The 576,716-nt window shown below is 43.9% G+C and overlaps 7 protein-coding genes across 16 annotated transcripts in view; 2 read left to right on the top strand and 5 right to left on the bottom strand.

Moving 5' to 3' along the window:
- Window positions 1-172,970, top strand: part of LOC144479980 (basal cell adhesion molecule-like) — a 227,500-nt gene extending 54,530 nt beyond the window's left edge. The window contains exons 2-17 of one of the 4 annotated variants that reach the window (XM_078199120.1): window positions 76,442-76,569; window positions 78,896-79,109; window positions 79,576-79,646; window positions 83,777-83,873; window positions 91,713-91,895; window positions 100,357-100,478; window positions 103,870-104,020; window positions 106,838-106,962; window positions 107,120-107,255; window positions 112,907-113,031; window positions 119,648-119,786; window positions 136,019-136,054; window positions 147,560-147,595; window positions 156,342-156,486; window positions 163,796-163,913; window positions 167,989-172,970. In XM_078199120.1, the coding sequence (XP_078055246.1) occupies window positions 76,442-76,569; window positions 78,896-79,109; window positions 79,576-79,646; window positions 83,777-83,873; window positions 91,713-91,895; window positions 100,357-100,478; window positions 103,870-104,020; window positions 106,838-106,962; window positions 107,120-107,255; window positions 112,907-113,031; window positions 119,648-119,786; window positions 136,019-136,054; window positions 147,560-147,595; window positions 156,342-156,486; window positions 163,796-163,913; window positions 167,989-167,991 (1,829 nt within the window). In that variant the 3' untranslated portion in view covers window positions 167,992-172,970. Of the gene's footprint in view, window positions 1-76,441; window positions 76,570-78,895; window positions 79,110-79,575; window positions 79,647-83,776; window positions 83,874-91,712; window positions 91,896-100,356; window positions 100,479-103,869; window positions 104,021-106,837; window positions 106,963-107,119; window positions 107,256-112,906; window positions 113,032-119,647; window positions 119,787-136,018; window positions 136,055-147,559; window positions 147,596-156,041; window positions 156,155-156,341; window positions 156,487-163,795; window positions 163,914-167,988 lie in introns of those variants that run through there. The other 3 variants (XM_078199121.1, XM_078199122.1, XM_078199123.1) reach the window with 3 other exon arrangements.
- A 28,987-nt stretch (window positions 172,971-201,957) lies between these two features.
- Window positions 201,958-412,501, bottom strand: cbl (Cbl proto-oncogene, E3 ubiquitin protein ligase). Its single transcript, XM_078199115.1, has 16 exons — window positions 412,146-412,501; window positions 381,763-382,010; window positions 310,888-311,034; window positions 298,392-298,548; window positions 258,319-258,440; window positions 253,200-253,337; window positions 249,892-249,979; window positions 242,691-242,822; window positions 241,197-241,397; window positions 230,304-230,435; window positions 223,795-224,175; window positions 222,030-222,124; window positions 217,169-217,330; window positions 216,669-216,757; window positions 216,322-216,519; window positions 201,958-203,591 (listed from the first exon to the last, which is right to left on the bottom strand). Exons 1-16 carry the CDS (start codon window positions 412,299-412,301, stop codon window positions 203,329-203,331), a joined length of 2,709 nt encoding a protein of 902 aa, XP_078055241.1. The 5' UTR covers window positions 412,302-412,501; the 3' UTR covers window positions 201,958-203,328.
- Window positions 412,502-424,717: 12,216 nt separating this feature from the next.
- On the top strand, window positions 424,718-428,829 carry drc12 (dynein regulatory complex subunit 12 homolog). The gene is made up of 3 exons (XM_078199219.1): window positions 424,718-424,824; window positions 425,535-425,665; window positions 428,365-428,829. The coding sequence occupies exons 1-3, from the start codon at window positions 424,734-424,736 to the stop codon at window positions 428,491-428,493; spliced, it is 351 nt and encodes a 116-aa protein (XP_078055345.1). The 5' UTR covers window positions 424,718-424,733; the 3' UTR covers window positions 428,494-428,829.
- A 3,482-nt stretch (window positions 428,830-432,311) lies between these two features.
- Window positions 432,312-453,611, bottom strand: LOC144480053 (hepatic and glial cell adhesion molecule). The gene is made up of 8 exons (XM_078199218.1): window positions 453,347-453,611; window positions 451,006-451,320; window positions 449,374-449,640; window positions 448,474-448,611; window positions 441,506-441,553; window positions 440,090-440,137; window positions 433,150-433,184; window positions 432,312-432,957 (listed from the first exon to the last, which is right to left on the bottom strand). Exons 1-8 carry the CDS (start codon window positions 453,408-453,410, stop codon window positions 432,835-432,837), a joined length of 1,038 nt encoding a protein of 345 aa, XP_078055344.1. The 5' UTR covers window positions 453,411-453,611; the 3' UTR covers window positions 432,312-432,834.
- Window positions 453,612-464,715: 11,104 nt separating this feature from the next.
- Window positions 464,716-490,456, bottom strand: ift46 (intraflagellar transport 46 homolog (Chlamydomonas)). Of its 4 annotated transcripts, none has more exons than XM_078199118.1 (13): window positions 490,327-490,396; window positions 487,648-487,762; window positions 487,195-487,291; window positions 485,740-485,831; window positions 483,430-483,557; window positions 477,960-478,034; window positions 475,819-475,912; window positions 475,120-475,248; window positions 469,843-469,961; window positions 469,172-469,238; window positions 469,008-469,068; window positions 466,777-466,862; window positions 464,716-464,937 (listed from the first exon to the last, which is right to left on the bottom strand). In XM_078199118.1, exons 2-13 carry the CDS (start codon window positions 487,651-487,653, stop codon window positions 464,845-464,847), a joined length of 1,047 nt encoding a protein of 348 aa, XP_078055244.1. In that variant the 5' UTR covers window positions 487,654-487,762; window positions 490,327-490,396; the 3' UTR covers window positions 464,716-464,844. The 4 variants fall into 4 exon arrangements, with proteins under 4 accessions (XP_078055244.1, XP_078055245.1, XP_078055242.1 ...); XM_078199119.1 differs by having other exon boundaries at window positions 490,274-490,373; XM_078199116.1 differs by lacking the exon at window positions 487,648-487,762 and having other exon boundaries at window positions 490,327-490,456.
- An 833-nt stretch (window positions 490,457-491,289) lies between these two features.
- On the bottom strand, window positions 491,290-521,088 carry vps11 (VPS11 core subunit of CORVET and HOPS complexes). Its single transcript, XM_078199113.1, has 16 exons — window positions 520,928-521,088; window positions 519,021-519,169; window positions 513,690-513,828; window positions 513,130-513,293; window positions 510,578-510,822; window positions 509,009-509,210; window positions 505,129-505,280; window positions 504,674-504,860; window positions 502,074-502,217; window positions 500,786-500,983; window positions 500,179-500,340; window positions 498,735-498,874; window positions 497,194-497,396; window positions 494,690-494,861; window positions 492,891-493,113; window positions 491,290-492,491 (listed from the first exon to the last, which is right to left on the bottom strand). The coding sequence occupies exons 1-16, from the start codon at window positions 521,073-521,075 to the stop codon at window positions 492,324-492,326; spliced, it is 2,796 nt and encodes a 931-aa protein (XP_078055239.1). The 5' UTR covers window positions 521,076-521,088; the 3' UTR covers window positions 491,290-492,323.
- A 5,820-nt stretch (window positions 521,089-526,908) lies between these two features.
- Window positions 526,909-576,227, bottom strand: hyou1 (hypoxia up-regulated 1). 4 transcript variants are annotated; one of them, XM_078199109.1, is made up of 25 exons: window positions 576,146-576,227; window positions 573,042-573,127; window positions 570,889-570,982; window positions 570,725-570,803; window positions 569,817-569,971; window positions 567,686-567,762; window positions 566,459-566,640; window positions 561,309-561,424; window positions 558,780-558,966; window positions 558,256-558,390; window positions 557,704-557,786; window positions 555,831-555,963; window positions 551,882-552,066; window positions 550,276-550,414; window positions 549,691-549,751; window positions 547,018-547,100; window positions 545,861-546,055; window positions 544,401-544,582; window positions 544,024-544,111; window positions 540,509-540,631; window positions 540,009-540,142; window positions 539,448-539,532; window positions 533,765-534,035; window positions 530,997-531,113; window positions 526,909-529,292 (listed from the first exon to the last, which is right to left on the bottom strand). In XM_078199109.1, exons 2-25 carry the CDS (start codon window positions 573,112-573,114, stop codon window positions 529,234-529,236), a joined length of 3,036 nt encoding a protein of 1,011 aa, XP_078055235.1. In that variant the 5' UTR covers window positions 573,115-573,127; window positions 576,146-576,227; the 3' UTR covers window positions 526,909-529,233. The 4 variants fall into 4 exon arrangements, with proteins under 4 accessions (XP_078055235.1, XP_078055237.1, XP_078055236.1 ...); XM_078199111.1 differs by having other exon boundaries at window positions 526,909-529,286; XM_078199110.1 differs by lacking the exon at window positions 576,146-576,227 and adding an exon at window positions 574,534-574,628.
- Window positions 576,228-576,716: the final 489 nt, after the last annotated feature.

Here is a 576,716-nt window from a genome sequence, read left to right as displayed (position 1 = left end):
CCTGAATTTGAGAAATAGGTAAACACCTCTAAGGTAATTACCATTGAAAGATTTTCCATGTTTACTTAAAGGAGTTAGAAATGTGAAAATTATAAACTATAGGTGATCCTCTCTTAGCATTGGAATGGAAGTCTGGTAAAATTGTAGTTGTCCCCTTTAGAGATATAAATTATTTATGTGATTTCCCCAGTTCAAAGAAATGTTGGAAAGAAACTGGTGAATAAGGGGAGGTGTTAAATATCCATATACTTTTCAGATCAAATGGCAGGTTCAGAAATTGAAGTTAATTGCTTGAAATCCCCACTTTGGACATCACAAGTGTGTCATGTTGCCAAGGAGATAGGTTGCACAGAGGCATTTTTAGTATTTTTTTATTTCTGTTTTTTTCATAGAAACAATCAATTGGATCTTGGAAATAGCTTGGGAACAGGCAGGGGGACAAAACTGCCAGCAGTTGTGTTTGCAAGAGCTGTAGGTCAAAAGCAAGGGTGTTTGCTGATTTTGGAGTCACTGAACAAGAAAGCAGTGAAGTTCTTTCTTGAGCTCCAGTGTCCACAATTGTGAGGTTCTTAAAGAGAGGAGTTGGGTTTTAAGTGTTTTCAAAACATAGAGCAGAATCTTACCAAAAAATGGCAAAATGTTAGGTTCTGACTGAAAACTGGCATGTTTCTCTCTAGAGAAACAGGTTGGCTTTCTTTTCAGATCTTGTGACATTTTGTCCATAAAAAAGCAAGTTGGCGTGTTCCATGTCATAGTTAAGGGGCGGGACCTAAACACACCAACAAAGCCTGACTGTACTGAGATCGGGTTGTGGTTTTTAAAGGGTGCCCCGATCAGAACAAAAAATAACAACCCTCCCCCTCACAGAACTCTCAGACACCCCCATCCCCACAATCAAAGCTGGCTTGGCACCATGCCAACTTGTCTATGTCCCTCTCCCCGGGGGCTATACTCACTTTTACGCCCACAGACGGATCCCCATGATGGGTTCATGTCTGGGTGAAACTGTTGTAAGTCTCACCAATGGTGAGGGGTCAATAGGCCCAGGTTCGATTCTGTCCTCGGGTGACTGTCTGTGTGGAGTCTGCATGTTTTTCCCGTGTCTATGGGGGTTTTTGTCCGGGTGCCCTGGTTTCCTCCCCCACTCCAAAGATGTGCAGGTTCGGTTGATGCTATGCTAAATTGCCCCCTAATGTCAGGGCATTAACAGGGTAATTATGTGGGATTACAAGGATAGAGACTGGGTCGATGCAGCCCAGATGGGCCAAATGGTCACCACCTGCACTGTAGGGATTCTATGATTTGGTAAATAGCTCTTTAATTATATTTCAATTTATTAAAATGTATTAAAATCTGGTTCACGCCTATTATAGACACAAACGCGATTATGTCACTGGTGAGGATTGGCAATAATTGGAAATGGCAATCTCGCTGACGAGATGTGTGATTTCTGGGTTTCGCTGGATCTTGAGCCTCCGTCATCATTCCCACAAGTGGAGAGCATGGGCTCAAGATTACCTCCATTGTACTAAGTTAGTAGTACTTGCTTTTTTTTAACTCTGATGCAGTTGAAGTTTTTGTTTAAAATGTGAAACCTTGTGGTGTCATTCTTTTAGTTAAAACTGGGAATTTGAATCACTTTTTAAAAGTTAATGATCTCCTTCGAGGTTATGAAAACATTCTCCAGGTCCATTCCATCTTTGGAAGGTAATGGGCAATAGTGCTCCAAAAAATAGCATGTAACCTTACTGCCCTATTCCCACTATCAAACCACCCACCACCATGGATGACCTGAAAAGTTTCTGAAATAGCTTCTTGTTGCCATGAGAACTACATCCATGTCCCAGGGATGATTCTTCTGACTTTGGTATTCTCAGCGACCTCCTTTAAGGCATACTGCAGTATTAAAACAGAAAATGCTGGAAATACTGAGCAGGTTGAGCAGCACCTGCTGAGAAAGAAACAGAGTTAACTTGGGGGCTGGAGGGGGGTGGTTCTCTTGCCTCCCCGCAGTGTGTTTCTCGTGGTAGGAGGTGGCGTGCTATTTGCCGGCAGCAGGATCTTCCCATCCCGCCACTGCCAATGGGATTTCCCACTGACTGCACCCCATGCTGCTGGGAAACCCATGGCGGGGCTGCGCTGTCAACGGGACCAGAAGATCCTGCTGGTGTGAACAGCCCGGGAATTATGGCAAACGTTTCAGTCTGATACAGGGTCATTGTGTGTTGCAGTACACTTGGACAGATCAGAGAATTAGTGCAAGCACATTTCTTGGTGGTTGGCAAGGTGGTACAGTGCATCGCTGTTAGTTTCCATGGCAGATCCAATGCACTTTTGGAATTTGTGATTCCTTAGTTGGTGGAAACTTGAAACCTTTCCAGGGAGCAAAGGTTAGAGAGTGCATTAGTTATTTCAGGACCGTGAGAAGTATCAGAAATCTGAGAACAAATTGTGCAGCTGCCTTGTCAGCTGAGACCAGTGTATGATAACCCACAGAGTATCTGCTTTGGCTGATCTTGAAATTGGGATTGTGGATTATTTTGAAAGAATGATCTTTGACCAGACATTATCACCTGAAGGATTGTTTTTCTCCAAATTACTACCAGATCTATGGTGTTGCTCATTCACAGTAAGAAGTCTCACAACACCAGGTTAAAGTCCAACAGGTTTATTTGGTAGCAAATACCATAAGCTTTCGGATTTCGGAAGATGGATGATGGGAGACCGGTCAGGAGAGCTTTGGAATAGTTAAGCATGGAAATAACAAATGAATGGTTGCTCATTCAGCCAACATCGATTGTATGGCAACATCTGAAATGTAATAACTGGTAGATTAAGTTTAAAATAGACAACAGTGTGGTACTGCTGATGAGAAGGAAAAATAGGCAATCTACATATTCCATAAATGGTGTTGGATTAAGTTGGTAGAAACCAAGGTATATTATTAAACTCAAGACCAACATGTCTATAATCAATGGAGAATAGTAATCAACAAAATCAGTAGCATGTTGATCTTCATAACCAAAACAACTCAACGACAACTTGGTTTTATCTCTTAGCTTTAACATAGCAAAAATTTCCTGATGCACTTTACAGGATGGTTGTCAAACAAAATTTTGTCACTGAGTCACATAAGGACGTATTAGGATAAGAAGTAGGATTTGAGGAGTGCTTTTAGGAATGAGAGAGGTGGAGGGGTTAGGGAGAAATTCTAGAACTTGGGGCCCAGGCAGCTGAAGGAAAATTCATCAATGGTAGAGTGAAGAAAGTCGAGAATGCATAGGATGGCAAGAGTTGGGCAAGTGCAGGGATCTCTGTAGATTGTAAGCGGGAGGAGGTTACAGAGATATTGAGGGATGAAGCCATGAACTGACTTGAAAAAAAGATGAGAACCTTAAGTTGAGACCATGCAGGAAAAGGAGCCAGCATAGGCTAGCGCAGACAGGGTGATGAATGGCACTTTGTGTGAATTAGAATACAAGCAGCAGAATGTTGGATGAGCTGAAAATTATGGAAGATGGATGATGGGAGACCGGTCAGGAGAGCTTTGGAATAGTTAAGCATGGAAATAACAAATGAATGGTTGAGCATTTCAGCAGCAGAGGAGCTGATCAAACTGCACAATGCTATAAGTCAGACTGAATCTAAAGTACTGGTTCCAGCTCTGATCTGTCATTCTTTCACTTTGTTGCATTTTGCTGATCTCAACCTTTGTATTTCTTTTGGGTTTTTAGTGCTGTTGGTTTCTCCCTTTCTATGTGTTCTTTAATTCTTGTTCTATCTTTTGCATTTTCCTTCTGTCTTTTAGTTCATTCCTGTCGAGTAGGAATTAGTGGGTGATATGATAGACCTGGGTAGAGCTAAAGTTTTGGGAAAGATTGAAGCAGAGCCCGCTGAGGTTGCGGTTGTGGGAGGAGAGAAGGAAGTAAGAAGAATTGTACAATCTTGTGTCCTATTCCCTTGCACCAACAGCAATGACTGATCTCTCGCAAAATCACTTTATTCTGGAATGCTATTGCACTGCTTCACTTTGATTCATCCCTTGTACTTCCTTCTCAGTCCCGGTTTCCCTGGTAATTACTGTGGCCCCAATCTGCACCTCCGCACTGCATCCAATTGTCATGGAGTCTCCAGAACAAAGATCAATCTCCTGAATGTTGCTTTGAACAATCCAGGTGGAAAATCATAGGGACGTTTTAAAACTTTGTCCATTTTTCTTTTTTTTAAGACTTTGAATATGTGAACATGCATTTGAACAAAAAAAGTTGTATAATTATATATGGCTTGCATGTGGAGGTCATATGATGAAGTCTTCCTGGAATATGCTCAACCAGAATTTGCTTTCCTACACTTCTGTTATATCAGGAAAGTGTTTGAAGCATATTTGGTCACTGATTGCTGCCAAGATTGCCCCATTTGTCAAATGCTCACTTGTTGCTCTGTATTTATGCCCTCTTTCCAGCCCCTATCCTCCCTCTCTGCCTGAAAATCCCGATTTGTGTGGCCTCAGAAACCTAACCAGGCAAACTCCAAACTCTTTGAAGAACAAGTTTATTATTGTACTTAGAAAAAAGAAGAGGCTATTTTATTTTTTTCTTAAGGCGGTAGCATTGTCAGAGTACTAACGGTAGTTGGAGGTCCAGAACTAGACCAGAAATGAGAAAAAGTAGCAGTTAGATTCCCACAGCAAGGTGTGAGATCTAGAGGACCAATCAAAATCTTTCAGAGTCATTACTGTGGTTGGGAACCTGTTGGGATGTCAGAGAACCTGGAAGGAAGAGCCCAAAAAGAATTTTGAAAGTTTATTGTCAAGAAGATACAGGGAAATAAGAAAACAACAGAACTCACATATGAATAGAATAACATTAAAATATGCAAATTAAGTTTAAAAGCTTACCAGCAGAGAAATCAAAACTAAATGAAAAGGGAGGTCAGATCTAGGTCAACCAAGTTGTTAGGAAGGCATTGACTTTAGCTTGTTTCATACCTCATCCTTCCTGCTCTGCCCATTTACTACCCTGTTGGCTAAGATCAAGCATCGGATCAAGCCCAAAATGAGGTGCAATGCCTTAGCTTGTCAGCTTGGATCTTGTTCATATCTCTTATGGGGAACGTGAATTGGATTCAGTTGGATTTTGAATGTGGCTTTTGGAGCAAGCAAGGAATTGGTTTGGATTTGCCCAGTCCATTCTGAGCATTGGTCTTTTAACTTTAAGGTTGGAGTAAAAAAAATTTTAAAATTGCAACACTGTGGGAATAGTTAAAATCTATCTCCAAAGTCTCAAAGTATTATGAAATTATCACAATAGTGTGTGTGATAAGCAAGAAATCTCCAGGACTTTAATATGGATTGCTGTCAGACAGGTAGGACAGGGTAAACGAACTAGTTTTTGACTTCAGTCACTATCAATGACTTTTGCTGGAAAGTGGCTTTGATGTATGATGAACAACCTACCAACTGTCTGGCCATACACAGAGTGAGAGCCCATTTGGGTGAAGTATGAAAGGGTGAGCCACATGGTTCAGCATGAGTCAGGTGGGAGAGGAGAGCTGAAGGGATAACTATGACAAAAGGAAGTTAAAATTAAAATTGGAGCAGTTTATGTGACATGCCACTGGTTTATCCTTTACTTTCAGAGGCTTTACAGCCAAATACAACAGATTTCAAATTTAAAAGTTGTTCAAAATCATAATAACATTGTAGAACAGCTTCTGTAATGTAAAAACAAATGTTCCTGCAGTTCTGGGGTTAATTGCGGTACTTCCTCAGATAAAATAATCTAAAAGGAGCTCTAAATTAACAATTTTATTGTAGCAAAGTGCTAGTTACTGTAACTTATGCTGTGAAATTTGATTTTATTATTGGAGGAAAGGTTAAATAATGCAAAGGGATCTTTCCCGAAAAATCTGAACAGGAATCCTTTTACATAGGAGAAAGGAAAGAATATCTTTCATTCAGATCCTGCAAGCCAACTGAGGTTGGATTGTTCACATCGGCAACTCAGCTGACTAGAAACTACAGCTGTTGTGTGTCTGGAGCTCCACACCTGGTCAGAGACAGGACTTTGGCTCAGGAAGCCTGTGCTGGAGAGAGCAGAGGGACCAATTTGTCTGGTGAAACACTCCATTGGGCTCAGCTTTGGGTTACTGTGTCTTTGAAGCTCCTTTTTATCTGCTGGATGTTATAAAGGAGACCTTCTGTCCAATATCACTATTTTTAAAAATTAAGCGACTCACAGAGTGAGGGAGGGAGCTTGGTTTCAATTTATTAGTACCCAGCTGTCTAATTGTGGAACATGAATAAACCAGGTTCTGAAATGTCCACTAGAGTGATGTAACTGTGAGGCACTTCACTGTGGGCACATGGCAGGATGTTAATTCTTAATTGTACTGTTAATGAGGTCCTGCGGGGTATAGCTGAACAAAGAATTGGATCAGTTTTAAGACTACTAGAAACATACAACTAACATCACCAGGTCGTAATCCTGTCTTTTTATTCTGACAACTTAAATTTCCTCCCTCCCCATCTCTCCTGAGGGTACTGATTTGCTGCTATAACTTAACTATAATGATGCTAAAACTTAGTTCATGTATAAATTTAGATAAGTAAGCCTGTCTTTGTTCCAGTAGCATTTTGCATCTTTCATAAAGTTAGACAATCTTAATCAATTTTTGTGCAAGAGGAGAGGGTGCTTGGGTTGGACTTGCCTAGACCATTCGCTGAAATCATACTGCTGTTCATGGTGGCAAGATCTTATGGTGCCGCTAACAGCGTAGCCCCGCCGTGGGTTTCCTGTGGACAACGGTGAGACCATAAGATTTCAGGAGGCCTGCTGCCACCAAACACTTCACAGAGGGGGAGGAAAATCCCGCCCATTGATGAGTTCCAGTCTAGTGGGGCAAAACCTTACCAAAACTGGCAGAGTGTTGGTTCCAGCGCAAAAAAACCGAGGCCGGAATGTTACAGCTGTTCACACTGGTGGGATCTTCCCATCCCGCTGCAGTGAATGGAGTTTTAGCTGGGTACCAAATTCTCTGACCTCTCTGCACTGGGAGCGTGGTGTCAACGTCTGGTAAGATCGCGCCTGGAGTGTTTCCTGCTGATGGTGCCAGCATGTTTTCAGGCCAAATCTTATGCCTCATTGTTTTCCCACTAATTTGCCTGCCCCACAACCACTTAACTCCTGCAAGCACTAGGGAGCTCCATATAAACGGCTCCCCAGCATTCCCCAGCACTTATTCCATAACGACAGCACGAGATGGCAGGCAAGAGGACAGAACTGACATTTTTTGGAGGGAGCCCGCATAAGGATGCTGGATGGCTAGGGGCAGAGGCGGGACACACTTTATCTCTTCTCCAGGAGACGGCCTTCCAGCAGAATCACCATCCCCCACCTGGGATGCAATGGCAGCCCTGGTCAGTGCATGTGCACTCCAGGAGAGGACGGGCAGCAGTATCGGAAAAAGGCTTTGACATGGTCCCGATGGTAGGCTCGTCTGGAAGGTTAGGTCGCATGGGATCCAGGGAAAGCTAGCTAATTGGATTCAAAATTGGCTCGATTGGAGGAAGCAGAGGGTGATGGTTGAAGATTGTTTCTCGGACTGGAGGCCTGTGACTAGTGGTGTGCCTCAGGGATAAGTGTTGGGACCCTTGTTAATCATTATTTATATAAATGATTAGGATGCGAATGTACAAGGTATGGTTAGTAAGTTTGCGGATGATGCTAAATGATGAGGTATTGTTGATAGCGAAGAAGATTATCAAATATTACAGGGGAATCTTGATCAGTTAGGGAAGTGGGCCGAGGATTGGCAAATGGATTTCAAAACATAAATGTGAGGTGTTGCATTTTGGAATGTCAGACCAGGGTAGGATTTGTACAGTGAATGGTCGGGCTCTGGGGAGTGTTGAGGAATAGATTGAGGAAAGATTTAAAAAGGACCGGAGGGGCAACTTCCTCACACAGAGGGTGGTGCGCATATAGGTAAGCTGCCAAAGAAAATGGTTGAGGCAGGTACAATAGCAACATTTAAAAAGCATTTGGGTAAGTATGTGGATGAGAAAGGACTAGAGCAATATGGGCCAAACGCGGGCAATTGGAACTAGCTGGAAGGGCACCATGGTCGGCATGGATCTGTTAGGCTGAAGGCATTTTTCGGTACTGTATTGCTCAATGATTAAGATGAATGATCATCTTTGCTCAGCCAGGGTAAGTGAACCACCTTCAGTCTCCCACTGGACCACTTTGCACATCCCTTGCACCACCCAACCCTTACTCTCACTGAGCCACCTTGGCATTTGCTGGCACCAGGTTCCCCCCTCCCTCCCACAATCAGCATGTACCCCCAGCAGTCGCTATACTCCTCGCTACAGTCCTCACTACGTCCATAGTACTTTCAGACACTTAACAGTGAAAAAAGTTCTGAGAATTTACCTTTCCTGCAAGTTGGTGCCTGGCTCTTTAAATAATGCTAATTCTGGTCCCTTGAATCTTGCAGCTTCATGCAGCGTGAACAGCAAAGAGGCTGCCTACACATTTGTTGATCAGATTTGAAATACTTGCATCATTTCAGCCAGTCGAGCTGTGTACATTAGGATCGTGTCCAATCAAGGTCTTCCGGTATATACAGAGGACGTGTAGGATACGGTTGGCCGCATGGGACAAACAGAGTGACACAGGGCCAGTGTGCTACATACACAATAAAAGTTTGTGCCCAACATATGTAAAATCAAGGTCAGTCCCATTGAACTTTCAAGGTAGCAGCAGCTCATCTGCAGCTGAATTCTGTTGAGAATTGAGCCATTGTTCTGTGGGTGTGCTGTTGATCACTTAGTATTTCTGGAATAGGGACAAATGTCTAAATTACTGCTACAGTCCCACTGGAAGCTGTTTCCTTCAATGATAATGATGATATTTTTATATTGCGGAAATACTCAATCCACAAATAGGTTCTATTCAACTGAATGCACACACGCACACACAGAGACACAGACACACACACACATAGACACACACACACCCCTACCTCCCCTGAGTAAACAATGCTTTTATAACTCCATTAAGGTTCTTTTTTATTGGAGCTGTTTGCTCAGATGGCAGGGCTGTCCAATCTGTGGCTGACAGTCTTGTCTCTGGAGCAGAGTGTGAGCAGATGGTTTGAAGACAGCACCACAGTGTATGCCAGTCACAGCGGGGTTAAATCACACAAATCAATGGGAGCTCCTCAGGGCTGAGGGGCACAGTGGTGCCGGCATTGCTTTTTGCTGAAGTGTCTGCATCAAGGCTGTCTGGTAATTGTCTACTTCTACTGTATCATAATGACATTATTATGTAAATAACAGCAGAGCCACAGGGGCTGGAGCATCTGATCAGTGCCTTGTGATCCGCCTTCTTCACTGTTTTTTATTCAAAAATCCATCAGCGCAAAATAATCTTTAAATCATTTTGTCTTTCCATTTTGTGGGATTTGTGTAACATTCCTCACTGATGAGAAATATGTCTATACAAATCTTGTTTGTAAGAACCATATAATCTAATAATGCATCTTTCATTGCCGCCAGCATGCCCCACCCCCACTCCCTACCCGTCACTGATATTTCACAACGTTTTCATTTTCCTGTTCTGGAGGCACTGTCTCCTGGTGGTTAATAGCTCCATTGTGCCAGAAACCCTCAGGAAGTGACACTCTAATGAGACAGCCCTGATGGCAAGTTACTTTGTCATGGTGCAACAGAGCCAAAGCCTAACCCAGCTTTTTGCTCAGCTATATCTACAATATTTTTCCTTTATTTCATATGATATGGGTATCAAGGTCAATACTTGTTGCCCATCCCTAAGTGCCCTTGAACCAATTGGTTTGTTTGGCATTTCAGAGGGCAGTTAAGAGTCAATTGTATTGTTTTGGAGTGACAAGTAGGGCATACTGCGTAAGGAAGGCAGAATTCCTTCCCTGAACAGCATTAGCGACACTGATAGTTTTTACAACAATTGACGATAGTTTCATGATTGCCATCACTGAGACTAGTTTTATATTAGATTTATGAACTGAATTCAAATTCCACCAGCTGCTATGGTGATTTGAACCCAGGTTCCCAGAGCAATAGCCTGGGTCTCTGGATTACTAGTTCTGTGGCGTTGCCACTACACCACAGTCTCCCTCATGATGTAAACCGTTCAGTCCCTCCAGCTGTCCCATCTTTCAATTAGGTCATGGCTGATGGCTAAGAAAGCCCACCAACACCTCTACTTTCTCAGAAGATTAAGGAAATTTGGCATGTCAGCTACAATTCTCACCAACTTTTACAGACACCCCATAGAAAGCATTCTTTCTGGTTGTATCACAGCTTGCTATGGCTCCTGCTCCAAGACCACAAGAAACTACAAAAAGATCGTGAACATAGCCCAATCCATCACACAAACCAGCCTTCCATCCGTTGACTCTGTCTACACTTCCCACTGCCTCAGCAAAGCAGCCAGCATAATTAAGGATCCCACGCACCCCGGACATTCTTTCTTTCACCTTCTTCTGTCGGGAAAAAGATACAAAAGTCTGAGGTCACGTACCAACCGACTCAAAAACAGCTTCTTCGCTGCTGCCATCAGACTTTTGAATGGACCTACCTCGCAATAACTTTCTCTACACCGTAACTATGACTGGAACACTACATTCTGCACTCTCTCGTTTCCTTCTCTATGAACGGTATGCTTCTTCTGTATAGCGCGCAACTAGGCCTGGGCAATAAATAAAACCGGCATCTCCACATCAATAAATGCCGGCCAGCTAGCGACGCCCATGTCCTGCAAATGAATAAAGAAAAAGGACACGGCTATTGAAACTTACTTTTATGTTACTGCTATAATCCTGGCTGAGATACCCAAGAGCACAAACCAGGATCATACAGTGCTTTATCAGGCCATGTCAAATATCTATCAAAAGGTGAGCTGCTTTGTGAATAGAGTCCTCAGAGATACAAGCGGTGATACAAAAATTTTTGCATGCCTCTGAACATGTCTACATCATTTTCTAAAAAATAAAACCATATTGTAAAGGTTTGTGCAGGCGTTGCATCTTCTACATTGAGTTTATCTTGCCAGTCAGTGTCTGGAGAAAAATTTTGAACAATGGCTCTTACAGGAATGTGTTGTGCCTAAAAACACCCATATACTAACACCCCTGGCATCAGATTACTGTATATCTTCAGAATTAATTACAGGTACAATAGATGATATAACACTCTGTGAATTTGACTTCCGCTATCTGTTATAGGGCTCTCTTGATATAGTGTGTAACTGTGCTGACAGCAGTGGAACTGAATCTCTCAGACCAGGAAGGTTGTACCTTCAATCCCTGTCTGATCTATGCTGAATTAACTGGTTTTGGTCAATGCACAAACAGTTGCTCTGAGGATCTGATTGTTAGGGTTACCGCTCTTCATAGAATCATAGAAACCCTACAGTGCAAAAAGAGGCCATTGGGCCCATCGAGTCTGCGCCGACCACAATCCCACCCAGGCCCTACCCCCATATCCCTACACATTTACCCACTAATCCCTCCAACCTACGCATCTCAGGACACTAAGGGGCAATTTTAGCATGGCCAATCGACCTAACCCGCACATCTTTGGACTGTGGGAGGAAACCGGAGCACCTGGAGGAAACCCACGCAGACACGAGGAGAATGTGCAAGCTCCACACAGACAGTGACCCAAGCCGGGAATCGAACCCAGGTCCCTGGAGCTGTGAAGCAGCATTGCTAACCACTGTGCTACCGTGCCGCCCTTAACTGCAAACCAGTGACTCCTGCTGAAAGGTGCATGTTATGTGGTGCTAAGAATTTGCATTATGAATCTAAAGTTCATAGTTCTTGAAGAGAGTTGGGTGTCTTGACATGACAATGATTAATGTAGATTCTCTCCCTGGTTAGTTGCAGGGGGATCTGGTTTGTTTCTTGAAGCTCTATTTGTGAACTCTATTCATATGCTGCTATACAGCTGGTTTAGGTCATTGATCTGTAATTGTAAATCATCTCCCTTCCTTGTTCCTTTGCAGCTGGAGCCCTTCACCAGCCCTTTGGTTATTTTAATAAAATGTGGCTGTGGGATTGAGTTTTGTTTTGGATTTTGGAAAATATATTTTTAACATTCACTGTAATATAATGTTATATTTTTTTAAAATTGTGTCATTTTTCTACATTCAATTTTCCGAAGCAGAAGATACCCGGGCAAACGTAAGCGAACCTGTGTGAAACTGAGTGTTTGTTTGGGGGAATCTTTTACTGTGGCAGCATCAATGGCATGTTATTGTTCACAATTGATCATACATGATCATTGGCTAGTGATTGGGCAACAGTTCAAGTAGACAAGGTTATAAAGAAGGCATATGAAATGCTCTCCTTCATTGGCAGAGATATATATATAAAAGTACGGATATAATGTTGGAAATGTATAAAACACTGGTGAGGCCACAACTGGAGTATTGTGTGCTGCTCTGGTCACCATATTGCAGGAAGGAAGTAATTGCTCTGGAGAGAGTGCAGAGTTTTACAAGAATGTTGCCGGGGATAGAAAAGTGTAGCAATGAGGAGAGATTGGATAGGTTGGGGTTATTTTCCTTGGAACAAAAAAGGCTGAAGGGTGATTTGATAGAGGTGTACAAAATTGAGGGGACAAGATAGAGTGGACAGGATAAAATTATTTCCCTTGGTGGAGTATTTGCTGCCTGAGTTGGTGGTGGAGGCAGAGACCCTAAACTCTTCTAAAAATTGTCTGGATCTGCACCTTAAGTGCTGTAAGCTACAGGGCTATAGGTCGGGTTCAGAAATGTAGGATTAGTAAGGGCACCTGGGTGTCCTTGGGCTGGGATGGACAAGATGGACCAAATGGCCTCCTGTGCCGTAATTTCTCTATGGTTCTATGATCAGCCATAGAAACACTGGCTGATGTTTCCCCACCCTCAGAACTGTTGAAGTCAGTTGCAACATCCTAACTGCTTCCTCAGTTGAGGTCAGCTATCTATAATGCAGCTTGGAACTTGGATTTTCCTGTTCTAACGTGCTCAGAATTACACCACTCAAGAACCATGAAATAGCATGATTTAAAATAAACTTCAAAAAATAAGTAGGTTGTAATTTAAGTTAGAGCATATGCAAAAAGGGGATTATATAGGACATATAGCACAAAAACTGGCCATTTGGCAAACTGGTCCATGTCAGCTTTTATGTTTTGGACCTCCTCCCGTCTTTCCTCATTTAACATCAGAAAAGTTCTCTATTCCCTTCTCCCTCGTATGCTTGTCTAGAAGCCTCCCCTTAAAGGCATCTAAATGATTTTCAACTACAATTGTCTGATGTAGCCAACTCATCACCCTTTGCGTAAAGAAATTTAATCTGAATTCCTTATTTAATTTCTTATTGACAACCTTATATTGACAAGCTTTAGCTTTGCTCCTCCCCACAGGTGGAAACATTCACTTGTGTCCGCTTAATCAAAAACCTTAATCAAGATCTCTATTAGGTCAACACTCAACTGTCTCTTATCAAGAGATCCTTGACCCATGCTGGAAACCTCCCACCTCATCCTTTGGCTAGATTCACGGGTGTTGCTTCAATGAATGAAGTTTTGGCTGAGTGCTAAATTCTCCATTCACATGGTAGCAGAGACAGGGCGAATGAGGTAGGAGAATGCCACCCTCAGTCTGTTCATCCTCTCCTGATAGTTATCTCCCCACATTTCTGGTATCATTTTTGTAATTTTTTTGCACTCCACCCCAGTGCCTCTATGTCCTTTTATATAATATGATCAGAGTTATGCATGGTACTCCCATGTGTGAACTAATCAAGGTTCAGTATAAGTTTAGATGAGCTTCTTTATCTTTCAATTCTTTCTTTCAATTCTAGAAATAAGTCCTAGTGCTTGGTTTGTTTTTATTTTACGGCCTTGTTAATCTGTTTTACTTTCAGTGATTTGTATATTTGTATTTGCTCCTCTAACCCATTTTGATTCTTATTTTCTAAGAAATATGCAACTTCCTTTTTTTACCAAAATGTATTACCTCACAATTATCTATGTTAAAATTTATTTGCCAGTTATGTGCCCCTTCTACAAATTTGTTAATATTGTAACTCATTGCAGCCCTCCTTTCTATTGATTATATACTCCCAATTTGGTGTCATCTGCAGATTTAGAAATTGTTTCTTTGCTACCAAGATCTATAAACAGGCACGTCCTCACACATATTGTATCCAAAATAAACCTAGTCTTCAGATATCACCTGCTGATAAACAAAGGGGCTCCAGACCAAAAAGGATATCCTGTGTATTGTGTCAAGGCTGTGACAGCTGCTCAGGGGTGCATTCCTGGTATGTGGTCTCCTGTGGTTTTTGTCTCACGTGGCAGGTGCTGTGTGGTTATGGATTATGTGCACCTTTGGACCATCTGCTTCCATATTTATTGCCCAAGGTCAGCAGCTCAGGCATAAATATTCCAGTGACTGAGTTAGAAAAAAGTCATCCCTAAATTCCGCAAGATTACTTGTATGTTTCAGGATTTGCCGATGCAATGAATTAGTCCCCACTTTGATCAGCAAGCAAGCTAGCAAATTGGAGTGCATATGATTTGACCCGTGATTTAGAGATGAAATGTATTGTTCTAGTTTGATTATTGATTCCACAGTTCTTTCGAATGGGCAATGGAGTAAAGTTAGGGTCAAGCTTTTTTCCCCAATTCCTTGTCTATTTGTTCCCCAATCCTGAATTGAAGGTATCTGGTTCATTGGAATTCTAAACCAGTTGAGCCAGGACATGAATGGAGCATAAATGGAGCATCAACAATATTCAGCTAGTTGGGCCTGCGCTCTATATCCTATGTAAATTGAAGTGACTTCGCTTCCTGAGGTTCTTTGCAAAGGGAATGGATGGGAAGGAGCTTTTTTGTTGCAATAGAGCACTTTGGGAGCAAATAAAAATAAATTTGATCCATTGCAACTCTTTCAAAGAGAATGAAGAGCAAGAGATTTATTCAAAGAAATTCTTTAATTTTATTGGAATTGTTCTCGGATGCATTCTTTCCCTCTGTGTTTATCATTCTGACGTTTGTATTCATCAGTGTTGACTTTAACTGGCCTTTTGATTTTGGCTTCAGAGAAAGGTTAACAATGAACGCACTTATACAGTAAAATAAAAGCAAAATACTGTGTTTTCTGGAAATCTGAAATAAAAGCAGAAAATGCTGGAAAAACTCAGCAGATCTGGTAACATCTGTGGAGAGAGAAACAGAGTTAACTTTGTGAGTCTAAAGTGGGTCCTTTTTCACACTCCACAGATGTTGCCCGTCCTACTGTGTTTTCTAGTATTTTCTGTTTATATTTCACATTTATATAGCTGCTTTCATATTCCCAGGCCTCCACAAAGCATTTTACAACTAATGAATTACATCTGAAGTGCAGTCATTGTTGTTTGTCGGTAAGTACAGTAGCCAGTCTGTATGAACAGATAAAATGCACAGAAAATGTATGTGTGGAGGGATCAGAATTGGCTAGAACAAGCTAGAGGAAAACTTGTTGCTTTTTCACTAGACAGACTAGATCACATTTCAATATCTCACTTGAAAAATGGCACTTCTGACCAAGTTGCAGTCCATGGTGCTCCATGGACATACCAGTTTAGAATATATGCTCAAGTCCAGAGGGGGATAGAAATGCACAACTTCCAATTTGGGTATCACTGAATGAAGTGATATTTATTTATTTTACCCAGAATGGGAAATGAGAACCTGCCTGGATTTAATTTCTGATATTCTGTTACGATGGCCTTCTCCTGCGCCTATTTTCCATGTTTTCTATGTTTTTGCAAAAAGCTAGTGCAGTAAGAAATAGCATTGCCATGTCTGATAAAAGCCATGTGTTGATATTGCTCTGTGATGCAGATAAAGCTGAATTTTATCTGCTTCTGTGTCTGGTTTTATACTGTATACATTTTTTGTGAAGAAATGCAGATGAAGGGTGAAGTCCCATGGTGCATCATCAAGTTAACAAAGATAGGAGGGAAGACTGATTAAATCTGTGAGTAATGGCTAAAATGACACCTGCTGCATCAGCTGATCGGTGTAATGAACCGGGAAGCACCAAAAAGAAATGCAAACAGGTCTCACGCTGAATGGCACTGTCCCAGCCTTGTTTTGCCAGCATGATTTGAATATTAACATCATGCTTTGCATGACAATGCAACCGGCATGGTCGTTTCCATCCTCATGGACACTTCGAGAATCACTCATGGTCCCCACCAATAGGGACAGGACGCCATGGCCAGGCTGGGGGGATTGGAGGCCATTGAAGCCCACAGGTGATCGGGACATGGCTGGGCAGTGCCCATCGGGCACTAAACAAAGAAAGTTACAGCACAGGAACAGGCCCTTCAGCCCTCCAAGCCTGCGCCGACCATGCTGCCTGTCTGAACTGAAACTGCCTACCCTTCTGGGGACCATATCCCTCTATTCCCATCCTATTCATGTATTTATCAAGATGCCCCTTAAAGCTCACTATTGTATCTGCTTCCAGTACCTTCCCTGGTAGCGAGTTCCATGTACCCACCACCCTCTGTGTAAAAAGACTTGCCTCGTACATCTCCCTTAAACCTTGCCCCTCGCACTTTTAACCTATGCCCCCTAGTAATTAACTCTTCGACCCTGGGAAAAAGCTTCTGATTATTATTACATTTGAAGCCAGATGAAATGGTGCAGTACACACATGACGTATACCATTCTTTTGCATGAACTCTTGAAATAACTCACTTGTACACGTAGTGCTGTTACAGGAAACAAGAGAATCTGGTAGTCCACAAATTGCAAAGACTTGACATGGCTCCTCACTTTTTTGAGAAAGTGACCAAGGAGGTGGATGGGGGCAAGGCAGTGGACGTGGTATATATGGATTTTAGTAAGGCGTTTGATAAGGTTCACCATGGTAGGCTTCTGCAGAAAATGCAGATGTATGGGATTGGGGGTGATCTAGGAAATTGGATCAGGAATTGGCTAGCGGATAGGAAACAGAGGGTGGTGGTTGATAGTAAATATTCATCATGGAGTGCGGTTACAAGTGGTGTACCTCAGGGATCTGTTTTGGGGCCACTGCTGTTTGTAATATTTATTAATGATCTGGATGAGGGTATAGTTGGGTGGATTAGCAAATTTGCTGATGACACCAAAGTCGGTGGTGTGGTAGACAGTGAGGAAGGGTGTCGTAGTTTGCAGGAAGACTTAGACAGGTTGCAAAGTTGGGCCGAGAGGTGGCGGATGGAGTTTAATGCGGAGAAGTGTGAGGTAATTCACTTTGGTAGGAATAACAGATGTGTTGAGTATAGGGCTAACGGGAGGACTTTGAATAGTGTGGAGGAGCAGAGGGATCTAGGTGTATGTGTGCATAGATCCCTGAAAGTTGGGAATCAAGTAGATAAGGTTGTTAAGAAGGCATATGGTGTCTTGGCGTTTATTGGTAGGGGGATTGAATTTAGGAGTCGTAGCGTTATGTTGCAACTGTACACAACTCTGGTGCGGCCGCACTTGGAGTACTGTGTGCAGTTCTGGTCCCCACATTACAGGAAGGATGTGGAGGCTTTGGAGAGGGTGCAGAGGAGGTTTACCAGGATGTTGCCTGGTATGGAGGGGAGATCCTATGAGGAGAGGCTGAGGGATTTGGGATTGTTTTCGCTGGAAAGGCGGCGGCTAAGAGGGGATCTTATTGAAACATATAAGATGATTAGAGGTTTAGATAGGGTGGATAGTGATAGCCTTTTTCCTCTGATGGAGAAATCCAGCACGAGGGGGCATGGCTTTAAATTGAGGGGGGGTAGTTATAGAACCGATGTCAGGGGTAGGTTCTTTACCCAGAGGGTGGTGAGGGATTGGAATGCCCTGCCAGCATCAGTAGTAAATGCGCCTAGTTTGGGGGCGTTTAAGAGATCCGTAGATAGGTTCATGGACGAAAAGAAATTGGTTTAGGTTGGAGGGTCACAGTTTTTTTTTTAACTGGTCGGTGCAACATCGTGGGCCGAAGGGCCTGTTCTGCGCTGTAATGTTCTATGTTCTATGTTCTATGTTCTATAGTAACAGGAATATTGTTACTCACGATATGTGCTTCTAACCACTCAGAATGAGATTCAAGAAAGGTCCTGCAAAGTCCACATGAAGTCTGGACCACAGCCAATTAGGCCACTCCCAAGGATAAAGTGGTGCTGGTGGTGCCATCTTCTGGCTTATCTGACAGGCGGAACAGGATTTCACTTTGTTCTCCAAGTTCATATTGAGCCCACAAGGAAAAGGCAGTTGAATGCGTTGATATACAAATAACCTTCTTTATGTAACAAAACAAAGTTAATAAACAGTAAACAGAATAACAGGAGCAGCCACTGTCACAGGTACAACACAAAACTCTCAAAACTCCAGCAATTCTTTACATAGAAGAAAAGCTTGTAACAAAAACTAATCCCACATTTTCATCAGCAAGCCACAACTACACGGATTGTTGGTTTACTATTGTTGTCTACAATCTTGCAGTCCTATCTGTAGTTCACACTCCTACTGAGTGAGAATTCCAGGCTGGGATGTGAAATTAACCTATGACTTCAAAGCTTGAATTTGCAATCCCACTCAAAGGGAGTAAAGACAGCCTTGATTAGAGTGTAGATGCCTTTCAATCTTTTCTCAGTGAGCCTGTGCTTATAAACCAATGTTTATTGTACCCTGACGTCCAGTATAATTTTTTTAGAAAAGATTCTGATCTTCTCCCTTGAAGCCATATTCATGGATTTCTATAAATGATAGGAAGAGGATCCTCCAGTTTGATATCCATTGATAACAGAAATAAGTGCAGAAGGAAAGTATACAGTAAATGGTAGAGCCCTTAGAAATATTAGCATACAGAGGGATCTAGGCATACAGATCCACAGTTCCCTGAAGGCGGCAACTCAGGTGGCCAAGAAGGCGTATGGCATGCTGGCCTTCACTGGTCGGGGCGTTGAGTATAGGAATTGGAAAATCATGTTGCAGCTGTATAAGACTTGGGTTAGGCTGCATTTGGAGTACTGTGTACAATTCTGGTTGCTACACTATCAGAAGGATGTTGATGGATTGGAAAGGTTGCAGACGAAATTTACTAGGAAGTTGCCTGGTTTGGAGGATATGGACTATGAAGAAAGGTTGAACAAACTTGGATTGTTTTCTTGGAGCGTTGGAGGATGAGGGGGGACCTGATGGAGGTTTACAAGATTATGACAGGCTTGGATAGAGAGGATAGTCAGAGTCTTTTTTCCAGGGTCGAAGGGTCAATAGATTGAAAGTGAGAGGGGTAAAGGTTAAAAGAGATGTAAGGGGCAAGTTTTTTACACACCTGGAATGTGCTGCCAGAAGTGGTGATGGGAGCAGATTCTGTAACAACGTTCAAGAGGCATATGGATAGATACATGAATAGGCAGGGATTAGAGGGATATGGACCACGGAGAGGCAAGAAAATATTAGATTAGAGAGGCATCAGTGTCGGCAGAGACTTGGGCCAAAGGGCCTGTTCCTGTACTGTACAGCTCTTAGTTCTAAATGAATAAGCAACAGATATGACAATGGTTACCAGAAAGGAACAATATTTTGTATTTCTTCAGACTAACAAAATTGAATTCTGCCTTGTAGTGTTTGTAATGCCTGAAACAGAAAAGACTAGTGCTGAAAATTATGGAAAATTTGGAAGTTGATGCCTCACTTCCTGAGCTGTATTTCCTTTGTCACTGGCTGCACCTTCCCCATCTGCTGTGGTAGGTCAGAAGCAGAGTCTCTAGCTGACCTTCCTGACATCTGCCTTTGTTACCACTGCTTCACGGAGATGCCATTTGATAGTCATCCAGCTGAGTACTGAGGTGAACAGTAAAGCACCTGGCCCTGAATAGCATGAGATCTGAACAATTCTAATTCATGGGCCTTAACAGCATAGCACTCATCATGAATCTGGTGTGAAGTGCGATCCAACTGGTCTGCAGAGGGTTTTGGACTGCAGGAGACAGCTGCTGGGGACTTAAAGGAGCATTCACCACTACTCACCCAGCGATTGAGAGCACAATCGGAATGGTATTACAGTAGTTGGAGGGGGAGAAGCCAATGACAGATGAGGTCTAATGTTTCTTTCAAGTCCTTGAATGAGCATTCCTGCTCTTTGCATAATCACAAGGAAAGAACCATTTTTGCCTGCCTCCACCTGCTGCCATATTGACCTTGGGAGAATGTCATGTCAGTTCCCTTGCACAGACCTTGGGTTAAAATTGTAGTCAGGGCCCCAGTGTCATAATTGGTGCTCAGTCTGTGTATTTAGGTGGATCTCTCTTGTCTGCTGGAAAGGAACTAGTTAAAATTACAACCGAGGGAAGGTAGCATAAGTTCATAAGATATAGGAGCAGAATTAGGCCATTCGGCCCATTGAGTCTGCTCTGTGATTCAATCATGGCTGATATGCTCCTCATCCCCATTTTCCTGCCTTCTCCCCATAACCCTTCAACCCATTACCAATTAAAAATCTGTCTAACTCCTCAAATTTACTCACTGTCCCAGCATCCACCGCACTTTGGGGGAGTGAATTCCACAGATTCACAACGCTTTGGGAGAAGTAATTTCTCCTCAACTCTGTTTTAAATTTGCTGCCCCTTACCCTAAGACTATGACCTCTCGTCCTAGAATGCCCCACAAGAGGAAGCATCCGCTCCACGTCTACTTTGTCCATTCTTTTTATCATCTTATATGCACGGTACACATATATAAGATATATGCACGGTATATGGGCGGCACGGTAGCACAGTGGTTAGCACTGCTGCTTCACAGCTCCAGGGACCTGGGTTCGATTCCCGGCTTGGGTCACTGTCTGTGTGGAGTTTGCACATTCTCCTCGTGTCTGCGTGGGTTTCCTCCGGGTGCTCCGGTTTCCTCCCACAGTCCAAAGATGTGCGGGTTAGGTTGATTGGCCATGCTAAAAAAAAATTGCCCTTAGTGTCCTGAGATGCGTAGGTTGGAGGGATTAGTGGGTAGATATGGGGGTAGGGCCTGGGTGGGATTGTGGTCAGTGCAGACTCGATGGGCCGAATGGCCTCTTTCTGTACTGTAGGGTTTCTATGATTTTCTATGATATACCTCAATTTGATCTCCCTCATTCTTCTAAATTCCAGAGGGTATCGGCCTAAACTGTTCAATCTCTCTTCATATGACAAACCCCTTATGTCTGGAATCAATCTAGTGAACCTCCTCTGAACTGCCTCCAATGCCACTGTAGCAGGATTGGAGGGATATATTACTGCAGCAATTTTTGTGTCATCCCATTTGATTTCTATCGACCAAGCAGCGCTACAATAGTTTTGTGAACTTGCATCAAACTTGACTTCTGAAACTTTAAAAAAAAAATTATCCCACTTATTCTGTTTCACTTTCTATCTTCTGTTTTTCTCTCTTTGTCTTTCTATCTTTCTTTCTCTGCCTTATCTCTCTTGTTCATTTGGGATTGACAGCACCATAGTCAAGGGAGACAAAGTAGATACAACACAGGACACCACTGTATTATTCATGGCTTTGCTAATTCCTTTGAAGAACTGATTACAGGGGGAGGAGATGAATCTTGTTAAGTTGGCTGTCATCCTGCTTGCTATTTCTCTGGCTCAGAGACTTGAGTTTTGCACAAAATCCTGGGAATGAACCTGTGACTTCCATTCACTCCCAATGAAACATCACTGACAGAAAGGAATGAAGAGATTGATGAGGGGGAAATCAGGTTGCAAGAAAACAGTTAAAAGTTCAAATCAAGGTCTTGGGACAGTCACAGCTGGATGACCTGGGATGACAATATCTGTTTCATGAAGCAATGCTTCACAAAGTGGCAACTCAAGAATAAGCTCTCAGCATCCAAGGACAGAGCATCTTGTGTGGAGACTCTGAGTTCCCAGATTATTTATGTTCAGTGATGACTCCAGTCTTTATTTAGAAAAATTCCTTTGAGTGAAGATCTTTGAAGGAGAAATGCTGCTTTTGCGATTACATCAGGATTTTGTTTCTGACGTTGAATTGGTCAGTATTCCTGCACTTTGTGGATTTTGGTTATATTTCCCTAAATGTGAAATATGGTATGGGTCCTTTGTTCCTCTAGTGCATTCGAAGAGTTATCAGTTTGAGGTGCAGACTCACAAGGCTGAATTTTCCATTCCTGTGCATGGCGGGAATCATAATAAGAGTTTTAACAACATGAGGTTAAAGTCCAACAGGTTTATTTGGTAGCAAATCCCATTAGCTTTCGGAGCGCTGCTCCTTCGTCAGATGGAGTGGATATCAGATATCCACTCCATCTGACGAAGGAGCAGCGCTCCGAAAGCGAATGGCATTTGCTACCAAATAAACCTGTTGGACTTTAACCTGGTGTTGTTAAAACTCTTACTGTATTTACTCCAGTCCAACGCCGGCATCTCCACATCATGGGAATCATAACAGACAAGGGCACTAAGTTTGACATGATGAAAAAAGTCAGTTTTCTGTCTGCAGGATGTTAGTCTGGAATTTTGTTCTCTCGACTTTAATGGTGGGTTAAAGACGAGTCGAATTTCCCCCTGAGCTATGTCGGGAGCTACATTTGAATTCATTTGCATCCCACGAGTACTGACTAAAAGGTCACCTTGCCAGAATTATGTGCCCCGTCCAAATTAATTGCCCGGACAGTTGACAATTAGAACGATCTGGTTCCCAACTGTATATAAGTAGCTTGCACCTAGAAAGCTTCTGTTCATCAATGACTTTGAGGTCAGTGGAGCTTTTCCTACATTTATGAACATTACTGTAAGATTTTGAGTACCTGTATCACAAAGTGTTGCTCCAAGACTCGGTGCAGGAGACAAAACCAACAGGGAGGGGTGAGATGGAGGCAGGACTGTGGTAGTGGGGCGTGGTGGGGGAGAACATGGGAGGGGAAGGAGAAGACAGAGAATGGGGTGAGGGGGAGGAACGCAAGGAAAGGGAGGGAGGGGAAAACAGAGGCAGAACTGGGGGTAGTCAATAAACTGAGTTGAGTAGTGAAAGACTGTCCTGGAGTTGAGGCCAAACAGTCATGGGCATATTGAAGAGACTGTACTGGGGCTGTGTGGGCCATGTTAGAGGAATGGCAAGCATGTCTTCGTTTGGGCAGGAGAAAGCCTCTCTGGGTAGCGACAGTCATGTACAGCATGTGCAGGGTGTGATCAGTCAGCTAAGGAATTTGATCCTGGGAATTCCCAGTATTGTGGACAGATGGCACAGTCAGGGGAGGCATCTGGATCCTATATGCCAGTAGTTGAAAGTCATGTGGAGCAGTATTGGACGATCCCATGGGAGTGGGGGGGTGGGTCCTGGAAAGTCTGGTGCATGTGGTCTGAAGAAGGATCAGGTCGACAAGGGGCATAGGGACATCAACATTAAAGGGTTTGAGGGAGGACAGAGATATCAACATGGATAATGATGGTTTTAAGGGTAATTGGGGAGGCTGGATAGTGATCGGCAGAAGGGGAATTAGGAGGCAGTGAGGATGGTAGGGTTTGATGGGTGATAGAGGGAGGTTGGAAGCCTCTCTCCCACGTGAAGCTTAGCAGCACCATTTCTGAGCTGACCTCGCAATGATGCAGTTTGAAAACCAAGCTTAAAAAAAGAATTGGCTGGGGAGAGGTCTTAGGGCGTGTAGGAGGTGTTCAGCACAGCAAATCATGGTCGATTGAAGGGGGACCCTATAACTGTCTTGTTCAAACCACGAAGAGCAAGGCTCAGCTGAGTGCTGGACTCGACAGCCAAATGCACAATGAATGGGATGTTGGCCTATATCGCGAGGGGCATAGAATATAAAAGCAGGGATGTCTTGATGCAACTGTACAGGGCATTGGTGAGGCCGCAGCTGGAATACTGTGTGCAGTATTGGTCCCCTTATATGAGGAAGGATATATTGGCATTGGAGGGAGTGCAGAGAAGGTTCACCAGGTTGATACCGGAGATGAGGGGTTTGGATTATGAGGAGAGGCTGAGGAGATTGGGTTTGTACTCGTTGGAGTTTAGAAGGATGAGGGGGGATCTTATGGAGACTTATAAGATAATGCGGGGGCTGGATAGGGTGGAGGCGGAGAGATTCTTTCCACTTAGTAAGGAAGTTAAAACTAGAGGACACAGCCTCAAAATAAAGGGGGGTCGGTTTAAGACAGAGTTGAGGAGGAACTTCTTCTCCCAGAGGGTGGTGAATCTCTGGAATTCTCTGCCCACTGAGGTGGTGGAGGCTACCTCGCTGAATATGTTTAAAGCGCGGATGGATGGATTCCTGATCGGTAAGGGAATTAAGGGTTATGGGGATCAGGCGGGTAAGTGGTACTGATCCACGTCAGATCAGCCATGATCTTATTGAATGGCGGGGCAGGCTCGAGGGGCTAGATGGCCTACTCCTGCTCCTATTTCTTATGTTCTTATGTTCTTGTGAATGAGCTTGGCTCCTTGTCTAATGGTGTGCATTCGGGCAAGAATCTATTAAGTTTGGGAACTTTGGTGCATATCATAGAATCTCTACAGTGCAGAAAGAGGCCATTTGGCTCATCAAGCCTGCACCGACAACCATTCCACCCAGGCCCTATCCCCGTCACCCACGTATTTACCCTGCTAGTCCCCCTGACACTAAGGGACAATTTAGCATGGCCAATCAACCTAACCTGCACATCTTGAGTGTGGGAGGAAACCGGAGCACCCGGAGGAAACCCACGCAAGCATGGGGAAAACATGCAAACTCTAAGCATACAGTGACCCGAGGCTGGAATCGAACCCAGGCCCCTGGCGTTGTGAGGCAGCAGTGCTAACCACTGTGCCACCGTGCCACCCATCTTAATTTGGTCTTAATTTGACATCTGATGTTTACATGGCCATGTCAGAATGGATGTCAGGTCCAAGAATCAATGGCCACGTCTGCTGCGCCGAGACAGCATAGACCCTTCAAGCATCCATGTTCCGAGTGTATTGGTGCTGGCATTCAAGGCACCATGCTTGCAGTCAGGACATGAGTGCAAAGACTGGGTATCCATAGTTGCTTGAAAGACAACTGGAGGACAACTAACACAAGGCTGACTGTGGCTCTGAGGACTAGGATATTTTGACCATAATGAAGACCCTTGTTGTGAATGCAGAGTCACATCTGAGGGAAAAACTGAGCTACCTGTCATCCTCCTGCATGCTATCAACCTGCAAGAGATGGCCTTAGTACTTAATGTACAGAATAAGGGAAAGTCACAGGTTGGAGACTGCATGGCTGCCTTGTATATGGAGGGAGACTATTCAATGGGAACATTGATTGCTCAATTGTATCTGTTCACTGAGACAAGGAGGGGAGAATGCAGTCTGCAGGAAAGACTGCCTTGATAACTTTGAAAATGAGGAGATGAAGGGCCTGTTGCCAAATAGCACAGCTGAAGAAAGGTCATCACCCTGAGGGACAAGAGCCAGCAGGGCCGCAGGAAGACCGAGATGCTAACAAAGGGACCAAATCCATGAAGACATTTGGCATGACCAAGGGTCCATTGAAGACGCTGCACTGCATGGTGATGAGTGACAGACAGTGCCACAGATGCCTTTGCTTTTCTAGGGATATAATAGCTCATATTTGCCACGTTCTTCATGAGGAACTGATGCCATATAGACTTGGAGGACTCATTTGTGATCACAGAAAACAGATCTAGCATGTTTGTGCTAGGTACCCAGGGAGCTTACATGACCCATACATTTTGAGTCATTTCCAGGTGTTAGAGATATTTGAAGGAGTTTGGTGGTGAGGGGATTGGTTTCTTAGGTATCCCTAAGGACATGGATAATGATGCCCATTTGTTATCCACAGAATGCATCTAAGGAGAGTGTCATCTCACACAGTGCAATAATGTTAAGGTTTTCTGCATACATCATATTGCACTCGAGTTGCTTCAATACAGTCAAAGATGCATTACAGACATTTCTATAGATGCACCCATGCATGCATTATAGCAGCTTAGCAAGGTGGCTCTTAAGAGGACAAACATTTGTCAATGGTTAGTGCTGGACCATCCCAAGGTGGAGCTCCATCTGGACAGTAGCATCTCTCCAAATCCCTGCTCTCAAGCATGATTAATGCCGATGTCACATCTTGATATTGAGCCCCAAGCTGCCATTGGACATCAGGAGGCAATGCCCAGTAACATAACAATATGCTCCCAGAGCTGGAAGTAAGTTAGCATTGTCGTCCCAAAGAGCGTTCAGCAGGACCATCATGTGGTTATTGACAAGCATTCAAATATATTTGTTGAAAGCCTGCCAAGTTTATGTCCTGCATTACCTTGGTGTTTGGAATGGACAGTGCAGAGACACTTTTGAAAGAGCAGTCAATGTTAACTGATTCCCTTCATCAATACTGCTGAGCACTTAACAGGAGATGTGCCAGAGCATCGCTTTCATAGCATGATAATCCTTGATATTATCCACCTCACAAAGGCCGATCATTTCTAATGAATCAATGAGTGCATAGTTATTCCATGATTCATATATCGATTTGCGTTCCATGACCTCAGTGGGATTCTGTGAGGCACCGCTGGGCTGTCATTCAGGAGCAAATTTTGGCCAGGATTTTACACTCCTGTTCATATCCGGTGGATTCAGCTACAGGAAGTGCGAAACCACATTTTGCGTCGGCATGAAAGCACAACGCGATTGTTCCCTGCCCCTTTAATGACAGTTCAATGTCAGGAACATAATTTTAATAAATTAATATATTATTATCAGGCCCACCCACCGGATTTATCCTCCTACATCAGAAAATCCATCCATGGTGGTGTGATGGCAGGACGTCGTGAAGCATGACACAAGAAGCAGGAGTAGGCTACTTGGCCCTTCAAGCCTGCTCCGCCATTCAAAATGAGCTTGGCTGATCTATGCCAACCTCAAATCCTTTTCTGTGCCATTTCCCCATAGCCCTCTATTCCTTGATCTATTAAATATTTATCCACTTCCACTTTAAATGTTTCCAATGATCCAGCCTCCACCACCCTTGGGATAGAAAATTCCAGAGATTCACCACCCTCTGAGAAGAAATTTTTACACACTTCTGTTTTAAATCACTGGTCCTTTATCTTGTCGCTATGTCCCCTTGTTCGAGACTCTCTCACTAGTGAAAACATTTCACCATCTTCCCTGTCAAGCCCCCTCAGGATCTTGTATGTTTGAATAAAGTTACCCCTCACTCTTCTAAAATCCAAGGAATACAGACCCAGACTATAAGACAACCTTCTCACCACAGGAATTAGCCTGGTCAGTCTCCTTTGGACTGCCTCCAATGTTACTATATCTTTTTTTAGATAAGGGGACTAAAACTATACGTAGTATTCCAGATGAGTCCTCACCACAAGAAACTACAAAGGGTTGTGAAGGTAGCCCAGTCCATCACGCAAACCAGCCTCCTATCCATTGACTCTGTCTACACCTCCCGTTGCCTCGTAAAAGCAGCCCAGCATAATTGAGGACCCCACGCACCTGGGATATACTCTCTTCTACCTTCCATCAGGAAAAACATACAAAAGTCTGAGAACACATACTGACTCAAGAACAGCTTCTTCCCTGCTGCCATCAGACTTTTGAGTGTAGCTAGTATACATTAAGTTGATCTTTCTCTATACCCTATCTGTAACTGCAACACTATATTTTGCACCCTCTCCTTTCCTTCCCTCCCTATGTACTCTATGAATGGTATGTTTTGTCTGTATAGCGTGCAAGAAACAATACTTTTCACTGTATCCCAGTGCATGTGACAAATTAAATCACCACACCTTATTCAATTGCAACAAAACCTTCCTATTTTTAAACTCCAACCTCTTTGCAATAAAAGACAAAACGCCCTTTGCCTTCTTAACTACTGTTGGACCTGCTTGCTAGCTTTCTGTGATCCCTCTGTATTTCACTGATGTGCAGTCTCTCTCCATTTAGATAATAATCTGCTTTTTGATCACTCTTACCTCAGTGCAAGACCTCACACTTTCCTACATTAAACTCCATTTTCCAGGTCCAGTCATCCAATTTATCTATATCCCATTGCAGAGTCACAATATCCTCATCACAACATGCTCTTTCACGTATCTTTGTATCAGTGGAAAATTTGGAAAGCTTACATACTGTTCCTTTCACCAGGCCATTAATGCAAAGAGTGAACAATTGCAGGCCAAGAACTGACCCGTATGGTACTCCACCAGTTACATTTTTCCATGCTGAAAAGTACCCATTTATTCCAACTCTGTTTTCTATGCGACACAGTAAGAGTTTTAACAACACCAGGTTAAAGTCCAACAGGTTTATTTGGTAGCAAATGCCATTAGCTTTTGGAGCGCTGCTCCTTCGTCAGATGGAGTGGAAATCCATCTGACGAAGGAGCAGCGCTCCGAAAGCTAATGGGATTTGCTACCAAATAAACCTGTTGGACTTTAACCTGGTGTTGTTAAAACTCTTACTGTGTTTACCCCATCCAACGCCGGCATCTCCACTTCTATGCAACAGCCAGTTTTCAATCTTCCACCATACTTCCACCAATTCCATGGGCATTTACTTCATGCACCAGCCTCTTATGCGGCTTGTTAAGTGCCATTCAGGTACTTAACTGGATAGTGCTGGACCTTCCCTGGGATCAAGGGCCCTGGGGGTATAAGTCCCATCTGCTGACAGCTGCCAGTCAATCAGAGGCTGGCAGCTCCATTGAACAGCAATGCTGCTGGGCAGGCAGTCACTGCCACAGCTGCAAAGCCCACCAGGGCCTAGTATTATGGCTGGATCCCCATCCACATGCCAGTCATGATAGGAGGGGTGGTCAGCAGCAAGGACAGTGGCTCCCCCTCTCCTTCTTGACAAAGAACAGTATGGCACAGGAACAGGCCCTTCAGCCCACCAAGCCTGCGCTGATCACCGTTGTCCTTTCTCGACCAACCGCCTGTATCCCTCTATTCCCAGCCTGTTCATTTGTCTATCCAGATAAGTCTTAAATGTCACTAATATCTCACCACCTCACTTGGCAATGCATTCCAGGCCACCACCACCCTCTGTGTTTAAAAAAAAACTTCCCCCACACATCTCTTCTGAAACTTTCCCCTCTTACATTGAACTTGTGCCCCCTTGTAATAGTCATTTCTGCCCTGGGAAAAAACTTCCAACTGTTCACCTTATCTATGCCCCTCATAATAGAAATTTAGAAAATTATGTCCAACCTCAGCCTCCATCTTTCCAGAGAGAATAATCCCAGTTTATTCAATCTCTCCTCATAGCTAATACCCTCCATACCAGGCAACATCCTGGTAAACCTTTTCTATACCCCCTCCAAAGCCACCACGTCCTTCTGGTAGTGTGGTGTCCAGAATTGGACACGGTATTCCAAATGTGGCTTCACCAGTGTTTTATATAACTGTAACATAATTTGCCAACTTTTATACTCGATGCCCCATCTAATGAAGGCAAGCGTGCCATATGCTTTCTTCACCACCTTTTCCACCTGTATAGCTACGTTTAGGGATCTGTGGACTTGTACTCCCAAATCTCTTTGGGTGCCTATGCTCCTGATAGTTTTGCCATTTATTTTATAGCTCTCACCTGAATTGAATCTACCAAAATGCATCACCTCGCATTTGTCCGGATTAAAGTCCATCTGCCATTTCTTCGCCCAATTTTGCAGCCTATCTATATCCTGCTGTATTCTCTGACAATCTTCTTCACTATCCGCAACTCCAGCAATCTTAGTATCATCTACAAACTTGGATGTAGATGGATGATGGATGATATTGGAATAGTGTAGATTAGAGGGGCTTTAGATTGGTTCCACTGGTCGGCGCAACATCGAGGACCAAAGGGCCTGTACTGCGCTGTTATGTTCTATGTAAACTTGCCAATCAGACCAGTTACGTTGACACTGGATATCTTGATCAGGCCTTTAGTGCCTTTGAACGAGGAACAACCCCCCTCCAAAGGGAGTCATTAAACAACCCTGAACAGGTTTGCTTGTCGTATGCCATGCATAACAAGCCCCCTAAGTGCCATTGGATTAATACTTGTGGTGACAGGATGAGCCCTTTAAGTGGGCATTAACTATCTCTGTAACCCTGTGGATAGGTGGGGAGTTCCTCTCTGGACCAAGTCAGGGCTGTCCCAGGAGCTAGCAACAGAGAAGATATGATGGAGGATCATGGTATGGACAAGAAATGGAGGAGGACAAGGGACAGCAACACATCGCAGTCACAGTAAAATAAAATACCTCTCAAGACTTTGGCCAAGCCCATTCAGTGTTGTTAGAAGAATGCAAATTGGACTGAAGGAATTCTGACAGCAAAGTTTGGGACATAGGCCAGGGAATGGGAGGTTCTGAAAAGTTCAATACCTCAGATTCAATGGGGGTGGACCTAGATGAGGAGGGAATAATGATATTGAAAGAGCGAGGGATAATTGCTGAGGAAAAGAAGGCATTAAAAATTAGTTAGGATCTCGTAATTAAGTAGTAAGGCTTTGAGTAGGAAAACAGATCAACAAAATAGTAAATATGTGCCATTTAAGTAGTGAAGCTAATCTTTAGATTTTTACTATGGATTGTTATATTCCAAAGAATAATTCTGTCTACTCTGTCATTCTGTAGCATGATATGATCCATCTGTAGGTTGGCAGTGTGGGCTGTGTGCGTGGGAAAATCTTAATGAAGACTAGTTTGAGTTGCACTGACCTGAAAATGGAAGCAGCTGTGGGTATAATGTGCTTGTTAGTCACAGTTCAGACCATGAGGGAAGGGGATTTGTTTCAGGAAGCAGTGATGAGGTGTAAAGAGAGTGGGGAGCGGCTGAATTCATTCTTTGCAGGAATACCAACAAATGGCACAAATACTAACCTTTATTTTACTCATTTATGAAATATGGATATCGCTGGCAAGGACATGACTGGACAATATTGTCTATTCCTAATTGGCCTTGCCTAGTGCTATTAAGCCACTTTCTTGAACCGCTACAGTCTAGTAGGTGGAATTATTCCTATAATATTCCTATAGTATGGGTAGGTTGGGAGTTCAGGATTATGACACAACTGTAATGAAGGGGATATAGTTCTATGTCAGGATGGTGTGTGACTTGTAGGGGAATTTGCAGATGGTGGTGTTCCAATGCACTTGCTGCCCTTGTCCTTTCAGGGGGTAAAGATTGGAGATTTGGGATGTGCTTTTGGTGAAACCTTAGTGACTTGCAGCATTGCACCTTGTAGATGGTACCCACACTGCAGCTATGTTGTGTGGTGATGGAGAGACTGAATGTAAAGTGGTGGATGGAATGCAAACCAAACAGGCTGATTTGTCCTAGATGCTGTCCAAATTCTTGAATGTTGTGAGAGCTACAATCATCCAGGAAAATCGAGAGTATGCCACTAGAGGTGAATCACTCACTGCAGACCAAACTTACTTTGATGTTGAGAGCCGAGAGGCCTTGAACTCCAAAAGGGCCTTGCAGCTTTTGCAAATGTGCAGACTGAGAGCAGATTTACATTTTTAAGTTCTTCCGACCCAGGAAAGGCCTAGCGCTCCTGAAAATAAAGAAAAAAGGGAAAACGATGCAAACATCTGGGTCAGGTGCAAACATTAGGGCACACGGAGTTGGGGGTAGTGTGTTAAAGTGGATTGGGGACTGGCTATCCGACAGGAAGCAAAGAGTCGGAATAAATGGGTGTTTTTCCGGTTGGAGGAAGGTAACTAGTGGCGTGCCGCAGGGATCGGTGCTCGGGCCGCAACTGTTTACCATTTATATAGATGATCTGGAGGAGGGGACGGAGTGTAGGGTAGCGAAGTTTGCAGACGACACAAAGATAAGTGGAAAAGTGAATCGTGTGGAGGACGGAGAAGATCTGCAGAGAGATTTGGACAGGCTGAGTGAGTGGGCGAGGATATGGCAAATGGAGTATAACGTTGATAAATGCGAGGTTATACACTTTGGAGGAAATAATAACAAATGGGATTACTATCTCAATGGAAACAAATTAAAACATGCTACCGTGCAAAGGGACCTGGGGGTCCTTGTGCATGAGACGCAAAAGCCCAGTCTGCAGGTACAACAGGTGATCAAGAAGGCAAATGGGATGTTGGCCTATATCGCGAGGGGGATAGAATATAAAAGCAGGGATGTCTTGATGCACCTGTACAGGGCATTGGTGAGGCCGCAGCTGGAATACTGTGTGCAGTATTGGTCCCCTTATATGAGGAAGGATATATTGGCATTGGAGGGAGTGCAGAGAAGGTTCACCAGGTTGATACCGGAGATGAGGGGTTTGGATTATGAGGAGAGGCTGAGGAGATTGGGTTTGTACTCGTTGGAGTTTAGAAGGATGAGGGGGGATCTTATGGAGACTTATAAGATAATGCGGGGGCTGGATAGGGTGGAGGCGGAGAGATTCTTTCCACTTAGTAAGGAAGTTAAAACTAGAGGACACAGCCTCAAAATAAAGGGGGGTCGGTTTAAGACAGAGTTGAGGAGGAACTTCTTCTCCCAGAGGGTGGTGAATCTCTGGAATTCTCTGCCCACTGAGGTGGTGGAGGCTACCTCGCTGAATATGTTTAAAGCGCGGATGGATGGATTCCTGATCGGTAAGGGAATTAAGGGTTATGGGGATCAGGCGGGTAAGTGGTACTGATCCACGTCAGATCAGCCATGATCTTATTGAATGGTGAGGCAGGCTCGAGGGGCTAGATGGCCTACTCCTGCTCCTATTTCTTATGTTCTTATTTAGGTGACCAGGATTGGTGAACCATTGCGAATAACTCCAATCAGGAGAAGGCTTGGTAATTGAAGAGGGCTCAGAAGAAGCCCTGAAGATCTGAAAAGGAAGAAGACTCTGTTCTCAGGGCCATTGGGACAAAGTTAACCGTTTGGAGCTGTGGTGTTCTGCTTGGTGTAACTGAAGAGCTGATATTCTGCTTGTGATTTGGTGCTTGAGTGCATATTCATAGAACATAGAACATTACAGCGCAGTACAGGCCCTTCGGCCCTCGATGTTGCGCCGACCTGTGAAACCAATCTAAAGCCCATCTAACCTACACTATTCCAATATCATCCATATGTTTATCCAATGACCATTTAAATGCCCTTAATGTTGGCGAGTCCACTACTGTTGCAGGCAGGGCATTCCACGCCCTTACTACTCTGAGTAAAGAACCTACCTCTGACATCTGACCTATATCTATCACCCCTCAATTTAAAGCTATGTCTCCTCGTGCTAGCTATCACCATCCGAGGAAATCATGAATCCAGGAGAACAGAATCTGGGGAGACAAGATTGAAACCTTGCAAAGTGGGTTGTTGTTGACACCATCAGAGTTGGAGAGAATTTCAAGGTGAAATCTTGGAAGGTGAAGATTTAAATCTCTTGTGAGGGAGACAGAATTTCAGTGAAATTGGATGACTCACAGTGGTATCGACATCTGGGTAGGTTGTTGAGAAACCTGTGGACTCTGTGTTGGTCGCATCTGTCATTTATATTGCTGTGAATCATAGAATCCTTCAGTGCAGAAGGAGACCATTCAGCCCATCGAGTCTGCACTGACCACAATCCCACCCAGGCCCTATCCCCATACCCTACACATTTACCCTGCTAATTCCCTAATGCTAGAGTCAATTTTAGCATTGCCAATCCACCTAATGCGCGCATCTTTGTACTGTGGGTGGAAACCCACGCAGACATGGGGAGAATGTGCAAACTCCACACAGACAGTGACCCAAGCCGAGAATCGAACCTGGATCCTGTGAGGCAGCAGTGCTCACCACTGTGCCACCATGCCGCCTGTGTGGTGTGTTTGACCACAGTTTGCTTATTAATTCATGTATACTGGATACTTACCCTGAAAATTAGAATGTAAGATAGGAATATTTTGGGAGAATTCCGCCCAATATCTAAGTGTTGTCCCCAGCAGGAAAATGGGTGAGATTCCCACTGGGTGTTTTGGGGAGAATCAGTTCAAATTCACTCATACTTCGAAATTTTTTTGGATTGGAGACCTAAACATGCTGGCAAGGCTAGCTCCTTAGGGAGGGCACCTTACACACAACCTTACACACCTCAATCTCCTACCCACCTGTGAAGAACATTCCCCCCTCCCCCAAACTTGGCAGGTTTGTGGTGCCAGGGGCAGTGCCAGAGTGCTACCAAGCCATTTCCTTGACCACCCACCCAGGGACTGCAATAGCCTCTGAGCTCCCCCCCCCCCCCCATTTATGGAGATCAGTAATGAGTAGTACTGGGTTCCCGCTGCGTCTGAGGATTGGAGATTTTTCAGGAGCGGGAGAATCTGTTCTAAACTGACCCTGCATATTTAAATATTTAAATATGCTGATCAGGTTCATGCCAGATGGGGCTTGGGTGCTGGAAAACTATCAAAAGGGGTTCTCACTAGCGCTAATCGTGCTATGGCCCCCTCCCCCGTGATTCTCTGGCCCTAACACGATTTGCACTTGAGCGCACAGGGCCGGAGAATCAAGTTGTTTTATTTTTCTGGCCTTGTATAGTGAAATGTATTTTTGTTTGTTCAAGTTGCTGAATCTTGTGGCTTTCTTCTCTTAGCAAGTGTCTTGAATTTCAACAGTTTACTTTAAACAAACATTGGATCTTACCAAAAACTTGTGGGCTGGTTGAGAATCATAACATCAGCTTCTGCTTTGCTTTTGCTGCCACAATATTTACTGGTTAATCCAGTTGAGTTTCTGGTCAATAGTGACCCCAGGATTAAATGGGAAAGATGGTTAGATTCTTTGTTGTTGGAGACAATGGTCTGGCCTTGTGTGGTGTGAATGTTACTAGCCACCTATCAGCCCTAGCACGCGTGTTGTCCAGATCTGGCTGCATGCAAACACAGAACACTTCATCATCTGAGAAGTTGAAATGGAACTGAACACTGTGTAATCATCAGTGAACATCTCCACTTCTGAAGTGATGAAGGTAATTGATGAAGCAGCTGGAGATGATTGAGCAAGGGAACACTCCCTTGAGGAATTCCTGCAGCGATGTCCTAGGACTGGGATGTTTGGGCAAGGGAACACTGCCAAGCAAGGGAACCTCCAATAACCACAATTAACGATCTTTGTGCTAGGATGACTTCAGCTAGGATTCCTTGGTGTCAAGGGCAGTCACTCTCACTTCACTTAATTTCATCTCATTTGTCCGTGTTTGAACCAAGTCTGTAATGATGTCTGGAGCTGAGTGGTCCTCGCAGAACTCAAACTGAACATCAGTGATCAGATTATTGCTGTGTAGGTGCTGTTTGATAGCACTATAATTAATTCCTTCCATCACATTGCTAATGATTGCAGGTAAACTAGGCGGTAAAATTGGCCAGATTGGACTTATCCTTTTGTAGAGAGGGTATACCTGGGCACTCTTCCATTTTGTCAGGAGGATGCTGGCATTGTAACGGTACTGAAACCTGTAATTACTGTTAGGAAACAGAGTAGTTTTAAAGGATGCTCATGTGCAAAGTGCTTCAATTTGTTAATTAGTAGCTTTATGTATCGGGTAGCATGGTGGCACAGTGGTTAGCACTGCTGCCTCACAGCGCCAGGGACCCGGGTTCAATTCCCGGCTTGGGTCACTGTGTGGAGTTTGCACATTCTCCCTGTGTCTGTGTCACAGTCCAAAGATGTGCTGGTTAGGTGAATTGGCCATGTTAAATTATCCCTCAGTGTACCCAAACAGGCAGGGGAGTGTGACGACTCGGGGATTTTCACAGTAACTTCATTGCAGTGTGAATGTAAGCCTACTTGTGACTAATAAATAAACTTTTTTTTAACATTGTGCACCTGTTGTTCTGTGATTGACTGATCTCCAATAGAGCAACCCTGTAACTGGATCCTTGACTAACTTGATTGTTCTTGTTGTTGTGAGATTGATTCACCCCATGAGAGTGTGGCCTTAATTTGAGCTACATCAAGTATTAATTTGCACAAGAAGCTATGACACTTCCCACCAAAGTAAGAAGTTTAACAACACCAGGTTAAAGTGGATTTTAACCTGGTGTTGTTAAACTTCTTACTGTGTTTACCCCAGTCCAACGCCGGCATCTCCACATCATGACTTCCCACCAAAAGCAGAAACATTTGAGTGGTGGGTTGGGGGAAGAGTTAATAAATACGAGATGGCCTCTGGTGCCACCTGTAGATTATATGGTGGCTCTGGATCACACTATCTGACAGCACTTAGAACTATAGAATCTCTACACTGCAGAAAGAGGCTATTCGGCCCATCGAGTCTGCACCAATGCTCCCACCCAGGTCCTCCCTTCTGCCCTATCCATGTAACCCATACATTTACCATGGCTAACCTACATATCTTGAGGCATTTAGGGGCAATTTAGCAAGGCCAATCCATCTTAACTGCACACCTTTGGACTGTAGAGGAAACTGGATCACCTGCAGCAAACCCACACAGACACGGGAGAACGTGCAAACTCCACACAGACAGTCACCCAAGTCCGGAATCTAACCCAGATCCCTGGCGCTGTGAGGTAGCAGTGTTAATCATTGTGCCACCCACAGTGGTTAATGTGTCTTCCAGCTGATGGTGTCAGACCAGACAGAGGAGGAAATAGGACGGGTGGGATAGGAAAGCAAAGTTACCCAAACTAAAATCTAATCAAAATAACTGAAGGCCAGAAGCTGCACCGAATAAGATTTACATTTGTAGTAGGCATACTGGTTCAGTTTGTGTTCTCTTCCCCCATGCACCTGCCCCTTCAATCTCTGGATTGCCAACCAGACTGAGCAACAGAGTTAAAGCTTTGATTCTTGCATGGAAATTTTAGGCACTGGTTGCTATGGAAGCAGACAGGAGAGTAGTCAAGTGGAGTGTTTGAGGCAGGTGGCACAGAGGCAGACCTTGAGCTCACTGGTTTGAGTTCACTTGGGAGTTGCAAAGGAATGAGGTTGAAGAGCCCCTGGATTTTGGTGTGTATTAAACAGGATAGTGGAGTTTGGCAAAGATCTCCATCAAATTATTTGTTTGAGGCAGTTTTTTTTGCTCATTCACGGGATGTGGGCATCCCTGGAAAGAGCAGCATTTATTATCTATTCTTGTATAACTGGGTGGTTTTCTCGGACATTGCAGAGAACAGTTGAGAACTGACCAGATTGCTGAAGGTCTGGAGTCACACATAGGTCAGACTGGATAAGGACAGCAGATAGCATTTTAATTCCAGATGTATCTAACTAACTGAAGTTCTCAGCTGAAATGGTAGGATTTGAACTCATGTCTCTGGATTATCAATTCAGGCCTATGAATTACTAACCTCGTAACAAAGTACCAAATATTTATATCAATTAGATATGCCTAACTTCAACCATGCCTATCTACTTCTGACGTCCTCATTCATGCCTTTGTTATCTCTAGACTTGATTATCCCAATGCACTCCTAGCTGGCTTCCAACATTCGGTCCTTATAAACTCAAGGTCATCCAAACCTCTGCTCCCCATGTCTTTAACTTGTAAAAAATTCCATTCACCTATCACCTCTGTTTGTTAACTTGATTCCCATTCATGCAATACCTCGATTTTAAAATTCTGATCCTTGCTTTCAATTCCTTTCATAGTCTTGCCCCTCCCTATGACTTCACTCTCCTCCAGATCCACAATCCTCCAAACTAATTGTGCTTCTTGAATTCTGGCCTCTTGAGCATGCCTCATTACAAATTGGTCCACCTTTGGTGGCTGCACCTTCAGTTATCCTGGATCTAATCTCTAGAATATCCTTCCTCGCTATACCTCTCTACATTGCTTTCCTCCTTTAAGACATTTCTTAACACACACCTCTTTGAACAAGCTTTTGATCATCAAATCTAATATCTCCTTCTGTGTATTGGGGTTCGATCTAGCTTTATGATTCTCCTGTGAAGTACTTTGGAATGTTTTATTATGTTAAAGGCACGCTGTTTTTTAAATATATTCTTTTGGCAGGATGTGGGCTTTGCTGGCTAGGTCAGCATTGTTGTCCAACCCTAATTACCCATGAGGTGGTGGTGAGCAGTTTTCTTGAACTTCTGCAATCACTGTTGCATAGGTACACCCACAATGCTGTTAGGAAGGCAGTTTCAGGATTTTGACCCAGCGGCAGTGAAGGAATGCTGATATGTTTCCAAGTCGTGTCGATGAGCGCTTGGAAAGGAACCTCCAGGTGGTGCTGTTTCCATGTGTCTGCTGCTCTTGTCCTTCTAGGTGCTAGAGGTCATGGGTTTGGAAGGTGCTTCGAAGGAGCCGGTGAGTTGTTGCAGTCCTTCTTGTAGATGGTACACACCACTACTACTAGCATCGGTGGTAGATGGAGTGAATGTGTCCCAAACAAGCAGGCAAATTTGTCCTGGATGGCGTCAAGCTTCTTGAGTGTTGTTGGAGTTGCATTCATCCAGGCAAGTGGAGAGTATTCCATCCCACTCCTGACTTGTGCTTTGTGGACAGGGAAATGGGCGGCACGGTGGCATAGTGGTTAGCACTGCTGCCTCACAGAGCAAGGGAACTGGATTCAATTCCTGGCTCGGGTCACTGTCTGTGTGGAGTTTGCACAATCTTCCTGTGTCTGCGTGGGTTTTCTCCGGTGCTCTGGTTTCCTGCCATAGTGTGGAGATGCCGGCGTTGGACTGGGGTAAACACAGTAAGGGTTTTAACAACACCAGGTTAAAGTCCAACAGGTTTATTTAGTAGCAAATGCCATTAGCTTTCGGAGCCCTGCTCCTTCATCAGATGGAGTGGATATTTGAGCAAATATCCACTCCATCTGACGAAGGAGCAGGGCTCCGAAAGCTAATGGCATTTGCTACCAAATAAACCTGTTGGACTTTAACCTGGTGTTGTTAAATTTCTTACTGTGTTCCTGCCATAGTCCAAAGATGTGCAGGTTGGGTTGATTGGCCATGCTAAATTCTCCCTTAATGTCAGGGGGACTAGCTAAGGTAAATACATGGGGTTATGGGGATAGGGCCTGGGTGGGATTGTGGTCGGTGCAGACTCAATGGGCTGAATGGCCTCATTCTGCACTGTAGGATTCTATGACTCTAAGTCAGGAGGTGAGTTACTTGCTGCATAATTACCAGCCTCTGATCTGCCCTGTGTAGGTGTGGGTGAGTGCTGTCCACTGATTTGAGGGAGTTTGAAGCCAGGGATCTGTACCTGTTGAGATGTTTTATGGCGTGTGCATCCCACAATCCTATCTATCTGAATAGTGGATTGATGGCAGCTTCACAAATGATAGTTGCTGTTTCCCAGAATGGCCAGTGCAATTTTAAGTGTTTTCTTGCTACATTTTCTCAAACTGTCATAAAGGGAAACATTGGGGTTGAAAATAATATTTTACCACCTCAAAGAGCACAGTGGCATCATAGCAAATGGTAGTGGGGAACCAGAAAGCATTCAATATTCTTAACTATTTTTGAAGGATTAAGCAGATCCTTATTTAAGGGTCAATAGAAGGGTTAATGGACTTGAGACATGAACTGTGTTTCTCTCTTCACAGATGCTGCTAGACCTGCTGAGTTAATCCAGCATTTTCTGTTTTTATGTTTTTTAAAAATTGGTTTGAGAAACAGGTGAATCCTTCCTCGGTTGTTCAGTAAATAACTCCTTTCAGTCCTGTCTGTCATCGTCTGATAACAGGGTCTGGCAGTGCTCTCCGAAGCCAATGAGAACATTGCCTTTCACTAAGCAACCGGAAAACTAAGTTCCTTTCCCATCTAGCACCCAGAGCACAACAGCTCCCCATGTCATTAAAATCAGTGTCAAGATCCTGAAAAATGTGAACCATTTCCTGTGTCCTGGGAGTCTCCTCTCAGTGAAGGGGTAGACGATAAATTAATCATCAGCTCTAATGTGCTTGATCAGCCTTAGGGTGACTGAGGAAGAGAGCTTTTGAGGACCAGGACCTCAAACCCGAGACTAAGATCATGATTTTCTAGGCAGAAGTGATCCCTGTGCTCCTACATGCTTTGGAGGCTTAAACTACTACTTTGGCGATCACTCACTAACAATGGAGGGAGAGACCGGATCTTGCCCAGGGGAAGATTGGTAAAGGACTTGAGTCTTTGAGGTTAGACTGCTTCTGCAAAGGCATCAGGCATGGCTTGGAGTTTCTCTTCTGAGAGTGTGGAGATGGTGTTGTCATCCGCATACTGAAGCTCCATGAGCGATGTCAGTGCTATTTTCTTCTTGGATTTCAACTTGTTGGAGTTGAAAAGTTTTCTGTCCTTCTGGTAGATAATGTCCACTCCACTGGGAAGCTTGTTCTTGACAAGGAGAAGGGTGGTGATGATGAAGATGGAGAAAAGGATGGGGTCGATGACACATCCCTGCTTGACTCCAGTCTTGACCTCGAAGCTTTCTGTCACATTTCTGTTGGTGAGGATCGTCACCGACATCTTGTCGTGGAGGAGTCGGATGATGATGTTGAATTTCTCTGGACAACAGCCTTTGACAGGGTCTTCCATAGCACTTCCTAACTGACTGAGTTGAAAGCCTTAGTCAGATTGATGAAGGCCATGTAGAGTGGTTAATGTCGCCCCTGGCATTTCTTTTGACGTTGTCAAGCAGTAAAAATCATGTTCATTAACCTACAGCAGTTACCTCAAAGCACTGGAGTAGTACCACAGCAATGCATTAGCAAGATCCTCCAAATCATTGGCAAGAAGGATCGTTCAACTCTCAAGGCAAATGTCCAGGATCGGGATATTAACCATTCAAAACTAGTTCTGTTGGGTGTGACATGTCATTCAAATGCCTGACACCTGTTCTACTCATAGCTCACCCATGGCAGGAGATTCCCAGAAGGACAGTGGGAACACTTTAAGGTTGCCCTCAAAGCGACTCCAAACATTCCCACCAACTTGTGGAAGTCCCTGACCAAAATGGAGAAGGTAGGCAGCAAAACCATGGAGACACTTTATTGCGGCCGCACAAGGTCAAGCCGAGGTGTCGGAAAGAGCACACAAACCTCCATATAACTCATCCACCTGACCCTTCAAGCACCACCTGCCCCCCAGGTTGTGATGACTGCAGATCGAGTGTTAAACCTAACAGCCATCTCAGAACCTACTGAACTGGAATGAAAGCAGGTCATCCTTGATCCCAAGACTGCCTAAAAAGAAAGTTGCGGAGTAATCATCGTAATCATATTGTTTCTGATTCAACTATCTCAGCGATGTTGCTGGAGGAAGACTTACTCCCTGATCGGTGACAGTGCAAGTCCCTGAATGGTTAGGTAATATCAGAGGAGGCTTCGGGGTAGATTCTCCCTCTGATTCCCTGTGTCCCCTTATGCACTCCATCTATTCTCATGGTCTGGGCAGGAATTATGGGATAGCACAAAGGTGGCCAATGGACTGTAAACAAATGTATTTTGGTGAGGAAATTACTGTTTTAAAAATACATGTACAGGAGCCTAGGCAGCTTTTGAACAGCTTTATGACAGAAATGCTTTCAATACTTTTGTATACTATGAGCCATCTTTACCTCATCAGTTGGCCTTTTCTCTAATGTCACATTAACAATCATGTAGTCAGAATAACAAGTTGAATTTGCATTTCTTTAGCACCTTTCAAAATCTCAGGATCTCTCAAAGTTGTTTATAGACAATTAAGTACTTCTTGAAGTATAGTCGCTGTCTCTAACGTAAAGAAAATCCCAAGGCACTTTACACTGGTCATGGATAAATAACACAATAAAATGGTGCCAATACTATCCAGTGGTCACATACTGATCTCTGGTTCCAGTTCCATAATTTTCAGTCATTCCCTTTAAGCAATTTGCATCCTTTTCAGCTATAACTGTAACACTACATTTTGCACTCTCTCGTTTCCTTCTCTATGAATGGTATGCTCTGTATAGCGTGCAAGAAACAATACTTTTCACTATGCTAATACTTGTGACAATAAATCAAATCAAATCTTTTTCAAGATATCTTTCACTATACTTACTTTGATTCCTCCAACTTCCCTTCTCTCACCCGTATAGTTCCCTAGACTTTTGCAAATACTCTTAGCTTCCAGATACCTATGAGGACAACCTTTCCTAGAGCTCAGTAAACTCGGGCTGTATTTACTCATTTGGAAATCTTTGCTCAGTGTTTAAGTGCAGCAGAGTTCATTGAAAGTAAAATGGAACTATGCAGGATTACTGCTCCATGAGTTGAGCGGCTGTTCAATGATCTTATAATGTGGGTGTTAAACTCTCTCTCGCTGGTTGTGCCAACTGGCAGAGTTCCTTAAAACAGTTAGGAGTAAATAATAAGCCTTTCATTAGCACCCTCGCTATTTTACGAATAGAGGGCAAGAGTCAGAGGCCCCATTTCCTGCTGATATTTTAAAACCAGTGAGGTCAGGATAGTTTTGTATTTCATTGATTTCTCCCCGAGTTGTTTTCAGTTTTAAGAGGAAATGGGCATTCAGTAGTGAGCAGCTTGAATTTTTCTCTGATTATTTTTCTTCTTTCTTGAGTTTCTTCTCAGTTCAAAATGTTAAAGGATGGTGGGGTCATGAGGTGCTGCAAGAAAACAAACTGCTCCCAATGCCATTTTTGCTCACTGCACATTATACAGACACTCAGAGAAACTGTCACAGTGTTCTCCCAATCTACTGCCAGTATTCCCATGGAAATCCTGGAGAAATGGGCATTTTTAGCAATTTATGCTGTCTTCCCTGTGTCCTGCTCAAGCCATGGCAGTAAATCAGAATCCCACAGAAATTCCAGGGGCATGTTTTGTTATTGGTCCCATGTGCTTTGTGTCTTAATGATTAGAATGTAATCCCACCCTCAATTCTACCAGCTAATTGCCTGTCCCTGCTCTAGACTCAGTCATGAATCATAAGCCTGGAAATTGCATTTATCTGTCAGATACTAGAATCTGCAGTGTGGATAATGAATCGTCTTTGCATCATCCTGATGTATCCTTCACTCCACATGAGCTCTGCCTCTACAACGCCTTCCTGCAGCCCCCCTACTGCCCCAGTGAGTAAATGCGACTTCAGGTACCGGTACAAGATATATTTATAGACCAAGAAGGTCCCAGATTTCATTCATGTACTGTGTTCAGTTATCTGATCTCATCTAGAGCAGCAGTTAAAGGACTCGAATTGACTCCAGCATCCTTGGCCTATGAAGGGGAAATGAGGAAGATTCCAGTGTGCAGTGACTTTTGTTGGAATGGGCACACACAATGGGAAATGCAAAGTTGGGCTTGGCAGTGATGCCTCTGCAGCCAAATACTCTATCAATGTCTCGATTTAGATGGGTTTATTTGGTAGCACAATAAACCTGTTTGACTTTAACCTGGTGTTGTGAGACTTCTTACTGTGCTTGCCCCAGTCCAATGCCGGCATCTCCACATCATCGATTTAGATGTGCAGAACATCTGTGCAGAAGGATGCCCAGCACTGTAGAATTATATACAGCTTGAGTTGGTAGCTAACCTGTGTCAATTTTGCTGGGTTTAATTCCCCTCAGTGTCTTAGCTGGGCAGGAGAAAATTTGTTCATCCGTGCAAATTATTGTTTCCCTGTAGCCTCTGGAAAGTACACGTGGGTGGATATTGTGAGAGGACACGACCAGGCTCATGCGTGATCTCCCCACAACTGAATAGTTTACCAATGCAGCCATGAATAATGGCCACCTAAGGCCGATTAACATTGAGGAGCTTTACCTTATGACGATAAACATCTTCAAGAGAGGGAAGAAATTTATCCCTTCTCTGCCTTGACAAATTCCCCACTCTTTGACCTCGTTAATAACCCCATATTTGCTGCTTTGTTCAATGTGGTGATGCTGCTTGTTCAAGAGGCTGGGCGGGGTGTAGCAATTAAGAGCATCAATTAGGGTGGGCAGTGCCTTTTACATCCCCCGCAAAATTTCAGACAGGATGGGATGTGATGGGAAGACCACCCTCTGGATTTTAAAGGCCCCTCCCTCCCTCCTTCCCCCCTTGCTGGCAGACAGAAAATGTAAAATCCAGCTCAATGTTCCAGGCTGATGAAGTTTCATTTCATCACCCCACCCCTCCTTTTGGCTTGCACTGTCATCACCTTTATCATTTAATCTCCTCTCTTCTGTTCTATCACAACCATTCCCCCCCCTTTCCTGCTTTTATACTTTGAACCTGTCACATGCCTAACTTTCTCCAGTTCTAATGAAACAACACAGACCTGAAACATTAATGTTGTTTCTCGTTCCACACCTGCTGAGTATTTCTAGCGTTTTCTGTTTTGAATTAAAGAAATACAGCTGTTTGCAACAGTGCTATTAATCTGTGAAGAGCTGGACATCAGCCACTCTTCTTTAGTTTCTCTGATACCAGGACTCAGGTTTAATGCTAGGAAAAACAACAGTTTACATTTATTAGCACCTTTAATGTTGTAAAACAAATCAAAGGAGCCTATTCAAAACAAAATTCAACGCTGAGCTACTTAAAGTGAAATTAGGACAGGTGACCAAAGCATTGCTCAATGAGGAATAACAGGAGAGAGGCAGAACAGCAGAAAGGTTTAGGAATATAGTCAACGACTTTCAGTTCCCTGGCCCAAACTGCCGCCTCCTCACCATGGATGTCCAATCCTTCTACACCTTCATTCCTCACCAGGATAGCCTCAAAGCTCTTCACTTCTCTCAGTTCCTTCGCCTCTGCCGCATCTGTTCTGATGATGCCACTTTCCAAAATAGTGCTGCCAATATGTCTTCCTTAATCATGGTTTTAGAACATAACTAGGAGCAGTAGGCCATCTGGCCCTTCGAGTCTGCTCTGCCATTCAATAAGATCATGGCTGATCTTTTCGTGGACTCTGTTCCACTTACCCGCCTGCTCACTATAACCCTTAATTCCTTTACTGTTCAAAAATGTATCTATCCTTGCTTTAAAAACATTCAATGAGGTAGCCTCAACTGCTTCACTGGGCAGGGAATTCCACACGTTCACAACCCTTTGTGTGAAGAAGTTCCTCTTCAACTCAGTCCTAAATCTGCTCCCCTTATTTTGATGCCATGCCCCTAGTCCTAAATTCACCTGCCAGTGGAAACAACTTCCCTGCTTCTATCTTGTCTATTCTCTTCATAATCTTATATTTTTCTTTAAGATCTCCCCTCATTCTTCTGAATTCCAATGAGTATAGCCCCAGTCTACTCAGTCTCTCCTCATAAGCCGACCCTCTCAACTCCGGAATCAACCTAGTGAATCTCCTCTATACCCCCTCCAGTGCCAGTATATCCTTTCTCAAGTAAGGAGACCAAAACTGTACACAGTACTCCAGGTGTGGCCTTACCAGCACCTTGTACAGCTGCAACATAACCTCGTTGTTTTTAAACTCCATCCCTCTAGCAATGAAGGACAAAATTTCACATGCCTTCTTAATTACCTGCTGCACCTGTAAACCAACCTTTTATGATTCATGCACAAGGACACCCGCTGTGGTTGACAGGGCTCTCAATCGTGTCCAACCCATCCCCCAGGTCACTGATCTTACCACCTCCCACCCTCCCAGAACCAGGATAGGGTCCCTCTTGTCCTCACTTTTCATCCCACCAGTCTCCACATTCAAAGGATCATCCTCTGCCATTTCCATCAACTCCAGCATGATGCCACTACTCAACACATCTTCCCCTCACCCGCCCCTCCACCCCAGTCAGCATTCCGCAGGGACCATTCTCTCCGGGACACCCTGGTCCATTCCTCCATCACACCTAATTTTTCACCCCCTGCCCACGGCACCTTCATATACAATTGTGGTAGGTGTAACACCTGTCCCTTTACCTCCTCCCTGCTCACTGTCCCAGGTCCTAAAGACCCTTTTCAGGTGAAGCAGTGCTTCATATGCACCTCCTTCAATCTGGTCTATTGCATTCGCTGCTCCCAATGCGGTCTACTCTGCATCGGAGAGACCAAATGTAGACTGGGTGACCACTTTGCTGAACACCTTCGGTCTGTCCGCAAGCGGGACCCAGATCTTCCTGTCACTTGCCACTTCAGCACAACCCTGCTCTCCTGTCCACATGTCCGTCCTTGGCCTTTTGCAATGTTCTCGCGAACCCCAACACAAACTGAAGAAACAGCATCTCATCTTCCGATTGGACACTTTACAGCCTTCTGAACTGAACATTGAGTTCAACAACTTCAGAGGATCAACTCTCTCCTCCACCTTCACCCCATTTCCATTTATTTTATTTTATTTCATTTCATCCTATTCATCCATTTTATCCCTCTTTCTTGCTTCCATTATTCCATTTCTCCATTGCAGCTCTCTTTTCCACCCCCCAGTCCCATGCAACTGCCACATTCCTCAGGCAGTCCTTTAACCCTTTGTACCTCTGTTCTGCCATTCTCGCATTCTGATCACTTAATGGACACTTCGCACCTTCTCAGCCTTCTGTATCTTCATTTATGTTCCCTTTGTCCAATTCCACACCTGCTCTCCAACAGTATAAATCTCTGCTGATTCTCTTTGCTCTTAGTTCTGACGAAGGGTCATCTAGACTCAAAACATTGGCTCTATTCTCTCCCACAGATGCTGTCAGACCTACTGAGATTTTCCAGCATTTTCTGTTTTTGTGTTAGGAATATAATCAATGGTCTGCTGATACACATCATGTAACTATAAGAACATAAGAAATAGGAGCAGGAGTAGGCCATCTGGCCCTTCGAGCCTGCCCCGCCATTCAACAAGATCATGGCTGATCTGAAGCGAATCAGTTCCACTTACCCGCCTGCTCCCCATAACCCCTAATTCCCTTATCGATCAGAAAACTATCTACCCGTGATTTAAACATATTCAACGAGGAAGCCTCCACCACTTCAATGGGCAGAGAATTCCAGAGATTCACTACCCTCTGAGAGAAGAAGTTCCCCCTCAACTCTGTTCTGAACCGGCCCCCCCTTATTTTGAGGCTGTGCCCTCTAGTTCTGGTTTCCCTTCTAAGTGGAAAGAATCTCTCCACCTCTACCCTATCCAGCCCCTTCATTATCTTATATGTCTCTATAAGATCACCCCTCATCCTTCTAAACTCCAACGAGTACAGACCCAATCTGTTTAATCTCTCCTCATAAGCTACACCCCTCATCTCCGGTATCAACCTGGTGAACCTTCTCTGCACTCCCTCCAAGGCCAATATATCCTTTCGCAAATAAGGGGACCAAAACTGCACACAGTACTCCAGTTGCGGCCTCACCAGTGCCTTGTACAGTTGCAGCAAGACCTCCCTGCTTTTATATTCTATCCCCCTCGCGATAAAGGCCAACATTCCATTCGCCTTCTTGATCACCTGCTGCACCTGCAGACTGAGTTTTTGCGATTCGCGCACAAGGACCCCCAGGTCCCTCTGCACAGTCGCACGATGTAATTTTTCTCCATTTAAATAATATTCCAATTTACTATTATTTCTTCCAAAGTGGATAACCTCACATTTGCTAACGTTATATTCCATCTGCCAGATCCTCGCCCACTCGCTCAGCCTATCCAAATCTCTCTGCAGACTTTCCGCGTCCTCCACGCAATTCGCTTTCCCACTCACCTTCGTGTCATCAGCAAACTTGAATACCCTAGATTCAGTCCCCTCCTCCAGATCATCCATGTAAATGGTAAACAATTGAGGCCCCAGCACCGATCCCTGCGGCACGCCACTGGTCACCAACTGCCAACCAGAAAAGCACCCATTTATCCCAACTCTCTGCTTCCTGTTAGATAGCCAATCCCCAATCCACGCCAACACCTTACCCCTAACTCCGTGTACCCCAATCTTCTGCAGCAACCTTTTGTGAGGCACCTTATCGAACGCCTTCTGGAAATCTAAAAACACCACATCCACCGGTTCCCCTCTGTCAACCGCACTAGTGACATCTTCATAAAAGTCCAGTAGATTCGTCAAACACGACTTTCCCTTCATGAATCCATGCTGCGTCTGCTTGATCGAACCATTCTTATTCAGGTGCTCTGTTATTTCCTCTTTAATAATAGACTCTAGCATCTTCCCAACTACAGACGTTAAGCTAACCGGCCTGTAGTTACCCGCCTTTTGTCTACTTCCTTTTTTAAACAGCGGCGTAACAGTAGCTGTTTTCCAGTCAGCCGGCACTACCCCAGAGTCCAGCGAATTTTGATAAATTACTACTAACGCATCTGCTATTACCTCAGCCATTTCTTTCAGTACCCTGGGATGCATTCCATCCGGGCCCGGGGACTTGTCTACCTTCAGTCCTATTAGTCTACCAAGCACCACCTCCTTAGTAACAGTAATTGTATTAAGGACCTCCCCTCCCACCAACTCTCGATCTCTAATATTCGGCAAACTATTTGTGTCTTCCACCGTGAAGACCGACACAAAGAACTTATTTAAAGTCTCAGCCATTTCCTCGTTTTCCACTATTAAATCCCCCCTCTCATCTTCCAAGGGTCCAACATTCACTCTAGCCACTCTATTCCTTTTTATATACTTGTAAAAACTTTTACTATCATTTTTTATATTTTGAGCTAGTTTAGTTTCATAATCTATCTTTCCTTTCTTAATCGCTTTCTTAGTCGTTCTTTGTTTTTCTTTAAAGCTTTCCCAATCCACTAATTCTCCACTATTTTTGGCCACTCTGTACGCATCTGATTTTATTTTAATACTCTCCTTTATTTCCTTCGTTATCCACGTCCGGTTATCCTTTTTCTTACAGTCCTCCTTTATCACCGGAATATATTTTTGCTGAGTACTTAAAAAAATCTCCTTAAAAATCCTCCACTGTTCCTCAGCTGTCCTACCTACCAGTCTGCTCGCCCAGTCTACATTAGCCAATTCCACCCTCATCCTATCGTACTCCCCTCTGTTCAAGCAGAGGACACTGGTTTGGGACCCTACTTTCTCACCCTCCATCTGTATCAGAAATTCCACCATATTATGATCACTCATCCCAAGAGAATCCTTCACAAGAAGATCCTTAATCCTACCTGTCTCATTGCACAGAACCAGATCCAAGATAGCTCGCTCTCGCGTAGGTTCTGTAACATACTGTTCAATGAAACAATCCCGACAGCATTCCAAGAACTCTTCCTCAAGCCCTCCACGTCCAATTTGAGTCGACCAATCAATATGTAGGTTAAAATCCCCCATGATTATTGCCGTTCCACTTTTGCACGCATCCATTATTTGCGTGTTTATAGCCCTCCCCACCTCTAAGTTATTATTTGGGGGCCTATAGACCACGCCTACCAGTGTCTTTCTCCCCCTACTATTCCTTATCTCCACCCACAACGATTCCACGTTTTGCTCCTTAGAGCCTATGTCGTCTCTCACTACCGTCCTGATATTATCCTTTATTAACAAAGCTACCCCACCTCCTTTTTCTACCTGTCTATCCTTCCTAACTGCCTGATAACCCTGTATATTCAGTTCCCAGTCCCGGTCACCCTGCAACCACGTTTCTGTGATGGACACTAGATCATATTCATTTGTATGGATTTGTGCCATCAACTCATTTACTTTGTTTCGAATGCTTCGTGCATTCAGGCAAAGTGTCTTTATGCCAGCCTTTATCTGGACCCGGTTTGTTGAAGCGCTACTAACATCTCCCAAGCCCTCTCCTCCTTTAGCTAGTTGTTTATTCACTATACTCCTGGCATTAGAGTAGACACCTCTCAATCCTATAGTCTGACCTCTCCCCTTCTCTGTTCCCAGTCCACCTGCCCTCTTGCACTGCCTATAACCCTTCTCTGTTTGCGAGCTACCTTCCTCACTCTCAGTCACGTCGCTTTGATCCCCTCCCCCCAACCTATCTAGTTTAAACTCTCCCCAGTAGCCTTAGCCACCCTTCCTGCCAGGATATTGGTCCCCCTGGGATTCAAGTGCCACCCGTTTTTAGTATACAGGTCACACCTGCCCCTAAAGAGGTCCCAATGGTCCAGGAACCTGAATCCCTGCCCCCTGCACCATTCCCTCAGCCACACATTCATCCTCCACCTCACTCCATTCCTTTCCTCACCTTCCCGTGGCACAGGCAGCAATCCCGAGATTACTACCTTTGCTTTCCTCCTTCTCAGCTGTCTCCCTAATTCCCTATACTCTTTTTTCATGTTCCCTTCCCCCTTCTTACCCACATCAGCGGTACCAATATGTACCGCTACCTCCGGCTCCTCTCCCTCCCACCTCAGGATTTCTGGGACTCGCCCAGCGACATCCTGGATGCCAGCCCCAGGGAGGCAGACCACCATGCGAGACTCCCACCTTCCTCCGCAAAATCGCCTGTCCGTCCCCCTGACTGTCGAGTCCCCGATTAATACCGCCTTCCTCCTCCTTTCCTTAACCCTCTGAGTTACAGGGCCGGACTCCACCCCGGAGACACGGCCACTGCTGCTTCCCCCAGATGGGCTGTCCCCCCCAACAGTACTCAGACAGGAGTACTTGTTATGTAGGGGCACTTCCACCGGGGTGCTCACCCGTGTTTTACCCTTCCTGGCTGTCACCCACTTGGCCTCCTCCCGTGGCCCTGGTGTGACCACCTGATGATAGCTCTTGTCTATCACTTCCTCATTCTCCCTCACCTGCCTAAGATCGTCAAGCTGCAGTTCCAGCTCCCTAACACGGGCCCTCAGGAACCGCAGCTCGACACACCCCTCACAGATGTGGATGTCCGGGAGACCAGGTGCCTCCAGGACCTCCCACATACTGCACTGCGAGCACCACACTGGCTTTACACTCATATTTCACCCTTTCTTCCGAGGTACACAGAGAAAAGTAAATTATAAATATAAAAAAATAAGAAACTCACCCCTGCTCGCCCTTTCTGCCTAAGCCCGATGAGCCAAAGCCCCTCAGTTCTCACTCAGCTCCCTCTCACTCCGCTGCCCGCTCCCAACGCTGCCCGTTAGATAGTGGGGCCTGCTTTTTAAACCTCCCGTGCACTAAAAAAAACTCAAAAGACCCTTCCTAGTAAACCCCGCGGCCACTGCCGGTTTCGCACCAAAATGTAAAAATAATTAAATAAATAACTAACACCCGCGAAGAAGTACTTTAAATTAAATCTTACCCCAAAAATCCTGTCACCAGTCACACCTCTGCCTTTCTCCAAAGCAACAAAGAGCATGACACAAGGTATGAGATACATATTGCATAAGAGTATTCATGGAATACGGAAACCATATAGTCACATTGTGAGAGGGTAGGACAGCAAATTTTGTTTATCACCAATGCATTTTGAGGCATTAATGAGGCCAGAAGCTAACAAGGGAATATAAGAGTCACCCCAGGCAAAATTTGTCTTTATCAATGCACGCAGATCAAGTACGGCTGAGAAGAATTGTGTGCAGCCAAATATTAAGTGCCTTGTCCATGCATTTACGTCAGATGCAAGCCTCGTGTATGCCTCTCACATGATGTTTGTCCACAGCCTTTTCTTTTTATATAAGTAACCCAAGGGATAAGCGTCTGGGTGCCAATGATTCACTGCTGCTGTGCAGTGTAAGTGATATTACGCTGGCCTGACATTGAAAAATATTGCTGCTGCCTCAAAAATTGCATTGAATAGATTTCAAGGAGGATCAAACAGATGCAGCTGCTGGAACAAAGCGGAGATTATTGTATAACAAACCCCGGTGATTAATGCTAACCTTCCGCTTCCTGTTCAGAACAAAAGAGAGCTTCAGTCTTGTATGTCACTGCTCACAAATGAGTCATAAAACAGTCTGAGCCTGTATTAATGAAGAATGACCATTAGAAAAGGTGCTGCTTGTGCCCATGATAATGTACCCCATGAAAGACCAGTGGTGAGTGGAATTGGTCTTGGTCAGTGGTGTAAATGGGGAGATAGTGGATTTGACCCTGTTTAGCATACTGTCCAATTTACATGTTCATTGATTTCAATCAAAACTAAAATTGGTGGGTGTGTACTTTCAACAGTGAATTCCTTTTAGCCCCATCTCTGCTACCGCCAAAGACAAATTTCTGCCCAGTATCTTCCAGGGAGGAGGGGAGAAATTTGGAAAAGAATGTAGTTTAGGACTATGTTCCAAATGTGTTCATGGCCTCTTACAATCATTTCATGGGGCAGAAGTTTGCACATTCCGGGATCCTGATCCGAAAGCACATGAAATAGCGGGTGATGACACTGGGCATGCATTCCGATGTCATCACACACTGGTGTGATATCTTGGTTGGTAGGCACAGTTCGATTGTGCACCCATGGCAATTATGGAGCCTTTTGAAAGAGTTCTCTCTCCAATCAACCACAATATTACAACACCCATGCAATTCATCGCAGAAGCAGGCGCCAATCCATTTTTGCATTTTTCTTTTCATCTTAGAGTGGGATAAATGGGGCTGTAGCAAAGGATGGCTGAGGAATTAGGAGTTTTTGGGAGTGAGGTGAGAGTTTGGTTGTGAACATTTTCAGCGTATTTCTGCACTCTGTGGAGGGTTCGGCATAGCCTGGAGCTCTCAGGACATTGCTGTCCTCTAACATCAGAGATTGGGTCCCTCTGTTGCCCTCCATGTATGGGTCAGCCCCAGTTGCATCTCTGCAGATGTATATAGTGTACTCAACAGGGAGTACCTCCTCTGAGGAGGAGGACGGGACAAAGAGAGGAGGCTAGTTGGTCGCAGGCATCACCTTAGAACAGAGGTGAAGGTACCAGTTGCTCAGAGCGGGCAGGAAGGAAGTCCTCGCAGAAGATACCACTATCCAGCTGCCAGGATGTACAGGCAGTGAACCAACAACCTGGACATGACTGAGGTCCAGTGCCACAGGGCCTATGTCTTTCTAGGGAAGCTCTCATGACCATCTGTCAGATGATTAGACTGGAGAAAGCTTCCAATTGTGTGGATGGACACACAATGCCCATGGCTCTCAAGGTCACTGTGACCTTTCACACTTCTGGATCTTTCCAGGCTTAGTGGATGATCCTTTTAGAGTCTCCCAGTCAGCTACACACAGCTGTATCAAGCTGGTGACGGACGCTCTGCTCTCTGAGAACATTAATTTCAGGATGGCTGAACAGGTTAGAGACTTCCCAATAATTGTAGGCACCATTGATTGCACCTGTGCCGGAGAGCCAACTAAACACCTTTGCCAACATAGAGTCATAGAGGTTTACAGCATGGAAACAGGCCCTTCGGCCCAACTTGTCCATGCCACCTTTTTTTTTAAAACCCCTAAGCTAATCCCAATTGCCCGCATTTGGCCCATACCCCTCTATATCTATCTTACCCATGTAACTGTCTAAATGCTTTTTAAAAGATAAAATTGTACCTGCCTCTACTACTACCTCTGGCAGCTTGTTCCAGGCACTCACCATCCTCTGTGTGAAAAAATTGCCCCTTTGGACACTTTTGTATCTCTCCCCTCTCACCTTAAACCTATGCCCTCTCGTTTTAGACTTCCATACTTTTGGGAAAAGATATTGAGCATTTAGCTGATCTGTGCCCCTCATTATTTTATAGACTTCTATAAGATCACCCCTCAGCCTCTTACGCTCTAGAGAGAAAAGTCCCAGTCTATCCAACCTCTCCTTATAACTCAAACCATCTCCTTATAACTCAAACCAGGAAGGAGTTTCACTCTATAACCGTTCAGCTAGCTCGTAACCACAAGACCCAGATTCTACTGGTCTGTACAACATTACTCAGGCCTGTACAGCATTACCCTTAGTGCCTACATTCTACATCACTCACAAGTGCCAAGGCTGTTCACAGCTCCATCTTGCCTCGATGGTTGGTTGATTGGTGACGAGAGGTATCCTTTGAAGAGGTGGTTCATGATGCCTGCCAGGCACCCAAGAACAGAAGCAGAGGAGAGGTACAATTGCTGTCTATATCAACATGGTAAGAAGTTTAACAACACCAGGTTAAAGTCCAACAGGTTTATTTGGTAGCAAAAGCCACACAAGCTTTCGAAGCTCTAAGCCCCTTCTTCAGGTGAGTGGGAATTCTGTTCACAAACAGAGCTTATAAAGACACAGACTCAATTTACATGAATAATGGTTGGAATGCGAATACTTACAACTAATCAAGTCTTTAAGAAACAAAACAATGGGAGTGGAGAGAGCATCAAGACAGGCTAAAAAGATGTGTATTGTCTCCAGACAAGACAGCCAGTGAAACTCTGCAGGTCCACGCAACTGTGGGAGTTACAAATAGTGTGACATGAACCCCATATCCCGGTTGAGGCCGTCCGCGTGTGTGCGGAACTTGGCTATCAGTTTCTGCTCAGCGACTCTGCGCTGTCGTGTGTCGCGAAGGCCGCCTTGGAGAACGCTTACCCGATTATCAGAGGCCGAATGCCCGTGACCGCTGAAGTGCTCCCCAACAGGAAGAGAACAGTCTTGCCTAGTGATTGTCGAGCGGTGTTCATTCATCCGTTGTCGCAGCGTCTGCATAGTTTCCCCAATGTACCATGCCTCGGGACATCCTTTCTTGCAGGGTATCAGGTAGACAACGTTGGCCGAGTTGCAAGAGTATGTACCGTGTACCTGGTGGATGGTGTTCTCACGTGAGATGATGGCATCTGTGTCGATGATCCGGCACGTCTTGCAGAGGTTGCTGTGGCAGGGTTGTGTGGTGTCTTGGTCACTGTTCTCCTGAAGGCTGGGTAGTTTGCTGCGGACAATGGTCTGTTTGAGGTTGTGCGGTTGTTTGAAGGCAAGAAGTGGGGGTGTGGGGATGGCCTTGGCGAGATGTTCGTCTTCATCAATGACATGTTGAAGGCTCCGGAGGAGATGCCGTAGCTTCTCCGCTCCAGGGAAGTACTGGACAACGAAGGGTACTCTGTCCACTGTGTCCCGTGTTTGTCTTCTGAGGAGGTCGGTGCGGTTTTTCGCTGTGGCGCATTGTATCAGTTGTATCCCGAGGCATGGTACATTGGGGAAACTATGCAACGCGCCACAGCGAAAAACCGCACCGACCTCCTCAGAAGACAAACACGGGACACAGTGGACAGAGTACCCTTCGTTGTCCAGTACTTCCCTGGAGCGGAGAAGCTACGGCATCTCCTCCGGAGCCTTCAACATGTCATTGATGAAGACGAACATCTCGCCAAGGCCATCCCCACACCCCCACTTCTTGCCTTCAAATAACCGCACAACCTCAAACAGACCATTGTCCGCAGCAAACTACCCAGCCTTCAGGAGAACAGTGACCAAGACACCACACAACCCTGCCACAGCAACCTCTGCAAGACGTGCCGGATCATCGACACAGATGCCATCATCTCACGTGAGAACACCATCCACCAGGTACACGGTACATACTCTTGCAACTCGGCCAACGTTGTCTACCTGATACCCTGCAAGAAAGGATGTCCCGAGGCATGGTACATTGGGGAAACTATGCAGACGCTGCGACAACGGATGAATGAACACCGCTCGACAATCACCAGGCAAGACTGTTCTCTTCCTGTTGGGGAGCACTTCAGCGGTCACGGGCATTCGGCCTCTGATATTCGGGTAAGCGTTCTCCAAGGCGGCCTTCGCGACACACAGCGCAGAGTCGCTGAGCAGAAACTGATAGCCAAGTTCCGCACACACGCGGACGGCCTCAACCGGGATATGGGGTTCATGTCACACTATTTGTAACTCCCACAGTTGCGTGGACCTGCAGAGTTTCACTGGCTGTCTTGTCTGGAGACAATACACATCTTTTTAGCCTGTCTTGATGCTCTCTCCACTCCCATTGTTTTGTTTCTTAAAGACTTGATTAGTTGTAAGTATTCACATTCCAACCATTATTCATGTAAATTGAGTCTGTGTCTTTATAAGCTCTGTTTGTGAACAGAATTCCCACTCACCTGAAGAAGGGGCTTAGAGCTTCGAAAGCTTGTGTGGCTTTTGCTACCAAATAAACCTGTTGTACTTTAACCTGGTGTTGTTAAACTTCTTACTGTGTTTACCCCAGTCCAACGCCGGCATCCCCACATCATGTATATCAACATGGACAGCATTGGAGAAGACCTTTGGCCTGCTGAAGATGAGGTTCCGATGCCTGGACTGATCCGGGAGTGCCCTGCAATATCTGCATGAGCGAGTGTCGCTTATTGTCATTGTCTACTGGGCTGTGCACAATTTCACTTTCTCGGGGGGCTGAAGCTTTGCACCTGCCACAGATGAGGACACCAACGTCAACTCTGATGCAGAGCCTGGGCAGCCATTTGGCCAGGACAAAAATTGGGCACCTTCAAGGAAAGGTGAGAGAATGCGCATACCTTACATACCTAGCATTAAGTGTGCGCCCAATTCAAATACCATAATTGATCTTTTTTGGATAAAATGAATGTTGGATGTTTAGTCCTGATGGTGAAAGGGGTCCGTGTCAGTGGCATTGTGAACAAGGACTATGTTCTGAAACGTTGCTGTGGTGTTCGGTTTCATAACCAGTCTGGGTGCTGCAAGCGTTACTGATCCTGGGCCATGTGAGTTGAGGCACCCAACACAGCATCTGCAATAAAGTTGTATCACTGGGTGAAGAATGCCTCTTCATGTATTGCCTCACTAAGTTTCCTCACCCAACTTGTGCCCTTGATGATTGCATCTGCTTTCTAGTATTTTTGCTATGCTTTATACCCCAATACAAAGAAAATGGTTGAAGCCTGAATGCCCGTCCTCCAATTTGGCACTGCAAGGTAAGAGCTCACTAGAAAGATCTGTGAAGATTCTCTCTGTGGGTTAGTAGGTAGCAGTTGGATCTCAGCGCCCTGAGGTTCATAACAGAGGTAAGATTGAAGATTGGCTGGGAAACAGATTTGGCATAAATGGAGGTGATGAGTGATGTACCCAGGGATAAGTGCTGGGTCCTCAACTTCTTACAATTTATGTGAATGATTTGGATGCAGGGACTTAAGGTATGGTTGCTAAATTTGCTGACAACACAACGATAGGTAGGAAAGTAAATTGTGAAGTTGACGTAAGGAGGCTACAAAGGGACATAGCTTAAGTGAGTGGGCAAAAATCTGGCAAATGAAATAAAATGTGGGCCAATGTGAAATTGTCCATTTTGGCAGGAAGAATAAAAGAAAAGCTTATTATCTAAATGGTGGTACAGAGAACATAAGAACATAAGAGCATAAGAACATAAGAAATAGGAGCAGGAGTAGGCCATCTAGCCCCTCAAGCCTGCTCTGCCATTCAATAAGATCATGGCTGATCTGATAGTGTGTTCAGTTCCACTTACCCACCAGCTCCCCATAACCCTTAATTCCCTTAATGGTTAAAAATCTATCTATCTATCTGTGACTTAAACATATTTAACAAGGTAGCCTCTACTGCTTCATTGGGCAGAGAATTCCAAAGATTCACTGCCCTCTGGGAGAAGAGGTTCCTCCTCAACTCTGTTCTAAATTGACTCCCCCGTATTTTGAGGCGATGCCCCCTAGTTCTTGTTTCCATTGTAAGTGGAAATAACTTTGCTGCTTCTACCCTGTCTAGCCCCTTCATTATCTTATATGTCTCTATAAGATCTCCCCTCAACCTCCTAAACTCCAATGAGTACAGGCCCAATCTACTCAATCTCTCCTCATAAACTAATCCCCTCATCTCCAGAATCAAACTGGTGAGCCTTCTCTGTACCCCCTCCAAAGCTAATATATCCTTTCTTAAATAAGGGGACCAAAATTGTACACAGAACCCTCGGTGCGGCCTCACCAATACCCTGTATAGTTGCAGCATGACCTCCCTGCTTTTATACTCCATCCCTCTCGCGATAAAGGCCAACATTCCATTTGCCTTCTTGATTACCTGCTGCACCTGAAAACTGAGTTTTTGTGATTCATGCACAAGGACCCCCAGGTCCCTCTGCACAGTAGCATGTTGTAATTTTTCACCGTTTAAATAATAGTCCCGTTTACTATTATTCCTTCCAAAGTGGATAACCTCACACTTACCAACGTTATACTCCATCTGCCAGATCCTTGCCCACTCACTTAGCCTATCCAAATCTCTCTGCAGACTCTGTGTCCTCCACGCAATTTGCTTTCCAGAGGAATCTGGATGTCCTAGAACATGAATTACAAAAGGCCTTAATACAGGTACAAGAAGTAATTAAGAGAGTAATAGAATGTTATCATTTATTCTGAGGAGAATTGATTACAAAGTAGTGAGGTTAGGCTTCAGTTGTACAGGGCATTGGTGAGGTCATATCTGAAGAATTATTCACAGTATTGGGCATTTTTAAGGAAAGGTGTAAATGTATTAGAAGCAGTTCAGAGAAGGTTTACCATATTAATACCAGAAATGTGTCGATTGTCTTATGAGGAAAGATTGGAAAGGTAACGTTTGTATGCACTAGAGTTTAGAAGAGTAAGAGGCAACTTGATTGAAACCTTTAAAAGTATAAGAAAGAGATAGAGAATCTGAACTGGTGCGACGACAATAATCTTGCCCTCGATGTCAACAAAATGAAGGAGATGGTCATTGACTTCAGGAAGCGTAGTGGAGGACATGCCCCTGTCTACATCAATGGGGACAAAGTAGAAATGGTTGAGAGCTTCAAGTTTTTAGGTGTCAAGATCACCAACAACCTGTCCTGGTCCCTCCATGCCGACACTACAGTTAAGAAAGCCCACCAACGCCTCTACTTTCTCAGGAGACTAAGGAAATTTGGCATGTCTGCAACGACTCTCTCCAACGTTTACAGATGCACCATAGAAAGCATTCTTTCTGGTTGTATCACAGCTTGGTATGGCTCCTGCTCTGTCCAAGACCGCAAGAAACTACAAACGACCGTGAATGAAACCCAAACCATCACTCAAACCAGCCTCCCAGCTATTGACACTGTCCACACTTCCCAATGCCTTGGAAAAGCAGCCAGCATAATCAAGGATCCCATGCATCCCGGACATACTCTCTTCCACCTTCTTCCATCAGGAAAAAGATACAAAAGTCTGAGGGCACAGACCAACAGCTTCTTCCCTGCTGCCATCAGACTTTTGAATGAACCTACCTTGCATTCAGTTGATCTTTCTCTACACCCTAGCTATGAATGTAACACTACATTCTGCACCCTCTCCTTTCCTTCTCTATGTACGGTATACTTTGTATAGTGGGCAAGAGACAATACTTTTCACTGTATAATACATGTGACAAGAAATCAAATCAAAGATCCTGAGGCGTATTGACAGGTTGGATGTGGAGAGGATGTTCCCTCTTGTTGGAAAATCTAGAACTAAGAGGGCGCTCAACAGAAAGAGATAAGGAAAAAATTGTTTTCTGAGGGTTGGGAATCTTTGGATCTCTTTTCAAAAGGCAATGGAAGCAGAGTCTTTGAATATTTTTAAAGGCAGAGCTAGGTAAATTCTTGATTAACAAGGGGGTGAAATGTTATCAGGGGTAGACAGGGGTTCATGTTATAATCAGATCTGCCATGATCTTATAGAATGGTGGAGCAGGCTTACAGGGCTGAGTGGCCTATTCTTGCTCCTAATTCATATATTCCTATATTCCTATGTTCGTATGCAAGAGAAAAAGCAGCCTGTTTTTTAAAAAATTCATTCGTGGGTCATGGGTGTCGCTTGCTGGTCAGCATTTATTGTCCATCCCTAGTTGTCCTTGGAGGGCAGTTGAGAGTCATCCACATTGCTGTGGCTCTGGAGTCACATGTAGGCCAGACCAGGTAAGGACGGCAGATTTCTTTCCCTAAAGGACATTAGTAAACCAGATGGTTGTTGTTACTGATATCTACCACTGATACCCGTTATGCATGTCCTGATATAATAGCCTGCAGACACTAGGGGAATTTCCCCACTGAGATTCTGCCTGAAATCAGGTTGGAACAAGGTGATGAATGAACTGTACTACCATCTTATTGCCCTAACTGGGATTTCTTTTCACCCTGCCCAAATCAACCTCTTCCTTGCTTGCTTTGTGCACATAGCCAGGTGAGGTGGAAATCTGATGCCAGATGGAGATTCCCCCTCCCCATTTCCTAAGACAGCAAACGGAAAGATGGAGCAAAAGCCTTAAAGCTTACAGAATCCCAGAATTCTTGTGGCACAGAAAGAGGCTATTTGGCCCATCCTGTCTGCATCGGCTTTCCAAATGAGCATCATGACTTAGTGCCAATTGCCTGCCTTGTCCCTGCAAATTGTTTCTATTCAAGTAATCATCGAATACCCTCTTGAATGAAACTGCCTCCACCACATCTCCAGGCAGTACATTCCAGAATCGAACCACTTGTTAGGTGAAAAAGGTTTCCTCACATCACAAAGAACAAAGAACAAAGAACAGTACAGCACAGGAAACAGGCCCTTCGGCCCTCCAAGCCTGTGCCGCTCCTTGGTCCAACTAGACCAATCGTTTGTATCCCTCCATTCCCAGGCTGCTCATGTGACTATCCAGGTAAGTCTTAAACGATGTCAGCGTGCCTGCCTCCACCACCCTACTTGGCAGCGCATTCCAGGCCCCCACCACCCTCTGTGTAAAAAACGTCCCTCTGATGTCTGAGTTATACTTCGCCCCTCTCAGCTTGAGCCCGTGACCCCTCGTGATCGTCACCTCCGACCTGGGAAAAAGCTTCCCACTGTTCACCCTATCTATACCCTTCATAATCTTGTATACCTCTATTAGATCTCCCCTCATTCTCCGTCTTTCCAAGGAGAACAACCCCAGTCTACCCAATCTCTCCTCATAGCTAAGACCCTCCATACCAGGCAACATCCTGGTAAACCTTCTCTGCACTCTCTCCAATGCCTCCACGTCCTTCTGGTAGTGCGGCGACCAGAACTGGACGCAGTACTCCAAATGCGGCCTAACCAGCGTTCTATACAGCTGCATCATCAGACTCCAGCTTTTATACTCTATACCCCGTCCTATAAAGGCAAGCATACCATATGCCTTCTTCACCACCTTCTCCACCTGTGTTGCCACCTTCAAGGATTTGTGGACTTGCACATTTGCCTCTTTTACCCTCTTATTCTTGATCCTTTTGCAAGGGCGAACAATTTCTCCCTATCTACTCTTTCCAACCCTCTGATGATTTTGAACATCTCTATCAAATCTCCTCTTAGTTTTCTTCTCTCCGAGGAACACAGTCCCATTGTCTCCAAGCTATCTTCATAACTGAAGTTTTGTTATCCCTGGAATCATTCTTGTAAACCTCTTTGAACTCTCTCTAATGCGTTCATATCCTTCCTACAATGTGTCACACACAACTGTAAACAATATTCCAGCTAAGGTCTAACTAATGTCTTGTGTAACTTCAGCATAACCTCTTTGCTTTTGTATTCTATGTCCCTATTCACCCACAGTAGGTTATTTTATCCCTTATTTTATATTGTCTCTCCATATTCTTCCTACCAAAGTGAATCACCTCACACATCTCTTCATTGAACTTCATCTGCCACCTATTGCACATTCTACTAACTTGTCTACGGCCTTTTGAAGTTCTACATTGTTCTCTTCACAGTTTACTTTCAAGTTTTGGGTCATCTTGCTATAGTGGACATATCTCCCTCCAGTTAGCCTCAATGCTTACCCACTGGAGGCCTTGTTCTCACTAGAGTCGAATAGCCTGATGATCATATAGGAAACCCAGCAAAAAGACTCCAGTAGAACTTTACCTCAATAAGAGAATAGAGGCATTGCTGACCAGACATTGCTTGAGGTTCTGGAGGCTAAGTATTTATAGAACCAAAAGCAACAAGACAGGAAAGGAAGAGAAAGTTAACGAGAGGATAGAGTCCTTTTGGTGAGACATGTTCCAGCTACATATCCTATAACTAGTTATTTTAAAGTTTACTTAATGGATTGGGAGAACGGCTTCATGTGTGAAAATGTGAGTAAAATTAAAGTACAAAACTGCACAACATAGGAACTAAAAGCAGGAATAGGCCGTTCGAGCCTGCTCCGCCACTCATTTTGATCATGGAATTAAATATCTTGATTCTTCCCGCTCCCCCTTTCCCCATATCCCTTGATCCCTCCTTTAGCCCCAAGAGCTATATCTAATTTCTTCTTGAAATCAGACAACGTTTTGGCCTCAAACTACATTCGATGGTACTGAATTCCACACATTCACCACCCTCTGGGAGAAGAAGTTTCTCCTCACCTCAATTCTAAAAGATTTACCCCTTATCCTCACCCTATGACCCCTACTTCTGGACTCCCCCACCATTGGGAACATTCTGTCTGAATCTATCCTGTTAGAATTTTATAAGTTTCTATGAGATCCCCTCTCACTCTTCTAAACTCCAGTGAATATAATCCTAACCGACTTAGTGTCTCCTCATATGACAGACCTGCTATCCCAGGAATCGGCCTGGTAAACCTTTGCTGTACTCCCTCTATAGCAAGGACATCCTTCCTCAGATAAGGATACCAGAACTGCACACAATACTCCAGGTGTGGCCTCACCAACACCCTCTACAATTGCAGCAAAACATCCCTATCCCTATACTCAAATTCTCTGGCTATGAAGGCCAGCATACCATTTGCCTTCTTTAATGTTTGCTGTACCTGTATGTTTACTTTCAGTGACTGATGCACGAGGACTCCAAGGATTCACTGAGTCTCCACCTCGCTCAATTTACACCCATTCAAGTAATAATCTGTTTTCCTATTATTGCTACAAAAGTTGTCACATTTCTCCACATTATACTGCATCTGCCATGCACTTGCCCACACAATCAGCCTGTCCAAATCACACTGAAGCATCTCTGCATCCTCTTCAGAGCTCACCTTCCCACCCAACTTTGTATCATCTGCAAATTTGGTGATAATGCATTCAGTTCCCTCTTCCAAATCAAAATCATAAATTTATAATGTGAACAGTTGGGGTCCTAGCACAGATCCCTGCGGAACCCCACTAGGCACTGACTGCCAATCAGAAAAAGACCCATTTATGTCAACACTTTGCTTCCTATCTGCTAACCAGCTTTCTATCCATCGCAAGACACTACCTGCAATCCTATGTGCTTTAACTTTACATAGTAGTTTGTTATGTGAGACCTTGTTGAAAGCCTTCTGAAAGTCTAAATAAACCACATCTATTGGTTCTCCTCGGTCAACTCTACTAATTATATCCTCAAAGAATTCCAATAGATTTGTCAAGCATGGTTTTCCTTTTGTAAATCCATACTGACTTTGTCTGATTATACCACTGCCATCCAAATGCTGAGTTATGAAAGTATTATTAAGTGAGATAATATAGCAATGCACTGCAGCACAGTTATTGCTGAGTCTCACTTTATGCAATTTTCATAGAATCCCCACAGCGTAGAAGGAGGCCATTTGCCCCATTAAGTCTGCACTGACCACAATCCCATCCAGGCCATACTCCCGCAATCCCTCATATTTACCCTGCTAATCCTCTTGACACTAGGGTTAATTTATCCTGGCCAATTAACCTAACCCGCACATCTTTGGGCTGTGGGAGGAAACCAGAACACCTGGAGGAAACCCACGCAGACAGGCGGAGAATGTGCAAACTCCACACAGACAGTGACCCGAGGCCGGAACTGAACCCCGGTCCCTGGCCTTGTGAGGCAGCAGTGTTAACCATTGTGCCACCATGTTGCCCAAATTTGTGTCCTTATATACACTTTTATCTTCAACCCACAAACTGTGGTTGGGTTTGCAGTGAAACGGTTAACAAATCTTTGTGTCAATGCCTAATTTTAACCTTAACAGATTACACGTGTTTGACGTTGAGATCAAGTTGCTTGATTTCTGGCCAGTGAGGATAAACAGAATGAGTGCAGCTATTGAGAGCTGGCTGCCAAAAATGTGAATGCTAATATTTTACTAAACAGACTGTGAAGCTTACTTAGAAACTCTGTCAAGTCCCAAATGGAGCACAACGAAAGAGCCAGAAATAGATTTCTGCAACTGGTAGCGGTTGAGAAAATTCTCATGTCCTTAATTGGGAACATCTGGATTCAACAGACTCACACTGGCTGAGTGTGAGTCATAATTGTGCAGTTTGGGATGGATTTAATGTGACCCGTTGCTGCTGGAACCATGGCAGCTGTGCCCACTTTATCACGGAGAGGCCCCACATCAGTCTCCCGGTGGGTGAAGATCCTCCCTCGACTAAACCAGAGGATGGTAGGGGTTGACGCAAGATTCTGCAGCGGAATGTCAAATAGGCTCATTAATAAGCCAGTGACATCCATTATCCCTGAGGCTACTGAAATTTAATGGAGCCTCGGGGTTTAACAAGAACTGCGTGGCTTTCCTGTACTGCTGGATGGCTGGTGGATGGAGGGAGGGGTCCTTTGGCATTGACAGTTTGTGTCTGATTGGAGGACCCGGCATTGAGAAGGGCGACACTGAAAGCCACCCCAGTTACATTTGCCGCTGACACTCATCCTCCTGCAACCCCCTTCCCATGACCCCCATCCTATTCTCACCTAGTTCTGGCGTCCCATAATCCTGGGCCTCTGGTGAATGCAGTGCTTCCAGCAGTCACTCTGGCCACTAGCTCTTAGCGGGCGGCAGTTTAGATGTTCGGAACCTCAATTGTGGGGAAAGCCCGACAGTGGCCACTTTAGTGCCTGAAACCATTGTTTCTATCAGCCAGCCCCATGGAACTGATGGGGCCTGTCCACCACATCTCCGACAATTCTCCTAAACCCCACAAAATCTAGCACCTGTGTGAACATGAGAACATAAGTGACTGAGAGTCTGTGTCTGTGTGAGTGAGAGTGTGTGAGCGTGTGTATGTGAGCGAGAGCGTGGGGCACGTGTATGTGGTGTGTCTGAAAGACTGTGTCTGGGTGTTTAAAACATCCTTGCCATTCCCTGTTTACATACCCCACCCAACACTGCCCCAAGTGGCAACAATCCTTTGTGTTTGATTTCATCCGTTCTCTCGAACATAGAACATAGAACAATACAGCACAGAAAAGGCCCTTCGGCCCACGATGTTGTGCCGAGCTTTATCTGAAACCAAGATCAAGCTATCCCACTCCCTATCATCCTGGTGTGCTCCATGTGCCTATCCAATAATCGCTTAAATGTTCCTAAAGTGTCTGACTCCCACTATCACTGCAGGCAGTCCATTCCACACCCCAACCACTCTCTGCGTAAAGAACCTACCTCTGATATCCTTCCTGTATCTCCCACCACGAACCCTATAGTTATGCCCCCTTGTAATAGCTCCATCCACCCGAGGAAATAGTCTTTGAACGTTCACTCGATCTATCCCCTTCATCATTTTATAAACCTCTATTAAGTCTCCCCTCAGCCTCCTCCACTCCAGAGAGAACAGCCCCAGCTCCCTCAACCTTTCCACATAAGACCTACCCTCCAAACCAGGCAGCATCCTGGTAAATCTCCTCTGCACTCTTTCCAGTGCTTCCACATCCTTCTTATAGTGAGGTGACCAGAACTGCACACAATATTCCAAATGTGGTCTCACCAAGGTCCTGTACAGTTGCAGCATAACCCCACGGCTCTTAAACTCCAACCCCCTGTTAATAAAAGCTAACACACTATAGGCCTTCTTCACAGCTCTATCCACTTGAGTGGCAACCTTTAGAGATCTGTGGATATGGACCCCAAGATCTCTCTGTTCCTCCACAGTCTTCAGAACCCTACCTTTGACCCTGTAATCCAGATTTAAATTAGTCCTACCAAAATGAATCACCTCACATTTATCAGGGTTAAACTCCATTTGCCATTTTTCAGCCCAGCTTTGCATCCTATCTATGTCTCTTTGCAGCCTACAACAGCCCTCCACCTCATCCACTACTCCACCAATCTTGGTGTCATCAGCAAATTTACTGATCCACCCTTCAGCCCCCTCCTCTAAGTCATTAATAAAAATCACAAAGAGCAGAGGACCAAGCACTGATCCCTGTGGCACTCCGCTAGCAACCTGCCTCCAATCCGAAAATTTTCCACCCACCACCACCCTCTGTCTTCGATCAGACAGCCAGTTACCTATCCAATCGGCCAACTTTCCCTCTATCCCACACCTCCTCTCTTTCATCATAAGCCGACTTTTTCATTTTTGTCTGAGTACAAACAGTGTAAGTTATTTCTTTAAATTCTGTTTTCAGATTGAATTTGATTGACAAAAGTAAGGGGAAAGCAGCTACAAATTCTACCTGGTCACCTGGGTTGTTCCTCTTCTGTTTTTGAAAAATCTGAGTTAATTTTACTTTGTTGGATTTCAGTACTGAGAGAGTGTTGCACCGTCAGAGGTGCTGTTTTCTAGATGACATTGTATGGAAGCCCTGTCCAGCCTCTCAGGTGAATGTGATAAATTCAATGGCACTATTTTAAAGTAGGTAGGGGAATTCTCCTTGGTCCTGACAAACATTTATCCCTCAACTTACATCACTATACCAGATTATCTGATTATTATCGCATTGCTTTTTTTGAAACCTTTGGAATGTCCTGAGGTTGTAAATGGTGCTATATAAATACAAGTTATTCATTTTATCTTGGAGTTAAATGCTTTTTTCTTCAAACTACACCGTTTGCTCCTTGTGTGAAAAGTTGTGTTCTGCGGCTAGGTTTCTGCTCGTGCACCTATTGATCTGAACTCGTGGCATACAATTGCCTGAGATGACCAGCCCTTTTTAAGAGGTAGTAATGTTGAATTGATGCCCTTTCTCCCTCTTCCCACACTATATGCCCTAGATTTCAATATTTTTAAATTTTTCTTTCTTTTTTTACTGAGGATACAAACTCTTGATATAGTACCCAGTACATACCTAATTGTCCTTTGTGGATTACCCTAGACAGTGAATATTGACATTATTATTCAATTTCCTTTATTTGCTCATGGGATGTAGGCATCATTGGCTAGGGCAGAATTTATTGCCCATCTCTAATTGTCTTTGCGAAGGTGATGTTGAGCTACCTTCTTGAACTGTACTTCATGTGATGCAGGTATGCAAACAGTGCTGTTCGGTAGGGAGTTCCAAGATTTTGACCCAACAACAATAAAGGAATGGCAATAATTCTGAATGGTGTATCTTGGAGAGAAACTCGGAGTTGATTATGTTCTCATACAACTAGTCTCTTTTCCTTTTGTGCATTAGAGGTTGTTGGTTAGGAAGGTGTTATTGAAGAATAATTGCTGAGTTGTTGCAGTGCATCTTGCAGATGGTTCATATTGCAGCTCAATATGTTGGTGGTCGATGGGGGGAACTGATCAAGCAGGCTGCTTTGTCCTGAATGCAGTCAAGCTTCTTTGAATGTTGTTGGAGCTGCACTCAGTCATGCAAGTGGACAATATTTCATCATGCTCTGGCTTGTACCTTGTGAATGGTGGAAAGGCTTTGGGGAGCCATTCGCCGCAGAATATGCAACCTTTGCCTGGCTCCTGTAACTACTCCAATTAAGTTCCAGTTAAGATCGCTATAACATAGCCCACTGTCCTTACCCAACATCCACTTACAAGCAGTTTCCAGGAGGTCCACATCCCTATTCAGTTGAAATTCAATTAAAGAGCACTGGATTGTCAGCTTTCCTGATTTGTGTAACTCCAATACCTACCAACTGAAGAGGCTGAGCTAGTAGGGTATTTACTGCACATTGGCCAGTGACAGCTGTCGAATTGTGAGTTAGCGCCATTATAAACAATAAGTTCCTGAACGGTGTGAGGAATTGCTGACAATTGTAGTCTAGATGTTGTGTAACCAACTGATAAAAGCTTGAATAACAGATAAACTGCACATACAGTTTAATGCTCCCAGTTGTTATCAGTCTCAGTGTTTATGTGCAGCTTGGTACAGTCAACAATTAGTGTTTGTTAGAAGTATGATCACATGGAGGAACTTTCTTTGACCTGACCCACTTTATATAAGAACTAGGAGTAGGCAATTCAGCTCCTCAATGTGCCATCATTCAGTACGTTCATGGCTTGATCTTGTCTCAGCCTCAACTCTACTTCCCTGCCTGTTCTCCATAACCTTTCAACCCATTACTAATTAAAGATCTATCTATCTCAAACTTACTCAATGTCCCAGGATCTACCACGCTCTGGGGGAGTGAATCTCACAGATTCACAACCCTTCGAAGTAATTTCTCATCTCTGTTTTAAATCTGCTACCCATTATATTACAACTATGACCTCTCATTCTAGCTTGCCCCAGAAGAGGAAACATCCTCTCTACATCTACCCTACCAATTCCCTTTAGCATCTTGTATGCCTCAATTAGATCTCCCCACATTCTTCTAAACTCTAGACAGTATAGGCCTAAACTGCTTAACCTCTCTTCATAAGATAAATCCCTCATCTCTGGAATCAATCTAGTGAACCTCCTCTGAACTGTTTTCAATGCAACTACATCCTTCCTCAAGTAAGGGAACTGCGCACAATACTCCAGATGCGGTCTCACTAATACCTTGTGCAGTTGCAGCAACACTTTCCTACTTTTATACTCTCTTCCTTTGGCAATAAATGCCAAAATTCTATTTGCCTTCCTTATTATCTGTTGCACCTGCATACGAGTTTGCTGCAATTCATGCACGAGTACACCCAGATCCCTCTGTACCAAAGCACTCTAAAGTTTCTGTCCATTTAGATAATAAGTTGCATTTCTATTTTTCCGACCAAAATAGATGACCTCACATTTATCCGTGTTAAATTCCATCTACCAAATGTTGGTTCACTCACCTAACCTATCCATATCCATTTGTGAATTGCATATTTCTTTATCGCAACTCACTATCTCACCTATTTTAGCGTCAACTGCAATTTTGGTTATAGAACCTTCTATCCCTGCGTCCAAGTTATTAATATAGATTGTAAATAATTGGAGCCCGGAGGATCAAACCCTGTGGCACTCCACAAGTTACATCCTGCCAACCAGAAAAAGACCCATTTATCCCGACTCTCGCCTTCTGTCAGTTAGCCAGTCTTCTATCCAAGATAATAAATTACCTCTAATGCCATGTTACCTTACCTTGTATATTAATTAACCTTTTGTACAACACCTTATCAAATGCCTTCTGGAAGTCTGTATATGCTACATCTACAGGATCCCCATTATCCACTTTGCTTGTTTTGTCTTTGAAGAATTCTAGCAAATTAATCAAACATGATTTACCCTTCATCAAACTATGCTGACTCTGATGGGTTGCGTTTTGATTTTCCAAATGTCCTGTTATTACTTCCTCAATAATGGATTCTAGCAATTTCCCAACAATAAATGTTAAACTAACTGATCTATAGTTTCCTACTTTCTGCTTACCTCCCTTTTTGAATAAGGGTGTTATATTAGTATTTTTACAATTCACTGGAACCTTTCCCACATTCAGGGAATTTTGGAATATTATAATCAATGGATCTACTGGGCGGGATTTTACAGCCTCGCTCAAGTGAGACCGGAAATTCCCGCCCGAGGTCAATGGAAATTTCCGTTGTCGGACCCTCGCCCGCTCCGATTCCGTGGTGGGTGAGGTAGTGGAGTTCCGGCCACTATCTTCACTGCCAGTTCTTTTAAAACCCTAGGACGTAGGCCATCAGGCCTGAAGACTTGTCTGCCTTCAGTCCCAATAGTTTCCTCAGCATTTTTTCCCTATTGATGATGATTATTCTAAGTTCCTTCCTTTAACATAAGAACATAAGAACTAGGAGCAGGAATAGGCCATCTGGCCCCTCGGGCCTGCTCCGCCATTCAATAAGATCATGGCTGATCTTTTTGTGGACTCAGCTCCACTTACCCGCCCATTCACCATAACCCTTAATTCCTTTACTGTTCAAAAATGTATCTATCCTTGCCTTAAAAACATTCAATGAGGTAGCCTCAACTGCTTCCACAGGGAATTCCAGAGATTCACAACTCTTTAGGTGAATAAGTTCCACCTCATCTCAGTCCTAAATCTGCTCCCTCTTATTTTGAGCCATGCCCCCAAGTTCTGGTTTCACCAGCCAGTGGAAACAACCTCCCTGTTTCTATCTTATCAATTCCCTTCATAATTTTATATGTTTCTATAAGATCCTCCCTCATTCTTCTGAATTCCAATGAGTATAACCCCAGTCTACTCAGTCTCTCCTCATAAGCAATCCTCTCAACTCCAGAATAATCTAATGAATCTCCTCTGCACTCCCTCCAGTGCCAGTATATCCTTTCTCAAGTAAGGAGACCAAAACTGTACACAGTACTCCAGGTGTGGCCTCACCAGCACCTTATACAGCTGCAATATAATCTTGCTGTTTTTAAACTCCATCCCTCTAGCAGTGAAGGACAAAATTCCATTTGCCTTCTTAATTACCTGTTGCACCTGCAAACCAACTCCTTGAGATTCCTGCACAAGGACACCCAGGTCCCTCTGCACAGCAGCATGCTGCAATTCTTTACCATTTAAATAATAGTTCATTTTGCTGTTATTTCTACCAAAATGGATGACCTCACATTTACCAACATTGTACTCCATCTGCCAGACCCTCGCCCACTCACTTATATTATCTATATCCCTTTCAGCGTCCTCTGCACACTTTGCTCTTTCACCCATCTTAGTGTCATCTGCGAATTGTGACACACTACACTTGGTCCCCAACTCCAAATCATCTATGTAAATTGTAAACAATTGCGGTCCCAACACTGATCCCTGAGGCACACCACTAGTCACTGATCGCCAACCAGAAAAACACCCATTTACTCTTTGCTTTCTGTTAGTTAACCAATCCTCTATCCATGCTAATACATTACCCGTACCACTGTGCACCTTTATCTTATGTAGTAGTCTTTGGTGCGGCACCTTGTCAAATGCCTTCTGGAAATCCAGGTACACCACGCCCACAGGTTCCCCATTGTCCACTGAACATGTAATGTTCTCAAAGAATTCCACCAAATTAGTCAAACATGACCTGCCCTTCATGAACCCATGCTGCGTCTTACCAATGGGACAATTTATATCCAGATGTCTTGCTATTTCTTCTATGATGATAGATTCAAGCATTTTCCCTGCTTCAGAAGTTAAGCTAACCGGCCTATAGTTACCTGCCTTTTGTCTACCTCCTTTTTTAAACAGTGGCGTCACATTTGCTCTTTTCCAATCTGTGGGAACCACCCAGAGTCCAGCGAATTTTGGTAAATTACCATTAGTGCATTTGCTATTTCTCCCGCCATCTCTTTTAGTACCCTGGGATGCATTCCTTCAGGACCAGGAGACTTGTCTACCTTTAGCCCCATTAACTTGCCCAACACTACCTCTTTCATGATAATGATAGTTTCTAGGTTCTCACCTGGCATCAATTTTTGACATGTTATTTGTGTCTTCCACTGTGAAGACCGACACAAAATACCCGTTCAATGCCTCAGCCATTTTCTCATTTCCAGTTATGACATCCCCCTTCTCGTCCTCTAAAGGACCAATGATTACTTTAGCCACTCTTTTTCGTTTTATATATTTGTAGAAACTTTTGCTATCTGTTTTTATATTCTGAGCTAGTTTGCTCTCATAATCCATCTTACCTTTCTTTATAGCTTTTTTCGTGGCTTTCTGCTGACCTTTAAAGATTTCCCAATCCTCTAGGTTCCCACTAATCTTTGCCACTTTGTATGCATTTTCTTTCAATTTGATACCCTCCTTCATTTCCTTAGATATCCATGGCTGATTATCTCTTTTTCTATAATCCTTCCTTATCACTGGTATATACTTTTGCTGAGCACTGTGAAAGATCGCTTTGAAAGTTCTCCACTGTTCCTCAATTGTCCCACCATAAAGTTTTTGCTCCCAGTCTACCTTAGTCAACTCCTCCCTCATCCCTTTATAGTCTCCTTTGTTTAAGCACAAGACACTGGTATTGGATTTTACCTTCTCACGCTCCATCTGTATTTTAAATTCAACCATACTGTGATTGCTTCTTCCAAGAGGATCCCTAACTGCAAGATCATTAATTATTCCCGTCTCATTACACAGCACCAGATCTAGGATAGCTTGCTCCCTTGTCGGTTCCATTACATACTGTTCAAGGAAGCTATCGCGGATACATTCTATGAACTCTTCCTCAAGGCTGCCTTGACCGACCTGGTTTGACCAATTGATATGTAGATTAAAATCCCCCATGATAATTGCTGTACCACTTTTACATGCATCAGTTATTTCTTTGTTTATTTCTCGCCCCACCATGATGTCATTATTTGGTGACCTATAGACTACGCCTATCAGTGGCTTTTTCTCCTTACTATTTCTAATTTCCACCTAAATGGATTCAACCTTCTTTTCCATAGAACCTATATCATCTCTCACTACCGCCCTGATATCATCCTCAAATATCAGAGCTACACCACCTCCCTTACCTTCCTGTCGGTCCCTCCGAACAGTTTGATACCCCTGGAATTCAACTCCCAGTCGTGACCATCCTGCAACCATGTCTCTGTAATAGCCACCAAATCATACTTGTTTGCAATAATTTGTGCTGTCAACTCATTTACCTTGTTTTGAATGCTATGAGCATTCAGATAAAGTGCCCTTATGCTAGTTTTTGTACCTTCTTTTTGAATTCTAATACTTCCATTAATAACATCTCCTGAGTGCTCCTTCCTTTTAACTTTCTTCCTGATTTTTGATGTAGTTGGAACATTCTCCCCACATTTTGTCCTTGCTCCCTCCTTCTCGGACTCCTTACATAGGTTCCCATCCCCCTGGCATATTATTTTAAACCCTCCCCAACTGCTCTTGCAAACAGTCCCCCTCGGACATCAGGGGGAGTCCCAGTCCTGCCCAGGTGTAACCCGACTTCCCCCAGAACTGGTCCCAATGCCCCAGGAATCTGAAACCCTCCCCCTGACACCATCTCTTCAGCCACGTATTTATCCGATATATCCTCTCATTTCTACTCTGATTAGCACGTGGCACTGGTAGTAATCCTGAGATCACTACCTTTGAGGTCCGATTTCTTAACTTTCTTCCTAGCTCCCTGTATTCTGCTTTTAGGACTTATCCCTTTTTTTATCTATGTCACTTGTACCGATGTGTACTACGACCACTGGCTGTTCACCCTCCCCCTTCAGAATATCCTGCAGCTGCTCCGAGACATCCTTGACCCGAGCACCAGGGAGGCAACATACCATCCTGGAGTCTTGTTTGCGGCCTCAGAAATACCTATCTATTCCCCTTACAATTGAATCCCCTATAACTATTGCGCTGGCACACTTTTTACCCTCCCCTCTGCAGCAGAACCAACCGTGGTGCAATGAGTTTGGCTGCTGCTGCTTTCCCTAGAGAGGTCATTCCCCCCAACAGTATTCAAAGCGGTGTATCTGTTTTGCAGGGAAATGGTCACAGGAGATTCCTGCACTACCTGCCTATCTCTCTTGTTCTGTCTGGTGGTCGCCCATTCTCTTCCTGCCTGTGGAGTCTGAGCCTGCGGTGTGGCCACCTCTCTATACGTACTATCCACGATACTCTCTGACTCACGGATGCTCCACAGTGTCTCCAGCCGCCGCTCCAGCTCTGAAACTCGAGCTTCCAGGAGCTGTAGCTGGGGACACGTCCCGCACACATGCTGACCCAGGGGACTGGAACTGTCCCCAGCCTGCCACATGGAGCAAGACGAGCAAACCACGGCTTGGAGTTCTCCTGTCATTTCTGACCCCTTTAAATTAAACTTTTGAAAGATGTTTTGTTTCAGATATATACAATTTTCTAGAGCTCTTCTTTCCTGCTCCTTGTTACTACCGAGTATAACCTTTTCAAACTATAAACCACAGAAATTACACAGAAACACTATAATAGTGTACAACAACTACAATGCCAAGAGCAAAAAGAAAAAACGCTTACCAATCAGCACCCTCGCTTGTAGTCTCTGCTGCCTGTTTCACTAACTCCCTGTGTTCACCCAACTCCAAAAGCACTCCTCTCAGTCACACAGCACTTACCTTTCTATTACCTCGGCATTGCCTGTTACTATTGGAATGGTACTAGTTTCCTCCACCATGAAAACTGGGGTAAAATACTGATTTAGTGTCTCTGGTCTATTTCAGTGTTCCCTCCTATTAACTCCCCATTCATATCCTCCAAGGGTCCAACATTCACTTTAGCTACTCTCTTTCTTGTTTTGTGCTATCATTTTTTATATTTTGTGCTAGTTTTCTTTCATAATTGAGCTTTGCTTTATTTATTACTTTTTCAGTAACCCTTTGTTGATCTTTAAAAGTTTCTCAATCTTCCAGCCTGTTACTGGTCTTTGCAATATGGTATGCCTTAGTTTTTGCCTTTATGGTATCTTTAACTTCCTTGCTTAGCCATGGATGTTACTCTCCCCTAGAGGATCCTTAACTGTGAGATAATTAATTAATCCCTCATTACACAACACCAAATCCAGAATAGCCTGCTCCTTAGTTGGTTCCATCACATATTGTTCTAATGAACAATTCCTAAAACATTCAATGAACCCTTATTCAAGGCTACCCTTGTCAATTTTATAATCCAGTCTATTTACTTATTAAAATAACCCATCATTGTTGCCATACCTTTCATCCAACCCCAGTATTTGCTCATTTATCTTGTGTCCCACTGCGGAACTGTCTGGGGACCCATATATTACTCCCACCAGGGACTTCTTTCCCTTAATATTTCTTATTTCTACCCAGACTGATTCTATGTCTTGATCTCAAGTGTCTACATCATTTCTTACTACAGCATTTATCTCTTCCTTCACCTCCTTTTCCTTTCTGTCTATCCTTTTAAAATGCTAAGTACCCTTGGATATTCAATTCCCAAACCTTGTTTCCCTGCAACCACGTTTCAGAAATCACCACCGAATCATACCCATTTGCCTCTATTTGTGTTGTTAACTCATTAATTTTATTCTGAACGTTTTGTGTATTCAGATACATGTTCAATTATCAAATTTCCCGACTCTTGTGCGATTCCTTGGTTTAATATGATATTCACATGTTCTGTTCATTTCTTTTATTTTTTGGTAACAACCAGCCTCATCACTAACCTGCACTCCTACCTTCTCCTTTAACTTTGATTTTTTAATTTTCTGTGCAACTGAACCCTTCCCCCACTATTTAGTTTACTCACCAGCAGCTGTGCTTTAAGCCCACATTTTCTCATGGTTCTGTTAACACTGTCTCACTACAAAACAATGAATCGCAACATAGAATGATCAAAGGCTGAGTGTGCAGCGTCTGAATGGTTAATACATGCTTTAAAGTCTCTGCTTCTGAAGAAATATTGGGAGCAGTTGCTTGCAAGAAGGTATATTTATGATGACAGTTTCCATGGTGATGTTGACACACATTACCTCCTTGGAAGAAAGGGCTCCCAATATTTCTTCTGAAGGCGAGAGTTTAAAACATTACTTTAACCTTTCAGTTGCTACTGTGTTCAGCCTTTGATTGTTCTATGTTGCAACACATTGTTTTGGAATGGAACACAGTCCTCAGAACCGTGATAAAATAAGAGGTTAAAGCACAGCTGCTGGTGAATAAAGTTATTTTGAGAGTCGGGTCCAAGATGTCTGATCATACTTCCATCAGGCACTTGATTTCAACATGATTTATATATCATTGTGTTGTTTAAATATATGAAAAAGAAACTTTGCCAGATCCATCCATGAATGATAAATATGAAATCCATAAAATCGGGTTGTAAAGACGGAGTGTGGAGATTGGCAAGTGAATATAATGGTTTATATTGATAATGGGATGAGAGTGAGGAGGAGGTTTATTATGAAGGTGGCTGTGAGTATGGAATGTTGCTTTTGGCTCTTTCGTACTGGTTAACTCAAGATCTTCAGAATTGATGCCTTTCTTAAGATCGTATAAGCTGGCTGCCAACCTAAAACACTTCATTCCAACAGTGATTGTTTTTTGTTGCTATTTAAGTAAGTAACTTGTTTCCTTATAATATCCAGTATAATTACACAAGCACTGAAAATGGACAAGTGTGGTACAGTTGTCAGAAAGAATGTGTTTCACTCCCAAATCATTGGTGCCAAGAGGTACTATCTGTGTCTGATTTTTCTGATCATTTTTTTTCCAGATGACTTGATTCTGTCCAAAAATTTCTCAATTCCCTGAGCATCAGTTTTGTTTCTCTGTTCCAGCAATTTATCACAGAAAATAGGGGGTTGCCTCCTATTACAATCCTAATATGCCCCAAACTCCTCACTGCAAAACTGATATAAGTACTCCATACTGCTTCTAATACCCTGATCTACACCCAGTACCCTTCCCTGTAATGCACTGATATAAGCTACACTTCTCACTGTAACACTAATATACTCCACAAACCTTGTTGTAACATTCTGATACACTGTACTGCTCATTGTAGCACACATATAACCTGCCTTCTTCACTGTAACATCCTGACATAACCGAATCCTCATTGTAAGATATACCCTACATCCCTCACTCGAACGATCTCGATATACCCACACTTAACTCTGTATCGATTGCTGATACACACCATAGATCTGTCAAACTTTATTTTCAAGCAGGAGGCATATTGAGAGCTGCAGATAAAACATTTAAAGTTAACATCATTGTTTGCTCTTTGCTCACAGGCATAAATGGCACTGTTCATGTTTCTACACCACCTGTAGTGGAAGCAGAGATCGGAAAACCCATAGACATAACATGTGTTCCAGAGATATCCACCCCAAGCTCTGTGAAATACGTTCAGTGGTTTGTTGTAAGTATAATTATATTGATGCATAACTGATTAATCCCACATGAGAGCATCCTATCACTTTAGAATTGCCGAACAGAACCCTCAATAGTACAGCCCTATTACTGAATGATTGACTGACTCCTCAATAATGCAGTCCTGTCATTGTATGACTGATTGACCCTTTGAAAGTGTGGCCCTGTCGCTGTGTGATTGACTGGCTCTTTGATAGTGTAGCCCTGTCACTGTGTGACTGACCCGACACCACTGGTGAGGTGGCTGAAGATTGGAGGGTGGCAAATGTTGCATCTTTGTTTTAGAAAGGCTGCAGGGAAAAGCCTAGGAACTACAGGCCGGTGAGCCTAACATCTGTAGTGAGTAAGTTATTGGAAAGTATTCTGAGAGAAAGGATCCATAGGCATTTAGGGAGGCAAGGACTAATTAGGGACAGTCAGCATGGCTTTGTGAGTGAAAAATCATGTCTCTCGAATTTGATTGAGTTTTTTGAAGGGGTAACCGAGAAGGTAGATGAGGGCATTGCAGTTGATGTTGTCTACATGGACTTTAGCAAGGCCTTTGACAAGGTACGGCATGGTAGGTTGTTGCATAAGGCTAAATCTTACGGGATCCAGAGGGAGGCAGCCAATTGGATACAAAATTGGCATGATGACAGAAGACAGAGGGTGGCTGTAGAGGGTTGGTTTTCAAACTGGAGGCCTGTGACCAGCGGTGTGCCTCAGGGATCGTTGCTGGGTCCACTGTTCTTTGTCATTTATATTAATGATTTGGATGAGAATTTAGGAGGCGTGGTTAGTAAGTTTGCAGAAGACACCAAGATTGGTGGCATAATGGACAGTGAAGAAGGCTCTCTAGGATTGCAATTGGATCTTGGTCAGTTGGGCCAATGGGCTGATGAATGGCAGATGGAGTTTAATTTAGGTAAATGCGAGGTGATGCATTTTGGTAGATTGAACCAGGGCAGGACTTACTGAATTATTGGTAGGGTGTTGGGGAGAATTATAGAACAAAGAGATCTAGGGGGTATATGTTCCTAGCTCTTTAAAAGTGGAGTAACAGATGGACAGGGTGGTGAAGAAGGCATTCGGCATGCTTGGTTTCATTGGCCCGAACATTGAATACAGGAGTTGGAATGTCTTGTTGAAGTTGTACAAGACACTGGTAAGGCCACACTTGTAATACTGTGTACAATTCTGGTCACCTTATTATAGAAAGGATATTATCAAACTGGAAAGAGTTAAGAAAAGATTTACGAGGATGCTACCGGGACTTGATGGTTTGAGTTATAAGGAGAGGTTGTATAGACTGGGACTTTTTTCCCTGGAGCGTAGGAGGCTTAGGAGTGATCTTATAGAGGTCTATAAAATGATGAGGGGTACAGATGAGGTAGATAGTCAACATTGTTTCCCAAAGGTAGGGGAGTCTAAAACTAGAGGGCATAGGTTTAAGGTGAGAGGGGAAAGATACAGAAGGGTCCAGAGGGGCAATTTTTCATAGAGGGTGGTGAGTGTCTGGAATGAGCTGCCAGAGGTAGTAGTAGAGGCAGGTACAATTTTGTCTTTTAAAAAGCATTTAGACAGTTACATGGGTAAGATTGGTATAGAGAGACATGGGCCAAATGTGGGCAATTGGGACTAGCTTATTGGTAAAAACTGGGCAGCATGGACAAGTTGGGAAGAAGGACCTGTTTCCATGCTGAAAACCTCTATGACTTCAATAATGTGACTGTCACAAAGTGACCAGATAATGCCATGGTAATGTGGCCATTCCTGTGCAACTGTTAGTATGCAACCTAGAGTATAGAGACTTGAGAAATGTATTTTTTGAATTCATTTTTGGGATGTGGGTGTCACTGGCTAGACCAGTGAGCATGCAAAATTTTGGGAAATTGCTGCAAGTTGTCTGCATTTGATGCACCCCAACTTCTGATCAGTGAGGAATTGATAGCAAAGTTTCGTGTAAAATTACCTCATACTTCTTCCTGTAACAAATCCTGACAAATTGGGCCTCAAAATAGCATGTTAGAGCCCTGAGCTAATGCTCAATGGATGGTTAGCACATAGATTTGTGCACAGTGCAGTGCTGGAGTAGAAGAAAATGTGGCTGACAGCAATTGGGGAAGGCATGGAGTCCTCATTATCTATTCTTCAGCATCTACTAGATGCCAGTGACAGCTGACACTGCTTAATGCTTTGGAGTTGGTCATCTATGTAGTATGTCAGCTGAAGCACAGTGTGGCACGAAGGAAGTAACTAAAGAAGGTGCGAATTGTAACTATGAAACTTACATTTTACTAAAACTTTTTAAAATTTGAACTCCTGTCTGTTTTCAGGAGGAAAAGAACTTTCGGAAACGAATATATTTCCAGGATGGAGAAAGTAGAATTGTCGACAATGAAACTGACTACACTGGTCGGATCAAGGTGGATGAGAACTACACTCTGACCATTAGCTCTATTGAGCTTGGAGATGAACAGACATTTTTGTGCCAAGTTGGTGCTGGTCCAGCAGGCAGTGATGAAGGCACAACAGAGTTGAAAGTTTTTGGTAAGGTTTTTTTTGTAGAATAATCTTTTAGAATCATAGATTGATTCAACAATGGAGGCCATTCGGTCCATCCTTCCCATGCCTGCTCATTGAAAACGATCAATTTGTCCCATTCCCCCCGCGTCATCCTGATAATCCAGTATTTTCTTTTCCTTTCACCTAGTTATCGAATTCCCTTTTAAAAGTTATTACTGAATCTACTTCTATCACCTTTTCAGGCAGCACATTGCAGGATCCCAACAATTCATTGTGTACATTCCTTTTTCCCTCATATTATCTCTGGTTCTTTTTGTGACTGCAATGTGTTCTATTTTGACCAATCAATTGACATAGATTGACTTCACCTCTGCATATTGTATTGCAGGCACGAGTTGGGCTGAAACAGATAAGAGCAGAGCTTCTGATTTTCTATAGCCTTTAAAGTGCCCCTTCTTGTCTCTCTTTACCCATCTCTCTTTTTTGGCAGATGCTCCAGAATTACCTGAGATATTCCCAAATGAAGCAAGCATATCAGTACTGGAGAAGGAACCATCACAGGTAAGAAAAGCTAAATAGCTGACACTCTGTTGCCTCACTTTTACACTTGGAGAATAGTTCATGTAAAGAAATTGCAGAACTTCACTAGCTTAAAAAATACAGTTCAAATTTGTTGAATATTGTATATTCATTCAGTGAGCCTCACAGAGATTTTGAGTCTTGTATGGATTTGATTACATTAACTATGTATTCATAACACATAACTATGTACATATAGACAGGGTATAAGCCAAGCTATGAGCTAACGCCATGTTTGCTCCTACTGCTTATCCAGTCCACAACTAACTCTAGTCTCAGGTCATGTGTCTCTTTATGTCACACTGTGGGCAGTACTGTTTTCCAGAACAAAGAAGAACAAAGAAAACTACAACACAGGAACAGGCCTTTCGGCCTTCCAAGCCTGCACCGACCATGCTGCCCGACTGAACTAAAATCCTTTACCCTTCTGGGGACCAAATCCCTTTATTCCCACCCTATTCATGAATTTGTAAAGACGCCTCTTAAAAGTCACTATCGTACCCGTTTCCACTACCTCCCCCGGCAGTGAGTTCCAGGCACTCACCACCCTCTGTGTAAAAAAACTTGCCTCATACATCTCCTTTAAACCCTGCCCCTCGCACCTTAAACCCATGCCCCCGAGTAATTGACTCTTCCACCCTGGGAAAAAGCTTCTGATTATCCATTCTGTCCATGCCCCTCATAATGTTCTATCAAGTTGCCCCTCAACCTCCATCGTTCCAGTGAGAACAAACCAAGTTTCTCTAACCTCTCCTCATAGCTAATGCCCTCCATACCAGGCAACATCCTGGTAAATCTTTTCTGTACCCTCTCCAAGTCACCATATCTTAGTGGATCTAAAATCATGTATATGACCTCTCTGTGTGTGGTTTGCATGTTATCCCCATGTCTGTGGATTTCCTCCAGATGCTCCAGTTTCTTCCCAAAGTCCAAAGATGTGTAGGTTAGGTGGATTGCCCATTTTAAATTGCCCCTTAGTGTCCAAAGATGTGTAAGTTAGCGGGAAAATGTGTGGTGTTACGGGGATAGGTTCATGGGTAGGTCTGGGTGGAATGCACTATCAGAGACTTGATGGGCCTTATGGCCTCATTCTGCAGAGATTCTATGGTGACCAGAAATTGGATTCCTCCAGGCTCGTAGAGTTGTGTGTCTATCATTTGTAGCCAGAGGTCTCTCAGTCATTGTTCCTTTTCTGAGAGGACTATAACTTTCCCGTTGGTATCCGTGTCCAACTTAAAGTTAGTGAGGTGACCATTTACTGAGGCATCCATGTTCCAAAAAGAGAATCCAGGATCCCACCCAAGAAGCATGGCTGGGGTGGTACCTCAATCTGATGAATTGTCTTGGGATCCTCCATCCATCTGGATGTCCCAGGTGATTGCAGTTGAAACACAGTACTGAGATTTCTGGACATTGCTTTCGCTTGTGAGGTCTTTTGGCTTAGCAATGATGACTGGCTCCCCACAAAATGGAATGAAACTAGATGGAGCACCTGACATCAACCTGGGTACCGAAAACAATTATGAGGAGCTCAGCCTTGTCAACCCTGCAGGGGTTCCTTCCTAACATTTGGGGGCTTGTGCCAAAATCGGGAGAGCTGTCTTACAGACTTGTCAAGCAACAGCCTGACATAGTCATACTCACAGAATCATACCTTACAGATAATGTCCCTAACACCACCATCACCATTCCTGGTATGTGCTGTACCACCGGTAGGACAGACTCAGCAGAGGTGGTGGCACAGTGGTAGTGGGTGGGAATTGCCTTGGGAGTCCTGAACATTGACTCTGGACCGCATGAAGTCTCATGGCACCAGGTCAAACATGGGCAAGGAAATGTCCTGCTGATTACTACATACCATCCCCCTAAGCTGATGAATCATTATTCCTCCATGTTGAAAACCACTTGGAAGAAGCATTGAGGGTAGGAAAGGGTGAAGAATATATTTTGAGTGGGGGGACTGGGTTTGTGGCTGGTGCTGAGGAAACCAACAAAAGAGAAAGACATATTTGATCTCATCCTTACCAACCTGCCTGTCGCAGATGCATCTGTCAATGACTGTATCGGTAGGAGTGTCCATTGCACAGTCCTTGTGGAAACAAAGTCCTGTTTTCACATTGAAGATATCCTCCATTGTGTTCTGTGGCACTACAACTGTACTAAATTGGGTAGACTTTTTCAACAGGTCTAGCAACTCAAGACTGGGCATCCATGAGATGTTGTGGGCCACCAGCAGCAGCAGAACTGTTCTCAACTACAATCTGCAAACTCATGGCCTGGTATATTCTCACTCTACTATTGCCACCAAGCCAATGGATTAACCATTGTTCAATGAAGAGTTCAAGAGAGCATGCCAGGAACATCACCAGGCAACTAAAAATGAGGTGTCAACCTGGTGAAGCTACAACACAGGACTACTTGTGTGCAAAACAACAAAGCAGCAAGTGATAGACAGAGTTAGGTAATCTCACAATCAATAGATGAGATCCAAGCTCGGCAGTCCTGCCACATCCAATGGTGGTGGACAATTAAATAACTCACCAGAGGAGGAAGCTGCAAAATTATCCTCATCCTCAATGATGGGGAGCCCAGCACATCAGTGCAAATGATGCTGAACATTGTGTAATCACCAACGAACATCCCCTCTTCTGACTTTATAATAGGAGGAAGGTCATTGATGAAGCAGCTGAAGATGATTGAGCCTAAGACAACCCCCGGAGTAATTCATGCAATAATATCCAGGGTCTGAGATGACTGACCTCCAACAACCACAACCATTTCCTTTGTGCTAGGTATGACTCCAACCAGTGGAGGGTTTTTCTCTCCGATTCCCATTGACTCCAGTTTTGTTTGAACACCTTGATGCCATACTCAGTCAAATGCAGTCTTGATCTCACCTTTGGAGTTCAGATCTTTTGTCATGATTGAACCAAGGCCGTGATAAGGTCAGGAGATGAATGGACCTGGCGGAACCCAAACTGAGCGTCAGTGAGCAGATTATTGCTAAGCAAGTGTTGCTTGAATGCACCATTGATGACCCCATCCATCACTTTACTGATGATCAAGAGTAGACTGACAGGCCCATAATTGGCTGGGTTGGATTTGTCCTGCTTTTTATGTACGTGACATATCTGGGCAATTTTCCACATTGCAGCTGCCAGTGTTGTAGCTATACTGGAACAGCTTAGCTAGGGGTACAGCAAGTTCTACATAGAAACTAGAAGCAGGAGTAGGCCATTCAGCACTTCGCACCTCCCCCACCATTCATTTTGACCATGGCTGATCATCGAATTCAATATTCTGATCCCTCTCCCCATTTCCCTTGATCCCTTTAGCCCCAAGAACTATATCTAATTTCTTCTTGAAATCAGATAATATTTTGGCCTCAACTACATTCTGTGATGGTGAATTCCACACATTCACCACCCTCAGGGTGAAGAAATTTCACCTCACCTCAGTTCTAAAACATTTACCCATTATCCTCAAACTATGACCCCTAGTTCTGGACGCCCCCGCCATTGGGAACATTCTTTCTGAATCTATCCTGTCTCACCCTGTTAGAATTTTATAAGTTTCAATGCGATCCCCTCTCACTCTTCTAAACTCCAGTGAATATCATCCTTGGGTGGTATGGTGGCACAGTGGTTAGCATTGCTGCCTCATAGCACCAGGGACCCAGGTTTGATTCCGGCCTTGGCCACTGTCTGTGTGAAGTTTGCACTTTCGCCTCTTGTCTGCGTGGGTTTCCTGCAGGTGCTCCGGTTGTGGGTTAGGTTGATTGGCCATGCTAAAACTGACCCTAGTGTCAGGGGGATTAGCAGGGTAAATGTTTGGGGTTATGGGAATAGGACCTGGCTGGAATTGTGGTTAGTGCAGAGTTGATGGGCCGAATGGCCTCCTTCTGTACTAGGAAAAACTAGTTAAATCTCTCCCATAGTCTCAGAGAGCTTGTGACTGATATAAGAAACTTACATTTATACTGCATCTTTCACAACTTTAGCATCTTTAACTTTAGGACTTTATAGCTAATAAAGTATTTTTTGAGCACGCTGGTGATGTACTGTCCTCGATATTGACATTGTTGATGTATTTTGGCATTTTATCTTTTTCAGATTGCGACTTGTCGCACTAGGAATGGCTATCCTGCTCCTAGCATCACATGGTACAAGGACCGTACCCCACTGCAAGCTACTACCAAGATGGACAACAGTATGTTACCTTCGTTACCATCACAGTCATTGCTGCTATCTCTGGCATACACTGAGAACAGTGAAAACACGTTATCTCCACATAATTTGTAATGAATTACTGAGTCCAGCATTAGTTATCACTCACTTTCTGATTGCATGCACATCGGATGCACGTGTCAGAATGGATGTTTTGTAGCCACTGGTTGCTACAAAGAATATGATTAGGGTCTAATGTGAATTTGATCCTCCAGAATCATTTGGGTACTGAAGTAAAATAACCTTTTAAGGAAATTCCTATAAGAAAGTAATGAGGATGAAATTCCTCAAGGTCCCCGCTGTATAACCACAGAAAAATGATGGAAATCCATTTGTGTTGGGCCACTGCTGTTCCAGGGTGCTTTTGACTTGCCTTGAAACTTGTGTCTATCCTTTGCAAGGCAATTAAGCAAAGAACAAAGAACAATACAGCACAGGAACAGGCCCTTCGGCCCTCCAAGCCCATGCCGCTCCCTGGTCCAACTAGACCATTCTTTTGTATCCCTCCATTCCCACTCCGTTCATATGGCTATCTAGATAAGTCTTAAACGTTCCCAGTGTGTCCGCCTCCACCACCTTGCCTGGCAGCGCATTCCAGGCCCCCACCACCCTCTGTGTAAAATATGTCCTTCTGATATCTGTGTTAAACCTCCCCCCCTTCACCTTGAACCTATGACCCCTCGTGAACGTCACCACCGACTTGGGGAAAAGCTTCCCACCGTTCACCCTATCTATGCCTTTCATAATTTTATACACCTCTATTAAGTCTCCCCTCATCCTCCGTCTTTCCAGGGAGAACAACCCCAGTTTACCCAATCTCTCCTCATAACTAAGCCCCTCCATACCAGGCAACATCCTGGTAAACCTCCTCTGTACTCTCTCCAAAGCCTCCACGTCCTTCTGGTAGTGTGGCGACCAGAACTGGACGCAGTATTCCAAATGCGGCCGAACCAATGTTCTATACATCTGCAACATCAGACCCCAACTTTTATACTCTATGCCCCGTCCTATAAAGGCAAGCATGCCATATGCCTTCTTCACCACCTTCTCCACCTGTGACGTCACCTTCAAGGATCTGTGGACTTGCACACCCAGGTCCCTCTGCATATCTACACCCTTTATGGTTCTGCCATTTATCGTATAGCTCCTCCCTACATTATTTCTACCAAAATGCATCACTTCGCATTTATCAGGATTGAACTCCATCTGCCATTTCTTTGCCCAAATTTCCAGCCTATCTATATCCTCCTGTAGCTTCTGACAATGCTCCTCACTATCTGCAAGTCCTGCCAATTTTGTGTCGTCCGCAAACTTACTGATCACCCCAGTTACACCTTCTTCCAGATCGTTTATATAAATCACAAACAGCAGAGGTCCCAATACAGAGCCCTGCGGAACACCACTAGTCACAGGCCTCCAGCCGGAAAAAGACCCTTCCACTACCACCCTCTGTCTTCTGTGACCTAGCCAGTTCTCCACCCATCTAGCCACCTCCCCCTTTATCCCGTGAGATCCAACCTTTTTCACCAGCCTACCATGAGGGACTTTGTCAAACGCTTTACTAAAGTCCATATAGACGACATCCACGGCCCTTCCCTCGTCAACCATTCTGGTCACTTCTTCAAAAAACTCCACCAGGTTAGTGAGACATGACCTCCCTCTCACAAAACCATGCTGACTATCGTTAATGAGTTTATTCCTTTCTAAATGCGCATACATCCTATCTCTAAGAATCTTCTCCAACAACTTCCCCACCACGGACGTCAAGCTCACCGGCCTATAATTACCCGGGTTATCCTTCCTACCCTTCTTAAATAACGGGACCACATTAGCTATCCTCCAATCCTCTGGGACCTCACCTGCGTCCAGTGACGAGACAAAGATTTGCGTCAGAGGCCCAGCGATTTCATCTCTCGTCTCCCTGAGCAGCCTTGGATAGATTCCATCAGGCCCTGGGGATTTGTCAGTCTTTATATTCTCTAACAAACCTAACACTTCCTCCCTTGTAATGGAGATTTTCTCCAACGGTTCAACACTCCCCTCCGAGACACTCCCAGTCAACACATCCCTCTCCTTTGTGAATACCGACGCAAAGTATTCATTTAGGATCTCCCCTACTTCTTTGGGCTCCAAGCATAATTCCCCACTTTTGTCCCTGAGAGGTCCGATTTTTTCCCTGACAACCCTTTTGTTCCTAACGTATGAATAAAATGCCTTGGGATTCTCCTTAATCCTGTCTGCCAAGGACATTTCGTGACCCCTTTTTGCCCTTCTAATTCCCCGTTTGAGTTCTTTCCTACTTTCTTTGTACTCCTCCAGAGCTCCCTCCGTTTTTAGCTGCCTGGACCTAACATACGCCTCTCTTTTCTTTTTGACCAGCCCCTCAATTTCCAGCCTACAGAGGGTGGGGAAAATATGGGACAGGGACTCTGTACATTTGCAGTTTTCATTCTGCTGTATCAGTTAGGACCAGGTGCGTCTTTGAAGACAAATAGAGTACAAAGAGAACACAAGAAGGGGATTTTCACAGTAACTTCATTGCAGTGTGAATGTAAGCCTACTTGTGACTAATAAATAAACTTTAGAAATAGATGCAGGAGTGGGCCACCAGATCCTTCAAGCCTGCCCTGCCATTCAGTATGATCGTGGCTGATCTGTGCCTGCTTCAGTCCTTTCTGTGCTCTTTCCCCATAGCCCTGTACTCCTTGATCTATCAAATATTTATCCACCTACACTTTGAATATTCTAATGATCCAGCCTCCACCACCCTTTGGGGCAGAGGATTGCAGAGATTCACTACCCTCTGTGAGAAGAAATTTCTTCGTATCTCAACTTTAAACGACCTATGTCCCCTTCTTCGAGACTCTCCCACTAGTGAAAACATCTCACCATCTACCCTGTCAAGCCCCCTCAGGATCTTGTATGTTTGAATTAGGTCACCCCTCACTCTTCTAAACTCTGAAAACAGACCCAGGATACTTAGTCTCTCTTGATGGGATAACCCTCTCAACCCAGGAATTAACCTGATGAATTTCTAGTGGACTGCCTCCAATGTTATTGTACCCTTTTTTAGGTAAGGGGATCAAAACTGAATGCAGTATTCCAGGTGAAGGAAGAGGGAAGCAATGAAGAAAGGAAATCTTTTTTTAAAAGCGAATTCCACTCTGACATGTGCAGTGGCCCGCTCAGCCCTATGCTGCTGACCTCTCCACTGGGAGTAGGTCCTGGCCCCTGATTTTTGGAGTGATTCACGCTAGGGCACTCTGATGCACAGTGTGGGAGATTCATTTTGAAAATCCTGCTTAAAAAAACCAGTGGGATTTCCTCTCAGTTTTTACGTGATTTCGGCACTTAGAATTCTTTTGGGAGAATCTTGGCCTACATCTCTCTCTTAAAACCCTAGAGCATAAAGGCCCAATTTACTCAGCCTCTAATCAACAAACTTCTCATCCCAGAAACCAATCTTGTGAACATCTGCTATATTGTCTTTGTATTGCCTCATAGCTGCTACCAGACGCAGCTGTGGAGAAAGAAACAAAATGGAAGGGCTGGAAAAGGGTAGAGGACAGGAGATATTAAATGACAAAGATGTCATGGAACAAAACATGAAGGGAGTGGTAATGGTTTGGTGAAGAGACAAAGCATTTGTCCAGATTGAATGTGAAGGGCAGAATAACACAGGGTGCAAAATTCTGCAAAAATCTGTCTATGATTTTCTGAAAACTTCCTTAATAATAGATTCCAGAATTTCACAAAGGTTGATGTCAGGCTAACTGACCTGTAGTTCTCTGTTTTCTTTCGCCACCCACCCCGCGCCCCCCTCCCCCCCAACCCCCGCACTTTCTTGAATAACTGTTATATTTGGTAACTTCCAATCTGCAAGCACTATTCTAGAATCTATGAATTTTTTACACCTCATTGCCGGCATATCCACTATCACTGCAACTACCTGTGATGTAGGCCATCAACTTCTGTATTGGGTTTTGTTTGTTGTTAGTCCTGAGAGTTTCTCTTGGTATGTAATTTGTGTCTTCTGCTGTCAAAATAGACACAAAATATTTATTCCCTGCTATTTTCTCATTCCCATGATAATTTCTCTTGTCTCTGCCTCTAAGGAACTGACGTTTGTTTTAACTACGCTGCTGTTTATATAGTTGTAAAAGCTCAGAATCTGTTTTTTCTACAGTCCTGGCCAGTTTTTTCTCGTTCTATTTTTTCCCTTTTTATAAATCTTTTGTTGCCCTTTGCTAATTTCTTAAAATGTCCCAATCCCCAGACTTACTGCTATTATTTGCAAAAATATAAGCCTCTTTTAATCGAATACCATCCTTAACTTGCTGAGTAAGCCACACATGAAGCATCAGAGTTTCCAGTCAGGTAGGACCAATGATGCTGCAAATTAGGTTTCTTTCTCCAGCCTCTCTACAAACTGCAATGCAGTCAGCAGTAAAAACAAAAGACTTGGATTTCCATAATGCCTTCTTCAATCTCAAAATATCCCAAAGTGCTTTACAGTCAGTTAAATACCTTTTAAAATGTATTCTCTGTTGTATTGTGGGAAACATGGCAGCCAACTTGCAGACAGCAAGATCTCACAAACAGCAACATGGTAATGTCCAAATAATCTGATTTTACTTGTGTTGATTAAGGGATAAATATTAATCAGGGCACCAGAGAGAAATTCCTTACTCTGACCATTGACATTCAATAACACTACAGTCGCTGAATCCCCCAATATCAACACCGTGGGGGTTCCCATTGACCAAACACTGAACTGGACTGCCATATAAATACTGTGGCTACAAGAGCAGGTCAGAGGCTAGGAATTCTACAGAGAGTAATTCACCTCCAGACTCCACAAAGCTTGTCCACTATCTAAAAGACACAAGTCAGGGGTGTAATGGAATTCTCTTCAATTACCTGGATGAGCTCCAACAGCACTTGAAGTTCGACAGCATAGAGGACAAAGCAGCCCACTTGGTTGGCACCCCAGTGTATACCATCTACAAGATGCATTGCAGCAACACACCAAGGCTCCTTAGATAGCACCTTCCAAACCCATGACCAATACCATCTAAGATAACAAGGGCAACAGATGCATGGGAACACCAGTTCCTCTTCCAGCCACCCACCATCCTGACTTAGAAATATATCATTGTTCCTTCACTATTGCTGGCCAAAATCCTGGAACCTTCCAGCCCTGTGTGTGTACCTGCACCACATGGACTGCAGCAGTTCAAGACGGCAGCTCACTACCACCTTCTCAAGGACAATTAAAGGTGAGCAATAAATTCTGGCCCAAGCAACAACATCCACATCCCTTAAGTGAATAAAGAATTTGAACCGTGGTGTCTGTAGGAGTATTTCAGAGAGCTATGTATTATGCTGGCTTCAAGCAGGAGATTTCTCTTTATTAATACAGCTTAGCAAATACAAAGAACTCATCGGACACAGTAGTTTCTGGTTGAAGATGTATTTTATTAACCCAGGCCTGGTTTCCACTATGGGAGGGAGAATAATTTAAGACAGCTAAATTTACTCTATCAAGACAGTCTTTAATTATACTTATTCAGAAATCAACTGTCCACCTATTCCGTTCATCTTAATGGGATGGACCAATCATTTTAATATGGATTATTAACTTGGAAAATTGCATCCTACTCTGGCGACATGAGAATTAATTGGTCTGTAATTAATTACAGAAGCTCCCACCCACTTGTCTCTTAGCAACCTCTATTACGTAAGTAATATAGTTCAAAGGTAACTTTCTCACTGTCTCTCCATAAAGTTCAAGAGTTGCCGTTCTCATCATCTGCTAAGCATCCCTTATAATCACTAAATGAATTGTCCCATTCATTTAGTGTCTTGGAACTATACTGATAAAAACTATGCTCTGTGGCCGTATTGTTCTTAAAGAATGTGGTTAATCTTACTTAGCTTTCATCCCATCATGCCTTGGGACAGTCTGTATTTGGCCAAGATGTACAGAATTCTTTCAAAAATATGTATTTAAAATCACTACAGTGGTTATGTTTTTCTATGCATCTGTACCTTTGTAATTCTAGGTATGTCATATCTGTTCTATACTATGTCCATTTCTAAATTAATCTATCCTGATCTTATTAGTCTTTTAGTACCAGACTATCCTTATTTTCTCCAAAAGGGTCTTTTATGTCCACTCACCTGAGAGAGCAAATAGTGCCTTGGTTTAATGGTTTCAAATATGCAGCACTCCCTCGTACCCCACTGGAGTGTTATACTCACTTCTTGTGCTCAAGCTTCTGGAACTTTCACAGTCTTCTGATTCAGAGGCAAGAGTGATACCTATGTGGCTGGTGACCAGAGTCCCCTGGCCACTGGAATCCATGTATAACTGCTGAGATCGTATTCCATTATGTCATGTAGTTTTGTAGAAGAGCCTGAGGTTTTAGTTGCTGATCTGGAATCAGTGAGGCAGCTTTTGTCCAGTATTAAGCACATGACTGATTTCTGTGAGATTGAAATTAGAAAGGGCACCTCCCCAAAAGAACAAAGAACAGTACAGCACAGGAAACAGGCCCTTCGACCCTCCAAGCCTGTGCCGCTCCTTGGTCCAACTAGACCAATCGTTTGTATCCCTCCGTTCCCAGGCTGCTCATGTGACTATCCAGGTAAGTCTTAAACGATGTCAGCGTGCCCGCCTCCACCACCCTACTTGGCAGCGCATTCCAGGCCCCCACCACCCTCTGTGTAAAAAACGTCCCTCTGATGTCGGAGTTATACTTCGCCCCTCTCAGCTTGAGCCCGTGACCCCTTGTGATCGTCACCTCCGACCTGGGAAAAAGCTTCCCACTGTTCACCCTATCTATACCCTTCATAATCTTGTATACCTCTATTAGATCTCCCCTCATTCTCCGTCTTTCCAAGGAGAACAACCCCAGTCTACCCAATCTCTCCTCATAGCTAAGACCCTCCATACCAGGCAACATCCTGGTAAACCTTCTCTGCACTCTCTCCAATGCCTCCACGTCCTTCTGGTAGTGCGGCGACCAGAACTGGACGCAGTACTCCAAATGCAGCCTAACCAGCGTTCTATACAGCTGCATCATCAGACTCCAGCTTTTATACTCTATACCCCGTCCTATAAAGGCAAGCATACCATATGCCTTCTTCACCACCTTCTCCACCTGTGTTGCCACCTTCAAGGATTTGTGGACTTGCACACCTAGGTCCCTCTGTGTTTCTATACTCCTGATGACTCTGCCATTTATTGTATAACTCCTCCCGACATTATTTCTTCCAAAATGCATCACTTCGCATTTATCCGGATTAAATTCCATCTGCCACCTCTCCGCCCAATTTTCCAGCCTATCTATATCCTGCTGTATTGCCCGACAATGCTCTTCGCTATCCGCAATTCCAGCCATCTTCGTGTCATCCGCAAACTTGCTGATTACACCAGTTACACCTTCTTCCAAATCATTTATATATATCACAAATAGCAGAGGTCCCAGTACAGAGCCCTGCGGAACACCACTGGTCACAGGCCTCCAGCCAGAAAAAGACCCTTCGACCACTACCCTCTGTCTCCTATGGCCAAGCCAGTTCTCCACCCATCTAGCCACTTCTCCTTGTATCCCATGAGCCTTAACCTTCTTAACCAACCTGCCATGTGGGACTTTGTCAAATGCCTTACTGAAATCCATATAGACGACATCCAGGGCCCTTCCTTCATCAACCGTTTTTGTCACTTCCTCAAAAAACTCCACCAAATTTGTAAGGCACGACCTCCCTCTTACAAAAACATAACTGATTACAGCCTCCTGCTTTCTTTCTGATTTAGAGATGTACGTGACTTCTCAGGCCACGCAGGAACCCAGTGGCCTTTATACCATTGTCAGTACGCTTCATTATGCTCCCGAGAAAAAGGACAAAGATTCTAAGTTTTATTGTGAGGTGAGCTACAGGATGCCATTAGGAGTGGACAAAATGAAAGAGTCTCAGAAGATCAGCGTCTCAATAAATTGTGAGTATTCATCAGCATTACAGAACAGATTTAAATGATGAATCAATACATTATCGCATGGATCTGTCTGACAAGACTACATTGCGTGTATGAGTCTCCTGATCGAGAGGCTAAAACTTTCATACTACTTCCAGAAGTACAACTTCCACTGTGAATTGAATGCATCTGATCCAGAGGCTTCGATTCCCATGCAATAAATACAGTTGCAGGTACAACCTGAAATCTGAAAAAGTTAACCAAAAGCTTATCCAGAAAATCGAACTATCATAGTATTTGCGAAAATATGTAGAGGAAGCAAATTGATGGTTCAGTATGCTGCATGGCAGGTGGACTGATACCTTTTCTGCACTATGAAGTCTCTGCCCTTCATTCTCCATGGCAGAAAGGATTGAGTTTGGGAGCTCATGATAGTAGGGAGTTGCAGGTGTCACCCACATCCCACAGCTCTTGTGCTGCTGAAACTTCACACCATCTGAGTATGACTTTGAACAGTGTCTGGCAGTTTGGTGAGAAGAAGGAAATTTTAAATATCCTTCTAAAAATCTAATATTGTTTGGCTTTGTGTTTAACATTTAACTGCAAAGTATTGTTTAACTTCTACGACCCATCCATGGGGGGGCAGAAGCTATTCCACTGGCAACGGTTGAAAGAGGTTTTAGGGAAACTATCCTGAACTGGTCTTCTGTACCTGGGCTTGGCTAGTTGCTTTGTTCAGAACTTAATTTCAGCCATTCTCTGTGCGATGAGCATGGAGTGCAACTTCAAGCAGTGTGGGAGTTTGGTGAGAAGAGGGGAGGATGGTACTTCTTTGCTTTTGTAACTTTATCACCCAGTAGGAATTGGTTTCTGCTCCACTATGGGAGGAGGTGAGATGTTGGTGAATTCCTGGTGAATATCCGGCAAGTGGTCAAGGTCTATCTTCCGAAATTTTAAAATAGTGTTGGAGTTTGTGATCAGGTTAATGAATATCTCAAAGAAAATAAATAATTGAATAAAATAATTAAATAATTAATTAAAGCTCATAAGTATGGTAGGACAGTGATCTGTCAAGGTTGCAGTATGTGGGAGCTCCTGGACGCCAGTCTTATCCAGTAAGTATCTGCAGCTTGAAGAGCTTCGGCTCAGAGTCATTGAGCTGCAGATACTGTGACACATCAGGGAGGGTGAGAGTTACCTGGATGCTTAGTTTCAGGAGCCAGTCACATCCCTGAGGATAAAATCTTCTGGTTTGGAAAGTGGTCAGAGACAGGAAGTTGTGACTGTAACTGAGGTAGGTAAGGGGACCTAGAGGGCAGAAGTGTGCGTCTAAGATGACTATTTTAAATCTAAATACGGCTAACTATGAGAGCATGAAAGTGGAGCTAGCTAAAGTGAACTGGCAAATGTGCCTAATGTTTAAGTTTTAAAGTTTAATTATTAGTGTGACAAGTAGGCTTACATTAACACTGCAATGAAGTTACTGTGAAAATCCCCTAGTTGCCACACTCTGGCGCCTGTTCGCCTGAGGGAGCATTTAACATGGCCAATGCACCCTAACCACCAGAAGGACGTGGAAGCTTTGGAAAGAGTGCAAAGAAGGTTCACCAGGATGTTGCCTAGTCTCGAGGGTGTTGACTATGAGGAGAGATTGAATAAACTAGGATTGTTTTCACTGGAAAGATGGAGGCTGAGGAGAGACCTGATAGAGGTCTACAAAATTATGAGAGACATAGACAGGGTGGATAGTCAGAGGCTTTTTTCCAGGGTAGGAGTGTCAATTACAAGAGGGCACAGGTTCAAGGTGAGAGGGGAAAGTTTAAGGGAGATGTATGGGGGAAGTTTTTCAGAGAATGGTGGGTGCCTGGAACAAGCTGCCAGAGGAGGTGGTGGAAGCAGGCACAAGAGCAACATTTAAGAGGCATTAGGATGAGTATAAGGGAATAGATAAGATAGAAGCAGGGAAGTTGTTTCCACTGGCGGGTGAAACTAGAACTAAGGGGCATAGTCTCAAAATAAGGGGAAGCAGATTTAGGACTGAGTTGAGGAGGAACTTCTTCACACAAAGGGTTGTGAATCTGTGGAATTCCCTGCCCAGTGAAGCGGTTGAGGCTACCTCATTAAATGTTTTTAAGGCAAGGAAGGAATTAAGGGTTATGGTGAGCGGGCGGGTAAGTGGAGCTGAGTTCACAAAAAGATCAGCCATGATCTTATTGAATGGCGGAGCAGGCTCGAGGGGCCAGATGACCTACTCCTACTCCTAGTTCTTATGTTCTTATGTACATGAATAGGGAGGGAATAGAGGGATATGGACCAAGTCCATAAGGGCAGAATATTTTTTTGCCATTTAGTTAGGGCATCATGATCAGCACTGGCTTGGAGGGCCAAAGAGCCTGTTCCTGTGCTGTACTTTTCTTTGTTCTTTGTCTTTTGAACTATGGGAGGGAACCAGAGCACCCGGAGGAAACCACGTTGACATGGGGAGAACGTGCAAACTCCGCACAGACAGTAGCCCAAGCCAGGAATCGAACCCGGGCCCCTGGCGCTGTGGCAACAATGCTAACCACTGTGCCACCATGCTGCCCCAATGATAGATCAACAGATGTTCAATGGCAAACATTTCAAGGGATATTTCAGAATATACAGAATGGACACATTCCAATGAGAAAGAAAAATTCCAAGGGAAGGGCCCATCATCTGTGGTTAACTATGAAAGTTGAAGACAGTGTTCAACTTAAAGAAAAAGCCAAGGCAAGTGGCAGATTGTGACAGAAGATTGAAAAAAATATAAAGAACATCATAGAATGACAAAAGGATTGATAAGGAGGGAAAAATTAGAACAGGAGAAAAAGATAGCCTGCAATGTAAAGGTGGGCATAAGAGTTTGCAGAGATAATTCAATAAGAAGAGTCGGATCTGTGGGCTGACCAATCCCTTGGTCCAGATAGACTTGATTTCACCCTAAGGTTTGAAATAAGTGGCTAGTGAGATGCATTGGTTTTAATTTCCCAAAGTTTCTTTGTTTCGGAGAAGGTTCCATTAGATTGGAAGATAGTAAATGTAACTCCTTTATTCAAAAGGGTTGGGAGACAGAAAGGAGGAAACTCTAGGCTAGTCAGCCGAACATCTGTCATAGGGAAAGGAATGATGTGGAGATGCCGGCGTTGGACTGGGGTAAACACAGTAAGAAGTTTAACAACACCAGGTTAAAGTCCAACAGGTTTATTTGGTAGCAAAAGCTTGTGTGGCTTTTGCTACCAAATAAACCTGTTGGACTTTAACCTGGTGTTGTTAAACATCTTACTATAGGGAAAGGAAGCCATGTTAGGAAGCCATTATTAAAGATGCTGTAGCAAGGCACTTGGAAAATTCCAAGGAAATCAGTCAGAGTTAGAACATAGAACATAGAAAAGCTACAGCACAAACAGGCCCTTCGGCCCACAAGTTGCGCCGAACATGTCCCTACCTACTAGTCTTACCTATAACCCTCTATCTTACTAACTTCCATGAACTTATCCAAAAGTCTCTTAAAAGACCCTATCGAATCCGCCTCCACCACCACTACCGGCAGCCGATTCCACGCACCCACCACCCTTTGAGTGAAAAACATACCCCTAACATCTCCTCTGTACCTACTCCCCAGCACCCTAAACCTGTGACCTCTTGTGGCAACCATTTCAGCCCTGAGTAAAAGCCTCTGAGAATCCACTCTATCAATACCTCTCAACATCTTATTCACCTCTATCAGGTCACCTCTCATCCTTCGCTTCTCCAAGGAGAAAAGACCTAGCTCTCTCAACCTATCCTCATAAGGCATGCCACCTAATCCAGGCAACATCCTTGTAAATCTCCTCTGCACCCTTTCTATGGCTTCCACATCCTTTCTGTAATGAGGCGACCAGAACTGGGCACAGTACTCCAGGTGGGGTCTGACCAGGGTCCTATACAGCTGCAGCATTATCTCCCGATTTCTAAACTCAATTCCTCTATTGATGAAGGCCAGTATTCCATACACCTTCTTAACCACAGCCTCTACCTGCGTCGCTGCTTTGAGCATCCTATGAACCCGGACCCCAAGATCCTTCTGATCTTCCACACTGCCAAGCGTCTTACCCTTAATATTATATTCTTTCATCCTATTCAACCTGCCAAAATGAACCACCACACACTTATCTGGGTTGAAATCCATTTGCCACTTCTCCGCCCAGTCTTGCATCTTATCTATGTCTCGTTGCAACTGCTGACATCCCTCTACACTATCCACAACACCACCAACCTTTGTGTCATCAGCAAACTTGCCAACCCATCCTTCCATTTCCCCATCCAGGTCATTTATAAAAATCACAAAGAGCAAGGGTCCCAGAACAGATCCCTGGGGCACTCCACTGGTGACCGACCTCCATGCTGAAAAAGACCCATCTACAAGCACTCTTTGTCTTCTGTGGGCAAGCCAGTTCTGAATCCACAAGGCAATGTCCCCTTGTATCCCATGCCCCTTCACTTTCTCAATAAGCCTTGCATGGGGCACCTTATCAAACACCTTGCTGATATCCTTATAAACTACATCTACTGCTCTTCCCCCGTCTATGTGTCTAGTTACATCTTCAAAAAATTTAATTAGGCTCGTAAGGCATGATCTGCCTTGGACAAAGCCGTGCTGACTATTTCTGATCATACTATTCCTCTCCAGATGTTCATAAATCCTGCCTCTCAGGATCTTCTCCATCAACTTACCAACAATTGAGGTTAGACTCACTGGTCTATAATTTCCCGGGCTATCTCTTCTCCCTTTCTTGAATAATGGAACCACATCCGCAATCCTCCAATCCTCTGGAACCTCTCCTGTCTCCATTGATGACGCAAAGATCAGCGCCAGAGGCTCAGCAATCTCTTCCCTCGCCTCCCACAGTAACCTGGGGTACATCCCATCCGGTCCCAGCGATTTATCTAACTTGATGCTTTTCAAAAGCTCCAACACATCCTCTTTCCTAATGTCCACATGCTCAATCTTCTCAGTCCACTGCAAGTCTGCACTGCAACTACCAAGATCATTTTCCACTGTGAATACTGAAGTAAAGTATTCATTGAGTACCTCTGCTATTTCTACCGGTTCTATACTGATTTTCCCACTGTCATATTTGATAGGTCCTACTCCTTCACATCTTATCTTCTTGCTCTTAACATACTTATAGAATGCCTTGGGATTTTCCTTTATCCTGTCTGCCAAGGCCTTCTCATGACCCCTTCTTGCTCTTCTAATTTCCCTCTTAAGTTCCTTCCTACTAGTCGTATACTCTTCTAGATTTCTAACATTACCTAGCTCCCTGAATCTTTTGTAGGCTTTTCTTTTCTTCTTGACTAAATTTGTTACAACTTTCGTGCACCATGGTTACTGTAACCTACCATAACTCCCCTGTCTCATTGGAACGTTGCTGTGCAGAGCTCCAGACAAATTTTCCTTGAAAATTTGCCACATTTCTTCTGTACATTTCCCTGAGAAAACCTCCTTCCAATTTATGCCTCTAATTTCCTGCCTAATAGCCTCATAATTGCCCTTACTCCAAATAAACACTTTCCTAGCTTGACTGATCCTATCTCTCTCCAATGCTGATGTAAAGGAGATAGAGTTATGATCACTATCTCCAAAATGCTCTCCCACTGAGAGATCTGACACCTGCCCAGGTTCATTCCCTAATACCAAATCAAGTACAGCCTCTCCTCTTGTAGGCTTATCCACATACTGTGTCAGGAAGCCCTCCTGAACACACCTAACAAACTCCTCCCCATCTAAACCCCTTACCCTAGGGATACTCCAATCGATATTTGGGAAATTAAAATCTCCCATCACGACCACTCTGTTATTATCACATCTCTCCAGGATCTGCTTCCCAATCTGCTCCTCCACATCCCTGCTACTATTGGGCAGCCTATAGAAAACACCCAGTAAAGTTATTGACCCCTTCCTGTTGCGAACCTCCACCCACAGAGATTCCGTAGATAATCCCTCTGTGGCGTCCATCTTTTCTACAGCCGTGACATGGTTGACATGGTTTTTTGAAAGGGAAATCATGTTTAAGTAATTTATTTGAGTTATTTGAAGGAGTCACATGTGCTGTGAATAAAGGGGAACTGGCGGATATACTATACTTAGATTTCCAAAAGGCATTTGATAGGGTGCCACATCAAAGATTCGCGTTGTAGGGGGTAACGTATTGGCATGTATTGAAGATTGGCTAACCAGTGGAAACAAAGCTGGCATAAATGGCTCTTTTCCTAGTTGGTAGGATGTGATGAGTGGTGTGCCACAGGGATCAGTGATGGACCCTCAACTTTTTATAATTTACATAAATGATTTGGATGAAGGGACTGAAGGTATGATTGCTAAATTGGCTGACAACACAAAGATAGGCAGGAAAGTAAATTGTGGAGAGGATATAAGGAGACAACAAAGGAACATAGGTGAAATGAGTGGGCAAAAACTGGCAAAATCTGGGCAAAAGTGAAATTGTCCATTTTGGCAGGAAGAATAAAAAAGGATTATCTAAATGGTGCAGGATTGCAGAGCTCTGAGGTGCAGAGGGATCTGGGTGTCCTAGTGCATGAAGCACTAAGGGCTAGTATGCAGATACAGCAAGCAATTAGGAAAGCTAATAGATCGTTAATGTTTATTGTGAGGGGAATTAATTACAAAACTGGGTGGCTTATGGTTTAATTGTATAGGGCAATGGTGAGACCACATCTGGTGTATTGTGTACAGTATTGGCCTCCTTATTTAAGAAAAGATGTAAATGCTTTAGAAGCAATTGGGAGATGGTTTACTGGATTAATACCAGGAATGGACATGCAATCTTATGAGGAAAGGTTGGAGAGATTAGGTTTGTATCCATTGGGGTTTAGAAGAGTGAGGTGACTTGATGGATCCTTTAAGACCCTGAGGGCTTTTGACAGGGTGGATGTGGAGAGGATATTTCCTCTTGGGGGAGAATCAAAAATTAGGGGTCACTGTTTAAAAATAAAGAGTTGCTGATTTAATATGGAGATGAGGAGAATTTCTTTCTTTCATGGTTGTGTTTCTGGAACTCTTCCTCAAAAGGCAGTGGAAGCAGAATCTTTGAATATTCTTAAGGCAGAACTAGATAGATTCTTAATTAACAAGGGGTTAAAGGTTTTGGGTAGACAGTTACAATCAGATCAACTATGATCTTACTAAATGGCGGAGCAGTCTCGAAGGGCTGAGTGGCCATTCTTACTCCCAGTCCTCATGTTCGTTATGTTCATCACAAGGCATGTTGTTTATCCATTTCTGAAAAAGAGAGATAAGACAGATTTTCCAGTGATAAGTTGTGCCATGGTTTGGAGGATTTAATGATTGTAACATTTTATAAACTGCCCATCTCAAGATTTCTGAGTTACAGCATCGTCCTGTTATTCTGGGTATCATGGATGCAGGTGCTCTGGTTCTGATGTGATTTTGTTAAGTGCTGATTTCAACAATTAACCCCCCCCCACCCCCCACCTTTGTGGTAGTAAATAGTTTATGATAATACAAAAGCAAAACACTGCAGATGTGAGCAATCTGAAATAATAACAGAAAATGCTGGAAACATTCAAGTTGCATTTGTAGGTAAAGGAACAGTTATGGCGAGGAATTTTGTGCTCTCCCTGGTGACAAACTTGGGAGGTGGGAAGGACATCTAATTCGATGAGAAGGACATCTAATTCGATGGGATGATGACGTACCAGAACCCTGCCTCTGCTAGAATTAAATTCTGGGTGGGAAGGCCCATGGTCAACCTTCCCACCCTGCTGCCTGTTGAAGCCCTTAAATGACCAATTAATGACCACATAAGGGCCTGATTCTGCTGCCACTGGTACTTATCCAGAGCTAGGCAGGCCTGTTAGCATACGGCGGGCATGACAGGTAAAACCGTATAGCCACCATGTCACCTCCACAACCAATAGTACTTGGGTGTGGCTGGATCTGTGATCCTGATCCTGGAACTCCAGTAGCTGTTTTTACTGCAGCAGCCGGTGCCTCCCCTGTGGCCTTCTGGAAAAGAAGCAGCGAGGGTCTCCTTCCTTCCTTAAACAGTAATATAGTGAGGTTACATTTTGCTGCCTTCAAATCTCTGGGAAGCTGAATCTAGGTGGCAGTTCATAAACAATGCATCGAATATCTCTGCAGCCACCTTTTTAGAACCTGAGGAAATAAGCTTTTGGGTCCAGGAAATTTGCAGGCTTTTCATTCCATTGATTCCTCCAGTACTTTTGCTTTACCAATATGAATTACAGTATTCTGAGTTCCTCAATCTCATTAGCCTCTCAGTCCTGTCTATTTTTGGCATTTTGTTTTGCCTTTTATTGTAAAGACATAGAAAATATTTTTTTATGATTAGGATTATCTGTAGTTTTACCATCCCGTGAGTGATCAGTGCTTCAAGTCTACCTGCATTACCAGGACTTTTTCTTTTTGTTCCTCCACCAGATCCAACGGAGAACGTAGAATTTGTGTTCCAGCCAAGTGTTTTGAAGGAGTCAGACAATGTGTCAATGGAGTGTAGATCCGATGGATCATCAAATGTTGAATACACCTTCTACAGAGTGCTGGTGAGAGCTTCTCTGCTGGCGGTATTACATCTGTACCTCTTTAATAAAGGGGTATACTGTTTAGATTCTAAACTTCAGAAGACCAAAAGTTTAACTAAATCATCTGATAGAATGGATTACAAAAAAAAAATATTTTTGAAGGTGATGTTTTAAAATAGTGTGTTAAAGCACAGGTTTAAAAAGGAACTGAGACAGTGGGTGAAATTTTCTCATTTTTAGACAGTGATGCAGCTGGCCCTGCTGTAGTGGCACTCTGGTTTTCACCAGCCATATTGTGCACACTGAAAGTATATTGCAGATCTTTGTTTTGTGAATCTTCAAATTCTACTCACCACCTGAATACAATTAATGTCTGGAATACTGTGTGCAGTTTTGGTCTCCATATTGAATAAACGATATACTTACATTATAGGTGGTATAGTGAAGGTTCACTGTAATAGTGACCATGAAACCAAGGTTGATTGTCATTAAGAAGAAACATCTGCTTCATTAAGAAGGAAATCTGACATCCTTACCTGGTCTGGCCTATATGTGACTCCAGACTCACAGCAATGTGGTTGACTCTTAAATGTCCCCTGAAATAAGACAATAAGATGTAGGAGCAGAAGTGAGTCATTTGGCCCATTGAGTCTGCTCCACCATTCAATGAGATCATGACTGATCTGATATAATCCTCAACTTCACTTTCCTGCCTTATCCCCATAACCGTGACTCCCTTACTGATTAAAAATCTGTCTATCTCAGCCTTGCACATACTTACTGACCCAGTGTCCACAGCTCTCGGTGGTAAAGAATTCTCTGGATTCATTACCCTCTAAGAGAAGAAATTCCTCCTCATCTCTGTTTTAAATGGGCGACCCCTTATTATGAGATCATGCTCTCTGGTTCTAGACTCTCCCATAAGGGAAACATCCTGTCAACATCTCCGGTGTCAAGCCCCCTGAGAAACCTATGGGCAGAATTTTCCCATCCTGCCTACCGCAGACAGAAAATTCGGCAGATCATGAAAAGGTCCATTGATCTCGGGCAGAATTTCCAGTCTTTGGGTGCATGCGGCTGGAAAATCCTGCCCTGTGTGTCCCAATAAGGTCGTCTCTTATTCTTCTACACTCCAATAAGTACAGGTCCAATCTACTGAACGTCTCCTCAAAGAAAATCCTTCCATACCCATGATCAACCTAGCAAACTTCTCTGGACTGCCTCTAATGCCAGTACATCTTTCCTTCATAAAGGCAACCCAAACTGTTCACAGTATTCCAGGTGTAGTCTAACCAGCACCTTGTACAGTTTCAGCAAGACTTCCCTATTTTTATATTCCATTCTCTTTGAAATAAAGGCCAACATTCATTTGCCTTCCCAATTATCTGCTTAACGTGCCTACTAACTTTTTGTGATTTATGCACGAGGACCCCAAATCCCTCTGTGCTGCAGCTTTCTTCAGTCTTTCTCTTTATTTTTATAATACTCAGTAAGAAGCCTCACAACACCAGGTTAAAGTCCAACAGGTTTATTTGGAATCATGAGTTTTTGGAGCGCTGCTCCTTCATCAGATGAGTCACCTGATGAAGGAGCAGTGCTCCGAAAGCTTGTGATTCCAAATAAACCTGTTGGACTTTAACCTGGTGTTGTGGGGCTTCTTACTGTGCCCACCCTAGTCCAATGCTGGTATCTCCACATCTTTTATAATACTCATCTCCTTTATCCTTCCTATCAAAGTACATAACTTCACATTTTCCTACATTATATTCCATCAGCCAAATTTTTGCCCACTCACATAACCTGTCTATATCTCTTTGTCTCATCCTCATTTGCCTTCCCACCTATTGTTGCATCATCCACAAACTTGGCAATAGTACATTCACTTCCTTCGTCCAAGTCATTAATTATATATATATTGTAAATAATTATGACCCCAGCATGGATCCCTGTGACACTCCACTAGTTACATGTTGTCAACCTGAAACTGCACCTCTTATTCCAACTCTGTCTTTTATCAGTCAGCCAATCCACTATCCATGTTAATATACTACCCCCCACACCATGGGCTCTTATTTTATTAAGTAGCCATTTGTGCGGTACCTTATCAAATGCTTTTTGGAAATACAAGTATATTACATCGACTGGTTCCCCCTTATCTATCCTGCTCGTTACCACCTCAAAGAATTCCAATAAATTTGTCAGGCATAATTTCCTCTTCGTGAATCCATGCTCACTCTGCTTGACTATATTATGCACTCCTAAATACTCTGCTATTACATCCTTTATAATGGACTCTAACATTTTCCTAATGGCAGGAGTTAAGCTAACTGGACTATAGTTATTCTTTTTTTGTCTTCCTCCTTTTTTAAATAAAGATGTTACACTGGCAGTTTTCCAATCCTCTGGGACCTTTCCAGAATTTGAGGATTCTCGGAAGATTACTACCAGTGCACCCACTATCTCTGTAGCTACTTTTAATATCCTGGGATACAATCCATCAGGCCCAGGATATTCAAGGAATAAACTCCCACCCTAACAGCAGTGTGAGTGTACCTAGGCCACGTGAACTGCAGCAGTTCAATTAAATGCTCACCACCACTTTCTCCAGGACAATTTGGGATGGGCAATAAATACCCACATCCCATGAACAAAAAGTTAAAAACATTTGAGAGTATGCACAATACACAGTGAACAGTAATCTGATCAAAGTAGCCATTATCCTGCAGGATAGCTTTGATGCGCCCCATTTCATATACCAGATTTGCCAATAAGGCCAATCGTCTGGCACATGGAGCTGTAAGAATTCCATATTGACCAATGAAGGTAGACCTTAGACAGTGGAAGAGAACATATTAGCAGGTTTCTCAACTTGCACATCAGGGAATGGGAGCATATTAGACTACTCCATTTCAAAGGCGAATTTCAGCGCAAATGTCATGGATTAAGATGTGTAAGAAAAGTCTTGCATGTAGCTGCAGATTCAGACATAGCAAGCGTACCATCTACATATTGGAAATATGCAAGATGTAGGAGGTTTGTGGCATTCAAGGGAAAACATGTGAGTGGGGACTAAGGGATCCCATGGTAACACTATTATCAACTACGGGAGTTCTAAGTTCATAAATTCAGTGAATACAGGTTCAGAAAATTATAGCATGTTTAGATTGCCATGATATAGTGATATGGTGCAAATATCTATGGCTTCCTTGAGAGGTATATTAGTAAATAGGCTGGCAATATTTAATGAGCGCATAATCAGGTGTATAGTTAACATTCCTGACAGCATCAGTGCTGTATCCATCAAACACTTGCTTAGCAAAAGTAATCCAACACAAGACTTTCTGGGCATTTTTGAGGTTAAGAAAATGGAAATATCTTTATAATAATAACTGTGCTTTTTTTTGATGAACAGAATGGAGAGGAGGAGATCCTTGAAAGCACTGGCAACACCTTCGAACTTAGTGGAGTGCAAAGAATGGACAGTGGTGTTTATGGCTGTAAAGTGCTGGACTTTGATGTACTTCATAAGGATTTTAATGCAAACAAGACAATAATAATCAATTGTACGTATTTGTTTTCTCTTTCCTTTTCCCCTTCATCCTTTTCCAAAAACTTATAACTGGGATCCAATGCTACAGATGCCGGCTTCCCTATAATATGCGCACATTAGTAATTATTCTTCATGTATCTCTAAGAATAGGGGCCCAAGTGGGACCAAAAAGATACTTTGCTGATATCACTGACTTTCAAGACTTCTCACAGCATGTATTGTGAATGTGCTGAAGGTCTCCAAGACCTATTAAAAGAACAGGCTGAATTTCATTCTTGTGAGGAAAATGTAATAAAAATTGAAAGTTTGTACAATATTGTGGAACATTGGCATGCTCAGGGAAAACCCACTTACATTTTTAAATGTAAAATTTAATTTATAAATTAAAATTAATGGCCTCAAAGAGAAATCAAGAATAGATGGGAGAGACACTGGAAAAGATATGAGGCAATTTTGTTCTGTTCATTCTGTTCAGTGTTTTCATCAGTGATGTTTATAGTATTGTGTTATGAGGTTCAGCTTCATTGTACATTTGGTCACTTCTAAAAGGCTAGAGTGCTCATTTATGCAGGTACATTTGTGATGTGGTGAGTCCATTACACATGCCCACCATCTTGAACAATGGGGCTACCAGTGGTATATGCGTTCCCCCACAGGCAGCGTTATGGCTTAGCACAGCTCAACAAATGATCTCAAAGATATGGTTAGAAGACACAAAGGGCATCTGTCCCAAATGTTAAATAAGGTGAATTCTAACTTTAGACTGTACTTTGGAGCTTAGCGATGAAGGACCAAAGGGCACATCATTTATGCTCCAGAACTCCAAATCTGCAACAGAAGAGCTTCTCTACGTGCAATATCCAGGCCAATAAGCTGTGGCAAAAAAGGGAGGTAATTGAAGGGAGCAAGGTTCTGGCCTTACACTAGTTCATTATCAAGTCCATTGAAAGAGCAGTCAGCCAGACATTTTACTAAAATCCTGCACACGAGGACCTGAATTGGTGGCTATCAATGAGAAAGTCTGCTGCATTTAAATTAATGGTAACACGCATGTGTAGACCTGATCTGTGCTGGCTGAAGTTTAATATCCATCAGATAGCTGAAAAAAGAGAGACACTGGGCTGAATTTTAGAGTGTCAACTTGAGCAGGAAAAGCGATGTGCAGCTCGCCGGATGCACTACTGGCTTTTCCTGACGAATTTAAACGGTCTGAAAAAATAATCCTGGCGGCGGGTCCCATAATGTCATGCTTGTAGAGCTGCTCCACCTTGGCTCCTAACAGATGGACGCCATTTGTAAAGGATTCCCTGGCATAAAAAGAATGAAAATTTAAAAAAAGAACCTCCCCCCTTCACCCGATACACTGTAGAAGCTATTTGGAACTCCCTGAATCTCTGTCATTCTCGCTCACCAAAAACAGGTGGAAAATTCTCTCCATGATCTTACCCAATACTTTCCAATTATTTGAAGAACTCCCAAAATGTGTTTCCGCTAATTACTACTTTTGGAATGCAGGGTGAAATTTTCTGGCCATGCTCGCCACAAAAGTGGAAAATCCCGTCCAAGGTCAATGGACCTTTGCATGGTCCACCCCCCCGCCCACTACAATTCTCGTGGCAGGTGGGACGGGAAAACTCCCCCCGTGGTCATTGTTGTAACATGGGATTTTTGACATTGACCTGAGAGGACAGAACAGGGTCTCTGTTTAACGTCACTTCCAAAAGACAGCATTTTTGATAGTGCAGCACTCCCTCACTATTGCATTGGAGTATCAGACTACAATTTGTGCTCAAGTCATAGAATGAGACTTGAACCCACCAATTTCAGACTCAAGAAGTAAGAACACTAGCCAATGAGCCATAGCTGATGCTTAAGGATGCCACCTGTTAAAGATATTAGCTGGAGGCAGGGTATGAGGATGAGTACTAATACATCCAGATTCACTTTAGGATGTGGAGAGACACAATTACAGCTAGGATTCCATGCTTCAAAATGATAGCACCATGATTTGTGGGTAACGGTGGATTTGTGCTATGTTTGGAGGGTGCTGGGAATGCATTTACACTTTAGTTCCTTGTGAGAACTGCTTTTTACCTTTCACTTGCAGTTGTTAATGATTAAGTAGTGGGAAATTAGATAAGAAGGATCATGTTGGGATTAAGGTGACCCCAAGATGATATACTTAGACATAGAAGCTCTGAGTCCAATCAACTTTGTGTGGAAAGGTTTAATAATCCCATATGAGCTGCCGACCTTGCTTTTTTGCCAAGCTAAGATCTCTATTAGTTGTTACATCAATTGTTCACATGGGAAGAAAGTTAGCTTGAATTTCTATCTGCCAAAATAGGGCAAAGTGGATTTTTTCAGTGACTTGGTGTCAAGATTCTTGAGCATAATACAGGGTTTACACAAAAGTTGGATACCAAGGTGGTCAAAGGAAATAGCCCCAAATAGTGTGTCAGTAAACTATTTTACTGTTTGGACATTGGACCAACCCTGATGCTTTTGCTACCCAACATGATAAAGGCATGCTCAAAAGATCAGGATTAGGGACCCTGGCTGCTTTTTGCCTTTCCAGCCCATGGGCACCCTTACTGGCTGAGACTATTTAACTTCTGCAGGTCAGGGATTGGACTTGGCATTTTCTGCCCTATTTTGCTCAATACCACACTGGAAGTTATAGTCACTCGGTGAGCCATCAGGCATGCCACAGATGGTTCGTGTGCTGAAGGGTCAGATTATTGTTTTATATAAAAATTAAGAGTCACAGAGCTGCTTGATCGAGGTGACAAGTATTGAGTTTCTCTTCCTCTCTGCTGCTTTCCAACAGATCTAGATTCTATTACATTGGAACCGAAAGGACCGTATACTTTTACGGTGGGTGCCAAAGATAAAACTATACATTGTAGTGCGAAGGCATCACAACAGACATCTGTGATTTGGAAAAAACACAAGGTAGGTGTAAAACTATAGAATAATTCTTGAAAGAACCTTTGCGGTTAATTTCTTCTTTGCATAATGTTTAGTGGAACACTCCAATACATCCTATACATGCCTTTGAGCAATTTCCCACACTTTCTGTTTATTAACCATCTCCTGATTGCTCCTTTAGAAGACAATCAGTTCCGAAAATGTGCTTCAGCTGCCAGTGGTCACATTTGATGATTCTGGAATGTACACCTGCGAAGTTACAGTCCAGAACATTCCAAGCTTGAAACGACAAAAATCCATCAACGTTCTAGTCAAAGGTATGAGCAGTAAACTCTTCGATACATCCTCTATGCTGTGAATGCATTATAACTTGCTCTGATACATCACCCTTGACACCGTGATATAAATCCACAAACTCACTGTAATACTGATATCCCCCACACCCCTTACTGTAACACTCTGATGTGCCTCACACCCCTCACAGTAGTACTTTAGATATATCCACACTGTTCAGTGTAACATTCTGATAAATCCCACACCTCTCACTGGAACATTGATATATCTATACTGCTAATTGTAACACTCCAAACTGCTTAGAGTCATTACGTCACAGAAAGATGCCATTTGGCCCATTGAGTCCATGCCGGCTCTCTGTAGTCAGTTCCTTTTCTCCGCTCTATCCCCATAGCCCTGAATGTTTATTTCCCTCAAATACACAATCAATTTCCTTTTGAAATCATTTGTCATCTCCGTGGTGGCGAGGGTGGAGATTTCATGGGGGGGGGGCGGGCGGGGGGGTTGCGGTGGGGTAGGAACATAGGAATTAGAAGCAGCATTAGGCAAATTCAGCCCTTTACGCCTGCTCCACCATTCAATCAGATCATGGCTGATCTCTCCCTGGTCTCAAATCCATCTCCCTACCTGTTCCCCAATTCCCCTTATCCCTTTTTAATTAAAAATATATCTATCTCCTCCTTGAAACCATTCAACAATTCAGACTCCACCGCAGCAAGTTCCACAGATTCACTACCCTCTGCGAGAAGTGGTTTCTCCTCATCTCACTTTTAAATCTGCAGCCTCCCAATCTATACCTGTGACCTCTTGTTTGAGATTTCCCCATAAGAGGAAACATTTGGTCTACATTTACTTTTTCAATCCCTTTAAAAATGTTATATCCCTTGATCAGATCCCCTCTCGTCCTTCTAAACCCCAGCGAGTACAAGCCCAAACTGTTTAATCTCTCCTCATACGTCAACCCCTTCATCCCCGGAATCAAATCTGGTGAACCTCCTCCGAGCTGTCTCCAATGCCACTGCATCCTTCCTCAAATGAGTAGACCAAAACTGGAGACAATACTCCAGATGTGGTCTCACCAACACCCTATACAATTGCACTAACACTTCTCTACTCTTATACTCCAATCCCTTTGCAATAAATGCCAACATCCCATTTGCCTTTTTTATTACATGCTGCACCTGCATACCGACTTTCTGCGATTCATGAACATAGACACCCAGATCCCTCTGCCCGGACGCATTTTGAATCCGCTTTCCATTTAGGTAATAATTTGCCTTTCTATTTTTTCTGTCAAAATGGACAACTTCACACTTATCCATTAAGCTTTATCTGCCAGATTTTGGCCCATTCTCCCAGTCTACCTATAGAACATAGAACATTACAGCGCAGAACAGGCCGTTCGGCCCACGATGTTGCACCGACCAGTTAAAAAAAAAACTGTGACCCTCCAACCTAAACCAATTTCTTTTCGTCCATGAACCTATCTACGGATCTCTTAAACGCCCCCAAACTAGGCGCATTTACAACTGATGCTGGCAGGGCATTCCAATCCCTCACCACCCTCTGGGTAAAGAACCTACCCCTGACATCGGTTCTATAACTACCCCCCCTCAATTTAAAGCCATGCCCCCTCGTGCTGGATTTCTCCATCAGAGGAAAAAGGCTATCACTATCCACCCTATCTAAACCTCTAATCATCTTATATGTTTCAATAAGATCCCCTCTTAGCTGCCGCCTTTCCAGCGAAAACAATCCCAAATCCCTCAGCCTCTCCTCATAGGATCTCCCCTCCATACCAGGCAACATCCTGGTAAACCTCCTCTGCACCCTCTCCAAAGCCTCCACATCCTTCCTGTAATGTGGGGACCAGAACTGCACACAGTACTCCAAGTGCGGCCGCACCAGAGTTGTGTACAGTTGCAACATAACGCTACGACTCCTAAATTCAATCCCCCTACCAATAAACGCCAAGACACCATATGCCTTCTTAACAACCTTATCTACTTGATTCCCAACTTTCAGGGATCTATGCACACATACACCTAGATCCCTCTGCTCCTCCACACTATTCAAAGTCCTCCCGTTAGCCCTATACTCAACACATCTGTTATTCCTACCAAAGTGAATTACCTCACACTTCTCCGCATTAAACTCCATCCGCCACCTCTCGGCCCAACTTTGCAACCTGTCTAAGTCTTCCTGCAAACTACGACACCCTTCCTCACTGTCTACCACACCACCGACTTTGGTGTCATCAGCAAATTTGCTAATCCACCCAACTATACCCTCATCCAGATCATTAATAAATATTACAAACAGCAGTGGCCCCAAAACAGATCCCTGAGGTACACCACTTGTAACCGCACTCCATGATGAATATTTACTATCAACCACCACCCTCTGTTTCCTATCCGCTAGCCAATTCCTGATCCAATTTCCTAGATCACCCCCAATCCCATACATCTGCATTTTCTGCAGAAGCCTACCATGGTGAACCTTATCAAACGCCTTACTAAAATCCATATATACCACGTCCACTGCCTTGCCCCCATCCACCTCCTTGGTCACTTTCTCAAAAAACTCAATAAGGTTAGTAAGGCACGACCTACCTGCCACAAAACCATGCTGACTATCACCTATCAATTCATTACTCTCCAAATAACTATAAATCCTATCCCTTATAATTTTTTCCAACATCTTGCCGACAACAGAAGTGAGACTCACCGGTCTATAATTCCCGGGGAAGTCTCTGTTCCCCTTCTTAAACAATGGGACAACATTCGCTAACCTCCAATCTTCTGGTACTATACCAGAGGCCAACGACGACCTGAAGATCAGAGCCAGAGGCTCTGCAATCACTTCTCTTGCCTCCCAGAGAATCCTTGGATAAATCCCATCCGGACCAGGGGATTTATCTATTTTCAGACCCTCCAGAATATCCTGCACATCCTCCTTATCAACTGTAATACTGTCTATTCTACTCCCCTGCAACCCAGTGTCCTCCTCAGCTATATTCATGTCCCCTTGCGTGAACACCGAAGAGAAATATTGGTTCAATGCTTCACCAATCTCCTCCGGTTCCACACATAACTTCCCTCTGCCATCTATAACTGGCCCTAAACTTGCCCTAACCAACCTTCTGTTCTTGACATACCTATAGAACGCCTTAGGATTCTCTTTAACCCTATCCGCCAAAGTCTTCTCATGTCCCCTTTTAGCCCTTCTAAGCTCGCTCTTCAACTCCCTCTTAGCCAATCTAAAGCTTTCTAGTGCACTACCCGAGTGCTCACGTCTCATCCGAACATAAGCCTCCTTTTTCTTTTTAACCAACAAAGAAACTTTTTTGGTGCACCACGGTTCCCTAGCCCTACCAATTCCTCCTTGCCTGACAGGGACATACCTATCACAGACTCGCAGTAGCTGCTCCTTGAAAAAACTCCACATGTCGGACGTTCCCAGTCCCTGTAAACTCCTAGTCCAACCTATGTTTCCTAATTCTCTCCTAATAGCCTCATAATTACCCTTCCCCCAGCTAAAACCACTGTATCCATCTATAAAATCACTGCCTGCTTTCCCACCAATTTTAGTATCATCTGCAAATTTTGCCATGTTGCACTATGTCCCTGCCTCCAGGTCATTTATATAGATTGTAAACAGTTGAGATCCGAGACTGACCCCTGCGGCATCCCATTAGTTACGCTTCGCCAACCAGAGAAGGACCCATTTGCCCCGACCCTCTGCTTTCTGTCAGTTAGCCAATCCAATCCAGTACTCTACCTCTAGTCCTCTGCGATCTCACCTTCTGGATCAGTCTTTGATGCAGCACCTTGTCAAACGCCTTCTGGAAGACCAGATGCACCACATCCTCAGGTTCCCCACTACCACTTTGCTGGTTATGTCTTCAAAGAACTCGAGTAAGTTTGTCAAGTATAACTTATCCTTCAAAAAACCATGCTGACAATAGTGGATTGAGCTTTGTCTTTCCAAATGCTCATTCATCTCCTCCTCAATGATTCCAGCAGCTTCCCCACCACAGAGGTCAAGCTAACCGGCTTATAGTTTCCTACTTTTTGCCTCTCTCCCTTCTTTGAAGAAGGATATCACATTGGGTTGGACAGTGGTTAGCACTGTTGCCTCACAGAACCAGGGCCCAGGTTCAATTCAAGCCTTAGATGACTGTCTGTGTGGAGTTTGCACATTCTCCCTGTGTCTGCATGGGTTTCCTCCGGGTGCTCTGGTTTCCTCCCACAGTTCAAAGATGTGCAGGTTTGGTTGATTGGCCATGCTAAATTGCCTCTTAGTGTCCCAAGATGTGTAGGTTATGAAAATTAGGAGGGTAAATACCTGGGGTTATGGGGATAGGGTCTAGATGGGATTGTTGTCGGTGCAGGCTCAATGGGCCGAATGACCTCCTTCTGCACTGTAGGGATTCTATGATTCTTCTATGGTTCATCCAAATCATTTATATAAATTGTAAAAGGCTGAAGGCCCCAGCACTGATCCCTGTGGCACACCACTCGTCACATCCTGACAACTAGAAAAAGACCTATTTAAGCCAACTCTGTTTTCTATTAGTGAGGCAATCCTCAGTCCATTACCCTCTACACCATGAGCTGTTATTTTCTGCAATAACCTTTGATGTGGCTCCTTTATGAAATGCCTTCTGGAAATCTAAGTACAGTAGATCCACCAGTTCCCCTTTATCCACAGCACATGTGACTATAGAACTCCATTGAATCCCAATGCAGAAAGCCATTCAGCCCATCAAGCCTGCATCGACCTAACCAACACATCTTTGAACACTAAGAGGCAATTTGGTATGGCCAATCCACCTAACCTGCACATCTTTGGACTGTGGGAGGAAACTGGCGCACCCAGGGGAAACCCATACACACATGGAGAAAACATATAAACTCCACACAGACATTTACCCAAGACTGGAATTGAACCCGGGGTCCCTGGCGCTGTGAGGCAACAGTGCTAACCACTGTGCCACCCTTCAAAGAACTTCAATAAATTGGTTACAGGTGATTTCCCTTAACACAAAACCATGTTGACTCTGCCTGATTGCCTCGGTTCTTCCAACTACCTTGCTATTTAATAATGGCTTCCTAAACTTTCTTTTATAATAGACGTTAAGCTGACTGGCCTGTAGTTTCCTGCTTTCTGTCACCCCCCCCTTTTTGAATAAAGAAATTACATTTGCTATCTTGCTAGAGATGTGTGAATTGAGGCAACTAGGACCAGACCAGATTTGCTTGTGATGACTTTAGTCCAACTGCCTGCTAGCAGTATAGACCTATATAATACTGAATGGTCAAGGTGCTAAAGTACTGGAGAGCAACTCGAACTAAGAAAACGTATTCCAACAATGGACAGTACCCTCAGAAAATAAATACTTCATAGAATCCCAACAGTGCAGAAGGAGGCCATTCGGCTCATCAATTCTGCACCGATAACAATCCCACCTATCCCCGTAACCCCACATATTTACCCCACTAATCCCTCTAACCTACGCATCCCAGGACACTAAGGAGCAATTTAGCATGGCCAATGCACCTAATCTGCACATCTTTGGACTGCGATCTTTAGATCTTTAGACTTTGTGGAATAAAGTTATTTGTATGCATGTAGCACCCCGGGAATTGAGCTTGCGTTTTTCCTCCTGCAGGATCACCTGAAGTAAATTGCACGGAGAGGACATTCTACAAAAATGGACCTTATGTTAACCTGACTTGCATATTCAAAGGCAATCCAGCACCGAAGGTTACATGTAGTGGTGGAAAGAAGGTGCCGGTATGTAAATAGCTTGTTTTACATTATCCTATGTGGCATCATGTGATGAGAATAGCATGGAGGACAGAAGTGATTGGGAAGAAATATCAACATGTTAAAATATGAATGACAGAGACCAAACAAGCCTCCTAGTTTGAATATTGCTGCACTTCAGAAACAGACAGTACACATAGAAACATAGAAGATAGGAGGAGGCCATTCGGCCCTTCGAGCCTGCTCCGCCATTCATTACGATCATGGCTGATCATCTAACTCAATAGCCTAATCCTGCTTTTTCCCCATACCTTTGATCCCATTCGCCCCAAGTGCTGTATCCAGCCGCCTCTTGAATACATTCAATATTTTGGCATCAACTACTTTCTGTGGTAATGAATTCCACGACTTGGACAAAAGCAATCACGGTATATGATGTAAAATGATTATTCTGGGACACTGGGTCGCCGAAAGCAATTGTCACACCAGGAATTTCCATCATCGCTGCCTCCTTTTTACCTGGTTCTCTATTTGCTATTGACAGATGTAGGGTCCACTTGGTGGTTCTATGCCAGGGCCCTCACTTAGGCCACCAGCAAATCTGGTTCCATCACAGTTCAATATTCTATTATGAAGGCAGCTGGGGAGCCTAAAAAATGTCAGTTGTGATAGGAATCGACGTTGGGGTCCAAGGCATTTTATTGCTGCAATTCTTTTCCACTTATTCATTTTTTTGATGACTTTCTCAGTTTTCTATCTTTGACATCTTTTATTGTTTCTGCTCCCTTTTTGTTTTGCTGTTCAGTTTCTTTCCTCTCTTTCCTGGATTGTTTCCTCAGACCAGACTATCCTGTAAGACTTTGCTTCAGTTTATAGGAGATATGGACTTGCCTGTGGGAATTTGCTTTCATGTTAAAATCCCAAATTACAATAATCTCTTTCTCCTGTTTTCTGATTTCTGTTCTCTCCTTCCGTTTTTGTCTGTTTAGCTGAGCTTGGCATTTGTTTCTCTATTTATTTCTCTCTTTCACGTACAAGATGATAAATTAGGAAAAGTAGGACATACAATCACAGGAGTCTGTTCCGCCATTTAATCGAATCATGGTTGGACCTACACTTTAACTCCACTTTTCTGGCATATCCCAAAATCTCTTAATTCCCTGAGGGGATGCGCATCCATAGACCTCTGTGGTAGTGAATTCCCAAGATTTACAACTTTCTAAGTGAAGACATTTCTATCGATCTTTATGAAATGGCTTACCCTGTCACCAAGTCCCTTACAAAGAACAAAGAAAATTACAGCACAGGAACAGGCCCTTTGGCCCTCCAAGCCTGCACCGACCATGCTGCCCAACTGAACTAAAACCCCCTACCCTTCCGGGGACCATATCCCTCTATTCCCAAGCTATTCATGTATTTGTCAAGACACACCTTAAATGTCACTATCGTATCTGCTTCCACTACCTCCCCCGGCAGCAAGTTCCAGGCATTCACCACCCTCTGTATAAAAAACCTGTCTCGTACATCTCCTTTAAACCTTGCCCCTCGCAACTTAAACCTATGCCCCCTAGTAATTGACTCCACCTTAGTTAAGGTTCTTGAGTTAAGAGCGAGGTATTAAATGAGTACCTTGCGTCAGTAGTCACCAAAGAGAAGGACTTCGTGGATGATGAATCTGGGAAAGGGTGTGTAGATAATTTGAGTCATGTTGAGATCAAAAAGGAGGAGGTATTGGGGTTCTTGAGAAACATTAAGGTAGACAAGTCCCCAGGGCCTGATGGGATATACCCCAAAATACTGAGAGAGGCAAGGGAAGCAATTGCTGGGGCTTTGAGAGAAATCTTTGTATCCTCACTGGCTACAAGGGAGGTACCTATCGACACTGCAAACTACAGGGGAGGTCCCAGAGCATTGGAGAACAGCCAATGTTGTTCCTTTGTTTAAGAAGGTAGCAAGAATAATCCAGGTAATTACAGGCCGGTGAACCTTACGACAGTGGTAGGGAAATTATTGGAGAGGATTCTTTGAGACAGGATTTACTCCCACTTGGAAATAAGTGGATTATTAGCGAGAGGCAACATGGTTTTGTGAAGGGAGTTCATGTCTCACTAACTTGATCGAGTTTTTCGAGGAAGTGACGAAGATGATTGATGAGGGGAGGGCAGTGGATGTTGTCTACATGGACTTCAGTAAGGCCTTTGACAAGGTCTCTCATGGCAGACTAGTGCAGAAGGTGAAATCGCATAGGGTCAGAGGTGAGCTGGCAAGGTGGATACAGAACTGGCTCGGTTATAGAAGACAGAGGATAGCAGTGGAAGGGTGCATTTCTGAATGGAGGGCTGTGACAAGTGGCATTCCTCAGGGATCAATGCTGTTTGTAATACATATAAAAGGTTTGAAGGAAAATGTAACTGGTTTGATTAGTACATTTGCGGATGACACAAAGGTTGATGGATTTGCGGATAGCGATGAGGACTATCAGAGGATACAGCAGGATATAGACCGGTTGGAGGCTTGGGTGGAGAGATAGCGGATGGAGTTTAATCCGAACAAATGTGAGGTAATATATTTTGGAAGGTCTAATACAGGTAGGAATATATAGTAAATGGCAGAACCCTTAAGAGTATTGGTAACAGAGGGATCTGGGTGTACAGGTACACAGGTCACTGAAAGTGGCAACGCAGGTGGAGAAGGTAGTCAAGAAGGCAAACGGCATGCTTGCCTTCATCGGCCGGGGCATTGAGTTTAAAAATTGGCAAGTCATGTTGCAGCTTTATAGAAGCTTAATTAGGCCCCACTTGGAATATAGTGTTCAATTCTGGTTGCCACACTACCAGAAGGATGTGGAGGCTTTGGAGAGGGTACAGAAAAGATTTACCAGGATGTTGCCTGGTATGGAAAGCATTAGCTATGAGGAGAGGTTGGTGAAACTTGGTTTGTTCTCACTGGAATGACAGAGGTTGAGGGGCAACCTGATAGAAGTCTTCAAGATTATGAGGGGCATGGACAGAGTGGAAGAGTCAATTACTAGTGAGCACAGGTTTAAGGTGCGAGGGGCAAGGTTTAAAGATATACGAGACAGGTTTTTTACACAGAGGGTGATGGGTGCCTGGAACTCGTTGCCGGGAGAGGTAGTGGAAGCAGATATGATAGTGCTTTGAAGGGGCATCTGGACAAATACATGAATAGGATAGAATAGAGGGATATGGTGCCTGGAAGGGTAGGGGGTTTTAGTTCAGTCGGGCAGCATGATCGGTGCAGGCTTGGAAGGCCGAAGGGCCTGTTCTTGTGCTGTAGTTTTCTTTGTTCTTTGTCTTTGTTCTTAAGAGAAACAGCATGTCGTTACTAATTTTGTCATGTCATTTAAGAATTTTCCACCTTTCAATTTTCTAAGCTTCAGAAAATATATAGCCATTCTACTCCATTGGAGTAGAATTCCTTACAGGAAAGCTCTCTCATCCCAAATTCAATTTAGTGAACTCTCTTATATACATCAAGTATGACAAGGCATTTAATAACGTGCCACACAAGAGACTGATCCAGAAGGTTAGATCCAAAGGGGTTGGAGGTAGAGTAGTGGCTTGGATTGAGGATCGACTGACTGATAGAAAACAGAGTTTGGATAGTTTAAACTGCAGAGTTTGGATTCGATCCATTGGTTGTGGGATTGTTTAGCTGTGCTGCTTTTGCTGTTTGGCACTCTAGTAGTCCTGTGTGGCTTCACCAGGTTGACATCTCATTTTTAGGGATGCCTGGTGTTGCTCCTGACATGCCTTTCTGCACTCTTCACTGAACCAGGGTTGATCCCCTGGCTGGGTGGTAATGGTGGAGTGGGGGTATGCCTGGCCATGAGGTTACAGATTGTGGCTGAGTACAATTCTGCTGCTCCTGATGGCCTGCAGCGCCTCATGGATGCCCAGCCTTGAGTTGTTAGATTTATTTGAAGTTTATCCCATTTGGCACGGTAATATTGCCACACAACATGATGGAGCGTATCCTCAATGTGAAGATGGAACTGTCTCCACAAGATATAAGTGGTGGTCACTCCCACGGATACTGTCATGGACAGATGTATCTGTGGCAGGCAGCTTGGTGAGGATGAGGTCAAGTATATTTTCCCTCTTGTTGGTTCCCTCAACACCTACCATAGATACAGTCTAGCAGCAATGTCCTCTGGGACCCGGCCAGCTTGGTCCGTGGTGGTACTACTGAGCCACTCTTGGTGATGGATGTTGAAGTCCCCCACCCAGAGTATATTCTGCACTTGCCACCCTCAGTGCTTCCTCCAAGTGGTTTTCAACATGGAGGAGAACTTATTCATTCAGCTGAGGGGGGATGGTATGTGGTAATCAGCAGGAGGTTTGCTTGCCCATGTTTGACCTGGTGCCATGAGACTTCATGGGGTCCAAAGTTGATGTTGAGGATTCCTGGGAAACTCCCTCCTGTCGGTATACCACTATGTGCCGCCGCTGCTGAGTCTGTCTTGCTGGTGACACAGGACATACCCAGGAATATAAATGATTTGGAAGAAGGTGTAACTGGTGTAATCAGCAAGTTTGCGGATGACACAAAGATGGCTGGAATTGCGGATAGCGAAGAGCATTGTCGGGCAATACAGCAGGATATAGATAGGCTGGAAAATTGGGCGGAGAGGTGGCAGATGGAGTTTAATCCGGATAAATGCGAAGTGATGCATTTTGGGAGAAATAATGTAGGGAGGAGTTATACAATAAATGGCAGAGTCATCAGGAGTATAGAAACACAGAGGGACCTAGGTGTGCAAGTCCACAAATCCTTGAAGGTGGCAACACAGGTGGAGAAGGTGGTGAAGAAGGCATATGGTATGCTTGCCTTTTTAGGACGGGGTATAGAGTATAAAAGCTGGAGTCTGATGATGCAGCTGTATAGAACGCTGGTGAGGCCACATTTGGAGTACTGCGTCCAGTTCTGGTCGCCACACTACCAGAAGGACGTGGAGGCATTGGAGAGAGTGCAGAGAAGGTTTACCAGGATGTTGCCTGGTATGGAGGGTCTTAGCTATGAGGAGAGATTGGGTAGACTGGGGTTGTTCTCCTTGGAAAGACGGAGAATGAGGGGAGATCTAATAGAGGTATACAAGATTATGAAGGGTATAGATAGGGTGAACAGTGGGAAGCTTTTTCCCAGGTCGGAGGTGACGATCACGAGGGGTCACGGGCTCAAGCTGAGAGGGGCGAAGTATAACTCAGACATCAGAGGGACGTTTTTTACACAGGGGGTGGTGGGGGCCTGGAATGCGCTGCCAAGTAGGGTGGTGGAGGCAGGCACGCTGACATCGTTTAAGACTTACCTGGATAGTCACATGAGCAGCCTGGGAATGGAGGGATACAAACGATTGGTCTAGTTGGACCAAGGAGCGGCACAGGCTTGGAGGGCCGAAGGGCCTGTTTCCTGTGCTGTACTGTTCTTTGTTCTTTGAATTGTGATGGTGGTCAGGGGTGTTATCTGTAAGGCATGATCCCGTGAGAATGACTCTGTCAGGCTGTTGCTTGACTAGTCGGGGAGACAGCTCTCCCAATTTTGACACACACCCCCGAATTTAGTTAGGAGGACTTTTCAGGGTGAACAGGGCTGAATTTGCCATTGAATTTTCCGATGCCTAGGTAGTCCATCCGGTTTCATTCCTTTGTTTTCTTCATAGTTCAATACAACTGAGTGGCTTTCCCAGCCATTTCAGAGGTGTATAAGAGTCAACATGTTGCTATGGGTCTGGAACCCACGTAGGCCAGACCAGGTCAGGACGGCAAGTTTCCTTCCCGAAAGTACATTCGTGAACCAGATGGGTTTTTATGACAATGGTTTCATGGTCATCATTAGACCTTTAATTCCAGATGTTCCGAAGGGACGGGCAATGGCCTCCTTTGGCCTCAGCCAAATGCTCGTAAATGGGATTAGTATAGATTGGCATTTGATGGTCGGCATAGACATGATGGGCTGAAGGGCCTGTTTTTGTTCTGTATGAATCTATTGAGTTTAATTTCCACAATCTGCATTTTCCTTGTGCTATTGGTGTCAGGCTAACTTTTTGATAGTTTCCTATTTTCTCCTTTTCTTGATTAACAAGGTTACAATTACTACTTTCCAATCCATGTATTGTGCAGATATCTGTTTCCTTCTATTTCTTCTGAACCAGATGCCCACGTGCTGGTGTGGAGAGGATGTTTCCTCTTATGGGAAAATGTAGAACTGGGAGTTGCTGTTGAAACTCATTTAACACAGAGATGAGGATTTTTTTTTCCTCAGGATTGAGAGACTTTGGAATTCTCTCCTGCAGGCAGTCTTTGAATCAGTTTCAGGCAGAAATAAATAGATTCTTGATAAGTAAGGGGGATGAAAGATTATCAGGAGTTAGTAGGAATCTGAAGTTGAGGTTAAAATTAGATCAGCCACGATCTTATTGAATGATGGAGCAGGTTCAAGAGACTGAATGGCCTACTTGTACTCCTAATTCATATGTTCATATGGTGAGACTGTCACTTTTAAGAAGGGTTTGACAATGTAATTCCCTTATTCGGAAATTTGAGGGGAAATCTTCAAATAATGTCCACTAAATTGCTTTCTATTCTGCCAGATGCTTTATGATTTTTAAAAAATCTTTGCACAGGCTGTAAGAACCCATCAGCAGAATAATTATATCGTTGTCAGTGAATTGATTCTACCGCTCACTGTGGAGATGCTGAAAGTGACATGTAATGGTACCAATAAGCATGGCAGCAAGACTCACAACTTCACTGTGGATGGAGGTAAGAACAGATATTTCAGGAATGGGTTGACAAAGTGAAACATTTCTGTCAGAATTATCTTTCCATATAGATACGAATTAGGAGGAGTGAGCCTATCGGCCCCTCAGGCCTGCTCTGCTTCTTATCTGAGTACATTAGCTTGTGCTGCAGGGCAGTTTCATGGACACTGGTCACTTACTGTGCCTCACCCAAATAACTGTATGCATGTGTAAGCCTCAACAACAAATGTCAGTAGCAACTACAGCAAGCATCACAGAGGAGCTACTCGTGTCTCACCCCGTGTTTATGAACTTTCTCGGGGGTATCACTGAGCAGCAGTCAGGAGAGAACCTGAAAGGCAGCATGAACTCATCAATGTTTGTGGGAGAATGAGGACAATGATCCTGGCATAAAGGATCCTCCCGTTTACTTGTTCAATGTGCCTAAGAATCATCAGTTTTTCAAGCACAGTGAGGAGGAAAGTCCACCCTATAAATGGGAGCTCTATTCTGTATCTAAATATTAACGATAGAGGGTTGGCAGCAGGAGAAATACTTAATACAATTAATGTTACCAGAGAGGCAGTGCTGGGTAGACTAATGGGACTGAAGGTGGACAAGTCCCCGGGTCCGGATGGAATGCATCCCAGGGTATTGAAAGAAATGTCAGAGGTAATAGTGGATGCGTTAGTGATTATTTATCAAAACTCGTTGCATTCTGGGGTAGTGCCGGTTGATTGGAAAACGGCTAATGTTACGCCGCTGTTTAAAAAAGGAAGGAGACAAAAGGCGGGTAACTATAGGCCGGTCAGCTTAACGTCTGTAGTAGGGAAAATGCTGGAATCCATTATTAAAGAGGAGATAGCAGGGCATCTGGATAGAAATGGTTCGATCAATCAGATGCAGCATGGATTCATGAGGGGAAAGTCGTGCTTGACGAACATGTTGGATTTTTATGAACATAGAACATAGAAAGCCACAGCACAAACAGGCCCTTCGGCCCACAAGTTGCGCCGATCATATCCCTACCTCTAGGCCTATCTATAGCCCTCAATCCCATTAAATCCCATGTACTCATCCAGAAGTCTCTTAAAAGACCCCAATGAGTTTGCCTCCACCACCACCGACGTCAGCCGATTCCACTCACCCACCACCCTCTGAGTGAAAAACTTACCCCTGACATCTCCTCTGTACCTACCCCCCAGCACCTTAAACCTGTGTCATCTCGTAGCAACCATTTCAGCCCTTGGAAATAGCCTCTGAGAGTCTACCCTATCCAGACCTCTCAACATCTTGTAAACCTCTATCAGGTCACCTCTCATCCTTCGTCTCTCCAGGGAGAAGAGACCAAGCTCCCTCAACCTATCCTCATAAGGCATGCCCCCCAATCCAGGCAACATCCTTGTAGATGTGACTAGGGCGGTTGATGGAGGAGAACCGGTGGATGCGGTGTTTTTGGATTTCCAAAAGGCGTTTGATAAGGTGCCCCATAAAAGGCTGCTGAAGAAGATTAGGGCACACGGAGTTGGGGGTAGTGTGTTAAAGTGGATTGGGGACTGGCTATCCGACAGGAAGCAAAGAGTCAGAATAAATGGGTGTTTTTCCGGTTGGAGGAAGGTAACTAGTGGCGTGCCGCAGGGATCGGTACTCGGGCCGCAACTATTTACCATTTATATAGATGATCTGGAGGAGGGGACAGAGTGTAGGGTAACGAAGTTTGCAGATGACACAAAGATAAGTGGAAAAGTGAATCGTGTGGAGGACGGAGATGATCTGCAGAGAGATTTGGACAGGCTGAGTGAGTGGGCGAGGATATGGCAAATGGAGTATAACGTTGATAAATGTGAGGTTATACACTTTGGAGGAAATAATAACAAATGGGATTACTATCTCAATGGAAACAAATGAAAACATGCTACCGTGCAAAGGGACCTGGGGGTCCTTGTGCATGAGACGCAAAAGCCCAGTCTGCAGGTACAACAGGTGATCAAGAAGGCAAATGGGATGTTGGCCTATATCGCGAGGGGGATAGAATATAAAAGCAGGGATGTCTTGATGCACCTGTACAGGGCATTGGTGAGGCCGCAGCTGGAATACTGTGTGCAGTATTGGTCCCCTTATATGAGGAAGGATATATTGGCATTGGAGGGAGTGCAGAGAAGGTTCACCAGGTTGATACCGGAGATGAGGGGTTTGGATTATGAGGAGAGGCTGAGGAGATTGGGTTTGTACTCGTTGGAGTTTAGAAGGATGAGGGGGGATCTTATGGAGACTTATAAGATAATGCGGGGGCTGGATAGGGTGGAGGCGGAGAGATTCTTTCCACTTAGTAAGGAAGTTAAAACTAGAGGACACAGCCTCAAAATAAAGGGGGGTCGGTTTAAGACAGAGTTGAGGAGGAACTTCTTCTCCCAGCGGGTGGTGAATCTCTGGAATTCTCTGCCCACTGAGGTGGTGGAGGCTACCTCGCTGAATATGTTTAAAGCGCGGATGGATGGATTCCTGATCGGTAAGGGAATTAAGGGTTATGGGGATCAGGCGGGTAAGTGGTACTGATCCACGTCAGATCAGCCATGATCTTATTGAATGGCGGGGCAGGCTCGAGGGGCTAGATGGCCTACTCCTGCTCCTATTTCTTATGTTCTTATGTTCTAACCAATGCTGCACTACTGCAAAAGTGTACAAGGAACTTTACTCTGTATCTATCCCCGTGCTGTACCTGTCCTGGGAGTGTTTGATGGGGACAGTGTAGAGGGAGCTTTACTCTGTATCTAACCTCGTGCTGTTCCTGTCTTGGGAGTGTTTGATGGAGACAGTGTAGAGGGAGCTTTACTCTGTATTTAATCCCATGCTACCTGACCAAGTAGGGTTTAATGAGCTGTGTTGAGGGAAACGTTATTCTGTTAATCCATACCGTGCATGCTCTGTTAATTCTTAATGCTAATGCTATGTGCCAAAGTTCAAAAGTGTTCCTCTCCCCACAATTTCTCTTCCTGCTTTTTTGTGCACACAATGTGATCTCCTTCCTCACTTGCCGGGTCAGTGGCAGATTCTACAAGACCTTCTATTGCTGGTAAGGATCAGTTACTTCAGACCAGCTTTACAACTTCATGCAATACCAATTCACAGGCTATTTGTAGAAGTTAGAGTCATAGAGGTTTACAGCATGGAAACAGGCCCTTCGGCCTAACTTGTCCATGCCGCCCTTTCTTTTTTAAAACCCCTAAGCTAATCCCAATTGTCCACATTTAGCCCATATCCCTCTATACCCATCGTACCCATGTAACTATCTAAATGCTTTTTAAAAGACAAAGTTGTACCCGCCTCTAATACTACCTCTGGCAGCTTGTTCCAGACACTCACCACCCTCTGTGTGAAACAAGTGCCCCTCTGGACCCTTTTGTATCTCTCCCCTCTCACCTTAAACCTATGCCCTCTAGTTTTAGACTCCCCTACCTTTGGAAAAAGATATTGACTATCTAGCTGACCTGTGCCCCTCATTATTTTATAGACCTCTATAAGATCACCCCTCAGCCTCCTACGCCCCAGAGAAAAAAGTCCCAGTCTATCCAGCCTCTCCTTATAACTCAATCCATCAAGTCCCGGTAGCATCCTAGTAAGTCTTTTCTGCACTCTTTCTAATTTAATAATATCCTTTCTATAATAGGGTGACCAGAATTGCACACAGTATTCCAAATGTGGCCTTACCAATGTCTTGTACAACTTCAACAAGACGTCCCAACTCCTGTATTCAACGTTCTGACTGATGAAATCAAGGTTGCCAAATGTCTTCTTCACCACTCTGTCCACCTGTGACTCCACTTTCAAGGAGCCATGAACATGTGCCCCTCAATCTCTTTGTTCTGTAACTCTCCCCAACGCCCTACCATTAACTGAGTAAGTCCTGCCCTGGTTCAATCTACCAAAATGCATCACCTCGCATTTGTCTAAATTAAACTCCATCTGCCATTCGTCAGCCCACTGGCCCAATTGATCAAGATCCAGTTGCAATTGGAGATAACTTTCTTCACTGTCCACTATGCCACCAATCTTAATGTCATCTGCAAACTTACTAACCATGCCTCCTATATTCTCATCCAAATCATTAATATAAATGACAAATAACAGTGGATCCAGCACTGATCCCTGAGGCACACCGCTGGTCACAGGCCTCCAGTTTGAAAAACAACTCTCTACAACCACCTTCTGGCTTCTGTCAAGAAGCCAATTTTGTATCTATTTAGATACCTCACCCTGGATCCCATGAGATTTAAGTTCTTAAAACAGAGATTGATCTGCAACTTTCTGAGTTCTCACTGAAGTCACCTCTTTCTGCCAGGCATGTCTGACCTTTTCACGTAAGGAACCATCTTTCAATTTTTTCCTTCCTCATGAGACAGATAAGCAAATTTCAGAAAGATTAGGTTTGGCACAACATTAAAACGTGAATTTCAAAAAAAAGTTACACGCTGAAATCTTGTTGCTGTCCACGATCCTGCCAACAGCACTCCCCCGCGATGGGTTTCCCAGCACCAAGGGATGTATTCAATGGGAAACCCCATTGACAATGATGGGACCATAAGACCCCACTGTCAGCAAGTGGCGTGCTGGCTCCCACCACTGCAAAACACGACATGGAGAGGGAGAAAAATCCTGTCCACAGAATCATAGAGTAGTTTTTCCTCAGCGTGGGTTTCCTCCGGGTGCTCCGGTTTCCTCCCACAGTCCAAAGATGTGCGGGCTAGGTTGATTGGCCATGCTAAAGATTGCCCTTAGTGTCCTGAGATGCGTAGGTTGGAGGGATTAATGGGTAAATGTGTGGGGATATGGGAGTAGGGCATGGGTGGGTTTGTGGTCGGTGCAGACTCGATGGGCCGAAAGGCCTCTCTCTGTACTGTAGGGTTTCTATGTAAATCCCCTTGAAATGTCCTACCCCTTATCTTAGTTCCTTAGTTATTGACCACTCTGCTAAAGGGAAAGGTTTCTTCCTATCTATGTCCCTCAAAATTTTAATCCAGGGTTATGGACAGAAGTGGGATTTATTTAAACAGCCCTGAATTCTCCTCTCTCTACCCATCTGTCAACAGAAAGGTGTTTTTGATTTTTAACTTGCCCCTTTATAAGTAGTAGCGTACTTTCCCCCACTATTAAATTTAGAGTGTTTTTAATACTGTGTAACTCGCACAGCTAACTTGAGATACGATAAATAAAAGGGTTGATTTATTCCACACACACAATGTTGGGAAAGGTTTGGGTAATATTTCACGATCAGTGCTGGGTCCATTGTCGTTTATCATCAGATTATTGATATAGATGACAATGTGATAAATTGGATCAGCAAATTTGCTTATGATACAAAGATTGGAGGTGTAGTGGACAGTGAGGAAGGTTTTCAAAGCTTGCAGAGGGATTTGGACCAGCTAGAAAAATGGGCTGAAAAATGGCAGATGGAGTTTAATGCAGACAAGTGTGAGGTATTGCACTTTGGAAGGACAAACCAAGGTAGAACATACAATGTAAATGGTAGGACACTGAAGAGTGTAGTAGAACAGAGGGATCTGGGAATACAGATACATAATTCCCTAAAAGTGGCGTCACAGGTAGATAGGGTCGTAAAGAGTGCTTTTGGTACATTGGCCTTTATAAATCAAAGTATTGAGTATAAGAGTTGGAATAGAACATAGAACATAGAAAGCCACAGCACAAACAGGCCCTTCGGCCCACAAGTTGCGCTGATCATATCCCTACCTCTAGGCCTATCTGTAGCCCTCAATCCCATTAAATCCCATGTACTCATCCAGAAGTCTCTTAAAAGACCCCAACGAGTTTGCCTCCACCACCACCGACGTCAGCCGATTCCACTCACCCACCACCCTCTGAGTGAAAAACTTACCCCTGACATCTCCTCTGTACCTACCCCCCAGCACCTTAAACCTGTGTCATCTCGTAGCAACCATTTCAGCCCTTGGAAATAGCCTCTGAGAGTCTACCCTATCCAGACCTCTCAACATCTTGTAAACCTCTATCAGGTCATCTCTCATCCTTCGTCTCTCCAGGGAGAAGAGACCAAGCTCCCTCAACCTATCGTCATAAGGCATGCCCCCCAATCCAGGCAACATCCTTGTAAATCTCCTCTGCACCCTTTCAATGGAATGTTATGGTGAGGTTGTATAAGACATTGGTGAGGCCGAATTTAGAATATTGTGTGCGGTTTTGGTCATCTAATTACAGGAAGGATATTAATAAGGTTGAAAGAGTACAGAGAAGGTTTACAAAGATGTTGCCGGGACTTGAGAAACTGAGCTACAGAGAAAGGTTGAATAGTTAGGACTTTATTCCCTGGAGCGTAGAAGAATGAGAGGAGATTTGATAGAAGTGTATAAAATTATGGTGGGTATAGATAGAGTGAATGCAAGCAGGCTTTTTCCACTGAGGCTAAGGGAGAAAAAAACTAGAGGACATGGGTTAAGGGTGAAGGGGAAAGGTTTAAAGGGAATATTAGGGGGGGCTTCTTCACACAGAGAGTGGTGGGAGTGTGGAATGAGCTGCCAGGTGAAGTGGTGAATGCGGGCTCACTTTTAACATTTAAGAAAAACTTGGACAGGTACATGGATGAGAGGGGTGTGGAGGGATATGGTCCAGGTGCAGGTCATTGGAGTAGGCAGAAAAATGGTTCGGCACAGCTAAGAAGTGCCAAAAGGCCTGTTTCTGTGCTGTAATGTTCTATGGTCCTATGACATTAAGAGGGATAAGGGAAAGAATGGGGTACAGGGCAAAATCACAATAAAAATACAAGTTATGGTTTTATGTAAATCCAGGATCTAAAGACTACGGGAGTGTTTCTTCGAAAGGTTGGTTGACTGTCATAGAGTGATCCATTGTTCTAGAAGTTGGACTTTCCCGAGGGGAAAAGCGTGTAGTGTTGGTTTAGGCTTGAAGAACCAGTTCCAATGTAGTTTGCGGTGTAGATGAAGGCTAAGCAATTGTATGTGGACAGAGTCCCTTCTGCTGCTACCTGTCGCTGGTAGGATGGTAGACAAAGACAGGCTGTTGAGATAAGATTCAACAGCTTATTAATTAAAGGAATTCAGATAGCTCACATCTCAGTCATGTGACAGTATGGTTTCGGGTTTGCTAACAAGGCCTGTTTGGGTATTAGGAATTACAAACAGCTGCCTTTGATACAACATCTCTAAGTGGCCAAAATTCTTCATTAGAAATGCAAAGAAGCTTTGTGCAGCTACAGGAAGGGGCATTAGTGCCTTTTTTAAAGATAACAAAACTCTGCTGGTTTGACAGGTTAGAAATTCCTTTGGTGTGAGTCGTGGCTATTCAGGGAAAAGTCTTGACCATTTAAAAAAATAAGATAATTTTACAGAGTAGCCTGCCAGACATAGATATCTATTTATATTCGCCCTTCCATGGCACGGTGACGCTGCTGCTTCACAGTGCCAGGGACCTGGGTTCAATACCAGCCTTGGGTGACTGTTTGTGTGGAGTTTTCACGTTCTCCCTGTGTCTGCGTGGGTTTCCTCCAGGTGCTCCGGTTTCCTCTCACAATCCAACTATGTGCAGGTTAGGTGGATTGGCCATGATAAATGCACAAGGTTACAGGGATGGACTGGGTTTTGGGCCTGGGTGGGATGCTCTTTTGGAGGGTCAGTTTAGACTTGATGGCCGCATGGCATCTTTCTGCACTGTAGAGATTCTTTGGATTCTATCTCATCCAGGAAGAAAGGGAACAACTTGCTAAACAAAAAAAATCAAAGCAATAAAGCGATAAATTCAAAAATAAGTTTTTAATAAAGCTGACCATTAGATAACAGATATCTTCACATCCTCTTTGACCACAGGCGAGGTTCCAGAGGACTGGAGAATAGCCAATGTTGTTCCTTTGTTTAAGAAAGGAAGCAGGGATAATCCAGGAAATTATAGGCTGGTGAGCCAGACGTCAGTGGTGGGGAAGCTTTTGGAGGGACAGGATATATGCACATTTGGAAGAAAACGGACTAGTTAGTGACGGTTTTGTACGTACAAAACCAAGCTGCCGTCACTAACTAGTCCGTTTTCTTCCAAATGCACATATATCCTGTCCCTCCAAAAGCTTCCCCACATGTCTCACCAACTTAATTGCGTTTTTTGAAGAGGTGACAAAGATAATTGGTGAGGGAAGGACTGTGGACGTAGTTTATATGGACTTTAATAAGGCATTTGACAAGGTCACACATGGCAGACTGGTACAAAAACTAAAATCACTTGGTATTTGGGGTGGGGCTGGCTAGATGGATACAGAACTGGTTTGGTCATAGAAGAGTGTAGCGGTGGAAGAGTGTTTTTCAGAATGGAGATCTGTAGCCAGTGGTGTTAGAACAAAGAACAAAGAACAAAGAACAATACAGCACAGGAACAGGCCCTTCGGCCCTCCAAGCCCGCGCCGCTCCCCGGTCCAGGATTGAATCCTGAATCCAGGATCCCCGCCCAATTTTCCAGCCTATCTACATACCAATATCCTATCCACCGAGCTGTCCCTCACAGCTATGATGCTTTGTTCATTACAACCTATTAACTTACCCCCACCCCCCCATTCCAGACCATGTGATCTCCAGGGAGAGGCGAAAACCCAGAGTGAAAAACCCCAGGGCCAATATGGGGAAAAAAAAATCTGGGAAATTCCTCTCCGACCCCCTGAGGCGATCGAAACGAGTCCAGGAGATCACAATGGCCCCGATCGGAAAATGCTTCCCAACCCTAGTCATTTCCACTTCCACGAACACCATATGAATTCCCTGCCCCCGAGACAGGTTCCCAACTATCCGCAGTCTCACTCTGTACTGGCACCAGCAAGATGATCGTAGAATGAAGCCTTGAAACGAGAAACCAGGAACAATTAGCCCGCGCCGCTCCCTGGTCCAAACTAGACCACTCTTTTGTATCCCTCCATTCCCACTCCGTTCATATAGCTGTCTAGATAAGTCTTAAACGTTCCCAGTGTGTCCGCCTCCACCACCTTGCCCGGCAACACATTCCAGGCCCCCACGACCCTCTGTGTGAAATATGTCCTTCTGATATCTGTGTTAAACCTCCCCCCCTTCACCTTGAACCTATGACCCCTCGTGAACGTCACCACCGACCCGGGGAAAAGCTTCCCACCGTTCACCCTATCTATGCCTTTCATAATTTTATACACCTCTATTAAGTCTCCCCTCATCCTCCGTCTTTCCAAGGAGAACAACCCCAGTTTCCCCAATCTCTCCTCATAACCAAGCCCCTCCATACCAGGCAACATCCTGGTAAACCTCCTCTGTACTCTCTCCAAAGCCTCCACGTCCTTCTGGTAGTGTGGCGACCAGAACTGGACGCAGTATTCCAAATGCGGCCGAACCAACGTTCTATACATCTGCAACATCAGACCCCAACTTTTATACTCTATGCCCCGTCCTATAAAGGCAAGCATGCCATATGCCTTCTTCACCACCTTCTCCACCTGTGACGTCACCTTCAAAGATCTGTGGACTTGCACACCCAGGTCCCTCTGCGTCTCTACACCCTTTATGGTTCTTCCATTTATCGTGTAGCTCCTCCCTACATTATTCCCACCAAAATGCATCACTTCGCATTTATCAGGATTGAACTCCATCTGCCATTTCCTTGCCCAAATTTCCAGCCTATCTATATCCTTCTGTAGCCTCTGACAATGTTCCTCACTATCTGCAAGTCCTGCCAGTTTTGTGTCGTCCGCAAACTTACTGATCACCCCAGTTACTCCTTCTTCCAGATCATTTATATAAATCACAAACAGCAGAGGTCCCAATACAGAGCCCTGCGGTACACCACTGTTCCGCTGGGATCAATGCTGGGACCTCTGTTGTTTGTAGTATATATAAATGATCTGGAGGAAAATGTGGGTGGTCTGATTAGTAAATCTGCAGATGACACGAAGATTGGTGGAGTTGCTGATACAACGGGATATAGATAGATTGGAGACTTGGGCACAGACATGGCAGATGGAACTTAATCCGGACAAATGAAAGGGGATGCATTTTGGAGGATCAAATTTATTATACTGTAAATACCTGAACCCTTAGGAACATTAACATACAGAGAGATCCGGGTGTGCAGGTCCACAGTTCCCTACAAGTGGCCAAGGGGATTAAGAACGCATATCGCATGTTTGCCTTCATCAGCTGGGCCATTGAGTATAAGAGTTGGGAAATCATATTGCAGCTATATATGTTGAAGCTTTGGAGAGAGTGCAAAGAAGGTTCACCAGGATGTTGCCTGGTCTCGAGGGCATTGACTATGAAGAGATGTTGAATAAACTAGGATTGTTTTCATTGGAAAGATGGAGGCTGAGGGGAGACCTGATAGAGGTCTACAAGGTTATGAGAGGCATAGGCAGGGTGGATCGTCAGAGGCTTTTTCTCAGGGTGGGAGTGTCAATTACAAGGGGCACAGGTTTCAGGTGAGAGGGGGAAAGTTTAAGGGAGATGTGCGGGGGAAGTCTTTTGGGCAGAGAGTGGTGGGTCCCTGGAACGCGCTGCGAGAGGAGGCGGTGGAAGCAGGTACGTTAGCAACAGTTAAGAGGCACCTGAATGGGGAGGGAATAGAGGGATACGGTCGGAGTCAGGGCAGAAGGTTTTGTTTTTAGTTTAGTTAGGGCATCATGATTGGCATAGGCTTGGAGGGCCGAAGGGCCAGTTCCTGTGCTTTTCTTTGTTTTAGAAAGTGAGAGGACAAGGGTCTGCCTCACACCCAGTCACAAGGGTTATCACACGCTTATCCTCACCCACTGTTTCAAGTTGGTGCGAGTGTGTGGGGGGTGAAGTGATTTGAAAGTGGGAGTAAGCCTGTCACACCGGACACACACACTCTCTTTCACACACTCACTCGCGCACTTTTGTTTGCACGCTCGCTCTGACTCACTTGCTCACGCACTCATTCTCACACTCAATCGCTCTCACACTCGCACATTCTCTCTAACACTGTTTCTCACACACTCACTATAACACCCTCGCCCCTGTGCACCCTCACGCCCTCACACTCTCCCTCCTTGCCTCAGTCTATTTCTCCCTTTTCCTCCCATATTTTCTCTCTCTCCCAGCCTCGCGCATTCTTTATTTCTCTCTCCCTTTATCTCTCTGTCGCCCTCTATCTCTCCCTCCTGTATTCTCTCTCCATCCCTCCTGTGCTCTCTTTCTCTCCCTCTCCCTTTTACCCGTCATCTCTCCCTCCCTTCCAGTCTCCCTCTCTCACCTCCCTCCTGCAGTCTCTGTCTCTCCCCCTCTCTCCTATTCCGCAAACTGTCTCCCTCCCTCCCACACAGTCAGGCTCTGTGGCCCGGAAAGGCAAGAGAGGGGTTAGGAGAGCAATAGTGGTGGGGGATGCGTCGGTTAGAGGCACAGACGGGCAATTCTGTGGGTGCGAACGGGACTCCAGGATGGTAGTCTGCCTACCTGGTGCTGGGGTCATGGATGTCTCCGAGCGGATAGGAGGCATATTAAAAGGGGAAGATAAAGAAACGGATGTCATTGTACACATTGGTGCAAATGACGTAGATAGGAAGAGCAGGGGGATCCTACAAGAGCAATTCAGGGAGTTGGGAAATAGGCTAAAAAGTAGGGCCTCCAGGGTGGCCATCTCTGGGCTGCTCCCAATGCCTCGTGCCAGTGAGGCTAAGAATAGGGAGTTAGTACAATTGAATGCTTGGCTAAAGGACTGGTCCAGGAGGGAGGGCTTCATTATCCTAGATCAATGGGAAGTTTTCAGGAGAGGATGGCACCTGTACAAGAAGGACGGGTCACAATTAAGTTGGAAGGGCACAAATATCCTGGCTGGGAGTTTTGCTAGTGCAGTTCGGGGGGGTTTAAACTAGTATGGCAGGGGGGTGGGGATCAAAATATTAGGTCTACAAGTGTAGACGCTGGGGACGAGCTTGGGGCTGGGACAAGGCTGGCAAAGAAGAAGAGCACTCTGGGGGAGGATGACCTCACTGGGCCTGGAGGTCTGGAGTGCTTATACTTCAATGTAAGGAGCGTAGCAGGTAAGACAGACGAACGTAGGGCCTTAATGCTCACGAGGAATTTGGATGTGGTTGCGGTGACAGAGACTTGGTTGAAAGAGGGACAGGACTGGCAGCTGAATATTCCAGGGTACAAGTGTTTAAGGCGAGACAGAGGAGGGGCCAAAAGAGGTGGGGGAGTAGCAGTATTAGTTGGAGAGCATATTACAGCGGTGCAGAGGGAGGACAATTCAGAGGGGTCGTGTAACGAGTCACTCTGGGTGGAGCTTAGAAACAGGAAGGGCGCAGTCACTATGTTGGGGGTGTACTACAGGCCCCCCAACAGCCCAAGGGAAGTGGAAGAACGGATATGTCAGGAGATACTGGATAGGTGCAGGAAAAATAGGGTTGTTGTAGTGGGAGACTTCAATTTCCCTGGTATAGACTGGAAATCGCTGAGAGCTGGGACTCTGAATGGGGAGGAATTTGTAAAATGCGTACAGGAGGGTTCTTTGGAACAATATGTAGATAGCCCGACTAGAGAGGGGGCTATACTGGACCTAGTACTGGGGAATGAGCCCGGTCAGGTCTTCAAAGTTTCGGTAGGTGAACATGTGGCAAATAGTGACCACAATTCTGTTAGCTTTAGGATAGAAATCATAGAAACCCTACAGTGCAGAAGGAGGCCATTCGGCCCATCGAGTCTGCACCGACCACAATCCCACCCAGGCCCTAGCCCCACATATTTACCCGCTAATCCCACTAACCTACGCATCACAGGACTCTAAGGGGCAATTTTTAACCTGGCCAATCAACCTAACCCGCACATCTTTGGACTGTGGGAGGAAACTGGAGCACCCGGAGGAAACCCACGCAGACACGAGGAGAATGTGCAAACTCCACACAGACAGTGACCCAAGCCGGGAATCGAACCCGGGACCCTGGAGCTGTGAAGCAGCAGTGCTAACCACTGTGCTACTGTGCCGCCCCTAAGAGTGATGGAAAAGGATGAGTGATGTCCCAAGGGTAAGGTGTTGGATTGGGGGAAGGCTAACTTTAATGGGATTAGGCACAAATTGGCAGCTCTTGATTGGGAGAGGCTGTCTGAGGGTAAATCCACATCTGGCATGTGGGAGTCTTTTAAGGAACAGTTGTTAGGGCTACAGGACAGGCATGTGCCTGTAAAAAAGAAGGATAGGAAGGGTAGGATTCGAGAACCGTGGATAACCAGGGAAATTGAGGGACTGGTCAAAATGAAAAGAGAGGCGTATGTTCGGTCCAGGCAGCTAAAAACGGAGGGAGCTCTGGAGGAGTACAAAGAAAGTAGGAAAGAACTCAAACAGGGAATTAGAAGAGCAAAAAGGGGTCACGAAATGTTTTTGGCAGACAGGATTAAGGAGAATCCCAAGGCATTTTATTCATACGTTAGGAACAAAAGGGTTGTCAGGGAAAAAATCGGACCTCTCAGGGACAAAAGTGGGGAATTGTGCTTGGAGCCCAAAGAAGTAGGGGAGATCCTAAATGAATACTTTGCGTCGGTATTCACAAAGGAGAGGGATGTGTTGACTGGGAGTGTCTCGAGGGGAGTGTTGAACTGTTGGAGAAAATCTCCATTACAAGGGAGGAAGTGTTAGGTTTGTTAGAGAATATAAAGACTGACAAATCCCCAGGGCCTGATGGAATCTATCCAAGGCTGCTCAGGGAGATGAGAGATGAAATCGCTGGGCCTCTGACGCAAATCTTTGTCTCGTCACTGGACGCAGGTGAGGTCCCAGAGGATTGGAGGATAGCTAATGTGGTCCCGTTATTTAAGAAGGGTTGGAAGGATAACCCGGGTAATTATAGGCCGGTGAGCTTGACGTCCGTGGTGGGGAAGTTGTTGGAGAAGATTCTTAGAGATAGGATGTATGCGCATTTAGAAAGGAATAAACTCATTAACGATAGTCAGCATGGTTTTGTGAGAGGGAGGTCATGCCTCACTAACCTGGTGGAGTTTTTTGAAGAAGTGACCAGAATGGTTGACGAGGGAAGGGCCGTGGATGTCGTCTATATGGACTTTAGTAAAGCGTTTGACGAAGTCTCTCATGGTAGGCTGGTGAAAAAGGTTGGATCTCATGGGATAAAGGGGGAGGTGGCTAGATGGGTGGAGAACTGGCTTGGTCACAGAAGACAGAGGGTGGTAGTGGAAGGGTCTTTTTCCGGCTGGAGGCCTGTGACTAGTGGTGTTCCGCAGGGCTCTGTATTGGGACCTCTGCTGTTTGTGATTTATATAAACGATCTGGAAGAAGGTGTAACTGGGGTGATCAGTAAGTTTGCGGACGACACAAAATTGGCAGGACTTGCAGATAGTGAGGAGCATTGTCAGAAGGTACAGAAGGATATAGATAGGCTGGAAATTTGGGCAAAGAAATGACAGATGGAGTTCAATCCTGATAAATGCGAAGTGATGCATTTTGGTAGAAATAATGTAGGGAGGAGCTATACGATAAATGGCAGAACCATAAAGGGTGTAGATACGCAGAGGGACCTGGGTGTGCAAGTCCACAGATCCTTGAAGGTGACGTCACAGGTGGGGAAGGTGGTGAAGGAAGGCATATGGCATGCTTGCCTTTATAGGACGGGCATAGAGTATAAAGGTTGGGGTCTGATGTTGCAGATGTATAGAACTTTGGTTCGGCCGCATTTGGAATACTGCGTCCAGTTCTGGTCGCCACACTACCAGAAGGACGTGGAGGCTTTGGAGAGAGTACAGAGGAGGTTTACCAGGATGTTGCCTGGTATGGAGGGGCTTAGTTATGAGGAGAGATTGGGTAAACTGGGGTTGTTCTCCCTGGAAAGACGGAGGATGAGGGGAGACTTAATAGAGGTGTATAAAATTATGAAAGGCATAGATAGGGTGAACGGTGGGAAGCTTTTCCCCAGGTCGGTGGTGACGTTCACGAGGGGTCATAGGTTCAAGGTGAAGGGGGGGAGGTTTAACACAGATATCAGAAGGACATATTTTACACAGAGGGTGGTGGGGGCCTGGAATGCGCTGCCAGGCAAGGTGGTGGAGGCGGACACACTGGGAACGTTTAAGACTTATCTAGACAGCCATATGAACGGAGTGGGAATGGAGGGATACAAAAGAATGGTCTAGTTTGGACCAGGGAGCGGCACGGGCTTGGAGGGCCGAAGGGCCTGTTCCTGTGCTGTATTGTTCTTTGTTCTCCCACAATCTACGGCTCGCTCTCTCTCTCTCTCCTTCTCCCGCCCCTCATCTCCCTTCCTCCTGCAGTCTCTCTCTCCTTTCCTTCACAAGTAGACTTACATTAACACTGCAATGAAGTTACAATGAAAATCCCTCAGTTGCCACACTCCGGCACCTGTTCGGGTACAGAGGGAAAATTAAGCATGGCCAATGCACCTAACCAGTACGTCTTTTGGACTGTGGGAGGGAACCAGAGCACCTGGGGGAAATCAACACTGACACAGGGAGAACATGCAGATTCCACACAGTGACCCAAAGCTGAGAATCGAATCCTTGTCCCTAGCGCTGTGAGGCAGCAGTGCTAACCACTGTGCCACCATGCTTCCTCCATCTCTCCCGCAGTCCCCCCCCTTATCTCCCCACTCCTGCAGTCTCTCTGCACCTGCCACGTAGTATCTGTCACTCGCTCTCTCTCTCTTTCTCCCTCTTCCTGGTAGTCACTCTCTCTACCTCCCTCTCACAATCTCTCTTCACTTCCCTCCCGTGATCTCTCTCTCCCTTTTCTCGCACCAACTCTCTCTCTCTCCGACCCCCCCCCCAATCCCTCCCACAGTGTTTCTCTTTCTAACCACCCCACTTCTTCCTCCCCAGCAGACTTATGGCCCCCGCTGGTGATCAGGCTGAATGAAGCACATTGTTGGCTGCTCCTCCAAACATAGACTGATTATCTCCTGCATTTGCTGATAGGCTTACAAGTGAGCATAACAGCTGGAAACGAGGGCGTGAAAGGGCCTGTGACTGAAGGAGCAGCTCCTTGCAAAGTCTTTCACTTGACTTGATATTTTGAACATGTGGGCTGAATCAGGAGGCATGGTGTGTCAGATTGCGACCCACAGGCCATAGGTTGGACAAGCCTGACCTAACTCATACTGTGTATGTTGTGTTAATTCTTAATGCTAATATTATATGTCAAAGGTCAAAAAGTGTTCCCCACAACAATTTCTCTTTGTGCTCTTTTTTGTGCACACTGTGTATTCTCTTGATATTTCTCTCCCCTCATTTACAGAGACAGTGGCAGTTTCTACAAGATCTCCTACTGCTGGTAAGAATTAGTTACTTCAGATCAGGGAATACAGATACATAATTCCCGAAAAGTGGTGTCACAGGTAGATAGGGTCGTAAAGAGTGCTTTTGGTACATTGGCCTTTATAAATCAAAGTATTGAGTATAAGAGTTGGAATGTTATGGTGAGGTTGTATAAGACATTGGTGAGACCGAATTTAGAGTATTGTGTGCAGTTTTGGTCATCTAATTACAGGAAGGATATTAATAAGGTTGAAAGAGTACAGAGAAGGTTTACAAAGATGTTGCCGGGACTTGAGAAACTGAGCTACAGGGAAAGGTTGAATAGTTAGGACTTTATTCCCTGGAGCGTAGAAGAATGAGAGGAGATTTGATAGAAGTGTAGATAGAGGTGTATAAAATTATTTCATCAGGCCCAAGTCCCCTGGGCCTGATGAAATGTATCCTAGGATTCTTTGGGAGGCAAGGGATGAGATTGCAGAGCCTTTGGCTTTGATCTTTGGGTCCTCGCTGTCCACGGGGATGGTGCCAGAAGACTGGAGAATGGCAAATGTTGTTCCTCTGTTTAAGAAAGGGAATAGAAATGACCCTGGTAATTATAGACCGGTTAGTCTTACTTCGGTGGTTGGTAAATTGATGGAAAAGGTCCTTAGAGATGGGATTAACGACCATTTAGTAAGATGCGGATTAATCCGGGATAGTCAGCACGGATTCGTGAAGGGCAAGTCGTGCCTCACAAATTTGATAGAATTTTTTGAGGAGGTAACTAAGTGTGTTGATGAAGGTAGGGCAGTTGATGTCATATACATGGATTTTAGTAAGGCGTTTGATAAGGTCCCCCATGGTCGGCTTATGATGAAAGTGAGGAGGTGTGGGATAGAGGGAAAGTTGGCCGATTGGGTAGGTAACTGGCTGTCTGATCGAAGACAGAGGGTGGTGGTGGATGGGAAATTTTCGGATTGGAGGCAGGTTGCTAGCGGAGTGCCACAGGGATCAGTGCTTGGTCCTCTGCTCTTTGTGATTTTTATTAATGACTTAGAGGAGGGGGCTGAAGGGTGGATCAGTAAATTTGCTGATGACATCAAGATTGGTGGAGTAGTGGATGAGGTGGAGGGCTGTTGTAGGCTGCAAAGAGACATAGATAGGATGCAAAGCTGGGCTGAAAAATGGCAAATGGAGTTTAACCCTGATAAATGTGAGGTGATTCATTTTGGTAGGACGAATTTAAATGTGGATTACAGGGTCAAAGGTAGGGTTCTGAAGACTGTGGAGGAACAGAGAGATCTTGGGGTCCATATCCACAGATCTCTAAAGGTTGCCACTCAAGTGGATAGAGCTGTGAAGAAGGCCTATAGTGTGTTAGCTTTTATTAACAGGGGGTTGGAGTTTAAGAGCCGTGGGGTTATGCTGCAACTGTACAGGACCTTGGTGAGACCACATTTGGAATATTGTGTGCAGTTCTGGTCACCTCACTATAAGAAGGATGTGGAAGCGCTGGAAAGAGTGCAGAGGAGATTTACCAGGATGCTGCCTGGTTTGGAGGGTAGGTCTTATGAGGAAAGGTTGAGGGAGCTAGGGCTGTTCTCTCTGGAGCGGAGGAGGCTGAGGGGAGACTTAATAGAGGTTTATAAAATGATGAAGGGGATAGATAGAGTGAACGTTCAAAGACTATTTCCTCGGGTGGATGGAGCTATTACAAGGGGGCATAACTATAGGGTTCGTGGTGGGAGATACAGGAAGGATATCAGAGGTAGGTTCTTTACGCAGAGAGTGGTTGGGGTGTGGAATGGACTGCCTGCAGTGATAGTAGAGTCAGACACTTTAGGAACATTTAAGCGGTTATCGGATAGGCACATGGAGCACACCAGGATGATAGGGAGTGGGATAGCTTGATCTTGGTTTCAGATAAAGCTCGGCACAACATCGTGGGCCGAAGGGCCTGTTCTGTGCTGTACTGTTCTATGTTCTATGTTCTTTGTCGCTTCTTTGGACACGGGTGAGGTCCCTGAGGATTGGAGGATAGCGAATGTGGTCCCGTTGTTTAAGAAGGATAGCAGGGATAACCCAGGAAATTATAGGCCGGTGAGCTTGACGTCCGTGGTAGGGAAGTTGTTGGAGAGGATACTTAGAGACAGGATGTATGTGCATTTAGAACGGAACAATCTCATTAGTGACAGACAGCATGGTTTTGTAAGAGGGAGGTCGTGCCTTACAAATTTGGTGGAGTTTTTTGAGGAAGTGACAAAAACGGTTGATGAAGGAAGGGCCGTGGATGTCGTCTATGTGGATTTCAGTAAGGCATTTGACAAAGTCCCACATGGCAGGTTGGTTAAGAAGATTAAGGCTCATGGGATACAAGGAGAAGTGGCTAGATGGGTGGAGAACTGGCTTGGCCATAGGAGACAGAGGGTAGTGGTCGAAGGGTCTTTTTCCGGCTGGAGGTCTGTGACCAGTGGTGTTCCGCAGGGCTCTGTACTGGGACCTCTGCTATTTGTGATATATATAAATGATTTGGAAGAAGGTGTAATCAGCAAGTTTGCGGATGACACGAAGATGGCTGGACTTGCGGATAGCGAAGAGCATTGTCGGGCAATACAGCAGGATATAGATAGGCTGGAAAATTGGGCGGAGAGGTGGCAGAAGGAGTTTAATCCAGATAAATGCGAAGTGATGCATTTTGGAAGAAATAATGTAGGGAGGAGTTATACAATAAATGGCAGAGTCATCAGGAGTATAGAAACACAGAGGGACCTAGGTGTGCAAGTCCACAAATCCTTGAAGGTGGCAACACAGGTGGAGAAGGTGGTGAAGAAGGCATATGGTATGCTTGCCTTTATAGGACGGGGTATAGAGTATAAAAGCTGGAGTCTGATGATGCAGCTGTATAGAACGCTGGTTAGGCCACATTTGGAGTACTGCGTCCAGTTCTGGTCGCCGCACTACCAGAAGGACGTGGAGGCGTTAGAGACAGTGAGGAGGAAAGTCCACCCTATAAATGGGAGCTCTATTCTGTATCTAACCAATGCTGCACTACTGCAAAAGTGTACAAGGAACTTTACTCTGTATCTATCCCCATGCTGTACCTGTCCTGGGAGTGTTTGATGGGGACAGTGTAGAGGGAGCTTTACTCTGTATTTAATCCCATGCTACCTGACCAAGTAGGGTTTAATGAGCTGTGTTGAGGGAAACGTTATTCTGTTAATCCATACCGTGCATGCTCTGTTAATTCTTAATGCTAATGCTATGTGCCAAAGTTCAAAAGTGTTCCTCTCCCCACAATTTCTCTTCCTGCTTTTTTGTGCACACAATGTGATCTCCTTCCTCACTTGCCGGGTCAGTGGCAGATTCTACAAGACCTTCTATTGCTGGTAAGGATCAGTTACTTCAGACCAGCTTTACAACTTCATGCAATACCAATTCACAGGCTATTTGTAGAAGTTAGAGTCATAGAGGTTTACAGCATGGAAACAGGCCCTTCGGCCTAACTTGTCCATGCCGCCCTTTCTTTTTTAAAACCCCTAAGCTAATCCCAATTGTCCACATTTAGCCCATATCCCTCTATACCCATCGTACCCATGTAACTATCTAAATGCTTTTTAAAAGACAAAGTTGTACCCGCCTCTAATACTACCTCTGGCAGCTTGTTCCAGACACTCACCACCCTCTGTGTGAAACAAGTGCCCCTCTGGACCCTTTTGTATCTCTCCCCTCTCACCTTAAACCTATGCCCTCTAGTTTTAGACTCCCCTACCTTTGGAAAAAGATATTGACTATCTAGCTGACCTGTGCCCCTCATTATTTTATAGACCTCTATAAGATCACCCCTCAGCCTCCTACGCCCCAGAGAAAAAAGTCCCAGTCTATCCAGCCTCTCCTTATAACTCAATCCATCAAGTCCCGGTAGCATCCTAGTAAGTCTTTTCTGCACTCTTTCTAATTTAATAATATCCTTTCTATAATAGGGTGACCAGAATTGCACACAGTATTCCAAATGTGGCCTTACCAATGTCTTGTACAACTTCAACAAGACGTCCCAACTCCTGTATTCAACGTTCTGACTGATGAAATCAAGGTTGCCAAATGTCTTCTTCACCACTCTGTCCACCTGTGACTCCACTTTCAAGGAGCTATGAACATGTGCCCCTAGATCTCTTTGTTCTGTAACTTTCCCCAACGCCCTACCATTAACTGAGTAAGTCCTGCCCTGGTTCAATCTACCAAAATGCATCACCTCGCATTTGTCTAAATTAAACTCCATCTGCCATTCGTCAGCCCACTGGCCCAATTGATCAAGATCCAGTTGCAATTGGAGATAACTTTCTTCACTGTCCACTATGCCACCAATCTTAATGTCATCTGGAAACTTACTAACCATGCCTCCTATATTCTCATCCAAATCATTAATATAAATGACAAATAACAGTGGATCCAGCACTGATCCCTGAGGCACACCGCTGGTCACAGGCCTCCAGTTTGAAAAACAACTCTCTACAACCACCTTCTGGCTTCTGTCAAGAAGCCAATTTTGTATCTATTTAGATACCTCACCCTGGATCCCGTGAGATTTAAGTTCTTAAAACAGAGATTGATCTGCAACTTTCTGAGTTCTCACTGAAGTCACCTCTTTCTGCCAGGCATGTCTGACCTTTTCACGTAAGGAACCATCTTTCAATTTTTTCCTTCCTCATGAGACAGATAAGCAAATTTCAGAAAGATTAGGTTTGGCACAACATTAAAACGTGAATTTCAAAAAAAAGTTACACGCTGAAATCTTGTTGCTGTCCACGATCCTGCCAACAGCACTCCCCTGCGATGGGTTTCCCAGCACCAAGGGATGTATTCAATGGGAAACCCCATTGACAATGATGGGACCATAAGACCCCACTGTCAGCAAGTGGCGTACTGGCTCCCACCACTGCAAAACACGACATGGAGAGGGAGAAAAATCCTGTCCACAGAATCATAGAGTAGTTTTTCCTCAGCGTGGGTTTCCTCTGGGTGCTCCGGTTTCCTCCCACAGTCCAAAGATGTGCGGGCTAGGTTGATTGGCCATGCTAAAGATTGCCCTTAGTGTCCTGAGATGCGTAGGTTGGAGGGATTAATGGGTAAATGTGTGGGGATATGGGAGTAGGGCATGGGTGGGTTTGTGGTCGGTGCAGACTCGATGGGCCGAAAGGCCTCTCTCTGTACTGTAGGGTTTCTATGTAAATCCCCTTGAAATGTCCTACCCCTTATCTTAGTTCCTTAGTTATTGACCACTCTGCTAAAGGGAAAGGTTTCTTCCTATCTATGTCCCTCAAAATTTTAATCCAGGGTTATGGACAGAAGTGGGATTTATTTAAACAGCCCTGAATTCTCCTCTCTCTACCCATCTGTCAACAGAAAGGTGTTTTTGATTTTTAACTTGCCCCTTTATAAGTAGTAGCGTACTTTCCCCCACTATTAAATTTAGAGTGTTTCTAATACTGTGTAACTCGCACAGCTAACTTGAGATACGATGAAATAAAAGGGTTGATTTATTCCACACACACAATGTTGGGAAAGGTTTGGGTAATATTTCACGATCAGTGCTGGGTCCATTGTCGTTTATCATCAGATTATTGATATAGATGACAATGTGATAAATTGGATCAGCAAATTTGCTTATGATACAAAGATTGGAGGTGTAGTGGACAGTGAGGAAGGTTTTCAAAGCTTGCAGAGGGATTTGGACCAGCTAGAAAAATGGGCTGAAAAATGGCAGATGGAGTTTAATGCAGACAAGTGTGAGGTATTGCACTTTGGAAGGACAAACCAAGGTAGAACATACAATGTAAATGGTAGGACACTGAAGAGTGCAGTAGAACAGAGGGATCTGGGAATACAGATACATAATTCCCTAAAAGTGGCGTCACAGGTAGATAGGGTCGTAAAGAGTGCTTTTGGTACATTGGCCTTTATAAATCAAAGTATTGAGTATAAGAGTTGGAATGTTATGGTGAGGTTGTATAAGACATTGGTGAGGCCGAATTTAGAATATTGTGTGCGGTTTTGGTCATCTAATTACAGGAAGGATATTAATAAGGTTGAAAGAGTACAGAGAAGGTTTACAAAGATGTTGCCGGGACTTGAGAAACTGAGCTACAGAGAAAGGTTGAATAGTTAGGACTTTATTCCCTGGAGCGTAGAAGAATGAGAGGAGATTTGATAGAAGTGTATAAAATTATGATGGGTATAGATAGAGTGAATGCAAGCAGGCTTTTTCCACTGAGGCTAAGGGAGAAAAAAACTAGAGGACATGGGTTAAGGGTGAAGGGGAAAAGTTTAAAGGGAATATTAGGGGGGGCTTCTTCACACAGAGAGTGGTGGGAGTGTGGAATGAGCTGCCAGGTGAAGTGGTGAATGCGGGCTCACTTTTAACATTTAAGAAAAACTTGGACAGGTACATGGATGAGAGGGGTGTGGAGGGATATGGTCCAGGTGCAGGTCATTGGAGTAGGCAGAAAAATGGTTCGGCACAGCCAAGAAGGGCCAAAAGGCCTGTTTCTGTGCTGTAATGTTCTATGGTCCTATGACATTAAGAGGGATAAGGGAAAGAATGGGGTACAGGGCAAAATCACAATAAAAATACAAGTTATGGTTTTATGTAAATCCAGGATCTAAAGACTACGGGAGTGTTTCTTCGAAAGGTTGGTTGACTGTCATAGAGTGATCCATTGTTCTAGAAGTTGGACTTTCCCGAGGGGAAAAGCGTGTAGTGTTGGTTTAGGCTTGAAGAACCAGTTCCAATGTAGTTTGCGGTGTAGATGAAGGCTAAGCAATTGTATGTGGACAGAGTCCCTTCTGCTGCTACCTGTCGCTGGTAGGATGGTAGACAAAGACAGGCTGTTGAGATAAGATTCATGATGTGGAGATGCCGGCGTTGGACTGGGGTAAACACAGTAAGAAGTTTAACAACACCAGGTTAAAGTCCAACAGGTTTATTTGGTAGCAGAAGCCACACAAGCTTTCGAGGCTCTGAGCCCCTTCTTCAGGTGAGTGGGAATTCTGTTCACAAACAGAACTTATAAAGACACAGACTCAATTTACATGAATAATGGTTGGAATGCGAATACTTACAACTAATCCAGTCTTTAAGAAACAAAACAATGGGAGTGGAGAGAGCATCAAGACAGGCTAAAAAGATGTGTATTGTCTCCAGACAAGACAGCCAGTGAAACTCTGCAGGTCCACGCAACTGTGGGAGTTACAAATAGTGTGACATAAACCCAATATACCGGTTGTGGACGGCCTCAACCGGGATATTGGGTTTATGTCACACTATTTGTAACTCCCACAGTTGCGTGGACCTGCAGAGTTTCACTGGCTGTCTTGTCTGGAGACAATACACATCTTTTTAGCCTGTCTTGATGCTCTCTCCACTCCCATTGTTTTGTTTCTTAAAGACTGGATTAGTTGTAAGTATTCGCATTCCAACCATTATTCATGTAAATTGAGTCTGTGTCTTTATAAGTTCTGTTTGTGAACAGAATTCCCACTCACCTGAAGAAGGGGCTCAGAGCCTCGAAAGCTTGTGTGGCTTTTGCTACCAAATAAACCTGTTGGACTTTAACCTGGTGTTGTTAAACTTCTTACTGAGATAAGATTCAACAGCTTATTAATTAAAGGAATTCAGATAGCTCACATCTCAGTCATGTGACAGTATGGTTTCGGGTTTGCTAACAAGGCCTGTTTGGATATTAGGAATTACAAACAGCTGCCTTTGATACAACATCTCTAAGTGGCCAAAATTCTTCATTAGAAATGCAAAGAAGCTTTGTGCAGCTTACAGGAAGGGGCATTAGTGCCTTTTTTAAAGATAACAAAACTCTGTTGGTTTGACAGGTTAGAAATTCCTTTGGTGTGAGTCGTGGCTATTCAGGGAAAAGTCTTGACCATTTAAAAAAATAAGATAATTTTACAGAGTAGCCTGCCAGACATAGATATCTATTTATATTCGCCCTTCCATGGCACGGTGACGCTGCTGCTTCACAGTGCCAGGGACCTGGGTTCAATGCCAACCTTGGGTGACTGTGTGGAGTTTTCACGTTCTCCCTGTGTCTGCGTGGGTTTCCTCCATGATGGGCGTAGAGGTAAATGGACGCCTAATACATTGTCTGTTTGACAGCGGGATCACGGAGAGTTTCATTCATCCTGACACTGTGAAACGGTGCGGTCTCCAAGTACAGACTGTCAGACAGACAATTTCTATGGCGTCGAGGTCCCGATCTGTTACCATTCTTGGGAGCTGCGTGGTAAACCTAACGGTGCGGGGCACAGTTTATGAGAACTTCAGGCTCCTCGTGTTACCGCACCTTTGCGCTCCGATACTCCTGGGACTAGACTTTATGGTCCACCTGAGGAGTGTGACCCTGCAGTACGATGGGCCACTCCCTCCACTTTCAGTGGGAGAACAGCAGCCTCCAAATTGCCCAGCGCGCTCCACGTGCAGTCTCTCGACACTCAGAATCACCCCGCCATCTTTATTTGAGAATCTTGTGCCAGGCTGCAAGCCCATCGCAACTAAGAGCAGGCGTTACAGCGCTGAGGATCGGATCTTTATTCGATCTGAGGTTCAGCGGCTCCTCAGGGAAGGGATCATTCAACCTAGCACTAGCCCATGGAGAGCACAAGTCGTGGTGGTTAAAACTGGAGACAAGCCCCGGATGGTCATAGACTATAGTCAGACCATTAATAGATACATGCAGCTAGACGCGTACCCTCTCCCACGCATATCTGACATGGTCAACCAGATTGCGCAGTACCGGGTGTTCTCCACCATTGACTTGAAGTCAGCTTATCACCAGCTCCCCATTCGCCCAGAGGACCGAAAATATACGGCCTTTGAGGCGGATGGTCGTCTCTACCACTTCTTAAGGGTCCCCTTTGGCGTCACGAATGGGGTCTCGGTCTTCCAGCGTGCAATGGACCGAATGGTGGACCAAAACGGCCTACCTTCCCGTACCTGGACAACGTCACTATCTGCGGCCATGACCAGCAGGACCACGATGCCAACCTCCTGAGGTTTTTACGCACTGCGTCTCGCCTGAATCTGACCTTTAACAGGGAGAAGTGTGTATTTAGCAAGCGCCGCCGAGCAATCCTCGGATACGTGGTGGAAAACGGGGTCCTTGGCCCTGATCCAGACCGTATGCGTCCCCTCCTTGAACTTCCCCTACCCACTAGCATCAAAGCACTGAGAAGATGCTTAGGCTTCTTTTCGTATTACGCACAGTGGGTTCCCAATTATGCGGACAAAGCCCGTCCGCTCATAAAGTCTACCTCTTTTCCCCTGGTAGCAGAGGCTCGCTTAGCCTTTGAAGGGATAAAAGCTGACATCACGAAAGCCACGATGCATGCTGTCGATGAGTCCATCCCCTTCCAGGTGGAGAGTGATGCATCTGATTTCGCCCTGGCCACCACACTTAACCAGGCGGGCAGGCCCATCGCCTTTTTCTCTTGCACCCTCCAAGGCCCTGAAATTCAGCACTCCGCTGTGGAAAAAGAGGCTCAGGCCATTGTGGAGGCCGTCCGGCATTGGCGCCATTACTTGGCTGGAAAACGATTCACCCTGCTCACGGACCAGTGGTCCGTGGCGTTCATGTTCAACAACACGTTAAGGGGTAAGATCAAAAATGATAAAATCTTGAGGTGGAGAATCGAACTCTCCACCTACAACTATGATATCATGTACCGTCCGGGGAAGCTCAATGAGCCCTCAGATGCCCTGTCACGTGGAACATGTGCCAGTGTGCAGGAGGACCGGCTACAGGCCCTCCACAATGATCTCTGCCATCTGGGGATCACTCGGCTCTTCCATTTTGTAAAGGCCTGGAATCTACCCTACTCGGTAGAGGATGTCAGGTCGATAACTTGAAGCTGCCAGGTATGTGCTGAATGCAAGCCGCACTTCTACCGACCTGACAGGGCACACCTCATTAAAGCCACTCGCCCTTTTGAAAGACTGAGTGTGGATTTCAAGGGCCCCCTTCCTTCGACAGATCGGAATGTGTACTTCCTCAACGTGATTGACGAGTACTCCCAATTCCGTTTTGCCATTCCCTGTTCAGACATGACCGCTGCCACGGTTATCAAAGCATTACGGGATCTTTTCACCCTGTTTGGTTACCCCAGTTATATCCACAGTGATAGGGGTTCGTCGTTCATGAGTGACGACTTGAGGCAATACCTGCTCTCAAAAGGGATTGCCTCAAGTAGAACTACGAGTTACAACCCCAGGGGTAACGGGCAGGTCGAAAGAGAAAATGCTACAGTCTGGAAGGCTGTCTTACTGGCGTTGAGGTCTAAGGGTCTTCCAGTCTCCCGTTGGCAAGAGGTACTTTCTGATGCGCTCCATTCAATCCGGTCCCTCCTGTGTACGGCAACCAACGCTACCCCACATGAGCGGATGTTTACCTTCCCTAGGAAGTCTTCCTCTGGGACCTCACTGCCATCTTGGTTGACGTACTCAGGACCTGTCCTCCTGAGGCGGCATGTTAGGACCCGCAAGTCCGACCCTTTGGTTGAACAGGTCCATCTCCTCCACGCCAACCCTCAATATGCCTATGTGGCATATCCTGACGGGCGAGAGGACACGGTCTCTATTCGAGATCTGGCGCCTGCAGGGGACCTGGAAACCCCCGTCGCTCCCGCACACCTGGTTAGGGACCCCTTGCCCTTTATCTCCCCTCCTGACACGGCGCGGGCAGTATCGGGACCACCTCTTACTCCCGTGTACAGCTTGCCTGAGTCCAGGAGATTGTCCCCACCTCGTGGTCCACCCGTCCATGAGGAACTGGAGGAGTCACTGGACACCGCCTTGGAGAGAGGGTCATCACGGTCACCAGAACCGGCGCTACCGCTAGTGTTGAGGAGGTTGCAGAGACGGTGCGGCCCTCCGATACGACTGAACTTGTGAATATATGGACAGTTCGTGCTGTTTTTTTGCCCACCGGCCTTTGTTTTAAAGGAGGGGTGAATGTGGTGAACCATAGATGGTTACCACTATGGGTACTTGTACATATGTTACTGTTGTCACTGTTGGGGTTAGGGTTGGGGTGTTCTACCTGTTGGTATTGTTCTGTGGTACACTCCGGTTGGCTCCGCCGACCTGTAGGAGTATAAAGGTCACTGCACTGCCTGGTGACCCTTTAGTCTGGGATTGTATTGTTAAGCAGTATGCTCCATTCTTGTTACTAATAAAAGCCTTTATTTCTCGGGTACGATCCAGCCTCCCGAGTGATTTAATCGCGCATCACTGAGTCTTTCACTTGACTTGATATTTTGAACATGTGGGCTGAATCAGGAGGCATGGTGTGTCAGTTTGCGACCCACAGGCCATAGGTTGGACAAGCCTGACCTAACTCATACTGTGTATGCTGTGTTAATTCTTAATGCTAATATTATATGTCAAAGGTCAAAAAGTGTTCCCCACAACAATTTCTCTTTGTGCTCTTTTTTGTGCACACTGTGTATTCTCTTGATATTTCTCTCCCCTCATTTACAGAGACAGTGGCAGTTTCTACAAGATCTCCTACTGCTGGTAAGAATTAGTTACTTCAGATCAGGGCTACAACTTTTTTTAAAATTCATTGTGGGATGTGGGTGTCACTGGCTAAGTCAGCATTTATTGTCATCATTGCCCCTTGAGAAGGTGGTAGTGAACTGCCTTCTTGAACCACTGCAGCTATGAGGAGTCAGGATGTGAGTTACTCGCTGCACGATTCCTGGTCTCTGAAGACTGCAATATTTATATGGTAGTCCAGTTCAGTTTGTAGTTAATGGTATCCCCAAGGATGTTGATGGTGGGGGATTAGGCAATGGTAATGCCATTGAATATCAAGAGGTGATGGTTAGATTCTCTCTTGTTGGACACTGTCATTGTCTGGCACTTAAGTGGCAAGTAACATTCATGCCACTTGTCAGCCCAAGCCTGCGTATTGTCCAGGTCTTGCTGCATATGGACACAGACTGCTTCAGAACCTGAAGAGTTGTGAATGGTGCTGCAGTCATCAGGAAACATCCCCACTTCGAACCTTATGATGGAAGGAATGTCATTGATAAAGTATGGTTGGCCATAGAATCATAGAAACCCTACAGTGCAGAAGGAGGCCATTCGGCCCATCGAGTCTGCACCGACCACAATCCCACCCAGGCCCTACCCCCACATATTTACCCGCTAATCCCTTTAACCTACACATCTCAGGACTCTAAGGGGCAATTTTTAACCTGGCCAATCAACCTAACCCGCACATCTTTGGACTGTGGGAGGAAACCGGAGCACCCGGAGGAAACCCACGCAGACACGAGGAGAATGTGCAAACTCCACACAGACAGTGACCCGAGCCGGGAATTGAACCCAGGGCCCTGGAGCTGTGAAGCAGCAGTGCTAACCACTGTGCTACCGTGCCGCCCTGGTCCTTGAAATTACCCAGAAGAACTCCTGCACTAATGTCCTGGAACTGAAATGATTGGTCACCAATAGCCATCGTCCTTTGTGCACTTCCTTTATAACTTCAACCAGCCAAGAATATTCCCCAATTCCCATTTACTCCCTTTTTGATAGGGCTCCTTGAGGCCACACTCAGTCAAATGCTTCCTTCATGCAATACCTATTCACTAAGATGCAGGTTATTTGTAAAAGTTCTGCAGAACAGAGATGGATCTGCAACTTTCTGAAATCTCAAGACAATAACCTCATTCTGCATTTGTTGTGCATTAAGCTTCTGAATTATTACACCAGCACTGTGATTAGGATAACTTGGAGGGGGGGTTGAATCTAGGATCTCTGAATGGTAACAAATGCTTGATGTTACTAAACAGGTGGGGCAAATGCCAACGTCACTGGATTCATACGGACACCTTTTGGATTGATGCTCATGAATGAGGTTACTCCAAGGGAACTTTGCATAATTTTACTTTGTGGGGAAATTTGCTGTACGCTTCTTAAACATTTTAAAAATCTAATCTGGATGACATTATAAGATGAACTGAACTGCAGTTACTATGTACATGTTTGAGCACAGAGCTCTACAAAAAATGATATGATCAAGTACAGTAACCTATTTCGATGCTTATACCGTGGATAAGATGCTGTTGGCACCAGTGAAATATAGCATCATAAAATCATCCAAGCAAAGCCATTACAAATCCACAGGGTATCTTATATATCAGGTAATTGCTACACAAATAAGCTTGCAGTTGTTTATTGATCATTGAGGTTGATAGCATGCTGGGGACATCCTGAGCCATACTGTCCTCTTGTTACGCAGTGGCACAACAAAGAACAATACAGCACAGGAACAGGCCCTTCGGCCCTCCAAGCCCGTGCCGCTCCCTGGTCCAAACTAGACCATTCTTTTGTATCCCTCCATTCCCACTCCGTTCATATGGCTGTCTAGATAAGTCTTAAACGTTCCCAGTGTGTCCGCCTCCACCACCTTGCCTGGCAGCGCATTCCAGACCCCCACCACCCTCTGTGTAAAATATGTCCTTCTGATATCTGTGTTAAACCTCTCCCCTTCACCTTGAACCTATGACCCCTCGTGAACGTCACCACCGACCTGGGGAAAAGCTTCCCACCGTTCACCCTATCTATGCCTTTCATAATTTTATACACCTCTATTAAGTCTCCCCTCATCCTCCGTCTTTCCAGGGAGAACAACCCCAGTTTACCCAATCTCTCCTCATAACTAAGCCCCTCCATACCAGGCAACATCCTGGTAAACCTCCTCTGTACTCTCTCCAAAGCCTCCACGTCCTTCTGGTAGTGTGGCGACCAGAACTGGACGCAGTATTCCAAATGCGGCCGAACCAATGTTCTATACATCTGCAACATCAGACCCCAACTTTTATACTCTATGCCCCGTCCTATAAAGGCAAGCATGCCATATGCCTTCTTCACCACCTTCTCCACCTGTGACGTCACCTTCAAGGATCTGTGGACTTGCACACCCAGGTCCCTCTGCATATCTACACCCTTTATGGTTGTGCCATTTATCGTATAGCTCCTCCCTACATTATTTCTACCAAAATGCATCACTTCGCATTTATCAGGATTGAACTCCATCTGCCATTTCTTTGCCCAAATTTCCAGCCTATCTATATCCTCCTGTAGCTTCTGACAATGCTCCTCACTATCTGCAAGTCCTGCCAATTTTGTGTCGTCCGCAAACTTACTGATCACCCCAGTTACACCTTCTTCCAGATCGTTTATATAAATCACAAACAGCAGAGGTCCCAATACAGAGCCCTGCGGAACACCACTAGTCACAGGCCTCCAGCCGGAAAAAGACCCTTCCACTACCACCCTCTGCCTTCTGTGACCAAGCCAGTTCTCCACCCATCTAGCCACCTCCCCCTTTATCCCGTGAGATCCAACCTTTTTCACCAGCCTACCATGAGGGACTTTGTCAAACGCTTTACTAAAGTCCATATAGACGACATCCACGGCCCTTCCCTCGTCAACCATTCTGGTCACTTCTTCAAAAAACTCCACCAGGTTAGTGAGACATGACCTCCCTCTCACAAAACCATGCTGACTATCGTTAATGAGTTTATTCCTTTCTAAATGCGCATACATCCTATCTCTAAGAATCTTCTCCAACAACTTCCCCACCACGGACGTCAAGCTCACCGGCCTATAATTACCCGGGTTATCCTTCCTACCCTTCTTAAATAACGGGACCACATTAGCTATCCTCCAATCCTCTGGGACCTCACCTGCGTCCAGTGACGAGACAAAGATTTGCGTCAGAGGCCCAGCGATTTCATCTCTCGTCTCCCTGAGCAGCCTTGGATAGATTCCATCAGGCCCTGGGGATTTGTCAGTCTTTATATTCTCTAACAAACCTAACACTTCCTCCCTTGTAATGGAGATTTTCTCCAACGGTTCAACACTCCCCTCCGAGACACTCCCAGTCAACACATCCCTCTCCTTTGTGAATACCGACGCAAAGTATTCATTTAGGATCTCCCCTACTTCTTTGGGCTCCAAGCATAATTCCCCACTTTTGTCCCTGAGAGGTCCGATTTTTTCCCTGACAACCCTTTTGTTCCTAACGTATGAATAAAATGCCTTGGGATTCTCCTTAATCCTGTCTGCCAAGGACATTTCGTGACCCCTTTTTGCCCTTCTAATTCCCCGTTTGAGTTCTTTCCTACTTTCTTTGTACTCCTCCAGAGCTCCCCCCGTTTTTAGCTGCCTGGACAGAACATACGCCTCTCTTTTCTTTTTGACCAGTCCCTCAATTTCCCTGGTTATCCACGGTTCTCGAATCCTACCCTTCCTATCCTTTTTTACAGGCACATGCCTGTCCTGTAGCCCTAACAACTGTTCCTTAAAAGACTCCCACGTGCCAGATGTGGATTTACCCTCAGACAGCCTCTCCCAATCAAGAGCTGCCAATTTCTGCCTAATCCCACTAAAGTTAGCCTTCCCCCAATCCAACACCTTACCCTTGGGACACCACTCATCCTTTTCCATCACTATCCTAAAGCTAACAGAATTGTCATAGATCATCATAGAAACCCTACAGTACAGAAAGAGGCCATTCGGCCCATCGAGTCTGCACCGACCATAATCCCACCCAGGCCCTACCCCCATATCCCTACATATTTTCCACTAATCCCTCTAACCTACACATCTCAGGACACTAAGGGGCAATTTAGCATGGCCAATCAACCTAACCCGCACATCTTTGGACTGTGGGAGGAAACCGGAGCACCCGGAGGAAACCCACGCAGACACGAGGAGAATGTGCAAACTCCACACAGACAGTGACCCGAGCCGGGAATCGAACCCGGGACCCTGGAGCTGGTAAGCAGCAGTGCTAACCACTGTGCTACCGTGCCGCCCCACGGCGGTCACTATTTGCCACATGTTCACCTACCGAAACTTTGAAGACCTGACCGGGCTCATTCCCCAGTACTAGGTCCAGTATAGCCCCCTCTCTAGTCGAGCTATCTACATATTGTTCCAAAGAACCCTCCTGTACGCATTTTACAAATTCCTCCCCATCCAGAGTCCCAGCTCTCAGCGATTTCCAGTCTATACCAGGGAAATTGAAGTCTCCCACTACAACAACCCTATTTTTCCTGCACCTATCCAGTATCTCCTGACATATCCGTTCTTCCACTTCCCTTGGGCTGTTGGGGGGCCTGTAGTACACCCCCAACATAGTGACTGCGTCCTTCCTGTTTCTAAGCTCCACCCAGAGTGACTCGTTACACGACCCCTCTGAATGGTCCTCCCTCTGCACCGCTGTAATATGCTCTCCAACTAATACTGCTACTCCCCCACCTCTTTTGGCCCCTCCTCTGTCTTGCCTAAAACACTTGTACCCCGGAATATTCAGCTGCCAGTCCTGTCCCTCTTTCAACCAAGTCTCTGTCACCGCAACCACATCCAAATTCCTCGTGAGCATTAAGGCCCTAAGTTCGTCTGTCTTACCTGCTACGCTCCTTGCATTGAAGTATAAGCACTCCAGACCTCCAGGCCCAGTGAGGTCATCCTCCCCCAGAGTGCTCTTCTTCTTTGCCAGCCTTGTCCCAGCCCCAAGCTCGTCCCCAGCGTCTACACTTGTAGACCTAATATTTTGATCCCCACCCCCCTGCCATACTAGTTTAAACCCCCCCGAACTGCACTAGCAAAACTCCCAGCCAGGATATTCGTGCCCTTCCAACTTAGTTGTGACCCGTCCTTCTTGTACAGGTGCCATCCTCTCCTGAAAACTTCCCATTGATCTAGGAAAATGAAGCCCTCCCTCCTGGACCAGTCCTTTAGCCAAGCATTCAATTGTACTAACTCCCTATTCTTAGCCTCACTGGCACGAGGCATTGGGAGCAGCCCAGAGATGGCCACCCTGGAGGCCCTACTTTTTAGCCCATTTCCCAACTCCCTGAATTGCTCTCGTAGGATCCCCCTGCTCTTCCTATCTACGTCATTTGCACCAATGTGTACAATGACATCCGTTTCTTTATCTTCCCCTTTTAATATGCCTCCTATCCGCTCGGAGACATCCATGACCCCAGCACCAGGTAGGCAGACTACCATCCTGGAGTCCCGTTCGCACCCACAGAATCACCTGTCTGTGCCTCTAACCGACGCATCCTCCACCACTATTGCTCTCCTAACCCCTCTCTTTCCTTCCCGGGCCACAGAGCCTGACTGTGTGCCAGTGACCTGGTCACTGTGGCTTACCCCTGGAGAGTCATCCTCCTCCACACTATCCAAAACAATATACTTGTTTTGGAATGGAACAACCACAGTTGACCCCTCCTCTAATTGCTCACTCCCCTTCCCTCTCACACCTGTCGCCGAGCCCTTCCGAGTATGAGAGACAGCCACTGGAGTACTCTCTGATACGTTTCCCTTCTGACCTTTACTCCTCCTAACTGTGACCCACGTGTCTTCCTCCCGATGCCCCAGTGTAACTAGTTCCCTATAACTCATGTCAATTATTCTCTCATTCTCCCTGACTAGACCAAGGTCAGCAATCTGCAGCTCCAGTTCCGTGACACGGTCCCTCAGGAGCTGCAGTTCCACGCGCCTGGCACAAATGTGAACCTCTGGGAGGCTAGGTGTTTCCAGGAACTCCCACATCCCACACCGGAAGCACCGAACTGGCCTATCACTCATCACTATCACAACAGTTTGAGCAATTGGATTCCAATCAATCAGAAGGCTCCCGTGCCTTCAGATTTGATTTCCCTCTTGTGGGTGCAATTTGGTGGAGCAGTGCAGCATACAGCGAGAAAGGCACTTCCTTCCCCAGTGAGAGGAGACAATGGGCCCGAATTTACCATTGCTTCGCGCCTGTTTCCGGGCGCGTAAACGTGGTAAAGTTCGGGTGTGAGGCCATTAACGTGATCCGCACCTGCGTCCGTGCAGATGGCCACTTTACCGAGAGCTGGGAATGGCCGCTATCCAATTCACGCCCGAAACGGGCGCAACGGCGATTTAAATGCATTTGCATGCATTTAAATTGAATGAATAAACTGCCCGCCCAACTTTATCAGCATTTCCCCCTTTACCACCGCATTCGCCGATCCGGAATCCCCCAAAATGGACATAGAAGCATAGAAAACTACAGCACAAAACAGGCCCTTCGGCCCCACAAGTTGTGCCGAACATATCCCTACCTTTTAGGCCTACCTATAACCCTCCATCCTATTAAGTCCCATGTACTCATCCAGGAGTCTCTTAAAAGAGCCTATTGAGTTTGCCTCCACCACCATTGACGGCAGCCGATTCCACTCGCCCACCACCCTCTGTGTGAAAAACTTCCCCCTAACATTTCTCCTGTACCTACACCCCAGCACCTTAAACCTGTGTCCTCTCGTAGCAGCCATTTCCACCCTGGGAAAAAGCCTCTGAGAGTCCACCCGATCTATGCCTCTCAACATCTTATATACCTCTATTAGGTCTCCTCTCATCCTACGTCTCTCCAAGGAGAAAAGACGGAGCTCCCTCAGCCTATCCTGATAAGGCATGCCACTCAATCCAGGCAACATCCTTGTAAATTGCCTCTGCACCCTTTCAATCTTTTCCACATCCTTCCTGTAATGAGGCGACCAGAACTGAGCACAGTACTCCAAGTGGGGTCTGACGAGGGTCTTATATAGCTGCATCATTATCCCCAGACTTCTAAACTCAATCCCTCGATTGATAAAGGCCAGCACACCATACGCCTTCTTAACCACCTTCTCCACCTGCGGGGCCGATTTTAGAGTCCTATGGACCCGGACCCTAAGGTCCTTCTGATCCTCTACAGTACGAAGAGGCTTTCCCTTTATATTGTACTCCTTCATCCCATTTGACCTGCCAAAATGGACCACTACGCATTTATCTGGGTTGAAGTCCATCTGCCACTTCTCCACCCAGTCTTGCATCCTATCTATGTCCCTCTGTAACTTCTGACATCCCTCCAGACTATCCACAACCCCACCAACCTTCGTGTTGTCGGCAAACTTACCAACCCATCCCTCCACTTCCTCATCCAGGTCACTTATGAAAATGACAAACAGCAAGGGTACCAGAACAGGTCCCTGGGGCACACCACCACTGGTGACCGACCTCCATTTAGAAAAAGACCCATCTATACCCACTCTCTGCCTCCTTTGGGCAAGCCAGTTTCCACAGGGCAGCAGCCCCTTGGATCCCATCTCCTCTCACTTTTTCGAGAAGCCTTGCATGGGGGACCTTATCGAACGCCTTGCTAAAATCCATATAAACCACATCTACCGCTTTTTCTTTGACATGCTGAATAAAAGTCTGAATCGGGCGCTTCAGCTGCTGAAGTGGTGAGTTCAGCGCTTCTGACTCAGATCGGTGGTGGAGAGGGGAGGGAGGCGGGTCAGATCATTCTCTGGTGGGGGGAGGGGTGGAGGTGGAGGTAAGAGGGAGGGCCGATCGTTATCTGGTTGGGGGGGCGGGAGGAGGAGGGCCAATCGTTGTCTAGTTGGGGGGGGCGCCGATCATTGTCTGGGGGGGGGGGTGGTGGGGAGGGCAGATTGTTATCTAGTTGTGGGGGGCAGGTGGATCAGATATACCTCCGGGTACATCTGGTTGGGGGTGGGGGTGGATTGTGAGGCCAGATCATTCTCGTGGGGGAGGCAGGGGGGGGGGGGGGGGGGCGCAGTGAGTGAGGCCAGATCATTCTCGTGGGGGAGGCGGCTGTGAGGCCAGATCCTTCCGGGGGGGGGAACGCTGAGGAAGGTCAGATGTACCTGGGGGGGGGGGGGGGGGGTCAGATGTACCTCGGGGGGGTTGGTGGAGCAAGGTCAGATCATTCTCTGGGGGGAGGAGTGAGGCCAGATCGTTCTTGGTGGAGGCGGGGAGGGGCGCTTTCTGCGGCCGGGAGCGATCTGACATGGGCGCACTTTTTCAAATTTATTTCTAACTGCACATGCGCAGTTCAGAGCTCCCATAGTTTCGGGGGCGCTAAGCCCCACCCACAGCGCAATTCAGACCCGCAATTTCTTTTCAGGCGAAGAGCATATGGGGGCGCCTGAAAGCAGATTTCCAAGTCGGATCCGAATTGTGCCCAGATTCAGCACTTAGAATGAAAATGGTAAAATCAGGCCCAATGAGTTTGAAACCTGTACTGAGCAGCAGCCGACAAAGAGTCAGGGATCAGAGTGGACTTGACTGATTGATGGAAGTACAAAGGTAAACAGTCAGAAAATGGACTAAGGAGAGAGTTTCCTCCATTAACTAAAGAGCTGCAATATTTGGGTGGTATTCAGTGTCACCATCTTGTGCTTCATTCAGTCTCCTGTTTCTCTAGGGATGTCTCACACTAGGAGTAGTGGCGGGATGTTGATAATCGTCATCGTTGTCTGCATCATTCTTCTTGCCTTCTTGGGTGCTGTCCTCTACTTCCTATACAAAAAGGGCAAGATACCCTGCGGCCGCTCAGGAAAACAAGACATGTAAGTCTTACTGCTGTTGTAATTGTGGGAATGTGAGCAAATACTCGAGGATGCATTTGAGAATATGTGCCTTTGAAAGAGAGACAGCAATTGTGTGTATATGTGAGAGAGAGATAAAGAGAGAAAGGGACTGTCTATAAACTAATTTGTGCAAAAACTCTCTGTACAATTCTTTGCATTTTTTGCACACACAAGACTGAATGAAAGACCCATCTGTGGCTCAATCATGAAGATAGGGATAGTATTAGATTAAAAGAAGGGGCTTGGATATTGCACAAAGCAGTGGCAAATCTGAGGATCAGGAGTGTTTTAGAAGCCAAAGGGACACTAAACAGTTGATAAAAAAGAGAAAAAAAACAAGCCATCAATATAAAACAAATTGTAAGAGTTTTTAGAAGTATAGGAAAAGAGTAGCTAAAGTAAATATCGGTCCTGAGAAACAAGAGACATGAGAAATTTTCATGGGGAATGAGAATTAAACAAATCTTTTGTTTTTGTTTTCACAGCTGAAGAAATAAGTTTCATACCAGGAATATTCGGTATCTTGGGGACTAAAAAGAGTGAGGAGATTAAAGAAATTAACAGTAGGGAAAGAGTATTGGAGAAAATTAAGGGACTAAAATCTGACAGGTCCCTAGGAGCAGATGACCTACACCCTAGGGTTCTAAAGATAGTGGATGCATTAGCAATGATTTTCCAAAATTCCTTAGAGAAGTTAACAGATGTCAAACCACTTTTCAAGAAAGGAGGGGGAAGAGAAAATGGTAAAATTCAGGTCACGTGGCCTATATCAGTTGTTGGGAAAATGCTAGAATCTATTATTAAGGGAATGGGTGATCACCAGGCAATCCAAGAGATGCTGGCAGGTAGTTCAGGAGTCCCCTGGGGTCTCGGTCACAAATTGGTATTCCATTTTGGAGGCTGATGAGAACGCTGGTTCCTCCAGGAAGTGCAGACAGAGCCAAGCTTCTGGCACCACAAAGAGCCTGTCTGTACAGGGGGAGGGGGAAGAGAGACAGGGCAATAGTAATAGGGGATTCTATAGCCAGGGGTACAGATAGGCGCTACTATGGCCGTCAACGTGACTCCAGGATGGCAGATTGCCAACCCTGGTGCTAGGGTCCAGGATGTTACCGAACGGCTGAAGGGCATCCTGAAGGGGGAGGGTGATAAGGCAGAAGTCATGGTATGTGTTGGTACAAGTGACATAGATAGAAAGAGGGATGAGGTCTTGCATCAAGGAGCTAGACAGTAGACTAAAAAGCAAGACCTCTTGCAAGATCTTCTACAGGCATTTAGAGACGCGAGGACTGATTAGGGACAGTCAGCATGACTTTGTGAGTAGAAAATCGTGTGTCTCAAATTTGATTGAGTTTTTTGAAGGGGTAACCAAGAAGGTAGATGACGGCAGTGCAGTTGATGTTGTCAACATGGACTTTAGCAAGGCCTTTGACAAGGTACCGCATGGTAGGTTGTTGCATAAGGTTAAATCTCAATGGATACAAAATTGGCTTCTTGACAAAAGCCAGAGGATGGTTGTAGAGGGTTGTTTTTCAAACTGGAGGCCTGTGACCAGCGATATGCCTCAGAGATCAGTGCTGGGTCCACTGTTATTTGTCATTTATATTAATGATTTGGATGAGAATATAGGAGGCATGGTTAGTAAGTTTCCAGATGACATTAAGATTTGTGGCATAGTGGACAGTGAAGAAAGTTATCTCCAATTGCAACGGGATCTTGATCAATTGGGCCAGTGGGCTGACGAATGGCAGATGGAGTTTAATTTAGACAAATGCGAGGTGATGCATTTTGGTAAATTGAACCAGGGCAGGACTTACTCAGTTAATGGTAGGGCGTTGGGGAAAGTTACAGAACAAAGAAATCTAGGGGTATATGTTCATAGCTCCTTGAAAATGGAGTCACAGGTGGACAGAGTGGTGAAGAAGGCATTCCGCATGCTTGGTTTCATCGGTCAGAACATTGAATACAGGAGTTGGGACATCTTGTTGAAGTTCAAAACTGTATGCCCTTACGGTGTCCGTATCCTTCCATTCCCATCCTATTCATTTATTCATTTAGTTGCCCCTTAAATGCCGCTGTTGTACTTGCTCCCACCACCTCCCCGGGCAGCATGTTCCAGAAATTCACCATCACCTGTGTAAAACACTTGCCTCGCACATCTCCTCTAAATTTTTCCCCCACGCATCTTAAACCTATGTCCTCTAGTACTTGACTTTTTTTGCCCTAGGAAAGAGCATCGGATTATCTACTCTATCCATGCCACTCATAATCTTATACACCTCTATCAGGTTACCCCTCAACCGTATGCCTTTTTGACTACCTTGATTTCCTGCATTACCATTTTCAGTGATCGGTGGACATGTACGCCCAGATCTGTCTGCCTGTTAATACTCCTAAGGGTTCTACCATTTACTGTATAATTCCTGTATGCATTAGACCTTCCAAAATGCATTAACTCACCCTTCTCTGGATTAAACTTTACCTGCCATTTCTCTGCCCAAGTCTCCAACCGGTCTATATCTTGCTGTATCCTCTGACAATCCTCTTCACTATCCGCAACTCCACCAATTTTTGTGGCGTCTGCCAACTTGCTAATCAGACCAGCTACATTTTCCTCCAAATCATTTATATACAATACAAACAACAGAACTGATCCCTGTGGAACACCGCAAGTCACAGCCTCCCATTCAGAAAAGCACTCCTCTACTGCTACCCTATCTTCTATGGCCAAGCCAGTTCTGTATCCATCTTGCCAGCTCTCCTCTGATCCCTTGTGACTTCACCTTTCATACCAGTCTATCACGAGGTACCTTGTCAAAGGCTTTACTGAAGTCCATGTATACAACATCCACTGCCTTTCATAAGAACATAAGAAATAGGAGCAGGAGTAGGCCATCTAGCCCCTCGAGCCTGCCCCGCCATTCAATAAGATCATGGCTGATCTGACGTGGATCAGTACCACTTACCCGCCTGATCCCCATAACCCTTAATTCCCTTACCGATCAGGAATCCATCCATCCGCGCTTTAAACATATTCAGCGAGGTAGCCTCCACCACCTCAGTGGGCAGAGAATTCCAGAGATTCACCACCCTCTGGGAGAAGAAGTTCCTCCTCAACTCTGTCTTAAACCGACCCCCCTTTATTTTGAGGCTGTGTCCTCTAGTTTTAACTTCCTTACTAAGTGGAAAGAATCTCTCTGCCTCCACCCTATCCAGCCCCCGCATTATCTTATAAGTCTCCATAAGATCCCCCCTCATCCTTCTAAACTCCAACGAGTACAAACCCAATCTCCTCAGCCTCTCCTCATAATCCAAACCCCTCATCTCCGGTATCAACTTTCCCTCATCTAACATCGTCGTCACTTCCTCGAAAAACTCGATCAAGTTAGTGAGACACGACTTCCCCTTCACAAAACCATGCTGTCTATCACTAGTAAGTCCATTTGTTTCCAAATGTGAGTAAATCCTGTCTCTAAGAATCTTTTCCAATAAATTTCCCTACCGCTGACGTAAGGCTCACCGGCCTATAATTTCCTGGATTATCCCTGCTGCCCTTCTTAAATAACGGAACAACATTGGCTATCCTCCAGTCCTCTGGAACTTCACCTGTAGCCAATGAGGATACAAAGATTTCTGTCACGGCTCCAGCAATTTCCGTCCTTGCCTCCCTCAGTATTCTGGGTAGATCCCATCAGGCCCTGGGGACTTATCTATTTTAATGCTTTTTAAGATGTCCAACACCTTTTTGATATCTTCATGACCCAGAATATCTATACACCCTTCCCCAGGCTCCTCATCCATCAAATCCCTCTCTTTGGTGAACACTGAGGCAAAGTATTCATTTAGTATCTCGCCCATTTCCTCTGGTTCCATGCATAGATTGCCTTTACTATCCTTGAGTGGACCAACCCTTTCCGTGGCTACCCTCTTGCTCTTTGCATACGTATAAAATGCTTTAAGATGTTCCTTCATCCTGTTTGCCAAGGACTTTCTATGACCCCTTTTTGCTATCCTAATTCCTTCCTTAGATTCCTTCCTACGCTCTTTATATTCTTCAAGGGCTTCACCTGTCCTGAGCCTTTTGTACCCTACAAATGCTTCCTTTTCATTTTTGACAAGGCTCATAATATCCCTTGTTATCCACGATTCTCGATACTTGCCACACTTATCCTTCGTCTCCACAGGTACATGCCGATCCTGAATTCCAATCAACTGACATTTGAAAGACTCCCACATGTCAGATGTTGATTTACCCTCAAACAGCCTCCCCCAATCTACACTCTCCAGATCCTGCCTAATGTTGTTGTAGTTAGACTTCCCCCCAATTTAACACCTTTGCCCAAGGACAAATATTTATACACTGTTCCAAGAAACCCTCCTGGACACTCCTTACAAATTCTGCCCCATCCAAGCCCCTAGCTGTGGTGTCAGGAGAACAGCTAGAAGAGATGGAGAGATAAACGAGGGAACTACAGACCAGTGAGTCTCACGTTAGTGGTAGGGAAACTATTGGAGAAACTTCTGAAGGAGAAAGTTTGATCAGGGATAGTCAGCATGGCTTCTTCAGAGGGAGGTCATGCCTAACAAATTTGAATTTTTTGAGGAGGTAGCCAAGTGTGCAGACGAAGGTAGACCAATCGATGTAGTTTATGTGGATTTCGGCAAAGCCTTTGACAAGGTCCCACATAGGAAACTTGTAAAGAAGGTAAATACACATGGGATACAGATTAATTGATAAAGTGGATTCAAAATTGGCTCAGTTATAGGAGTCATAGGGTGATGACAGAAGGCTGCTCAGTGACTGAAGCCAGTGTCCAGTGACATACCACAGGGATCAGTGTTGGACCCCTTTTTATTCGTCATTTATATAAATATTATTGTATAAGTGATATAGATGATTATGTGGGGGGCAGGATTAGTAAGTATGCAGATGACACGAAGATTGGCCAGGTGGTGAACAGTGAGTGAGGCTGAGTGTCTTGGGCTACAAGAAGATAGAGACAGAATGGCCAAGTGGGCAGGTAAGTGACAGATGGAATTTAATCCTGAAAAGTGTGAGGTGATGCACTTTGGAAGGAGTAATTGACAAGAAAGTACTCAATGAATGATAGGACACTAGGAAGTACTGTGGGACAAAAGGACCTTAGCGTGTTTGTCCACAGATATCTGAAGGCAGAAGGGCATGTTAGTAGGGTGGTGAAAAAGGATATGGGACACTTGCCTTTATCAATCAAGGTATAGATTACAAAAGCAGGGAAGTCATGTTGGAGTTGTATAGAACTTTGGTGAGGTCACAGCTGGAGCACTGTGTGCAGTTCTGGGTGCCACATTATACGAAGGATGTGATTGCACTGGAGGGGGTGCAGAGGAAATTCACCAGGATGCTGCCTGGGATGGAACAGTTAAGATATGAAGAGTGGTTGGGTAGGCTTGGGTTGTTTTCATTGGAGCAGAGAAGACCGAGGGATGTCCTGATGGAGGTGTACAAGATTATGAGGGACATGGACAGAGTGGATAAGGAGCAGCTGTTCGCCTAAGTTGAAGGGTCAGGCACAAGGGGAGATAAGGTCAAGGTGAGGGGCAGGGGGTTAAAGGAGGGATGTGAGGAAAAGGTTTTTTACCCAGAGGGTGGTGATGGTCTGAAATGCACTGCCTGGGAGTGTGGTGGAGGCGGGTTGCCTCACATCCTTTAAAAAATACCTGGATGATCACTTGGCACATCATAACATTCAAGGCTATGGGCCAAGTGCTGGCAGATGGGATTAGGTGGGAGTTCAGCTGTTTCTAATGTGTCAGTGCAGATCCGATGAACCGAAGGGCCTCTTCTGCACTGGACAATTCTATGATTCTAAGGAAGTCAAAACAATGTCCTTAGCAAAGCACAGTATGATTAGAACAAGTCAATATGATTTTATTAAAGGAAACGCCTCTTTGACAAATGTATTAGTGCTTTTTATGGAGGTAACAGTAGGATAGATATAGGGGAACTAGCAGATGTAATAAACCTGGATTTCCAAAAAGCATTCAGTAAGGTGCTACACAAAATGCAAGATAAGGGCACATAGAGTTGGGGATAATATATTAACATGGATAAAAGATTTGGTAACAGATAGAAAACAGAGAGTGGGCATAAACAGGGCATTTTCAAGTCAGCGGGTGATGAATAACAGAATGCTGCAAGGATCGGTACTGGAGATTCAGGCATTTAATAAGTTAGACTAGGAAACAGTGTGTCAAAGTTAGCAGATGATATCAAGTCAGGTGGAAGGGTAGGCTGTGGGGAGGACACAGAGAAGCAACAAAGAGATATAGAGGGGGGAAGTGAGTGGCAACAAGATGACAGATGGAGTATAATATAGGGGAGTGTGAATTTATTCACTTTGGTTTTAAGAATCGTAAAGCAAAATATTTTTAAAAGATGTGAAACATCCAAGTGTCGATGTTTAAAGAAATTTGGGTGTGCCATACAAGGGATGTAGGAAGTTAGAATGCAGGTGCAGCAAGCAATTGGGAAGGCAATTTGACCTTTATTGCAAGTGGTTCTTTGTTTGCAGTACAAGAATAAATAAATCTCACTGCAGTTGCACAGGATTTCAGTGAAACCACATCTGGAATGTGTGTGCAGTTTTGTTCTCCATATTTAAGAAAGAATATACTTGCATTGGCGGCGGTACAGGGAAGGTTCACTAGATGGGTCCCTGGGAGGAGGAGGTTGTCCTATGATGTGAGGCTGAATAAATTGTGTCTATCATTCTCTGGAATTTAAAAGAATAAGAGGTGACCTACAAGATTCTAAGGGGTTTGATAGGCGGACGCTGAGAGATTGTTTCCACTGGTTGGGGAATCTAAAATAAGGGGTCACAGTCAGGATAAGAGGCTGATCATTTAGGACAGGTGAGGTGAAAATACTTCACCCAAAGCGGTGTGAATGTCTGAAATTTTGTACCCAAGATGTTTGCGGATTCTCCATAATTGATTATATTTAATCATGGATCATCTTGATCGCTCAGAGAGTTGAGGGACTTAGGAAAAGGGTGGGAAAATGGAACTGTAGCCCAAGATCAGCCATGGTCATACCGAATCACAGTGTAGTTTTGGTGGATGGTCTATTCCCGTTCCAGTTTCTTGTGATCTTCTGGTTGGATGAGCTACAGTTGTATATATTTCATGTTCACAGTGCTCCTTACTCGGCAGAATATTTCAGCTCTGACCAGTGTCCTGTTGTCAGGTTGTCCCTGGCTATCAGGTGTCTCCCATTCCTGGTAAACTAATGAGAGGTTTTGTTTAGCACACGGACAGATGCCCATGACGACATTGTTGTGGAAGTTAAGAATGACCAGAAGGTTCCAGAAGAGACGGTGCTTCTGCAAGGTGTCAATGGAGAGAAGAAACCACCTAATGACCAGGTCAGGCAACTAAATACCCGTGTGTTTTTCTGGGGGATATCTCCTGTGAGACTCACTGTGTCATGCTTTATTTTACATGCTGCTGCGAATTGGACTTGGGCCATTTCATTAAGATAAAAGTGCCATATAAATAAAAGTTGTTGTTGTTAGGCCACAACTAGAGTATTGCAACCATTTCTGGTCACCACATTTTAAGAAGGGTGTGAGGGTCCAGAGGAAATTTACCAGAATGGTTCCAGGGATGAGGGGTTTTAGCTACAAGGTTAGGTTAGAGAAGCAAGGGTTGTTCTTTTTGGAGTAAAGAAGATTAAGGGGCAATTTGATAGAAGTGCGCAGGATGGAGCGACACAGATTAGCACTGCTGCTTCACAGCGCCAGGATCTCGGTTTGATTACAGCCTTGGATGTCTGTCTGTGTGGAGTTTGCACATTCTCCCCATATCTGCGTGGGTTTCCTCCGGATGCTCTGGTTTCCTTCCACAGTCCAAAGATGTGCAGGTTAGGTAGCCATGCCAAATTGCCCCTTAGTGACCCAAGATGTGCAGACCAGGTGGATTAGCCATGGTAAATGTATGGGGTTATGGGAATACTGTGGGAGAAGAGGGCCTGGGTAAGACATTCTTTCAGAGAGTCGGTGCAGACTCAATGGGCTGAATGGCCTCCTTCTGCACTGTAGGGATTCCATGATGACAGGGTTAGATAAAGTAGAATTGTTCCCACTAGCTGATGGCAGAAGGACTAGGAGACACCAATTTAAAATTTTGGGTTAGCGATGCAGGATGACCAAAGGATTTAGGCCTTTTAAAGCCATAGCAGTGCATCCCTGCTTTTGTATTCTCGTCCTCTCAAAATAAACGCTAACATTGCATTTGCCTTCCTAACTACCAACTCAACCTGCAAGTTAACCTCGAGAGATCATGAACGAAGACTTCCAAGTCTCTTTGCGCTTTGTGTCTGAATTCTCTCCCCATTTAGAAAATAGTCTACACCTCAATCTTCCTACCAAAGTGCATAAACCTCACTTTCCCACATTGTATTGCATTGGCCCTTTCTTTACCCACTCTCCAAACCAGCCCAATTCCTCCTGCAGCCTCCTCAATGTTAACTGTCCCTCCACCTTTCTTTGTATCATCTGCAAATTTAGCCACAATGTCCTCAGTTCCTTCATCTAGATCATTGATGTATAAAGTGAAAAATTGTGGTCCCAACACTGACCCCTGCGGAACTCCACTAGTCACCGGCCGCCATTCCTGAAAAGGACCCTTTTATCCCCACTCCCTGCCTCCTGCCAGTCAGCCAATCTATCCATGCTAGTACCTTACCTCTAACACCATGGGCTCTTATCATACTCAACAGCATCCTGTGCAGCACCTTGTCAAAGGCTTTCTAGAAATCCTAATAGATAACATCCATTTGCTCTGTCTAACCTGCTTGTTATCTGATCAAAGAATTCAGACAGATTTGTCAGGCATGAACCCCTCTTGACGAAACCATGCTGACTTTTCCCTATTTTATCATGCACTTCAAAGAGATCTCATCCTTAACAATGGACTCTAAAATCTTACCAACAACTGAGGTCAGACTAACCGGCCTGTAATTTCCTGTCTTTTGCCTCCCTCCCTTCTTAAACATTAGCGATTTTCCAGTCCTCTGGGACCCTCCCTGACTCCAGTGATTCTCAAAAGATCACCATTAATGCCTCCACTATCTCTTCAGCCAACTGCTTCGGAACTCTGGAATGTAGTCCATCTGGTCCTGGTGAATTATCCATCTTCAAACCTTTCAGCTTCCCTAGCACCTTCTCCTTAGTAAAGGCCACCACACTCACCTCTGCCCCCCGACTCTCTTGAATTTTTGGTATGTTGCTGGTGTCTTCCACTGTGGAGACTGACGCAAAGTACCTATTCAGTTCCTCTGCCATTTTCTTTGTTCCGTATTGCCACTTCTCCAGTGTCATTTTTCAGCGGTCCAATGTCCACTCTTGTCTCTCTTATTTACTCTTTATATAGTTAAAAGAACTCTTGGTGTCACCAAGACTTCTATAAGATCACCCCTCAGCCTTCTACGCTCTAGAGAAAAAAATCCCAGTCTATCCAGCCTCTCCTTGTAACTCAAACCATCAAGTCCCGGTAGCATCCTAGTAAATCTTTTCTGCACTCTTTCTAGTTTAATAATATCCTTCCTATATTAGGGTGACCAGAACTGTACACAATATTCCAAGTGAGGCCTTACCAATGTCTTGTACGACTTCAACAAGACGTCCCAACTCCTGTATTCAATGTTCTGACCAATTAAATCAAGCATGCCGAATGCCTTCTTCACCACTGTGACTCCACTCTCAAGGAGCTATGAACCTGTACCCCTAGATCTCTTTGTTCTGTAACTCTCTCAAAATGCATCATCTTGCATTTATCTAAATTAAACTCCATCTGCCATTCGTCAGCCCAGTGGCCCAATTGATCAAGGTCCCATTGCAATCTTAGATAACCTTCTTCACTGTCCACTATGCCACCAATCTTAATGTCATCTGCAAACTTACTAACCAGTACCCCTCTGGTCCAATTTGAATAAATAAACAAGTCATAGAGGTTTACAGCATGAAAACAGGCCCTTTGGCCCAACTTGTCCATGCCGCCCTTTTTTTCTAAAACCCCGAAGCTAATCCCAATTGCCCGCATTTGGCCCATATCCCTCTATACCCATTTTACCCATGTAACTGTCTAAATGCTTTTTAAAAGATAAAATTGTACCCGCCTCTATTACTACCTCTGGCAGCTTGTTCCAGACACTCACCACCGTGTGAGAGAAAAAATTGCCCCTCTGGACACTTTTGTATCTCTCCCCTCTCATCTTAAACCAATGCCCTCTAGCTTTAGACTCCCCTACCTTTGGGAAAAGATATTGACTATCTAGCTGATCTATGCCCCTCATTATTTTATAGACCTCTATAAGATCACCCCTGCTACGCTCCAGAGAAAAAAGTCCCAGTCTATCCAGCCTCTCCTTATAACTGTTTATCAAGTCCCAGTAGCATCCTAGTAAATCTTTTCTGCACTCTTTCTAGTTTAATAGTATCATTTCTATATCCTTTCTATTTTGTTTCTGTCTTTAAGTTACAAAGAAAATTTCAGTAAATTGTATAAATCAGGAGGTAGAAGACAAAGAGAAACTTAGTGAAATTACAGTCATTGGGGAAGCAGTATTGAGCAAACTGATGGAGCTACAGGCCGAGATGTCTCCGGGTCCTGGTGGACTTCATCCTAGTATCTTAAAAGTGGTGGATAATGAGATACTATAGTCAACTCCCATCCTTCACAACCCCTTTATCGCAAATTTGTTTACCCATGCAAATGTATTTGTATATGTAATTGTGGTTTGTGGCCCAAAACTCACTCATCCAGTTTAGAATGTTGAACTCTCAGCTTTCCCATGGAGAATGCGCACACAGCACCGTACCCACTCTGCGTATGCGCAAGTTCACCATTCATGATTTTGCACATCGTGAGAATTTGCGAGGTCAGAACCCCTGTGAACAGCGAGAGTTTATTGCAGATATGTTGGTGTTAATTTTCCACAATTCACTAGATTCAGGAAAGATTCCATCAAACTGGAAAGCAGCTGGGATTAGGCAAAGCATCAGCCTAGGTCTGAACTTTCCAAACTAGGGTAGTTTAAAGATTCCCTTGCCTGGTTAATTCTGTGTCATTTTTGTTCTTTTGTCTATCTTTTTTAACCACAATTTTTCTCTGTTTGGACTCTTCTGTTTGCTGGACAATAAGGATAATTGAGATTATTTGGTCTCTAAGTTCCCCCCCAACATTCCGAGGAACCCAAATCCATGTCACAAATAGGTAGATTTTTGTTAGCCAAGGATAGCTCAGGATTTGGAGCAAACATGAGAAGATTGAGTTGAGGTACAAATTAGCTATGTTCTAATTAGATGATGGAGTAGACTTGGGGCCTCATCCTGCCCCCAAGTCACAAGATACTGTTACATCTCACTAATCAGTGGATGCTCGCTGGCAGTAAGACTTTGTGCTAACACGTTTATTTTGTTTTCCATTCTTTTTCTGCAGTGAAAGGAGAGAAACTGACCTGCAGACCTGCGGAATGAAGACTAGTACCACAGCGCTCCCAGCCTGGCCTGACCACACGGATATGACAGTGACATAAAATGTTTTTGCCTTTACAAATGTTACATATGTGCCTACACTGAAGCAGTTCCTACCAATGTCGGAACCTTTCCTCCACTGGAAATTGCTGAAGACTCCAGGCCGATCATTCCCCCCGATAATTCCACAGTCAAACTGGGTTGTGATGATTTTTAAAAATTTAATCTCTGCAATTGTATATCACCCCTCAGCCGAAGATTTCTTCTCAAGTTATTGCGTTGCCACATCAGCAGCTATACACTGTCAAATGCATGTCCACACCTCCTGTAGATAGCAGGATAGAAACTTCTAGTCACCTTTCCATCTTTTGATCACATCAATTGAAAATTAGTCTTTTTAATGAAGAATGCTGATAGAAACATGTAGATTGGAAAGCATTATTGAAAGGGGACATTTTTAGTACCATTCTAGAATAATTCTAATGCACTGCTGATAAGCATTTTCATTTTCCTAACAACCCACCATAACTTGGGCTGTGATATCACATTTCATCAATTGTGCGAACATTGGTAGTGATGTCACATGTGTTTGTGTAATTTCATTGCACATTTTAAAATTGATTTTTCCACCTCTTGCCAGAATTAGTTGTGATAAAAATAGTTTTGTAGATTTTGGGTGGGGGTCTCTATTCAGTACCTGAAATATTGCAGTAGGGCTGGACAAACTGCAGTCAGTAACACAGAGCAACGGGGACAGGATTTATGCTGCTTTGTATTGGCAATATTAACATTAATTAGATCAAGAATCTTTCGTCTTTTGGCTAACATCAAGCATTGTCAGATCAAGCCCAAGATGGCGTGCAATGCCTTATCTTGGTCAGCTTGGACCTGGTTTGCCTCTCTTGTGGGAACCATGAATTAGATTTGATTTGAATTTGGTTTTTGCAGCAAGCAAGGAATGGATTTGGGTCCACCCGGTCCACTGAGTATTGACTGTGTAACCTTAAGAATGGAGTAAAAAAAATTTTAAATCCTTCAGTAAATTTACAGGATCCAGAAATATTCTAATTGGAGGGATTTTCTATGAGGAATGCTGAACGTTGATTGTGGAGTTTACTCTCTGCTGAATCCAAACAAAATGCACTGTATTATAGGTAATTTTACTGCACTTCAGCATCCCTTCAAATGGAAATTCCAGAAGTAATGATTTGATGGGGCAAATAACTTAAATCATCCCAACCCCCATTTGATCACGAGCACAGTCATTCTTTAATGTCATCACCTTTGTAGGTCCTTTGTTTCTATGAATGTCAAGGCCTGGTAAGTGAGAGCAGATAAGGGTGTGTGCGTGTGATGGGTCTGTGTCTCTGGTGGTTGTGGCCTGTGTTTTTGTTTGGCAGGGCCTATATTCCATTAAGAAAATCATAATTCCATTTAATTATCAGCTCTTCTTTAACAAGTAAATTTTTACAGAAAATAATTCCAGTCATGACAATATATTGAATAAGAGGAACTAGTTTTCCACTATGACAGTGAAGGAATTGAAGGAAAACTGGCTTCTGCTTTTTCTCTCCAATTAGCGGAGTATTTTGAGCATTTTGTGTTTGTCGTTGCTGAAAGGGAGTGGAACATGTGCAGAGGGGTAGAAACAGAGGGAAAGGAGAGTTCTCCTTATTAATCCCCAGGATATGTTCATTGCAGGCTTGTAAGCTCAACTACCCCGACTCCAAAGTACCAAGGGCCACACGATTGTATTTCTCTCCATTTGTCTGTAAGCCCCTTGTTTCAGGTGTGAAGAAGAGTTTGTATATAGTTCAGTGATAGAGTACACCTTTTAGCGAGTTCTGTTTCTTTTTGCAGGCAGTGTCTCATGGCTTTCAACTTCACTATTTAAAGAACAATTTGTCATGTCATATACTGCAAACACTGACTCCATTTTTTGGCTCTTTGACGCGAGAGGCAATGCTGGAAACAAGCAGTTCGCAAAAGTCTCACCGAGTGGCCAAGATAATGGCCTGAAAGTGGCCTGTAGTCAGATGACATCAAATGTTATCCCTTAGTGCACAGAAAGGGCAATATTTCCTGGCACATGCCAGGTGTATTGCTCAAACCATAGGAAGTTAATTACCTGGACATTTTATTTTTAAAGATAGATTGGAAAGTTCTAGGCGTGTGAGGGGACAGAAAATGTGGAAGTAGTTTCCATGAAAGGTTTACTGAAGAGTGTGTATTTCCCCAAAGAACTTAGATTTTTGATTTGTCCTCCTGATAATCGAGCACTGGTAATCTCTAGTAATCCAAACATGGCACATGTCAGAAAAACTGAATTCAAATATTTGAGTATTTGCTATTTCAACACAGAACTACTTGCTTGCCAAACAGCAGAAGCAGCATATGATATAGACAGAGCTAAGCAATCTCAACCAATAGATTTGATCTAAGCTCTGCATTCTGGTCATTTCCAGTTGGGAAGGGGGGAAACAGAATCCCTACAGTGAAGGACGAGGCCATTTGGCACATCGAGTCTGCACCAATAACAATCCTACCCAGGCCCTATTCCTGACCAAGAGGCAATCTTTGCTCTGTGGGAGGAAACCCACATAGACATGGGGAGAATGTGCAAACTTCACACACACAGTCACCCAAGGCTGGAATTGAACCTGGGTCCCTAGCACTGTGAGGCAGTCAATCTGTTCCACTACAGCTACAACACTAGCATTTACTGGACAATGTGGAAAATTGCGCAGGACTGTCCTGTCCATAAAAAGCAGGACAAATCCAACTTGATCAATTATTACCCCATCAATCTAACCTTGATCAACTGCAAAAAGTGATGGAAAAGATGCATGGGAGCATCAGCACCTGAAAGTTGCCCTCCAAGCTCAACACCATCCTGACTTTGAATTGTATCGCATTCCTTTGCTGCCACTGGAAATTCTCAAAGTGGTTCAAGGCAGCAGCTCCCTCCTCCTGCAACCCGCCCCCCCCCCCCCCCCCCCCCCCGCCGCCGCCGCCAAAGGGTGCATATCTGAAGATGTGCTTAAAAAAACACCTTCTCAAGGGCAGTAAACCTGGCCTCACTCACATCCCATTAATAAACTTTCTAAAAAATAATCAAATTGTCGTATTCAATACTGACCAGTTATACTGGTCTGTCTGCCCCACGCAGCAGATTACTGTGTTTCGTTTCCTGTCCAATGTTTGTGAGGTTTTGAGTAGTGAATCCGATGAAAAACCTACACAAATACTTCATGATCAAATTATGGGTGGTTGATGGGAAAACTTTTCCAAAGTTCTCAAATGTTGATCACATCACAGGAAACATCCAAGAGCCTCTTTAAGCAGCTGGTCAGATTGCCAAGAGTTCAATATTGGATTTGAGGGTTCAAAAAAACATCAGCCTAATGTAGAATGTCATTTTAGAAGGAGCTATGTCTCACTCTCTCACAGCCATTGCTGCAGCTCTCCATCATCTCTAACTCATTTAGAAGGGAGGCTATAAACATATTAACAGTCTTTTGCCATGCTAAAGTTAACTTGCTTGTTTGTGTTGAAATTTCTAGAACATTGCTGCAGATGCTGAAGCTGCATCTGGATTATATGATTAGTTAAAATTATATTGTACACAGATTTGAGCTGCTGAAGAGTTAGCGGATTACCACAGAAGGCCCTTCATTAGAATAGGGTGATGCTCATTTATTAGAAACTCTGTTTATGTTTGAATGTTAGGGCTGGACTGACATGATAATCCTGTGGGCAGCAGGACAGGCTTTGGCTCCTGGACTCAATAAAACAAGAATAGCCTCACTTTTCTTGGGTAGCTGAGTATCTTGACAGGCATTACCAAGAAGCACCCAGCTAGAGCTTTGTTTGGCTGAAATGGGGCACACCCTCTCTCCTTATCAGGATATACTGAGAGAACTGGGACCACTCTATTCCTTTACAAGTGAGAAGACCACTTCCTCCATAGTTGAGTCTCTTCCCAGTTCCATTTTTGAACCTGAAATGCCACATGTACAGAACAGCTTCAGTTCTGGCTCTAATTTGCCAGATGCACTGGTTAAGGTAAGTCGTCTCACAACACCAGGTTAAAGTCCAACAGGTTTATTTGGTAGCACAAGCCACTAGCTTTCGGAGCGCTGCCCCTTCATCAGGTGAGTGGAAGTTCTATTCACAAACAGGGCATATAAAGACACAAACTCAATTTACAAAATAATGGTTGGAATGCAAGTCTTTACAGGTAATCAAGTCTTAAAGGTACAATGTGAATGGAGAGAGGGTTAAGCACAGGTTATAGAGATGTGTATGTCTCCAGCCAGGACAGTTAGACTAATCTCACTAACTGTCCTGGTTGGAGACAATACACATCTCTTTAATCTGTGCTTAACCCTCTCTCCCTATACCCCTATAATTACCTTTAAGACTTGATTACCTGTAAAGACTCGCATTCCAACCATTATTTTGTAAATTGAGTTTGTGTCTTTATATGCCCTGTTTGTGAACAGAACTCCCACTCACCTGATGAAGGAGCAGCGCTCCGAAAGCTCGTGGCTTGTGCTACCAAATAAACCTGTTGTACTTTAACCTGGTGTTCTGAGACTTCTTACTGTGTTTACCCCAGTCCAACGCCAGCATCTCCACATTAAAGTATTGAGCACAGCTGTATCTGTACATTATTTTGTGCACACTCAGTTCTGCACAAACAGGAGTTATAAATCCACCATTACTCAACCATGGAGGATATGTGAATTTTTCTAAGCTGGATATTTTGTGAGGCGTCTCTGTAAGTATGGAACATGTGCCTGGTAAAAGCTGTGTGCCCTATAATTACCTGCACAGCCTCATTCCACTTAAGTATTTTGTCTTGTGTAAATTTAAAAAAACAAATTGTGATTGTGTTTTTTTATGATTTGTGAAGAAAATGCTAAATAAAATATTATTGCAAATACCTGACATGATTGTAGTATTCTGAAATCTCTCTTTTGGATGTTATAAACTAAAAGTTCCTTTGCTTTGAAGATGTCCAATCTCTTATTGTGCATAGTCTAACATTATAGTCCATAAAACCAAGGAGCTGGGTGTTGAATTTTGTCAAGTCAGTAGCCTCACTCCTGCCCCTTCTTTCTCTCTCTTAGCTTTGAGATGACCCAATACAAGTTCTTACTCCTCTTCAAGATGATATGGAGTTGCTCCTAGACAAGTTATTTATGTTACCATCCTAGGAGCAGATACAGGGCAGGATCAAAGAGTAAAATATATAGCACAGAATTTAATTGGAAGGTAAAGCTGGATTTGGGCTCAATACAGCTGGAGAGAACACAGCCTTTACAGCTATGCAGCTGGGATATCATCTTTTGTTTGGATTTCTTGCACCTGTGCTTCCACATTCCAGCAACAGCATTATAGCACAAGGGGGAGGGGAACTTAGTCTAAAGATCTCTTCAAAACAGCCGTTTTAACATCCATAGAGTCCTCTTTGTTGGTCCAAAAGAATTGAGCCTGAACTTGCTACACCCGAAGTGTGAATGGGACTCTTTTTGAAATGTTCAGTGGTTGCTCAGGTCTCAGAGACCCTCACATTTTGGCAAAAGAATGATTTTTTTCAAAGTGAGCAGTCTCTATAAATCACCATTGATTCAAGAGATGGGAGGAGAGAATAAAACAGGCAGATATTCAAGTAATTTTTAAAATCCTAAACCAGGACAGACCAAATGTTACTACTGCTGGGCAATCATTGAGTGTAAGAATTTAATAAAATCTTGCATAATAAAGCATTTAACATTAGCCCCTTCCCCCCACTATTACTAAGGACCAGCATTATAAATGTAAGAGCTGATCTCTTAATTAAAATTAATTTATTTACAAAATGTTGCAAAGGTGAACCTAAATTTTTACATTTATTGCAGGAACCCCTACCCTTCCTACCAGACCATTTCACTGGTAACGATGCATATTGAGTCTGGGCTCTATCCAATCTACTGATTCAGAATTTTAGACTTTAACACTGGGATTCAGCAAGGTTCCTGTTAGCACAAATTAAGTGAAAAATAGAGAAACAAGGCTGGAGGCTGAACTCAGCAAAAATCCAGCCAAGAGTGAAAGACTGAAGTCATCTTTCTCTGCTGGCTGCAAAACCCAAATAGGAAGCTTTAGATCCCCCACATGCCACTGCCACATTGCAATGACAACTAGTTTCAAGGGAAAAATATAACAAAGCATAAATGAGCAATCTCACTGCATGGCTTCAATGATGGGTAGATGGTGCAAAAGACTTTGGAGATTGGGTGAAGGCAGATTTCAACAAGTATGTTTGATGAGACAATGGCAAGGGAGTTTTACTCTGTATCCAACCCTGTGCTGTACCTGTCCTGGGAGTGTTTGATGGGGGATAGTGCAGAGGGAGCTTTACTCTGTATCTAACCCCATGCTGTACCTGCCTGAGAGTGTTTAATGGGGACAGTGTAGAGGAGCTTTACTCCGTATCTAACCCCATGCTGAACCTGTCCTGGGAGTGTTTGATGGGGGATAGTGCAGAGGGAGCTTTACTCTGTATCTAACCCCGTGCTGTACCTGCCTGAGAGTGTTTAATGGGGACAGTGTAGAGGAGTTTTACTTCGTATCTAACCCCATGCTGAACCTGTCCTGGGAGTGTTTGATGGGGGATAGTGCAGAGGGAGCTTTACTCCGTATCTAACCCCATGCTATACCTGTTCTGGGAGTGTTTGATGGGGATAGTGTAGAGGGAGCTTTACTCTACACTCTACTTGTGCTATGGGTGGAAGGGAACAAATTTATAGCAAATGCTACACCACATATTTTAATAGAATTGTCCATCTGTACTCCAAAATCTCAGGGGTTAGAACAACAAAGAACAAAGAACAGTACAGCACAGGAAACAGGCCCTTCGGCCCTCCAAGCCTGTGCCGCTCCTTGGTCCAACTAGACCAATCGTTTGTATCCCTCCATTCCCAGGCTGCTCATGTGACTATCCAGGTAAGTCTTAAACGATGTCAGCGTGCCTGCCTCCACCACCCTACTTGGCAGCGCATTCCAGGCCCCCACCACTCTCTGTGTAAAAAACGTCCCTCTGATGTCGGAGTTATACTTCGCCCCTCTCAGCTTGAGCCCGTGACCCCTCGTGATCGTCACCTCCGACCTGGGAAAAAGCTTCCCACTGTTCACCCTATCTATACCCTTCATAATCTTGTATACCTCTATTAGATCTCCCCTCATTCTCCGTCTTTCCAAGGAGAACAACCCCAGTCTACCCAATCTCTCCTCATAGCTAAGACCCTCCATACCAGGCAACATCCTGGTAAACCTTCTCTGCACTCTCTCCAATGCCTCCACGTCCTTCTGGTAGTGTGGCGACCAGAACTGGACGCAGTACTCCAAATGTGGCCTAACCAGCCACATTTCTTGCCAGGGTTCCTTGCCAATCAGAAAAGGTTTACCAGGATGTTGTCTGGTATGGAGGATATTAGTTATGAGGAGAAACTGAATAAACTGGGATTGTTCTCCCTGGAAAGACAGAGGTTGAGGGGCGATCTGATAGAAGTTGATAAAATTATGAGAGGTGTAGATAGGGTGAACAGTTGGAAGCTTTTTCCCAGGGTGGAAATGACAATTACAAGGAGGCACAAGTTCAAGATACGGGGGAAAGGTTCAGTGGAAATGTGCGGGGGAAGTTTTTTTTTTACACAGAGGGTGGTGGGGGCCTGGAATGCACTGCCAAGTGAGGTGATTGCGACAGTTACGTTAGCCACATTTAAGACTCATCTTGATAGACACACGAACAAACGGGCAATAGAAGGATATAAGCGGTTTGTCTAGATAGGTAAACGTGATCAGCGCAGGCTTGGAGGGCCAAAGGGCCTGTTGCTGTGCTGTTCTTTGTTCTTTTCCTTCTCAAATACTTTTCTAAGTTATTGCCTTCCTCATTCTAAACACAAAACTATTATCATGACAAAACTTGGATTAAACTTCAAGCCTGTTTGAATAGACTTCTTTTCAAGGGTGTATTTTTAGTATCACCATGTTTGTACACTTATTTTAAGCAATCCCATTGTTTATTTAGCAAAATCTTCCTGTGGGAAAATGCAACAGGGAATCCCAGAGAAACCTCAACTCACGCTACCTTTTAGCTCTCCATTTGCAACTCAGATGTTACATAGCAATGTTTTTGTTTCCCAATCTGCCACCCACCCCCACCCCGCTCCTCCCCCAACCAACAAAGATAAAGTTCCACAGGTGCTAGATGCTCTGCTAAATGACTAGAGTCACCAATCTTTAGTGGCACAGTAAGAAGTCTCACAACATCAGGTTAAAGTCCAACAGGTTTATTTGGTAGCACGAGCTTTCGGAGTTGAGTGTTACCTGAAGGAGCAGTGCTCCAAAAGCTCGTGAATCCAAATAAACTTATTGTGCCTACCCCAGTCCAACGCCGGCATCTCCACATCAATTTTTAGTGGGCCATTTGACATAATCCATCACCTATCTTAATTTGTCATCCACACATACAGTGAGAGCCTCACTAAGGCCAATTGCAATACTTCCTACTGCAAGCCAAACAGAGGGATGTGAAAATTGAATTGATTAAACTTGTTTCTTTCTTTCTGAAAGTATTTGATTTAATCCCCCAATTTGCAGGATGGGGAAAAAAATTATTCACCCAGTAAAAATTATTCACCCAGTAGCACTGTCCTTTCAGCAGTCTAAGATTGACGAGGGGGGAAAAAAAACATTGCTTTTATTCATTGATCCCCTTTCCCACACACAGAAAACACAGTTTCAATCCTTTACCTATTTTGGCAACTGGTCTCAGCTGAATTAAAATCATTCTCAACAGCTCAGGAAGAAGAAAAAGAAATCAGCTGGTCATTATCCAATAGATTCTGTTTGGGAGTTCACCTGAGGAAGGCAGGTGGAGACAGGACCAGGCTTAGTTGTGCTGTTCAATCAAATACTCTTGTCAATGCCCATTGTTTCATCGTCTAGAAGACTCTGCATGTAGAATAGACAAGATAATAGGGAAAGTCTGTTTGTGGAACTCTTACCACCCACCTCAGCAGCACTCTGTTTTCAGGAGGGGAGAACTATAGGGTGGGATTGATCTCTAAAGCACCAACTATTGTGACAGACCCCACAGAAAGGATTTCTTTTAATAAATTTAGCTAAGATCATAGTATAATATTTATGTTTGTGCCAGATATATACTACCTGACACTCACTAGTATTTGATTAACCTGAAGCCTTCATAATTCACCCATCAGAATAAAGAGCTTCAGATGAAATGGGACTTGTTCCATTAACAAAAAGGAAAGTAAACAGCCTCCCACATTGTGGAAACAAGACAACGGGGAATTGCAGAATGCTACAGTTTTAAAAAATATTTCATGGAATGTGGGGGTTGCCGGCCAGGCCAACATTTGTTCCTATCCCTAATTGCCCTTTGAACCAGAGTCCATGCGGTCTAGATACACCCACAGTGCTGTTAGGGAGGGAAATCTTCCTCCTCATAAGTGGATCCTCTAGGACAAGAGATGGCTTCCTCTTCTCCGTGCTCTCTACCATTCCAGTCCATCACTGGCTGCACTTGTGTGTAACACTCAATATTTAATGTTATTGCAGCTGTAATTGCTAGAAAAATATCCCACTCCCCACCTACCGTCTGTTGAGAATTATTAGAGATTCTGACAGGTCATCAGAAACATTCTCACAAATTCCTCAGTCAGTCCATCCCAGCAGCAGCAGAGGGTTTGTCTCAGACACAAAGCTGCATTGTGCCTGTCATTTGCATCAGTTTTGGGGTCAATCTCAGGGCTTTCAGCCAGGATGAGGGGACTTTTCTCGTGCAGAACAGGACAAAGAAGCAATTTCTGCCAGGATTGCAATCCACAGGATGGATCGCAGGGAATGAGTACCTCTGACCTGTTTATCTGGTGTCAGACTGGAACTACTATCTAAGCTGAAACTGAAAATGCAGTGGGGGGAATCTTTCCACGTTTGAACCTGTTTATTCCCTTAGTGTTCAGTTTGAAGCTGCTGACTGCTGTAGTTCCACAAGTGAAAGAAGTCCAGTCATTGTTCTTGCAAGAATTCTTTTTTTTTAAGCCGAGCAGTGAATTGGACAGGTACCTGAGGGAAATCAACATGCAGGGCGATGGGGATAGAATGGAGAAAAGGGACCGACTGGACTGTTCTGTGGGAAGTTAGCATGGATTTGATGGGCCAAATGGCCTCTTTTTGTGCCGTATGACTCTGACACGAAATGGAGTGTTAACAGGCTACTCAATGCAGCTCTCTGTCACTTAGTAACTCCTATCAATCTTTATAACTTAGTTTCACATCCCCAGAGCCATTCTCGTAAACTTCTTTTTCATACTCCCCAATGCCTTTACATCCTTCTTAAAATATGTAGCCCAGAGATGGATGCAATATTCCAGCTGAGGTCTAACTAGTGTTTAAATTCAGTTCAACATATGTTCCTTGCTCTAGTACTCTATGCCCCTATTAATAAAGCCCAGAATACTATGTTTTATTAACAGCTATCTTTAACAACTTTTCCATATATACACCCAGGTTCTTCTGCTCCTGCACCCTCTTTAGAGGAATATTCTTTTATTTTACACTGTCTTCCCATGTACCTATGAAAACGCACCTCCAGATTGCCACCTATCGACACAATCAACCAACTTCTCTATGTCCTTTTGAAGTTTTAGACTGTCCTCAGTCTTCTATGCTTTCAGGTTTTGTATCATCCATAAATTTTGAAATTGTTCCCTGTACACCAAGGTTTAGATCATTAACATAATTATCAATGTGGACAGGTCGCCTGGGAAGATGTCCTGTTTTTCTTTCACTGGTATTACGGGATGTATTATGAACAGTGAATTGTGAACCAGCCCTGTGGCTGCAAATTCACCAAGCCCTCACATAAAGGAGATGAGAAATTGGTCCTGGGAGAAAACAGAACTGGACCGAGCTCTGGAGCATTTAAACAGAGAGCAATGAGAGTTATAGAATCATAGAATCTCTCCAGTGCAGAGGAAGGCCATTCAGCCCATCGAGTTTGCACTGACAACAATCCCACCCAGGCCCTATCCCCCGTAACCCCACATATTTACCCCGTTAATCTCTCTAACCCACATATCTTGGGACACCAAGGGGCAATTTGGCATGGCCAATGCACCTAACCTGCACATCTTTGGACTGTGGGAGGAAACTGGAGCACCCGGAGGAAACCCACACAGGAAGAACATGCAAACTCCACACAGACAGTGACTCAAGCCGGGAATCGAACCCAGGTCTCTGGTGCTGTGAGGCAGCAGTGCTAACCACTGTGCCACCGTGCTATCCCAGTAAAGGGCTCGTCCGGGATGGGTCGTATTATTGCTAGACTATTAATCCAGAATCTGAGCTAATGTTTTGAGGACCTGGGTTCGAATCCCTCCACGGTAGATGGTGGAATTTGAATAAAAAATATCTGGAATCAAGAATCTACTGATGACCATGAAACCATTGTCGATCGTCAGAAAAACCCATCTGGTTCACTAATGTTGCTGTCCTTACCGAGTCTGGCCTATATGTGACTCCAGAGCCACAACAATGTGATTGACTCTCAACTGCCCTCCAAGGGCAACTAGGGATGGGCAATAAATGCTGGCCAGCCAGCGACACCCATGTCCCACAAATAAATAAAAAAGACAGGAACCGGAAAGATCCTGCGACATGCACAAAAAACACGAGAACAAAACCAAGATGCCAGAAAGATAAAAATAAAGACAGCAAAAAGAAACCCAGGAGGGATAGCGAATCAGACAGAAGAAAGAGAGGAGAGATAAAGGTTAAAAGGAGGAAAGAATAGTTGAAATAATTACAATTTCCCTCTTTCTGAGCAATCACACATAGGTCTTATTTAGAACTGGGTGAGGGTTGCAGTTTTAATGAAGATTAACAAAAGTTTGAAGTTTTATTTATTGTCACAAGTAGGCTTACATTAACACTGCAATGAAGTTACTGTGAAAATCTCCTAGTCACCACACTCCGGCACCTGTTCAGGTACACCGAGGGAGAATTTAGCACGGCCAATCCACCTAACCAGCATATCTTTGGAATGTAGGAGGAAACCAGAGCACCCAGAGGAAACCCATGCAGACACGGGGAGAACGTGCAAACTCCGCACAGACAGTGACCCAAGGCCAGAATCGAACCCGGGTTGCTGGCGCTGCGAGGCAGCAGTGCTAATCACTGTGCCACCATGCCACCCGTGATAACAACAGAAGATTTGTAAAAGTAAACTGAGCAAGAAATGAGTTACAAGCTCCTTGTGAAGAATCATTGAGATTAGCTATTTTCAAGTCATAACTTCAATAATCACTGTTTAAGTTCCTCTCAGTTTTAGTTTGTAAATTTGGACATGGTTTCAGCAACATTCAGGGTTGATTTATTAATAGCAGATCACCTGCTCTCATTAGTCGGAGCATTCAGGAGAAACTATTTTATACAGAGTGTGGAGGGACTGAAAAATGGATCCAAGTTATCAACTGAACCTAAAATCACGTAAAAACTTGAGTATGACTGAAGAAGAAAGGAATAGAGATATTTTGGAATAGGGCAGTATGTGGGATTAGGACACCATTAATGTGGAGGATAAACACCAACATAGGCTAATTATGTGGATGGGTCCATTTCTATCTTGGATTTTTTGCATAATTTATCAAACTGATTTGGAACCCAAGACAAAGAACAAAGAACAGTACAGCACAGGAAACTGGCCCTCCAAGCCTGTGCCGCTCCTTGGTCCAACTAGACCAATCGTTTGTATCCCTCCATTCCCAGGCTGCTCATGTGACTATCCAGGTAAGTCTTAAACGATGTCAGCGTGCCTGCCTCCACCACCCTACTTGGCAGCGCATTCCAGGCCCCCACCACCCTCTGTGTAAAAAACATCCCTCTAATATCTGAGTTATATTTCGCCCCTCTCACCTTGAGCCCATGACCCCTCGTGAACGTCACTTCTGATCTGGGAAAAAGCTTCCCACTGTTCACCCTATCTATCCCCTTCATAATCTTGTACACCTCTATTAGGTCTCCTCTCATTCTCCGTCTTTCCAGGGAGAACAACCCCAGTTTACCCAATCTCTCCTCATAGCTAAGACCCTCCATACCAGGCAACATCCTGGTAAACCTTCTCTGCACTCCACGTCCTTCTGGTAGTGCGGCGACCAGAACTGGACGCAGTACTCCAAATGTGGCCTAACCAGCGTTCTATACAGCTGCATCATCAGACTCCAGCTTTTATACTCTATACCCCGTCCTATAAAGGCAAGCATACCATATGCCTTCTTCACCACCTTCCCCACCTGTGTTGCCACCTTCAAGGATTTGTGGACTTGCACACCTAGGTCCCTCTGTGTTTCTATACTCCTGATGCCTCTGCCATTTATTGTATAACTCCTCCCTACATTATTTCTTCCAAAATGCATCACTTCGCATTTATCCGGATTAAACTCCATCTGCCACCTCTCCGCCCAATTTTCCAGCCTATCTATATCCTGCTGTATTACCCGACAATGCTCTTCGCTATCCGCAAGTCCAGCCATCTTCATGTCATCCGCAAACTTGCTGATTACACCAGTTACACCTTCTTCCAAATCATTTATATATATCACAAATAGCAGAGGTCCCAGTACAGAGCCCTGCGGAACACCACTGGTCACAGACCTCCAGCCGGAAAAAGACCCTTCGACCACTACCCTCTGTCTCCTATGGCCAAGCCAGTTCTCCACCCATCTAGCCACTTCTCCTTGTATCCCATGAGCCTTAACCTTCTTAACCAACCTGCCTTACTGAAATCCATATAGACGACATCCACGTCCAAGACCCAGTGACAGCTCATGTTTCAATAATCTGCACTTTGCACCATCCTGAAATTCGCCACTTCAGAGTCATAGCAGCACAGAAGGCCATTCAGCCAATTGAGTGCATGCTAGCTCTCAACAGAAGTCAGGCCCTTCTCTCATAGTCTTGTGTCTTTATTTTTCTCAAGTCTCCATCCAATTATTTTTCAAAATCACGCATCATCTCTGCTTCTACCATCCTCGAAAACAACTGAAGCTAATCATCTGACTGTCAGCACACCAGAAAAAACTGTTCCCAAAACAAATCTCATTTGGCTTCACTAAAAATTGTTTCAAATTCCTTACAAACTTCCAAGGGAGAGAGAAGCATTAGAGAGACTTCATCTAATAATAAGTAATAAGTTTTAATAAGTTTATTTATTAGTCACAAGTAAGGCTTACAATGAAGTTACCATGAAATTCCCCTAGTCGCCACACTCCAGCGCCTGTTCGGGCCAATGCACCTAACCAGCACGTCTTTCAGACTGTGGGAGGAAACCGGAGCACCCGGAGGAAACCCACGCAAACACGGGGAGAACGTGCAAACCCCACACAGACAGTGACCCAAGTCAGGAATCGAACCTGGGTCCCTGGCACTGAGGCAGCAGTGCTAACCACTGTGCCACCATGCCGTCCCATCCAAAAGTTTTAGAAAACAGTCTCCCTAACCAGTTGCTATGATAATCGTGAGCTCATTGGGTGGTACAGTGGTTAGCACTGCTGCCTCACAGCACCAGGGGCCCAGGTTCAATTCCAGGCTCAGGTCATTGTCTGTGTGGATCTGCACATCCTCCCCGTGTCTGCGTGGGTTTCCTCTGGGTGCTCCAGTTTCCTCCAACAGTGCAAGGATGTGAGGATTAGGTGGATTGGCCATGCTCAATTGCCCCTTGTCAGGGAGATTAGTGGGGTAAATACATAGGGTTATTGGGTGGGATTGTTGCCAGTGCAGGCTTGATGGGCCGAATGGCCTCTTTCTGCACCGTAACGATTCTATGATCTAAGATCAATTCAAAGAGATCACTGAAACCAAACTTGACATTTGTCTGCATTCAGAAAACATCATCTAGTTATTGTTCATATCCAAGTACCATTAGAATCGGAATATGTCGTATGCTAGTTTGTTTTTTGCACACCTCGGTTCCTCTGCTGTTAGTAACTGGATTGTCCTAATCAAAAATTCCCAGATGCATTTTAGAACTACTGCGGTTAATTCCAAAACCGTTTAGCTTTCCAGCAAATCACAGAATTGTTATGGCGCAGAAGGAGACCATTTGGCCCATCATGTCTGCACCAATTCTCCAAACGAGCATCATGGTTTAGTGCCATTCCCCTGCCTTTCCCCCAAACCCCTGCACATTGTTTCTATTCAAATAATCATCTAATGCGCTCTTGAATGCCTTGATTGAACCTGCCTCCACCACACTCCCAGGCAGTGCATTCCTGAACTACTTGTTTTGTGAAAAAGTTTTTTCTCACAAGACATCTGCTTCCTTTGCAAATCACTTCAATTCTGTGCCCTCTTGCTTGCAATCCTTTTACGAATGAGAAAAGTTTCTGTCTCGCTACTCTGTCCAGCTCCCTCATGATTTTGAATATCTCTATCAAATCTCCTCTTAGCCTTCTTCTCTCCAAGGAGAACAGTCCCAACCTCTCCAAACTATCTTCATAACTGAAGCTTCTTGTCCCTGGAACTATTCTTGGAAATCTTTTCTGCACTCTCACTAATGTGTTCGTATCCTTCCGATATGTCACCCAGAACTGTACACAATATTCCAGCTGAAGTCTTAGCATCTTGTATAAGTTCAGCATAACCTCCTTGCTCTTGTACTCCATGCCATATTAATAAAGCCCAGAACACTATACGCTTTTACTCTCTCCTGCCATCTTTAATGACTTATGCACATATACACCCAAGTCCCTCTGCTCCTGCACCCCTTTAAGAATTATACTCATTTTATATTGTCTCTCCATGTTCTTCCCACCAAAATGCATCACTTTACACTTCTCTGCATTGAACTTAATCTGCCACCTATTTGCCTACTCCACCAACTCGTCTATGTTTAACTGGAGTGAGAGTGGGGGAGAGAGTCTTAGCAGGAGTGCTGAGAGTAAGCTAAGAAGTGATTTAATTATTCATTTATTCATTTAAGGGTATTCCTAGTATATTTCGCGGGCTTTTTTCAGGGTTTTGAATTGAGGAAGTGAGGTCAGCTGAAGGGGATTCTGGGAGGTTGAGTCTTAGTATAAAAGGCAGTTACTTGGGGGGTTCGTCGGGAGCATAAAAAGCCGTCTGCACTATACAGCGGGCAGCGTCGGGAGCGGGCAGTGGAGTGAGTGGGGAGCAGAGTGTGCATTATAAGGGCTTTGGCTCACAGGGCTTGGGCTAAAAGGGCAAGGCAAGGCTAGTTATTTTTTACCCAACCCTATAAAGGATAAGGGCAGGTATGAGTGATCGGCCAGTTCAGTGCTTCCGATGTGGGATGTGGGAGTTTCTGCAAACACCGAGCTTCCCAGAGGTTCACATATGTGCCAGGTGCGTGGAACTGCAGCTCTTGAGAGACCGTGTTAGGGAACTGGAGCTGCAGATCGCTGACCTTAGCCTAATCAGGGAAAATGGGAGAAAACTTGACAGCAGTTATAGGCAACTAGTTACACCGGGGCATCAGGAGAATGACACGTGGGTCACAGTTAGGAGGAGTAAAGGGCAGAAGGGTAAAGTACAAGGGAGGTCTCCAGAGGTGTCTCAAAATAGGAAGGGCTTGGTGACAGGTGTGAGAGGGGAGGGGAGTGGACAGTTAGAAGAAGGGTCACCTGTGGTTGACCCACTCCAAAACAGGTACATTGTTTTAGATAGTGTGGAGGAGTGTGCCTCTCCAGGGGTAAGACACAGTGACCAGGTCACTGGCACACAGTCAGGCTCTGTGGCCCGGAAAGGGAAGAGAGGGGTTAGGAGAGCGATAGTGGTGGGGGATGCGTCAGTTAGAGGGACAGACAGGCGATTCTGTGGGGGCGAACGGGACTCCAGGATGGTAGTCTGCCTACCTGGTGCTGGGGTCACGGATGTCTCCGAGCGGATAGGAGGCATTTTAAAAGGGGAAGATAAAGAAACGGATGTCATTATACACATTGGTGGAAATGACGTAGATAGGAAGAGTAGGGGGGTCCTAAGGGAGCAATTCAGGGAGTTGGGAAATAGGTTAAAAAGTAGGGTCACTAGGGTGGCCATCTCTGGGCTGCTCCCAATGCCTCGTGCCAGTGAAGATAAGAATAGGGAGTTGGTTCAAATGAATGCCTGGCTAAAGGACTGGTCCAGGAGGGAGGGCTTTATTTTCATAGACCAATGGGAGGTTTTCAGGAGAGGATGGCACCTGTACAAGAGGGAGGGGTCACAACTAAGTTGGAAGGGCACAAATATCCTGGCTGGGAGCTTTGTTAATGCAGTTCGGGGGGGTTTAAACTAGTATGGCAGGGGGGTGGGGATCAAACTATTAGGTCTATAAGTGTGGTGGCTGGGGACGAGCTTGGGGCTGGGACAAGGCTGGCAAAGAAGAAGAGCACTCTGGGGGAGGACGACCTCACTGAGCCTGGGGGTCTGGAGTGCTTATACTTCAATGCAAGGAGCGTAGCAGGTAAAACAGACGAACTTGGGGCCTTAATGCGCACGAGGAATTTGGATGTGGTTGCGGTGACGGAGACTTGGTTGAAAGAGGGACAGGACTGGCAGCTGAATATTCCAGGGTACAAGTGTTTTAGGCGAGACAGAGGAGGGGCCAAAAGAGGTGGGGGAGTAGCGGTATTGGTTGGAGAGCATATTACAGCGGTGCAGAGGGAGGACATTTCGGAGGAGTCGTGTAGCGAGTCACTCTGGGTGGAGCTTAGAAACAGGAAAGGCGCAGTCACTATGTTGGGGGTGTACTACAGGCCCCCCAACAGCCCAAGGGAAGTGGAAGAATGGATATGTCAGGAGATACTGGATAGGTGCAGGAAATATAGGGTTGTTGTAGTGGGAGACTTCAATTTCCCTGGTATAGACTGGAAATCGCTGAGGGCAGGGACTCTGGATGGGGAGGCATTTGTAAAATGTGTACAGGAGGGTTCGTTGGAACAATATGTGGACAGCCCAACTAGAGAGGGGGCTATACTGGACCTGGTGCTGGGGAATGAGCCCGGTCAGGTCTTCAAAGTTTTGGTCGGGGAACATGTGGCAAATAGTGACCACAATTCTGTTAGCTTTAGGATAGTGATGGAAAAGGATGAGTGGTGTCCCAAGGGTAAGGTGTTGGATTGGGGGAAGGCTAACTTTATTGGGATCAGGCAGAAATTGGCAGCTCTTGATTGGGAGAGGCTGTTTGAGGGTAAATCCACATCTGGTATGTGGCAGTCTTTTAAGGAACGGTTGTTAGGGCTACAGGACAAGCATGTGCCTGTAAAAAAGAAGGATAGGAAGGGTAGGATTAGAGAACCGTGGATAACCAGGGAAATTGAGGGACTGGTCAAAAGGAAAAGAGAGGCGTATGTTAGGTCCAAGCAGCTAAAAACGGAGGGAGCTCTGGAGGAGTATAATGAAAGTAGGAAAATACTCAAACGGGGAATTAGAAGAGCAAAAAGGGGTCACGAAATGTTCTTGGCGGACAGGATTAAGGAGAATCCCAAGGCATTTTATTCATACGTTAGGAACAAAAGGGTTGTAAGGGAAGAAATCGGACCTCTCAGGGACAAAAGTGGGGACTTATGCTTGGAGCCCAAAGAGGTAGGGGAGATCCTAAATGAATACTTTGCGTCGGTATTCACTAAGGAGAGGGATGTGTTGACTGGGAGTGTCTCGGAGGGGAGTGTTGAACCGTTGGAGAAAATCTCCATTACAAAGGAGGAAGTGTTAGGTTTGTTAGAGAATATAAAGACTGACAAATCCCCAGGGCCTGATGGAATCTATCCAAGGCTGCTCAGGGAGACGAGAGGTGAAATCGTTGGGCCTCTGACGCAAATCTTTGTCTCGTCACTGGACACAGGTGAGGTCCCAGAGGATTGGAGGATAGCTAATGTGGTCCCGTTATTTAAGAAGGGTAGGAAGGATAACCCGGGTAATTATAGGCCGGTGAGCTTGACGTCCGTGGTGGGGAAGTTGTTGGAGAAGATTCTTAAAGATAGGATGTATGCGCATTTAGAAAGGAATAAACTCATTAACGATAGTCAACATGGTTTTGTGAGAGGGAGGTCATGCCTCACAAACCTGGTGGTGTTTTTTGAAGAAGTGACCAAAATGGTTGACGAAGGAAGGGCCGTGGATGTTGTCTATATGGACTTTAGTAAAGCGTTTGACAAAGTCCCTCATGGTAGGCTAGTGAAAAAGGTTGGATCCCATGGGATAAAGGGGGAGGTGGCTAGATGGGTGGAGAACTGGCTTGGTCATAGAAGACAGAGGGTGGTAGTGGAAGGGTCTTTTTCCGGCTGGAGGCCTGTGACTAGTGGTGTACCGCAGGGCTCTGTATTGGGACCTCTGCTGTTTGTGATTTATATAAATGATCTGGAAGGAGGAGTAACTGGGGTGATCAGTAAGTTTGCGGACGACACAAAACTGGCAGGACTTGCAGATAGTGAGGAACATTGTCAGAGGCTACAGAAGGATATAGATAGGCTGGAAATTTGGGCAAGGAAATGGCAGATGGAGTTCAATCCTGATAAATGCGAAGTGATGCATTTTGGTGGGAATAATGTAGGGAGGAGCTACACGATAAATGGAAGAACCATAAAGGGTGTAGAGACGCAGAGGGACCTGGGTGTGCAAGTCCACAGATCTTTGAAGGTGACGTCACAGGTGGAGAAGGTGGTGAAGAAGGCATATGGCATGCTTGCCTTTATAGGACGGGGCATAGAGTATAAAAGTTGGGGTCTGATGTTGCAGATGTATAGAACGTTGGTTCGGCCGCATTTGGAATACTGCGTCCAGTTCTGGTCGCCACACTACCAGAAGGACGTGGAGGCTTTGGAGAGAGTACAGAGGAGGTTTACCAGGATGTTGCCTGGTATGGAGGGGCTTGGTTATGAGGAGAGATTGGGGAAACTGGGGTTGTTCTCCTTGGAAAGACGGAGGATGAGGGGAGACTTAATAGAGGTGTATAAAATTATGAAAGGCATAGATAGGGTGAACGGTGGGAAGCTTTTCCCCGGGTCGGTGGTGACGTTCACGAGGGGTCATAGGTTCAAGGTGAAGGGGGGGAGGTTTAACACAGATATCAGAAGGACATATTTCACACAGAGGGTCGTGGGGGCCTGGAATGTGTTGCCGGGCAAGGTGGTGGAGGCGGACACACTGGGAACGTTTAAGACTTATCTAGACAGCTATATGAACGGAGTGGGAATGGAGGGATACAAAAGAGTGGTCTAGTTTGGACCAGGGAGCGGCGCGGGCTAATTGTTCCTGGTTTCTCGTTTCAAGGCTTCATTCTACGATCATCTTGCTGGTGCCAGTACAGAGTGAGACTGCGGATAGTTGGGAACCTGTCTCGGGGGCAGGGAATTCATATGGTGTTCGTGGAAGTGGAAATGACTAGGGTTGGGAAGCATTTTCCGATCGGGGCCATTGTGATCTCCTGGACTCGTTTCGATCGCCTCAGGGGGTCGGAGAGGAATTTCCCAGATTTTTTTTTTTTCCCCATATTGGCCCTGGGGTTTTTCACTCTGGGTTTTCGCCTCTCCCTGGAGATCACATGGTCTGGAATGGGGGGGTGGGGGTAAGTTAATAGGTTGTAATGAACAAAGCATCATAGCTGTGAGGGACAGCTCGGTGGATAGGATATTGGTATGTAGATAGGCTGGAAAATTGGGCGGGGATCCTGGATTCAGGATTCAATCCTGGACCGGGGAGCGGCGCGGGCTTGGAGGGCCGAAGGGCCTGTTCCTGTGCTGTATTGTTCTTTGTTCTTATGTCCTTTTGAAGATCTACACTGTCCTTTTCACAGTTGACAATACCTCCAAGATTTGCATCATCAGCAAACTTTGAAATTGTCTCCTGCACACCAAGTTCCAGATCATTAATACATCAGAAAAAGCAATACCAATCCCTCGGGGCTACAACCCGAAAAATATCCATCGACTGTTACTCTCTGTTTCTAATGATTCAGCAAATTCTGTATCCATGTTGCTATTGTCCTTTTTATACAGAGTTATAGCTTTTTTCACAAGTCTGCTTTCTGAAAGTCCTTGTACACCAAATCAACACATTACCCTCATCAGCCCTTTCTCTGTTACTTCCTCAAAAAACTCCAGCAATTTAGTTAAACGCTACTTCTCCTTTTAAGATCCATGCTGGTTTTTCCTAATGAACCCACATTTTCCAATTATTCTGAATTGTTTCTAGAAGCTTGCCCACCACACTTAAGCTGAATGGCCTATAATTGCTGGAACTATCCATACAACTTTCTTTGAACAAGGGTGTAACATTTGCAATTCTCCAGTTCTCTGCCACTTACCCTGAGTTTAGAGAAGACTGGAAGACATTCTCACTTCCTCAATATCCTTGGATGCACCTCATCTGGTCTGTTGCCTTGCCAACTTTAAGCACCAACAGTTTATTCAACGCTTCCTCCCTACCCATTTTGAACTGTTCTATGGACAGAGCTTTCTTGTCTGTCTCCATGACCTGGGTAGCATTTACCTCCTTGGAAAAGATGAATGCATTTAACATTTAATTTAACATCTCAGCCATGCCCTCAGACTTCATGTGTCAATTCCCTAATCAGCACTGTACCAGCAGGTTTGATTTTGATTCTTGCCTTATCCTTTCTTAACCAAGTGCTAATTTGTGTTTAGTTCCATTTCTTTGCACACTTGGTCATTCTTCAGTGGATGTTGATCAGGGAACATCACAGCAAAGCTTCTCCAGCCAGGGTCAGTGAGCAGGGATAAAAATCCATTCCTGCTGCGGCAGCTAACTCAGGACAGGCCGGAGATCGAATCTTGATGTACAGACTCAGCTGCCTACTGAGTAAGTCAATCACTAGAGATGGGAACAGTTTATGATTGTTGACCTCAGTGGTACTGAACTAGGAAATTAAAGCAACAAAACTAACTACCTGTAAACAAGTAGACATTAGTTAAACAGAGAATCAGTTCCACCATGGGTAAATAACTTGCCAATTATACAGACCTAGACTAGCACAAAGAATCACCCTCTATATAAAATGTAAATGGCTAGTGGAAGATTATCCAAACATGACTCCAACCCTGTGAGAAGGTGTGGGCAGAAAATTGGGGGTAGACAAGACATGAATGCTGTGAACTGCCCCGACCTCTGCCAGTATGTTAGATGGTCTGTGTTGGTCTTTAACTATTTATGGATTAAATAAAGAATCAGTTTGGAAACTCCAGTCACCATTAGGCACACAAAATAAAAAGCCTAGTGTTTAACCTGAGGCCTCTCAGTAATTTATAACTTGTTTGAAATAACAGATGAAGTTTAATTCTATGTGAAACAGCTGCTGCTGCTGAGAGCTGGAATCATTAACTGGTATCACAGTTACATCCCAGAGAGCAGGATGGTGACACATGGGCTCCTTGTGGAGGAAGTGGCAGTCAGGACTGATGACAGGTGCAAAACAGACTGCATAACAACTGAGGCCCACACAGCCAAACTTCATTACAGCACACTGTCTGCCTCGCTTTGTTTCACTCAGTTTGTTAACGATAATGATTTGCATCAGGTATAGGAAAGGCTGACAGCCAGGCCTTCATCTGGGTTACATCACCTGCCTCAGTGACTGTGGCCATTTCCCATTTGCATGCTGCCATTTAAAAAGAAAATCTGACATGTATCATTTTCATGAGGGGTGAGAGTGACAAGGAAGGAGGCAGAGATTAGATTGGCTTTCAGCATTTAGCAGGTCTGTTACTAGATGGATCCAGGAAGGGGGTCCAGGGGAGGGGCGCATCCATTTTTAAGATGTCTCCATCACTCAAACCGTTTGCTACACCAGCCCAACATCATCTGACATTGGTAAGGCCACACTTGGAATACTGTGTACAGTTCTAGTCACTATTATAGAAAGGATATTATTAAACTAGAAAGAGTTCAAAAAAGATTTACTAAGGTGCTACCGGGACTTGATGGATTGAGTTATAAGGAGAGGCTGGATAGACTGGGACTTTTTTCTCTGGAGCATAGAAGGTTGAGGGGTGATCTTATTAGAGGTCTATAAAATAATGAGGGTCATCGATCAGCTAGATAGTCAATTCTTTTCCCAAAGGTAGGGGAGTCAAAAACTAGAGGGCATAGGTTTAAGATGAGAGGGGAGAGATACAAAAGTGTCCAGAGGGGCAATCTTTTTCACACACAGGGTGGTGAATGGCTGGAACAAGCTGCCAGAGGTAGTAGTGGAGGTGGGTACAATTGTGTCTTTTAGAAAGCATTTAGACAGTTACATGGTAAGATAGGTATAGAGGGATATGGGCCAAATGCGGGCAATTGGGATTAGCTTAGGGGTTTAAAAAAAAGGGCGGCGTGGACAAGTTGGGCCAAAGGGCCTGTTTCCATGCTACAAACATCTAATGACTCTATGGCTCTGTCACTCCCTCCATCACTGAAACCCAATTCTTGACTTTCTAACCTCCAATAAAGCCAGGGTTTCTTTGCTGCCCTTCCATCTTCCACAAATTATCCAAACTGCATCCATTCCATTTCTTGATACCACGTCCCCACTTGCCAATGATTCTCCAAGTTACTGTCCATTATCTGCATCTTCTTTTCCATGCATGTCAGCCATGCATCTGTGTGGTAGTTCTGTCTCAGAGTCAGAATGTTGTAGGTTCAATTCGCACTCAAAGAAATGAACTCAAAAGTCATGGTTGACATTCCAGTGAACCACCAAGGGAGTGCCGCACTGCCAGAGGGTCAGTGCCGAGGGAGTGCCGCACTGCCAGAGGGTCAGTGCCGAGGGAGTGCCGCACTGCCAGAGGGTCAGTGCCGAGGGAGTGCCGCACTGCCAGAGGGTCAGTGCCGAGGGAGTGCCGCACTGCCAGAGGGTCAGTGCCGAGGGAGTGCCGCACTGCCAGAGGGTCAGTGCCGAGGGAGTGCCGCACTGCCAGAGGGTCAGTGCCGCACTGCCAGAGGGTCAGTGCTGAGGGAGTGCTGCACTGCCAGAGGGTCAGTGCCGAGGGAGTGCCGCACTGCCAGAGGGTCAGTGCCGAGGGAGTGCCGCACTGCCAGAGGGTCAGTGCCGAGGGAGTGCCGCACTGCCAGAGGGTCAGTGCCGAGGTGTGGTCTTTTAAATTAGACATTAACCCATGATCTCTCAAAATAATGTAAAGATCTGATGGCACTCGTCAAACAGCTCTTCCTGACCAACATTAATCAATCAAACAACATCAGTAAAACAGATTATCTGATTGCTGTTTGTGGGAACTTGCTCTGTTGCTTCCCTACAACAGTGACTACACTTAAAAGAATTTTGTTAGGCCATGGAATAGTTTGGGATGTCCTGAAATTTTGAAAGGTTTTATAGAAAAACTATTTATGTCAATACAGTAGTGAGATTGGATTCACGCACAGCTGTTTGTAAAGGATTAGCCCCTAGAATTCTATGAAAAACAGTATCTGGTATCAATGGAATTTAAAGGTTCTTTGTGGAGTAGCAACTCCCTCTGCTGGCTGATGAGAAGGAGCTTGATTATGGGAAAAAGTCCATTTGTATTTTACACCCTGCTAACAGTGTCTGTGTACCGAGTACCAGAGCGCATTGGTTTCAGTGACGGAATACAAAACATTCTGTGGGGTTCTGGGGTTTTTACTGATGTTTGTGGGGCCATGCACTTTGCTGATGACTTAAGGTTACTGACATAAATAGCAATGGCTTTTTTTGCTGCTAGTTGATGGTAAGAATGTGGTTGCAAAAAGAATGAAAGAGGACACTTCAGGAAAACTTGTTGCAGAGGGTGGTTAGAATGTGGAATTGTCAGCCACAAATCAGTACTGAACCAAAGCCCATAAATTCTTTTAGAAAGGAATTAGTTTGTTGAAAGCAACATTCATGAGCATGCACAGGGTGGAATTAGACTCAATGGCTCTTATGAAGAAAAATACCAGCATATAGACCAACGAGTGAATGGCTTGTTTGCATGCTGCAAGATTCAATGATTTTGCTTTAAGGTTGGTCTCACTGACATTTCCACAAGTGGATCTTTAGGATGCTCAAAAGTCAGGGAGTGTCCTTTCCTACCCAATACCTAGATAGATGAAGCAAGTCCCAGAGGTTCGACAGAGAACTCACCAATGTAAGAATGCTTATTTAATGGAATGTATCTGCCACAACATAATCTCCTTCAATGTAACAAAGCAGGTTCAAGCTCAGTCCTCAGTACAAATATATTGATATTAATTACTAACTTTAACTTGCTTCAAATTGTTAAAAATAGGAATGAGCCTTTTCCTGTACTAACACTCAACCACACAGTTAGAACCATAGAAAGGTTACAAAGCAAAAAGAGGCCATTCCCACTCACCGCGTTTGCACTGGTCAAAAAAAACAACAAGCTGTTTATTTTAATCCCAGTTTCCAGCACCCAGTCCACAGCCTTGCGGGTCACAGCATTTTATATGCAGATCGAGGTGTATTATAAATGAATTGAACATTTCAGCCTCAACCACCAACTTAGGCAGTGAATTCCAGAAGCCCATCACCCTGTGGGTGAAAATGTTTTTCCTCAGGTCCCCTCTAATCCTTCTACCTGCAGTAACTTGAGGAGACTCGATGTGACTAGTAACAAACTAAAAGGTTTGACCGAGAAGAGTTATGTACAACTAAAGGGTTTAACAGCGTGACTATACAGGTCTACTCCCAACAATGCCCTGACTCCACCTGAAGCTGTCCAGCCCCGGGAATGCACCCCCTCACTTGATTGGTCCAGCTTCATGTACTCACGTTCCATTGGTTCTGGCTCAGTCTCATGGCCCTCGAAGGATCAACCATTAAAAGGGCCACATTACCGATCATCTTAAATCTGTACCCCCGGTAGGGAAAACAAGTTTTTTCTGTCTGCTAGTGCTGACCAGACGGCATCTTGGTGGCAGCAAACTTGATGCGGGCATCCAATTCCAACCCTAACACCTGGAGATCCAGGCTATGAGTTAGATTACCATGACATGTAGTCCTATCACTTCTAGGCCCACTATATTTCTTCAATCCTGATATAGCTCTTAATGACCTATAGCAATAACACAAGATGTTTTCTTCTAGAAAACCCATTGATTTGTGATTGCAAGAAATGATCACTTATCCAGCCATCAGGAGCCAACTAAACGAGATGCACTCTATGCACATTACTGAATTAAATTACCCATATAAATGTTTCAGCATACCAGACCACATTCAATGTGCAGATGGATGGACCAGCTCATTGTTAATAACATTAGGCCCACATGTTCTGTGACCTGCTAGAAATAATCCAATAAATAATCCAAAATCACAAATGCTTCCCTCTTGGCCCAGATTTTGTGGACGCTCAACATGATTGCAAAATGTTTAGCCAACATACCTGAAATGAGAGAAGCCAAGATCCATTTGATAGGTGACTGATCAGAAATAGCTTTCTTCTATTGAAAGCCAACAGCTCCTTCTGTAGTAATTTAGGGTCAAAGCTTTATCATTTTTGGTGTAATTTTTTTCTTCTCTTCTAAAAGCAGTGCTGCACCCCAGACTCTTCCTCCAATAACTTTATATCCTTGTTTCTTAAAATGGGAGCGCAAATCAGCATGCACTATTCCAGATGTTCACGGGATTTTACGGCCGCGCTTGTTCCGAAACCATAAAATCTCACCCGAGGTCAATGGACCATCCCATTGTCCGCCCCTCACCCGCTCCGATTCCTGTGGTGGGTGGCGTGGTAAAATTCCAGCCGTGGTTTCATAAAGATGAAATTACATTTTAGAATTAACTCACTCAACTTGTAAGTGATCAGATGGCCTGTGAACACATCAATATTAGCAATCTTTAAATCTCAAAGGAAAAAATAGAAGATGCTGGAAATCTGAAATTATAACCATTGAATGCTAAAAATACATAGGTTAGTCAGCATCTGTTAAGAGATCTTAACATCTGTTAAGCATCTGCTACAAAGACAAATTAACACTTCAGGTGCAGAAGTTGAGAATTAAAAGTTAAACAGGAGAAGCAGGGCAAGGAAGATACAGTTGCCACACAATCAGCAGGTGGTGAATGAAATATGGGAGAGGATGTTAGCATCGGACTTTATTTCAGTAGTGAGGATGTAGTTGGGGAGGTATACAAGACAGCTAGGGAGGAACAAGGAAATTATAGAGGTCACTGACCAGAGTAGCACTGATGAACGAGAGTTAAGGAAGGAGGAACGGACGGACGCACGCACGCACACACACTTGAAAAGTTAAGTGAGAAATTGAAGGTGAAAAATTCCTGTCTGATTAGAGAAGGGGGGGGGGATCTCTCAATAAAACCCTGTACACAAGCTTGTATGATTTCAGTACATATTTAATACATTATTTCACAATAGTACTTTTCATTTGCTATTTCTTAAAACACTTACCAACACAGTAAGAGAGCACTTAAATGAATATAAATTAATTGCACAGAACTTCCAGAATCTGCAATGAGGTTAGGAGTTTAAAAAAATTACATATTGCAAGCACAAAAAACCCTGAACAAAATGAAAGATCGTCCTACATCAGTGCAGAATAAAACAAATTAAAATCTCAGGAGAGATGCATTGCTTGAAATGGGCACAGAGACTGACCAACCATGTGGCAAGTCTCAACCTTCATTGTATCAAAAGCATTGAAGATCACCTCTTTATAGTAGCATTTTCACCAAAATTTAAATCTTAAGATTACAGTATTCAATAAAAATACTGTGACTTAAACGTCCTGCAGTTCTGTACATTTCTACAATTGTAACATTGAACAAACGAAATTTACAGAAAATCCTTTTCTCAGAGGTTATGAGGCAAAGCAAGTGCATATTTGGAAAGCTGTTGCGTACTCAAAGGGTTAATATAGAGATCCTTTAAAAGCAGGCTCTTGTTATCTTCTGATAGTGCCTTGCCAGTATGTATGTGGTAGTAATGTCTCCCTACACTGCTCCCCCTAACCATCCTCATCTGTATCAGGCTTGTTAATTGTGACCATACTATGCCATATTACAATCCATCCAGCACGATGCCGAACTCAGGCCAGGACATACCAGAAAGTGGATGTTCATTTTACAAAGCTGACCGCTCAACTATTCAGGTCACATCACCAATGAATCATAGTCCAGAATTCAATTTACAGAAAATAGTTGCTGCTACAAATAATTTCAGTCCTGGGTTTATTGTTCAATGCAGTCTCTTTCAATTGGAACAATAGACTTTCGAGACTTGTTAATTGTGACCAATCAGCTCCAAGGTCAGCTGCCTGACAGGAACTATCCAAGAGGAAGATCAAATTAAACTCACTGCTATTGTGGCTCAGACTTGCAGTCCATCTTGCTGTGAAATTCAACTACTTAATCAGGTTGGTTCAGTTGGTAACATTCATCTTGGGGCTAGAGAGTTGTAGGTTCTAGCCCTAAATAAGCCATCTGAGTTTATACTCAGAGCTAATACTCTATACTGTAGGAGTAGTCATCATTTGGATGAAATGGGTTAGTCTGCTGAATGTTAAAGGCTCTCACGGCACAATTTGAGGAGGAAGAAGAAATTAACTGGTGATTTATCTCATTGCTACGCACTGCATTTGCTCAATAATGGTCAGTGCATATCCAAAATAACTAGCTGTGTGATGACAAATATTTCAGAGATGAGATAAAGAACTCAAAATTTAAGCCTTAACTTCACAAGGTAATTTCTCCACAACCTGCTTACTCACTGGAGACACCCCATAATATCACTGGAGAGCACAACAACAACCAGATTCACAACTTGGTGGTTCAGAATCAAAACTCAGTAAACTCTACAGATCCCTTGGGCCTGCTGCTGCAGAGGGATTGCCTATTTTAACATAAGTTTTAATATTTTAATTGAAAAGTTTTAAATTAACTATAAAGCAATAGAATTTAAAATATGTTAAAGCAAATAATCTAATTCATTCACTCTCATCTACTCACTTACCTTCATGTCACTTGGATGCTAACTGACTCTTATTCCCTCCCCAGGAGGAAATTTCTCAAAGTTTGAAGAAGAGAAACGTTTTGCAGATTCAAATGTAACCCTTCCTGAAATCCTGAGGAAATCAACTAATGTTGGACTGTACTGTACACAAAGACTGACTGCAACATGCTACACAGCAAGAAGCTCAATACAGAGACACCTGCGTTCTCTTTAGTTAAAATTTAAACTTCTTTGTAAAGTGGTGAGGACGATTGGAACGATTACATTCTGTGCCCATTCCTGAAATTCGAACAAGAAAATAATAGTATCTAAACCAGGCCTCAGATAAAATGGGCTGTACAACTGCTGATAAAAATTCAAGTAATCCAGAAGTCAAAGGTTCTAACATTTTTTTTAAAAAAGTTTTCTAAAATATAAAAATGACCCCGATTACCTGAAAACCTCTTGCCTCACTACAGCTGGACTTTAATTAATTTAGGGCTAGAATTCCTAACTTCAGGTAATTTCTAACTTCAATTTTAATTCCGTCTTGTGTTTAGCAAGCAAAAACAGACATCTACTCTCTCAACTGTGGTGTTTATTAAGGTTCAAGTTTGAGTCACACTGAAAGGTAAACTAAACTACAATTCACATCTGGCATCTGCAGTGGTCAATGGTCACCAGTTTGACTAACTGGAGTTTCAAGTCTGCTTTTCATCTGCAAGCAGCAATACGTATTACACTCCACTTCCCTTAAAGCTCTGCGCTGCAGTCTCAGCCTCAAATTCAAAATTCCTTCCCAATACAAAGCCCTTTGGATTACCGGTTCAGGTCAGGAGCTGCTTCACACAGGTTTGAAATAGAGAGCAAGCCCGTCATATCTGCACGGAATCACAATTTACCAGCTGAAGTTGCAATGAATAACCTTGAGTTTATTGAAAGATTCTAAAAGGATGAGAAATCCATTAGTGATGCTCACAATTTAGATTCAGTTAAAGGACCTAAAGGGTATGACCCTCGGTTCATTCCACTGAGGGGTATGGTGAGGGGGAAGTTAGAATATCATATCTCAAATTGTGGGACTGATGTACTGTAACATTAGATTCTGGTTAACAGATCCTGCTGCCAGGGTAGGTTGATTAACAAACACTACATTTTGTCCTGAAGATAAATGCTCTGAACCCCTTCATCTGGTCAAGCACATTGATTATGGAATTAAACACAGGTTTTTCAAAACATTGCATTTTCATATTTAATCTCAGTTGATTTCACAATTAAAATAGGTATATACTTTTTAAACCAAACACTCATTGAATAATGTGCCTTCATCACACTAAATAAGCAGCTGTAAATAGCAAACCAAGCCATGAAAGTATCAGTGTCTTCTAAATCCTCTCCTGCAGCTAATGAAAGCATTAATGAATTAGTAGGTTTAAGATTATTTGACTGTTACTTGTCCCCGCCCCTCAACTGGATTTCCTATACAATTCCTACCGACTTAAGTCCTGAATTAGAGAACAACGTAAAATAGAAATAACCCCTTCACTCCCCTGTTCAGTTTGAAAATGAATATTACTAAAATCCCAGAATACCTCACTCATCCACAGAGTTAGATCTGTTTTGTAAACTTGCAGTGGGATATGGATGTGTTTCTTCCTCAGCTACTCAATGCCACCTAATCAGGTTTGAGTATAAACTCCAGACTAAAATGTCAAGCCCAAAGCTCAAAGACTACTTTCACTTCCTTTTCTTTGAGAGAATTTGGTCAATTCACAGAGTCACTCAGTGGAGTATTACGGAATACTATTATGGACATCGGAAGAAAATAAAAATGAAACACAAGCATTAAACTCGCTCTCCATGCTAGAAGCCACATTTGTGAGAGAAAATATTAATATAGTTTTAAAACTACAAGTCATTAAATAAAAACATAACGGACATTAAGTGCCAGATGCTTTCAGAATTTTGGAATCAACCCTATAATGCAATAATGACTCTGGAGGACAAGTTTAAGTTATTAATTATTGTCACAAGTCGGCTTACATTAACACTGCAATGAAGCTACTGTGAAAATCTCCTAGTCGCCACACTTGTTCAGGTACACAGGGAAAATTTAGCATGGCCAACACATCTTTCAGACTGTGGGAGGAAACTGGAGCACCCGGAGGAAACACACGCAGACACGGGGAGAACATGCAGACTCCACAGAGACAGTGACCCAAGCTAAGAATCAAACCCAGGTCCCTGGCGCTATGAGGCAGCAGTGCTAACCATGTGCCACTGTGCTGTTCACAGGTAAGCAGGCAACAAATAAACAATCCCTCCTTCCTGGGAAATGAAAATGCTCTCGACACAATTACTGTCTGACAAACCTTTCTAAACAGTGTGTAAACTGCCACTATAACTCAAAGGATTATTATTCATCTTGAGTTATATGCCCCCTGGGAAACCAAAATATGGCATGTCCTTTATTAATAAAATTGTATTTAGATTAACGTTTAATTTTGCATAATGCTTAATTACAGCCACATTAAAGTGCAACACTGACATTTTTTTGTCAGTGTTTCAGGTAAGTGAAAAATCCAGTTATTTAATGCCAACCATTGACCAAAAGTACAAAAGATCACAACAGCAAACAGATCCAACCTGGAACATCCGGTAACAATGAACATTAAAAACACAACTTGTTACCAGGGATTTACAGTCAGTAACTAAGACCATTGACGCTCTCCCCCCCCCCCCCCCCTTCAACCCCAAATATGGCACAATACATTGGAATATGCCAGGCAACCTTGTGATTCACCGAATCACTGGCTACATGCATGTTATAATCAAAATATTGCAGTCTTAAATAATAGGAAAATTATTAATCCAATTAATTACTGTTTAGAAACTGAGCTGTGCTGAAACAGCAAGAATAAAATTAAATTAGGTTGTTAGAAAATTGTAATAAAGAACATTTGTGTCTCGCCTCCTATATCAGCAATTAAGTTAACAGGCACCTCCATCCAGTGTTCAACTCTGCCTGACATCAGACAGAATATTTAGACAATGTGTACAGTGCTGGAAAAAGGATAGTTGACCAAGCCGGCCTTCCATTTTCCATTACAATACACAAACACATATGTTTGCATTTATTCTGATTGATGAAAATGGCTCCTTTAATGAGGAAACTGCCCACAACATGATGTTAAAAAGCAGCAGAACATTATGAAATTCTAGGTGAACTAGTCTCACAATGAACTTCTTAAACTTACAAATGAAGTGGAAGAGTGGATGAATAGTCAATAAGAACACAGGATTATGCAGTTAGAATTCTATATGGTTATATATAAGGTGCCACCTTTCCCATACCTGGACCAGAACTCTCATTCAAGAACTTGGTTTTGCAAATCAGAAATTGAAGAACTTCTATACAATTGTATTGTTTAAACTGCAACATCTGATCCCTGTTCTATTCCCACTAAAATTCGTAAACATGCTAATAGGGCAGAAAGGTAAACAAAAAGCAAAACCACTGTCAAACCAGTGACAATATGAAACAACTTCCAGGACTTTGAAGAAAGAGCAGGTGGAACTAAGTGATTAACTTTTCCCAAAGCTGGCATTGTCATAATGGGCCAAATGGCATCCTGTTCTGCTGCATCATGCTATAATTCAATAAGATTTATATTAGGTATAATATTTTCTTTGCAGAATGTTCAACGTCACATACTTTCATGAACTTCACAGTAAATGTCACGTCAAGTTGTATTTGCTGGTTGTTAATCACAACAGCATGATTAAAAAAACACACCAAAATCAATTCCAACAGCAATGTTTGCATAGGAAAAGTAGGAAAACTATTTTAAAAGTGCACCAGTAATGTTGCTGTTTATCTCACTTGACTGCTGTGGCAGTTTAAAAATTTCATCTTGATTTCACCATGTTTTGAATTAAAAACATTAATAGGAAGCAGATTTCTACAACATTCCCAAACTTGATTGAAAACAATTTTAATTTTTTTAAAATTCTTTCATGAAATGTGAGCATCTCTGGCAAGGCCAGCATTTGTTGCCTGCCCCTAACTGCTCCAGAAGATGTTGGTGAGCCACCTTCTTGAATCGCGGCTGTCTATCTAGTGTAGTTACTCTCTCAGCACTGTTAAGGAGTTCCAGGTTTTGGACCCAGTGATAGTGACGGAACAGCAATACAGTTCCAAGACAGGATGGTGTGCGGTGTGTACTTCTGATCAAAGTGCAATGAATGTTGCACTCTCATCAGGAGTTACAGCACAATTCACTAGGAGTTAATCAACTCAAGGTTGCACAGAATAGGAATGACTAGACCAGTGCATTTAACTAAAGAGAAAGCTGTAACTGATTCAACATAGCATACATTTCCTGTTCAGCTTTTCCACTTACTCACTCCTGACGGTACTGACTCATTCTGGGGTTCAAATCTCTAGTTCAGCAATCCAGACTACTTTACGATTAGAGGGTACTCAGCCCTTTGCCCGTTGAACATCTGCCCAATTGAACATCTACAAAAAGCCTGACAGACACACACGCACCAGCAGACAAACGCACTTTTGAAGGAGTCACTGGAAAGCAATCAGAGGGTAATTTTTTCCATCTCTTGTGGAGGGATGCTGTGAGCAATTGCTCCTGTTCAATCTTGGTAAAGGCAATTTGTAACCCAAATAGAAAAGGTTTCTTGATTAATAACAGAAAATACTGTAAAAACCCAGTAGATCCGACAACATCTGTGGAGGGAGGATGGGAGGAGAAAAGAGAGCGAAAAAAGGGAGAGAGAACGTGTTAATGTTTCAGGTCAATGAATTCAGTTCTGATCAAAGATCATTAACCTGAAACTTCAATTCTATTTCCTCTCTCTCTCTCTCCAAAGACGCTGTCAGACCCACTTAGTATTTCTAGCATTTTCTATTTTTATTTCAGACTTCTAGAATCTGCAGCATTTTGCTTCTCCTTAGCTGGTTCATTTTAAAATACAGCTATTAGAATCAGAATTCAACGCCAAACATATTTTTTTAGAAATTACATGGGTCAGCAGCACATAGAAAATTATAAGTATGTTTTGGTTCGGGACTGACAGGGCAAATGTATGTAATAAGGATATGGCTAACGTTCTTGGAAGGTGGGCTGAGAGAGTCGGGGTGCAATTTACAATCCCTGACTTTCCTCATGTTCTTGCGATTAAATGCATTGTGACACAATGATTTACAAACCAAGTATTTTTAACCCAGAGGATTCTTACTGAGTAAACAAGTAATGTTGTTTCCAAAAATGGGTCAGCTGGGAATTGACCACAATCTGCTCTAATGCCTGCTCAGTATCAGTGCTGCACTGATCACCTGTCATTCAAGCTTCGTGCCAAGCACAATATTTCAAATGGGGAAAACATAGATTAGAATTGCGCAGTGAAGCCCATTTTGTCATCGCAGATTTACTTATGGCAGGGATTTTGCACCAATGGCCTGAACATCTCTAATTGGATCTATGTAAATTAGGATCCACTTTTCACATTAAAGTTCTCTCTCATATATACCACCAGCTACAGTATAAATACAACTTTCTAACTATATTTTATTTTGTGCAAATGTTTCCTGTTTGTACAAAAATAGACCCGTGTGTTTTTCTGAATAGCTGGCTGATATAAGTGCTAACCTGGTTCCAAACAGCAGCTGCACATTCCCAGTGCCAGACATTTACAAGCAATACCAGGTCAGGCTGGGTCTACTTTTCAAGCTCCTAATTCTGAAATCATGACTTCTGAATCCCAACTCAATGTTAATATTTCAACTTTGTTTACACAATACTTGCACAGGCAGATAGAGGCCCATTACTACATACATTTTTTGAATATGATACACCCTATGTATAATACATATTTTTCAATTTTGGGCTCCAATTTGGATAAAAATATTTTTAATATCCGTTTGTGATGGCACATTCACTTTTGGAATTTTTTTGGAAATGGAACCACAAAACTTTATGGTGGTTATGCAAGAATGAACCAATCGGGATCAGTTTTATATGGATTGCAATATTCCTTTGTATGTGATAACTGCTCTCAAAAATGCAACTTTGTCAAGCTCAGACATCTTAACAATACCTTCATATATAAAAAGCCCGCAGCTGAATTGGAAATGAGGCAGGGAGTTACCATCCTCCAGTATTTCAGTAATTGCACAGACCTGATTATTCAAATTGATGAGGCGACAGGGTTAGATGAGGCACGTTGTCACTCAAGCCAAAGCTTAAATCAGGCCCCACCCACAAGCTCTGGCTAGCTGCAGGCAGCGTCCTAAGTGGCTATGTTGCAATGTGTGCAGGGGAAGATACAGACACAAACTCTCGAAGAATATTCTTTGCCATTTCCACGTTATTTTGTGCAATTAGCAACGCCTTCTGGATATCCTGATATGAGTAGCCCTGGCTCAAGAGGCTGTCAATCTCAGCTGAGAGAGTCTGCTGCTGTGACATATTACAGCTGTTTGACCGACTGGGACTGGATTTGCGCTCTGAGTTGATTCGACGAGGCAATGGCTTGGGAGGTCTTTCAGGTGCCGATGAATCTGAGAGGAAAAAAATAAAAGTTGATGAGACTTTAACATCTGAAATCGCTTTTCTTTTAAACTCTTCAATTTTTTTCTTTTCCTGACCTGACGGCACCATTATAATACACTAATACAGGGAGTAACTATGTCCCATCTGTCCCAGTCACCCCCATGCCATCCAGGTAGCAATTTTGGACATCACAGTACACATCACACTCAATATTGGCACTTCATTTAAAATATCTATCCTAGTATCATAAAAGTCACAAAAAGTCTCTTTTCACGCACTTCTTTCTTGGCTTTTTCTGATTTTTTTTTTGTTACAGGAGTTCAATTCTATAAGCAGCATCTGCTCTCCAGCAACTTATCAAAACTGCCATTTTCAGCATGTAGTCAGACAATAACAGATTTTACTGCACTTTTAACATAACATACCCCAAGGTGATTCTAAAACATAAGGAGATATTAAGGCAGATGACCAAAAGCTCAAAGAGGCAGGTTTTAGGGAGTGCTTTAGTGAGGTAGAGAGATGTAGAGAAGGCATTCTGGAGTTTGGGGCCCAGCCAACAAAAGGTGCAGCCCCCAATTTACATCAGGGATGCAGGAAGATAGAATTAGAGGAACGCAAGATACCTCAGATGGTTGTAGGGTTGGAGATGTGGTAATATAAACAGGGCCTAGTTTTAAGGCTGATAAAATTGGATATCCTAAATTAAAGTATTGGGCATATTAAAATCAAACACAGTCAAACCTCGGGCAGGCCAATTGTACAAATACACAAACATGTCTGGGCCTGACCCATCAACCACCCATCAAAGGTCGTTACAATCTATCGAGACTTAGCAGGAGATCATTGCACCTCATTGAAATGCACCGGCCTATTGTTAGAAGCCCAGATCGGGCCAGACTTCGTCACCGAGAGTTCCTGCAGTTACATGCAAGCAACAGCATAGAGATGGACACCTGGGGGCGGTCCCTGGTGTCCTGTCAGGCAGACATCAAGAAACCCACTGGGTATCAGAACCCCCTCCTGGGACCTCATTGGCCGGAAGCCAGAGAAGTTTCTGGAAAGGCAAGCAGGCAGGGGGATAAAGGAACACATTTTCAGACACACCAGCAGCGAAGACTCGACGAGGGAGGTGGCCTTGACCATTCGGAAGACTGACCAGAGAAGGAAGAAGCTGCCATCGAGATGCACCTGCATGATGAAGGACCAGAGGGACTCAGAGAATCGAGCCTGCAGTTTAACCAAGCCATCTTTGCGGGTAGTATACTTGAATCTGGGGTATCCTCTTGTTTTATGTGGGTAATTTAAGGGTTAATAGTGTTATTATTAATAAACTTGTTGAATCTTTACTTGTGTTTGTCCTTTGTCCATCTTGCAAATAAGGGCACCGGGGTAAAACCTTGGAGTAAGCAAACTGGTCGAAAGTATCTGAGAATTAACAGGTACAACAGAGGAGATTAACAGTGTGTGAGAGAGAGTGTGTGCGGGGTGGGGGGATGGCAGGCTGATGGCAGCTCTGATGAAGGGTCATCCTGACTCAAAACGTTGGTTCTATTTTCTCCACAGTTGCTTTAGACCTGCTGAGATTTTCCAGCATTTTCTGTTTTTGTTTAAAGATCTTCGGTTATTTTCCATTTTTATTTGAATGGAAGAGTCGCTGAGCCAAAATGCAAGGCAGAGCATTGAAGCAACTGAACCACCACAATAAACCTCAATCTGATGTTTTCTAAATCTGAAGGGGCAATCATTTCATGTCAAAAATCCCTTAAATAACTTCCTACATAACCCAGTAGGTTCAAAGTTTGAATACTGCTCATTGAACATTGGAAGGCTCTCTTCCACATGTTAGCAAGGACAGATATTGGAGAATGGGGCGGATGAATGCGTGGCTCAAGAGTTGGTGCAGGAGGAAGGGTTTTAGATTGCTGGATCACTGGGACCGTTTCTGGGGAAGGTGGGACCTGTACAATCAGGAGTGTCTGCACCTGAACCAGAATGGGACCAACATCCTTAAGGGTGGGTTTGCTAGTGCTGTTGGGAGGAGTTTAAATTAGTTCAGCAGGGGCGGGGAACACAACATACTATAGTAAAGAAACCAAGGCAGAGGGAGTTCAGCTACAATAAGTTCCAAGGGAGTAAGGTAAGGCTGGATGGCCTCTACTTTAATAGCAGGAATATTACAGGTAAAGCTAATGAGTTAAGGATGTGAATTGACATGTGGAATTGTGATATTGTTGCCATCACAGAGATATAGTTGAGGGAGGGGCAGGACTGGCAACTCAACATTCTGGGGTATAGGATCTTCAGGCAGGACAGGGGAGGGTGTATAAGAGGAGATGGAGTTGCATTATTAATTGAGTCAGTTACTACAGTAAGGAAGGACGATCTCTTGGAAGGGTCTTCAAACGACGCTTTGTGCTAGAGCTTCGGAATAAAAAGGGGATAGTCACTTGGTAGGAATGTATTATAGGTTCCAAACAGTCAGTGGGCAATAGAACAGAAGATATGTAGACAATTCACTGAGGTGTGTAAAAATAATAATAGGATAATTATGCTAGAGGATTTCAATTTCCCCAACATTAATTGGGATAGTCATAGTGTAAACGGTTTGGAGGGGGCTGATTTCTTGAAATGTATTCAGGACAGCTTTTTATATCAATATATAGAAGAGTTCAACAAGGGACAGCACATTGTTGAATCTAATTCTAGGGAATGAAGTTGAACAGGTTTTTGCAGTGGCAGCGGGAGAGCATTTTAGTGATTGTGACCATAACAAGTACAATTCAACTTTGTTATCGAAAAGGAAAAAAATGGTCGACAAAAAATGGTTTTGGATAGGGGGAAGGGAGATTTTAAGATAGGGCAGAATCTGGCCAAGGTAGATGCAGAGAGGATGTTCCCGATGGTGAGGGAGTCCAGGACCAGGGGTCACAGTCTGAGGATTTGGGGTAGACCATTTAGGACAGAGGCGAGACGACATTTTCTCACCCAAAGAGTGGTGAGTCTGTGGAATTCATTACCACAAGAAGTAGTCGATGCCAAAACATTGAATGTATTCAAGAGGCTGCTGGATATAGCACTTGGGGCGAATGGGATCAAAGGTTATGTGGAGAAAGCAGGATTAGGCTATTGAATTGGACGATCAGCCATGATCACAATGAATGGCGGAGCAGGCTCGAAGAGGCTAATGGCTTCCTCCTGCTCCTATCTTCTATGTTTCTATGTAAGATAGACTGTGAATAGCTTATGCAGGAAAATCTAAAAGGAAATGGGGAGAGTACAGATCCAACATGCTCCCTTTAGGGTTAAATGTAGAGGCAAAAAATCCAGAGAACCCTGGATATCTAGGAATATTCAGGACTAGATAAGAAAGAAAAGAAAGGCGTTTCGCAGGTACTCAGGGAGCAAATCAGCAAAGGCCTTAGTGAAACATAGAAAATGCAGGAGGGAACTCAAGAACGCAATTAGGAGAACAAAGAGGGCATGAAAAAGCACTGGCGGTAAGATTAGGGAGAATCCCAAGATAATAAGTATATGAAGGATAACCAGGGAAAGAGTGGGGCCCATTAGGGACCAAGTGGGCAATCTGTGCATGGAACTGGAGGATGTTAGTAAGGTATTAAATGAGTACTTCACGTCTGTCTTCACAGGGGAGGAGGAGAACATAGGTACAGAATTAGGGGGGAAAGACCGAGAGGTATGTGAGCAGTTTGACATGGAGTGAGGAGGTATTGACCAAGGAGAACCAGTGGATGCAGTTTATTTAGACTTTCAGCTGGTTTTCGATAAGGTGTCACGTAACAGACTACTACATAAAGTTAAAGCACATGGGGTTGCAGGTAATGTCTTGAGATGGATAGAAAGCTGGTTAGCAGGTAGGAAGCAAAGAGTTGGCGTAAATGGGTCTTTTACTGATTGGCAGCCAGTGACGAGTGGGATTCTGGAGGGATCTGTGTTTGGACCCCAACATTATATATTGAGTTGGAAGAGGGAACTGAATATATATTATCTCCAAATTTGCAGACGATACAAAGTTGGGTGAGAGGATAAGAACAAAGAACAATACAGCACCGGAACAGGCTCTTTGGCCCTCCAAGCCCGCGCCGCTCCCCGGTCCAACTAGACCATTCTTTCGTATCCCTCCATTCCCACTCCGTTCACATGGCTATCGAGATAAGTCTTAAACGTTCCCAGTGTGTCCGCCTCCACCACCTTGCCTGGTAGCGCATTCCAGGCCCCCACCACCCTCTGTGTCAAATATGTCCTTCTGATATCTGTGTTAAGCCTTCCCCCCTTCACCTTGAACCTATGACCCCTCGTGAACGTCACCACCGACCTGGGGAAAAGCTTCCCACCATTCACCCCATCTATGCCTTTCATAATTTTATACACCTCTATTAAGTCTCCCCTCATCCTCTGTCTTTCCAGGGAGAACAACCCCAGTTTACCCAATCTCTCCTCATAACTAAGCCCCTCCATACCAGGCAACATCCTGGTAAACCTCCTCTGTACTCTCTCCAAAGCCTCCACGTCCTTCTGGTAGTGTGGCGACCAGAACTGGACGCAGTATTCCAAATGCGGCCGAACCAACGTTCTATACATCTGCAACATCAGACCCCAACTTTTATACTCTATGCCCCGTCCTATAAAGGCAAGCATGCCATATGCCTTCTTCACCACCTTCTCCACCTGTGACGTCACCTTCAAGGATGTGTGGACTTGCACACCCAGGTCCCTCTGCGTATCTACACCCTTTATGGTTCTGCCATTTATCGTATAGCTCCTCCCTACATTATTTCTACCAAAATGCATCACTTCGCATTTATCAGGATTGAACTCCATCTGCCATTTCTTTGCCCAAATTTCCAGCCTATCTATATCCTTCTGTACCTTCTGACAATGCTCCTCACTATCTGCAAGTCCTGCCAATTTTGTGTCGTCCGCAAACTTACTGATCACCCCAGTTACACCTTCTTCCGGATCATTTATATAAATCACAAACAGCAGAGGTCCCAATACAGAGCCCTGCGGAACACTACTAGTCACAGGCCTCCAGCCGGAAAAAGACCCTTCCACTACCACCCTCTGTCTTCTGTGACCAACACAGTAAGAAGTTTAACAACACCAGGTTAAAGTCCAACAGGTTTATTTGGTAGCAAAAGCCACACAAGCTTTCGGAGCTGCAAGCCCCTTCTTCAGGTGAGTGGGAATTCTGTTCACAAACAGAGCATATAAAGACACAAACTCAATTTACATGAATAATGGTTGGAATGCGAATACTTACAACTAATCAAGTCTTTAAGAAACAAAACAACATGAGTGGAGAGAGCATCAAGACAGGCTAAAAAGATGTGTATTGTCTCTAGACAAGACAGCCAGTGAAACTCTGTGGGGGTTACAAATAGTGGGACATGAACCCAATATTAGTTGTAAGTATTCGCATTCCAACCATTATTCATGTAAATTGAGTTTGTGTCTTTATATGCTCGGTTTGTGAACAGAATTCCCACTCACCTGAAGAAGGGGCTTGCAGCTCCGAAAGCTTGTGTGGCTTTTGCTACCAAATAAACCTGTTGGACTTTAACCTGATGTTGTTAAACTTCTTACTGTGTTTACCCCAGTCCAACGTCGGCATCTCCACTTCTGTGACCAAGCCAGTTCTCCACCCATCTAGCCACCTTTATCCCATGAGATCCAACCTTTTTCACCAGCCTACCATGAGGGACTTTGTCAAACGCTTTACTAAAGTCCATATAGGCGACATCCACGGCCCTTCCCTCGTCAACCATTCTGGTCACTTCTTCAAAAAACTCCACCAGGTTAATGAGGCATGACCTCCCTCTCACAAAACCATGCTGACTATCGTTAATGAGTTTATTCCTTTCTAAATGCGCATACATCCTACCTCTAAGAATCTTCTCCAACAACTTCCCCACCACGGACGTCAAGCTCACCGGCCTATAATTAACCGGGTTATCCTTCCTACCCTTCTTAAATAACGGGACCACATTAGCTATCCTCCAATCCTCTGGGACCTCACCTGCGTCCAGTGACGAGACAAAGATTTGCGTCAGAGGCCCAGCGATTTCATCTCTCGTCTCCCTGAGCAGCCTTGGATAGATTCCATCAGGCCCTGGGGATTTGTCAGTCTTTATATTCTCTAACAAACCTAACACTTCCTCCCTTGTAATGGAGATTTTCTCCAACGGTTCAACACTCCCCTCTGAGACACTCCCAGTTAACACATCCCTCTCTGTGAATACCGACGCAAAGTATTCATTTAGGATCTCCCCTACTTCTTTGGGCTCCAAGCATAATTCCCCACTTTTGTCCCTGAGAGGTCCGATTTTTTCCCTGACAACCCTTCTGTTCCTAACGTATGAATAAAATGCCTTGGGATTCTCCTTAATCCTGTCTGCCAAGGACATTTCGTGGCCCCTTTTTGCCCTTCTAATTCCTCGTTTGAGTTCCTTCCTACTTTCTTTGTACTCCTCCAGAGCTCCCTCCGTTTTTAGCTGCCTGGACCTAACATACGCCTCTCTTTTCTTTTTGAAAAGTCCCTCAATATCCCTGGTTATCCATGAGCTGTGAGGAGGATGCAGAGATGCTTCAGCGTGATTTGGACAGGCTGAGTGTGTGGGCATTTGCATGGCAGATGCTGTATAATGTGGATAAAGGTGAGGTTATCCACTTTGGTAGCAATAATAGGAAGACAGATTATTACTTGAATGGGTGTAAATTGAGAGGTGGATACTCAACAAGACCTTGGAGTCCTCGTGCATCAGTCACTGAAAGTAAGCATGCAGGTACAGCGGGCAATAATGTTGGCCTTCATAGCGAGATGATTTGAGTATAGGGATAGGGATATTTTGCTGCAATTGTATAGGGTGTTGGTGAAGCCACACCTGGAGTATTGGGTGCTGTTTTGGTGTTCATATCTGAGGAAGGATGTCCTTGCTGTAGAGGGAGTACAGCGAAAGTTTACCAGGCTGGTAGGTCTGTCACATGAGGAGAGACTAAGTCGGTTAAAATTATATTCACTGGAGTTTAGAAGAGTGAGGGGGGAATCTTATCGAAACTTATAAAATTCTAACAGGGTTAGACAGGGTAGATTCAGAAATAATGTTCCCAATGGTGGGGAAGTCCAGAACTAGGGGGTCATAGTTTGAGGATAAGGGGTAAACCTTTTAAAACTGAGGTGAGGAGAAATTTCTTCACCCAAAGGGTGATGAATGTGTGGAATTCACTACCACTGAATGTAGTTGAGGCCAAAACATTGTCTGATTTCAAAAAGAAATTAGATATCGCTCTTGGGGCTGAAGGGATCAAGGGATATGGGAGGAAGAGGGGAATCAGGATATTGAATTCGATGATCAGCCATGATCAAGATGAATGGCGGAGCAGGCTCGAAGGGTTGAAAGACCTACTCCTGCTTCTAGTCTCTATGGTCTATATACTGGAGTTTTTGACGGGCTTAAAAGTGGACAGATCCCCAGGTCCAGATAAGTTGTATCTCAGGCTGTTATGGGAGGCAAAGGAGGAAATTACAGGGGGCTCTGACGCAAATTTTTAGTTCCTCTCTGGACACATGGAAGGTGCTAAAGGATTGGAGGACAACTAACCTGATTCTACTTTTCAAGAATTGTTGTTGAAATAAACCAGGGGATTACAGACCAGTGAGTCCCACATCAGTGGTAGGGAAACTATTGGAGAAAATTCTGAAGGAGAGAATTAATCTCCACTTGGAGAGGCAAGGTTTGGTCAAGGATAGTCAGCATGGCGTTGTCAAAGGAAGGTCTAACAAATTTGATTGAACTTTTCCAAATGGTAATCAGGTGTGTAGAATAATGCTGTTGATGTAGCTTATATGGATTTCAGCAAAGGCTTTGACAAGGTCCCAAATAGGAGATTGATAAAGAAGGTAAAAGCACATGGGATACAGGGTAACTTGGCAAGATGGATCCAAAACTGGCTTAGTGGTAGGAAACACAGGCTGGTGGTAGAAGGCTGTTTATGTGACAGAAGGGCAAGGTCCAGTGGCGTACCACAGGGATCATGATATATGTAAACAATATATATATATATATATATGAGAATATGGGTGGGATGATACGTAAGTTTGCAGATGACACGAAGATTGACAGGGTGGTTAATAGTGAGAAAGAAGGTTTCAAGTTGCAGGAAGGTGTAGACGGGTTGGTAGATGGGCAGATCAATGGCAGATGGAATTTAACTCTGAAAAACTAGAGATGATGTACTTTGGAAGAAGTAACAGGACAAGGGAGTGCTCAATGAACCGAGGGATCTTGAGTGTTTGACTACTGATCCCTGAAGAAAACAAGATAGATTAATAGAGTAGTTAAGAAGGTAGATCTAATGCAGGGGGGAGCTATACAGTAAATGGCAGAACTATCAGGAGTACAGACACACAAAGGGATCTGGGTGTGCAAGTCCACAGATCCTTAAAGGTGATAGCACAGGTGGAAAAGGTGGTGAAGGCGGCATATGGCATGCTTGCCTTTATTGGACGGGGCATAGAGTATAAAAGTTGGCATATGTTGTTGCAGTTACATAGAACGTTGGTTAGGCCACATTTGGAATACTGCATCCAGTTCTGGTCGCCACACTACCAGAAGGATGTGGAGGCTTTGGAGAGAGTGCAGAAAAGGTTTACCAGGCTGTTGCCTGGTATGGAGGGTATTAGCTATGAGGAGAGATTGAGTAAACTAGGGTTGTTCTCCCTGAAAAGACGGAGGTTGAGGGGCGACCTAATAGAGGTGTATAAAATTATGAAGGGCATAGATAGGGTGAACAGTTGGAAGCTTTTTCCCAGGTCAGAAATGACAAACACAAGGGGTCACAAGTTCAAGGTAAGGGGGGCAAGGTTCAATACAGATATGCGGGGGACGTATTTTACACAGAGGGTGGTGGGGGCCTGGAATGCACTACCAAGCAAGGTGGTTGAGGCAGACACGCTAGAATCATTTAAGACTTATCTAGATAGCCACAAGAACAGACTGGGAATAGAGAGATACAAATGGATGGTCTAGTCAGGAACACATGATTGGTGCAGGCTTGGAGGGCCGAAGGGCCTGTTCCTGTGCTGTATTGTTCTTTGTTCTCTTTGTAAATGAGACACTTGCTTTTGTCAGTCATGGCACAGATGATAAGAGCAGGTAGGTTATGTTCTGGTTGTATAAAACTTTGGTTAGGCCACAGTTGGAGTACTATGTGCAGTTCTGGTTGCCTCACTATAAGAAGGATATGATTGCATTGGAGAGGGTAGAGGAGATTCACCAGAATGTTGCCTGAGTTGGAGCATTTGAGCTACAAAGAGAGGATAGATAGGCTCAGGTTATTTTATTTCGAGCTGAAGAGAGCGTTTAATCATGATTCTGAGGGGTATGGATAGGGAAGCAGTTCTCCTTAGTTGAAGTGTCAATAATGAAGGGAATAATTTTAAGGTGAGGGGCAGGTTTAGAGGGGATTCAAGGAAAGAATTTTCACCCAGAGGATGGTGGGAGTCTGGAATGTACTGGGAGGGTAGTAAAAGTGGGAAACCTCAACCTTTAAAAGGTATGTGGATAAGGACTTGATATGTCATAACATTTAAGACTATGAGTCAAGTGCTAGAAATTGGTATTAGTGTAGATTTTATCATTGCAGACTTGATGGGCTGAAGGACCTCTACTGTACTGTACGACTATGACTTTCATTCCTGGATATTACACAAGGACATATTTTAACTGATTTGCAGCTTCCAACTTCTCTTTTCTTCCCCCAGTGAAAACTTTTGTCTTTTTCATCACTACTCTGGTCCTTGCTTTGCTTAAGCTTTCTCTCGTTTCTCTTCAGCTGTCAATATTCTCGCATTCACACTCTCACTTTGTTGAAATCAAAATGATTGCATCATTTCCTGTCCTAACTCACGTATTTCCAAGACCTTATGGGTGGCACAGTGGTTAGCACTGCTGCCTCACAGCGCAAGGGACCCAGGTCGATTCCGACCTTACGTGGGTTTCCTCCAGCAGTCCAAAGACGTACGGGTTGGGTTGACTGGCCCTGCTAAATTGCCCTTAGTGTCGGGGAATTAGGAGGGCAAATGTGTGGGGCTGTGGGGATAGGGCCTGGGTGAGATTGTTGTCGGTGCAGACTCAATGGGCCGAATGGCCTCCTGCACTGTAGGATTCTATGATTGTCTCCCTGCAGGATTTTAAATATAGGCTTAGTGTCATCTAATCTCTACTCACTGACTATTCAGTCTTTGAAATGTTAGTGCTTTCCTGAATTCTGGGTCCTGGTGCTTCACCTAGATTTCTCACATTAAAAAAAATTGAGACAAAAATAAAACACTGCAGTAGACTCAGATGTGACACTATGAAATAGAGGTTGAAATTGCAATTTAAGAGTTGCAGCTGTCATGAATACACAAAATGATTGTGTTTTAAAATGTCTCTGACTCAAAGTACAATGGATAGTTCTTAAAGGGGAGATGGTGAATCCCTAGTAAACAGTTCAGAGAAGGGCTCACATAACTTCAATTTGCCATCAGAGGAGTGAGAAGGGAGAGAGAGTTAAATAGAAACTCTGAGGTTTTGAATTAAACTTCTCACCAAAGCTAACAGAAAAAAGAAGGGTTATAGGTGGCAGGGAGAAAGTGGAGTTAAGGCCACAATCAGATCAGCCATGATCTTACTGAATGGCAAAGCAGGCTCCAGGGGCCAAATGGCCTGTTCCTGCTCCAATATCTTATGTTCTTACAGAAAAGTTGCTACTGAGAAGCAGGGCAGAAGAAAACTGGTACTCCCTCAAGAACAGGTCTGGTCAGTTTGCTAGAAAATAATGAGGAAAAACAGTTTTACCAGAGATGGCTAAGACATTTAAAGGGGTCAGGTACAAGAACCTCTTGACCTGAGGAAGAGGGGGGAATTCATAGAGGTACGTTTTGCTGATGACAATCATATCCAGAATACTTGGTGGGAATGGATTGGTTGGCAGCAGACACTGGGGCCAAAAATGCAATTGGTCCAGCCACATAAATACCCTGGCTACCAGAGCAGTTCAGAAGCTGGATGTTTCATGAAAAGTGACCCATATCCAAAACTTTAATGCCTCTCTACCACATGTAAGGTACAAATTGGAAATGATATGAAATACTCGCCATTTGCTGAGATAGCTTAAGGTTTATTAAGAAGCTTGACATCATCCAAGAGAAAGCAATTTACTTTATCAGAGTTTTAATGCAGGCCTAAATAACCACCACCAGCTTACCATGGGTGCAATATGTACTATTTACAAGATGCATCGTAGCAACAGGATCTCCAAATTTCACTACTTCAAACAACAAGGGCTACAGGCAATTGGGAACACCTGTTCCCTTCCAATAGATGTGCATTAGAACTAGCTGTGCACCTATCTAGGGCAGCACGGTGGCACAGTGGTTATCACTGCTGCCTCACAGTGCCAGGTACTTGGGTTTGATTTCTGGCTTGGGTCATTGTCTGTGTGGAGTCTGTACATTCCTTCCGGTCTGCGTGGGTTTCCTCCGGGTGCTCTGGTTTCCTCCCACAGTCCAAAAGACATGCTGATTTGGTGCATTGGCCATGTTAAAAATTCTCCCTCAGTGTACCTGAACAGGCGCCGGAATGTGGCGACTAAGGGATTTCCACAGTAACTTCATTGCAGTGTTAATATAAGCCCACTTGTGACACTAATAAATAAACTTAAACCATGTCTAAGCCGTTTCAATACAGCTTCAACACTGGCATCTACCTACCAAAGTGAAAAATTGTCCAGGTACGTCTGGTCTTCAAAAAGCAGGATAAATTCAACCCAGCAACTTGCAGATACTGATGCAGCCCAGGCCCACATACAGCAAGACCTGGACAATATTTAGGCTTGGGCTGATGAGTGGCAAGTAACATATACACCACACATGTGCCAGGTAATGATCATCTCCAACAAGGGAGTATCTAACCTTCTCTCCTGGACATTCAAAAGGTAACTATTGCTGATTACCCCACCATAAACAACCCAAGGGTTGCTCGATTGACCAGAAACTTAACTGGATCAGCCTCAAATACTGTGGTTGCAAGAGCAGGTCAGAGGCTAGAAATTTTGTGACAAGTAACTCATTTCAGACTCCCCAAAGTCTGTCCACCATCTAGAATGCACAAGTCATGGGTGTGATTGAATACCCTCCTCTTGCATGGACGAGTTTATCTCCAGCAACACACAAGAATCCTGACACCACCAGGACAAAGAAGTCTGGTTGATTAGTGCTCTTTCCCCTGGTTAAACATCAATTGCTGCTACTACCAGTACACAGTGGCTGCAACGTGTACCACCTACAAGATGCACTGCAGCAATACATCAAGCATCCTTGAATAGAACCTCCCAAACTTGTGACCTTTACCAGCTGGAAGTGCAAGGACAGAAGGCACAAGGGAACGCCACCTGCCTCAAGCTAGCTTGCAAGTTCCCTCCCAAGGCACACATCATCCTGAACTTGGAACAATTTTGCTGTTCCTTCCCTGTTGCTTGTTCAAAATTTTGGATGCAACTACCTAACAGCACCATGGGACACAGACTTCAGTAGTTCAAGGAAGGACTTTAACCTGGTGTTGTGAGACTTCTTACTGTGCTTACCCCAGTCCAACGCCGGCATCTCCACATCGCAAATAAAATTGCCAGCCTTTCTGGTGGTTCTCATGTTCGAAGAATTAATTTAAAAAGTCTCACCTCCTGTATGTGCATTGGGACTAGGCAGACTTTGATCAACAGACACATTGGCAAATGCTGAAGTGGCATGAGAGACATCAGACAGTGTACGACGAGCTGGAGGAAGTGGCACAGGTGGTTTGGGGAAGTCATATGCATTATCTTCATCTTCACTCTCATCCCGTTCAGGACTGTCGCTTATGGCACAGTCACCATTGTCTATAGATAATGCACAATAGATTAAAAAGTTCAGTGAGTAATAGAACAAAGGATCCCTAAACCTTTGGAAGGAACAAAGTATACACCACATCTCAGGGGATTGGGTTTCAGTGAAGAGCAACGATTTACAGATTTTAAAAAAAACTTACCAGACATAAAATCTACATTCGTGGCCTGAGATGATGATGTAAACATTGATTCGCACATCTGTCTCAATGGGTCTGATTCAGCCAAAGTTCTAATCAAAACAAAGGGAGAAAATCAATAGTAATTCCTCAGTTACAAGAGCTGGTTCCTCTAGATTATGTTTCAGTAAATCCATCATCAAGTGCACAATTGATAAACTGAACATTAAGGACAGTTTAGTTAATGAGCAAGTATCTGTCATCTCCTTCAGAAATCACCTACGCAGCACATTCAGTATGGCTACCATAGATTTTTTATTTCATGAAATCTAACCAACTGCACCTAACATTACCAAACACAAACATATTCCAGCAGGAGGCAGTAGGAGCAACACGGTTTCTCGAGTCTCTGCCACAGATGAATCTGGCTGTAAACAATGTCACTCAGATTCAAGGAAGCAACTTGCTTTCAAGCAGCTCAGGACTCTTAAATATAAATAGGTTTGAAATAAAATTTCTCTTACTCTGCGTTGTGGCTGCTCTGTGACTGTATCAAAAGTCTGGAATCCAACGAGGAGGTGACACAGAGCGGAGCATGTACAGGCAGAGAGGATGGAGTCATGTAATCAATATCCTCGTCACTGCTCTCTGAACGCTCCTCTGGTGCAAAAGACTTTGTCAAGGGTCTGAAAGTACAAAGTGGGAATTAAAATAGATTCAAAATGTTTTGTTTCACTTGTAGAAACTTACAAACAATCTCACCTTATAGCTCCCATAAATTCTGCCACAAATACTGCTGCTGCGCACAGCAGTATCTGATGGTAACAGTGACTTAATGCTAAACACAAGATAGATCAGCACTATTTCATGAACTTAAAGGCTAGCTAATTTGCCAAATAGTTCCAGAGTTTCTACCATAGAGAAATTAAACGATAAAACACTGACTCAAAATACTTGCTTAAACAATGATTACCTGTTCAGTTCCCCACAAAAACCACAGAAGCATTTCACAGGCAGCAGTCTCCAAGCTGAAACATCTGTTACTCAACTAATTCCTACTGTAGAACATTTAGATTTATTGCAGTAAATGGCTTAACCTGTTATGGAAGAGATCAAATTGATTGACCGTGCCTTTCTGTCTGTATCAGCTTTCCAATAGTTGGTTTAAGTTATAGTTTTCCCCTCCAACACAGATAATGCCTCAGAAAACAGGACATCTTGCCTTCAGATTTCTGCCAATGCTGTTGAACAATGCTCTACAGTGAGATGTATAAAAACTATTGGGCATAACTAACCACAGGATACATTTGCCCTATATACGAGATGTGGTTGGTTGTCACTGGGCTCTCCCATGTAGTCACTGTGATCGGAAACGTACGATATGGGAAGCCCTGAATATGAACCAAATCCATGTACTCTGATGGCATGTTAGACTGAAGCATAAAGGTGGGATACTAAATAGGTACAAATGGTGCTTTTCTAGATCAAACTGTATGTTTGCAGCTGGGTATCAATGATTCTCATTAGATATTTTTCAGAAATGTGATTTTAAAAATTCTCCAACCTCAGTACATTAATATAAATGGAAGACAAATTAGACATATCAAGCCAGAAGACAACTGCTACAGAAAATATGTTACATTGAAAGTATTTCTCGTTACAGATTCCTATGGATTTCTTATGTATTTCCAGAAAATTACGTTTTTATTTTAAAACTGCACTATAACATTGTGTCCAAACAACTGTGCCTCAGGCTAATTAGACCTGTGGTTAGCACAGCTTACAAGTGAAGAGCGTACCAAGTAGAGTGCATACTTTCACCAAGTTATTACAGTCAGGGAGTTCTTCACTGAGGCTTTTCCCTACCTGGTTGATGATCTACAACTACAAAGTTGAAAATATTTTTTTTTATTAAGAGCTTCCGTCTCATTGAGAAGGCCAGCCTCTTGCTCCAAAGAGTAACCACTGCATATGATACAAATAGATATGTTGCTGAACAATTCCACGGTTACTGCCAAACATAGTCACTAATGCTCAAAATGTAGGAGTGCAGCAGCTATAAATAGTCGGTTACAACAAAATATACATCTGGATAACTTCAGACAACCAACCTGCTATATGGCAAGCACAGATGTCTAGAGTTATAACCTTTAAGTCTAAGATGCCATAGAGGATCTTACCTCGGAACTGATTGTGTATTTGAGGCTCCTTGTATCCCACTTCTATCAGACAGAAAAGGAGCAGCGTAGAGCACAGAAATTTTAAAGTTAGAAGAGCACAGTGAACAGAAAGCCTTTCCTAGCAGCACTGAACTATCTTTGCAATTTAGATAGCATACTTGCTAACACACATAAAAAAAGCCCACTTTTCCAGCTGTGTGTGTCTATAGCTCTTGGGGCTAAGGATATCAAGGGATATGTTGTTTGGGGAGTGGGGGGGAAAATCAGGATATTCAATTTGATGATCAGCCATGATCAAAATGAATGGCAGTGCAGGGCCGTAGGGCCGAATGGCCTACTCCTGCTTCTATTTTCTATGTTTCTATAACCTCCAACTATAGGCTTCTGATTAGGATAACTTTTTACATCAATGCCTGATTACTGCTCTTTATTGAAAAGATACGGGTTTGGATATCTGGCAAGGAAAGGATCGAGTTCAACTGCAATGCCCCCCTAAAGCCAATAACCTGCATCCTATCTCTATTCATGAGAAATAGCCATTTGAGAAAGATACCAGTACCCATGGAGCTACACTGCAGCATAGGGTAAACTTGCTAATTCCTCGCATCGGCACAGATTTGGAGCAGGGCTCAAAAGTTTTACCCACAATTCTCTAACCCCCATACCCCCCAATACCCCGAATATAGCTCTCAACCATAGCTCACCGCTAACAGGAAAGGTTTGGTGGATTTCTTTGCAAATGCAGTGGAGGAAAAAAACGACTCAGTGGGTTGGAGAGGAAGGAAAGGCAAGCAAAATTTTAAATTGATTCTTTCCCCAGATTTCTGTTATTGATTTTCAGAAATTTAGGGTACCTGCCTGTACCAGAGAGAAAAAAAACAGCTGACGTTGACATCTCAGCCAATAATGACATTGCAGGTCATGTAAAAGACCATCTGTGTATCTCATACAACTTCCCAAAAGACACTGTATGCAGGTAGGGTGCTAAATTGGAGGAAGGCTAACTATAGCCGGATTAGGCAGGAATTGGTGGCCGTTGATTGGGAGAGGCTGTTCGGGTCTGGCATGTGGGAGTCTTTTAAGGAACAGTTGATAAGGCTGCAGGACAGGCATGTGCCTGTAAAAAGGAAGGATAGGAAAGGTAGGATTCGAGAGCCATGGATAACCAGGGAAATTGAGGATCTGATCAAAAAGAAAAGAGAGGCGTACGTTAGGTCCAGGCAACTGAAAACAGATGGAGCTCTGGAGGAATACAGAGAGAGTAGGAAAGAACTCAAATGGGGAGTTAGAAGGGCAAAAAGAGGTCACGAAATGTTCTTGGCAGATAGGATTAAGGAGAATCCTAAGGCATTTTATTCATGTGTTAGGAACAAAAGAGTTGTCAGGGAAAAAGTCGGACCTCTCAGGGACAAAGGAGGGGAATTATGCTTAGAACCCAAGGGAATAGGGGAGACCCTAAATGAATACTTTGCATCGGTATTCACAAAGGAGAGGGACTTGTTGACTGGGAGTGTCTCAGAGGGAGGTGTTGACCCGTTAGAGAGAATCTCCATTACAAGGGAGGAAGTGTTAGGTTTTTTAGGTAACATTAAAACTGACAAATCCCCAGGGCCTGATGGCATCTATTCTAGACTGCTCAGGGAGACGAGAGATGTAATTGCTGAGCCTCTGACAGAAATCTTTGTCTCTTCATTGGACACAGGTGAGGTCCCTGAGGATTGGAGGATAGCGAAGGTGGTCCCGTTGTTTAAGAAGGGTAGCAGGGATAACCCGGGTAATTATAGGCCAGTGAGCTTGACGTCCGTGGTAGGGAAGTTGTTGGAGAGGATTCTTAGAGACAGGATGTATGCGCATTTAGAACGGAACAATCTCATTAGTGACAGACAGCATGGTTTTGTAAGAGGAAGGTCGTGCCTTACAAATTTGGTGGAGTTTTTTGAGGAAGTGACAAAAACGGTTGACGAAGGAAGGGCCGTGGATGTCGTCTATATGGATTTCAGTAAGGCATTTGACGAAGTCCCTCATGGCAGGTTGGTTAAGAAGGTTAAGGCTCATGGGATACAAGGAGAGGTGGCTAGATGGGTAGAAAACTGGCTTGGCCACAGGAGACAGAGGGTAACAGTCGAAGGGTCTTTTTCCGGCTGGAGGTCTGTGACCAGTGGTGTTCCGCAGGGCTCTGTACTGGGACCTCTGCTATTTGTGGTATGTATAAATGATTTGGAAGAAGGTGTAACTGGTGTTATCAGCAAGTTTGCGGATGACACGAAGATGGCTGGACTTGCGGATAGCGATGAACATTGTCGGACAATACAGCAGGATATAGATAGGCTGGAAAATTGGGCGGAGAAATGGCAGATGGAATTTAATCCAGATAAATGCGAAGTGATGCATTTTGGAAGAACTAATGTCGGGGGGAGTTATACAATAAATGGCAGAGCCATCAAGAGTATAGAAATACAGAGGGACCTGGGTGTGCAAGTCCACAAATCCTGCACAGGTGGAGAAGGTGGTGAAGACGACATTTGGTATGCTTGCCTTTATAGGACGGGGTATAGAGTATAAAAGCTGGAGTCTGATGTTGCAGCTGTATATAGAACGCTGGTTAGGCCACATTTGGAATACCGCGTCCAGTTCTGGTCGCCGCACTACCAGAAGGACGTGGAGGCTTTAGAGAGAGTACAGAGAAGGTTTACCAGGATGTTGCCTGGTATGGAGGGTCTTAGCTATGAGGAGAGATTGGGTAAACTGGGCTTGTTCTCGCTGGAAAGACAGAGAATGAGGGGAGACCTAATAGAGGTGTACAAATTATGAAGGGTATAGATAGGGTGAACAGTGGGAACCTTTTTCCCAGGTCGGAGGTGACGATCACGAGGGGTCAGGGCTCAAGGTGAGAGGGGCGAGGTATAACTCAGATATCAGAGGGACGTTTTTTTACACAGAGAGTGGTGGGGGCCTGGAATGCGCTGCCAAGTAGGGTGGTGGAGGCAGACACGCTGGCATCGTTTAAAACTTACCTGGATAGTCACATGAGCAGTCTGGGAATGGAGGGATACAAACGATTGGTCTAGTTGGACCAATGAGCGGCACAGGCTTGGAGGGCCGAAGGGCCTGTTTGCTGTGCTGTACTGTTCTTTGTTCTTTGTAATATAAACCATTAATGACACCTGACCTCAATGCAATATACATAATGCAGAACTTCATGTACCTTGTAGCAAGTGAGTAGATGGCATTCGCTGATGTGGAGGATTTCACTTTGGAGATTTCATACTCTGAAACATCGTTCAAAGTACCACAGAAAGCCTGCAATAATGAGAACATATTGTAATCATCATAGAACCCTACAGTGCAGAAGGAGGCCATTCGGCCCATCGAGTCTGCACCAACCACAATCCCACCCAGGCCCTATTCCCGTAACCCCAATATTTACCCTGCTAATCCCCTGACACTCGGGTCAATTTAGCATGGCCAATCAACCTAATCTGCACATCTTTGGACTGTGAGCGCAAACCGGAGCACCTGGAGGAAACCCACACAGACATGGGGAGAATGTGCAAACTCCACACAGACAGTGACCCGATGCCGGAATTTAACTCGGGTCCCTGGCGCTGTGAGGCAGCAGTGCTAACCACTGAGCCACTCATTGTCTAAGGTTTGGTGTATTTAAATTTGAATTATTATTTTTAAAATCAACATGAAGTAGGTGAGTTAGATACATTTTTGGATGTGTAAATTAAGCTATGAAGTAATTTTTCCAATTTCAATTCAAGTGTAGAATCTGCTGTAACCCTGTTCTTGATGAGGGACCATCACAGCATCCTGACATTTGCTAGTTCATCCTACTTTCTTTCCCTTCTCCATCATCTGTATCTTTCATTTCCACAATGACCCCTGTGAGTAAAATAGCTGATTCTAACTCTGTTTTATGCTGACAAGCCACTATCAAAGTAACATGGTCTGGAATATAAACCATGTGTTTGGGTGTGTTAACTTGAGTCTCTGTATATGCAGTTAATTCAGTTCTTGCATGTTGAACAACCATTTGTAATATAGCTGAGGAAGGCCAATGTGTTTTAGCTCAGTCATCCAGAGAGATCATGAAATTGTCCTGCTGCAGCACTCAATTATTTCTTCGATAATTCCACAGTTTGATCTCTTTGTATTTGGGAGTCCTTTCAATATATTGTTAATCCTTTTTATGAACAGTTACTTGGTATCAACCCAAATTTTACATTTCATTAGTTTGAACCTATATTTCCTTGAGAAACTTTCTCAATTTAATTTGATGTTATCTTTCTCCATACTTCTTACTATTTCATATCTCCAAGATCATTTCTCTTGTGCATCTTTCGGAGCAGTAATGTCCCAACTTATCCCATCCTTCCTCAGGACTGAGACCTTTGGTACTAGGTATCAGACTTGTGATTCTTCTACCTATGACTCCAGCATTGAAATGGCTCACTTGTGCTTCAGTAATCAGACTGCATACAGTGCTCCAGATGCAGTCTGATCAGAGTACTGCCGTTTGATCACGCTCCAATTGACTTGCACAATCTTGTTGATTTTGTTGACTGCTGCTCTATTTTAAACCCTTTTTTTTCATTTCTAAGTGCAGCATTTTAACAGTGGCTGCAATAAATTTCATCTGCTCCATCCACATACATATTTTGTTCAATTCACTTGTAACCCATAAGCTACCTCCTTGAATTTCACTGCACCTCAGAGTTGGATATTAGTTTATTAAATTTGGGCTTCTGAATCCAAGTCGCTGGTGTAAATTGAAACAGTACTAATTATTGAATGTCTGATAAAATATCCAAGTTAAAACTTGTACTGCACCATTAAACAGAAACCTGAATCAAACATCTGGACACTATGGTTAATTGAGAAGTTGTGACATTAATACAACATCTGTATAGAAAAGTATCTAACTCTAACAAAATTAAATGCAATGTTGTTGTTGTCTTTCTCACCGCTGTACTGTCAAGCCCGAGTGAACTGCTATGCCTAACCGCCTCTGTCTTAGTGTCCATCTGAGATGACAGTGCTAAAGGCAACGAGTGTCGGTTGGATAACTCTCGACCTGTCCATCTGTCCCCAGGATTAAGATTCTGGAGTGGTGCTTTAGCTGCCTGAGATCGTGCATGCCAGGTTTCTCCAGGGCGGTTTGGCGGTAGAAGAGGTGGCTTATCTCTTGGTAGGAGGTCACTCGGCGTGCTTGGTAAAGGGCGTCTTTGCATTCGAGAATCCACACTTGCAGATGGGTGTCGTTCAGGTGGGGGAGGCGGAAGGTCTCGATGAGTTGGAGGAACAGGTAAAGGCTTATCTTGCTTATGCAGGCCACTAGAGGAAGTCTGTGGGAGGAGAAAAAGAGTACACTCAAAACACCAAACCTTCAGATCTTTCAAGACATCATTTCTGTTTTGAAACAAATGAAAATGGTGCTTTTAGATGCGGTGTTTCAGGTTGGAAAATCCTCAGGAAACAAAGGCTCAGCCAGGAGTTGATTGAAAGTACAGCCTTTTGACAATCACAGAGGTGAGGGTAAACAAAAAGCAATCACCAATTTATTCATTAGTTTTTCCTGCTATATTCTAAGTGTGCTTTGAATCTAATACATTACAGAAGTATAAAAATCCACATCGTAATTAGGACAAGAGAAAGTGACTATTCCTCACTTACAAACGATTAAGATAAGAGTATCAAATCTCCATTAGGAGACCAAAAGTTCAGAAAATGTCAGACATAAGTTCAGTTCTTTGAATTTTTACCATCCATCATCAACTGTTTTAAAAGACACACTTGTTTTTGTCAATTAAAAGCCACAAAAATTGAGATAGCAAGTTCTCACAGTGGGTTCGAATGAGCTTCTTTCAGCTCTATAAAATAATGAGAGGCAATCTATAAAATAATGAGGGACACAGATCAGCTAGCTTGTCAATATCTTTTCCCAAAGGTAGGGGAGTCTAAAACTAAAGGGCATAGGTTTAAGGTGAGAGGTGAGAGATACAAAAGTGTCCAGAGGGGCAATTGTTTTCACAGAGGGTGGTGAGTGTCTGGAACAAGCTGCCAGAAGTAGTAGTAGAGGCGGGTACAATTTTATCTTTTAAAAAGCATTTAGATAGTTACTTGGGTAGGATGGGTATAGAGGGATATGGGCCAAATGCGGGCAATTGGGATTAGCTTAGGGGTTTAAAAAAAAAAAGGGCGGCATGGACAAGTTGGGCCAAAGGGCCTGTTTCCATGCTGTAAACCTCTATGACTCTGGGATCTAGGAATAAATGGGCCTCTTTCCGATTGGCCAGCAGTGACTAGTGGGGTATCTTAGGAATCTGTGCTAGGATCCCAACTGTGTAGGAGGCTCACCAGGATGTTGTCTGGGCTGTAGTATTTCAGCTATGAAGAGACAGAGGTTAGGCTGGTGTTGTTTTCCTTGGAGCAGAAAAGGCAAGGGAGAACCTGATTGGTGTACACAAAATTGAGGGACATAGATAGGGTAGATAAGAAGAAACTTTTCCCGAGTAGTCAATAACAAGGGGGTATAGATTTAAGGTAAGGGGTAGGAGACTTAGAGAGGATTTGCGGAAAAACCTAATTACCCAGAATCTGGAACTCACTGCCTGAAAGAGTGGTAGCAGTGGGAATCCTCACAACATTTAGATGAACATTTGAAATGCCATAGCATACAAGGCTACAGGTCAAGTATTGTGGAATGGGATTAGGGTGGATAGCTGCTTGATGGCTGACACAGACACAGTGGGCTGAAGGTTCTCTTTTTCTGCTGTAAAACTCTATGACTGGTTGGGCTGAATGGCTTTTTTCTGTGCCACATTTCTGTTTCCTGTACAGATGCACCTGCTTGGACAAGAATGGCAACTTTTATGCAGCACACATAATGAGCCTTCAGTTCCTTCAATTATTTCCTCCTGCTCTCCACACACGTCATTGATTCAAGTGTTACTTAATCTGACAGCGGACACATTCATACATTTGCCAAACAGTAATTTAATGCTAACATGATATGCTTCTTATTGCCACAAACTAAAAAGGCCACCAGACCTTGGCATCTAAAGCTTATAGTTCTGACAAACTCACACTTCCCAAAGTCAGGCTGATATAGATCCTGCCACTTGACACTGTTACTTCACTTAAACAGGAGCAATGGTTGCAATTATCTTGGAGTTTCACAAACACAATCTGCTACAATTCACATGTAGATTTATCACTTCCTTCGAATCACAAACTGTTAGGGCTCACAGCATACATGCATTTCAGCGGGGAGATAAAAATCTCATTTTGTTCAATTCTTCAAAAGCAGCTTCTTCATATCTCTCACTTTTGAAGGGTCCTTTTGCAACCCACTTTCTTGATATCACTATGATAGGTGAAACTCTCTCAATCCCCTGCCAAAACTACATCCAAGGAGCCAAGTTTCCTTGCATCATGCCAACACTCCTTCATTTCCCTACTTTTACATTCAAGATTTGAATGCAGCTCTATGTCTCAGAAGACATGAAGGCATAGTGTATCCCTAACATTGCTGGACGGGATGCAAGATAAAGTTCACCAACTCAATAACTATTCCCTCCAGCTTACACCTTCCTTACTTCTTCAAATAATATTTGATGCAATTAAGATCAGAGTTCCTTTGTAGCTTCCTCTCTCATTCCAAGCTCCAGGTAGGTTTTTCCACAAATTCTTTATTCTCCTTATGTACTCAGGGTGTTGAAACCAAGGCTCATTTTACAGGCTCCTAATTTAACTAATTGTTTCTCTGGATAGTCCTTAAAACTCAAACTCTTCACCTCCAGCTTTCTTTCCCTACTAAAGTTTACAAGCCTTCAAAAACTTGAGGCACCTAATCGTTACTTACTAATTTGATAAAGAAATGGCAGATTTTGTACCTCTTTTCACATTAAAGGAAGAGAACAAAATTCCAGTGGTACATATTTTTAGCATATTATATGCGTAGTCACTCTGTCCACTGATGATTGAAATGAATAACTTGAAATACATGGGGTTATTCTCATTGTAGATTTGATGGGCTGAATGGCCTCTTATTGAAATGAATAACTTGCCCATGACTAGCATTATACTGGGAGGTCTGTAGTTTTCTGGTTCTTAGAATCATAGAATCCCTACAGTGCAGAAAGAGGCCATTCAGCCCATCAAGTCTACAACGACAACAATCCCACCCAGACCCTATCCCCATAACCCCATGTATTTACCCTGCTAATCTCCCTGACACCAATCAACCTAACCCGCATATCTTTGGAGGAAACCCATACAGACACAGGTAGAATGTGCAAACTCCACATAGTCAGTCGCCCAAGACCGGAATTGAACCCAGGTCCCTGGCGCTGTGGGGCAGCAGTACTAACCACTGTGCTAAAAATATGTCAAGAGGAGGAACAACAGATTTAATATAATTAAATGAAAACAAACTGCACGGATAATAATGGGATGCAAGGTAAAAAAATAATCAGGACCTTAATTTTTCATCCCAAGGTGTAGAAGAAACAGGTGGGGAAATTGTAGATGCATTTGTCATAACTTCCAAAGCTCCCTCGATTCACAATTGTAAAATTGTAAATATTTATTTAAGGCAAGGAATGAATTATGGGTGGCACAATGGCTAGCACAGCTGCCCCACAGTGCCAGGGACCTGGGTTCAATTCCAGTCTCGGGTGACTGACTGTGTGGAGTTTTCACGTTCTCCCTGTGTCTGCGTGGGTTTCCTCCGGGTGCTCTGGTTTCCTCCCACAGTCCAAAGATGTGCGGGTTAGGTTGATTGGCTATGCTAAATTGCCCCTTAGTGTCAGGGAGATTAGCAGGGTAAATACATGGGGTTATTCTCATTGTAGATTTGATGGGCTGAATGGCCTCTTTCTGCACTGTAGGGATTCTATGATTCTAAGAACCAGGAAACTACAGACCTCCCAGTATAATGCTGCTCATGGGCAAGTTACTCATTTCAATCATCAGTGGACAGAGTGACTACCTATATAAACAATTTTTAAAATTATTCTTTCACAGAGAGCGGGCATTATTGGCTAAGCTAGCATTTATTGCCTATCCCTAATTGCCCTTGAGGTAGTTAGCCACCTTCTTCAACTGCTACAGTCTACGTAGTGGTGTAGATACACCCACAGTACTGATCAAAGAGAGTCAGCAAGGATTAGTGATGAACAGATCATGTTTGACTAACTTAGCGATTTTTTTAAAGATGGTCACTAATAAGGTTAACAGAGGAATACACTGGGATATGGTCTATATGGATCTCCAGAAATAATTTAACGCAAGAGATAAATAACAAATTAAAATAAGAGATGGGAAAAAATAAAGATTAGAGATAACCTTGAGAGGAGTTGATAATTGGTCCAGAGGTAGGAGTCAGCATGCATTATGGGAATGTATTCTGACTAAATGTCAGAATTATTAAAGCACAGAATAGGGTGATTCAGCCCTTAAAGACTGCACTTCGCTTTCCAAATGAGCAATTCACCTAGTGTGATTCTCCCACCTTCTCCACATAATCCAGCAAATTCTTCCTTTTCAAATTACAGTCTAATTCCCTTTTGAATGCCTTGCTTGAACCTGCTTCCAGCACACTCTCAGACACTGCAGTCCAGTCTTCACTACTCAATCTGAAAAAGTTTTTCCTCATATCTCTTTTGCCAATTGTTTTAAATCTCTGCCCTCTTGTTCACAATTCTTGCATGAAAAAGAGTCCCAACTTTTCCAATCTATCTTCATAATTGAAGTTCCTCATCCCAGGAACCATTCTGGTGAATCTTTGCTGCACTCTCTGTAATGCCTTCATACCTTCCTGAAAGTGCGGCACCCAGAACCGGACACATTACTCCTGCTGAGTACGGACTAGTGTCTTATACAAATTCAACATAATCTCCATGCTCTTGCACTCTATGCCCTAGGGTACTGCATGCTTTACTAACCATGCTCTCAACCTGCCCTGCCAACTTCAATGACTCATGCACATATACACCCCGGTCCTTTTGTTCCTGCATCCCTTTTAGAATTGCACCTTTTATTTTATCTTGTCTTTCCATGCTCTTCCTACCAAATTGAATCACTTCGCATTTCTCCACATTGAACTTCATCTGCCACCTATCTGCCCATTCCACCAATTTGCCTATGTCTTTTTGAAGGTCTACACTTTCCTCCTCATAGTTGCATAGCCAACCTAAATATAGATGATACAATAATCATTGTTCCCTAAAGGATCTACTGCTGACATTTGATCCACTTGACCCCCCGCATTCCGAAGAACCAATCCAGCAGTGTCCCTCCTCTTTTTGGGTTGGAAACAGTGCTGCAGAAAACTTTCCTGAACACAGTCTAAAGTTTATTTGTCACAAATAAGACTTACATTAACACTGCAATGAAGTTACTGCAAAATTCCCCTAGAAACTATTCTAGAACAGTCTAGGAACTACTGTCCCTCTCTGTCCTTTACAGTACTACTATCCCACTCTATTTTGAGATAATTGAAGTCCTCATTACTACTCTATAACCCTTGGACACTTCTGTAATTTCCTTACAAGTTTGTTCCTCTGCATCCTTTTCATTAGTTGGTGGCTTATAGACTACACTGAGCAATGTATCAATAATTTGGGTGAATCAATAGGGAGTTAAACAACTAGGTTTTCAGAAAAAGTTAGGAACAACAGTAAGGAACCTATATGAAGCAGGAAGTCACAAAGGGGCATATATTAAGTGAGTGGACAAAACTGTGGCAGATGGAGATCAATGTGGACAAATGTGAGATTGCACTGAATCGTATACAATTCACATCACAAAAGCAGGCCATTCAGTCCAATTCATCTCTGCTGGTGTTGATGCTTCACACAAGTTTACTCCCGTCCCAATTCATCCAACTTTATCAGAATAACTTTCTATTGCTTGCTCCCTCATATGTTTGTCAACTTTTTCCTTAAATATATCTATGCTATTTGCCTTAACAACTCCTTTTGGTAGTGAGTTCCATAGCTAAACCCACCCTCTTGATAAATATATTTCCTTCTGAATTACATATTGGGTTTATTGGTGACTATCTTATATTTATAGGCATGAAGAGTAGATGGAATATAAGTTCTGGGGAGTTAAGCTGGTGGGCACTGCTTTATCCCAAGGAGAGAGTTTGGTGAAATGGAGTAGTTAACTTTCTCTATCGGTCCCTCCTCCCCCATGCCGCCAAAATAACCATTTTATTGTATGAATGGAACACAATGTACAGGGATACATGAATCGTTGAAATTATAATGCAATATTTCTACAAATCTACACATTTTGGACTAGATAGCTATCTATTTTTATCTGGTAGCCAGGCCACAATTAAGAATTCATTACACCAGGAACTACTGTTTTACTTGTGCACAGTTACAATAGATCAACCCATGGTGCCTCAGTGGATGTTGTCTATAAATGCACATAATATCATCCCAATAAAACAGTCCCTTACCTTAGGTGAAACACAAGGGCTAGGTGCACAGGACACAGTGGGTGATCGATGCTGCAGTAGGTCTAACCGAGGAGGAACTGGTGGAAGCGCAGAATTGGGAGCTGGCGTGACTGGAGATGGTGGCCGCTCAATCTGTTTAGGAAATAATTGCAAACTAACAGTGAACAATGCTCACAAGGAACTTTGTGTAAGGTCATTAACATAAAATATTTTTGATTAATATCGGCAGCAGAACTGTCACTTTTTCTGTAAAAACAATATCAAATAATTGACAGAAGTATAAAGGGAAATTAGCCAATGTGTCCCTAACTTTTATCTACTCATACAGAAAGAACATATCTTGGGTCATTGAGAGAAGACATTGCCAGGCTTGACTGAAATTACCCCACAAGCAGATAGCCTGCTAAGATTCACCACCTTGGTCATCCAAGAAGAACCATCTTTTCGAGTACAATTGGCATCCAGTCAGTGCCTTCACAACAGACAAAACTGGAAAAGGTAAAATAATGAATTGACTCAAATAAGTCAACAATACGGACGAAGAACAAATGGAGTACTCTGACAAAAGACCGAAAACAAAACACATCTATAATTGGTAAAGAAAATCGAAGTGAAACAACATTCGAACAGCTGAAAGGATTTTACATAGAAACATATTAGATAGGAGGAGGAGGAGGTCATTTGGCCCTTCGAGGCTGCTCCGCCATTCATTATGATCACGGCTAATGATCCAACTCATAACCTTTGATCCCATTTGCCCCAAGTGCTATATCCAGCCACCTCTTGAATACATTCAATGTTTTGGCATCAACTACTTCCTGTGGTAATGAATTCCACAGGCTCACCACTCTTTGGGTGATGAAATGTCTCCTCACCTCCGTTCTAAATGGTCTACCCTGAATCCTCAGACTGTGACCCCCTGGTTCTGGACTCCCCCACCATCGGAATATCCTCCCTGCATCTACCCTGTCTAGTCCTGTTAGAAATTTTATAAGTCTCTATGAGATTCCCCCTCATTCCTCTGAACTCCAGTGAAAACAATCCCAACCTAGTCAATCTCTCCTCATACATCAGTCCTGCCATCCCCGGAATCAGCCTGGTAAACTTTCGCTGTACTCCCTCGAGAGCAAGAACATCCTTCCTCAGAAAAGGAGACCAAAACTGTACACAATACTCTAGGTGTGGCCTCACCCAAGGCCCTGTATAATTGCAACAACACATTCCTGCTCCTGTACTCGAAACCTCTCGCAATGAAGGCCAACATGCCATTTGCCTTCTTTACCGCCTGCTGCACCTGCATGCTTACCTTAGGGTGACTGATTTTAACAGTAAACAAAAAACTAAGTGTAGGAAGGACTTGCAACAGAATTACACAATGCAAACAAGACAGATGTTATACCATTTTAGTTTCGTAGCACAGAATTCTAGTGCTATTGATATTAGGACACAATCGCCACATTGCTAAGGGAAAGCTGGAAAGTGCAATTCAGGTACTCTGGAGGACAACAATCTCTCTGCCTCCAAGATGCCATTTGAGCTTACAGACTGCCACTGGTAAAGACCTAGGAGCAGGTTTCTCATCACCTGGGAAAGAGGTAAGACAAAAATTCTAAGAACACTACATAATCAGTAGGCACAAGACAAATCCTAACTAGCCACAACTCAATCATGTTAATCAGCTATCTTTAACATATGGTCACAAAATGCTTAAATTGTATTTAAAAAGGCAAGATAAAGAGAACTGTCTGATGTGCTGATCGTCTAAGCAGCTGCAATGCAATGCTGACCACGCATGGAAATTCTACAGTCAGCGTTACACAGAGTAACTGGGATCACAGCAATGTTATTGTAGGGAATTCTACAATGATACTCTGTTATCATGAATACTTCTCTATTATTTAGCTTTTTGGTTACAGTGCTCTTGGACACTTATTTCGTTTATTCATTGCCGTCATATTTTCCAGCTATAACTTATAGATAAAGGAAGCATCTAGTCTTTACAGCACTTTATTCTGTCAGCTGAGAACACTTTTCATTACTTAAATGAGCAAGAGTTCTGGTTGGAATACAGCAGAACTTAAACAAAAATGTTTCTGTGCTAAGTACTAGCTGAGGGTGGCAGTAAAACAATTGCCCTCGGAACTAAAGACTAGAAATAGAGGCATGAATGAAGTGATATTAAGAGTCCTTCTCTATACCTAAAGACTTTGTAAAGGTGAATGCCAACAGAGAACAGCATCAGGCTCAGCTATGTCAGCCCTACTGTCAAACATAATACATAATAGTAATTTTTTTTAATAGGCACGTTAACAAAGTAGAAGGCCGAGATGGGAATAGAACCATTACAGGATAAAACATATGAATCAGAGGCAGCAGTAGGCCCTTGAGCCTGCTTTGCCATTCAATAAGATCATAGCTGATCTAATTTTAACCTCAACTTCATATTCCTGCCTTGCCTTTCACCCTCTTGCCTACCAAGAGTCTATTTCTTCCTTAAAGCAATTCAAAAACTTTGCCTCAACCAACTTTTGAGAAAGAGAATTCCAAAGTCTCATAAAACTCTTAAGAATTTTTCTCTCTCATCTTTGTCTTAAATGGGCAACCCCTTATTCTTTAAACATTGGGCCCTAGTTCCAGATTGTTTCAGAAGAAACAACATCCTGTCCACGTCCACCCGGTCACAACTCGAGTATTTTATATGTTTCAATCAAAGCGCCTCTTATTCTTCTGAACTCCAGCAGGTACAAGCCTAGCCTGTCAATCTTTTCTCATAAGATCACTTGCCCATTCCAGGTATTAGCCTAGTAAACCTCTGAACTGCTTCCGACACATTTAGATCCTTCCTTAAATAAGGAAACCAATACCGTACACTGAACTCCAGATATGGTCCCACCAAAGCCCTGTATAAATGAAGCATAACCACCCTCCTCTTGTATTCAAATTTCCTTACAATACTTGCCACTCCTGCATCATAACCTTTTGCAATTCACACACTAGGACATCCACAGAACAACTAAACCACAGGTAACAAGAGAGTAGGCAGAAATATTAAATATTAATCATTTGCTTCTGTATTTACCAGGAAGATAGAACAGGTAAACATCACAAAACTGATGAGATAAACAGTGGGACAAGTGCATTTAAAATGAAAAGGGGGGACGTATTGAATAAACTCAACTCAGAATAAAATCCCTGATCAGTTAGGATTGCATCCAAATATTTTTTTTAAATCTTGGGAAAGGATAGCAGAGGTATCACTACACATATTTAATAATTCATGAGAAAAAAGTGCCATTTCAGAGGACTGGCGGATAGCTAACGCAATTTCTATACCTGAGAAGCAGAGCAGAACATGTCTTAGGGAATTATAGAACAGTCACTTTAACACTGTGTTAGGAAGAATACCCTGACTAAAGGATTGAATAGAAAAACATCTAGAAACAAAAAAAAATTATGGATAATCAGCATTTATGTCAAAAGGAAAGCTCTTGCTTGACCAATCTCAGTGACATTTTTGAGGAGGTAAGAGAGAGCATAGACAATGGTAATGAAATAGATGAATTTTCAAATAAAGGTGCCTCAATCTCTAACCAAAAGGGAAAATGCTGGAAAATCTCAGCAGGTCTGGCAGCATCTGTAAGGAGAGAAAAGAGCTGACGTTTTGAGTCCAGACGACCCTTTAATCAAAGCTTTGACAAAGGGTTATCTTGACTCAAAACGTCAGCTCTTTTCTCTCCTTACAGATGATACCAGACCTGCTGAGATTTTCCAGCATTTTCCCTTTTGGTTTCAGATTCCAGCATTCGCAGTAATTTGCTTTTATGCCTCAATCTCGAAATTGGCAGATGACACCAAATTAGGGCGTTAGTCAATAGTGAAGAGGACTGTGACAAATTACAGGAAGACATAGCGAATAATTGCCAACAAAGTTCAACAGAGATAAATGTGAGGGAGTACAATTTGGTAGGAAGAATAGGGATGTTAGTTATTACTTGTGTAGTTATTATTGGAGAGTGCAAGTCTCAGTGGAATAGAGGGACACAAGAGGTCTTGGAGTACAAATAAACATCATTCCAAGTTGCACCACAAATTAGATAGGCCATTAAATAAGAGTAAACAAAGGCTTTATTTCTCGAGGAATAGAACTGAAAGCAAAGAAATTATGCTCAACATGTCTTGAACGTTGGTTAGATGACAGTTATAATACTGTATGCAGTTCTGGTTGCTGGAGAAGATTTAGAAGGGTATAGAAAAGGTTTACCATGATGACATTTGAAATATGTGGGTATACATGTCAGAAAAGGATGGACAGGTTGGGTCTTTTTACCTTGAAATAAGGTGAGATGATCTTATGGAGGTCTTTAAAATCATGAAATGCTTTGATAGAGTGGAAAAAAAAAATGTTTCCATTTGTGGAGAAGAGCATAAATAGAGGCATAAAAAAATCCAATGGGGAATTTAGAAACTTTCTTACCCAAAGAATGCAGAATTTGCTACCACAAACAATGGTAGAAACAAATAGTTTAGATGCACTTAAGGGGAAGCTAGACAAGCAAGTGACGGAGAGAATAAGAGGGTCACAATAGTAGATGTAGAAACGAAAAAGAAAAGATGGGTGAAAGTTGAAATGAAACAAAAACACATGCATTGCCTGTTTGGGCCAAATGGCCTATATTTGTGCCATATATCCTATGTAAATATGACATATGAGCAGAAGTAGACAATTTGACCCATCGATTCTGCTCCACCATTCAATAATCTGATGTGATCATCCTCAATTCCATTTTCCTGTTTTATCCTTATAACCCTCGATTCCCTTCCTGATTAAAAATCAGTCTATCTCAGCCCTGAACATGCTTAATGACCCAGCCTCTACAGCCCTCTGTGGTAAAGGATTCCACAGATTCACTACCTTCAAAAGAAGAAATTCCTCATCATGGAGCAAGGATATTTTGAGGGCCTTGGTGAGGCCACACCTGGAATAGTGTGCGCAGTTTTGGTCTCATCTGAGGAAGGACGTTCTTGTTTTAAAGGGAGTGCAGAGAAGGCTTAACAGACTGATTCCTGGGATGGCAGTATTGACATGTGAGGAGTAATGGAGTCGGTTAGGATTGTATTCACTGGAATTCAGAAGTATGAGGGGGATATTTTAACAGGACAAGACAGGGTAGATGCAAGAAGGATGTTCCCAATGGTTAGGGTATTCAGAACTAGGGGGTCACAATCTGAGGATATCAGGTAGACATTTAAAACAGATGAGGAGAAATTTCTTCACCCAGAAAGTGGTCAGCCTATGAAATTCGCTCCCACAGGAAGTAGTTGAGGCCAAAACATTGAATATTTTCAAGAGGCAGTTCTATATAGCACTTGAGGCGAAGGGGATGAAAGGATATGGGGGAAGGCGAGATCAAGCTGGATGATCAGCCTTGATCATTATAAATGGCTGAGCAAGCTCAAAGGGTCAGTTGGCCTTCTGCTGTTCCTATTTTCTATGTTTCTATGATGGTCTTAAATGGGTGACTCCTTGATCTGAGATTATTCCCTCTGGTCCTAGACTCTCCCACAGGGGAAACACTCTCTCAGCATCCATCCTGTCAAGCCCCTGAGCATCCTATATGCCTCAATAAGGTCACCTTTCATCAACTCCAATGACTACAGGCTCAACCTACTCAACCTCTCCTCATAATAAGTCCCTCCATACCCGGGATCAACCAAGTGAACCTTCTCTGGACTGCCTCCAGATGTAAAATCGCTGGCACCAACGGACTCCTCCCTGATGAGCTCAATGCATTCGACGCCCTTTTTGAGCAAGAGGTCAGCCTACCACCGCAATAGGTCCACAGCAGTTGCTATCGCCCTGGCCCTGTACTCAACTCTGGACCTCCTAGATAACAAAGACACCTATGTCAGATTCCTATTTATTGACTACAGCTCAACCTTCAATACCATTATTCCAAGAAACTCACCTCCAAACTCCATGGCCTAGGGCTCGGCTCCTCCCTCTGCGACTGGATCCTGAACTTCCTAACCCACAATCAGTAAGGATAGGCAACAACACCTCCTCCACGATCATCCTCAACATCGGTGCCCACAAGGCTGTGTCCTCAGCTCCTTACACACCTATGGCTGTATGGCCAAATTCCCCTCCAACTCGATTTTCAAGTTTGCTGATCCAAACAAGCTGAGAGAACCTCAAACCTTTTGGGCAATTGCAGAGGCTGACACTCCTGCACTCTGAGTCCATTCTCGGTTCTACTTGCATATGGTGAACAGTTGCACTGAGAAAATGAGATATGAAGCTGTGGACCTCAGCAGATTGCACAAGGCCAGGTGGGTCAAGAGAAAACCGGAGGAAAGACTGAAGGCAAAGATCCAAGGGAAAATACACCAGTGTGAAGCTAACTAAACTGTTTCTCCAATTTCAAAAAGACTCAAAGGCTTTGGCTCAAATCCTGTGGAATAACCAATTATCTCCATAAGCAAGAATTTCTACCAGAATCCACTTTGAATCTCCTGGCAACGAGATTCCCAGAACTCTCACTCTCTCTTGAGGATTTCACTTCCGATCTCTTCCTCTAGTTTTGTCTAGCAGATGTGACAATTTTCATTCCTCATGAATTTAGACTTTCCATTCTAAGCAATGACCTACTCAATTTCTGCTTAGCGACCCTAATTCAGGAATACCACTAGTTTCTAATGCCTTCTATGCTCCTTCAAGTGGCTACTGGCAGATACACCCTTCTCACAGTCTTCCAAGCTAACTAAGCATTTCTGTGAGAAAACACCCAGATAATCCCAAAACTAAAAAGACTGCCTCCTTGCAATGCAAATGTGTAGAAAACCCTTTTACACTGATTGTAACATTTGCCAGCTATAAAATTGCATTCAGCAACTTTCCCACTCAATGTCATAAGATTCCACAAGGTGCAAGAAGGCAATTTAGAATTTCAAGGAATAGTGTAAAACAGTGAAAATCATCAACTGACTTTAAATAAATACCCAAAGAAATTGCCCTGTCTGACACCCATCTGGAGAACAAAGCAGCAAAAACAACATCTCCATGATCACAGTTCTGACTCATGCAGGACATATGGAGCTACATAAACAATATATAATGGTGCCACAACAAGGGATAAGTGTACAAACTATAATTTTGTCTTTGAAAAAGCATTAAACAGTTACATGGGTAAGTTTCGTATAGTGGGATATGGGCCAAAGGCGGGCAATTGGGATTAGCTTATTGGTAAAAACTGCGCGGCATGGACAAGTTGGGTCAAAGGGCCTGTTTCCATGTTGTAAACCTCTATAACTCTAACCAGTTAATACAAGTCTTAAGACCATAAGAACTAGGAGCAGAAGTAGGCCATTTGGCCCTTCGAGCCTGCTCCACCATTCAATAAGATCATGGCTGATCTTTTTGTGGACTCAGCTCCACTTACCCGCCCGCTCACCATAGCCCTTAATTCCTTTACTGTTCAAAAATCTATCTATCCTTGCCTTAAAAACATTCAATGAGGTAGCCTCAACTGCTTCACTGGGCAGGGAATTCCAGAGATTCACAACTCTTTGGGTGAATAAGTTCCACCTCATCTCAGTCCTAAATCTGCTCCCTCTTATTTTGAGGCCATGCCCCCAAGTTCTGGTTTCACCCGCCAGTGGAAACAACCTCCCTGCTTCTATCTTATCAATTCCCTTCATAATTTTATATGTTTCTATAAGATCCCCCCTCATTCTTCTAAATTCCAATGAGTATAGTCCCCAGTCTACTCGGTCTCTCCACATAAGCCAACCCTCTCAACTCTGGAATCAAGCTAGTGAATCTCCTCTGTACCCCTCCAGTGCCAGTATATCCTTTCTCAAGTAAGGAGACCAAATCTGTACATAATACTCCCGGTGTGGCCTCACCAGCACCTTATACAGCTGCAACATAACCTTCCTGTTTTTAAACTCCATCCCTCTAGCAATGAAGGACAAAATTCCATTTGCCTTCTTAATTAACTGCTGCACCTGCAAACCAACTTTTTGCGATTCATGCACATGGACACCCAGGTCCCTCTGCACAGCAGCATGCTGCAATTTTTTACACAGAGAACAAAGAAAAGTACAGCACAGGAACAGACCCTTCAGCCTTCCAATCACGATGCGCCGATCACGATGCCTGCTTAAACTAAAACCGCATGCACTTACGGAGTCCGTATCCTTCCATTCCCATCCTATTCATGCATTTGTCTAGTTGCCCCTTAAATGCTGCTATCGTACTTGCTCCCACCACCTCCCCAGGCAGCAAGTTCCAGACATTCACCACCCTGTGTAAAAAACTTGCCTCGCACATCTCTTCTAAACTCTTCCCCACACACCTTAAACCTATGCCCCCTAATTCTTGACTTAACATTTAAATAATAGTCCATTTTGCTGTTACTCCTACCAAAATAGATAACCTCACATTTACCAACATTGTACTCCACCTGCCAGACCCTTGCCCACTCACTTAAACTATCTATATCCCTTTGCAGACTTTGTGTCCACTGCACATTTTGCTCTGCCACTCATCTCTGCGTCATCGACAAACGTTGACACACTACACTTAGTCCCCAACTCCAAATCATCTATGTAAATTGCAAACAATTGCGGTCTCAACACTGATTCCTGAGGCACACCACTAGTCACTGATCGCCAACCAGAGAAACACCCATTTATCCCCACGCTTTGCTTTCTGTTAGTCCCCTACCCATAATGCCATGCACCTTTATCTCATGCAGCAGCCTTGTGTGTGGCACTTTGTCGAATGCCTTCTGGAAATCTAGATTCACCACATCCGCCGGTTTCCCATTATCCATCGCGCTCGTAATGTCCTCAAAGAATCCCATTAAATTAGTTAAACATGACCTGCCCTTCATGAACCCATGCTCTGCCTGCCCAATGGGACAATTTCTATCCAGATGTCTCGCTATTTCTTCTTTGATAGAATCATAGAATCCCTACAGTGCCGAAGGAGGCCATTCGGCCCATCGAGTCTACACTGACAACAATCCCAGCTGGGCCCTATCCCACATATTTATCCCACTAATCCCTTTAACCTACGCATCCCGGGACCCCAAGGGGCAATTCAGCATGGCCAATGCACCTAACCCGCACATTTTTGGACTATGGGACGAAACCGGAGCACCCGGAGGAAACCCATGCAGACACGGGGAGAACGTGCAAACTCCACACAGACTGTCATCCAAGCCGGGAATCGAACCAAGGGTCCCTGGAGCTGTGAGGCAGCAGTGCTAACCACTGTGACGATAGATTAAAGCATTTTCCCCACTACATAAGTTGACCGCTTTTTGACTACCTCCTTTTTTTTTTATAAACAGTGCCGTCACATTTGTTGTTTTCTAATCTGCAGGAACCACCCCAGAGTCCAGCGAATTTTGATAAATTACCACGAGTGCATTTGCTATTTCGCCCACCATCTCTTTTAGTACCCTGGGATGCATTCCATTAGGGCCAGGAGACTTGTCTACCTTTAGCCCCATTACCTTGCCAAATCCTACTTTTTTTTAGTGATAATGATCGTTTTTAGACCCTCATCTGTCTTCTTGTCATCAATTTTTGGCATGTTATTTGTGTCTTCCACTGTGAAGACCAACACAAAATACCTGTTCAATGCCTCAGCCATTTCCTCATTTCCCGTTATTAAATCCCTTCTCATCCTCTAAAGAACCAATGTTTACTTTAGGCACTCTTTTTCGCTTTATATATTTGTAGAAACTTTTGCTATTTGTGGCACCACTTCAATTTGATAAAAACGGTAGCTGCTGATAACAAATCCCATGTACTTATTAAGTCAATTAGATAATAATGTTCTATTATCTCAGGTTACCACAGGTCACAGTTGCTAAGCAAAATATATAATTGCTGCTGAGCTCTGCAAGAGTTCTTCCTCATTTCTCGATTGCTGCGATAACTACAGGCCAAATAGGACACTGAAGATTACTGGTGCAGCATCATTTAGAGTACCAACTTCAGAAATAGCTTGATCCAGGCAACATAGTGCAAGTGCTGGCTTTCTAATCGAACAGCTGGGTTGGTGAGGGAAATGAGGAAAAGACCCCTTCAACATTTCCTTACTTTTTTCTTTCTATTATTGTTCACTTGTTTGAGAAACAATTACTTGATTCATATAGCTTCCAATGTTTGTCACTGGGTGGCACTGTTGCTAACTTTGAGACTGAAATACATTGAGATTTTCTTGCAGTGTTCCTGGCACAATTCAGGAGCATGCAAGATGCATCTCAAACTGAGATTTGTCAGCTATCAATTTTTCTAACTTCATTGCTCATTTCAAAGCAGAAATTGTTCTTTACATTATTACAAAATTAGATCCTGTCATTTGTTATGCCAGGTCAAAATTACATTTCAATCTAGAAGCTCAATATAACATTTCTATCTAACTGAAAATTAGTACCAGTATCTGGACCATAACCTTTCTGAAGTTGGGGCTAGTAATTTAAGTGCATAGTAGTCTTTAGTCAATAATCTTCAATCTGCTGTTAGTTCAGCATTCCAAATTATAATCATGTCCCAAAAATCAAAACTAGATCTTTCAAAGGGAAGTTTTCTGTTCGTCTCCATTAAAAAAAAGCTTAAAATCCAGGAATAATAAGATTTTCACTGTTTAATATTAAAATATGAATGGTACAAGTAAAAAGCTCCTAATATTCCTCCAACTTCATTCTTTGAAATTTGATTTCATTTATTTTAATGGTCAAAATATTATATTGATGTAAGCTAGAAGTTGAGCCAATACACCCCGCTATTGCAGATACTGCTCACAAACAGCAATGAACCCTGGCAAGTTCCATTCATTGTATTTTGAAAAATATGCACACGAATGTCTATGGTTACCTTGGTACTTGATAGCTTGTTCATCATAAACAATTCATCAGCGCGGTCATCATCTTCATCCTCATAATTTGGGGATAACATTGCCTCCATTCCTAACCGAGCTTGACCAGGTCCATCTTTGGGGTCGAATGGGTCCACAACAATTGGTTCAGTGCCTTTTATTTCACAGCGACAAAATGGGCAGCCTTGACCTTCGGATTCCTAGGTGGAGCACATGGAATTTAGTCAGTTGAATTTCCTAACATTAATTCCCTTTGCAAAGGGTCTGAGGCCATGTCTAATTGGGCTTCACGATCATTACTGCAAAACTAATTATCATTGCAGTGGAACTCTAGTACATTTCCATCGCAGTGGTGCCACAAGGCCATATATAAAACACCAAAGCACAAATCATAGAAATCATTTTAATGTTCTGCAATGCTCTCAGTTCATGACATTCTCCCATGAGTGACAAGACTTGTAACCACTCAAACTTCACCAACAATGTATATTCTCCCCAATGCAACACACGTTTGGAAAAAATGTCTCTAATTTCTGTATAGCATGAAGTTACATTAAAATTCTAGTGACAACACCAAATGGAATTCTACAATTGGGTTTTGGTAACAGTTTTTCACATGTCAAATTCTTAATCTCAACCATTTTGCATGCGTAAACATGCACAATTAACTGCACAGAACATGTACCTGTACAGAACTACAAGTAGTATCACAAACTTTTATCATTTCAGAAATAGAAAATAAGTTTATTTATTCCCACAGCCCTCAAAGCATGAGGATTACACCCCAGCTGTTTTAATGAGGCTGAACATTCTAAGTGTCATTCATTATCTCCAGCTCTGAGATTTAGTCAAATGTCTGTTAGACTAGACTTGTGGGCAAAACAAATCTAAGTATTCTTGTTAAAGGCAACTAAACTGTAATGGTATAGAAAATGTTGAAATCTACAATTATTATTGATCAGTCTGAGTGAAACTGGCTATGCTTCTATCATCCCTAGTTATTTCCTCCTCTTCGCGTTAATAGCGGACCAGAGGTACAGACCCTGGTCAGTAAGGCACACACAAGAAACATGGCTTCCATGTCATAATTCACAACACAATAATGAAATATCTTCACTTAGCAGTTTAGTAATTACTGATAGATGCTTTATAAAACAGTTCACAATTTTTAAAAAACTGACTAGTTTCTTACATTACCTTACTATACTAGTGGAAAAATATATTAAGTGTTACAAAAATGCATCTTTTTAACTGAAATACTACTTTTAATAATCCTTTATGAAGTGGTTTTCTCATTGTTCGTCTGACAACAGTATCAAGTAAGCAGAGACAGATTATGGCTGAGGTTTAGAGTATCCTTTCTATCTGTGTTCAGTAATATTATGACCTGCCTACACAGCAGGAGTAAAGTGAAAGTGGCAGAACATCTTCAATGAGAAACTGCATAAATATGTAGCTCATGCTACTGACCGGTGCAACTTATTCTTTCCTACCTGCCAGGCTGTAAGACAGGAAGTGCACATTAGGTGACCACAGGGCTCTATTTTCACATCCTTGTCATTTTCCGCACAGATTTTGCACAGCTGGAAGGTGGAGCCCATCTCACAATACAGTTCATATTGTTCCTTGCAGGGCAGAAAACAAGAAATGAGTATTATACCTTTATGCTGGTAAAATTCAATAATACAACAGTTCAATTATTCACTTTTCCTTTTTCTCCCCTCAAAATACTACCACTTGCTTTTGATGCAGTTCCACAGCTGGTAATTGCTCTTTGGTTATGGGGCTGGATCTTGCTGAAGGACCAATTTCAAGAGTTCAGTGAAGAGTGTTGAGTTTAGACAGGAGAACCATGGTTCATTTTTCCTAGCCCGAGACAAGAAGGCTAACAGTCTTGGAAACCACAGAATTTGGATCTGAATAGTTCAGGTATATGCTCTTTCTGCAAACTAGTTTCATATTTCTATCATGTCACCAGCACGGTGGCACAGTGATTAGTACTGCTGCCTCTCAGCTCCAGGGAGCCTGGTTCAATTCCGGCCTTGGCTGTGTGGCTGTCTGGATGGATTTCCTCTGGGTGTTTTGGTTTTCTCCCACAGTCCAAAGATGTGCAGGTTAGGTGGATTGGACATGCTAAATTGCACCTTAGTGCCCCAAAATGTGTACATTAGATGCATTGGCCATGGTAAATGTGTGGGGTTACTGAGATAGGGCGGGGGAGAGAGCCTGGATAAGATACTCTGTCACAGAGTCAGTGCAGACTCAATGCGCCAAAAGGTCTCTTCTGCATTGTAGGGATTCTATGATTCTATTTTCATCAATTGCCTTTTCAATAGTACGATGTATCAAGAATATTTGAATAAAAATGTTTAATTTCCCCTTTCATTGGGATAGAAATGTTAAGGAAAAGCACTATAAAATTTGTACAGGTACAAATTGGGAGCGCGCAGATAGAGCTGCATTACATCTTTTGTTGGAAGTGTGGATACTCTTAGTGTCTCAGATGTGGGTTCTGGACTCTCACTTGCAGAATAATAGGTTGGTTAGGATTATTTTCTCATCCAAACCACACTCATTACAATTTCTACATAAACTAGAACTGTAATCTGCATTTTAAATATTGAATAATAGATACGTGGGAGTAATTGCAAATAATTATAATATTGTAACCTAATTAAGGGAGTCACCTAATTTATTGGATCTGAAGAATAGGCACCAATTTGCACTCACCAGTTTTAAATCATTTAATGTGGTGCAGAGGCAAATTACCCTGAAACTTTCATTGTTGTAAAATCCCACCTATACTAATGTTCTTTAGGGAAGGAAATCTGCCGTCCTTACCTGGTCTGGCCAGCATGCGACTCCAGACCAGCAATGTGGTTGACACTTAACTGCCCTCAGAAATGGCCGAGCAAGCCACTACGTTCAAGGGCAATTAGGGCTGGGCAACAAATACTGGCCTTGCCACCAACGTCCACATACCGTGACAGAATAAATTTTTTAAAAAGAAACAAAAAAATACTTCCTGTCATTGAGAGACTAGAATGAGGGGCCATAGATACAACATTACCGAGATTGGAAGAAATTTTATAGAGATAACTGAAATTGTGGAATTCATATTAAGTGGTTGAGGTAGAAACTATATTAACACTTAAATAGGTGGCTGGGAAATGGAAATAGGATGAGAAATTATGATCAGAATGACTGGCAAATGTGGAGAATAATTATTGACATGGATTAGTTGGATCAAATGATTTCCTTCAGTATTGTAACGCCCTGCGAGTCCTCAAAATCAAATCCTGAGAAGCATATATATATCAAAGTGGGAGAGGAGTCATCAGCCTGGGGCAAATCATCACAATGGCAATGTTTCTGTTTATTTTTTATCAAACCAAGTTTTAAAAAGCTCAATATACATTGGTCCTCTCACTCTCATCTTCCCCCACGCTGTTAAGCATTACAATAAAATACACACACAGTAAATAAAATTGCTGGAAAAATGAAATGGTAACAGACTTGGTGCTCACATGCAGAAAGAGATCCAAAAAGAGGGGGAAAAAAACAACCTAACGCTCAATAATCTATCTGTTGCCCATGTCATTACAGTAGGAATGGTGACAGAACTTTCCTTCAGATGGGACAACCTCCAGCATGTGTGGCACTAACAATGTGCTAAGTAGGCTGGACTCAGAAAAGGTCAAAAATTGATCATCCATGAAGTGCCATGGATCATCATCTGAAGCAGAATTGTATTCAACTACAATAGTTAACCATATCCTCTTTCCACCATTATGCCAGAAGATCAATCCTGGTTCAATCAGGATTGTAGGAGAGCACGCCAGGAGCACCATACACATTGGTTGGAGTCATATCTAGCACAAAGGAAGATGGTTGAGATTATTTGAAGCCAATCATCTCAGCCCCAGGGTATCAGTGGTGTTCAGCTGGGTACTTGGCTAGGCATCTGTAAATGCTTCAACAATGACCTTCCCTTCCACAAGGTCAGAAGCTAGGATGTTTGCTGATGATTGCACCATGTTCGGTACCATTTGCAACTCCTCAGATATGGAAGTAGTTCATGCCAGCATGCAGCAAGTCCCGAATAACATTCAAGCTTCAGCTGATAAGTGGCAAGTGATGTTTTCACCACACAAGTGCCAGGCAATGACCACCTCCAACAAGAGAAAATCTAACCATCTCTCTTTGACACTCAACCACAATCAACATCCCTGGGGGTTACCATTGACCAGGTACTGAACTGGACCAGCAATATAAATATTGTGGTTATAAGAGTTGGTCAAAGGCTGGGAATTGTGTTACAAGCAATTCACTCATGACACCCTGACCAGTTACAAGGTGCAAGTCAGGGTATAATGATATCTCTCCTCTTCCCTGAATGAATGAAGCTCCTACAACAATCAAGTTCAACACCATCCAGGACAAAGTTGCCTGCTTGATTGGCATCCCATTCACCAGCTCAGACAATCACTCACTCTACTATCAGTACACAATGGCAACAGTACATACAATATAAAAAATACATTCCAACAACTCGTTTGACATCACCTTCCTAACCCACGGACACATGGGAACACAACCACCTGCAAGTTCCCCTCCAAGCCAGGCAATATCCCGACTTGGAACTATAGTGCTGTTCCTTCAATGTCACTTGATCAAAATACTCATTGGCTACAGGTGAAGTTCCAGAGGACTGGAGAATAGCCAATGTTGTTCCATTGTTTAAGGAGGGCAGCAGGGATAATCCAGGAAATTATAGGATGGTAAGCTTTACGTCAGTGGTAGGGAAATTATTGGAAAAGATTCTTAGAAACAGGCTCTACTCACATTTGGAAACAAATGGACATAGTGATACACAGCATGGTTTTGTGAAGGCCTCGCTAACTTGATCGAGTTTTTCAAGGAAGCGACGAAGATGGGCGATGAAGGAAAGGCAGTGGATGTTGTATACATGGACTTCAGTAAGGCCTTTGACAAGGTACCTCATGGTAGACTAGTACAAAAGGTGAAGTCACATAGGATCAGAGAAGAGCTGACAAAATGGATACAGTACTGGCTTGGCATAGAAGACAGAGGGGTGCTTTTCTGCACGGAAGGCTGTGACTAGCGATGTTCCACAGGGATCTGTTTTTGGACCTTTGTTGTTAGTAGTATAGATAAATGATTTGGAGGAAAATGTAGCTGTCCAATTAGTAAGTTCACAGATGACACAAAAATTGGTGGGGTTGCAGATAGTGAAGAGTGCTGTCAGAAGATACAGCAAGATATAGACCGGATGGAGACTTTGGCGAAGAAATGGCAGAGGGAATTTAATCTGGACAAGTATGAGGTAACGCATTTTGGAAGGTCTAATGCATATAGGAATTATACAGTAAATGATAGAACCCTTAGGAGTATTGACAGTCAGAGATATCTGGGCCTACATGTCCACCGATCACTGAAAGGGACAAGGCAGGTGGATAGGGTAGTCAAGAAGGCATTCAACATGCTTGCTTTCATCGGTCGGGGCATTGAGTATAAAAATTGGCAGGTCATGCTGCAGCTGTACAGAACATTAGTTAGGCCTCATTTGGAATTGTGTACAATTCTGGTCGCCATATTGGCATTTCTCCACCCATGTCTCCATCCGGTCTATATCTTGCTGTATCTTCTCTTGCCACACTACCAGAAGATGTGGATGTTTTGGAGAGAGTACAGAAGACGTTTACCAGGATGTTGCCTGGTCTGCGGGGTATTAGCTATGAGGAGAGGTTGGATAAACTCGGTTTGCTCTCACTGGAACAGCAGAGGTTGAGGGGCGACCTGATAGAGGTTTACAAGATTATGAGTGGCATGGACAGAGTGGATAGTCAGATGCTCTTTCATAGGGTAGAAAAGTCAAGTACTAGGGGACATAGGTTTAAGGTGCGTGGGGAAAAGTTTAGAGGAGATGTGCGACTCAAGTTTTTTTTACATAGAGGTTGGTGAATGTCTGGAACGCGCTGCCCGGGAGGTGGTAGGAGCTGGTACAATAGCGGCATTTAAGGGGCATCTAGATGAATAGAAACCATAGAAACTCTGCAATGCAGGAAGCCATTTGGCCCATCGAGCCTGCACCAACAACAATCCCACCCAGGCCCTATCCCTGTAACCCCATGCATTTACCCTGTTAATCCCCTCATACTAAGAGGCAATCTATCATGGCCAATCCACCTAACCCGCACATCTTTGGACTGTGGGAGGAAACCGGAGGAAACCCACGCAGACACGGGGAGAACATACAGACTCCAGACAGACAGTGACCCGAGGCCAGAATTTAACCCGGGTCCCTGGCGCTGAGAGACAGCAATGATAACCATTGTGCCACCATGCCGCCCGAATACATGAATGGAAGGATATGGACTCCGTGAGTGCATATAGTTTTAGTTTAGGCAGGCATCATGGTCAGCACAGGCTTGGAGGGCCGAAGGCCCTGTTCCTGTGCTGTACTATTCTTTGTACTGGAACTCCCTTCCCAACAGTACTGTGGGATGGATTGCTGGGGTTCCGAAAGGCAGCTTACCAACACCTTCGCAATGGCAATTAGGATGGGCAACTAATGACTAATTGTCAGCAATGCCTTCATTTCATGAAAGGATAAAATAAAAATAAAATGAATGTAAGTAGACTTGTGATATCCTGTGAAGGTTAGTCACTGCTCTTTACATTTTCCCTTTCACAATGTTTGCAGGGTTGATTTGAAGATATAACACTGACTTTACCTACTATTGGGAAAAGAATGTTTTAATTAAATGCATAATTAATTTCAAGTAGCTGAAGACATCTAATGAATGATACAGTGCCATAAACCAGGTGCACTCAGTACAACCATAATTTTAGTACTTAGGTTTCAACAAACTGCTGGTATCAGGATTCTGATTTGGCTGGATCTCTAACCTTTGCACAAATAACATTCAATTTCAAATGTACTTTCTATTCGCTCCGCCTTCTCTCATAGAAGCATATAAAATCCTGATGGGACTGGACAGGCTAGATGCGGGAAGAATATTCCCAATAGAAATATAGAAAAACTACAACACAAACAGGCCCTTCGGCCCCACAAGTTGTGCCGAACATATCCCTACCTTCTAGGCCTACCTATAACCCTCCATCCTATTAAGTCCCATGTACTCATCCAGGAGTCTCTTAAAAGACCCTATTGAGTTTGCCTCCACCACCACTGACGGCAGCCGATTCCACTCGCCCACCACCCTCTGTGCGAAAAACTTCCCCCTAACATTTCCCCTGTACCTACCCCCCAACACCTTAAACCTGTGTCCTCTCGTAGCAGCCATTTCCACTCTGGGAAAAAGCCTCTGAGAGTCCACGCGATCTATGCCTCTCAACATCTTATATACCTCTATTAGGTCTCCTCTCATCCTACGTCTCTCCAAGGAGAAAAGACCGAGCTCCCTCAGCCTATCCTCATAAGGCATGCCACTCAATCCAGGTAGCATCCTTGTAAATCTCCTCTGCACCCTTTCAATCATTTCCACGTCCTTCCTGTAATGAGACGATCAGAACTGAGCACAGTACTCCAAGTGGGGTCTGACGAGGGTCTTATATAGCTGCATCATTATCCCCGAACTCCTAAACTCAATCCCTCGATTGAATGTTGGGGAAGTCCAGAACTAGGGGTCACAGTCTAAGAATAAGGGGTAAGCCATTCAGGACTGAGATGAGGAAGAACTTCTTCACTCAGAGAGTTGTGAACCTGTGGAATTCTGTACCTCAGAAAGCTGTTGGGGCCAGATCATTAGATATGTTCAAGAGAGAGCTGGACGTGGCCCTTGCGGCTAAAGGGATCAAGGGATATGGAGAGAAAGCGGGAATGGGACATTGAAAGTGCATGATCAGCCATGATCATATTGAATGGTGGTGCCGGCTCGAAGGGCCGAATGGTCTACTCCTGCACCTATTCTCTACGTTTCTGTTTCCCTCCCCATCTTCTCTTAACCACAGTTCCTGCTCCTCAAAAATTCCATGGAGAGAAGGCCTTAAGTTTGCACTTAGAAGTCATTCCGCAAAATAAATTGTTTGAATATTTAATGTTTATCAAGTTCGAGTGGTTGAATGAGTCTACTGTCCTTGTCAGTTTCCAGCCCATCTTACAACTAAAGCAAATAAAACCAAGAAAGTCTTTCAGATTTTCAACAAGTCATAACTTTTGAAGCAAATGGGTTTGAAGCAGTAAATGAGCACATGATAGACAATATTATGAGTGATTATATTCTTAAGCATCAACATGAGAAACATGAGCAACACGTCCTCTCAAGTGAGATAACCTAAACAACTATCAGTTAGTCAATCTGGCAGATAGAAATGTGGTCACATGTTCAGGATGCTGAACAATGCTTTGTGGAATGAAATGATAGCCAACTAGAAAGGGGAAGCATGGAAGGTCAAGAATAGCATCATAAAACAAAGTAGGGGACATCTGGAAAATATTGCCTGGAATCAGGTGTAGCAACCAGCCAAGACAGGTGAAAATAGACAAAATTTGTGACGACAATGTACCTGCTGTAGAGAACCTACAGGCAACTCAACAAGATTATAGATGAACTAAAAATAACAATGATGTGGCAAGAATCAATGGCATTTTGTTGAAAGCAGCACTGAGTTCCCCAGAGAGCAGAAGCAGATAGGTCAGAACTCTACCTGTGTCACTTTAATATGGTCATGTGGTGTTGGCTCACACAAACCAGTCAGATCTGGATTCTGACTGCGTCCATCAGGAAACAGGTAACTAGGAAAAAGTAAAACCAAGGAGGTCAAATACTTTCACTGAATATCGCACATACAATATCACTTCACATGACAACATCAGTTGTGTTAGTCACTTTGAATCTTGGAGAATCTTCGAGCAATTTCTTCAAGCTTTCTTTAGTGACACATGCCAAACTGGAAGATAGGATGAGCAGAATTGGTGTTGAAAGTTCTTTCATGTCTTAAATGTTTACTTTAGCCACCAAAAACTATTATGGAGGACGCAACTATAGATCAGATCATGTTTTACTCACATTACACAAAGTAAAGGCGAGGCTTATTTAGGATTATGGTCACCTTATTTCAAATAAGATACAGTATTTGTGCATTAGAAAGAGTTGAGAGGAGAATGACGAGGATGGTTCCAGGCTTCAGTAAAATAATTTATTAATTTTACCCTTTTGTGCCACTGGCAAGACCAGCATTTGTTGTCCATTCCTAATTGTCCTTGAATGAGTGGCTTGCTCAGCTATTTCAGAGGGCAGTTAAGGGTCAATGATATTGCTGTGAATCTGGAGTCACATAAGCCAGATCAAGTAAAGATGGCAGGTTTCCTTAGATGGATTTTTACAACTGTCGATAGTTTCATGATCCATGTTACTGAGACTAGCTTTATATTTAGATTTATTAACTGAATTTAAATTTCACCAGCTTTCATATTTGAACCTAGGTCCCCAGGCCATTAGCCTGAGCCTCTGGAATACTAATTCAGTGACATGGTGATGATTGTCCCTTTAAGGGCAACGTAGCAGAGTACGGGTTAATCATCATAAGTGACATTACCACTACACCACAGCACAAGCAAGTAATATTGTTTCTCTTGAAAAGAGGTGACTGAAGGGTGACACTGTCTAGATGTGGTGGTAGTAACAATTATAGAATTCACAAGGATTTAGTGAGATTAAAAGTTAGAAAAAATACTACCCCTCTCCACAGGGGTTCGAATGTGATACAGGGAATGGAATTAACGTGGGGTCAATTGCATTCTTAAAAAACAAACTGGATTAACAATTATGAGATTGAACGATGATTCATGGTAACACCATTAGCAAATATTCCCTCGAGTTGATTGGAGGAGGAAGTATTTTTTCTTAAACTGGGGCTCAACAGATGGTGTGGAAGAAAAGTCAGTGATCGAATAAAACAGACATTGACTTGAGATGGAGCAAGGCTGATGGGTCAAATAGCCTTTTATTACTTTAGGTTTTGTCACATATTCACAGGAACAGGATCAGACTTGTCCAGCCCCCAGTTCAAAAGCTTATCAACAGTCATTGACAGACTTACAAGTGAATACTGGCCTCTCAGACATAATGGTGATCTTTCAAGCCTAAAATTAGGTTTAAATTCATTACTGGAATAAATGGTCATGAGTTCAAATAATGGGAGCAGCATGACAGGGAGTTTAAACCATAGAAGATTAAGTGGAGCAACAGAAGGAAAACACTCCAATCCTGCAACAACACTGAATTATGAATGCTTTCTGTGTTTTAAGCCTTTAAGAGGTAATTGCAACAACAGATTGCTAGATTTTGGACTTTTTCTTTCAAAGGCCACATCATTTACTGCGATTTCAGATTGGAAAGCAGTTAAATCACACAGGCCATAGTTCAGAACATCTTTCATAGTGGGATCTGTGATCCAATGATGTCCATTATAGGATGCCCAGTATCTGCAAGTCTAGATTTCTGTCCAGTTGGAGTCAGGCAAACCATTTCCCAAAAGGAGTATATGAAGAATTCAACATTACGCAATTTTGTATTTGTTAACTCATTAGTAGATTCTCTCCGTTGTTGTATACTGAAACATTTTTTGTAATAGCTTGGTTTTCCATCGAGTTGGTCACTACCTTTCAAAGGGAGAGGAGGAGGAGGAGGTAGTGCCCTAAATTATATCAGTATTTATCTGGGATTCTCCACATGGCAATGTTTTAAAACCACTTTTTTGAGAACTGAAGAAACTGTACAACATCTCAGAACATAGAACAGTACAGCACAGTACAGGCCCTTCGGCCCTCGATGCTGTTCCGAGCTTTGTCCGAAACCAAGATCAAGCTATCCCACTCCCTATAATTCTGGTGTGCTCCATGTGCCTATCCAATAACCGCTTGAAAGTTCCTAAAGTGTCCGACTCCACTATCACAGCAGGCAGTCCATTCCACACCCCAACCAGTTTGCAGATAATTGGCAATTCACTCAGTGTTGGGCTGAACTGACTATTACAATAAAAAATAAAAATAGGCTATGCTTCTCCCTTTCACTTCAGGTATCTAGATGGTTTATGCTAATAATTGATGTTAACAATTGTTCACTTATCATATTTGCCTTTAGCAGTGTCCTTTGAATACTAGCTCAACATCACAGGCTTCATTGTGGCCACAAATTAATCCAGCATTTCCCCTCTTGCAGGAGGAAAAGTAAACCAAGAATATCCAGATCTTGGAATGTAAAATCTAAAAAACATTAGTGTTCATCATTGGTACTTCCAATCGTCTAGTCTTTCAACTTTTGGGCGGCACGGTGGCACAGTGGTTAGCACTGCTGCTTCACAGCGCCAGGGACCCGGGTTCAATTCCAGCTTGGGTCACTGTCTGTGTGGAGTTTGCACGTTCTCCCCGTGTCTGTGTGGGTTTCCTCCGGGTGCTCCGGTTTCCTCCAACAGTCCAAAGATGTGCAGGTTAGTTGAATTGGCCATGCTAAATTGCCCCTTAGTGTCAGGGAGATTAGCAGGGTAAATATGTGGGGTTACAGGGATAGGGCCTGGGTGGGATTGTGGTCGGTGCAGACTCGATGGGCCAAATGGCCTCTTTCTGCACTGTAGGGATCCTGTCATTCTCTAGTCTAAGGAAACGCTAAGGAAACTTCAATGAGTTTTTGGAAACCAATACTGTGCAAACCACAAAAATGATAAATGTATTATCTTTCAAACTCTTTCTAGTAATTAATTGTAATATTTAAATCACATCATTTATTAACACCTGTACAGTTAAAATCAGCCATATTCTATTACTCTTCAATATCATAAAATGAGTATTAGTAGAACGCAAAAGTCATAATTTATATGTAAATTGAGATATTTGAAGTGATTCAACATTTTAAAGCTTATTGGTAAACACAATCTAAAGTGAAACTTACACGTTGTTTAGATTAGATAATTAGTTTTGGTAACGTTATAGCACTAAGAAAAATTTGTGAACCTACAATCCTTCACGGAATCCATCGATGAGAGCCTGGAAGAGGGGCTTGTTGTGAGGGATTGTTTGGAGAATGTTGCCATCTGCAGTGACATAGCCAATTGCCCATTGACCAAGCCTGGTGCAGCTCAGTCGGAATATGTAGCTGAAAGAAAAATGCAGAGAGGAACTTACATAAGATGAATCTGAGCACAAATACCAAAACAAATGGTTTGATAGGTCAGATTTGGAAGTTCAATCTTTAAAATTCATTCATGGGACATGAACATCTTTGGCACGGTCAGCATTTGCTGTCCATCTTAACATGCCTTGGAGAGGAACTTGCAGTTGATAGTGCTCCCATGGATCTGCTGGTTTTGGCCTGCTAAGTCAGGCTTGTCCGACCAACGGTCCACAGGCCACATTTCAACACATCGCCTTGTGGCAAATGCTGGGAAGACACGTTAGTGAGTTTGAAGATTTCTGCAGGGGAATTCTCCACCAACGACAGTCTGTTTTCTCTATGTTTGTTGTTGATAGGCTTGATGGTGAACCTATCAGTAAACATAGGAGAGAAACATGCTGTGATTGGAGAAGTAGCAAACGCAGGCAACAGCAAGTATGTGAAGATAGATACCTGCTGGAGTGTGGGACCTCCTTTCACCACTCTTCCCTATGGCTCCAGCCGCTTTCCCTCACTCCTGGTGCTCTGGCTTGTCTCCAGCCACATTACTCTGGTTCTCCCAGTGTCATGGCGCCACAAGGCAATGTATCATGTACCAATAGACTTTTGATCATTTTAATAGCAGCAAAGTGCTTTAGAGTAAGAATAGAATCAGGCTCATTTAGAATATCTATAGATCAGTACAGACGACTGCAGTGCAATGACTGAAACACACCAAAAACAACTCGTATCGATTTTGGGATTGTAAATTCTGCAATCATGGCCTGTGGTGACTTGAGCCTCATTAACACATTCCATCAACATTTTGAAACATCTTTTGATAAAATATCATGGTGAAAACAAACATTTTGACTCTGCAAAATGTGTGAAGCATTTACTACAATAACAACTCCACACATTTCCACTGCAAGTCAAATCACTGCAATAACATCTCAGAAGTGCAACATCAACACTATCATCCCATGACCAGAACAGCACCACCTGGTACTTCCGTTTGTGAATGAAACAAAAATCAACATTAAATCTATGATTTTCCATGAACTCGGTGCTGCTATTATTTCATTCACCAAACAAAAGTAGTAGTTGGGCTGTTCTGGCATGGTGTTGACTTTACTTCAATAACTAGCTTCACAATGAAGATTTGTAGCAAACAAGACCAAGTCATATTGGCCTGTTTATTAAATAAACAACTCAATTTGCAGTTAGTGCACAATTCTGATGCTCAAGAGTGTCCTACCTAGATGCCACCAACACGTCTCCTGTTCCACCAGAGGCCCAAACATTCTAGACCACTGCTACACAAATATCAAACATGTCTACCGCTCTATCACCCGCCCACACTTTGGTAAATCAGTCCACAAGGCTGTGCTCCTGCTCCCGGCTTACAAACAAAAACTGAAACAGGAGAATTAAAGAAAGTCGTGAAGTGTTGGTGTGAGGAATCAGATGATCTCCTACAGGACTGCTGCGAGTCAGTAGACTGGTCAATATTTTTTTAAAACTCAGCAAACAACCTGAAAGAGTATGCCACTACAGTAACTGACTTCGTTAGTTAAGTGTGTAGAAGACTGTGTGCCAAGGAAGCATATAATGTGTTTCCCAACCAGAAACCATGGATGAACAGGGATATCCACTGCTTGCTGAAGTCCAGGTCTGAGGCGTTCAAGTCACATGACCCTGACCTATACAAGAAATCCAGATATGATCTACGGAGATCCATTAAAGATGCCAAAAGACAGTACCAGACCAAGCTGGAGTCCCAGGCTACCACCGACTATGGCAAGGTTTGCAAAACATAACAAGCTACAAGATGAAGTCATGTAAAATTGCCGGCGCCAATGCACCCCTTTCCAATGAGCTCAATGCATTCTATGCCCTTTTTGAGCAAGAAGTCAGCGAGATATGCCTTATACACCTGTGTGTATATTCCCCTCAAAATCGATTTTCAAGTTTGCTGATGACACCACAGTAGTGGGTCAGATCTCAAACAATGATGAGACAAAGCACATGAAAAAGAGAGAGATTCTGGTGAGCTGGTGAGACGACAATAATCTCTCCCTCAATTCAACAAAACAAATGGGATAGTCACCAACTTCAGGAAGCTTAGTGGAGGACATGCTCCTGTCTACATCAATGGGAACGAAGTGTAAATGGTCGAGATCTTCAAGTGTCTAGGTGTCCAGATCACCAACAACCTGACCTGGCCATGCCAATGCTCCAGTTAAGATAGCCCACCAATGCCTCTACTTTCTCAGGAGGCAAAGGAAATTTGGCATGTCCGCTACGACTCTCACCAACTTTTACAGAAGCACCATAGAAAGCATTCTTTCTGGTTGTCTCACAGCTTGGAATGGCTCCTGCTCTGTCCAAGACCGCAAGAAACTACAAAGGGTCGTAATCGAAGCTCAGTCCATCATGCAAACCAACCTCATCCATCTGTCTACACTTCCCGCTGCCTCAGAAAAGCAGCCAGCATAATCAAGGGCCCCACGCACCCCAGACATACTCTCTTCCACCTTTTTCCGTCAGGAAAAAGATACAAAATTCTGTGAACACATCCCAACCGACTCAAGAACAGTTTCTTTCCTGCTGGCAGCAGACGTTTGAATTGACCTACCTCGCACCATGTTGATCTTTTTCTACATCCTAACACTACATTCTACACTTTCTCCTTCCCTTCTCTATGTACGACATGCTTTGTCTGTAGAGCACACAAGAAACAATACTTTTCACTGTATACTAATGCACGTGACAACAATAAAACTAATCAAATCAAAGGCCTTTTAGTTTGGTTTATATGGATTGCCAAGTGTTAGCTTTCCATTGTGCAGTTAGTTTAATTATTGATGCTGGCATTGAATATAATCACCATAACCAGATTGGCATATGCAAATAATATAACACATCATTAAACTTAATTCCATTAATTAATTTTAATTCCAATTCCATTCCACGAATGCCATTGGATTCCTGACACCCATTGTTGTTAAAACAACATGAGTCTTTTAAATCAAAATGGTCAAACTTGCTTCACACAATTCATTGTTCAAGTAATCCATTCATTAGGTAAGACACATTGGCTACAGAGGAACCACAATTTACTTTTTAAGATTCATAACTGGCAAGGCCAAACTTATAGCCCAACCCTAAATGCCTTCGAGAAGTGGTGGCGCCACCTTTTGAACTGCTACAGCCCATGTGGTGAAGATGCTGTTACAGCTGGAGTTCCAGGTTTGTGACTCAGGGATGTTGAAGAAACAACAGTATATTTCCAAATTAGGATTGACGTGCGACTTGGAGGGGAGCTTGGAGGTGGTGATTTTCCCATGTGCCTGCACTCTTGGCCTTCAGACAGTAAAGGTTACAGTTTTGTAAAGAACCTACGGTGAGTTGTTGCAGTACATTTTGTAGATGGTACATGCTGTGTTGGTAAATGAGGAAAGCTAGTTTAACCTCAGTGATGGGAAAACGTTCAGAAACGATAAACCATAACAAAAGTAACAGTGACTTCGAAAACTGTGGACTAATTAAAGAAAGCCAGCATGGATTTGTTCAAAACAAATGGTGTTCGACTAACTTGACTGAGTTTTTATGAGGTGGCACAGGAGGTTAAGAAGGGTAATGTCCTTGATGTAGTGTTTATGAACTTTCAAAGGACGTTTCATCAAAAGCCACATCATAGACTTGCCAGCAAAATTGAAGCTACTAAAATAAAAGGGAAAGTAGCAACATGAATCCAAACTTGGTAGAACAACAGGAAACATAGTGTGAATGAATATTTTTCAGAAGGCAGGACGATAGACAGTGGGGTTTCCTTTTCATCAGTACCAGGACCACCACTTTTCTTGAAGTAGATATGTGATCTAGATTTGGTAATAAATGACACAATTACAAACTTTGCAGATTGTATAAAAATTGGAAGCATTATGAACTGTGAGGAAGATCGGTGTTAGACTTTAAGAGGAAAGAGAGAGTTTGGTGGAATTGGGAGTCAGATGACAGATGAAATTTATTGCAGAGTTTAAAGTTTATTAGTGTCACAAGTAATCTTACATTAACACTGCAATTAAGTTACTGTGAAAAGTGACACTTTTTATTAGGAAGGATGAGGAGAGGCAATATTAAATAACAGATGCACTTCTAAATAAAGGATACACAGGAACAGAAACAGCTTGGGATGTTTATGTAAATCACTGACAGTAGCAGGGTATGTTGAGAAGGTGGTCAAAAACGTTAACAAGATCCCAGGCTTTATAAATAGATGCATCTGGTACAAAAGCAAGCAAGTTATGAACCTTTGTGAAACACAAAGTAGGCCTTGACTGGAGTACAATGCCTTATTCTAGACACTTTAGAAAGAATACAGGAAAGATTTATGAGAATGGTTCCAGAATTGAGAGGCTTCCATTACAAGGATGGATTGAAGAAGCTGATGAAGCTCTCCTCTAGGGATTAAAAGGTTGAGAGATGATTTACTGAAAAATTATGAGAGATCTGGACAAAGTAGGCAAAGAAAATGGTCTCTTCATGGAAGGGTCAAGAACCAAAGGACACCAATCAAAGTGACTGGCTAAAGAATTAACAGCAACATGAGAAAAAACATTTTTACAGATTAAGTGGAATGCATTGTGGTAGAGGTAGATTCAATTGTTTCTTTAAGCCATGATGGGTTAAAAGTTCTAACATTTTTGATTGCTTTCAACTAACAATATCCAAATAAAAAATTCACCATGCAGGGGATATTAAATAGGATCCTGCCATGCATCAGCGTACATAAACCACAGAAAAATGCATTTAATAGAGAAGACCTCTAATTTGGTTAGAAGCATAAATTACCCAAAGGAAAACTGGAACTGATTCCTGTCTCAGTCATGCTGTGAAATTCAATCTTCCTCTTATTAGCTCTTTCTATTTTGCGTCTCCACCAAAAAAAAAATGATATTGCTGTGGTTAATTTCCTTACCTCCCAGGTTTGTGGATGAATTTCTGGAGTCTTGCTTTCACCTCATCATAGGTTAAGAAGGCCATGTATCCTGGGTGAGTGACGGCTAATGAGTTCCAGTTCCTGAGCAGTGATGACCATGGCTATGGAATAGAAACACATGGTGAGGTAAGTATAGCTTATTTGTTACAACTGACAGCTAACTGCCTTCTACGTACACAAAATATAACTTTTTATATCCACAAGATGCGTTTGCTAAAAGATTTTGTCAGATGGTGCTAATTATAAAGCAATGTTCATGGCCCGCATTAACTTCAATGGCACAATTGACATATCTCAATCACAATGGAAAGAGAATCACACAAGGATTCAAACCCCACAACCATCTAATTCTGCATATCATTATATTTAGATACATTGAGGATAAATACTTCACAGTAAAGCGAAAATTGCACTTAATTTTTAAGATACAACTAACATTATCAAGAACAACCTTTCTAATGTTTTAGATGGGTTTTTTTTAGAAACAAATTATACCACACAAATAGCATCAATTATAACTTTCACTGACTCATCAAATCAACCCACTCATGTGATGTGACTCTTGATGACAGTCTTCATTTTGTATCCTCCAATTTCCCACACATTCTGCTCTTAATTAAAGATTGCCAAATATACGCCAAGCTGTGAGAATTATTCTGCTGTGGACTTACACTCACTGAAAAAGCAAGTTGAGACCGTCAAAAGTAATTTCATACAGAATCTTTATAGCCAGCTGAGACAGGGAAAACTTCCATTTCAAATTTTATCAACATTTGTGGCTTCATTGACTATTTATTGATATTGTATTATACACATAATACTCCCGTTTACAACTGTCAAACTTCTGCACATAAAAGCAATAATGGGGGATGGCTTCAAACTTGTGTGCTGGTGGCCAAAGTTGACTTTCCAACTAGTCTCATGCTGCCTAACCCTTTCCATACTTGTGAATAACATAGTTTTATTTCAAAAATGGACCACTGTCATATTGTTTCAATAGTTTTGTGCCAGACTTTAAACAACACTTAACCACTGCGACAACCATGCTGTAAAGTACTGGTGGTGATGGCATCGTGGTAATGTCACTGGACTAGTAATCCAGAGAACCAGGCAAATGCTCAAGTAACATGGGTTCAAATCCCACCAAGGAGATGGTGGGGTTTAAATTCAATAAATCAATCTGTAATATAAGCTGGTTTCAGTGAGCGTGACCAAAAAATCATCAATGGTTGTAAAGTATCATCTGGTTCACTAATCTCCTTTACGGAAGAAAATCTGCCATCTGTACCTGGTTTGGCCTACATGTAACTCCAGACCCACAGTAATGTGGTTGACTTTTAACTGCCCCCTGCAGAGACTGCTCAGTTCAAGGGCAACTGGGGATGCTGGATTTGCCAGCGATGCCTACTTCCTGTGAAAGAAAAAAAACAAAAGCTACAATTGGCACAAGTTCTTCCTTTTTCTGTTGAAATATCTGGACAGGAAGTACATGATTAATACTACCCAGCCTCACCCAACTAAGTTCTTGGAGGTCAGAGTGGAACTTGTTTTACTAAGAAATTAAGTGAATTTTTGAGGTCAATGGTCAAGCTGCAAAGCATACATTTCCATATTTACCCAGAACATGTGCTAAAATTAGACAACATTTCCTCTTCCTGCTTTAACCCTTTTTTCTTTTAACTTTGCCAATAAAAATGCACCAGTCAATTCAACAGAAAGCAACAAAATTGAAGAAAAACGCATTAATCTAATCATAGCTGGAACTGCAGTTTAAATTACTAATTTTGAATAAATATATGACAGTGTTAGCACTCCACCCTGACTGGTTCAGTTCAGTTTCACACTCTATAACTCATTGACCAATATCCTCACTCTTCTCTTCCCCATTCAAGGCAGCATGTTGCCACTAAGTGCTGCATCCACTTCAAATGTCATAAATGAGGACGGTGCAGATTTAAATTCCTCAAATTACTCAGCTCCATGCAAGTGGCACTGAAGGAAAAGCAATAAGCCAAGATTTGAACATTACTAACAGGCTGGGAGGAGAAGGAGTGGGGGGTGGGTGGAGACAACAGTGTAATGGGTGGCTTCAATTAGATGCTCAATTGTTGTATTGCAGGGGGAATGGCAACCTTCAACAACAAAGAGAGAGGACTAAGGGGATGGAAATGATCAGAAACAAATTACTTATTAAAAAATATGTTCAAATATTATACCAAATTACAAAAATGTATTAAAATTTTACAGATGTTACTTGCACACAACAGACAATGGTTAAGTATTGCGAGGAAGAGTGGAATGAGACAGCAATTCTAAAATTAGCAACCTATAAATGAGATAAAGTTAAATTATTTCAATTGCTTTGTTACTTGGTAATTTTCATATTAATAAATCTTTCAATGGAATATTTTAATTGCAATTATACACCCCATTGCTAGTGTCACAAGTGTTTGCAAAAGAAAAATGGACTCAAACATAATAAAATCACTATGAACTCCATAGCTTGTTTTACAAAATGCACACAATCTATTGCCCAAACCTCACTAAATTACAGTCAATGACTCACATGCCACTATACAGTTTGCCCTTGTAACTTGAAGCCATTTTGATTTGAAAATAGCTTTAACAAAGCAATTTAAATAAACAGCACAGGCCTTTTCTGCAAAATTCCATCATGTGATGAGTGACCCAAGACAGTAGAAGATCTCAACCTGCTCAAACTGAACTCTGTTAATCAGAATCTTGCAGGATTTTTTACCCATCCCCATCACCTTTGTTTTGTCAACAATGATCGGGATAGTGATTCTGGTTAACCTAATCCAGATGATCCACCAACACCTGTAGCTCCTCCACTGGGTTAGCAAGCAAAATGTCATCAGCATACCAAAGATGTCCAGCCAGTCCCTCATAATAATTTCTGCTAGGATGTCAAATGAGAAGAGGGTGTTGGCAAATCTGACCCCAGCTCGTTGCTTACATTGAAGTTTGGCTAGCAAATCAATTATATGATGTGGACAAACTATGTCTAACATTGCGAACCTGAGTTTCTCATTTGAGAATCGAATGCCTTCTGAAATTCAATGAAACATTTATGTTGGCTGGTGATGTTCTTGGACTTTGCACATTATGATTCTAAGATTAGTGATTTGCGCATTTTGATTCTAAGTTTAGTCCTCCCTGGACCTTCGATTTTCAACTTCTCAATTGTGTTTTCTAGAATCATAGAATCCTAGAGTGCGGAAGGAGGCCATTTGGCTCATCGAGTCTGCATCGACCACAATCCCACCCAGGCCCTATCCCCATAATCCCATGCGTTTACGCTAGCTAGTCCCCCTGACACTAATGGTCAATTAGCATAGTCAATCCACCTAACCTGCACATCTTTGATGTGGGAAGAAACTGGAGCACCCGAAAGAAACCCAAGCAGACACGGGGAGAATGTGCAAACTCCACACAGACAGTGACCCGAGGCTGGAATCGAACTTGGGTCCCTGGCACTGAGAGGCAGCAGTGCTAACCACTGTGTCACCATGCCACCCCCTGACATCTGTCATAAGCAAACTTTTTCTTCTTTATCTCAACTTCCATCTCTTTTGTCATCCACTGGGATCTGGCTTATTTTGCTCTACCTTTCCCTTTCGAGGGAATATACCCAACTACCTCTTCTTTGAAAGTAGCCCATTGTTCAGTGTAAAGCTGCTCATCACCAGTTAAGGGAAAACGTTTACTTATGGGTTAAAAATACACAGAGGCTTGAAACCTTGTGGCTGTAATCAGTCCTGAGGTGACGGAGTACAGAAACCCGCGCTTACGAAGGTGATCCCCCACCCTGCCCCCGACTGGTTCCCTGGGGCATGTGACCCTTGCTCTGCAGATTGAGCCTTAAGGTATCACCACATTCTTCCACTTTATACAAATGTCAATACACAATTTATACACTCCAAGATAATTAAATAATTAGCACATGAATTGAGTCAATTATAAACAAGTCTTTCAGGGGGTTTCCAAATCGTTGTGAAGCCGCGTAACACCTCAGTCTGAGGCGCTTCCACTGGATTGCTGTCAGCCAAAACCACAATGACAAGCGCCTCTTCAGGCACAGGCAGTTCAGTCCAATCTGTTTGCCTGGAGACGTCAGTTACGTCTGCCACAGGATGATCAGGCAGTTCAGCTGTTAGGATTCTGGACGGGAACCCCATGGTATATTTTGAAGCCAAACTAGACCCCAATAATTTTTCTATTTTGGCATAAATGCAAAGAAAGGATACTTCATTCCAGGAATTATTCTACCGACAAAGGGTCTTTTATAGTAAAACAAGTTTAGACATAGTGTAACATAGTTTAGATACAACTCGAACAAAAGAACACTATTAACAACTGAATATTTAAAATGAAAAGGAAACAACTTTAATTTCTAATTTTTTTCACTTCAAATTAAATTCACTTTTTCAGTTCCAAATAAGAAACGTTCCTCTTACAGACTTAAATGCTACAGTTAGCAATCATAAAATTACTTTCTATAATGAGTGTAGACAGTCTTGGAACGTTTAGAGAGAAAAATGAGTTCTAGAAGTCTACAAAATCCATCTAACTTCAACCAGGCTTCAGCTGCAAACAACTTGCTTTCTACATAAGCTTTTTTCTCTGCCACAGACCCTTTTGGCAAAATTCCTCTGTTGTATTTGTGCGCATGTGTGCATATGTGTATATTCGTGCATGTGCATTAGGGTATTCATTATTATACTTTTATATTTCATACTGTGTATGCTAACAAATTTTTGACACCTCCATTTTTCATTTATTGAAGAAACCTGGGTATTGAGTGGTTATTCTCAGATTAGTAAGCAAAGCAGATATTTGGCCATAAAGCTAGCTGGAAAATTAATTTAAATATATGTTACGACCCATGCATAATGGAGCTAGAAACAGACAAGGCACTTTCCCTCTCATCTCAGTTGTAACAAGTGCTCTGGAGTTCCCACATAGCACAGAATGTGCACACTAGCAGTTGGAGCAGCCCTGCCATTTTTCAGCTGGATAACAACATTGCTACTTCTAATAAACCTTAGTACTGCAAACAAATCCTTATCCAAACTAATGCACTTTACTGCTAATATTTAGTATACTTCACTAGTGGTAATAAACCTTACTTTAAAGAGAAAGACAAGACTCAACAGTTTATTCTATAGTTTGGATAAAATAAATGGGGAATATTCAGCAGCCAATCACCTACCTGCTTCACCATTATGTTACATCTCTATTTTTCTTTTCGAATGCCAGTTCTGACTGGCTGACTGATGGCAACGGCAGCAGCTAACTGATAATATCCCCACTCCTGGTCTCACTCTGAATACTCGGCCTCAATGGGCTATTCATATCCTCATTCCTGGTCTCAGTCTCTCCCACTATTTTCTGACTCTCATTGGCCATAATGTACCACAAGGTCAAAAGTTTATAGGTCCCTAAGCACTGTTGGACACTGCATGGACACATGCAAGCCCAACTGAGGTAGATATTTACAGCAATTATTTCTGTCTAAAGTATTTTTAAAATTTCTCTTACAATTGATTCCAACTGGACAGAAATTAGAATTTCCAAACCTCATGTTGAGGCTGTTCTAAGCAATGATAACATTAAGACTGGAGTGAAATAGATGCTGCCAACTCTGAAATAAAAACAGAAAATGCTGTATGAACTCAGTAGGCCTGGCGGCATCTGTGGAGAAAGAAACAGAGTTAAAGTTGACTTTGAATTACTCAGGCAGGCATTATGATCGGCGCAGGCTTGGAGGGCCGAAGGGCCTGTTCCTGTGCTGTACTGTTGTTTGTTCTTTGACTCTTCCTCAGAGTCAAAGAGGGAGAAATGTGAACTGTATAGGAAGGGGTGGAGCAGGTGGAGAAAAATAGAAGATCATAATAGGTTTGAGGAAGAAGAGATTGCTTAAAGATGTTTAGGGCACAAGACAAAGAAAGTGTTAATGACAGTGTTAAGGACTACCAACTCTGTGCTGCACATCTCTGAACACTCCTTATATTTTATACCATCAAAGAACCCAAACTTCAGATAACTTGATTCTCCAACTTTTGGATCGCTGTATCTGAAGTAGTGTTTTCCACAAACTCAGTTTTTAAACATAGCTTTCAGATTAGACAGCTAAGAAACCTGGATACAGAAATTAAAACATTCACTATATTTAGAATACTGATACTATGCCAGTTCTAAACTAAACCAATCCAAACCAAAAATGTCCTTATAAACACAAGCCTCTCATTCCCCTCGTACCTCAGCAAGTTTACTTGGTGAGTCACTAAGTTGTACAGGCATGCAAGGTCTCAGGTTCAACTCCTAATCTGTAATAAGTTCACATCAGTCCAGCCCAAATAGAAACATGTTGTTCATTTTCCACATGGTTGTTTCATTATCTAAGAAATTGTGAATGGAATTAATCAATGTGGAATTGTCAACAAACAGCATCTCTCCCAACATTGTGAAGAAAGCAGCTGAAGTTTGCTGGGTAAAGAACCTTTCATTGAGAAACTGCTGCAGTAATATTCTGGGACTGGTTTCAACAATCACAATCACCTTCCTTTGCATCACATATGCTTCTAACCACTATGATTTTCCCTTTGACCCCACTCATCTCATTTTTATCAAGTCTCTTTGGTGCTATACTTTACAAGATGCTGCCATGAGGCTACGGGCAGCTTTTCTCACTTTTCCCCTGGCATTCTGTTCTTTCATCCATGTCTCAACAAGGCTATGAAAGTTTGGAGTCAAGTGGTTCTGGCAGACCCCGGACTGTGCGTCAGTAAGTATGCTATTTGGTGAGTAAGTCCCGCTTGATAGCACAATTGATAACTCTGTACATCACTGCATTTACTTTTGGCTAGGACTATAATTAGCTGCATTAAATTAGCCCTTTTTTTTAAGAATTAGGAAAAGTGGGCAATCTTCCACTTTACCGGCTAGATGTCAAGACATACTTGTGCTACAACAATGACCGTTAGGAGAGCAGTTGCTCTGGTCCACAGAGCTTCAGCACCGTAGCCAGGACGTTGTCAGCTACATCATTGGGATCTATCCATCAATGTAGAAAATTGATCAGGAATGTTCTGCCCACAAAAAACAGAACAAATCCAATCTGGCTGATTACAGCCCATCAGTCTACAGTTACAGACAGGAGAGGGGTTTATTTTAAACCGCCCCAATTTCTTCTCTCACCACCCATTCGTAAACAGAAAGGTGTTTTGATTTCCTCCTTTAAGTGGTGGTATATTTCCCAACCCCACTATTTTGTAGACATCAGTGGCCAGGCCTGGTTTATGAAACATAAATGGCCTTTGCATAATTCCCTTGAATTTTGTTCACCAGCCCACAGAGATTGGTTTGGAGATAAAGAGGTGCAAGACACTGTAATATTGCCAAAGAGCTCTTACTGTTCAAGGGTCACAGCCAGGCACAGCTGTAGTCATTTTAAAAGGTCCTTGTCAGGTAAATCTATATATATATATACACACACACATATATATATATAATATAAACACATTTCATAAAAATATAGTGCAAGGTCTTAACCCTGTTACATTACACTCAAACATCAGCAAAACGAAAAAGGTGCTGTGAACGGCATTATCAAGAGCCACTTACACAACAACAACTTACTCAGCAAAGATCGGTTTGGGTTCCACCAGGACCACTCAGCATCAGACCTTATCACAGCCTTAGACCAAACATGGACAAAAGAGCCAAATTGCAGAAGTGACATTGCTCGACTGGGAGCCAATGTAGGTCATCAAGCTCAGGAGTGACAGGGGAATGGAACTTGCTGAGAGTTAAGACACAGGCAGCAGAGTTTTGCATTACCTAAACTTTATGGAGAATAGATATGAGAAACCAGCCAGGTTTTATTGGAATAGTTGAATCTAGAGGAATGTGGAATATGCTAGACCAAAATGATGTGATGAATGAATACTTTTCTTCAGTGTTCACCAAGGAGAGGGGCCATGTTTTTGAGGAAGAGAAGGTGTTACAGGCTAATAGGCTGGAGGAAATAGATGTTCGGAGGGAGGATGTCTTGGCAGTTTTGAATAAACTGAGGTTGATAAGTCCCCTGGGCCTGATGAAATGTATCCTAGGATTCTGTGGGAGGCAAGGGATGAGATTGCAGAGCCTTTGGCGTTGATCTTTGGGTCCTCGCTGTCCACGGGGATGGTGCCAGAGGACTGGAGAATGGCGAATGTTGTTCCTCTGTTTAAGAAAGGGAATAGAAATGACCCTGGTAATTATAGACCGGTTAGTCTTACTTCGGTGGTTGGTAAATTGATGGAAAGGGTCCTTAGGGATGGGATTTACGACCATTTAGAAAGATGCGGATTAATCCGAGATAGTCAGCACGGATTCGTGAAGGGCAAGTCGTGCCTCACAAATTTGATAGAATTTTTTGAGGAGGTAACTAAGTGTGTTGATGAAGGTAGGGCAGTTGATGTCATATACATGGATTTTAGTAAGGCGTTTGATAAGGTCCCCCATGGTCGGCTTATGATGAAAGTGAGGAGGTGTGGGATAGAGGGAAAGTTGGCCGATTGGATAGGTAACTGGCTGTCTGACCGAAGACAGAGGGTGGTGGTCGATGGAAAATTTTCGGATTGGAGGCAGGTTGCTAGCGGTGTGCCGCAGGGATCAGTGCTTGGTCCTCTGCTCTTTGTGATTTTTATTAATGACTTAGAGGAGGGGGCTGAAGGGTGGATCAGTAAATTTGCTGATGACACCAAGATTGGTGGAGTAGTGGATGAGGTGGAGGGCTGTTGTAGGCTGCAAAGAGACATAGATAGGATGCAAAGCTGGGCTGAAAAATGGCAAATGGAGTTTAACCCTGATAAATGTGAGGTGATTCATTTTGGTCGGACAAATTTAAATGTGGATTACAGGGTCAAAGGTAGAGTTCTGAAGACTGTGGAGGAACAGAGAGATCTTGGGGTCCATATCCACAGATCTCTAAAGGTTGCCAGTCAAGTGGATAGAGCTGTGAAGAAGGCCTATAGTGTGTTAGCTTTTATTAACAGGGGGTTGGAGTTTAAGAGCCGTGGGGTTATGCTGCAACTGTACAGGACCTTGGTGAGACCACATTTGGAATATTGTGTGCAGTTCTGGTCACCTCACTATAAGAAGGATGTGGAAGCGCTGGAAAGAGTGCAGAGGAGATTTACCAGGATGCTGCCTGGTTTGGAGGGTAGGTCATATGAGGAAAGGTTGAGGGAGCTAGGGCTGTTCTCCCTGGAGCGGAGGAGGCTGAGGGGAGACTTAATAGAGGTGTATAAAATGATGAAGGGGATAGATAGAGTGAACGTTCAAAGACTATTTACTCGGGTGGATGGAGCTATTACAAGGGGGCATAACTATAGGGTTCGTGGTGGGAGATACAGGACGGATATCAGAGGTAGGTTCTTTACGCAGAGAGTGGTTGGGGTGTGGAATGGACTGCCTGCAGTGATAGTGGAGTCAGACACTTTAGAAACATTTAAGCGGTTATTGGATAGGCACATGGAGCACACCAGGATGATAGGGAGTGGGATAGCTTGATCTTGGTTTCAGATAAAGCTCGGCACAACATCGTGGGCCGAAGGGCCTGTTCTGTGCTGTACTGTTCTATGTTCTAAAACTGTGGTGGTATACTTGCTAATGGATCTGTGGACAAGTAATTTTGGACAATTAAATCTGCCTATACTTTGCTCAAAGTAGCATGGTGGTCAGCTCCACATCACATGATAGGATATGTTCCCACTGTAAAAACAAGACAAGATCTTCTTCACTCTTTCCTTTGTCCTGCAAACGTACCAGCTTCTAAACAGTCAATAGTGCTGTTATCCAATCATAACAACCTGGTTTATCTGACCTACTCTTTTCAGTGTTCAGTCTCAGCCCTCCATCAAGGTTTATAAATTTAAATTAGTTGACAGGAATTGATCAGAAGAATGATTTTCTTGTTTATTGTGATCCTAATGTATTATAAATCTGGTCCATTCTGTGTATGCATATTCTCTTGGGATGTACAGCTATCACCACATAGATAAATGTCCTCGCTGCAATGGTATGTCAATTTCAACTACTGCCCTCCAGATATATAAACTCGGTTTTAATACAGCTCTATGTCACACCACAATTAGCCAGTGCAACAAATTATTTTTTTTTAAATATAATGCTTGTTTCATGATACTCAATACGAACCAACTTTGAGTCACAATTAGAGTCATGAGTCTCTCTAATAAGGAATGATTGCTTTTATCAGTTCAGAGATTATATTCCAAAATCAAGTTTCGAAGCAACAGGGTGCTTAGCTGCCAAAATGCAATCCAAAAGTAAACAAGATAATTTTATAGGAAAATATGTGCATTCAGTCACTAAGTACTTTTCTAAGGCAGTATTTAAAGCTTTCAAATATATATATTTTCAGAATTCAGCTTTTAATAATAGAACAGATCAAATTGGATCAGGATCCAAAGTTCCAGGTGGAGCGCTTTATACAACATTCTAATCCAAACAGAAAAGATGCTAGTCACTTCAGTAACCTATTGTTTTAATACTTCCACCACTAGATGGTGGCACTGTACTCATGTGAAGATTTGTTAGTGGCTGAACTACAAGGAAATAATGATGGATTACAATATTTCTACGGATACTGAGACATGGTACTTTTAATGCTTAAAGGTCTTTGGTCCCACATCTTCTTAGACTTTTGCTCTTGCAAACCTGAAACTATACAAACCCAACCACTAAACAATCAATCAATAACCTCCCTCGCACTGCCAACATACTGAAATCAGCGATAATAACAACAGGAAATGCTGGAAATCAGCAGATCAAACAGCAACAGTGGAAAGAGAAACAGAGTTAACATTTCTGGTCTGTGACCTATCGGAACCCTTAAACATTAATTCATTTTCTCTCTCCACAATAAAGGGCACAAACCTGAAACGTCTTTCTCTTGCCTAACCTGCTGAAAATTTTCAGCATTTTTGAAATTTCAAATTTCCAGCATCTGCAAAATTCTTTCCGCAATTGCTTTTCCACAATTAAAATGGGTTAGTTTCATTAGCTACAAAAGCTGACCTGACTCAAACCAACATCCATCAAATTAACCCAACCACACCAGCATATCAAACCCCTTGTCTTGATTTCTTTTATAACTCCTTTATTTCTCACAAACATAGGCTGGAATTTTCTGGCTGTTCACACTGAAGGGATCTTCCGGTCCCAACGATGGTGCAACCCTGGCACAGGTTTCCTGGTGGCAAGGCGTGCATTCAACAGGAAACCACATTGATAATGGCGGGACCAGAACATCCTGCTGGCCAATGGCAGGCTACCTCCACCATCATGAAACATATGGCAGGTTGCATGGAAAGTCCCGTCCATAGTTTCTCCCAGTAACACAATGCTCCTGGTCAAAGGTAGGGTTCTGAAGACTGTGGAGGAACAGAGAGATCTTGGGGTCCATATCCACAGATCTCTAAAGGTTGCCACTCAAGTGGATAGAGCTGTGAAGAAGGCCTATAGTGTGTTAGCTTTTATTAACAGGGGGTTGGAGTTTAAGAGCCGTGGGGTTATGCTGCAACTGTACAGGACCTTGGTGAGACCACATTTGGAATATTGTGTGCAGTTCTGGTCACCTCACTATAAGAAGGATGTGGAAGCGCTGGAGAGAGTGCAGAGGAGATTTACCAGGATGCTGCCTGGTTTGGAGGGTAGGTCATATGAGGAAAGGTTGAGGGAGCTAGGGCTGTTCTCTCTGGAGCGGAGGAGGCTGAGGGGAGACTTAATAGAGGTGTATAAAATGATGAAGGGGATAGATAGAGTGAACGTTCAGACTATTTACTCGGGTGGATGGAGCTATTACAAGGGGGCATAACTATAGGGTTCGTGGTGGGAGATACAGGACGGATATCAGAGGTAGGTTCTTTACGCAGAGAGTGGTTGGGGTGTGGAATGGACTGCCTGCAGTGATAGTGGAGTCAGACACTTTAGAAACATTTAAGCGGTTATTGGATAGGCACATGGAGCACACCAGGATGATAGGGAGTGGGATAGCTTGATCTTGGTTTCAGATAAAGCTCGGCACAACATCGTGGGCCGAAGGGCCTGTTCTGTGCTGTACTGTTCTATGTTCTATGTTCTCCTTACGTGAGTTCAAAGGAATGGTGGGACTGATTAGGCACCAAAAGAGAGATCTATTAGCAGAGGCATGATTGAAATGTTAAATGAGTACTTTGCACTGGTGTTTACTGAGAGAAAAGGCTTTCAAAGCTGTGGCAAATGAGGAGCTAGTCAGGATACTGAATGAAAAAGGAGACACTTGAAAGCCTGGCAGTACTAAGGTGCATCCCAGATTGCTGAGAGGATAGAAATTGCTGAGATGTTAGCCATAATTTTCTAAATTCCTTAAATACAGGAATGGGGCCAAAGCTCTGGAGGAATATAAACTGTGTATGGTTGTTCAAAAACTGATGGATAAATCTGAAGATTACAGATGGAAGTGATGGAAGAACATTTAGAAATATCAATGGGAAAAAAATGAATATTTATGTGGAGAAAGATGAACCAGTGCCGATTTGTTAAGAGAAAATAATGCTGGACTAACTTGATTATGTTTTTTTGATGAGCTAATTGAGGGTGTGGATGAGGCAATGCCGTTGATATTGTGTATATGGGTTTTCAAAAGGCATTTTGATAAAGCACCACATATTGGACTTAACAAAATTTAAACCCATGGAATAAAAGGGGCAACACTAAGATCAATATAGAATTGGCCAAGGGATTAATAAAGAATTGCAGTGAATGATTGCATTATGGGTTTAATTTAGAATCATAGAATTCCTACAGTACAGAAAGAGGCCATTCAGCCCATCAAGCCTGCACTGACAGCAATCCCACCCAGGCCCTATCTCTGTAAACCCATGTATTTACCCGGCTAATCTTCCTGCCTTCTAAGGGGCAATTCAGCATGGCCAATCAACCTAACCTACACATCTTTGGACTGTGGGAGGAAACCAAAGCACCTGGAGGAAACCAAATGAGACACAGGGAACTGTATAGGAGGAAGTGGAGCAGGTGGAGAAAAATAGAACAGCCTTGATTTCCCATGCAAAATTTTTAAACCTGCAGACAAAAACACTTGGAAACACAATAAACAATGAGGAAGATAGTATACCTCCAGAAACTATAGATATGCTGACAGAACGGATAGAGATGTGCTGCAGTATATCTGGAAGATGGACACACTGCTGCCACTGTGCATTGATGGCAGAGGGAGTGAATGTTGAAGGTGATAAAGTGCCAATGAAGAAGGCTTCATTGTCCTTAATAGCGTCAAGTTTCTTGAGTGCCGTTGGAACTGCACCCATCCAGGCAAGTGCAGAGTATTCCAGCAGTCCTGGCTTGTGCATTTAGGTTACGAACAGGCTTTGGGGAGTCAGGAAGTGAATGACTCTCTGCAGAAATCCCAGTCTCTGAACTGGCTTTGTGGCCATGTAATTTATATGGCCAGTCCAATTCCATTTTTGGTCAAAGGTTAACCCCCAGGATGTTGATAGCAGAGGATTCAGTGACGGCAATGAATATCATGGGGCGATGGTTTGATTCTCTCTTGTTGGAGATGGTCATTGCCTGGTACTTATGCAGCATGGCTTTTACATGCCACTTATCAATCCAAGCTTGAATATTGTCCAGGTCTTGCTGCATATGGACACAAACTATTTCAACAGTCGCTTCGTCTTGAATGGTAAACATTGTGCAATCAGCAGCAAATATCCCAATTCTGACCTTATGATGGCAGGAGGTCAACGATGAAGCAGCTGAAAATGCTAATTGCTTGCTGTACCTGAATGCCAACCATTTGTGTCCCTTGTACAAGTATAGAACATAGAAAAAATACAGCACAAACAGGCCCTTCGGCCCACAAGTTGCACCGGTCATGTCCCTACCTACCTAGGCTTATATATAGGCTATAGAACATAGAAAGTATACCCAAGTTCCTATGAACATTAACATGTAGAAGTTTCACACCTTTTAAATATTCTGCTTTTCAATTATTACAAACCTCATGATATTCTATCTGCCACCTTATTACCTACTCACTTAATACGTATATTTTTTTGAAGCCTGTATCCTCTTCACACTTGTATTTCCACCCAGCTTTATATGGTCAGTAAACTTAGTTACCTTATTCTCAGTCTCTTCGCTCAAGTCATTAATATGGATTGTAGACCCTAGCATTGATTTCTTGCAACACTCCACTATCACAGCAGCCAACTTGAAAATTCTCTGTCCCTACTCTCTGTAATCTGTACATTAATTAGTCCTCTATTCATGCTAGTATATTACCCCAACTCTAGGATTTGTTTATTAACCTTTTGTGTGGCACCTTTTGGAAAACCTAATTTAAGTTAAGGTTATTTATTGTCACAAGTAGGCTTACATTAACACTGCAATGAAGTTACTGTGAAAACCCCCTAGTTGCAACATTCCGGCACCTGTTTGGGTGCACGGAGGGAGAATTTTGCACGGCCAATGCACCTAACCAGCACGTCTTTCGGATTGTGGGAGGAAAGTGGCGCATTCAGAGGAAACCCATGCAGTCACAGGGAGAATGTGCAGACTCCGCACAGACAGTGACCCAAGCTGGGAATCAGGTCCCTGGCGCTGTGAGGCAGCAGTGCTAACCACTGTGCCACCCAACATACCACATCTACCAGTTCCCTTTAATGTAACTTACCAGTTACATCCTCAAAAATGTCAAATATATTTGTCAACCACAATTTCCCTCTTGTAAAACCATGTTGATTTTGTCTGATCATGCTAGGAGTTTCCAAGTGCATTGTTGAGACTTCCTTAATAAAAAATTCCAGCATTTTTTTGATAACTGATATCAGGCTAACTGGCCTATAGTTTCCAGCTTTTGCTCGCAACCCCTTCTTGAATTACAGTGTTATATTTGCTAATTTCGAATCCGTTGGGACTGCTCCAGAATGTAGAGAATTTTGTAACTTCTAAACAAGCAGGGAGGGTAAGGTTACGTCAGGCCCAGGGAGGAGATGGTGCCATGGAGAGTCCTGTGAGTGAGTGAGACACTGACTGTGAGAGTGAGTGAGTGAGTGAGACGCTGACTGTGAGAGTGAGTGAGTGAGTGAGACGCTGACGGTGAGAGTGAGTGAGTGAGTGAGACGCTGACTGTGAGAGTGAGTGAGTGAGTGAGACGCTGACTGTGAGAGTGAGTGAGTGAGTGAGACGCTGACTGTGAGAGTGAGTGAGTGAGCGAGACGCTGACTGTGAGAGTGAGTGAGTGAGCGAGACGCTGACTGAGAGAGTGAGTGAGTGAGCGAGACGCTGACTGTGAGTGAGTGAGCGAGACGCTGACTGTGAGTGAGTGAGCGAGACGCTGACTGTGAGTGAGTGAGCGAGACACTGACTGTGAGTGAGTGAGCGAGACACTGACTGTGAGTGAGTGAGCGAGACACTGACTGTGAGTGAGTGAGCGAGACACTGACTGTGAGTGAGTGAGCGAGACACTGACTGTGAGTGAGTGAGCGAGACACTGACTGTGAGTGAGTGAGCGAGACACTGACTGTGAGTGAGTGAGCGAGACACTGACTGTGAGTGAGTGAGCGAGACACTGACTGTGAGTGAGTGAGCGAGACACTGACTGTGAGTGAGTGAGCGAGACACTGACTGTGAGTGAGTGAGCGAGACACTGACTGTGAGTGAGCGAGACACTGACTGTGAGTGAGTGAGCGAGACACTGACTGTGAGTGAGTGAGCGAGACACTGACTGTGAGTGAGTGAGCGAGACACTGACTGTGAGTGAGTGAGCGAGACACTGACTGAGTGAGTGAGCGAGACACTGACTGTGAGTGAGTGAGCGAGACACTGACTGTGAGTGAGTGAGCGAGACACTGACTGTGAGTGAGTGAGCGAGACACTGACTGAGTGAGTGAGCGAGACACTGACTGAGTGAGTGAGCGAGACACTGACTGTGAGTGAGTGAGCGAGACACTGACTGTGAGTGAGTGAGCGAGACACTGACTGTGAGTGAGTGAGCGAGACACTGACTGTGAGTGAGTGAGCGAGACACTGACTGTGAGTGAGTGAGCGAGACACTGACTGTGAGTGTGTGAGCGAGACACTGACTGTGAGTGAGTGAGCGAGACACTGACTGTGAGTGAGTGAGCGAGACACTGACTGTGAGTGAGTGAGCGAGACACTGACTGTGAGTGAGTGAGCGAGACACTGACTGTGAGTGAGTGAGCGAGACACTGACTGTGAGTGAGTGAGCGAGACACTGACTGTGAGTGAGTGAGCGAGACACTGACTGTGAGTGAGTGAGCGAGACACTGACTGTGAGTGAGTGAGCGAGACACTGACTGTGAGTGAGTGAGCGAGACACTGACTGTGAGTGAGTGAGCGAGACACTGACTGTGAGTGAGTGAGCGAGACACTGACTGTGAGTGAGTGAGCGAGACACTGACTGTGAGTGAGTGAGCGAGACACTGACTGTGAGTGAGTGAGCGAGACACTGACTGTGAGTGAGTGAGCGAGACACTGACTGTGAGTGAGTGAGCGAGACACTGACTGTGAGTGAGTGAGCGAGACACTGACTGTGAGTGAGTGAGCGAGACACTGACTGTGAGTGAGTGAGCGAGACACTGACTGTGAGTGAGTGAGCGAGACACTGACTGTGAGTGAGTGAGCGAGACACTGACTGAGTGAGTGAGCGAGACACTGACTGTGAGTGAGTGAGCGAGACACTGACTGTGAGTGAGTGAGCGAGACACTGACTGTGAGTGAGTGAGCGAGACACTGACTGAGTGAGTGAGCGAGACACTGACTGAGTGAGTGAGCGAGACACTGACTGTGAGTGAGTGAGCGAGACACTGACTGTGAGTGAGTGAGCGAGACACTGACTGTGAGTGAGTGAGCGAGACACTGACTGTGAGTGAGTGAGCGAGACACTGACTGTGAGTGAGTGAGCGAGACACTGACTGTGAGTGAGTGAGCGAGACACTGACTGAGTGTGTGAGCGAGACACTGACTGTGAGTGAGTGAGCGAGACACTGACTGTGAGTGAGTGAGCGAGACACTGACTGTGAGTGAGTGAGCGAGACACTGACTGTGAGTGAGTGAGCGAGACACTGACTGTGAGTGAGTGAGCGAGACACTGACTGTGAGTGAGTGAGCGAGACACTGACTGTGAGTGAGTGAGCGAGACACTGACTGTGAGTGAGTGAGCGAGACACTGACTGTGAGTGAGTGAGCGAGACACTGACTGTGAGTGAGTGAGCGAGACACTGACTGTGAGTGAGTGAGCGAGACACTGACTGTGAGTGAGTGAGCGAGACACTGACTGTGAGTGAGTGAGCGAGACACTGACTGTGAGTGAGTGAGCGAGACACTGACTGAGTGAGTGAGCGAGACACTGACTGTGAGTGAGTGAGCGAGACACTGACTGTGAGTGAGTGAGCGAGACACTGACTGAGTGAGTGAGCGAGACACTGACTGTGAGTGAGTGAGCGAGACACTGACTGTGAGTGAGTGAGCGAGACACTGACTGTGAGTGAGTGAGCGAGACACTGACTGTGAGTGAGTGAGCGAGACACTGACTGAGTGAGTGAGCGAGACACTGACTGTGAGTGAGTGAGCGAGACACTGACTGTGAGTGAGTGAGCGAGACACTGACTGTGAGTGAGTGAGCGAGACACTGACTGTGAGTGAGTGAGCGAGACACTGACTGTGAGTGAGTGAGCGAGACACTGACTGTGAGTGAGTGAGCGAGACACTGACTGAGTGAGTGAGCGAGACACTGACTGTGAGTGAGTGAGCGAGACACTGACTGTGAGTGAGTGAGCGAGACACTGACTGTGAGTGAGTGAGCGAGACACTGACTGTGAGTGAGTGAGCGAGACACTGACTGTGAGTGAGTGAGCGAGACACTGACTGTGAGTGAGTGAGCGAGACACTGACTGTGAGTGAGTGAGCGAGACACTGACTGTGAGTGAGTGAGCGAGACACTGACTGTGAGTGAGTGAGCGAGACACTGACTGTGAGTGAGTGAGCGAGACACTGACTGAGTGAGTGTGAGAGAGAGAGAGAGACTGTGTGTGTGTATGTGTGTGAGAGAGAGAGAGAGAGACACAGAGTGTGTGTGTAAGAGAGAGAGTGAGTGAGTCACTGAGTGAGAGAGCATGTGCGTGTGTGTGCGTTAGAGAGAGAGAGAGTGAGACACTGCGCACGAATGCGCGAGCAAGTGTGTGCATGCGAGTGCGAGAAAGTAAGTGGTGATTTGAGTGAGTGAGGGGACTGCAAGCAACTGAGTGCGTGGAAGGGGTATGAGAGACTGAGTTAGTGTGCAGGGACAAGGCGGAGACTGATGTGTGTGTGGAAGTGGGCGAGAGTCTGCCCTATGATGCCCACTCTCAAGTTTCACTCTCACCACCACACACCAACAAATATTCTCATTCACATTCACCCATCCACGTACACTGACCCTCTCACACTCCAGTCATTTTTATTACTCTTCTTTAACCTAACAATTTATAGCTATGATATTTCTGTACTTTTGTTCAGCATTTGTTTCTTTCCTTAAATCCCCAACTTTTATTTGAAATTCAGATTACTGTTTGCCAAACATTATTCTTCCAAAATTTGCTCATCTGCCCCTTAAGTGATAAAAATGTGCAAAGTTGGATCTTTCGTGCTGAATTTTCTTTTCAACGTAATGTATATTTGCTGGATATTTTGAATTGTTTCTTCAAATCTTTCTCACTGTTTATTTATCACCATCCATTTTAGTTTATTTAACCAATTGACCTTAGCCAGCTCTCCCCTCATACCTATAAACTATGTTATAAACTACAGTCTACTGTATTATCATTCACTGCACTCGGTGTAATAATAAGGCGCAAAATTATGGGTCAAGTTTCCTGATGGGCACTTTCCCTGCATTAGACCATTGCTGTGCTTAATAAGGGGCTCAGGTAACAAATAAAACAGGAAATCATTGCTAAAATCATACATTAGAACATTTGCTACTTAGGACATTAAAATTACAGGTACTCTGATATGCAAAGTCACAGATATAGTTTAAAGACTTTACAGAATCTTTTTAAATTGGATTCTCCAAACCACGAACTATGATGATTAAACTCCAAGAGATGTCCAACAGCAGCTCACCAATATGTCTACATCTGGATTTCAGAGAAATATTTTTAGCTATGAACTTCCTCCTGCACTCTCACCAGGATTTTTATGTAAATGTAATCTGCAGCATATATAGGCACACATACAGCAGAGAAAAGGTTCACACAGAGTTTGAAACTACATTTGGATACCCTCACAAAAAAAAATGTCTCTTTGGAAGTCTGGCTATGTGCAGTCAAATCCAATCAAAAGAAAATGCTCAGCAGTCTCAGTCGTCAGCAAACATCTACCACAATCCTTTTGATTCTGTGTCCTGCAAAAGCAAAGGCAGGAAAACTTGTAGACGCAGGACAAAGCTGACGGAGGCAACAAACTAAATTGATCAAGTAGATACAGAGAGAATGCTTCCTCTTGTGAGGAAGAGCATAACTGGCAGCCTTCAATATAAAATAGTCACCAAGAAATCCAATAAGGAATTCAGAAGAAATTTCTTCACCCAAAGAGTGGTGAGAATGTGGAACTTGCTGCCACAGGGAGTGGTTGAAGTGAATAGTAATGCATTTAAAGGGAAGTTAGATAAGCACATGAGAGAGAATGAAATAGATGGTTAAGATGGTAGATTTAGATACAAAAAGATGGCAGAAGGCGCCAGTGAAGCATAAACATGGATGTGGACTAGTTTGGGAGAGTAGGCTGTTTCTGTGCCAGATATCCTACATACATCTATGCAAGTTCAAAACTGCTACAGGGTCATGTTTAATAAACATTTTCAAAGGCCTGTCCAAGTTATTTCCATTTGGGAATGCAATGGTGCTGATCTCCTGTTATGTTAGAATGGGTTTACCAATGCATGAACTACAATAGTCAGAACTTATTTGCAATCAATGGCTCTGATCTGTGTGTTCTATGAGTTAGGATATGCTTATTTATATTTGAAACAACTGTCTACAGACGGCAAACTCAGATTCCAATGAATTTCAAGCCCAGACGCCCTAATTGGAGTATATGCCACAAACTAATATCATTATTATGTTTGTGTATTTTGACAATCAAATTTCCAGCAACTGGTAAAGAATTTGGAAACATAAGGGACTGGATCCCGTTGTCATGGCCAATGTGGGAATTAATGACAAAGGTAAAACATATCGACAAATCAGTGGAAGAAGGAGAGATAAATGAGTTTCACCCAATAGCCATTAGAAATGTAATTGCATGGTTACCAAGGTTGGGAACTAAATATTCCAGAGTGCTTGATGTTTCAAGAAGATATACAAAATGGAAAAGTGAAGGGAGGAGTTGGGGCTGCAGGTAGCTCTGATACAATGGATAACATAGAACAAGTATATTGTACCAGTGACTGGCGACAAGAAAAAAACTGCTGAGTGTAGTTTACCCCGAATGGTAGCTGTACTGTTGGACTAGGTAATCAACAAAGGTAATGTAATAATCATGGGGGTCTTCAATCTTAATGCAGACTAACCAAATCAAATTTAAGATACTAATTTAGAGGGGCATGGAATGCATTAAAGACCATTTTCTAGAACAATGTATCATGGAACCAATCAGCAAACATGCTATTTTAGTTCTAATCTTACACGATGAAACAGGGTTAATTAGTCATGTCATAGTAAGGAATGCTCCAGGGAAGTGCAATCATAAAATGATGAATTTCATTGAATTTGAGAGTAAACAGTTAAGTGCATGTCAGCCATGGTTCAGTTGGTAGCGCCTTCGCCTCTAATTTGCTAGGATCACTGGTTCAAGACAATTGACAGAGCTTGAGCTTAAAATTCCTGTGTTTGAATTCCACCATGACAGACAGTGAAATCTGAATTTAATAAAAACCTAGAATTAAAAGTCTAATGATGACCATGAAACCATTGTTGATTGTCAGAAAAAAATCACCTGGTCCATTAATGCCCTTCAGGGAAGGAAATTTGCCATCCTTATCTGGTCTGGCCTACATGCGACTCCAGATCCACAGTAATGTGGTTGACTCTTAAATGTCCTCAGGGATGGGTAATAAATGGTGGCCCAGCCAGTGACACCCACATCCCATGAACAAATACATTTTTCTTATTGACCCAGTCACAGTGAAGGAATAGCAATGTAGTTCCAAGTCAAGAAGTTGCGCAGTTTGGAGCAGAACTTGGAGAGAGTCATTTCGGCCCATCGAGTCTGCACCGATAATAACTACCACTAAAGTTATGCTAATCCCATTTTACTGCACTTGTCCCATATCCTTGAATGATATGATATTTCAAATACTCATCCAAAGGGAATAGAAATGACCCTGGTAATTATAGACCGGTTAGTCTTACTTCGGTGGTTGGTAAATTGATGGAAAAGGTCCTTAGGGATGGGATTTACGACCATTTAGAAAGATGCGGATTAATCCGGGATAGTCAGCACGGATTCGTGAAGGGCAAGTCGTGCCTCACAAATTTGATAGACTTTTTTGAGGAGGTAACTAAGTGTGTTGATGAAGGTAGGGCAGTTGATGTCATATACATGGATTTTAGTAAGGCGATTGATAAGGTCCCCCATGGTCGGCTTATGATGAAAGTGAGGAGGTGTGGGATAGAGGGAAAGTTGGCCGATTGGATAGGTAACTGGCTATCTGATCGAAGACAGAGGGTGGTGGTGGATGGAAAATTTTCGGATTGGAGGCAGGTTGCTAGCGGAGTGCCACAGGGATCAGTGCTTGGTCCTCTGCTCTTTGTGATTTTTATTAATGACTTAGAGGAGGGGGCTGAAGGGTGGATCAGTAAATTTGCTGATGACACCAAGATTGGTGGAGTAGTGAATGAGGTGGAGGGCTGTTGTAGGCTGCAAAGAGACATAGATAGGATGCAAAGCTGGGCTGAAAAATGGCAAATGGAGTTTAACCCTGATAAATGTGAGGTGATTAATTTTGGTAGGACTAATTTAAATGTGGATTACAGGGTCAAAGGTAGGGTTCTGAAGACTGTGGAGGAACAGAGAGATCTTGGGGTCCATATCCACAGATCTTTAAAGGTTGCCACTCAAGTGGATAGAGCTGTGAAGAAGGCCTATAGTGTGTTAGCTTTTATTAACAGGGGATTGGAGTTTAAGAGCCGTGGGGTTATGCTGCAACTGTACAGGACTTTGGTGAGACCACATTTGGAATATTGTGTGCAGTTCTGGTCACCTCACTATAAGAAAAATGTGGAAGCGCTGGAAAGAGTGCAGAGGAGATTTACCAGGATGCTGCCTGGTTTGGAGGGTAGGTCTTATGAGGAAAGGTTGAGGGAGCTACGGTTGTTCTCTCTGGAGCGGAGGAGGCTGAGGGGAGACTTAATAGAGGTTTATAAAATGATGAAGGGGATAGATAGAGTGAACGTTCAAAGACTATTTCCTTGGGTGGATGGAGCTATTACAAGGGGGCATTACTATAGGGTTTGTGGTGGGAGATATAGGAAGGATGTCAGAGTTAGGTTCTTTACGCAGAGAGTGGTTGGAGTGTGGAATGGACTGCCTGCAGTGATAGTGGAGTCAGACACTTTAGGAACATTTAAGCGGTTATTGGATAGGCACATGGAGCACACCAGGATGATAGAGAGTGGGATAGCTTGATCTTGGTTTCAGATAAAGCTCGGCACAACATCGTGGGCCGAAGGGCCTGTTCTGTGCTGTACTGCTCTATGTTCTAAATATTTTTTAAAGATTGTAAGTTTTCCTGCTTCCGCTGCCTTCCCAGGCAGAGCATTCCAGATTCCCACCACCTTCGGTGAATATTTTTTCTCAAATCCCCTCTGAATCTCCTGCCCCTTACCCTAAAACTATCCCCCCTCAACCAAAGGGAACCAAAGTGGAGACCACAATCAGATCAAACCTGACTTTATTGAATTGTAGAGCAGGCTCAAGGGACCAAATGGCTTACTACTGCTCCTATTTCTTACGATCCTATAATAAATACAGAAGCAAGATGGATGGATGACAGTTTGAATTCAATTGAACTTTTGGTTAAGTAAGACATCAAGTTTTCACACTGTCTGAGAGGAATGTTGATGTGCAGAAGTTATATCAATTGCTCATCTGGTCTCTTTTGTATATTCCCATACAAGACTGCCCAAACTTTTTCTACATTTGGTCCTTTAGTCAGCAACAGAAAAAAAATCATGTTCCAGAATTAAGCCCAGGTCCCAGAGGCGAAGAACCCATGTTAACTCTATTGTGCAAAACAGCTCCCCAAGAAGGATTTTAAAGGAGGCATTTGAAAGCAGAAATGCAATAATGTACTGGCTATGTATAAGACCATAAGACCATAAGACATAGGAGCGGAAGTAAGGCCATTCGGCCCATCGAATCCACTCCACCATTCAATCATGGTTGATTTCAACTCCATTTACCCGCTCTCTCCCCATAGCCCTTAATTCCTCGAGAAATCAAGAATTTATCAATTTCTGTCTTGAAGACGCTCAACGTCTCGGCCTCCACAGCCCTCTGTGGCAATGAATTCCACAGACCCACCACTCTCTGGCTGAAGAAATTTCTCCTCATCTCTGTTCTAAAGTGACTCCCTTTTATTCTAAGGCTGTGCCCCCGCGTCCTAGTCTCCCCTGTTAATGGAAACAACTTCCCTACGTCCATCCTATCTAAGCCGTTCATTATCTTGTAAGTTTCTATCAGATCTCCCCTCAACCTCCTAAACTCCAATGAATATAATCCCACGATCCTCAGACGTTCATCGTATGTCAGGCCTACCATTCCTGGGATCATCCGTGTGAATCTCCGCTGGACCCGCTCCAGTGCCAGTATGTCCTTCCTGAGGTGTGGGGCCCAAAATTGCTCACAGTACTCCAAATGGGGCCTAACCAGTGCTTTATAAAGCCTCAGAAGTACATCCCTGCTTTTGTATTCCAAGCCTCTTGAGATAAATGACAACATTACATTTGCTTTCTTAATTACGGACTCAACCTGCAAGTTTACCTTTAGAGAATCCTGGACTAGGACTCCCAAGTCCCTTTGCACTTTAGCATTATGAATTTTGTCACCGTTTAGAAAATAGTCCATGCCTCTATTCTTTTTTCCAAAGTGTACGACCTCGCACTTGCCCACGTTGAATTTCATCAGCCACTTCTTGGACCACTCTCCTAAACTGTCTAAATCTTTCTGCAGCCTCCCCACCTCCTCAATACTACCTGCCCCTCCACCTATCTTTGTATCATCGGCAAACTTGGCCAGAATGCTCCCAGTCCCGTCATCTAGATCGTTAATATATAAAGAGAACAGCTGTGGCCCCAACACTGAACCCTGCGGGACACCACTTGTCACCGGTTGCCATTCTGAGAAAGAACCTTTTATCCCAACTCTCTGCCTTCTGTCTGACAGCCAATCGTCAATCCATGTTAGTACCTTGCCTCGAATACCATGGGCCCTTATTTTACTCAGCAGTCTCCCGTGAGGCACCTTGTCAAAGGCCTTTTGGAAGTCAAGATAGATAACATCCATTGGCTCTCCTTGGTCTAACCTATTTGTTATCTCTTCAAAGAACTCTAACAGGTTTGTCAGGCACGACCTCCCCTTACTAAATCCATGCTGACTTGTCTTAATCCGACCCTGCACTTCCAAGAATTTAGAAATCTCATCCTTAACGATGGATTCTAGAATTTTGCCAACAACTGAGGTTAGGCTAATTGGCCTATAATTTTCCATCTTTTTTCTTGTTCCCTTCTTGAACAGTGGGGTTACAACAGCGATTTTCCAATCCTCTGGGACTTTCCCTGACTCCAGTGACTTTTGAAAGATCATAACTAACGCCTCCACTATTTCTTCAGCTATCTCCTTTAGAACTCTAGGATGTAGCCCATCTGATATTGGAAACCTGCAAGTTAAGAGTTTAAAATCCCACCATGGCAAGTTGTGGGACTGGTGCCAAGAAATAAAATGCCATGAAAGTTGACAGCTTACCACAAATATATAAGTGGAACAATATATTCCTTCCTGCTCTGATCAACACTTTTCTACAGCATATAGTAGACTTCTAATGCCACAAAGCGTCAGAGCAACTGGAGATGTGCAATAAATTTGGGCTTGCTAGTGCTGCCACATTGGAGAAGGAATTTAAAAACAAAGAAAGGTCGGCAGTGAGCCAGTGGCATGTTGGGAAGAGCACGAGAGGACAGGGATTTGGTTGCTGAGCAAAAAGCTGCCGCTGATGGAACAAGGACATTGGAAAAGCCAGTTTTTGCTTCTCATTACATAAGTACACTTTCCCACAGATGAAACAGCAGCACTTAGTTGATGTGCTTAATGATCAGTATTTGGACCAATAAAAACCATTACTCTACTTCTTGTGGGTCTACTTGAGGCAGAGAAATATTAATGTCAAATTTAAAGAGTGGTTTCTGTTTTGCAATATGAGGGCATTTTGTGATTCCATAATTCTACAGAAGTATGGTAAAATTTCCGGACCACAAGACTCCCTTAACCTATTGTAGATAATGCTTGTACACATTGAAATATTTCAAAAAAATGTTGAGCATTATTGGTAACATATCTATTAAAATATCAGATAAGGGCATTTCATACAAATATGGAGGTGGCATGGTAACACAGTGGTTAGCACTGCTGCTTCACAGTTCCAGGGACCTGGGTTTGATTCCCGGCTTGGGTCACTGTCTGTGTGGAGTTTGCACGTGTCTGCGTGGTTTCCTCCGGGGGTGCTCCGGTTTCCTCCCACAGTCCAAAGATGTGTGGGTTAGGTTGATTGGCCATGCTAAAATTGCCCCTTAATGTCCTGAGATGCGTAGGTTAGAGGGATTAGCGGGTAAATATGTAGGGATATGGGGGTAGGGCTTGGGTGGGATTGTGGTCGGTGCAGACTCGATGGGCCAAATGGCCTCTTTCTGCACTGTAGGGTTTCTATGATTCTACATTAACTATTACCAATATTACACAGCACGATTTCAGACTCTTAGAATCAAACACTGTGACACGGGTATCAGAATTAAATGAGGAATGAATGTAGCTTGGTGTACACTAGCAAGGACAGTCATTATATCATGTGCTCAAAGGCACTAACACACCCCTTGCCACCTTTCTCCATTTCACCTCTTAATATGCAAGTGGTATCCCCTAAAGTTAACCAAAGGTGCATGGTTATTGGGATATCAGGTGACCTCTACCTAAAACAAAAGCTTTCAAAAATATTTTACATGAATACCATTTCAACTGTAAACCAAAGACTCTTTACTTCAGCTACCCGAATTCTAATCCTGAAGCTTTTTTTGCCTAATTATTAATATTTTTAATGAAGGGTGGAGAAGAAACACAGAGCATAATTTTTTCCATGTCCTGGCTCAGAAGGCCATAAATTCCACCCAGTCACTTTAATTGGAATAAAACATTACAGACACACATGCAGAAGCAGAATGCCTTGGCCAGGATAGAGTATTTGTAGAGCAGTCAATTTGAGACATTTTTGAAAAATCATTTTAAAAATATCTTGATGCCAATGGCACTGGTACAATTCTCATGCCAGCTGTGATAGTTCACAGGCAAAGTCTCCTTGCTTTGCCTCATGATTATGCTGAGTGATGTCCTTGAAGCCCCATAACCACTTGTCCCTATATAACAGAACGGGATTCCACAGGTCTCTCAAACTATGGCTAATTATCGATCTTGAAAAATATTAATAATAGAATACCACTGTTTCCTTGTTTCCAGCTACTGTCATGAAAACGGGCAAGCATGGAAAACCAGTCCATTGCAACCACTGCAGTTGGAGAAAGTTGGCCCATTCGGAAATAGTGGAACACAACTGTGGTGTCCATGGGTCAGCTACCTTTTGAAATGCAAGACTAGCAGGTCACAGATAACACCTATCTCCATGGTTGTCCTAATTACAAGTTGCTTAAATAAACAATTTTATTTAACAGTACAAAACTGCTCAATTAAGTTACTTTCTCCAATTTTTCTCTCTGGGTTTTCTGCAGCCATGTGCATACAATACAATAGCTGAGACTCCTTAATCCATTACAGATACTGCCTACATAATTTCAGGCCAGCAGATAGCCTGTAAGAATTTCCTCCCCTTCTAAATAAAATAAACACAATGAGAATGGTTTCATGCAACAGCAGGACAAAAATAAAACCTGACCAAAGATAAATGGGCTTGCAGCTATGCTGCTGTGGACTACAATTTTAAAAAAAACAGAAAAATATATAATTGGAAGATTGACAATGGAAACTGTACTGGATTAAGTCCATTGAGAAATATGGAAAACAAAACTGGACCAGTGGCAGTTTGCAACTTTTTGCAGCAACAGGCACCGGTCCAGTTATCAGAGAGACAGATGTGGCCAGTGTAGTCGAGGAACTGACAACCCTCGTCTGCCAAACAGAATTACATGGCTGATCTTAATGCAACTATTCACTCACATGGGGATAATTAAATAAGCTCTGCAAAGTCCAGATGTGGCAACAGCCACCAAGAAGCTCTACCTCAATTCAACAAAAGGGTTCAGTGATTTTTTAAATTTTAATGGTGGGCCATGGAAGGAGGAAGTAGCCAGTAATGGATTAAAAATAATTATGAAGTTTTATTCCTCGAGTGTTTTAGTAAAATAACAAGTATCAGTTTAGATACCGAAGCACTAGACACAATGAAAGAACATGAAAGACAATCAATCCTAAGAAAAACTTACATACAATTAAATAAAGGTAACTGCAAAGACATGAGGGAGGAGCTGGCCAGAGTTGATTGGAAAGGGACACACTTTGGTTCTGTCTTCACAAAAGAGTCGGATCAAGGAAAACCCCAAGGCTTTTTACTCTTATGTGAGGAATAAAAGAATGACCAGGGTGAGGTTAGGGCCGGTCAAGGACATTAGTGGGAACTTGTGTATGGAGTCAGTAGAGATAGGCGAGGTGATGAATGAATACTTTTCTTCAGTGTTCACCAAGGAGAGGGGCCATGTTTTTGAGGAAGAGAAGGTGTTACAGGCCAATAGGCTGGAGGAAATAGATGTTCGGAGGGAGGACGTACTGGCAGTTTTGAATAAACTGAAGGTCGATAAGTCCCCTGGGCCTGATGAAATATATCCGAGGATTCTTTGGGAGGCAAGGGATGAGATTGCAGAGCCTTTGGCTTTGATCTTTGGGGCCTCACTGTCCACGGGGATGGTGCCAGAGGACTGGAGAGTGGCGAATGTTGGTCCTCTGTTTAAGAAAGGGAATAGAAATGACCCTGGTAATTATAGACCGGTTAGTCTTACTTCGGTGGTTGGTAAATTGATGGAAAAGGTCCTTAGGGATGGGATTTACAACCATTTAGAAAGATGCGGATTAATCCGGGATAGTCAGCACAGATTCGTGAAGGGCAAGTCGTGCCTCACAAATTTGATAGAATTTTTTGAGGAGGTAACTAAGTGTGTTGATGAAGGTAGGGCAGTTGATGTCATATACATGGATTTTAGTAAGGCGTTTGATAAGGTCCCCCATGGTCGGCTTATGATGAAAGTGAGGAGGTGTGGGATAGAGGGAAAGTTGGCCGATTGGATAGGTAACTGGCTATCTGATCGAAGACAGAGGGTGGTGGTGGATGGAAAATTTTCAGATTGGAGGCAGGTTGCTAGCGGAGTGCCACAGGGATCAGTGCTTGGTCCTCTGCTCTTTGTGATTTTTATTAATGACTTAGAGGAGGGGGCTGAAGGGTGGATCAGTAAATTTGCTGATGACACCAAGATTGGTGGAGTAGTGGATGAGGTGGAGGGCTGTTGTAGGCTGCAAAGAGACATAGATAGGATGCAAAGCTGGGCTGAAAAATGGCAAATGGAGTTTAACCCTGATGAATGTGAGGTGATTCATTTTGGTAGGACTAATTTAAATGTGGATTACAGGGTCAAGGGTAGGGTTCTGAAGACTGTGGAGGAACAGAGAGATCTTGGGGTCCATATCCACAGATCTCTAAACCATAGATAAAGGTTTCCACTCAAGTGGATAGAGCTGTGAAGAAGGCCTATAGTGTGTTAGCTTTTAACAGGGGGTTGGAGTTTAAACATAGAACATAGAACAGTGCAGCACAGAACCGGCCCTTCGGCCCACGATGTTGTGCCGAGCTTTATCTGAAACCAAGATCAAGCTATCCCACTCCCTATCATCCTGGTGTGCTCCATGTGCCTATCCAATAACCGCTTAAATGTTCCTAAAGTGTCTGACTCCACTATCACTGCAGGCAGTCCATTCCACACCCCAACCACTCTCTGCGTAAAGAACCTACCTCTGACATCCTTCCTATATCTCCCACCATGAACCCTATAGTTATGCCCCCTTGTAATAGCTCCATCCACCCGAGGAAATAGTCTTTGAACGTTCACTCTATCTATCCCCTTCATCATTTTATAAACCTCTATTAAGTCACCCCTCAGCCTCCTCCGCTCCAGAGAGAACAACCGTAGCTCCCTCAACCTTTCCTCATAAGACCTACCCTCCAAACCAGGCAGCATCCTGGTAAATCTCCTCTGCACTCTTTCCAGCGCTTCCACCTCCTTCTTATAGTGAGGTGACCAGAACTGCGCACAATATTCCAAATGTGGTCTCACCAAGATCCTGTACAGTTGCAGCATAACCCCACAGCTCTTAAATTCCCTGTTGCAGCATAACTCCCAGTTGCAGCATAACCCCACAGCTCTTCCTCCCTGTCAGGCAGGGAGGAAATGGCCGAAGGGAGGAAGTGGTTCGAGAAATAGTGGATACATTGGTGGTCATCCTCCAGGATTCTATCGACTCTGGAACAATCCCTGCAGATTGGAGGGTAGCGAATGTCACTCCAATATTTAAAAGGGAGGTAGAGAGAAAACAGGGAATTATTGACCAGTAAGCTTAATATCAGTAGTGGGGAGAATTCTCGAATCCATTATCAAGGACTTTATAGCAGACAAATTAGAAAGCAGTGGTCATAGGTTCAAGGTGAAGGGGGGGAGGTTTAACACAGATATCAGAAGGACATATTTTACACAGAGGGTCGTGGGGGCCTGGAATGTGTTGCCGGGCAAGGTGGTGGAGGCGGACACACTGGGAACGTTTAAGACTTATCTAGACAGCTATATGAACGGAGTGGGAATGGAGGGATACAAAAGAGTGGTCTAGTTTGGACCAGGGAGCGGCGCGGGCTAATTGTTCCTTGTTTCTCGTTTCAAGGCTTCATTCTATGATCTGCCAGTCTGCGGATAGTTGGGAACCTGTCTCGGGGGCAGGGAATTCATATGGTGTTCGTGGAAGTGGAAATGACTAGGGTTGGGAAGCATTTTCCGATCAGGGCCAGTGTGATCTCCTGGACTCGTTTCGATCGCCTCAGGGGGTCGGAGAGGAATTTCCCAGATTTTTTTTCCCCATATTGGCCCTGGGGTTTTCACTCTGGGTTTTCGCCTCTCCCTGGAGATCACATGGTCTGGAATGGGGGGGTGGGGGTGAGTTAATAGGTTGTAATGAACAAAGCATCGTAGCTGTGAGGGACAGCTCGGTGGATAGGATATTGGTGTGTAGATAGGCTGGAAAATTGGGCGGGGATCCTGGATTCAGGATTCAATCCTGGACCGGGGAGCGGCGCGGGCTTGGAGGGCCGAAGGGCCTGTTCCTGTGCTGTATTGTTCTTTGTTTGTTTGTTCAGTGGCAGGATCAGACAGAGATAGATTTATGAAGGGGAAATCATGCTTGACAAATCTGTTGGAATTCTTTGAAGATGTAACTAGTAGAGTTGACAGGGCGGGGGGGGGGAACCAGTAGATGTGGTATATTGGACTTGCAGAAAGCATTTGACAAAGTCCCACACAAGAGATTATCGTGCAAGATTAAAGCGCATGGGATTGGAGGAAGTGTATTGGGATGGATAGAAAACTGGTTAGCAGACAGGAAACAGTAAAAATTAATGGGTGCTTTTCAAATTGGCAGGCAGCAGCTAGTGGAGTGCCATAGGGATTGGTGCTGGGACCCCAGCTATTCACAATATACATTAATGATTTGTATGGGGGAATAAAATGTAACATCTCAAAGGTCGCAGATGATACCAAGTTGGATGGGAGGGTGAAGTGTGACGAGGATGCAGAGATTCTTCAGAATGATCTGGACAGGTTGGGCAAGTGGGCTAATCAATGGCACATGCAGTATAATTTGAATAAGTGGGAGGTTATTCACTTTCGAAGCAAAAACAAGGCGGCAGATTACTACCTGAATGGCTGTAAATTGGGAGAGGTGAGTGTGCACCAGGACCTGGGTGTTCTTATGCACCAGTTATTGAAGGTAAGCATGCAGGTGCAGCAGGCGGTAAAGGTGGCAAATGGCATGTTGGCCTTCATTGCAAGAGATTTCGAGTACAGGAGCAGGAATGTGTTGTTGCAACTATACTGGGCCTTGGTGAGGCCACAGCTAGAGTACTGCATGCAGTTTTGGTCTCCTGTTCTGAGGAAGGATGTCCTTGCTCTCGAGGGAGTGCAGCGAAGGTTTACCAGGCTGATTCCGGGGATGGCGGGACTGACCTATGAGGAGAGATTGACTGGGTTAGGATTGTTTTCACTGGAGTTCAGACGAATGAGGGGGGATCTCAGAGACTTATAAAATTCTAACAGGTCGAGACATGATACATGCAGGGAGGATATTCCCGATGATGGGGGAGTCCAGAACCAGGGGTCATAGTCTGAGGATTCAGGGTAGACGATTTAGGACAAAAGTGAGGAGACATTTCTTCACCCAAAGAGTGGTGAGCTTGTGGAATTCATAACCACAGGAAGTAGTTGATGCCAAAACATTGAATGTATTCAAGAGGCACTTGGGTCAAATGGGATCAAAGGTTATGGGGAAAAGGCAAGATTAGGCTATTGAGTTGGATGATCAGCCATGATTGTAATGAATGGCGGAGCAGGCTTGAAGGGCCTAATAGCCTCCTCCTGCTCCTATCTTCTATGTTTCTATGAGCCCAGCAGGGAAGACAGTGGAACAGCAATGGCAGGAGTTTTTTGGGGTTATTCGGGAGGCACAACTGAAATTCATCCCAAGGAGGAGGAAACATGCTAAGGGGAGGACGAGGCATCCATGGCTGAAGAGAGAAGTCAATGACAGCATAAAAGCAAAAGAAAAAGCATACAAAGTGGCGAGGGTTAGTGGGAAGCCAGAGGATTGGGAAGCCTTTAAAAGCAAGCAGAGGACAACTAAAAAACAATGAGGGGGAAGATGATGAAACATGAGTGTAAGCTAGCTAGTAATATAAAAGATAGGAAGAGTTTTTTTCAATATATAAAAGGTGAGAGAGAGGCAAAAATAGACATTGGACCATTGGAAAATGAGGCTGGAAAAGTAATAGGAAACAAAGAAATGGCAGAGGAACTGAATAGTTACTTTGCATCAGCCTTCACGGTGGAAGATACCAATGGGATGCCAGAGCTCCAGGAGAATCAGGGGGCACAGATGGGTGTAGTGGCCATCACTAAGGTGGCGGTTCTGGGGAAAATGAAAGGTCTGAAGGTGGATAAATCACCTGGACCAGATAGACTGCACCTCAGGATTCTAAAAGAGATAGCTGAGGAAATTGTGGAGATATTGGTGGTGATCTTTCAGGAATCACTGGAGGCAGGGAGGGTCCCAAAGGACTGGAAAGTAGCTAATGTAACACCGCTGTTTAAGAAGGGAGGGAGGCAGCAGACAGGAAATTGTATGCTGATTAGCCTGGACTTCGGTCATTAGCAAGATTTTCGAATCCATTATTAAAGATGAGATCGCGGATTACTTGGAAGTGCATGATAAAATAGGACTGAGTCAGCACGGCTTCGTCAAGGGAAGGTCATGTTTGACAAATCTGTTGAGTTCTTTGAGGAGGTAACAAGAAAATTAGATAAAGGAGAACCAGTGGACATGATTTATTTAAATTTATTTAGATTTCCAGAAGGCCTTTGACAAGGTGCCGCATAGGAGACTGTTAAATAAATTAAGAGCCCATGGTGTTAAGGGTAAGATCCTGGCATGGATAGAGGATTGGCTGACTGGCAGAAGGCAGAGTGTGGGGATAAAGGGATCCTTTTCAGGATGGCAGCCAGTGACGAGTGGCGTCCCTCAGCGGTCAATGCTGGGGCCACAACTTTTCACAATATACAAAGAACAAGAACAAAGAACAAAGAACAATACAGCACAGGAACAGGCCCTTCGGCCCTCCAAGCCCGCGCCGCTCCCCGGTCCAGGATTGAATCCTGAATCCAGGATCCCCGCCCAATTTTCCAGCCTATCTACATCCTAATATCCTATCCACCGAGCTGTCCCTCACAGCTACGATGCTTTGTTCATCACAACCTATTAACTCACCCCCACCCCCCCATTCCAGACCATGTGATCTCCAGGGAGAGGCGAAAACCCAGAGTGAAAACCCCAGGGCCAATATGAACAAAGAACAAAGAACAATACAGCACAGGAACAGGCCCTTCGGCCCTCCAAGCCCGCGCCGCTCCCCGGTCCAGGATTGAATCCTGAATCCAGGATCCCCGCCCAATTTTCCAGCCTATCTACATACTAATATCCTATCCACCGAGCTGTCCCTCACAGCTACGATGCTTTGTTCATTACAACCTATTAACTTACCCCCACCCCCCCATTCCAGACCATGTGATCTCCAGGGAGAGGCGAAAACCCAGAGTGAAAAACCCCAGGGCCAATATGGGGAAAAAAAATCTGGGAAATTCCTCTCCGACCCCCTGAGGCGATCGAAACGAGTCCAGGAGATCACAATGGCCCTGATCGGAAAATGCTTCCCAACCCGTCATTTCCACTTCCACGAACACCATATGAATTCCCTGCCCCCGAGACAGGTTCCCACCTTGAAACGAGAAACAAGGAACAATTAGCCCGCGCCGCTCCCTGGTCCAAACTAGACCACTCTTTTGTATCCCTCCATTCCCACTCCGTTCATATAGCTGTCTAGATAAGTCTTAAACGTTCCCAGTGTGTCCGCCTCCACCACCTTGCCCGGCAACACATTCCAGGCCCCCACGACCCTCTGTGTGAAATATGTCCTTCTGATATCTGTGTTAAACCTCCCCCCCTTCACCTTGAACCTATGACCCCTCGTGAACGTCACCACCGACCCGGGGAAAAGCTTCCCACCGTTCACCCTATCTATGCCTTTCATAATTTTATACACCTCTATTAAGTCTCCCCTCATCCTCCGTCTTTCCAAGGAGAACAACCCCAGTTTCCCCAATCTCTCCTCATAACCAAGCCCCTCCATACCAGGCAACATCCTGGTAAACCTCCTCTGTACTCTCTCCAAAGCCTCCACGTCCTTCTGGTAGTGTGGCGACCAGAACTGGACGCAGTATTCCAAATGCGGCCGAACCAACGTTCTATACATCTGCAACATCAGACCCCAACTTTTATACTCTATGCCCCGTCCTATAAAGGCAAGCATGCCATATGCCTTCTTCACCACCTTCTCCACCTGTGACGTCACCTTCAATGATCTGTGGACTTGCACCCCCAGGTCCCTCTGCGTCTCTACACCCTTTATGGTTCTGCCATTTATCATATAGCTCCTCCCTACATTATTTCTACCAAAATGCATCACTTCGCATTTATCAGGATTGAACTCCATCTGCCATTTCTTTGCCCAAATTTCCAGCCTATCTATATCCTTCTGTTGCTTCTGACAATGCTCCTCACTATCTACAAGTCCTGCCAATTTTGTGTCGTCCGCAAACTTACTGATCACCCCAGTTACACCTTCTTCCAGATCATTTATATAAATCACAAACAGCAGAGGTCCTAATACAGAGCCCTGCGGAACACCACTAGTCACAGGCCTCCAGCCGGAAAAAGACCCTTCCACTACCACCCTCTGTCTTCTATGACCAAGCCAGTTCTCCACCCATCTAGCCACCTCCCCCTTTATCCCATGGGATCCAACCTTTTTCACTAGCCTACCATGAGGGACTTTGTCAAACGCTTTACTAAAGTCCATATAGACAACATCCACGGCCCTTCCTTCGTCAACCATTTTGGTCACTTCTTCAAAAAACACCACCAGGTTCGTGAGGCATGACCTCCCTCTCACAAAACCATGTTGACTATCGTTAATGAGTTTATTCTTTTCTAAATGCGCATACATCCTATCTTTAAGAATCTTCTCCAACAACTTCCCCACCACAGACGTCAAGCTCACCGGCCTATAATTACCCGGGTTATCCTTCCTACCCTTCTTAAATAACGGGACCACATTGGCTATCCTCCAATCCTCTGGGACCTCACCTGTGTCCAGTGACGAGACAAAGATTTGCGTCAGAGGCCCAACGATTTCACCTCTCGTCTCCCTGAGCAGCCTTGGATAGATTCCATCAGGCCCTGGGGATTTGTCAGTCTTTATATTCTCTAACAAACCTAACACTTCCTCCTTTGTAATGGAGATTTTCTCCAACGGTTCAACACTCCCCTCCGAGACACTCCCAGTCAACACATCCCTCTCCTTAGTGAATACCGACGCAAAGTATTCATTTAGGATCTCCCCTACCTCTTTGGGCTCCAAGCATAAGTCCCCACTTTTGTCCCTGAGAGGTCCGATTTTTTCCCTAACAACCCTTTTGTTCCTAACGTATGAATAAAATGCCTTGGGATTCTCCTTAATCCTGTCTGCCAAGAACATTTCGTGACCCCTTTTTGCTCTTCTAATTCCCCGTTTGAGTATTTTCCTACTTTCATTATACTCCTCCAGAGCTCCCTCCGTTTTTAGCTGCTTGGACCTAACATACGCCTCTCTTTTCCTTTTGACCAGTCCCTCAATTTCCCTGGTTATCCACGGTTCTCTAATCCCACCCTTCCTATCCTTCTTTTTTACAGGCACATGCTTGTCCTGTAGCCCTAACAACCGTTCCTTAAAGGACTGCCACATACCAGATGTGGATTTACCCTCAAACAGCCTCTCCCAATCAAGAGCTGCCAATTTCTGCCTGATCCCAATAAAGTTAGCCTTCCCCCAATCCAACACCTTACCCTTGGGACACCACTCATCCTTTTCCATCACTATCCTAAAGCTAACAGAATTGTGGTCACTATTTGCCACACGTTCCCCAACCAAAACTTTGAAGACCTGACCGGGCTCATTCCCCAGCACCAGGTCCAGTATAGCCCCCTCTCTAGTTGGGCTGTCCACATATTGTTCCAACGAACCCTCCTGTACACATTTTACAAATGCCTCACCATCCAGAGTCCCTGCCCTCAGCGATTTCCAGTCTATACCAGGGAAATTGAAGTCTCCCACGACAACAACCCTATATTTCCTGCACCTATCCAGTATCTCCTGACATATCCATTCTTCCACTTCCCTTGGGCTGTTGGGGGGCCTGTAGTACACCCCCAACATAGTGACTGCGCCATTCCTGTTTCTAAGCTCCACCCAGAGTGACTCGCTACACGACTCCTCCGAATTGTCCTCCCTCTGCACCGCTGTAATATGCTCTCCAACCAATACCGCTACTCCCCCCCCTCTTTTGGCCCCTCCTCTGTCTCGCCTAAAACACTTGTACCCTGGAATATTCAGCTGCCAGTCCTGTCCCTCTTTCAACCAAGTCTCTGTCACCGCAACCACATCCAAATTCCTCGTGCGCATTAAGGCCCCGAGTTCGTCTGTTTTACCTGCTACGCTCCTTGCATTGAAGTATAAGCACTCCAGACCCCCAGGCTCAGTGAGGTCGTCCTCCCCCAGAGTGCTCTTCTTCTTTGCCAGCCTTGTCCCAGCCCCAAGCTCGTCCCCAGCCACCACCCTTATAGACCTAATAGTTTGATCCCCACCCCCCTGCCATACTAGTTTAAACCCCCCCGAACTGCATTAGCAAAGCTCCCAGCCAGGATATTTGTGCCCTTCCAACTTAGTTGTGACCCCTCCCTCTTGTACAGGTGCCATCCTCTCCTGAAAACCTCCCATTGGTCTATGAAAATATGGGGGGAAAAAAATCTGGGAAATTCCTCTCCGACCCCCTGAGGCGATCGAAACGAGTCCAGGAGATCACGCTGGCCCTGATCAGAAAATGCTTCCCAACCCTATTCATTTCCACTTCTGCTTTACGAACACCATCTGAATTCCCTGCCCCCGAGACAGGTTCCCAACTATCCGCAGTACATTAATGATTTGGAAGAAGGAACTGAAGGCACTGTTGCTAAGTTTGCAGATGATACAAAGAGATATAGAGGGACAAGTAGTATTGAGGAAGCAGGAGCGGCTGCAGAAGGACTTGGACAGGTTAGGAGAGTGGGCAAAGAAGTGGCAGATGGAATACAACGTGGAAAAGTGTGAGGTTATGCATTTTGGAAGGAGGAATGGAGGCACAGACTATTTTCTAAATGGGAAAATGCTTAGGAAATCAGAAGCACAAAGGGACTTGGGAGTCCTTGTTCAAGATTCTCTTACCGTTAACGTTTAGGTTTAGTCAGCAGTTAGGAAGGCAAATGCAATGTTAGCATTCATGTCGAGAGGGCTAGAATACAAGAGCAGGGATGTACTTCTGAGGCTGTATAAGGCTCTGGTCAGGGCCCATTTGGAGTATTGTGAGCAGTTTTGGCTCCATATCTAAGGAAGGATGTGCTGGCCTTGGAAAGGGTCCAGAGGTGGTTCACAAGAACAATCCCTGGAATGAAGAGCTTGTCATATGAGGAGCGGTTGAGGACTCTGGGTCTGTACTCGGAGTTCAGAAGGATGAGGGGGGGGGGGGGAAATCTTATTGAAACTTACAGGATATTGCGAGGCCTGGATAGAGTGGACGTGGAGAGGGTGTTACCACTAGTAGGAAAAACTAGAACCAGAGGGCACAACCTCAGGCTAAAGGGACGATCCTTTAAAACAGAGATGAGGAGGAATTTCTTCAGCCAGAAAGTGGTGAATCTGTGGAACTTTTTACCGCAGAAGGCTGTGGAAGCTAGGTCATCGAGTGCCTTTAAGACAGAGATACCTAGGTTCTTGAGTAATAAGGGGATCAAGTCCAAGGGGAAAAGGCAGGAGAATGGGGATGAGAGAAATATCAGCCATGATTGAATGGCGGAGCAGACTCGGTGGACCAAGTGGCCTAATTCTGCTCCTGTCTTATGGTCATCAAATGGTTTGGGTAGTTTACATGTAGAATAATGGATGCCTTGCAGTGACGTACAGATTGTCACAAATATATGAAGTTTCAGAGGATATTTACATAGAATTTTACAGCATAGAAATTGTCAACTCGGTCTAACTGTTCCATGCTAATATTTATGCTCCACACAAATCTCTTCCCATCTTACTTAATCTCACCCTATTGGTATATCTTTCACTCCGATCTCTGTCGCTTGTACTTATCTTGCTTCTCTGTAACATCTATACTAAACATCTCAACCACTTTTTGTGATAGTGAGTTCTAAATTCTCAACATTATCTAGGTAAAAAAAAAATCCAAGCTCCATATTAGATTAATTAGCAAATATCTTTTATTTATGGCACTTCATTTTGGACTCTCCATAAGTGAACATGCTCTCTACATCATCATACCCAGTCATACTTTTGAACATCTCCATCAGGTCAGCCTCAGTCTTTTCTCTTCTCCAGCAAAAAAAAAACTTAATTTGTTTGGTCTTTCTTGATTGTTGCATCCTCTCAATTCTGGTTTCATCCCTGTAAATCTTTTTTTACACTTTTACAACATTGCACAAAATGTCTGTGAATTTCTATTATATGCTATTTCTCATTTTTTTAGATATGAGTCTATTTTTGTGCTGACAGTGTGAATAATTATCTGAACACCCCATACTTTAATGAAATTAGACACAATACAAGAGTACCAACCCTCAAGTTTATAATAGAAAAACAGTTTGCAATTCATAAGCAAAAACCTCCATGGCCTGCTGATGTATAAAATCTAATCATAATTGGATGCACAAACTGACTTTATTTTAGCTTTCATTAGACGTGTACAATAACCTGCTGAGGAAATGATCTGCATCTATTTGAAACCAGGGACAAATTGAAATAAATATCCTTAAGGAAATGCATTTCATGTTTCATAATTTCATCCTTCATTCTTGCAAAAATGGTTTATTACTGAAGGAAGTCATTAATTTATAGGACTTCTCTGTTCACTCAACTCATTAATTTTATCTCATTAAAGATGCAGGTTCCTGTATTCTCTATTTCACAACCACAGCTTCCACAAACACCGCTCTCCCCCAAACCCATGCTTTGGCAAGTATCAACTCTAGCTGAGGTACACGTCAACGTTACCTTACGCAAGTGTCTATCCTTTATGCCCGGATACAAAAAGCAAGTGGCAACAAGCCACCCGACTATGAGAGCATCACAAATCAGATCCTGGCCCCAACAGATACAAATATATTTCCCACAAAGGTCACCAGCTAGCATTCAGGGGCAGGTGCTCCCTGTACTGATTGTGGGGTCTGTCTCCAAGTAAAGTATAGCAGAAGAATGTCACCTGGCTTGAGGGACCAATGGGAACCGAGAGTAAGTGACCACCCCAGTAGGTGGAGCCCTCTCTCGGGCAGAATACATCTGGAAGCCATGTGGTAAGTATCTAAAAACGGGAGTAGCTAGATACGCTGCTCCAAGGCAGCCCAGGGCTGCAAACTCCTGTACATAGTTTCTCTTATTCAACAAATACCTTTTGTTCCTCATGAAGCCTAAAGTATCTTGATGACACCAGGAATGCCACTATATAACACTCCACCTCAATGGCCCAAAGGTGCTGGAGTTAAATGCAACCTTCCAATTCCTGTCTCTATACCTAACCCTGGTATTTTTTTGGTCAAAACTATTTTGTGTTACATTGTACAACGCCTTTATCCACTAGCTCACTAGATGAGTCGCCCTCATACTTATGGTCACATATTGATGCGCTTACCTGAAAAAGTCGAGTAAAAATGTCAAATTCAAAGACGGAGATGAAGTCATTACACGTCAGATCGATAGTAGATTTCAAGGCCATGGCCTCCAGACCAGAGGTAATTGGATGAACATCATGCAAGGCTTGTCGAAAAACCTTCCAGTGAACAATCGTCCTGACATAGGGGGAAGACACAATCAGTTATCATACAAATTACAAAATGAAATAGTACAGAATGCAGCAGGTTCTACCCTAGCATATCGCCTCTCTGATTTATCACAAGTATGTCTTAATTTGCAAGATACAATGTTGCCAGGAATCTTGATTAGCTGTCTCCCAACTGCACCAGTAAGTCCATTTTATTGTTTTGTGGCAAGCTATAAAATGATGTTTATGCTATTTTGAACAGTAGTGCAGCTGACAGTGGACAAGCAGTTCTCCTATTGTCAATCTGCACAGTATAAATGACCTTATCCTTGAAGAACCACTGGCATTGTTGACCCACAAAATTATGCCTGTGAGTACTTGCTACTAATGACAATACTATAAAAACAATGAGTAAACTTGAAAAAGGAAGATGGGAAAGGGAAGAAACTTGTGGAAAGTAAACGTTCTCCACACAAACTTCCACAATGTACAAACCACCCTCAGTTCCTAGGTCAATAAATAAACCACACTTCATAAGCATGCCTGAGAATCATCAAGTTGGGGTGGCAGTGGTTAGCACTGCTGCCTCACAGCTGCAGGGACCCAGGTCCAATTCTGGCCTTGGATGACTGTGTGGAGTTTGCATATTCTCCCTATGTCTGCGTGGGTTTCCTCCAAGCGCTCTGGTTTCCTTCCACAGTCCAAAGATGTGCAGGTTCAGTTGATTGGTTATGCTAAATTACCCTTCAGTGTCCCAAGATGTATAGGTGAAGGGAATTAGCGGGTTAAATACGTGGAGTTATGGGGATAGGGTATGGGTAAGATGCTCTGTCAGACAGTCAGTGCAGACGCGATGGGCTGAATGGCCTCCTTCGTAACTAAGGATTCTATAAGTTACATTTTTATATTTCCCTTCCCTCCTCCCTCTGAGGAAATATATGACCTGTCTACAGTAATTCACTGTAAAATTGGGGGCAGAAAGTTATAATTTGCTATGTAAAGAAATTGACCACCTACAATGATCCCATATCTTGCTAACTTGCTGCAGAATGTACTGGAGCTCCAAAACATTGAATAATTGAAGTTTAAAGGATAGGTCACATCCAATTTTGTGGTTAAATACAAAAACAAATAGAGGTTCCATGTTCAACTCCCAAGCACTAGCTCATTTAGCTCATCTCTGATGGAACAGCAATTGCAACATGCTAGACTGACCCTCAGCACCCAATATGATGGAAAATTGGCATTGGTTTCCAATTCAGACTGATATCTAATGATGCCTGCTGGACATGCATGGAGCTCAGGTGGATAAGGACCTGGGTCGATTGTGATGTCCACCACAGTCACAAAGTCTGCTAGCACTCATTGCGTAAGCTGACATAATGAATGACCACTTGGTCAAAATACCAGAGGCAACCAACACTTACAGAAACCATGCGTTAGTGATGGCAGACAGGTGAGGGTAGAAAAATCAATGGAGAAACGGTCATTTCCAATAAAATGCCATGGAAAAAGTAGACTTGGCTATACTAATTCACGAGTTGGAGTTGACATTATTGTATATTACATGTCAGCACAAACATATACAAGAAATATCAACATCTACTGTTCAAAGATGGGAGCTGTGCAATTAGCTGAGTGTTTCAACTTGCAGAAACATCAGCCTAGATTAAACCATATCACACAAGACAATGCAGAACAACAGCAGCTGAGAAAGAAGCACAATCATTTAAGTTTTCAATGGTTCAAGTAACTATTTGCACCAGAAGTCAATTTCATTGCATTTGGGACACAGACTAACTGACAGCCGCTTTTTCTTAAAAAAAAGATTCAGAGGCAGGTGCTTTTTATATTTTAGCTACCAATTCCCAATCTATATACACAATTTACATCTGTACAGTATTTTCCACTGTTCAATGATCTTAACATGGAATAATTATGAGCTCAGTCAGTCTGCAGCAGCAAACAACACAGCACCATCGAAAGTCAATACACTTGCTGAATAACAAGTCCTACAAGGAAAGATGCAAAACTGAACTAGGCTGGGTAATAAAGCAAACCATGGTTATAATATTATATTATACTCCATAGGAGTATAATATCAAGGGTAAGACTCTTAGCAGTGTAGAGGATCAGAAGGACCTTGGGGTCCGGGTCCATAGGACTCTTAAATTGGCCTCGCAGGTAGAGGAGGTGGTTAAAAAGGCGTATGGTGTGCTGGCCTTCATCAATCGAGGGATTGAGTTTAGGAGTCGGGAGATAATGATGCAGCTTTATAAGACCCTCGTCAGACCCCACTTGGAGTACTGTGCTCAGTTCTGGTCACCTCATTACAGGAGGGATGTGGAAATGATTGAAAGGGTGCAGAGAAGATTTACAAGGATGTTGCCTGGATTGGTTGGCATGCCTTATGAGGATAGGTTGAGGGAGCTCGATCTTTTCTCCTTGGAGAGACGAAGGATGAGAGATGACCTGATAGAGGTGTACAAGATGTTGAGAGGTATAGATCGGGTGGATTCTCGGAGGCTTTTTCCCAGGGCTGAAATGGCTGCTACGAGAGGACACAGGTTTAAGGTGCTGGGGGGTAGGTACAGAGGAGATGTCAGGAGTAAGTTTTTCACTCAGAAGGTGGTGGGTGAGTGGAATCGGCTGCCGTCAGTGGTGGTGGAGGCAAACTCGATAGGGTCTTTTAAGAGACTTCTGGATGAGTACATGGCACTTAATAGGATTGAGGTTATAGGTAAGCCTATATATAAGCCTAGGTAGGTAGGGACATGACCGGCGCAACTTGTGGGCCAAAGGGCCTGTTTGTGCTGTATTTTTTCTATGTTCTAACAACGTGAAGGTTAGGGAAAAAAGTTAGAAATTAGTAACAATCGCAAAATTAGTTTTAAGGTTAAACTTTAAAAAAAATCTACAATAAAGGTCAGGGAGCTAAGAATTACACTGATGGCTAACTTAAGATTGTCTGTCAGTCGGGCTCACAGTGAGGCGCATTTGCATGCGCTGGAAGCTACACATGTTAACACTCAGGGCCCTGTTCTTTATAGACAAAAAGAACGCGTACACACATTTCTGTACTCGTTTCAGCTGACTCATTCCTCAGGACAATGCCTTGTTGCCTGGTTTAAATTTCAAACAATGCTTGGTTGTTAACTGTCAGTCACCATCAACTGGTGCATTCTCCATGGCAACACTTGTACCAGAGTCCACTTGCCAACCATCAACATGCTCTTCTCATTTAGTATAAATTGTTGCTTTATCTTGATCTGGTATTCTTGCAAAGTGTCCTGATGAGTGCAAAATGAAAAGCTTTGACGTGTTTTCTTTCAGCAATATACAAGGTTGATTAATTAGAAAAGGGCGAGCTACAGACAGGCCAATAACTTGTACCCAAGATTTCTCCCACTGAAACTAGAAGCAGGAGTAGGCCATTCAGCCCTTCAAGCCTTCTCTGCCATTCATTTTGATCATGGCTGATCATCAAATTCAATATTCTGATCACCCCCCTCCCCTCATATCCCTTGATCCCCTTAGTCCCTACAACAATATCTAATTTCTTCTTAAACAATGTTTAGGCCTCAACTACAATCTGTGGTAGCGAATTTCACACATTCACCACCCTCTGGGTGAAGAAATTCCTCCTCACCTCAGTTCTAAAAGGTTTAACCCTTATCTTCAAAATATGACCCCTAGTTCTGGACTCTCCCACTATTGGGAACATTTTTACTGAATCTACCCTGTCTAACCCTGTTAGAATTTTATAAGTTTCGATAAGATCCCCTCTCACTGTTCTAAACTCCAGTGAATATAATCCTAACCGACTTAGTCTCTCCTCATACGACAGACCTGCCATCCCAGGGATCAGCCTGGTGAATCTTCACTGTACTCCTCTTGCAGCAAGAACATTTTTCCTCAGATAAGAACACCAAAACTGCACACAAACCTGAAAGCTACTGAAGTTAAAAGAGAAAATGCTGGACAATCTCAGCAGGTCTGGCAGCATCTGCAAGGAGAGAAAAGAGCTGACGTTTCGAGTCCAGACAACCCTTTGTCAAAGCTTTGACTTTGCTGAGATTTCCCAGCATTTTCTCTTTTGGTTTCAGACTCCAGCATCCGCAGTAATTTGCTTTTAAGTTATTGAAGTTAATGGTCCTAGATAGAGAAAGAGAATCTCAGTGCTATATGACTATCCTGTTGTCAACCCAAGCTATATAGGAGTGGAGGTTCAATTTCAAACAATGAGATCCTCTAGCTGATTGTATTTCTCAATAGGTTGATTTGGAGACTCCTATTTTTTTATATTTTCATCTTTCTAGTTCTTATTTGGGAAAACAGCATCTGGGAATCAAGCTCTCTGTATCACTACTGTTCACAGCAAGAAGTCTGACAACACCAGGTTAAAGTCCAACAGGTTTATTTGGTAGCAAAAGCCGCACAAGCTTTTGGAGCTCCAAGCCCCTTCTTCAGGCGAGTGGGAATTCTGTTCACAAACAGAGCATATAAAGACACAGACTCAATTTACATGAATAATGGTTGGAATGCGAATACTTACAGCTAATCAATTCTTTAAGATACAAACAACGTGAGTGGAGAGAGCATCAAGACAGGCTAAAAAGATGTGGCTTTTGCTACCAAATAAACCCGTTGGATTTTAACCTGTTGTTAAACTTCTTACTGTGTTTACCCCAGTCCAACGCCGGCATCTCCACATCATCACTACTGTTCACACAGGTTTAGTTACTCTAGGGCAGATTCAGACTAACATTGTCTGTGTGTCTATGTACAAGTGCGAAGAGTTCCAAATTTTAACAAGTATCAATGTAAATAATGAGTGGTGATGAGTTTTTGGGCATCTCTGACTCTGGTCAACCGAACAAAATGATGAATGTTAACCAAACGTGTTGATGGCAGCACACTACAATCGGTCCCAATTTAAATTCCATATATAGGCAAAGCACAATATGCTGAATGTTAACTCAAGCCATATGCCATTACTGACACTGGGGAAAAATGTGAAATCAGAACAAACATTCCTGTAACAACTGAACTGGTATGATATACCCAAATGAAGAAATTGCAAGCAGCACTGCATTAACAGCAAAGATAGAGACAGATCCAGTAAATCTATTGTTTAGAATAGAAGCTGCATTTGCCGGTCAAGATGCAACTGGGGTCCTGTATACAACAAAATAGGTCCTTAAATATTCCGTTCAGTGTGTATGTCCTGACATTAAGCAGCATCAGTAGGAAAAGTAAAAGTGGCATACATGATTCCAAGTCATAAAATTTAGCTGTACAGCAAAGTACTTCCGTCCGCAAGTATCAATCTTAATAACACCCTTTCAACATAGTGTGGGTGGAGAGGCATTCCAATCAAAACAAAATTCAGTCTATATCCAAACAAAGGTCTAATGTTATATCTGTCACCATGTTGTCCCCAAATCATGGCATACTTTCTGCTGGTGCTTTATTGGATCATTTTGATCATTTCTAGAAATATTTTTAAAATGTGCCTGTATATAATGCCTTTCAAGGCCTAAAGGTGCCCCAAAGCACTTTACTGTCAATAAAGTACTAAAGTGTAGTTACTGTTGTAATGTAGGAAATGTCACAACCAATTTGCATACAGCAAGCCCCCCACAGTGGCAATGTGATAATGACCAGGTAGACTGTGTTACTGATATTGGTTGAAAATAAATGTCATACATAAAACAGATCCCAGAACCTATCCTCTTTGCTTTTATATGGTTTACAACATGATTTAGGCACTGATAATGAAACACTGAAAGCTGCTGTCACAGATTCTAGTGCTCTACTTTTAGATTATGACCAGATATGCCTATAATATATATAATTACGACTATAATTGTGTTAATTACTGTTAAACACATAGCTAAAATAGTTATTTGCAATGACCACACAGCATTATTGCATTGGATTATCTGCCATTTGTATGATTGTAGTTATCAACTTCAAAAAATACTCTCACATTGCTTCCAGTCTGACAGCATAAAGAGCCCCTGCCATAAAAACAATTAATCTTAGCTCCCTATGGTCAGTATGACATCAGCTAACAACCAAATGTCTCCTTAACAAGCATAAAACTGTATGGACAGTTCTAGCGGATGCTACTTATTTCAACCTTTTGCATATTAGATTGTCGATATCCCTGCTCAATTTACAAATTCTGAATTGCTGCAAGTACACAAGAATGGTTAAGCAACAGCCATTAGGTCCAACAAGCCCATCTATTTTTGACTGATCTTAATTCCACAAAGTTTTCTCACTGCACCACTCAATCATTTGCTCCAAAAACAATTTGTTTTTTGAATCCATTTACCTTGTCCCCTCAATGGTCTTCACCAGTAACCAAAAGTCTGTATTTGTAAAAGTTAGTTCATTGTCCTTCATTTCTTCCAACTTCCTGTTTTCTTTAAACTTCCAGTGCCCTTCTCCACAATGAATAATTTGCTTGGATTAACTCTGACAACTACCATTATAAATGTTGAAACTTTTAGGTCACCCATAAGAATCCCCCTGAGAAAAAGGAGAACAAGCTTCTTTTCTGAGCTTTTCATTACAGCCAATACCAAAACTCTTCTTGTCTGTTCACCATTCTATCATGGTCAGCACATCTTTCTTTTAATTGCCTTTGGAACTGCACATATAATTTGGAGTCTGACTAACTCCCCTTAAAGTTATGGCTAACCTCCAGATTTGGTTTTGTGACTACACTGTTACTTTGAAGCTCCACCAAAGCTTGTAGAAATATTACCAGTCCACTATATTCAACCACTTAATGAACAGGTCTCAATTCCACATTAGTACAGGAAATCTAGGGCATTTTACCTCACATTCATGAAATTTCTTTTGATAAATGGGCTTAACAGTTACAAAATAGTGAACAAATAAAAAAAACCTCATTCAAAAGTTAAAATACTAAACAGATCTTTATAATCCTGGGGGAGAGCAGTATTTCAACTTGCATGTTTTAATACTTCTTTGTTTGGCATCTCTTCACTATTACAGATCCATAAACAAACATAGCTATTGTTTGTGACTATAAGGTTGTGTTTCATAAATGAAGGACTCAAAATTAAGCCCTGGACTGCTAAAGAAAGATTAGTACATTTTGTGAAGGGACGGTGAGAGTGGGAGTGCAGCTGGTCTGATGAATCAGTACATGCTCTGTGCTCCCACACCCAGGAAGCTGCTGGTGCAAGCTGTTTAACAATTGCTTCCAAACAAACATTCATGTGTAAGGTACAGCAATCACATTTTCTGTTTCTATCAGGCTGGTGGGCAGTTTTCTTTCAGTGCGAAACAATTACTTTTGTCGGTTACTAGAGCTGATAGCTATTGGTTCTTCACTCCTCTGAATCAGAAGGCCATAGGTTCAAGTCCCACTCCAGGACTTCAGCATATAATTTAGACTAATATTTCAGCACAGTGCTGAGGAGTTCTGCACAGTCAGGTGTTTTATTTTTATTTTGGATGAGGTATAAATCAAGGCCACTTCAGTCTTTTTAGAGTTTTTAAGTTTTATTAAGTTTTGGGTAAAAAAAAATTTGGCCGGCACAGTGGCAAGCACTGGTGCCTCACAGTGCGAGGGGCCCAGGTTCAATTCCAGCCTTGGGTGACTGTGAAGTTTGCACGTTCTCCCGGTGTCTGCATGGGTTTCCTCCCACAGTCCAAAGATGTGCATGTTAGGTGAACTGGCCATGGTAAATTGCCCCTTAGTGTCCCAATGTGTGTAGGGGTTTTAGCGAGGTAATTGCGTGGGGTTATGGAGTTAGGACACGGGAATGGCCTGGTAAGATGTTCTGTCGGAGAGCCAGTGCAGACTCAATTCTTTGAGGTAACAAGCAGGTTAAACAAAGGAGTGTCGGTGCATGTTATTTACTTGGATTTCCAGGAGGCCTCAGACAAGGTGTACAGGAGGCTGCTGAGTAAGATAAGAGCCCATGGTGTTAGAGGCAAGATACTAGCATAAATAGAAGTTTGGCAGACTGGCAGAAAGCAAAGAGTGGGGACAAAAGGGTCCTTTTCAGGATGGCAGCGGTGACTAGTGGAATTCCGCAGAGATCAGAGTTGGGACCACAACTTTTCGCTTTATACACCAATGATCTGGATGAAGGAACCAAGGGCATCGTTGCTAAATTTGCAGATGATACAAAGATAGGTGGAGGGACAGGTAGTTTTGAAGAGGCTGGTAGAATGCAGAAGAACTTGGACAGGTTAGGAGAATGGGTAAATAAGTGGCAGATGGAACAGAAACATAGAAATATATAAAATAGGTGGAGTAGGCTATTCAGCCCTTTAAGCCTGCAGCATCATTCAGTATGATCATGGCTGATCATACACCTTCAGCATCCCACCCCCGCTTTCTCTCCAGACCCCTTGATCCCTTTAGCCACAAGGGCCACGTCCAGCTCCCTCTTGAACATATCTAATGAACTGATCCCAACAGCTTTCTGTGGTAGAGAATTCCACAGGTTCACAACTCTCTGAGTGAAGATGATCTTCCTCATCTCAGTCCTGAATGGCTTACGCCTTATTCTTAGATTATGACCTCCTAGTTCTGCACTTCAACAACATCGGGAACATTCTTCCTACATCCAGCCGGTCCAGTCCCATCAGGATTTTATATGTTTCTATGAGATCCCCTCTCATTCTTCTAAATTCCAGCGAGTACAAGCCCAGTCGATCCAGTTTCTCTTCATATATCAGTCCTGCCATTCCAGGAATCAGTCTGGTGAACCTTCGCTGGACTCCCTCAATAGCAAGAATGTCCTTCCTCAGACTAGGAGACCAAAACTGCACACAATACTCAAAGTGTGACCTCACCAAGGCCCTGTACATCTGCAGCATGACATCCTTACTTCTTTACCCAAATCATCTTGCTATGAAGGGCAGCTTGCCGTCAGCTTTCCTCACCACCTGTTGTAACTGCATGCCAACCTTCAGCAACTGTTCCGCATGACACCCAGGTCACATTGCACTTCCCCTTTTCCTAAACTGCTACCATTCAGATAATAATCTTCCTTCCTGTTTTTGCCACCAAAGTGGATAACCTCACATTTATCTACATTATATTGCATTTGCCAAGTATTTGCCCACTCAGCCAGCCTGCCCAAGTCACCCTGCAGCCTCTTATCCTCCCCACGGCACACACTGCCATCCAGCTTAGTGTCATCTGCAAATTTGCAGATATTGCATTCAGTTCCTTTGTCCAAATCATTAATGTATACTGTGAATAGCTGGGGTCCCAGCACTGAACCCTGCAATACTCACTAGTCACTGCCTGCCACTCTGAAAAGGACCTGTTTATTCCCACTCTCTGCTTCCTATCTGCCAACCAGTTCTCTATCCACATCAATATATTACCCCTAATACCATGAGCTTTAATCTTGCTCACTAATCTCTTACGTGGGACATTGTCAAAAGCCTTTTAAAATCCAGATATACAACATCCACTGGTTCACCCTTGTCCACTCTACTGGTCACATCCTCAAAAACGTCCAGAAGATTTGTCAAGCACGATTTCCCTTTAGTGAGTCTATGCTGACTTGGACCAATCCTGTCACTGCTTTCCAAATGCTCAGATATTACATTCTTAATAATTGCCTCCAGCATTTTCCCCACCACCAATGTCAGGTTAACCGGTCTATAATTCCCTGTTTTCTCTTGCTCTCCATTTTTTAAAAATAGTTATCCTCCAATCTACTGGAACTCTTCCAGAGTCTATATATAGACTGCTGAAAAATGATCACCAATGTATCCACTATTTCTTGGGCCACTTCCTTGGAGTACTCTGGGAAGCAGAGCTTCAGGCTAGGAGGATTTATTGGGTTTTAATCCCAGCAATTTCCCCAATACAATTTCCTGACTAATAAGGATTTCCTTTAGTTCCTTCTTCACGCTAAATCCTCTGTCCCCCAGTATTTCTGGAAGGTTATTTGTGTCCTCCTTAGTGAAGAGAGATGCAAAGTATTTGTTCAGCTGGTCTGCCATCGGTTTGTTGCCCATTATGAGTTCATCTGATTCTAACTGTAAGGGACCTACATTTGTCTTCACCAGTCTTTTTCTTTTCACATATACACAATACTACGTGGGAAATTGAGAGGTTATGCACTTTGGTAGGAAGAAGAGGTGTAGACTATTTTCTAAATGGGGGGAGAATTCAGAAGTCAGAAGCGCAAAAGGACTTGGGAGTCCTAGCTTAGGACTCTCTTAAGGTTAACTTGCAGATTGAATTGGTAGTTAGGAAGGGAAATGCAATGTTAGCATTCATTCCGAGAGGACTGGATTGTAAGCCTCCCATCAGCCCCCAGTCTTGGATGGGGACTGAGGATGTCAGGGGAGCTTTTGTCTTGTGAAACATCCCTGAACAGGCAGCAGAGAGAAGATGACCTGTGACCCTGCGGTCCGGTCTAAACTTTTAAAATGTCAAGAATCTTATATATCTGATGGATATAAGCATTGTTGCAATAATAATCCTGATCAGTATGAGAGGAACCGCAGGTTCAGACATTTGGTGTAAGTGCTTGGCTGAGGAGCCAGTCGTGCGAAGCTACTATCTGTGGGATTATGACTGAATGCCTCTAAGTCAGAGTCCTGCCTAAAAGTTAGAATCAATATGAAGGGGAATTTCTTTAGCCAGAGGGTGGTGTATCTATCTATGGAATTCATTGTCACAGAAGGCTGTGGAGGCCAGGTCATTGAGTATATTTAAAGCAGAGATATATAGGTTCTTGATTGGTAAGGAGGTCAGAGGTTATGAGGAAAAGGCAGGAGAATGGGGTTGAGAAACCTATCAGGCATGAGACGGAGCAGACGCGATGGGCCTCCTTCCGCTCCAAAGATATTTTTATAAAAGGCTAAAGATCAACACACATTGATGTTATTTGATGTTAATTTATTGATCAAAACACTATGAATACGTTAATTTCATGGTCTTATATTGGCTAGATTGCTTACCTGTTTATTGTTGCCACAGGGTGGTAGGAAGATGCTCACAATGCTAAATAGGTGGTAAGGTTTGGACAATAGCTAGATGTGGCTGAGGTGAAAAGAAAATATCCCTGGGGTTTGTCTTGAATTTAGTCATTCTAAAGAATAATCCTGGATTTGGTAGAGCTATGACAGAGGCCCAGTTTTATTTGTACAAAGGAGTGATTTTGATAGAACCAACAGGTGCTTGAGGCTCAATGGTAGTGACTGCTGGAGTCTGGTAGTTCTGAGAGTAAACTATGTATTCATAACGGGTTGAGCAAAGGGTTTTGCAGGAAGGAGGGACAGAATGGACCACAGTGTTTGGGGGACAGGGAGTAGCACTGACGATGAAGAGAAAGGGGAGAACTTGGGTCAATAGCAAGAGCCTGAAAAGGTGGATAGGACAAAACAGAACAGGGCAACGTAGTTGCACTCAGGATGGTTGCATGAAATGGTGAGCAACAAGGAGCTGGACAAAGTATGGATTGTTAACTAGTAGGAAAATGGGACAGGCATTTGGAGCAAGAGTTTGTAGAAGTGATTTATGAGTGGCAGTAATAACAAAAGGCTAGAAAAAAATATTTGTTCTCAGAACATGAGCTAACAGAAGACAAGAAGGTACGGGTACAAAGCTAGAGAGATTGGATAGAGTGAGCTGTAGGGCGTAAGAGCAGGGGGTGGTCTGTGGGTGGGGAAGAGGTAGGGAAAGACGTTTTCGTTTTAAAATTCTGAGTTCCCAGAGTTCCATGCAGTTGAAGCAAAGTGGTCAAGGGTCTGGGCGGGGGTCATGAAAACAATAGCTTGATGATTGCAAAGTTCAGCAATAACCTGCCTGCTGTGATTAGAGTACAGAATTCTACATGATGCTACACCCATCAAGAATTTAAAACACTGATGCACGTAAACCAGGAGGTTGATTATAGTAAAAGCAAGGGAAAAAGGTACGTCAAAGCTCTTCGGCTTGCACTCATCGGACACTTCACAAAAGTACCAGTATAAGGGGAAAACAACAATTTCTACTTGAAAAGAAGTGGATACAGAATGGTTGGCAATTGATCAAGGAGTTACCATGAAGAATTCACTAGTTGATGGTACCCGACAGATAACTGCCAAGCATTCTTTGAAATTTAAACCAGGCAGCTTGACCCCGATTGGACAAAAGATTTCCCTGGGAATGAATCAGCAAATGGCTGTCATTTATACTGGTATACTTGCGAAGTATCCTGATGAGCGCAAGACGAAAAGTTTCGACATTTCTCTTTCTTCAGCAATACTCAAGTTCTGTATTACCAAACAACTATTAAAAGCGAAGGCTGATTTTCTTGAAGTGGGAAAATCGGGATGTTATTACCATGCTGAAGAAACTTACTTTTCTCCAAATGCTTTCCTCCAGAAATCTGCTGCATCTGCTTTTGTGATCCTGAAGGTGTCCCCCTGGAACACTCCACTTTGGAATATAGCTTTCAGCTCTGCTAACATGTGACTGAATATCAGTGACAGTTTGGTCAAATGCCGTCTGCAAGGAGAGAGAAAAGGTTCAGAGCAAAGAAGAAATATTTTAACTAAATAGTTACATTCATAACCAAAGTATCATAGAGTCATAGGGGTTTACAGCATGGAAACAGGCCCTTCAGCCCAACTTGTTCATGCTGCCCAGTTTTTACCACCAAGCCAATCCCAATTGCCCGCATTTGGCCCATATCCCTCTATACCCATTTTACCCATCTAACTGTCTAAATGTTTTTTAAAAGACAAAATTGTACCCGCCTCTACTATTGTCTCTGGCAGCTCGTTCCAGACACTCACCACCCTGTGTGAGAAAAAATTGCCCCTCTGGACACTTTTGTATCTCTCACCTTAAACCTATGCCCTCTAGTTTTAGATTCCCCTACCCTTGGGAAAAGATGTTGACTATCGAGCTTATCTATGCCCCTCATTATTTTATAGACCTCTAAGATCACCTCTAAGCCTCCTATGCTCCAGCGAAAAAAGCCCCAGTCTATCCAGCCTCTCCTTATAACTTAAACCATGAAAGCCCGGTAGCAGAGTAAATCTTTTCTGCACTCTTTCATATCTTTAATACATAAAATCTCTATAGGGCTGCCAAAAGGACAAATTTATGGTTAATGTAAATAAAAGCTTTTATTAAAAAAATACAAGGATGACAACTCCCAGTAATCAATTGCAATTTTTCTTTTCACCAATGTTATTGCCTCACCTTGCCAGGTACAGTTAGTTTGTCCACAAGACTTATTATTTTTTTGTTGGCAGGGCTAAGCACACAACAACCACAACAAAGCTCAAACTTGTGTTTAACCAACATGCACACATGCATTTTCAGGAGAACTAACAGCATTGCAAACAAGATCAGGCGTCCTGGCCAATTTTTTCTTTCCTAACTTGCAGTGTTGAATCCAATTCCAGTATCCCAATCACTGCCCCAGCTGAGATTAACCAATTTAGCACAAAACAATACGAGTCTGAAAACCCTAGCTAAATTCAGGATGCATTATCTTTGAAAAATAGTCGGAGCATTGATCGATTTAACACAAACTTATTTACAATATCCTTCGCAGAAGTAAAGAAAGTTTTTAAATAATTAGTATCATGCAAAATCCCAAAATTAAACTGAATAAGTAAACACTTATGGGTTGTCAAAGGGCAGCTTTAATACATGGCTAAGTGCAAGAAATGACATACAAAAGAGAATAAATAAAAACAGAAAATGCTGGGAAAACACAACATGTCTGGCATGATCTATGGTGAGAGAAACAGAGTTAACAGCTTCAATATTTATGGGGGAGGCAGGAAAGAGGTGAAAGGTGGAGGAACTGCAGAACCTAATTTGAATTTTTTCCCTCCATTTCCTGCCGGGCAGCAGGCCAGATTCAGGTTGGCTGGCTGCCAGGCAGGAAAGCCTGCAGTACATGGCCGCTATCACGAATTAGAGAACAGGGGAGAGATCAGCAGGGAGGGGAGGATGGGGAAAACCATGGAAGTAATTCATGAGGTCATGTGGTGAAGGTGCTGTTCAATCGCAGGAATGGGTGGAGCAACACGCAGTGTTTGTTCGGTCGGGGGGGGACACACACACACACACTCCTGCTCCTTATGCCCACAAGCAGCGCTGGAAAGGCACTTACCCACTACTGCTAGCAGTTCTCATTTCCCTTTAGTCGTTGGCATCCTGAACCTTGGAATCCTGGTCTAAAACCATTAATTTCAAAAACTGCTAAAATCTGAGGCACGCAATCTAATTCTGTATCCTCTGGGGTTAAAATTACCCTCACCACCTCCAATGTTTCAAATGCTCAAACGTTACTTCTGTTTCTCTTCCATGCTACCAAATAAACCTGACTACTTACTGTGCCTACCCTAGTCCAATGCCGGCAACTCCACATCTTTCTATACATGCAGCCTAATTTACTGAGTGCTTCCAGAATTTTCTGTGTTTACTTCAGATTTCCACACTATAATGTTGTGCTTTTGTTTTCGGCAAAGTACATATTAGCCTTCTGCTTCCTTTTTTGAAAACTTTTCCATCTTTGGCTCCACTCTTTATTAGAATATACCTTAATCAATTATTTGTACAACATCTCAAGCATATATCTCTTCACAATTAATAGCATTAAATCTTGTGATGTAGATTGCTTTCCTACGGCCACAGTCCGATTAATTTGACTGCACATCAGATACTAATTATTTATCCATCAAAGAATTTCAATATTAGGAAAGTAGCAAAATGCTCTTTGAACCACTGAGACTTATGACACTTCAGGAAGTTGCATTGTTAAACTGGGAAATAAACATTTCAAACTTATGGACTAAATACAATGTATTCTCATCTCATATTATGCAGATAGATTTCAGCTGGACACAGACACAGTTTTGTTATAATTGAGCCCTGAAAGAACTCGCAGTGCACATTCAATCAATGGACTGAAGCCACACAATCCACAGTCCAGTCACATTTCACTCGGAATGACTTCCATCGCTTTCTGCATATTATCACAACACAAATAGAACACTCGGGAGGTTTGAGATTATTGGCTAAGTGACAAGCCTCTGTACAGAGTGCCATTCACTTTTTCTTTTTAAAGTAGAGCTTGCACTGCAGTCATTTTGATTTTTGTGGACAAAAGAAACAATGCAAAACTAACCTAATCTTTGATAGCCATGAAGATCAACTAGTGTTAAAGACAGTGACAGACAATTCAGTCAATACCAACCGCACATAGAGCTAGCATTAACAGAGTTTAGGAAACTTTAAATATGTCATTATTATATGTTAGCACTTCAGCTCACAATCAGGGTGGGCGGGGGGGAGAGAATAGAGTACAGTGAACGTAATCATCAAAAAGCTATTTTACCAATTATTTCTCTCCTTCCTTCCTCTTCTGAAGATATAAAATTCACAAAAGTGCTGGCAAAATTCTGAAATATTGCCCAAGCTGTCACTATTCATGGTACAGCCCTGTCAACAAAAGTAAGCCAGCTATTTGATCAAGGTGAGAGAAGTGGGGAAGAGACCATAATGAGCTTTTTTTTAATTCAAAACACTTTCCAGCAGGAATCTCTTGGTAATGAGGCAGTAATGTTGCATTCCCTAACCCATAGATGCTGAGGTCAGTTGCCATGTCCCCAATGCCATCCAGGATAAGGTCAATTAACTCAGCATGGACTTGGTATCAAACACTGGGCCTTCTGATATATACAGCTTAGTCAGATAGTGCTTTTACCCACCAGATTTCAAAAATTTAATAAACAGGCTAAGGTTGTCTAGCTTCCCCTTAAATGTACTTGCTTCAACCACTCTCTGTTGGTAGCGAGTTCCATTTTCTCATCATTTTACAGTTTAAAAAAAAGTTTTTTTCTGAATTCCCTGTTGAACCATCTTGTATTGATGGCCTCTAGTTATGTCCTTCCCCAAAAATGGAAACATTCTCTGTGTATCCACGCTATCAGAACCTTTCATAATTTTAAATACCTCTGTTCGGTCACCCCTCAGCCGTCTATTTTCGAAAGGAGAGAACCCCAGCCTGTCAATCTTTTTTAATATGTTCAAAATTACATTTTTTTGCAGAGAGTTGATTCTGATGAACTGAGGGCAACCAGCTGAAGCTGTTGGGCCTTGCTCTCTTCACCCTTTCTAGTAAGCTTTGAGCCCGATTTGCTGATAGAGACCATTCAGAGGCATACCTATTGCGAACAGAAATCTTTTCGAACAGAAATTCTGTTCAACACCACTGTGTCCAGAGGAACAACCAAATAAACTGCAACTTTGAACAGGATCAGGAAAAAGGTGTGTAGACTGATGGGTATTCATAAAGACAGCAGCAAAGCGAAGACACCAGCAATGCCTGATGGTGCAAGTGCAATAAAATTAACTCCTTTATTAAACTCAAGAAAACCTCTTGAGCACCTAAGCAGCTAAACACAGAATTGGCAAGTATATCCTTTCAAGTCAAAAAAAATCCTGCTATAATCAAACAAGAGGTGAGAAAAGAGGGGAGTCATTTGACCCCGCCTACCCCTGGTGGTAATACCTACTTTTGAATTCTATTCCTTTAGAAATAAAGCTAAGTGCTTGATTAGCTTTATTTTATGGCCTTGCTGACCTGTGATGTAATTGGTGCATTTGTACTCCACAATCCCTTTGTTCCTTGAACCCCTACACTTGCATTTCTAATGAGTAATGAGTGACCTTCCTAATCTTCCTACCAAATATACTACATCATGTTTATGTTTATTTGTTATACTTAATTTGACAATTATTTGATCCTTCTGCAAGTTTACGAATATCCTCCTGTGATTTGTTGCAGTACTGGTCAATACTGATTGTGCACGTCCCCACCACTTAATATTCTTGCTTATATTCTTGTTATCTCAACAAAAGTTCTACTCACCCCTATTGAGATGTAGTTTCGATAAGATACAACTTTTTTTTTAAAAAGGGAGCGAAAGTGGCCCCAGGAAAGTAAAGACCAGTAAGACCGGGCGGCACGGTAGCACAGTGGTTAGCACTGCTGCTTCAAAGCTCCAGGGACCTGGGTTCGATTCCCGGCTTAGGTCACTGTCTGTGTGGGTTTCCTCCGGATGCTCCGGTTTCCTCCCACAGTCCAAAGATATGCGGGTTAGGTTGATTGGCCATGCTAAAAATTGCCCTTAGTGTCCTGAGATGTGTAGGTTAGAGAGATTAGTGGGTAAATATGTAGGGATATGGGGGTAGGGCCTGGGTGGGATTATGGTCGGTGCAGACTCGATGGGCCGAATGGCCTCTTTCTGTACTGTAGGGTTTCTATGATAAGTTTCAACCTATTGTGGATAAAGTTATAGAAACTCATACTAAAGACAAAATTTACATGGATTACATGGAGAGAAATAAAATCTTAAAAGATAATCAATAGGGGTTAATGAGTGGAGGCCTTGCCAATGTAAATTTTTGGTTGCCTTTAAGGGTATGATTAAGATGTTTACTATGGGTAAGGCAGTAGATGTGATGTTCTCGAATTTGAGTAAGGCCTTTGGTACAATTCCTCAGAAAGGTTTTGTGCTGAAAATATGAATCAGTTACAATATTTTAATACGGGCAAGCAATTTGTTGACTTATAGGACCCAGAGGATGGTGGGCTTTGGATAATCATCAGCCTGTTACCAGTAGGGTCCCAATGGGGTCTGTTTTGAGAGCTTGTTGGTTTAGTACCTTCATAAATTATCTGGAGTTAGAAGCCACAGGCAGAATAGCTTCGTGTCACCTGCATAACTAAGCTTCACAAAAAAAAAATCAGGAAAGCCCATCGCTCAAATAAATAGAAAACAATACGCATAGCTTACGAAAAACGTTTGGGGATCCTTGATAATTAATTAAACAATGCTTAGTGGCTGTGAGTAATGCAAATCAATGTTGAGGTGTCTAAAAATGCCACTATTGGGGCAAAATAACGAGATAAGCTTGCCACTTTATAAATCATTGGTGCTACGGTGTACATTTCTGGTCACCACAGTACAAAAAGAATACTGCAACAATTATCCTTATCTGAGGGAGGATGTCCTTGCTATAGACGGAGTACAGCGAAGGTTTACCAGGCTGTCATGTGAGTGTACCTTTAAGAAAGGTTTTTTGAAAAATTAAGCAGTTTAGAGCTTCAGTGATGTCATGGGGGGTGGAGCTAAGCTGTGGCAGTCAGGTGATAGGGCTTTTAGTTTTGTTTGTGGCAGTCAGATGATGGGGCTTTTAGTTTTGTTTGTGGCAGTCAGGTGATAGGGGTTTTTCCCTTTGGGCTTTCAGTTTCGTTTTGGAGTGTGTGTATTGGAAGCAGTTTTAACAGCAAGCTAAGTAGCAGTCTCTTTCGCTCCCTGTTCTTTTCTTTGTTTGGTTCTGTCTTAAATAAGCTATATTTTGGTAACCAGATGTAATTACAACCTCTTCTGAATTTCTTCACAAGGGATTTTCAGCATTCAACCCAGGAGACTGGATTCCTGTAACAAGTGAGCATTAACCTGAGCTGTATTGTGCTTATTTGGAGGGGTTTGTGTATTGGATGTTGGTTTTGGTTGGAACACTTAGAGATATTCCTTAAGAGTTATACATTATCATGGTTACTGTGTTTCCTGTTTGTAATTGTTAAAAATTCTTGCTAATTGTCTTGCTATACATGTCAACAATCTTCTTAATTAAACTTTGTTTTTGATAAAAGCTCCTCATGGGTCTGTTGAATCACACCTGGAGTAAAATCTCTCATGCTCATCTTGGCCAAATTCAATATAAAACGTTGCAGGTCAAGCGAGCTTCATAGAAAACCTGGAGGTATCCGAACTGACTTGTAACAAGGCTGATTCCTGGGATGGCAAGTCTGTCATATGAGGAGAGACTAAGTTGGTTAACATTAGAAACTAGAAGGAGTTGGCCATTTGGCCCTTCGTGCCTGCTCTGCCATTCATCTTGATCATCGAATTCAATATCCTGATCCCCTTTCCTCCCATATCCGTTGATCCCTTTAGTCCCAAGAGATATATCTAATTTCTTCTTGAAATCAGACAACGTTTTAGCCTCAACTACATATGAATTCCATATATTCACCATCCTCTGGGTGAAGAAATTTCTCCTCACCTCAGTTCCAAAAGGTTTACCCCTTATCCTCAAACTATGACACCATGGAAATAGAAGGAAAATTAGATGAACCTTGGTTCCCCTTCATCTAGCAATTCCTATTCCATGGTGTTAAGGGTAAGATCCTGGCATGGACAGAAGATTGGCTGACTGGTAGAAGGCACAGAGTGGGGATAAAGGGGTCATTTTCAGGATGGCAGCCGGTAACAAGTGGTGTGCCTCAGGGGTCAGTGCTGGGACCATAACTTTTCACAATATATATTAACGGTTTGGAGGAAGTAACTGAAGGCAGTATTACTAAGTTTGCAAATGATACAGAGATATGTAGAGGGACAGGTAGTATTGAGGAAGCGGGCGGGGGTGGAGGGGGCTGCAGAAGGACTTGGACAGGTCAGGAGAGTGAGCAAAGAAGTGATAGATGGAATGCAATGTGGAAAAGTGTGAGGTTATGCACTGTGGAAGGAGGAATGGAGGCACAGACTATTTTCTAAATGGGAAAATGCTTAGGAAATCCTAAGTCCCTTTGTGTTTCTTTGTTCAAGATTCTCTTAAGGTTAACATGCAGGTTCAGTCAGCAGTTTGGAAGGCAAATGCAATGTTAGCATTCATGTCGAGAGGGCTAGAATACAAGAGCAGGGATGTATTTCTGAGGCTGTATATGGCTCTGCTCAGACCCCATTTGGAGTATTATGAGCAGTTTTGGGCCCCATATCTAAGGAAGGATGTGCTGGCCTTGGAAAGGGTCCAGCGGAGGTTCACAAGAATGATCCCTGGAATGAAGAGCTTGTCGTATGAGGAACGGTTGAGGACTCTGGGTCTGTACTCGTTGGAGTTTAGAAGGATGAGGGGGGAATCTTATTGAAACTTACAGAATACTGCGAGGCCTGGATAGAGTGGACGTGGAGAGGATGTTTCCACTCGTAGGAAAAACTAGAACCAGAGGGCACAACCAAGCTAAAAGGAACGATCCTTTAAAACAGAGATGAAAAGGAATTTCTTCAGCCAGAGAGTGGTGAATATGTGGAACTCTTTGCTGCAGAAGGCTGTGGAGGCCAGGTCATTGAGTGTCTTTAAGACAGAGATAGATATGTTCTTGAGTAATAAGGGGATCAAGTCCAAGGGGAAAAGGCAGGAGAATGGGGATAAGAAAAATATCAGCCATGATTGAATGGTGGAGCAGACTCGATGGGACGAGTGGCCTAATTCTGCTCCCATGTCTTATGGCCTATTCAAATAAACTGATCTTAATCTTTAAATGTAAAGCCTTCTATCTAAGCAATAAATGATCATAAATCATGTAATATTAGTTGGCATTGCTACTGCGAGAAATATTCAGTACCATTACTTAACTTAAATAGAATATACAAACTGTTCCTCAGCAGCACCCACTGAGTTAAGATATAATTTCTTGTTGGTTTATGCATTTGGACAATCATTGGATTAAAATGCAATTAAAGGAAGCTTCACAACGTCTGCACCTTTGACTTATGAGCATGGTTCCATCAGAGATACTTTAAAAACTAAATATGCTGCCTGGATCACTGGTATCAGAAAAGCATCAAATGCAATATTCCGTATTTCTTCAAATTCCTCTATTGTAATAATATGGTGAGAGGTCACTTTGCAATATGCTTCCTTAATAGAACAATGTGCTAACTTTTAAATACAAACATGTAAAATATGAAAACAGAATTTCTGTCAACTCGTTAAAATAAAACTAACTGGTGTATAGAAGAGTTGTGAAATATCCCACTTCCAGATGACATGAGATTTAATCCATCCAAAATAACAACTATTCAGCTCTTCACAAGTATTGCAAGGATTCCTTTGGCTGTATCAATACAGTTATTAACTCAGCTTCACCAACATTATTGGGGTCATACACAACTTACATCATTAACCACTATCTAAACAAAAATGAGCTGGAGAAATATCTGGTAATAAACAGAATTCAAAGTTGTGGTGAGTCAGACTCGCCTTTGTTAGAAAGTAAGCAAAGGATTAAATGCCTAAATTCTTGAACAGATAGGTTTCCTAATTTTGCTTGATTATCGATGTGGAATAGATTCCACAGTACAGAAAATGTGTGTGACGGAATAATTTAATGGCATTTCGCGGTTTTCTAAATTTTTATAGTACCATACTTCTTCCGAGGCAGTCCCTCGAGATCATGGATGACTTGTTTCCACACTAAATATGAGTTATCAGGTGAATGAGGAGTCCAATGCACGACCTACAATCTCTGTCACAGGTGGGGCAGATGGTGAATGGAGGAGCGGGTGGGTAGGGTGCCTGGGTTGCAACACGCTCATTTCATTGTCGACACTTAGCTTCAGCTTGTGTTCAGCTCCTTCCCGGATATTCTTTTCTCCACTTCGGGCAGCCTTAGGCCAGAGATACCCAGGTGTCTGTGGGGATGTTGCACTTTTTCAGGGGAGCCTTGAAGCGTTTCCTCTATCCTCCTGGGGCTCGCTTGCCATGTCGAAACTCCAAGTAGAACACTTGCTTCAGGAGTACCATACAACCTCTAAGTGATGTTACAAATTTAATATCTATTTTAATGGGAGGACTGTAATTATATTTTAGATAAGGCAGTGCACAATAGTCAAAGATTAAACTAATACTACTGCTGTACACACTGATGAACAGCTTAATGTCAAATTTGAATTTTTTCAGCCAGCTGGCAACCACTTTATCAGGCTGGTGTAGGGTAGTGAGACCACCACTGACACACAGGTCAGGGCATTTGTTGATTATATGCACCATGGTTTGCACTTCGCCACAGTTGCACAGGGGTGAGTCACACTATCCCCAAACGAAGAGGTTGTTGCATCAGGGTCTGACTCCAGTGCGAAACCTGTTCAGTTTGACTCATTTATTGTGCAGGAGGTTGAAGCCTGGGATTTCCAATGTGGAATCAACAACCAGGGGCTGATTCTGGGCCTTGTTGTTGGTGTTTGCCGGAAGTCTTTCCACGGGTCCATAGCAGAAATGCCTGGCTTGGATAGGTTGGTCCATATTGGCTGCCTTGAGAGATGGCATTTGCTGGATGGGTAAGTGATCTCTTCTACCAGTGGCAGGTCTGGATTTTTGTGCTCTCTTTCTAGAAATTGTGTTGTGCTAGCTTTATGATGGATTTGTGATGGTGTAACGTTGCAGACCACAGGGAGCCAATTTGTATTAAACTAATAATCATGCAATTCATCTTTTCAAATCCAGTATGCCAAATACAGTGTAGCAACTCCAATATCTCAACCGAGGAAGGGGTGATACTCTCCTGAGTCCCCTACAATCCTGACTGCTGATTATGCCAGTGCAGGGCAGCCCCTGACCAAACCAACAGTTGTTGCTACGGTTATTCTACACAATGTTTGCACGTATTCTTCGTCCAGCTACTGTATGTTAACAGCAGTAGGAGAGAGAGGAAAGGACAAATTCAGGAGCTTCTCAACGATTTCCATTCAACTTTAGAAAGAAGTTATCAGCCAACTGTTAAAGATACATTAGTAGTAAGAGTTTTAACAACACCAGGTTAAAGTCCAACAGGTTTATTTGGTAGCAAATGCATAGCTCATGGCATGGTTGCTAATGGCATTTGCTACCAAATAAACCTGTTGGACTTTAACCTGGTGTTGTTAAAACTCTTACTGTGTTTACCCCAGTCCAACGCCGGCATCTCCACATCAAAGATATATTAAACCAGACCCCAACAATTATCTATTTTTGGCATCAGTGTGAGGATAAGATGTTTCATTTCAGGTGCAATTTTACTGACAAACCTTTATCAAAACAAACTATTCAACACCACAGTTTAATTATAACAAATTAATTAGCTTAACTTTTAACAATACTTAAACATGACGAGACACAAGTCCTAACTGCTAACCTATCACTAAGTTCCAATTCAAGCAATATTTCTTACAGACTTAAACCCCTCTTTAAAATTAGTTAGCAAAACACAAGCATACTTGTTTTGACTCAGGTTTGATGTGGAGATGCCGGCATTGGACTGGGGTAAGCACAGTAAGAAGTCTCACAACACCAGGTTAAAGTCCAACAGGTTTATTTGGCAGCACGAACTTTAGTCTGTGTCAATATGGCTTGGAACTTTCAGTAAGCCTTTGGAGAGAGCGAGCGAACGAGCAAGACTGCTTTCTTCTAGCAGGTCCAGGCAGCAACTGCTTGTATTTCAAAATGAAACTGAAAAATAAAATTACTAGCCTGCATTCTTACCATCTGCTGCATATTTCCCAAACAAACCAACTCTTAAAGCAACCCCAACTTAAACATAAAATATATCAAAATAGCACAGCATCATCACACTACATACCGGTCAGGAATAATTCGGACCACTTCTCTCACATGCACGTGCATACCCCACCCACCTGACATACCAACTGTTGGAAGCTGCAGTACAGCAATCCATACACCATATGTGCATGCCAGGCACATCAGTTAGTTCAAAAATTATTTCATTCAAACACCCAGTATCCAGATTCTACAATAAACTTTTAAAATATCTAATTAACCAACAGGTGCAGAACAACAGCGTTTAATACACTCCTTAAACTAACCAATCAGAACAATCTGGACAGAGAAAAACTATTATAAATTATCAAGTTCTTCAGAATCTACATCTCAATTTATTTTCTTCTTTAGATCCCTGTGTTAGTGTACACCAATGTATGAGTGATACAGGCTTCAGTCATGGCCATTTTTGGACTGCTGCTAGGTGTAGGATAACAATACAAGAGGGAATGTCCTTAAAATTTTCCTTTTCATTTAATAACCATAGTATTTCCAGGTGGAACATTGGAAAGTGGTATTCCTGCATTAATCATGACACAGAGTTAGCACTGTCTGCAGCACTACAAGCAATTGTATTTCAAATCTTCTATACCGTAAAGTGAAAAAACACCATTAATCGCCTTCGTCTGCAACACTACAGATAAATGCCACTCCCAATTACTCCTCTGTATCCAATAATGCTGTTCTTATATTCATCATGACCGTAGAAGTCAAGTCATTTATATTTCAGTACCACAGATAGCAGGAGAAAGCACACATCTGAAATGATGGCATTCTCAAGATAAAAATGTCTTTAGGTAAATAATGCTATATTGGTCTGTGTTAATTTTCACTGAAGACATATCTGTAGGCTGCTAAAGGGAAGTTATCCACTAACCCACAGGCAACCAAAACTATAGGGTTAAATCCAAACTCTTAAAATTAGTGCTTTGAACAGCAATTTGAGGACATTCATTATCTGATTTGATGATTCAGCAAACTATACAAACAAATGGCACTGTAGCATGTGGAATCACTCAACTGGCCATATAACAATTCCAGTCACATCAGTTTTCTCTACTCATAACCTTTGACCTTCATCAGTCAGAGTGCGTTCAAATCAAGCTTTTCTCTTCCTGTTTCCGGTGATAATTCACCCTGGTTGTGTGGTGTACTTTAAAAAGTTGCAGAATCAATACATGCACTGTTTTAAACGCACAGAATCAGCATTTTTGTGACTTATCTATTGGACTACAAGCAGGGCTCGGTAAATGGAGAGCACTAGATACTTATAAAAGTGGTCTATAATTGTGGAGTGCCAATATCAAAGTAAAAGAACAGAGCACAGGCAGTTTTATGTAGACAATGAGATCCAAACAATTCAAAGAACAGGTTACTATCTTGAAACCTGGAGCAATATTATATACAACAAACATATTAAACACAAGTCATAGGAATTTATGATCACCAGAATTGCATTTTACTGTTACCATTCACTATTACTGGATTTTTTGAAAATTTACTTGAAAAAAATCTGCACAAGGGAAGACTCCCCAAATATCCTTATTCTTACATGTGTGTCAGGAGTCTAAAAAATATTCCAAATGTGCCAAGATTCTGGTAGAATTTGAGCTTTTCCCAATATTCATCCACATTACAATAAGTAGCTTTCACTGAAAGGCAGCATCTTCTATAAACAGCCTCTGGTGTATTGAGTATGGAATGTAGCAGGTTTATGCAAAAACAAACTTGCCAACAGTTTGCTGAATTCCAGTATTTTCCTATTACCGTAGATGTATCAATTATGCAAGAAACATCTCATAATTGGTTGTTACTAATTCAGATTTATATATGAAATTATTGATGAAAGCAAATTCAGGAATTACATTAAACAATAGAACAGTAAACAGTTTACAGTGAGTTTTTAAAAAAACACAACAGTCAGGCAAGTCCCTCTGTAATTCTTCTTGCTGAATTTACGGCATTAACCCTCTCCATGAGCTCAATGCATTCTATGCCCGTTTTGGGCAAGAGGTCAGTGAGAAGATGTTTTCTGCCCCGGAAGCCTCTGACGAACCCATATCAGAGGTCACTATCGCTGATGTCAGATCTGCCTTCTTGAAAGCTAACCCACAGAAAGCGACTAGCTCAGATGAGTACTCGGGTCCTGCGTGGGCCAGCTGGCATGGGTATATTTTTAACCTCTCTTTACACTAATCTGAGGTCCCTACCTGCTTCAAGAAGATGACCATATTCCCTTGTGACGTTAGTGTACCTTTAAGAGATTTTTTAAAAAATATTACTGTGGCTCTCACAGCTTCAGTGATTTCTTAGCTCACAGTTTCAGTGATGTCATTATTGCTGGGCTGACTATAACAAGTCCTTTTATTGCTACTCGAGTGGTTTAAATGGGGTTGTTTGTGTTTACTCGGATTCGTTTTACGATCATGCATTGTTAGGACAGTCATGTGTTTTTGGACAGTATTTCTTTCACTTTCAGTTCTGAGCTGCAGTTTTAGTTTTAAAACAGACAGCAAGCTAAAAATAAGTGTATTCCCTCTCTCCCTGTTGTTTTGAAAATTCTGTTGGTTAGCTGAAAACAAGATCTTGTTTTCCTGAAGGGTGAAAATCTACTGTTGTTTGGGGCTGGACCAGAGTCTCTCTGGTATTTTGGGAAGCTGTCTTGTGTTCAAACTGTTCGGAGTGAATCCATAGAACTGCAGACTTCAACCAAAGGACTCAATTTTCAGTATCACGTGAGCATTGGTCTGTGCTGTGTTAAACCTGTGAAAAGGGTCCTTATGTCTATGGGATTGGTTTGATTGGAACATGTAGATATCTTTGTTAAGGATTATACATTATTATGATCGTTTGTTAGTTGTTTGTAATTCATAAAAGTTCTTGCTAATGTTACTATACGTGTTAACAATATTCTTAAATAAACTTTGTTTGATAAAAGCTCCCGAGTGGGTCTTTTAAATCACACCTGAAGTGAAACATCTCATGCTTAGCCGAGCCAAATTCAAGATGCAAAACTTATGATTCAGGCAGGCTTCAAAAGACACTGGAGTTTCTAACCTGAACCATAACACCCTGTACCAAAGAAAAGCCAGGCAATGTGCCTTAATGACTACCTCCCCATTATCCCGGTAATGACATCCATCATTATGAAGTGCTTCGAAAGGTTAGTCATGGCAACTCCCGTCTCCCAGATTGCCTGGACCCACTACAGTTTACCTATCGTTGCAGCAGGTTCACAGCAGATGCCATCTCCCTGGCCCTACACTCAATCCTGGAAATCTGAATAACATGGACACTTAATAGACTCTTATTTATTGACTAACAGCTCGGCCTTCAACATCATTATCCCCACAAAACCCATCTCCAAACTCTGTGGCCTAGGGCATGGCTCCTCCCTCTGCGGCTGGATGCTAGACTTCCTAACCCACAGACCGCAATTAGTAAGGATAGGCAATGATATCTCCACCACAATTATCCTTAACACCAGTGCCCCACAAGGCTGTATCTTCAGCCCCCTACTATACTCCTTATACACCTATGACTGTGTGGCCAAATTCCCCTCCAACTCGATTTTCAAGTTTGCTGATGACACCACCATAGTGGGTCAGATCTCAAACAATGATGAGACGGAGTACAGGAAAGAGATAGAGAATCTGCTGAATTGGTGTGACACCAATAATCTCTCACTCAGTGTCCGTAAAACGAAGGAAATAGTCATTGACTTTAGGAAGAGGACATGCCCCTATCTACACCAATGGTGAAGAAGTGGAAATGATCGAGAGCTTCAAGTTTCGAGGTGTCCAGACCACCAACAACCTGTCCTGGTCCCTCCACGCTGATGCTATAGTTAAGAAAGCCCACCACCTCTTCTTCTTTTTCAGGAGGCTAAGCAAAGTTGGCATATCCACTACGACTCTCACCAATTTTTACAGATGCAACACAGAAAGCATCCTTTCTGGATGTATCACAGCTTGGTATGGCTCCTGCTCTGTCCAAGATTGCAAGAAGTCACAATGGGTTGTGAACATAGCCCAGTCCATCTCGCAAACCAGCCTCCCATCCATTGACTCTGTCTACATTTCCCGCTGCCTCTGAAAAGCAACCAGTCGTGAAGGCCGCCTTGGAGAACGCTTACCCGGAGATCAGATCTCCAGGTAAGCATTCTCCAAGGCAGCCTTCACTACAGCGCAGAGTCGCTGAGCAGAGACTGATAGCCAGGTTCCGCACACATGAGGATGGCCTCAACCGGGATATTGGGTTCATGTCACACTATCTGTAACCCCCACAACCTGCCTGGATGTGCAAAATCTCACTAGCTGTCCTGTCTGGAGACAATACACATCTCTTTAACCTGTGCTTAATGCTCCCTCCACTCACATTGTCTGTACCTTTAAGACTTGATTAGCTGTAAAGACTGACATTCCAATCATTATTCATGTAAATTGAGTTTGTGTCTTTGTGCCCTGTTTGTAATCAGAACTCCCACCCACCTGATGAAGGGACAGCCTGTTCCAAAAGCTAGTGGCTTTTGCTGCCAAATAAACCTGTTGGACTTTAACCTGGTGTTGTCAGACTTCTTACTATTTTAGGAAAGCAGATATCTACTAGCTTTCCACACCCAATTCTTACTCAGAGTTGTTTGCTGGAATGCGTGAGAGAGAACTGGATTAAGAGGAACTCTATTGTCACTTGTTTAAATTCATACATAATGAGCAGCCACTTGGGAAGTACCAAAACTAGTGTAGAGCCTGTGCTAACAAAAGCAGATGATACAGAAAGTACGCATCAGGTCAGGCAGCATCTATCGTGAGAAAGGCAGAGTTAATATGGAAGCATCAACTGTTTATCTCTACAGATACTGCCTGACCTGCTCTGTTTGTGTTTCAGATTTTCAACATCCACAGCATCTTGTTTTTGAATCAGGGCCTGTAATACTTTCACCAATACCAAATGACTTTACGAGAAAAACTCTTCAGATGTATTCCCAAGAATGTTTCTATTTTATTTTTTTTAAATGGCAGCAGCAATCGAAATTATGTATTCTTCCAAATAATATTCAGAACCATGGGCCAGTGTTAGTTTTAGATAGTGACGTTTAAAATATTCCAGCATACAATGAAAATAGTATTGCAAATCAGAATTACATTTAGATAAATGGATTTCTGACATGAAAGGGGTTAGGCCATTTTGTTCAAGGACTGCAGGATTTCCCTTTTTTAAAAAAAAAAGGGAATTAGGGACACAGTTCTGACCTTATTCAAGCAAAGTCAACGACAAATGCAATGTCTGCATCCAAGTATAAAATCTGTTAATCTTTCAGTCTAGTAGAGAGCAATACAAACCTCTCACAGCAGTAGCAAGGGGTGACACCTTAATTTCATTCATAAGTAAATACACTACTTCATAGATTGGAGCTTAACTCTAATTCTAGACAATCTTGATAATTCAAAATTAACAAATTGATGGCAATCAAAAAATTTCAACATTTCATTATGCAATCCAGGAACAGTGAAAGGCAGTGTAATGTAATCTTCCTCTTAATCCAAACTATCACACAACTCTCAGTTCCCACCTTTTCCCCTCCCCATCAATACACTACAATGTTAGTTTGAGATAGATTGAAAAAATATCCAAATGAAACAAATCCCATTCCATTTTAAAGTACAACAGTAAAAATGCTTTACTCAGGACATGTGGGACACTCTGCTGCACTGTTCCGGTTTCACACAGCAGATGCACCATCAAATCCCGAGAGTTCTTCAGCTGCAGTTGAAAGGTAACGAAAATTGATTTTTACAGCTGTTTTAAGATTGAGAACATGTGCATTGTGAAAGCTGGAGAGGAAATTCAGTACACAGATAGCCTATGTATGTTACATCTTCATGTAAAGATATACAATATGTAAAACACATGCCACTGATTTCATCTGTTTATCATGTTCCTGGGGAATTGTAAATCAGGAAACTGTAGCTAAAAGACAATGTTAAAGCAATCATAATTAAGTCCTTACATAGTAGGGAACAAAAGTAACCAGTGTGTATAGGATACAATTACCCCCGCAACAATTTACAATCTTCTTTTCCCCAGTAATGCTTCCTTTTTCCTCCAGTCCCCTACAACCAGACATTTTACTCAACGGGCTCCAATTAACAGCTGGGAGGCTAGTGGGAAACACAGCATGACCATTTCCAGGAAAAGTAATGGAACTAAATGGCAATCTTGCAGCCTGCTGTCTGCCATCAGGGTTCATGAAGCTTTAAGGTGCGATCCCACCTCCAATAACAGCTGGGCAATCAGTCCCAGCAGACTTGGCTACAAACATCAATGGAGTCCAAGAGTGAATTCACATGCTGGAGTCAATCCAGCAAGCCCTGGATAGTGAGGGGGAGGGTGTCAATGTGGAGAGAAAGGTTGTTGGAGGGTGGGTTTGGGTCTTTCAGCAGGGGCAGTCTTTGCCACTGGCAGGATTCTCCATGGGGCACAGGGTGCCTAATTAGTAGAACACGACCAGCAGTAGGATGAGGCCCTCAATTGGCCCTGAACTAGCCATTAGTAAGCTCAATTTATGGTCAATGGTAACGCCCAGGATCTTAGTAGTGGGGGATTTGGTGATGCTAATACCATTGAATGTCCAGAGGTGATGGTTAGATTCTCTCTTGTTGGAGATGGTCATTATCTGGCACATGTGTGGCGTGAATGTTACTTGCCACTTGTCAGTCTAAGCCTGAATGCTATCCAGGTGTTGCTCCATATTGACCTGGAATGCTTCAGTTTCTGATCTGTCAGGAATGGTGCTGAACATGTGCAATCAAGAGCGAACATTCCCACTTTTGATCTTATGACGGAAGGAAGGTCATTAATGAAGTAGCTAAAGGTGGTTGGGCCTAGTGCACTCGCCTGAATAATTCCTGTCATGATAGTGATGTCCTGGAGCAAAGATGATTGATCTCCAGTCACCACAATCATCATCCTTTGTGCCAGGTATGACTTCAACCAGCAGAAGGTTCTCCCCAATTCCTATTGACTCCAGATTTTGCTAGGGTTCCTTGATGCCAAGGGTAGTCACTCTCACCTCCGGCATTCAGCTCTTTTGTCCATGTTTGACCAAGGCTATAATAAGGCCAGGAGCGGAACCCAAACTGTGTCCATGAGCAGGTTATTGCTGATTAAGGGCCACTTAATTGCACGATTGATGACCCTTTCATCACTTTGCTGATGATCGAGAATAGACTGTTGGGGTAATGATTGGCCGGTTTGGATGTGTCCTGTTTCTTGTGTACAGGACATGCCTGGGCAATTTTCCACATTGCCGGATAAATGCCAGTGTTGAGCAAAAAATGGAAATGTGGCCCCGACAAAAGTCAACTAAACTGTCAACCTAAGATGATGTGCTTGAATCCCTGACACACAAGCAATAGTGCTATCACTGAGCAAAGGATAACACCTTAAAATCTCTTTCACTGATCATCTGCCTCAAATATTATACATATGCAGTTTGAGGATCTGATTTATGAAAGCTATCAAACTTGCACTTCACAATATTATTTAAAATAGTAATGATTTTTAAAGCTGCAGAGTAATTATTCCAATTTTTAAAAATCATGTTAAATTAAAGGATACAGCTTTAAAAAGCAACCGAAATAGACAATAAAAATTAACTCGTATGCTTTTTCAAAGAAATTCTGAGGCAGACAGTCTACAAAGTGATGGTTTAGGCAAGCAGAAGAAGGTTAATATCAATCCATTTAGTAACGCACATGTTGTAAGCTCGTGAATGCTGCAGAATCTTTTTTGATCATCACTTGAGCACCTGCAGTCTTGTACCCAGAAAAGCATTTATCGGCCCGATCTCACATGGTTACAACTGCAAACAGTTCACTGCTTGCTTAGCCGCAAATGTCTGGAAAGCAAACAGATATTCTTAAGTTTTAAATCTGCATCGCCACCACCTGTTTTGCTGCAAATCACCATTGTAGATAACAGGAACCATAATTTTAAGAAGTTCAGTTCAGCCCTGCATTGAAGTATTTCTCTGCTCTACAAATAGTTGTCCCAAGAAACTCACTGAGAAATACTTGTTTTGTACCCATGAGCAGAAGTCATGCAGTTTTCCATTAGAATGGTGGGAGATGGTTTTTGCACTTTTGCTACTGACCTCCATTTCTCAGTTGTGGCACAATCTCCACTGCACAACCACCAACCATCTGTATTAAAAACAGAAAGTGCTGGAAAAACTCAGCAAGTCTGGCAACATTTATAAAGAGAGAAACAGTTAATACTGAGTCCAATGTGACTCTTCTTCAGAACTGAAGAATCCATATTTATACACAGCCTTTAACATAATAAAACCTCCTATGGCACTTCAAAGGAGCATTTTAAAACAAAATATCACATTGATCCATCTAACGACATATTGGGCAGCTAACTAAAAGATTGGTCAGAGGTTTAAGGAGCATCTTAAAGGAGAAAAGCAAAGCAGAGAGTTGGAGAAGTTTAGGGAGGAAATTGCAAAGCTTGTCAACTGAAAACATGGCCACCAATGATGGAGAAATTAAAATTAAGGATGTAAACGAGTCAGAATTAGAGGAATACTTAGGTTAAATGGAATTACAGAAATACGGTGGAGTGTGACCATGGAGGGATTGAAAATAAAGATGAGAATTTTAAAATTGTCGGTCAACAAGGTGCCAATGTAGAGTTGGTGATGGGTGAACAGAACTTAGTGTGATTAGAACATAGCAGCAGACTTTGGATGATGTCAAGTTGATGAAAAGTAGAACATAGGAGGTGGGAAACATGGTGGAATAGACTAGATGTGGAGATGCCAGCGTTGGACTGGGGTAACTCTTACTGGGAAAACTCTTACTGGGAATAGACTAGTCCAGAGATAAACAAAAGCATGGAAGGTGATTTCAGCAACTGATGAGCTGAAGTGGGGGTGAGTGAAGCAGGTGATGCTCGAGGTGGAAACAGTCTTTGTGATAGTTCAGAACTCATCTCAGTCAAATATGGCACAGAGGTCACAAACAGTTAATTCCGTCTCAGACAGTTCCAAGTAGAGGGATAGAATCAGTGGCTAGGGAGCAGTGTGTGGCTGAGACCAAAGGCCCTGACTTCAAGCTTCCCAATTTTTAGTTGCAGGAAATTTCTGCCCATACAGTACTGGATGTCGGATAAGCAGTGTAACAATTTAGAGACAATAAAAGGAGACTAGGTGGTAACAGAAAATTATAAAACTTAAGGAGCTATTTACCAGGGTTTCAGTTCCGAGTTCAAAATGCATCTTTCCCATTCATTTAGTTTACAACAATGAAACATACTTATATCATCCAAGCATGCAAATCAAACCGGATGAGTGATTTAGTAATCCTGTCACATAGACCAACCAATTCAGATAAGCACTGAAGTAAATCCAAGAGAAAGTAAATCATTCACTTTGAGGTCTGTAGCTCAACTGAGGACCTGCAAGGCGTACAATGCAAATTCACACTAGCAATTCTCCATATCGGGAGTTTCTAATCTCAGTAACGTGCCTGGGGAATTGTGTAAAGTAGAAAACATATGCTTCCCTTCAGGAAGTGAAGAAAAGTCCAGCAAGAATAGCCCTAAAAATGGGTGCACTTAATTCTGATGCTTCAGCCTCAGTTTTTACTGGCTGTAGCAAGAGTCTCAGCCAACTAGCAAGTCAGTGAGGATGAAATGACTTGTCAGTGACCTCTGGCTAATAAAAGTAACCAACTTAACCTTAACCTCCTTCAACACAGAATTCTTGGTGTGTGAGGAGGTTAAAATAGACAGCAAAATAGTATTTTGATGAAAAGTTGACCTAACAGATAAACTGTTTCTCTATCAAGGCTGCCAGATCTGTTCGGTCTTCCATGCTTTTATTTGAAATAGTTGATCAGTGAGGGAATTATGCATCATTTCGTTGACAAAAAGAATGAAGTTTAGTTCATTGGACCTGAACAGAACTTCATCATTGTTGAAAGGCTTAACTGGCTGTACAAGAGCAATAATTTACCTGCTGCTCGATGGGAGCCTAAAAAAATGCATTCAACTTTGCATGAATGATTTCACTGTTATGTTTTACTTCTGGAAATTTACTTAGCTGGTGGGCCCATCGAGCTAAGCTTATCTAGTCAAAATGTTTCTCAGTCCAAGGCAAGAATGTAATTCTGTTTAAGTTCCCTGGGAAGTCATTTATCGTGACCCTCAGTTACAGCAGTCTTACTGCAAAAATTTTTACTTCAGGCCAGGGATTACAAAAGGAAGCTGGTGGGTTGCTGGAATTTTTTCATCAAAATCATTCATGGGTTGTGGGTGTTGCTGGCTAGGCCAGCATTGACTGCCCATCTCTACCTTCTCTTGAGAAGGTGGTAGTGAGCTGCCTTAATAACTGGAGTCCCTCAGGCGCAGGTACACCACCCAGTGCTGTTAGGGAGGGTGTTCCAGGATTTTGAACCAGCGACAGTGAAGGAACAGTGATATATTTCCACGTCAGGATAGTGAGTGACTTGGAACGAAACCTCCAGGTGGTGGTGTTCCCAGGTATCTGCTGCCCTTGTCCTTCAAGAAGGTAGCAGTTGTGGGATTGGAAAGTGCTGTCTGAAGAATGTTGGAGAGCCCTGCAGTACATACAGTAGTACACACTGCTGGCACCGTCTATCGGTAGTGGAGGGATTGAATGCTTGTGGAAGGGGTAGCAATCAAACGGGCTACTTTATCCTGGGTGGATTTGAGCTTCGAACATTGTTGGAGCTGTACTCATTGAGCCAAGTGGAGACAATTCCATCTCACTCCTGACATATGCCTTGTAGATGGTGGACAAGCTTTGGGGAGTCAAGAGGTGAGTTACTTGCCATAGGATTCCCAGCATCTTACTTGCTGTTGTAGCCTCTGTATTTATATGACAAGTCCAGTTCAGTTGCTGATCAATGGGAACCCTTAGGATGTTGATAGTGGGGGAATTCAGCGATGGTAATGCCTCAATGTTGAGCAATGGTTAGATCCTCTCTTGTTGGGGATGGCCATTGCCTGGCTCGTGGGGCAAGAATATTTGTCACTGGTCAGCCCAAGCTTGGATAACTGCTGCATTTGGAAACGGACTGCTTCAGTATCTTAGCAATCACAAATTGTGCAAGGCACTGTGCAGGAGATGACTCCGACCACCACAACCATCTGCCAGGTACGACTCCATCCAACACAGAATTTCACCCCCCCCCCCACACACACACACACACACACACACACACGCCACTTCTCATTGACAACAATTTTGCTAGGGGTCCTTGATGCCACATTCGGTCAAATGCTGCCTTGATGTCGAGGGCATTCACTCTCACGTCTGGCGTTCAGTTCTTTTGTCCATGTTTGATCTAAGGCTGCAATGAGGTCAGGAGCAGAGTGATCCTGGCGGAACTCAAACTGAGAATCAGTGAGCAGGTTATTGCTGATTAAGGGTTGCTTGATGACGCTGTCACTTTACTGATGGTCAAGTGCGCACTGATGGGGTGGGCACAGTAAGTCTCTTAAGCTGCCAGATTTGTTTGAAGTCTATCCCATTTAGTACAGTGGTAGTGCCACACAACACAATGGAGGGTATCCTCAATGTGAAGATGGGATTTTGTCTCCACAAGGACTGTGCAGTGGTTACTCCCACAGATACTGTCATGGACAGATGCGTGTGCGGCAAGTAGGCTGGTGAGGTTGATATCAAGTATGTTTTTCTCTCGTTAGTTCCCTCACCACTTGTCCAGACCTAGGCTAGCAGCGATGACCTTTAGGACTAGCTAGCTCGTGGTACTGCTGAGGCACTCTTCCCCTCACTCAAAGCATTCTGCTCTCTTCCACCCTCAGTGCTTCCTCCGAGTTGTGTTTAACATGGAGGAGTACTGATTCATCAGCTTGGGGGGTTGTGGGGGGGGGGGGGGGGGGGGGGGGTTTAATGTGGTAATGAGCAGGACATGGTGACATGAAACTTCATAGGGGCCAGAGTCGATGTTCAGGAGAAAATGCCAGGAACAGCACCAGGCATACCTTAAAATGAGGTCTCAACCTAGTGAAGCTACCAAACAGGACAACTGGCATGCCAAACGGCAAAAACAGCAAGTGATAGACAGAACTAAGCGATCCCACAATCAACGGATCAGATCTAAGCTCTGCAGTCCTTCCACATCCAGTTGTGAATGGTGGTGGACAATTAAAACAACTCACTGGAGGTGGCGGCTCCACGAATATCCCCATCCTCAATGATGGAGGAGCCCAGCACACGCGCAAAAGATAAGGCTAAAGTATTCGCAGCAATCTTCAACCAAAAGTGCCGAGTGGATGATCCAACTCGGCCTCCTCCAGTGAACCCCAGCATCTCAGATGCCAGTCTCCAGCCAATTCAATTCACTCCCCGTAATATCAAGAGACGGTCGGAGGCACTGGATACTACGAAGGCAATGGGCCCTGAAAACATTCCAGCAATAATACTGAAGACTTGTGCTCCAGAACTTGCCACTCCCCTAGCCAAGCTCTTCCAGTACAGTTACAACACTGGCATCTACCCAATGTAGAAAATTGCCCAGGTATGTCCTGTACACAAAAAGCAGGACAAATCCAACCCAGCTAATTGCTGTGGGTCTGGAGTCTCTTCATAATTGTTCATCTAATCTAATGTTCATCAAGGCCTGACAGATTTGAAAAAACTAACACCACAATCCAGAACCAATGACACTGCCATCTTAGCACACATTTAATATTGAATATTAACTTAATCTAGCATAAATCCTGTGCGCACTTTGCAAACTCCCTCCCCTCCAAATTCCTCTCCTGAATCTAAGGTTAGACCTAGCCCAAATCGAGACAATGCACTCCTCTCTAATGGGGTAACCCAGTTCATAGGATTAATCCCACCAGAGAGATATCAGAAGTCTCTGTGGACTTTCCAGCATTTGTTTTGAGCATTAACCTTTTGTTCTCCGATTAACACATTCTGCTATCCAACCTTATGCCACTATCAGCACCTTCTATAACCTTTCACACTGCCATATCATTCTTTGTCTCATGCCCTACACATCTTCACTGCAACCTCTCCGAGCTCCCACCTATCTCTGACCTTCTACTCTACTCAATTTGTTCCATCCCGTTATACAGTATGCAATCCATCACATTTCTCCCTCTTTAGCTCTGAAGTCACATGGACTCAAAACATTAATGCTTTCTCTCCACAGATGCTGACAGACCTTCATTTTTCCAGCATTTTCTGTTTTTATTTCTGTACTGTCATCACTATCCAGTGCCAGAAGTTACCCCTGCTTCAGCAAGATTCCCTTTCTTTATTTTCAAATGCTTGCATGCCTCACCGCAGCCCACCTCAACAATCTCTTCCAATTATAATTGTAATCATCCTCCAGTCATCAAATACTGCATTAGTCCTTTTTACCTCAAACTCTCTGCTCGCAACAGCAGCTGCACCCTCAGCCACTAACCTCTACCCTCTGAAATTGGATCTTTAAATCTGTTATAAGAACATAAGAACATAAGAAATAGGAGCAGGAGTAGGCCATCTAGCCCCTCGAGCCTGCCCCGCCATTCAATAAGATCATGGCTGATCTGACGTGGATCAGTACCACTTACCCGCCTGATCCCCATAACCCTTAATTCCCTTACCGATCAGGAATCCATCCATCCGCGCTTTAAACATATTCAGCGAGGTAGCCTCCACCACCTCAGTGGGCAGAGAATTCCAGAGATTCACCACCCTCTGGGAGAAGAAGTTCCTCCTCAACTCTGTCTTAAACCGACCCCCCTTTATTTTGAGGCTGTGTCCTCTAGTTTTAACTTCCTTACTAAGTGGAAAGAATCTCTCCGCCTCCACCCTATCCAGCCCCCGCATTATCTTATAAGTCTCCATAAGATCCCCCCTCATCCTTCTAAACTCCAACGAGTACAAACCCAATCTCCTCAGCCTCTCCTCATAATCCAAACCCCTCATCTCCGGTATCAACCTGGTGAACCTTCTCTGCACTCCCTCCAATGCCAATATATCCTTCCTCATATAAGGGGACCAATACTGCACACAGTATTCCAGCTGCGGCCTCACCAATGCCCTGTACAGGTGCATCAAGACATCCCTGCTTTTATATTCTATCCCCCTCGCAATATAGGCCAACATCCCATTTGCCTTCTTGATCACCTGTTGTACCTGCAGACTGGGCTTTTGCGTCTCATGCACAAGGACCCCCAGGTCCCTTTGCACGGTAGCATGTTTTAATTTGTTTCCATTGAGATAGTAATCCCATTTGTTATTATTTCCTCCAAAGTGTATAACCTTGCATTTCTCAACGTTATACTCCATTTGCCATATCCTCGCCCACTCACTCAGCCTGTCCAAATCTCTCTGCAGATCTTCTCCATCCTCCACACGATTCACTTTTCCACTTATCTTTGTGTCGTCTGCAAACTTCGTTACCCTACACTCCGTCCCCTCCTCCAGATCATCTATATAAATGGTAAATAGTTGCGGCCCGAGTACCGATCCCTGCGGCACGCCACTAGTTACCTTCCTCCAACCGGAAAAACACCCATTTATTCCGACTCTTTGCTTCCTGTCGGATAGCCAGTCCCCAATCCACTTTAACACACTACCCCCAACTCCGTGTGCCCTAATCTTCTTCAGCAGCCTTTTATGGGGCACCTTATCAAACGCCTTTTGGAAATCCAAAAACACCGCATCCACCGGTTCTCCTCCATCAACCGCCCTAGTCACATCTTCATAAAAATCCAACATGTTCGTCAAGCACGACTTTCCCCTCATGAATCCATGCTGCGTCTGATTGATCGAACCATTTCTATCCAGATGCCCTGCTATCTCCTCTTTAATAATGGATTCCAGCATTTTCCCTACTACAGACGTTAAGCTGACCGGCCTATAGTTACCCGCCTTTTGTCTCCTTCCTTTTTTAAACAGCGGCGTAACATTAGCCGTTTTCCAATCAACCGGCACTACCCCAGAATGCAACGAGTTTTGATAAATAATCACTAACGCATCCACTATTACCTCTGACATTTCTTTCAATACCCTGGGATGCATTCCATCCGGACCCGGGGACTTATCCACCTTCAGTCCCATTAGTCTACCCAGCACTGCCTCTCTGGTAACATTAATTGTATTAAGTATTTCTCCTGCTGCCAACCCTCTATCGTTAATATTTGGCAAACTATTTGTGTCCTCCACCGTGAAGACCGACACAAAAAACGTATTTAAAGACTCAGCCATATCCTCATTTCCCACTATTAACTCCCCCCTCTCGTCCTCCAAGGGTCCAACATTCACTCTAGCCACTCTATTCCTTTTTATATATTTATAAAAACTTTTACTATCATTTTTTATATTAATTGCTAGCCTAGCTTCATAGTCTATCCTTCCTTTCTTTATCGCTTTCTTAGTCTCTCTTTGTTGTTTCTTAAATTTTTCCCAATCACTTGTTTCTCCACTATTTTTGGCCACTCTGTACGCAGCTGTTTTTATTTTAATACTCTCCTTTATTTCCTTCGTTATCCACGGCTGGTTCTCCCTTTTCTTACAATCCTTGTTTTTTACTGGAATATATTTTTGCTGAGAACTGAAAAGGATCTCCTTAAAAATCCTCCACTGTTCCTCAGCTATCCTACCTGCCAGCCTGCTCTCCCAGTCTACCTTAGCCAATTCATCCCTCATCCTATCATATTTCCCTCTGTTCAAACAGAGGACACTGGTTTGGGACCAAACTTTCTCCTCTTCCATCTGAATCAGAAATTCGACCATATTGTGGTCACTAGACCCAAGAGGGTCCTTCACAATAAGATCCTTAATTCTACCTACCTCGTTACACAATACCAGATCCAAAATAGCTCGTTCCCTCGTCGGTTCCGTAACATGCTGTTCAAGGAAACTATCCCGACAGCATTCTAAGAACTCTTCCTCCATTCCACCCTTACCGACTTGAGTCTGCCAGTCAATGTGCATGTTGAAGTCCCCCATGATTATTGCCGTTCCGTTTTTACACGCATCCCTTATCTGCTTGTTTATAGCCCTCCCTACCTCAACATTATTATTTGGGGGCCTATATACCACACCTACTAGTGTCTTTCTCCCCCTACTATTCCTCATCTCTACCCATAATGATTCCACGTTTTGTTCCTCAGAGCCTATGTCATCCCTCAGTACTACCCTGATATTATCTCTTATTAATAGCGCGACCCCACCACCTTTTCCTTCCTGTCTATTCTTCCTAAACACCTGATACCCCTGGATATTCATCTCCCAGTCCTGGTCACCTTTCAGCCACGTTTCTGTAATGGCCACTAGATCGTACCCACTTGTGCTGATTTGCACCATCAACTCATTTACCTTGTTCCGAATGCTTCGTGCATTCAGGCAAAGTGTCCTTATTCCAGCTTTTATCTGGACCCGCTTTGATGAGTCGCGAACACCCTCTCCCTCTACTCCCTTATCTAAATTACCGCCTTCATTCACTTGCACCCTCTCCTCTACCATTAATTTTGTAATTCCCCTTACCCCTGCATCCTCCACCCCATCAATTAGTTCCTTGATCCTAGTCAACTCTTCTAGCTCCCCTCCCCCCAACCTATCTAGTTTAAATTCTCCCCAGTAACCTTAGCCAACCTACCGGCCAGGATATTGGTCCCCGTGTGATTCAAGTTCCACCCGTTTTTTGTATACAGATCACCCCTGCCCCTAAAGAGGTCCCAATGGTCCAGGAACCTGAATCCCTGCCCCCTGCACCAGTCCCTCAGCCACACATTCATCTTCCACCTCACTCCATTCCTGCCCTCACCTTCCCGTGGCACAGGCAGTAATCCTGAGATTACTACCTTTGCTTTCCTCTTTCTCAGCTGTCTCCCTAATTCCCTGTACTCCCTTTTCATGACCCCTTCTCCCTTCCTACCCACATCAGCGGTACCAATATGTACCGCTACCTCAGGCTCCTCTCCCTCCCACCTCAGGATTTCCGGGACGCGACTAGCGACATCCTGGATCCCGGCCCCAGGGAGGCAGACCACCATGCGAGAATCCCGCCTACCTCCGCAGAAACGCCTGTCTGTCCCCTTCACCATCGAGTCCCCGATTAATACCGCCTTCCTCCTCTTTTCCTTAGCCCTCTGAGTTACAGGGCTGGACTCCACTGCGGAGACACGGCCACTGCTGCTTCCCCCAGGCGGGCTGTCCCCCCCAGCAGTACTCAAGCAGGAGTACTTGTTGTGCAGGGGCAAATCCACTGGGGTGCTCTCAACCACCCTAGCCTTACCCTTCCTGGCCATCACCCACTTGGCCTCCTCCCGTTGCCCTGGTGTGACCACCTGATGATAGCTCTTGTCTATCACCTCCTCATTCTCCCTCATCAGCCTAAGATCCTCGAGCTGCAGTTCCAGCTCCCTAACACGGTCCCTCAGGAACCGCAGCTCGACACACCCCTCACAGATGTGGATGTCCGGGAGGCCAGATGCCTCCAGGACCTCCCACATCCTACACTGGGAACAACACACTGGTTTCACACTCATACTGGACACTTTATGTCAAGTAAGACAGTGAAAAGTTAATAAGAGTGTAAGGAAACAAAAACTCACCCCTGCTCGTCCAAGCCCTGTGAGCCAAAGCCCTGACAGCTCACTCAACTTCCCACTCACTCTGCTGCCCGCTACGATGCTGCCCGCTGTATACTTTGGTGCACTTTTAAACCCTCCAAAAACTTCCCCAGGCCTCTCCTGGCCCGACTTCCGGTTTTGAAAAAAACCTCCGATTTTAAACCCAAAATTAACTGAAAAAATAAATAATTAATTAAAGTCAGAAAACCCACTCTCTTACCCTCAGCCTGCTCCTGGGAACAAATCCCTGATATTAACAACTGATATTAAACCCAAACAACTGAGATTAAACCCAAACAACTGAGATTAAACCCAGAACAACTGAGATTAAACCCAGAACAACTGAGATTAAACCCAGAACAACTGAGATTAAACCCAGAACAACTGAGATTAAACCTAAACAACTGAGATTAAACCCAAACAACTGAGATTAAACCCAGAACAACTGATATTAAACCCAGAACAACTGATATTAAACCCAAACAACTGATATTAAACCCAAACAACTGAGATTAAACCCAAACAACTGAGATTAAACCCAAACAACTGAGATTAAACCCAAACAACTGATATTAAATCCAAACAACTGAGATTAAACCCAAACAACTGAGATTAAACCCAAACAACTGAGATTAAACCCAAACAACTGAGATTAAACCCAAACAACTGAGATTAAATCCAAACAACTGAGATTAAATCCACAACAACTGGGATTAAACCCGAACAACTGAGATTAAACCCAAACAACTGAGATTAAACCCAAACAACTGAGATTAAATCCAAACAACTGAGATTAAATCCAAACAACTGAGATTAAATCCAAACAACTGAGATTAAACCCAAACCACTGAGATTAAACCCAAATAACGGAGAGTAAACCCAAACAACTTATGGAATGCCAACTTAACTCAATTGGTAGCACAGGTGGTGGTGGGTGCCTGGAACTCGCTGCCGGGAGAGATAGTGGAAGCAGATATGATAGTGACTGTTAAGAGGCTTCTTGACAAATATATGAATAGGATGAGAATGGAGGGATATGGTCCCGGAAAGGTAGGGGGTTTTAGTTCAGTCGGGCAGTATGATCGGTGCAGGCTTGGAGGGCCGAAGGGCCTATTCCTGTGCTGTAATTTTCTTTGTTCTTTCTTTGTTGTTAAGTCAGAAGTTTGTAGTTTTATTCTTCACTGCAGGATTTGAGCACAACCAGTAAAGCACTGATGCAGTGAGAGTTAGCATCAAATGGAGAATAATGCATGGGCTAACGGGGCAATGGGTTGGGGGGGGTGCATCTTAGGTGTGTTTAAGATTAGGCAGAGCCAACTTAACAGCCTGAAGTCGCTTCATTCTCAACTAGCACCATTTCATCTTTGCCAAGAGTCCCTGTTCTCGAGCGTTAAAGGATTCAAAGCTACTTTTTCTGAAATAGGTAAGTGGTGACTTATACATGCAGAATTTGGAGCCACAACCTCTTCCAATACACCAACTACAAAGTAATTTGTTATAGTATGTTTAACTTTAAGGTTGTGGAAACTAACAGGTTTGTTGCAGGTGAAAAAAATAATTAAAGAGTGTAATGCTCTCTGAAATTGAAGCAGCAAAATGAAAAAGCTTGAAGATCATAAAGATCACATCTTGTGCTCTCAGTCCAGGTTCTTCATTCTGAGAGCAAAGTGAAACTCTAATCAATGCGATACAAGACGCTGAACAGTTCAGGCAGCTGGTACATTTTTGAAGATTAAGGGAAACTATTATTACCATACCTTACTAGCACAGACACCTCTCAATGCCGTCACTAAATAAAAAACACCTCCTTTTTACAGCACTGTCCTACTTCATACTTGGTAAATTTTCAGTTGGCTAGCTGTCAACACCTCGACCTATGAGTTAGAAGGTCATTGGTCCAGTCCATACTCTAGAAACTTTCACACAGGCTGAAATTTCAATGAAGCATGTTGGAAGTGCCATTTTCTGGAGGAGGAGTGAAACAAACATCCTACCTATTAAGGTGGACACACAAGACCCATCGCACTATTTAAAGAATAGAAGGGGCACTGCCCTGACGTTCTGTCCCACATTTATCCCTCAAGGTACGACTCAAAAAAACCGAGCAACCAGTCATTTACCTCATTTGCAGTTAGTGGAACCGTGCGATGTTCAAACTGGCTGCCATATTTACCTGGATAATAACAGTAATTACACTTCAACAGTACTTCACTGGTCAAGAAGCACATTTGTGAAAGTCGCAATACGAATGAGAGTTCATACTTCATCAGAAATAGTCAAGCACACATTTCAGAGAAACCATAATTCTGTAATCAACTTTTCCTGCAGGGAAGAATCCATTCAAAAATTAGGCTGAGTTTCAGACTAGATGTGAGCAACTTGGTGTGAAGCAGAAGCCCTGAGTTTATTCAATAATCGATTTAAGTAAGTTTCAAAGGAAATGATTTATCCAACATGTGGAGAGGAAGTCACTAACAGAGTTGCAAAAATTCGGCCATTAGTCTCTTTAGTCTTCTTGGCTCTATGGTTTAGATTCTGTACATTAGTCCCTTTATGCTTTCATTTTTTAAATGTAAAAACAATTTAGGGAAAGCCCTAGCTCTTGAAAGGCTACATTTGAAGCAGGTTGGTTTCTGTATTTTGTCCTCCATATTGGCAACTTGCCACAGGGATTGATAATCAATCCATCAATTCAAGGTAGATAAATCCCCAGGACCTGATGAAGTGTATCCCAGGACATTGTGGGAGGCTAGGGAGGAAATTGCGGGTCCCCTAGCCAAGATATTTGAATCATCGATTGTCACGGGTGAGGTGCCTGAAGATTGGAGAGTGGCAAATGTTGTGCCTTTGTTTAAAAAGGGCTGCAGGGAAAAGCCTGGGAACTACAGGCCAGTGAGCCTCACATCTGTGGTGGGTAAATTGTTGGAAGGTTTTTTTGAGAGACAGGATCTACAGGCATTTAGAGACGCAAGTACTGATTAGGGACAGTCAGCATGGCTTTGAGACTGGAAAATCATGTCTCACAAATTTGATTTTTTTGAAGGGGTAACCAAGAAGGTAGATGAGGGCAGTGCAGTTGATGTTGTCTACATGGACTTTAGCAAGGCCTTTGACAAGGTACCGCATGGTAGGTTGTTGCATGAGGTTAAATCTCACGGGATCCAGGGTGAGGTACCTAATGGATACAAAATTGGCTTCGTGGTTGTAGAGAGTTGTTTTTCAAACTGGAGGCCTGTGACCAACGGTGTGCCTCAGGGATCAATGCTGGGTCCACTATTATTTGTCATTTATATTAATGATTTGGATGAGAATATAGGAGGCATGGTTAGTAAGTTTGCAGATGACACTAAGATTGTTGGCATAGTGGGCCATGAAGAAAGTTATCTCCAGTTGCAACAGGATCTTGATCAATTGGGCCAGTGGGCTGACGAATGGCAGATGGAGTTTAATTTAGACAAATGCGAGGTGATGCATTTTGGTAGACTGAACCAGGGCAAGACTTACTCAGTTAATGGTAGGGCGTTGGGGAGAGTTACAGAACAAAGAGATCTAGGGGTACATGTTCATAGCTCCTTGAAAGTGGAGTCACAGGTGGACAGAGTGGTGAAGAAGGCATTCGGCATGCTTGGTTTCATCGGTCAGAACATTGAATACAGGAGTTGGAAAGTCTTGTTGAAGTTGTACAAGACATTGGTACGGTCACACTTGGAATAATGTGTTCAATTCTGGTCACCCTATTATAGAAAGGATATTATCAAACTAGAAAGAATGCAGAAAAGATTTATTAGGATGCTACCGGGCCTTGATGGATTGAGTTATAAGGAGAGGCTGGATAGACTGGGACTTTTTTCTCTGCAGCGTAGGAGGCTGAGGGGTGATCTTATAGAGGTCTATAAAATAATGAGGGCACAGATCAGCTAGATACTCTATTTTTTCCCAAAGGTAGGGGAGTCTAAAATTAGAGGGCATAGGTTTAAGGTGAGAGGGGAGAGGTACAAAAGTGTCCAGAGGGGCAATTTTTTCACAGAGGGTGGTGAGTGTCTGGAACAAGCTGCCAGAGGTAGTATTAGAGGCGGGTACAATTTTGTCTTTTAAAAAGCATTTAGATAGTTACATGGGTACGATGGGTATAAAGGGATATGGGCCAAATGGGGGCAATTGGGATTAGCTTAGGGGTTTTAAAAAATAAGGCGGCATGGACAAGTTGGGCTGAAGGGCCTGTTTCCATGCTGTAAACCTCTATGACTCTAGACTCTATGAACTGAGAACCTGGTTGATTTTGCCAGATTAGCCAGAGATCTCGAAGTCAGGTGAAGCATCTTTACTTCCACATGACTAAAAAGTAGATATGTAACGCTAGACAAAGGGCAGTCTTTCTGGAATTTAATTGGAATACAGCCTTCTAAAGCAATATAGTTGTGTCTTCAAAACAGTTGGTCACCAACACAGTGAGTCCAGAAAAACCTTTATTAACTATTCACTTTGCCACATGACAGAAATCCAATGGTTAGAATTATCCACACTTCTCAATCACTCTTCTCAGAGGATTATCACAATTAGATCATTTATCCATACAGTGCTCTCAGCTATTCCTTAATGTTCAATGGAATGGCCCAAACTGGCTGGACATAAAGAGATGATAACCTTAAGAGGTCAAACAGGTTCGTCCACTCAACACTTTTGACTGAAGGCACTTGCCACTCATGCTCGACTCCACTATTTAAGCAAATATGTCTTCCCCCTTCTTTCAGCATTCCCAAAAATGGCCATTTTCTCCAGGATACTCTGATCCACACTTCCGTCACCTCCAACACCCACTCCCTTCCTCTAGCACCTTCCCATGGAAGCAAATCTTCCATTCTTGGCAATGTCCTCATAAATCTCGTCCGTACCCTCCAATGCAATTGCATCCTTTCTGTATTGAGGTGACCCAATCTGCACACAGCACTCTGTGGCTAATATTTTATATAGTTCCAGCACTCAACATACAAACAGATCAGCTATGATTTTATTAAATGACAGAGTAGGCTTGAAGGCTGAATGATCCATTTCTGCTCTTCATTCCTATGTTCGTATGTTTGGACCTTCCACACTTTAATCCACACTATTTCCATCTGCGACTTTTAAAATTTCTAAACGGTACGAAAAGGCCAGAGTGAAATTGCTTTTCAGCACTCTGCTAGAGTCCCAGCAGACAATTTAAATAAATTGCAAAGAAAATTACAATCACCAGTGAAGACAATTGCATTTGCTGTGGCCTTTAGATGTGTCAAAATGCGAATTACGCACCAGGAAGTAATCTTAACCATAGAAAACAGCTTCTGGGAAGATCAAACAACACTTCCTCAAATTGCAACTGAGCACGAGCACCTGCACTACCAGTACAGTTACACAAACTCATTAGAGTTCCTTCATTTAAGACACACAACCTGCTTCACACTGTGCATTGTTATGTAGCATCACAAACCAAATGAATACTGCATGACCTTGCTACACAGACATGCTTCACACAAAGATTTATTCAACATTTTTCAAGTATGCTGCCTTCAGGTTGTTTGGATAGAGAAAAATCAGCTGGGGCAAATTTGAACTATGTGCAAAAATCTCTATACTTAGTTAAAGGGACTATCCCTTGACAAATGGTTGTCAGCTGATCATAGTAATTCAACAGCCAAGCAGAAATAAACAAATTCTTGCAATTTACTTCACCAGTCAATTTTGAACACTGAAGAGGCCGCAAAGTATTAGAACTGCAAACTTTAATTTATATAGTTCTTTCAACTTAAAGAAACGTCTCAAATTGCCGTATAATTATAAGGAAAATAGTGACAGGAGTGACTGAAATTAGTCAAAAGGGAGGAGTTTTGAGAAGATTTTTAAAAAAGGAAATTTAGGGGCAGTTCTAATGAACAGGACCAAGACAGCTCAAAGCTGTCACTAATGACGTAGTAAAGGTAGAGATGGGGTGATTAAAGGAGAACTGAATGAGAGGAACAGGGCATTTGAGAAACAATTCCAGATTGGAGGAATTTGCAGAAATCCTGCAGGACAAGACTTGAGGCGGCACAGTGATTAGCACTGTTGCCCCTCAGCGCCAGGGACCTGGGTTTGATTCCCGGCTTGGGTCACCCTCTGTGCGGAGTCTACACGTTTGCGTGAGTTTCTCCGGGTGCTCCGGTTTCCTCCCACAGTCCAAAGACGTGCCGGTTAGGTGCATTGGCCATGCTAAATTCTCTCTCGGTGTACATGAACAGGCACCGGAGTGTGGTGACTAGCGGATTTTCATAGTAACTTCATTGCAGTGTTAATGTAAGCCTACTCATGACACTAATAAATAAACTTTAGAAGGATTTATAGATGAATACAAGGATTAAAATAAAAATGCTAATGTGCTTACTTATAAGTCAACAAGAATAAACAAACACTACTTCTGTTATATTTTTAACAAAGGTTGAGGACTATCACACCTGAAAAATCAGGCAATTTCCACTTCCGGAACCCAGTGTTAACATCCCAAAGTTCACATTAGTTATAGAACAGCTTGGATGCCGAGTAGAACTGCCCTCAACATTTGCATAGCAATATGTCCCAATGCAACTTTGAGTATACCCGCTAAACATGCGAGACATTTCAACTCCTTAGATAATATGTATTCATATTTAAGACTAGCATCTTGAGTTGCATCTAGGGTGCTCCCAATATCATTTTAATTGAAATCCTTACAATTGAGGGGAAAGGCTAAAATAGGAATACTATTATTCCTGGGACCTGGGTGGATGTACTGCGGGCTTGCGGTGGACTGAAAAGATTGAGTTTGTGGACTTTAAGAAAGAGGTTGTGCTGGAATCTTTGAATGGCATCAAGATAGATAAGTCGCCGGGTCCGGATGGGATGTACCCCAGGTTACTGTGGAAGGCGAGGGAAGAGATTGCAGAGCCTCTTTGCATCGTCGATGGAGACGGGAGAGGTGCCGGAGGATTGGAGGATTGCGGATGTGGTTCCTATTTTCAAGAAGGGGAATAGGGATAGCCCAGGAAATTACTGACCCGTGAGTCTAACCTCAGTGGTTGGTAAGCTGATGGAGAAGATCCTGAGGGACAAGATTTATGAGCATTTAGAGAGGTTTAGTATGCTCAAGAATACTCAGCATGGTTTTGTCAAAGGCAGATCGTGCCTTACGAGCCTGGTGGAGTTCTTCGAAAATGTGACTAAACACATTGACGAAGGAAAAGTGGTAGATGTGGTTTATATGGATTTTAGCAAGGCGTTCGATAAGGTCCCCCATGCAAAGCTTCTAGAAAAAGTGAGAGGGCATGGGATCCACGGGTCTGCTGCCCTGTGGATCCAGAACTGGCTTGCCCAAAGGAGGCAGAGAGTGGGTATAGATGGGTCTTTTTCTAAATGGAGGTCAATCACCAGTGGTGTGCCCCAGGGATCTGTTCTGGGACCCTTGCTGTTTGTCATTTTCATAAATGACCTGGATGAGGAAGTGGAGGGATGGGTTGGTAAGTTTGCCGATGACACGAAGGTTGGTGGGGTTGTGGATAGTCTGGAGGGATGTCGGAAGTTACAGAGGGACATAGATAGGATGCAAGACTGGGCGGAGAAGTGGCAGATGGACTTCAACCCAGATAAATGCGTAGTGGTCCATTTTGGCAGGTCAAATGGGATGAAGGAGTACAATATAAAAGGGAAAGACTCTTAGTACGGTAGAGGATCAGAAGGACCTTGGGGTCCGGGTCCATAGGACTCTAAAATCAGCCCCGCAGGTGGAGGAAGTGGTTAAGAAGGCGTATGGTGTGCTGGCCTTTATCAATCAAGGGATTGAGTTTAGGAGTCCGGGGTTACGTACAGGGTAAATGGTAGGCCTCTGAAGAGTGCAGTTGAACAGAGGGATCTGGGAATACAGGTACAGAATTCCCTAAAAGTGACGTCACAGGTGGATAGGGTCGTAAAGAGTGCCTTTGGTACATTGGCCTTTATAAATCGGAGTATCGAGTATAAAAGTTGGAGTGTTATGCTAAGGTTATACAAGGCATAGGTGAGACCGAATTTGGAGTATTGTGTACAGTTTTGGTCACCTAGTTACAGGAAGGATGTAAATAAGGTTGAAAGAGTGCAGAGAAGGTTCACAAGGATGTTGCCGGGACTTGAGAAGCTGAGTTACAGAGAGAGATTGAATAGGTTGGGACTTTATTCCCTGGAGCGTAGAAGATTGAGGGGAGATTTGATAGAGGTGTATAAGATTTTGATGGGTATAGATAGAGTGAATGCAAGCAGGCTTTTTCCGCTGAGGCTAGGGGAGAAAAAAAACCAGAGGGCATGGGTTAAGGGTGAAAGGAGAAAAGTTTAAAGGGAATATTATGGGGGGCTTCTTCACGCAGAGAGTGGTGGGAGTGTGGAATGAGCTGCCGGATAAAGTGGTAAAAAGTGGTAAACTTTTAACATTTAAGAAAAACTTGGACGGGTTCATGGATGAGAGGGGTGTGGAGGGATATGGTCCAAGTGCAGGTCAGTGGGACTAGGCAAAAAATGGTTCGGCACAGACAAGAAGGGCCAAAAGGCCTGTTTCTGAGCTGTAATTTTCTATGGTTTCTATGGATAATGATGCAGCTATACAAGACCCTCGTCAGACCCCACTTGGAGTACTGTGCTCAGTTCTGGTCGCCTCATTACAGGAAGGATGTGGAAAAGATTGAAAGGGTGCAGAGGAGATTTACAAGGATGTTGCCTGGATTGAGTGGCATGCCTTATGAGGATAGGCTGAGGGAGATCGGTCTTTTCTCCTTGGAGAGACGTAGGATGAGAGGAGACCTAATAGAGGTATATAAGATGTTGAGAGGCATAGATTGGGTGGACTCTCAGAGGCTTTTTCCCAGGGTGGAAATGGCTGCTACGAGAGGACACAGGTTTAAGGTGCTGGGGGGTAGGTACAGGGGAAACGTTGGGGGGAAGTTTTTCACACAGAGGGTGGTGGGCGAGTGGAATCGGCTGCCGTCAGTGGTGGTGGAGGCAAACTCAATAGGGTCTTTTAAGAGACTCCTGGATGAGTACATGGGACTTAATTGGATGGATGGTTATAGGTAGGCCTAAAAGGTAGGGATATGTTCGACACAACTTGTGGGGCCAAAGGGCCTGTTTTGTGCTGTAGTTTTTCTATGTTTCTATTACATTGAGCTGGATTTCAGCAGTCTGAGAGGCTCAAATGCCATATTCTGAGCCACTGTAGAAGCCAATTGCCACTGCAAACATGGCATGATTTTCATGACCGGGCAGCACGGTGGCACAATGGTTAGCACTGTTGCCTCACAGCGCCAGGGACCCGGGTCTAATTCCAGCCTTGGGTGACTGTGTGGAGTTTGCATGTTCTCCCGATGTCTGCGTAGGTTCCCTCCAGGTGCTCCCGATATCTTCACACAGTCCAAAGATGTGCATGTTAGGTGCATTGGCCACGCTAAATTATCCCTTGATGCCTGAAGATGTGGGGGTTAGGGGATTAGCAGGGTAAATACACGGGGTTACAGGGATAGGCCTTGGTAAGATGCTCTGTCAGAGTTGATCTGATTTATTCTTGTCACATGTATTGGTATACAGTGAAAAGTTTTAAAGTTTTTTTGAAGTTTAATTATTGGTGCCACAAGTAAGCTTACATTAACACTGCAATGTAGTGAATGTGAAAATCCCCCAGTCAGCACACTCCGGCACCTGTTCGGGTACACTGAGGGAGAATTTAGCATGGCCAATGCACCTAACCAGCATGCCTTTCCGACTGTGGGAGGAAACTGGAGCACCCGGAGGAAACCCACCCAGACACGGGAAGACCCCACTCAGAGAAGCCGGGAATCGAACCCGGGTCCCTGGCGCTGAGAGGCAGCAGTGCTAACCACTGTGCCACCGTGCTGGATTATTGCTTTGTAAGCATTGTTTCTTGCTGGGTCCAGAGGGGCAATTTTTTCAGAGTGGTGAGTATCTGGAACGAGCTGCCAGAGACAGTAGTAGGGATGGGTACAATTTTGTCTTTTAAAAAGCCTCTGGACAGTTACATGGATAAGATGGGTATAGAGGGATATAGGCCAAATGCGGGCAATCGGGACTAGCTTAGTGGTAAAAACTGGGCGGCATGGACAAGTTACGCCGAAGGGCCTGCTTCCATGCTGTAAACTTCTGACTCTATGACCCAGCCTCCACTGCTCTCTGGAGAGGAGAATTCCACAAACTAATGACCCACAAGAGAAAAGCTTTCCTTATCTCATCTTAAATGGGAAACCTCTAATTTTTAAAACTGTGTCCCCTAGACTTCTCTTATAAGGGGAAAATATCTTTCTAGCATCCACCTGTATAAAATCATCTCCCATTTTTCTAAACTCCAATAGGTATAGGTCCAACCTCCTTTTGTGCTGTAATCATTTGATGAAAATTTATATTATGTTTAGAAATGAAGCCTGACAATTATTTAGCAAATTAAGTAAAATCAGAAAGCATTCAGTTGGCAAAGCACATACATCCCATACAGAAATAATTAGATTTCCAGAAAACTTGCTATTCCAGTTCAATTCTTGAAATGGGTGGAAGGTATTGTCTAAGCTAATCAATTACTTTCAAATTGCAACATTTTATGCTAGCAGAGAGATGTGCACCTTAGGAATGCATTGCTGTCTTTGCACTGCAAAGCAACATTTCTCTATGTTTTTGGCTAGATCTAAATAAAGAATTTTACAAATATTGATAATTACAGCAATTCTGGAAATGAATCACTTTTTGGCCTTTTGCCATTGTCAATTATTAATTGAATGCTGTTCAGTAAACATATTATTCACATAAGGCCACTAAGGTTACTTAAACTGACTGCTATATTAACATTCCTAAATTCAAAATTTGGGCAATTCAACAAGACTATAGCTGTTTAAAAATTTATTCTACAGCCATTTTGTTCTCAAGGCCTATAGTCTTTGCTGTGTCCAGTGCACTCAACGATTTGTCAAATGGACTGAGCTGAATGATCAGGACATTGAAATCTACAATGAAGCCCCCAGAAGGCGGTTAGGAAGGATAATCCACTTAGCACTTTTAGTTGAAGACATTTTGAAACAATTCTGATTTGTCTCCTGCACACACGTATTGAGTTCCATCATGGCTGAAGAGGAGAATGATCACAAGATCATAAGAAATAGGAAGTCATTTAGCCCATCAAGCTTGCTCTAGTATTCAATAGGATCCTGTCTGATTGGATTGGAGGCTTAACTCCACTTTCCTGTCTGCCCCATGACCCTTGTCTCTCTCAATCAAAAATCTGTGCAACTCAGCCTTGTATATATTCAATGACCCAGCCTCCACGGCTCTCTGGAGAAGAGAGTTTCAAAGACTAATGACCCTCAAGAGAAAAAATTCCTCATCTCTGTCTTAAATGGGAGTCGGCTTATTTTAAACTGTGCCTTCCAGTTCTAGATTCCTCCATGAGAGCAAATATCTTTACAGCATCTACCCTGTCAAATTCCCTCAGAATATTTTCATTATTTGATGGGATGTGGGTGCTGTTGGCCAGCATTTATTTCCCATCCCGAACTGCCTTTGAGAAGGTAGTAGGGAGCTGCCTTTGTGAACCGCTGTAATCCATGTCGTGAAGGTACACCCACAGTGCTGCTAAGGAGGCAGCTCCAAGATTTTCACCCAGCAACAGTGAAGGAATGACGATATAGGTCCAAGTTGCTGCATCGTGTAGATTTTCAAAGATTTATCACTAGATGTGGGAGTCAGTGGCAAGGCCAGCATTTGTTGCCCATCCCTAATTGCTTTTGAACAGAGTAGTTTGCTAGGCCATTTCACTGAGCATGTAAGAGTCACCCACATTGCTGTACATCTGGGAGTTACATGTACACCAGACTCGGTAAGGACAGCAGATTTCCTTCACTGAAGTACACTAGTGAACCAGATGAGATTTACAACAATCAACAACGGTTGATTACTGGAAACTTTATGAACAAGATTTAAATTCTACCAGCTACCATGGTGGGATATGAATCCATGGCCCCAGATTATTTGTCTCTGCCTCTTGATTACTTGACCAGTGACATTTCCACTACCCACCACCTCCATTGATGGTGCACACTGGTACCACTGCACAATGGTAGTGGAGGGAGTAGATGTTGAAGGTGGTGGATGGGGTGTCAATCAAGCAGGCTACTTTGTCCTGGATGGTGTCAAGCCTCTCAAATGTTGCTGGAGTGAACTAATCCAGGAAAACATGTCACCCACATCGTATTCCATCATACTCCTGACTTGTGCCTTATAGATAATGAACAGGCTTTGAAGAGTTAGGATGCGAGTTACTCTCTGCAGAATTCCCAGCCTCTGACCTGCTGTGGTAGCCCAGTCTTTATATAGCTGGTCCAGTTCTGTTTCTGGTCAAGAGACATCTTCAGATGTTGATAGTAAGGGATTCAGTGATAATGCCATTGAATGTTATGGGGTGATGGCTAGATTCTCTCTTGTTGGAGATGATCATTGCCTGGCACAGTAGGCATGAATATTGCTTGCCCCTTGTCAGCCCAAGCCTAAATGTTGTCTCGATCTTGCTGCATATTGATGTGGACTGCTTCAGTATCTGGAGGTGCCAGGAATGGTACTGAACATTGCACAATCACCAGCGAGCATCCCCATTTTTGATCCTATGATGGAGGGAAAGCGATTGATGAAACAGCTGAAGGAGACTGAGGACTGACCTCCACCAACCACAATCATCTTCCTTTGTGCTAGGTATGACACCAACCAATGGAGGGTTTTCCTCCCATTTCTCTATGACTCTAGTTTTGCTGTGGCTTCTTAATACCACACTCAATCAAATGCTGCCTTGATGTCAGGGGCAGCCACACTCACCTCACCAAGTTCAGCTCTTTTGTCCATGTCTGGCCCTGGTGGAACACAAACTGAGTATCAGTGAGCAGGTCCTCCTTACTAACATTTGGTGGCTTGTGTCAAAATTGGGGGAGCTGCCCAACAAACTAGTCAAGCAAAAGCTTGACATGATATACTCACGGAATAGTTTACATACAATATCCCAGACACAACTATCCCTAGCTCTATCTTGTCCCACCGATAGCGCAGACCCACCAGAGGTGGCAGTACAGTGTTTACAGTCAGGAGGAGGTTGTTCCGGAGTTCACAACATTGACTCTAGGCCCCATATAGTCTCATGGCATCAAGTCAAATCCCCCCCATCAGCTGATGAATCAGTACTCCTCAATGTTGAACACCAGTTGGGAGGTCACAGAATATACTCTGGGTGGGGGACTTCAATGTCCATACCCAAGAAATGGCTCAGCAGCAGCACCACAGACCGAACTGGTCAAGTTCTAAAGGACACAGCTGCTGGACTGAGTCTGCAACAGATGGTGAGGGAATGAAGAGGGAAAAACCTACTTGATCTCAATCTATCTGCCACAGTTGCATCTGTCCATGACAGTATCGGAAACCGTGACACCGCACAGTCCTCATGGAAGCAAAATCCCATCTTCACATTAAGGATTCTCGCCATCACATTGTGTGGCACTACCACTGTGATATATTAGATAGATTTTAAACAGGTCTAGCAATTCAAAACTGGGCATCCATGAAGCGCTGAGAGTCATCAGCAGCAGAAGAATTGCATACAACCAATATCTGCAACCTCATCGTCTTACGTGTTTCAATAAGATCAACTTCCATTCTTCTAAACTCTGACGAACATAGGCCCAAACTGCTCAACCTTTGCTCGTAAAACAAACCCAACCATGTATGTGAAACTTCCAGAATCCTGATAGTGCAGAATTAGGCCAAAGACAAAAGCTGGGTGACAAGGAATCTATAAGATCTGCCCTCAGCCTTCTAAACTCCAACGAGTACAGGCCCAATCTACTCAATCTCTCCTCATAAGCTAACCCCCTCATCTTCGGTATCAACCTGGTGAACCTTCTCTGCACTCCCTCCAAGGCCAATACATCCGCAAATAAGGGGGCCAAAATTGCACACAGTACTCTAGTTGCGGCCTCACCAGTACCTTGTACAATTGCAGCAAGACCTCCCTGCTTTTATACTCCATCCCCTTCGTGATAAAGGCCAACATTCCATTTGCCTTCTTGATCACCTGCTGCACCTGCAAACTGAGTTTTTGCGATTCATGCACAAGGACCCCAGGTCCCTCTGCACAGTAGCATGTTGTAATTTTTCACCATTTAAAGAATAGTCCATTTTACTATTATTCCTTCCAAAGTGGATAACCTCACACTTGTCAACGTTATACTCCATCTGCCAGATCCTCGCCCACTCACTTAGCCTATCCAAATCTCTCTGCAGACTTTCCGCATCCTCCACGCAATTCGCTTTCCCACTCATCTTTGTATCATCCGCAAACTTTGTTACCGTACACTCGGTCCCCTCCTCCAGATCGTCTATGTATATGGTAAACAGTTGAGGCCCCAGCACCGATCCCTGCGACACGCCACTAGTCACCAACTGCCAACCAGAAAAGCACCCAGTTATTCCAACTCTCTGCTTCCTGTTAGATAACCAATCCTCAATCCACACTAACACTTTACCCCCAACTCCGTGTACCCTAATCTTCTGCAGCAACCTTTTGTGAGGCACCTTATCGAACGTCTTCTGGAAATCCAAAAACACCACATCCACCGGTTCCCCTCTGTCAACTGCACTCGTTACATCTTCATAAAAATCCAGTAAATTCGTCAAACATGACTTTCCCTTCATGAATCCATGCTGCGTCTGCTTGATCGAACCATTTTTTTCCAGGTGTCCTGCTATTTCTTCTTTAATGATGGATTCCAGCAATTTCCCAACTACAGACGTTAAGCTAACCGGCCTGTAGTTACCCGCCTTTTGTCTACCTCCTTTTTTAAACAGTGGCATCACATTAGCTGTTTTCCAATCAGCCGGCACTTCCCCAGAGCCCAGCAAATTTTGATAAATTGCAATCGACGCATCTGCTATTACTTCTGCCATTTCTTTCAGTACCCTGGGATGCATTCCATCCGGGCCTGGGGACTTGTCTACCTTGAGTCCCATTAGCCTACCAAGCACTACCTCTTTAGTAATAGTAGTCGTTTTAAGGACCTCACCCCCTAAAGTCCCACGACCATCAATTTTCGGTAAGCTATTTGTGTCCTCTACCGTGAAGACCGACACAAAAAACTTGTTTAAGGCCTCAGCCATTTCCTTGTTTCCCATTATTAAATCCCCCTTCTCGTCTTCTAAGGGTCCAACATTTACTTTAGCTACTCTTTTCCTTTTTATATATTTGTAAAAACTTTTACTATCAGTTTTTATATTTTGTGCTAGTTTAGTTTCATAATCTATCTTTCCTTTCTTTATCGCTTTCTTAGTAGTTCTTTGTTGTTTTTTGAAGCTTTCCCAATCTTCTAATTCCCCACTAGTTTTGGCCACTCTGTACGCATCGGTTTTTAATTTAATACTCTCCTTTATTTCCTTAGTTATCCACGGCTGGTTATCCCTTTTCTTACATTCCTTCTTTATCACAGGAATATATTTTTGCTAAGTACTGAGAAAAATCTCCTTACAAATCCGCCACTGTTGCTCAGCTGTCCTACCAACTCGTCTGTGCTCCCAGTCTACAGTAGCCAATTCTGCCCTCATCCTATTGTACTCGCCTCTGTTCAAGCAGAGGACACTGGTTTGGGACCCTACTTTCTCACCCTCCATTTGTATTAGAAATTCAACCATATTGTGATCACTCATTCCAAGAGGATCCCTCACAAGATGATCATTAATTTTACCTGTCTCATTACACAGGACCAGATCCAAGATAGCTTGCTCCCTCGTAGGTTCTGTAACATACTGTTCGAGGAAACTATCCCGACAGCATTCCAAGAACTCTTCCTCAAGTCCACCGGTCCGACTGGAGTCAACTAATCAATATGCAGGTTAAAATCCCCCATGATTATTGCTATTCCGTTTTTGCAAGCATCCATTATTTGCTTGTATATAGCCCGATACACAAGATATTAAGTTATAAATTCCACCAGCAATGCCCCGTGGCTGCGGAGGGAGAATGTTTTAAGATGGTAGATGAGTTGCCAATCAAGCAGGCTGCTTTGTTGTGGATGGTGTCAAGCTTCTTGAATGCTGTTGGAACTACACTCATCCAGTTAAGTGGAGAATATTCCATCACACTCCTGGTCTTTTGCCTTGCATATGATGGACAGGCTTCGGGGCATTAGGAATTGTGTTATTCTCTGCAGAATTCCAAGTTGTTGACCTGGATTTGTAGCCACAATATTTATGGAGTTAGTCCAGTTAAGGTTCTGGTCAACGATGGTAGTGGGTAATGTCAATGAATTTCAGGGTGTGGCCAAACAGGCCATCTAAGATGGCGATTTACAAAGCACGCTTGGACAATTGACCACGTACAGAAACAGACAGGCTGCAGCTTAAAAGGACAGAGATAAACAGACTGCAAATGCAGACTTTTGAATACAGTAAGTCATCTCACAACACCAGGTTAAAATCCAATAGGTTTATTTCGTAGCAAAAGCCACTAGTTTTCGGAGCGCTGCTCCTTCGTCAGGTAAGTGGGAGTTCTGTTCACAGAACTCTGAACAGAACTCCCACTTACCTGACAAAGGAGCAGCGCTCCAAAAGCTGGTGGCTTTTGCTACCAAATAAACCTGTTGGACTTTAATCTGGTGTTGCGAGACTTCTTACTGTGTTTACCCCAGTCCAACGCTGGCATCTCCACATCATGACTTTTGAATACACAGGTTGTAGGCCATCTCAAGGACAATGGTCGAACCAAGTTGTTTAGCAGACACAGGGGCAACTTAATCTCTTATTTGGGAAGGAGGTATATGACCTACGTGCCACCAGCACCTACAAGCATGGCCATTGGGTACACCCAGAGATCAGTGCGGCAGCACCTGATTGGACTTTACTGATTAGGGTGATCAAGCCCTGATCGATTGATTGGCAATAACCAAAAAGGGCACGAAACCAACGAGCGATAAAAGATGCTACACCACAGAAGAATCTCTCTCTCTCCAACGAGTGACAACAATGGTGACCATCACCAGCAACGACCAGCACGAGGAGAGCCACCACACCAAAGTAAGGAAGGAAGACCAGAGACAGAGTATCAGACCAGACTACACAGGGGACTATGGAAACCAACAAGCAGATAAAAGCCAATATCTGTCTGAGTTCTTGCCAATTATGCAAAAGTTAAGTCAAAGCCTAGTATTGAACATGAACTTTAGTATTCTGTAAGACAACTTGGTATTGATTGTGTGGGTGATTAATATCAATTGTGTTGTGAATAAATATTACTGTACTAACAAGAAATCCACTCACAATTCTTTGTCCATCCTATAAGGGTTAAAAACAGGCTGCGCGGCAGGCACAACAAGGGGGAGATAGTTAGTCTCTTTTTTGCAGATGGTCGTCATTGCCTAGAATTTATGTAAATGTTACTTGCCACATATCATTCCAGATCTGAACTTTGGTTTGACAGTTTAGTATTTTACCAGATGTCACCTATTCTGTCCAAAACACTGCTTTGCCGACTGTAATTGATAATTTTCAGATATTGGAAATAAATATAATAGCTATCACTAGAGAAATAGTACTAGGGAAGCTAATAGGGCTATAGGCTGGTAAGTCCCCTGGACCTGACAGGTTGCATCCTATGATGTTAAAGGAGATAGTGGATGCACAGAGATAGTGGATGCGCAGGTAATAATGTTGTTAAAATCCAAATATTCTCAAAAAGTCCAAAGGATTGGAAAACTGCCAATGTAACACCCTTATTCAAAAAGGGAGGGAGACAAAAAACAGGTTACAGGCCAGTTAGCTTAACATTTGTTACTAAGAGAATGTTAAGAGTCCATTGACAGGGATGCAGAGTGTTTAGAAATACATTATATAATCAAGCAAAGTCAGCATGACTTCATGATTACAAGGCGGCGTCAAGTAAAAATCGCCGGCACCAACGGACACCTCCCTGATAAGCTCAATGCATTCTATGCCCGTTTTGAACAAGGGGTCAGCAGAGCACGCCCTCCACCCCGGAAGCCACGGATGAACTTGTATCTAAGGTCACCATTGCAGATGTCAGAGCAGCCTTCTTGAAGGTTAACCCACGGAAAGTGACTGGCCCGGATGAGCACTCAGATCCTGCACAGGTCAGCTGGCAGGGGTATTTGCAAATATCTTCAACCTCTCTTTACAACAACCTGAGGTCCCTATCTGCTTCAAGACGACGACCATCATCCCGGTACCAAAGAAAAGCCAAGCAGCGTGCCTTAATGACCATCTCCCTCCGATAGCTCTGAAATCCATCATTATGAAGTGCTTCAAAAAGGTTAGTCATGGCACAAATCAATTCAAGCCTCCCGGATTGCCTGGATCCACTACAGTTCGCCTACTGCCGCAACAGGTCCACAGCAGACACCATCTCCCAGGCCCTGCGCCCAACCCTGGAACACCTTGATAACAAAGACACCCAAGTCAGACTCCTATTTATTGACTACAGCTCAGCCTTCAACACCATTATTCGTATGAAACTCATCTCCAAACTCTGTGGCCTCAGACTAGGCTCCTCCCTCGACAACTGGATCCTGAACTTCCTAACCCACAGACTACAATCAGTAAGGATAGGCAACAACACCTCCATGATCGTCCTCAACACCAGTGCCCCACAAGGCTCTGTCCTCAGCCCCCTACTATACTCCATATACACCTATGACTGTGTGGCCAAATTCCCCTCCAACTCGATTTTCAAGTTTGCTGATGACACCACTGTAGTGGGTCAGATCTCAAACAACGACGAGACAGAGTACAGGAATGAGATAAAGAGTCTGGTGAACTGGTGCGATGACAATAATCTCTTCGTCAATGTCAACAAAACAAAGGAGATAGTTAACAACTTCAGAAAATGTAGCGGAGGACATGCCTCTTTCTGCATCAATGGGGACGAAGTAAAAATGGTCGAGAGCTTCAAGTTTTTAGGTGCCCAGATCATCAACAGCCTGTCCTGGTCCCTCCATGCTGACCCTATAGTTAAGAAAGCCCACCAACGCCTCTACTTTCTCAGAAGACTAAGGAAATTTGGCATGTCCACTACGACTCTCACCAACTTTTACAAATGTACCAAAGAAAGCATTCTTTCTGATTGCATCACAGCTTGGTATGGCTCCTGCTCTGCCCAAGACTGCAAGAAACTACAAAGGGTCATGAATGAAGCCCAGTCCATCATGCAAATCAGCCTCCCATCCATTTGCATCGGCAAAGCAGCCAGCATAATTAAAGGACCCCCACACACCCTGGACATACTCTCTTCTACCTTCTTCCATTGGGAAAAAGGTACAAAAGTTTGAGGACATGCCAACCGACGCAAAAACAGCTTCTTCCCTGCTGCCAGACTTTTGAATGGACCTACCTCACACTAAGTTGATCTTTCTCTACACCCTAATTATGACTAACATTACATTCCGCACTCTCTCCTTGCCTTCTCCATGAACGGTATGTTTTGGCTGTATAGCACGCAAGAAACAATACTTTGCACTGTATGTTAATACATGTGACAATAAATCAAATCAAATCAAATCAAATCAAATGAAGGGGAAATCATGCCTGACGAATTTATTAGAATTTTTTTTGAGGTGGTAATGAACAATGTATAGTGGGAACCAGTAGATGTAACATATTCGGATTTCCAAAAATGTTCAATAAGATATCACACAAAAGGCTTCTCGATAAGAATTTTGGGGTAGTACATTAGTAAATTAACATGGATAAAGGATGAGCTAACTGATAGAAGAGAGTTAGAACAAGAGGGATATTTTCAGGATGGCAACCTGTAACTAGTGGAGTGCCACAGGGATCAGTGCTGGGGCCACAATTATGTATTAATGATTTAGATGATGGAAGTGAATGTACTATTGCCAAATTTGCAGTTGCCACAAAAACAGGAAAGAAGGTAAGTGCTGTGGATGACACAGATTCTACAGAGGGATATGGATAGCTTAAATGAGTGGGCCAAAACTTAGCAGATGAAATGAAATGTAGGAAAATGTGAAAATATGCACTTCGGTCAGAAGACTAAAGGAGTTGAATATTATTTAAATGGGGAAAGACTGCAGAAAGCTGCAACACAGAGGGATTTGGGGCCCTCGTGCATAAATCACAAAAAGCTAGCATGCAAGATCAGCAGGTCATAAGGAAGGCAAATGGAATGTTGGCCTTTATTTCAAATGGAATGTAGTGTAAAAATAGGGAAGTTTTGCTAAAACAATACAAAGCACTAGTTACACCATACCTGAAATATTGTGAACAATTTTGGTCCCCTTACGTCATGAAGGATATACTGGCTTTGGAGGCAGTCCAGAGAAGGTTCACTAGGTTGATCCCGGGTATGGAGGGATGTTCTTAAGAGGAGAAGTTGGGTCCGTATTCATTGGAGTTTAGAAGAATGAGGGGCAACCTTATTGAGACATAGGATTCTCGGGGGAGTTTGATTGGGTAGACGCCGAGAGGTTGTTTCCGCTTTTGGGAGACAGTAGGACCAGAGGGCATGATCTCAGAACAAGGGGGTCACCAATTTAAGACCAAGATGAGGAAGAATTTCTTCCCTCAGAGGGTAGTGAATCTGTGGAATTCTTTACCACAGAGGGCTGTAGAGGGTGGGTCGTTAAGTATGTTTAAGGCTAGATAGAGAGACTTTTAACATGCAAGGGAATCCAGTGTTATGGGGATGTAAGGGGAAAATACAAGGGGGGCACACTTTAAAATGGCAGCACAAGAAAGCACACTCTGAAATGGCTGCCTGGCACACACAGGGTTAACTGGGAAAGAAGCCAGAAAAACAGCCACAGGCTCCCGCTTTTCAGAAATAACGTCAAGCCAGAATCCTGACAGACAAACCACTTACAAAGTACAGACAGTGACTCATAGCAAACAAACACCTCAGGAAGCCAAAGCCAAGGGTCGAAACATCTTTAAGATAAGGAAACCCCTAAACAAAGAGTTTAGATTAATGCTAGAGGAAGGCGGGAAATATGAATGCGAGGGAACCGATTAGCACCCGCACAAGACGAAACTAGCCATTGATAGACCCATTCATAAAATGCTAAATGTCTATACCTGTTTGTATTCTTGTAAATATGGGGAAATGTACCCATTCATGAAATGTTAAATACTTGTAAATGTGATAATCTTCGAATCACCGGTCTACCCATTGTGTAAAGGGTATAAAATTGAACCGCTCCCGGTATACAATTGAGAAAAGGTGTTCTATGAACATAGCGCCCTTCTCCACGGAGCTCCGTTTAATAAATCGTATTTTCTGAATCTCGAAGTCTGACTACTGGTGGATTTTTCCCACAACAGGGATAAGGCCTGAAAGTGCACTGAGGATGATCACATCAGGCCAATCAGGATCTTATTGAACAGTGAAGGGGAGTTGATGGGCCGAATATCCTACTTCTGCTCCTATGTCTCATGGTGCATGTGTGCGTGCGTTCATGTGTGCAACACTTGCAATATTAAACAAATTTGTGAGTAAAAACAGCAGCATCACTTCTTTCATTAAAAATGACAAAAAGGCAAGACTTAACTATTTATTGAATAACAGAAATTATAATAAATGTATACATAAAAAATTGGAAAAGCCTTAACTTTTTTAATGTTTGTACTTATTGTGCAAAAACAATCTTTTTTTGGAGGGCTTAACTCTTCAACATAATAACTGTTTCTTCGGGGTTCCGTCAGTACACTTAGGAGGTCAAAACAGTTCTGAGGCTGGGAAAGTTTGGGAAACACGGCTTTGAATCAAAACCTTTGCTCCCATCTTGTTCTAGTTTTTTTATTTTACTGGGTTGTTTTTCATCTCGTTTCTTTCTTTATCCCTGCATGCTGCGTTTAAACAGTTTTTAATGTAGAAATACACACCTCATTTGGACACCACCTTTGTTTCTTTACTATATTAATTACCATACTCCGGCTGTCTCACCACAAAATCTTTTGTTATTTAAATTCCCCATCCTATCTCAAGCTTACTCTTTTGTTCTTCCTGGTCCACCCCACTGGTTTATAAACGCTTAAATTTCTATCTATCTTTCTTCAGTTCTGACCTGAAACGCCAACTCTGTTTTTCTCCATGGATGCTGCCTGATGTGCTGAGTCTTCAAACTTTTTTTGTTTTAATTTACCAGCTTGTTCAGATCTTTAAATTATCCTCCTCAATGTGCACATGTCCAAGTTTTGCATCAGCTACTAACTTTAAAATGTTGCCCTTTATACCAAGTCCACGTCATGAATATATATAAGCGGTGTACTGATTCTAATGTAACTTCTGGGGACATGTCTGTGTGGAGTTTGCACATTCTCCCCGTGTCTGCATGGGTTTCCTCTGGGTGCTCCGGTTTCCTCCCACAGTCCAAAGATGTGCGGGTTAGGTGGATTGGCCAGGCTAAATTGCCCCTTAGTGTCAGGGGGACTAGTTAGGGTAAATGCATGGGGTTGTGGGGATAGGGTCTGGGTGGGAGTGTCATCGGTGCCGACTCAATGGGCCGAATGGCCTCCTTCTGCACTGTAGAATTCTATGATTCTATGACACAGCTATATCTCTTCTCCTCATCACTCCTCTCCCTAACCCAACTCTGTATGAAAAACAAGTGTTCACCACTTCTCTCTGATTTTATATCTTTACTGTCAGTGCCCCTTTAATCCATGTATTCATAAATAATTACAATTCCAGTAATTATGATCTTTCAACCTGCAATTTAAACCCAGTGAGCTATCAGAAGTAACTGGAAGATGCTGGCAACAAAAACTGTGCAAGAGCTGAAGGAAATGAGGAAGGAAGTAAGAGTGTAACGAAGCCACAGAAGTGTTGTTGCACTCTGCAGCATCTATCAACATGCAACAGCAGTACAAAAAAGTACTTTAAAAAAATGCTGATAACACAGCTGACGCCCACAGATTATTTTGCATAGTTCTATGCTAAAAATTGGTATCATTAGGTCCAAGCAGTCTAAACTATTGCTGTCATTGACTACAATTGCATGAAAAATCCCTACTGTGCAAACTGCTGCCTGTGCTCCAGTTTCAGTTGGTAACCAAATTTGAGTTTACCAAAGAATGCTTCAACAGTACTTTTGCAACAGGAAGCAGCTAGCAAGTCAAAGAAAAACATTTTTTCAGAAACATATTTAAGACATTAAAGGAATTAAAAATTCAGTAAAATCCTCATACTAACACCTATCCAGATCAGAAACAAATTCAGCCTTGAATGTTTCACTAACAGAATTGCAAAATACATCACAATTATAGCGATGATTGAAAACTAAAGGCCACTGGAAATTTCTATGCATCTTTTGAAAATTTCAAAATTGAACTCATTAATAATGATTTGAAACTTTTCAAAGAATACTATAGGTTTTACAAAGTACATTTCCTGGTAATTTCCGTGCTAAACTACCTTTGCCTTGAGGGAGACTGCATGCAGAAAGATGTGCTTCAGGTAGTTTCTCAGCATTGCAAACACCAATATCAAACAGCAGATATGCTCTCCCAGAGATTCCTCACCCTGGAAAATATCACAAGTGTAAACGGCGTAGAGCAGGTAGGCTGAATGGACTGCTTCTGCAATGCAAATCTGACAGAGCCTCTGATAATTTGTTTTGCTCTGGGCCACAGAAATATTCCAAATAGATCAAGCAATTCAAGAAAATGATTTTCTTGAAATGGATATCAGATATGAAGAGACAGGCAAGAATGATCAGAGAAAGACTGTCATTAAGCAGACAGCTGAGAGCTGCAGCAATGCAGAACAATCCTGAAGCGTCTTGAAAGTCACCACCTACAAACTGCCCAGGAACATAAATAGAACAAAGAATCAACCACTGCATAAAGTCATTTTCTTATCAAGATCACCGTGTGCTATATGAAATACAAACACCTTGGCTGGGTACACATCTGGTGGGTAACTCAGCAACACAAACTAAGAATGCCTGCATCACATTTTTCACAGATCTGGATAACAAATCTACAATCGCAGTTAACATATACAACAAAAAAGGTGCTCTAGGACAAAATCCACAGGCAAGACCCATTTGATTGAAAAAGGAAAGCAACATTTTAATAGCCACGGTGAACGTTTAATGATGCCATTTCGGACCATCAAGTCTGCACCAACTCTCCGAAAGAGCATCTTACCCAGGCCCACAACCCACACCCACCCTATCCTCAACCTTACACGTTTACCATGGCTAATCCGCTGAACCTGGAGGAAACCAGAGAAACCCACACAGACACGAGAAGAACGTGCAAACTTCACACAGACAGACAGTCATCCAAGGCCAGAATTTAACACGGGTCCCTGGCACTGTGAGGCAGCAGTGCTAAATGACTGTGCCATCATGGAATACATTTAAGGCTGTGATAAATATATTTTTGGTCTCTTCAGAAATCAAGGGATATGGGAAGCTGGCAGGAAAATGGAGTTGAAGCCCAAGATTGGCCATGATCATGCTGAATGGCAGAGTAGGCTTAACAGGCCGTGTGGTATTCACCTGTCCCTATTTCTTACATCATTACGAACTGGAAGACATCAAGAAGTATTCTCTGAAGTTCACTCTCCCCAAGAGATCTCCCTTAATACTAGATCTTCAATCCCCTTTCCATCTCCTCCTCACTACTAGCAATCAACTCAATGGACAAGATTCTAGGCCTAACCACCTTCAGCTAGTTCATCAATAACCTTCCCTCCATTACAAGGTTAGAAGTTGGGACGTTTGTTGATGATTGCACAATATTCAGTTTCTGCAAATACTCAGATACTGAAGTAGTTCATGCCCATATAAAGCATGAGCTAGACAACACTCAAGCTTCAGATGAGTGGAACATAACACTGCACAAGTGTCAGGCAATGACTATCAACAATGAGAGAGAATCTAAACATCTCCCCATGATGTTCAGTAGCATCACCGAATCCCCCAGTGCCAACATTCTGGGTGTTATCATTGATTAGAAACTTAACTGGACCAGTTAACAGCTGCAGGGCATCATAGAACATAGAAAGCCACAGCACAAACAGGCCCTTCGGCCCACAAGTTGCGCCGATCACATCCCCACCTCTAGGCCTATCTATAGCCCTCAATCCCATTAAATCCCATGTACTCATCCAGAAGTCTCTTAAAAGACCCCAACGAGTTTGCCTCCACCACCACCGACGTCAGCCGATTCCACTCACCCACCACCCTCTGAGTGAAAAACTTACCCCTGACATCTCCTCTGTACCTACCCCCCAGCACCTTAAACCTGTGTCCTCTCGTAGCAACCATTTCAGCCCTTGGAAATAGCCTCTGAGAGTCTACCCTATCCAGACCTCTCAACATCTTGTAAACCTCTATCAGGTCACCTCTCATCCTTCGTCTCTCCAGGGAGAAGAGACCAAGCTCCCTCAACCTATCCTCATAAGGCATGCCCCCCAATCCAGGCAACATCCTTGTAAATCTCCTCTGCACCCTTTCAATGGCTTCAACATCTTTCCTGTAATGAGGTGACCAGAACTGCGCGCAGTACTCCAAGTGGGGTCTAACCAGGGTCCTATAAAGCTGCAGCATTATCTCCCGACTCCTAAACTCAATCCCTCGATTAATGAAGGCCAGTACGCCGTACGCCTTCTTGACCGCATCCTCCACCTGCGAGGCCGATTTAAGAGTCCTATGGACCCGGACCCCAAGGTCCTTCTGATCCTCTACACTGCTAAGAATGGTACCCTTCATATTATACTGCTGCTTCATCCCATTGGATCTGCCAAAATGGATCACCACACACTTATCCGGGTTGAAGTACATCTGCCACTTCTCCGCCCAGTCTTGCATTCTATCTATGTCTCGCTGCAACTTCTGACATCCCTCCAAACTATCCACAACACCACCTACCTTGGTGTCGTCAGCAAACTTACCAACCCATCCCTCCACTTCCTCATCCAGGTCATTTATGAAAATGACAAACAGCAAGGGTCCCAGAACAGATCCCTGGGGCACTCCACTGGTCACTGACCTCCATGCAGAGAAAGACCCCTCCACAGCCACTCTCTGCCTTCTGCAGGCAAGCCAGTTCTGGATCCACAAGGCAACAGCCCCTTGGATCCCATGCCCTCTCACTTTCTCAAGAAGTCTTGCTTGGGGGACCTTATTGAACGCCTTGCTGAAGTCCATATAGACCACATCCACCGCTCTTCCTTCGTCAATGTGTTTGGTCACATTTTCAAAGAACTCAACCAGGCTCGTAAGGCACGACCTGCCCTTGACAAAGCCGTGCTGACTACTTTTGATCATACTAAACTTCTCTAGATGATCATAAATCCTGTCTCTCAGGATCCTCTCCATCAACTTACCAACCACTGAGGTTAGACTCACCGGTCGGTAATTTCCCGGGCTGTCCCTGTTCCCTTTCTTGAATATAGGGACCACATCTGCAATCCTCCAATCCTCCGGAACCTCTCCCGTCTCCATCGACGATGCAAAGATCATCGCCAAAGGCTCCGCAATCTCCTCCCTCGCCTCCCACAGTAACCTGGGGTACATCCCATCCGGTCCCGGCGACTTACCAACCTTGATGCCATTCAATAGTTCCAACACATCCTCTTTCTTTATGTCCACATGCTCGATCCTTTCTGTCCACCGCAAACCAGCAGTACAACCACCCAGATCCCTTTCCACCGTGAATACCGAGGTAAAGTATTCATTAAGCAGCTCCGCATCCTGAAGAAGGAGGGTGAAAAGGCAGAGGCCATGGTACCCCTAGAGAGAGGGATGAGGTCTTGCATCAAAAATTCAGGGAGTTAGGCAGCAGACTAAAAAGCAAGACCTCTTGGGTTGTAATCTCTGAATTACTCCCTGTCACGTGCTAGTGAGCACAGAAATAAGAAAATAACTCAGATGAACGTGTGGCTTAAGAGTTGGTGCAGGAGGGAGGGTTTCAGATTCCTGGATCACTGGGACCATTTCTGGGGAAGGTGGAACCTGTACAGCAGGACGGTTTACATCTGAACCAGAACAGGACTAACATCCTTGCAGATGGGTTTGCTAGTGCTGTTGGAAGGAGTTTAAACTCATTCTGCAGGAGGAGGGGGACACCAACTACAAGCAGAATAGGGACACAGTATAATACAGTAAAACAATCAAGTCTTACAGCTGTATTAAGTTTCAAGGGAGTAAGGCAAGGCTGGATTGTCTCTACTTTAACACCAGGAGTATAACAGCTAAAACAGATAAGGATGAGGATTGACACATGGAATTGTGATATGGTAGCCATCACAGAGATATGGTTGAGGGAGGGGCAGGGTTGGCAACTCAACATTCCAGGATATAGAACCTTCAGGTGCAAAATGGAAGGGGGTAAAAGAGGAGAAGGCATTGTATCACTAGTTAAGTCAGTTACTGTAGTATGGAGAGATGCTATCTTGGAGGGGACATTGATGAAGCTTTGTGGGTAGAGTCTAGGAATAAAAAAGGGGCCGCCACATTGCTAGGTGTTTATAGACTTCCAGATAGTCAGCAGGAAATTGAGAAGCAAATATGTGCTCAATTTGCAGAGGTGTGTAAAAACAATAAATTTATTAGGTGATTTCAACTGTCCCAACATTAATTGGGATAGACAGTCTTAAGGGCTTGGATTTCTTGAAATGTGTACAGGAGAACTTTATTGGTCAATATGTAGAGGGTCCAACAAGGAATGGTGCAGTGCCTGATCTAATTCTGGGGAATGAAGCCGGACATTTTAGTGATAGTGCCCACAATTGGTACAATTTAAGCCTGTTATGGACAAAGAATCAGCAAACTTGAAAATGGAGTTGGGGCAGAATTTGGCCACGCAATCATAAGTGTATAAGGTGATAAGTGATTCAGGTGTACAAGATTTTGAGGGGCATGGACAAGGTGGATAGGGAGCAGCTGTTTCCCTTAGCTGAAGGTTCAGTCACAAAGGGACACAAGTTCAAGGTGAGGGGCAGGATGTTTTAGGGGGATGTGAGAAAAATCTTTTCACACAGAGGGTGTGTGACCAAATTCCGCTCCAACTCCATTTTCAAGTTTGCCGATGACACCACCGTAGTGAGTCAGAACTCAAACAATGATGAGACAGAGTACAGGAAACAGATAGAGAGTCTGGTGAAATGGTGCAACAACAACAATCTCTCCCTCAATGCCAGCAAAATGAAGGAGATAGTCATAGACTTCAGGAAACGTAGTGGAGGACATGTCCCTGTCAACATCAACGGGGATGAAGTGGAAATAGAATGTGCTACTTGGGAGGGTGGTGGTGGCGGGTTGCCTCACATCCTTTAAATAGTACCTGAATGAGCACTCGGTACATGATAACATTCAAGGCTATGGGCCAAGTGCTGGTAAATCGGATTAGGTAGATAGGTTAGGTGCTTCTCATGTGCCGGTACGGACATGGGCAGAAGCGCCTCTTCTGCACTATGTGATTCTGAGATTCAAATGCTGTAGCTGAAGAGTAGGTCAGAGGCTGGGAATTTTGTCCAAGTAACTCATCTCCTGATTTCACAAAGCATTTTCACCATCCACAAGCCACAAATCAGGAGCGAGAAGAATACTCTAGTTATTCTCTACAGTATGAGGTGAGGCGAGGTGAGAGTGACTGCCCTTGACAGTAAGGCAACAATTGACCGAGTATGCCATCAAGGAGCCCTGGCAAAGCTGGAGGCAATGGGAATCAAGAGCATGGCTCACCATCACCTTTCTCAAGGGTAATAAATACTGGCTTTGCCAGCAATGCCTACATTCCATGAACACTTTTTTAAATAAAAGAGTGCACTACGTGAATGATAGTTGACAGGTATGATATGACTACAACACTCATTAAGACTTACACATGAATGATAGTTAACTTGGTGACTGCACAATGTTCAATTTCATCCCAGTTTTCAAGAGGTGCTGTGAGGCGGTAAGGGAATTGAGAAGACAAAGGACAAGGTAGAAGCTGAACTCAAAAATGTCACAATTAAACTAACTGGTAACAAAAATTTGAAGCAAAAAAAGAAGATACACACTCAATGAGAAATTGACTATAATTTATAATGGGTTTTGCCCCAATATTTTCTCCCGTCCTGAAGACGTTCGATAAGGTCCCCCATGCAAGACTTCTTGAGAAAGTGAGAGGGCATGGGATCCAAGGGGCTGTTGCCTTGTGGATCCAGAACTGGCTTGCCTGCAGAAGGCAGAGAGTGGCTGTGGAGGGGTCTTTCTCTGCATGGAGGTCAGTGACCAGTGGAGTGCCCCAGGGATCTGTTCTGGGACCCTTGCTGTTTGTCATTTTCATAAATGACCTGGATGAGGAAGTGGAGGGATGGGTTGGTAAGTTTGCTGACGACACCAAGGTAGGTGGTGTTGTGGATAGTTTGGAGGGATGTCAGAAGTTGCAGCGAGACATAGATAGAATGCAGGACTGGGCGGAGAAGTGGCAGATGGACTTCAACCCGGATAAGTGTGTGGTGATCCATTTTGGCAGATCCAATGGGATGGAGCAGCAGTATAAAATGAAGGGTACCATTCTTAGCAGTGTAGAGGATCAGAGGGACCTTGGGGTCCGGGTCCATAGGACTCTTAAATCGGCCTCGCAGGTGGAGGATGCGGTCAAGAAGGCGTATGGCGTACTAGCCTTCATTAATCGAGGGATTGAGTTTAGGAGTCGGGAGATAATGCTGCAGCTTTATAGGACCCTGGTTAGACCCCACTTGGAGTACTGCGCGCAGTTCTGGTCACCTCATTACAGGAAAGATGTTGAAGCCATTGAAAGGGTGCAGAGGAGATTTACAAGGATGTTGCCTGGATTGGGGGGCATGCCTTATGAGGATAGGTTGAGGGAGCTTGGTCTCTTCTCCCTGGAGAGACGAAGGATGAGAGGTGACCTGATAGAGGTTTACAAGATGTTGGGTCTGGATAGGGTGGACTCTCAGAGGCTATTTCCAAGGGCTGAAATGGTTGCTACGAGAGGACACAGGTTTAAGGTGCTGGGGGGTAGGTACAGGGGGGATGTCAGGGGTAAGTTTTTCACTCAGAGGGTGGTGGGTGAGTGGAATCGGCTGACGTCGGTGGTGGTGGAGGCAAACTCGTTGGGGTCTTTTAGGAGACTTCTGGATGAGTACATGGGATTTAATGGGATTGAGGGCTATAGATAGGCCTAGAGGTGGGGATGTGATCGGCGCAACTTGTGGGCCGAAGGGCCTGTTTGTGCTGTGGCTTTAAAAAAAAAAAGACTTTATATCAGTATTAAGTCTCTTGATAGTAGATGTGAACGTAAGGGGGTATGAATAAGAAGTTTACAGATGACACAAAATTAGTTGCATGGTTGATAGCGAGCAAAAAGCTATAGACCGTAAGATGTTTATGGACTGGTCAGGCAGGCTGAAAAATTACCAATCCTGAGAAGTGCAAGATAATGCATATTGGGAGGATAAGCAAGGCAAAGGAACACACAATAAATGGTAGGATTCTGAAAAGTAGAGAACAGAAGGAGCTTGGAGTACATGTCCACAGATTCCTAAATAGCAAGACAAATAGAAAAGATAGTCAAAATGGCATATAGGATACTTTCCTATACTGGTTGAGGCCTACAATATATGAGCAAGGAGGTTGTGCTAGGGCAATACAACACATTAGTTGGACTGCAACTTGAGTACTGCACATGGTTCTGGCCACCACATTATAGCAAGGAGATGAGCACATTAGAGAGGGTACAGAGGAGATTTATGAGGATTTATTACCAGGTTGTAACAATGAAGAAAGACTGGATAGACTGGGGGTGTTTTCTTTGCAACCGAGGAAACTGAAAGGAGATTTAATTGAGATGCAAAAAAATGATCAGGGCCTGGTTGGAGTGGATATGAAGAACCATCTCAATTAGAAAGATCAATGGCCGGGGCATGGATTTAAAATAAATGGTAGAAAAATTAGGAGTGAGTTAAGTATTTTTTTCATCCAGAGGGTGTTGGGGATTTGGAATTCACAGTTGGGCACAAACCTCAGACCAAAAGAACGATCCTTGAAAACAGAGATGAGGAGGAATTTCTTCAGCCAGAGAGTGGTGAATCTGTGGAACTCTTTGCCACAGAAGGCTGTGGAGGCCAGGTCATTGAGTGTCTTTAAGACAGAGATAGATAGGTTCTTGAGTGATAAGGGGATCAGGGGTTATGGGGAAAAGGCAGGAGAATTCTGCTCCTATGTCTTATGGAATGGGTAGTGGTGGCAGAAACCCTCATTGCATTTAAAAAACACTTGGATATAGAACATAGAAAGCCACAGCATATGTACTTATGCTGCCATAACCTTTCGGGCTACAAACCAAGAGCTGAAAGATGGAATTGGTCTTTTTCAGCCGACATGGATATATGTTGAGTTGAAGGTTTATTCTGATTCAGAATTTTTTTTGTTTCCTATTTGCTTGGATGTGGTTCTACAAGCATCTCAAACCAGAAATGCATTAAAAAATGAGAGATCTGACAAACTATTTCCCCCAAGGAAGTATCATAGCCAAATCTAATTCCATCACCTCAAATTCACACATGCATACTTCCAACAGAGGATACTGGATACAGTCAGAGGAAGAAACCTTGGCCAATTTCTCCTTTCTTCACCCAACGATACTGACATGAACTATAGCATTCTTTATTGTTGCCTCAATTGGGAGCACAGGCCAAAAATCAAACCTTGCTCAGCTATTCACTGATTAAGCTCACTGGGTTTATTGCAAAGTAAACATTGACAACCTGCATGTTAAAACAAAAGTTTCAACTGAGAGAGGGGAAAGGATTATGACAATTCAACATACAGGCAGTCCCCGGGTTACGAACGAGTTCCGTTTTTAAGTCTGTCTGTAAGTCGAATTTGTATGCAAGTCGGAACAGTTACGAATATTACGCTAATTTTGATCCTCTAACCAAATTACCAATAGCCTTTCCATTTCAATAATTAAACCACTGCGTTGCTTAGTGATAATTGTAGCTTTCATCGGGACAGAGCCTTTTACATGCTCCATTACTCTCCCCTTTATAATTGTCCCGATCATTGACCGACTGTAGCCTAACGCTTTTCCAATGTTTGTTGGCGTTTCCCCTCTCTCCGATCGCTTTATTATTTCCACTTTCATTTCAATCGTGATCGTTTTCCTTTTCTTCGATGCATCACCATTACTTGCATCAGATTTATGCTTTGGAGCCATGATTACGAGGGTAAACACACGAAAAATTTAAGTCAAAACACAACGCACACAACAGTGTTTACACGATCCGACTTAAAATGGCGACGACGGCGTGGCGTTGTTCTCCCTCGGGCCGACGAACCGCTGAAAACGCGCAGTGTTTTGAGCATCGTGCAATGTAGTCCGCCCGTTCGTTAGTACAAACCATTGTATGTAACTCAATTTTTAAAAAATAATAGGCTTTACGGAGGTCGGTACGCAAGTACGGGCATTCGTAAGTCGGGTGTTCGTAACCCGGGGACTGCCTGTATAGGTAAACCCCACAGAGGCTATATTCAAACCTGTAACAAATAAAGTTATATATGGTTTCTATATCAATGCAAGTAACAGGATGCACTGTTTACCTATGTTCCAGTGAAGGATACATTCTGGAGAATATTAGCCTTCAAAAGAAATATTGTAAATTTTGTAACATTATTCGAATGGAAATGATGTGAATTTAGAAACAGCCTGAAATAAAGGTCATTTCTCATAAATGTGTTTATACTCAAAGCAGTTATTGGATATTGCCCATGTTGAAAATTGTGAAATATCTGATAATTCTATCCTCAGGGTACTGGGATTATTAATTTTAAAATCAGACAACTTTTTTCCTAAAAGGAGACCCTATTATAATATCTGACTACATAAAATACTCAGTCATATTCACCAAAAGTGCGCTCCCAAAGTATTAATTCAATACCTCAAAGCATTTTTGACAAGTTAACAGTCTCATCATGACTCTGTGTAACGGAACTTTGCTGCATAAAGTGTTAATCATATTTTAGACTCAAGAAATATTACTGACAAGGCGATTTTGAAACTGAACTTCCTTCCTCCTGCTCTGCTTGTAAACTGAAGTCATCCAAAGATTCTTTTCCTCTCCTAAAACAAGTGTCTGCACAATCATTGCACAAGACATGAAATGCAGGATTAACAACATCCAAAACAAAGTTTCTGGCTTTGTCATCTAGTCATCCAAGTACACCAACTAAAATATGGAGATTTAACACCAGAGCCGTCGTTAGAAAAAGTGTTGTACAACCGTCTGAAGATTAGCATTTAAAAAGGCTCCACACCCTAAGAAAACATATGATCAGAAGTGAAAACACCAATGATACCAATCCACTACGCTTAACTATATTTCGATAATTGACATGATGACCCAAGTTTAAAAGGTTACAGCAATCTGTTACCTTTTGCCATAGAAACTATCACGTTGTTGATTCTAGACAATCAGGTTTAGGAGGGAGGGTGAGGCAAAGAGGAGCATGAATTAAGGTGAAGATTGAAAAGAAAAATAAGCTGACTGGTGAATTCAGCAGGATTTACCTTTCTCTTAGGTTAAACATTGCAAGGTCTCCCTATTTAACTGAATGATCGAGTCCTTTGTCTGGTCAAATTACAAGCAATACTTTCTCCAGTCTTTCTTCAATAATCTTGACTTATTTCATGTAACTAGAACTACCAAAAGTACTGGAGTAAACTTGTGCCATTTTTAACTTCTGACCATCGTAAACTATGAGATTTGACTTTTCCCCCAGTTTGAGAGAAAATAAACATGTTGATGTGTTCGTTAGTGACAGTGGTAGTGCTAATATAATCAGTATCTATTTACCACAGTCAAAATATGCAAGTTGCAAACTTTTCATGGCTCTTGACAGGATATGCCCCCTTATAAGGCGTGACTGGCCACTGACCGACAAAAAAAAAGTCACCATTTATTTTTGTGGGTTTATAGAATCGTTGGAACATCCTGAGAAAAGGAAAAGGCAATTACTACAAAATGGAGTTGCAATGCTATCCTTTTAGCTTCCTCTTATTTTGCTTACACGATTTTACAACTATTAAAAGTTACCACAAACATTACTGCATGTAATGGAAAGAGAGATTTTATAAAGTTGTGACACTACACTATAATTAAACAGACCAGAGAATAAAATAATTTATACAGAACCTTACACAATCTCAGAAATTCCAAAGAACTTTACATTCAATGGAGCACTTTTGAAATGCTGTCAATGTTGGAATGAAGGGAAGTTGGAAGCCAATTTGTGCACAACATGTTCCCACAAACACCACTGTGATAATGATCACAATTTGTGTGATGTTAAATGAGGGATAAATATTGGATTAGGAGACCAGGAGGAACTGCCTTGCTTGACTTAAAAATAGCGTCATTGGATCTTTTACATCCACCCGAGGGTGATCAGGGCCCAGGGTTAACATCTCATCTGAAAAACAAAGCATCTGAAAGTATAGCGCTCCTTCAGTACTGAAGTGAGCAAAAGATCTACGTTGACACTCAAGTCCTAGAACATGACTTGAACTCGTAACCTACTGATTCAAGGGGCAAGAGTGCTATCAACTGAGCCATGGCTGATGCTCCAAGGGTTTTGAAGACAAGTCAGTTTTATTGAGGTAGAATAATTCTGCAGAATTCATCTATTCATCATTCTATCTATATGGAGGACGCAGTCATACAAAATTATACAAGTAGTAGAAACTCATTTACGATTATAACTTAAACATTTTACTTGTTACAGGTATATTCTAAATAAAACATTTCCAAGTCATATATTCCCAACTTTGTACTGTTTTCTTCTCCCAGTGAAAGATTTTCCACGAGGGCATGACTTGTATTTCTTGTCATGCTATTGCTAATTCCAACACAACTTTAATATCGAGCATTTAGCATAGGTAAACGTTCCAAGGCACTTAAACCAAAACTGTGTCAGCAATTCCGTGTCTAAGTTTAAGATTTGTTATCAGTTTTTGATCTTTCACCCTGAATCGAAAGATTTCACACATGCAAACTGTCAGCCTTTCACACTGACAGTCAGTGTTTGCTCACAAACATCAGCAGAACGTGGCCTCCTCCCACCAGTCTGATTCTCAAGTATGACTGTCATTGTACTGGACCCGTGCTCAGTGCTGTTTCCAAAATTAATGGCAGCTTTTGTAGCCTCAACATACTGTAGGCTGGGACACTTTTGACGGTAGCAGGAACCGAAGGGATGAAAATGGGATGTTGATTACAATGAAACAAAGAGAGAGATAGATAGGAATGAAGGATAGAGAATTGGATACTCATATAGGGGAGAGGGGAGACAGAAGAAGCCAGCAAAGCATTTTCAAATAAGGTGAGAGAGTTCTAGAACTAACCGAGGGAGAGAAAGACTTCCAACATGAAGTAGAAGGATGAAAGAAGAAGTGTCACCTTAACTGGGTAAGAAGGATGGAGTAGGGCAGGTTGAAATAGGAGTGGGGTACAAAAGAGGGATGACAGTAAGGAATGACAGTATCAGTAAGAAATGGAAGGTAGAGGGTTGGAGGAAAAGACAGCAACTACTGGGAGTTACAAGTCTATATAAAGACTTGCTTTTACATAGAACATAGAACATAGAAAGCCACAGCACAAACAGGCCCTTCGGCCCACAAGTTGCGCCGATCACATCCCCACCTCTAGGCCTATCTATAGCCCTCAATCCCATTAAATCCCATGTACTCATCCAGAAGTCTCTTAAAAGACCCCAACGAGTTTGCCTCCACCACCACCGACGTCAGCCGATTCCACTCACCCACCACCCTCTGAGTGAAAAACTTACCCCTGACATCCCCCCTGTACCTACCCCCCAGCACCTTAAACCTGTGTCCTCTCGTAGCAACCATTTCAGCCCTTGGAAATAGCCTCTGAGAGTCCACCCTATCCAGACCCCTCAACATCTTGTAAACCTCTATCAGGTCACCTCTCATCCTTCGTCTCTCCAGGGAGAAGAGACCAAGCTCCCTCAACCTATCCTCATAAGGCATGCCCCCCAATCCAGGCAACATCCTTGTAAATCTCCTCTGCACCCTTTCAATGGCTTCAACATCTTTCCTGTAATGAGGTGACCAGAACTGCGCGCAGTACTCCAAGTGGGGTCTAACCAGGGTCCTATAAAGCTGCAGCATTATCTCCCGACTCCTAAACTCAATCCCTCGATTAATGAAGGCTAGTACGCCATACGCCTTCTTGACCGCATCCTCCACCTGCGAGGCCGATTTAAGAGTCCTATGGACCCGGACCCCAAGGTCCCTCTGATCCTCTACACTGCTAAGAATGGTACCCTTCATTTTATACTGCTGCTCCATCCCATTGGATCTGCCAAAATGGATCACCACACACTTATCCGGGTTGAAGTCCATCTGCCACTTCTCCGCCCAGTCTTGCATTCTATCTATGTCTCGCTGCAACTTCTGACATCCCTCCAAACTATCCACAACACCACCTACCTTGGTGTCGTCAGCAAACTTACCAACCCATCCCTCCACTTCCTCATCCAGGTCATTTATGAAAATGACAAACAGCAAGGGTCCCAGAACAGATCCCTGGGGCACTCCACTGGTCACTGACCTCCATGCAGAGAAAGACCCCTCCACAGCCACTCTCTGCCTTCTGCAGGCAAGCCAGTTCTGGATCCACAAGGCAACAGCCCCTTGGATCCCATGCCCTCTCACTTTCTCAAGAAGTCTTGCATGGGGGACCTTATCGAACGCTTTGCTGAAGTCCATATAGACCACATCCACCGCTCTTCCTTCGTCAATGTGCTTGGTCACATTTTCAAAGAACTCAACCAGGCTCGTAAGGCACGACCTGCCCCTGACAAAGCCGTGCTGACTACTTTTGATCATACTAAACTTCTCTAGATGATCATAAATCCTGTCTCTCAGGATCCTCTCCATCAACTTACCAACCACTGAGGTTAGACTCACCGGTCGGTAATTTCCCGGGCTGTCCCTGTTCCCTTTCTTGAATATAGGGACCACATCCGCAATCCTCCAATCCTCCGGAACCTCTCCCGTCTCCATCGACGATGCAAAGATCATCGCCAAAGGCTCCGCAATCTCCTCCCTCGCCTCCCACAGTAACCTGGGGTACATCCCATCCGGTCCCGGCGACTTACCAACCTTGATGCCATTCAATAGTTCCAACACATCCTCTTTCTTTATGTCCACATGCTCGATCCTTTCTGTCCTCCGCAATCCAGCAGTACAACCACCCAGATCCCTTTCCACCGTGAATACCGAGGTAAAGTATTCATTAAGCAGCTCCGCCATTTCTAACGGTTCCGCACAAACTTTTCCCCCTTCACCTTTTAAGGGTCCTATGCCTTCACATCTCATCCTTTTACTCTTGATATATTTGTAGAAAGCCTTGGGATTCTCCTTAATCTTACCCGCCAAGGTCTTCTCATGACCCCTTCTCGCTCTCCTAATTTCCTTCTTAAGCTCCTTCCTACATCGCGTATACTCCTCTAAATCCTTAACACCTCCTAGCTCTCTGAACCTTCTGTACGCCTCTCTTTTCTTATTCACCAGGTTCATCACAACCTTCGTGCACCACGGTTCCCGTACCCTACCAACACCCCCCTGTCTCATCGGAACGTTGTCATGCAGAGCTCCAGACAAACATTCCTTGAAAATCCTCCACTTTCCTTCGCTACTTTTCCCCAAGAATGCCTCCTTCCAATTTACCCGTCTAATTTCCTCCCTGATGACACTGTATTTCCCTTTACTCCAGAGAAACACTTTCCTAGCCTGCCTGACCCTATCTCTTTCCAATGCTATCGTGAAGGAGATAGAATTATGATCGCTATCCCCAAGATGCTCACCCACCGAGAGATCCTCCACCTGTCCAGGTTCATTAGCCAGCACCAGATCAAGAACAGCCTCTCCTCTAGTAGGCTTATCCACATACTGTGTCAGGAAACTCTCCTGGACACACCTAACAAACTCCTCTCCATCCAAACCCCTAGCCCTAGGGATATTCCAATCTATGTTTGGGAAATTAAAATCTCCCATCACGACAACTCTGTTATTCCTACATCTCTCCAGGATCTGTTTCCCCATCTGCTCCTCAACATCTCTGTTACTATTGGGCGGCCTATAGAAAACACCCAGCAAAGTTACCGACCCCTTCCTGTTCCTAACCTCCACCCACAGAGATTCCGTAGTCAGTCCCTCCACAGCGTCCACCTTCTCTACAGCCGTGACACTATCCCTGATCAACAGTGCCACTCCCCCCCCTCTCTTGCCTCCCTCCCTGTCCTTCCTGAAACATCTAAAACCCGGCACCTGAAGCACCCAGTCCTGTCCCTGAGACATCCAAGTCTCCGTAATGGCCACCACATCACAATTCGAAGCAGCAATCCACGCTCCAAGCTCATCCACTTTATTCACTACACTCCTGGCATTAAAATAGACACATCTCAGACCTTCAGCCTGAGCACTTCCCTTCTCCCTCACTCGTCTAACCTCCCTCTTACCCTGTCTACATTCCTTATCTATTTGCGAGCTAACCTCCTCGCTCTCAGTCCCCTCATTTCGATTCCCTCCCCCCAACCTTTCTAGTTTAAAGTCTCACCAGTAGCCTTAGCCAACCTTCCCGCCAGGATATTGGTCCCCCTGGGATTCAAGTGCCACCCGTCTTTTTTAAACAGGTCACACCTGCCCCTAAAGAGGTCCCAATGATCCAAGTACCCAAATCCTTGTCCCTTGCTCCAGTCCCTCAGCCACGCATTAATTCTCCACCGATTCCTGTTCTCACTCTCCCGCGGCACAGGCAGCAATCCCGAGATTACTACCTTTGCATTCCTCTTTCTCAGCTGTCTACCCAACTCCTGGTTGGTGGGAAATGAGCCAGACCAGGTGCTAGACTTGGAAGTTGGTGTGCATTTTGGTGATAGTGACCACAATTCGGTTACGTTCACCTTAGTGATGGAAAGGGATAGGCATGAACCTCGGGCCAGTGGTTTTAGCTGGGGGAAGGGTAATTATGAGGCTATTAGGAGAGAATTAGGAAACATAGGTTGGACTAGGAGATTACAGGGACTGGGAACGTCCGACATGTGGAGTTTTTTCAAGGAGCAGCTACTGCGAGTCTGTGATAGGTATGTCCCTGTCAGGCAAGGAGGAATTGGTAGGGCGAGGGAACCGTGGTGCACCAAAAAAGTTTCTTTGTTGGTTAAAAAGAAAAAGGAGGCTTATGTTCGGATGAGACGTGAGCACTCGGGTAGTGCACTAGAAAGCTTTAGATTGGCTAAGAGGGAGTTGAAGAGCGAGCTTAGAAGGGCTAAAAGGGGACATGAGAAGACTTTGGCGGATAGGGTTAAAGAGAATCCTAAGGCGTTCTATAGGTATGTCAAGAACAGAAGGTTGGTTAGGGCAAGTTTAGGGCCAGTTATAGATGGCAGAGGGAAGTTATGTGTGGAACCGGAGGAGATTGGTGAAGCATTGAACCAATATTTCTCTTCGGTGTTCACGCAAGGGGACATGAATATAGCTGAGGAGGACACTGGGTTGCAAGGGAGTAGAATAGACAGTATTACAGTTGATAAGGAGGATGTGCAGGATATTCTGGAGGGTCTGAAAATAGATAAATCCCCTGGTCCGGATGGGATTTATCCAAGGATTCTCTGGGAGGCAAGAGAAGTGATTGCAGAGCCTCTGGCTCTGATCTTCAGGTCGTCGTTGGCCTCTGGTATAGTACCAGAAGATTGGAGGTTAGCGAATGTTGTCCCATTGTTTAAGAAGGGGAACAGAGACTTCCCCGGGAATTATAGACCGGTGAGTCTCACTTCTGTTGTCGGCAAGATGTTGGAAAAAATTATAAGGGATAGGATTTATAGTTATTTGGAGAGTAATGAATTGATAGGTGATAGTCAGCATGGTTTTGTGGCAGGTAGGTCGTGCCTTACTAACCTTATTGAGTTTTTTGAGAAAGTGACCAAGGAGGTGGATGGGGGCAAGGCAGTGGACGTGGTATATATGGATTTTAGTAAGGCGTTTGATAAGGTTCACCATGGTAGGCTTCTGCAGAAAATGCAGATGTATGGGATTGGGGGTGATCTAGGAAATTGGATCAGGAATTGGCTAGCGGATAGGAAACAGAGGGTGGTGGTTGATAGTAAATATTCATCATGGAGTGCGGTTACAAGTGGTGTACCTCAGGGATCTGTTTTGGGGCCACTGCTGTTTGTAATATTTATTAATGATCTGGATGAGGGTATAGTTGGGTGGATTAGCAAATTTGCTGATGACACCAAAGTCGGTGGTGTGGTAGACAGTGAGGAAGGGTGTCGTAGTTTGCAGGAAGACTTAGACAGGTTGCAAAGTTGGGCCGAGAGGTGGCGGATGGAGTTTAATGCGGAGAAGTGTGAGGTAATTCACTTTGGTAGGAATAACAGATGTGTTGAGTATAGGGCTAACGGGAGGACTTTGAATAGTGTGGAGGAGCAGAGGGATCTAGGTGTATGTGTGCATAGATCCCTGAAAGTTGGGAATCAAGTAGATAAGGTTGTTAAGAAGGCATATGGTGTCTTGGCGTTTATTGGTAGGGGGATTGAATTTAGGAGTCGTAGCGTTATGTTGCAACTGTACACAACTCTGGTGCGGCCGCACTTGGAGTACTGTGTGCAGTTCTGGTCCCCACATTACAGGAAGGATGTGGAGGCTTTGGAGAGGGTGCAGAGGAGGTTTACCAGGATGTTGCCTGGTATGGAGGGGAGATCCTATGAGGAGAGGCTGAGGGATTTGGGATTGTTTTCGCTGGAAAGGCGGCGGCTAAGAGGGGATCTTATTGAAACATATAAGATGATTAGAGGTTTAGATAGGGTGGATAGTGATAGCCTTTTTCCTCTGATGGAGAAATCCAGCACGAGGGGGCATGGCTTTAAATTGAGGGGGGGTAGTTATAGAACCGATGTCAGGGGTAGGTTCTTTACCCAGAGGGTGGTGAGGGATTGGAATGCCCTGCCGGCATCAGTAGTAAATGCGCCTAGTTTGGGGGCGTTTAAGAGATCCGTGGATAGGTTCATGGACGAAAAGAAATTGGTTTAGGTTGGAGGGTCACAGTTTTTTTTTTTAACTGGTCGGTGCAACATCGTGGGCCGAAGGGCCTGTTCTGCGCTGTAGTGTTCTATGTTCTATGTTCTATGTTCCCTATATTCTCTTTTCATGACCCCTTCCCTCTTCCTACCTATGTCAGCAGTACCTATATGCATCACGACCTTGGGCTCCTCTCCCTCCCCCTTCAGGATTTCTGGGACTCGACCAGAGACATCCCGGACCCCTGCACCAGGGAGGCAAACCACCATCCGAGAGTCCCGTCTGTGTCCGCAAAAACGCCTATCTGACCCTCTCACCGTAGAGTCCCCAATTAGCACTACCCTCCTGTCAGGGTTATTCTTCAGCCGTCAGCTTTTTGAGAGCTGGGTCAGTTTTTTTTTTAAGATGTTGGCCAGCTTTAAGAGTCTTTTTAAGTTGGCAGATTCACTAGTGAGAATAAAATAAATAAATTGCATATAGTACAAAAGGAGTTTGAGGGCTGGATAACTATGTGCAAAGATCAAAGCAAGCTAGTCTCAGAATAACCAGAAAACTTAAAATAATCAAAGATTAGCTGCCCGCTGCCACTATTCCACAGGACACCCAAAGATCCATTTGAAGTTTCGGCTCAATTCTAGATCCCATTTTCCAATAAGCAACTATTTTTCAGGAGATAACGGTTTTCAGCCTGCAACCCTGAAAAGCAGCCAAACATGCCAACTCACATCCTGCATCCGCTGCATATTCTAAGGTGACACCATGTTTATTACAATGGGGAAATTTCATTAAATTTCAATAAGGTGCCTTTGAATTTGGCATCTTTTCACTTAACATGGCTTTATACTAGAATTATTAAATAATTAGGTAGAGAGGTCTACTCAGCACAAATCCTATAGCTCCAAATTACAAATTTTATACACTGAAGTGGTCTACATTCAAGCTATGTAAATGTGACAATTTTGAACAACTCAAACACAGGCTCTCAACCAAAACCACCTCATCTGACTCATCAGCATTAGGGACTACAATGGGAGTAAAACCATAAACAACTCCTACCGTGGCTGTGATGTCTCCTCGTACATTTTCTCTTTCCCTTCCTTGAAAAGGCTAATGGTCTGTTTTGTTTTCTTAAGCAGGTTCTCCATGAAGACTCTGAAATATTCATTCTCTCCAAGGACTTCCATTTTGCCCTCATATCGAGTCAGGATCAGACGCAAATGTTGATAAGTGTCAGGCAGCAGATCCAAAATGTAGGGAGGGCTGTTCTTTAGTCCTACCTTGGGATTCTGGCACAGTCTCACCACCTATTAAGAGAAAACAAATTAACCAACGAATGTTCAAATAAAGGAGTTATAGGACACACAAAATAGTCTCTGTTCTGGTCAAATGAAAGAGATCATTTTTTAAACATATATTTTTATTAGAGTTTTTCCATTTTTGCAAATAGCACAACACATCCTCAAAACTGGTACAACACAGCTTGATCATGTCTCCATATATAAAATATAGAAAAATACAGGAGGAAGCCAACACAGTTGGTTTGGTATGTTCAGTATCCAAGATCATTTTTTTTAAGCCTTGCTTTATTATGTAAAAATGTTAGAACAGCAGGAAGAAAGCCTCAGCCCATTAAGACATGATCAGTTCTATGTCAAAGTTACCATTTAGTTAATTCTTCTACCTTGTCTTTTATTCCAAATATTTATTCAACGTCCCTTTAAAAAAAATATTTGGCTTCTGCTTTCCATGTTCCAATTATCCTCTGTGCAAAACCATATCTGCCAACATATTCTGTCATTTCTCAGATTTGTGTAGCAGAGTGGTGCAGCATGCTGGGCCCATAACCCAGAGGTTGATGGATCAAAACCATTCGCTGCTATTTATATATTTTTTTAGGGTGGCACGGTGACACAGTGGTTAGCACTGCTGCATCACAGCGCCAGGGATCTGGGTTCGATTTCCGGCTTGGGTCACTGTCTGTGCAGAGCCTGCATGTTCCCCCCGTGGGTTTCCTGCATGGGTTTCCTCCTGCAGTCCAAAAGACATGGTTAGGTGCACGGGCCATGCTAAATTCTCCCTCAGTACCCGAAGAGGTGTCAAGAGTATGGCGACTATGGGATTTTCACAGTAACTTCATCGCAGCGTTAACGTAAGCTTGCTTGTGACACTAATAAATAAACTTTAACTTAGATCATCTTAAACTTATGCCCTCAAGTTACCGATTTGTTAATCAGTAGACATTTTTTTACCCGATATCAGGATCCTATTAGACATCATGGGGCAAATTGAACTAGCTCCCTTTAATCTTCTCCGTTCACCAGAGCAGAGCCCAGTAACATCTCGTGATCTGAAGTATTGAATACAGTTGTGGTCTCCACACACATGGAAGGATATACTTGCATTCAATGGAGTAAAGGTTCATTAGACTGGTTGACGGGGTGAGGAGTCATGCTGCAAGGAAAGATTCAGTAAACTAGGACTTTATCCCCTAAAATTTAAAGAATGAGCAACAATTTCATTGAAACATACAAAATTGACACAGTAGCTGTACCCTCATTCCCCTCAACATACCATCACTAAATGCCCGCTATCAACATCCTGGGGGTTACCATTGACCAGAAATTGAACTGGGCTATCTGCTAAATACTGTGGCTAGATGGAATACTCTCCACTTGTTCGGTTGAGTGCAGCTCAGCACTCAAGAAGTTCATCACCATCCAGGACAAAGTAGCCCTCTGCATTGGCACCTCATCCACCATTTTAAACATCAATCTAACATCTATATGCCTAATCTATTACCTCTAATCAATCACTTTCCTCGTCGTGACTGCTAATCTTAACATTGTATCCCCATACCTTTGTCGAGATCATATGATGAAGATATTGCTAGTGTTTAATCCTGGGCAAACCTTCTAGATAATAAAAGGTCCCTTGGAGAATATTTTGTGTCCTGTTTCTGTTCCTTTACCCAATTTCCTATCCATGCAGCTGCACTGCTTTTCGTGACACATATCTCAATTTTATCCATTAACCTCCTACGCTCTATCTTATCAAATACATTTTGAAAGTTGAGACTTACAACATCCACGGCATTTCCTTTATCAATGCAATTGTTTATTTTTCAAGGAACTTAATTTTTACTTTGATTTATTGTCACATGTATTAGTATACAGTGAAAAGTATTGTTTCTTTGCGCTATACAGACAAAGCACATCATTCATAGAGAAGCAAAGGAGTACAGAATGTAGTGTTACAGTCATAGCTAGGGTATAGAGAAAGATCAACTTCGTGCAAGGTAGGTCCATTCAAAAGTCTGATGGTAGCAGGGAAGAAGCTGTTCTCGAGTCGTTGGTGACCTCAGGCTTTTGTATCTTCTTCCGATGGAAGAAGGTGGAAGAGAGAAGAGAGAATTTGTCGAACACTACTTAGCATTTGCAAATCCACTTCTGATGAAAGGTTGTAGACCTGAAACAATAACTGTTTCACAGTGACCTGTTGAGTATTTCCAGCATTTTCTGTTTCATTTATAATCTATGCTGGCTGGATTGAATTATGATACTGAGCCATACAACTCTAGAAGATCCGGGTTCAATCTCAAATGGAATGTTGGCCTTTATTTGCAAGCAGAGTGGAATATAAATTCAAGGAGGTTTACTGCAGCTGTACAAGGTGTTGGTGAGGCCACATCTGGAGTACTATCTATAGTTTAGAGGTCTTTATTTGAAAAATGGTATAAATTGCACTAGCAGTTCAGAAGGTTCACTGGACTCATTCCTAGGATGAAAGGCTTGTCTTATAGGGAAAGGTTGAACAGATTGGATTCATATCCATTAGAGTTTATAAGAATGGAAGGTAATGTTTTTGAATCATATAAGCTCCTGAAGGGACTTGATAAGGTGATACCCAGAGAGAGACTAGAACTTAAAAGTACAGGGTCTCCTTTTTAAGACAGAGATGACGAGATATTTTCTCAACCTCAAGACAGATGTTAGTCTGTGGAATTCTCTTCTCCAGAGAGCAGTGGAGGCTAGGTCATTGAATTTATTCAAGGGTTAGTTAGATAGATAGATTAGGGAGTCAAGAGTTATGGGGGTCAGACAGGAAGGTGGAGTTGAGACCACAATCAAATCAACCATCAACTTATCAAATGGCAAAGCAGGCTCTAATAGCCTATGCCTGCTCCAAAGTCCTGTGTTGTAGGCTTACAGTAAACCAACAGATCATAACCGGGGCAACAATAAGGATGCTATGATTGGTCTTGGTATTCCCAAATTATCATTTGGTGGGAGGGCAGTGGTGGCAGAGGAGGAAGGAAAATTACCGCAGTGTCAATTTGCAACAATTTCTTAAGGGTTGCTGAAAGTCTGTTAATGGTTAATAAGTGAGGTTGGTGATGGCTTAACAATGAAGACCTCTTCAACTGAAGTACTGTATAAGTTCTGGTTTCCTTATTTAAGGAGAGATATAATTGCACAGGAAGCATTTCAGAGAATTTTCACTAGACTGTTCCCTGGGATGAAGGGATTAACTCATGAGGAAAGGATGAGCAGGTTGGGCCTATATTCTGGGGAGTTAAGAAGAATGCGATGTGATCTTACTGGAACATATCAAAACAGGAGGGGACTTGACAAGATAAATGTTGAGAAGATGACTCCCCTTCTGGAGGAATCGAGAACTAACGGCACAGTTTTAAAATAAGGAGTATCCCATTTAAGATGGTGACCAGGAGGAATTTATTTTCAAAGGGTCATTAATCTTTGGAATTTCCTCATTCTAGAGAGCAGTAGTCACTGAATTTATTCAAGGCCCAAGTTAAGGCACATTTTTAAAAAGTTTTTTTTTAAATAAGTGTCACAAGTAGGCTTACATTAACACTGCAATGAAGTTATTTTGAAAATTCCCCAGTCGCCACACTCCAGTGCCTGTTCGGGTACACTGAGGGAGAATTTAGCATAGCCCGTGCACCTAACCAGCACATCTTTCGGACTATGGAAGGAAACCAGAACACCCGAAGGAACCCACACAGATACGGGGAGAACATGCAGACTCCGTACAGACAGTGACTCAAGCTGGGAATCGAACCTGGGTCCCTGGCGTTGAGAGGCAGTAGTGCTAACCACTGTGCCACCGTGCGATCGACAAGGGAGTCGAGGTTTATACGAGACAGGTAGGAAAGCGGGATCAAGGCTACAATCAGATCAGCCATGGTCTTATTGAAATGGCGGAGCAGTCAGCACGGACTGTATGGCCTACTTCTGCTCTTACTTCTTATGGTACAATCTGAATTCATTAGCTTTCTGACAGAGTACCTCAACTCACAGGAACAGTGGTCCTAGAGCAAGATAATAGCATTATTGACAACTATGACTCTGCTCTCCAGTATGCATCACAACCTTTAGGTAACAACCAAAACTGGGGTGTGGGAGAAGATAGAAAAAACACTAGATGAACTTCTTCTGTTTGAAAAGGAACAAATTAGGTCTACATTCCAGCGTGGGGAAGTGGCTAGGAGGACAAGCCACTATATCAAGAACATGAGACAAGTTACACTTCTACTTTTTAAACTTCCCTAGTTAGCACAAGGGAAGTGAACTTAGAAGTTGAAATGAATCACAGAATCCCTACAGTGCAGAAGGGGGCCATTCAGCCCATTAAGTCTGCACCATCTCTCCGACAGATTATCTTACTCAGGCCTGCACCTCGTCCTCTCCCCGTAACCCCACACATTTCCCCTTAACTACACATTTTGGGACACTAAGGGGCAATTTAGCTTGACCAATGCACCTAACCTGCACATCTTTGGACTGTGGGAGGAAACCCGAGCACCCAGAGAAAACCCATGCAGACACGGAGAGAACGTGCAAACTCCACACAGACAGTCACCCATGGCTGGAATTGAACTCGGGCTTGGTACTGAGACAGCAGTGCCACCTTGTCGCCCTGAATGAGTTACATTCTCGAACTGCTCTATTTTTAGAAAGCAGTACTGATTATAATTTTCCCAGAAAGAATATAAATGATTGAAATGGAGGCCATTTCACAGGAATATACCAACATTTAAAAACAGCTTAGCTAGATTATTGAAGCAAAAGATCAGAAAAGATTAAGGAATCATAATGGGCAGAAGAGATCAAGCGATTACATATGTAGAGGATAAAGACCAACAAAGTCTACACTATATTTTCATGCAGTAATTTCTATGTAATATGCAAGGAAAGTATTTCGCAATGTAAACTACTCTCCCAACCCCCTCCCAAGAAATATTAGCTTTAAAAATAATCAGCCTCAAAAGAAGTGCTATAAAGATCTGCCATTTCAGATTACCAAACATGCCACGAGGACATTTAGGTTGACCTGAGCATTCCACATAGCCCTCTACAGATTGACATAGAATGATGCAAACCAGCTAGGTAGTACTGTGCATCCAACCCATACTGCATGTTCAGGATCAGGTATTTCTCAATCCAATTAGTGTGAAACAGATCAACATGCAATTGAAATAATGCAATTATTAATTTATACAATGTAACACAGAATGAATATACCATCACTCCTGATGTCAGACTCCAAATTTAGACAAAAATCAACAGGGCCAGGATAAGATGCACCTGAGGATACTGAGAGTGGGAACTGCTGTGGCATGAGTCATAATTTTCCAGTCTTCTTAGATTCAGGGCTGGTGCCAGAGGACTGCACATGTTACACCCTTGTTCAAAAAAGGGTGCAAGGATAAGTCAGGCAACTATAGGCCAGTCAGTTTAACTTCCGTGCTGGTTAAACTTCTAGAAACAATAATTCAGGACAAAGTTAATAGTCTCATGGAAACTGAGGGTATATTAAGGAAAGCCAGCATGGTTTTAACTAACTCAGGAGTTTTTTTGAAGTCACAGAAAGGGTTGATGAGGGCAATGTTGTTGATATGGGCAATGTTGTTGATATGCTGTACATGGACTTCCAAAAGGCATTTAATATAGTGCTGCACATCAGACTTGTGAGCAGAAGTTAGAGCTCATGGAATAAAAGGGACAATGCAAACATGAATTTAAAAAAATGATTGAATGGCAGGAAACCAAGTAGGGCTTAATGGACATTTTTCAGGCTGGAGGAAAGTTTGTAATGGAATTCCCCAGGGATCAACATTGGGACCCTTCATAGTCAGAGGTCTACAGCATGGAAACAGGCTTTTTGGCCCAACTTGTCCATGCCGCCCTTTTTTTAAAACCACTAAGCTAATCCCAATTGCCTGCATTTGGCCCATATCCCTCTATACCCATCTTATCCACGTAACTGTCTAAATGCTTTTTAAAAGACAAAATTGTACCACCTCCACTACTACCTCTGGTAGCTTGTTCCAGACACTCAGCACCCTCTGTGTGAAAGAATTGCCCCTCTGGACACTTTTGTATCTTTCCCCTCTCACCTTAAACCTATGCCCTCTAGTTTTAGACTCCCCTACCTTTGGGAAAAGATATTGACTATCTAGCTGATCTATGCCCCTCATTATTTTATAGACCTCTATAAGATCACCCCTCAGCCTCCTACACTGCAGAGAAAAAAGTCCCAGTCTATCCAGCCTCTCCTTATAACTCAAACCATCAAGTCCCGGTAGCATCCTAGTAAGTCTTTTCTGTACTCTTTCTAGTTTAATAATATCCTTTCTATAAATAGGGTGACCAGAACTGTACACAGTATTCCAAGTGAGGCCTTACCAATGTCTTGTACAACTTCAACAAGACGACCAATGAAACCAAGCATGCTGAATGCCTTCTTCACCACTCTGTCCACTTGTGACTCCACTTTCAAGGAGCTATGAACCTGTACCCCTAGATCTCTTTGTTCTGTAACTCTCCCCAACGCCCTACCATGAACTGAGTAAGTCCTACCCTGGTTCAATCTACCAAAATGCATCATCTCACATTTATGTGAATGCTTGTGGAACTAGCTTCAAGAAGGACTCTCGATCTCTTAAATTCTGCATACAAGAGGCTCAGCCTCTTGGGCCTTGCGGCATGGTAGCACAGTGGTTAGCACTGGTGCTTCACAGCTCCAGAGACCTGGGTTCGATTCCCGGCTTCAGTCACTGTGTGGAGTTTGCACATTCTCCTCGTGTCTGCGTGGGTTTTCTCCGGGTGCTCCGGTTTCCTCCCACAGTCCAAAGATGTGCGGGTTAGGTTGATTGGCTATGCTAACAAAAAAAATTGCCCCTTAGTGTCCTGGGATGCGTAGGTTAGAGGGACTAGTGGGTGAAATATGTAGGGATATGGGGGTAGGGCCTGGGTGGGATTGTGGTCAGTGCAGACTCGATGGGCCGAATGGCCTCTTTCTGTACTGTAGGGTTTCTATGATTCTGTCATTGAATGTTGCCAAAACAAAGCTCATATCAACTCAAACTGGTTAGCCAACCATCCCACCACCATATATGTTAAAGGAAACACTGGAATATATTGAGCACTTCCCATACCTTGGCAAATACTTCTCTCAAAAGGCCACCACTCACGAGGAGATCCAACATTGAAATCAACTATGCTAACTCAGCATCCTACAAGCTATGCCAGTGAGTGCTTGACAATAAACACTTCTGCAAGCCAACAAAAGCCCCATCATACACAACAGTGATCATCATCACATTTCTGTACTTCAATGAGATCTGGATTGTGTATCAGTGACATAGGAGCACTAGAGAAATTCCATCAGCAATGCCTCCGCCACGTGCTCTGGGAAGACCATAAAATAAACATGTATCAATACAGGATCAGAAGTTTGAGCAAGAAATTATTAACGACAGTATCCTGGTCACACTCATTATCACACCATGACATTCAACTCAAACTTCTACTTTTAGAGATGGGTGTGTTGGGTATTTTAGGAATAGGAAATGAGAAACATTGAATGGCTTCTCAAAGTCGCATAATAAATACATCCAATAATGAAAATTGGATGACAGGCATTTTGCAAATTTTCTGCTTAGTTTTTCTAAAATTATCCTAACTTTCACTGTGTACACTGATATTTGACAGCAAGATGATAAAATTGTTTCAATTGGTATAGAATCCTGATCTTAGATCATTCAAAAATGTAATTAAAAATGGTTACTAACTTATGTTCATTTATCATCTATTTTATGAAGTTCATTTGTTTAAAATCAGACTAAAAACTTCCACTTTTCTCTTTTGGACCAGAATATCATTCATTATAAAAAAGATTTGAATGTTCAGCCCTAATCATTCGCCATCTTTTCATAGCCTTTGGTAAAATAATTCCCCTTATAAAACCTCATAAATATCAAGTGAAGAACAGAACAATCTGTATGACAAACTGTATCTAGTTGCACTGCTCAAGCAATGATTCAGACTACTTACAACACTGTCAAATAAATCAGTAGCATGCTTCATCTCTACGCTAGGTGCAGCCAGAGTTGTCCCCAAACTTTGGGTTGGTGGTGAAAGACTTGTACTTTTGCTTGAATCAGTGCCGTGCTCTGCCTGAAGATGTTCAAATCTTTGATAGAACTGCCAGGTCATTTATTGGCATTTTCTCTTTGCAAAGCTTGCAGAAGACTTGCTATTCATCCTCTCCATCAAAAGACTACATAATCCTTCTGATTTGTATTCTTCAGCTAATGCAGGTACAGCTATAATTTTTGTTTCTATATGCACTACAGATATTTTTACTTCCTCGATCTCTTTATTTTTACATGTACAACAATCTCCTCTAGGATGACTAACCAAAGTTATCAATAATCTTCTAAATAACTCGTTCTATTTCCAACTCCACCATTGATTCCATTTTCTGTTTGGTGGTTTGCAGTGGACAAGTGGGAGGAAAGGGAAATGACAAAAAAAACAGCTTGTTAAGCACAGGTGTTCAACAAAGTCTAAAGTGTTGTAATTGTTTACTGAACTTCACTCTGCAGTATTTCTGCAACCTCCAAATCATAAGATTTTTAAACGCCACAATTCCAGACATCACAATCTTAAAACAGGTTGGGATCCCAGAGTTCCAAAAAGAGGCCAAGAATGCCATTTTTCTCAAAATCTAAACTAAAGCTTTTGGCTAAAACTGAGTAGTAGATCACATAGATATGATTAAATCCACTCCAAATCATAGCCCATCAAAAAAAATCACTTCATTCCATTAGTGTAAAAGATGTTAGACCATGGAATTTACATTTAAGAGGTGCTCTAACATCAATGATCAGAAAAACAGTCTACAACAGCTTATATTTATACAGCATTTTTAAATTTTCACAGGATCCTAATATATTTTGTTTTTGCATTGACTAATCCAGTTTCTGATTTAAAAAGTTAATCTTCAGAAGTCTAACCTATTAAAAACACACTCACTGGGGGCAGTGTATCAAATTATAAGGTGTTTTATTGCTCATAGAAAATATTAACTAACTCACATGAACAGCTATTTTCTTTTGGTTACAGAATGTTCCAGTTAATTACAACCCTAGGTTCTGATAATCCAGGTAAACAACTAAAGGCTTCTTGGATATAATGCAAAAGGTTTGAATTTCTGTACATCAATTGTATGGATTATGCATGAACAAGTCTTCCACCATATTCCTTTTTCAGCCATGTAAATTCTTTCACACATTTGAACTCACGAGCTCAACTGTTCAAGCTTCAGTAGTTCCACTTGATATAATTTGAACATCCAATTCTACTCAAAAGTACAGATGTAAGGCTTATTTCATTTTTTTGTCTTTAGATCAGTCAAGTGAGTACAACTTTATTTCAAATTATAATCTAACAGCAGCCCATTATTCCAATCTCACTCACGGCTGAACTTATTTAAGAAGGGTAGGAAGGATAACCCGGGTAATTATAGGCCGGTGAGCTTGACGTCCGTGGTGGGGAAGTTGTTGGAGAAGATTCTTAGAGATAGGATGTATGCGCATTTAGAAAGGAATAAACTCATTAACGATAGTCAGCATGGTTTTGTGAGAGGGAGGTCATGCCTCACTAACCTGGTGGAGTTTTTTGAAGAAGTGACCAAAATGGTTGACGTGGGAAGGGCCGTGGATGTTGTCTATATGGACTTTAGTAAAGCGTTTGACAAAGTCCCTCATGGTAGGCTGGTGAAAAAGGTTGGATCTCATGGGATAAAGGGGGAGGTGGCTAGATGGGTGGAGAACTGGCTTGGTCACAGAAGACAGAGGGTGGTAGTGGAAGGGTCTTTTTCCGGCTGGAGGCCTGTGACTAGTGGTGTTCCGCAGGGCTCTGTATTGGGACCTCTGCTGTTTGTGATTTATATAAATGATCTGGAAGAAGGTGTAACTGGGGTGATCAGTAAGTTTGCGGACGACACAAAATTGGCAGGACTTGCAGATAGTGAGGAGCATTGTCAGAAGCAACAGAAGGATATAGATAGGCTGGAAATTTGGGCAAAGAAATGGCAGATGGAGTTCAATCCTGATAAATGCGAAGTGATGCATTTTGGTAGAAATAATGTAGGGAGGAGCTATATGATAAATGGCAGAACTATAAAGGGTGTAGATACGCAGAGGGACCTGGGTGTGCAAGTCCACAGATCCTTGAAAGTGACGTCACAGGTGGAGAAGGTGGTGAAGAAGGCATATGGCATGCTTGCCTTTATAGGACGGGGCATAGAGTATAAAAGTTGGGGTCTGATGTTGCAGATGTATAGAAGGTTGGTTCGGCCGCATCTGGAATACTGCGTCCAGTTCTGGTCGCCACACTACCAGAAGGACGTGGAGGCTTTGGAGAGAGTACAGAGGAGGTTTACCAGGATGTTTCCTGGTATGGAGGGGCTTAGTTATGAGGAGAGATTGGGTAAACTGGGGTTGTTCTCCCTGGAAAGACGGAGGATGAGGGGAGACCTAATAGAGGTGTATAAAATTATGAAAGGCATAGATAGGGTGAACAGTGGGAAGCTTTTCCCCAGGTCAGTGGTGACGTTCACGAGGGGTCATAGGTTCAAGGTGAAGGGGGGGAGGTTTAACACAGATATCAGAAGGACATATTTTACACAGAGGGTGGTGGGGGCCTGGAATGCGCTGCCAGGCAAGGTGGTGGAGGCGGACACACTGGGAACGTTTAAGACTTATCTAGACAGCCATATGAACGGAGTGGGAATGGAGGGATACAAAAGAATGGTCTAGTTTGGACCAGGGAGCGGCGCGGGCTTGGAGGGCCGAAAGGCCTGTTCCTGTGCTGTATTGTTCTTTGTTCTTTGATAGACAGTTTTACTATACAACAAACATCACATAGTTATCTTTTAATTATTTAGGTTTTTCTTGCCCATATTATCTGAAAATTTGAGGTACCCTGTATTGAAATAATCCAACTTGTATCAAATTCAGACTAGATTGATTGGATGAAGGTTTTGACTCTGATACGTCCACAGGTGGAGAGTCTGAGCAGTAACATTCAGGTCCATATCATACTAAACTGCAAACATTAAAGTCCCAGATAATAGCTAGTGCTAATAACTGATGCAACAGAAGGACTTCTTTTTTAAAGATAGGGTGGACCTAAAGGGCAGAATAAATAATCTTACACTGCGTTTTTGACAAAGTTCAAAAAGTGAGAAAATATTGTTTTATTCCATTCACAGATGTGTCTCATTCTCAATCTATTTTCAGTAAGATTTATTTTCTGAATGTGAGAAAAGTTATGGGTAGAGAGCGGCCTACAAACTGCCGCAGTGTTTTTGCATCTACTCTTCTTTCCTTATTTATGTGTTTGGGAATGATTTTCCAAGATAGAGTCCATTGCCATTGTGACACGTTGGTTTGGTTAGGCATGAACAGCCCTGCCCCAGTCATCATAACAGGTCACCAGTCACTGACGAAAACTGCATGTGGCTTCTCTGATGTCACGATTGCAGAATACCATACTTTGTGGGTAAATGCACCACCTGGTGCAGTGCAAAAACCACAGACTGAGGAAGCCACAGTACTAATCCATTTTCTCTGCTGAGTTTCAACATAGCAGCATTAAACCGCTACAGTCTCGAGTCTCTGGGCTAGCGAGGGAAATTGGCCAGAGTTCTTTCTCCATGTAACCTTGTACCAGAGATGCATGTTTGTGGATGTTAGCCAAGGAGAGGATCAGATCATCTATGACGTCTGCTATTGCTGAACATTCACTTTCCAAGCCCAAGTCAAGAATGAATGCTTGAGGAGAAGTACCAGTGAAGTGCTATGGGGTTAATGATTGCAGTCAAGTATAATGGCATGCAAATTAAATTTTGAACAACATAAAATGCAAAAGAAAACACAGTAAAGTATAGATTCTGGCCTTTTAAGCTTGGGCTTTATCTAAAGAACAGCACAGCTGTACAACAAAAGGCTAAAGTAAAAACAAAACTCGGAAAGTTAGCTCTATTCTCTCTCCACAGATACTGTCAGACCTACTGAGATTTTCTGTTTTGTTTCAGATCTCAGCATCCGCAATATTTGCTTTTCTTTGGGAAAAAAAGTAGGGTCAATCTGATGTGATAAATTAAGAACATTAGAACCATATCATACAACACCGAAGCATATTGCCTTAAGTTCACTTTTATTTATTAGTGTCACAAGTAGGCTGACATTAATACTGCAATGAAGTTACTGAGAAAATCCCCTAGTCGCTACACTCCGACGCCTGTTCGGATACACGGAGAATTTAGCATGGTCAATGCACCCAACCAGCATGTCTTTCAGACTGTGGGAGGAAACCCATGCAGACATGGGGATAACGTGCAGACTCCGCACAGATAGTGACCCAGGCCGGGAATTGAACTGGGTCCCTGGTGCTGTGAAGCAGCAGTGCTAACCACTCTGCCACCGTGCAGCCGCACCTATTTTATACTGGTACCAATGCATTATACATGCCTCGTGATAACCCAGAGTAAGGAAAATAGTTTTCACAGATATAGAAATTTAGGCTGAAATTTACTAATTAACTGCAACTTTATTCAGAACATTGTACATTAATAGGGTAACTATTCTAAAGATGCCATCAACGGGCAGAAACAGAGTATGGTAAAACCTCAATGCATCAGAAATTGGGTAATCCAAGACAGCTATGGATATCCAATTATCAATCATACGGCCATGAATTAGCACAAAGTAGTACAGGGCCAATCAAATCCCAAGCAGTTCTATTGACGCCTAACAGAATCATAGAACGGTATAGGTCAGAAACAGATCAAGGTTCTCTACAAGTCTATTGGTATCAGCCAGAATTCTGAAGCCATTCCCTTGCTAAAATCTGAGACCGCAAAGCAGTTTTCCTTAACCATTGCCATATAGCTCTCTAAGCTTGGAGAGATAAATGTTTGGGTGACAGTAGATGAAGGAACTGTATCTCTATTGTAATCTTATCTTCCTGGCATTTACTTGGGACTCTTAGAATTATAGAATCCCGACAGTACAAAAGGAGGCTATTCTACACCGACCCTCCAACAGTATCTTACCCAGGCCCACTCCCCCGCCCTATCCCTATAAGCCCACATATTTACCCCGCTAATCCCCCTAAACTACACATCTTGGGACACCAAGGGACAATTTAGTGTGGCCAATCCACCCAACCTGCACATCATTGGACTGTGGGAGGAAACCAGAGAGGCAGCAGTGCTAGCCACTGTACCATCCCAAATGTTGTCATATATTGTGAGGGGAATTGAAAACTAAAGTAGGGAGGTTGTGCTTCAGTTGGACAGGACACTAGTGACAGTATATTTCGACGAATGCGTACAGCATTGGTCACCTTATTTAAGGAAAGGTGTAAATATGTTAGCAGTTCAGAGGTTTACCAGACTATTACCTGGAATGGGCGGGCTGTCTTAAGAGGAAAGGTAGCGCAAGTTGGGCTTATATCCACTGGAATTTAGAACAGTAAGAGGCAACTTGATTGAAATATACAAGATTCTGAGAGATTTGACAGGGTGGATGTGCAGAAGATGCTTCCTCCTGTGGGGGAGTCTAGAACTAGGGATCACTGTTTAAAAATAAGGGGTCACCCATTTAAAGGGTCCAGAGTCTTTGGAACTCTCTTCCTGGTGGAAGCAGAATCTTTGAATATTTTAAGGCAGAGGTGGATAGATTGTTCGTAAAGAAGGGGTGATAGGTTATTGGGTATAGGGGAGTAGTTATTGTTGCCTCATGAGATAACTATCAGATCAGCCATGATCTTATTAAATCGCAGAACTGGTTCAAGGGGCTGAATGGCCCACTGCTGCTCCTTGTTCATATGGGGAAAAAAGCTGAATGCCAAAGGTGAGGTGAGAGTGACTACCAAAACTGGAGTCAAGGGTAGGGGGGGTGGGGGGTTGTTGGAAGCCAAACATCTCAGTTCCAGGACAGTAGAATGGGATTCCTTACGGTGGTATCCTAGGACTTACCATCTTCAGCTGCTTCATCAATGAACTACCTTCCATCATAACGTTAAAAGTAGGGACCGCTGCTGATGACTGCACTATCACTAAAGAGGTAGTGCTGGGTAGGCTAATGGGACTAAAGGTAGACAAGTTCCCTAGTCCGGATGGAATGTATCCCAGGGTACTAAAAGAAACGGCAGAAGTAATAGCAAATGCATTAGTTGTAATTTATCAAAATTCACCGGACTCTGGGGAGGTGCCAGCTGATTGGAAAACAACTAATGTAATGCCACTGTTTAAAAAAGGAGGTAGACAAAAGGCAAGTAACTACAGGCCGGTTAGCTTAACATCCGTAGTTGGGAAAATGCTGGAATCTATCATTAAGGAAGAAATAGCAGGACACCTGGAAAAGAATGGTTCAATCAAGCAGACGCAGCATGGATTCATGAAGGGAAAGTCATGTTTGACTAATTTACTGGAATTTTTTGAGGATATAAGAAGTGCGGTTGACAGAGGGGAACCGGTGGATGTGGTGTATTTAGATTTCCAGAAGGCATTCGATAAGGTGCCTCACAAAAGGTTGCTGCATAAGATAAAGGTACACGGAGTTGGGAGTAAAGTGTTAGCGTGGACTGAGGATTGGCTATCTAACAGAAAGCAGAGAGTCGGAATAAATGGGTGCTTTTCCGGTTGGCAATCAGTGACTAGTGGCGTGCCGCAGGGATCGGTGCTGGGGCCTCAACTATTTACCATATACATAGACGATGTGGAGGAGGGGACCGAGTGTAGGGTAACAAAGTTTGCGGATGACACAAAGACGAGTGGGAAAGCAAATTGCGTGGAGGACACAGAGTCTGCAGAGAGATTTGGATAGGCTAAGTGAGTGGGCAAGGATCTGGCAGATGGAGTATAACGTTGGTAAGTGTGAGGTTATCCACTTTGGAAGGAATAATAGTAAAATAGACTATTATTTAAACGGTGAAAAATTACAACATGCTACTGTGCAGAGGGACCTGGGGGTCCTTGTGCATGAATCACAAAAACTCAGTTTGCAGGTGCAGCAGGTAATCAAGGAGGCAAATGGAATGTTGGCCTTTATCGTGAGAGGGATGGAGTATAAAAGCAGGGAGGTCATGCTGCAACTGTACAGGGTACTGGTGAGGCCGCACCTAGAGTACTGTGTACAATTTGGGTCCCCTTATTTAAGAAAGGACATATTAGCTTTGGAGGGGGTACAGAGATGGCTCACCAGTTTGATTCTGGAGATGAGGGGGTTAGCTTATGAAGAGAGATTGAGTAGACTGGGCCTGTACTCATTGGAGTTTAGAAGGTTGAGGGGAGATCTTATAGAGACATATAAGATAATGAAGGGGCTAGACAGGGTAGAAGCAGTGAGGTTATTTCCACTTACAATGGAAACAAGAACTAGGGGGCATAGCCTCAAAATATGGGGGAGTCAATTTAGAACAGAGTTGAGGAGGAACTTCTTCTCCCAGAGGGTAGTGAATCTTTGGAATTCTCTGCCCAACGAAGCAGTAGAGGCTACCTCGTTAAATGTGTTTAAGTCACAGATAGTTAGATTTTTAACCATTAAGGGTTATGGGGAGTGGGCGGGTAAGTGGAACTGAACCCATTATCAGATTAGCCGTGATCTTATTGAATGGCGGAGCAGGCTTGAGGGGCTAGATGGCCTACTCCTGCTCCTATTTCTTATATTCAGCACCATTCAAGATACTAAAGCAGTCCATGCCCAAATGCAGCAAGATCTGGACAATATAGAGCTTGGGCTGACAAGTGGCAAGTAACATTTGCGCCACACAAGTTCCAGGCAATGACCATCTCCAACAAGAGAGAATCAAACCACTGCTCCTTGATATTCAGTGGCATTACCAGCACTGAATCCCTGTCAACATCCTGGGAGTTAACACTGACCAGAAGCTGAACTGGACTAACCATATAAATACTGTGGCTACAAGGACAGGTCAGAGTAATTCATCTGTGACTCTCCAAAGGAGTCTTTGACACCACCTACAAGACATGTTAGGAGTGGGATGGAATACTTTCTACTTTCCTGGATGAGTGCAGCGCCAACAACATTCAAGCTTGACAATATCCAGGACAAAGCAGTCCACTTGACTGGCACCCTTTCCACAAATTTCACTCATTCCACCACTGGCATACAGTGGCAGAAGTGTGTACCATCTACAAAGTGCACTGTAGGAACTCACCAAGGCTCCTTTGACAGCACGACCACTACCATCTAGAAGGCCAAAGCCAGCAGACATATCAGAACACCACCACCTGTAAGTTCCTCACCAAGTCACTCACAGGGTAAAAATGGTGGCACTCCCTCCCCAACAGCACTGTGGGTGTACTTACACCGCAGGGACTTCAGCAGTTCAAGGAGGCAGCTAACCATCATCTTTGCAAGGACAATTAGAGATGGGCAATAATGCCCACATCCTGTAAAAAAAAATTTTTAATTCATGATGTTGAAGTCACCATTTTCAATGAGAAGTTAAACTGAAGCTCCAGTATACCTGATCAAGTTGATATAAAGATTCCTTGCACCAGTCAATTCTTGGTTAACATCCTTCCTTCGACAAGAGCAACAAAAAGCAGTTTTTTTCATCATTTATTTATTTACTATTTGAGACTATTAGCTATTCAAACGGTCTGTCACATTGCCTCCATAGCAATAAATACACTTTAAAAATAATTTATTGCCTGTGAAGCACTTTTGTACACGAGAATGTTAAAGACACTAAACAAATTCAGCTTTTTTCCTTTCTTAAGGAAAAGTATATTAATAGCAAAGTATAAAAGCCAGCAAAAAATGTGAAATCTTTCACACTATAAAGAACTTTGAGGCTGTGATATGTCAACTGCTTAATAAACCATTTAAAAATAGGACAGCTCATTGTGAACAACACAATTCTAAACATCCCTGCAATCAAGACTGATCAAAGAACTTTCATGTAAAGTAACAAATATTACAGTTAGTCTCAAAATAGTTTGATTTAGATCATACCTGTAACCATAACATTGATTCATGGTATGTTTGTGAATTAATTTAATTTTGAATGGATATTTTTATAGTCCACGATTATCTATTGAAGTTTTTTTTAAATTCCTCCCCTTGTTGTGGTTTTCATTGGCATTTACATCTTATCCTTAACAGCTAGGAGAGTGGTACTGAACCCTTTTCAATTCCTGCAGGCAACTTAGTGATTTACTAGGCCTCTTTAGAGGGCAGGTAAGAGTCATATGTGAGTGTTGCATATAAAAATGATGAGAAATCAGACCAGATTAAGCAAGATGGCAAGTTTCATTTCCTAAAGGACATAATGAACTAGTTGACAAGCAGCTTTTACTGATACCAACACACTATTTTCCAGATTTCATGCAACTTAATTAAAATTCTCAAACAGCCAAGACAGGATTTGAATGTGTTTTCTCTGGATTACTAGCCTAGAAAGACAGTCATTGCAGCATTGTACCTTCTGGAACCTGTATTTTATTTCAATTGATATTTTACTACATGTACATGTATTTCATTATTAATGGAGACCATAAATTGGTGAAAAGCCACTACAAAATTACAATAGATATTGAAGTGTTGGATTCTTTTCAAGCCACTAGTTCAAATTAGAAATAAAATCCAAGATTGTTTTATTCTTTCATAGGATGTGGGCATTGCTGATAAGGCCGGCATTTGTTGCCCATCCCCAAATGCCCTTGAATTGAATGGCTTGCTAGGCTATTTCGGAGGTCAATTAAGAATCAACCACATTACTGTGGCTGGCGTCAAATATAGGCCAGACCAGTTAAGGATGGCAGAGGTCCTTCCCTGAAGGGCATTAGTGAACCAGATGGGTTTTTAGAATAGCTTCATAGTTAACATTACTGAATGTAACTTTCAATTCCAGATGTATTAATTAATTGAATTTAAATTACACCAGTTGCCTGATTTGAACCCATGCCCCACAGCATTAGCCAGGGCCTCTGGATTATAAATCCAGTGACATATGGGAATATTGTGGCGCAATGGTAATGTAGCTCACTGAAGTATATTCTACGTTGACTCTTATTTATGTATGTCACCAAAAGTCAGTTGTGTGAACATAAGGACATGAAAACTCGGATCAGGAGTAGGCCATCTGGCCCCTCGTGCCTGCCCCGCCATTCAATAAGATCATGGTTGATCTTTTCGTGGACTCAGCTCCACTTACATTGCCACTCAGCCCTTAATTCCTTTACCGTTCAAAAATGTATCTATCCTTGCCTTAAAAACATTCAATGAGGTAACCGCAACTGCTTCACTGGGCAGGGAATTCCACAGATTCACAACCCTTTGTGTGAAGAAGTTCCTCCTCATCTCAGTCCTAAATCTGCTCCCTCTTATTTTGAGGCCATGCCCCCTTGTTCTAGTTTCACCTGCCAGTGGAAAAAACTTCCCTGCTTCTATCTTATCTATTCCCTTCATAATCTTATATGTTTCTATAAAGTCCCCCCTCATTCTGAATTCTAATGAGTATAGCCCCAGTCTACCAAGTCTCTCATCGTAAGCCAACCCTCTCAACTCCAGAATCAACCTAGTGAATCTCCTCTGCACTCCCTCCACTGCCAGTATATCCTTTCTCAAGTAAGGAGACCAAAACTGTACATAGTACTCTCGGTGTGGCCTCACCAGCACCTTATACAGCTGCAATATAACCTCGCTGTTTTTAAACTCCATCCCTCTCGCAATGAAGAACAAAATTCCATTTGCCTTCTTAATTACCTGCTGCACCTGCAAACCAACTTTTTGTGATTCATGCACAAGGACACCCAGGTCCCTCTGCACAGCAGCATGCTGCAATTTTTTACCATTTAAATAATAGTCCATTTTGTTGTTATTCCTACCAAAATGGATGACCTCACATTTACCAACATTGTACTTCATCAGCCAGACCCTTGCCCACTCAAGACTATCGATATCCTTTTGCAGACTTTCAGCGTCCTCTACACACTTTGCTTTGCCACTCATCTTAGTGTCATCTGTGAATTTTGACATATTATACTTGGTCCCCAACTCCAAATCATCTATGTAAATCATAAACAATTGCAGTCCCAACACTGATCCCTGAGGCACACCACTAGTCACTGATCGCCAACCAGAAAAACATCCATTTACCCCCACTCTTTGCTTCCTGCTAGTTAACCAATGAGATGTCCTCATAAGAACAGGATATGGCGCTCGACTCATCGATCGACAGTTCCGACGCGCCACAGCGAAAAACCGCACCGACCTTCTCAGAAGACAAACACGGGACACGGCAGACAGAGTACCCTTCGTCGTCCAGTACTTCCCCGGAGCGGAGAAGCTACGACATCTTCTCCGGAGCCTTCAACATGTCATTGATGAAGACGAACATCTCGCCAAGGCCATCCCCACACCCCCACTTCTTGCCTTCAGACAACCGCACAACCTCAAACAGACCATTGTCCGCAGCAAGCTACCCAGCCTTCAGGAGAACAGTGACCATGACACCACACAACCCTGCCACAGCAACCTCTGCAAGACGTGCCAGATCATTGACATAGATGCCATCATCTCACGTGAGAACACCATCCATCAGGTACACGGTACATACACTTGCAACTCGGCCAACGTTGTCTACCTGATACGCTGCAGGAAAGGATCTCCCGAGGCATGGTACATTGGGGAGACCATGCAGACGCTATGACAACGGATGAATGAATATCGCTCGACAATCACCAGGCAAGAGTGTTCTCTTCCTGTTGGGGAACACTTCAGCGGTCACGGGCATTGGCCTCTGATCTTTGGGTAAGCGTTCTCCAAGGCGGCCTTCACGACACACGACAGCGCAGTCACTGAGCAGAGACTGATAGCCAAGTTCCGCACACGAGGTCAGCCTCAACGGGGATCTTGGGTTCATGTCACACTATCTGTAACCCACACGACTTGCCTGGACTTGCAAAATCTCACTAACTGTCCCGGCTGGAGACAATACACATCTCTTTAACCTGTGCTTAACCCTCTCTCCATTTACATTGTCTGTACCTTTAAGACTTGATTACCTGTAAAGACTTGCATTCCAACCATTATTTTGTAAATTGAGTTTGTGTCTTTACATGCCCTGTTTGTGAACTGAAATCCCACTCACCTGATGAAGGAGCAGTGAGCGCTCCGAAAGCTAGTGGCTTTTGCTACCAAATAAACCTGTTGGACTTTAACCTGGTGTTGTGAATCTTCTTACTGTGTTTACCCCAGTCCAACGCCAGCATCTCCACATCACCTTTATCTTACGCAGCAGCCTTTGTGCGGTACCTTGTCAAATGCCTTCCAGAAATCCAGATATTCCACATCCACAGATGCCCCATTGTCCACTGCGCACATAATGTTCTCAAAGAATTCCACCAAATTAGTCAAACATGAGCTGCCCTTCATGAACCCATGCTGCATCTCCCAATGGGACAATTTATATCCAGATGTCTTGCTATTCCTTCCTTGATGATAGATTCAAGCATTTTCTCTACTACAGAAGTTAAGCTAACCGGCCTATAGTTACCTGCCTTTTGCCAACCTCCTTTTTTAAACAGTGGCGTCACATTTGCTGTTTTCCAATCTGCGGGAACCACCCCAGAGTCCAGCGAATTTTGGTAAATTACCACTAGTGCATTTGCTATTTCCCCTGCCATCTCTTTTAGTAAGAAGTCTCACAACACCAGGTTAAAGTCCAACAGGTTTATTTGGTAGCACAAGCCAGCTTTCGGATCGCTGCCCCTTCATCGGGTGACTCACCTGATGAAGGGGCAGCGCTCCGAAAGCTAGTAGCTTATGTTACCAAATAAACCTGTTGGACTTTAACCTGGTGTTGTGAGACTTCTTACTGTGTTTACCCCAGTCCAACGCCGGCATCTCCACATAGTATCCTGGGATGCATTCCATCAGGGCCAGGAGACTTGACTATCTTTAGCCCCATTAGCTTACCCAACACTACCTCTTTTGTGATAATAGTTTCTAGGTCCTCACTGGTCATAGCCTTCTTGTCATCAATTTTTAGCATGTTATTTGTGTTTTCCACTGTGAAGACCGAAACAAAATACCTGTCCAATCCTCAGCCATTTCCTCATTTCCAGTTATTACATCCCCCTTCCCATCCTCTAAAGGACCAATGTTTAGGCACTCTTTTTGTTTTATATATTTGTAGACACTTTTGCTATCTGTTTTTATATTCTGAGCTAGTTTCTCATAATCCATCTTATTTTCCTTTATAGCTTTTTTCATGGCTTTCTGTTGACCAATGGACACTTTTACTGGATACTCATTTGTGATTTCTTTTGGCATATATGAGCTTCAGATTCAGAATAGTTTGAGTTAAATCTTTCCAATGCAGAAGTCACAAGACAAGACCACAAATTTCCCTGTAAAATTATTTTCTATCATAGGTTGAAAATGACACAAAACAGCACTGCAACAATACCACAAAATGGTCAAGAACAATAAGACAAATGCAGTTCACAAATATAAAATTGCAGGCTGTATACATACACAGATCATAGAGGATGCAGAAGGAGTATATTAAAGATAAATTCTCAGCTTCAGATCAAATCATAAACCAGGAGAGCCCAAAACCCAGAAGTTAAGAATCATCTTTAATATACTTACTGAACCTCCTGCCAACACATTTTACTCATGTGTAAAGCAGAAAACCAATTTCCATGAACAGCCCCGTGACTCCCATGAATTGAAAACTAGTTTTTTTATGCATGATGTGAGTGGGATAGCATGTCACAGGATAAATAATTCCTCTTAACCACAGTTTCAAGCCAGTGCTACGTGGGCTGTCCACATCACACTGTCAGACCACTAATATGCAGTGCAAAAATAGCACTGTTAGAAGTCACATAATTAAACAAACAAAATTTACAATGATTTGCATTTATATAGCACTTTTAACATAATAAAAGGTCACAAGGCACTTCACAGGAGTATTATCAAACAAAATTTGACAGAGCCACATGGGAGATATTAGTACAGATGACCGAAAGCTTGGTTAAATTTGTAAGTGTTGAGAAGCATTTTAAATGGAGAAAGGTAGAGACATGGAGGGGTTCAAGAAGGGAATTGGGATTTTGAAACAGCTGAAGGCATGACCATCAATAGTAGAAAAAATAAGATCAGGGATGCGTAGAATTTGCAGAGATAGAGTCAGAGGTCTACAGCATGAAAACAGCCCTTCGGTCCAACTTGTCTATGCTGCCCAGTTTTTAACCATTAAGCTCGTCCCAATTCCCGCATTTGGCCCATATCTCTCTATATCCATCTTATCCATGTAACTGTCTAAATGCTTTTTAAAAGACAAAATTGTACCCGTCTCTACTACTATCTCTGGCAGCTCGTTCCAGACACTCACCACCGTGAGAGAGAAAAAATTGCCCCTCTGGACCCTTTTGTGTCTCTCTCCTCTCACCTTAAACTTTTGCCCTCTAGTTTTAGACTCCCCGACCTTTGGGAAAAGATGTTGACTATCCACCTTATCTATGCCCTTCATTATTTTATAGACCTCTATAAGGTCACCCCTCAGCCTCCTACGCTCCAGGGAAGACATTCCCAGTCTATCCAGCCTCTCCTTATAACTCAAACCATCAAGTCCTGGTAGCATCCTAGTAAATCTTTTCTGCACTTTTTCTAGTTTAATAATATCCTTTCTACAATAGGGTGACCAGAACTGTACACAGTATTCCAAGTGTGGCTTTACTAATGTCTTGTACAACTTCAACAAAACGCCCCAACTCCTGTATTCAATGTTCTGACCAATGAAACCAAGCATGCCGAATGACTTCTTCACCACTCTGTCCACCTGTGACTCTACTTTCAAGGAGCTATGAACCTGTACCCCGAGATCTCTTTGTTCTATAACGCTCCCCAATATCCTACCATTAACTGAGTAGGTCCTGCCCTGGTTCGATCTACCAAAATGCATCACCTCGCATTTATCTAGTCACAGTCCTCCAGTCTGGAAAAACAACCTCTGCAACCATCCACTGTCTTGTCATCAAGCCAATTTTGTATCCAATTGGCTACTCACCCAGCATCCCGTGAGATTTAACCTTATGCAACAACCTACCATGTGGTACCTTGTCAAAGGCCTTGCTAAAGTCCATGTAGACAACGTCAACTGCACAGCCTCATCTACCTTCTTGGTTACCCCTTCAAAAAACTCAATCAAATTCATGAGACATGATTTTCCAGTCACAAAGCCATACTAACTGTCCCTAATCAATCCTCGTCTCTAAATGCCTGTAGATCCTGTCTCTCAGAATACCTTCGAACAACTTACCCACTACAGACATTAGGCTCACCGGCCTGTAGTTCCCAGGCTTTTCCCTGCAGCCCTTCTTAAATAAAGGCGCAACATTTGCCGCTCTCCAATCTTCTGGCACCTCATCTGTGGCTGTCGATGATTCAAATATCTCTCCTCCCTAGCCTCCCACAACATTCTGGGAAACACTTCATCAGGTCTGAGATTTATCTACCTTGATGCGCTTTAAGACTTCAGGCACCTCCTTCCCTGTAATATGTATAGTCCTCAAGACATCACTATTTATTTCCCCAAGTTCCCCAACATCTATGCCTTTCTCAACAGTAAATATTGAGGGAGCCTCTGGAGGGATGAGGGTGAGAATTTTTATACATCCAAATCTTCCCTTAAAGTATTGCTGAGAAAGGACATTTTGTTGAAACTTTTCGTCTTGCATTCATCACGAGAATCACAAGAATATCAATGTCAGGGAAAACAACAACACCTGACTGGTATTCTTGCAAGATGAAAAGCTTCGACAAAATGTCTTTTTTCAGCAATAATCGAGTTCTGTACTACCAAACAACAATTTCTTCCCTAAAGGTTGCTGTATTAATACAGTACGTGAGCTGATCATAATTCCATTTACCCTTCTGATTCAAGCAACTTTAGTGTAATAATTGCAACTAAATTAGTACATTTGGAAAAAATATATAGAGGTTATAAAATATGCAAAACATATAAGCTATAGAATATGTTGGAATTTAAAATGACTGATAACTTTAAAGTAACACAATAAATTATCTTTCTGGGCTCCCTCCATCATTACCTTACTAACACAAAGGTAATTGCTTTTAGTTCTGTCTTAGTGCAGTATTCACCAAATCAAGCTGCTAAATAAAATTACAACAGACGGATTTATATTTTTTTTAATTAAGATATTAGAGTATGATTACAAGACAGTAAGCTAATAATGTCATTCTGTGACCGAAAATGTCTAAGATTATTGCCTTGTAATCTCTCTTGGGTATCTTGTCTGTCTTTTGTGGAAAATGTCCTGTCCAAGTGCCAGCTTAGTAAGGCCAATATCGTACATATGCACAGGTCAAACAAGAAAGATCACAGCAAAATCCTGCTTACTTGTTGATACAAAAATGTTTTTCCACAGTTTTAAAATATAACTTTCAAAATTCTGCTGTATTTTAATAGGAACTTCTTGTTTCTAGCATCATTAACACCTTTGTTATGGCTGAATTAACAAGTTTTACATGCTGGAATGACAAGCAGCTAATAATACATTTACCTGCACTCATTTTCAGCCACGTCAGCTGTGGCCCAGTGGGTAGCACTCTCACCTCTGAGTCAGAGGTTGTGGGTTTAAGTCCCACTCCAAAGATTTGAGTACAAGACGTAGGTTAACATTCCTGATGCAACATGAGCTTGCGACTGATCGTTCAGAATGGCAGCAACCTGTTGATCAAGCTGTAATCACCATGCTTTAAGTCACAATATCTTAATGAATGAAATAAAAGGAAGCAAAAGGTGCAGAGTACGCTATCTTTTTTGATTTATTATTGTCACATGTATTAGTGAAAAGTATTTTCTTGCACGCTGTACAGACAAAGCGCACCGTTCATAGAGAAGGAAAGGAGAGAGTGCAGAATGCTAGAGTGTAATTTTAAAAGCATAGAACGAGAGTAAAAGATAGAATTAGACGGTATGCTGGGCATACTCGCAAGGAGTCGCCAAGCTCTGCCGCCATCTTGTTTAATGTGGGAAGTCCCGTACCCCAAGATGAATGGCTCAAAATCAGCCTGTTCAGTCACATGAAGACTTATGGCAAAAAAATCATGACTCTGGTTAGATATCATCTTCAAATCGAGGGACAGTCGATCTTGAGTATAAGAGGGTGTTGGACCGGCTAGGATGCCATTTTTTGGATCAGATATCAAACGAAAGTCCTCTTCCCTCTCAGGTGGGCATAAAAGATCCAGTGACACTAATTTAAACAAAAGCATTTTTATATGCATTCCAGAGGATGCTAGATAAACAAATAAGGGGAAAAGCTTCATGGGATGAGGAAGAGGATAGAAAGCGGCTTGGGTATAGCATGAACACAAAGAACCTGCTTACAAACTCTAACTATTACATAAATATGTCCAGGCAGAAGAATTCTCAAATTTCAGCTTATTCAAGGGAGAATCAAGATGAATCTAAAAGGTACAGATGACAAGTGGGGCAAAAAGAAGTATGGGAATAGACTGTCAGCCAACAAAAAAGAGAATCAAAGGCCTTCCATAGGCATATCGACAATAAAAGGGTTAGGGCTGCAGAGATGCTGGCAACAAAAGTAATAGACTGAGTGTGGGGTGATGTATGATATTTTGGCAGGAAGAATGAGAAGAGACAATACATGGAAAATGGTACATCTGTAAAAAGACGCAAGGAAAGCGAAATCTGGGATGCTTGTTCACAAATCTTTGAAGGCAATGAAACAGGTTAATAAAGCATATGGGATACTTAGCTGTATAAATAGAAGCAGTGTAAAAAGTCAGGAAGGTATGCTAGATAAAACACTAGCTGTGCCCCAGCTGAGGACAGTGTCCAATTCTGGGCAGCATACTTTAGGAAGGCATCAAGGCTTTGAGAAGGTACAGAAGAGATTTTCGATAATGATTCAGGAAATACAAAACTAAGATCAGGTGAAATTTTTCACCCAGGGCATTGCGAATTCACCCCGGACGATTGTAGATACTCCATCATTGAACATATTTAAAGCTGAGATAGACAGATTTCCGGTCTCTCATGGAATCAAGGGTCATGGTGAGCAGATGGGAAAATAGATTTGAGGTTGAAAATCAGACATGGTCGTACTCTAGGATAAAGTGGAGAGGCTGAGATTTGTCTCTTAGAGCAGAGAGAACAGAGAGGAGATTTGATTGAGGTGTTTAAAGGCATGATGTATTTATATGGTTTATCTTTCTTTACTCGGTTTCCAACTGGACAACCAGTAACCAAAGGGCACAGATTTACAGTAATTGGCTCAAGAGCCAGAGGAAACACGTAAATAGTAAGGACTTGGAATGCACCACATCATAGAGTCATTGATGCAGATTCAATAGTAGCCTTCAAAAAGCAATTATATAAATAGTTGAAGGGAAGAGAAATGAAGGAAGAGGGAGAGTGGGACAAGCTGGACTGCTCTTCAAAAGAGCCAGTGGACATCCAAATGGTCTCCTTCTACACTGTAATTTAGTATAATTCTGTGACAGGTGGCCTGGACAATGTTTATCCCTCAAAATCATGAAAACAGATTATCTCATCATTAGCACAACACTACTCGCGGGACCCTCATGTTCCCACCTTCCCTTTTTTACAATGATGACACCTCAACAGATGTATTTCATTGACTGAAATTGAAAGCATGCATTCATTTCATTTGCTACTAAAAAGATATCAAAGACTGATAATGGTTTTTTCTCAGTTACAACTGAGTGACAATGCTGAATCAACAACATGTAGACAAGGATTCAGATCAAACCAACTGTCGTGGTCATAGGAATATATGAATTAGAAGGAGGAGTAGGCCACTTGGCCCCTCAAGCCTGCTCTGTTATTCAGTCAGATCATGGCTGATCTGACTGTAATTTCAACCCCACATATCCACCTACCTCCGATAACCTTTCACCCCCATGTTTATCAAGAAACTATCTAGTTCTGTCTTAAAAATATTCAAAACCTCTGCTTCCACAGCCTTTTGAAGAAGTTCCAGAGACTCTCAACCTCAAACAAAACATTTTTCCTCATCTGTCTAAAATGAGTGACCCCTTATTTTTAAACAGTGACCCTCTAGTTCTAAATTCTCCCACAAAAGGAAATATCCTTTCCACATCCACCCTGTCAAGACAGGATTTTAAAGGTTTCTATTATGTCACCTTACTCTTCTAAGCTCTAGTGAATACAAACTTAACCTTTCCTCATAAGACAACCCGCTCATTCCGGGCATTAGTCTAGTAAACCTTCTCTGAACTGCTTCTAACACATTTACACCTTTCCTGAGATAAGACCACCAGTACTATATACAATTCTCCAGAAGTGATCTCTTCAGTGCCCCATACAACTGAAGCATAACCTCCCTACTTTTGTAATCAATTCCCCACACAATAAACAATAATATTCTATTAGCTTTGCTAATTACTTGCTTGTAGTCTGTGTATTAGCCTTTTGTGATTTATGCACTAGGACACCCTGGTCCCTCTGCACCTCAGCTCTGCAATCTCACTACTTAGATGAGAAGCTTCTTTTTTATTCTTCCAATTTCACATTTATCAACATTATATTCCATTTGTCAGATTTTTTTGGCCATCTCTTAACCTATATCCCTTTGTAGCCTCCTTACGTCCTCTTCACAATTTACTTTCGTACCTATCTCTGTGGTGCCTGCAAATTTAACAACCATACCTTCAGTCCCTTCACCCGAGTCATATATAAAAATTATAAAAAGTTGACGCCTCAACACTGATCCCTGTGGCACACCATTCGTCACATACTGTCAACCAGAAAAAGACCTATTCATGCCAATTCTGTCAGCTAGCCAATCTTCAATCCATGCCAATATGTTACCCCCTACAGCATAAGCTTCTATTTTCCACAAAAAACTGTGCTGTAGCGCCTTATGAACCTTTCTGTAAAGCAAAGTACAATTCATCCACCAGTTTCCTTTTACCCACAGAAAATGTGACTCTTTCAGAGAACTCCAATAAATTGGTTAAACATGATATCCCTTGCACAAAACCACGTTAACTCTGTCTGATTGTCCCGAATTTTTCCAAGTGCTCTACTATAACATCTTTAATAATGACTAACGTTTTCCTTATGACAGATGTTAGGCTAACTGGACTGTAGTTTCCTGCTTTCTGCCTCCCTTTGTGAATAAAGGTGTTACATTTGCTATCTTCCAATCTAATGGAACCTTCCCCGAATCTAGGGAAGTTTGGAAAATTAAGACCAATTTATCAACTATCTCATGAGTCACGTCTTTCAAAAGGGTGAAGTCCATTCGACCCGGAGATTTGTCAGCCCACGGACCAAACAATTTGCTCAATATCGCTTTCCTGGTGAGTCCCTCCCTCCTATTTCCTGATTTACAGCTATTGCTGGGATGTGACTTGTGTCCTCTATAGTGAAGGCCGGTATCACCACAGCTACTTTCAATTATCAATTCCCCAGATGACTTTCTATAGGAAAGGTCAATCGTTCGATATGAAGAAGAAACTTCAGTTCCTGGTATATTAAACAGTGTTGAATAGATCACTTTACTAAAGTTAACTGAACTCTCACAAGACAAAAGCTGAAGCTGGTTCAGAAATCTCTAGACAATGCTAGTGAAAGATTACACACCCAAGCAGTGTAGTAACTGGGTTAAATAATTATACATTCTGCAACAACATTTACTCTCCCCAATCTCGTAAAAGAGTAGTTGCATGTATACACAAAAAATCAGCAAAACTGATTGCAAATCCATTGCATTTAGCAAAGAGTGACATTGTTTGACTGTAGGACAGACCTCATTGCAACTCAATGAGACTTTGTAGCCAGGCATACCAGTTGTGGGTGTTTTCAATGCTAGTTTAAAACTTTACTGCATCATGCCAATATCCACAAATTTGATGAACAAAAATAAAATCCGCTTATCAATTGCTTATCAACCTGGACAATGATAATTAAGTGAGTTGAAACACATTGATTTGATTTGTCATATGTATTAGTATACAGTGAAAAGTATTGTTTCTTGCGCTATACAGACAAAGCTTACCATTCAGAGAAGTAAAGGAAATAGTGCAGAATGTAGTGTTCAGTTATAGCTAGGGTGTAGAGAAAGATCTCTGGTCTTTGGTACCCACAGTTATAAACCCACAGGGCTAATGCATCACAAAAGCAAAATACTGCAATGTTGGAAATCAAAACAAAAACTGCAGGAAATACTCAGCAGGTCAGGCAACATCTGTGGAGACAAACAGAATTAACCTTTGAAGTCTGTGACCTTTCACCATTCCTCTCTCCAAAGATGCTGCCTGAACTGCTGCATTTTTCTAGCATTTTCTGTTTTAGTAACACAGAGGATGTGGTTGAGAAATAGTGCAGCACCAGTGTTGCATATAGATCTGGCATGCTTTACAGACACACGCTGCCTTAAATGCTAGCAACAGATCAATCCTAAACGAATCTTAATTCTATAATGTATGTGTATACTTTACAATTTGGACACTTTAGGGTATTATGGTATTAATTTTGAATTATTTCAAATCTCTTTCAAAGAACATGAGAAGATCGAGACTTGTTGCGATATTTATCCATCTATATTAACAGTAAACCATTTCTGTTTGCGTCCAGAAACACTAACCCTCATTAATGTACAACCAGAGGGAATGTCACTGCAATGTAGCCGGCACCTTGCCCATCAGTTTGCCTTTTCACACCTTCTCCTCTCAGTGAGAATCAGTCCTGACCATGTCAACTCTGGCCAATGCTGTCCACAGGGACAACCTTTATTCAGATAAGAAGCAGTTTATTTATGAGCTGGCCAACTTTGCCTGGCTCCCGGTGCGGGTAAAATTATGATAATCGCTGGGGCGGGGGCTGGGATTCACTGACCCCCCCGGGGCAGGGACATGGCTGGAGGGAATGTCCCTCCCCGGACACTGGTCACTCTGACTGACCCAATGATGTCCGAGTCGGCCACACAGTCAGACTCTCTCTCTCCCGCCCGCACACACCCCCCCCCCCCCCCCGTACCTTGTCCATCAGTTTCCAGCATTTCTCCACCGCCCTCTTGTCCACGATGCCGGCCGGTTGGTGCTGGTGTTGATGGGGTTGGAAGGCGTCCTTCACCAGCCCGATGAAGCCTCCGGCTTTCCTCAGGTTGCTGCCCCGAGCCGCCGCCGCCGCCATGGACACCCTCAGTCAGGATAAAAAAAACTCCCCCTTCTGTAAACTTTCTGACAGGAAAAGGGGGCAGGGTTCGGTCCGCGAGGGGATTCGGGGGCGGGTTTACCTCAGGAAACTCTCCGCTCGCCGCTCACATTATTTTAATTTTTAAACCCAGCCGTCGCCGCGGAATTTCGCTTCAGCTTTTTTTCCTTCCGCTCGTCCCGCCCTCCGCGCGCGGCCGCCGGCGCCGGGGTCAGAGTTCACCCAGGGGGGGGGGGGGGGGGAAGCGGACGGCGCAGAGAGGAGGTGGGTGGGGTGCGCGTGCGCGGTCCGGGCCCGGCCGCGAACCTGAAGCTGTTCGCGGGGGCCGCCATGTTTCATACTGGCGAGACGTTGTTTACATCGGAACAAAAGCAAATTACTGCGGATGCTGGCGGGCTGCAGATCTGCCGAAACATCATCGATCATCAGCGTTGTTTTCCTCTCACTAAATACTACCTAACCTGCTGGATAATTCCAGTACTTCCTGTTTATATTGTTTCCATAGGAAGAAGCTATTCCATTCGAACTTGGCTGATCTGTATCTTAATTCAGTTTACCCAGCTTGGTTCCCCAACACTTACCGCTTGTTTAATAATAATAATTTTAACTAAATCCTTTGTTTAAAATAAACCTTTTTCTTCTTGTTTAATAAATCTCATCAATATAACGACATTATCTTTCCAAAATAATGCTGCTGTTTGTAACTACTCCTACCAGGAGATCTGCTGTCATGCTCTGTCACACTGGTCTGTCTTGCACCATCCTCACACATCCAACTGTATCTGGTCTGAAACCGCTCTCTTATATCCATCACCCAACTACACCTAGGAGAGATATCTGTAGCTTTTTAGCTCTGATTAAATGGCCGAAACGCTGGCATTTTCTTCTCTTAAGCGTCACATTATAGAGTTCTTTGTGCTCTTTTAATTTCAAGCAGCTCTTCAACCTGTCTTATGGTTTGTAAATTGATTTCTGTAGAATGCATCTTAACATCCACATTTCAAATGCTTTTATTTTCTTCACAGATTCTTATTTAAAAAGCTTATTTATTTATTAGTCACAAGTAAGGCTTACATTAACACTGCAATGAAGTTACTGTGAAATTCCCCGAGCTGCTACAGTCCGGCGCCTGTTCAGGTCAATGCACATAACCAGCACGTCTTTCAGAACGTGGGAGGAAACCGGAGTACCCGGAGGAAACCCACGCAGACACGGGGAGAACGTGCAGACTCCACACAGACAGTGACCCAAGCTGGGAATTCCTGGCGCTGTGAGGCAGCAGTGCTAACCACTGTGCCACCGCTCTGATGCAGACAGGAAGGTGGATAGAATGGAATATCTGATGAGATTTATTTCCTTGTTGCAGTAAGACCAGGGCAGTATCATGAACTTACTGAGCATCAGATGTTTGTTCATTGTTCTTTAATGAGTCAATGCACAGATGTTCCAATTCTGCCATTTCCAAACATGTCTCAATTTCGCCAATATAATTGAAATTGTTGCTGAGGTACATGGAGACCAATTTCTTCCCTAAGTGAGGAAAAGTACCATTAGATACCAGGAGTGCGAACAAAGCAGGATATACTGGAAGAATGTGGCCAGCACTGCTCAGTCCATAGTCTCCACATGGCTTGGGGCACACTGTTTGGGGAAACTTGATGAGCCCTGACCAATATTTCAATCCAAAATCTTTCCAGAATTCAACCAGTCGAATTATTCAAATCCTAAAATGAAAAAGGACAGGAATTCTAGTGGGGCATCAACAAACAATATGGATTATTCCGTGGCCTTTGCATTAACCAGGAGGTGGATGAATAGAGATACCTGTAACCTGGGATAGTCCTAGTGCATGGTGTCACTTAATCAGCGCTTTGATGTGATTTGATTTTGATTTGATTGATTATTGTCCCATGTACTGGGATACAGTGAAAAGTATTGTTCCTTGCGCACTATGCAGACCAAACATACCGTTCATAGAGTAGAGAGGGGACTTCTATCATGCTCTTTACAAAGCTAGAGATTTTCGGGACAGGAGACCATTCATCCCATTGCGTCCTTGCTGGCTGATAATGAGCTATTCATTTTCAATTCTTATAGAATCATAGAAACCCTACAGTGCAGAAGGAGGCCATTCGGCCCATCGAGTCTGCACCGACCACAACCCACCCAGGCCCTACCCCCACATATTTTACCCGCTAATCCCTCTAACCTACGCATCTCAGGACTCTAAGGGGCAATTTTTAACCTGGCCAATCAACCTAACCCACACATCTTTGGACTGTGGGAGGAAACCGGAGCACCCGGAGGAAACCCACGCAGACACGAGGAGAATGTGCAAACTCCACACAGACAGTGACCCGAGCCAGGAATCGAACCCGGGACCCTGGAGCTGTGAAGCAGCAGTGCTAACCACTGTGCTACCGTGCCTACTGTGCTACTTGAGCCTGTATCCCTATAGACTCTGTGCCTCAAGTGCATGTCCATCTGCTTTTTAAATGCAATGAGGGTTCCTGTCCCTACCATCCTTTCAGACAGAGAGTTCCAGACCCTACCACTGTCTGGGTGAAATAAGTACTCAACTTTCCTGTAATCCTTCCATCAATTACTTTAAATCTATACCATTTAACAGAAATAGATCCTCCCTAGCCACTATATCAGGCCCCTCGTAATTACCTTCTCAGCTTTCCCGACTCGCTACTCTTGGTAAACTGTTTCAATCTTGTATTCAATAGTGATTTTAGAAAATAATCTTACACTGTGAGAAAATCCCATACAGTATCTGCACAAGGTTGTCTTTTAATGACTCAGAATATTCTGATGTTGAAATTACACAGTTGCATTAAACAGCTTTATTTGGTTAAAATATTTTTCTAAATAAAGTAAAACGACAAAGATCATTGCACCGAAAGGTTTATTCCTTTATTCACTGATTGGCAAAGGGTTTCATCCGCCTGTCTGAAAGATGGCGCTCGGTCACCTCCACTCCCCGAGTCAGGCTTCGGTATCCAGGCAACCAGCGCTTGCGCTGCTTAGCAACGTCAAACACTGATACCAAATCCCCGTCTTCCTGTCGTGCTGATTGGTGGAGTGGCGTGACTGACGTTCTGATCCAGTTTCTGATTGGTGGCCTTCATGTCAATCATAAGACATCCTGTCAAAGAATCGACTGACCCAGTCCTGGCAAAAGCAGCATCGACCCTCCAGACTGTGTTTGCGTAAATATCTTTTATATAATTGCAAATAGATCCATTTTGTTCTTAATCAATTTCTACAAGTTATTAAATGTTTGCAGTTGTTTCTATTGATTTGATCAAAATTTAATAAATTTCATTTTCTGTTTAATCTTTTGTGTTTTTCTGGTCGCATATAGAATGTTAAAAATATTCACAATTTCTTATTTTAATTTATCTGCCCCTTTCTGCTTGGATTTTTTCCATAACTGAGTGGATTTTGGGCGATTTATTTATTTAATCCTTTTTGTATTTGTCCTTCAAATTTCTTCACTCTGTGACTTCCCTCCTGACTTTAATAGTTGTCTTCTCAAAAGTGTACAGGAAATCAATGGTCCCAATTCTCCAACACTCATTGGGATATTGATAAAGATTTTTAAATAAGCGTTTATCGTTGTCCAGTGATGGGGGTAGGAGACATTCGAAGTTCAGCCAGACTGACCAAGGGGCGTCTCTATTTGATCCCGGTCTCTGTTCAGCTGAGGCCGAGGGAAAAGCTTTAAGCCCATCTCCTTAGGCTTGAGAAGGTTAACGAAAAAAGACCAGGGCTTGTCGCTGGTCAGTGTGCAGAGAAAGGTGCGTGTGGAGGGAATGTGGGTGCATGGAGGGTATGTGGACAGAGTTAGAGGTCAATAATGATGTCCCCACACAGCTACCAACTTGCCAATAATCAGTCTCTACATTCACATGTGAAGGGTACGTGGCTACTTGTCTGAGATGCTGGAGGTGGCTGCACTGTTACCCCAGGAGAGAACAGCCCTGTCCGCACAGGAGGGAGGTCACTAGAGCAAAATCACACACAAGATGCAAAGTAAAACATACTTGCATTTATATCAAAATTTCACGATCTCAGGACATCCCAAAGTGCTTTACAATGAAAGGAGTTTTTTGAAGAGTATTCGCTGTTGTAATATTGGAAACACAGCAGCCAATTTGCACATAGCAAGATCCCACATATAGCAATGTGATATGTCCAGATAACTTGTATCTAAAGTTAAAGTTTATTTATTAGTCACAAGTGGGCTTACATTAACACTGCAATGAAGTTACTGTGAAATTCCCCTAGTCGCCACACTCCAGCGCCTATTCGGGTCAATGCACCTAATCAGCACGCCTTTCAGACTGTGGGAGGAAATCGGAGCACCCGGAGGAAACCCACGCAGACACGGGGAGAATGTGCAAACACCACACAGACAGTGACCCAAGCCGGGAATTGAACCCAGGTCCCTGGTGCTGTGAGGCAGCAGTGCTAACCACTGTGTCACCATACCACCCCCATATCTGCCGTATCTGTTTTATTGATAATGATGGAGGAATGGAGATTAGTCAGGATACCGGGGACAAGTCCACAGCTATTCTACAAAATGGTGCCATTGGAATTTTTGCATGAAAGAGCAAACAGGATCTCGAGTTAAGAGTTTCATCTGAACGACAACACCGACAGTGTAACACTCCCTCAGTACTGCACTGGGAGTGACAGCTGTCTCTGGAGTGGCTCTTAAATGCATAACCTTCTGACTCAGAGGTGCGAGTGCTACAGCTGACAAACACTGACAAAAACACTGACAAATATCACTGCCACTTCCAGCCTTTTCCCCAGTCAGATATGTTTCTGTTGTTTCTTTGCAGTTTCAGAGGAAAATGCCGCCCAAGAATAAAGGGAAGGCGAAAAAAGTGAAGAAAGGAGCAGAAGGTGAGTGAAGAGCTGAATAAATGTCAACATCCAGCTCGGTGAGTTTGGTTCGTTCCTCACAAGCACATTCCAGTGCGCTGATCAACAATACCAGGTCACCAACCTTGATCACCTTGAGGAGGTTGGAGAGGAATCACAGAGTCTTATGTCCTTATTGGTCCAGAGGGTTTCATCTCCATTTTGTTGCCTCACTGGGGTTTTGGGGGGGGAGGGGGGGTGGGGGTCGCAGAACATCTGAGTGTGGGGAGGGAGAGGTAGGAGAACGGGGGGGGGGGCGGTAGAAAGTGTCTCACCAGCGATGATGATGTGGGCAACGTTTGATAAACCAGCTGGCCACTTGCTGCCTGTCAATTGTGTTAATCTAGGACCATAAGCATTAATCCACCCATAAATATTAATGTGTGTCAGTGATGGAACTGGACAGGTTAGATGTGGGAAGAATGTTCCCCATGTTTGGGAAGTGCAGAACCAGGAGTCGCAGTCTAAGGATAAGGCGTAAGCAATTCAGGACTGAGATGAGGAAGATCTTCTTCACTCAGAGAGTTGTGAACCTGTGGAATTCTCTACCACAGAAAGCTGTTGGGGTCAGTTTGTTAGATATGTTCAAGAGGGAGCTGGACGTGGCTCTTGTGGCTAAAGGGATCAAGGGGTCTGGAGAGAAAGAGAGAGTGGGATACTGAAAGTGCATGATCAACAGTGATCATATTGAATGGTGGTACAGACTCGAAGGGCCGAATGGCCACTCCTGCACCTATTATCTATGTTTCTATGAGTAATAAAGGCTGGGATTGCCCAGGGCTGCCCACGCCCTGACAATAAAAATATTTTTAAAACACATCACTATATTTACCTGACAGCAATTCATTCGTAAATATCACTGAGGATCTATTTTGGCAATTGGCAGCCTGACATCAGCAGTGTAGATGATGTGGAGACACAGCCATGTCCCGCAGCCTGGCATCAGAGTGGAGATTTCCACTCCATCTGACGAAGGAGGAGCGCTCCGAAAGCTAATGGCATTTGCTACCAAATAAACCTGTTGGACTTTAACCTGGTGTTGTTAAAACTCTTACTGTAATCAGCAGTGTACACAGTCATGTCCCGCAGGCTGACATCAGCAGTGTACAGTAAGAAGTCTCACAACACCAGGTTAAAGTCCAACAGGTTTATTTTTGGACTTTAACCTGGTGTTGTGAGACTTCTTACTGTGCTTACCCCAGTCCAACGCCGGCATCTCCACATCATCAGCAGTGTACACTGCCATGTCCCGCAGGCTGCCAGACAGACTCGATGTCAAGAAACCCACGCAAGAGCTACAAGTGTAGCAGAATCCACAGAGGAACTGTGGCTACAATGCGATGGAGCCGAGCTCAGTATTCAGAACACGAAATCCACTCAGTTACTTTGTTCCTTCTTCCACCCTTCCCCCATCACAGAATCTCCAGAGTCTGGGGACAAGCAGTCGGCTCCCAGACAGACAGCGGGTGGCATCACAGTGTGAAAGCTAAATGGTGGCTTCATAGCCAGAGAGGGGTCAGACAGGGAACTGATAGTCAATTCATTTCAAACCTTGCTTAGATCACGAGCACTGTGCACAGTTCCTTTTCTTCGCTACAAATAGGATACCGCAATGCTGCAGAAAATGCAAAGATTTGCAAAAAAATGTTAACAATAAATGGAGAGGATGTGACTGTCAGGAAAAGACGGAATAGGTGGGGCTCCTTCCTCTAGAAAAGGAGGTCGGAGAGAGATCTTTACATTTATCCAAGGGTTCGATGGGGTGGGTGCATCCACTCGTGAATGAGTCCAAAATAAGGGCGCAAAAATATAAATCAGTCGTTAACAAATTAACAACAACTTGCATTTATATAGCACCTAAAGTCTAATAAAACCTCCCAAAGCTTTTCGGAGCTACGTTATCAAATAGAGATATTACGGCGGCTTATCAAAAGGTTGATCAAAAAAGTAAATTGTACAGAATGCCTTAAAGCAGAGATAAGTAGCGAGTCAGAGAGATTTAGGAAGGGAATTTGATCACATAATGAATTTAGGACTTTTTTTTACAGATAATGATGACAATGTGAAACCTGCTACCACATGAACTGGCTTAAGAGAGTACAGTAAGAAGTTTAACAACACCAGGTTAAAGTCCAACAGGTTTATTTGGTAGCAAAAGCCACACAAGCTTTCGGAGCTCTAAGCCCCTTCTTCAGGTGAGTGGGAATTCTGTTCACAAACAGAGCACTACTGTTTGTCTCTGTTTGTGAACAGAATTCCCACTCACCTGAAGAAGGGGCTTAGAGCTCCGAAAGCTTGTGTGGCTTTTGCTACCAAATAAACCTGTTGGACTTTAACCTGGTGTTGTTAAACTTCTTACTGTGTTTACCCCAGTCCAACGCCGGCATCTCCACATTAAGAGTATTACAGGATGTAGGGAGAGTCTCAAAGCACACACAAGTAGAAAAGAATCGAGCTCACTTGGACAGCGTGGGAAGTATTTAGAATGGGAGGAGGGAGGTATGGAGAACAAACACCAGTACAGGGGAGGGTGGTGGTTTTGATTCCATAGATTCTGTTTAACTATTGCCTGAGTGATAGAGTCTCTGTGGGACCCATTGTTGGCACAGCCAAGGGAGGCTCAGAATAAATCAACTGATTTGCAATTTTATCAAGAAAATCTCTCTGTCTCTTTCCCTCTCTCTCTCCCGTCTCTTTTCCCCTTTCTGTTTCTTACCTCTCCCTCTGTCTCTTTCTCTCTCTCTCTCTCTCTACCCTCTCACCACAACCTTTGGCCTCTCTCCTGTATCCCCGTCACTGTTTCTCATGTTACAGGAGCCAGCATTGAGGAGAAATACAAGAGGACAGTTCATCAAGTGGAATCACTGAAAGATCAGTTGGGTAAGAGAGAATATTCGAGATCTAAAACTTGAAATCAGGTTTGTCTCTCATTTCTATTTGTCGGGCTGAAGGGATGAACGGGTAAATGGTTTTGATGAGGCTGGAAAAAAGGACTTGCAATTCCACATAACCCCTATTGTTGGCTCCACTGACTGTCTTTCTGCAGTTCACCGTCACCCCCAGCTGCCACATCCCAGTAGTGCAGCTTCTCGAAATTCAGATTTTTAAACAAAGAAATGGCTTCAGCGCAGCTTTCTAATGCAGCTATAAAGAGAAGAGATCCGCATTAAAATACAAAACATGAAATTAGCTTCTCTGTTCCTTTAAAACACAGTAAGAAGTCTCACAACACCAGGTTAAAGTCCAACAGATTTATTTGGTAGCACAAGCTTTCGGAGCGTTGCTCCTTCCTCAGGTGAGTGAAGAGTTGTGTTCACAAACAGGGCATACATAGACACAGACACAATTTACAAGATAATGGTTGGAATGCTAGCAACGCTCCAAAAGCTTGTGCTATCAAATAAGCCTGTTGGACTTTAACCTGATGTTGTGAGACTTCTTACTGTGCTTACCCCAGTCCAACGCCGGCATCCCCACATCATGGCTACCATCGACGCCTTTAAAACACTCCAGTGTAGAGGGAGCTTTACTCTGTATCTAACCCCGTGCTGCACCTGTTCTGGGAGTGTTTGATGGAGACAGTGTAGAGGGAGCTTTACTCTGTATCTAACCCCGTGCTGCACCTGTTCTGGGAGTGTTTGATGTGGACAGTGTAGAGGGAGCTTTACTCTGTATCTAACTCCGTGCTGTACCTGTCCTGGGAGTGTTTGATGGGGTCCCATCTGACGAAGGAGCAGCACTCCGAAAGCTTATGGTATTTGCTACCAAATAAACCTGTTGGACTTTAACCTAGTGTTGTTAAAACTCTTACTGTGTTCACCCCAGTCCAACACCGGCATCTCCACATCAGTGTTTGATGGGGACAGTGTAGAGGAAGCTTTACTCTGTATCCAACCTGTGCTGTACCTGTCCTGGGAGTGTTTGATGGAGACAGTGTAGAGGGAGCTTTACTCTGTATCTAACCCCGTGCTGTTCCTGTTCTGGGAGTGTTTGGTGGGGACAGTGTAGAGGGAGCTTTACTCTGTATCTAACCCCGTGCTGTACCTGTCCTGGGAGTGTTTGATGGAGACAGTGTAGAGGGAGCTTTACTCTGTATCTAACCCCGTGCTGTTCCTGTTCTGGGAGTGTTTGGTGGGGACAGTGTAGAGGGAGCTTTACTCTGTATCTAACTCCGTGCTGTACCTGTCCTGGGAGTGTTTGATGGGGTCCCATCTGACGAAGGAGCAGCACTCCGAAAGCTTATGGTATTTGCTACCAAATAAACCTGTTGGACTTTAACCTAGTGTTGTTAAAACTCTTACTGTGTTCACCCCAGTCCAACACCGGCATCTCCACATCAGTGTTTGATGGGGACAGTGTAGAGGAAGCTTTACTCTGTATCCAACCTGTGCTGTACCTGTCCTGGGAGTGTTTGATGGAGACAGTGTAGAGGGAGCTTTACTCTGTATCTAACCCCGTGCTGTTCCTGTTCTGGGAGTGTTTGGTGGGGACAGTGTAGAGGGAGCTTTACTCTGTATCTAACCCTGTGCTGTACCTGTCCTGGGAGTGTTTGATGGGGGACAGTGTAGAGGGAGCTTTACTCTGTATCTAACCCTGTCCTGTACCTGTGCTGGGAGTGTTTGATGGGGACAGTGAGGAGGTTTCGCTTTGGCGCTAACCTGTATTGTGCATGCTTTTGGAAATGCCGACACTAGTGACTGAAAGCATTAGTCTGTCTTACCTGGTGAGTAGAAAGTGTCAGTTGGATTATAGGTTCTGAATGATTTTTTAATCCTTAAATACCAGTTCTGCGGAGGGATATCGCAAGACAGGCTTTACTGGTTAAAGAGGAATGGAAGGCAAAGCTGCAAGTTCTCAAGAATGATTTGAATGAGGAACAAGATGCTAAGAAGGCAGTACATTCAGGTAAGCGGGAGCTGTAGCTGAGTTTTTAAAAATTCATTCATGGGACATGGGCGTCGCTGGCTGGCCAGCATTTATTGCCCATCCCTAGTTGTCCAAAGGTAGTTGAGAATCAACCACATTGCTGTGGCTCTGGAGTCACATGTAGGCCAGACCAGGTAAGGACGGCAGATTTCCTTCCCTAAAGGACCAGATGGGTTTTTCCTGACAATTGACAATGGTTTCATGGTCATCTGTAGATTCTTAATTCCAGATTTTCTTTATTGAATTGGAATTCCACCATCTGCCGTGGCGGGATTCGAACCCGGGTCCCCAGAACATTAGCTGAGTTTCTGGATTAATAGTCAGGCGATAATACCACTAGGCCATCGCCTCCCCCTGAATTTAGCAACAGACCATCAAGTAGAGTGGGATAGGGACAACTCTGATAGGCTAATGAGGAAAAGCCTCTATGGAGCATGACAGTTATGGGACCTGACCCTGGTTTTTTTTTTACTCTTTCACGGGACGTGGACGTTGTTGGCTGGCCAGCATTTATTGCCCATCCCTAATTACCCTTCAGAAGGTGATGACGGTGAGCTGTCTTCTTGAACCCGCTGCAGTCCCTGAGGTGTAAGTATATTCACATTGCTGTTAGGGAGTGAATTCCTGGATTCTGACTCAACGACAGTGAAGGATATTGATAGTGGGGGCGGCAAGGTGGCACAGTGATTAGCACTGATGCCTCACAGCGCCAGGGACCCGGGTTTGATTCCCGGCTTGGGTCACTGTCTGTGTGGAGTTTGCACATTCTCCCCGTGTCTGCATGGGTTTCCTCCGGGTGCTCCGGTTTCCTCCCACAGTCCAGAGATGTGCAGGTTAAGTGGATTGGTCATTCTAAATTGACCATTAGTGTCAGGGGGACTAGCTAGGGTAAATGTGTGGCGTTGCGGGGATAGGGCCTAGGTGGGATTGTGGTCGTTGCAGACTCGATGGGCTGAATGGCCTCCTTCTGCACTGTAGGATTCTATGATTCAGCTGCGGTGATATCATTGAATGTCATGGAATGATTATTAGATTTTCTCTTGTCGTAAATGATCATTGCCTGGAACCTGTGTGGCGTGAATGGTCCCTGCCACTTATCGGTCCAAGCCCATATATTGTCCAAGTCTTCCTGCATATTGCCTCTTCATAATCTGAGGAGTTAAAAACAGTGCTGAACATTGTGCAATCATCAGCAATCACCCCCACTTCAGACCTTATGATGGAAGGAAGGCCATTGATGAAGCAGCTGAAGATGGTTGGGCCTAGGACACTACCCTGAGGGACTCCTGCAGTGATGTCCTGGAGCTGAGATGATTAACCTCCAACTACCACAAACATCTTCCTTTGTGCCGGGTATGACTCCAACCAGCGGAGAGTTTTCCCCTGATTCCCATGGACTCGAGCTTTGCTAGAGCTTTTGACCGAGTACTTGGTCAAATGCTGCCTTGATATCAAGGGCAGTTGCTCTCACTTCAGCTTTTAAGTTCAGCTCTTTAATCCATGTTTGAACCAAAGCTGTAATGAGGTCAGGAGCTGGGTGACGCTGAATGGTCTGCGCTACATTAGAGAATCTCAGCTGGAGCAATGGTACAGAGCAACAAAACCTCAGTACACTGGATTAGATAGAGAGGGCATTCCTTGGGTGAAAGGGTTTCTCTGTGTTAAGGGTGTGGGGGAAGATTCTCTGGGGAAGCGGGAGCTCCCCAGGTTGAATGGGGTGCCTCCAGGTTGGAACAGGTATTTTCTAAGTTAACTAAGGTATGGTTCCCCTTTAGGTTCAGTGGTTCCTGCATGTTTGATTGTCAAATGAAGTGATGATCCAGCTCAGGTATGAAACTTTCCAATGCTGAATAGCCCAATGTAAAATATAGGCTCAGAAATGAAAAATGTCTACCTGGGTGAGATAAAAGCCATCATTCGAACCTCAGCCTGAGGTGGCATCTCAGGGGCAGGTAATGGGAACAAGAATTTCAGGTGATTAGTTACTTTGTTAATTGAAATTGATTATTGAACTAATACATCCAATGGATCATTTATGCAGTTGGGAGGGTGATGAATTCACTACTGTACATCTGGATATCCAACCTTTCATATTCCTAGTGGTTTCAGAGTTAAGAATCAGCCTCGATCTATTGTCAGGTCCTTCTGAAGGTTTCAAAAATGCTTTCAGTTGCTGCATTAGATCAAGTGTTTCATTAGTTTAAGACCAGGCTTGGATAGCAGGAGGGAGAGAGAGCAGAGCACAATGTCCTAGTCTCTGCCAGGAGCTACAGCTTTACTCCCCCTCTCTGCTCCCCCTCCCAATATAAAAGTTTATCCTGTGTGCTGCTGTAGAGAGTCACTAACTATTTCCGATTAAGAGCTGCATTAGTATATCATATAGAGGAATTCCTGTGCCTGGAGACAAAACCAGGGTCTGGTGGAGATTGATACTGATGTGACCTTGGGGGAGTCAGGGGAAGTGGAAATCGGTCCAATGTGAAATAAGAGCTGTAAACAGTTCCTGCATTGTGTAACCGCCCTCATTCTCTCCGAACCCCAGATATGACCCGTCAATACAAGACAATGCGCTCTGACATGGACCTCCGAGTCCATCAGCTGGAGATTGAGGTCAGTCGCCTGCAGCAAGAACTCAGTGAGTGCCGGTTAATATCACAACAAACATAACATACTGCAGACCAGTGACAGCACTGAGGGCATGAGAATGAATGGTTGGAGCTTGTGTGGTGTGTAGTATGTATGAGTGTGACTAGGTGGCACAGTGGTTAGCACTGCTGCTTCATAGCGCCAGGGAGGGTTCGATTCCCAGCTTGGGTCACTGTCTGTGTGGAGTGCACATTCTCCCCATGTCTACGCGGGTTTCCTCCGGGTGCTCTGGTTTCCTCCCGCAGTCCGAAAGATGTGCTGGTTAGGTGCATTGGCCCTGTTAAATTCTTCCTCAGTGTACCCGAACAGGCGCCAGAGTGTGGCAACTAATGGAATTTCACAGTAACTTCATTGCAGTGTTAATGTAAGCCTTACTTGTGACTCATAAATAAACTTTAACTTTACTTTTGAATGTACATTGTCTGTGTCTGATTGCAGTGTGACTAACTATAATGTAGTGTATGTGTCCAAATGAATGAACATGTGGAGTATAAACTAATCACACTTATACTCAGCTTGGGTGTGGAATGGTGTGGAATCGCTGTGCCAGGCCTGTGTGGAGCTGTGCTGGGTTCTGGCTGGATATTGCCGTGCTGATTGTGCAGTGGGGCTTTGCTGGCGTTTGGTTTAGTAAGGAGGAGGAGTGCGGAGTTGAAGGTCACACATAGGGACTCATTCTGTGATTTGCTTTACTGCCAGAATCATGTCAGCAACAGTTAGCAAGAACTCAGGAGGAGAAGCTACAGATCATCAAGGAGAAAGATTCCACCATCAAGGAGCTCCAGAGCAAGATAGACAACATGGAAACTGAGTACGAGGTCATCCTCCATGTAGGTAACACTGTCGGGTCTGTGGGGAGTATTGTAGGAGCCCCTTGTCTCAGATACAGTTAAGATGCATTGATAAAGTGTCTCAGGCTCAGTGGAAACACTGCCACCAAAAGATTAAGGTTCAATTTCCACTCCAGAAACTTGAGCACATAATCCAGAAAAGTTATAGTTTATTTATCAGTGTCACAAGTAGGCTTACATTAACACTGCAATGAAGTTACTGTGAAAATCCCCTAGTCACCACATTCCAGTGTCTATTCAGGTCAATGCACCTAACCAGCACATCTTTCGGACTGTGGGAGGAAACCGGAGCACCCGGAGGAAACCCACGCAGACACGGGGAGAAGGTGCAGACTCCACAGAGACAGTGACTCAAGCTGGGAATCGAACCTGGGTCCCTGGTGCTGTAAGGCAGCAGTGTTAACCACTGTGCCACTGCCCTTAATGACCCTCCAGTGCAGTCTGAGGGAGTGCTGCACTGTCAAAAATGCTGTCTTTCAGATGAGTTGTTCAAGTGAGATCACGTCTGCTCTCCGACACTATTTAGAAAGAGAGTTCTCCCTGATGTCCTGGTCATTATTTATAGAATCACAGAATCCCTACAGTGCAGAAGGAGGCCATTTGGTCCATCGAGCCTGCACCGACAACAATCCCACCCAGGCCCTATCCCTGTAACCCCACGTATTTACCCTGCTAATTCCCCTGACACCAAGGGGCAATTTACCATGGCCAATCAACCTAACCTGCACATCTTTGGAGTGTGGGAGGAAACCGGTGCACTCGGTGGAAAGCCATGCTGACACGGGGAGAATGTGCAGACTCCGCACAGACAGTGACCCAAGCCGGGAATTGAACCTGGGTCCCTGGTGCTGTGAGGCAGCAGTGTTAACCACTGTGTCGCCACAAATCTATCTCTCAATTAATGAGATTAAAAACTGATTATCTGGCCGTTACAATTTGTGGGATTTTGCTATGTGTAAGTTGGCTGGTGAATGTCTGACATTGCAAATAACTAAAATTCTAAAGTATTTGATTGGCAGTATAGTGATTTGGGATATCCTGAGATTCTGAAAGAATCTACAGAAAGCCAAGTATTTCAGTCTGTTGCTTTCTGTCTCTATAACAGAGCTTTAAACACAAGCAGAATGAGGTTGGGAAGTTCAATGTATGAGACAGCAAGAGCGGCAACTTCTTAGATACTTAATACAGAAACAGACCATTCATTGCATGAGGGACCTCTTCTTACCCCTACATCATCTTACCTTGTCAGTATATCCTGTTATTCCCTTCTCCCTAATGTGTTTATCTAGGTTCCGCTTAAATATCATCTCAACCACTCCACATTCTCACTCTGGGTAAAGAAGTTTCTTCTGAATTCCTTATCGGATTTAGTAGGGACTATCTTTTATTTATGGCCCTATGTTTTGGATTCCCTCATAGCAGGAAAAATCTTCTCTGCATCTACCCGATCAAAATCTTGCATAATCTAAAGTTTCTATCTTGACATTTCTCTCTGTTGTAAGGGGCAATAAGAGCAACCCAATAGTCATTCAATGAAACATTGCCCCTGAATTCCCCACCCTATAAACTCTTCCTCCTCTCTGCTTCCTCAGTGTGCTACATTCAAGATACATCGCACCGACCTTAGAATCTCACAGAAGGAGGCCTTTTGGCCCATCATGTGTGTCTGGCACTTTGAAAGAGCTATTAGTTAATTAGACAGTTAGTCCCATACACCTGCTCTTCCCCTTTGGTTCTGAAATTTTCAAGTATTTTAGTGTTTGGGGAGATGGTTAGTTCGGTGGGCTTGGACGGCTGGTTCATGATGCAAAGACATCAACAGTACGGGTTCAATTCTCGTACCAGCTGAGGTTATCCTCAGGTTAAAACCACCACCAGTCAGCTCTCCCCCTCAAAGGGGAGAGTAGCCTATGGTTATCTGGGACTATGGTGACTACATTTTAGTGTTCAATCATGGGATATAGGTATCACTGGTAAGGCCAGTACTTATTGCTCTTAAGAGGTGTATGGAGGTCTTGTGGTGCAGTGGCTATCATCTCTGTCTCTGAGCCAGAAGCTCCAGGTTTGAGTCCCACCCCAGGACTTGATGGCTAAGGAAGGTGCGTTCATAATGCGGCCAAACAAGTTCAGTGTCAACCTAGAAATCCTCCCAATACTCCAATGGCTGGCAGAAGAGGGAGAGATATTCCTGGTCAGCCATGCTTGATGCGGAGTGGTGTCCCTCAAGCAATAGTCCTCTGGTGACAGACTAGCGACCTGTTCCAGGAATAACTAACTATGGAAGCAAACGGAAGTCTGCCTTAGTGAACCACTAGGTGCGGGAAGAGAATTGGAATTAAGAAGGTGGTATTTATAGTGAGTATTTATCCAATTGCCTTTTGAAAGTTACTATTTAATCTGCTTCCATTGCTCTTTCAGGCAGCACATTCCAGATCATTCAGTGAGTAAAATAATAATCCTCCAGTACACCCAATCCTTCTTTAAAGTTTACCCAAACATGTTCTTATCATGATGGAACTCTCGGCCTCCTCAGGATCCTCTTCTTCCTCACAGTCTGCAAATCGATGAAACCCCCAGCTCAAAGAGCAGCTGATTAAATGTTATTTTCTTGTCCAGGGTGCTGTGGAGTCTGTGAACAGTGAGACGCATTAACCTCTTTCCTTCTCCTCCTGATACAGGACAGCCTGGACATGCTACTGAACAAGCTGGAAACGGCCAGACTCCAGTGGGAGAAAACAGCAACCAGTTTCCATTTGGAACAGAAACAGAAACTGCTGGAATTTGGGCTCAATCCACTGGAGATTTAAACCCTGGGGAGCTGGTGGATATTTGATCAGAAGCGCTCCCCAGGCATCTCTGACTCTGACTCAATTTCTCCATTTCCAGCAGTCTCCTGTCGGACCCAGTTCTGGGAATGTGATGCGTGAGACTCTCACTCCCGGATTTAGACAAAATATTTCAACAACTGGAATTTTAGTTTTAAATATTTTTCTGATCATTTAAAATTGGATAATTAATCTGGGGTTGGAACCCAATTTAAAGCAGGAAGCTGGGCAAATAATGATCCTTACCGTACTCCTCATATCCCACTGTAAAATAAAGGTTCAAAAATACTTTTGATCTCAAAATCCATCTTCCCTCCTCAGCTGTAATTTCTTTTATCATTTTTAATTAACCAAATTAAAATACTTTTCTGGAAGTGATTTATAATTAGTATCTGACTCATTCACATGTGCCACACACACACACATATACAAACACACAGACACTCACTCACAGATTCACATACACACAGACACACACACATATAGACACACATACTGACACAGACTCACATACTCAAAGACTAACACACACTGAAACACACAGACACAGTGGGTGGGATTTTCCAGCCGCGCTCGCCCCAAAACTGGAAAATCCCACCCAAGGTCAATGGACCTTTGCACGGTCCACCCACCACCCACTACAATTCCCATGGTGGGCGAGATAGGAAAATTTCCCCCAGTGACACACACAGATAGTGACACACACAGACACAGTGACACACACAGACACAGTGACACACACAAGCACACACACAGACTCAACACACACACTAGGACACACAAACATGCAATAACACACACACCCTTTGACACACACTGACACTGATACATACACTGACTCACAAACACAATGACACACAGGCTGACATATGCAGACACACACAGACCCACCAGGAGACACAATGACACACTAGCACACACTGTAACAGTAATTCTTAAACCCAGAGTGTGCAGAGACTTTCCAAGGAACATGCAAAATAATTGAGTGGCGGCAAGCTATGGGTTGGGTTTTAGCTGGGAGCAGGAGGGAAGCGCATCCACCAGCTGTCTCACCTAGAAAAGGAAAGAGTATGTAGGGACTGACCCTGACATTTAAAAATAAATACCAATGTTCTTAAAAACATTATTAAAACCCACATTAATCATAGAAATCCTACAGTGCAGAAGGAGGCCATTCGGCCCATCGAGTCTGCACCGACCACAATCCCACCCAGGCCCTACCTCCACATATTTTACCCGCTAACCCCTCTAACCTACACATCCCAGGACTCTAAGGGGCAATTTTTTTAACCTGGCCAATCAACCTAACCCGCACATCTTTGGACTGTGGGAGGAAACCGGAGCACCCGGAGGAAACCCACGCAGACACGAGGAGAATGTGCAAACTCCACACAGACAGTGACCCGAGCCGGGAATCGAACCCGGGACCCTGGAGCTGTGAAGCAGCAGTGCTAACCACTGCGCTACCGTGTCACCCTAAAAGGGAATGGCCCGTACGGGGACATACACGCAGCAGCTTCAGATTATGGGCATTTTTATGGGTATTGTTATTTAAATAGAGATCTCTGATTACTCATCCATCTGAAAAAGGTTCTTCAAAGAAAGAAGTTTGAACCACTGCATTAACAACACAAAAACCAGTCTCCACACACACCTCATAACTGATATAAACTCACTTTGCATGCTGTCAGAAATGCATTTTCACAGTGACAGAAGCACAAGCTCACAGAAGGACAGACTGACTCTGCAGTACTGCATTTTCTGAAACTACTTGATATTTAGTCCCATGTGAGAATGTCTGTACTACTTACCTTCAAGAAGTGGCAGCAGCACCACTGCCAGTTAAATGTCACCGGGCTTTAATTACAAACATTGTGCGGAAGCAGACAGGTATCAGCTGGAATACTGCAAACCAGCAACCAAAATGATCAGGTTCTGGTTCAGCTATGTTTGTGTGTTTATCACTGTATTTACCTGTCTGTGTCAGTTCATGTGTACCTCTATACCATTCTGTATTTCTCGCTCTCTCTGCACCTTTTCATGTGCAGATGTCTATGTCTGCGTCTCTCTAATTCTTGCTAAGATCTAGTTACAGTCTCAACAGGACAGCTTACTGACACAGTCTGGGTTTCGCCAGGGTCACTCACCTCCTGACATCATTACATCCTTGGCTCAAACATGGATGAGTGGCACGGTGGCACAGTGGTTAGCACTGCTGCCTCACAGCACCAGAGGCCGGTTCCAGTTCCGGCTTCGGGTCACTGTCTGTGTAGAGTTTGCACGTTCTTCCCGTGTCTGCGTGGGTTTCCTCCGGGTGCTCCTGCTCCCTCCCACAGTCCAAAGATGTGTGGGTTAGGTTGACTGGCCGTGCTAGATTGACCCTGGTGTCAGGGGATTAGCAGGGTAAATGTGTGGGGTTGCGGGGATAGGGCCTGGGATTATGGTTGGTGGACACTCAATGGGTCGAATGGCCTACTTCTGCACTGTAAGGATTCTATGATTCTAATCCAAAGAACAGGCTAACCAAGAATAACGATTTGAAAAGAAGATATCTCCATTAGCCTATAGGAACCGGAGAAGGCCATTCAGTTCCTCATGTCTGTTCTGCCTTTCAGTGATATCACAGCGTTTCTATATCCTAATTTAATCCACTTGCCTTGGTTCATATCCTTCAACAACCTTAACTCACAAAAATCTATTCATCTTATTTAAACCAAAGAGAAAATGCTGGAAAATCTCAGCAGGTCTGGCAGCATCTGTCAAAGCTTTGACAAAGGGTCATCTGGACTCAAAATGTCAGCTCTTTTCTCTCCTTACAGATGCTGCCAGACCTGCTGAGATTTTCCAGCATTTTCTCTTTTGGTTTCAGATTTCAGCATCTGCAGTAATTTGCTTTAATCTTGTTTAAAGTTGAACTGACATCTATAACTTTTTGTGGGAGAGAATGTTACACTGCTACTAGCCTTTGTGTGGTTTGGTAAGTGCAGAGCTTAGTGGAGTTTATCATAGGATGTTTGCGTTTCACCAGGTGACTTTCCTAACCAGTAACATCACTGGAGTTAGAGAAGGCTGGGAGGTCATTGTGTGTTTAACCGGGTCTGGATGCAGCTAGATTCATATCATGTTCAAATACATGTCATTTATTTTGTATATGTCCAATGGAACTTTCCTGTATACCAGAGGACAGGACAGGACAGCTTACTGACACGCAGTCTGGGTTTCGCCAGGGTCACTCAGCTCCTGACATCATTACATCCTTGGCTCAAACATGGATGGGTGGCACAGTGGTGCCTGATACACTCTGATACCAGAGATGAGGGGTGTTGATTATGAGGAGAGACTGAGCAGATTGGGTTTGTACTCGTTGGAATTTAGAAGGCTGAGGGGGGAGATAGAGACCTATAAGATAATGAAGGGGCTGGATAGGGTAGAGGTGGAGAGATTCTTTCCACTTAGAAAGGAAGCTAGAACTAGAGGGCACAGCCTCAAAATAAAGGGGGGTCAGTTTAGGACAGAGTTGAGGAGGAACTTCTTCTCTCAGAGGGTGGTGAATCTCTGGAATTCTCTGCCCACTGAAGTGGTGGAGGCTACCTCGTTGAATATGTTTAAATCACGGATAGATGGATTCCTGATCGGTAAGGGAATTAGGGGTTATAGGGATCAGGCGGGTAAGTGGAACTGATCCACTTCAGATCAGCCATGACCTTATTGAATGGCGGGGCAGGCTCGAGGGGCAAGATGGCCTACTCCTGCTCCTATTTCTTATGTTCTTATGTTCTTATGTATTGACAGCAAACCTCGTGATGAACCACTGAAGTTTATTCAAACATTATTAGTATATTGCATTCCCCTCTTCCTGCCCCATAAACAAATATGTTTGAATTGAAGAAAACAAAGGCCATTAGTTCCTGGAGGAGCAAACAGCTAAAGTGGGTGGCAGAGAAAGGGCATAAATCCATGGCCAATTTCTGTGGAGGTTTTTACAGCACCTTCTCTCCCGAAATTACTGGTGTTTCGAGGGATTGGTATAATTCTCATTTCAAACATTCCACATTTTCACATCCTGATGGGTGAAGAGGAGAGATCAGAATCCGCTGCTCCAGAACCAGAATACACACAACCTGTTAGAGAAGCTTGTCTGTGTGCCAGTGCTCTCCGTTCTGTCAGCCTGCAGTTTCCTGCCACACAGCCTGCATCAAATTCCAGAAGAGTCAGGTCTCTCTTTAAACTTTCAATCTCAAACTATACATTCCTTGTAACTCTCAGTCTCTGTGCATTGTGTTCAAAGATTAGGTAAAGGATATCCTGCAGTTTAAGCAAGGTTCACAGTTGTGGTCCAATGGTGCAATATTGAGACGGATCCACATTCTCTTGATTTCCACTGCTGGGGATGAAATCCAGGTAGGTGTACAGACAATTCTGAGTCTCTTCTCTCGAGCTGGACATCTGATAAACAGCAGCATAGAACATCAATAACTGGGCGCTCTTCTGAGCTCTGAGAACTAACACAGCAACTAGCACTGAACTAAACACCCATTGCTAAGTTATACTTCCAGCTCTCAGGACAAATACATGTAGATTTTTTCCACTGAGAAGTTATAACATTTCTCAATGGAACACTGGTTTATTCCTACTCACATTAGTTTGGCTGTGTTCGTCTTGGATATTTTCCTCTGAAAGAGAAGGAAGAACATTAACTTTTCTTCAAAATGGGAAATTATTTTGGTCACTGCAATCTTCCCACAGAATAAACAAAATGACTGAAACACCAACAGGGTTTCAGTCTCGTTACCCTGAGCTCCCACTGTCACCAAAATGTGTCAGTCTGTGCACTGCAGCCTCTGCTGCAGGAAGCTTGAATCCAGAGATTGGAACACAAACCCAGACTGACACTCTCAGTGCAATGCTGAGGGAGTGCTGCACTGCCAGAGGGTTAGTACTGAGGGAGTGCCGCACTGTCAGAGGGTCAGTACTGAGGGAGTGCCGCACTGTCAGAGGGTCAGTACTGAGGGAGTGCCGCACTGTCGGAGGGTCAGTACTGAGGGAGTGCTGCACTGTCAGAGAGTCAGTGGTGAGGGAGTGCTGCACTGTCAGAGGGTCAGTACTGAGGGAGTGCTGCACTGTCAGAGGGTCAGTACTGAGGGAGTGCTGCACTGTCAGAGGGTCAGTACTGAGGGAGTGCTGCACTTCCAGAGGGTCAGTACTGAGGGAGTGCCGCACTGTCAGAGGGTCAGTGCTGAGGGAGTGCCGTACTGTCAGAGGGTCAGTATTGAGGGAGTGCCGCACTGTCAGATGGTCAGTACTAAGCATGTATAAACATACATACAATTTAGGAGTAGGCCACCCGGCCCTTCAAGCCTGTTCCACCATTGAATAAAATCATGGCTGATCTGTCTGTAACCTCCTGCTTATCCTCAATAATCTTTCACCTCCTTGTTTATCAAGAATCTATCGACCTCTGCCTGGAAAATATTCAGAGATTCTGCACCCATTGCCTTTTGAAGAAGGGAATTTCAAAGACCCACAACCCTCAGAGAAAGAACTTGTCTTCATCTGTCTGTAATAGGTAACTCCTTACTTTTAAACAGTGACCCCTCGTTCTAGATTCTCCTCCAAGAGGAAACATCTTCTCCACTTCCACCCTGTGAATACCTGGCAGAACCTCATATATTTCAATCTTGTCAACCTGCCCATTCCTGGTGTTAGTCTCACAAACCTTCACTGAATTGCTCCTGTTGCATTTACATCTTTCCTTAAATAAAGTGACCATCCCTGTGCGCAGTAGTCCAGATGTGATCTCACCGATGTCCCATACAATGGAAGCATAACCTTCCCACTTTTGTATTCAATTCCCCTCACAATAAATGATAACATTCTATTAGCTTTCCTCATTACTTGCTGTACCTGTAAACTGGCCCTTTGTGATTCCTGCTCCTCAGATCTTTGCAACCTCTCACCATTCAGCACAGTGGTGAGTAACCTGCGGCCTGGGGGGACACATGTGGCCCATCTGGGTTCTGAGTGTGTCCCATGAGACATTTTATTGACTGTTACACACGCACGGCGTTGCCACATTCCGCTGATTTCCATCTGCAGAGTTTTTTCCAACCGGTATGGCTGAAGTGATTCACCGGTAAAACAAGGGTAAGTGAAGTGAGGTGTGTGCTGATTGCTCACAACACTGACTGTGAGAGCCGTGCGCTTCCTCTGTGTCCAAATTGCCAATATTTCCTTTGCTTTTACCATTTGACCTTACTGATAGTTCTTTTAATATTTGAATGATAAGAATGTTCTATAAGTAAGTATGAAATATTTGGCATTTATTAAATCTATTTAACCTTATTACTGGGGTCATAGTTAGTCAACAAGCCCAATTTAAATCTTGCAGTCCATTCAGATGAGGGAGGGCCACTCGTGTAGCCCACTCACTGGCCCAGGCTGTGCAGCATTGACTTCGATAATAAACTTCTTTTTATTCTTCCTGCCAAAATGAACAATTTCACATTTTTCCACCTTATTCTCCATTTGCCAGATCTTTGCCCATTCAAGCAATCCACCTACATATTCTTATAGCCTCCTTACATCCTCTTCACAACTTTATTTCCTACTTATCTTTGTATCATCAGCAAAGTTAGCAACCATAACTTGCTGAAGGGCCTGAAGGTATTTATATAAACTGTAAAAGTTGATGTCCCAGTACTTGATGTCCCAGTACAAGAGGAAGAAGGAAGCGTATGTTAGGTTGAGAAAACAGGGTTCAGTTGGCTCGATGGAGGGTTACAAGTTAGCAAGAAATGAGCTGAAAAAGGGGCCTAGGAGAGCTAGGAGGGGGCATGAGAAGTCCTTGGCGGGTCAGATCAAGGAAAACCCCAAGACTTTTTACTCTTATGTGAGGAATAAAAGAATGACCAGGGTGAGGCTGGGGCCGGTCAAGGACAGCAGTGGGAATTTGTGCATGGAGTCAAAAGAGATAGGAGAGGTGATGAATGAATACTTTTCTTCGGTGTTCACCAAGGAGAGGGGCCATGTTTTTGAGGAAGAGATGGTGTCACAGGCTGATAGGCTGGAGGAAGTAGATGTTCGGAGGGAAGATGTGCTAGCAATTTTGAATAAACTGAAAGTTGATAAGTCCCCTGGGCCTGATGAAATATATCCTAGGATTCTTTGGGAGGCAAGGGATGAGGTAGCAGAGCCTTTGGCATTGATCTTTGCGTCCTCACTGTCCACGGGGGTGGTGCCAGAGGACTGGAGAGTGGCGAATGTGGTTCCTCTGTTTAAGAAAGGGAATAGAAATCACCCTGGTAATTATAGGCCGGTTAGTCTTACTTCGGTGGTCGGTAAGTTGATGGAAAAGGTCCTTAGGGATAGGATTTACGACCATTTAGAAAGATGCGGATTAATCCGGGTTAGTCAGCACGGATTTGTGAAGGGCAAGTCTTGCCTCACAAATTTGATTGAATTTTTTGAGGAGGTAACTAAGTGTGTAGATGAAGGTAGTGCAGTTGATGTCATATACATGGATTTTAGTAAGGCGTTTGATAAAGTCCCCCACGGTCGGCTTATGAAGAAAGTAAGGATGTGTGGGATAGAGGGAAGTTTGGCCGATTGGATAGGTAACTGGCTATCTAACAGAAGACAGAGGGTGGTGGTGGATGGAAAAGTTTCGGACTGGAAACCGGTTACCAGCGGAGTGCCACAGGGATCAGTGCTTGGTTCTCTGCTATTTGTAATTTTTATAAATGACTTGGAGGAGGGGGCTGAAGGGTGGATCAGTAAATTTGCTGATGACACCAAGATTGGTGGAGTAGTGGATGAGGTGGAGGGCTGTTGTAAACTGCAAAGAGATATAGATAGGATGCAGAGCTGGGCTGAAAAATGGCAAATGGAGTTTAACCCTGACAAATGCGAGGTGATTCATTTTGGTAGGACTAATTTAAATGTGGATTACAGGGTCAAAGGTAGGGTTCTGAAGAATGTGGAGGAACAGAGAGATCTTGGGGTTCATATCCATAGATCTCTGAAGATTGCCACTCAAGTGGATAGAGCCGTGAAGAAGGCCTATAGTGTGTTGGCATTCATTAACAGGGGGTTTGAGTTTAAGAGCCGTGGGGTTATGCTGCAACTGTACAGGACCTTGGTGAGACCACATTTGGAATATTGTGTGCAGTTCTGGTCACCTCACTACAAGAAGGATGTGGAGACACTGGAAAGAGTGCAAAGGAGATTTACCAGGATGCTGCCTGGTTTGGAGGGTAGGTCTTATGAGGAAAGGTTGAGGGAACTTGGGCTTTTCTCTTTGGAGCGGAGGAGGTTGAGAGGAGACTTGATAGAGGTTTATAAGATGATGAGGGGGATAGATAGAGTGAACGTTCAAAGACTATTTCCTCGGGTGAATGGAGCGGTAACTAGGGGGCATAACTATAGGGTTCATGGTGGGAGATATAGGAAGGATGTCCGAGGTAGGTTTTTTACTCAGAGAGTGGTTGAGGTGTGGAATGGACTGCCTGCAGGGATAGTGGATTCAGAAACTTTAGGAACATTTAAGAAGTTATTGGATAGGCACATGGAGTACTTCGGGATGATAGGGAGGAAATAGCTTGATCTGGGTTTCAGACAAAGCTCGGCACAACATCGTGGGCCGAAGGGCCTGTTCTGTGCTGTACTGTTCTATGTTCTATAATTCCTGTGGCACACCACTTGTTACATCCTGCCAACTAGAAAAACACCCATTTGTGCCCATTCTTGTTTCCTGTTAGCTAGCTAATCTAGGGGTGTTACCTACACCATCAGCTTTTATTTTTCATAATAAACATTGATGCGACAATTTATCAAATGACTTCTGGAAATCTAAGTACAGTACATCCATCGGTTCCCCTTTACCCACAGTGACTCCTTCAAAGAACTCCAATAAATTGGTTAAATAGGCGGCACAGTGGCACAGTGGTTAGCTTCACAGCGCCAGGGACCCAGGTTTGATTCCCGGCTTGGGTCATTGTCTGTGTGGAGTCTGCGCGTTCTCCCCGTGTCTGCGTGGGTTTCCTCCGGGTGCTCCAGTTTCTTCCTGAGTCTGAAAGACGTGCTGGTTAGGTGCATTGGCCATGCTAAATTCTCCCTCAATGTACCTGAACAAGTGCAGGAGTGTGGCGACTAGGGGATTTTCACAGTAACTTCATTAAGAACATAAGAACATAAGAAATAGGAGTAGGAGTAGGCCATCTAGCCCCTCGAGCCTGCCCCACCATTCAATAAGATCATGGCTGATCTGAAGTGGATCAGTTCCACTTACCCGCCTGATCCCTATAACCCCTAATTCCCTTACCGATCAGGAATCCATCTATCCGTGATTTAAACATATTCAACGAGGTAGCCTCCACCACTTCAGTGGGCAGAGAATTCCAGAGATTCACCACCCTCTGAGAGAAGAAGTTCCTCCTCAACTCTGTCCTAAACTGACCCCCCTCTATTTTGAGGCTGTGCCCTCTAGTTCTAGCTTCCTTTCTAAGTGGAAAGAATCTCTCCACCTCTACCTTACCCTTTAGGAACATTTAAGCGGTTATTGGATAGGCACATGGAGCACACCAGGATGATAGGGAGTGGGGTAGCTTGATCTTGGTTTCAGATAAAGATCGGCACAACATCGTGGGCCGAAGGGCCTGTTCTGTGCTGTACTGTTCTATGTTCTATCCAGCCCCTTCATTATCTTATAGGTCTCTATAAGATCCCCCCTCAGCCTTCTAAATTCCAACGAGTACAAACCCAATCTGCTCAGTCTCTCCTCATAATCAACACCCCTCATCTCTGGTATCAACCTGGTGAACCTTCTCTGCACTCCCTCCAAGGCCAATATACCCTTCTGCAAATAAGGGGACCAATACTGCACACAGTATTCCAGCTGCGGCCTCACCAATGCCCTGTACAAATGCAGCAAGACATCTCTGCTTTTATATTCTATCCCCCTTGCGATATAGGCCAACATCCCATTTGCCTTCTTGATCACCTGTTGCACCTGCAGACTGGGTTTTTGCGTCTCATGCACAAGGACCCCCAGGTCCCTCTGCACAGCAGCATGTTGTAATTTCTTTCCATTTAGATAATAATCCAATTTGCAGTGTTAATGTAAACCTACTTGTGACATTAATAATCAATAAATAAATATGATTTCCCTTTCAGAAAAATATGTTAACTCTGCCTGATTTCCTTGAATTTTTCCAAGGCCCTGCCATAACATCTTTCATAATTGCCTCCCACATTTTGCCGATGATAAATGTTAAGCCTGTAGTTTATTGCTTTCTGTTACCAACCCTTTTTGAATAAAGGAGTTATATTTGCTAATTCCCAATCTAATGGCATCTTCTTTATATTTGTAGCTGGCTTTCTCTCATGTTCTAATTTTTCCTTTTTATTAATCTTCTGGTCATTCTTTTCTGTTCTTTACATTCTGTCCAATTTTCTGATCTGCCACCTCTTTGCGCAATCATATGCTTTTTCATTAAGTTTGATTCTGTCTTTAACTTTTTCAGTCACCCACAAATGGGGGTTAGGGTTAGGGTTGGATGGTCAGTAGTGAGGGAGTGCTGCACTGTTGGATGGTCAGTGCTGATGGAGTGCTGCAATGTTGGAAGGTCAGTAGTGAAGGAGCATTATACTCTCAGAGGGGCAGTACTGAGGGAATGTTGCACTGTCAGATGATCCATCTTTTGCATCAGATATTAACCAATGCTCTGTTAATGTAACAAAATCCAAGATACTCTTCTCCTCGTTGTCCTGTTCAATATTCATCCCTCATCTAACATCATAGAAACAGATTATTTGGTTAATACCACATTGCTGTTTGTGGGAATTTACTCTGTACAATTTGGCTGCCTCAGTTATTACAACACTGATTAAACTTCAAAAAGTACTTGAGTTGCTGGAAAGAGCTTTGTGGTATCCTGTGGCTATGAAAGGCCAAATATTTGTCTTTGTTTTACTGGTGTGGTAAGAAGGAAGTGTTAGGAAGAGAGCAGAGCTGTTGGGCTATAGGAAGCCGTGGTGGGGTACGTGATTGGAAAGGATGAGCACCCCAGGATGATCCCAGCAACCAGTTTCCATGGCAATTGGCAGCAGACTGGAGGCCACTCCCCTGGCTGCAGGTAGGCAAAGAAACAGAAACCAAACAAAAAGGTGTGAGTGAGGCAAAACCAAAGGCCCCATGAAAAAAACCTCATGCTGGTAGGTTACAGCATTGGGTTCTGCACTATGCTATAACCAGCATTATGAAAGTGAAATGTAGAGAGTTAGAATCAGACAGGAAATCGATTTTCAAACCACAGCATTGCCCAGAAACCTTCAGTCAGCTGCCTGACTGGACTTAGCTTAGAGTAGGAATGGAAGCATAGGAAGGAGAGAAAACAAAATCTACCACAAGAAAAGACTGTTTAGTTCTTCAGAGCTCATAGCTCCTGAATCCCAGTTCTCACACACAGGCTCAAAAGGACACACAGATGCAGACAGAAACACACGGGGACAGACACACAACATTAATGTCTAACATATCATGTCACTGAAAGTAATAGACTCAGAACACACAGTGCCATACCGAGGAATTCTGCAGCTTCCGGGGAATATCTTCTGATGCCTCTGGTCTCTGCCACACAAAAACAGAAGCAACATTTTATTTGAATAAGTTCAAGTACCCGACGGCAATGATTAAAGCAGAGTCTGAGATCTGTCTACAGCACATTGTCTGTACCTTTAAGACCTGGCTGGCTGTAGAGATTCGCATTCTAATTAGTATTCTGTAACTTGATTTCTGTCTCTGTGCACTGTTTGAGAGCACATTTCCACTCCATCTGACGAAGGAGCAGTGCTCCGAAAGCTTATGGTATTTGCTACCAAATAAACCTGTTGGACTTTAACCTGGTGTTGTGAGACTTCTTACAGCACATACACCATGGGTTAGAACATGGGGCCCAGTGTAGACACTGGGAGGATTCCTGGGATGATGGAACTGATGTTTGAGGAGAGATTGAGTCAGTTAGGATTATATTTGCTAGAGTTTAGAAGAAACCTATAAAATTCTAACAGGACTAGACAGGGTTGATGCAGGATGGCTGTTCCCAATGGTGGGGGTATCCAGAACCAGAGGTCATAGTCTGAGGATACGGGGTAAACCTGTTCAGACTGAGATTAGGAGAAATGTCTTCACCCAGAGAGTGGTTAGCCTGTGGAATTCGCTACCACAGAAAGTAGTGGAGGACGAAACATTGTATGTTTCCAAAAAGCAGTTAGATATAGCTCTTGGGGCGAAGGGGATCAAAGGATATGAGGGGATGATGGGGTCAGGATATTGAGTTGGATGATCAGCCATGATCATAAAGAATTATGCAGCAGGCTCAAAGGGCCGAATGGCCTCCTGATATTTTGTACGTTTGTAAGACCAGTCTCCAATTCTAACCCATTGCCATTGGAAAGCTGCCTGCAATCCATCTGTATCCTAATGCCCCAGCTATGACTTCAATCGAGCATCGTAGCTGAGTGTGTATGGTTGGCAGGTCAGACACACATTCTCACGCACAGAACCAGCTTCACCTGGAAGGAAATGTCTGACCCCAGTCCAGGAATACCTGCACGGGGCAGGTGGATGGAGTTCAGATACAGACCAATCCTGAGCTCATTGAATAGCAGAGCAGACTTCAGGGACTGAATGCCCTCTTTCTGTTCCTCTGCTCTCATCCCCCTGTCCCAGTAGAACGGAGGGAGACTGATCTGAGAGAGAAATTGGAGCAACCAAAACACAGCAACACTGCCAAGGGTATCAGAACCAGCCCCACTCCTCCCAAAAAAAACCTCCGATCCTTAAAGTGTGTGACATTATACCTGCTTTGGACAACTGTACTGACATACTAATTGTATCTTTGCACCTTGTATACCTGCAGATATCGTCTGAACAAAATCCAAAATGGCACCGTTAAAGAAATAACAGCGAGATTCAAAAAAATAGAAGATTGCTTACCTTCAAATAGATCTTCCTCCCCGCTCAGCTGCTCCCTGAGGTCCAACTCTGGGGAAAAAACAGAGCGTTTAACAAGAAAATTAAATTAACATCTTAACCTGAAAGGTGACACAGTCTGATTAGCCAATCGCACAGATTAGAATACCCCGTCTAGTCCCACAGGGCAGGGGCAGGGGAGGGGCATAGTATCCAGGGAACTGTGGCAGAGTGGGGGTTAAATTACTGGTTTAGGAATTCAGGGGCCTGAACTAAGAGATCCAGAGATGTGTGTTCAAATCCCACATGGCAGCTGGGAATTTAAATTCAATTAAATGAATAAAATCTGGAATAAAAAGCCAGTTTCAGTGACAGTGAACGTGAAGCTTCTCATCCAGTTCACTAATGCCCTTTAGGAAGGTTTGCTGTCCTTTTCTGGTGTATATGTGACTGTAGCAATGTAGCTGATCCTCAAATGTCATTGGAAATTACCCAGCAGGCCACTCGATTAAAGATAATAAACGTTAACTATTTCAGTGACGCAAACATCCCATTGAATTAAAATTGGCAGGACACGAGGAAGGCTGAAAACTGTGGTCAGGCGATGTGTTGCCTCAGTTACAAACGTCAAAGGATGGGCAGCAAGTGGAAAATGTGAACGTAATATGTCTGCAGGGTTGAACAAAGCAAAGTGAGTGCAAGGAGGTTCAGTAATTATATTGCCGCTGCTATCATTTTCTCTGAGAATGAGAGAATATTTCACTGTCACTGGTTTAAGCCATAGAGTCATTGAGCTATACAGCACAGAAAAAGGCCCTTCAGCCCATCACATCTGTGCCAATCAAAGTCAAACCACTTAACTACTCTCACCCCATTTTTTAGGCCTATAGCCTTGTCTGCCTTGGCATCACAAGTGCACATCTAAATACTTCTTAAATGTTATGAGGGTCTTTGTACCCACCACCCTTTCAGGCAGAGCTCTAGACTCCCACTTCCCTTTGGGCGAAAAAGATTTACTTCACATCCCCTCTAAACCTCCTGCCCCTTACCTGGGTAGCATGCTGGCACAGTGGTTAGCACTGCTGCCTCACAGCGCCAGAGACCTGGGTTCGATTCCCAACTTGGGTCACTGTCTGTGTGGAGTTTGCACGTTCTCCCCGTGTCTGCGTGGGTTTCCTCCTGGTGCTCCGGTTTCCTCCCAAAGTCCAAAGATGTGCGGGTTAGGTGGATTGGCCACACTAAATTGCCCCTTAGTGTCGGGGGACAAGCTAGGGTAAATACATTGGGTTGTGGGGATAGGGTCTGGGTGGGATTGTGATCGGTCTAGACTCAATGGGCTGATTAGCCTCCTTCAGCACTGTAAGATTCTATGATGCAATCTCTGCCCCCAGTCATTGATCCCTCCACCAAGGGGGAGAGTTTCTTCAGCCCATCTGACCAGCCTGTCTGTATCCTCCTGTAATTAAAGACTATCCTCCTCACTATCATCTCTGGTACGTTGCCGGTGCCACGTGATAGCGAGTTGAGGAATCTGTTCTGGGACCCTTGCTGTTTGTCATTTTCATAAATGACCTGGATGAGGAAGTGGAGGGATGGGTTGGTAAGTTTGCTGACGACACCAAGGTAGGTGGTGTTGTGGATAGTTTGGAGGGATGTCAGAAGTTGCAGCGAGACATAGATAGAATGCAAGACTGGGCGGAGAAGTGGCAGATGGACTTCAACCCGGATAAGTGTGTGGTGATCCATTTTGGCAGATCCAATGGGATGAAGCAGCAGTATAATATGAAGGGTACCATTCTTAGCAGTGTAGAGGATCAGAAGGACCTTGGGGTCCGGGTCCATAGGACTCTTAAATCGGCCTCGCAGGTGGAGGATGCGGTCAAGAAGGCGTACGGCGTACTGGCCTTCATTAATCGAGGGATTGAGTTTAGGAGTCGGGAGATAATGCTGCAGCTTTATAGGACCCTGGTTAGACCCCACTTGGAGTACTGCGCGCAGTTCTGGTCACCTCATTACAGGAAAGATGTTGAAGCCATTGAAAGGGTGCAGAGGAGATTTACAAGGATGTTGCCTGGATTGGGGGGCATGCCTTATGAGGATAGGTTGAGGGAGCTTGGTCTCTTCTCCCTGGAGAGACGAAGGATGAGAGGTGACCTGATAGAGGTTTACAAGATGTTGAGAGGTCTGGATAGGGTAGACTCTCAGAGGCTATTTCCAAGGGCTGAAATGGTTGCTACGAGAGGACACAGGTTTAAGGTGCTGGGGGGTAGGTACAGAGGAGATGTCAGGGGTAAGTTTTTCACTCAGAGGGTGGTGGGTGAGTGGAATCGGCTGACGTCGGTGGTGGTGGAGGCAAACTCGTTGGGGTCTTTTAAGAGACTTCTGGATGAGTACATGGGATTTAATGGGATTGAGGGCTATAGATAGGCCTAGAGGTGGGGATGTGATCGGCGCAACTTGTGGGCCGAAGGGCCTGTTTGTGCTGTGGCTTTCTATGTTCTATGTTCTAACAGGGAGAGAGTGCAGTTAAACATGTGGTTGCAGGGATGGTGTAGGAGGAAGGGTTTCAGATACGTGGATAATTGGAACACGTTCTGGGGAAGGTGGGACCTGTACAAACAGGACGGGGTGCACCTGAACCAGGGGGGCACCAATATCCTAGGAGGGAAATTTGATACGGCTCTTCAGGGGGGTTTAAACTAATTTGTCAGGGGAGTGGGAAAAGGAGTTGTAGTCCAGAAGTCAGTGAGGGTGGTGAGGTATTGGGGAAGGTATCAGGGTCAAGGGTGGGTACCGGTAGACAGGGAGGTGGGTTGAAGTGTGTCTACTTCAATGCAAGGAGCATCCGGAACAAGGTAGATGAACTTGGGGAGTGGATTGGTACTTGGGACTACGATGTTGTGGCCATTACGGAGACATGGGTAGAACAAGGACAGGAATGGTTGTTGGACGTTCCGGGGTATAGATGTTTCAGTAAGTGTAGGGAAGCTGGTAAAAGAGGTGGAGGAGTGGCATTGTTAATCAAGGATAGTTTAACGGCTGCGAAAAGGCACTTCGAGGGGGATCTGCACACTGAGGTAATATGGGCTGAGGTTAGAAATAGGAAAGGAGCGGTCACGTTGTTAGGAGTTTACTATAGGCCCCCAAATAGTAATAGAGATGTGGAGGAAGAAATTGCTAAGCAGATTATGGATATGTGTGGGGGTCACAGGGTAGTTGTCATGGGGGACTTTAACTTTCCAAATATTGATTGGAACCTTTGTAGGTCAAATAGTTCGGATGGGGCAGTTTTTGTGCAGTGTGTGCGGGAGGGTTTCCTGACACAATATGTGGATAGGCTGACAAGAGGTGAGGCCACATTGGATTTGGTACTGGGAAATGAACCGGGCCAAGTGTTAGATTTGGTTGTGGGAGAGAACTTTGGAGATAGTGACCACAATTCGGTGTCTTTTGTTATTGCAATGGAGAGGGATAGGGCCGTACGGCAGGGCAAGGTTTACAATTGGGGGAGAGGTAATTATGATGCGATTAGGCAAGAATTAGGGGGCATAGAGTGGTTGGGGTGTGGAATGGACTGCCTGCAGTGATAGTGGAGTCAGACACTTTAGGAACATTTAAGCGGTTATTGGATAGGCACATGGAGCACACCAGGATGATAGGGAGTGGGATAGCTCGATCTTGGTTTCAGATAAAGCTCGGCACAACATCGTGGGCTGAAGGGCCTGTTCTGTGCTGTACTGTTCTATGTACTGTTCTATGTTGTATATTTACCACCCCACCACTTTTCGTACCATCCGCAAATTTACTGATAAACCCTCCTACATTCACATCGAAATCATTTATATAAACCACAATCAGCAAAGGCCCCAACACTGATCCCTGTGGAATCTCTCTGGAGACTGTCTTCCAGTCAGAAAAGCACCCCTCGATCACCAGCCTCTGCTTCCTGCCAACTCTGGATCCAATTTGCCAAATTTCCTTGGATCCCACCTTCACTATCCATCTCCCATGTGGGACCTTATCAAAAGCCTTGCTGAAATCCAAGTAGACAACGTCAAATGCATTGCCCTCATCTACACACCTGGCCACCTCTTCAAATAAAGTTCAATCAAGTTGGTCATTTTTGACCTCCCCTTATCCAAACCATGCTGACAATTCTTGATTAATCCCTGCCTCCCCAAATGTAGATTGATTCTGTCTCTCAGAATTGCTTCCAATAGGTTCCCTACCACCGAGGTTAGATTGACTGGCCTGTCGGCTCTTCCTTCTTGAATGCTGGTACAAGCATCACAATCGCTTGTGAATGGCAAGTTTCACCCACAGGAATTTTCCACTTCTCTTTCCTCCGGCTGTGTTAAGTTTTATTTTTCATATTTTGCACAATTTACCAAATTTCTTCTAAGAGTCGAGGGTGAATCCTGGCAGCCTGGTACAACAGTGCAGCAATACATCCTCACAATTTCATCCCCACACTGACACACACACACCTTCCAGCAACACTCGCAGACACATATCCCAATACTTGATCAAATAGTTTTCTGCCAATTTCCAGATACTTGCACAACCTGGGCTCAAAATCTAGAAACTCTGGATTGTGCGGGCTGCACCAGAGTCAGTGTCCGTCCCAGAGAGAGCCAGTGTCTGTCCCAGTGAGAGTCAGTGTCTGTCCCAGAGAGAGTCAGTGTCTGTCCCAGAGAGAGTCAGTGTCTGTCCCAGAGAGAGTCAGTGTCCGTCCCAGTGAGAGTCAGTGTCCGTCCCAGAGAGAGTCAGTGTCTGTCCCAGAGAGAGTCAGTGTCCGTCCCAGTGAGAGTCAGTGTCTGTCCCAGAGAGAGTCAGTGCCTGTCCCAGAGAGAGCCAGTGTCTGTCCCAGAGAGAGCCAGTGTCCGTCCCAGAGAGAGCCAGTGTCTGTCCCAGAGAGAGTCAGTGCCTGTCCCAGAGAGAGTCAGTGCCTGTCCCAGAGAGAGTCAACGTCTGTCCCAAAGAGTCAGTGTCTGTCCCAAAGAGTCAGTGTCTGTCCCAGAGTCAGTGCCTGTCCCAGAGAGTCAGTGTCCATCCCAGAGAGAGTCAGTGTCCGTCCCAGAGAGAGTCAGTGTCCGTCCCAGAGAGAGTCAGTGCCTGTCCCAGAGAGAGTCAGTGCCTGTCCCAGTGAGAGTCAGTGTCCGTCCCAGAGAGAGTCAGTGTCTGTCCCGGAGAGATCAGCATTGTCATGTGTTAAAGAAGGAAATATGATATAATGCCTAATATGCCAGTGAAATTACTGACACTCAATCTGCCTGCTCTGTCTGCCCTTCAAGGGGCTGCAGGCAATCTATCTTTGTAAAAAGAAGGAACACCGTGTGATACTGTACATATACTTCACAGAGTACAACCTGAATCCCATGCAACCCATCCTGCCCACGCGCCTCCATACACCCACCTACACTTGGACGGATTCAGAAGTACTGCCCTCTGCCAAATTAAATGACTATTATAGATTTTTATGTGACTTTATGTCTATTGATGTAATACAAACTAAATACATACACAACTCATGTTTTGTTATTATAAATGTCTATGTCCATCTTTACACTGTAAACATGTCATGTTTCAGTTACACCCCACTCCCAGTGAAGGTGCTGGAATGTCTCTACTGGCAGAAGGATGTAACAACATGACAACATTCCACACACAGTTTCCATTATAAATACCGATGTACAAGGGTCATACATAAAAAAGGGGAAATGTATGAGAGGAACTGAATTATCAGAGCGAATCCCAGTCCAATTAAATCCCAGTCCACCGTGGGCAGCACGGTGGCACGGTGGTTCGCACTGTTGCCTCACAGCAAGAAGTCTCACAACATCAGTTAAAGTCCAACAGGTTTATTTGGTAGCAAAAGCCACTAGAGTACTCCACTGGGAACGTCAGCCTTGACAATGGAGTCAAATTTCTGGGAAATCCTTTCCACAAATGAGCTGCATAAACTCCTTGGCAGGTCATTATTTAACAAAAGGCCTCACAATTCCGGCCTCGGGTCACTGTCTGTATGGAGTTTGCACATTCTCCCCGTGTCTGTGTCGGTTTCCTCCGGGTGCTCCGGTTTCCTCCCACAATCCAAAGATGTGCAGGTTAGGTTGATTGGCCATGCTAAATTGCCCATAGTGTCAGGGGGATTAGCAGAGTAAAGATGTGGGGTTACGGGAATAGGGCCTGGGTGGGATTGTGGTCAGTGCAGACTTGATGGGCTGAATGGCCTCCTTCTGCACTGTTGGAATTCTATGATAATCTGACTTTGAACTCCACTTTACTTTGGCCTCAGCATCACGCAAAGTCAACTTCATGAATGATGAAAAACTCAAGGTTTATGGGGCTGTGGTACTGATCAGTTTTATGATGTGCTTGTTATTGCCAATATGCAGGTTTGTATTTCATCTTGCAGCAATTTAACTCCTTTGATAAGCAAACCCGTCCCCAGGGATTAGAAGCAGTCGGTTTCTAAACAATAATGAACAACTTAACCCAAGTGATCTCTTTGTACCAAAGAACCTGACTGTCCTTCTGAGTCCCCACTTAAAGCAGATATTGTATAACAAACCACTGGTGATAAGACACCTTGGTATTGCCTCATGTACAAATGTGCAATGAAGGCCCCCATACATCCTGTGTTGTAACCCAAAGACTGACGGGTAACTAGGTCAGGAAATTCTCCTGTGGGTGAGAAGCTCTCCCGACCTTCCTTGCACCTTACACAGTGGAACATCTGCCCCTGCCCCAGAAAAGAAGTCTCCTGCCTCTCACCTGATCACACCTGCCCATGGTACACTAAACTATGCCCTGTTTGTGAACAGAACTCCCACTTACCTGACAAACCTGTTGGACTTTAACCTGGTGTTGTGAGACTTCTTACTGTGTTTACCCCAGTCCACGCCGGCATCTCCACATCAACACTAAACTATCACATGCAGCCTCTGGGAGACACTCAGAGACAGATACAACATACTTCACAACCTTACCCCTTCGTTTCGCTTTGAATTTTTTGATTGAAAAGAAAACCGCAATGAAACCGACAACACACGACACAGCTAGCGCCATAACCAGAACTTGGTTTTGCCTCAGTGTGGATGGTTGTAAACATTCCTGGAAATGCTCACCTCGGGGAAGAAGAAACAACTTAAAATACAAATTCACAAATTCCACCTTTTCTAAAACAAATATATATTTTTTTCATTTTAAGATGTTGATGTCTCTTTCAGAATGCTGTCCCACAGCAGACAGTTCTTAATTGCTTTTGACTGGGAAATGTACTCAGACATTTGACCTCCAAACAGATGCATACACAATAAAATCCACTTTCTGTATTCCACAGACAGTTGGAGAGTTTTTTGACTTCCTCCGCTCAGGGACACAGATGGTAAGTGAGCTTCCCAATAATCCCAGCTGACATTAAATAACCACAGTTAAATAATGACCTGCCAAGGAGTTTATGCAGCTCATTTGTGGAAAGGATTTTCCAGAAATTTGACTCCATTGTCAAGGCTGACGTTCCCAGTGCAGTACTGAGGGAATGCTACCCTGTCAATGGGACAGACTTTCAGACGAAGTGTTAAACAGAGATCCCATCTGTCCTCTCAGGTGGATGTAGATCCCATGCAGTATTTAGAAGTGGAGCAGTGACGTTCTCTCCAGTGTCCTGGTCAATGTTAACTCCTCAGCCAACATGACTGAAATGGTTTATCTGCTCCTTATCACATTGCTGATTTTGGGCGCTGGCCCGTGTACAAATTGGCTGTTATGCCACTATACAACAATGACAATGCCTCAAAATGACTTCATTGGCTGTAAAGTATTTTGGGATGTTCCAACGGGTGTAAAATGCTTATATAAATACAAATTATTTGTTTATTGATCCTTACTTGTGATCAGCTGCTGAGCTTGGAGCCTGTTGACAGAGTTTTGGACGATGCAAAAATAAGTACCACAGTGTGAGCTGGTCAGGTTGGTGACTGCTAAACTGCGGTTGTCTGTTAACAGCTGGAATTGTAAGTTGGCCAAAAGGATTTTGTTGTCTTTCATCCAGGAGAATTGTGGGTTGGAGCCATTCTCGACTGTGCAGGTCATGGTCAGCTTTGGATGTGGAAAGTCCTCTGTCTGCACTGTAATGCTGGGCTCTGAAACTGGAACTAAATAAGACCATAAGATATAGGAACAGAATTAGGCCATTCGGCCCATGGAGCCTGCTCCGCCATTCAATCATGGCTGATAAGTTTCTTAACCCCATTCTCCCACCTTTTCCCTGTAACCTTTGATCCCCTTACCAAACAAGAACCTATCTATATCTGTCTTAAATACACTCAATGACCCGGCCTCCACAGCCTTCTGTGGCAATGAATTCCACAGATTCACCACCGTCTGGCTGAAGAAATTCCATGTCATCTTGATTCTAAAGTGTCGTCCCTTTATTCTGAGGCCGTGCCCTCAGACCCTAGTCTCTCCTGCTAATGGAAACATCTTCCCCACGTCCACTCTATCCAGGCCTTTCAGTATTCTGTAAGTTTCAATGAGGTCCCCCCCTCAACCTTCTAAACTCCATCGAATACAGACCCAGAGTCCTCAAATGCTCCTCATACATCAAGCTCTTCATTCCCAGAATCATTCTCATGAACCTCCTCTGGACCCTTTCCAGGGCCAGATCCCAACTGGTGACCATGATTGAAAGTCAGACTCGTTCCTCTGCTGCATCACTGGCTGCAGTATTAACCTGGTGTTGTTAAAACTCTTACTGTGCAGTATCACAGTACAGGATGGGCAGTATCACAGTACAGGATGTGCAGTATCACAGTACAGGATGGGCAGTATCACAGTACAGGATGGGCAGTATCACAGTACAGGATGGGCAGTATCACAGTACAGGATGGGCAGTATCACAGTACAGGATGGGCAGTATCACAGTACAGGATGGGCAGTATCACAGTACAGGATGGGCAGTATCACAGTACAGGATGGGCAGTATCACAGTACAGGATGGGCAGTATCACAGTACAGGATGGGCAGTATCACAGTACAGGATGGGCAGTATCACAGTACAGGATGGGCAGTATCACAGTACAGGATGGGCAGTATCACAGTACAGGATGGGCAGTATCACAGTACAGGATGGGCAGTATCACAGTACAGGATGGGCAGTATCACAGTACAGGATGGGCAGTATCACAGTACAGGATGGTGCCACATCTTGCAGCATTCCTGGCAGCTGCTCTTGGGCAGCAAGGCAACTCCCCTTTCACCAACTCTGTGGATCCAGAGTGAAAGATTCTGTTTTAATAAAAGTTTCCTTGGTCAAAGTGCAATGATGGCACAAACCGACCATCATATGGAGAGAATTAATGATTGCCTGAGGCTTGGGAGTTCCAAGGTTGAATGAGATGCAATGTCCCATATAGAGAGCTTTGACCCAAGTAGTATTTTATCTGGGACTGTGAATGTTGATGTTAACTGACCTCCCTCACCTTTAACTAAAATTGCTTACAAAAATGTTATAAACTGACCTAGCACTGTCAGGTTGATGAATGTCTCTTTTTCTGGCCCTGCTTTAAGTGAAGTGGTTATCTTGTATTCACCCTCATCCTGGAGGTTCAGTTGGTGGATGAGCAATGAGTTGTTCTCTGCGATGTAGGTCACACGTTCCTTGTACCTGGGAAAGATTGCTGGCGATTCTGTTTCATTGTTCTGGTAGAGAACTATTAACTGCCTCCCTTTCTGCCATCTGATGGTTTGCACTGAACTCAGATGACTCTTACTCTCTGCTGCAAGGCAGATAGGTTGATGCAGAAATCCAGTCACTAGTATTGGAGGTGCAAATGCTGAAAAGGAATTAAACACATATTAAAATAACAGAAAGCTATTTTTTTTCAGGGCTTGGATGATGTGATGAGTCCAGACATCTTTCACCTCAGGGTATGTTGTTCACTGGTTGTCCGAGCAGTGCAGTGACTCATCTCCAAACAGCAAAGTTGATGAGAAATCCGCGCTATAGTTTCTCCTTAACTGTGTGCTGTTTCTTTCTCCACAGGGTCACCCCATCCCCAGTTACCCATCTAGAGAATACAGGACCTTAAGTGTGTGTGTGTGTGTGTAAGGTTACACCTGGAGTTTACTCAGGGAAAACGGTTTACTAGCAAAGCTCTGAAAGCTTTGTTTGTCTACTGGATTTTTGTCGATTTGGATTTTTGTTAACCAAAGTTATTAAAGGAAATGGAGAAATGTGGGTACAAGGAGTTAAGTCACAGCTCAATCAGATCTCCCTGAACAGTGGAACAAACTTGAGGGGCTGAATGGCGTCCTGTTTGTAAGGCTTACGGTGTTTTCACACATCAAAGGCTATTAAAATGCCAAGTTATTATTGTCTAGCCAGGACTATCTTGCCCGGAGGAGCACTGACTTGCAGCATTACCAGGAGCTGAATGGGAATCATAGACTCTTCCAGCAGCTGCGAGAGATGATGAGAATGCAGCCTCAGAGCCTTTGCTAAGGCCAGCCTCCCATCCATTGACTCTGTCTACACTCCCTGCTGCCTCGACAAAGCAGCCAGCATAATTAAGGACCCCATCCCGGACATTCTCTCTTCCACCTTCTTCCGTCGGGAAAAAGATACAAAAGTCTGAGGTCACATACCAACCGACTCAAGAACAGCTTCTTCCCTGCTGCTATCAGACTTTTGAATGGACCTACCTTGCATTAAGTTGATCTTTCTCTACACCCTAGCTATGACTGTAACACTACATTCTGCACTCTCTCGTTTCCTTCTCTATGAATGGTATGCTTTGTCTGTATAGCGTGCAAGAAACAATATTTTTCACTGTATGTTGATACATGTGACAATAATAAATCAAATCAAAGACAAAATCATCTGCTGCACTCTTTTCGATGTTGAATCGGCCGAATCTGGAAAGGTCAGAAGTCTACCACAAGTGCCTCACATGAAGTTGTCCCTTGCTGGTGGCACAGGCTGATCCCTGGTGACACCTTGCTTACAGGAGTGGCATCTGCCTTGGAGCTTCAGAAACTAAATGTGACCACGGTGGTGTCACCGTTTGCTTTGATAATCAGCAATCGGTTTCTCACAGATAAACTGTAGGTTCTGTTTACAGCTTTCGTGCCTCTTTTGATAGTATCCTCGAATCGAGTTTTTGGGCGCTCTGTTGTCTCTGGGCATGACTACCTCCCTGAATAGGTCTTTGGGGATGTGGCCACCTTTCATTCTGCGCACATTACCAAGCTAGCGAAGCCATCTTTGCTTGATTAGCGCTAGCTAGTTTTCCCCAGAAAGGACTGCTTCATTTAGCACAGAAGGAGACTATTCAGCCCATCAGCCTGTGCTGGCGCTTTGATTAGTCCCACAGCCCTGCTCCTTCCCCAAAGCCCTGAACAATTCTCCCCCTTCAAGGTTTATTCAATTCCCTTTTGGATGTTATCATTAAATCTGCTTTTCCCACTATTTCAGGCACCAAAATCCAGATCACAACAACTTACTTCACAAGCTGTTTTTTCTACTATTCTGGCACCTTGATGCTCCGATTGCACCTTTACCCCATTTCCAGTGTCCGCGTCAATATCCCCTCCTGCTATCTTATTTCATAATTCAATTATCCTTCTGGAGAAAAAAAAATTCTGCTAATTCCCTGCTATACCTCATCATCACTTGGCAAAGGAGAAGGGTTTGACTGAACTGGTTTTGGTGATACACTTTGTAAGCTTAAAAGCCTAGTCCCCCTCTACCCCACAGTCATTTCTTGCAACTAATCTACTGATATTACCGAACAAGACAGAGAATGATTGACTTTCTCATGACTTTTGAATGCGCGCTTCTGAAGTAACATTCACACTTACCTCCCTGCAGCAGCCCAAGGAGCAGGATTATGAATGAAGTTAAATACCTCTGGGAAGGCAGCATGGTTCATGTGATTTCAGAAACACATCCCAGGAACACACCTCTGGTCTAATGCAAGGAATTCCAAATCACACTGAAGCAACATGTCAGAATGGTGCAAAAAACACAAATAAATTAGTTCTACTGTAAATTAGCATAAGAAAAAAACTTTCTGCTGTGCATTAGACTCTTCATCACAGTAGTTTGTAGGTCCACACTGTTTCCGTTATTTAACCAGCAGGGCTGCAGAAGATGGAAATAAGACAAAACCACAGTGTAGACGATGTCTCTTGAACAGTTCTGTAATCAGCAGATCATCGCTGGCATCAGCAGTCTTTCAAACTCCGTGTGGTGAAGACTCATTCTCAGTTAGGAGATTCACCATCCAGTGATTGATTCGGGTAAATCAACACTTAATCTCGCACCTTCTTAATTTATTCTTTTCATTTTCTTTCCGGTGTCCTGGTGTCGAGCGCTGCGCCCACGCCAACAGGAGGCTTGCTTACAGGATTTTGCAAATAACTTTCAATGTACCACAAAAACACCTCATACTTTTAAACACCAATGGACGAGTAATCCAGAGGTCTGTGAAACTTTATTTCAATAAATAAATCTGGAATTATAAAGCTGGTTTCAATAACGGTGACCATGAATCTTTCATTGGTTGTTGTGAAAGCCTATCTAGTCATAATGTCCTTTAGGGGGGGGGGAAATCTGCCATCTTGCTTGGTCTGGTTGACATGTGACTCCAGACCCACAGCAATGTGGTTGACTCTGAATTGCTCTCTGAAATCTGTAGCAAACCACTAGCTCAAAGCCAATTACAGATCAACAACAAATGCTGGTTTTGCCCACAACTCATGAAAGAACAAAAAATGCACTTTGACTCACAACCACCCAGCTCTCAGTGCCATGTTTAGGCCACACGTTAGGATACAACAGGATACGGATCGATTGGAGACTTGAGCACAGAAATGGCAGATGGAGTTTAATCTGGACAAATGCAAGGCGATGCATTTTGAAGGATCAAATTTAGGTGTGAATTATACTGTAAATGGCAGAACCCTTAGGAACATTAACATACAGAGGGATCTGGGTGTGCAAGTTCACAGTTCCCGAAAAGTGGCAACACAGGTGGCCAAGGTGATTAAGAAGGCGTATGGCATGCTTGCCTTCATCAGCTGGCACACTGAGTACAAGAGTTGGCAAATCATGTTGCAGTTATATAAAACCTTGGTTAGGCTGCAGTTGGAGTGCTGCATACAGTTCTGGTCACCACACTACCAGAAGGATGTGGAAGCTTTGGAGAGAGTGCAAAGAAGGTTCACCAGGATGTTGCCTGGTCTTGAGGGTGTTGACTATGAGGAGAAGTTGAATAAACTAGGATTGTTTTCATTGGAAAGATGGAGGCTGAGGAGAGACCTGATAGAGATCTACAAAATTATGAGTGGCATAGATAGATAGGGTGGATAGTCAAAGGCTTTTTCCTAGGGTGGAAGTGTCAATTACAAGGGGGCACAGGTTCAAGGTGAGAGGGGGAAAGTTTAAGGGAGATGTGCGGGGAAGTTTTTCACACTGAGTGGTGGGTGCCTGGAATACACTGCCAGAGGAGGTGGTGGAAGAAGGCACATAGCAAAATTTAAGAGGCATCTGGATGGGTGCATGAATAGGGAGGGAATAGAGGGATATGCACCGAGTAAGGGCAGAAGGTTGTTTTTTCAAGTTTAGTTAGGGCATCATGATCGGCACGGGCTTGGAAGGCTGAAGGGCCTGTTCCTGTTATGTACTTTTTTTTGTTCTTTGTTCTATCCCAAATCCTGACTCAATGTTCTGAAATTATCAGGTTCACACTACTGTCTCAAGTCCCATAATGACACTTGGAACAATCACATCTTTTATAAAATCACCTATACTTGTATATCTTAAATTCAAAAGGATGTCCAGGAAAATAAAACCCATTCAGCCCAATAAACCTTTCCCTTTTCGATAGATCAGCCCCACTATAATCCCTCAACTCTACCTACTCATCTTCTCATAGCGCAGAAAAGGTCCTTCGGCCCATCGAGTCTACACTGACAATAGCGACCACTAAAGTCACAGTAATCCATTTTCCAGCACTTGTCCCGTATCTTTAAATGTTATGATGTTTCACGTGCTCATCCAGATAGCTTTTAAAGGTTGTAAGGTTTCCAGCCTCCACTACCTTCCCAGGCAGTGCATTCCAGATTCCCACCACCCTCTGAGTGAAAATTTCTTTGCTCAAATCCCTTCTAAATCGCTGCCCCCGAGCTTAAAACTATGCCCCCTCGTGATTGACCCCTCAACCAAGGGGAACAGCTGCTCCCTACTCACCCTGTCCATACCCCTCATAATCTTATACACCTCAATCATGTCCCCCCCTCAGCCTTCTCTGCTCTAAAGAAAACAATCCAAGCCACTCTCTCCTTATAGCTTAAATTCTCCATCCCAGGCAACATCCTAATGAATCCTCTCTGTACATCCTCCAGTGCAATCACATCCTTGCTATAGTGAGATGATCAGAACTGCACATAGTACTCCAGCTGTGGCCTAACCAATGTTATGTGTGTTCTGTTCCAAAGATGTGCTGGTTAGGTGGGCTAAATTGCCCCTTAGTGTCAGGGGGACTACCTAAATTCATGGGGTTATGGGGATAGGGTCTGGGTGGGATTATGGTCGATGCAGTCTTGATGGGCCGAATGGCCTCCTTCTGCACTGTTGGGATTCTATGATTCAATGATCTAGCTCCAACATTAACTCCTTGCTCTTATACTCCATGCCATGACTGGTAAAAGCAAGTGTCCCATGGACTTCCATAACTATCCTATTCACCTGCTCTGCCACCTTCAGGGATCTGTGAATAAGTACCCTGAGGTCCATCTGTTCTTCTGAGCTTCCCATTCATTAAATATTCCCTTGTCTTGTTACTTCTTCCAAAGTGCATCACCTCACACATATCAGGGTTAAATACCATCTGCCACTCTCAGCCCATCTGACCAACCCATCTATATCTTCCTGTAACCTATGACCTTCTCCTTCATCATTAATCACTCTACCAATCTTGTTGTCACCTGCAAACTTGTTTATCATTCCCCCCACATTATCATCTATATCATTTATGTATATAACAAACAATAAAGGCTCCAGCACTGAATCTTGTGGGACACCACAGGACACTGGCCTCCAGTCGCTCAAACAGCCTCCTATCACCACCCTTTGTGTCCTACCACTAAGCCAGTTCTGGATCCATCTCACCAAGTTTCCCTGAAATCCATGTGGTTTAACCTTCTCAATCAGTCTCCGTTTGAGACCTTGTCAAAGGCTTTGCTAAAATCAATATAAACGACATTAACCGAACTCCCCTTATCCACACACTCGATCACATTTTCGAAACATTCTATCAAATTTGTTAGGCATGACCTCCCTTTGACAAAGCTGTGTTGACTATTCCTAATTAACCAATGCCTTTCTCTCCAACTCGCAGCCTCACCTTCGCATCCTATCCACCAAACCCACCTACTTATCAAATCTCTTGTGCAACATAGTAAGTAGTCTCACAACACCAGGTTAAAGTCCAACAGGTTTATTTGGAATCACGAGCTTTCGGAGTGGCTCTCCTTCCTCAGGTGAGTCAATTCCACATCTTGCGCAACATAAATATACCTTTCAATTTTCTCTCCTGATTTTTTGATCCACAAATGTTAGTTTTCACATGACTGCTGCTGAGGTTGAAAGTTTGAGAGAGTGATTGCATCGTGTTGTGTTTCTGGTGCACTTGTTTACTGACTGTGGTTTCCTTTCGCTCAATAATAGAATCATAGCATTCTACAGTGTAGAATGAGGCCATTTGGCCCATCGAGTCTGCACCAATCACAATCCCACCCTGGCTCTAGCCCCATAACTCCATGCATTTATTCCAGCTAGTTCCCCTGACACTAAGGTGCAATTTAGCATGGCCAATCCACCTAACCTGCACATCTTTGGACTGTGGGAGGAAACCAGAGCACCCGGAGGAAATCCATGCAGATACGGGGAGAATGTGCAAACTCCACACAGACAGTGACCCAAGCTGGGAATCGAACCCGGGTCCCTGGTGCTGTGAGGCAGCAGTGCAAACCACTGTGCTACCGTGCCAGGGACGGTGAGAAAGCAAAATGCAAACAAATAATTTTGGTTAGATGCTGAGCACTATCACTATTTGATTGTGTTTAATGGGTGCACAACATTGAGTCATGGATTAAGAGTGGCTTGAAGAAAGCCAGAGAAGCAAGGCGGTGCTAATGGTCCCATTAAGGCTTTGGTGAAAATTAGCAATTTATTGTGTTTAACGTTCTAACCCCTGTCCTACAAAGCTAGCTTTGTAGAATAGCAGTTTGATCAATGTTAGTTTCCTTTTATATTTTGTTAATATTTTGTTACCAAATTGCTGTTAAAGTGTTATATACCATACATGGGAAAATGCTGTGGATTATTCTAAGACAATGTTGTCTATAAGACCATAAGACCATAAGACATAGGAGCGGAAGTAAGGCCATTCGGCCCATCGAGTCCACTCCACCATTCAATCATGGTTGATTTCAACTCCATTTACCCGCTCTCTCCCCATAGCCCTTAATTCCTCGAGAAATCAAGAATTTATCAATTTCTGTCTTGAAGACGCTCAACGTCTCGGCCTCCACAGCCCTCTGTGGCAATGAATTCCACAGACCCACCACTCTCTGGCTGAAGAAATTTCTCCTCATCTCTGTTCTAAAGTGACTCCCTTTTATTCTAAGGCTGTGCCCCCGCGTCCTAGTCTCCCCTGTTAATGGAAACAACTTCCCTACGTCCATCCTATCTAAGCCGTTCATTATCTTGTAAGTTTCTATCAGATCTCCCCTCAACCTCCTAAACTCCAATGAATATAATCCCACGATCCTCAGACGTTCATCGTATGTCAGGCCTACCATTCCTGGGATCATCCGTGTGAATCTCCGCTGGACCCGCTCCAGTGCCAGTATGTCCTTCCTGAGGTGTGGGGCCCAAAATTGCTCACAGTACTCCAAATGGGGCCTAACCAGTGCTTTATAAAGCCTCAGAAGTACATCCCTGCTTTTGTATTCCAAGCCTCTTGAGATAAATGACAACATTACATTTGCTTTCCTAATTACGGACTCAACCTGCAAGTTTACCTTTAGAGAATCCTGGACTAGGACTCCCAAGTCCCTTTGCACTTTAGCATTATGAATTTTGTCACCGTTTAGAAAATAGTCCATGCCTCTATTCTTTTTTCCAAAGTGTACGACCTCGCACTTGCCCACGTTGAATTTCATCAGCCACTTCTTGGACCACTCTCCTAAACTGTCTAAATCTTTCTGCAGCCTCCCCACCTCCTCAATACTACCTGCCCCTCCACCTATCTTTGTATCATCGGCAAACTTGGCCAGAATGCTCCCAGTCCCGTCATCTAGATCGTTAATATATAAAGAGAACAGCTGTGGCCCCAACACTGAACCCTGCGGGACACCACTTGTCACCGGTTGCCATTCTGAGAAAGAACCTTTTATCCCAACTCTCTGCCTTCTGTCTGACAGCCAATCGTCAATCCATGTTAGTACCTTGCCTCGAATACCATGGGCCCTTATTTTACTCAGCAGTCTCCCGTGAGGCACCTTGTCAAAGGCCTTTTGGAAGTCAAGATAGATAACATCCATTGGCTCTCCTTGGTCTAACCTATTTGTTATCTCTTCAAAGAACTCTAACAGGTTTGTCAGGCACGACCTCCCCTTACTAAATCCATGCTGACTTGTCTTAATCCGACCCTGCACTTCCAAGAATTTAGAAATCTCATCCTTAACGATGGATTCTAGAATTTTGCCAACAACTGAGGTTAGGCTAATTGGCCTAATGCATTAGTTACTAACCACATGACAAATTGCATTTCTGATTAATAAATAAAGTGATTTAATGCCAGAGTTAATGTATCAAGTCAAACATGGCTCTTTGGAACTGAAAGAAGGTGGAAATGTGATGGGTTTTACGCTGTTGAAAGATGGAGGGGAGAGAAACAAAAAGGAAGGTTTGGGATAAGGTAAAGAATGAGGGAGTTATTAAATGTTATCGAACAAAAGGCAAAGGGAGTGGTCATGGTTATAGTAAAGTTGTTCGTGACTGAATTAGTCACCATCTGAGTTTTCCCTACAATATAGAATACATTTTCAAATCAAACACAGGTCTATTAGAAAGGGCATTGTGTGTATTAAGTTTACACTCTAATTCTGAATACAGATTACACAGAATTGGAGTCACCCATACATATTACATTGACTTCTAATACCCAAAACCAATCAGTGATTCTTGTCATATCAACGATTCCACTGAAAACAATCTTAATGCCACTCTGCTGTTATTTTACTGAAATCTTAATTACTTTGATAAAGTAAAGGGCAGCATGGTGGCACAGTGGTTAGCACTGCTGCCTCACAGCGCCAGGGTCCCAGGTTCAATTCCGGCCTCAGGTCACTGTCTGTGTGGAGTTTGCACTTTCTTCCCGTGTCTGCGTGAGTTTCCTCCGGGTGCTCCGGCTTCCTCCCACAGTCCAAAGATGTGCGGGTTAGGTTGATTGACCATGCTAAATTGCCCCTAGTGGCAGGGGGATTAGCAGGGGAGATGTGTGGGGTTACGGGAGTAGATCCTGGGTGAGATGTGGTCGGTACAGACTCAATGTGCTGAATGGCCTTGTTCTGTACTGTGGGGATTCTATGAAGTCGCTGATTGCTCAAAGGCTTCAGTTGGTCAATGAAGCCGCTGCTGAACCAGCCGTATCTCTGGTTCAGATATCACTGTAATTGATTTTTGTAATGTTGTGGATATGGTACAGGCCAGCAATCCTAAGGCTTGATAATCCAGAATCTTGATAGCCCAAAAACTCACCGTGAGAATTTGAATTCTGTTGAAAAAAACTTCCATAGATACAAGAAACCGGTCTCTGTAAAAGTGCCCAGGAAGATGAACAATGGAACTGGATGAAGTTGAGAGGATTTACCTTCATCCCACATCTCTCAACTTGATTATGTCCCAAAAGGCTTCATGGCCAATGAAGCACTCTTAAATCTCTTCACTGTTGCAATGTGGGGGAATACAGCAGAATCTGTTTTTGTGGTTTTGGTTGAGAGAGAAATATTGGCCACAAGTTTACAGAAAGTTAACAAATTTCATGCGTCATCTTGAGGATGTTCCATAGCTTAAACTAAAAGGGCTCATTGGATAACAGTAGTGGTTCAATTTGGGGGCTGATCACTGGAAGGATCCTCCCAGTTCTGTGTGCCTGTTATTGTTCTTCGACACTCCTACTAACGATCTGGAGATCTGGGCCGGAATTTTACCGGCGCGCCCACCCCCGGAATCAGGTTCAGCGAACGGCATTCTCTGTTGGCCTCAGGCAGGATCGTACAAACCTTGGGTGGACATGCCGGTAAAATTCTGCCCCTGTATTCAGGGACTAACAGCAGACATGCAATGACACAGACACGACTCACCTGAAGAAGGGGCTTGCAGCTCCGAAAGCTTGTGTGGCTTTTGCTACCAAATAAACCTATTGGACTTTAACCTGGTGTTGTTAAACTTCTTACTGTGTTTACCCCAGTCAAACGCCGGCATCTCCACATCAGGGACTAACAGCAGACATGCAATGACACAGACATACAAGTGTAGGGATTGTAGACTGCAGACATTCGTAATGGGATAATGAGTCCGTGTTTGGCAAATCTCTTTCAATATAGGTACATTTAGCATGATGCATCAGGTATCAGCAAGCATGTATGCAACATGCAGGTTTTTTTTCAAGATTTCTAAGTGGGAGATGTACCTTGGAATTACATAGAAACATAGAAAAATACAGCACAAAACAGGCCCTTCGGCCCCACAAGTTGTGCCGAACATATCCCTACCTTTTAGGCCTACCTATAACCCTCCATCCTATTAAGTCCCATGTACTCATCCAGCAGTCTCTTAAAAGACCCTATTGAGTTTGCCTCCACCACCACTGACGGCAGCCGATTCCACTCGCCCACCACCGTGTGTGTGAAAAACTTCCCCCTAACATTTCCCCTGTACCGACACCCCAGCACCTTAAACCTGTGTCCTCTCGTAGCAGCCATTTCCACCCTGGGAAAAAGCCTTTGAGAGTCCACCCGATCTATGCCTCTCAACATCTTATATACCTCTATTAGGTCTCCTCTCATCCTACGTCTCTCCAAGGAGAAAAGACCGAGCTCCCTCAACCTATCCTCATAAGGCATGCCACTCAATCCAGGCAACATCCTTGTAAATCTCCTCTGCACCCTTTCAATCTTTTCCACATCCTTCCTGTAATGAGGCGACCAGAACTGAACACCAAGTGGGGTCTGACGAGGGTCTTATATAGCTGCATTATTATCCCCGGACTCCTAAACTCAATCCCTCGATTGATAAAGGCCAGCACACCATACGTCTTCTTAACCACCTCCTCCACCTGCGGGGCCGATTTTAGAGTCCTATGGACCTGGACCCCAAGGTCCTTCTGATCCTCTACAGTACTAAGAGTCTTTCCCTTTATATTGTACTCCTTCATCCCATTTGATCTGCCAAAATGGACCACTACGCATTTATCTGGGTTGAAGTCCATCTGCCACTTCTCCGCCCAGTCTTGCATCCTATCTATGTCCCTCTGTAACTTCTGACATCCCTCCAGACTATCCACAACCCCACCAACCTTCATGTCGTCGGCAAACTTACCAACCCATCTCTCCGCTTCCTCATCCAGGTCATTGATGAAAATGACAAACAGCAAGGGTCCCAGAACAGATCCCTGGGGCACACCACTGGTGACCGACCTCCATTTAGAAAAAGACCCATCTACACCCACTCTCTGCCTCCTTTGGGCAATGATGTGGAGATGCCGGCGTTGGACTGGGGTAAGCACAGTAAGAAGTCTCACAACACCAGGTTAAAGTCCAACAGGTTTATTTGGTAGCAAATACCATAAGCTTTCGGAGCAGAGCTCCTTCGTCAGATGGAGTGGATATCCGTTCTCAAACAGTACACAGACACAGAAATCAAATTACAGAATACTGATTAGAATGCAAATCTCTACAGCCAGCCAGGTCTTAAATGTACAGACAATGTGGGTGGAGGGAGCATTCAACACAGGTTAAAGAGATGTGTATTGTCTCCAGACAGAATTCCACAAGCTGTTCTGTCTGGAGACAATACACATCTCTTTAACCTGTGTTGAATGCTCCCTCCACCCACATTGTCTGTACATTTAAGACCTGGCTGGCTGTAGAGATTTGCATTCTAATCAGTATTCTGTAATTTGATTTCTGTGTCTGTGTACTGTTTGAGAACGGATATCCACTCCATCTGACGAAGGAGCTCTGCTCCGAAAGCTTATGGTATTTGCTACCAAATAAACCTGTTGGACTTTAACCTGGTGTTGTGAGACTTCTTACTGTCCTTTGGGCAAGCCAGTTCTGGATCCACAGGGCAGCAGCCCCTTGGATCCCATGCCCTCTCACTTTTTCTAGAAGCCTTGCATGGGGGACCTTATCGAACGCTTTGCTAAAATCCATATAAACCACATCTACCGCTTTCCCTTCGTCAATGTGTTTAGTCACATTTTCGAAGAACTCCACCAGGCTCGTAAGGCACGATCTGCCTTTGACAAAGCCATGCTGAGTATTCTTGAGCATACTAAACCTCTCTAAATGCTCATAAATCTTGTCCCTCAGGATCTTCTCCATCAGCTTACCAACCACTGAGGTTAGACTCACGGGTCAGTAATTTCCTGGGCTATCCCTATTCCCCTTCTTGAAAATAGGAACCACATCCGCAATCCTCCAATCCTCCGGCACCTCTCCCATCTCCATCGACGATGCAAAGATCATCACCAGAGGCTCTGCAATCTCTTCCCTCGCCTTCCACAGTAACCTGGGGTACATCCCATCCGACCCGGTGACTTATCTATCTTGATGCCATTCAAAGATTCCAGCACAACCTCTTTCTTAAAGTCCACATACTCAATCTTTTCAGTCCACCGCAAGCCCGCAGTACATCCACCCAGGTCCTTCTCCTCTGTGAAAACCGAGGCAAAATACTCATTAAGTACCTCTGCCATTTGTACTGGTTCCGTACAGACTTTCCCGCCTTCACCTTTTATAGGCCCTATTCCTTCACGTCTCATCCTTTTACTCTTCACATATTTATAGAACACCTTAGGGTTTTCCTTAATCCTACCTGCCAAGGCCTTCTCGTGGCCCCTTCGGGCTCTCCTAATTTCCTTCTTTGGTCCCTTCCTACAAGTCGTATATTATCTAGATCCCTATCTTCACCAAGCTCTCTGAACCTTTTACATACGAGTCTTGATTAGTATTGCAAGATTATTGCGAAAAGGAATAGAGTGTTAGGACATCTATAATCTATACAGGGTAATTAATCATAGCACAAGCCTTCCTTTGTATGAAGCCTTAGTCAGATCTGATTTGAAATACTCAATGCTCCAAAACAGAAACGTTGGCTCTATTCTCTCTCCATAGATGCTGTCAGACCTGCTGAGATTTTCAAGCATTTTCAGTTTTTGTTTCAGAATCCAGCATCAGCAGTATTTTGCTTTTATCTCCAGGGCTGTACGATGGCACAGCAGTTAGCACTGCTGCCTCACAATGCCAGGGACCCGGGTTCGATTCCCGGCTTGGGTCACTGTCTGTGTGGAGTCTACATGTTCTTCTTGTGTCTGTGTGGGGTTCCTCCAGGTGCTCCGGTTTCCTCCCACAGTTCGAAAGACGTGCTGGGTAGGTGCATTGGCCATGCTACATTCTCCCTCAATGTATCCAAACAGGTGCCGGTGTGTGACAACTAGGAGATTTTCAGTAACTTCATTGCAGTGTTAACGTAAGCCTACTTGTGACACTAATAAATAAACTTCCAACTTTAGGAATGGTTTGTCTCCCAGTCACGGCATTCTCCTGAAACTGGTTTGATTACTTACAAAGGTCAGAAAAGAATTTCCCACATTTTGTTTTCCTAAATGGGCTTTGACTGAACATGTGTGGAGAATGGATTGGAATCAGATCAGAACAGCATAGGACAGGATTGACGGAACAACAAATCTTTACTGTCCTTTTGTTTATGTTTGCAAAACAAATATAAAAATTACGCACCCTAGGATAGGTGATAGATGAGCACACATTCAAATCTGATGATGCACCAATAGTGTGGCTATTTTTCCTCAAAGGGCTTTGTTATTGATTTGTGTAGTTGTACTAGATGCGATATATTAATGAGGACAACCATTGTTCAGAATAACATTTATTAGGAAAATTATACAATAAATAGAAAAATAAAATCAACTAAAGCTGTGCTTTTAGGATGAAAGGAAGATTCTGAAGATTCAATCAGAGATGCATTTGCTCAGAGCTGTTACTCAGTCGAATGTCACAGTGTCCACTTCCGCATTGTGGGATGGCGGCTCCTCACAACTGCTCACCTTGTTCCCTTCTGCCAGAGCTTTGAAATGCTGCAAACAGAAGGTGAGAACTGATGGATGGGAGACTGCAGTGCTCATAATGACAGGTAAACACCTGTCCCTGACCATTTCCCCCTTCAGAGGTGAAGTGCTTGTCAGAAAAAGATACAGCTCTGACCCTAAGTGGGTGGGTGTTAATCCCTTTGAGGGACATAAGTGGAGTTGAAGCCACAATCAGATCAACCATGATTGTGTGAATGGAGGAACAGGTTCCAGAGCTGAATGGCCCACTCCTGTTCCTAACTGGTATGTTGGTATTAAGGTTGAAACGAGGCCTGTTGAGCAGTGAGCATTATAACTATATAGGGAGACAGTTATAGGAAGGCAGATTTAGGATGTGAACAAACAAGACAGCTGGCAGCAAACCTGCTGAACCAAAGAGCTGTGTTTGTTTCCACAACTAATGGGAATGAAGTACACTTGAGTGTGAGTCATTGGTTACGAGTCACTGGTTACAGGTGGCAATTTACCCACCCAGGACTTAAGGACAATTCAGAAGAAAAGACTGTCCCAGAGTACTTTCAGTGTTTTGATGTGTATTGTGGCGTAGGAGATGTGGCAATTTGTGCACAAGCTCTCGCAAATATCAATGAAATAATGACCAGATAATTTGCTTGGTTCTGTCGACAGGAGGAAAATGGTATTGAGGGCAATGAGAAGAACTCCCCTGCTCTTCTTCAGAAGAGTGACTGTACAATCTCTTACATACACCTAACGGGATGGATGGAACATGTAACACCTCATTTGAAAGAATCAGTACGGCACTCCCTCAGCACTGACCCTCTGACAGTGCGGCACTCCCTCAGTACTGACCCTCTGACAGTGCGGCACTCCCTCAGTACTGACCCTCTGACAGTGCGGCACTCCCTCAGTACTGACCCTCTGACAGTGCAGCACTCCCTCAGTACTGACCCTCCGACAGTGCGGCACTCCCTCAGTACTGACCCTGACAGTGCGGCACTCCCTCAGTTCTGACCCTCTGACAGTGCGGCACTCCCTCAGCACTGATCCTCTGACAGTGCGGCACTCCCTCAGCACTGACCATCTGACAGTGCAGCACTCTCTCAGTACTGACCCTCTGACAGTGCGGCACTGCCTCAATACTACCCCTCTGAAGGTGCAGCAGTCCCTCAGTACTGCCCCTCCAGAGGTGCAGCACTCCCTCAGTACTGCTCCTCCGAAGGTGCAGCACTCCCTCAGTACTGATCCTCTGACAGCGAATCACTCCCTCAGTACTGACCCTGTGACAGTGCGGCACTCCCTCAGTACTGACCCTCTGACAGTGCGGCACTCCCTCAGCACTGACCCTCTGACAGTGCGGCACTCCCTCAGTACTGACCCTCTGACAGTGCGGCACTCCCTCAGTACTGACCCTCTGACAGTGCGGCACTCCCTCAGTACTGACCCTCTGACAGTGCGGCACTCCCTCAGTACTGACCCTCTGACAGTGCGGCACTCCCTCAGTACTGACCCTCTGACAGTGCGGCACTCCCTCAGTACTGACCCTCCGACAGTGCAGCACTGCCTCAGTACTGACCCTCTGACATTGCGGCACTGCCTCAGTGGGAACTGAACCCACAATTTTTCTGAGGCAAAGTGACAGCCACTGACCCACAGCTGGTACCTTTATTCAAATATCTTCCAGAGCAGATGGGAACCATTGTTGGAAAGAGAAAGAAACAGGAAGAATTGTGGGACCATTTACAAAACTGTCTTCTTTGTAGAAGAATCTGCCAGACATGATTACAGCCTGATGAGTGACTCTGGTTCTGAGGATAAACGAAGACAGTGAGGCCCAGTGTTCTCAGACTTTATCCTAGTGACTCTTACCTGTGAGTTTTTGAACTCAGAGTAGAGGGTGAAAAGTACATGCAAGGATTGGATGCGGTCCTTGTACACAGGGATATCCAGGATCGCTGTGGAGGGAGGACGAAAAATAAGTATTGATAAAAATAATTACTGTCAACAGCTTGGGATTGTAGTCACTTAAACGGGATATTTTCACAGAGACTTAGCTAATGAACTCCCTTTCAACAAGAGCAAATGCTGGAAGTACTCAGCTGGCCTTATGGCATATTTGGGGAGAGAATCAGAGTTAGTGTTAACTGTTTCTCTCTTGTCACAGACGCTGCCAGACCTGCTGGGTATTTCTAGCACTTTCAGATTTACTTTTAGATTTCCATCATCTGCAGTATTTTGCTTTGACTTTTCGATTAGCTGTCATGGTTACACCTGTTGACTGGCTTGTGCAGAGGATAAGGGTGTGGGTCTGGGCCCAGTATAACGGACGGTGCAGGGGCTGCTGTAGAGGGTTGGTCAGTGCAGGGGGCTGCTGCAGAGGGCTGGTCAGTGCAGGGGGCTCGTATAGAGGGCTGGTCAGTGCAGGGGGCTCGTATAGAGGGCTGGTCAGTGCAGGGGGCTCGTATAGAGGGTTGGTCAGTGCAGGGGGCTCGTATAGAGGGTTGGTCAGTGTAGGGGGCTGCTGTAGAGGGCTGGTCAGTGCAGGGGCTGCTGTAGAGGGTTGGTCAGTGCAGGGGCTGCTGTAGAGGGCTGGTCAGTGTAGGGGGCTGCTGTAGAGGGTTGGTCAGTGTAGGGGGCTGCTGTAGAGGGCTGGTCAGTGTAGGGGGCTGCTGTAGAGGGTTGGTCAGTGTAGGGGCTGCTGTAGAGGGCTGGTCAGTGTAGGGGGCTGCTGTAGAGGGTTGGTCAGTGCAGGGGCTGCTGTAGAGGGTTGGTCAGTGCAGGGGCTGCTGTAGAGGGTTAGTCAGTGCAGGGGGCTGCTGTAGAGGGTTGGTCAGTGTAGGGGGCTGCTGTAGAGGGTTGGTCAGTGTAGGGGGCTGCTGTAGAGGGTTGGTCAGTACAGGGGCTGCTGTAGAGGGTTAGTCAGTGCAGGGGGCTGCTGTAGAGGGTTAGTCAGTGCAGGGGGCTGCTGTAGCGGGTTGGTCAGTGCAGGGGACTCGTATAGAGGGTTGGTCAGTGCAGGGGGCTTGTGTAGAGGGTTGGTCAGTGCAAGGGGCTTGTGTAGAGGGTTGGTCAGTGCAGGGGGCTTGTGTAGAGGGTTGGTCAGTGTAGGGGGCTGCTGTAGTGGGTTGGTCAGTGCAGGGGGCTGCTGTTGAGGGTTGGTCAGTGCAGGGGGCTGCTGTAGAGGGTTGGTCAGTGCAGGGGGCTGCTGTAGAGGGCTGGTCAGTGCAGGGGACTGCTGTTGAGGGTTGGTCAGTGCAGGGGGCTGCTGTAGAGGGCTGGTCAGTGTAGGGGACTGCTGTAGAGGGTTGGTCAGTGCAGGGGGCTTGTGTAGAGGGCTGGTCAGTGCAGGAGGCTCGTGTAGTGGGTTGGTCAGTGCAGGGGGCTGCTGTAGAGGGCTGGTCAGTGCAGGGGGCTGCTGTAGAGGGCTGGTCAGTGCAGGGGGCTGCTGTAGTGGGTTGGTCAGTGCAGGGGGCTGCTGTAGAGGGCTGGTCAGTGCAGGAGGCTCGTGTAGAGGGTACTAGTTGTTCAGACAGGAAATTCCTAATCTCAGCTCAATGCTGATGGTTGGAGCAAAGCAGAAATGTCTCCCTCTCCTCCCCTGTAGTATTGAATCTTGCTGAGACAATTCCATGGGAGCTGATAGTCCTCAGTGCCTCCCAAAACTAGTTATTCTTTGCAGATAATGTGCAGCAGGCTATTCAACCATGAAGGAAGCAGCACTGCCGCACTTAAGACTGAACAATGTCTACACATCCACACTTTGGACTGGAGACAATTAGACAGTGATCAGCATCAGCTAGCCTGTCGATTTGTTCCTCTTCTTGGTCTCAAGCTGCTGAGGCTAATGTAACACCCTGGCCACTACTGTGCCTGTGGAGATGCCTAAACTCAAAGACACAGAGTGGAATAAATGAAAAACACAGCACCTCAACTCCCCAGTCAGGATTATCACCCAAGTCTGAGAGTTGTGGAACAGTGTTCTGACACACACACACACTGTGACAGTCATTCTGTATCTAGGCAGGATATCTGAACTCATCCAATATGCTATTAACTTCCTTCCTGCCAGCCCATTTTTTACTGGTAACAATTGTACTTACCACAAATCATGTCAATGTATTGGGTCAGGTCACAATTAGCTTCTGCTGTGGGCAGGCTCACCTGGGTTGAAAGAAGTTTTTTAATTCAGTCACGGAGGGAAATATTTCACACTTGCAATGCTAACAAAAGTCACAGTTTTCCTGTCCTGCTCAGACTCACTCACCTTTCCCAGCAGCTCCTCAAACTCTGGTGGCCACTCCTGCATGAGCGCTTCGATGTCGGGCATTGGCCTGTGAGGAAGGAAGGAAGAATATCGATTTACATCAGCGGAGGGTTAACCCCTCTTCTCCTCACGGCACCGAGCATTGTTGGGTACAATTCCATCCTTACCGTCCATCACCTGAAGCCATCACAATGCTTTGTATTCAAGCTGAGCCAGTGAATGTCACCGTTTACTTGGTTAATCCCTGTCCAGTTCTCACTCAACGCCATGTGTTTTCCAGCAGAGGTCACTGGACAAAGATCAGGCTCAATTCCCCCTCCCTAACTGAGAGTTTTGAAGCTTACTGCTGAAATCAAAATACACAATGCTGAATATGGGTTAGGGAAAATCCAGTGAGGGATCGTTCTAATCAGTGCATCTCAGTTACTGGCTGGGTAAATGTTTCACGCCACCAAAGGACATCCTGTAAACTTTCAGAAACAACGAGCAGCACAAAACAATGGGTTCAGAGGCCACATCCGTGGTACACAACCCAAAAGGTATTCACTGTCACCACAACTGAGGGGGGAAGCAGCACAATGTCAGGCTGCTGGTTGGATCCGGAATATTCGACACAATGAGTCTAGCAGAAGGTACAGGAAGAGGTGGGGGAGGAGTCAGACTTCACTCACTTGGTATAGTGGACATTGGCAGGTGGTTTAGAGTGATGGAGTTCACTGATGCTGTCCATCCAGTTATCCAGAGCTTTCGGATTCTTCTCTGCATTCTCCAGACTTTTCACCTTCAATTGCTGTTGTGAAAGGAGAGTGATAACGTGACCATGAAGGCATTTTAAAGCCACTTACAAGTGTGAAACTGGAACCGTGAATGATAGGAATAATTCCTTAAACCTACATACAGACACAATTACAGACCTCTGTTTCTTTTCCCTCCTTCTCCAAGTGGCAGAATTGTACCTCAAATTAAAAATTCCTGATCTTGCTAAAAATCCCTCCATAGCCTTCCCTCTCTCTGTCTCTGTAACCTCCTCCTATCATACAATATTCTGAGATATCTGCGCTCCTCCAGTTCTGGGCCCTTGTGCTTTTAATTACTCGACCATTACAGGAAAAATGTGAATATTGCTGAAAAAATACATTTTGCTGTGCACTTATCATAACAATCACAAGAATCATGAAAAGAGAGTATAGGGAATTAGGGAGACAGCTGAGAAGGAGGAAAGCAAAGGTAGTAATCTCAGGATTGCTGCCTGTGCCACGGGAAGGTGAGGACAGGAATGGAGTGAGGTGGAGGATGAATGTGTGGCTGAGGGACTGGTGCAGGGGGCAGGGATTCAGGTTCCTGGACCATTGGGACCTCTTCAGGGGCAGGTGTGACCTGTACACAAAAAACGGGTGGCACTTGAATCCCAGGGGGACCAATATCCTGGCAGGAAGGTTGGCTAAGGCTACTAGGGAGCCTTAGCCAACTATTTAGTTTAAACTAGATAGGTTGGGGGGAGGGGATCAAAATGAGGTGACTGAGAGTGAGGAAGGTAGCTCACAAACAGAGAAGGGTTATAGGCGGTGCAAGAGGGCGGATGGACAGGGAATAGAGAAGGGGAGAGCTCAGACCAAAGGATTGAGATGTGTTTACTTTAATGCCAGGAGTATAGTGAATAAAGGGGATGAGCTCAGAGCGTGGATCGATGCCTGGAAGTATGATGTGGTGGCCATTACGGAGACTTGGATGACTCAGGGACAGGACTGGATACTCCAAGTGCCGGGATTCAGATGTTTCAGGAAGGACAGGGAGGGAGGCAAGAGAGGGGGTGGAGTGGCACTGCTGATCAGGGATAGTGTCACAGCTGTAGAGAAGGTGTATGCTGTGGAGGGATTGTCCACCGAGTCTCTGTGGGTGGAAGTTCGGAGTGGGAAGGGGCCGGTCACTTTGCTGGGAGTTTTCTATAGGCCGCCCAATAGTAACAGGGAGGTGGAGGAGCAGATAGGGAAACAGATCCTGGAGAGATGCAGTAATAGCAGAGTTGTTGTGATGGGAGACTTTAATTTCCCAAACATAGATTGGAATATCCCTAGGGTAAGGGGATTGGATGGGGAAGAGTTTGTTAGGTGTGTTCAGGAGGGTTTCCTGACACAGCATGTGGACAAGCCTACAAGAGGAGAGGCTGTACTTGATCTGATACTGACCAATGAACCTGGACAGGTGTCAGATCTCTCAGTGGGAGAGCATCTTGGGGATAGCGATCATAACTCTATCTCCTTTAGGCTTGCATTGGAAAAAGAGAGGATCAGGCAAGCTAGGAAAGTGTTTATATGGAGTAAGGGGAAATATGAAGACATTAGACAGCAAATTAGAGGAGTAAATTGGAAGGAGGTATTCTCGAGGAAATGTACTGAAGAGAGGTGGCAGTTTTTCAAGGAATGTCTGTCTAGAGTTCTACAGGACAACGTTCCGAGCAGACAGGGAGGAGTTGGTCGGTTAAAGGAACCGTGGTGCACGAAAGCTGTGCGGGACCTAGTCGAGAAGAAAAGGAAAGCGTACAAAAGGTTCAGAGAGCTTGGCGAAGATAGGGATTTAGAAGAGTATACGGCTTGTAGGAAGTGAATAGAGAAGGAAATTAGGAGAGCCAGAAGGGGTCACGAGAAGGCCTTGGCAGGTAGGATTAAGGAGAACCCTAAGGCGTTCTATAAATATGTGAAGGGTAAAAGGATGAGACGTGACGGAATAGGGCCTATAAAAGGTGAAGGCGGGAAAGTCTGTACGGAACCAGTAGAAATGGCAGAGGTGCTCAATGAGTATTTTGCCTCGGTTTTCACAGAGGAGAAGGACCTGGGTGGATGTACTGCGGGCGTGCGGTGGACTGAAAAGATTGAGTATGTGGACTGTAACAAAGAGGTTGTGCTGGAATCTTTGAATGGCATCAAGATAGATAAGTCACCGGGTCCGGATGGGATGTACCCCAGGTTACTGTGGAAGGCGAGGGAGGAGATTGCAGAGCCTCTGGCGATGATCTTTGCATCATCGATGGAGACGGGAGAGGTGCCGGAGGATTGGACGATTGCGGATGTGGTTCCTATTTTCAAGAAGGGGAATAGGGATAGCCCAGGTAATTACCGACCGGTGAGTCTAACCTCAGTGGTTGGTAAACTGATGGAGAAGATCCTGAGGGACAGGATATTTGAGCATTTAGAGAGGTTTAGTATGCTCAAGAATACTCAGCATGGCTTTGTCAAGGGCAGATCGTGCCTTACGAGCCTGGTGGAGTTCTTCGAAAATGTGACTAAACACATTGACGAAGGGAAGGCGGTAGATGTGGTTTATATGGATTTTAGCAAGGCGTTTCATAAGGTCCCCCATGCAAGGCTTCTAGAAAAAGTGAGTGGGCATGGGATCCAAGGGACTGCTGCCCGGTGGATCCAGAACTGGCTTGCCCAAAGGAGGCAGAGAGTGGGTATAGATGGGTCTTTTTCTAAATGGAGGTCGGTCACCAGTGGTGTGCCCCAGGGATCTGTTCTGGGACCCTTGCTGTTTGTCATTTTCATTAATGACCTGGATGAGGAAGCGGAGGGATGAGTTGGTAAGTTTGCCGATGACACAAAGGTTGGTGGGGTTGTGGATAGTCTGGAGGGATGTCAGAAGTTACAGAGGGACATAGATAGGATGCAAGACTGGGCGGACAAGTGGCAGATGGACTTCAACCCAGGTAAATGCGTAGTGGTCCATTTTGGTAGGACAAATGGGATGAAGGAGTACAATATAAAGGGAAAGACTCTTAGTACTGTAGAGGATCAGAAGGACCTTGGGGTCCGGGTCCATAGGACTCTGAAATCGGCCCCGCAGGTGGAGGAGGTGGTTAAGAAGGCGTATGGTGTGCTGGCCTTTATCAATCAAGGGATTGAGTTTAGGAGTCCGGGGATAATGATGCAGCTATATAAGACCCTCGTCAGACCCCACTTGGAGTACTGTGCTCAGTTCTGGTCGCCTCACTATAGGAATGATGTGGAAAAGATTGAAAGGGTGCAGAGGAGATTTACAAGGATGTTGCCTGGATTGAGTGGCATGCCTTATGAGGATAGGCTGAGGGAGCTCGGTCTTTTCTCCTTGGAGAGACGAAGGATGAGAGGAGACCTAATAGAGGTGTATAAGATGTTGAGAGGCATAGATCGGGTGGACTCTCAGAGGCTTTTTCCCAGGGTGGAAATGTCTGCTACGAGAGGACACAGGTTTAAGGTGCTGGGGAGTAGGTACAGGGGAGATGTTAGGGGTAAGTTTTTCACACAGAGAGTGGTGGGCGAGTGGAATCGGCTGCCGTCAGGGGTGGTGGAGGCGAACTCAATAGGGTCTTTTAAGAGACTCCTGGATGAGTACATGGAGCTTAATAGGATGGAGGGTTATATGTAGGTCTAGAAGGTAGGGATGTGTTCGGCATAACTTGTGGGCCGAAGGGCCTGTTTGTGCTGTAGTTTTTCTATGTTCTAATATCTATGTCAGAGAAGAGAATGCTGATTGGTTGGCATGTGGATGTTTGATTGGTAGAGGCATTGTCATAGAGAATGCACCAGTAAATGGTTAACTACCAAGGATTGTTTGAAAACTTAAACCAGGCGGCTTGACTGTGATTGCTCAAGGCACTGCCCTGGGGAATGAACCAGCGAATGGCTATCACTTACTTTGTTTAGCTGAAATGGGTGCAATGTGCATACCCGTTCTTTCTGGCTGCAAAGAACAGGGCCTGTGTTAACATATGTAGCTTCCTGTACACGCAAGTACGCCTCACTGTGAGCCTAACTGATATTATTTAATTGGTTATTAGTGTAATTTTTAGCACTCTGAGGATTATTTAGCAGATGCTGTCCAATCGCAGAATCACATCCAATGTTGGACATTGTGTTTTGAGTTTTGCAAGCACGGGCTGGTTGGGTACAGTCTGTACCTTGCCCGTTGCGAACAGTGGAAGGGACATGCTGTTTGGTACAATCCACCAGTCTTTGGGACGTACGGCCTACATACCTAGCATCACTGGCACTGAAATCCATATACTACATTACTCATTTGTGTGATAGCTGGCTACCAAAGTCCACTTGCCAACTAATCAGCACCCTCTTCTCATACAGTATCAAGCTGTTGTCCTTCTGACATTGGTATTCTTGTAATTGTCCTGATGAGGCCAGATGAAAAACTTCAACAAATATCTTTTTCCGCAATACTCAAATTCTGTACTACCAAATTACTATTTAGAGGAAAAAATACATGAAGCTTACATTTTTTGCACGATGCTCTGAATTCATCCTCTCAAATGATTCCTAAATATCAACAAGAGGCAGCCATTCAGCCCTCCAGCCTGTTCCACCATTCAATTAGTTTACGGTTCATCTGTATTTTAACCCCGTCTTGATTCTGTAATCCTTAATACCTTAATTTTACAAAAACTGATAAATCTCAGGTTTTGAAATTTTAACTGACCTCTAGAACCAACAACTTTCTGGGAGATCAAGACTCCCAGTCTTGTAACCACTGGTACATTACCCCATAGTACAAAACACTCTCTCTCTAGACACGAGTTACAGGGGTGGAATTTAGAATTATGCTGCTGGATATTTTTCAGTTTAAACAGAAACAGTATTAAATTTAACATAATCTCCATTAAACTCTGCTGAATTCCTAGCAACGCGTACTGAGCTGGTTTTGATGCTTTGTTTAATCAATAATGTTACTACAGTAAGTAGTCTCACAACACCAGGTTAAAGTCCAGCAGGTTTATTTGGTAGCACGAGCTTTCGGAGTGCTGCTCCTTCATCAGGTGAGTGCTAGACCAAATAAACCTGTTGGACTTTAACCTGGTGTTGTGAGACTACTTACTGTGCCAACCCCAATCCAACGCCGGGAACTCCACATAATGTTACTACAGCAGAGGCTGTGTCACCTCTATGAACTGTCTATCCCTTTACCGTGATACTGTGCTGTTTCGAGTTCTCCGTCAGCCACAATGACAACACAGTTGGGTCGGACTGCTTCGCACAAGGTTCATCCAATGGGATCAGGCCCAGGTTGTCAGGCTTCCCATCAGGGCGGGGTACCTGCAGGTCACATGGGAAATAACTCAACCAATGAGAGAAATCATAGTGATTAACATTCACAACACAATTTTTATCAATCTCTGGTGTGCTGAAATCAGTAAACAGTTTAAATCTTTAACTGTTGCCCAGCTGGCCCAGGCTCCGAAGGCATGTTTATCAGTCAACTAAGATGTCCAAAGATGTGCGAGTTAGGTGCATTGGCCATGCTAAATTGCCCCTGGTGTCCCGGAATGTGTAGGTTAGAGGGATTAGTGGGGTAAATATGTGGGGTTATGGGGATAGGGCCTGGGTGCGATTGTTGTCGGCGCAGACTCGATGGGCCGAATGGCCTCCTCCTGCACTGTAGGATTTCTATGTATCTAGGGTTTCTAGCTAGTTTATTAATGGCACTCCTGGTTTGATGTGTTACTGTAACAAGTGGAACAGACAACATCTCAACAGGAGCAAAGAGAGAAAAAAAAGTTAGAATAGATTGAATGACAAATTAAACCATAAAATTAAGGCTAGGAAAGCAAGAATAAAGAAGGGGAAACTATGTGTTGTAATGACATTAATATTTAACTTCTGTACCTTCAAAAAGGCATCGATATCACCCACTGAAGGAATAAAGTCAGGAATGAATGGCTTCAGTTTGTGGTCCAACTCGATGGATTGTGGAGTGTATCTGTTACACACAAGGACAAACATACTCAAATACATAACCACTTCTCACCACTTGTTCAATAGGTGCATTTAAAGGGAAGCTTAATAATAAATAGAATTAATACAATGAACAGCAGAAAAATCAGGCTCTTTGGCCCAATTTATAGAGTCATAGAGGTCTACAGCACAGGAAAAGGCCCTTCGGCCCATCATGTCTGAGCCGTCAAACAACTTTTAATCCCATTTTCCAGCGCTTGTCCCATCGCCTTGGCATTGCAAGTGATCACCTAAATACTTCCAGAATGTTATGAGGGTCTCTGCCTCCACCACCCTTTCAGGCAGCAAGTTCCAGACTCCCACCACTTTCTGGGTGAAAAAGTTTTTCCTCAGATCTGCTCTAAACCTCCTGCCTCTTCCCTTAAATTTATACCCCCTGGTTATAGATCCCTCCACCAAGGGGAAAAGTTTATTCCTGTCTACTCTATCTATTGCCCCTCGTAACTTTATACATCTCAATCATTCTCTCCCCACCACCCACAGTCTCCTCTGCTCCAAGGAAAACAACCCCAGCCTATCCAGTCTCTCTCCATAACTAAAACTCTCCAGCCCAGGCAACATCCTGGTAAATCTCCTCTGCACCCTTTCCAGTGCTATCGCATCCCTCCTATAATATGGATTCTAGAACTGCACACAATACTCTAGCCGTGGCCTAACCAACGTTTTATTCAGTCTGTGCAGTCATTTATACTCCATCACATTCTTCCCTCAGCTTTCAGTAAATCTTTCTATTCCACAGTCTCTCAGGTACCCATTAAGTTTCCAGCATCAAAGCTATTTGCTTCAACCACTGCCTGTGACAGTGAGTTCTACATTCTAACCACTCACTAAAGAAGACGTTTCTCCAATATCCCTATTGGAATTAGTATTGATGTATGGCCCTGGTTTTTGATTCTCCTGTGGAAACCCCCCCCCCCGGCGCTTTGTAGACAAATGCCTGCGCTCCAATCTGGCAGTCGAGATAAACAATTCTAATGAGCTGAGAGATGCATAACTTCCCCCATGTGACGCTCCCACTGATTACCTTCCCCTCCCTACGGTAAAACCTGCCCTCATCACAGCATGAGCCAGGCACAGGCTGTATGGGTGCACAGTGGATTAGGTACATCCTGTAGAAGAACAGAGTGTAGTAGGCATTTGTTGTACAGGTACACGGTGAATTTGGTACATAGAAATCATAGAAACCCTACAGTGCAGAAGGAGGCCATTCGGCCCATCGAGTCTGCACCGACCACAATCCCACCCAGGCCCTACCCCCACATATTTACCCACTAATCCCTCTAACCTACACATCTCAGGACTCTAAGGGGAAATTTTTTTTTTAACCTGGCCAATCAACCTAACCCGCACATCTTTGGACTGTGGGAGGAAACCGGAGCACCCGGAGGAAACCCATGCAGACACGAGGAGAATATGCAAACTCCACACAGACAGTGACCCGAGCCGGGAATCGAACCCGGGATCCTGGAGCTGTGAAGCAGCAGTGCTAACCCCTGTGCTACCGTGCCGTACATGCCGTACAGGAACACGGTAGATTAGGTACGTGCTGTACAGGAACACGGTGAATTTGGTACATGCTGTACAGGAACACAGTAGATTAGTTCGTGCTGTACCGGTAAAATAAGTAAATTCTGTACAGCTACACAGTGAGTTACGTACATGATGTTCAGGATCACAGTGAATAAGGTATATGCATTACTTATACACAGTGAATCAGGTACATGCTTTTCAATCAAAAGTAAGTCAGCCATCTGCTGCTGGCTGCAATTATTAATATGAATCTGCCCTTGTTCTGAACTGAAAAATCCAGTTTTGCACGAATCTTGGGAGCAATAACTGCATTCACCAGATCTTTCTGCCTGACATCTGTTGGGAGAAAAGAGGCTGTTGAAAATTTAAATTTGGGGAAACTGTTGCTGAGGGGCTGTCACTGGAACACTCTCAAAACTATTGCTGGAATATAAAACAGAAACACAGGCATCCACAAGAAATAAATTATTGGTGATGGTTACCTTGTGATATACTGGAAGAGCTCCTTTATCTCAGTGGAGGTGGGTAGATGTTCATAATCTGCAGGATCATATGCACTGAAAAACAGAAAAACAGAACTTTCTAGAATTTAGCAGTGATTCAGTTTAGAATCATAGTATCCTAATGTACAGAAGGAAGCCATTCGGCCCATCGAGTCTGCACCGAACACAATCCCACCCAAGCCCTACCCCCATGCATTTACCCATGCTAGTCCTCCTGACACTAAGGGGCAATTTAGCAAGGCCAATCCACCTAATCCACCTTATTCTATCAGTAATAGCTGGATCTGAATTAACAACTAACTTAGTAGATGGTATCATAGTTAAACAATATCTCAGTGAAACCTCTAAGCAATAGGGTGAGAGGCTGTCAAAAGAACAAAACTTCAAATTCTCAAGGACTAGAGGAATTAAGTATCTTTCTAAAGATCTTATTCAATTCCTTTTAACATTAAAAACCTCAGTTTAGTGAAAACAATCCTGGTACCTCATGTCTCCTCCTGTAATTACAGTTCCTTAACCCTGGCATAAATAAAGTGCTTGTTGATTTGTATTAGTCTGATCGAGTGGGGGTTCAATCCACCTACCGCACCTTGTACAGGGGATACACAGCTCTCTGTTTAGTTTCTGGGTCTTGCTCCTATCCGCCTTTGTGCAGGTAAAGTACATATTGGATAAGAAACCTTATGTTGTATTGGTGCCAACAAACCCAAGGTGATTGTTAAAAGATATAAAAGCTGGCAATAAGCCAGGTTAACATCAGCGCTAAATCAGAAAATCTGATCAGAAAATCTCAGAAAACATATCAGCAACATGAAGAACATGGGATCGCTTTTTCTATTTGACACGGTGGCACAGTGGTTAGCACTGCTGCCTCACAGCGCCAGGGACCCGGGTTCAATTCCCGGCTTGGGTCACTGTCTGTCCGGAGTTTGCACATTCTCCCTGTGTCTGCATGGGTTTCCTCCGAGTGCTCTGGTTTCCTCCCACAGTCTGAAAGACGTGCTGGTTAGGTGCATTGGTCATGCTAAATTCTCCCTCAGTGTACCCGAACAGGTGCCGGAGTTTAACAATGGAAAATAAAGAATTCACAGATGAACTCAACAGGTATTTTGCATAAGTTTTCATGATCTTAGAATCTTAGAATCCCTACAGCACAGAAAGAGACCATTTGGCCCATCGAGTCTGCACCGACCACAATCCCGCCCAGGACCTACCCCGATATCCCTACATATTTACCTGATAATCCCTCTAACCTACGCATCTCAGGACACTAAGGGGCAATTTTTAGCATGGCCAATCAACCTAACCCACACATCTTTGGACTGTGGGAGGAAACCGGAGCACCCGGAGGAAACCCACACAGACATGAGGAGAATGTGCAAACTCCACACAGATAGTGACCCAAGCTGGGAATTGAACCCAGGTCCCTGGAGCTGTGAAGCAGCAGTGCTAACCACTGTGCTACCGTGCCGCCCATTCTTTGAAGCAATAAAATGTACTGTGGATAAAAGGGATTGGGTGGATGTACTGCCCTTAGATTTCCAGCAGGCATTTGAGAAGGTGCCATTATTGTGGAAAATAAAATTTCATGGTGTAACGGGTAACATATTGGCACGGATAGAAGATTGTCTGGCTAACGGGAAACAGAGAGTAGGCATGAATGGGTTTTTTTCTGGTTGGCATGATGTGGCAAGTGGTTTGCCACAGGATCACTGCTGCGGCCTCAACTTAATACAATTTAGATAAATGACTTGCTTGAAGGGACCGAAGGTGTGTTTGCTATATTTGTGGATGGCACAGGTAAGAAAGCAAATTGTAAAGAGAACATAAGAAGGCTACAAAAAGATATAGATAGGTTAAGTGAGTGAGCAAAGATCTGTCAAATGGAGTATAATGTGGGTAAATGTGAAATTGTCCATTTTGACAGTAAGAATAAAAAAAAATTACCTAAATGGTGAGAGATTTCGAGCTCTGAGATGCAGAGGGATCCGAGTGTCCTTGTGCATGAATCGCAAAAGGTTAGTATGCAGGTATAGCAAGTAATTGGGGAAGCTAATAGAATGTTACAATTTATTGCAGTATCGTGGCACAGTGGTTAGCACTGCTGACTCATAGCACCAAGAACCAGCGTTCAATTCCAGCTTTGGGTGACTGTATGGAATTTGCACATTCTCCTTGTGTCTGCGTGGGTTTCCTCCGGGTGCTCCGGTTTCCTCCCATAGTCCAAAGATGTGCAGGTTAGGCGGATTGGTCATGGTCAATGTGCAGGGTTACGGGAATAGGGTGGGGGAGTGGGCCGAGCTAAAGTGCTCCGTTGGAGGGCCGGTGCAGACTTGATGGGCCAAATGATCTCTTTCTGCACTGGAGGGATTCTATCGATTCTTAGAATCCACACAGATAGTGACCCAAGAAAAGTCGGGAAATTATGCTTCAATTGTACAGGTCATTGGTAAAACCATATCTGGAGTACTGTGTTCACTGTACAGTATTAGTCTCCTGATTTAAGGAAGGATGTAAGTACATTGGAAGCAGATCAAAGATAACTGGATTGGGTGGGTTGTCTTATGAAGAATGGCTGGACAAGTTAGGCTTTATTCAGTGGAGTTCAGAAAAGTAAGAGGCAACATGATTGAAACACATAAGATCCTCAGGGGTTCTGAAAGGATGGATATGGAGAGAATTCTTCCTCTGGTAGGATAATTGTTTAAAAATAAGGCATCACTCATTTAAGATAGAACTGGGGATTTTCTTTCTCCCACAGGGGAGTGAATCTTTGAAACCCTCTTCCTCAAAAGATGGTAGAAGCAGAGTTTTTGAATATTTTTAAGGCAGAGGTTGATACTTGATCAGCACGGGAGGGGAAGGTTATCTGGGGTTAGTCGGAATATGGAGTTAAGGCTACAATCAGATCAGCCATGATCTTATTAAATGGCACGGCAGGCTCGAAAGGCCGAGTGCCTACTTCTGTTCCTAATTCGTATATTTGTGTGTTTGTATCTGCCTGTTCCTCTCCATACCAGGTAGGGCTGAAGTGCAAACAAAACTGGGCAGCCCGTCCCCAAAAATAGTGGAGCAGGGCTGCAACCTGACATAGCCTAGAGATGATGTGGAGATGCCGGCGTTGGACTGGGGTAAACACAGTAAGGAGTCTAACAAACACCAGGTTAAAGTCCATCAGGTTTATTTGGTAGCAAATACCACTAGCTTTCGGAGCGCTGCTCCTTCGTCAGGTGAGTGGGAGTTCTGCTCATAAAATGCCCCGTTTGCTGTTTATGAGCAGATCTCCCACTCACCTGATGAAGGAGCAGCACTCCGAAAGCTAGTGGCGTTTGCTACCAAATAAACCTGTTGGACTTTAACCTGGTGTTATTAGACTCCTTACTGTGATAACCTAGAGACACATGGAACACTGACTCCTTGAGGTCACAGAAAATGCAGGCAGCCTGGGAGTCTGTGAAACACCACAGTCTTCTATCACAAGGGACTTTAACACACTCCATGCCAAATCCCCAATGGTAAAGGAGAGGACTCCCCCATACAGGTCCCACTATTGGAGGTTCCTCGCCAGCTCTAGTCAACAGGGCGGGATGCCAATGTGTTCAGACAGCTGGTAAGGGTGAGGAAGTGAAGGGTGCTCAGCAGCAGCCTGTACAGGAAATACCTCCATGCAGATCAAAAAGGCACACAGAGAATTTCTGCAAGACGGATCAACATGTGAGGCTGGGGTTCCTGAGGGAGGGTGTGGGATGTGCACCTTTTAAACACAAAAACAAAATAAACAAATTAACAATGAACACTGGCAGCCTGTTAAAGAGGCACTTTAACAAAGGAAAATCTTTAAACTAAACTTATCTAATTACATGAAACTGTCATTCCCAGGGCTGATGATGTGCTCCAGCCCCTGTGGTGTCCACCAAGCATGGAAGGCCTTAAGCCTACCATTGGATACCGCGTGCTCCTTCTCCAGGGACAACTGGGCACAACATAGCACAGAATAGGGTCAGTCGGCCATGTCTAATAATCCCCTGCACGACCCGACGTGGTCTGGGTGTCCATTAACCATCTTAGCCTACAATTGTATGGGGCTAAATCCCCAATGTTAAAGGGGACAATCCCCACAGAGAGCCTTCTTCCCAGAGCCCCTGCCACCTCCGGATTGCAGGATGGAACATCACAGCGTGCCCAGACAGTTGGCGAGGGTGAGGAAGTGAAGGCTGTGCAGCAACAGTCCTGAAAGGAAGCCCCTCCATGCAAATCAAAATAGCATGGAGGGAATTTCCACGGGATGGCTCAAATTGTGGTGCTAGGTTCCTGAGAGAGCATTTGGGATCTGCACTGATATGCAGGAGCACAAGTAAATCCCCAGATAATTCCCATCACCTGAACACAATTAAATACTCAATTATTATACAATTAACAGTCAGTAAATGCTGAATTGCACAAAATAGTTGGTGTGTTTAATATCTTTTAAATAGCTTCTTTGTAATTGATGCTGAAATAGTGACAGATGCTCAGCATCATTTACTGGACATAAGTAACTGGCTGTGATAAACTTGGATCAAATACTTCAATTCACTATCTCCTCAGAACTTAATGTTCTGCAGTTTCAGGCACCCGTGGCCCTCTCAAGAGGTGCTGAGCCTTATAACATTGACACTCTTTACCTGAACCCCCAGCATAAATGGAGACACTAATGCCCTTTTAAAATTACAACTATTTATGACATCCATAGACACCAATTGTTCTAAAGTGTAGCTGATCACAACCTCTCCCACACCAATTCCATCCCCCACCCCAGCACCACCACCACCCCCAGCCTTACCCCCATGCTCCCTGTCCCACACTGGCTCCCTCTTCGAATGACACACCCATATCTTCAAATCGCTGCACATCTCCCACATTCTCCAAAGCTGAATGTTCTTTTATTTGTTCAGGTGTCATTAGCTTGGCCGGCATTCATTGCCCATCCCTAACTGCCCTTGAGAAAGTGTTGGTGAGCTGCCTCCTTGATGTGCTGCAGGTACAGCCACAGTGCTGCTGGGGAGGAAAAATAGCCCCTCTCCTTCATCCAGACATTTGTAGTAAAGCTTTCAGTCCCCTTGGCCCTAATCTCTGGAACCTCTGCCTTTACTGCTCTATCCCTAGCTTCTCCTCTAAGCACCTTCCGACAATCCATCTTTTTCACCGAATCTTTACTTGCTTTTCCCAATCCTTTCCAATATCTCAGCACGCAGTCCTCATAATATTTCTCTGTAAAGTGTCTTGAGACATTCCATCTGTTAAATGCAAAACATTGTTGTTTAATGTCCATCTGGGATCAATAGAGACCATGAATTTTATCTGAATGTCCTGTTCCTTATAACTCAATAATGCACCACGTTTACACTGATTCAGCCATCGAGGACAGCTGTCTGGCTTTCATTTCCGCTCACATTTTGCTCTGACTCACCCTTCTGGTGGTGCTCCATGCTCCTCGTCATCATCATCAGATTCTGTATCATCTGAATCTTCATCATCCTCCTCATCCTCATTCTCCACAAACCCCTGCTGCATGGCCTTTGACCCTTTCTTCTTCTCCTGTTAAACAAAGACAAACATTTTAAAGAAGAAATAACTGCAGCTGACTGTGTCTGTTCCACATCGCTGAACTTCACTGTACTTCCTGAGTGAGACAAACTCGGGCTGATTTTCCCTTTCCGAGAGGTACTGACTCACTCTGGGAATTCTGTAAGATTGCCCAACTCTGGTACCTTGGCCAACAGTTAGAGTGAGATCCTGAGAGTTACAGCCATAAGACATAGGAGCAGAATTAGGCTACTCGGCCCATCGAGTCTGTTCCACCATTCAATCATTGCTGATATTTTTCTCGTCCCCATTCTCCTGCCTTTTCCCCATATTCCCTAATCCCCCTTATTAATCAAGAACCTATCTATCTGCCGAGGCTGATCCTGTCCACATGCATGCACAAGGGTCTGTGGATGGTGATCATCAGCAGGAATCTTGCCAATTACCCCCATCTTTAACTGTCAACAGTGAACCCAAATGGGACACATCAACTGAAATCAGCTAACTCAACATAAATCTAATGCAAGGTCCTTCTTATCATTTGGGCTTGGTTCTGGACAGGGCAATTCATTTCCTACTGCATTATCTGCCCGATCCCCGTGATTAACTGGCAGGAGTAGAAATCCAAGATGAGCAAGGCACAATGCCAACTGCTATTTCTCTGAAAAAGACAGGGCCATTGAACCCACTGAGCTCCCTGTTTTACTGAGCTGGAACCTGCTTGTTACTGCGCCCACGCCCCTTCCACTGCAGTGGGACCAGAAGCCCTTTATTACTACAACCAGTGATTATTTCAAGTGTCCACATTTGATCTGACTGTCACAATTGGGAAGCATGTCTAATCACTTCTGATATCTACACACAACATTTCCAGTACATGGAGTGATTGAATGGTAATATGGAACGGGAACCCTGTCTGAATGCCCTTTCACTTGAACCCAAAGGCTACCAGGGGCAATTTTAGCAACACCACTACAGCCCCAGCTTAGACAAGTTAATTCAGGTCTGAACCTGGAACCTTGATAGTCAGCACTGCTTACTCAAAGTCTAAAGCAGCTATACGTTATTTGTTTATGGGATTGGGTGTTGCTGGCTAGGCCAGCATTTACTGTCCATTCCAAATTGCCCTCAAGAAGATGATGGTGAGCTGCCTTCTTGAGCTGCTGCGGTCCATGTGATGCAGGTACACCCACAGTGCTGTTAGGGAGGGAGTTGTAGGATTTTGACCCAGCGACAGTGAAGGAACAGCAATATATTTCCAAGTCAGGATGGTATGTGGCTTGGAAGGGAACTTCCCGGTGGTGATATTTCCACATTTCTGTTGCCCGTATCCTTCCATGTGGTAGAGGTCACGGGTTCAGTAGGTACTATCTAAAGAACCTTGGTGAGTTCCTGTAGTGCATCATCTGGAAAGCACTTCAGATGGTACACACAGCTGCTACTGTGTGTCAGCGGTGGAGGGAGTGAATGGTTGTGAATGGGCTACCAATCACGCGGGCTACTTTGTCCTTCTGGAGTATTGTTGGAGCTGCACTTTTCAAGGCAAGTGGAGATTATTGCATCACACTCCTGACTTGTGCCTTGTAGAAGGTGGACCGGCTTTAGGAAGTCAGAACTGAGTTGCTCACCACAGAATTCCCAGACTCTGACCTGCTCTTGCAGCACAGTATTCATATGGCTAGTCCAGTTCAGGGGAAAGAGGTCAAGTATGGGAACACTTTGAAAATAGTGCTCTTGGATGATGGGCGGACGGGGTGTGTTCCTACAGTAATGCTCAAACACAATTTCCAGCATAAATTACATGTTCTTCTTTATCACTCCACTGCACACTTCTTCCTACACTCAACGGCCTTTTAAAATTGAGCTATCATCTTATCGCTATTTGCAGATTGATCTTGGCTTCTCTTCTACTGTTCCCAACATTGTTGCTGTCCTGAGTTCTGATTTCAGCCATTCAACTAGACTTGCCCGGTTTAAAAACATGCATGCACTCAAATCTAAGCCAGTAGTGTTAAATATATGAAAGGGTGTGCGTGTGTCCTTGTTTTTTAATCAGGTTAGAGTGCAAGAGCAGTGTGTGCACTGATTTAACTGCAGCCTGGGTGACATTACCCTTGTGTTGCATTGGTGTATCGCTGCAGGTAGGTGTCTATGCAGAGCTGACATGAGTAATCCTGATGAATAGATATATTACCTCAGTGGATGTTATTTTACTGTTCTCCTCCTCATACTCATCACTGCTGTTATCTGCCATGAGCCTGGTCTGAGAGCGGGTTGATCTCGGATCTAATACACGCAAACAAAACGAAATTTCAGAAAATCTTACGGGTTTTGCTTTGAGTCTTGATGCAAACTTACGCTGGCTATAATCATGCAGCAGACTCTCCCTGTACATTACAGGAGTAAATAGTGCATTTTATTTGCACTGTGGTTCAGATAAAGAGATCTCAAGATTGATATTAAACAGGATTACTTTAAGTTAGAAGGGATAGATTTCACAATGCCAAGTGCACACCCATCTGCCACTCCACATCAGTAACTTATTGTCAAGTATAACCTGAACACAACCAAGTGTCAGTGATACAAAACCAGTTCAGACTTCTTCACAGACCTCAGCAGTAAACACCAGTGAAGCACAGCCACACTTTTCCTAACAACATATTTAATGAATGGGGCAGTAGGTCGAAATAAAACTTACAAAGAGCTACAGATCTTATAAAGGGTTGAGAGTTATGCTGATGGAGGCTGACCTAACTTTCCAGCTCAAACTCTTTCAATACATCGAGACCTGTGAAACAAAGTGAAATGCTGCATACTAGTTTATAGACAGACAGAGCTGAGTTGGGCATGGGCCCAACATTCCAGAGTAACAGCAGGACTGGGTATAAAATACCTGAAGGTCCAAGCAGCTTGGCATTGCTGAGTGCCAAGCACAAACCCCAGCTCAGCTCACGCTGTTATATTCTGGAACAGAACAAAATATTCTGGTGCATCATTGAGTAATACGAAACAGGTTCAATGCCCAATATGTGCTGTGTTAGCAGGTCTCCACTCGGGAATAGTAAGGGAAGCTAAAGTTGAAGTTGGAATCCTTGATAAAGGAGAATATCCACAATAGTTTCCATTCTGGATCATTAACCAGTGATTCCTGTTCAAAGCAATTGTGTGTGCAGGGGATTGAGTGAGAAAGGAATTTGGCTCCTATGTTACCTCCCACTGTAACAGCTTTCTCAAATAACAACAGCTATTTGGGTAATAACCTGGAGAGCACTGAATGTCCCCAGAACTGTACCTCCTTCAAGAGTCATTGCCTTTGCAAGGCACAGGGCAAACATTGCAGATTATATCAAGGGACAACTGCAAGTGGTTTCAGTTAACAGGTATTTTGTTTGTTCAGTTGGGAACAAACTACAACATTATAAACAGAATAAATTACTGTCAGCAATGAATTTTGCTGATATCTGTACTTATGACTGTTTCTGACGATTTCCCTCATCAATCTCTGGCATTTGTCACCTTATGTTGCGGTATTTTAGTTCATGTGTTACTTTCCATGTAATATCCCAGTCTGCAATCTCCAGTGTGTAAACCCTTCTGCCTGTGTGCCCTCCTCTACTTGTACCACATGCTTCCTTCAACTGGAACTTACCAGGCTGTCTCGGTGACGGAGTGTAGATACTAGCTACCTCTTCAGAATCATTCACATCCAGGCTTTCATCATACGGTTGATTAGTAACAAGCTTTGTCTGAAAACAAATTGAAAGCTTCTTTTAATTTAAATAACTGGTTTTAAACAGTGAAGCAAGTCAGATTTTTGTGATGTACTTTATTAAATAAACATCTCTGGGCTAAAGAACAGGGGTGATACATATTGGTATGGGTAACATCCCTGATCATCATCCAGTATGTCTTACTGGGTAGAGTCTGGAGACATTTGCTGAGGATGTCGTCGGACTCAACTGTGATGCCTCCCACAGTTGAATATTCAGCTGACAATCGCAGGCTAGGTTTACGCATGAAGCATGGCCACTTGGGCGAGGTACATGTGTAGGCCAGAACTGAGTCAGAGTTCGAGACTTGAAAGGAGGAAATAGAGAGTTACCAGCATGAGTCCAGCAGGAGATTTACCACATACAGGTTCCGCTCACATGCAAACAGCCTGGATATCAGCAAACCCAGCAGTCATGGTACATCACTGGAAAGGATTTACATTCAGTCTGTTATAAAAAGAAAATGATTTACAGACTGCCTTAGTACATTTGTCAGAAATGTCCCACAGCCCAAAATCAAAAGTGGATCACTCTGACGTCCTGTCACTGACAGGTAGACAAGCACACAACCCGCCTTGCATACAGCAAGATTCCATAGATACCACTGAGATAAATGAACAGTTAATGCATTTTGGTGTTGCTTGTTGAGCGAGAATCCTGATCAAATCACCAGGAGAAATGGTCACATAGAGTCATAGAGGTTTACAGCATGGAAACATGCCCTTCGGCCCAACTTGTCCATGCCGCCCTTTTTTTTTTTAAACCCCTAAACTAATCCCAATTGCCCGCATTTGGCCCATATCCCTCAATACCCATCGTACCCATGTAACTATCTAAATGCTTTTCAAAAGATAAAATTGTACCCGCCTCTACTACTACCTCTGGCAGCTTGTTCCAGACACTCACTCCCTCTGTGTGAAAAAATTGCCCCTCTGGACACTTTTGTATCTCTGCCCTCTCACCTTAAACCTATGCCCTCTAGTTTTAGACTCCCCTACCTTTGGGAAAAGATATTGATTATCTACCTTGTCTACGCCCCTCATTATTTTATAGACCTCTATAAGGTCACCCCTCAACCTCCTACGCTCCAGAGAAAAAAGTCCCAGTCTATTCAGCCTCTCCTTATAACTCAATCCATCAAGCCCCGGTGGCATCCTAGTAAATCTTTTCTGCACTCTTTCTAGTTTAATGATATCCTTTCTATAATAGGGTGACCAGAATTGCACACAGTATTCCAAGTGTAGCCTTACCAATGTCTTGTACAACTTTAACAAGACGTCCCAACTCCTGTATTCAATGTTCTGACCGATGAAACCAAGCATGCCGAATGCCTTCTTCACCACTCCGTCTACCTGTGATTCCACTTTCAAGGAGCTATGAACATGTACCCCTAGATCTCTCTGTTCTGTAACTCTCCCCAACACCCTACCATTAACTGAGTAAGTCCTGCCCTGGTTCAATCTACCAAAATGCATCACCTCGCATTTGTCGAAATTAAACTCCATCTGCCAACTCCCACTGGTGCCAAAGAAAGTAATGCCATTTGCCTCACTCCTCTGTTCATTCCGTACACCATTTTAAAATTTTACTTTTTAAAATATTTAGCCATTTCCTTTGTAAAATCCATGATATATTCCAGCACTTTTTCTGGGACAGCTTTCTGGAAAACAACAATTCTCCTAACCTCTTGCTGTCAGAGGGTCAGTGCTAAGAGAACACCGCATTGTGGGGTAGCCAAAGCTGAGGGGGAAGTCACTGTCAGAGGGTCAGTACTGAGGGGATGCCGCAGTCAGAGAGTCAGTACTGAGGGAGTGCCGCACTGTCAGAAGGTCAGTACTGAGGAAGTGCTGCAATGTTAGAGGGTCAGTGCTGAGGGAGTGCCGCACTGTCAGAGGGTCAGTACAGAGGGAGTGGCACACTGTCAGAGGGTCTGTACTGAGGGAGTGCCGCACTGTCAGAGGGTCAGTACTGAGGGAGTGCAGCACTGTCAGAGGGTCAGTGCTGAGGGAGAGCCGCACTATCTTTTGAAGGCAGAAATTGCTGTCAGGTTGCTGGAGTTGGATGTTAAGCACCATTATTTGCAGCCAGTGTCCTGGCCACACTGGCGGATTCCAGTTGCGATGTGGAGATGCCGGCGTTGGACTGGGGTAAACACAGTAAGAAGTTTAACAACACCAGGTTAAAGTCCAACATGTTTATTTGGTAGCAAAAGCCACACAAGCTTTCGGAGCTCCAAGCCCCTTCTTCAGGTGAGTGGGAATTCTGTTCACAAACAGAGCATATAAAGACACAGACTCAATTTACATGAATAATGGTTGGAATGCGAATACTTACAGCTAATCAAGTCTTTAACAAACAAACAACGTTGTTTGTATCTTAAGACTTGATTAGCTGTAAGTATTCGCATTCCAACCATTATTCATGTAAATTGAGTCTGTGTCTTTATATGCTCTGTTTGTGAACAGAATTCCCACTCACCTGAAGAAGGGGCTTGCAACTGAAGGGAAACGGAGTGAATCCAGGGAGGCTGCAGACTCTGGAAAGGTTGGCCCAGGTTTCTCTTTCTCTTAAAGACATTGACATCCTTTGCTCCCTCAGCTTGACTCATTGATTTGTCTGGCTAAAAGGTCCCTTTCCTAATGTTCACAATTAAAGGGCTGGTTTCCCCAGGTGATGGCTGGCATTTAAAAGGACAATAAATTAATATAGGACAGAAAAAAAAAAAAGAAGGGGCTTGGAGCTCCGAAAGCTTGTGTGGCTTTTGCTACCAAATAAACCTGTTGGACTTTAGCCTGGTGTTGTTAAACTTCTTACTGTGTTTCCAGTTGCTGCAGGCCCCGGGCTGCGGGCTCACTGAGCCCGGCCTCCTGACCAACACTCCCTCCCTCAACCAACACCAGAAAGCGGCCGTTCATTTCATCACCAGCAGTGGGATCTTCCTGTGCGCCGCGGGGTTACCTGGTCGCCTCTCCTCATTCCCTTCCCGCCTCAGGCCGCGTTGCCATGGTTACCTTCGCTCCCTCACAGTCTGACTCCGCCATCAAGCCGGCCGAGCCGCGCCTGCGCACACCCCGCCTCCAGGCGTCCCCTTCCATCGACAAGTGGAAGAAACACCAAGAGGAGACCTGGGCTTCCGGTCCCACTCCGGTCCTCCCGCTGCCCCGCCACTTACAGGTGATTATTGTATCTGCCCAGTTTCTTAAATTATAATGATGACAACTCAAAAGCATTTAATTACTTTCGATACCCTGAAGTCGTGAAAACTCAGTTTGAGTCTTCAGAGAGGACTATCTCACTTAATTGGTCCAGCTCAGTAAAGAACACTTTCATTCAGTCTTTTGACTGCAGAACTGAGCCGGAGGTTACCAAAGTTCCCAACTTTGGGGTAGATATGTTCAATATGATCTCTGCTACTGACTGTAATGACAGCAGCCTCTTTAACTGAAGGATGTCACAGCCAAGCATTCTGCATCGACATTCACAAGTTTTACAAGTCTCGCCACCGTGCTTAGAAAAGGGCTTGAATAGAGATCTGTGACTAGCTAACTTGGAAGAGTTTGGAGACCAAGTAGTCCTGAAACCTTTTTGGTCCAATCAGGAAATATACTCACTCAAAATGGGAGAGGAACTTTGAACGTATCTCTGTAACTTTCTCTCACGAGGCCATAACCCACCTCCAAACTCGCTGCACACCTTCGATTCTGGCCTCTCGAGCAACCATTCATGGTTGTGCCTTCAATTGACTAGGCCCTAAACTTTGGAATTCTCTCCCTAAACCTCTCCACCTCCAAGATGTTCCTTCAAACCTACCCCCCGAACAAGCTTTTGGTCACCTGACTTAATATTTCCTTGCGACTCGGTCTCAAATTTTGTTGGATAATTTTTCTGCGAAACACCCCAGAATGTTTTTACAAATGCAACTATTATTGCATTTGTCCATGCATATAATAACAAACAACAAACAGCAATTTGAGTACTGCAATACCCTTTATTTACATTTTCAGATTCTGACAGTATTTCAGCTATACACAGATACAATCCATCACAGATATCAAAGACCAGGCAGAATAGCAGAACATGCAATAGGAAGTAGACATCACAAAGAAGCAGGGAAAGGGTCCTGATCAGAGAGCTGTGCAAGTCAAAGTGAGACATTGGCCTCTGAACAAACACCGCCAAATCTGAAAAGCAATTAACTCCTTATGGGGCACCTGTAAACCACACAGGCTACAATCATCAGGACTGTACCCTCCTGTCTCTTGGCAAGATAGAATGGCCACAATCAGGCAGTTAGAGCTGATCGGCTGAGGAGGAGAAATCAATTCATTGCCAGATAGGGGAAAATCGGATGGGATCCTAACCTGTAGTAGGTGTGCTGTTGCTCTGTTTCAGATGCAATGATTGGAGGAAGGGGACTTAATGCTGAGGTGTTTGGTGCAATAACTTATTCATGATTTGTAAGGTTTTCTCCATTATTTCTGTCAACTGCCAGGAGATGTGAGAAGCAGTTCACACCAGCACCATCACCAAACAGCAGCTCTGTGCTGACCCTACATGTAGAACCGTCATGATATCAAACTCTGATAATTCAACACTGCACATGAATAGAGGGTGCAGCTGGAGGCCGCCAGGCTCCATAGCCCCCTTATGAAGGGCTTTGTGACTCAGCAAACTTTGTACACAGTGTCGTGAACTCAAGTGTTTTCTGACACTTAAATTACTCCAAACTGAAACCAGTCTTATCCCAACACAAGAGTTGGAGGGATCTGTCTCTCCAGCCAATAGTAACCAGGGATCTCCAGGGTTTAATGCTCACGGATTGGCCATGCCCAGTTAGATGTGGCTCAGAAGGGTTACTGATTCACATCAGAAATATAAACCCCTCATCATTGCAGCAAATCTCGGTCACCAAACAAGTCAACTTTCTGTAATTTTAGATTACAGCAGGAGATCGACACAAAGAATTACTGCAAGTGTTTGATGAAGGTGCAGGTGTTCCGTTCTGTCCCTAGGCTGTTCTCTTAGTGTGTATCAACAGGTCCCTCTGAAGTCCAACGTCAATGTTGGCAGCAGCCGCTCTCCCAGGGAGGGGGTCCGTAATTAGTGTCAGTTTGTTGAAAACCCCACGACCAAAGTAATCGGCGATTACAGAAAATCCGTCCTTCGAACACTTTAGCTGGGAAGCAAACATCAGAGTATTACAGAGAGAGAGACACAGCATAGAAACAGTAACACAACACCATCATTAAAGTGTGTGAAGGAATGCCAGGCTGAGTGAAGGCTCTGCCCAATGTACAGTGTCAGACACAGTCAACTGATCTCCACTCGGCCCACAGTCAGGACACTGTATTGGCCACAGTCACTCTGGGTTGGGGCGGGGGGGGGAGGAGGAGGAGGAGGAGGGTGCAGTCAGAGTCTCTGATCACTAACCAACGAGCCCTTCATAGCCGGATATCAGAATGTATCAGGATTGGGTCAACCACAATGGCCCTCGTGGTCAAGTACTCTGTCACTCCTCGAACACGATACAGTCCTGTTACCCCCTGCCCCTCGCGTGTGAAACTTTTCCTGTTACCTGGTGCTGGAACTTGTCGTGAAGATCCTGCTTCTGCTCCTGGGCATGGATCATGTCCATGACTTTCCGGTTTTCGGGCATGCAAGTCGGGCATTCAGAGTCATGTTCTGCGTAACTCTCGAAGCAGTGCTGGTGGAAGGAGTGGCCACACAGGAAGTGGACAGAGGGCAGTTCCAGCGGACTGTTACACATGCTGCACTTGGGCTTCTGAAAGATCTTAGCACTGACAACAGATAAACATCAACACGATAACTGCTGCTTCAAGACATACCCTCAGCAGGAGCTTTATTTTAAATTTATTTATTAGTGTCACAAGTAGGCTTGCATTAACACACTAAATGAAGTTACTGTGAAAATCCCCTAGTCGCCATACTGTTCGGGTACACTGAGGAAGAATTTAGCTTGGCCAATGCACCTAACCAGCACGTCTTTGGAGCGTGGGAGGAAACTGGAGCACCCGGAGGAAACCCACGCAGACACGGGGAGAACGTGCAAACTCCACACAGACAGTGACCCAAGCCGGGAATCGAACCCAGGTCCCTGGCGCTGTGAGGCAGCAGTGCTAACCACTGTGCCCAGCTTAAGTATGATCTTTCATTTAACAATCTAACAGTCAGGAGGGTGAGAAACAGGAGTGAAACTGAGCACGCTGAAGACAGCCTATGCATCATGTTCACAGCTGAAGGATGGAACTGCGCGCTCTGCACACAGCAGTGCTTAGCTCAGGTTAAACCTCTGCTTCCTGAAGACAGGGATGCTGAACGCCAACAAATCCCTCCGCAGCCCTGAGACAGTTACCCCAAAACCTTTTGTAGTAATACAATCAGGGTCTAGCTTTAAGGCTGATTATATTGGATATCCTAAATTAAAGAATTGGGCATATTAAAATCAAACACAGTCAAACCTCAGGCAGGCCAATTGTACAAATACACAAACATATCTGGGTCTGGCCCATCAAAGATCATTGCACTCTACTGAGACCCAGCAGGAGATCATTGTGCCCCATTGAAATGCATTGGCTCATTGTCAGAAGCCCAGATCAGGCCAGACTTTGTCACCTGATGTTCTTGCAGTTACCTTATCTGGCAACAGGTTACGTGTAAGCAACAGCATGGAGATGGACACCAGTGGGAGGGCCCCGGTGTCCTGTCAGGCAGATATCAAGAAACCCACTGGGTATTGGGACCCCTCTCCTGGGACCTCATTGGCCAGAAACCAAAGCAGTTTCTGGAAAAGACAGGCAGGTAGGGGACTAAAAGTACACATCTCAGACACACCAGCAGCGAAGACTCGACGAGGGAGGCGACCTTGACCATCCGGAACATTGACCAGAGAAGGAAGAAGCTGCCATTGAGATTCACCTTCGTGACGACGGAGCAGAGGGATTCAGAGAATCGAGCCTGCAGTTTAACCAAACCATCTTTGTGGGTAGTATACTTGAATCTGGGATAGCCTCTTGTTTTATGTGGGTAATTTAAGGGTTAATAGTGTTATTATTAATAAACTTATTGAACCTTTACTTGTGTTTGTCCATCTTGCAAATAAGGGCACCGGGGTAAAACCTTGGAGTAAGCAAACTGGTCGAAAGTATCTGAGAATTAACAGGTACAACACTTTGTAAAACAGATTCCCTGTAGATGTGCAAAACTCCTCACCCAATAGTGTCAGACGTTTGAGTTACGGGCACAATGTATGCGAGACAGTGCCAGAGGCTGTAATTCCATTTTTAGGTCGGACCACATGCTTCCCCCTGACCCAATCAGACAAAGAAACATCGTGACTGCTTTGTGCTAATTTACCTGCTTTTCAGTTCCTCAATCTCCTCTTGGATTTTCTTGGTTTCCTCTCGATACTGTTTAATCTTTCGCTCGTCCTCAGCAATGTGGTCACTTTCCTGCTGCAGCTTGTTAATGAGATAATCCTTAATGACGGAGAGTGTGGCTGTCGAGTTGTGAGCCAGTGTCTGCACAACTGGGGAGGGGGAGAAGGGGAGGCCAGAGAAAGCTCAGATTTATGAACACTTACAACAGAACTGCTCAGCGAGGCAGCAGAATCTCTAACAGCTTGTAAAAGGGAAGTGGATAAATATTTGAAATAAGTCTCACAACACCAGGTTAAAGTCCAACAGGTTTATTTGGTAGCACGAGCTTTCGGAGTGCAATGCTCCGAAAGCTCGTGCTACTAAATAAACCTGTTGGACTTTAACCTGGTGTTGTGAGACTTCTTACTGTGCTTACCCCAGTCCAACGCCGGCAACTCTACATCATATTTGAAATAAACCATTTTAAAAAAGTCATGAGGAAAGGTTGGGGCAGAGATCGAGACCGTGTGAAACCCCTTTCAGAGAGGCAGCAATGGGGTGATGGGCTGAATGGCTTCCTTCAGTGCTGTCAGTTGTGTGTGTAGAGGAGCAGCGATGTGTGCAGCACCCGGGAATGAACAGAGTAGCAACTCCCCCTCCCACAAACTTGAATTCCTCCTGCCCACCATCTATACAATTGCTTCCCCAATTCATAGTCTCACGATTGTAAAGCACGTTAGCCAGTTGGGAGAATGAAAGCTGCAGGTTTATTTCTTCCGTTTTAACGGAAACTTTGCATCCACTGTAAGTGGACACCATGTTGTGAGGTATGGGTGCGGTGAAGTGATTTGGTTTCTGACTGCCTGACAGTGGTCAGCCCAGTCACTGCACAGTGGCTGCTGAACATGATTCAATATTTTGCTAAACCACTGACTTGTTTCGCTGTTGCTGTAACCCAGTGTTGTTCAATAAATTAACCACTGGCCACATGTGGTGAACTGGGAAACCAGATGCAGCTAGTTAAAGTCCTACAGAATTGTAATGGCATGGGAAATGTTAAAGTTTATTTATTGGTCACAAGTAGGCTTCCATTTACACTGCAGTGAAGTTACTGTGAAAATCCCCTAGTCGCCACACTCCGGCGCCTGTTCGGGTACACTGAGGGAGAATTTAGCACGGCCAATGCACCTAATCAACATGTCTTTTGGACTGTGGGAGGAAACCAGAGCACCCGGAGGAAACCCACGCAGACACGGGGAGAACGTGCAGACTCCACACAGACAGTGACCCAAGCCGGGAATTGAACTCAGGTCCCTGGTGCTGTGAGGCAGCAGTGCCAACCACTGTGCCACCCTATTTGGCCCATCGTGTCTGCATTGACTATTCAAACAATCCTCGTGACTTAGCGCCAATTAGTAAAATGTAATATACACCATTTCTGATCATGTGATTTGATGTGGAAACCCTGCAGACGCTACGACAACGGATGAATGAACACCGCTCGACAATCACCAGGCAAGACTGTTCTCTTCCTGCGGGGGAGCACTTCAGCGGTCACGGGCATTCAGCCTTGGATCTTCAGGTAAGCGTTCTCCAAGGCGGCCTTCACGACACACGACAGCGCAGAGTCGCTGAGCAGAAACTGATAGCCAAGTTCCGCACACATGAGGACGGCCTAAACCGGGATGTTGGATCTATGTCACACTATCAGTAACCCCCACAGCTTGCCTCCTGGGCTTGTAGAATCTCACTAGCTGTTCTGTCTGGAGACAATACACATCTCTTTAACCTGAGTTGAATGCTCCCTCCACCCACATTGTCTGTACCTTTAAGACCTGGCTGGCTGTAGAGATTCGCATTCTAATTAGTATTCTGTAACTTGATTTCTGTGTCTGTGCCCTGTTTGAGAGCAGATATCCACTCCATCTGATGAAGGAGCAGTGCTCCGAAAGCTTATGGTATTTGCTACCAAATAAACCTGTTGGACTTTAACCTGGTGTTGTGAGACTTCTTACATGTGATTTGATGCATGTTGTCACATGTTGTGTGGATGCGACCTTTTACCTCCACAAGGAGCACACAGGAAGGTTAACAGCAGAATGGACAAGTCTTTCAGTAAGTTATGAAATGCTGGTGGCTGTTTGTGAAATAACTATCCACAAATAAAGTCCTTTCACTCTGTATTGTGTGCAGCTTTTCCAATGTAACAGTGACCCAGAGCCACACTTGCAGTTGCTCTGTGTCTTCTATTGGACACCAAGAGTTTCTGCAGAGATAATCTAGCCAATGCTGCCTCTCTCAAGTCGGATTGGAGGGAAACGTGCTGCGGGAGTCTCTGGTAAATCAGTATTTGCCTCTCCAAAGATGTGGAAAGCACAATTCGAAAAGGAAACGTGGATAACCTGCCCCACAAGACATTCAGTGAGTGAGTGCAGTTCTGCCCACAGAATGAGGCGAGCCAGCTCCTTCCACATGGCCCTATACAAGGAGAGACAGTCTTACCCAGCAAAGGAGGCATGAGGTTGTTCCTGTCGATGTGTCTCAGCACACTGCCAATGTATTCCTTACAATCCTCCTCCTTTCGTGCAAAGTATCCGAGTGCTTGTTCCCACAGACAGGCCTCCTGCTCCCCATACCGTTCACACGTCTCAATCACCTTGGCATACTCATCATTCTGCATGTGATAATGCATTATCTGCTGGTACCTGAACCGACAGGAAATATTTACAACATTAAACCGAGAGACGGAGAGAGCAGAACAACATCCATCCCTGTCACCCTTCCCCGAGTCAGCGTTCCCTCCGTAAAAACAGAAATTGTTATTTACATTGGTCCATGGGTTGTCAAAGACGCAAAGTGGTTTACAGCCAAGAAAGCAACTTTTTAAAAACGTAGTCACTCCTGTGATGTCAGAAACGCAGCAGCTAACTTGCACACAGCAAGATCCAATAAACAGCAATGTGATAAAGACCAGATCTGTTTTTCTGTGATGGAGGGATAAATATTGGCCAGGACAGTAGGGAGAACACCCCTTTCCTCTTTAAACAGTGCCATGGGGTCATTTACACCCACCTGAGGGACAGGGTTTTGATTTGACATTGTGGCATCTTCAAGTGCAGCAATATTGGAACTGGGGACAGCTTCTATTTTGTGCTCCAGTCTCTGGAGTGGGATTTAAATCCAGAATTCCTGACTCACAGCCGAGACAGCTACACACTGAGCCACAATGGACCCATCCACTCAGCTGCAATTTTCAGGGAGTTCCTCTGTCCAAGGCCTTTGCGTACAAATTCTTCCAGAGCCTCACCTCTCCCTATCTCAACCTCCAGGAGGTACAACCTCCCAGGTTTCCTGCGTTCCACAAAATCTGACCTTGTATCCTTTCACTCTATCACTGTTGGTCATGCCTCCAGCGACCTGGACCTCTAAGCTCTGGAATTCCTCCCCTAAACCTCCCGGACCCTAAAACCCATCTCCTTGATCAAAAATTCTCTCATCCTAATAGCTGCTTCTTTGGTTTGGTGTTCATTTCTGTCTGATTATGATCTAATGGGGTGAATTACTGCTTTAAAAAAGGTGCTATATAAATGCAAACTGTTGCAAAAACTGATACATTGGAGGTCAGTTACTCGCAAAGAATTTCACCAGTGAGGATCTCTTTCCAATCTCCGTCAGAAATTGAGCTTTTCTCAGCAGTTACTGATGAGCACAATTCCTCCCCTGCCTTTTCACATTTCAGTTCAGGGGCTGCCCAGGGTGCAGGGGCTGCCCAGGGTGCAGGGGCTGCCCAGGGTGCAGGGGCTGCCCAGGGTGCAGGGGCTGCCCAGGGTGCAGGGGCTGCCCAGGGTGCAGGGGCTGGCTCCAGTGACGTCTCAAACTCTTCTTTCCTGTTTCTCTGAATGAAACCAACGCAAAAGGCTGCTCCCCGTCAGCCTCTGATTGTCAGCTGTAAATTATAAAATGCTGGAACAGTCGGTGTCTTTGTAACAGGTTAAGGACGTCACAACAATTCAGAAACACGAGAGATCTCATTCCGTACTCACAGTCGGCCCTGCTCATACAGGTACAACACTCCATCTTTGAAATTGTGCATTTGGCACAACACCAGTGCCTTGTCAAATACAGCCTTAAATAATCCACTCTTCAATAGGCTCATCACTTCCTCCTGCAGCCGTTTCTTTGCCTAATTGAGAAGGGTAACAATATCACCATTTAGTACAGAGCAAGAGACGGCACAAACTCAGACATCACTACTGACTGCCTGGACGCATCAAGACCCCAAACTCGCTCTCCCTCTGAACCCACTATCTCCGAGGCTAGATTCAAAATGTGACTCATCATTTAGAATTCTGGCTCTTAAAATTGCAACTTTGTGGATGACGCCAATGTTTGGTGGCCGGTGGGTCAACACAGAGGAGGACTACAACAAACAAACTACAACAAACAAACAAACTACAAAAAACTAACTACAACAAAGTTAATAAACTGGCAGAATGGGCCTACAAATAGCAAATGAATGTCAAATGGATAAATGTGAGGTACCACATTTTGGAACAAAAATAAGAATCTAAATGATGTGAAGGAGCAAAGGGATTTGGGAGGACAAAGATACAAATCACTAAAGGTCGTCACACAGGTTAACAAGGCCACATTGAAAGCAAAGCTAGCACGAGGGGAATCGGGAGGGGTCACGCTAAACGTATCAAATCTTAGATAAACCACACATGGAGTAGTGTGTGCCATTTATAAAAAGGATTGAGAGACATTGGAGAAGCGGAATAAAGGTTTACAAGGATGATGGCAGAATCGTGAGGTTGTATCTATCAAGAAACGATGAACAGACTGGGTCTCTTTTACCTTAAAAAGAGAAGGTTGAGGAGTGAGGAAATCGGGGTGTTCGAATTGTGAATGAGTTCAATAAGGTAGACACAGAAGTTTCAGCTTGGGAAGAGCAAAACCAAGGCCACCAATAAATAACATTCACCAAGAAATCAAATCAGGAATTGAGGAGAAAATATTTTTATCCAGATAATCCCCAGTGAGAATGTGGAATCCACCAACACAGAGAGCTGGTGAGGCAAATGGCATAAACGCTGGATAAACACGAGCGAGAAGAGGGTTACACTGATGAGGTGAGAAGGCAGTTCACATGGAGCATAAACACCAACATGGACCGGTCTGTGATTTAAATCGGATGCAATTATATATGACCGAGCTGGGAGTGATGGAGCAAAAGCTTTGTGACATCAATGGGAATCATCCCCAATAAATCAGGAATTTTGCTCAGAGATCACAGGAGGAGCAGTGGGGGAAATGGGAATTACAGAGGACGAGAAAGAGGTGCCATCGAGGCTGTGACAACGTATATTGTTGGAGGAGGAATTCGGAACAATGTCACTGCTCGACCCCACGCTGTACTCAGGACACTAAAGTACACCTTCAGAAAATCAGGCAAAATCTCATTGGTGAAAGACAAACTGTTCTAACCTGGGTGTCCCCCTCGTGTGCCCAGTCCTGCAGTCGCAGTTCTAGTAGTGTATCATACACTCCCTGCGGGGAGTTCACCTGAACCTGGATCATATGTTCCAAGAAATTCTTCAGCTCCCGTGGGTTGTTGGCAAAGATTGAGATAAACTGCTCAGAATTTGCCTAAAAACAGAAAATCATAAGCAGAACTGAGAATTATGAGAAACTTTAACAAACAAACACTGGTTCGGCCCCAGCTGACTATTGTGTCCAACTCTGGGTAACACAATTTAGAAAGCAAGTCAACCCTTAGACAGGGAGAAAAGGAAATTTACTAGGATGATACCAGGGATGAGGGACTTCAGCTATGTAGAGACTGGAGAGGCTGGGTTGCTCTCTTTAGAACAGAAAACATTAAGATTTGATCAGGAGATTTTCGATCATGATGTTCAGAGGTACAAGGTAAATAAGGAGAAACTGGCTCCAAGAAGTTTCAAAAGGGGAATTAGACAAATCCTTATTTAACTCTTTCAAAGGGCTGGCATAGACACAATGGGTCAAATAGCCTCTTCCTTTAGTGTGCCATTCTATGATATCGAGAGGAGCTGGGAGTGGGCTGTGCCAGTACCTTGTCCTTGTATCTGCCGACAGGCTCCCTCTCTGCTGGAGGCTCTCCGCCAGGTCTGTAATCTGTACACAGCACCTTCAGCAGCTCAGTGGTCTCATCCGGAGCGTGATGCATCAGCGTTTTCCCGTATTTCATCATGTTCCTCTCGGCCTGGTCGAAGGGGAGCTTTGCGATGTAGTACAGAGCTTCCTGGTAGTTCTGTGAAGAAGAAACAGTTCCAGCTAGGAGCCTTAGAATCTACAGTGCAGAAGGAGGCCATTTGGCTCATCGAGTCTGCACCGACAATAATCCCACCCAGGCCCCATCCCCGTAACCCCACATATTTACCCTCCTAGTCCCCCTGACACTAAGGGGCAATTTAGCACGGCCAATCCACCTAACCAGCACATCTTTGGACTGTGGAAGGAAACCGGAGCGCCCGGAGGAAACCCACGCAGACAAGAGGAGAGCGTGCAAACTCCACACAGACAGTGACCCCAGTCAGGAATCAAATCCAGGTCCCTGGCGCTGTGAGGCAGCCGTGCTAACCACCGTGCCACGGCCCTGGAATTAGGAGCTCGGGGCGGAGGGAAAGGGTGGGGAGCAAGGAGGGAATGTTTTATCCAATAAATGGCGGTTTTACATCTGGGGCAGGCTGCGAATCAGTATAAACGGGCCGGGGGCTCCCGGAGGGTAAGAAATGTGACCAACTTGTCATCTATTTCTCCTGTGTGTAATTACAAAACTCGGTGCTGTGCGTTGGGTGGGAGGCAGGAGGTGGAATATTACAACTGCAGACACAAGTAGACAGTCTAATCTGGAACGATCCAGAGCCACATTCTCCTGCTGGTAATTACGCGCTGACTCTCCCGGGGCAGTGTTGGAATTACTGCAACATCTGATAACATCCCGCACAGGAAAACCGGCAATTCCAGAGCCAGAGAGAAACAGCAAGGTAACCGGGTGTAGCAGACAGGAGTCTGAACAGGAGCTACACAACTGCAGCACCCGTTCCTCCGCGTGTTTGTATGGGATTTCTCTGGATGCTCCGGTCTCCTCCCTCAGTTAAAAATATCTAGGTTAGGCGGATTGGCCTAAATGCACGGGGTTACAGGGATAGGATGGAGTGGAGAACCTGGGTTAGATGCTCTTTCAGAGAGTCAGTGCAGACTCGGTGGGCCAAATGGTCTCCTCCTGCATTGTCGGGAATCTATGACCTCTCCCCGTTTGTATTTCAGTCTGTGTCAGATAAACGCAGCGGTGCACATTATCCTGCGGAAGGAGCAGCTGAAAGCTGCGACAAAGTTACCTTGATATCCTCGAGTTGGATCTTGAGGTACCATTCATGGTGAGAGTGTTTATCAGCCAGATAAACAGCATGTTTGTAATAACCTGCCTGTCGCAGCACCTTGATGGCAGTTTCAACGTCAAAGTGGACCTCGCTGTCACTGGTCTGCGGCGAGAGTGAATAAAGAACAGGTCAACAGGCAAAGGTCAATCCCAATGCGCAGCTGCTGTCCAATCAGCTTCATTCATTTAGGATTCTTTAGAAAAGGACCTTAGTTTCTATAGCACCTTTCACAGCCCCTCCCCCCCCCCGCCCACTGCACCCCCCACCTGCCCGCCCCCCCACACGCACACAATCTATACGATCACTGTCACTTCACGTATTTAATGATTGTCTCAGGGGGTGGGGAACCTTGAACCTTGTAACAAAACCTTTCCTTGTGACAATGGAGGGAATTTGCTGGAAGTATTTCAGTGAAACGCCGCATCGATTAAACACACAAACACTTTTAAAGCAGACCCACAGTGCTCACTTCAAGCTGAGGAAATTTGGAGCTGTAATTGTGAACAGGAAAAGGCTCCTGGCACACTTGTTCCCTCCCTCAATTACTGGGTCATTTGTGCCAGTGGCAGGTAATCAGAGGGAACAAAGAACAAAGAAAATTACAGCACAGGAACAGGCCCTTCAGCCCTCCAAGCCTGCATCGACCATGCTGCCCGACTGAACTAAAACCCCCTACCCTTCCAGGGACCATATCCCTCTATTCCCATCCTATTCATGAATGTGTCAACTCGCCCCTTAAAAGTCACTATCGTATCCGCTTCCACTCCCTCCCCCAGCAGCGAATTCCAGGCATCCACCACTGTGTACACAAAATCTGGCTCGTACATCTCCTTTAAACCTTGCTCCTCGCACCTTAAACCTGTGCCCCCTAGTAATTGACTCTTCCACCCTGGGAAAAAGCTTCTGACTATCCACTCTGTCCATGCCTCTCAATCTTGTAGACTTCTATCAGGTCTCCCCTCAACTTCCGTCATTCCAGTGAGAGCAAACCAAGTTTCTCCAACCTCTCCTCATAGCTAATGCCCTCCATACCAGGCAACATCCTGGTAAATCTTTTCTGTACCCTCTCCAAAGCCTCCACATCCTTCTGGTAGTGTGGCGACCAGAATTGAACACTGTATCCCAAGTGCGGCCTAACTAAGGTTCTATAAAGCTACATCATGACTTGCCAATTTTTAAACTCAATGCCCCGGCCAATGAAGGCAAGCATGCTGTATGCCTTCTTGACTACCTTCTCCACCTGCATTGCCACTTTCAGTGACCTGTGTACCTTTACACCCAGATCCCTCTGCCTATCAATACTCTTAAGGGTTCTGCCATTGACTGTATATTTCCGATCTGTATTAGGCCTTCCAAAATGCATTAGCTCACATTTGTCTGGATTAAACTCCATCTACTTGGAATACTGTGTGCAATTCTGGTCACCCTATTATAGAAAGGATCTTATGAAACTAGAAAAAGAGTAGAGAAAAGATTTACTAGGATGCTACCGGGGCTTGATGGTTTGAGTTATAAGGAGAGGCTGGATAGACTGGGACTTTTTTTCTCTGGAGCGTAGGAGGCTGAGGGGTGATCTTATAGAGATCTATAAGGTAATGAGGGGGCAGAGATCAGCGAGATAGTCAATATCTTTTCCCAAAGGTAGGGGAGTCTAAAACTAGAGGGCATAGATTTAAGGTGAGAGGGGAGAGATACAAAAGTGTCCAGAGGGGCAATTTTTTCACACAGAGGGTGGTGAGTGTCTGGAACAAGCTGCCAGAAGTAGTAGTAGAGGCGGGTACAATTTTGTCTTTTAAAAAGCATTTAGACAGTTACATAGGTATGATGGGTATAGAGGGATATGGGCCAAATGCGGGCAATTGGGATTAGTTTAGGGGTTTTAAATAAAAAATGGGCGGCTTGGCAAGTTGGGCCGAAGGGCCTGTTTCCATGTGTAAACCTCTATGACTCTATGCTATCTCTCTGCCCAAGTCTCCAACCGATCTATCCTGTTGCATCCTCTGATGGTCCTCATCGCTATCCGCAAATCCACCAACCTTTGTGTCGTCTGCAAACGTACTACTCAAACCAGTTACACTTTCCTCCAAATCATTTGTATATTACAAACAGCAAAGGGCACTGATCCCTGAAGAACGCCACTTGTGACAGCCCTCCATTCAGAAACGCACCCTTCCACTGCTACCCTCTGTCTCCTTTGACCAAGTAAGAAGTCTCACAACACCAGGTTAAAGTCCAACAGGTTTATTTGGTAGCAAATACCATAAGCTTTCAGAGCACAGCTCCTTCGTCAGATGGACGAGCCAGTTTTGTATCCACCTTGCCAGCTCACCTCTGATCCCATGCGACTTCACCTTCTGCACCAGTCTGCCATGAGGGACCTTGTCAAAGGCCTTACTGAAGTCCATGTAGACAACATCCACTGCCCTACCCTCATCAATCACCTTCGTCACTTCCTCGAAAAACTCGATCAAGTTAGTGAGACATGACCTCCCCTTCACAAAACCATGTTGCCTCTCGCTAATATGCCCACTTAGAGATAGAGAAGGTGCTAATTTTACCTTGATGAACTCCTCAAGTTTGGAGCTGTCTTTCAGTTTAGTGTAACAGTTGAGGAGAAGTGTTGTGTGGTCCTCATTGGCCAGTGACTGGCGGTGCAAGGCCTGAAGATACGCTGTCAGGTTGTGGATCCGCTGCGCATCCAGAAACTTCCGTATCACATAGGACGGCTCCAGCTTCCCAATGGTGCTGTGGACAGCAGTGAGGAAGAGATTTAGTGGGGTAATGAAACAGTCACCTAACTGGCCGAGCTCGCAGTCACTGACTGTGTGGACGATCGTCGGTCTGAAGGTCGGAGTTGAAGCTGGGTTTTGGGTTTGCAACTCTGCACTATTTATACATCATTTTTAAGCCTATTGGAAGGAGCTGCTTTTCTATGTTGCGATTGTGGATCAGGAACACTCTCCCCGCCCCACCCAGCGTATAGGATCTGGGCGGATCCCAAGGTTACACCTACCGGATGTATTGCTGGATGGCACCATCGTGATCCCCTTTCACATACAAGTGATCACCGTAATGGCGGAAGATTTCCGCTAGCCCGTCATTATCTAAATGGTGACTCTTCGCCAGGTTAATTGCCATTACAAACAGGTTCTTCTTAAATAACATCTGTCAAACAGGAAAAATATCTCATCAGCAACGATTTGCATTTATATAGTACCTTTAACCTGTAAAGAAACATCTCAGGGCTCATCGCTAGATACAATCTGCCACAATCACGTAAAGAGCTAGCAGCACAGGCGACTCGAAACCTTGCAAAAAAGAGTTACCTCATTAAAGATTGTCTAAGAGGAGTGAAAGGAGTAAAGAGATGGTGAAAGTTTAGGGAGGGGATTGCAGAGCTCAGGACCGAGGGTAGCTGGAAACATGGACACCAATGCTGGAGCAATGAAAACTTGGAATGTACGAGAAACCTGAACTGGAGAAGCAGAGATCTCAAGTGGATTACAAGGAACACAAGAAATTTGAGGAGGAGGCCATTCAGCCCCTCAAGCTTGTTCCACCATTGAATATTGTCATGGCCAATCTTGAACTTCATCTTCCCATCCTATCCCCTATCCCTTGATTTGCTCAAAGGTCTAAAAAATCAATCTATGCCTTGAATACAGGAACATAAGAATTAGCAGGAGTAGGCCATCTGGCCCCTCGAGCCTGCTCCGCCATTCAATAAGATCATGGCTGATCTTTTCGTGGACTCAGCTCCACTTGCTCGCCCGCTCACCATAATCTTTAATTCCTTTACTGTTCAAAAATCTATCTATCCTTGCCTTAAAAACATTCAATGAGGTAGCCTCAACTGCTTCACTGGGCAGGGAATTCCACGGATTCACAACCCTTTGAGTGAAGAAGTTCCTCCTCAACTCAGTCCTAAATCTGCTCCCCCTTATTTTGAGGCCATGCCCCCTAGTTCTAGTTTCACCCGCCAGTGGAAACAACTTCCCTGCTTCTATCTTATCTATTCCCTTCATAATCTTGTATGTTTCTATAAGATCTCCCCTCATTCTTCTGAATTCCAATGAGTATAGCCCCAGTCTACCAAGTCTCTCCTCATAAGCCAACCCTCTCAACTCCGGAATCAACCTAGTGAATATATTCAGTGTGTGAATATCCAGCTCTCTGGGGTAGAGCATTTCAAAGATTCACAACCTTCTGAGTGAATAAATTTCTCTCTCAGTCCAAAATGGCTGACTCTTATCCTGAGGGTCTGCCGTCTGCGTCTAGACTCTCCAGCTGGCAAAACACCCCCTCAACATCCAGCACCTGAAACCCCCTCAGAAACTTTTACATTTCAATGAGATACGGACAATATGGATTAATTCGACTCAACCGCCCCTCATAGGGCATTTCCTGGAGCTAACTTTTACCACACACCTTCCAAGGCAAATACATCCTTCCTTAGATAAGGAATTCAAAACTGTGCCCAGTACTGCAGGTGTGATGACATCAAATCTCTACATAATTGCAGCAAGATTTCTCTACTCCACCCTCTCTTGCTCTAAAGGTCAGTAAGTAATGCCTGTAAGTTGGCTTTTGTGCTTCATTTACAAAGAACAAAGAACAGTACAGCACAGGAAACAGGCCCTTCGGCCCTCCAAGCCTGTGCCGCTCCTTGGTCCAACTAGACCAATCGTTTGTATCCCTCCATTCCCAGGCTGCTCATGTGACTATCCAGGTACTCCCAGGCTGCTCATGTGACTATCCAAAACCCTTTAAACTCCCACACCCAATAGCATCTCACCATTTAAAAATAATATGTTTTGCTGTTACTCCTACCAAGTGAATGATTTCACATTTGCCCACATTATACTCTATCTGAAACCATCTTACCCACTCACTTGTCTACATCCCTCTGCAGACTTTGTCTCCTCATTTTTTCATTACATACAAGCAAACCGTTCCCATGGAAATAGATCCAAGGTGCAAAACCGGATAGTTCACCAATTCTTACCTGGTGCTAAAATGCAGCGAAACCCAATTCCCGATGAATCATAGAATCATAGAAACCCTACAGTGCAGAAGGAGGCCATTCGGCCCATCGAGTCTGCACCGACCACAATCCCACCCAGGCCCTACCCCCACATATTTACCTGCTAATCCCTCTAACCTACACATCTCAGAACTCTAAGGGGCAATTTTTTTTTTTTAAACCTGGCCAATCAACCTAACCCGCACATCTTTGGACTGTGGGAGGAAACCGGAGCACCCGGAGGAAACCCACGCAGACACGAGGAGAATGTGCAAACTCCACACAGACAGTGACCCGAGCCGGGAATCAAACCCAGGACCCGACAGTACAATATTTTAATTTAATCTTGCAAGGGGGATTTATCCTGGTTAATTATCTGTGTAAATTGCAACGGCACAATTCAAACATGTCCAGGTTCAGCCAAACATGAGGGGGAAACTGGACAACTAGCTTCAATAGTCAGAACACTGCATTTAACACATAACCATGATCCTCAATCATATTTGCAAGTTACTGATGGCATGCTTGCCTTTATCAGCCGGGGCATTGAGTACAGGAGTTGGGAAATCGTGTTGCAGCTATATAAAACCTTGGTTCGGCCGCATTTGGAGTATTGCGTGCAGTTCTGGTCACCACACTACCAGAAGGAGGTGGAAGCTTTGGAAAGAGTGCAAAGAAGGTTCACCAGGATGGCCTGGTCTCGAGGGTGTTGACTATGAGGTGGGATTGAATAAATTAGGATTGTTTTCACTGGAAAGACGGAGGCTGAGCGGAGACCTGATAGAGGTCTACAGAATTATGAGAGGCACAGACAGGGTGGATAGTCAGAGGCTTTTTCCCAGGGTGGAAGTGTCAATTACAAGGGGACACAGATTCAAGATGAGAGGGGGAAAGTTTAAGGGAGATGTGCGGGGGAAGTTTTTCACGCAGAGAGTGGTGGGTGCCTGGAACGCGCTGCCAGAGGAGGTGGAAGCAGCACATTAGCAACATTTAAGAGGCATCTGGATGGGTCCATGAATAGGGAGGGAATAGAGGGATACGGACTGGGTAAGGGCAGAAGGGTTTTTTTAGTTTAATTAGGGCAGCATGAGCGGCGCAGGCTTGGAGGGCCGAAGGGCCTGTTCCTGGGCTGTAATTTTCTGTGTTATTTTGTTCTTTATATTTTTATTTGTTTGAGAAGCCTCCCTGTTATTTTATCTTGGTGTTCCAGAATGTAAACTAAACTCTCTGGCCCAGGAAAGCTTTATTAGGCAGACAGAATTCCAGCTCATTGCCTCAAAGGATATCACCTCCGACAGTGCAACACCTCCTCGATGCAGTGCTTGCTGTCAACACAGATCAAGGAGCTCAGTTCCTGGAGCGGATCTTGAACTCGTAACTTAATCACCATCACTTGCAGCTGTCACTAGTGTTTATTGCCCATCCCTTGTTGCCAGAGGTGAAGGTTTGAACCATAAGTAGCAGTTTGAGTAACTTGCTAGATCAATTCAGAGGGCACATTCATGTGGAACTGGAGTCACAGAGCCCAGTGTAAGGATGGCAGGTTTGCCAGCCTCAGGGACATGAGTGAAACTGTTGGGTTTTTGTGAGAACTTTTGTGGTCACTTTAACCAAAACCAGCTTAGTTCCAATTACTGAATTCAAATTTTTGAAGCATTATCAGGAGATTAGAATTCACATTCTGTGGATTGCCCATTCAGCATCAGTTATTACAACAGCGCAGTGCTAAACTGGATGGCAGCGTGTACCCCCGTCCCCCCGGCCATTCTGACACAATTCATATTGAGCAACCTTTACAGGATCTGTGTAAAGCGCACGGTTAACCGGCTGCCCTGGAGTCTCTGCCTCCCTGGCTGGGCCAGGTCCCTACCTCAAGTTTTGTCTGCGTGTCCTTCTCCTGTAGAATGCTGATTTTCCGATTGCTGGTTAGCACGTACAGTGAGCCCCACTCGGACATAACATCGACAATGTCCTCAAAAGCTGCTGTGTAGGCAATGAATTTATTATCCAGGTCGTATATGGTTAATATCTGCTTCTCAGAGGAGTGTTCAGTCCCTCCAACAAAATCAGTCCTGGGGAGAGAGGCAGGAAGGATGAGAGAGAGAGAGGGGGCAACCCGCCCTATAGACAGCAAAATAATTCCACCCAAAACCACAAACATTTACAATTTTCTTTCTCCGATTGGAGGTGTTTAACATGCCAGAGTCAGGCTTGAACCGAGAATTTTTAAGATGAGTTCGCGGGCGGTGCAAGGAAGGGAGACATTTATCACCCATTCCTCTTTTCCCCTGGGGGTGATTATGGAATTTTATGAGTTACTGGTAACTGAATGGCAGCTTTCATTCCATAATCCCCTCCACCATCACTTGCCACCAATGAAACCAGACCTCTGGACACCTGACCCATTCTGATGACACTGTCCCCAGCCGTTACCCCTCTCCTAGCGGAGAGGCGGGATTCACCTTCAATAACGTACTTGACCTGCCTGTGAACTTCTGCACAGGTTGCGTAACCAGTAAACAGGCCACATGTCCACTTTGAAAATCCAGAAACTCTATTCCCAATTAACAGTCTAACCCCGTGCTGTACCTGTCCTGGGAGTGTTTGATGGGGACAGTGTAGAGGGAGCTTTACTCTGTATCTAACCCCGTGCTGTACCTGTCCTGGGAGTGTTTGATGGGGACAGTGTAGAGGGAGCTTTACTCTGTATCTAACCCCGTGCTGTACCTGTCCTGGGAGTGTTTGATGGGGACAGTGTAGAGGGAGCTTTACTCTGTATCTAACCCCGTGCTGTACCTGTCCTGGGAGTGTTTGATGGGGACAGTGTAGAGGGAGCTTTACTCTGTATCTAACCCCGTGCTGTACCTGTCCTGGGAGTGTTTGATGGGGACAGTGTAGAGGGAGCTTTACTCTGTATCTAACCCCGTGCTGTACCTGTCCTGGGAGTGTTTGATGGGGACAGTGTAGAGGGAGCTTTACTCTGTATCTAACCCCGTGCTGTACCTGTCCTGGGAGTGTTTGATGGGGACAGTGTAGAGGGAGCTTTACTCTGTATCTAACCTCGTGCTGTACCTGTCCTGGGAGTGTTTGATGGGGACAGTGTAGAGGGAGCTTTACTCTGTATCTAACCCCGTGCTGTACCTGTCCTGGGAGTGTTTGATGGGGACAGTGTAGAGGGAGCTTTACTCTGTATCTAACCCCGTGCTGTATCTGTCCTGGGAGTGTTTGATGGGGATAGTGCAGAGGGAGCTTTACTCCTACGTGAGGGAGATTAACCCTGGCTCTGCTGCTATGTTCATTATTTGTCTAATTCTGTCATTAACTCTCCAGTGCGATTTTTATAATTAAGAGCTGATCTTTTCTCTTAAAATGAAGCAGTGACTGTCCAAAGCTCAGTAATAACAACGCCCTCGGATGGGAAATGAAACTATTCTCCTACTTGGAGGTTTTCTTTTCCTTTGAGACGATGAGGAGGTAACCACGGAACCAGTGAACGATCTGCTTCTGGCCATCGAAAGCAAAGCAGGGGCCTCGCTCATCGGGCTGATACAGATAAACACAGTCATCGCCTGCAACGATCAGCTGGTTGTCCTGGGAGGGGTCACAGAGAGCGGAGCAGTGCAGGCTGCAGCCATGGTTATCCAGCTCCACTGCAGGAAAATCCTTCACCGAAACATTGTACGACTGCAAAAGAATACAAGGAGAGAGCAAGGAACTTGCATTTATATAGCACCTTTAATTCAGGACATCCCAAAACACTTTACAGCCAATGACATTCTTTGAAGTGTAGTTACTGTTGTAATGCAAGAAATATGGCAGCCTATCAGGGCACAGCAAGATCCCACAAACAGCAACATGAAAATGACCAAACAATATGGGTCAGTGCTGCAGAGTGAGGAATAAATAAAGCTCAGGACGTTAGGGAGGACGCTCTCGTGTGACGCATATTTTACACCCACCCAAGAGACCAGATAACCGTTTAACATCTTATTCAAAATGTGGCACGTCCTACAGGGCGGCGCTCCCTCGGCACTGACCCTCTGACAGGGCGGCATATCTTCTATACTGCACTGGGAAAGACTCCCTGGATTTTGTGCTCCTGTTTCATGGATGGGATTTGAAGCCACAACCTTCTGATTTAGAGACACATGCCTCCCACTGAGCTACAGCTGACACCTGTAGATCCAGCACCATAAGAACATAAGAAATAGGAGCAGGAGTTGGCCATCTAGCCCCTCAAGCCTGCTCCGCCATTCAATAAGATCACGGCTGATCTGATAGCGGGTTCAGTTCCACTTACCCGCCCGCTCCCCATAACCCTTAATTCCCTTAATGGTTAAAAATCTGTGACTTAAACACATTTAAACGAGGTAGCCTCTACTGCTTCATTGGGCAGAGAATTCCAAAGATTCACTACCCTCTGGGAGAAGAAGTTCCTCCTCAACTCTGTTCTAAATTGACTCCCCCGTATTTTGAGGCTATGCCCCCTAGTTCTTGTTTCCATTGTAAGTGGAAATAACCTCGCTGCTTCTACCCTGTCGAGCCCCTTCATTATCTGTCTCTATAAGATCTCCCCTCAACCTTCTAAACTCCAATGAGTACAGGCCCAGTCTACTCAATCTCTCTTCATAAGCTAACCCCCTCATCTCCGGAATCAACCTGGTGAACCTTCTCTGTACGCCCTCCAAAGCTAATATATCCTTTCTTAAATAAGGGGACCAAAATTGTACACAGTACTCTCGGTGTGGCCTCACCAGTACCCTGTACAGTTGCAGCATGACCTCCCTGCTTTTATACCCCATCCCTCTCGCGATAAAGGCCAACATTCCATTTGCCTTCTTGATTACCTGCTGCACCTGAAAACTGAGTTTTTGTGATTCATGCACAAGGACCCCCAGGTCCCTCTGCACAATAGCATGTTGTAATTTTTCACCGTTTAAATAATAGTCCATTTTACTATTATTCCTTCCAAAGTGGATAACCTCACACTTACCAACGTTATACTCCATCTGCCAGATCCTTGCCCACTCACTTAGCCTATCCAAATCTCTCTGCAGACTCTGTGTCCTCCATGCAATTTGCTTTCTCACTCATCTTTGTGTCATCCGCAAACTTTGTTACCCTACATTCGGTCCTCTCCTCCAGATCGTCTATGTATATGGTAAATAGTTGAGGCCCCAGCACCGATCCCTGCGGCACGCCACTAGTCACTGATTGCCAACTGGAAAAGCACCCATTTATTCCGACTCTCTGCTTTGTGTTAGATAGCCAATCCTCAGTCCACGCTAACACTTTACCCCCAACTCCGTGTACCTTTATCTTATGCAGCAAACTTTTGTGAGGCACCTTATCGAATGCCTTCTGGAAATCTAAATACACCACATCCACTGGTTCCCCTCTGTCAACCGGAGAGGGTGAAAATGAATGGGGTGCAAGGGAAAGAGATGATGTAACGAAGATGGTTACAGCGGTAAAGAAATCACGTGCTGATTCTCCCAGGGCTACAGATCCTTGGGGCAGTAACTTCCAATCAAATGAGTGATCTTGATGGGACAGCCACTGAGGGCCAGGTGGCATTTAGCAATTTGAAGGCAGCACAACCGAGTCTAACTCTGACACCGGCGCACACACTTTCCAGTGGGAATCCCAAGGTCGAGAGCAGGAACTCTGACAAATTCTTCACTCTTTTCTAGTCTCGAGATGCAAAAGGCTGGTTTTGTACAGCTGCTGCCCTGGTGAACACTGGCCAGAGATCAAACCTGAGCTCCACATTAGGCAGGAGATGTAATCCACTGGGAAAAGAGCTACTCTGCTTCGTGGATGCTTCTCAAACCAGACGGTTAACATATGAAGTGAGTGTGTGTGACCTTCAGTCGCAATGCTACAACACAATCACAATTCCAGTTTGTTCAGCTGCTGAGTCTCCTCCAATCAGAGGAAATCACCATGTGTGCTGAACATTCACAATGTTAAAAAATAAACCCCACACACCTTGACATTTTCTGTAGTTACCACAAAGAGATGGGTCTGTTTCCCAGCTTGCTGGAATCCAAGGCCGGTGATGGGGTAGGTTGCCTCTGGAAGAACATCAGTCTTGCTGTGTCTGTCTCGAGTGATGTCCCCTTTCTTCAGGACAACACTACCGTCCGTGAATCCTGCAGAGAACAGAGTGGCTGAGGTGAGTCACAATTAAGGGGAAGAGCGATAACACATTGGGCCGTGAAGGAATGGGGTTATCTTGGCGGGATGAGTAGAGGGAGGAGGTTCCCTGGAGCAGAAACACCAGGAGAGAACCGCTGTGCTGAATCTCTGTTTCTCAGTCAACTCCAAGCAACAAAATAACTCCTGACTCTAGAATCGGAAGAGGCACCGAGACTGTAAATGTTTAAAGAGACTGATTCAGATTTTGAGGAGGGGGAGGAGGAGGGTTTACTTGATACAGGATAGCTGTGAGAGCAGATTGCCCTATGGGGCAGAGTTACACAGGTCAGTGATGCCCCGGTGCGGTTAAGCTGATCTCAGCGCAATAAGCAGTAGTTACTACCGATTACCAATTGCCATGTAGTTCAGGTTCTCATGGACAGTGAGGCACGAGACCTCCGTGGGCTTGTTTCCAGGAATTGCAGAAAATATCCGTGTGCAGAGAGGATTTCCGCTGCTGTCCCGCTTCTCCAGATTCCAGACTTTCACCTAAAATATAAAGAACATTGAAATGAGATTGAGGTCTGCGAGTTCCCGGTTTATTGGAAATCCAGCTGTAATCTACACCTCATCAATTCCCACCAACAAATCTGCAACATTCCTGCACAAATAAACTCGTTCTCAGAGAGAAGCAGCTCAAAACACAAATAAAGGACCAGGAATTCTCCTGGAGCTAACACAGAGAGATAGAGATAGAGATAGAGATAGAGATAGAGATAGAGATAGAGAGAGAGAGAGAGAGAGACAGGGTGAGAGAGAGAGACAGACAGAGAGAGAGACAGATACAGAGAGAGAGACAGAGAGAGAGAGAGACAGAGAGAGAGAGAGACAGAGAGAGAGAGAGACAGAGAGAGAGAGAGACAGAGAGAGAGAGAGACAGAGAGAGAGAGAGACAGAGAGAGAGAGAGACAGAGAGAGAGAGAGACAGAGAGAGAGAGAGACAGAGAGAGAGAGACAGAGAGAGAGAGAGAGAGAGGAATTATCCCCAATATCCTTGCCAATATTTGACCCCTCAATCAACAAGACAAAAAAATTTATCTGGCCATAATCATACTGCTGTTTTGTAATGTCCTAACTAGGTTAGGGGTTGTGGGTTTTAAACTAAAAGAGCTGGTTTGCACACCTGGAGGTCATAGAGGTTTACAGCATGGAAACAGGCCCTTCGGCCCAACTTGTCCAAGCCACCCTTTTTTAAAAAAAAAAACTCCTAAACTAATCCCAATTGCCCGCATTTGGCCCATATCCCTCTATACCCATCGTACCCACGTAACTATCTAAATGCTTTTTAAAAGACAAAATTGTACCCGCCTCTACTACTACCTCTGGCAGCTTGTTCCAGACACTCACCACCCTGTGTGTGAAAAAATTGCCCCTCTGGACACTTTTGTATCTCTCCCCTCTCACCTTAAACCTATGCCCTCTAGTTTTAGACTCCCCTACCTAGATTCAAACTAACAGACTTATTCTCCGAGCTTTTGCCTGTACAGGGAGAAACGGAAGCAAAAATAGCAGCCTGTGCAACACCCTAATGACATCACCATCAAATCATGTGATCACCTCTTAAAGCAATCATGCAACCACTTAAATATATAACAACCTTCCCCCTCCTTTACTTATGATCATGACAAATTACTACCATGTTATATATAGGATCAATAATACTCTAGACACAGTGTGATGCGCCATTTTAATCATTATACACAGACAATAAGGAAGTCGATCAAGAGGACATCTGTTCCTCTTTGGTTGTATACGACAATCTGGAACTTGGCTGCCTTTGACTCTAGAAGTAGGATTTAGAACTTCAGTAGACACTTCTTCTCTTGGAACTAATTCTGCATCATTCTCACATGGAATGGACACAATCATCAGGCAACTCAGATTCAACTAAGTTTTCCGTAGTATTATTCGCAACACTAGGGACTAAAGAAGTTGGTACTTCTGGAGATGATTCTGAGGAATCAGTTCAAGATGACAATTGGTCAGCATGGCGTTGCCAAACTAGTTCATCTTCAGTTTGAACCGTGTAAGAAATCGGACTTGCTTTTGCTAAAACTATGGCTGGTTCCCATTTCTCAATCATAGCAAAATTACACATTAACACTCGATCTCCTTGTTGAAATGAGTGGTGCTTTGTCCTCACTTCTCGTCTCGTAACTTGAGATTGTTGTTGATGTTCTACTATCTCTGAGGTTTCTGGAGGTAATAACAAAGCAAATGTACTTCTCAACTTTCTCTTTGAGAGTAGTGATGCAGGTGAACTTTGTGTGATTGCATGAGTAGTGTTTCGAAAAGATGCCAGAAAGCTATTCCCACAAAATGATAAAGGAACCTTGTTCTTTTGAAGCTCTTAAAGAATGTTTAAAAACATCTTTCAGATTTCCATTGGTTGATGGATGATAAGGTGTGGATTTTATGCACTGAATACCATTTACTTTGAGATAATCCTCAACTCGAGAAGTAAACTGTGAACCATTATCACTGACAATCTGTCCAAGTTTACCCAGTTTTTCAGTGGTTTATTGGGTTGTAGAAGATCTCATGATATCCAAAGATGTGCGGGTTAGGTTTATTGGCCAGGTGAAAAATTGCCCCTTAGAGTCCTGAGATGCGTAGGTTAACGGGATTAGCAGGTAAATATGTGGGGGTAGGGCCTGGGTGGATTGTGGTCGATGCAGACTCGATGGGCCGAATGGTCTCCTTCTGCACTGTAGGGTTTCTATGATTTCTATGATAACTTCTGGCCATTTTAAGAATGCATCAATTGTGGTGAAGAACACACATTCCAAAAGGCCTTTGACAAGGTGCCTCACGGGAGACTGCTGAGTAAAATAAGGGCCCATGGTATTCGAGGCAAGGTACTAACATGGATTGACGATTGGCTGTCAGACAGAAGGCAGAGAGTTGGGATAAAAGGTTCTTTCTCAGAATGGCAACCGGTGACAAGTGGTGTCCCGCAGGGTTCAGTGTTGGGGCCACAGCTGTTCTCTTTATATATTAACGATCTAGATGACGGGACTGGGGGCATTCTGGCCAAGTTTGCCGATGATACAAAGATAGGTGGAGGGGCAGGTAGTATTGAGGAGGTGGGGAGGCTGCAGAAAGATTTAGACAGTTTAGGAGAGTGGTCCAAGAAGTGGCTGATGAAATTCAACGTGGGCAAGTGCGAGGTCTTGCACTTTGGAAAAAAGAATAGAGGCATGGACTATTTTCTAAACGGTGACAAAATTCATAATGCTAAAGTGCAAAGGGACTTGGGAGTCCTAGTCCAGGATTCACTAAAGGTAAACTTGCAGGTTGAGTCCGTAATTAAGAAAGCAAATGTAATGTTGTCATTTATCTCAAGAGGCTTGGAATACAAAAGCAGGGATGTACTTCTGAGGCTTTATAAAGCACTGGTTAGGCCCCATTTGGAGTACTGTGAGCAATTTTGGGCCCCACACCTCAGGAAGGACATACTGGCACTGGAGTGGGTCCAGCGGAGATTCACACGGATGATCCCAGGAATGGTAGGCCTGACATACGATGAACGTCTGAGGATTGTGGGATTATATTCATTGGAGTTTAGGAGGTTGAGGGGAGATCTGATAGAAACTTACAAGATAATGAACGGCTTAGATAGGATGGACGTAGGGAAGTTGTTTCCATTAGCAGGGGAGACTAGGACGCGGGGGCACAGCCTTAGAATAAAAGGGAGTCACTTTAGAACAGAGATGAGGAGAAATTTCTTCAGCCAGAGAATGGTGGGTCTGTGGAATTCATTGCCACAGAGGGCTGTGGAGGCCGAGACGTTGAGCGTCTTCAAGACAGAAATTGATAAATTCTTGATTTCTCGAGGAATTAAGGGCTATGGGGAGAGAGTGGGTAAATGGAGTTGAAATCAACCATGATTGAATGGTGGAGTGGACTCGATGGGCCGAATGGCCTTACTTCCGCTCCTATGTCTTATGGTCTTATCCTCAAACGGACCAGCAAAATCTACATGCAATCGTTGCCATGGCATTTTAGGCCACATTCAAGGGTGTAAAAGAGACAATGATGGTGTATTTCTTCTTTATGCACAGGATTGACACTGTCCCACTCCGTCTTCAATCTGAACATCCAGACCCAGCCACCAAAAATAATACAAACTGATTCCTTCATCTGGATACCAGGATGTCCCTCATGTAGTTGGATTGCCATCCTTTCGATACTTCAGTTTATGCAGACTTTGCTACCTCATCCCATCTGTAAAATCATCAACTCTGTCTTGAATCACTGGTCACTCAACACCTCCTGTTTAAATTTCTCATTTACAGGTTAGAGCCTTTAATGACCTCCCCGTTCTGTGCTCTGTAACCTCTTGCAGGCTGACAGGCTCTCCCTGAACTCTGTTCTGCCGAATACGTTTAATTCTGTCCTCCCTTCACGCCACCATTGCTACTTTTATTTTCAGTAACTGATTCCCCTCTCTAAACTTCTCAAAGAACAAAGAAAATTACATCACAGGAACAGGCCCTTTGGCCCTCCAAGCCGGAACTGACCATGCTGCCTGACTGAACTAAAACCCCCTACACTTCCGGGGACCATATCCCTCTATTCCCATCCTATTCATGCATGTCGAGACGCCCCTTAAAAAAAATCACTATTGTCTCAATTCTCATCTTAAAAATCTCCTTAAAACACATCTTTTTGATCAAGTTTCTCATCGCTACTGGATTAGCTTGGCCTTGGGTGACTGTGTGAAGTTTGTGTCCGAGTGGATTTCCTCTGGGTGCTCCCATAGTCCAAGGATGTGTAGGTTAGGGAGACAATGGTAAATGTATGGGGTTACGGGAATAGGATGGGGGAAAGAGAGCCTCGGTAGGATACTGGTTGGTGCAGGTTTGATGAGCCAAATGGCCTCCTTGTGCACTATGGGGATTCCACAAACCCTTGGCCAGAGGACCAGCAGCCCAATACAGCCCTAGCGTCGGGGCTCACTATGGACACACAGGCCAACACATGGCAGACACCAACACTTCCTCCACTCGTTCCAGGTGAAGCACTGGGGACTGGGACTGTCTGTGGAACCAGTATCCCAGGATAAAGGGCCCTCAGGAGAGTTAAAGAGAAAATCAGACAGGGGCAGAGTGAAAGGAAGATAGGAATAAGGTGCCGGAACATGGCGACTTCTTGCAAGCTGTGCCCTGTTGATCCACCAGAAGAAACTCTTCAGTTGTAGCCAACAAAATAAAACAAAACTTACTTCAACTTATAACTCATTAAGTTGATCTTTCTCTACACCCTAGCTATGACTATAACACTACATTCTGCACTCTCTCCTTTCCTTCTCTATGAACGGTATGCTTTGTCTGTATAGTGCACAAGAAACAATACTTTTCACTACGTTAATACATGTCACAATAAATCAAATTAATTACATTGTATTTTAAACAATTTACTTTTAAGTTAAATTGAGTTCTATTAGTTTGATGTTCACTTTCAAACATGATGTGGAGATGCCGGCGTTGGACTGGGGTAAACACAGTAAGAAGTTTTCAAACATCCATGGTTGTTTGAAAGTGGGTAAGAAGTTTAACCTGGTGTTGTTAAACTTCTTACCCACTTTCAAACAACCATGGATGTGTAGTACCCTGGTTGATCGGTCATGAGTTACACACATGCTTCATCGGCTGGTTAACCGGGTTTACATCACTCACCAGAGGGTTAATGCCCAGCTCATCCTCACCCACTGAGACCAGGATATTGTGCTGCTTGAGCTGGTAGAGGTGTGTAACTCGCAGTTTGTATGCCTGGAAGGAGCTGAATTGTAATATCCGCGACAGGAACCAGATATTCCCCTCAATATGTGTCTACTGTTAAGGAACTTGTTCATTGTAATCGCAACAAAACTAAATATCTACAGGTGAGAAGAAAGTTTCACAAAAAGGAACCAAAACTGATCTGATGACCCAAGGGAAATCTAATTACAAAAAGGTGCTTCCAAAGGTTAGTCACGGCACGAATCAATTTCAGCCTCCCAGATTGCCTGGATCCACTACAGTTCGTCTGTCGTCGGTCCAGGTCCACAACGGACGCCATTTCCCTGGCCCTATACTCAATCCTGGAACACCTAGATAACAAAGACACCTAAGTCAGACTCCTATTTATTGACTGTAGCTCAGCCTTCAACACCATTATTCCCACAAAACTCATCTCCAAACTCTGTGGCCTGGGGCTAGGCTCCTCCCTCTGTGGCTAGATCCTAGACTTCCTAACCCACAAGACCACTATCAGTAAGGATAGGCAACAACACCTCCTCCACGATCATCCTCAACACCAGTGCCCACAAGGCTGTGTTCTCAGCCCCTAACTATAATCCTTATACACCTGTGTGGCCAAATTCCCCTCCAACTCTATTTTCAAGTTTGCTGATGACACCACCGTAGTGGGTTTGATCTCAAACAATGATGAAACGGAGTACAGGAATGAGACAGAGAATCTGGTGAACTGGTACAACAACAATAATCTCTCCCTCAATGTCACCAAAACAAAGGAGATAGTCATCAACTTCAGGAAGCGTAGTGGAGGACATGCCCCTTTCTTTATCAATGGGGACAAAGTAAAAATGATCGAGAGCTTCAAGTTTCTAGGTGTCCAGATCATCAACTTGCCCTGGTCCCTCCATGCCGACGCTCTAGTTAAGAAAGCCGACCAACACCTCTACCTTCTCAAGAAGCTAAGGAAATTTGGCATGTCTGCTACGACTCTAACCAACTTTTAGAAATGCACCATAAAAAGTATTCTTTCTGGTTGTGTCACAGCTTGAACAAAGAACAGTACAGCACAGGAAACAGGCCCTTCGGCCCTCCAAGCCTGTGCCGCTCATTGGTCCAACTAGACCATTCGTTTGTATCCCTCCATTCCCAGACTGCTCTTGGTATGGCCAAGACCGCAAAAAACTACAAAGGATCATGAACGAAGCCCAATCCATCACTCAAACCAGCCTCTCAACTATTGACAGTGTCTACACTTCCTGCTGCCTCAGCAAAGCAGCCAGCATAATTAAGGACCCCACGCACCCCGGACAATCTCTCTTCCACCTTCTTCCGTCGGGAAAAAGATACAAAAGTCTGAGGTCACGTACCAACCGACTCAAGAACAACTTCTTCCCTGCTGCTGTCAGACTTTTGAATGGACCTATCTTGAATTAAGTTGACCTTTCTCTACACCCTAGCCATGACTGTAACACTACATTCTGCACTCTCTCCTTCTCTATGAACGGTATGTTTTGTCTGTATAGTGTGCAAGAAACAATACTTTTCACTGTATGTTAATACATGTGACAATAATAAGTCAAATCTAATCATTTCTCACTGGCAAATAGAACTGACCCCAGAGTCAGAGAGAGTGAAGCAGCTTCAACCCCTCAACCTGGAATCTCCAACAGCCCCACAGGAATGTGATCAGCCCCTTGAGAAAGCCCAGCCCGGCCCAGGGGGGAAGCGTGCAGCCCGCTCCCCGGGCTGGAGGCCCCGGCCCCGGCCCCGGGGGGGGGGGGGAAGAGTGCAGCCCGCTCCCCGGGCCCAGCCCGGCCTCTGGAGCCCCGGCCTCGGGTGAAGGATATCCCCCAGCACCAGGCTGCCCCTGCCGCTGGTGCAGACGCTGATGGCCGAGTCCCCGGGGCAGCGGAACTCCCGCGCCGCCTCCCCGCGCTCCAGCAGCGGCTCCTTGTCGAAGAAAACGAAGCGTCTCCATTGCAGGAAAGCCGCCATCTTGCTCAGTCACATGACCACACACGTGACCTCGACTCACGTGACTCGCCTTAAAGGGGCCGCTGCGGCCACCTGATTGGCCAAAGGAGACTCTTTAGCCCATCTAACCTGTCCCACCATTCAATAAGATCATTGGTCTGAAATTCCCGTCCCTCTGGCCCTGAGCGTCTGCACCAGATCCGAATGTTCACAACCCTCTGGACGGAGAAACAACCTGTCCGTTATTCAGTGGCAATTCCGATCAGCAACGCCCAGCCCTTAGAGATAGAGCGTTACAGCACGGAAAGAGGCCCTTTGGCCCATCGTGTCCACGCTGGCCACCCTGCACCTATTCTAATCCCATTTTCCAACACTTGGTCCATAGCCTTGTATGCTATGGTGCTTCAAGGGGTCATCTAAATGCTTATTTAATGTTGTGAGGGCAGAGAGTTCCAGATTCCCACCACCCTCTGGGTGAAAATGTTTTTCCTTAAATCCCCTCTAAATCTCCTGCCCCTTACCTTAAATTATTGACCCCTCTACTAAGGGACATAAAAAATGTTGTACGCCCCAATCAGGTTCCCCCTCAGCCTTCTCTACACAACCCCAGCCTAACCACCGTCTCTTCATAGCTGAGAAAGTGGCAATGGTTGTTTGAACAACTGATAATAGTTTTTGATACAATTCGATGGTTGGCTAAGCCATTTCAGAAGTCAAAGAACAAAGAAAATTACAGCACAGGAACAGGCCCTTCGGCCCTCCAAGCCTGCACCAACCATGCTGCCCGACTGAACTAAAACCCCCTAGCCTTCCGGGGACCATATCCTTCTATTCCCATCCTATTCATGTATTTGTCCAGACACCCCTTAAAACTCACTATCGTATCTGCTTCCACTGCCTCCCCCCGCAGCGAATTCCAGGCATCCACCACCCTCTGCGTAAAAAAAAAAAACTTGCCTCATACGTCTCCTTTAAACCTTTAAGTCAATTAATAGTAACGGCAAGAGTCAAGAACCAGACCAGCTAAGAACTGCAGCTTTCCTTCCCTCAAGACCATTAATGGATCAGATGAGCTTTTACAACAATCTGACAGATCCACGGTCACTTCTATTGATCCTGGCTTTATATTTCTATAATTTGTTAAAATCAAACTCAAATTGAGATTGAATTTCTGTATCTGAAATTGAGTTTGAAATGCCCGAGGAGAAATCGGCACCCAGGTCTAGGAAAATAATGCATAAAGTGCCTGTATCGCACAGCAGAGAAAACCAAGGAAATCTGCCATTGTAGATGAAAATGTAAAGACGAGGGGGCGCCGATAGCTGTGGAACCATCTTCAGCACCATTGCCGGAATGTGTCACACATCCTGACAACATTCCGGCAATAGTGCTGAAGACCTGCGCTTCAGTATTAGCCACAACCCTAGCCAAGCTGCTCCAATACAGCTACAACCCCAGCATCTACAATGTGGTAAATTACTCAGGTATGTCCTGTATATAAAGATAAATCTAGCCCAACCAATTATCACTTCATTAGTCTAATCTCAGTCATCAACAAAGTGTCATAGAATTTTACGGTGTGGAAAGTGCAGTAAAAGTGATGGAAGGTGTTGTCAACATTACTATCAAAATATCACTTACTCAGAATAACTTGCTTCTGATGCTTAGTTTGGGGTCCAAGAGAGCCTTTTGCTGCTGACCTCTTTACAGCCTTGGTTCAAACATGAATAAAACAACCGAACTCAAGGTGAGGTAAGAGTAATTGCCCTTGATGTTAAGGTAGCATTTGACTTGAGTATGCCATTAAGGAGCCCTAGCAAAACTGGAGTCAAGGGACTTAGGGGAAAGCTCTCCACAGGTTGGTACCTAGCACAAAGGAAGATGGTGGTGGTAATTTCAGGTCAAACATCTCAGTCGCAGGACATCTCTGCAGGAATTCCTCAGGGTTAGTGTCCTAGGCCCAACCATCCTCAGCTGCTTCATCAATGATCTTCCTTCCATCATAAGGTCAGAAATGGGGATGTTCAAGAATGATTGCACAATGATCAGCACCATTCATGACTCCTCAGATACCGAAGTAATCCATACCCAAATGCAACAAGACCTGGTCAACATTCAGGCTTGGGCTGATAAGTGGCAAGTAACATTCACACCACACAAGTGCCAGGCAATACCATTTCCTAATCTAACCATGTCCCCTTGACATTCAATGGCACTACCATAGCTGAATCCTCTACTGTCGACATCCTGGGGGTTACCGGTTACAAGAGCAGGTCAGGGGCTAGAAATTCTGTGGAGAGTAATTCACTTGCTGGTTCAATAAAGCCTGCCCACCATCTACAAGTCATAAGTCAGGAGTGTTGGTTGAATATTCTCCACTTGTCTGGATGAGTGCAGATCTAATAATACTTAAGAAGCTCGACACCATCCAGAACAAAGCAGCCAGCTTCATTGGCATACCATCTACCACCTTAAATACCTATTCCCTCCCACACTGACATTGGTGTATTGGCTATGCTAATTTTCCCCTTAGTGTTCCATGATGCGTAGGTTCGAGGGATTAGAAGGGTAAATATGTGGGCTTACGGGGATAGGGTCTGGGTGGGATTGCTGTCAGTGCAGACTCGATGGGTCGAATGGTCTCCTCCACTGTAGGGTTTCTATGACACTGGCAGCAGTGTGTACCATCTACAAGATGCACTGCAGCAACTCACCAAGGTTCTTTGACAGCAATTTCCAAACCTGAGACAGCTACCACCCAGAAGGGCAAGAAAAGCAGATACCTGAAAACACCACTTGAAAATTCCCCTCCAAGTCACTCACCATCCTGACTTCGAAATATATCACCGTTCCTTAAGTCAAAATCCTGGAACTCCCTCCCTAACAGCACTGTGGGTGTACCTACACCACATGGACTGTAGCGGTTCAAGTAGACAGCTCATCACCTCCTACTGAAGGGCAATTGGGGATGGGTAATAAATGCTGGCCTAGGCAGCAACACCCACATTCCAAGAAAGAATAAAGAACAGCCCATCTTTGGCTTTCAAAGGCAAAATATTTTGGTCAACAAAATAAAGTTTTGTATTTTTGTATTGGTCTCAGATCATGGCCACATGGCAATGGCTGTGGCCCTTGGGATGCAAGTTTTCTTTTCATCACAAAGTGGTCACTTCAAAGGCATTAAAACTAGTTAAGGGCGGAAATTCACTTCCCTTAAAGACTTTAATGAACCAGTCTTATTTCATTATTCAGGGGATGTGGGCATCAGTGGCTGGACTAGCACTTAGTGCCATTTCAGGCCCACATTGCTGTGGCTCTGGAGTCACATGTAGTCCACCAGGTAAGGACGGCAGATTTCCTTCCCGAAAGAACATTAGTGAACCAGTGGGTCTTTTATGAGAATTGACAATGGTTTCATGGTCACCAATAGACCTCTAATTCCAGATTTTTATTGAATTCAAATTTCACCATCTGCCATGGTGGGATTCGAACCTGAATCCGCAGAGCATTACCCTGACTCTCTGGATTACTAGCCCAGTGACAATACCACTACACCCCAGTTGTTTTCACAGCAATCTGGAAGATTTTATGATCACACTTTCCTGGTGAGAATCTGCAAATGTTATTAAATTTAATGACTAACCATGATATTTTTGTTCCTAGTCTAGTACACAACCAATTACCATCCTGGGTGTTACATTGCAAACTATATTTTAACCTGGAAGGAAGTCTGCATAACTCATACAACTGTTGACTAGCTGTGAGGAAGAGTGCCTGTCATGAGTTTATACATCAGCAGCATATTGAGCTAATTCACAGAAAACCATGAGATTGAGCTTGCTGCAACTACAAATAATCTGCGCAGCTTGTGAAATACCACCTGTCAACCAGAGCTTTAAATCTAGTGACCAGGTTCCGGCTTTGTGCTCTTGAAGGTTCTTTAAAAGTAAGACCGGTTCAATGAGGGAAACATCAGTGTATTCTGGCAGCTGAGGCAATGCAGAATAAAGCTGCTGCAAAGGTTCAGCCGGTCAAAGCTTTTAATGCCTGGCGCCTCATGCATCAATTTCCTTTACTGGATCATCAACTGCCTGAACCTCGACACCCCCCGCAACCATCTCCTGTAAGATCCTCCTTGAAACCTGCCTCTAACAAAATATTTGATCATGTCCAATATCTCCTCAAGAGACTCTGCCAAAATTTGATTTACAGTAGTCTTGAGATGCACTTATATTTTAAATGTGAAAGTGGCTTTATAAATGCTGACCATACGCACTCTACAGATCAAGTGGAACACAGCCTGTTCAGTGTGTACCTCACTAGGTGATATGAATGACCCAGACACATTGAAAACCGCTGTTCTGTACCACAATTGAAATTTTGAATAATAAAATGTCAACAGCACAGGAGGCCATTCAGCCTGCCTGGCCTATACTTGCTCTCTGCATGAACACAGCCAGTTGAGTTTCCACGTCCTTTCAGCGTATTCCTGCTAAGTTTGCTCTAGTCAGGTGAATTGCGTACTGTCGATTGAGTTCATGACCCACACCCGCTCACCACAATGTGGTTACATTTTCTGAAACAAATTCTCAAGAATTGCACCCAAGTATTTCAGAAAAACTCTATTTAAATTGCTCTGCACGGCATTTCACCAGATAAAATACAATGACAATTGACGTATCAGTCATCTTCTTTGGTTCAACTCTTGGGAACGTGGAATAAATGAATAAAGGAGGTCCTTGCAATCAGCTACGCCTTCGACCCATCCAAACATTCGATAGCTGCTCCAAATATTTTCATCATATACTTGTCTCGTGCTGGCCCTTCTGCCTCTTAAACAGTCATTAAAACTACCTCTTTTAAAAAAAAATACAATCCTCCCTTCATTTACACAAAGGTCTGTGCAGATTGTGAGCCGAGAGTTTTGGATAAGCAACTCTTGGAAAATACAGCATTTAAAACCAACTTGAATTTTGTTAACAGGAGAGATTTCCCCAATGGGGGTGCAGCTCCATTAATAATCGGAGTAACCAGCCCGGTTTTCCGGCAATAAAATCACCAGTGTCACAACTCCCTTTAAACAGAGAAACCCGGTGCCCTGGGGTGGAAGGCAGCTGACTTCCATGTTGCCAGCTTCCCCATCTCGCCTGGCGGAATTGGTTTGAAAAGCTGCAAAAATATCACCATCCACCTAGCTGAACACAAACCATTTCTATACTGAGACAATACTTTGCTACTGGACTGTGCACATGATCAAAACCTGAGAACGAACTCCAGAGCAGGGATTGAAAAGCAGAGTGAAGAGAGGTTGATGATTTAATGGGGAACAGAGAGCTAGTTATTTAGGACGGATGAGGTAGATGAGCTATGTTTAAAATACAAACAAATACCTTGTTCTCAGCCCCTCTCCAATGAGGGTTAAGATGTTTTCACATGTATAGGAAAAGAACTAAGAGCATCAGAGGAAGAGCCTATTATTCTGCAACAGTTGTGCTGAGAGTAAATACTGTTATGAAAACTATTCATTGTGTGTGGTGTTAGTGGAGATATTCATTGCCATGAAACAAGAAGATAGAATATCTTTTCTCGTTTCAGTTAAAGTTAGAAAACAATTTTCTCACATCGGAGACATTTCCTGAAGCAAAAGCAACTCCGCAGCTAAACAGCAGACACATTAAACCTGCATCAGTGTGGGTACAGCAAAGAGGGGATTCAGGTCAGACAGCTGCTTTCAATGGGGCCAGGAAGAAAAAGGGACCCAGTAAAAGTTCCAGATCAGAGAGCAGTCTCAGTTGATGCTGCTGAGCTTAGTGAGAAAATGCAGGCCCAGGACAGTTAGCCACTGACAAATTCAGAAAAATAAATCAACATTTTATTGGGGAGAGGGAACAACAGTGCAGATTAACATAACTGGTAGGGACACAGCAGAGGCTTGGCGAGTCTGGCTGGTTTATTTTAAAGGGGTTTTAAGTGCAGAAATAACCCCCAATTCAGACTGGACACTCAACATTGAGCACAAACGATTGACCAGAAACACAGAAATCTGGTCCCTTTTCACACCAACTCTCTTCATTCACTTTTACCTCAATAGCGCCAATGGCTGCTGGACCAAGCTCATTATTAGATTAGAACTTTTCTTTAAATTTAAACTTTTTGAAGTTAGACATTCAAAAAAAAAACAACCTCCAACAGCAGGGGGGAACCCACCAGGAATAATGTAACCACAATACGAATATTACTGAAGTTTCAATAATTGAAGTACAATCCAAACGACTGCAGTGATCGTGTGTGTGGCTGGCAAGATTGTTCACGGGATGTTAGGCAGATGGGTTGAAATTCATATTTTGATACTAGCTTTTGGAAATGATGTTTCCCCGAGAATTAAAACTGGAAATTCGCCCCCACTCTCTCCTCATGAACAAACTAGATGCAGTTTAAGGAGAAGACGCTCCTGAAAAAGTGGGGATGGGCAGGGCGAATTTGCCCCTTGCTCTTCAATGTCAGTTGCAAGTGGGAGTGGACATATAAATTAAATTGTCACTAAAACAAAAACGCACACACACACATTGCAGATTGCAGAGCAGAAACAGGAACTTTATGCACCGCTGCCCAAATAATAACTGCTAGTGACCAGCATGAGGCACGAATCCAGCACTGTGTATGATCGGGAGCAAAAAAAAAACCCCCAAACCCCTCTGTAGTCACATTTAATATCAAAAAGATGGCAAGTGGTTAATTATACAAGAGATAGCCAGCTCTGAAATCACAGGTCTGGCTGTCGCTATAGAGCAGCAACTTCTCAATATCACTGAGCAAACCTGCACCTTCGGGGTGCCACTGTCTGAATTCATTTTGACAAACAAAACTGAAATATACAACCACCTGGTCAGGTCATTCGAAGGGCAGTGCGTTACTACGGTGCGACACAGAACGTCACATAGGATTTGACTCTAAACCATGAAGCTTAAGCAACAAAATCACCTTGCCATCTGACACTCTTCTATTCACTCCAGCCTCTGATTTCCTGTAGGCAATTTGGGTGAAGATGTCTACTCTGCTCCCAGCCCCAGGTACAGCACCACCTGCAGTTTGCACAACTGGCTTTCTTCCACACTTCGGAGCAACTAAAACACAATGACCAAGGGCAGGTGCCCCTTAAAACGCTGGATTGATTCTCAAGCCTGGCTGCATCAAACAGGAGGGGGAGTTTGAAACACAGGGTTAGTGGGTGTTTCAGAGAAACACAAAGCTGAAGTCACAACAACTTGAAGCTCTGTCTGCCCTGTACCCACCAAGGCTGCAGTGTAGAGAGTGTTAGCAAATTCACAGAGGTGCCCATTGCCACTCTGGATTAACTTGCTGCTTTCAGTCTGTTAATGTTCTAACAGAAACCAGTGCCGCACAAGACGTGACTGATCCCATCACGGTCGTATCAGTGGATGTTCCCAGCCCCTGAAATTCATGAGGGAGGAAGACCACCACAGCCTTGTCCCTCACTGGTGGGTGCAGCATGCTTACTCAGCAGGTTGGGATGCTCTAGGTTGCAAATACAAGGCCAAGAGAAAAATAGAGGAGACTTGCTCACATTTACCTGTACACATTCTGTGCAAGCAGTGAGTGGTTGTACACTCTGAAGCAGGAGAGTCCACCATGTAATGAGATGACGTATCCCTGCTTCACAGACCTTCATTTTGTGACCTTGTCAACTTATCTTAAAGCCAGGTTTTGAACTCTAATAGGCTCCAGAACTAAATTTTGACATTCAACTTGTCTCAAGCTGACAACGTAAACCAAAATTCACCGTACTTCAATTCAGTGCATTAAGTTCATTCATAATCATTCATTTAAAAAAATAGCAACAATCAGGAGAGGGGGGGTGAAGAAACAGTGAGCAAGAACACTTTGCTTCCAAGAACTTGAAGCTTTAAAATCCCTTTGAACATCAACACCATTGCTGCAAACACTGCCTCCTGCTGGTCACAATGCAGTTTGAACTGTACTTGGTATTACAAATAAAACTTATCCGTCACAGGAAAATCCAGTTTTCTTTTTTTAAAAAAATGAAATGTACACCTCTGCTCCAATTCACGCATCATTGTTCTGCGAAATTATGGCAAATAGGTCCATTACATAAAAAGTAATGCAATATAAATAGAACTGGTGCTGGAGTCAGGAGTGGTTACAATTCATCTGGAGGGTGTTTGTCTGACTTGCTGTCCAATTTTCCTTCAGCTGTATCTGGAAGAAACAATTTCCATTCAGTGGAGGATCTCATGTAAGAAACAAAATGGCTAAACATTGATTATTTTAAAATGCTGCAGAGATTAACGAGAACAGAGCTGGAGAAGAGGGATTTGAGTTCTGTGGAGAAGTTGGGGCTGTTTTCAGAGCAGGAGAATCATAGAATCCTACAGTGCAGAAAGAGGCCATGCGGCCCATCGAGTCTGCACCAAGCACAATCCCACCCAGGCCCTATCCACATATCCCTACATATTTACCCACTAACCCCTCTAACCTATGCATCCCGGGACACTAAAGGGCAATTTAGAATGGCCAATCAACCTAGCCCGCACATCTTTGGAGAAGGTCCAGAGAGATTTCGCAGAGGTGCTGAAAATGATGATTTGATGGCAGATGGAATACAATGTGGAAAAGTGTGAAGTTAGGCACTTTGGAAGGAGGAATGGAGGCATAGACTATTTTCTAAATGGGGAAATGCTTAGGGAATTAGAAACACAAAGGGACTTGGGAGTCCTTGTTCAAGATCCTCTTAAGGTTAACGTGCAGGTTCAGTCGGCAGTTAGGAAGACAAATGCAATGTTAGCATTCATGTCGAGAGGGCGAGAACACAAGAGCAGGGATGTACTTCTGAGGCTGTATAAGGCTCTGGTCAGGGCCCATTTGGAATATTGTGAGCAGTTTTAGGCCCCGTATTTAAGGAAGGATTTGCTGGCCTTGGAAAGGGTGCAGAGGAGGTTCACAAGAACGATCCCTGGAATGAAGAGCTTGTGGTATGAGGAAGGGTTGAGGACTCTGGGTCTGTACTCGTTGGAGTTTAGAAGGATGAGGGGGAATCTTATTGAAACTTACAGAATACTGCAAGGCCTGGATAGAGTGGACACAGAGAGGATGCTTCCACTCGTAGGAAAAACTAAAACGAGAGGGCACAATCTCAGGCTAAAGGGACGATCCTTTAAAACAGACGAGGAGGAATTTCTTCAGCTAGAGAGTGGTGAATCTGTGGAACTCTTTGCCGCAGAAGGCTGAGGAGGCCAGGTCATTGAGTGTCTTTAAGACATAGATAGATAGGTTCTTGATTAATGAGATCAGGGGTTATAGGGAAAAGACAGGAGAATGGGGATGAGAAAAATATCAGCCATGATTGAATAGCAGAGCAGACTCAATGGGCCGAGTGGCCTATTTCTGCTCCTATGTCTTATGGTCTTATGAATGGTTTCGATGGAGTAAATGGGAGAAACTATTTTCAGGTGGAGGAGGGCCAGTAAATGGAGGACACAGATTTAAAGTTCATTGGACAAGGAATCAGAGAGAGATTGAGAAGTTAAGAGATTGTAGTGATCTGGATAAAGAGATATTCAATAAATACCTGAAGGGAAGAAACTTGCAGGTCTGTGGGGAATGAGCACAGGAAGAGTGGGATTAATTGGGTTGCTCTCTCAAAGAGCTGGCACAGGTACAATGGGCCAAATGGTCTCCTTGTGTGGTTTATGGTACAAATCGCTACTGCAGAAAACAGTGAAGACTTGTTTCCACAAATGCAGAGAGGACATTTCAAGTGGAGACTTTGTATGGTGTTTACTTCCAAAGCCAAATGTTTAATCAATATTGTCCTTTATCCCTCGCAGCAACACAAGCTGTCCAGAAGGACAGTTTCAGGCAGCACAGATTTGCAAATTCTCAAACACGCACACTGATCCTCACCTTTACTAGATTCTATCACCACTGGATCTGCTAACTTAACCTCATCATCCTCAGAGTTGCTTTCAACCTCATTCACTGTAGGTGGAGCCTCTCCAGGTTTCACCTCTTCCGTATTCTCTGTTGGGGAGGAAATAATCCCGTTAGTGACTCACCATTCCACAGCAGGACAAGCAGTGTATATTTCACATCAAAAATCAAACTCCAGCGCATTTCTCGCACATTCCCCCACCCAACTCCTCTCCTGAAGGTGCTGGCTTTCACTGGGGTACAGGATCCCCCTCCTCCTGAAGGTCCTGACTCTCACTGGGGTACGGGACCCCTCCTCTCCTGAAGGTGCTGACTCTCACTGGGGTACGGGGGTCCCCACTGGTATATACCAGTGATAAGGAAGGACTGTAGAAAAAGAGATAATCTGCCATGGATATCTAAGGAAATAAAGGAGGGTATCAAATTGAAAGAAAATGCATACAAAGTGGCAAAGATTAGTGGGAACCTAGAGGATTGGGAAATCTTTAAAGGTCAGCAGAAAGCCACGAAAAAAGCTATAAAGAAAGGTAAGGTGGATTACGAGAGTAAACTAGCTCAGAATATAAGAGATAGCAAAAATTCCTACAAATATATAGAACGAAAAAGAGTGGCTAAAGTAAACATTGATCTTTTAGAAGACAAGGGGGATGTAATAACTGGAAATGAGAAAATGGCTGCGGCATTGAACAGGTATTTTGTGTCGGTCTTCACAGTGGAAGACACAAGTAACATGCCAAAAATTGATGACAGGAAGGCTATGGCAGGTGAGGACCTAGAAACTATTATCACGAAAGAGGTAGTGTTGGGCAAGTTAATGGGGCTAAAGGTAGACAAGTCTCCTGGTCCTGAAGGAATGCATCCCAGGGTACTAAAAGAGATGGCGGGAGAAATAAAAAATGCACTAGTGGTAATTTACCAAAGTTCGCTGGACTCTGGGGTGGTTTCCGCAGATTGGAAAACAGCAAATGTGACGCCACTGTTTAAAACAGGAGGTAGACAAAAGGCAGGTAACTATAGGCCGGTTAGCTTAACTTCTGTAGTAGGGAAAATGCTTGAATCTATCGTCAAGGAAGAAATAGCAAGACATCTGGATATAAATTGTCCCATTGGGAGACGCAGCATGGGTTCATGAAGGGCAGCTCATGTTTGACTAATTTGGTGGAATTCTTTGAGAACATTACATGTGCAGTGGACAATGGGGAACCTGTGGGTGTGGTGTATCTGGATTTCCAGAAGGTATTTGACAAGGTGCCGCACCAAAGACTGCTACATAAGATAAAGGTGCAGTGTTACGGGTAATGTATTAGCATGGATAGAGGATTGGTTAACTAACAGAAAGCAAAGAGTGGGGGTCGATTGGGTGTTTTTCTGGTTGGCAATCAATCAGTGACTAGTGGCGTGCCTCAGGGATCAGCGTTGGGACTGCAATTGTTTAAGATTTACATAGATGATTTGGAGTTGGAGACCAAGTGTAGTGTGCCAAAATTTGCAGATGACACTAAGATGAGTGGCAGAGCAAAGTGTGCAGAGGACGCTGAAAGTCTGCAAAGGGATACAGATAGTCTAAGTGAGTGGGCGAGGGTCTGGCAGATGGAGTACAATGTTGGTAAATGTCAGGTCATCCATGTTGGTTGGAATAACAAAATGGAATATTATTTAAATGGTAAAAAATTGCAGCATGCTGCTGTGCAGAGGGACCTGGGCATCCTTGTGCAAGAAACACAATGAGTTGGTTTGCAGGTGCAGCAGGTAATTAAGGCGGTAAGTGGAATTGTGTCTTTCATTGCTAGAAGAATGGAGTTTAAAAACAGTGAGGTTATGTTGCAGCTGTATAAGGTGCTGGTGAGGCCACACCTGGAGTAGTGTGTACAGTTTTGGTTTCCTTACTTGAGAAAGGATATACTGGCACTGGAGGGGGTGCAGAGGAGATTCACTAGTTGATTCCGGAGTTGAGAGGGTTGGCTTATAAGGAGCGACTGAGTAGACTGGGGCTATACTCATTGGAATTCTGAAGAAAGTGGGGAGATCTTATAAAAACATACAAGATTATGAAGGGAATAGATAAGATGGAAGCAGGGAAGTTGTTTCCACTGGCAAGTGAAACTAGAACTAGGGGGCATAGCCTCAAAATAAGGGGAAGCAGATTTAGGACTGAGTTGAGGAGGAACCTCTTCACACAAAGGGTTGTGAATCGGTGGAATTTCCTGCCCAGTGAAGCAGTTGAGGCTACCTCATTGTTTTTAAGGTAAGGATAGATAAATCTTTGAATAGTAAAGGAATTAAGGGCTATGGTGAGTGGGCGGGTAAGTGGAACTGAATCCACGAAAAGATCAGCCATGATTTTATTGAATGGTGGAGCAGGCTCGAGGGACCAGATGGCCTACTCCTGGTTCCTAGTTCTTATGTTATGTTCTCCTCTCCTGAAGGTGCTGACTCTCACTGGGGTACAGGGTCCCCTCCTCTCCTGAAGGTGCTGACTCTCTACTGGGGTACAAGGTCCCCTTCTCTCCTGAAGGTGCTGACTCTCACTGGGGTACAGGGTCCCCCTCCTCTCCTGAAGGTGCTGATTCACTTTGACACAAGCCCTTTTGTGCCTCCTGAATTAATGAGGCTATAGATGTGTTATAAACGTCCCTCCCCATGGAGACCTCAGTCCTGCCAGAAACTGCAATTCCTAATCCTAACCCTCAGTTATATCTGTGGCAAAAGTGTCCACTCCTCTTACTTGGCAAAGAGCTCACCTGTATCTCCCTCTGTGTTTTTCTCAGGTAATATAACATTCTCCCCGTCAGCAGCTGTCGTGTTCTTATCCTCCATCGTTGTATTTTTCACTTCCTGTGTTGTGTTCTTTTCCTTCCGAGGCTTGGGTTTGGCAAATTTTGCTTTGTTGAGTAAATATTTGACTTCTCGATCCAGGAGCGCGAGCTTTGCCTCAATGTCCTTAGAGAGTAGGACGGGTTTCTGCGTGGATGGCAATTTATTCTGCGCCTTCACGGTCTCATTTTTCCATGTCTGAAATACAAGTTAAATACAACTTAACGGCAGAATGTTCCTGGGACTGGTGTAGTCAGTGGCCCCTCCTGGGTACTGCACTGCCACAGCTACTCACTCCCCAGCCCTCCGCCCACCCTCACACTGGGGTACGGCTTCAAATCCAGTCCATTCTGATATCTCACACTGAAACACAGCTCCAGGTGACAAAGAGTGCCTCAACCTGCTGGTTATTCCTTTTGCCTGAACAGACAGCAAAGTGATGGCGGGCAATCAAATCTGGCCTGCACCCACTTCCTCACCCAAAACCCAGGCTACCAAACATCAATACGAACCAAAGGTCAGGGTGACTTTTGCAGGGTGATGTGGCATGGTGGCACAGTGATTAGCACTGCTGTTTCACAGCGCCAGGGACCCGGGTTCAATTCCCACCTCAGGTGACTGCGTGGAGTTTGTATGTTCTCTCCGTGGGTTTCCTCCAGGTGCTCCGGTTCCCTCCCACACTCCGAAGATGTGCAGGTTAGGTTGATTGGGCATGGTAAATTGCCCCTTAGTGCCAGGAGGACTGGCGGATTAATGCGTGGGAGTACAGGGATAGGGCCTAGGTGGGATTGTTGTTGGTGCAGCCTTGATGGGCTGAATGGCCTCCTTCTGCACTGTCGGGCTTGTATGATTTTATGACTTCCCACCTCCCCCACAACACAGGTTTATTGCAGCCCATCCCCATCATCCAGATTCAATTCTGTCACATACTGGACAACGAATTTACTCACCTGGCCATGAGTTTGGGGGGGGGGGGGGGGGCGGGGGGGGGGCGGTGTTCAACATTCCTTCATTTCCAACCAGATTATTTAGCACAATTTAATCTCTTGGCATCAGAGACAGGTGCAGGAGTAGATCAGGCAGCTCCACGAGCCTGTTCCACCATCAATAAGGCTGAGATGGGGAGAATGTTTTTCAGAGGATGGGAATCTTTGGAATTTTTTTTTTAAAAACAGGGTCAGATGATGTTGAGCCATTGAGTAAAGTGATGGATAGATTTTTACCTAGCAATTTCTATCTCAGCTACAACATCATTTGCCAATTTGCCCTACATATGAACATACAAATTAGGAGTTGGATACTTGACCTGCTCCACCTATCAATAAAGATCACGGCGGGTCTAATTTTAACCTGAACTTTACATCCCTGCCTATCCAATAACCTTTCATTCCCTTGCTTATCAAGAACCCACCTACCTGTCTCAAAAATATTCATGACTCTGCTTCCACTGCCTTGAGGAAGAGTTCCAGTTCAACCCTCAAAACAATTCTCCATCTCTGTCCAAAATGGGCGACTGCTTATTTTCAAACCGTGCTCCTAGTTCTAGAGTCTCCCACAAGAGGAAATATCCTCTCCACATCCACCGTCAATATCCCTCAAGCTCTTAAAGGCTTCAATCATTATCAGCAGCTGCTAGGTTCTTGCCCTCCTCTGTTGTATTTTTCACTTCTTGTGCTCCAGCAGATACAAGCACAGCCTGTCCAACCTTCCCCCATACGATAACTCACACAATCCAGGTTTTAATTTTGTACCGCTTCCAACATATTTACATCTTTCCTTAAATAAGGAGACCAATACTGTACACAGTACTCCAGACGTGGTCTCACCAATGTCCAGTACAACTGAAGCATAACCTCCCCACTTCAGTAATCAATTCCTATCACAATAAACAATAACATTCTATTAGCTTTTCTAATTACTTGCTGCACCTACATACTAGCCTTTTGTAATTCATACATTCAGACACCCAGATCCCTCTGCATCTCAGAGCTCCGCAATCTCTTACCACTCAGATAAGAAGCTTTTAAAAACATTTTCCTGCCTGGATGGACAATTTCACATTTTCCCACATTTTGCTCCATTTGCCAGAGTTTTGCCCACTCATTTATCCTATTTTCTTGATTTGTTGATTATGCCAGAATTTATTGCCCATCCTTAGTTGCCCTAGAGAAGGTGGTGGTGAGCTGTTTTCTTGAACCACTGCAGTCTATATGGTGCAGGTACTCCCATAGTGCTGTTAGGGAGGGAGTTCCAGGATTTTGACCCAGCGAAGGAACGGTGATATTTTCCTAAGTCAAGGTGGTGAGTGACTTGGAGGGGAACTTCCAGGAGGTGGTGTTCTCAGATATCTGCTGCCCTTGTCCTTCACGGCAGTGGCTGTCGTGGGCTTGGAAGCCTTGCTAAGTTCCTCCAGTGCATCTTGTAGATGGTACACACTGCTGCTACTGTGCATCGGTGGTGCAAGCAGTGAATGCTTGTGGAAGGGATGCCAATCAAGTGGGCTGCTTTGTCCTGGATGGGACAAGCTTCGAATGTTGTTGGAGCTGCACCCATCCAGGCAAGTGAGGAGTATTCCATCACACTCCTGATTTGCACCTTATAAATGGTGGACAAGCTTTGGGGAGTCAGCAGACGAGTTGCTCACTGCAGGATTCCTAATCTTTGACCTGCTCTTGTAGCCACTGTATTTATATGGCTGGTCCAGTTGAGTTCCTGGTCAATGGTAACCCCCAGGATGTTGATAGTGGGGATTCAGCAATGGTAATGCCTTTGAACGTCAAGGGTGATGGTCAAGATTGTTGGAGATGGTCATTTCCTGGCACTTATGTGGCACAAATGTTATTTGCCACTTGTCACCCCAAGTGGGGGATTTTGTCCAGGTCTTGTTGCTTTTGGACATGGACTGCTTCAGTATCTGAGGAGTCTTTATATTTCTTGACATCTTTCTCTAATACTGTAACATTTCGTTCCTTATCAATCTTTTGGTTACTTCTTTTTGTTCTTTAATATCTAAATTTGCAATTATCTGCTTTTTCTTTAAGTGTGATGCTATCTCTAATTTTTTTTAGTTAACGGGTCCTCCTGTCGGAAATTTCTCTTTTTTGTTGGGGTGTATCTATTTTTAAAATTTCCATAAATATCTGCCACTGACCTCTAATGATCTACCCCTTAACCGAATTTGCCAGTTCATTTTATCTAGCTCTGCTTCATTCCCACATAACTGTCCTTATTTATATTTAAAAGACAAGTCTTGGACCCACTCTTCTCTCCTTCAAACGGAAGGTAAAATTCAGTCTATTATGATTGCTGCTACCGAGGGACCCCTCCACTATGAAGTCATTAATTCATCCCATCTTGTTCCACAATACCAGGTCTGGTATAGTCCACTCCTTAATTGGTGCCAGAACGTTCCTTCTTGTTCGAAGGAACTATCCCAACAGCATTGCGAATTCCTCATCAAGATTACCTTTGCCTACCTGATTTTCTGAGTCTACATGCAAATTAAAATCCCCCTTGATTACTGCCATACCTTTCTGACAAGTTCCCATTACTTAATCCTTTATACATTATCCTACCAAATGGTTACTGTTCATAACCTGAACACCACTCCCACAAGTGACTTCTTGCTTTTATCATTTCGCATCTCTACCCAAACCATTTCTACATCCTGGATTCTTGAGCTTGGGTCATTCCTCTCCAATGTGCTAACAACATATTTAACAGAACCTCCCCTCCCTCCACCTTTTCCTCACTTCCTGTCCTTCCTAAATGTCACATACCCTTCAATATACAGGTCCCAGTCCAGGTCATAAAGCAGTTGTTTCTGTAAAGTACTTACTTATTCCTATTTGTGCTCTCAGTTCATCTGTTTGGTTTTGAATGAAACATATAATCAAATATAGAGCTTTTAGTTTTCTTCCATTATTATGTTTGTAACCTTTAAATTTACTCTTGGATTTGTATTCCATAGTCTCTACCCATCCCGCTAAGGGCTGTCTACCATTCCCCACGTTAATATCTTTCCTTCCTGTCCTTTCTCTCCTCTTTGATTTACCACATCTTTCCAAATTTGATCCTTGCCCCCATTATCTCTACTTGCCTAGTTTGTGCTTTGCACCAGGTGAAAACCATCCCAGTGGCACAGCTCCCACTTTCCCCAGTACTGGTGCCAGTGCCCCAGAAACTGGAACCCGATCCCACACCAATCTCTGAGCCACATATTCATCTCTCTAATTTTATGTGCCATGTGCCAATTCGCATGTGGCTCAGGTAATAATCCAGAGATTACTTTGAGGTTCTGCATTCTAATTTAGTGCCTAGCTTCTCATACTCTATGTAGGACCTCTTTCCTAGTTTTACCTATGTTGCTGGTAACTATATAGATTCATAGAATCCCTACAGTGCAGAAGGAGGCCATTCGGCCCATCGTGTCTGCACCAACCACAATCCCACCCAGGCCCTTTCCCTGTAACCTCACGTATTTACTCTGCTAACCCCCTGACACTAGGGTCAATTTAGCACGGCCAATCAACCTAACCCGCACATCTTTGGAATGTGGGAGGAAACCGGAGCACCTGGAGGAAACCCACACAGACACGGGGAGAATGTGCAAACTCCACACAGTGATCCAAGGCCGAAATTGAACTCGGGTCCCTGATGCCGTGAAACAGCAGTGCTAACCACTGTGCCACCTTGCCATCCCCATAGAACACAACCACTGGATCCTCCCCCTCCCACTGCAAGTTCCTGTCCAGCGTGGAGCAATGTCCCGAACCTGGCATTGGACAGGCAACAGAGTGTCTGGATCTTACTCTCTGCTGCAGTGAAAAGTGCCAATCCCCCTCAGTATCCTGTTCCTTACTACCACTACATTCTTATGTGCTCCCCCCACTGAATGGATTCCTGTACCACAGTGCCATAGTCAGTCAATTCATCCATCCTGCAGCCCCACTCACCCAAACAAGCTAAGAAAGTTCAAACCTGTTGGATAACTGCAAAGGCCGAGACTCCTGCACTCTGGGTCCAGTTACCTGACTCAGTTGTAGCTACAGCCTCCTCTCCTGACCACGAACCCAATTCGGAACACTACCCCATATGGTTTGATTACCTTAGTGTCCAAACATCTAACAATCAACATAATCAACAGCTAAGGCTTCACAGTTCTCTGGAGGAGAGAATCCCAAAGATTCAGAGATTCTGACTGAAGAAAGGTCTCTCTTCTCAGTCTTAAACGTTGATTTCTTATCCCGAGACTCTGATCCCCAGTTCGAGACTCACCAACTCCCCCAGCTTTAACCCGCCAAGCCCCGCTCAAAGGCAGGGAGGCCAAAATTGCACAAGTTCTCCTTGGAATTCCAGACAAGGCCCACTGAAAAACCAGATTCAGACTCCGAGGCTGCAAAACCGCAATTCTGGGACTCTGCAGGCAATATCTCTCTAAATAAAAGATGAGGAACTGAACAAAAACTCAATCCCCTGCCTAAAATTATTGCTCTTTATCCCACATGCTGGATAAAGATAGGATAAAGTACAAAATACTTTTTTTACCCCAAAATTCAAGTCAGTTTAATCGCTTTGTCTTTAGCACTGGTTGGGTTCTGTTGTACTTACAGTTGTCTCTGTGATGACCTTTTCCAGTGTGTTTAACTCCACCTCTGTGAAAATCTGCTCAGCTTCTGGTATGAGTCGCGCCCCTCTAAAGTCACAAAGATAACAGAGTAAGAAACCTTAAACAGAGAAAACCTTTGAGCCACCTGCTCCCATTTGTGCACAAAGCTAAGTTTGCTTACTCCAAACGCAACCGTTTAGATTCTAGGCTTTATTCAAGGAGTAACTGAGCATCAATGTTTCTGTCCAACTCGGTCTGTGTCAAGCAAGTCTACATCAGCCAGTATGACAACAGTGGGGTCGTGATAAATAAACCAGGGATCCTCTTCACTTCCTGGGTGACCCCAAATGAAGATAGAAATGGACCAAGTTACAATTGACTCCCCAACCTGACTTAATGATGGAATAGGTTATTAATGGTGATATGTTGAGGTAGGTCTGGAGGATACCAATGCCCATGGAACCAGCCCTTTCCAAATCTTTGCCATTGTCTACTGAACCAACTGCTTAAAGAGTAGTAAAAATCCTTTGCCCAGGATTGCTTCCCTTCACCAGGGGACTTACTTGAGGAAGATGGTAGAATGATTGAGCATGCTGTCCAGTGCAGCCAGGCGGTCTGGCCACTTCCTCCTCTCTTCAACTTTGAAGAAGAGTTCCTTGCACATCTTCCGTAGCTCAGAGAGTTTTGCTTTTAGTTCCTAAGCACACAAAGGTACAAATCACTGCCAAAACCCCAACATGCATAAAACACAAAATAGAATGGTCTCAGTGTTTGGTTCCTGTAGCAAGACTCTGTTGCACATAGTGGCAATATTAAACTACAAACTTATCAAAGTTGCAGCTGAGACTCAAGATGTCAGTATCAGCGATATCACCAACCTGTTGGACTAAGCAAGGCACTACGTAATTCACCCCGTCCTGGTATCAGTTTTATATAAGCTCAGATTTAAGTTCTAGCCCCACACTGGTCCCATTTGTTTTCTGTACAGTACGGATAGATGTATAATTTGTCAATTTTCACCAGTTATCCCCAGGATCAGAATAAAAAGAGCAGCGAAATAAACCTGTGTGACGGCAGCAAATCCATCCTCATCTAACCAGTTTGAGACCTCGCTGAGTTTTGTAGAGATCTGGTCCCGTTCTTCTTCTGTCGAGACTGCCTGATACTCATCCTGGTACAGCTTGTCCTGGGGAACAGTAACAAAGGTGAACATTTGCAGGTTTAGAAAGCAAATCCAGACACAGAACAACATTAAACTTAAAAATAGGAATGGCCTCCTGCTATTCCCCCTCTGCTCAAAAGGTCAGAGCTAGCTCAGAACTCCTCCATGCAGAAATACAGCAGTTCAGAGAAGGTGGAGGGATTGCCTTATGGAGGAAAGGTTAAACTTGTTGGGACTCTACCCATTTGGGATTTAGAAGAATGAGAGGTGATCTCATTGAAACATATAGGATTCTTAAGGGGCTCGACAGGGTAAATGCTGAGAGGATGTTTCCCCTCACGAGAGTCTTGAACCAGAGTGCACAGTCTCAGAATAAAGTAGCATCAATTTAAGACTGAAATAGAAGAACAAAAGAACAAAGAATAAAAGAACAAAGAAAATTACAGCACAGGAACAGGCCCTTTGGCCCTCCAGGCCTGCACTGACCATGCTGCCCAACTGAACTAAAACCCCCTACGCTTCATAGAACATAGAACATTACAGCGCAGAACAGGCCCTTCGGCCCACGATGTTGCACCGACCAGTTAAAAAAAAAACTGTGACCCTCCAACCTAAACCAATTTCTTTTCGTCCATGAACCTATCTACGGATCTCTTAAACGCCCCCAAACTAGGCGCATTTACAACTGATGCTGGCAGGGCATTCCAATCCCTCACCACCCTCTGGGTAAAGAACCTACCCCTGACATCGGTTCTATAACTACCCCCCCTCAATTTAAAGCCATGCCCCCTCGTGCTGGATTTCTCCATCAGAGGAAAAAGGCTATCACTATCCACCCTATCTAAACCTCTAATCATCTTATATGTTTCAATAAGATCCCCTCTTAGCCGCCGCCTTTCCAGCGAAAACAATCCCAAATCCCTCAGCCTCTCCTCATAGGATCTCCCCTCCATACCAGGCAACATCCTGGTAAACCTCCTCTGCACCCTCTCCAAAGCCTCCACATCCTTCCTGTAATGTGGGGACCAGAACTGCACACAGTACTCCAAGTGCGGCCGCACCAGAGTTGTGTACAGTTGCAACATAACGCTACGACTCCTAAATTCAATCCCCCTACCAATAAACGCCAAGACACCATATGCCTTCTTAACAACCTTATCTACTTGATTCCCAACTTTCAGGGATCTATGCACACATACACCTAGATCCCTCTGCTCCTCCACACTATTCAAAGTCCTCCCGTTAGCCCTATACTCAACACATCTGTTATTCCTACCAAAGTGAATTACCTCACACTTCTCCGCATTAAACTCCATCCGCCACCTCTCGGCCCAACTTTGCAACCTGTCTAAGTCTTCCTGCAAACTACGACACCCTTCCTCACTGTCTACCACACCACCGACTTTGGTGTCATCAGCAAATTTGCTAATCCACCCAACTATACCCTCATCCAGATCATTAATAAATATTACAAACAGCAGTGGCCCCAAAACAGATCCCTGAGGTACACCACTTGTAACCGCACTCCATGATGAATATTTACTATCAACCACCACCCTCTGTTTCCTATCCGCTAGCCAATTCCTGATCCAATTTCCTAGATCACCCCCAATCCCATACATCTGCATTTTCTGCAGAAGCCTACCATGGTGAACCTTATCAAACGCCTTACTAAAATCCGGGGACCATATCCCCTCTATTCCCATCTCATTACTAAAATCCGGGGACCATATCCCCTCTATTCCCATCTCATTCATGTACTTGTCAAGACGCCCCTTAAAAGTCACTACTGTATCCGCTTCCACTACCTCCCCCGGCAATGAGTTCCAGGCACCCACCACTCTGTAAAAATTCTGCCTTGTACATCTCTTTTAAAACTTGCCCCTCGCACCTTAAACCTATGCCCCCTAGTAATTGGCTCTTCCACCCTGGGAAAAAGCTTCTGACTATCCACTCTGTCCATGCCTCTCATTCTTGTAGACTTCTATCAGGTCTCCCCTCAACCTCCGTCGCTCCAGTGAGAACAAACCAAGTTTCTCCAACCTCTCCTCATAGCTAATGCCCTCCATACCAGGCAACATTCTGGTAAATCTTTTCTGTACCCTCCACATCTTTCTGGTAGTGTGGCGACCAGAATTGAACACTATATTCCAAGTGTGGCCTAACTAACCTTCTATAAAGCTGCAACATGACTTGCCAATTTTTAAACTCAATGCCCCGGCCAATGAAGGCAAGCGTGCCGTTTGCCTTCTTGATAACATATGAATATGAAACTGATTTACAAAAGTCTAACTGCCATACTTACACAACAGTGACCACAGGATATCAGTTAACATGACTGTGAGAATATAGTTACCAATTTTCTTTACCAGCAAGGTCTCAAATTACACATCCTCTTTCAACACAAGCTGATCCAACTGTTGCAGTTACATAAGGAGTATTGGTTATAAAAGGTACACATTGAAACACAATAAATAAGTTCGCACTCCAGCCTTTATTCTTAACTAAACTGTCCCTCACAACTGCTAATAAATATACTCGGAAGACAAGTATCAAACATTCATTAAAAATCCTTTAGAAAGGGAAAAGCATTTGTTTTAGCAGCATGTAAACCTGTGATCTACACTGCTACAGTTTTAAAATGCATCCCTACTCAGCTACAGCCAGCAGGGAAAATACTCAGCCGAGGTGCAGGGAAAAACACTCTTTAAAGGATCAGCAAAGCTCCCTGGATCCCCGTGACATACTATGGAAAATATAGGTTTCTGCAGTGGTCATTACACAAGACCATGGGGTAAACGTGGCCTTGGATACTCTATGTGGCCCCGGTCTTACGATAAAACTGCAGCGAACTCTGTTGCATGCAGGCACTGGGGTCTATTCCAGGACATCACTCAATGATCCCAATGTCCTTCTCAAATCACGCTCCAGAACAGTCACGTTTACAAACACTTTGGGTAGGAGCAAGCCACCATATGTTTCGCGGTGGTGCAGGCAGCTCGCCATTGGTTAGATCTTCTGATCCTGCTGTTGAATGCGCAACTCGCCACCAGGAACCCTGGGGTGTGTGTGCACGCGCGCAGCTTCATTATGAATGGCAGGAGAATTCTGGCCTGTGCTTAGCAGTAGAGTTGCTGCATTCCAGAAGAAGGGGCTTAGAGCTCCGAAAGCTTGTGTGGCTTTTGCTACCAAATAAACCTGTTGGACTTTAACCTGGTGTTGTTAAACTTCTTACTGCATTCCAGGACTGCAGAGCATACTCTAACAAACCTGATAAACAGCCTCTCGACAAAGCTGCTGAGTTGGGAATCGATGCCCTGTGCTACTGCTGGTCAATGGTCAGTTATTTAAAAGAGATTGTGTGTGTATATCAGGCTCAGTAATTAGTCAGGGTAACGAGTGATGGAATGGCTTACCTGTGTTTCAAAGATGAAAGCTTCCAGGGAATTGGCCATCTTTTCATGCTCGTGCTTTTGGAGATCCCGATCTGTAAGGTCCTGAAGCCTAGATGCAAACACAGGAAATCAGCGAGGGTTAAAATGGCTGCATTGGGTTACCATATACCTGTAATTGTGACAGGGTAACAATCTGACAGGTTACAGCAGGATCCATTAAAGCCCCAGTCCCTGGTACAGGAATCCAATTGCTCTTGGAATAATTCCAATGTTTGAGTCTAACCAGGAAAATCACTGAAAATATCTGTTTACAGTTATGGATTATCTTTTCATTAATCTCCATATTTTCTGGGTTTCACTCGGAAGCAAAGGGAGTTTAAGCAATGAGTGGCCCTTACTTTTTTTGAGCCAGGCTAATTTCTTCTTGTGATATATCTGGCAGGTCCTGGATTTTCAATCCGACTGTCACATTCTCACTAATCTTCAGTCTCTTGGGACCTTTTGGCTTTTTAACCTCCTCAGTTTTATTCGATTCTGAATCTTTCACCTCCTCCTTCACAGCTTCATCTGCTTTCTTATCCTGTACAAAATCAGAATAAAACCCACCAGACTGTCACCATTTATAGCAAAGCATCAACTCCAGACTAGATACCACAAACACATTCTAAACCCAGTCAGCAAACAGAAATAAAGAGCACCTCAGCACCAGCAACACACACAGTATCTACTCGAATATCCCAGGCTGGCTTTCGGGATAAGAAATCCTTCTCCTCGCACTGAAAAGCATCTCCTTGACAACAACTTATATTTGCACAGTACTGTCAACATTAGAAAACATGCCAAGACTTCAGAGTGCTATAAAGCAACATTTTAGAGAGACAATACGGACATATTCAGGCAACCTGTGGATCAATGAGCCTTTTAAAAGGAGGAAATCAAGGTAGACAGGATTCAGGAGCAAATTCTAAAGCTTGGGCCTGGGCAGCTGAAGCCAAGGCCGCCAGTGATGCAGAGATTATAACTGGGAATGCACAAGAGGCTAAAATTAGAGGAGCACAAATATCTGGAGGATTGAGAGCTTGGAGGAGATTCCAGAGACAGGAAGGCACACGGAGATTGGAGAACACGGATGAGAAATTTAAAAATCAATGTGTTGATTAACTGGGAGCCAATGTCGGTCACCGATCACAAGGGTGAATGGAGCTTACGAGAATACAGGCAGCACAGCCTTGGATGGTCTCAAGTTTATAAGGGCCAGCAGTGAGTGCCTTGGAACAAGTAAGTGCACCGCTCTATAAGTTGGAAGATTGGCTATGTCTCTGGTGATTGCTTGATGGCTGAGAGTCACATTTAGAATGATGTGGCAATGCCGGCGTTGGACTGGGGTGGGCACAGTAACAAGTCTCACAGCACCAGGTTAAAGTCCAACAGGTTTACTGTCTATTTTAGACAGTTACATGGGTAAGATGGGTATAGAGGGATATGGGCCAAATGCGGGCAATTGGGATTAGCTTAGGGGTTTAAAAAAAAGGGCAGCATGGACAAGTTGGGCCGAAGGGCCTGTTTCCATGCTGAAAACCTCTATGACTCTAAGTTTATTTGGAATCACGAGCTTTCGGAGTGCTGTTCCTTCATCAGCTGAGTGGTGATGAAGCAGCAACGCTCCGAAAGCTCGTGATTCCAAATAAACCTGTTAGACTTTAACCTGGTGTTGTGAGACTTCTAACTGTGCACATTTAGAATGGTCACCTCAGGGTGGTCCCTGATGGCACACAGCCAGTGAAGTGGCAGCTCCAGAGAAGCTGATGAAAGAGAGATGGGAAGGGTACTTGTGGGTCAGAGCGGAACATTTCCATACCGGAGTTTCAGGCCTCTCAGTTTTGGCCTGGTCCTCTCCTGCTTCAGGCTGCTCTGCTTTCTCTCCGTTAGGTTCAGCCTTGCCCTGCTCCTCGGGCTTGCTATTCTCCTCTTCTTTGGGAGTTTCTTTCTCTTTTGGGGCCTCTGGTTCTTCCTGACCGTCCTGTTCAGTTTTACTTGCAGCCTCATCTTCATCCTGCAAACAACGGGTCAATAAAGAATTGCCGCAGCAGCAAGGGTGCATTTTCCAATTTCCATCCACCATCAGGAGGATCGGTCACCTGAACTACAGAGTGACTGGCAACCCGGGGCTGAGCAATCCCAGCACAGAGAATTCAAACAGAAACACACGCAAGGCACTGGCCTGCCACACATGCACACACTGGCCTGTCTCTCTCTCTCACACACACACACACTGGCCTGTCTCTCTCTCACACACACTGGCCTGTCTCTCTCTCTGTCACACACACACACACAGGCCTGTCTCTCCCTCTCTCTCTGCCCTCTCTTTCTGTCACACACACACACACACTGCCGTCTCTCTCTGTCACACAGACACTGGCCTGTCTCTGTCTCTCTCACACACACACAGACACTGGCCTGTCTCTGTCTCTCTCTAGACACACAGAGGCCTCTCTCTCTCTCTCTCACACACACTCTTTCCTTGTGAAAAAACCAAACCTTCTTCATCGTGTGTCCTAGCAACTTGTGCACCACAGTGAGTGTCCCTCAACACAGCACACAACATAATCCAGGAAAGGCCAAGCAACTTGTGTAACTGGATAACAAGATCTCCTGACCCAGAAAGCACCTGATTACAGTGTAGCCTTCACTCATTTATTTTCCATCTTTCGTTCCTTACCAAGCTTTCCGAGCATTTGCATCCACCGACACCAGTAATATTCCAGTGCCTCCATTTTGGAGACTCTAGTCTGTGTCAGCAGGCCATAGGCAGCACTGGTCTAGTCCTTACGCGAACCCTTCTCTTTCCAGCCAAGGGCACTGGCTAGAGATTTTTGAAACAAATCATATCCTTCCTTGGCCTCAGGCAGCTGGAAGCACAGACCAGGAATCAAGCCAGTTCTTCAGGCCTGTGTGACTGCTCTTACCCAACAGGGGAGATGGATATAGGAGAATGTAAGAGAGTGTTACACATACCTGCACAGATTCAGTCAGGTTCTCCTTCCCATCTGTTTCAGAGCTTCCACCTCCAAATAAACTAGAAATGGTGTTCCCAAGCTCTGTGGATAAGATCAAACTATAAGAAACTGCAAAACACTGCACCAGAAAGGAGGTCTTTACCCGATAGAGGGTAAGGTGTTGGAATTATATATTTCAAGGTTGAACTTTTCTTCTATAAAATGGAAAGACATGATTTATTCATTTGGGTTTTTAATGTCCTAAATTCACCTTGGAACAGTCAACAAGCAGACTTCATTCAAGTTACGGTACTTGAGGAAGATCCAGCTGGCTGTTTTGAGCTACAATAAATTTAATTGACAGGAAAAAATGTTGGAAATCACATGGGGAAAACTTTAGTTGTGAAGCTGCTGGTTTTGAAGGCAGTCTTATTGGGGAACAAGCTGAGAAATGAAGGCTACCCTAATTGGCTCTCTCTCTCTCTCTCTATCTTATCTAAAATAGTGCATGGCTATGAACTTCTAACCAGGGAACCTTATTCTGAGTGTACCTTGTCTGCGTTTGGACCTACAGAGCCAAAGCCAGCTGATGTCCACTGGGACCCGAGAAGTCTCCACGAGGGAACACCAGGCTGACAGCGGCAAGACTCCACGAACTTTATCCTTTATTTTATCATGTCCGTTCTCTAAAGCACATCTCTGCAGAGAGACACTATCTTTTAGTCCTGTCTGTGTGCGCTGGAGGAATTCTTTAGGAAGACATAGATAAATTATGCTTCCCAATTACAACTGTGTGTTAATCATTACTTGCAACTTGTTGACAGAAGTTTTGTTTTCTAATAAACATAATCTGCACACTCCCTTCCTCCTGGTCATAACAGCAGTTACAATTAAAATGCAAAAAACTCTTTAGAAAAAGTGACAATACATTCAAACCCTCCTCCTGATCCCTTTACAGCTCCGCAGGCAGCCACCTCCCACTAACTCCATCACAAATGGCCATGGACTGCATGTATTGGTAGGTCTTAGAGGTTTACAGCATGGAAACAGGCCCTTCGGCCCAACTTGTCCGTGCCGCCTTTTTTTTTCTAAAACCCCTAAGCTAATCCCAATTGCCCGCATTTGGCCCATATCCCTCTGTACCCATGTAACTGTCCAAATGCTTTCTTAAAAGATAATTGTACCCACCTCTACTACCACCTCTGGCAGCTTGTTCCAGACACTCACCACCCTCTGAAAAAGTTGCCCCTCTGGACACTTTTGTATCTCTTCCCTCTCACCTTAAACCTATGCCCTCTAGTTTTAGACTCCCCTGCCTTTGGGAAAATATCGAGTTGATCTATGCCCCTCATTATTTTATAGATCTCTATAAGATCACCCCTCAGCCTCCTATGCTCCAGAGAAAAAAGTCCCACTCTATCCAGCCTCTGCTTATAGCTCAATCCATCAAGTCCCGATAGCATCCTAGTAAATCTTTTCTGCACTCTTTCTAGTTTAATAATATTATTTCTATAATAGGGTGACCAGAACTGTACACAGTATTCTAAGTGTGGCCTTACCAATGTCTTGTACAACTTCAACAAGACATCCCAACTCCTGTATTCAATGTTCTGACTAATGAAACCAATCACAGAGCAGCCAAATTCATTGTACACCCAGCTCACTGTCCATACTTACACACACACTGGCACCCTCCAACCAGCAGACACCCCCACCACTCCTAACCCGGCCCATGGTGTCCCCGACCCAGCACCCTTCACAGCAGATGGGGAACTGCAACCAGACACCAGACTTTCCAGATTCTCACACTAGTTTAGGGACAACGCCTCAAATGAGTCAATATGCAGTCAGCATCTACTATCCAGAGTTCATCATTCAACGGCCACTGAATCAGCAAATTATTGGAAATACTCAAAATATAGAGAACATGGTAACAAGATAGCCGCCAGCAAGTTTTTCTAGGACACAGGACGGGAGACTCGTGATCACATTTACTGCCTGCGACTTGTTGCCCTCAATAGGGGCAAGTTCTCTCCAGTTTTCACAGCAGTGGGTTGTTCACATAGCGTACGCAAGTCACTTCCGAGCGCAATCAGACTCAACCATGTGTTGTGGAACAGGGCAGCAAGAACAGGTTCCCTCTCTGCAGGGCAGCAGGTTATCAGTGAACCTTCTGCTTCCAGCTTTATTTAATACAATTACAGTTCACTCCAGTGTGAGATCAAGTTGCTATTTCTGCACCACCTTCATTAACTGATTTTTGGTACAACCACACCAACAAATGTTTTTTTTTAAAAACAAGAAAGAGAACAAGATATGGTTGGAATGACAGGTTGGGTCTCAAACAAAAACAGAAAATGCTGCAAAATCTCTGAGTCTGACAGCATCTGTGGAGAGAGAATAGAGCCAACGTTTCAAGTCTGGATGACTCTGTCAGAGCTATGTTGAGTCTCAAGCTTGGCAGAAGCAGGCAAATCAATGTCTACAACTGCCCGACAGTGTGGGGTAACAGAGTGTCAGCAGTTCCCACTGTGAGTCTTGAAAAGATCTAGAGGAAATCTCCAGCCCTCACTCTACACAGAAAGAAAATTATATTTTAAGAAAGAAAAACATTCGACGTCTCAGATGATGAAATAAGTGCTGCCATTCAGCAGCGCAAACAGTAATTTCCCAACAGTAGCACTGCACTCACTAGTCAGAGTGGACTCCTCTTCAGGTTCTTCATCTTGCACCTTCTCAAACACAGCTTCCACCTACAGCAAAAGGAGACACTTTAATTCAAACAAAGCTCAAACCGGCTGAAGTGATTGTGTCAATGATTGGTGTTCAACATACTAGCAACATGTCAGCAATTGGGAATTCCAGATGTGGCTTATTGATTTTCTTTACTGACCATGTGCACTTGTTGAGTTTATGATCAGATATGTAGATTTATTGGTAAAACGGTTTGGTGAAGGGCACAATGTTATTTTGCTAATTGTGAGTATTTCACTTTGTTATAATCGGCGCGTTGGAGACTCGTTAATTAAATAAATGTGCAAAGTTTGTTTAGCCACATTATGAGTGTGAATAAAACCTGTCAGTAACGAGTCCACTTTCCTCCAAATGTGCATATACACCTTGGCCACACCTCAGAGCAGCTGACTGAATAATTCACAAGATGGATGGAAATTGTGGGTTAACCCGCTGGAGACACGACCCTCCCAGCTTCAGTGTGAGAATGAGGGGATGCAATGGATGATCAGCATTTGGAGGAAACAGCCTCCCAGATACTCACTCTGTCAAGTGCAAGTATCCCACTTTCGTCCATGTTAAAATGGGCCTTAATCCCTTTCGACTCACTATCCGAATGCTTCTCGAAACTTGAACCAACTCCACTCAATCGAACTGTGCTCAAGTTCAATGATCCAAAGATTCTGGAAAGAAAGGACAGAGTTAGAGACCGCGATAATCCACTGTTCTGCTTGTTTGTTGCTAGATAACTGCAGCATGGTTGACCCAGCAATGCACTCTGGTTGTTCCATAAACAACATGTTGCAGAAAATTATCAGCAGAGTGTGTTCCAAGGTCAGCGCTATACACAAAAACAAAACGCATCTGGTCTTAAATTTCCCTATTGAAAAACTCAACATTCTAGTATTTTTCCTAGCAGTGAGAGCAGAGAAAGGGAACAGTCACCTCCAGGACATTTCACAATGCAACTAGAGACTAAAATCTGAGCTTAGTGGGGAACATCTCATAATGAAGCAAAAAGTGTGTGGCAGCTTTCAACCAACATCATGAGAAGCATCGGTCATTCATCAGTTTGTACGTGGGAACTCGCTGGGTGCAAAATAACTGATGTGGAGATCAGTAACTTGTGAAAAGCTTGTGTGGCTTTTGCTACCAAATAAACCTGTTGGACTTTAACCTGGTGTTGCTAAACTTCTTACTGTGCAAAATAACTGCCACGAGTTACATAACCAACTGGAATCCATATCTAAAGAGTGCAAAATCACATCAACAATTTTTCAAATGTCTCATAAAATCACAGAGATTATAGAATATTTTCATTTCATTAGAATGTGCAGTTGTCTACCACAGGCTGATGTTAAAGCAGAAATTAAACACTAAATGATCAGATATGGAGATAAGACAGGAAAGAGGAGTTAAGGATTATCATAGAATCCCTACAGTGCAGGTGGCCAGCATTTGGCCCATTGAGTCTGCACCGACCACAATCTCACCCAGACCCTAATCCCATAACCCCACACATTTACCCTGCTAATCCCAACACTAGCATCAATTTAGCATGGCCAATCAACCTAACCCGCACATCTTTGGACTGTGGGAGGAACCCGGAGGAAACCCACACAAACATGGGGAGAATGTGCAGACTCAGCACAGATAGCGACCCAAGCTGGGAATCAAACCCGGGTCCCTGGCGCTGTGAGGCAGCAGTGCTAACCACAGTGCCACCAAATCATATCAGATAAGATCTGAGTGATGAAGCAGACTAGATGGGCTAAATGGTCTACTTCTGTTTCTACAACTTATGGTCAGGTAGTCAAGTCAGTAAGAGTTTCAACAACATCGGGTTAAAGTCCAACAGGTTTATTTGGTAGCAAATGGCATTTGCTACCAAATAAACCTGTTGGACTTTAACCTGGTGTTGTTAAAACTCTGACTGTGTTTACCCCAGTCCAACACCGGCATCTCCACATCAGATAGTCAAGTACCAGGAATGTTGATGGGTAATGGGAGACGAAGCAGGAAAGTGGGACAAACCCAGTGGTTTGTGTGGAGAAGGTGTCGGTACAGATTGAATGGCTGCTTGTTGCTGCGCTAGCAGGTTCTATAAGACAGTGTAGAACTCCAAGCCGCTTCTCCTCCAATCACATTACCTGAGATCGCTCTCACTGAGGAAGCTCAAATCCCCATAATTCACAAAGAACTCAAAGTCATCGGTGTAGCGGTTGAAAGTGATGACTTTACGCTGTGGATACGGAGACATTCTCTGAAACAGTACTCGCTTGTTGTGTTTAATGCTTTTCACACCATCCTCTTCAACTGACCGTGTAAATTCAACCTACCAAGACAAAAACAACAGTAAATCCAGCAAACAGAGGCCACTGGCTAACAAGACGACACCATCGGGCAGTGAAACTCAGTGATGTGACCCTGAAGTGTGGCCTCTGATGGAATCAAAGACCATCATGAGTATTTTCAGAAATGGGGAGCCGGGGGGTGGGATTTCTCCAGTGGAATGGGACTGGGAAGTAGTGAATCCATTTACCCTTTCCATATCTTTAACATATTTACTTATTCTTTTTCAATTGGCTACTTTTCCCTTACTAGACTCGGATCCAGATATCCAGGAAGCCCCACAATCTCTCCCTATGGCACTTTCTTACACACAGAATTAGTTACAGTTGAAGAGTTGCATCAGTAAAATGGGCCCATCTCCTGTGCTGTGATTTCTGTCTGCAATCTAAGACAGCATCATAATGACATTATATCATAGGCCACCAGAGTTATTTGCATTATGTTCTATGTTCACACTTACTCCTGCACTTTAAAGTATAACCTTTGGGTCCCTTGTTAAAGTGTGTGACTGCAGCGTATTTATTACATTCCCATATACAAAGTTCATTCGTATTTTTATTTTGTTCGACCAGAGGAACACCTGCCATGTTTAGCAACCTTCCGATTACTGAGAGGTTCTGTTTACATGATAGGGCCACTTAGCCAATACTTAACTGAAGGTTGACAGAGCTTAGGGACCCACTAACGATTGGCTATAGCAACTCTCCCTTGTCTGGTTTCAAGCTGATTAGGTTATCAATTGGCTGGGTGGAATTCTGACACTCTCTGATGGGCAAGACCAGTTGGTTAATCATTGGGATATTTAGAGCTGCCTGGTTTGATACCAGATTACCACGTTTACCACAGAAGGTTTACTCATTTGTGAACTTTCATTGTCAGGCACTTTATCCTACAAGGTTTATACAGCACAGAAACAGGCTGTTCAACCCATCAAGACTTTGCCAGTGGTTATGCTCCACTCAAGCCTCCCCTACTCCATTTAAACCTCAGTCTAAATCTTAACCTCTAATTTGGTGTCTTCCACAGATGTTGGTTTTGTACTTCCTATTCTAGAGCCCCAATACAGTATTGATATTTAACTGGATTGTCTGCTGCAGTTTTATACATGTCCTCTCAACCTGCTATCACTATCCAACTCTTTTCTCCAAATCCACTACACCCAATCCTTTTAGAATTAAAAAAAATCAAATATCTTAATTTGCAGCCTTTCCTTGTAACAGAAATCAGAGTTCAGCTACTGCTGCTTTCCTCAACATGCAATAAGCAGCCTCAATAACCAGAGATAAATGACCCAGAGTGGACTTACTCCATATCCCAGTGGAATCCATGATTAATAAATAACCAAAGTATAGTCATCTTATTTTTGCACTCAGAGCACCTAGAAACATCACCAGAGCAGGATTTCCCCGTTACCTCAGTCTGATGCGCGAGGTCTGAGCAGAGTTTTAGTATCTTATAAACACCTGAAGGCTGGACTGAAACTAAAACATAGCAGTGAGAGCAAATGTATGCAAAGAGCAATAAGCAGCTTGACTTTGGAGAGTCAAGAGGAAAGATTCTCTCCAGGGAGAACAAACATTCAGACTTTGCTTCCTCCTCTAACTCCCAGAAGATTTCACAATTTGAAAAACACTTTAAACATTGCTGAAAGTGTAATCTTCAGCGAGTGTTGTATGAAATGTACAGGCAGCAAGGAACAGATGCTCGGAGTATAAAAAGTGCAAGAAGCTACTTAAGAGGGAAATCAGGAGGGCTAAAAGAAGACATGAGGTTGCTTTGGCAGACAGAGTGAAGGAAAATCCAAAGAGCTTCTATAGGTATGTTAGGAGCAAAAGGATAGTGAGGAATAAAATTGGTCCTCTTGAAGACCAGAGTGGTAGACTGTGTATGGAACCAAGAGATGGGGGAGATACTAAATGGTTTTTTTGCATCCGTATTTACTGAGGAAATGGGCATGGAGTCTACAGAAACAGGGCAAACTGGTAGGGAGGCCATGGAACCTTTACAGATTAAAGGGGAGGAGGTGCTCGCTGTCTTGAGCCAAATCAGAGTGGATAAATCCCCAGGACCGGACAGGGTATTCCCACGGACCTGGAGGGAAGCTAGTGTTGAACTTGCAGGGACCCTGGCAGACATATTTAAAATGTCAGTATTCACGGGGGAGGTGCCGGATGATTGGAGGGTGGCTCATGTTGTTCCGTTGTTTAAAAAAGGTTCCAAAAGAAATCCGGGAAATTATAGGCCAGTAAGTTTGACGTCGGTGGTGGGCAAGTTATTGGAAGGTGTGATAAGGGATAGGATCTACAAATATTTGGATAGACAGGGACTTATTAGGGAGAGTCAACATGGCTTTGTGCGTGGTAGGTCATGTTCGACCAATCTATTAGAGTTTTTCGAGGAGGTTACCAGGAAAGTGGATGAAGGGAAGGCGGTGGATGTTGTCTACCTGGATTTAAGCAAGGCCTTTGACAAGGTCCCTCATGGGAGGTTAGTTAGGAAGGTTCAGTCGCTAGGTATACATGGGGAGGTAGTAAATTGGATTAGACACTGGCTCAATGGAAGAAGCCAGAGAGTGGTTGTGGAGGATTGCTTCTCTGAGTGGAGGCCTGTGACTAGTGGTGTGCACAGTAAGAAGTTTAACAACACCAGGTTAAAGTCCAACAGGTTTATTTGGTAGCAAAAGCCACACACTAGTGGTGTGCCGCAGGGATCAGTGTTGGGTCCATTGTTGTTTGTCATCTATATCAATGATCTGGATGATAATGTGGTAAATTGGATCAGCAAGTTTGCTGATGATACAAAGATTGGAGGTGTAGTGGACAGTGAGGAAGGTTTTCAAAGCTTGCAGAGGGATTTGGACCAATTAGAAAAATGGGCTGAAAAATGGCAAATGGAATTTAACGCAGACAAGTGTGAGATATTGCACTTTGGAAGGACAAACCAAAGAAGAACGTACAGGGTAAATGGTAGGACTCTGAAGAGTGCAGTTGAACAGAGGGATCTGGGAATACAGGTACAGAATTCCCTAAAAGTGACGTCACAGGTGGATAGGGTCGTAAAGAGTGCCTTTGGTACATTGGCCTTTATAAATCGGAGTATCGAGTATAAAAGTTGGAGTGTTATGGTACGGTTATATAAGGCATTGGTGAGGCCGAATTTGGAGTACTGTGTACAGTTTTGGTCACCTAGTTACAGGAAGGATGTAAATAAGGTTGAAAGAGTGCAGAGAAGGTTCACAAGGATGTTGCCGGGACTTGAGAACCTGAGTTACAGAGACAGATTGAATAGGTTGGGACTTTATTCCCTGGAGCGTAGAAGATTGAGGGGAGATTTGATAGAGGTGTATAAGATTTTGATGGGTATAGATAGAGTGAATGCTAGCAGGTTTTTTCCGCTGAGGCTAGGGGAGAAAAAAACCAGAGGGCATGGGTTAAGGGTGAAAGGAGAAAAGTTTAAAGGGAATATTAGGGGGGGCTTCTTCACGCAGAGAGTGGTGGGAGTGTGGAATGAGCTGCCGGATAAAGTGGTAAATGCTTTTAACATTTAAGAAAAACTTGGACGGGTTCATGGATGAGAGGGGTGTGGAGGGATATGGTCCAAGTGCAGGTCAGTGGGACTAGGCAGAAAAGTGGTACGGCACAGACAAGAAGGGCCAGAAGGCCTGTTTCTGAGCTGTAATTTTCTATGGTTCTATGGAGTGAGTGAGGCAGGTACCCGTGGGTGCACATACAGCCACAATATGTTTACCTGAATTGGGTACATGGCTGCATCACGGATAAGGAAGGGTTTGACTTTGAAGGCCTTGCTGAGAGCAGCAGCCTGATACACGGCTCCCATTGATGCTGCCTCATCAGCATTAATATTTTTCCCCAACTCCTTCCTGCAAAAGGAAATTAAATCCAGTTACTGAGCAAGACACTGAAAAAAACCCAGAAGAAACAACCAGTTAAACATTTTATAAAAGCAAATTACTACGGATGCTGGAATCTGAAACCAAGAAAGAAAATGCTGGAAAATCTCAGCAGGTCTGGCAGCATCTGTAAGGAGAGAAAAGAGCTGACGTTTTGAGTCCAGATGACCCTTTGATAAACCTTTGACAAAGGGTCGTCTGGACGCGAAACGTCAGCTCTTTTCTCTCCTTACAGATGCTGCCAGACCTGCTGAGATTTTCCAGCATTTTCTCTCTTGGTTTCAGTTAAACATTTTGCCCTGCTAACGAGAGTTTACAGCAAAGCCCATTTTCTCAAATGGAGCAAGCCTATCAGCATCAAGTGCAGGGAGGAACCAGCCTGTGATTGGCTGAGCAACTTCAAAGTCCAACAGGTTTGTCAGGCCGGGTCGAGAGAGTTCAGGGGTCACAGTGTGGCCTGTGGATCGGCAGCTGGACAAGCCTGCTCTCGGGAATAATCAGCAATTCCCGCCTGGAATTACCAAAGTTAGCAACATTTCTTGTGGAAGACAATGGATACAGGGCCCACGTCCCACTGCTCAGGTACATGCTGGGGCAATGCATGGCTTTTCATAGAATCCCTACAGTGCAGAAGGAGGTCATTCAGCCCATCGAGTCTGCACCGACCACAATCCCACCGAGGCCCTATCCCCATAACCCCACATATTTACCCTGCTAATCCCTCTGACACTAAGGGTCAATTTAGCATGGCCAATCAACCTAACCCGTACATCTTTGGACTGTGGAGGAAACCCACGCAGACACAAAATTGAACCCAAGTCCCTGGCACCATGAGGCAGCAGGGCTAACCATTGTGCCGCCCTTAGGTTAAGGGGCTAACTAATGAAGCTTGTTTGAAATAATTGAAAATAGGTTGATAGGGTGGTGAAATAAACTATTTCCTCGAGTAGGGGAATCTAGAAAAAAGGTACAAAGTCAAAGTTAGAACCTAGCTATTTAGAAGTGAAATTAGGAAACACTGATGCAGAACAGGGAGTAAGAATCTGGTACACTCTCCCGATTAATTTCTGGATGTTGGAGATCAGTTATTAAAACCAAGGTTGATCGATTTTGTCGGCGAGGGATATGGAACCAAGGCAGGGAGCTGGAGTTAAGGCACAGGTCAGCCATGATTGAAGGAAATGGCAGAACAGGCCTGAGGGACTGATTGGCTTCCTCCTGTTCCTTTAGGCAGTCCTACACTGTTCGATTTGCTGCATATGAAAGCTAGCACACAGAGATACTTCAAGGTCAATTTTAAGAAGTATTTCTGCAACGTAACCATTCCATGATTCGAAGGGAAAACAAGGTACACATTTGTCAAGTCGTGGTTTTTGAGCTTATCAATACTTCAGTGAATTCACCACAATCACATTTTCTTTTCTTGTGATATTCCTGCTTGAAAACAATCGCGGACATATCATGTCTAGTGGCAGGTCACATTTCCAGCATAAACTCTGCTTCACAATGCATTTCAATTTAGTAATTCTACAATCAATAATTATATACTCATTCCGATTCGCTAAAAGCTACATGTAATCACATGTAGGGACCTGGCCTCTGTAGACAACAGAAATGTATATTAAAAAATAAATATATCCACAGTAAAGTATAACCCAGGGGTGTGAAGACTGGAAACAATATTGGGTCAAACGACAACTGAATTCTTACTTTCCAACAGCTTTCAGCAGAACCTCCTGCACTTTCGGAACTCGTGTTGCTCCTCCCACCAGAATCACATGATCAATTTCATCCTATAAGAAAAGGGGAGTCATTTCAGAGAAGAAAAGTTTAACATTTCAGCTGATATTTTAAAATGTCCAGTTGACTTATTTATTCATTCATTCAGGGAATTTGGGCTCTGGTGGGTACTACCCATCCTTAATTGTTCTCGAGAAGGCGGTGGTAAGCCAGCTTCTCGAGCCGCTGCACACCATGTGGTGCAGATATACTCATGGTGTTGCTCAGGCGGGAGTTAGAAAGTGAAGGAATGGCAATGTATTCCCAAGTCAGAATATGGAAGGGTTGGTGGGGGGAGCAATGTTTCATACACAGCCTCGGCATTGACACAAGAGAACTCAAGTCCTTGCATTTGATATGATAATTACATGGCTAGAAAACAGCTCATCACTGCAGCAAATACATTCTTAGCAAAATTAAGTTACAATATCAACTGGATTCACCATAAAGTCCATTGGTCATCCCAGTCTATTGAATACTCACCATTTTCAACTCAGAGACTTTTAAAGCCTGATATACAGGCTCTGCAACTCTCTCAAAAAGATCACTGCACATCTCCTCAAGCTCCTGCCTTGATACTCGGGCCTTGAAGTCAATGTCATCCAGGAGCCCCTCAATCTGCACAGGAAACACAATGACAGGTTTTGTTAAATTCATATCCAGGGGACACCAGATTTATAAAATTAGCAAAAAGAAAGAGTCAGAGGTGAAGCAAGGAGAAGTTTATTTAAATGACGAGAGGAGAGTGGAAGTAGATTGAGCAGAGCTGTGGGGAAATGAGAAAGGGAGTGGGGCTCATTGGGTAACTCTTTCACAGAGCCAGTGCAGGTATGATGTGCCAATGACCTCCTCCAATGCTGAGTGATTCCAGTTTCCTGGAAAAGCAAAGCTTTTCTTTTGCAAATTAACAGGTCTATGAAAGTTTGTTCCTCAAACACATTTATCGTGGGAAGGCCATCCTGTGTTGCAGAGACAGCAGGAACTAATAGCAAAGCTACCAATCTTACCTGTGCCATATGGTCTATATTCGCACTCAGTACTGTTTTCACGCGATTTGCTTCTTTCCACAACTTGGCCATGGCTCTTGGATGCTGACGGACATCTTTGGGAGTCTTCTTTTGTGCGTTGAAGAGTTTTGCTAGGTGATCCTGTAGACGGAGTTCCATCTCAAGTCCACCAAGATTCCGATCAAAGCTGAGGGTGACAGGGAAAGGGGGGAATTACATTTATTAAATCTAACTTCAGATAAAGCAGTGCTTTAGAGGGAAACACTCGCACCTCAGAGTAAGAGGTTTGTGGGTTTAAGTTCCCTCTGGGCACTGGAGCACAAAATCTAAACTGTCACTCCAGAGCACAGAGCGCTACATTGTCAAAGGTGGTGTATTTTGGATATGACATTGAACCAACCAGAGGCCTGCCCTCTCAGGATTATCAATAGGAAACATTATCTAGCCATCATCACATTGTTGTGTGCAAACCAGCTGCCATGTTTCCCACATCACAATAGTGACTACACATCAAAAGTAATTCCTTGTAAAGTGCATTGGGACATGCAAAACTGTGAAAGCTACAATAGAAACCAATATCTTTCTTTTCAGACATTCAACTCTTCTATCGGTATCTCAGGGTCTGAGAGAGTAAGTGACATATTTTCTCTCCGAGAACTATAGGTTATAATTACAGTGGCGGCACAGTGGTTAGCACTGCTGCCTCACAGCGCCAGAGACCCGGGTTCAATTCCGGCATGGGTCACTGTGTAGAGTCTGCACATTCTCCCAGTGCCTGCCTGGGTTTCCTCCAGGTGCTCCAATTTCCTCCCACAGACCAAAGATGTGCAGGTTAGGTAAATTGGCCTTGCTAAATTCTCCCTGTGTACCCAAACAAGTGCCTCAGTAAGACGACTAGGGGATTTTCACAGTAACTTCATTGCAGTGTTAATGTAAGCCTACTTGTGATTAATAAATAAACTTTACTTTTACTGAAATTGGGTGCTCAATTTACCATACCTCTAGGTTGGGCGGCGGGGGCAGAGTAGTTTATTGTCCCAGACCATAGCCTAAACTCACCACATTACACTACCACACGTACAGATATTCAAGGCAGGAAAGAAAGGCAGCAATATTCCCCTTATCTCAAACAAGAGAAAGTTTATAAAACTGGGGCATCTTCATTGGGATAGAGATTAAAGTGATCTGTGGCTTTTAAAACTACACAAGCTGTTTCTACTGGCCAGCATAATTGGTTTAAAGGGAGGAAAGGTTGGAGAATGAAGAGAAATGGAAGGAACATATGTAGAATATATCAGGCTATTACCAACACAGGAGATGGGTGGAGATAATGTAAACTGTATATCTCAAAACTAAAGGACAGATCTCAACAAGATTTGGTACACAGGTAGAATATATCCCAAGGAAGAACGGATTAGTTTTTGGTGACGATGCAGATCAAATTCCAGAATTTTTTAAATGATCTATTAGCATTGGGAGACAGTGAATTGACCTTTTCTTTAAAGGAATGTTGTGGGATGCTGTATTTAGAATGTTATGGATTGATTCAACTGCTGTGAGCAGAGTTTTCAGAGCAGGTTGTTGAGTGTGGGTAGGCCTAAAGCCTTCTCAGTGAGGTGGCAGTTCTCAATAGAAACATTTATTCTTTTAGCTTTGTAGTTACAGAACATCAACCAGGCTGGAGAAAGCCTGAGGAAGGATTACACAATTGTAATGATGCTAAGTAGCAGAGGTATGCACTCAACTGAGAGTCCTCTTCACTTGTGGAATGCTTTACTACAGTTGATCTCTGAGACAGTGATTTTAACAGCATTTCAAGCGAACACAAAAGTGGAAACAAAATTACAATTGTAACTAACTGAATTGCTGAGACCTCATAAAATGTTCTTATAATTTGTGAGATCCAATGAATATTCAGAGATGGCAAAGTTATTTTCCTTATAAAATTTGTGATAATTGGCGAGATTTAATGCTAGGTAGCAACACTAGAACACCAGGATAGTTTCTGGTGTTCACTGACTATGAAAAGCATGAATAGTTAATGCACTGGGGACATGAGTTCAAATCACCGTGGCAGCTGGTGGAATTGGAATTCAAATAATCAAAAACTAGTCTCATTAATGACAGAACAGTCAATTATTGTAAAAACTCATCTGATTCACGAATGTTCTTTAGGGAAGAAAATCTGCCTTCCTTACCTACTCTGGCCTACATCCGACTCCAGAGGGCCGTTAAGAGCCATCAATGTGATTGGCTCTTAACGGCCCTCAAATGACTGAGCAAGTCACTCAGTTGAAGGGCAATTAAGAATGGACAACAAGTATTGGACACGTCAGGGGCACCTACACCCCATGAGAGAATAAAAATAATTTTACTCAGAATAATCAAATATTATTGACTGCCCTTTTTCCCCCTCTCGATTTAAACTATATCTAATTTCAGCTGCGCCTGTAAGACCATCACAGATGGAATAGCAAAATTCAAATGAAAAATCATTAAATACAGAAGATTCAGGGGACAGGAATTTACCCAATCCCTCGGATCTGGAGCTGGGGCTGCGTTCCCGAATCCTTTGTCTTAGTCGTTACGTAGGTAACAATGGTGGCAGTGGTGCTACTTGATCCCATGTCGTAAAACATCACATTCTGAAATAAAACATCAGATATCGGAGAGCGAGTGGCTGATCAGATTGCAACCTAACAGTAACACATTACATTCTGAAAGAATCCAAATTGCTATGCTCTTCATCATGCCATCAGCTGCATTTTCTCCAGTAAACTCCCTGTCCGGAATAAAGTTCTGGAAGTCCATGTAAACCACATCCACAGCATTTTCCTCACCCACTCTGGAACTGCGGATGGATTCACTTTGAAGCATCCACGATGCTGAGGAAGTCGTGGATAGCACGTTCAGTGAGTTGGTCACACCACAAATAAAAGTTGCCAAGGGAGATAGGGAATGAGCAACCACCAGACAGAGGAAGAGTAGAAAGGCAGTGCAGGGGTCCCCTGCAGTCATCTCCCTCCAAAACAGACATACCGTTTTGGATACTGTTGGGGGAAGATAGCTCACCAGGGGAAGGCGGCAGCAGCCAGGTTCATGACACCATGGCTGGCTCTGCTGCGCAGGAAGGCAGGAAAATGTGGCAGAGCTATAGTGATAGGATGGTATCAGGCAAGAACTTTCAAAAGTTAATTGGGGGAGTCTGTGGGAAGGCAAAGGGACTGGTAAATGGCACGCTTTCAAAAGTGTGTTAACCAGGGTTCAGGGTAAACACATTCCTCTTAGAGTGAAGGGCAAGGTTGGCAGAAGTAGGGAACCCTGGATGACTCGGGATATTGAGGCCCTGGTCAAGAAGAAGAAAGAGGCACATGAAATGTATAGGCAGCTGGGATCAAGTGAATCCCTTGAAGAGTATAGGGAGTGTAGGAGTAGAGTTGAGCGAAATCAGGAGGGCAAAAAAGGGGACACAAGATTGTTTTGGCAGACAAGGCAAAGGAGAATCCAAAGAGCTTTTACAAATACATAAAGGGTAAAAGAGTAATAAGGAAGGTCATCTATGTGCGGATCCACAAGAGATGGGCGAGATCCTAAATGAATATTTCTCATCATATTTACTGTTGAGAAAAGCATGGATGTTAGGAAACTTGGGGAAATAAATAGCGATGTTTTGAGGAGTGTACATATTACAGAGAAGGTGGTGCTAGAAGTCTTAAAGTGCATCAAGGTAGATAAGTCCCCGGGACCTGATGAAGGGCATCCCAGGACATTGTGGGAGGCTAGGGATGAAATTGCGAGTTCCCTAGCCGAGATATTTGAATCATCGATAGTCACGGGTGAGGTGCCTGAAGATTGAAGAGTGGCAAATGTTATGCCTTTGTTTAAAAAGGGCTGCAGGGAAAAGCCTGGGAACTACAGGCCAGTGAGCCTCACATCTGTGGTGGGTAAATTGTTGGAAGGTATTCTGAGAGACAGGATCTACAGGCATTTAGAGACGCAAGTACTGATTAGGGACAGTCAGCATGGCTTTGTGAGTGGAAAATCATGTCTCACAAATTTAATAAGAGTTTTTTGAAGGGGAAACCAAGAAGGTAGATGAGGGCAGTGCAGTTGATGTTGTCTACATGGACTTTAGCAAGGCCTTTGACAAGGTACCGTATGGTAGGTTGTTGCATAAGGTTAAATCTCACAGGATCCAGGGGGAGGTATCTAAATGGATATAAAATTGGCTTCTTGACAGAAGGTGGTTGTAGAAAATTGTTTTTCAAACTGGAGGCCTGTGACCAGCGGTGTGCCTCAGGGATCAGTGCTGGGTCCACTGTTATTTGTCATTTATATTAATGATTTGGATGAGAATATAGGAGGCATGGTTAGTAAGTTTGCAGATGACACCAAGATTGGTGGCATAGTGGACAGTGAAGAAAGTTATCTCCAATTGCAACGGGATCTTGATCAATTGGGCCAGTGGGCTGACGAATGGCAGATGGAGTTTAATTTAGACAAATGCGAGGTGATGCATTTTGGTAGATTGAACCAGGGCAGGACTTACTCAGTTAATGGTAGGGCATTGGGGAGAGTTACAGAACAAAGAGATCTAGGGGTACATGTTCATAGCTCCTTGAAAGTGGAGTCACAGGTGGAGTGGTGAAGGCGGCATTCGGCATGCTTGGTTTCATCGGTCAGAACATTGAATATAGGAGTTGGAATGTCTTGTTGAAGTTGTACAAGGCATTGGTAAGGCCACACTTGAATACTGTGTGCACTTCTGGTCACCCTATTAAAGGATATTATTAAACTAGAAAGAGTGCAGAAAAGATTTACTAGGATGCTACCGGGACTTGATGGATTGAGTTATAACGGGAGGCTGGATAGACTGGGACTTTTTCCTCTGGAGCGTAGGAGGCTGAGGGGTGATCTTATAGAGGTCTATAAAATAATGAGGGGCACAGATCAGCTCGATAGTCAATATCTTTTCCCAAAGGTATGGCAGTCTAAAACTAGAGGGCATAGGTTTAAGGTGAGATACAAAATTGTCCAGAGGGGCAATTTTTTCACAGAGGGTGACGAGTGTCTGGAACAAGCTGCCAGAGACAGTAGTAGAGGCGGGTACAATTTTGTCTTTTAAAAAGCATTTAGACAGTTACATGGGTATAGAAGGACATGGGCCAAATGCAGGCAATTGGGATTAGCTTAGGTGTTTTAAAAAAAAGGGTGGCATGGACAAGTTGGGCCGAAGGGCCTGTTTCCATGCTGTAAACCTCTATGACTATTGTAAGGGGAATATACAGGCATTTCTACGAGACTCTAGGATAGTATCTTGCCTCCCTGGTGCAAAGGTCAAGGATGTCTTGGAGCGGCTGCAGGACATTCTGGAGTGTGAGAGTGAATGATTTGGATGAGAATATAGGAGGCATGGTTATAGGCACCAATGATATAGGTAAAAAACAGGATGAGGTCCTCCAAGCTGAATTTAGGGAGTTAGGAGTTAAACTAAAGTTTGAAAGTTTATTTATTACTGTCACAAGTAGGCTTACATTAATACAACAATGACGTTACTGTGAAAATCCCCTAGAACTCAGTGAATGGATCCAGTAAGGCTAAGATAAATAAAAAGGAGGACTCAAAAGGTAGTAATCTCAGGATTCTACCAGTGCCACATGCTAATCAGAGTAGAATCCTACACTGCAGAAGGAGGCCATTCAGCCCACCGAGTCTGCACTGATGCATATGAGATGCATAGGCAGCTGGAATCAAGTGGATCCCTTGAAGAGTATAGAGATTGTCGGAGTAGAATTGAAAGAGGAATCAGGAAAGCAAAAATCGGACACGAGATTGCTTTGGCATATAACAAATCATCGACAGCCACAGGGGAGGTGCCTGAAGACTGGAGGATAGCAAATGTTGTGCCTTTGTTCAAGAAGGGCTGCAGGGAAAAGCCTGGGAACTATAGACCAGTGAGCCTAACGTTTGTAGTGGGTAACTTGTTACCCTTCACTGTGATATGTGCACTCCTCAAGACATCACTGTTTATTTCCCCAAGTGTCCTAACATCCATACTTTTCTCAACAGTAAATACTGATGAGAAACATTCACTTAGGATCTCACCCATCCCTTGTGGATCCGCATAGATGACCTTGACCTTTTTGATTCATAAGAGATCCTACTCTCTCCCTAGTTACTCTTTTGCCCTTTATGTATTTGTAGAAGTTCTCTGGATTCTCCTTTGTCTCATCATGCTGTCTACATGGACTTTAGCAAGGTCTTTGACAAGGTATCGCACAGTAGGTTGTTGCACAAGGTTAAATCTCACAGGATCCAAGGGGAGGTAGCCAACTAGATACAAAATTGGCTTGACAACAGAAGACAGAAGTTGGTTGTAGAGGGTTGTTTTTCAAACTGGAGGCCTGTGTGACCAGCGGTGTGCCTCAGGGATCAGTGCTGGGTCCACTGTTATTTGTCGTTTATATTAATGATTAGGATGAGAATTTAGGAGACATGGTTAGCAAGTTTGCAGATGACACCAAGATTGGTGGTATAGTGGACAGTGAAGGTTATCTATGATTGCAACAGAATCTTGATCAATTGGGCTAGTGGGCCGATGAATGGCAGATGGAGTTTAATTTAGATAAATGTGAGGTGATGCATTTTGGTAGATCGAATCAGGGCAGGACCTACTCAGTTAATGGTAGGGCATTGGGGAGAGTTACAGAACAAAGATCTAAAAGTACAGGTTCATAGCTCCTTGAAATTGGAGTTACAGGTGCTCAGCGTGGTGAAGACAGCATACGGCATGCTTGGTTTCAATAGTCAGAACATTGAATACAGGAGTTGGGACGTTTTGTTGAAGTCGTACAAGACATTGATAAGGCTACACCTGGAATACTGTGTACAGTTCTGGTCACCCTATTATAGAAAGGATATTATTAAACTAGAAAGAGTGCAGAAAAGATTTACTAGGATGCTACCGGGACTTGGTGGATTGAGTTATAAGGAGAGGCTGGATAGACTGGGACTTTTTTCCTTGGAACGTAGGAGGCTTAGGGGTGATCTTATAGCGGTCTATAAAATAATGAGGGGCATAGGCAAGGTAGATAGTCAACATTTTTTTCCAAAGGTAAGGGAGTCTAAAAATAGAGGGCATAGGTTTACGGTGAGAGGGGAGATACACAAAAGGGTCCAGAGGGGTACTTTTCTTCCCCACACAGAGGACGGTGAGTGTGTGGAATGAGCTGCCAGAGGTAGTAGTAGAGGGTGGTGAGTGTCTGGAACAAGCTGCCAGAGGTAGTAGTAGAGGCAGGTACAATTTTGTCTTTTAAAAAGCATTTAGACAGTTACATGGGTAAGATGAGTATAGAGAAATATGGGCCAAATGTAGGCAATTGGGACTAGCTTAATGGTTAAAAACTGGGCGGCATGGACAAGTTGGGCCGAACGGCCTGTTTCCATGCTGTAAACCTCTGACTCTACATCAATCACCTCCTCAAAATGAACTCCATCATTTGAACTCCATTGTGACATTTCCCTACCACAAACCAACCAGTCTGGTCATCCTTCCCATTTGAAAATAGACATTATAGGTTGGTCATTTTCCAATCCCTTGGTCCACACCATTGCTCAATCGAATTTGAAGTACAATTTTCATTTGAATTTGGGGTCCTTCAAACCAATAAACACTCTACCTGGGCTGTTGCATTAATGTCCTTCCTGCGAAACACACCATAGTTCAGGGCCACAGCTGTGTTATCATTGATGAGTTGAAGGACCTTCAGACCCACCATCTGAGCAGCATGTATGACTGCCCGTCTTTCTGCCTGATTGAAGTATGCAGGTACAGTGATGACCAGGTCCTTAATGGGCTGCTCTGTAGGACAGGAGTAGAACAGTCAACTACAAAATATATTGAAGTGTCAAAAAAATCTCAATGTCTCACCTCAAGTACGACGTAGACATTGTCAATTTCTTGCAGAAAATGTGGAGCTCCTACAGTTAGAGCAACCCATGTGTTATTTGTCTCATTAACAAGTTTGCCTGATGATCAAGATTATTTTTGATGTCTTTTTCTAAAAGGATTTTGAATGATTGGAAACAGGTAAATAAACAGAGTTTTAAATCAGATGGGACGGTGCTGCACACTACAGAAGTGTGTGTGTCGGAGTAAAATTCCAACTTTTAGTTTTGGTTAGATGTTTTCCAGTAGCCAATCACATATCAATGAGAAAGTAGAGGGAAATGCCTGGTGAAAATTAATTTTGACAACCTGCTAGGAAGAGCTTTAAGAGCCACATAATTTCCAATCCAAAACTGTAGCTGGTGAATGGACCACAAGGTAGTATAAAACTCAGGGAAAACACAGTCAGGCCATTTACACATGAATCATCCAGTAACTCTGGTCATATGTCAGCTGCAACACACTCATAGAAGTTTAAGCCCAACTTGTCCATGCCGCTCAGTTTTTAACCCCTAAGCTAGTCCAAATTGCCCACGTTTGGCCCATATCCCTCTATACTCATCTTACCCATGTAACCGTCTAAATGCTTTTTAAAAGACAAAATTGTACCCGCCTCCACTACTACCTCTGGCAGCTCATTCCAGACACTCACCACCCTCTGAAAAAATTGCCCCTCTGGACCCTTTTGTATCTCTCCCCTCAAACCTACGCCCTTTAGTTTTAGACTCCCCTACCTCTGGGAAAAGGTATTGACTATCTAGCTGATCTGCGCCCCTCATTATTTTATAGACCTCTATAAGATCACCCCTCAGCCTCCTACGCTCCAAGGAAAAACATGGTTTAATACCCTCCAACATACTGTGTTCATTCAGAAAGGGAGAGCACTACAATCAATGGAATTATGACCCAGGCATTAGCAAGAAAATGTTTCTTCTTTATTGGGGGAAATTGGACCAACCTGCAAAATCCTGAGCCAAGATCCTGGAGTAATTCAGCACCATCCCCAGGATCTCCTCAGGGGAATAATACAATTCACTGTAAGGCAATGAGAGAAAAATGTCTTGAGTTAAATATTCACTGAGAACTAGATGGTGCAATTCAAACGAGTGCTGTGAACCTCGCTGATGTTCGTTGAGGGCATCCCAAAATCCAGAAGGAAAACTTGAAATGCCGGTTCTTAACTATTTAATTTATGCGATTTGGAAAAAAAAAGTGAAAAGAGATAAAACTCGGTGAGGAAAGGTATCAGCCTTGTTGCAAATTATTAAACTTTAAAACACACAAGAAAAGCAACAGTAAAGAACATTTATAATTAACTACAATAATGACTACTTAGACAGTATACTTAAATAACACCCCTACAATCTGAATCCATCTTCCTATCCCACAGACTGCAATCAGTAAGGATAGGCAACAACACCTCCACGATCATCCTCAACACCGGTGCCCCACAAGGCTGTGTTCTCAGCCCCCGACTATTCTCCTTATACACCTATGACTGTGTGGCCAAATTCACCCCCAACTCGATTTTCAAGTTTGCTGATGACACCACCATAGTGGGTCAGATCTCAAAACAATGATGAGACGGAGTACAGGAATGAGACAGAGAATCTGGTGAAGTGGTGCGATGACAATAATCTCTCCCTCAAATGTCAACAAAACGAAGGAGATAGTCGTCAACTTCAGGAAGCGCAGTGGGGGACATGCACCGGTCTACATGAGCTGGGACGAAGTAGAAACGGTCGAGAGTTTTAAATTTCTAGGTATCCAGATCACCAACCTGTCCTGGTCCCTCCATGCCGATGCTATAGTTAAGAAATCCCACCAATGCCTCTACTTTCTCAGGAGAATAAGGGAATTTGGCATGTCCGCCACGACTTTAACCTTTACAGATGCACCATTTCTCTGTATCACAGCGTGGTATGGCTCCTGCTCCGTCCAAGACCACAAAAAACTACAAAGGGTCGTGAACAAAGCCCAATCCATCACGCAAACCAGCCTCCCATCCACTTACACTGTCTGCACTTCCCGCTGCCTCAGAAAAGCAGCCAACGTAATCAAGGATCCCCACGCACCCTGGACATTCTTGCTTCCAACTTCTGCCATCGGGAAAAAGGTACAAAAGTCTGAGGACATGTACCTACTGACTCAAGAACAGCTTCTTCCCTGCTGCCAGACTTTTGAATGGATCTACCGTATTGCATTAAGTTGATCTCTCTCTACACCCTAGCTATGAGTGTAACACTACATTCTGCATCCTCTCCTTTCCTTCTCTATGTACAGTATGCTTTGTCTGTATAGCTCACAAGAAACAATACTTTTCACTGTATGTTAATATGTGACAATAATAAATCAAATCAAAAAAATCTACTTTCCTAAACTCAGGATACACCTTCCCCAAACATCCCATTGATTTTAATATGAGCAAAATCTAGCAAAAAATTACCAAACAGGACCTGTAGCTTCCTCCTGGGAATTATTTTTCTAGTTTAGAGTCAAACTGATGGAGTCTGACAGGGACAACCTTCTGCTGCTTTCTTTTGCAAAACAACTCTATTCTTTCTGAGCAGGTTCTGCTTTGGAACAGGGTGTGGCTGAGAGTGCTAGCCTCCACTTTGCTTAACAAAGTATCTGCTTCATCCTGCTGCTATGCTACTCTGCATCTCAGTGCAGTTAGATGCCCAGCAGTTTCCTTGCTAGCCAATTATTTACTTTTCATTCCAACTTCCTAACACTAGTACAGACAGAGAAGGAAGGATTTTTCCAGCAGCTTTTCACCATCTGCAATTTTACACAGTGCTTTTGCAATCAATGTGACAGATAATTGATCAGAATTGATGGGCACAAAGTGAACTGATCAGCAGCAGAAGCAGCTGTCAAACTGCTGAAGACACTGAAAGATAAAATTAACAGCTGTGGAATTGCATCCCAAAAGGGCAAAAAGAAAACACAAAAGATAATCTGCTTCAGATTGAGACACAGGCTAAGCATGCCGCACATTCATTTATTACACCAAGTGTCCCTTTCCACAAGGGCAGTTCAACCACAGCAAGATCTATCCGAGCATTGTGAATTGTATAAATACTCACTCAGACAATTTGAAGACAACTGTCCCTCGCTGTTCAGCCGCCACTAGCTGATGTTCAGGGAAGCGCTTCCTGTATAACTCTGCCTGTGGGTTTTCATAACGTTTCCCCAGCAGATCCTGCAAGTAGCGGGCCACCACCTTTGGGTTCTTCGCCGACTGTGAAGTGTAAACAAAAGGGGGCTTAGGGCAGTACACGCACGCACGCGCACACACACACACACACGACAAATCAGACCCACAGGCTGCTGTGTGTTTGAACATATCTTTCAATGATGAATGTCTGCATCATAGTGACTACATTAAAGAAATATACTTCACTGGCTGTTGAATGCTTTGGGACATTCTGAGGATGTGAAAAGGTGCTATATAAATGTTTTTTTTTTAAAAATAGTCCCTCAGGGTAGTGTCCTAGGCCCAACCATCTTCAGCTGCTTGATCAATGACATTCCCTCCATCATAAGGTCAGAAGTGAGATGTTTATTAATGATTGCACAATGTTCAGCACAATTCACGACTCCTCAGATACTGAAGCAGTCCATGTTCAGATGCAACAAGCATGGGATGACAAGTGGCAGTAACATTCACGCCACACAAATGCCAGGCAATGGCCATCACCAATAACAGACACTCTAACCACCGCCCCTTGACTTTCAATGGTGTTATTGTTCTTTCTTAGAAGACATAAGGTTAGAAATAGTGCTAGAAATTAATAAATTGTTAGAAATTAATAAAAAGAAATATTAAGTCTGCTCACACACAGACTACCTGAGCTTGTGGCTAAGGGGAGGCACTCGAGTTACCAGCAGCTACGGAACTGCAACCTCCCCCCCACTGATTGAAAATCAGGAAACAATGCATATACAAGTGTCCAATCACTTCATTCTAACATCTGAGAAACTAAAGTCTCACCATTGCTACTGCACTGTCCCCGAAGAGTCGTTCATTTTCTTTTAAAGCAACAGCAACTGGAGTTTTCCTTCGCGACTCCCTGCAACAGCCAAACAAAACCATTTCAGTACAAACAAACCCAAATTAGAATCAGAACCACACTAAACTCAGTCAGATGCACTCACTTGTTTAATACAATCTCCATTGGCACTCCTGGCTTCACAATGGCAATCTTCATCCATTCACTGCCCAAGTCCACGGACATCACCGCCACTGAATCTGAACAAGAGAAACACATTGAAGCGAGCCAAGAGATCGTCAGAGCCAATAATGTAGGAGAGAGCGCCACGGGAGGAAAACACTATGTTGTTGGAGCGCAGGTTTAATTGCGCATTCTAATGACGCACAATTGAATTGAACCTGGGTCAGAGGCAGCCCAGGGGCACAGTAGTTAGCACTGTTACCTCACAGTGCCAGCCACCTTCAATTCAAAAAGAATTGTGCAGGTTAGGTGGATTTGCCACGCTAAATTCTCCCTTATTGTCCCAAAATGTGTAAATTCTCTCCTAAAGATTGACCTTCACCCTAAAAAATCACATGACCAAGCAATGGAAAGCTCCGCGTGTGTTTAAGGTGTAGAGGGTGTGCCAATGAGGGGAAGTGTGTTTGGTCTTTGCCAAGTTAGTTAACCACAGCTGGGTAGAGATTTGAGCACATTTTAGGGCGAGAGAGAATCCTGAAGAGAAAAAACAGTGTGCTCCTGCTCATGATGTATGTCCCCTGCAGGGGAAGGTAATCTACTAACTCATGGCCAGACATTGCCATAAGTAACTGGCCTCTGGGCCAGCATTTGTGGAACCATTCTGCTAACTGGACTGAAAAATATAATCAGTGCAACCGTCACAAACAGGGACCTCAGGGGAAAGTCACGTCACTTTTCAAACCATCACTTCTCCACTGCAGCTTCCAAATCACCCAACCAGACACTGTAGGGTAAAGAGACCAAACTTTCTCTCGAGTTCAATATTCTGCTTGTTGTAACATCTCTCAGCTGAAGCTGAAAAAAGCACGATGTCTCTCCCAGCTGCTCACATGTGAATTGTAGCCTCTGCCACTGAGAAAGCAGTATCTATTTTTGTTGATAACATGACTTGCATTACAACGGGTTATCAATAACCTGGATTTTGTAGCAATCCATGTACAGATTTAACAACATTGTCAGTCTGACACTGATGGAATATGAAATTCGTGCAGAGATTTGACAGCAATAATTACTAGAAGTTTCACTGATATTAATAAAAGTAAAATATTGCAGATGCTGGAATGCTGGAAAAACTCAGCATATCTGGCAGCACCTGTGGAGAGTGCCACAGAGCACAGTTTTGAGTCCTATGACTTCAGAGTTAAAGAGAGGAAGGAACATGATGGATCATATATTGTTTAAGAGGGGGTGGAGCAGCCGAATCCAAGTAAAAAGTCAGGGATAGGTGGGAGCAGGGGAAATTGGACAAATATGTTTTGGGCACAAGACAAAGGAAGTGTTAATGGTAGTGTTAATTTTATTGAATTTGGTCAGGCCACACTTGGGAGTACGGTTTATATAACCTGGTTCTGGTCACCAGGTTATATAAAAAGGATAAAGACATTGGAGGAAATGCAAAAAAGATCTGTGGAATGATACTAGAATCATGAGGTTTTACTGAACAAGAAAGGATGAAGAGGCTGTCTCTCTTTTCTCTTGAAAAAAAATAAAACGGCTGATAGATTACCCGATAGAAATCTTTAAAATTGTAAAACGTTTTGATTTATGCTTGTAGAGAAGAGACCATCATCATTAGATAGTCATTGATAAAGACAGAAGATCATTTAGAGGAAACTTTGGAACTAGAGCTCAAAGCAACATAAACATCCTTGTGGACTGTTTGGGCCGAATGGTCAATTTTGGTGCCATATGTTCGCGAACTCATTCTTCCCACTTCCCCCATTCCATGTTTCCTAATTAAAACAAATAAGATTCAAAAATGTGACTATCACAATGAAACCTTCTCCCAATGACAGCAGTGAATGAAGACTCAGCTAACAGCATCAGCAAACTCACATTCCAAACTTACCTAACCAAATGGCAGGTGTATTCAAAGCCAGGTCTACCTGACAAGCATCTCAGGAAGGATTGAGGTAAATAAGGGAAAAGCATTAGAGCGAGATTATACTCTCAACAGCACTTTTCAATCTGCAATCTGACTCCTCAGTGGCTACTTTTCCAAACAGTGTTCAAAATATCTAAAATTACAGGTTAAAACATGCTGCAGCAACTTAGCTAAACTCAAGTCTAACATACCTGTGTGTAAGACCAAGTGAGCAAGCGTGAAGCATAATAACACCCAGAGTGACAGCCCCATCTTTCTGTCCATCGTAACGATTCACCTAGAGGAGAAAAAACAACGGTCAGATTCGCACATGATCTGTGAGTTTCCCAAAACAGTTTGGTTGTAAATCCTTGGAGATATCCTCCACTCATGCAGTAGCTCCTGCATGCCATATTGTATTAGAATCATAGAATCTCTACCATGCAGAAAGAAGCCATCCAATATGCATCAACTGTCCAAAAGAGCATCCCACCCAAGCCCTCCCCTCCGTTCTAACCCCTGCACATTTACCCTGGCCACTCCACCTGACCTGCACATCTTTGGTATTGATGATGTGGAGTTGCCGGCGTTGGACTGGGTTGGGCACAGTAAGAAGTCTCACAACACCAGGTTAAAGTCCAACAGGTCTATTTGGTAGCACGAGCTTTCGGAGCGCTGCTCCTTCATCAGGTGAGTCACTCACCTAATGAAGGGGCAACGCTCCGAAAGCCCGTGCCACCAAATAAACTTGTTGGACTTTAACCTAATGTTGTGAGACTACTTACTGTACCTTTGGTACTGAGAGAGTTGTGCAAGGTAAACTACATATAAAAGTTGGGCAGTTCGGATCACAAACAATAAACTGACAGCCATGGGGGGCTATAAACTGCAATAAATTTGCACCACTGCCCTGGGCTCACAGAACTCTGCGTGCACACTGAACATTTACTCTGAGTGCTGTCAGATGAAACATTTTGGAGCTCGGCATAAATCAGCCAGCAGCAGAAAGCTGGGAACTCGCTCACCGTAGTCTTGATCCAAATATGGAGTACACACAAACACCAATGATTTATTTTTTTCTGCTCCATCTTCACTATTGCCAGCTGCTGTATTATCCATTTGCAATCTCTTGTGCACACATTCACATCCTTCCTATACAACTGTGTTTACTTTTCCCTCACCTCCCCCAGGCCTAAGGCAATTAAGACATTTCACCAGTTTCTCCTATGATGGGCGCAGAATACAGCTGGTTTATGGCAGCAGGAATTCAGGAACCAACTCGTTTGAAAACACAGTTCTCAAGCAAAATTGTCCATACTCAAGGATTCTCACTGTGACACCTGCAGGTATACCTCTGCCAAACCTCACCCACCTACTTCCTTAATGTAATACACAATGCATATAATTCACACAAGCAAAAAGTACATAAAGCTCCACCCTATGCAATCCCGTTGTAGACACTCGGCTATTTGACACAGCAACATGAAGCCAAAATGATCTGTTCTCAAACAAGGCAGCGATCCAACCACCAAGCATTACCCCTCATTCACATCATTAGTCAATCTGTCGGTTCCACTACAAATTCCTGCAGCCCCTCACAATAAGCTGTTTGGACAGTGCTGGGGTTTTTCCTGCATCTTCTACTTTGATGGTAACTTCTCATCCCAAACATCAGAAGTTTGACGGACACGCAGCACTGCTTACCAAGGTCAAAGAGCGCACAGAGGGCCCCTGCATCCATCAACACCAGAAGCCCGTCATCCGACTTCATTCCATTTCTCTGCCCCAGCAACATCTTCCTAAAGCAGTGGATTCTCATGTCACAAGAAATCTCCCATTGTCAGTTATAGTGGTGATTAAATCTTAACAGCATTGAGACAGTGTGTAAAATCTATCCTAATTGCCTGCAACTTGCAAAACAGACGCAGATGGATGACGAAATGGCCTGAACCAACTTGTCACTATTTATGAATCATTATCTATGACACTATGAAAGGAAGTCATAAAAAGCTACTTTTAAGGACAGGATGCAACAGATATCAGCTGTTACACGGTGGCTGGCTCTCTCACCTCAGGGTCAGAAATCAAACACATAATCTAGGTTGGTGCTTCAGCAGGACAGTGTTACACTGTCAGAGGTGATATCTTTCTTATAAGGCATTACACTGAGGCCCCTGTTTGTTCTCTTAGAGCAGTGGTTCCCAAAGGGTGCGGTGCGCCACACTGATGGCAAGTGTGGCAGGAAGATTCAAGGACAATCAAAGAAACATTTAAACATGGTTTAAACAAGCATTGTTTTATACTTTCTGGATGTCCCATGATCATATTATAAAGTAGTTGTGTTCTATGTTATGAATCAAGCACTGCTAGTTGTTTTTTTTTGTTTTTGAATGTATTTATCAATAAAAAATTAGGTGTGGTGCGGGCAAATTTTTATTCCGAAAGTGCGGCCCAGTGAAAAAAGTTTGGGAACCACTGTCTTAGAGGTTAAAAAAAATCCCACATTATTTTGAATAATAGCAGGGAACTTTTTCCAGGAACTTAAACATGTTTAGGCCTCACCCATTTATCATCTACATCAATAATTAGACAAGGGGACTGAGTGTAGGGTATCCAAGCTTGCTGACAATACAAGACAAAGTAAGGTGCATGGAGGACACAAAGAGGTTGCAGAGTAGACTGATTTAGCGACTGGGAAAAGTTGCAGATGGGAATATAAATGGGAAATTGTAAAGGGGTTGGAGTAAAAGGAGTAATGAAGCCTTGCGGCAAATGGGACAGAGTTCTGGTGAGTTGTCATCTGCAAAAGCGTACAGTTTTGGGCTTCTTATCCGAGGAAGGATATGGACACTTTAGGAGTACAACAAAGAATCACTAGATAGATCTTTGGGAAGAGTGGTTATCTAATGAAGAGAGAGTGAACAGAATGGGTTGATATTCCTTCGAGTTTAGAAGATTAAGAGAGAGAGGGTGAGATTGTTTCCAGCCAGAGGAGAGTTCAGGATCAGGAAGCCACTCATCCAGGGCTGGAACCCTCTCTCTGGCCCACTGAGCTGTGGCTGCTGGTGATCCACTCAGTGATGTGGATTCTAAATGAATCCAGTAAATGGGGATCCGGTGGCAATGTGGAGTAGGGGATCACTCCTGATCCCACTGAATGGCGGAGCACCTTCCGGGGTTGTGATCCACTCCCGCCGCCCAAGACATCAGCACCGGCTGCCCATCCCCCGGAGTGGATCCCCGGCTCAGCCTGGTGTCCATCACCGCATCCCCCGCCCCCCCGGCCGGCCGGGCCTCGCTCCCCGGGCTCACTCACCGGCTCCGGGCCGCTCTGCCTCTCCCTCACGCTCCGCCGCGCCGGGCCGCACTGCCTCTCCTCCCGCTCGGCCCCACGCTCTAACCGGCTCCCGAGCGCCCGCCCCCCCCTCCCACCGGCTCGAACGCGGCGGCCTCCGATTGGTCAGCGTCGCCGCAGATCCAGTGGAGCCCTGCTCGCTGATTGGTCCACGTTAAAGGGGCGGGCCTCTGGATCCGGACACCCGGCCCTCTGATTGGCCCACGTCGGGAGTGCCAACGAGAACATGTGCGCAGCAAGAGATGACCGGCTGGAGGCGGCCTGAGGCAGCGGGAGGACCAGCTCCACACCGGGAGCGCAGAAAGACCACTCGGCCCGTCCTACCGAGTCTGGCGGCCTCTGCTCTGTCCCTAATGGCGGCAAACATTCTGCCAGTATTTATCCAATCGCCTGAGTTAACATTCAATCTGCTTCCAGTGAGCCTACATCTCCTCCAATTACCTCCAATCTGTGCTCACCCCTCCTGCCTTCAGCAACTGGTTTCTCTTATTTACTCAAAATGTCTGTCTTGCGCGCAAGAAACAATACTTTT

This window comes from Mustelus asterias, chromosome 27 (genome assembly GCF_964213995.1).
Source record: "Mustelus asterias chromosome 27, sMusAst1.hap1.1, whole genome shotgun sequence".
NCBI classification, from domain to species: Eukaryota; Metazoa; Chordata; class Chondrichthyes; order Carcharhiniformes; family Triakidae; genus Mustelus; species Mustelus asterias.
Note: the sequence above shows the minus strand (reverse complement) of the source record. Positions and strands in the feature narration are given on the sequence as shown.

Coding starts and splice junctions, on each gene's coding strand:
- drc12 (XM_078199219.1), top strand. CDS start 424,734: ATGACCCGTCAATACAAGACAATGCGCTCTGACATGGACCTCCGAGTC. Junction 424,825..425,534: donor TCGCCTGCAGCAAGAACTCA/GTGAGTGCCGGT, acceptor CTTTACTGCCAG/AATCATGTCAGCAACAGTTA. Junction 425,666..428,364: donor AGTACGAGGTCATCCTCCAT/GTAGGTAACACT, acceptor CTCCTGATACAG/GACAGCCTGGACATGCTACT.
- ift46 (XM_078199116.1), bottom strand. CDS start 490,410: ATGGAAGGGGACGCCTGGAGGCGGGGTGTGCGCAGGCGCGGCTCGGCC. Junction 487,292..490,326: donor CAGACTGTGAGGGAGCGAAG/GTAACCATGGCA, acceptor ATTTGTTTTCAG/ACAAAGCTTGTTACTAATCA. Junction 464,938..466,776: donor CTGAGTTCAAAAACTCACAG/GTAAGAGTCACT, acceptor TTCTGTTTGCAG/CATTTCAAAGCTCTGGCAGA.
- LOC144480053 (XM_078199218.1), bottom strand. CDS start 453,410: ATGCTGCCTTCCCAGAGGTATTTAACTTCATTCATAATCCTGCTCCTT. Junction 451,321..453,346: donor CCTTGGGCTGCTGCAGGGAG/GTAAGTGTGAAT, acceptor ATTCCTTTTCAG/CATTTGCACCTCCAATACTA. Junction 440,138..441,505: donor GGAGGAAGATCTATTTGAAG/GTAAGCAATCTT, acceptor TTTGTGTGGCAG/AGACCAGAGGCATCAGAAGA.
- cbl (XM_078199115.1), bottom strand. CDS start 412,301: ATGGCGGCGGCGGCGGCTCGGGGCAGCAACCTGAGGAAAGCCGGAGGC. Junction 382,011..412,145: donor GCTGGAAACTGATGGACAAG/GTACGGGGGGGG, acceptor TTCTCTTAATAG/GTGGTGAGACTGTGCCAGAA. Junction 222,125..223,794: donor TCGGGCTTGACAGTACAGCG/GTGAGAAAGACA, acceptor TCATTATTGCAG/GCTTTCTGTGGTACTTTGAA.
- vps11 (XM_078199113.1), bottom strand. CDS start 521,075: ATGGCGGCTTTCCTGCAATGGAGACGCTTCGTTTTCTTCGACAAGGAG. Junction 513,829..519,020: donor AGCTGGGCATTAACCCTCTG/GTGAGTGATGTA, acceptor TTTATATTTTAG/GTGAAAGTCTGGAATCTGGA. Junction 513,294..513,689: donor CCTGAACTACATGGCAATTG/GTAATCGGTAGT, acceptor TGTTCTCTGCAG/GATTCACGGACGGTAGTGTT.
- hyou1 (XM_078199109.1), bottom strand. CDS start 573,114: ATGGACAGAAAGATGGGGCTGTCACTCTGGGTGTTATTATGCTTCACG. Junction 567,763..569,816: donor GTTGTCTTCAAATTGTCTGA/GTGAGTATTTAT, acceptor ATTGCCTTACAG/TGAATTGTATTATTCCCCTG. Junction 546,056..547,017: donor ACCTGACTGAATCTGTGCAG/GTATGTGTAACA, acceptor CGTTGTTTGCAG/GATGAAGATGAGGCTGCAAG.